General features: G+C 48.7%; 19 protein-coding genes and 1 long non-coding RNA gene across 51 annotated transcripts in view; 8 read left to right on the top strand and 12 right to left on the bottom strand.

The window, feature by feature from the left end:
- Nucleotides 1-54,954: 54,954 nt before the first annotated feature.
- On the bottom strand, nucleotides 54,955-122,623 carry TEDC1 (tubulin epsilon and delta complex 1). The gene is made up of 8 exons (XM_032118128.1): nucleotides 122,465-122,623; nucleotides 121,465-121,543; nucleotides 115,915-116,117; nucleotides 103,652-103,822; nucleotides 98,005-98,103; nucleotides 78,790-78,876; nucleotides 75,566-75,778; nucleotides 54,955-55,968 (listed from the first exon to the last, which is right to left on the bottom strand). Exons 1-8 carry the CDS (start codon nucleotides 122,621-122,623, stop codon nucleotides 55,609-55,611), a joined length of 1,371 nt encoding a protein of 456 aa, XP_031974019.1. The 3' UTR covers nucleotides 54,955-55,608.
- A 7,553-nt stretch (nucleotides 122,624-130,176) lies between these two features.
- On the bottom strand, nucleotides 130,177-134,192 carry CRIP1 (cysteine rich protein 1). Its single transcript, XM_032118134.1, has 5 exons — nucleotides 134,056-134,192; nucleotides 131,218-131,312; nucleotides 131,051-131,108; nucleotides 130,877-130,924; nucleotides 130,177-130,530 (listed from the first exon to the last, which is right to left on the bottom strand). The coding sequence occupies exons 1-4, from the start codon at nucleotides 134,093-134,095 to the stop codon at nucleotides 130,884-130,886; spliced, it is 234 nt and encodes a 77-aa protein (XP_031974025.1). The 5' UTR covers nucleotides 134,096-134,192; the 3' UTR covers nucleotides 130,177-130,530; nucleotides 130,877-130,883.
- Nucleotides 134,193-142,878: 8,686 nt separating this feature from the next.
- On the bottom strand, nucleotides 142,879-157,498 carry CRIP2 (cysteine rich protein 2). The gene is made up of 8 exons (XM_032118133.1): nucleotides 157,318-157,498; nucleotides 147,710-147,804; nucleotides 145,799-145,856; nucleotides 145,201-145,341; nucleotides 144,966-145,034; nucleotides 144,486-144,580; nucleotides 144,146-144,203; nucleotides 142,879-143,983 (listed from the first exon to the last, which is right to left on the bottom strand). The coding sequence occupies exons 1-8, from the start codon at nucleotides 157,358-157,360 to the stop codon at nucleotides 143,916-143,918; spliced, it is 627 nt and encodes a 208-aa protein (XP_031974024.1). The 5' UTR covers nucleotides 157,361-157,498; the 3' UTR covers nucleotides 142,879-143,915.
- Nucleotides 157,499-165,654: 8,156 nt separating this feature from the next.
- On the bottom strand, nucleotides 165,655-244,860 carry MTA1 (metastasis associated 1). Of its 5 annotated transcripts, none has more exons than XM_032117328.1 (21): nucleotides 244,698-244,860; nucleotides 229,248-229,315; nucleotides 226,747-226,840; nucleotides 219,142-219,268; nucleotides 218,909-218,972; nucleotides 213,527-213,644; nucleotides 211,824-211,926; nucleotides 209,721-209,820; nucleotides 208,083-208,271; nucleotides 206,905-206,979; nucleotides 198,009-198,067; nucleotides 191,552-191,667; nucleotides 190,548-190,699; nucleotides 188,706-188,895; nucleotides 188,274-188,363; nucleotides 186,275-186,427; nucleotides 185,408-185,443; nucleotides 179,633-179,644; nucleotides 174,667-174,698; nucleotides 171,649-171,800; nucleotides 165,655-167,352 (listed from the first exon to the last, which is right to left on the bottom strand). In XM_032117328.1, the coding sequence occupies exons 1-21, from the start codon at nucleotides 244,723-244,725 to the stop codon at nucleotides 167,214-167,216; spliced, it is 2,097 nt and encodes a 698-aa protein (XP_031973219.1). In that variant the 5' UTR covers nucleotides 244,726-244,860; the 3' UTR covers nucleotides 165,655-167,213. The 5 variants fall into 5 exon arrangements, with proteins under 5 accessions (XP_031973219.1, XP_031973217.1, XP_031973218.1 ...); XM_032117326.1 differs by lacking the exon at nucleotides 244,698-244,860 and adding an exon at nucleotides 232,151-232,309; XM_032117327.1 differs by lacking the exons at nucleotides 179,633-179,644; nucleotides 244,698-244,860 and adding an exon at nucleotides 232,151-232,308.
- Nucleotides 244,861-251,251: 6,391 nt separating this feature from the next.
- On the bottom strand, nucleotides 251,252-326,761 carry PACS2 (phosphofurin acidic cluster sorting protein 2). 8 transcript variants are annotated; one of them, XM_032117529.1, is made up of 25 exons: nucleotides 326,610-326,761; nucleotides 299,327-299,414; nucleotides 296,058-296,147; nucleotides 292,065-292,190; nucleotides 289,897-290,059; nucleotides 288,782-288,855; nucleotides 287,937-288,017; nucleotides 285,592-285,651; nucleotides 284,191-284,348; nucleotides 282,353-282,443; nucleotides 281,593-281,670; nucleotides 280,736-280,857; nucleotides 280,109-280,241; nucleotides 279,340-279,444; nucleotides 277,750-277,856; nucleotides 276,897-277,051; nucleotides 273,470-273,580; nucleotides 271,443-271,551; nucleotides 269,569-269,601; nucleotides 264,928-264,970; nucleotides 261,459-261,501; nucleotides 260,158-260,293; nucleotides 256,565-256,791; nucleotides 254,397-254,510; nucleotides 251,252-253,475 (listed from the first exon to the last, which is right to left on the bottom strand). In XM_032117529.1, the coding sequence occupies exons 1-25, from the start codon at nucleotides 326,735-326,737 to the stop codon at nucleotides 253,357-253,359; spliced, it is 2,694 nt and encodes an 897-aa protein (XP_031973420.1). In that variant the 5' UTR covers nucleotides 326,738-326,761; the 3' UTR covers nucleotides 251,252-253,356. The 8 variants fall into 8 exon arrangements, with proteins under 8 accessions (XP_031973420.1, XP_031973421.1, XP_031973422.1 ...); XM_032117530.1 differs by having other exon boundaries at nucleotides 281,593-281,667; XM_032117531.1 differs by having other exon boundaries at nucleotides 287,961-288,017.
- A 346-nt stretch (nucleotides 326,762-327,107) lies between these two features.
- Nucleotides 327,108-335,110, top strand: SEC22B (SEC22 homolog B, vesicle trafficking protein). The gene is made up of 5 exons (XM_032118305.1): nucleotides 327,108-327,268; nucleotides 327,525-327,634; nucleotides 332,093-332,253; nucleotides 332,577-332,723; nucleotides 333,094-335,110. The coding sequence occupies exons 1-5, from the start codon at nucleotides 327,194-327,196 to the stop codon at nucleotides 333,246-333,248; spliced, it is 648 nt and encodes a 215-aa protein (XP_031974196.1). The 5' UTR covers nucleotides 327,108-327,193; the 3' UTR covers nucleotides 333,249-335,110.
- Nucleotides 335,111-339,876: 4,766 nt separating this feature from the next.
- On the bottom strand, nucleotides 339,877-343,560 carry LOC116447737. Its single transcript, XR_004241676.1, has 2 exons — nucleotides 343,472-343,560; nucleotides 339,877-341,997 (listed from the first exon to the last, which is right to left on the bottom strand). It is a non-coding gene; the product is annotated as an uncharacterized LOC116447737 (long non-coding RNA).
- On the top strand, nucleotides 342,960-426,083 carry NOTCH2 (notch receptor 2). 2 transcript variants are annotated; one of them, XM_032117201.1, is made up of 33 exons: nucleotides 342,960-343,063; nucleotides 352,497-352,578; nucleotides 362,151-362,410; nucleotides 363,094-363,429; nucleotides 369,154-369,276; nucleotides 382,380-382,613; nucleotides 383,420-383,575; nucleotides 384,634-384,822; nucleotides 385,982-386,095; nucleotides 387,249-387,362; nucleotides 390,638-390,871; nucleotides 391,376-391,486; nucleotides 393,142-393,334; nucleotides 394,820-394,965; nucleotides 395,462-395,581; nucleotides 395,692-395,844; nucleotides 398,621-398,849; nucleotides 401,235-401,436; nucleotides 403,978-404,131; nucleotides 405,019-405,203; nucleotides 406,043-406,175; nucleotides 408,269-408,514; nucleotides 410,472-410,584; nucleotides 411,097-411,626; nucleotides 412,371-412,718; nucleotides 412,967-413,109; nucleotides 413,891-414,101; nucleotides 414,719-414,812; nucleotides 415,316-415,484; nucleotides 419,800-420,101; nucleotides 420,447-420,594; nucleotides 420,846-420,943; nucleotides 422,314-426,083. In XM_032117201.1, the coding sequence occupies exons 1-33, from the start codon at nucleotides 342,982-342,984 to the stop codon at nucleotides 423,652-423,654; spliced, it is 7,293 nt and encodes a 2,430-aa protein (XP_031973092.1). In that variant the 5' UTR covers nucleotides 342,960-342,981; the 3' UTR covers nucleotides 423,655-426,083. The 2 variants fall into 2 exon arrangements, with proteins under 2 accessions (XP_031973092.1, XP_031973093.1); XM_032117202.1 differs by lacking the exon at nucleotides 342,960-343,063 and adding an exon at nucleotides 343,588-343,675 and having other exon boundaries at nucleotides 422,314-423,654.
- Nucleotides 426,084-427,707: 1,624 nt separating this feature from the next.
- On the top strand, nucleotides 427,708-430,959 carry REG4 (regenerating family member 4). Its single transcript, XM_032118730.1, has 7 exons — nucleotides 427,708-428,671; nucleotides 429,113-429,204; nucleotides 429,930-430,005; nucleotides 430,117-430,214; nucleotides 430,296-430,433; nucleotides 430,513-430,618; nucleotides 430,780-430,959. The coding sequence occupies exons 1-7, from the start codon at nucleotides 428,575-428,577 to the stop codon at nucleotides 430,851-430,853; spliced, it is 681 nt and encodes a 226-aa protein (XP_031974621.1). The 5' UTR covers nucleotides 427,708-428,574; the 3' UTR covers nucleotides 430,854-430,959.
- Nucleotides 430,960-431,917: 958 nt separating this feature from the next.
- Nucleotides 431,918-435,436, top strand: HMGCS2 (3-hydroxy-3-methylglutaryl-CoA synthase 2). The gene is made up of 9 exons (XM_032118378.1): nucleotides 431,918-432,104; nucleotides 432,356-432,795; nucleotides 433,067-433,192; nucleotides 433,484-433,648; nucleotides 433,719-433,887; nucleotides 433,973-434,143; nucleotides 434,658-434,764; nucleotides 434,868-434,993; nucleotides 435,078-435,436. The coding sequence occupies exons 1-9, from the start codon at nucleotides 431,992-431,994 to the stop codon at nucleotides 435,182-435,184; spliced, it is 1,524 nt and encodes a 507-aa protein (XP_031974269.1). The 5' UTR covers nucleotides 431,918-431,991; the 3' UTR covers nucleotides 435,185-435,436.
- Nucleotides 435,437-435,882: 446 nt separating this feature from the next.
- PHGDH (phosphoglycerate dehydrogenase) lies at nucleotides 435,883-439,463 on the bottom strand. The gene is made up of 12 exons (XM_032118377.1): nucleotides 439,210-439,463; nucleotides 438,817-438,968; nucleotides 438,579-438,644; nucleotides 438,447-438,501; nucleotides 438,270-438,368; nucleotides 438,034-438,166; nucleotides 437,806-437,954; nucleotides 437,448-437,600; nucleotides 437,190-437,322; nucleotides 436,872-436,996; nucleotides 436,459-436,687; nucleotides 435,883-436,187 (listed from the first exon to the last, which is right to left on the bottom strand). The coding sequence occupies exons 1-12, from the start codon at nucleotides 439,345-439,347 to the stop codon at nucleotides 436,030-436,032; spliced, it is 1,590 nt and encodes a 529-aa protein (XP_031974268.1). The 5' UTR covers nucleotides 439,348-439,463; the 3' UTR covers nucleotides 435,883-436,029.
- A 4,649-nt stretch (nucleotides 439,464-444,112) lies between these two features.
- On the top strand, nucleotides 444,113-480,329 carry LOC116447743 (myomegalin-like). 12 transcript variants are annotated; one of them, XM_032117219.1, is made up of 45 exons: nucleotides 444,113-444,218; nucleotides 450,835-450,890; nucleotides 451,092-451,270; nucleotides 451,714-451,824; nucleotides 452,259-452,335; nucleotides 453,000-453,123; nucleotides 453,198-453,352; nucleotides 453,633-453,750; nucleotides 459,831-459,950; nucleotides 461,503-461,622; nucleotides 461,859-461,951; nucleotides 462,065-462,280; nucleotides 462,789-462,947; nucleotides 463,307-463,420; nucleotides 463,636-463,773; nucleotides 464,080-464,259; nucleotides 464,507-464,701; nucleotides 465,036-465,179; nucleotides 466,177-466,255; nucleotides 466,782-466,870; nucleotides 467,037-467,153; nucleotides 467,592-467,729; nucleotides 468,022-468,134; nucleotides 468,857-468,984; nucleotides 472,914-473,005; nucleotides 473,127-473,275; nucleotides 473,377-473,692; nucleotides 473,784-473,952; nucleotides 474,082-474,198; nucleotides 474,278-474,752; nucleotides 474,990-475,225; nucleotides 475,439-475,490; nucleotides 475,763-475,977; nucleotides 476,140-476,334; nucleotides 476,877-477,098; nucleotides 477,250-477,381; nucleotides 477,498-477,617; nucleotides 477,705-477,882; nucleotides 477,964-478,088; nucleotides 478,299-478,400; nucleotides 478,588-478,775; nucleotides 479,022-479,165; nucleotides 479,239-479,377; nucleotides 479,479-479,525; nucleotides 479,764-480,329. In XM_032117219.1, the coding sequence occupies exons 1-45, from the start codon at nucleotides 444,199-444,201 to the stop codon at nucleotides 479,794-479,796; spliced, it is 6,429 nt and encodes a 2,142-aa protein (XP_031973110.1). In that variant the 5' UTR covers nucleotides 444,113-444,198; the 3' UTR covers nucleotides 479,797-480,329. The 12 variants fall into 12 exon arrangements, with proteins under 12 accessions (XP_031973110.1, XP_031973109.1, XP_031973099.1 ...); XM_032117218.1 differs by having other exon boundaries at nucleotides 478,275-478,400; nucleotides 478,588-479,165; XM_032117217.1 differs by lacking the exons at nucleotides 444,113-444,218; nucleotides 450,835-450,890; nucleotides 451,092-451,270; ... (3 more) ...; nucleotides 453,198-453,352; nucleotides 453,633-453,750 and adding an exon at nucleotides 454,959-456,370.
- Nucleotides 480,330-480,527: 198 nt separating this feature from the next.
- Nucleotides 480,528-488,306, bottom strand: PRKAB2 (protein kinase AMP-activated non-catalytic subunit beta 2). 4 transcript variants are annotated; one of them, XM_032117222.1, is made up of 8 exons: nucleotides 488,266-488,306; nucleotides 485,478-485,658; nucleotides 485,082-485,248; nucleotides 484,147-484,240; nucleotides 483,459-483,579; nucleotides 482,139-482,272; nucleotides 481,778-481,846; nucleotides 480,528-481,434 (listed from the first exon to the last, which is right to left on the bottom strand). In XM_032117222.1, the coding sequence occupies exons 2-8, from the start codon at nucleotides 485,637-485,639 to the stop codon at nucleotides 481,357-481,359; spliced, it is 825 nt and encodes a 274-aa protein (XP_031973113.1). In that variant the 5' UTR covers nucleotides 485,640-485,658; nucleotides 488,266-488,306; the 3' UTR covers nucleotides 480,528-481,356. The 4 variants fall into 4 exon arrangements, with proteins under 4 accessions (XP_031973113.1, XP_031973112.1, XP_031973111.1 ...); XM_032117221.1 differs by having other exon boundaries at nucleotides 485,478-485,655; nucleotides 488,260-488,299; XM_032117220.1 differs by lacking the exon at nucleotides 488,266-488,306 and adding an exon at nucleotides 486,576-488,160 and having other exon boundaries at nucleotides 485,478-485,655.
- A 313-nt stretch (nucleotides 488,307-488,619) lies between these two features.
- Nucleotides 488,620-496,688, bottom strand: LOC116448306 (dimethylaniline monooxygenase [N-oxide-forming] 5-like). 2 transcript variants are annotated; one of them, XM_032118553.1, is made up of 8 exons: nucleotides 495,996-496,688; nucleotides 491,771-491,959; nucleotides 491,527-491,689; nucleotides 490,712-490,854; nucleotides 490,285-490,484; nucleotides 489,849-490,195; nucleotides 489,379-489,451; nucleotides 488,620-489,294 (listed from the first exon to the last, which is right to left on the bottom strand). In XM_032118553.1, exons 1-8 carry the CDS (start codon nucleotides 496,299-496,301, stop codon nucleotides 488,937-488,939), a joined length of 1,779 nt encoding a protein of 592 aa, XP_031974444.1. In that variant the 5' UTR covers nucleotides 496,302-496,688; the 3' UTR covers nucleotides 488,620-488,936. The 2 variants fall into 2 exon arrangements, with proteins under 2 accessions (XP_031974444.1, XP_031974445.1); XM_032118554.1 differs by lacking the exon at nucleotides 495,996-496,688 and adding an exon at nucleotides 492,413-492,590.
- Nucleotides 496,689-496,804: 116 nt separating this feature from the next.
- On the bottom strand, nucleotides 496,805-502,234 carry LOC116448307 (dimethylaniline monooxygenase [N-oxide-forming] 5-like). 5 transcript variants are annotated; one of them, XM_032118556.1, is made up of 9 exons: nucleotides 501,905-502,190; nucleotides 500,382-500,535; nucleotides 499,983-500,171; nucleotides 499,739-499,901; nucleotides 499,358-499,500; nucleotides 498,814-499,013; nucleotides 498,166-498,515; nucleotides 497,770-497,842; nucleotides 496,805-497,535 (listed from the first exon to the last, which is right to left on the bottom strand). In XM_032118556.1, the coding sequence occupies exons 2-9, from the start codon at nucleotides 500,511-500,513 to the stop codon at nucleotides 497,190-497,192; spliced, it is 1,596 nt and encodes a 531-aa protein (XP_031974447.1). In that variant the 5' UTR covers nucleotides 500,514-500,535; nucleotides 501,905-502,190; the 3' UTR covers nucleotides 496,805-497,189. The 5 variants fall into 5 exon arrangements, with proteins under 5 accessions (XP_031974447.1, XP_031974446.1, XP_031974448.1 ...); XM_032118555.1 differs by having other exon boundaries at nucleotides 500,382-500,539; nucleotides 501,905-502,185; XM_032118557.1 differs by lacking the exon at nucleotides 501,905-502,190 and adding an exon at nucleotides 500,976-501,243.
- A 1,685-nt stretch (nucleotides 502,235-503,919) lies between these two features.
- PLPP6 (phospholipid phosphatase 6) lies at nucleotides 503,920-507,065 on the bottom strand. The gene is made up of 2 exons (XM_032118563.1): nucleotides 506,565-507,065; nucleotides 503,920-504,721 (listed from the first exon to the last, which is right to left on the bottom strand). The coding sequence occupies exons 1-2, from the start codon at nucleotides 506,965-506,967 to the stop codon at nucleotides 504,351-504,353; spliced, it is 774 nt and encodes a 257-aa protein (XP_031974454.1). The 5' UTR covers nucleotides 506,968-507,065; the 3' UTR covers nucleotides 503,920-504,350.
- Nucleotides 507,066-507,437: 372 nt separating this feature from the next.
- On the top strand, nucleotides 507,438-513,534 carry FAM78B (family with sequence similarity 78 member B). Its single transcript, XM_032118562.1, has 2 exons — nucleotides 507,438-507,748; nucleotides 509,113-513,534. The coding sequence occupies exons 1-2, from the start codon at nucleotides 507,486-507,488 to the stop codon at nucleotides 509,633-509,635; spliced, it is 786 nt and encodes a 261-aa protein (XP_031974453.1). The 5' UTR covers nucleotides 507,438-507,485; the 3' UTR covers nucleotides 509,636-513,534.
- Nucleotides 513,535-514,829: 1,295 nt separating this feature from the next.
- On the bottom strand, nucleotides 514,830-522,961 carry PRDX6 (peroxiredoxin 6). The gene is made up of 5 exons (XM_032118564.1): nucleotides 522,777-522,961; nucleotides 520,820-520,976; nucleotides 516,711-516,857; nucleotides 516,060-516,206; nucleotides 514,830-515,480 (listed from the first exon to the last, which is right to left on the bottom strand). Exons 1-5 carry the CDS (start codon nucleotides 522,866-522,868, stop codon nucleotides 515,349-515,351), a joined length of 675 nt encoding a protein of 224 aa, XP_031974455.1. The 5' UTR covers nucleotides 522,869-522,961; the 3' UTR covers nucleotides 514,830-515,348.
- Nucleotides 522,962-522,979: 18 nt separating this feature from the next.
- TADA1 (transcriptional adaptor 1) lies at nucleotides 522,980-537,892 on the top strand. The gene is made up of 8 exons (XM_032118561.1): nucleotides 522,980-523,092; nucleotides 523,427-523,518; nucleotides 524,612-524,677; nucleotides 531,334-531,431; nucleotides 533,588-533,797; nucleotides 534,808-534,959; nucleotides 535,829-535,991; nucleotides 536,941-537,892. The coding sequence occupies exons 1-8, from the start codon at nucleotides 523,019-523,021 to the stop codon at nucleotides 537,091-537,093; spliced, it is 1,008 nt and encodes a 335-aa protein (XP_031974452.1). The 5' UTR covers nucleotides 522,980-523,018; the 3' UTR covers nucleotides 537,094-537,892.
- Nucleotides 537,893-560,274: 22,382 nt separating this feature from the next.
- TNFSF4 (TNF superfamily member 4) overlaps nucleotides 560,275-561,326 on the top strand; it is a 9,537-nt gene continuing 8,485 nt past the window's right edge. Inside the window, exon 1 of the mRNA XM_032118393.1 lies at nucleotides 560,275-561,326. This exon is cut by the window's right edge and continues 294 nt beyond it. The gene's annotated coding sequence lies outside the window, so the exon portion shown is untranslated.

Genomic DNA, 561,326 nt, shown 5'->3' with positions numbered 1-561,326 from the left:
CTGATCGGGCGGGGAGAGCTCCCTCCCGGTCGGAAACCCATGAGTTTGTGCCAGCATCCGCAAGCCTTGTGTGGTTTTGGGGGGCGGTGATTTTTGTGGGAACTCAGCAGCTGCCCAGCCTCGAGCGGGGCTGGTGAATGTCCCGGAAGCCGAGCTGGCACTGCTGCGGGAGCCTCGGAGGGCTGCTGCTGCTGCTGCGGGCTGTGCCCGCCTGCTCGGCAGGAAGTCCACCGCCTGGGACCGAGGGGCTAATTGCATTATGCAATCTTTGTAGCCAGAGTCAGGACTTTAATTATGTCTTTCCTCTCCTTGCTGGCTCTCGGCAAAGTCACGTCGGCTCTGCTCTGTGCGATGCTCAGCCATGCCTGTGAGAAAGTGGGATTGTTACACAGCGGGGAGGTGGGGACGGAGGCTGCACATCCAAGGGTTTGAAGCTTGAGTCCCCGCTTCAGGTGCTTACCCCGGTCACTGGTCACTGATGCCGGGCTTGGAATTTGCATGTGCTCCTTATGACCCAGAGAGAGGGGATGTGCGCAGCCCTGTGCCTCTGGGACCGCAGCTCCCTCTCGGAGCATCCCCCGCGCTAGGCTGCAGCAGCTCTGTTGCTGTGTGCAGCACACAAGGGTCGGGATGCAGCCCGGGACGCATCCCCACTCACAGCAGGTGCCAGGGGACCAGCCAACACCCCTTCTCCTTCCTTCTCTCGGGGCTGTCCTCCCCCGGGACTCTTGTTGCTTCCAGGGATGGCCAAACCCTGGCTGCTGGGGAGGGGGGCTGCCGGGGCTGCTCCACCACCTGGATTCACCGGGCTTTAATGTATTCCTCCCTTCCCCCTGCAGCAGATGCTCCGTGTAAATCAGCGCCGCAGATGAGCCGCGTCGTTCTGCACCAGCTGGGACTTTCGGCCCTGGAAGACTTTGCTGTGGCCTCCAATAAATACACCAAGACATCAATCCAGGCTGAGCAGGGAGGGCAGTAGCTTCCTGCCGGCACACCCCACACACCCAGAGAGGATCCTGCAGCCTGTGCCAGGGTTGGGCGAGCCAGGGTGGTTCCCAGAGCAACGGAGAGGAGCTGTCTCGTGTGTGTGCATACTTCCTGGGGGGAAAAGGGCTCTGAGAGAGGCGTCCTGGATGCCCACCCTGCCTTGTCGCCTTTATCTTTGCAGCACTTTGGAGAGAGCTTGCCTGGAAGCAAAGCACTGATGCGTGGGTATTTTTCACCTTCAGATTTGCTGTTGAGCTTGTTTAGGTGGAGGATGGGCTTAATGGTCTAGGCTTAGCAGAAAGAAAGGGGAAAGTTTGCTCAAGACTACCTAATTGATCTTAATGAGACAGGAAGGGCTTTGTGCTGCAAACACCAGTGTTTGTTTTGTGAGTTTAATGCATTTTCTGTCTGGGTTTGATTACCCTGGGGAAGTCCTCTGGCCTAATAAACGGAGCCATAGGGAATTAGAACTGATAATTTCAGTTGCTGCTCTCAGCCCAAAACAGCGCAGCCTTCCAGGGGGGAAACAGAACTGGGGAAAAGGTAATTGGTATGGATTCAATTAGCTCCCAATTACCAGCCAGCTTTGGCTCTGGTGGGTGAGCAGCAGCCAGGGCTGGGTGCCAAGGGACAGGGCACATCGAGTGGTGTCCTCCAGTGGGGTGACACCGAGCCCATTTGGGCACCCAATAGCGGAGCTGGTGCTCTCAAAGAGCCAGGAAACTTTGGATTTGCTGCTAATGATGAAAACAGTTGTTATCAGAGGGAAAATTCTATTTCAAACCCTGGGCATTTGGATCGTGACTTTCCTAGAAAATGGTGTGATTTCTGCTTTCCTCTACACTGAAAAATGGAGCCACAATGTGGTTTTGTGCTTTTTATTGGTATCTCCTTAAATGGAAGGGGGGAAAATGACTTTGAATCTCACAGCTGCTGCTGAAAAGGTGGGTCTCTAGAGAGCAATGTTTCCACGGAGAGATTTCTTCGTGCCTGTTAACATCTGCCTATCCTCATGGGTTTCCTGGGGGAAAACCATATCCAAATCTGTCCCAAGCAAGAACTGGGACAAGGAGGTGCTGAACTCATGCTAGTGATGCACCTTGCTGCTGCAGCCATGGCTGAGAAATGCCCCTGGAGATACCAAGACCTGGCATGTTCTTGGCAAGAACAGGGCCATGCCATTCCTGGTACCAGTCACTTCACTCTGGCTGAAGAACTCCACGCTCGTCCTGCTGGGCATGGCTGGCATGGGTCAGCAAGGACAGACCCTGCAAGTGAGGGTCAGGCAAGGCAAGGCAAGGGAGGGATTGGCAAGGCAAGACAGGGGAGCAGTAGGGGAGTCAAAGCACAGCAAGGAGGGGTAGGCAAGGCAAAGCAAGGCAAGGCAAGGTAGTGGAGGGGCAGGCAAGGAATGGTGCCAGAGGAAGGCAGACACACCTCCCACAGCATCCCTCCAGCCACTGGAGTCAAGTGAGGCCTTCCTATGGCAAGGGAAGGAGTTGGTGGAAACACAGCAGCTTCTTAGTGCTTCCCTTCTACACAAGCAAAACATCACTGCAAGCTCTGCTCGCTTCCATCAGTAGGAGGGAAAAGAAAATGCTCATTTGTCTTCTTTTCTTCCCTTTCGTCCTTTCTTCTGTTTTTTACCTTTGCAAACAAAGCTCACTTTAAAGGGCCTCCCTCCCTGAAGCTCCTTCCCCTTGCTCCAAATCCATCCCTGTGGGATGCAGCATGCGGCCAATTCACAGCTCTGCACAGCTGTAGGGACAAGGCAAAGCCACCTCCCCATTGTCCCCAGCCTGTCCTCGCTGCTCAGCCACCTGGCAGAGACATGCCAGCACCCCAGGGATAGGGAGAGTCCCGGGGACAGGGGCTGAGCAGTGCCGAGGGGCTGAGTCACAGGGACGCCATGCCTCTGCATCCCAGGGAACGTCATGGGAAGAGCAGAGAGGGAGAGGAAGATTATTTATAGCCGCAAGAGCAATTATACGGAGCTGGTGTAGAGGAGCTGGCAGGCTGCTGGCTGTGCAGGCACAGTCAGAGCAGTGGGATGGGGGGCTGGGAGCTCATGGTGGGATGGAGGGAAGGGCTGTTCCTGACAGGTCATACTTGACCAACTGGCTGGCTGCACTCTCTAGAAAAACCAGGCATAGTCCCTGTCCATCTCTGCCTTTTTCACCTGAGCACAGCTCTGGGTTCCAGTCCCCAGCACCCCATCACTCAACTTCCTTCAGAGCTTGGAAAATCCCCTTTGCTGCTTTCTTGCCCCCTTGGACCAGAGATTTGTTCTGCTCATCGCTTCTGCTTCCCAGATCAATTTGCCGCTTTTCGCATTGGTTGCTGTTTATTTTCCCCCTCTGCCTGTTGGTGGATTTGGGGTTTTTATTGCTAATTACTCTTCCTTCTCCTCTGATGGGGAAAATACTTTCCAGTCCATTTTTAACTGATGTTAAGGGCATTAAACAATATTTATTACAGATAAACATTTTTAAATCAGTCCATCTGGACAGGCTGCTTTAGCTTGCAGCCCTTGTCAGAGGCTAGTGATGCCCTGAAATACTCTCTTGTACCCAAACCTGTCAAGGCTGAGACAAGGCACAGTCTCACTGTGCAATTTATGGTTGGAGACCAAATGGCTGTATAGGGAATGCACGGCTGGAGACCGTGTGGGCGAGACAAAAGCTCCCTGCAGAAGCCCAGGCAGCTGCAAAGTCGGGCTATATTTAATTTCAAATGCCTGGAGGGTTCCCGTTTGATTTCTGGGAGGATTTCAGACTGAGAGCTAATAGGGATATAGTTGAGGTACATCTAAGGCTCCTTGCAAACAGCGTACAGGCACCCGCTGAGCTTTTCAGGAGAAGCTGGGATGGTGCTGACTTCTCTGCTCAGCAAGGAGAAGTCCCAGCCAGGAGGAATGCCAGGGAAAGGGAGGTTGCAGAGGCCATGGTGACTCCAGCACCACGTGATCCCCAGGCAGGGCAATGGGCACTTCAGCTCTGGCCGGACAAACTGCCCAGAACAGCTTTGGAGGCAACTGGTGGCCTTTTGATGCACTTTACAAAGAGACAGATGATTCAGGCCCAGAGCTGTTTGGATCACAAGAACTCCTCTTTGGGGAGGGAGATCCATCAGCTGAGGTTTATTAATCCAAAATCCTGGGTGAAGCTGTGAGGTCAGCCGAGCCCTGGAGCTGCTGGCCTTGCTCCTTGGTCAGCTTGTCAAGGCACAAGCCCAGGAAGGCTCTGCACATCATCACTCCTGTCCCTTGGGGGTTTTACAGTCATTGGAAAACTTTAAAAAAAGAGGTTGGGAAATCTCACCAAACTGTGTTAGAAGGTTGCAAGCCCAAGCATCAGAAATTAGGCAGGGCTAGTTTTATGCTAGTTGGTTTGACCTCTGTTCTTCCCCCATCTACATTACCATGAAGTGTTTAGTTAAATGATCACTTACTCCTTCCTCCTGGGGCTTTTCACTTGTTCCAGTGCACATGGAGCAAAATTAAAGTTGTGCAGCAACCACAAATCTGGCCTTTCCCAACATTTGAGTACTTATCTCGCTGTCTGAGCAACGTTTTTTAACAGAGCTTATTTGTCTGTAGGATCTTAAATAATTTGGTGTCAGTTCCATTCCCACTGAATTCACTGGATAATTAGCTCCTGGTTTTAAGTGAGGAGCACATGGCATCGTTACCTTGTCTCCCCAAATGCGAGGCTTTGCGTGTCATGGGGTTTTTATATTAAAGCAGCCTGGCTGGTAAATGCCTCAAGAGGCTCGTGGTTCACATGCTGCAGACCAGGCTTCTACATTAAAAACCCATTTCAAGTTCCCCAGCAAAATGTGTGAGTCAGAAAAGTTAAATTGTGTTAATTCTGTCTCGAATGTCCCAAGGATAAGCAAGGCCAGGATGCGCTCTTGGGTTCCATCCCCTGCTCTGTGCTAATGTGCACTAATTTTCCTGGGGAGCTGGAGATATCGCTGTCGAGCAGGGCTATTACAAATAGGTTACTGGAGCCTTGCGCAGGGGAAAATGGGTTTATTTTCTGCAGAGAGAATGGTGAATTTGCATCTCAATGAATGCTTTTTCCTTAAAGGAATTTTCCATTATAGGAGAACTAAATTCTTCTTGTGGGTAAACTGCTTCAACCACCTCACCTGTGGGATGTGTTTTCCCAGACCTTGCAGCTTCATCAAGGAGGTGCTGGCGGGGAAGCCCTGGCCTGGCCAGAACGTGCTGTGAAGAAGGAGGGAGTGAAGCCAGCCCTCCGTGCTCTGTGATCTGGCTGCACTGCACAAGTGGCTGGGCTGGAGATGACTTCTCTGATGGGCAAAGCTACCTGATGTCTACCTGAGGCTGAAAATATCACAGCAGCTGGAGCCATGGGGGGCCAGAGGGAGGGGGGGTGGGAATTTTAGCTACGGCTCTGGAAAGGAGCAGATAATTGTGGTGGTGATGAACTGCATGAATCATTTAGAAGGATGTAATCCCGTGCCATATGTTATGTGTGAGTACGTGGAGAATGTGTCACATCCATTAGGACAATGATTGCACAGTTCATCTTTTTTTGGAAAAAAAAAATTCAAAAATCATTCCTAGACTCAGCAGCACTTGCAGGGCAGAGCTAGTGTTCCTGCAGTGGAGAGACTGGGTACCGAGGGCAGGCACCTGAGGAAGCATTAGTCTGTGTCAAAGAAGAAGAGAAAGAAACATCTGGGTGGGAAGGAGGGAGAGGAGAGGAAATACTGCTTCAGTAGGCCAAGAGGGCTAAATAAAACATGAACCTTTCCCTGGGCATCTTCAAGGAGGTCAGGATGGATGCCGAGCCCTGGGTGTAGGAAAGCCAAAGGCTTTGGAAGACTCACATCTTCCCCATTTCCAGCCAGCAATGCTCCAGACTCTGAATTTTGTTAAGGCTTTTCTGTGAGATAAAAGCACCCCTGCTTCTAGAGATGCCCCCCTTGCTAGGTAGGGCTCTGCGGCCATGAGGTGTCCCTGCCCTTCTGCAGCTCCCTGGAGTGCTGTGCTGGAGAGCCCTGGGGAGCAGGATGGGTGACATAGGCACGGCTCTGTCCCCAGAGGACCTCACGTGCTGTGGGGCAGTGTGTGGCTGGCAGCTCCTGTGGGCAGCGTGTCCAGCAGGGATGGCCACGCTTGTGGCCGAATTGCCTTCCCAAGGCGTGCTGGGTGCCAAGGCTCCAGCCAGGAATTAGTTTTCATTAGCAGTTTTCCAGGCTTTTAGGCAGCCAAGCAGCCATGCCTGAAAGACTCTGGGGTGAGCTGTCATTACTGCACAAAGGTAGCTAAGCTCCCAAATCCTATTAGTGCAAAGGAAAGAGACACTGAGAATGACCTGAGGCAAGGCAGAATCCAGCTGCGATGCCTGGGAAGGGCAGTATCTCCTTCCCTCACATCTCTCACCCCACACCAGCAAGGCTGATGGTTCTTTCTGCCTCAGGCAGCTGACCTGGTGCAGCCTGCATCCTTCCAAAACTACCTGATCTCTGTGGTACCCACCATCCACACTGGGACTGCCCTTACCACCCACCTCCTGACACCATTCCCCAGGCTCCTCTGTCTGCTCCTCCCTCCACAAGTGCCTTTATACACAGAGGAGCTAAAATCCAGCCCCAGGCTCCCCCATCAAGCAAAGTCCTGGCTCTCCTGCTGACTAACATTGGCTTGGCATGTGAAGGTTACTGTGCAAATTACCTATTTTTAGCCCCCCAAGTTTTTGCAAGACACTTGATTCAAGCATTGCATGACATTTCTATTTTTAAAAAATAATGCTGCCTTATGTCAATGAAGCTTAAGTCAAGAGGCAGAAAAATTGGCCAGGCTGGAAATTGCCATGAGCAGGGAGTCATCACCTGTGGCTGCTGCCACCGAACCAGGGAGGCCTCTGGGATGTCCCAAACCATGGGCAGGGGGCAACGCCAGGCGATGAGCAGTGCCCAGGATGGTCCTGTGGGCATGCACAGGCCCTCACACACACACACACACAGATGCTCGATGGGTCAGGGGCACATTTTCACTCTCCGGGAGGCAGAAGGAGGGCTCTGGTGCACAGCCTCTCCTGTCTTGTGCTGCCCATCTCACTGCAGCAGCTTCCTGCCCTTTGTGCAAGTCCTGCCAACAGCACTCACTGAGATCCTTCAGATTTCACGGGTCTAATTCATCCCCCCTGCTCCTCCTCCTGTCCAACAGCATAAGCCCATAAGGCTTTTTAAAGTGCTGCAGCATCAAGACACCTTCAAAGCAACACATTCCCTGCAGCAAGCAGGCACCAGCTCCTCTTCCCAAAAATCACAGCAGTGAGAGATGCTGAATCCCTCTCAAAATCCCTCCCTGTGGGACAGGACTCTGCTGAGCTCCCACACTGTCACCTTCCACTCTCCAGCACTGACTTTTAGGTCCAAAGGGCTGAAAATAGTCACGAAAAGGAATGGTGGGCTGACTTTTGTCTTCAAGCAACTTTCCTACTTCTCAGATTTCCTGCAGTGTCCCTTGGACCTTTAAGTGATAAACTGCCAAAAAAAAAAAAAAAAAAGCTAGTGGGGTTTGCATTTTTGTTTCCCTCTTCATGGCAGAGCATTGCAAAGGGCTTAACAAGGCAGCCCACATGGCACAGTGAAGCAGTGTCTGCCCTGCATCTCAGCTCCTAAACTGGGGAGACTGGGAAACTTTTCATCCACCAGAAATTCCAGCAGAATTTTGAAGAAGAAAATGCCGTTACCCAGGAGGGACCGTGACTGTGACTGGAGATGTAGAGCAAGGAAGGACCAGCTGGGAAGTTGCCAAGGAATTGCTTGCTTGTCAGAGACATGCAGGGCTTCCTTTTGGGTCCAACACCAGACCAAGATTTTGGGGAGCAGATGCCGATATCACACCACCCAGAGCCCTTTAACTTTGCATTTCCCACCTGACAGTGCAGTTGGGGCTGGAGAGGGGATGAAAAAAGCACAGCCACGTCAAGTGAGCTTTCTGACACTTTCTGCATGTTATACTCTCTGTCAAGTGATTTTCACCCCCAGCAAGCTCGAGGCAGCGTGGTGTGCAGTGAAGAATACAATAAAATTGAATTATTCTGGCGCAAGAAATTTTCCTCCTCCCATTTGTCAAGCTTTCTGCATCTCATTGCAGAGCAAAGAAAAATCACCCAGCGATCCATCAGGAAGGGGAAAAAACATAAAACCTCCCCAGTTGGATGGCACTGCATCTGAGCAGTCCCTGGGGTGCTCAGGCTCCCTGCCAGGTTCCTGGATTTCCCCCAGCCCGTCTCCCTGGAGTTGTGCCCCTCTGTCCCCAGTGCCAGGTGATTTCTGACAAAGTACTCTTCAGCAGAACATCGGCTGAGTGATGCAGGACAGTCCCAGGTGAGGCTGTTTCTCGGGGCAGGTTTCCATTGCCCCCAGGGGGACTAGGGTGGTTTTGTAGAGGTTGTGCTCTCTGAGCTCCCCCTCTGCATGCAGCATGCCAGGGAGCTCAGCTGCAAAGATGAATTTCATATTGATTTCTATAGCTCTGCCAAAATTCTTTATTAGGGAGCTGAGCAGCACACAGTGATGGAAAACTTCAAGAATGGCTTGAACTGCTGAAGGATTTTCTGAAAATCCAGGAGAAACTGGAAAAGACACTGAGGAGGAGGAAAGTACTCTGCTCTAAAAGGGACAAATGGGGAGATAAAGACTTTTGCAGGCTACGTGTTTCTTCTTTCTTCTGAAGGGAAATTATACCCAAGTTCACATCTCCAGAAGCTTTTGATGAAATAGCAATTTTTGATTGAATGACTGCATTAAAAGGTGTCCCGCCAACTCTATTCTGCTTTAGCACATCTGTTTTATCTGTGAACACAGACCAAGGAGTTTCTTTCCACTCCCTTTTTATTTTTTGGGGACTAGAAAAGGTCAAACTCATAGTCTGTTTGAACTTCATAGAAGAAGCTGTATTGAACTTAGCAGATGTCATCGGGGCGAAGGAAGCAGCAAGACGTGGCTCAGGGGCTGGATGGGTGAAGGGCTGGGGAACAGGACAATTCAGCCCTCAAGGCAGGGCCAGGAGTTGGACTTGATGATCCTTGTGGGTCCCTTCCAACTCAGGATATTCCACAATTCTGTGATTCTTTAAGTAGAATATCAGCGATGCCAGAAAACTTCATCCTTTCCTTGCAAAGGGCCAACTTTGCCTCCTAAGAGTTTTTTCCCTGCCCACCCTTCCAGCTCCCAGTGCCTCCTGCAGTGCAGTTCATCTCTCTTTGAGCCGAGGCTGCCTGCACTCTGCCAGCTGGCAGGAATTCCCTTTGACAGCCCAAACCTGTCAGCAGCCAAATACCTTGAACTCTGGAAGGTATCGATATAGACATTAAAGAAAAATAAAGGGGCTGTCCTTCCAAAGAATTTATTTCCTTTAAAAAAAAAAAGTCACAAGCCTTTTTTCTGTTTAAAAAAAAAAAAAAGAATTTAAAAGTCAGTGGTTTTTGGTTTGGTCTGTGTAATGCTGTTCTTAAAAATTGCCTTTCAGAGAGGTGCTTTGCCCTCACCCAGTGATGGTACCCAGGGCTCTGCCTCAGCACCTCTTTGGTTTCTCTGGGTGCAGAGCTGGACAAGTCAACAAATTTCTGCTCTTTTTCTCCTCTGATAATTTTGAAGAGTAGGAATGACCTGTCATGGTTATTTTGTGTCATCGTCAACAAAACAGAACACTCCTTCTGCAGCTTGCAAATAGCAAATAACTTAATAATGTCATACCATTATGCAGCAAACCATTTCCTTGACTCTTAAATGAAAGAGGCTTTCCAATATGACCAGTTTGTCACTATCCTGTATGGTTTTCTTTGAATGAATTCTACTGCTTCCAGTTAAAAAAGAAAAACAAAAGATTATTGGGGGCAGGCGGAGGGAGGGTGTCACTGAATGCTTCACCATTTTTTTCTCTTTTTTTGAGAAGCAGGAGGCAAATCCAACTTTCCAAATTGTCCTCCAAGACATTTGGCCAAAGCTTTCCCCTGCTCCCGGGCAGCATTGCTCAGGAACCCCTGGCTGGGAAAGCAATACCAGGAGCTTTGCTGCTGCCTTCCATCCCCTCCATCCTCTCCCTGCTCTCTCCCAGACAGCTGTGGAGAACTGCTGCTGCTTCTTGGCAGTCACAGGCACGCACAGCACAGGAACCTCTGTGCCCACCAAACCCACTCTCAGATAAGCAAGAACTACACATTAATCTAATTATAAGTGTCCTGCAGGAGCAAATATTTAGCTAATGAAATCAAGGTAAGGAAAAAAAGAGCTTGTTCAAAATAGAGCTGACCAGGCTTTATAGAAATGACATCCTTCCCAAAAGCAATGTCATTGTCTGAGCTCGTGGAGATGTCGTGTCCCCAGCCTGGCCCCTCTGGCTGGCCAGGTACCTCAGCCAGCTGGACACTGAGCATGAGGGACCTCAACACCCTTGTGCTCACAGAGCAGGACCAGTTAGGCCCACATGACAGAGGTGACATCTGGGAAGCACAAACCTTTCCAAGGCTGCCACAGCCAGAGTGCCCCAGCCCCAAGAAGCCATGACCAGAGTCAGAAGGGGGTCTGCCCTGGTGCTCAGCCCCCAAGCATCACCCAGAGGTGCCAGCACCTCCCCTGGGGTTATCCCTATTGGGCTGTGATTTCTCTGGGTATTTCATGTTTCTCTGCAGCCCCAAATCACACCTCAGTGAGGATTAAAGAACCATTTCTCTGCCACATTCCCTGCAGGTCCAGTTCTCTGCATTCCTCACAGACCCCAGGCAACAAATGAGAGGGACTGTCCATAGGGACAGCAAGAGCAAAGCCTTTCTTACAGAACTGGCCTTAACTACACACTAAATTTGTGTTAATTATGAACACATGCTCCAAGATAAAACTTGAAGGAAGAGCTGAGCATCAAATACACAATGAATCTAATTAACGTGAACACAGCTAATTAGATTTGAATCTGTTCTCAATATTGCATGTGTGCTCGAAACTGCTGGCTTTATTGGAGTAATTAAAAAAGTTAAATAGGGTTGGATTCACAAATTCAGCAGCCTCAACGATTTCTTTTTAGGCATGTGGTCTTTCCGTATATTGTTTTGTTTTATTTTATTTCTTGAAGAAACTATTATTTGTGGATCATTTGTTCCCCCAGAACTTGACAGATTTGAATTCCCGGAGCTGCTACTGCTGCTGCTCTTGCACAGAGAGACAGGGATCCGCAGGAGGAGCCATTTGGCACATCCATTTAGGTGAAAAAAATGTCTCCTGCCTGGGAAATTGCCTGCAGAGAAGCAAGGGAAGGAGCCCAGCAGCTGTTTGGGCAGACAGCTTGGGATGGTCAGATCCAAACTTGGCTCCCAGGGGTTTCCCAAGGTTAGGAATGATGGAGCTCAAGGCCAGACTATCCTCCCTGCCATGAGCCTGCCACACTCTGGAGGTTGGGCCGTGTCTGCTGAGCACATCTGGGCAGCACTGGGAGGCAGTGGAAGCATCCCAGGGCCAGCCCAAATTATGGGAATTGGCATGGGGCAGCATTGCTGGGGGATAAAAGGCAGCTCCAGGCTCACGGAGATATTTTAGTGATGGGAGTTGGGTTGGGAATGTAGCACAGGCTCTCAGGAAGAATCAGCAGCTGCTGTAAGGTCCTCACACGAGCTCTGGGAGGCTGGAGGGGGAGAAGCTGGTGAATTTATGGCTGAAAACATGATGCTTTGCTACTTCCAGTGATACCTGAAATGGTGAGCACCTGTGGGTTAGGCAGCCTGCTGGGATAGCCCCTCTCCCCGGGAGGGAGCAACCAAGGGATGAAGCCTCTTGGAGCCCCTCTAGGCTGAGCCCACAGATGAGGGTGCTCCTGAAGAAGGGCTGTGTGGGATAGTTAGCAAATTCTACTCGTCCAGCCCAAAGCCCAGTGCAGCTCCTGAGGTCCCTTGCAGTCTGCTGCTAGTGACAGAGAGGGGCTCTGTACGCAGTGGAAGTACATGTGTTAAATACGATGTGTCACTTATCTTAGAAAGGCTCAGCCCCCTGATGAAATTGGACTGAGTCCTTAAAGCTGTTTCTTTGACAATTTTTCTGTTTTTTCACATCAATTCTAAAGGTGAGACATTTTTAAAGGAATTGTGCTTTTGGTCTCTGTTTCATGCTTCTTACTCCTGCTGCTGTTTTTCACTGTCACATAAAGACTGGTCTGGTTAAGGCTCCTGACAGTCTCTTTATAGCTGGAAATCCACTGCAGTGGATGCTGTTGGTTAAAGGTCGCCCTTGTGATCTCATCCTCTGATCAGTGGATCCAGCCTGGACCAAAGCCCTGCACAAACAGTGTGCACAGTCCCTGATCTGCCGTTCATGCCCCATTCCTGCTGCCTCAGGAGCCTCCTGTCTGCTTCTGAGGTCTGGTTTTGTTGTGTTGTACCTGGAGGAAAAATCATATTTTTGTTCAAGCGCAGTGTTTACAAAGCAGCAGAAATGAACAGGGTGGGGGAGATGCAATGGAAACTTGCCTGGGAATTTTGGACACTAGCACACCCAGCAGAGGCAGTTGGCTTTACTTAATTAAAATGATCATTGTGCTGAAATACCTAATTAGATTCAGGCACCTGTAGCCAGACAACCACAGTATAATGCATTGGCTCTCATGGCAGCGATGTCGCTGCTGCACTCAGCGCTCCCGCCTGGCACCGTGTCAGACGGATGCTGTGGTTCACTGGGCTTCTGCACGTGGTGGGCCCTTCTCAGGGGCAGCCCTGCGGAGCAATTTTCCAGCGTGGAAAAAAAGGAGCTTGGACCTTTTGTGTGCGCCTTTCAGCCAAAGCACTCGAGGGTTTAGCTGATCAAGAAAGATCTTCAGTCATCACCCTGGTAGCAAACACTCAATGGCCGCTGAGACAGGCCCTAGCAGCAGCCATGGGTTTCAGGGAAGTTGGGGTTTTAAAACTCCCAGCCCCAAGGTCAGAGGCTGAAAAGGTTGGATTCACAGGATATGTGTCTTGTTGGGAATGCTCAGCTCATACAAACATCTCCAGGATGCAAGGAGCTGGGGCGGTGTGCTGGGCTGGTCACACATGGCCCTGGGGATGGAGAGTGGTCTGAAGTGGCCATGGCATGTGGCTACATGCAGACCCTTGGGTTTGTGTCGCTGCCTGCCATCACAGTGCAGAGCTTCCTTCTGCCTCTGGCAGCAGATCCCAGGGCCTGCAAGCTGCAGCAGTGGCTGCCTGTGCAACCCTGTCATTGCACACAGACCTTCACAGCACCCTGTGTTGCACCCTGCAGACCCTCCAGACCTCTCCCAAGCTGGGAGAGGGGTCTCCAGGGCCTGGTTTGAGTGGCTGAGCTCAGCCAGCTCTGTCAGGCCATGTGTATGGGAGCTGGCTGGACTCAAGACCAGGAGATTGCCAAGTGCTGACATGCAGCTTTATCTTACAATTCATCTGGAGGCAGAGGGAGCTGGGAGTTAATGAAGCTGGCTGTGGATTTAGAGGGGTGAGGATTGCTTGTGTTCCGTTAATGGGCATGAATCACCAGTGATGGCTTCCCATTCCTTACTGTTGGAATGCAAAGGGCTCCCCTGCAGCCCCCTGAAGCCCCTCATGAAGTGCCATAAGGTCATGATGCAGCTTTTGGGCCTGGCATGCTGCTGCAAGGAGGACATCCCCATCTCTGGGGATGCTGCAGCAACCAGGGCACAATTTTGTGTGACGGGAAGGAGAGTGACACCCCTGAGCTGCTGGAACAATTTCATGAGTCACCACGTCCTGAATTTCACTCCAGCCCACCCATCTGTCATGACTTGGCTGCAAGACAGAGCGGTGAATGAGTGATCTTCCCACACGGAGAAGAGCAGAAACAGACAGGAATCCGCCCTGTATTTTCAAAGTGGAGGTTTTGATTACCACGGAGCACAATAACTGACAAGCGCACTGTGGAGTAATTATTGTTGTGAAAGTAAAACCACCACCACTTGCCTTCGCACGTGCTGCGAGCACTGCTTCGGCAGCATGAGGAGCAGCCCCAAAGCGGGGATGTCTGCGCACAGCGGGGCAATGAATGCCTTTGGGGGGGAGGAACGTGGGGGCTAACGGGGAGAGGGAAACGTGGCCATGGAGCATCGAAGCCTTTGTCTCCACAGGGCGTGTGAGCTTCTCCGGGAACGCAGCCAGGATGTGGCAGGGCTCCAGCAAGAGATCCTGTAGATCATTGTAACGTGGCTGTGTCTTACAACCGCACAGTGTGCGCAAGAAAGGGGTGTCCAGATCAGCTGAGCTTTGTCCTTTCCGAGGCTGGGAGTTGATCTATCTCCCTGCTGGAAGCCCTCTGACAGCGTGGTGATGCTCACAAGCCCTGATGCTGGCAGCAGTGCATGAGGAAGCTGTGGTTTGCCCCTCGTGCCCAGCCCTCTCCCTCCTATCAGCTGTGCAAATTGGAGTTATTGCCACAGTATTTTCCAGTCTTCTTGGAGCCAAAAGCACATCAGTACTTATTTTGTTTAATTTACGCTTAGTTTCCTGCATGGAGCTTCTTGCAGTTCTATCCCCAAAAATACGTTCGGAGGAAAAGGTCAGCTCTTCAGGGCCCAGCACTCTATAAAGCCCATAGTAAGGGAACATAATATAGCAGATAGAGCAAAATTGGTTTCTCTGTTACTGAAAACCTCTCAGGTCACTGGCTTGTTTGCTAGGCTCTGAGTAAATAATTTCTCTCCATTTCAACTGTTTCCCAAAGTACTTCCCACAGGGTGCCCAGCACCTCCACTGCCCAGCTCAGAGCTGCAGAGTGCAAAAGCCTTGCTCCCAAGTCTGGCAATAGGATATAACTGGGTTTGGAAATTGTATTTGACCCTCCTTGCTCACAAAGGCCTTGCTAGAGGCAAAGTGATATTTCTCTTCATTTCTTGGTGAACAGCTCACTCAGTCATTGTTACTGCTTGGGTAGTACCAGGCAATTTTGGAACCAGTCCTTGTCCAAAGTCCATTCCATTTCAGAGAAAATCAAACTCTGGCTGTTTTCTACCAATTGTGTTTCTGGCTTGTGAGGAGGCATTTCCAAACAGAGATCTTTCCCTTGAATGCTGATGAATACTGGGTTTTACAGAGCCATCAGAGACCTTCCCAGAAGGTTCAATGTACTGGGCTTTTTTAAAGGGGGTGGGGGAGAGATTATTTTTTTCCTCTCCTAGCTTAGGCATCCTTTTCAAACTAGCAGAGGGTAGGATGGCTCCCAACTCCCTTATGCTTCTGCACATCATGCTGAGACACCCAAGGGCACCTTGCCTTTCCCGTGGAAAAGAAGCTGGTCCATCTTCCAGTGACTGCCAAGCTGGGGAGAGGTGTACAGGGAAGTTGACATGGACCTGTGTGGCTGGGGGAAAAACTGGTTGTCAGGCTGAGTCCTGTCTCCTGAGAGGCTGGGTAAAACCTTGAACTCATATTCAAGAAGCGTCCAAACACAAATATGTTATCAGCCAGCTTCCCTCCCTAAACTCATTTGCAGAAATTAATTTCAAGAAGCATTCTGGAAAAAAAGAAATTCTTACTGTTTCAGTGACCAGAGATGTAGTTAAAAAAAAAAATTCTTATTTCACATTGAATGGAGCACTTGATTCAACTCATAAGCAAACACATTGGTAAGTACTGCAGAACAAACCCATTCTCATTTAAATTTAGCTTGATTTCTAAATGAAACATTTCTAACAGATCGCTGGAGTCTCTCAGGATTGTTTCTATTTAACATTATGACTTAGCAACGACCACATTTGGTGAAAGGAAAAACACTTTGCCAAATGTACAGTCATTTAGGCGAGCCTGAAATGGTGAACAGCCTCTAAACAGATGGCCATGTTTTCTGAGCCTTGTTTGGGGCCCACTGACACTGAGGTTGAGCTGTTGTCCTGGATGTTTCTTCGAAGCATGGAGAGGTCCCCGGTCTTTCTCTCCATCCATGTGAGGTTGGGTGATGTTTGGGCAAGACATGGAGGCAGGGGACTAGTCATGATGGGGAGGGCTTTAAACCTCTTCCCCATTTCTCCCCCTGCCTCCCACATCCATAAATTATTCACTTCATTGCAGAGATCTCATGAATTATTGATCTCAATTTGGTGTCTCCTAGCAACATGTTTATTTATTCTACTGCCATCCTTGTCCAGTCTCTTGGACACAGGGGATGTCTCTGGCCCCTCTCCCACTGGCTCCCCTCGCTCCCCCTGCCCAGAGCCAGGTGTCACAGCCAGGCTGAGCCCTTCTCTCTGGCTCTGTGGGGGACATGGGAAGAGTTTGCCTGAAGCTCTGAAGTCAAACTCACTTCTAAGGGCAAAACCTGTGGGCTCTGTGCCATTCCAGGAAGAGTCAGTGCTACACTCCACAGGGGATGCTCCTGTCTGTCTTGATCTGGATCAGCTGCTCCAAAGCTGCTCCCAGAGCCCAGATCACTCTGTTTGAATCTGGAAGTTGCCTCTAGGAGTTTCCTGCCTCTTGAAAAATAGGGAAAGAAGGATCAAGGAAAACAAACCAGCAGGGATGAACCTTTTCAAAGAGTGTAGCCGGAAGGGAAAAGAGACCCCAAAATCACCTCTGTCTTGTAGCAAACTCTTCTGTTTGGTCATTTCCCTGGGAAAGCAGATGAGAAGGAGCTTTGCAGCATCTCCCAGCCATATCTCCATCTCTGCAGCCTGCATGGCAATTGCTGAAAACCTTCCTGCAGCTGGGGGGTGTGCAGGTGGGCAGCAGCTGGACCATCTCTGACAGCCCTGGGGAGCTGACCTCTCCATCCAGCTGTGTGGGGGTTCCAGAGGAGGCAGGGTGAGTGCTGGAGGATGGAGCCAGGCTTCCCTGCTCACTGCTGCTTCAAGCCATGCCTAGTTAGGCAGATCCTTGGCACAGTTCTCTGCCTGGATGCACCATGCTCAGATGAGTGGGATCCAAGATTTTTGGGACTATCCCTGTGCTGCATGAGGCTGGTGGCCACTGAGCAAGGGCAACCTTGCATCCCCATCCACTGATCCTTTATAGCTCCCCTCTGATCTTCCCTGTGCTTTAAGTTTGGGGCTGGTGTGGGTCTGGAGAGTGTACTTGCAGCAAGGCTTTCTTTTCAGCTCCTGCTGGAGCAGTCCCACACTCTGCAGTACCTGACTGAATCCCCAGTGCCCATGATAAGAAGGGGCTGATGCAGCCCCATGCTACAATCTCCTCTAAAATGCCACCTTCTCTCCCTATGTTTCATGCATAATTCAGAGGTTCCTCTAAAAATAAAGTTCCTCAGGTAGCCTCTGAAGACTGAGTAATTTGCCTCCCTGATCACGGGTGAGATGAAGAGCTCTGCTCTCCCTTGGGGCCAGTTGTTTGAGGTCTGGCTGAGGTCCCAGCCCTGCACTCGCTGCTGGAGCAGCTCAGGGAGCAGAAACCCACCCGGCATAGCGCAGGATCACAGCCACTGCTGTGTGAGGGCATTACTGGGCTCTGCCTTTCTCTTTCTGCAGGGACAGCAGCCCATGAAAAACATCCACTGATCTTTTTTATTTTTTCCCTCGTTGTGTTGCCTTACTGGTGACCTGCAGTGACAGTAGTGCCGTGGGGGTTTCGGAGGACCATGTCATGCAGAGCAAGAATAGCAGAGGTTGTTTGTTAACAAGACAGTGGCAAGGAGATGACTGCATCAGGCTGTTACATGGCGACTTACATGTGTATACACAAATGCCTGCTACCAAATCGAGGGCTGTGCAAGGTAGAATGCAGGACATCTGCCATGGGAATGTGTTTTGAGTGTGCTACATCACCCCCAACACAGGGTTTAATAGCCCTAGATCAGTTTTAATAAAAAAAGGAAAATCTTGGCCTTCCTCCAAAGCCTCCAGCTCCTCTCAGATATTTTGATGGTGTTCTGCTTTACTGAATCCAGGTATGGACCTAGGTCCTAATACGCAGTTAGTACTTCATCTTTCTTCATATTTAGTGGCTCTCAGTAAAACATTTAAAAGACAGGAAACTCTGCTGCCTCTTGTTTGTTGTTTGGTTTTTTTAAAGCAAGCTGGAAACCCACAGGTTACTGCTAGAAATTCTTTCTGATCAATGGACTGATAATGACCTTCCTTATGCTGTCAGTTATGCCAATTATGTTTCCCTCTGCCTTGGAAAAGATCCCTGCCAGTTTGCCTGCAAATCTGCAGCAATGGCAGACATTCCCATGGGTGGGAGTGACAGATGGGCAGCAGAGTGGATGCCCGTTCTTCCTTTGGTTAATGGCCTTGGTAGCAAATCCCAGGAAAAGCAGAGCATGACCAAAGCAGCCCAGCAGCTCTGCTCTCTGGCCCTTGCTGTTTCCAGGGCTCTCTAAGGCTCACTCGTGCTCAAAAGCACCCTGAGCAGCCAAGAATGGGTGGATTGCTCAGGAATAAGAAAATGATGGGCAGCAGACAAGTGCCCCTTTGCATTTTCTGCTGGTCTGTTAGTCACTTCCTGATTTCCCAAAATAGCAAGCAAAAGAAATAGTTCTTTAGCACTGATATGATAATAATAAATAGGTCTGGAGTGACTCTGTGCTCTGCTTGGGCAGGGTCACAATCCTGAGATCCTCTGAATAAAACATTCTACTGCATGTGCCAGCATTCTACTCCATGTGCCAGGAGTCCGTGCTGCTGAGGGAGGGAAGCCCAGGACAAATCCCTGAATTTTGGACCTTCTTACTCTTTTCCCCATGGCAGGCACTGAAGCAGTGGGCCTCAGCACCACAGAGTGCAGTGAGTGCTAAGCATCTGCATGGCTTTGAAAAGTTCCTAGGCAAGTAACTGAAAAGAACTCTGTCCCAGACACACACCTACTATGGATTCCTCCATAGGAACATGGAAGTGCTCTGTGACAGGCAGGTGTGTGGTGATGTTTCCACTGCGGACTGACAGATCAGGGGACTGTAGATGTAGATGAGAAAGAAGCTGGGGACTGTGTGGACAATGACTCTTAATTTGAAGTATTGTTTTTGGACTGTGTCTGTTGGTGTGGGACTTCTCCTTCTGACACTTTTGAAGTTGACCTCATCTCATTTTTCCTGTTTTACTCTGATCTAACTCCCTGGGAGACACTGGGGTGAGCCAGGGTCTTGCTGGAGGTCAGGGGTCTCCTTGCTCAGCCTAAGCATGGGGCCACAGCCCCACAGTGTGACTTCAGGGAGGCTGGGAAGTGGCTGAGATGTATCTCATTGGACAGGAAATCAATATCTAGTTTTAAGATACTTTTCTATTGCTGTTGATTGCTTTATATTATATTAAGAGCCCTTCAGGGCTCTGTCTTGGAAACAGTGCTCTTTAATATCTTTATCAATGACAGTGAGATCGAGTGCACCTCAGTGAGTTTGCAGATGACACAAAGCCAAGCAGTACATGACTCAACAAAAGGAAAGAATGCCATCCAGGGGGACACGGACAATCTTGAGAAGAGTGACAGGAGACACTGAGGTGTGGGAGCCTGTCCAGCAAAGGGCAACAAAGGTGGGTAAGGGCCTGGAGCATAAGTCTGAGGAGGAGTGGCTGAGGGGTTGTTTAGCCTGGAGAAAAGGAGGCTAAGGGGGGACCTTATTGCTCTCTACAAATTCTTGAAAGGAGGTTATAGCCAGGTGAGGGTCGGGCTCTTCTCTCAGGTAATAAGTGACAGGACAAAAGGAAATGGCCTCAAGTTGTGCCAGAGGAGGCTTAGACTGGATACTATGAAAAATTTCTTCACTGGTTGTCAAGCCTTGGAAACAGGCTGCCTAGAAAAGCAGGAATTCTTCCTCATCCCCTAACTTTCTCTGTTAGCCAAAATAATGCTTCTTGCTTTGCAGCTATTGGCTTCAGCATGGAAAACATGTGTAATTGAATTGGAGACAGCTGCTGGGATTTGCAGAGAGCCTGAAAGAGTTACTGCAAGATACCCACAGCTGCGTGCACTTGACTGTGCTGCTAATCACAGTGCAGGCAGCACCTTCATTACTTTCACTGGCATACTCACAGAAGAAAATATCAGATAGGAGAGCTGTAACACAGGAAAACGAAGGAGGTAGAAGGCGGAGATGTGCAAATCTGGTAGATGAAGATATTCAAGAAGTCTCCTTGGGTCCTTGGATGGTGCCAGGGTGGCCAGCGCTCCAAGTTTCTCCTTCCCTGCTGTCAGCACAAACCTTGTTGGGCTCTGGCATGGATTGAAGGGGCTGAAAACCAGAGAAGTTCCCAGTCTTTTGTATGCCAAATAAGAAGGCAAACCCCTTGGCTCTAGAGTAAAGAGCCAAAAGCTGCTGTCCTTGGAGTGCTGGGATATGAGGCGGCTGTTTTTTCCTTTTTAATCCAAGCAAAGCAGGCACCTGAAGGGGATGGCAGAGCACAAGTGCCTTGCTCAGATGCCAGGGGGCTGTGCAAGCAGGAAGACTGTGGGACCCTTGAGGATTCTTTTATCTCAGGAACAGCAGGATTTGCCTATTGCTGTATCTTTCCATGTAATTACTGAGCACTGCTGCCTGAAGCACTCACCGTGACACTGTCAGGATCCCTCTCACAGGCAGCAGGGAGGGCAGCAAGGGCTAAATTTGAGAGCACAGCTGAGCTGACGTGAGGGAGGAAACAGCCTGTGCAGGTTCAGATCTCCACAGGCTGTCAGCCCCCCACAGCCAGGAGGGGAAGGCAAATTGTGGCTCACACAGGCTCTGGGCTGCATCTCTGCTCTCCTCCAGCAAGACACACCATGGGCCAGGCCAGCACCTGACCCTGGTTCACATGTTTTACTTCCTGTGAAAGTGGCCAGCTCAGAATAATGCTGTGGAATAGGTGGAGAACGGGAAATTTTGGGGACACAGACAGCCCCTCCCCATGTCTGTGCTGGGTGGGAAGAAGGTAATTTGTGCAAGCCCAGCTCCCTGCAGAACGTTTCTGGCAGGGTTGGTAAGAAGCTCTCCCTTTTGCTCAGAGACTCCTTTGGGCCTTTTCCGAGATGCAGACAAAGCCATCCCCTGTCTCGAGAGCATCTCTCTGCTACAGTGGGAACGTGCAGCGCATCAGAAGAGCCTGCCCCCGCCACCACACCTCTGCTGTGCTGTCCCTGCAGGAGGAGCCCCAAAGCCAGCATGTTCTCCTCATCCCTGTGCCCCCTCAGCCCTGGACATGCTCACTGACCCAGTGCTGGGTGGATGGCACCTGCACTGCTGGAGGGGCTGTGTCAGACCCCAGCTGGCTGGCAACTAAACAGGCTTATCTGGCCACTGTTGAGAGCCTCTGGGAACATGACCTCCCTTGCCAGTGCACTTGTTGCCTTGCACAGGAATTTGTGCTGGCACTGGCACCTGATGCTGTGGCTGCCAGGGACAAAGAGGCTCCAGATGCTGCAGCATTCCCATATCTGTCCCTTTGCATTCATAAATGTAGGTTGGGGATATTTGTTTTAACAGCATGACCCATTTAGCACATTCGGATGTCTTCTGCTGAAGTGACAGGTTTAACATTTCCCTTTAACCAGTACAGATTGTGCCACCCCTGGGTAATGCGTGAACAAATCACATTGTTAGCGCTGTGCAATAAAACATTGGGAAAAGCCACCGAGGCCTCACTGACACCACACTGGCTTTGAAAGCTGGGGGGCAGACTTGAAACCAGCTGATATTGGCTGCCCAGCCCTGTACACATAGGCTAAGCCCCCCTGGAGGGAGGTGGTGCTGCCTGAAATGGGAGAGGGGGTGTCACAGCTCCCATGGGTGCTGTACAGTGCTACAGAAATGATCTTGGCATCACCTGAGAGTGGAACAACTGGCACAGGCCTAACTCCCCTTTTGCCTGGCAGCAGCAGTGCACACCAAATTTTTTGGTGGTGGCATTCCTGCCACCCCCATGCTTCATCCCCACATGCTGAGTACATCCTGATCTGCAGTTCTCAGTCAGAGTAAAAGTCACCATTTGATGTTCCTTTCAAGTTCTGGTGGTGAGAAAATGGGACAAGGTACTCAGTATCTCACTAGAGAGTCTCTTGCAGGTCTTTGGGACAGAGGACCCCAAATGAAGCTTGGCATGATATATTTATTATTCCCATAAAAGTGAATCTTTCAGGGTTTTTTGCCAGATGGCTCCTTTGATACAGACCTGTTTATTCACTGAGGTGGTCAGATCTATGTAACACCATACACTGGGAAAAAGAATAAGCACTACAGCAGCACTTATGCCATACATACCAGTTTGCACTGACCCTAAAAGCCACAGGGTAAATCTGCTGTTTAAGAAGAGGTTTTTAATGTACTTTGCATGCTTTAGCATCATTAACGGCTTAATGAACTAGGCTAATAATGACTTTTGAGTTGCATATAGGCTTCCATGCAGATGTTTAACATCCTCCATGGGACTGAAAAGATGATTTCGCTTTCCTTTGAGGAAAGAAGGGAGGAAGAGGGAATGGGAAGAAGAGGAGATTCTGGGAAGGAGATGCACAGCTGCTGAAAGGAGCTGAAGATGTGATGCTGTGTCAGCAGCACTGGTGAGTACCTGGCTGTCTGACCAGGAGAGCTCTGCAGGTGATGGACCCAAGAAAAGTGGGCTGAGGCTGATCCAGGGAAACACAAAGGGAGGGTGTTACCTGCCTTTTGGGAGGGAGAGGGAGAAACAAATGGGTGTGGGGGTCCAGCAAGAGAATAAATGCAGGAGACAGTGCCTGGGACAGGGTGGCTGGGAGAGGAGCTGTGGTGGCTTCAGTTCCTGCTGGAAAACCACTTGGATAAAGCTGCATGCTCTGCACCAAGGCTGTTTCTGGAGCATTTAACCATTAATATCCTTGCACAGCTGGCCACAGTCTGGTGACCCAGCAGCCACAGGTTGTGACTCAGATCCAGGCAGGTTGTTGAGCCAGCAGCCTGTCCTGTCCTGTCCCTACCAGGGTCCTCCAAGGGGACTTTGAACCCTGTCCCTGCAGAGCCTGGAGCTTCTTGGTTTGGCTCTGTGCCCGGGGATGCTCAGGGCTGTTCTCATCCTGGGAAGGACTTAGCTGGTGTCTCTGCCTAAAAGTACAGGACACTGCTTCCAGGTCTGCTGCCTGCATGATCTTTTCCTCATTAAGTAAAAGAGAGGAGGAACTGGTGCAGTGTAATGATTTTCCTCTCCTTACATTTGGCTGCTTATTGATACTGGCTCAAACACAAGGAAGCACATCAATGAGAAGCAGCAGTCACAGGCAGACTCCTAGGATAGCCTTTCATCTCCAAACTGGGCCTGGCTCCATGGCTGCAAGGCTCAGAGAGAAGCAATTCTGCCCTGGAAACACAAGGAGAAGGAGCAGAACGAGAAGGCTGTGGATATACTGGAGTCCAGCGGAGGCCAGCAACACTTTGAGGTAGACTGAGCACAGGTGAGGAGAGGTTAAGACCACCAGAAGGTTTGGGGGATGTTACTGCTGGCTGCAACTACAAAATAGGAGGGTTATTGACGGAACAGAGGAACGCAACATGAAGGAATTCAGAGTAAAACTTCCCAAGGAATAGACCCAAAGGAAATGCAGTGCTTTCCATCATCCCCACAGCTCTGTGCTCCCTGCCCCTCCTGTGCTGGCAGAGTATCTCATAGGGGGTTTTTCTCCATTTCTTTTCTCCTGGTGCAATCTCCTCCTCTTTAAATAGCACTCCCAGCAGCCACCAGGTGGGAAGCTGAGTTATGTCTGGCTTGCGAAGCTGCCAGCTGGAGTTACGATGAACTTTACTTACACCATAAATCGTGTGCCCGACCCCTCTCTCAACCATGGCTTGGCTACAACTTCTCTATTGCAAAAAGAACTCAAAGGGTTGAGACAGCACTTTGCCCTGGTCAGGAAAAAGAAGCTCACAGCTTCCAGCTGGTACTTGGGTGAGCATAGGTTAGCCCTGACCCCCTCTTAGAGGCTTATCCCTCTAAAAATATCCCACTCATGATTCAGCGGGGCATTGATCCTGCAGGCTTTTATTAATGATCGAGGACTGTGCTGATCAGCCAGGTAGCAAGTATGGTGTAATTCTTCTAAAGTGCTGTGCAGTTGTGGATGAAGACACTGTCAGGATGCAGAGGAATTATGAGTGCTCATGAGGAGTTTAATGCTGTGCACAAATGGACTGGTGAGATCCTTGGATGAATAAAAAGGAAAAAGCTAAGGAGAGATATTGCTGGTATTGGCATTTACTGATTTGCCTACACATCTAAAAGCACATGGAGGAAAACCTGGAGAGCTCAAAGAAGGGTCATCTCTAAAAGCCACTTCACAGAGAGAAACGTAATGGTTTCAACCCATTTAGTTCATCCTGAAGATTGAGATGGTTTGAACAGAGTTTTGTAAAAATCTGTGTGAGGCGATTAAACTTCCAAGTCTATTTATTTAAAGGCTTGTTTATATACAGGGCTTTTAAAGCAAGCAAAGCCATAAAAAAGATTAAGGACAGGAAGCCCTAATGTTTTTTATGCAGGGAGTGTAATTGACCCTCAGATGTTCCACCACAACTCCAATCAAGCTGTTTCATCATGTGGCATTTCAAAGACAGATTTTGATTACTCTTCAAAGAGCCAGGGTGTAGCTGGAACAAACTGTCTGGAACAAGTAAATGATGCCCTGGGATGGTCTGAGCAGTGTCCTGTGCTGGGTCTCTTGGAGCAGGTGCCTTTCCATGGAACAAGATGGATGGCTGGGGACTGTCCCCACACCCTGCCAAGGAGTGGGCTCACTGCACAACAGGAGTGCTGGGGAGGAGGACAGGTGGTGGCTGATGGCCCAGGAGAGGCACCAGTTCAGGACAGGCACCCTTGCACCTGCACGCTGAGCCCACCAAGGACACTGGGGAGAACACAGGCTCTGCCCCTCTCCCCCCTCGCCTCCTGTTCCCTTTATTCTTCCCTGCCTTGTCGCTGGGTAACTCTGTTTGCCCAGCATGGAAGGACTCTGTTTTCATAAGAATTTCAAAGCCAAAGCCTTTCTCCTTCAAACATAAGAAATTATTAATCAGAAAGTTTGTTCAGTTTTTAGGTTTAGATTTTTTGTGCAACTACAGGCAGCAGGGGAAAAAAAAAAACAAAAAAACCCCAAAAAACAAAACCAAAGAAGGAATAAGCTTAAAAACTTTTGAGTACAAACATGAACAGATCTGTTTGCTCCTCTTGGCTAACCCCATCTTAAAATTAAATCCAACTTTGAGGCTTCAAGGCTATCATAGGTGTGGTAGCACTTGAGACAAGCAGAGAGTAAGCACTTGATGTGGCATACAAGGGGAGAGTCCTTCCCCTGACCAAGCAGGGGGCCTTGCCCTATTTTCAGACCACGGGCTGGTTTTTCCCTCAAGCACAACCCTCTTCTGCTGCTCCTCCTGCATCATTTGCAAACTCCCAGAGGTTTCTCTATGTTAAGCATCAAGTCCTCCACAAAGCTTCAATTTCTCTCTTCTTTCATGGCCTGCTCATGGGTCTTAGTGCAGACTTAAAATCATCTTCAAAACTGTCCATCAAGTCAGAACTCCCAGGTCACCTCTCTGCAGGGATGGCTGTGGGAGCCAGCAGCGCCTGTGCCTCGCACACTGCCTTCAGGGACCTGGGCTTCCCCTGGCAGATCTTTCTTTCCCCAGTGCAGATCAGAATAAACTGTTATCTCCATCTGAAATGCAACGGATTTCTCTTCTGCCTGCCACAGCCCACATCAGAAGCAGATATTATATCACAACACAGCCTGTGAAACGCTAATCAGACACCTAACGGGAAATGTTTAGAATAATGAGCTGAAAAGAGCTGTGAAACTCATTCCCTGTGGCAGAAGGGAAGCTGGAGGGAAGACAGTTTGCTGTGGTCCAGGAAAGTGCTGTATTTCTCAAAAAGAGAGATGTGAAGCAGCCTTAAGCCTATCTTCTGAATATTACTTAGCATGCACTAAATGAAGTAAAATGAGCATGACAGGATTTTCATAGGGCAGTGGGTCCCTGCCCAGCTTTCATGGGGGTGTATAAATAAGAGTGTGGAGGGAAGAGTCCATAAATAACAGTGAAGAATGCAGAAGTTGCTGGGATAACTTGCCTTAACCCAGAGAAGCATCAAAATGTCCAGGTGACCTCCCTGAGCTTTGGGGTGCACCCTCTTCCTCATCTTCTGCCTCCTCTCCTTCTGCCTTGGAGCTGCTCCCTGTCCAACCCGCGCTCCCACCACCAGGCACTGCCATGCTGCCCAGGATTCAGCGCAGTGCTCATCAAAGAGCCACAAGTCAAGGGATGCAGCCTCCTTGATCTCATGCAAACTGGTGAGAAATACACAATGCATGGGTTTAGACATAGCTGCTTCTTCCCCAGGACATTTTAAAGCCTCTCTTTGGCTGTCTGGGACCTTGGGTCGGTTCAGGCCTGGCTGGATTTGCTGGCTCACACCAGCTGTGGGTGTTTTCCTTGATGTTCATAGGAGTCCTTGCTTTTTCCCACCCACATGCTGCTTGGGCTTCGTCTTCTGCCTCCAAGGCCAAGTAGAACAGGATTGCACTCAGAAAATGTGTATGATTTATCGCACCTCCCTGCAGGGAGGGAAGCACCAAAGGGAAGCGTGATTGGCATCAGTGTACATAACTCACAAAATTGTTTCATCTTAGTGCTGATATTAGCAGCTCTCTGGTCCCAAATTCCTCTCAGAGGCTCTCCATGGGAAGACTTCTCCTATGTATGGCATGCCTGGACTGCAACCAGCTCCACCAAATAAATGCCTAACACCTGAGTAAAATGAGAGGCAACATTTTTCTCAATATCTAATGCTTCAAAGTGCTGGGTTTGATCCCCACCAGCAGGGGAAGGACAGGGGCCAGGTGAGCCAGCGTTCTCCCTCCATCCTCCCTGCTCTCCTGGCCAGACAAGGATTTAAATCCTCCTTCTCTTGGGATTTGCTCCTTTGAGCAGCTGCACTGGCTTTTTGCTGCTGCACAATCACGCTTGATTAGTTCCTGGAAATACAGAGCATTATTTCCATTGCAATTTATTACAGTCACTGAGACGTAAACTCAGGAGGAAGGGAACAAGAGGATACTGCAGGTAAAGGTTTTCAGAAGGCAGAGGAAAAAAGGGAAGAAAATCAAACCCTTGCCATCTAATAGCTCAGAAAAGCTTATTGTAAGGCAGTGCTGTTGAGGAGCCATGCCAGCCTGAAGAGCCGTTTGCAAGGACACTGCTGGGAGGCAATCCTGAAGGAAAGAAATTGCATGGCAGAGCAGAAGAGGGGGGCAGGACAAGCAGGGCACAGCAGTGGGTGTCGTGAAAGGGCTGACAGGAGGAGAAGAGCTAATTGCACCTGGAGTGGGTTTAGCCACTGCCTTTGCTCTCGTGGGATGCACTGCCCTCTGCACCCCCTTGGAGAGAGGGAGAGAGGAAACACATTGCTGGCTATCGAAAATCGATGCTTCTGCTGGTATTTAGAGAATTACTGCCAGGCACCATGTGCCAGCGCTGTGTGACAAAATGGAGCAAAATAAGGCAAGAGTTGAAGCTTGCTGTGGCAGCCCCAAAGTGCTCATCTGGGACCATGTGCCCATCCCAGAAGCAGCATCCCATCCTGGCACCATCGTTTTCATCATTGCATGGATGTCTGCTAGAGCAGTCCTTCAGTGGGAGGAGGAGGCACTTCACTGGCACTCGGTTAAATTCAAACTGAAACCAGCCTGTGGGTGGCTGCTTGAATCCTTGCCAGTGGGAAAGAAGGTGGAAAAAATAAAATTATTGCTTCACAAATGACCTTTTTCTCTTGGGTTTATGTAGATTCTCAATGCTATTTTTGGTCAGCCAAAAAAAGACAAAATGAAAGGAAAATTCATTTAATTAAAACATGTCCGAAAAAGAAAATGTAATGATAGTGCAAATGTCCAACACAATTAATTTTGCAAAGCCAGGAGGTGAATGTTCCCTCTGCTGTCCCTGTAAAAACTCCAGAAATGGAGAGACACCTGAATGAGGGAATCCCAGGAACAGACTGAGCCTATTTTGTCGTGCTTTGCGAGTGAGTCATGTCTGTGTGAGAGAGAAAGGCTGCTTGGGACATCATGGGAACCTTGTAGCTGTGCATTTCCAGCAGACATCGGCTGTGCCATGCTGGCCATCCCACTGGGGGCCAGGAGAGCATTTCCACGCTCCAAATTCATCTTCTCCACAGAGTTCAGCCAGGCAGGACAAGGGCTGAAGCATGTTGATTGCTTTGTGCCAACAGATTTATGCAGCGAAAAACCATGGGGGTTTTGCTCAATAATGAGCACAGAGGGAAAAAAAAAAAAAAAAGCTATGAATTTAAAATTATTTGTGATTGAAGCACTGAGCTCCTTCTGCCAGGCTGGATCTTCCGGCAGGTACAACTGTGACGGGCAAGCTCCCTTGCTACTTCAGCAGCAGCAGCAGCAGAGGCCAGGGATGAGGAGTGTCCTGCAGGAGGGGTGTGTTTGTCAGCAGCTCCCAACACCAGGGCAGAATCAGCCCTCAGTACCTCGGGTTTAAGTACAGGGCTGCGTGCTGAAGACTCAGTCAGAGAATGCATGAAAGGGCAGAGGAATGTGAGGGTGAAAACAGCTCCAGCCACCAAGAACATCTCTGCAGATCTGTGACCAGGTCCTGGAAGGGCTGGGTTAAAGAATGGGGCTGGACATGCTGAGGTTTTCATGGGCTGACTGAGAATGGGCCACGTGGCAACCAAGCAGCTTAAGGGAAGTGCAAGTTGCACAAGGTCCTGGCACAACATCCTTCCCTTGCCACAGAGAGCCATGGGGAGAAATGACCATGGAAACAGAGCCAGGGAGGAGGGAGAGGGAAGGAGCCAGCAAGTGTTACCAATATTCCCCAAAAACTCCAGCTAGGCTCAGTAGGAAGGTGTGAGTCTCTAACCAGAAGTAAAGTAAGAAATGTGATGAGGATGGAGATGCCAATGGAGTAAGCTCCGTGCTCAGGTGGCCACCAACGCGTGTCAGTGGCGTATCCTCAGTGTCTCTGTGGCTTGAACCTCCCCTGAGTGCCAGGAGCCTGGATGTGAGGCTCAGCCTGCACAGAAAGGCTGTGAGCTCAGTGCAAGTGGACAAATCAGGTGGGGCGAGGGCCGTGTGCCCTTAGTGCTGGGCACAGTGCCCTCTGGCAAGGGAAGTCAGAGTCAGGGGTGTGAGGGAGGAATCGCCAGCAGCCTGCAGCACCCTGGGCCTCAGGGTTCTTGATGGAGGCAGAAATCTTTCGAGCCATCTCTCTGAAGGGTGAGGGGAGTGGATATGGGTAGCCAGAGCCTGCCATGGCAACAGGGCTGGTGTTGCAGAGTCGGCAAAGAGTGATGGATTTAACGCTGTGCTCCAGCCCCACGGGAGAAGCTGCTCTGCCTCACAGAAGATGAGCCTTGACACAGGGCTCTAACCAGGCCGGGCAAAACACCACAGCGAGAAATGCAATCAGAGATGGTCCTGCTCGTGTCAGCACCTCACCCAGGAGGCTGTGCCAAAGGCAACGGGGCTGAGAGGCTTGGAAAGCCCGGGGGACTGTGGCGCCCGGGCTCACAGGGCTGCAGGGGAAGGTGGGCAAGCCCAGGCTGTGGGCAGGGTGATGGCTGGCATCAGCAGGCAGCGCCCACAAGTCCCTAGGACGATGCTTCTCCGGGGATTGAGCTTGGCAGGACAGTTGGCTCTGCGGCTACATGCAAAACTCATTTATTCTGAAAGCTGAGCTCAGACCCTCTGTGGATAACCCAGCCTGCAGATAACATCTCGAGCCCTGTGAAGGGCCAAGCCTGATTTACATGCTTCCTTATAAATTTAGTAACTCAGAGTTAACAAGAGCAACAGGCTCTAACCATAAACATGGGCATGCGGATGACAGATCTCTCCTCCCTCCACAGAAGCAGAAGCCTCTTGTGGCTGAAATATTGCCTGAAATGAGATTTTCTGTGGTTGATGGGATATGCGTTTGGGGCTGCACTTGGGGAACCAGCTCAGAGCTCCTCAATGCTTCCCCTTTGGCCCTTGGGGAGCTGGCAGGGAGGGAGTTCCAACGTGAGCAGCAGCCAGAGGATGCCCCATGAGGGCCCAGAGGTGTTCTCTGCCAAATAAAAGGGCCCCAGAGTTAAGAACACACCAAATAATTCATAGGAAGAAATGAATTATTAAATAACTTCTCATTATTGCCATCCTAATTACAGACCGTTAATTTCATACCTAAAAGGTGCTACAGTATTCTTGCTGAATCATATCTTGCTAGTCTCAGATTTGAGGGTTTCAACATGTCTGCAGTGTTGGAAGGTAAAAGCAAAGCTGGAGGAGTCAGGGCAGGAACCTCAGGGGCAATTTCACCATTCACTCTGCAATAAAAGAAATAATTTAGAAAATGCCTTTTCCCCAAACGCCGGGCAATTTCCAACACCTCAAATCATCTTGCTGTATGCAACTACTTTATATTGTAACAGAAGGAGCAGTTTGGAAGCCAGAGGGTTGGTCTGCAGGACAGGGATCTGTTTGTGGGAAGCCAAACTTTGTCCAAATGATCTTGTGGTACCAGGGTACCCGTGGGAGCAGCCAGACTGCCTGTGATGCTTCCTCAGCCCTGGGGAGCTGCATGTGCCGGGTGAGCAGACACGCTGGGACCTTTCCCGTGGTGGGCTGTGTGCTTTGGCAGTTTCCCCAGCATCAGCCAGCATCTCCTAGGAATGCTGCTAATGGTCTCCACGTGGGTCAGAAAGAAGAAAGGATCATTCCGGGGAAATGGCAGTTTTGCCTGATTTGTGTGAGTTTCCTTGTGCTTTTATGGCAGCCCATAAAATGGATCATCTGTCTTAAAAGAGATGGGCAGGTAATCAGCAGCTCAGCTGAGCTCTGCCTTGCGTCCTGGTGCAGGCTGGGGAGCCTGGGAGCGCCCGGGGGGGCTCCACGCTTTCACCTCCATCTGGGCCGTGTCACGGCTGCATTTTTCACCAGCAGGCTGAGCTGTCTGGGGACTTTTCGGGAAAAGCCCCTGGGTGGGGGGAAATGCTCCTTTCTCCTTAGGAGAGCAGGAGACAGCCACAACTCTATTTTCAGCTGAGGTTTCCAAGGCACTTGTTTACCAGCACTGCCAACGGAAGCTGTTATCACATTGGCACTGCTGACAGCTCTGTCTGCAGCTGAGTTTCCAGGGGAAGCACCTCAAAAGTGCTGGAGGCAGCGTTGAAGGGAGACAGCAGCTGCATGCACTTGAAACCCATTAATCAGTGCCTGAGTCAAGGGATACTGCTCTCCTTAGCCTTGCTGGGACAAAACCTGCCCCTGCTGACCAGTGCTAAGGGGTCAGGGGGGCCCGCTGGGGTGCTGCCTGCTCTTGGAGGAGTGCCTGGCAGCTGGATCCTCACCAGCCATCAGCAGGGTTAGGTGTCGGGGGGTGGCAGTGCCATGACGATCCCTACTGAGCATCACGCTCTGAGCCTGTCACACCAGCTAGATCCAAACATGATCTTCTTGCCATGCCTGTGATGTGCAAAGTCTCTGGAGCAGCCCTCCTGGAGACCGTGCTGTTCTCCCTGCTGTGTTTCTCTCAGCTAGTCATTAGGTAATTACCTGGGAAGTCAATTGGGCTTGCCTGGATCGATTTATTTACTGCACAGCCATGCTGCTGATTTCTCCCAGGCCCACAAGCTGTGAAGAGCTGCTTCCAGGCACTGATGCAAGTGGCCGGCATCCTCAGGATCTGCGTCAGGAGACACTGAGCTGCTCTGGTGGAGCAGAAAGTAGCACCCACCCTCCCTGTGCCCTTTTACAGGGTAGCATCTGTGTAGGGGTCTTGTCCTGCTCCAGCTGCTGCTGTTTCTGCCAGGACCCCCATCCTGTGTGTGAAAAACGAGGTTCACTCTCCTGTTAGAATTTAAAGAGTTTAATATAAAGACAATAAGAGACACATAAAATAAAGCAAAGGGATAACGGCTGGGTGCCTTGGTGCTCTGCCAAGAGCACACCTGATGCTCGAGGTGAGTCCTTTTTATACCATTTTTACTGTCTGTTCTCTATTCATATTAAAACTTTTCTAGGAATTGATCTGCATGGCCACTCCTTGGGTCCGCCTTTTTAGAGCATGCGTAGTCTTCGGCCTTGTGGTTTTATTTCTTTTGATTCTTGGGGTTGGGCCCGCTAGGTGAGAGTCGACGGTAGGGTGGATCTCTTAATTCCTCAGACAGTCAGGGCTGATTGCAGCTTTGGGCCTCTTTGCCCCCCGGGCAGAGCGGTGATAGCGGCTCTCGGACCCTCCTGGCCGCCCGTTCTCCGGGCGGAGCAGCCTTTGGGCCCTTTTGTTCTCTGGACAAAGTGTTGATTAGCAGCTCCTTGGGCCTCATCTTCTGCTCGCTTGGAGGTTATCTTACTTGCTCACACTTGCAAGTAAGTTTCTCTCTAAAACGAGAGAAAACTACATCCACACACAGCAAAAAGCATTTCTAACATTATATAATATCTACTTTAATACTTGGCGAGAAGCCAATACTATAATACATGTTTATAACATGTGCATGCTGAGTGCCTGCTGCCACACCAAGGCACACTTGGGAGATGGCATGGGGCATCCAGCCCTGGTCTGGCCAGGGTCTCCATCCCTGCAGAGTGGCCACACCCAGGGGAGCAAGGGGACACTTCTCCTGTAGACAGGGACATGCACTGCGGGGATGCAAGAGATCCCAAGGCATATCTGGGGTGTGAAGTCCAATTCAGCCCCATTTCAACAGCCCTTGCACCGTGGTGGGGGAGGCAGCTCGGGGAGCATCCAGTGAAGATTCTAGCCTTACGTCAATCTCCCATCAATTTCCTGGAGTAATGAAGAGGTAATTAAATTTTGCAGTGGAAGGGAAGCTTCTCCAATGGCAAGAGCATATTGTAGCTGCCGAGCTCATCAGGGGAAATGCTAGGCTCTAAATTAAATGCATTTGCTGTTTCATGTACCCTCACTTACGAACGTTGTAATGAATCTGGGAATTAATTGTTTGCCCATTTAAAACAAGTCCCCTCTTGCACTGTGCCGTGCTCCCCTCCTCCCAGCTCTCCATAATTTGATATTTCAGTTAGAAAACAAATTGACATTCATTGGAAAATCAATCTTTTCATTGTTTAACTCTCATTTCTCTGGGGAATGTGTGGGAATGGAATTACATCCTCTGATATGAACCCTTCCTGAATGCCTAATTGAGGCTGGGGAGCAGGGTGGCTGCCTGTCCCCCAGGAGCCACCAGGACCCCGCACTGGCAGCATCCATGGTGCTGCCTAAGGAGGAGCAGTCCACACCAGAGAATAGGAGCCAGTTGCCTCGGTAATGAGCTCAATAATAGAGTCTGTCATTTATTAGCTGGGATAAAATGGAAAGTGCTTGTTGTGGCGGGGAAGACAGCAACAAAGAGTGTGAAGAACAGCCTGAAGACATACCGCCTTGTATTTATCTGGGCTGGGGAGGGGAAGAACAAACAAAATACGTCATTTTGTGTCAGTTTGAGAAGAGCTCGGCATGCGGCTGTTCCTGCCACCAGCATCCCCAGGGACAGGGCTGGCGGGTCCCCAGGCTGCCCCACAGCCCATGCCAGCCATCCCCTTTGCAGGGGGACAGAGCAGTGCCCGCCCAGGGCTTCACTTTTGCCTTGTAAGTGGGCACTTTCTAAGCACCTCATGCAGCTGGCCTGGCAGTGATCCTTCTGCTTCCCACGGAGACACTTGCTGCTGGAATAAACTGCTATTTTTATGGGTAACATTGGTTGTCTTTTACACTTACTGCCAGAAAATGAATAGCCACTTTTATGCAAAAAGGTTTTACTGCGATATCAGAAAGTGCTAATGAATACACAGAACCAAACTATACGGTACCCCATGAGTCAAAACACCTGGACAGAGATTTACAGCAAAACGAGTGGCAGGCAAAGATAAAAGCCTGCAACCAAAGCGGGTCATATAATTAATATTGGGGACAATAAATTTCTGAAAAATTGAGCTGTCAGTCCCTTCCATCCGGACTCCCAGCTCCATTTCAAAGGTAAATAACTTGTAGTCCCAAGGAGTTAATGCAGCAGATAAAGCACCACAGCTAAAGCAGCTTCTGCATTTGCAAGGGACGAGGTTTCCTCTCCCAGAGCATCACCTCCTGCCAGGGCACAGGCAGCAAAGGGGCTCCCTGCCCACCTACCAGAGGTGCAGTATCTGAAGGGGGCCTCCAAGCAAGCCAAAGAGGGACTGCCCATCAGGATCTGTAGTCATAGGACAAGGAGTAATGGGTTCAAGCTGAACCACGGGAAATTTAAGTTAAATATACGGGAAAAATCTTGACTGTGGGGGTAGCGAGGCACTGGAAAAGGCTGCCCTGTGAAGTTCTGGCTGTCCCCTCCCTGGTAGTATTCAAGGCCAGGTTGGATGGGGCTTGGAGCAACCTGGTCTAGTGGAAGGTGTCCCTGCCCATGGCAGGGGGTTAGAATGAGATGATCTTTTAAGGCCCTTTCCAACCCAAACTGTTCTACGATTCTATTTCAAGAGACTGCCTGGGAGCCACCCCACAGCCACCCAGGGCACCCACTGGTATCTCTGGGGGGAACCAGTCCATATCCAGTTGCTCCTAATGGCCCTGGCAGGCCAAGAGGGAAGACTAAAGGTCCCCAAAGGCGGGTGTTTAAGGTGCAATCCTGCTGCTGGCACCCATATCCAGTCTGCCCCTCTCCCAGTTCAGCCCTGCTATGCCTTTGGCACAGGGAGCAGTGGTGGTGGTGCTGTGAAAGACAGCATGTCACTCTCTGCAGCCCCATAATCACATTCCCTCCCTTTTCTCATATTCTCACTTAGCAACACCATATGAGCATCTTTGTCAGCCACATATTAGGAACCATTCGTCATAAAAAAATTAAGGGCTATGAAAATAAAGTGACCTCTCTGAGGGCTTCAATTATACAGTAAGGTAATTGTGTCTTCCCCGGGCCTCCATCAGGGTGTTTGGGAGTCTTCAGGAACAATTTATGTATTTATTACAGTTTAAGTATCCTTAGCCCTCAGCTCTTTCCAGTAATGAAAATATATAGCGCAAAACCCAGCAAATACAAACTGAGCCATGTGTAAAATATGATGGCAATGGTCTCAGCCGTCACAGCATGGAGAGGAGTGGCTGTAACCCCCACCACCCCCACAGGCCTCACAGCTGCTCCCACAACACCTCCACAGGGCACAAACAGGTAGCAGGACAAGAAGAATCACAGCAATGGGTCAGGGGCTAAAACTATCCGGTCTGGGACTGGTACCAGGGTAAGGTAGAAAGCCTCTCCCAGGAAAAAAAATACAGATTCATTATTGTTCTTGGCACTAAAGGTTGCTTGGAATTGGGACAGAAAGGCAAAGCAGGCTTTATTTTATTGTGGGTTGTTCGGGGTTTTTCTGCAAAGCCTTTTTTTATGTGCAAACTCCTTTGCAGGGAAGGAGCAGTGAACAGCTGTAGAGGCTGGAGGCAGGTTCAGCTCGTTGCGCACCAGGAGCAGGGCTGGGGCTGAGGCACTTTCTGCCTGGGGGTTTATCTGAAGCAGAGTCAGGACAGCAAAGCTTCACCTCACCTCTGAGGTGCCACGGGTGGGGTGCGGGTGACCCCCTGCAGCCATGCCCCAATGCTGACGTGCTCCCACAGGAGCTGGTGGGTCTGGCCACCACTGCTCCCTCCCTGCCTGGGACAGACACCACGGAAGGAGAAGAGATGCTGTGAAAAACAAGGTAATTTAGGTCCTCCCCCACTCATTCCCACCCTTGAAGGGAACTGAGCATGTTGGCAGGGAAAAGTCATCTGAAGGGCCCAGGCTTTCTCTCCACCTCAGCTCTGAGGAGCAGGTCTCCCTGGACCTCCACAGCCAAAATCTGTGCTGAAGATGCAACAGAAAAAAAAGATCCCTCTAATATGCCACTGGAAAAAGAAAGACAAAAAGCAAATTTTTTTTTTCCTTGTCAGAAAGACACCGAGTCCTACACCTTGGGTGAGAAAGAGATGATTTAATGAGAAAAAGATGTCACTAAATCCCTGGGCTATAAATCATTCTTCTTACAGTCTTGCAGCAAAAACACTTAACAGCTGTTCTGTGCAGTACGAGCGCAGGAGCCCGTGTGGGGGATTGCATCTGATCCAGGATAAACGGGCAAACGGGCCCAGCCACTTGTTTTATAGCTGTAGAAAATTATACAGCACCTGGGAAATATTTCCTGCTCCTGCTGAGTTGCAGGCTAATGTCACGAAGATGATGCAGTTGGCAATAGATGTGCCTGGAAGATTCAAGGACTGTGTACTGGGGGCACCCTGGGAGGAGGGTGTTGCAATAAAAACCTTTTGATCACTCATGCAGGTACCTTCATCAATCAATTTACAATTTATTTAATTTCTTGTCAAATAAAAAGAAGGGAAAAAAGTCTGCTGCATTAAAGCAGAGATTGGTACCAGCAGCCTCCCACACACAGGGTCGGGATTGTGATGCTGTGGGGAAACCTCCAGTGGGGATGTGTGTGATCACGGCAAGCATCAGCAGAATTTCCAAAGGGTTCAGATGGACATACCCTGATACAGAAACCATTAAGCCAGATGCAAGAGGATGCTCTATTGTTGCATTGATTTAATTGCTAAAGAAGAGGTAATTGCTTGGGGAGTAGTGCCCATGATCCGATTATAGTCAGTAGGAGCAGAGAGCAGCCCCAGCCAGCAATAGGGCCTCTCACTGCTTCAAAAATGCTGAAATAAATCAGGGGAAATTACCAGCAAAACTGACTGGGTGGAAAAAAACAATAACTAAATGGCTGTGAATGGAAAGTGAAAGAGCTCTTTAAGAAGTGTTGTAGAAACAGTGAAGGAAACAATTTACCCAGAAGTTAGCCTGACAGCTGATAGAAATCAGAGAACAATAGCTGGGAAACAAGAAAGGGAAAGGTGTCTGAAGAAGATGCTATGAGAAGCACGGGAAATTGGGATGAGAAGCAAAGTAATAATAAAATTTTCAGCGTTGGTATAGATGCCACTGTTCCAAGGAGGAGAATTTAAACAGAGTGAGAAAAGAGACAGCGGATCCTCCTGTGGGCAGGAAAGGCTGGCAGTTTGGAAAACGCAGGCAGGTGTGATTGAAAGAAGGAGGGCATGCATTTATACCAACTGAAGGTGATGGATGCTCTCTCTTCTATTTTCACCAAAGAAGCATATTTAAAATTGGCTGACCTACCTAGCTGCCTCTCTGGAGCCTGCAGCACTGGCCAGGTCACTCCTGCCCCATGTTTAGTGGCTGAACCAGGCTGGAGCCACTTTGCCCTGCCTGGAGCACATGGAAACAGTTGGAAACTGAGGGGGACACCATTAGGAGGTGGAAAGCAGTGAGTATTATGCCCAAGCCATGATGATGCCACCCTCCTCCTGCCCCCTGCTCCCCACATCTTTTGCAGGGCTGATCTCCATGGTGGTGATGAGAGGCACTGGGTGCCCACCAGTGCCTGAAGACTGGGCAAAAGGGGGCCAAAAGCAGCAGAGAGCTGAGAAGATCACACCAGGCTCTCAGGTGCCAGCTATGGTCCTGATACGACTTGCTGGAACTGAGCTCTACTTCTGCTCCAAGGGCATGCGAAGGCAGCTTTCAGGTCCTGGCTGCAATAGGCAACATCTCCCTGGGGAAAGTCCAGCTGGTTCAGGTGAGGAGCAGCATCCCTGCCAGGAGAGGCAGGACCTGCTGTGGATGGTGGTTTCAGAAGTATCCCTGCTCACCCACTCTTCTCCCAGCAGTTTTGCTCATCTGAGGGAAACCACTGTTGTGGTGACTGCTCAGTGTCCCACTGCCCTTTCTGTCTGGCAGAAAGCACCACAGACACCCTCTGCCCTGATTTTCAGGTTCCTGTAACCACCAAAAAGCAGATCTACTGCCTATCCCACGTGCATTTGGAGAGCTTCTGGCATGACTGAGGACATCCCCTCCCAACAGTTGCTCAGCAGAGTCACCTCTCAGTCAGCCTCCTCTGGTGTTGGACCAGAACAACTTCATCATGTTTTACTTTTGGTTCAGATCTTTCCATAGTGATCCCAAGGAGAACAGCCACGAGTTAATGAGGGGTCTTTGTTTTCCTGAACTCTGAATGTGCCACAGCAGAGCAAGTGCAATTATTGACAGCTGGACATTAACCTCCATATGAGCCTGGTCTCGCTGCTTTTCATTCCTTCAGTTTTATTGATCCTCTTTTCTTAACTTGTTCTTGCTTCCTCTTTTTTAAAGACTTAGAAATTAATGGGCAGCTCAAAGGAAGCACTGTGCTGTAATGAAAAAATATAGCAGTTCAGTGCTGTAACTTTCTGGCCGTTCTCTTGGGCCCTTGTTACGTTTGTTTCCATCTGAACACCATTTCCGTACAACAGCTCCAAACAATATTGTATTAGCCTTAATTCTGACCTTGCTGCAATTGCTACCAGAAAATTGTTTCAGCTCGGAAATGGGCAGATTTGCTCTTCAGGCCAATGAAAACAAGTCTGCGAGGTTGAAAAGAGGATGTCAAAAGCAGGCACTAAAGATCACTTAAAATGATAACAGTTGTACTTGAAGCAAAAATAATATACAAAGCTTTCATCTAGCAATTTTCATCCTCAGACAGCAAAAGTGCTTTACAACAGAGTTCACTGTCAGCAGCCCTGTTTATAAAGGTGATCAGAAATATGGCTTTTGCTTTCTTTGGTGTGTTTCTCTACCCCAAACCACCTTGTTAACCAGGCTCAAAGGCTTTCCTTCTCCCCAGGACATGTCAGTGCCCACCTGGCTGAGCAGAGATAATCCCAGTGATTGCACCGCAGGGTCTGGCACCAGGGACAAGGAGAGGTTTGTTCTTGCCTGATTAGCTGAATCCTCCTTTTTTCCTTTTGTCTTCCCACTGAATAAAGAGAGTTGGCTTTAATCAGAGAGGGGTAACACAGCTGCTTGGTAACTGTGCCCTGTTGGCTCATCCTCGTGCTGCAGAGGTAGCTAGAGCCACCAAAACATGTCCTGTATCTCCAGGTCCTCAGCTGTGTGGCTACCAGGCACTTTCCCCTTGTTTCTGACTGAACCTTGTGCTCATTTTAATGGAAAGGTTTCCGCAGCTGCTGGAAGTGGGTGGATTTTTCCCAAGCTGAGCGCTGCCCAATGGCACCCTGACACCTACCCACTGGTTTTCCTCACACCTGCTTACTTCTGCAAAGTATCTGGTGTACCAGAAATGCTGCTGCAATGGCTGCAGAGGGGTTTTTATTTAACTCTGAGAGCTGGCCAAGGGGTAAGAGGTTGCACCTTTGGCTGGGCTCGTGCTGGGCTTCCCCTTTGCACCTCCTCTCTCCTGTAGAAATGCTGGCACCACAGAGTTTGCTGCCAAGTAAAGCTCGGCAAGGAGATCATTCCTGCAGGAAGTTTAATTGCAGCCATTAAGCCTTTAATCTAACCGTGGTGTGCATCCCTAAATGGCGATGCCATCGCTGAAATACAGGCACACAGCCACATTCCTGCTCGCTGCTGCCTTAGCATTGTGTTTGCAGCTATTTTTAGTGACCCAGAAGCAGGTAGCTCCACACTTACTTGGCCAGAAAATTAATTTTTAAAAAAATAAATAAAACACACACACACACAAGCAAACCTATCTATCCTTGGAAAATATCCTCCCCCAGCTCTCAGTTCCAAGGACCGTGAGCGCTGTTTGCAGCTTGCTGTGGCTGGGGGTTTCTGCTGCTGAGCCCACCTGGGACACAGAGCCCCCCCACCCTGCTGGCTCAGCCCCCTCCCTGCTACTGCACAAGGCACGTGGGGAGAGGGAAGAGCCCATCAGGTCTCTGCCCTCCCTCATCACTGCAGCCCGGCCCAGCCTGACCCACCTGCTCCCCTTCTGTGCTTGTGACCCCAACCTCCCCTCACTGTCCCAACACCCTCCCTGTGGTCCCACCAACATGCTCTTGGGAGCTCCCATTGATCCTAGAGCTCGGGATGAACACATGCTCCAGACCTGGACATTAAAGTGATGCATTGTGAGGTGTTAAAAGAGGAGGAGCAGTGTCACTCCCCTGCGAGGGCTGGGGAAGGCCATGCTGGTGACCACCATGGGCTTGTTCACCAGTGGAGGCTGATGCTATAACTGCACTGCAAGTCCCTTCCTCTGGCTCCTCGAGGTCTCCATCCACAAGGAAAAGCCCAGGAGATCCCAGCACAACCCTTTGGAGATGCGTGACAGGAACGGAGCTTCCCCACAAAGAGGTGTGGCTGTCAATGACACATGGGCTTCCCAGCCCACCTTACAACCAGGGCTCAGGACTCTCATCTGTGAGGCAGAAAGAGCTTTGATTTTTGTCCAGCCACATCTAAATGAGCTGTCCTGTGAGAAAACAGATGCTTAAAACTTTTAGACAAACACGGACAAAGTGGGATACCCCCCAAAAGGCTGCTTTAAATAGAGATTTCATTTCATCTGGATGTCTTATTGCAGTGAAATCTTATCTGCAAGTTTCAGGGCTGCCTGGGAAATCTTGCTGCCTCACCAGGGAAAAGGATATTTAAAAAGGATTAAATCTGACAGTCTTCTACTAAAAGTGGATTTTTAAGACATAAGCAAAGACTCGAGATGGAAAGGTTAGTGGGCTGTTGAAAATGCATCTGCATTTAAGCTAATAAAACTTAATTTCTATCTGGTTATTAACAGACTGGATGTGATGGGCCATGTGGCTGCTGGGCTCAGGTACTGATGAAGGCAAGCAGGTGCTGTGGCAGTGATGGGAAGAGAGGGGAGTCAGAACTCCCCTTTTCAGCACAGACTCCCCCCCAGTCTCCCCAAATGCTGCGGAGGTCCTGGGAGGGCAGAAGCACATTATGGGGCAACAACAGGAGGCCTGTGAAAGCAGGCACTCAGAAGTATTGGTTGGTATATCAAGACCCCACCAGCAAGAAAAGTTATGACCCAAATTTAAAGCGTATTAGACACCAAAGAGCCCACTTCTCCTTCCAGATGGGAGGTCTCACCACCCTTCCCCTCATCCCACAGGAGAACTCATGCATCGATTAGTGCTTGGCTCACCCTACAGCTATGAAGTAACTCAAATCAATCAAACACATCATCTCCTTGGCCATTAAGGCTTGCTCCAATTAGCTTCAGCTTTAAAACAGAGCAAGTAAGATATAAATTCTGTTTCACAAAGCTCCCACCTATATTTCTCCCCAAATGTTGAAATGACATTTCTGCCCACTGAAAATAGGACCTTGGAAAAGACTCTCTGGGTAGTTCATTTGCTAGAAAATAGAATTGACAGCCCAATTTATCTCACAGCCTGTGACTTTTAAACCAGGGCTGTCAGTGTAGGTGCTCTGGGATGAGAACAGGAGAGGCTGGATAAATATCACAAGATGCTGCTGTCCCAGAGATATCCAGCCTCTCCCTGGTGCCTGGCACCATGCCCGCTCTGCCCATGGTCTGTGTGGCTGCCCAGACACCCATGGGCTGCCCTGAGCTCAGACCTGGATCCTTTGTGCACAGCTGGCATGGACCTGGCTGGTGGGACAGGGACCATTGTCCCCAGCCCAAATCAGCACCAAACTTGCCTGGCACAGCGTGAAACCAGCAAGCTGAGCCGAGTTGTGCTGTGCCATAGAGGCACCACAGAGCCAACAATTCTGTCAGTCAAAGCTACTGTCCCACACATGGGACCCAGAGGCAGCACAGAAAGAGCCCCAAAAAGGAAATGCTTTGCTTCCCATTTTCCTTTCCAACTAATGATCCCACTGATCTCCGTACCACAGCCCTCTGTCAGCTGCAAACACAAACACCCTTGGTAAATAACTGGGCACCTGCTTGTGGAAGGGCTTGCACTGCCAGTGGCTCAGCCTCACCAAACAAGCCCCCCAGGCTGCTGGCCATGGCAGCTCCACCTCTCCGGGGCCAGGGCTCCATCACACATCTGTGTTCCAGCATGGATTTAGGGGCACAGCTGACACCACTGTGCCTGGCACCACACCAGTCACACTTAAGGGATGTGGGCAGAGGAAGGCAGTGACGGCTTTGCAGGCAGCTGGATGTGGCTGTGACCTCACCCCGAACAAGTCATCCCTTCAGCTCCCACACAAATTATAGGATCAGCCTTGTAGTCCATTTAGAGCATTAAGTACCTAGGTCCTTGTGTTGCTTTTGTTATCCTTATTACTATTTATTATCATCATCATCATCTTCTTCTCTACAGGTATAGAAACACCTCAGGCTATCAGGTTCTGTTATGGCAACAGCTCAAATCCTCTCTGACTCCTGCATGGAATCCTTGCCATAAAAAAGGCATCTAGCGGGTGTCACTTTCCTCAGCTCCATCTCCGTGTGCCAGAGGAAACGGCAGCACTTTCCCACTGTTTTGTTCTTGCTGCTATCTCCTGATCTGCAGATTGAATACATCACACTGTCATCTCCCAGCCTTGATCCCGAGGCAGGATCAATGGGATTAAATTGCAGCTTTTCTTACAACCTTTCTTCCAAGAGCTGACTTGAATAACACACCGTGATGTCCCTCAGCATCCCATGCTGCACCCCAGCAGCCACAAGTGTGCCCTTGCATCCCTCCCTGGCAGCAGTTTCCAGGCTGAAAGTTGTCCTAGGAGAACAGGATGGTCCAAAACCCGATGGCACAAATGCTGCTGCAGTAGGACTGTTGACCCAAGCCCCAACAAGTGCCATTGAGAGCCTGGAAATTGCTGGGAGGTGCCTGTTGTCCCCCATTCCTGCCTGTTTCTAAATTTGCCGGGAAAGGGAGCAGCTCACTCCAATGCAGACTGAAAATTCCCAGTGTGGCCCACACCACAAATGAGCGAGCCCTCTGCACTGCCCCCAACATGCAGGAAAATTGCATTTCAACCCTGCACTAACAAAGAGCAGCCATGCACACTCACCAATATTGAGTTCCTTTATAAAAACACAGGTTTGCTCCGCTCTAATTGCTCCAAATGAAGCAATTGCATTATGCTCCCTCCCAGTCATTGCCCCTTGCCAGTGGACGCTCTCCACCAGCTCGTAAAGCTTGCCCTCAACACAGATTAGATCTGAGTGCTCAGGAGGTGGAACAGTGTCTGCCCTGCCTGTCATACCTTGCTGGGAAGGATGGGTACAAACAGGCTCTCACAGCTTTCCCAAACTCCTGATGTGGGCTGGAGTAGGGGGCCAGGAAACGACCAGGCTGGGCAGAGATCCTCTTCCAGCCACACCAAGGGGTTAATTTAGGGAAGAGAGAGACCAGCAGACCTTCTCTGTTAAGCAGGGGTGCAGCCACACTACTTTGCTCAATCTCAGCTCCTAACCAGGGCTTTGAGTGCTGTCTCTGTGTCCTGAGGCTCAGCCTGGCTCTGCTCCCATCCCAGCAAGTTCCCAGGTACACAGGGGAGACCTGAAGGCCTGCAAGCTCCAGGCAGCACGGTGTCACTTGGGTGCTGTGCTAGCACTTAGGGAAAAGAGCAGAATAGATGTTCTCACAGAGCTGGCATACTAACATATGACACAAGCTAGGCCATAACTCACCTGACCTTGCATTTCGCATCATTTCTAATGACATCTGTCATTAATAAAAAGCCTGTCACTTCCCTCTGCTCTCAGGCTGCTGCTGCAGAGCACAGGGTGTCCCTCCTCCAGGCATTTACCCCTGGGAGATGTTCCCTCCTGCCATCATTTTTCCATTCAGCAGCCAGCAAGGGACAAAGGACAAACGGGACTGGAACCCTTCTGCTTTGGGATGGCACTGCTGGTGTGATGGCTTGGAAAGGTCCAGGCTGTGGCCCAGGGCTGGTTGTTCCCCTGCCCACCCCGTGCCCCAGCTCCCATGCACACACACACTCCTGCCTGCCTCAGGAATTGCCCATTGCCATGGAAACGGTGGTGACATCAGGCACTGCTAACATTATTCCAGTGACTAATTGCTTTATGAACAGGGACCCAAATTACTGGAACAATTTCCAGGCCCCAGAGATCTGTATTCAACACCCAGACAGATGCCAAAAAGTGTTCCTCACCTGCAGGGATGCCAGGCAGGACTGCACGAGGACAGCTGGGGACCCTTGCCCAGGCTTGGACATGTGGCACAGAGGGGCTCTTTGGGCTGCAGCCCACTTTGATTTTAAATCCTATTTTTCTGTGCTTCTTGAGAGCTGTTTTGTACCTGTTTAAGCTGCCTGGGTAGTGCCTAGACTCTAGTTCAGGTGTACTCCTGTTCTGCCTTCTCCCAAGGACCTGTGATACCTGCTGCTGCTGACAGCAGGCTGCCCGGCCTTTTTGCTCTCTTCTTTTTCCTTTTTTCCATGTCTTTTTCCTTCTCTGTGGCTCTTTTGAGCAGAGGGCCCATAGAATGAGGATCCTATCATCCCAGAAAGTGCAGCTTTCCAGCACACTGCTTCGTGCTGCCCCTATGGCCATTCCTGTCTCTGGCAACACAATTGGAAGCTGCACTCATGGCAAGTGCCTGCTTGTCCCTGTCCTTCACGGGAACTGCTTCTTATGCTCCTACTCCGAGAACCCTTCCCAGCTTTCACACCCACTGCTGTGCCCAGAACCCCTTCAGGCAGGGCAGCTGTGTCTGTGCAGCTCAGAAAGGCAGCAACAACAGTGCACACCAGGGCTTGCATCCACAATGGCTAACCCCAAAGATGAAGAAGAAACCGCTCAATTTCAATGGCAAGACTGAAAGCTGATGCACTGCTTGCCCTGCCCACTCCTAATGCTCAAGGATGGTGCAAGAACCATTTCTGTCTCTGGAAGAATCAGAGAATGGTGGCAGGGACACCTTCCACTAAACCAGGTTGCTCAAAGCCCCATCCAACCTGGAACACTCCAGGGATGGGACATCCACAACTGCTATGGGCACCTGTGCCAGGGCCTCTCCACCCTCATAGTGAACAATTTCTTCCTGACATCTAATCTAAACCTGCTCCCTTTCAGCTGGAAGCCATTCCCTCATCAAATGTTCCTCTCCCTCTTTTTCATAAGCCCCTTTGAGGTACTGGAAAGATGCTATAAGCCTGAACAACCTACAGTGAGGTCAGACATCCTACAGCATGGTGAGTGTCCGGGCTGGGGGATGCTGGTTATCCTATCAGTACATCATTTCAGAGAATTCATCGGACTTCTGAACAAGGCAAAACTCTAGGAAGAACAGACTTTGCCACAAGACCTGATGTGAGAGGTACTCAGGGGGTTGGCTGTTCAATTATTTGGTTTTGAAATAACAAACACCATAAAAAGGCCCCAGTCGGAGACAACACCCAGGACAGGACAGTGAAGCTCCTGCCCTCAGCAGGAGACAGACAGCTGTGGGTGCAGGGCTCACACTTGTGGACTGCTTTTCTCTGAATCTGATGGATCCTGGAGCCATCTGATGGGAAAAAAAAAAAAGAAAAAACCAAAAAAACACCAACCAAAAAAAACCCCAAACAAACAACAACAACAAAAAAACCAAAACAAAACAAAATAAACCAGGCCAGCTCTGTATGTGTATTCATTTAAATATTTTAAATCCCTTCCTTAAGGATATGTGATAGCTTCTTGCATCAGCAATTTATAACCCCTGGCTCCCTACAGCATCCTAACTGCTTACGGCTCTGCGTTATTTACTGCCTGACTCCGAAAAGAGAAACATGATGAAAATTTGTTGAGGAGTTATTCGGGCGCCCCAGATGCAGCGCAGAGGCGCTGGCACAGCTGTGGAGCATCCAACCCTCCGTGCCCAGCCTGCAGGCGGGCCAGCAGCGGTGCCTCCCTCCCTCCTCCGTCCCTGCAGCCCGCTCGCTGTGCCGCATCCGCCTCCAAGCGCTCCGGGATGCCGGAGCAGCCGCTGACTGAGCATCATCACCTTAATGAGTGGCAGACACTGATTTCACCCCGCGCCGCGCGAGGAAGCGCTAATTACAGCCGCAGGCAGCGCCGGGGCTGAGCCATTTGTCCCTGCGCCCGAGCCCCCGGTGCCACCGAGCCACGGGGGAGGGCAGGCGGTGCGGCAGTACCTGGGAATTATCGCGGTGCCTTCTCACCGGACTCCGGGGCTGCATTTCGCACAGCAGCCCCACTCACAGATCCCCATCCATCACGAAATGTCAGGCCCTCCTACAGGGATAAGTTAAGAACAAACCGGCCTTTTTTTTTTTCCACCGGCAGACAAAAATATTAGTATTTCTCCTTTTCTTTTTTTCTTTCCTTCTAGATACCAAAGTGCACTTTCCCGTGCTGGACAGACGCACGGCTTTCCCCGCGGGCTGCCAGGGCCTCTGGCTGCAGCCCGGGCGGCCACGGCATCAGCTCTTGCTCATTAATAGACTCATTTAGGCAGCCGTCCCCCGCAGCGCCCATTAACACACATGAGAGAGTGCCCGGAGGTGAGAGCTTCACTAATCAAATGTGCTATTAAGATCCTAATCCATTTCATTAGCCCATTTCATTTGACACTTAGTGAGGCTCAAAGATGCTCTGTGTAACGGGGCTGAAGGCACACGGCCTGTCCTGTGGAAAAATAATCTTTTTTATTAGCCCCATAATTCCCTTTTATCTTGTATTAGTTTGTTTCCCAAGCTGAAGGGCGCCAGGGATGTGCAGCTCCGGCAGAGATGCCGGGGATTTTCCCTTCATGTGTGAACGCGTCATCACACCGAGTGTGAGACTGGGAGGGATCAGGGCAGCAGCAATATCCAAAAATAAAAGAAAAAAAAAACAACTGGAAACCAGGCTACCTGATTATTTGATTACATATTATCGGACTGTATTTTGGGGACATTATCTAGATGACCCTCCACTGAATATTTCAGAGACCGAAATGATTAAAAACTTCAAGCCCATCTGAAATAATTTCCAATTTCTCTCTTCCTTTGAATGTCAGCCACGTGAGGTCTCCAAGTTCAGCAGAGGGGCGGGATGAGGAGTGAAATACAGATTGTTCAGGAGGCTGATGAAGCAGCGAGCTGAAGCTGCAGGTGTGTGTCAGGCAGAGAGGCTGACACTGCCTCATTCTCTGCATAGATCCTGTGTCTCCTCTTCAAAACAATGAACATGACACTGCGTGACTCTGCCTGGGAGCTCCACACTTGTGGAGCGTGGGGAAAGGTCCTAAGTTATCAGATAAGCAGGTCTTCCTTATCAAATAAGCATTCCTAAATATAGGTACTTCCCACACAAAAACACACTCGGAACTGCATTAAAACTTCATACTATTAAAGAAATATTTTACAAAACAATAACTTTGTGGGTATAATATTCATCTCGAGGAGTAGGTTGTGGCAGTTCTTCAGGAACAGCTGAGGAAGATGCCTACGTATCACAAAATGTTCCCACTGAGTAAAGATGAAATGTTCCAACTGCAGGATAAGCAAGCTCCTACCTGAATGCAGCCTTCTACCTGGAGTTCCAAGGGTTCTTTGAGAGCAACCCCATATGCCAGCAAGCCTTCCAGGCCATGCACTGGCACCAAAACCTCCCTGAGCTCACCCCAGATTGCTGCCGCTGCTCCCTGGCAGGAGAGAGGAAACACAGGTGGCATCCAGGCTGGGTGGCAGCTTCTTCCTGGCTGGCCCAGGCTGGTTGGGCATGAAGCAGGTTAATGCACCCCTGGAGCAGCCTGTGCCATCCTCCCCAGCAGCACACACCTCGGTTCCCATCCCCAAGCAACGTGGGAGAGGACAGGGGGTACAGCCTGGTGACATCCCTCTCACTTTTTCTCACTGGGGTGGCTCCTTGAGATGGGTAAACAGGGACAGGCCACATCCCCAGAGCCAGAGGTGGCAGTGGAAGGGATGAGTGGCAGCCATACCATCTCTTACAGCAGGACGCTTAGGGGGACACGGGCCCTTTTGATAATTTATTAGCATACAGAGTCCCTGCAGCCAAAACAGCAAAATCCCTGTTCCTTGCTCTGTTCTAACCCACTTTTTCAAGACAATTTCTGAGCAATTGATGGAAAAAAAACTTTAAAAAGCATCTTTACTCTTAGAAATTCAGTGCCATCTGCTCCCTCAGCATTGCCCAGGGCATTTGCCTCCCCCTGAGCAGTCAGTGGATGGAAGCTGCTTTCCACCTGCGCCCACCCCGGGCTGCCACAGACACTGCTGTGCTCTGTAGGGTCCCTGGCAGAAAAACAGCTCAAAGCCTGGTGCCACATTCCTGTGCTTGGGAAAATGGTGTTGAGGGAGAAGGAAACGCACAGCACTGCTGGTGGGCAGGGAGCTGCCAGGGGCTGCAGTCCCACCAGTGCTGCCCTTGGCAGTAAAGCCAGGCACAAGTGCAGATGTAGTCAGGGCTCATGTGTGAGAGCAGCAGCAACACAGGATGTAGGCAGCAATGCTGGGCTGCAGCTGGAACAGAGGGGAATGTCCCTACAAGATCCTCAGGGCAGGTTCAGCCCAGCCCACATTAAATACTCACAGCTGACTGTCGTCAGCCAGCCAGGCAGCACCGGGAGACTTCTGCCCCAGGTTCTCCCTTCAGGTGTATGGGGAGAGAGATGTTTTTATTGAAAAGCACCATCATCTCCAAACAAAATTAAGCAGAGGCACGTGAGAAATCCCTGCTGTGGGAGCATAAATCACTCCCATCCCTATCCCCGCCGGCCGTAGAGGCTGGAGCACAGCCGTGGCTGGTGGGTAGCAGTGTGCTCTTGCAGAAAGTGTGTTCTCCAACCCCCTTGGGGCTGGCATCTTCTCCCTGGGAAGCTTCACAGCCTGGTGAGCCTGTCCCTGTCCCCACTGCAGGTCCCAGGGGAGCAGCAGGGCAGCGCATCCCCGGGTGGCTGTCCCCGTAGGACCCTCACAGGGATGGCACCTTGGGGTGACACTGTCCCTCCCCACTGCAGTCCTGCCCTTCCCATCCTGCAGTCTCCCTTTCCCCACAGCACTTACAGTACAAATCATGGCATTTGCCTTTCCACCATGACACAAGTCTGTGTTCATCCCATGCCACCCCCATGCCCAGCCCGGGACGTGCAGACCCCAAGCATGTCAATGAAAAGCTCTTCTTGATTTAGCAATATAAATTACAGCGTGATGTAAAGGCCTATTAAAGGCTGATTTCTAGAACAAATGCTGCCCCCGTGGCTAATCAGCAGAATATTTCCTTCATTGAGAGACAAAATTAATATTGCTGTTTGGCAGATGCAATGATGCCAAGCAAATAACTTGCAATCGAGCTTTATTGTTATGACGCCTTTGGTTGCTGGCCTTGGCCTCGAGAGGGTAGCAACAAAAATGGGAGAATATAAATGGAAACCTCTACAAGCCTGAAATAAATGCATGCCCTGAAACTGCAGGGAACCAGCGATTAATAGGGGACATCAGTGTGCACAGCACAGGCTGGGCATGCTGCCCTGTCCCCTGTGGTGGCACCCAGCAGGCAAAAAGACAGACGCACACAGACTTGGCCAGGACATCTGCCCCAGCCCCCAGGCAGCCTGGACTGCTGACTGGGGGCTTTAGAGTGTATTTTCATTCTTAAAAGGGGTTTGGGAAGTGAGAAGACACTGTGTCAACACCCTGAAAGCTGGCATTAATCAAGGGTGATAGTGTTGTCTCCTTGGCAGTAGCTAGCACTAAAAAATACATATTAGCATTTTTAATATTAATCAGTATAAGCAAGAAAGATACTTCTATAAAAATTACTTAGAAAGCTCCTTTACTTAGAGGACACTAATGAATTAATATCACATCTCAGGGCAGCGAAGCATCCGTACAAAGTGAACCTCCTCAGGCTCGTGGCTCGCCCACACCTCACACAAGTCAAGGCTCATTGGCTGGGATCGGAGGCTAATCCCGCCCCCAGAGTCACAGAGCACCTTGTGCCAACCACAGGATGAAGTGTGCTTCAGAGCTCGTGGTTAGTCTAAGGCTTCTTCCCACTCCCTGCTGAGCCTGTAGCAGGAGTGGACTTTTTATGGCATTAATGGTGCAACCTGGATAAGCCAAGTCATTCCAGGGCCTGACGCTGTCGAGGGATGGGGCTGAGCCAGTGCAAGAGGCAGTGATTCCCATGCTTACAGAAAACACACAGGCTTTTACCTGCCTTTCATCCCTCCCTGCCCAGGAGGCCACAACAGCAGGAGACTGAGGGCTGGGTGACCCACCAGCTCCCACCCCACACTCCACGGCCAATCTGGCTCAACAAATTCATGTAGTAGTACCCCAAGACAGCCTCTGCCTCCCGCCTTTCCATAGCCAGACCCCCATGCTGTGTCCTCCTGGGACCTGGCTGTCTGCACAGCCCTGGCACCCATTGGTTCATGGCCCAGGAAAGCTGCGAGTCCCACGTGGAGGACAAGAGGCTGGTGGGATTAAGCAAAATTCTCTACTTGCCCCCGCCAAGTGCTGGAGATTTTGCCAGCTGAGCAGTCAGACTGGCAGAAAATACCAGCTTTTTACCTGGGATTTTTATTTGTAACGTAAAGGGTGTTTGGTGGCTCCTGTAAGACGAGCCCAAGGGCCAGCACAGTCCTGCTGTGCCAGCTCATCCCCCACATCCCGCTCCCTGACGGCACTCCGGTCATGCTCCACTGAGCCATGAGGTCTTTCCAGAGGATTCACAGCTCTGTTCCCTCCAGAGCAGCTGTGGGCTGCTGCAAGGCACAAGGAGGTGCCTTGTGAAACAACCAGGCTGATTTAATAAGGTCAGATGGGAGAAGAAGAGCATTAGCAGGGGCTGCTTTGACTCTACCCCAGTAAATCCCTTGTTTGCTTCTCTCTGAGGCAGGCAGCCACACTCAAATATTTTTTAGCTGTACTTCATGCTAAATTAAAGCAGGAGCCACCAAGAGAACTCAGCTTCTTCCTGGCCCCACTGTACCCCAGCCCGGGCTGGTTGACGGGCCATGCCTGTCCCCCTCTTCCTGCTGACCCTCTCAGTGCCCAGGGAACCACAGGGGGTTGCTTTCCCCAGCTGCTTGCATTCCCTTTGTTCAGGTTCAGTGTCTAGGTGGATCTCCACAAGGAGCGTTTCTGGGTGAGTAGAGGGCTCTCCAGCCCTTCAGAAGGAAGCAAACCAGCAGGATTGGATGCAGACCCTAAGATTCACACTGGGAAATAAGGTGGCACAGTTGACAGTGAAGGTACCTGCCGGTGACAGCTCCTTGGCTTAGTGGGACACAGTCACCTCATTGCTGGGGGATGATGGTGTGGCTGGCAGAGCCATCTGTATGCACAAATCCCATCAGAGACAGAAGCTGGGGCTGCGACAGACATCCCCAGCCCGGGCCAGGAGCTTTCATGGGAGACTGGATGCTCACATGAGGGTGCACACCTTTGTTTTCCCTGCCTCCCATTTCAGAGCAGCAGGGGAACAAAACACTTCAGGGATAGGAATAGGGAACTGGCCATGGCCTGATGGCTGGGACACAGGGTGGGCATGAAGGGGCTGGAAGGACAAGAATTCTCCCAGCCTAAAGGTGAGACACTGGCCACCAGAGCTTGGGCTGTGAGTTGAGGAGCAGAAGCACCGTCAGACTGCTCCATATGAGCTGTTGGCTCCAGGAGGCGAAGCGTGAGGGTGAAAGACCTGAGGCTCTCGCTGGAAGAGGCTGAGGGTCAGAGGAGAGGGAGCTGAACCATCAGGCATGTGTTAACTCCCACTGAGCTGCACCACACTGCAACACACGCGCTCACACCAACTGCTAGCAGCTCATCCTCCAGCAGGAGCTGGTGGAGGAATCCCACAGGGAACCCAAAACACTCTAGGCTGGAAATCACTACTCGCAGCAGCTCTTATTTTTAAACATAGGTTGCAGCCCTTATTTACCAGCAGGCACAATGTTGTCGGGAGTGGTGACTGCGGATGCCGCGCTTGCCTTTCGCAAAGTGAACCTCCTGTTTTGACTGCAAGCTAAATGATGCTCAGTTATTTGGGGAGGAATATTTCCAGCTACACAGTGTGAGCCAGAGTTATCAGCCAATTAAGTATTTATGGCCAATTCCATTTTCCTGGCAAGATACTTGGAAAGCAAGCACCAGTCACATCAGCGCAATGGGTTAAACTGTGCTCTTCTACAAACGCCTCCATGCTGACCTACCAGAGCCTGCACACACACAAGGCCTGTAAAAACTTCTCTTAAGGCTGTGCTTGAAAACAATCCATCACCAGACAGTGTGGTTTAAACACTGCAGCAGTAACTCAGCCTGTCTTCAGGGAAGCATCAGCAGAGCATGAAGCAAAAGGCCAGGTGCTCCCAGCCCCGCAAGGAGGGTTAGCTGTGATGGGGGCTTCACGTGGACAGGCTGTGCTGTCAGCTGTCACCAGGTGAACATCTGGGACAGCTCTTCACTGCCTGACCCTTGCCAGGTGGATCTGACTGACAACCACATGCAGCATCTCTGCCAAGTGCTGATTTAACCCTGGTTTCCTGCTTATCCAGCATGGGCCTCTAATATGCTCCTCTCTTTCCTTAGAGAAAGACTTAGCTCCAAACTGGATCCAAACCCAAATTACACCCTTCAGGATGCACCAACAAAAGCAGAAACAAAAAAAAGCAGAGACCAAACCAAACCCTGCTGCCTACCCCATATGTTTGGACAGCATCACCACCAGCCTTCCCCCACCACTTGAGTTCAACAACCAGCTGCATACAGTGTGACACTCACTCAGCTTCCCCAGCTGACACCCACCCACTCTTCTCTGGTCAACTCCATCAACAATTTTAGGGCAGACTCCAGCTTTCACAAGGAAATGTCAAACCAGCACAGTGGTATGGCAAAGGACAAACCTCTTAACAGCTTCTGTCTTTGTTTTGAGCCTGTAGTGGGTTATTTACAACACTCTCCAATTTCTGTGAAGTAATGCTTAACATTTAGGGAGCATGCAGGAGCCCATGGATGGCATGTACCGCTTGAGTCACCCTCCTCCTGTCACAGCATCTGCCACAGACCAGCCAGTCACTTGGATGCTGGTTGTCATACATCTCCCAGGGCAGCCATTCCCCCTTCTGGAGCATCCTCAGCTGCTGACACAGGGCCAGGCCCCAGTGACCAAGAGGGTCACTGCAGCCTTGAAAACTGCTGGGCTGTGATAGTGGGTGAGAGAAGTCAGCCTAAACAAGGAAAGGGAAATACTTCAAATGTCACGGTAACAGTGGGAGGTGAGAAACATCTATTTGTTCCTAGGTTATACCACATTAACTGTGGTCACTCAGTTCACCTTCCTGCCCTCACTGCAGCTGGTGTTAATCCAGGGATATTTTCTTAGGCTTTTAAGTGGTGTTTATCATCGTAGTGGAGAGACAGCTGATGGGTCACCAAGCTCACGAGGACGGGAAAGCTGTATTCCAGATGCATTGATATGCCTCAAACGTTGTGACCAGTCACCAAGGCATGACCACAGCTCAGCCCCTGTGTGTCCAGCTCCTGGGGAGGTGCTGTGATTTTTAAAAGGAATACAACCTTCCAAAAATTGGTGTGAGAGAGCACCAAGCCCTTACAGAATCTCCTGCTTTGTGCACACTGTACACAAAGAAGAGAGGCAAAGGAAAGAGAAGGTGCAAGTATTGTCTTTAAAACCACTGCCAGCTCAGAACACGCTGCTGACCTTCAACAGGGACCGCAGAGTAGCTATTCTGGTTTAAGCTAATTGGTACCTGAAACAAAAGACAGTGCAAAACTGGTGCCAGGAAATAAAAACGGTTCTCTCCGATGCTCTTAGCGAGAGCCTGCAGCGCGTGACGCCAGCACAGCACCGCAGGTAGGAAAGGTGAACTTTTCAACTGCCTCAGCTGCAGCCTCTCTTGATGGACATTCCAGGACAAGAAGCTCCAGCTCCAGCCCACTGGCTCTCCTGGCAGCTCCCGTGTGGCCACTTCAGCACGGCGACTTGTGCCGTGCAGTTGTCTGCAAGCCACTGTGGGCGCTTCTGTACATCACACACACATTGTACAGACACACTGAGCACTGCCATTCTTGACATTGAGAAAAAATTTCTCTCTTGACCAGAGAAAAAACCACTTCTTCAGGGGCAAGGGGCTGCCAGTTGCAGTCTCTGCTGAAGGGGGCCCTTGGCTGAACACTGAAGCACAGGGCACTAAGTGTTCCTGATGACAAAGGGCTGATCCCAGGAAATGAGTCATCCCCTGAGTGACTCCTGTCAGTTTAAGTGCACAGCAGGACAATGCATCCTGGCATCCAATATTGTGCCAGCCCTGATAAGCCACAGCGAGGCAAGAGCTAGACCCACACTTGAATCCGAGGGCTCTTGCCATACTCAAGAATATTTGCCCATTCTTCTCTGCTGAGTATCCCAGGAGAAGAAAAGATCTTTTGAAGGAGATATTTTAAACCTAAATGTGATGCAGTATGAAAATTTCCTTGTATAAAAACTAAAAGAGGATATAAAATGCTCAAAGAGAGAGAGACTGGTGCTGCCACTCTTGTTAGTTCTGGGATATTCTGCTTTGCTCCCATTCATGAATAATTTTCTGTGAAACCTGTGTCTGAATGAGTCCTCTTGTACATTAAACATCAGCAGTCCTGGAGCCAACACCTGCCCAGAGTTGTACCAGCCTAAAGCAGGTACCCTGCACCTACAGAGACAGTTTGGAAAGCAGAGGGGTGTGGTTAAAAAGCAGTGTGCTTTTTAAGGCCATGGAGATTCTTCCAGAAGAAGCAGTCTTGGGCCACCTGCTCCAGACATGGATCTTACCAGTCCCACTGGGTTCTTCTGCTCCAGGACCGTGTGTCACTCCCGTGCCAGCTGCCAGCAGGCAACACTGGTTGTGCCTGACAGCCTTGGACAACACACACAAACACCCTGCTCCCAGGGGCTGCTCTCCCAGATGGAGGAAATCCCACTGCTCACAGCAATTCACAAATGAAAAGCAGACTGGTTTCTTTAAATATTATTTATTCCTCAAAGTGTACAACTAGAATATAAAAATATTCCTCGGTGAAAGCAAACCAGGAAAGGACAGGAAATTAAGGCCAAAGGAAAAGCATTTCACTGTTCCAAGGGAAGAAGCCTTCAGAGACAGAGCTTGAAGACTCCTCAAGCTTGGAAGTTAAGGTCGTATTTCTGTATCACAGAAACTTCCTATAGCAGGTCCATAAGTCATCGACTTCATTGTGACTCATAACCTGATGGAATGGGTTTCTAGTTTGTTCTCTTTGAGAACCCAATTACTTCAAGTGCATCACACCAGTAAATGAAATCAGTGCAGTGCTTTATTTATTATTAGGCATTTGTTTTTCTTTATTGTGACTACATTACAGCTGCTACAAATACTCCAAGCAGCTGAATTAAAACAACACACTTTCTTGAATATTTCCAATCTCTCTAAGCCTTGGTATTTTTCATGTTCTCCAATACTTGGATTTTTCTGACTAATGAACTCTTCCAATTGCTGGAAAATGTTGAATGCAATTAGTACTTCAATGCACAGCCTCAATGTACGCCGTGCCTAGCAGCTGGGCACTGTAAAAGAGTCCAGTGCTTGGCAGAAGAACTAGAAATCCAGAAGATAAAAGGGAGATTTATGCACACTCCCACCAAGGCCAAATGCAGAATTTAATTGGCAAGGTGAGCAATAAAGGGGCTCCAGAGAGAGCACTGAGGTTATGGCCCCAGTACAACTCACAAAGCAGTAACGAGTTCCCAGGCTAAAGAATTACAAATTACATTTGGTTCCTCAGCTCACACTCCCCCATGCCAGCCTGCACAACGTGATCAAGCCACTCTATTCCTTTGCTCCTCTCAGTCCAGTTTTACCTCTTCAAGGGGAGATACAAATCACTCCCTCCAGCCCTTCTGCAATTTCATCCAGCCTCTGCCGGCACTCCTCCCGCAGCTGCTCCAGCTCTCTCTGCAGGCTGGCCTCCCTCATCTGCAGTTCTCTGATCACCTCTGTAGCACTGACAGCTGAAACAGGCTCCTTGGATACCTGAGACTGACCAAAGCCCATTTTGCTGGCAGGATGTTTGTTTCTCAGCACCAGCCTGCACGAACCATGCATTTTATTTTTCTTTGGAGCATGAATGAATGCAAGACCTCTCAGCTTCACTTCAGCGCTTTCCTGTATCTTTCTAGTGGCGGCAGAGAACCCTTCCTTCTGTAGTTCTTCTCTTGCTGCCACCTGTAGAGGGAAGAAAAAGAGCAGGAAGGGAAGAGTAGGGTACATTTCTGTGAAAAAAATCCTCCCGCCAGGAAACAACACAAAACATCATGCTCAGACTAGGACGTACCAGAAAGAAGAGCCAACTGTTAGTGTAAACTAAAGTGTGTGGCAGTGAAAACTGAATTAAGCTAACATGTGCTTTCAGTCAGGCAGCAGCCTCAGTAACCAGAAAGCTGCCTGTAGTCATTTGTTTGCCAGTCCAGCAGCCCCTCCAGTGATGACTTACTCACAAGGCCTCTGCATGCATCCTTTTTACTGGGGAGTGGGTGGTTTGGCTTCAGAGCAAAACACACGCAGCAAAAAGGGACACCCAGCAGAGTGACCTTCATTCCTGTCGCGCTTTAAGCCACCAAGCTGTCATAACAGATTAATTGCCTCGTGAATAACAGCATTATTTCAGTTTGTAAATGCTTTCTGCACTTGGCAATGCTGAAAAGTAGGGGGGACAATCGTAAGCTAGTGATTCCTTAACTCTCAATTCTCATTATGGGGTAACAATTAGGAAAAGGAAAATAATGGAGCAGAGACAAAGAGGCAGAGGCCAAGACCAAAATGAGTACCAGGCAGCACACTTTCACTGAAGACAGGCCCCAATAAAATAAAGCTTTTTTCATTACAGCATCACACTCTGGATGATAAAAGCAATTGTATATACTGGGATTTTTCCAAAGCATTTGATTTAATGTTCTCTAACAATATGATTTGAAGAACTTGCAAGATGGTAGTTGCCCTGCCAATTTTACTAGTGGATTAAATATGAATTCAGTGACTCATCTCAAAATGCACTTGTCAGTGGGGAAACATCTGTAAAAGAGGCACCCTGCTAAGGCCTTCAGGGAAATGGTTCTTGGCCCAATGGGATTTCCCATTTCTGCTATGGCAAAAAGCTGCCAACTCAACTCAGTCAAAAAGCAGCAAAGTTTCTCAAAAGCAATGCTGCCTCTGCAACCTGCACAGATCCCAAAGCTCTCCTGAGACTTGTGTGCAGTTCTGGACTTCACGCCTCAAAAAACCACAGGGAAACAGAGAGTAGGATTCACAGCAGGTCACCCAACGACCCACAGGCCAGAAAACTAACCTTGGAAAATGAAACTTAGAGAGTTCAGAATATTCCATTCATGAAGACAGATACGTAATTTGTTTTAGTTCCTAAAAGAAACTGGAAAAGAACGTGGTAAAGATGAGACTTTGCTGACAAAGCCATAAGAAGATCAAATGGATGAAAATTCCAGTTAAGATATTCAGCCTCAGAGTAAGACATTGTTTCCTACTGTGAGGATAATGAATCATGAAATACTTCACTGCAGCTCCAGGGATGAATCCTTTGGCCAAAGCTCAGCTCAGGTCAAGCTCAGAGCTAATGATAACCCTTCCAGCCTTGAAACTGCTCTGCAACCCCTCCCTTTCCTGCCTGTGGGTGAAGCTGAACAACTCCTTGGGGTTTTAAATCTGCAGATCTGCATTAAGATATCAGTACCTTACAGATCAGGGCTTTGACAAGTTCCCTGTAAAGTCAGGGATATTCTGGCAGCTCTCTGAAGCACCAGAGATCAGGCAGAGCTCAAAGCAGCACCAGCTGCAAGGATAAGAGTCCTAAGGTAGCAAAGCACCTGCAGCATTTCCCACTGTCAAGCTACAGCTGTTCAGGATCAGACCAGCTGCTGTCTGTGAGAAAAAAAGGATTTTTCTTCCCCAGATCAGTGGGGAAGGTTTTATTACTGAAAAAAGTTCAGAAGGTTATGACATACAGAGGATCAGTCTTCATTCTCTTACAGTGGAACACTGCAGGTGCGATGGCTGCAGTCACAGTTAAATTTCCCCACTGACACCAACTTCATCAGGGCTTCACTCACGCATCCCACATCTTCCTTCAGAATATCTTCATGAGTTTTGCAGCCAAGTAATTAATCCTCTCCATAGTCTTCTGATGAGTTATTCTCACCCCTCAGCCTCCGCTTAAAGAAGATTAAGAAAATCAATCACATCAGAAAAGGAGTAAATTTCTCTGAATTTTTACCAACACATTAAAGGCTTTATCGATGCAGAACCATCTGCTAAAGGAGACCTCTGTTGATTAAGGCATTTGAACAGAGAATTGAAGCTGAGAGAAGTCTGTCTTTGTCCTTGTCCAGGAACCAGGGGTCCCTCTTTATCATAATCCCCGAGGAAGCCCAGGGACATCTCTTGCTGTTGGCTGTAAGAATAACTGAGGTGCAATTCTCTAACACCACTTTAGAAGGAACAAAACTGAAAAAATAAATTCAATGTTATCTGGTCTTCCCACAGCCAATGAATAAATGGAAAATGATGTTTGCACAAAGTGGATTTAACAGTGGAATCCAGGATGGGAAAAATTTCCCGTTAGTTACAAACAACAACATCACTCAGCAAACAGAGCCCACAAAACGTTATTTATTTTTCACATTAAACTCAAGCAGAAGCATAGTAGGGCTGTAAAAAAGCATTCCTAATGAAACATAGGTTTTCATATCTCCACCAGTCAAAACTGGAGAATTTTATTATCCATTAAACAAGGCACATGATGGAGGAGCAGCATGCTCCTCTCAGCACTAAGTGAGTTGAGTTCTAACCCATAGCAGGGTCAGGAATTACTATAGGGAAGCAGGAGCAGTTGTAAGGACAAGGACAACAGCCTTACAGGAAGGAAAACAGAAGTGTAACAGAACCTACATCCAAGTATCAGAAGGGTGTTGCACATGCTATCTTCTATAAAGAGGACCAGCATTTCCTGGGATAACATTAGATAAACTGGAGAGGGGAAATTTTTTTAAATTATCCATATTAAATAAGATAACAAGTTCAGCAAAGCACTATTTATTTCCTATCAGCACACTCTGGAATTGGAAAGCTAACTCCAATTCTGTTCTTCTTGGAAGGCTCTGCAAACATATGTATGGCCACAAATACTCTTGTTGCAGTTTATAGATTTCAATTGCTAAAAATCTCCGAGGGTTACTTTCAAGCAATATCCTCTACTCTTCACATCCTGAATGCTTCTGAAAATACTCAATAATCTCCCCCTGTATGGTTAATTGATGCACCTTAACAGCTTGCTGTCTCCCATTAGTCAGCACACAACGATTATTCTACTCTGCAAAACAATCTCAATAGACCACTTTGTATTAAACAAACATATTGTAAAAGATTAGGAGCCTCAGCATTTTGTGCCTGCCCATTTCTATCCCACAGCTCTGCCTTTCAGTCTCAATCTACCAGCTGGAATTTGAATTCCCAATTAGGTGCATAGTGCTGTCTGAAAACTGCTGCACATCCTCTCCAAATAAATACAACAACATGATAATCATCTCTTCCACTTGTACAGAACCATCCTCATCCCAAAGGAACCCAGTGCACTTTGAGAAAATCCACTCCAAACACAGAGGGAATCAGCATCTTCAAACTGACACATCCCCTGCTCTGCAGCAGGTTGGGTTCTCCCTTCCAGCTCTTCATCTCACCACGTCACCGACTGCTCTTTGGGACAGGACAGGGGCCAAACTGCCCTGAGCACTCTCAAATGCTCTCCTTTAGATAACATCAGTCTTCAAAAGGTATTAGGAACTGAAAGCTAACAGGAAAACTGTAATGACTGTCATGTTCTAACAAGAAGCCAACAAACAAGTGGAGTTGCAGGGAGCAGTACTGCATCTTAGGTCAGACTGAAAAGGGACTTCAAGTGACAGCCAGCCTGTGCTGTCCTCCCCAAACCTGGCACAGTGCAAAGGGCTGCAGTGTGCACAGGCACAGATACTGCCAGCATACCCACAAGCAGGAATGTACAAAGGAATAAGCACTACAATAAAACAGATCTCTTCAACACTGGCTGGAGGGTGGGCAGAGAGAAGTGGCCTCTAGTCCCCAGCATGGTGGAACCAAGCCCGGCAGGACATCCATCAAGCATGGAAGGGATTTGCCATCTCCCTGGGACATCCCTGGGATACTGCGTTTACAAAACCATTCAGGCTGGCATCTGACTGAGGAGAACGCCCAAGTCAAAACAGAAAAGGATGGGCCCAGTACAGAGCTGGACAGGGGAACATCCAAAGGGGAAGCACAACCAAAATCCAGGCTGAGCAGGCAGCTTGGTTAATCCACCATGGTGGATTAACTTTTGCACCAATGCACAGAAGAGGCTTCAAGCCTGCAAACACCATGATTAACTTCCCAGCACTTCTTCAGCCCAGCCTTCTCTGAAATGGCTTCTAACCAAAGACAGTTGTCTGAATGAAAAGGATAGCCAGTACTATCCCAGCTATTTTCAGTCCTGGGGATCCTCTGGCTTCGAATAAATTTCGTAACAACGAGTTCAGTGGGTAAATCATGGCATAGGTAACATGTTGCATATTTTGAGTAAGCTGCCTTCCAGTTTCATTGCATCTTCCACAGTTTTGAGGCCAGAACAGTGTTACCAAGATTCACCTCCCCTGGACGAGTGACAATTTGCCATGTGGACAGCCCCAGTCTTTCTGCTGCCCATCTTGTGAAGCTCTGCTTCCATCAACTGCTTAGATGCCCTACACACTGAGCTCACCTGATCCCTCCTCAAAAGGAGACCTTCCAGCCCCTCAGCTCCCTCACATTTGCCTGCACTTTTCTGGTAATGAGCTTTCCAGAGCTCTCCATTTCACTCTATAGGGCTTGGAATCATGCCAGAGAGGCTGATCTCTCTCACATTTTTAATAACTCACTAATAAAAAGTGCAGTAAAAATTACGCACAAATTGGTTCTTTTTCTGCTAAAAAGCAAGCTGAACGTGAACTTCTTCAGAGAGAATGTTACCAACACGCAAGACATCCCAAAGAGATGCTAAGAGATCTAGATAACCACATCCTGTTACTTAAATCATTTCCAGTAATGGCCTAGTGAAAGTGACAATCTTCCAAATGCTGGAAGTCAACGTTTCAGCTTTTTAGAACTTCACATGGCAACCTGAAAGCCTCAGAAAGTGAATGAATGCTCTGCCTCTCAATTACATCCTTGAAGGAAGCCACTAACAAGAGATGGAGGTTTAAAAAGCAGCAGCAAGGAAAGGTCCAAACATCCACTTCCAGGAAGAGGAGGAGGACTCATAGGAGCATTTCCATTTTATGATTGTATTGTTGCCAGCTTCAAAGAAGGAATAGCAAACCAAACAGCTGGAGTTTCTTTTGAAGTGGATTATAAAGACCAGAATCATGTCATTACTTTTAAACCCCAATCTCTTCATATTATTCTAGGAGTTTTGCAGGAACAGCTAGGACAGCATTGTTCAGAAAAACACTCTGCAAAAGCCTAGAAATGGCACATTTTCTGTCTCCAGTCCTATCTGTCCACTCCTCCTCTCATATTTCTCTGATGAACAGGGAGAAGACCCCACATGCATACATGATGAAATACAAATAATCCTTGCCAAGCTGTACGGATACTACACACTGTGATGACTGCCTCTGCCAGAAAATACAATGAGCCTGGGAGCATCCTTTGTGCTCCTAGATGCAAGGAACAAACAGAAAAATCTCAGATCTTGTCTTTTGGGGTTGGGGAGTGAAAGGAAATTAGGAAATATAAACAGATACAATATCCAAGCCACCAAGTCATGCTCCTTTGCCATCAGGGCATAATAACCCAACACATTTGATAAACTCTGAAAACACCAAACAGCATTTGACTTGCAGAATTTTGTACTCCTAAAGGATGCTCATTTCCGAGTTTCATTTTAAACCTATCACGTCTCAGAAGGCCCCTGTGCCTGGGGAGTTGAAAGGATGAAGTGAAATACTACACGCTTGGCAATATAAGATTAATGAAGGGTGAGACTGCAGGAGTGGAAGAGACTCGCCAAACCAGTCGGTGCACTCACCACGCCCTGGCCCCAAACAGCTCCCCAGCACATCACAACATCTCAAGCATGGCTTCACCAGCCTGGAAGAGCTACCCAGAGCTCTCAGTCTCCATGTAAACTGAGCAGACTCTAATTCAACAGACAAGCATCAATTTTAGATAAAGATCTGTAAGTAAAAAATGAAAGCGGTATAAGCACAGAGATATTGCCATCTCCCCGAGGCTGCGGGGCGGAAATCCTGACAGCTGGGCACTAGAAACCAGGAATAGCAAATTAACACTGATTTACGAGCTTTCTGTTTCCAGAGTGGAATCCAAATCAGTCCAGGGGCTGAGCCTTACAAGCACTTGTCTTTAATCAGTACAAACACTTTATAAAGGATCATTATTTATACCTTGTATTGCCTTAGTGTTTTTTCCCCTACCACCCCCTAAGAAATGCCTTGCAGAGCTGCAATCCCAGCTGACAGTCTATCTGGGATTCAGAGAACAGGATACAGAAAACAGGATAAACAAGGATTTGCAGACTACTTTTAGAAAGTCCTCCTTGACAGCACTAAAAAACCATCAGCAAGTAAAAAAGAAAAGCGCAAAAGGAAATAATAAGCAAGAGTACCAATAACATAGTGGAGGGAAGAGCAGAGTTCACTCTAAGCACAGCAGCAATATCTGTAAGTATTAAATAAAAGTAGAATACAATCAAAATAGTCACAGGGATCCCACAATTCCCACCCACAACCCCTTTGTGTTCCTATACAAGGATTTCCTCACTGTACAACACGCATTCTGCACCTTGCTGCACATGGAGCAGCACTGAAAAGCAGCACCCAAGAAGATGCCCAAGCAGAGTTTGCCTCAAACATCATCAGGGATTGCAGGAACTGAACATGCCAGCACTGCTTCTCCTTGTACAGAACAGAAATCAGTAACTTAAGGGGTCTGTGTGACCCCCAAAGACATAAAACCAAAGCTTTTTTCACACATAAATAGGGTGAGGGCTTTAGCCTTCTTTAACAAGAAACAATAATTTGGCTGGGGCACCAGTTTCTTTTAACAAAAATGTTTACCTTTTTTTTTTTTTTTTTTTTTGGAACAATGATAGTTAAGGATAAATGCTTTCCTTCCTTAGCTGTAGACAGTGACCCATTCAGCCTCAGAGGAGCAGAGAAAGGCACTATTTCAAGGGATGCTGTGAATGCATAATTGACAGAAAATCAAGTCCTGCAGCTCCTACTGCTGGGAAAAATTATAGAGCGGGGGGGACAGGACCCTGCAGGCCCTATGAAGTTCAAACATTTGCTGAGAAGGAAAATCAGGCCTCCAACCTTCAGAAAATAATCTGCTGCTTATGTACAAAAGCCCACAAGTTAAAGCAAAAGCAATATCTGAAATCAGCTGTTCTGGAAACACCACAACACTGAGTAAGCAGGTGTTTTACTACAAAAAATACCTTACCCTAATTTCAAATTCTTGTCTTATAGCAACTTGCCCAAATGTAATTTCAAGCCTCTAAGAAAGTTACAGTTAGTACTGCAGCTCTATAAACCTTGTCTCATTGAACCAAGCTTCTCTGCTGTCAGCTTTCAAGGGTTTTAATTTTCTGCTGCAATTTCTACACACTCAAGACTAACCAGTTTCAAAAAGCTAGAAACCATCACTTTCTATTTTAATAGCTGAAGACTTCCCACACTGTCCTGCCTAAATAAGGTTTCTTTCTTCTCATGAGATCCTTGATTGTACACAAAGAGACTTGAAATAGCCCATTTAATGCCAATGCTCATGCATTTGTGGATTAAAGTCATAATAAACTGTTTGAATAGTCTATCTATCACAAAGCACAGGCTACAGTCTCTCACCTGGTAATTTCTGCAATGTTCTGCTACATTTTGGTGAACTACGGGGTCTCTTCTAGAAACATAGTGTTGGGTTTCTAAACACAGACTCCAGCAGATCAAAATACTACCCTATCACTGCACTACCTCAGCAGTGAAATCCAATTATGATTAAAAACACGCCTTTCTCAGCAAGTTCCACCTCAGCCACTGGGTCTGCTTATACCATCTTTCATCTAAAGTCTAATACCCTCAAAATTCCACTTCTGCCTAGGAATTTGCAGAACACAGTCCAGCTATGAACTTTGCCTTGGTTAATTACACTTTTCTCACTTCTCAAAAAGCCAGACCAAATGAATTCCTTTATTACCCTTCCTTTAATCCTTTCTAACCTTTCAACCATTTCCCACCTGTGATGGTGGTGTAAGTGGTGCCAACACATTTCATTAAACTCTGAATTGTGATCTGTATCTTACCTACCATTCAATGGCCAGTGGCAGATCGCAACACTTAGTTGCCAATAACCCAGCAACTCTTCCATGACCCATTACCCACTATTTCCTAAGGCCATGAAATGGAAAGGTTTCCATATAACCAAAATCAAACTGGCTTGAGGTACAGGAATTGGTACTTCTTACTAAACCCACCCCCCAGCAACAGGAAGAAACTTAAATAATGTCTTTTGGCTTAACAATAATTACAGCAGCTAAAGCAAAATTGCACCTTAATAAAACCACTAATTTTTAATATTCGTTATTAGTTCAGCATGAGAAAAAAATCTCAGGCCTTTGGAACTGGTGGTGAATAAATGAAAGGGGTGATCCCAAAGTAGTATCAGTGGGGACATTATTTGTCCCATAAACTATGAAGATATTTTAGAAGGGCTGTAAAGCTAAGCTATAGCAACTGACAGAAGATGTAATTATACAAGCAGCTGCACTCCAAATTTTGTCGGGATCTGCAATTTCCTGCAATTAGGGAGGAATGTATGCATCTCCAATCTTATGCATTTTAAAGCAAGACATTCACCATCAGAATGCTCCTGGTGCACCTACTGTTACTCCAACACAAACTGACAGGGAAGCCATGGAGAAGCTGGTTACCTATCTTATCTAGGAATAGATGTTATAACTACAAATACAGTTCTAATGCCCAGAACGCACACAGCTGCATCTGAGGAGAAGAGCTGCCACAGCCTGGCAGGGCACTGCTGCTCCCTGCTTCAAATTAAACATCAGATACTGCAAAGCACTTCCTAAGCCTTCAGATCAGCATCCACACTGTTCTCTCCAATGGAAAGATGGTGAGGAAGCACAGTAATGAAAAGTTAGATGCTAATTAAAGCATTTGACTCAGATAATTTAATAACGAGGAGTGACCTGATCTTGTCAGAACAGATAACAGATTTTCTTAGGGTTTGCTTGGTTTGTTTTGGGAGCTTTTTACTTTGGTTTTTCTTTAAGATAATCCAATGGGTCTGTACTTAAGACTCATGTCTCTAAATTCATTGATGGGAGTCAGAAAAGTCAATTTAGCTTAAGATAAAGGAAAAGGATACAGGATGAAGAAAAGAGGAGAGAACAACATTAATATTTTTCAGAGTCTTTACCAGAAAAATACAAATACCCCTCCAAATATCAGTACGAAAGCACACAACTGATAAAAGCATTGCCTGTGTGCTGAGCCTACAAATAACTACGACAGGGGCAAAGCCAAGGGGAAATGAATCCTGTTAGGCCTGAGAGCAGCTGAACTCTGTGAGAGCTGCACAGTGAGCCCATGTGACAGAGCTGCTCAGGGTCAGGGCTGCACCCAGCTCTCCTCCTGCCATGGAGCTTCACTCCCTGAAGAGATGCATCGAGGCAGCTCCTCCAAGGACAGCCCTCGGGACGGATCCCTAAAGGACATTCCTGAGGCAAGCAGCTCAGAACTCAGGCAGCTATGCTGAAAGCCTCATGAGATCCATCCCTCTTCCACAGAGCTATAAAAAAGTATCCTTGCTCAGGGGACACCTTAGCACTCTCTAAAACTCCCCAAGAGGAGGTTGCAGCTGGGTGGGGATCAGCCTCTTCTCCCAGGTAACAAGCGATAGAACAAGAGGAAACAGCCTCAAGCCTGGGGGCGTCTGTGTTGGATATCAGGAAAAATTTCTTCACAGAAAGGGTTGTCAAACACTGGAACAGGCTGCCCAGGAAAGTGGCTGAGTCACCATCCCCAAAGAATTTAAAAGACATGTAGATGTGGCATTAAGTGACATAGTTTAGTGGTAGATTTGGCAATGCTGGATTTGACTCCGTGATCTTAGCAGGTTTTTTCAATCTAAATGAGTCTATGATTCCAAGATTCTGTTCCATAATATTTTCTGTACTCTCTGTTTCTGATTTTTTGGCATATGAAATTCGCTTCCCAGTGGTTAACTTCTGAGAAGAACAACTGAACTCAAAGAAAAAAACAAATAGGAGTCAAAAATGTAATTATACTACTGCAGCAACTCTGCAGATCCAGACAAGGACAGATCTTAAAATAATAAATGGTCTTCAAAGAAATTTCTGCACCACCTCTGCTCACCTGAAGAGGATGCCAGCACAAAAAGAGCAGACATGAAACTTCAGCAAGAGCATCCAAGCTGACCAGAATCCTGGGCTCTGGAGCCAGGAGCTCACCTGAACCTCTTCAGCTCCTTCCCAAGAAGATATGCAAGCCTGCCCCTCGGGACAGTCTCTACTCTGAGGAAGTGGGACAGCTCCTAGCAGGATCATCAAACCTGCAGACTCTTTACCAGCAACTACACTGAGACACAACCCAGACTTGTGAAATTCTGAATGCACACCACAGGAAGTAAAAGGGAAAAAAACCCCTATTTTCTTCTCCAAATTAGAAATCTTGAGCATTTACAGTAATTTAAAAAGTTCCATTCTACCATTCCAGCCTTTCATAACTCATTTCTTTCTAACTATAGTTTTATCTCTAGACTTTCCCAAATCTTTGAATTCAATTAGAAGATCACAGAAATTAAAGTAGGAATAGGCACATACTGAAAATATATGATATGAAAACCAGAATATGCCAGTGTAAGTAATTTAGACACTTGCAAAAAGGCTGCAGTGCTACTCTGAAAAAGACCCTGACAACTACAAATTACAAAGGAAGGCAACAGACAAGTATTGCTTTGGATAATAAATTGCTCACTTACTTTTCAATTTGTTCTACCAAACTTTTATCTTGGGCAGCGGAGACAAACACTGATGACAGATCATCTCAGATCTAAGTGGCCTGCAGAAGCTTGGAGGGTCCCACTCTGCTTTTAGAATACTTTTATCACTGTGCAACATGAAAGCAGCCACTTCAGAACGAGTGCTGCTTGTGCCTTGCACCTCTCTATATTATCCTGCTTCAAGAGAACAGGATGTGAAACTTGAAATTCAAGCAGTGGGGTCCTTGTATAGACAGCCAGCAAAAGGCATGTTGATACAAACCACTCCTAAAATATAGAGATGAGAGGAAGGCATTACCACCTAGTCATACAAATTTTCAGAAAAGGGTTTTTCTTATCCAAGAATTACAAATAAAAAGAAAACAAAAAAATCCCCCCATGACTTATAGGGAATTTTTTCACCTCCAAACTGGTTTCATTTCCAGTTAGAAAATACTCCCTTGTCCCTTCCAGGGGCTTTGTATGACCACTGCAGAATCCCCCAGCACCCAGCCCTGTACTCTTCTCCCTGCTTTTAGGGAAGGCAGGAGTCATGCATCCAGAGCAGTAAAGGTCATTCCAGCAACACAGCCTATCCACAACTATGGCACGAAGAAAATGAACTTTAACTCCCAGGTGGAGATTTTCTACAGGAAACATTTTCAGAGTTTCAGTGCAGACATTTTCTAAAGCCACTACTCTTCAGATGCATTCAGCAGTGTCTATTATCTCACAATCTGAGGGTGAGTAGCAGCTGTAGGTGGATGTGAGGCTGCTTGGGTGGCCCCTGTGACTCTTGCCGCAGTTAAAGGCCAGGCCCTGCAAAGGGAGACAATCAAACAGCTCTCAGGGCTTACAGAGAGCCAGTAAAATGAAGCAAAATGATGAGTTTGGAGCTCAGAAGCGTACTAAAGCTTTATTTAGATGCATTTCTGGCTGGAGAGAAGATATGTGACAACACTAAATTACAGGTTTACTTTTATGTCAGCTCTTCTACAAGCACAAGGGACAAAGACAGAAACAAGGTGGATACTTTTTTCTCTTATGATCAAGTAACCTTGATTTCAGGCAGACAACTGAGAGAACAAGGCCAAGGTTTCAAGAAAAAAGGAAACAAAGTTAAGCTTTGAATGCATGAATGCAAATAATCCTTCTAAAAGCACCTCTGTCAACTCACCAAAAAAACCCAAAAAAACCCCAAGCAGTGCTGCAAAGCACTCAATGACCCCAGCTCCCGCTGGCAGAGGGGGAACCCATCCCCACAGTCTGCCTAGAGCTGCAAAGCAAGCCAAGCACCTCCTGGAAGTTACTGACCCCAAAACCCACTCTGAAAGGTTCAGTAAAACACACTAATAGTGTTTCAGGGAGAGCTATCTAAAATACAGCCTCTGGCTGTGGTGTTTAACATGGCCTCTGTCAGCCAGAATTAGCTATGACCCCACGGTGCTGCCCTTGTGGAGGACAACATGTGTTGTAGTGGCTCACCACTGGCAAGACAAAATCCAGCAACCTTGTGGCTTCTGGTACCTCAAATCCCACCCTCAGCCTCCAAGCTTTTCAAAAGATAGTGGTGCTGGGACCTGTGCTTCCATATCTTGTACATCTGAGCCCTGCAGACATTCCTAGTCTTCATCCTTGTTTTATTCGGTGCTTTAACTGTGAGAACCTAAGTGCTACACTTATTTCTTTAAAATGCACTAAAACATTTACAGTGGCTACAAAACACATTCTCTCGTTGCAATGGGGTTTTTTTACACTTTATCATTAAATAAAGCTCATCTAAAATTTATTGGAGTATAATTCTCCAGCTGCATTTATTACATGTTTCATTGCCTTGGTCAGTATCCAACATCTTCATAAATAATGCAAGTAAAATATTAACACTGGTTATTTATTATACTTTAACTGATCCTGTCACCTAAGCAAACATTTTGGCAAAGGAAGGGAAAGCAGCACCTTCTGGGAAGCAAGAAAAACTTTCACCCACGCACACCTAAACCCCAGAGTTCTGCACACAGAACAGGAGACGGCACTCAAGTTTTTAATGTTCCACTCCTCCCTAAGGAGCTGGAGTCTTTTAGCATACATAAGCCCCATGAAAAATGTCAGGCTAGGTAATTTATTTTCAGTTACAGTTTTTGTGTGTGTTTGAAATCAGTTTGCTGATTTAGCCACTGGTACACGGAGTGCCTCTGTGTCTCACACAGCTCGGCACTCATTCAGCAATCTGCACAGTGAGTTGCATCTGCAAACGAAGAATAAATACTTATCTTTCCAACCCTTTGTATGCTGCAAGCTTAACATTGACTATTCAAGTCTGGCCAGCCTACACAGAGTTCTCAGAAGCAAGCAAGAGACTTTCAGAAAATCTCCCAGCTCTGCTTATGTGCAGTAACTTTCCTCATGCACACCAGCCCTAAACCAGGGTAACTTGGGACTTCAGGTCTAAAGCAGATTTTAGATCCTGCTGTCAAAAGGAGAACTAGATGCACAGGCATGATTCCTTTCCTCCTTCCATCACAAGAGAGAGCACACTGCCTTCCATGAACAATCACTTGGATCTCTACATGCACTTACCAGAAACAAGCAGCCTCGGATCTCCTGCTAGGAATATTGATGAGTGAGAAATAAACCAGTGCAAGAAAATACAAGAGCAAAGAGTGAATATAAAGATCAGGATTTACTTCCTACTGTTTACAGCAGATTCATGTTTTCTAATAGCCTAAATCTGCCAGAGCCACGGCAATTCCATCAGCAGCAAATTAAATCCTACATTTAACTAAATAAGAACTGCACATAAGAGCCAGTAGACTTGTCCCTCCTTGCCGTCCTCCTGCCCACGTCCTCCACTGCTCCCTTTGATGGATGTTTTGGTTGATCTCTGTGGGTTTCCTCCCCCTTCCCAAACATCTGGGCCCAGCCAACCATGCACTTCCAAAAGCTGCTCTTGTGGTCTTGCTAGTTCTTCAATTTCTTTTCGCATGAGGAGCTCCACTGACAGCTGCTCAGTGCTCCAGATGGAGGTTTGCAAATACAAAGTGCAACACAGAAGCGTTCTGGGACCAGGAAAGGGAATATGCTGACTGAGGAAATACACCAGCACTGAACCATTCCCTACCACCCCTCCACTTCCTCCACCCCAGACAGCATGGATAATTAACTGCTCACTACACTAACATCTTCATATTAGCAAAAAGCCCAGGGAACTAGAATAAACAGCAGCAACAGCAAAGATGAAATGGGAACAGTGTGCTCACAAAAAAAAAAAAAAAAAAAAAAAAAAGAAAAGGTGGTTTTGACAAGCCTCAGAGAGTTCTTCAGCAAGAGCCCAGCTCTCTTCGCCACAAATCCCTGATTTAAGGCAACAGAAACACAACCCAGCCCTGCACCAGTGCAGGAAGGAACTGAGCCCACTGGGAGCCAGTCCAGCCCCACCAGTGCTCCTCACCATTCCCATGGTGCAGAAAGCAACAAGAATTCACATTTTCCTAGCAGTGGCTACTAGGGACCCACAGCTCCTCATCCCCTCTCCAATCATTATGAGGCATACAGAAAATCTTTGGAAGTGCATTTATCTAAGTAGGTACAATTCAAGTCAATTTTGGTAAGAAAAACAAAAAAACTCAACCACAACCAGAAAGATATAGGACTATGTTCCAGCATCAGCTTCTGGAGCTGCTCCCCTGCTTCAGATTTTGAAGACTTAAATCAAAAGTAATCAAAAACCATTTAGTCTTTTATAAATGTAAGAACCTTAGAAGAAAGAGCTCTCTTTTTAGACTCTACAAGGTCTGCAGCAGTGTGCTGTGATGAGCTGGCAGTGGCAAAATGTTGGAGTGAAATCACAGAACTCTTGGGATGGAGTGAAAGCCTCTCTATGTTTCAGTCCCTACCACCTTCACCTGATTGGGTGCCCCAGGCCATTCCTGCAACCCCTGCACCCGCCCTGTCCCCAGAAAGAGAAAACAAAACGTCCCCGTCCCATACAGCCCCTCCCCAACACACTTGAATTCAAAGGGCATCTCTTCTGACACAGGGCAGCCCTGCATCCTCTCATCCCTACCCGGGAGACAGGTGCAAGGGTTTGGGAGGGTTAGGGATTATTGAATGGAGGGGAGAAGATGGATCAGGAGAAAAACACAGAAACAAACACAGAATGTAGGTTTCAGTGCTCTCCCACTGTGATTAAGGAGGTCTGGTATGGGCCAGGGATTCCAGTCTCGCCTGGGTACTCAGACACACCACTGGCCAAGCACACAAGCACAGCCATCAGTATTTCTGGGGAGAATTGGTGTGTGGAAAGAGCATGTTCCAGCTCAGATTAATGGCTCTAAGCCTTTCTGCTCTGTGCCTCAGAGATGTATGCATGAGCAAGCTCCATCCCATCACACCACCATCTCAAAGGAGTCTGGCTTGCTTTTAAATGCAAGAGAACACAGAGGGTCCCAGGATACAATATCCCAAGTTTCCACAAACGCTCAGAATGGTACAAGCATTTACATGATGAAAACTGAAACGATTACCATGTGGAGTCAAATACTCTGCATTCCAGCTTTGTGGATGCCAAATGTTTTAACACAGACTGAAATCAAATCCTCCCCTCTAATAGAGGAGCAGGTAACAAAATATTCAGAAAGGAAAAAGCAAACAAACAAGTTCTCTTCTGGGATTAGGAGATTTCATCTTTTACAGTTAAGTTTGTTTCTGAGAGGAGAAATGTTCTTAAAGCTTAACCATTTCCCTCCCCTTTTTGATCATTTCCAGATCCCCAAAATGTCACCGAAGAAATGATTATTTGTCCAGTACTGCAAAGAAAAGAGCAAAGCTAACAAAGAAAGCCCCATATTCAGATCACACCTCTGTCATATGCCTTTTCTCCTCCAAGATACTGAACACACTGCTGCCTAGAGATGGGTAGCAGTTAAAATGTCCTATTAATCAGGGTTTCACAAATCACCCAAATCCCACGGCAACATTCAAATGTCTTCTAGTGAATGTCCTTGAAAGGTGAAATGGTTTCACGGTCATTCCAAGCACACAACCAAAGAAACAGCTGAGGGTAAGTAGAAACAAACAAGAGAATAAGGAAATGAAAAATGAAACAAAAGAAAATAAGTAAAATAATTTTCTTAATTTTAAGAGACTTAAGATTGATAGTTTTAACTACCAGAATCACAGTGTGCAAATGATCAAACTTGCAACAAATAGATTCATTGCCCCCGAAACCACATCTTGAATTGTAAGTAGTTATGCTTAGTGGTGCAAACCAGGCATCGTGGCATACCAATGACTTTAACACACCTGAAACACTTCTACACAGTCCAAAATAAATAAATGAATCAACTGCAGGCTTTCCGAAATGAAAGACGCTTCAATAGGTTTTCAAGCCCAATCCACAGCCTTAGAGCAGGTCAAGTAATTTCCTTTAGGTTCACCCTTCATGAAAACCAAGGAGCATCAGAAGAACAGTAAAAAATGCTTCCTCCTGCTCCATTGTGATACCCCTCTTCAATCTCTCCTCTTCTTGTGCAAGGAGCCCAGTAAGTTTCCTCAGAGAAACCCTTTCACAGCTTGGGTCATCACTGCATCCCCTCCCTGTTCCTTTCCAGCTCAAACACTTTTTTTTAAATTTATGAATGGGACTAGCACCACACATCGCATTCCAGAAACAGACAGGAGTATTTTAAGTTTTGCTTTTTTCTGCTTCCCTAACAGTTTTAGAATCCAGTTTACTATTTCTGACCGCTGACCTTTCCACAGAGCTCATTCACATGCCATGACGATCCGAAGAAACACATGTAAAATTACGATGCTCCCTTCAGACGTGTTAGCCTGGATTTATCTCCACGCAGTTGTAGCTGACGTTTTACCACTCAGCACAAGGACCCTCAATAATCCTTTGCTGCTGTCCTTCACGTCCTTTCAGGGATTCAATCTCCTCCCTCCACGTGGGCACCTCGCCATGCAGCTCCTTTCCCAGAGCTGAGGGCGGCTCCCAGGCCCGGGAGGCTCCACCAGTGACCACCTCCACAAACCCATCCCAGCCGCCTCCTCCCGGCTTCCTGCTCTGCTGTTTGCTCAAGGCAGAGAGGGAAGACAATCACATGGGCAGTTTATTTTTGCTGAGAATCTTTTCAGGGCCTTCATCAAATACCATTTGCAAATGCGATTAAGCAGCATCAATCCAGCTGCCCCTGCCCACATGCTCACTGCTCCCTTCAGAGAGCTCCAACAGATTTCAGAGTCATGATTCCTCTCTGCAGGAACTGTGCTGTCTCTTCCCCAGTATATCATGTTTCATCATGTGCTCTCAATTGTGCTGTTCAGAACAGTTTCTACCCAGTTGCCTGGCACAGATATCAGGCCTACTGGCAACAACAGACACAAACACTCTGCAGATTATCAGGTTCTTTGTGAAGTACAAGGTAGTGGACATAAGAGCTGTAATAAACTGTGCTGTCCCTCAGCTGGGCATGACTGTAAGAGCCAAGATAATTTCCAGATGTCTCAGTACTGCAAGATACAAAGTTAGTGATAATGACTTCAGCTACCCTGTATCTTCTCTTTGTTTGATTAAAGAAATAATATAGAAGGAAAGATTTGATAAGCTTATTTCTCCAGGGAAAAGAAGGGGTCAGAAACATACAATTGATAGAGGAGCCTGCATTCAGCAAGCATCCTGGCTGTGGGAAAAAAAGACAGACCACAGGAAGAAAGCATCACGCAAGCAGCAACACTATGCAAAGCAAGGCTTGATATAAAGAGGATTGATGGAGCGTCATCTGACCCCAAGCATTCCAAAAAAAGCTGTCATGTAGCATTACAAAACAATTCTGTTTCAGGGCATATGTAGAAGACAAGGCATTTGTAGTAAACCAGCCTTTTAACAACATACTTAAGATGCACTCCATTTATCAAAGTCCCAAACTCATATGACATCCAGAGAATCTCAGAAACACTGGAATATGACCAACTGTCATTCAAATCCGATCAGTGCATCTACTTCAAAGAAGAATCATCAGTTAAATCTTTTTGGACTTAATCCCCAAATGTAAGCATTAAAGAAAAAATCAGTGTGATATTATGTAATACCTAACATCATATTTAACAGCATATATATTGTTACATGTAAGAGAAGTCAGAGCATATCTTGCTTTAGAAATCATGCACTGGAAATTTTATTTTCAGAATTCAAGGTCTGAGCTGTCCCACAATAGTAGTGTCCATTTTGCCCCAGGAACAACAAAATCTGATGATTCTAGAGATCTGCCTAGTCCAGTACCCTGTCACTGACAGTGATCGACAGTAAGTGCCTAGAGAAGACTCTAAGACAAATGTAAATACATGGAGATACTTCCACAGAGCTCAGCCTCCAAAGACTTGTTCTCCCACTAACTCATAAGGTTGCAATTTGTATCTGCATATTTTATGGTTTGATGGATTTCAACTTCCAAGAATGTGCACAACAGATTTCAAATCCACGTACCCTGCTTATATCCACAGTGCCCTGTGGGAAGAAGTTTTGTACTCTGTGTGAAGCTGCAGCTCCTTGTGCCTTCCCTATCCAACTGATCCTAATTAGTTCCTTATGCTTAAGGTAGAAGACAGCAATTAGCTCTCCACACACTTTTTCCATGCCAGATGCCTTTTGAACTCTTGGGCAAATACTTTTTGATCTGACAACCTGCCATTTTCCATTTTGGCAGCTGATCTACAATCCTGCCTACCAACACTCCAATCTAAAACCACACACTCCTCTCTGTCCTGAAAGAAAAAAAATCAAACACCCTGGGCAAAAAAAAAACCCTCTCCTGAGTTAACACAAAGTGGTGATATAGCAGTTTTGTTACTGCTCTGTCTGTCCCAACTGTTTCTTTCACTTTTCTCCATCCACAGGTAACCTATCTGGTATCCTTGTCTCCACCTGATGCCCGGAAAGAATCACTAGTTTTTTATGCCTGCCTCTTCACTGTTCTCCTTGTGCCAGTATGTTGATACTCAGATTCACCTTCTACATGTACATTAACATCTCCTTTATTTATGCCCCACCACCCGCTCTGGGTGCTTCCCAGTGTCTCCCCATCCTTACACAGCAAATACCACGCACACTTCCTTCATATCACCTGCTTTCCTCCACAGCCAGCCTCCCACAGCCAGTCTGTTCTTCCATCAAATCTTGTGCTCAGTCTCTTCCCTCACTTTGCAGGTTTCAAATTCCTCTCATTCCTTCCCCCATCAGACATTTCAAAGACTCCTAATTCAATGAAAGATGACAAGCTCAGGCCTCTTTCCCTGTAAATACTTTTCTTTATTTTCTCACTATAACCATTACTGCTGCTTTCAGCCTGCTGCATCCCTCCCCTCTGGGGCTGCCATGATTTCCTTCTCTTTCTCTTTTCTCCTCTCCTCTGCACCGCCTATCTTTTGAAGCCTTCCCTTCCAAAAGAACACTTGTTTTGTTTCAGCACGCTGCCTCTCCGGGACAGATGCCTACTTTGTGTTTGAAAGAGCACTTGCCATGCTGTGGGCATAAACAGATGAGGAACTGCAGATCTGACACCGTGACTGCAGCAAGGTTGACACAGAACAGCAATAGGGAGGCTGTCCTAGGATGGGCCATAGAGAGTGAGATGAAAAATGCAGGATCCTAAAAATCTCCAGTGGACATGAACACCACCCAGAGCCTTACCTTCTCCCACCACGCAGCCTTTCGCTGAGTTACGAGCTGGTGCAGTTGGTCTTGGAGAGCCATTAGATCTCTGGATAATCTGTCCATTTGCCCAGTCAGCTTGTCAGCCCAGGGGCAGCAGGAGGTCACCTCTGGCAGCCTTCTTTTCTCTCCATGAGCGTCCTGGGCCTCCCATATATTTCCCTCTTCAGCCATATTATCCAACACAGTTTCCTAAACAAAAAACAATAAAAGTTACTTTTCAGCAGGAGCTAAAATGGCTCCCCCCATCCTCCTGGTAATTCATAGCTAGGAGTTCACTGCTGCCATCTCAATATACGGTTGCTCCACAATTTCAGAGTTATTTTAAGAGAGAACCTCCTCAGTTCACTATAACATATTTCCAAGTTAACAGAAAACTTATGTTGCTAACCTAGTTAATTTTGGAAAGCACTGCACAGTCAGCTACTCTCCACTGCACTAAAGTATAAAGTAACACTCATGAGATGGAGGTGATCAGCACTGCAGCAGCTCTAGGTATGCCCTTCCTCTCAAATTCTGAGGTTGGATGCACTTCTATGGCTTTTTGTAACAAAGTGATGACCAGGACGGAGGTACATGCTCACACTGTTTGGGAGAGCCCCACCTGCTCTAACACCCACAGGTGCCCACGGAAAACTCCACAAGTTGAGGAACATCCAGAGATCCCTGCTCCAGGCTGATCAGGAACTGGCAGCTCTGCTTGACCATGACCATCTAGCTGGTTTGATAATTAATTGTGCAATTGCCTTCCGAGATAGCAACTGCCATTTCAAATGCTCAAGGAAAAAAAAAAAACCAGAAGCATTTAAACAAAACATTCAGAGTCCATCTATACAGTCTGGTGCACAGATTGTGCAGAAACACAATTTTCAAGCCAGAGTAGCACAGCATAACTAAAGGACCCAGGCCTCACTCACAGAGTATTAAATATTTATTTCCATACTGTTATCAAGAAGACATTCAATAGGAGAGGTCATAATCTCTTTTAAGGACATAATTTGCATTCAAAATTATCTTTAGCAATTGAAGAAGTAATTTAAGAACACTGGCAGGAAATTCAGCAGTTGAGCAGCGTGGTCTATACACGAGCAAGGAAAAACCAAGTGGATAATTACTGGCACAGCAGCAACATTGCTGGATGAGACGTCAGAGAGCCAGAAGTCACCGATGTCACACTGTTAAAGTCAAGCACCATGTCACAAAGTATAAACACAAGTCTCCGTGACAGAAGAGTGCTGACTGTAATGCTGACATACAGGTGAGGCACTTGAAGTTAAACACAGACAAATGGGAGGGAAAGTCCCAGATGAGAGCAGCAACAAACATCAAAAGCTGGAATGAATGGCCTACAAGGACACATAAAGACATCAAAACTTTTGCTTAGCCTAGAAACAGGGACTGGGAAGGCAGTGACATGCTAACAGCCTTCACTTATATAAAAGACTGCTATAAAGAGCATAGGAATTTTTATTTTTTCCCTTCTTTCTCTCTTTTCTCAGAAGGTAGGTTAAAAACTCTAGCTTAATTCACAGCAAGAGATTCTTAGGCTCATGCAAGAAAAAGCTTCAGAAGACAGCTACAAATGGCGTAAGGCACCCTGCAAAACCTCCTTTCTAGGCAAGCATTGGTACTGGGAATTGGCACAAAGCAGCACTAAGGGCAGCAGCTCCTGCTGACCCATGGCCCAGCTCATGAGAATGCAGACATGGTAGGGACATTGACAGGATAACAAACTGCATGGATATAAAGCAAAGGGGTGTGGTTTTTTGGGAGGTTGGGGGTTCTTCTGTTTATGCCTTATTTTGAAATTCATTAAATGACAGAATTGTAAAGTAACATTAACATTTGGACAATGTTCTCAGGCACATGGTGGGATTTTTGGGTTATCTTGTGCGGGCCAGGAGTTGGACTCAACGATCCTTGTGGATCCCTTCCAATTCAGGATATTCTGTGATTACTGCAGTCATTCCAGTTCCTGCAGTGATGTCATGCTCTGTTGTGTTCCTGCCTACCACCATCAGAAGAACTGGCAGCAGCTATGCAAGAACCATCCTATCCCTCAGGTCAGCAACACAAAACACAAGTTTGGTAGAAAGAAAACTACAGTCTTTTCAAAGCACATCTCATTCCCATACTGTATCTCATTCTCATCCTACTGCATCCAGGAACAACCACCATCAGCAGTGACACAAAAGGCAAATTCACCATCCAGCACATTGAATGGTTTAAAAAGATGTGTTGGTCAAGTATTTATTTAGGACTTAGCTCCAGAAAGCAGGCTAACACTCTCCACACTCTTCAATATGTCAAAGGCAAATGTTTTTGTGGATACACAGAAATACTTGCAGTTGTATTTTATCTATCGGGAGCCAGGCCCGTGCTAATTTGATGCTTTCCAAAAAACCCTAAGATGGTAAACATGTAAAGCAAAACCCATTAGATAACTAATGAAAATTGGAAGTACCCTTCAAGACAGGTGAGGTAATTCCACACTGCTCTCTGCCTTGCTTTTAGTGTAGAAGGCGGCATATGGGTAATTAGCAGTCAGCTCACCAATTCTCAAAATTTTGTAAGCTCATACAGCTAATGTGGTGTGCTAAAGAATTATTTCAGCAACACTGAGTGGGCAAAAGTCATAGAGAGAAGTGAGATGGATGGCATCGTTTGCACTCACTTGAGAAATCCTAAGATGCGCAGAGAAAGGGTTATTGATTTTCTTATGTTCATTCAACACAGTTCAAGGGGAAATCAGCAATGTCAACACACTATTTGGCTGGGAAAAAATGAAGTTGTTTTCAATATCAGCTGCCTGCAAATTTAGTTGTTCTCAAGACTGCAATAAAGCTTAGAGGCCCTCTTCTGAAAAGCCATTTAATTTTACCAAAGTGTGCGACTGCTATGTTTAAAAACTATTAAAAAGATGAAGATCAGACCTTTTAATTTGTGTTAACTATATGAAATTCTGCCATTCTGCCCTGCAATTTCTCAACTCTGCTGGGTGAGTCCTACTGAAGAAAACAGGAATGAAAAAGAACTATGAAAACATTCCTTACTTTACCAAGACTTTTTTTTCCCTTTTTCTCAAGTGCTGTTGAACAGCTGGTTGCAACATTTAATTTTGTGGGACTAAAGAGCCTTTGGAAGTAGTCAGCTATGCTGAAGTCAAGAAAGCTGCACCCTTCAAAATCACTTTGATTCATTACCATCCACTGCCAGTAAACTGGTTCCAGTTGCTTCCACTCCAAAAAGGCTTCCAGCTGCATGGTTTCAGACTCCAGGAGATGTAATAGCTACAGGAAAGGAGACAAAGGAAAGGAAATCAGGTAATGTTGGTCACTTCAGAACTACATGAAATGTGTGCTGGGCCTGAAGTACAAAAACAGTGTGAGTGGTACATGGGACAACTCTGGGTGACTTTACAAGAACATTGTAAAAGCAGATGGGGAAACATGAAGTGAAACACTTCTTCCAGCATCACTGATTGATATCCCTCACGCCAAATGTACCAACTTCTTCAGCTTTTCTACACATAAATGTGAGTTTCCATATTGTTTGGAGGTATCAAAGAGACGTGCTTAGGTGAATGACCAGCTTCAAGTCTTCTATGCTTTTTGATTACCAAAATAAGCTGTTTCTCCAAAAGTATTTTTCCGCATCTATCCTTTCACTCTGAAACAGCATGGAAGAACTCACTCTAAAATGTTACGTATTTTATAAACTGTCTGATCTGCTGCATGAGGTATCCCTCCCTTTGCCTGAGAGCACTCAAAGGAGAGATGTTGCATTATAGCCACGCAAATTATAATTTTTTCACAAATATATACATGATACACATATATGTACACACATATGCGATGAAGGAGACATTCCAAGACTAAATATTTATATATCAGAAAAGAAAAAGTTCTTGTAAAGAATGATAACACGAACAAATTTACTATAAATCAGAGCTCACCAGCTTTAACAATTTTTGTTCTGACCATATATTTGAAATGAACAATTTTAACACCAATCTGACACCAAAGGCAACTTCTTAAGATGACCACAAAGAGTGTAGTGCCTTGAGGAGCATGGAAAGGACCAGACCAGTACCAGCTAAATCCATCTTGATGCCATGATGATTTTTTGCCTTTTCTTTTATACTCCTTTTATACCTTTTTATAACTTCTGTATTGGTAGGTTTTTTAGCCTACATTCTTAGACTTATTTGTCAAGCTAGGAGACTATTAGAAGCTTCATAGTTAGGGATCAGTGTGCCCCAGACCCCAAGGTCCTCTCCAGAACACATTCTATAAACTAAGATAGAACCATCCAGGGGAAGGTTCCTCGGGGAGGGGGGGGCTCATTCAAGCCTCTCATTGGGGAATCTTTGATAGGTATGCTAATTAGTAAGACCTATAATGTTAGACCAGATCTATCAGGTGTGTGCATTGCGGGGTGCATTTCGGCGCATTCCACCTGGATGTGGTGCACCTAAGGTTTCTCAAAATAAATACCAAGGTAAAATCCCTTTTTCCCTTCTAACTGTGTTTGATTCTTGATTTTAAGACCAGGAAAAGGCATCAATCTAATACAGACAACTAACTATCTTCTGCTAGCTTTGTTTGCTTTAGTTACTTAGTACATAACATAATTTAAGTAACTGCAAAGTCTGAGTTGACTTTGCAATTTTATTATGCAGGTATTACTTGAAGATAAAGGAACCAAAGAAAGGAAACCACTTTGCAAGAGTAACTGCTGGAAATTATAAGCAGTTTGCTCTAAAACACGGCTGGATCCAAAATACAATTATTACACATTTGCTCACACACCAGACACTTGGCATTACGCTTAATGACTCTGCTAGTTTCAAGCTCAGCTGGGATATAAAAGGTGGAAGAATGGGGTTCTGTCTCCTTTTTTCTTTTCTCCTTTTTTTCTTTTTCATAGGTACATCTACAGCACAAATGGCTTACATTATGGAATCTGAAGCTTGCAATAAAACCCAGCCAAAAAGTTGATTAAATATTCAGGGAACAGCGAAGTTACTTGACTTTAAAGTAGCTTTGTAATGTGGTCACGAGCTGCATGTGAATGCAGTATGAACACGTCTTATTACAGCTAGAGAGGGCTGAAAGTTGGAATGGGGAGTTTTTCATTCTGAGCCTTCAAAAAAAGAATGATCTTAATAAAAACACAGTCATCATCTTTATTCTCACTAGAATGTTAGAAGCGCCATATGCCACTTGGTTTCACAGCACAACTGAAAGGGTATGGTTCTGAAACTTCACCAAACCTCTGAAGGATCTGCTGGAGTTAACTGACTTTAACAAGAATCAAAGCTTCCTGAGCAGTCTCCTAATCTCAAACCCTTTGAGAGCTTTTGTATTTAGGGGCTTTTGTTGCTTTTTTTTTAACTGCTTCATTAGTTACACAAAACTTGAACAGCTTGTGTGAAAGCATTCATCTGACTCACCTACTTACAGCATCCTCACCTTTCACTAAGGTATCAACACCCTCAGAAATATCAGGCCAGCAACTGTGTGCTAGATTGCCTCAGCCATAAATCAGTAAAGGGATGACTACAGCCATCCTAGGAGGACAGTTTCCAGCATAGCTGGAATACACCGTGGCAGCCTCAGGCAAGCCTGCAATAGCCAACATTTGAGTTTCTACCCTGAGGGACTTTAGGCACTGCTCCTGAATGCCAATATCCTCTGCCATCCTCTGTATGGGCCTTGCAAGGCTTTGATGTTATTGCAGCACAGAGAATAAAGCAGAACACAATAAAAAATAATGTACTACAAATATCTTTGAGACACCCTAGCAAAAATCATAAAAACAAATAAATGTTCAAGGTTGGGAAGGGACAATGGATTGTATGTCCATGTGCCTTGAATTTGGTCACAAGGACAGCCTCCACATGACCCAGGGGTGACAGGTTTTCACTCAGACATGCCTGCACTTGGGAATGAACATTTCTGTTAGGCAGCTTCCTTCCCCCAGCCTCATCCTCTGCACAAGCTTCTCACAAGCACTTCGTGTTCTTTAACAAACTCTTGCTTTTTGTGACTTTGAGGTGTACATTTTCTTAGGTCACACATCACAGTCATACCAGAGCTGGTATTTCAGAAACCAAAGCCCAAATTGTACCTCTGCATTTCCACCCCACCACCGTACCTTTACTTGTTCATTTACCACCAACAAGAGTTCACATATGCCATGAGCAGTTCCACTTCTGCTGCTACATGAACCTCTCAAAATGTAAAACAAATTCCTGAGCTGTAACTAAAGCTACCTGCCCATTTTCAATGAACTAAGAACCCGATACTGTCATGCCTCCTAATGAAATTTAAAGACTGAAGTCTGTAGAAGAGCATCAATATTTTTTCATTAAGAAAGTGAAGCAGGAAGTCAAAAATGTGCCTCACGTGGGTATCTAAGTGATGCTTAAGGATAATGCCTGAAAATTGTGTTTCGCTCTACACAAAATTAAGACAATAAAATCCATTTCCTTCATTCTTCTGGAGGAAGTTATTGCTCTAAAATATTTACACTGACTGAAAAAGTAATGACAAATTCAAACTGCTAATCTCTGTGGCAAGGCAATTCCATAATGACTGCTGAGAGCAAACACTTTGCAGTAACAACTTCTTTAAGCCATTGTAAAGAAACCACCCCTGGTGCAATCAACAGCTTTGCTATAGAGGGTAAACTGTGCCTAACTGAGCTGCCCCAGAGCAGGCTGCCAGGAAACCTCAGTGTGATGCAGAAGAATTCTAGCTCTGTGAAGAGCATGCCTTGCTTCCTCCGGCATGTGGTTGTGACCTCCAAAGCCAAATATCCAGCATCCAACCCAGATCACAGGCCTCAGGAAACTGTGGGAGCTTCAGCTGCAAAGTCTGAGATGACAAGGTGGTTTTGGATACTTCTCTAGAGATATTCAAAAGCCATCTGGACACAGCCCTGAGTAACGTGCTCCAAGGGACCCTCCTTGAGCAGGGAGGTCAGACCGGCTGGCCTCCAGCGGCCCTTTCCAACCCTACCCATTCTGTGATGCTCAGCAAGAGGCCAAAGTTGAATCTTCCTCAGGATCCACAAGTATAACTCATGTGCTGTTTAAACATATTTGTAATTACTTTTTCTGTAGAGATATTAATCTCTTTCACATTATTTACCACCATATTACAAAAATCATTAGTGCCTGTAGACTGTTACGGAAATCAATATTTAATAAATTTGCGGCATAATGCTCCCTTTTCACGGGCTCAGTTCCAGAGAGCTCCCCACAATAAGTATTTAATCTCTGATGCCCACAGCTCATAATTCAACTACCACAGCACTGACGAAACTATTTTTAATCAAAAATTGCTCTGCCTAAATGTTCAGAAAATCATTTTATTGTTAGACAGACAAAAAATGGTCTTTCAGCAATAAATTCTGTTTCTTGGCTCAGAGACAAAACCCTGCTAATTCATCACCATTCACATACGTCTGTACACAGTAAACTTGCATTGGACTCCTGAGCCCTGCAAACCTCACTCCAGATGCCAACATCTCTGGAGAATTACTCAAGGCTTGAGACAGGGTTGGCTTAGTAGGAAAGCTTATATGGGGAAACTATCAAGACTATTCAATGATTATATTTGTTTAATAGGAAATTGCTTTATTCACTGTGCACTTGGGTAATTTGAATTCTAGTTCTAAATATCTCACAGCCACAGGAGAGAAGCTAAGTGGAGAAGTTCATTCTAAAAAAAATGCAAAGAAAAGAGGTAAACAATCATGAAAGTGACACAATTTACACTAACAGAAGTAAATCATAACTGGGACTAAGGCTTTAGAGACCTAACTGAGCATCAAATGAAAAAAAAAAAAAATTCAACACATCTTCTCCTCTACCAATAGAAAACTCCCTTAACTGAAAAAACATGCAAACCTTGACAAATGAGAGTCTCTCAGCAGGCAGGCCGCTAGGTGGATGGCATTTGGTTTAAAATGGCACACACTGCCCAAATTGCCTTTGGCAGGGCTAAGTTTTGAGACCCCCTTCACCAAAAAAACCCAGAGAAAATCTCAGTATCACAACCATCTCAGGCTGGGACAAACAAACAGTGTAGGTGGACACACTCAGTGCTCCAAGTTTCAGTTCCACATTGTGATTCTTCCAGAGGCAAAGCTGGTTTAAGACATTGCCACACATCCCTTGGAGGCTAAAGCAAAAATAAACAGGCCTGAAAACTAGAAAGTCACGCTGGAGTAGTGTGAAATACAAGCAGCTGAAGAGCAAAAACCTTCAGAACAATAAGCAGCCTCTAGCCACAAGGCAAATAAAGACTGTCCCTAATTTGTCTGCCTGTGAAATATCATGAGACCCAAGACACAGCAGGAGAAGCACTGCAGCCCAACCATCACGAGGCAGTGGATCTGAAAGGCTCTTGGAGAACAGAAGTGGATGAGAATTTCTTCCAGCACCAGCTATGGATCCCATAGGGACCTTGACCAACATCCCAGCAGGGATAGGAAAAGACCTCTGGCTCCAGAAAATAGTATTTCTGTGTCTGATGAGCACCACCTCTTTTGGAGTTGTAATTTTGGGGGGTGGTTTTGTGCTGCAAGGGCAAGCGGGACTTGAATCTTTTGCAGAAGACACAATACATAAAATACAAAACACAGCAGCTTTGGGTGCAGGAGTATAATTCCAGATGCTTTGATATGTGCAAGATCTCCAACACCTAAATCAAAATATGTAACTTTTCCACCCACCAACGCCAGTTTTATGCCACCACAGCTCAAAATTCAACTGAGCTATCTCGGTTTCACACTGCTGAGAGCAGGAAATCAAACCACTAGTTAAAAACTTAAATGACAAAGATCATCATTATAAAACATAATTGCTATTTGTGGAGGGATTCAGAAAACAGCTGTTTAAAATGCAACTGAAAGAAAATTAAATTTAAAACAAACAGAATGAGGCATTTGGCAGATAAAAATTGTATTACAGCTTTCACATTGGTAGGCAATGAAGTGGGATGCATTAATGGCATTCATTTGCAGAGGAACGGGTCAATGAATGGACTGCTTGGCATTTTCCCTATGGAAACGGCATGTATTAAAACATGGCAAAAATACCAGGAAAAAGAAGACTGAAGTTTTATACTTCAGCAGCCAGGATCAATACATGTAAGAATGATTTTCTTACCCTAAATGTACCAATGATTTTGGGTGCCCAACCTGGCATACCTGAAATGCCAAATTTTCAGGCAGTACCAAATACTTTTAGCTCAGTTAAAGCACATCCAGTAGATACCAAAACTCACAATTTACTTTAGAGAAATCTCAGCAAGAGGATTTCAAAGAAAAGCATCAAATTGTATCACAGTACTGCCTGACAGCTGTTATTATTGTACTGCCAACCAAAACCCCCATGCAGCTGATGTCAAAAAAAGACCATTATTCTTCTCCTTTTATTCAGACTTTCTGTACACAGAACAAAGCACTATCCATACTCATTTCTTTCCTTTCCTCCCCCCCATACACTCACCCATTTCCCTGTATTTTTAACAGGCCACAGAAACACACATAGAAATCAACAAGAACAAGCAGTTTCTAACTTGATTAACTGTTCTGAATTCAGAATTGATGCCACACTTCTGAACAGCTCCAATATCCTGGGTTCCGTGCACTTCCACACAGGGTGTAACTACACCAAGACGTGCTGGTTATAGGAGGAGCATCCCTGTGTGTGTACGTGCCTTGTTTTCCATGCACCTGTTCCATGGGTGTCCTGACCTTCCACAAGCACCTGCCAGCTAGCTCTCTGCCACGTTCTTTGCCTGCACACCTGTAAGGACCAGGTGGTCCTTACCCCAGGACTGGATGAGCAGCGACATCCAGACTTCCCCAGCTGTGCCTCAAGGGAGACAGGACAGAGCTGCACAGCTGCACCTGCACTCCCAGGACACCTTGAGATGGGTATCATGATGAGGACTGGCTTGTACAGCACCCACAGCAACAGAAACCCAACCTCTAAGCACCAACAAATATAAATGTTAAATAAAATTGAGGTCTTGCCCAAAGACAGAAAAAGAAACAAAGACGAATGGCTTCTGCCATCAGACACCCAACAGCACACAGAATTATCACAGATGTTCATCTTTGTTAAACAATTAATTTAAAAATTTATTCAATATGCGGATTAGTCTAAGTTTGCAGCTTGATATGAGTTACAGTTTCTCCCAGCCTAGCTCTTTGACAAGCCATCATAGACTATTTGTGCATGCAGCTATTTTCACACATTTTAAAATGTTACTGACTAGAGAAACTACTAATTTAAAGTCTGCTATAGTTTCTCATGTCAATTAATTTCTCTTGCTAGTCTCTTTCACACTTCTTTAAATTAAGCGACAAACATTTAAAAAGAATCACAAATCCAAAATCTCTCTCAAACCATGAGTAACAGCTGATTTTAGAACTCTATTTCCTTGGCTATTTAAAAAAAACAAAAATACCTGCCAGTAGAGCTGAGTTAACATTATGGGCCAATTGCACACAAAGTTTAATTTTACAAGGCTGTAAAAACAGCTCTACCAGTCTCCTCACAATGTGAGCTGCAGTCTCACATCCAGAAAAGCAGTTCAGTTCAGCTTTCCAGTAACAGTTCAGTCGTGGCCAAAGCCATTGTAATATATGGATTTAACTGCAGTCTGCTTCTTTAATCAGCAATGAGGCTGGAGAACACAGTGGTCCTGCCTTGCTTGACTTTCTGGATGGGTTAAGTGTATTTTTGATTCTGAGGTGGATGCAGGACAACACAAGGTCCCAGTTAGGGATCACAAAATGATCATAGTTCTGGGGCACTTCAGGATCAGCCTTCATCAATAGCTGTACTGTAAGAGAAGAGTGAGAAGCCTGGGGTCCCTTTTCTGTCAGAAGTTGGTAACTCATTTCTCTTTGGCATGAAAACAACAACAGTGAAGACTCCACAAGCAGCTCTGCACTATCTAGCGGCTACTGTTAGCTTCAAGGCACAATTCAAGAGATGAGTCAGGAGTCTTTAAGGTCCTCACCCCAATTTTTTTCCTGATATTTTATTTGTTCCTTCAGGGAACAATCCAATACCCCAGTTAAGATCCACTAGGCTGCACCAGCAAGACCCTTTCTGACTCCATCACCAAAAACTATCAGCAAGTAAGCCATTCTCACTCTGAGGTCTCCTCCAACAGAATGTTAAGAGGCAGCATAGCATGACCAGGGGATTTTGATGTGGATACAAGACACACCTCTCACCACAACAGCCTCAGCTGGTAAGTGGCAATTCCATCTTCAGCTTACAGGCATCAAATATGATGCTGGTACAACCTTTGCTGTAGCACTGTGTGAGCCACAGTGCCTGCTTGTCCTCCCTGTGTTGACCCAAAGCATCACCTGATCTGGACAGCTTGCTCCCCACACTGGGTTTGCTGGCCCTTCCACCAAAGAAAAAAAAAAAAAAAAAAATCAAACACCAACTGATGATAAAATACCTCAGCCTTGTCTCTCCAGCTTATTAATTCCAGCTGCATTGTCTCAGGTGGAATTATATTATAGTATATCACTGTCATCGTCACTGTCACAGCATTCAAATTATGTTAAGTATGGCATGAAACAAGCAAAAGCACAAAAGCAGCAGTGATGCTCAGTATCATTCCATTGGTTCTGCTGCTGGCAATCACAACCAAGCGTTCATATCAGTGCAGTATGTATAGACTGCGTGTCAGAGACACCTTCCTTTCTTAGGGTGTAGGAGTCTAACATATTGCTGCTACATAGTCCAACAATTTATGGAGTCCATGATAAACCACTGCATCATTTTTCAAGGTCCAAGAACTCTATAAGCTTGGTCAGTAAAATGTACTAAGCAATAACTCATCCCCAAAAAAATGGTGATGGCAACTACAGAACTGCAGCTCTATTAACTCCTTTTTTTTTTGTATGGATAAGTTTAGCTGAAAGCAATATTAGTGACAAATTGCAGCCTGGGGAAATTTTCAGATCAAGGTAATAATGCTATGAGGTAGAATGATTTGCTTTAGTGTTGCTATATAATGCTGCCAGCTCCCTCCAACTGGACACTAACTGCAGCCAGAGGCCACCTTGCTTAAAAAAATATCTAAAGAAATATTTTAGCACTAAACCTGTCTGGAGTAATAAAACAAAACAGAGCGTCTTTCCCAAGAAGGGGCACTGGGAAAGTGAAATTGGGTAGAAAGTTCAACAACTAAATGATTCATGGCTGGTGACAAGCTAGTGCCTGTGAGATGAAGGAGCTGGTCTCCTGCTAACACTGCTGAACCACATTGGTGGGAAGGAACCTCTGGAGGTCTCTAATCCAATCTCCTGCTCTAAGCAAGGTGCTCAGGACTCTGCCCAGCAAGTCCTGAACATCAACAACGCAGCAGTCACCCCTGCTCCAGGATCTGGTTCCAGAGTCTGATCAATTCATGGCAATTTTTTCCTGTTTTACCTGGCCAGAATTTCTTGTGTTCCAACTTGTGCCTGCTGCCCCTTCTCCTGTCCCAGTGCACCTCTGCGAAGGGCTTCATCCATGCTCCAGCTCTGACCACCTCAGTGGCCGTACTGGATTTGCTGCTGGTGTGCCACTGTCCTTGTGCTGGGACAAGGACACCAAGCACTCAGGCTCACGAGCACTGGGCAGAGGGGCAGGATCCCTCCCTTTGCCCTCACAGCATTCCAGCTAACAGTGCCTGGGATGCAGTCAGCCTTTGCTGCCTGGGCACACTGCTGACTTCTGGGCAGCTTACTGCCCACCTAAGCCCCCAGGTATTGTTAAAGAGTACTGGACCAAGAGCTGATCCCAGAGGGACATCACTAACAGCCAGTTTGAGCTCAGTGGCCCAAACAATTTTCCACTTGCACCAGCGCTCACTTGTCCAGCCCACCTCTAACCAACTTGGCTATAAGGATGTCAGGATTTTCCTCGAGTGATACACAAACACAGGCACATTCTCTGTGCCTACCTGCCTTTCTCCAAGCTCTTTAATTGCATGTCTTTGCCTCCTCCTGGGATGGGATACTCCATACTGCTTTGAAAGAGAACCAGCAGCAGGATCCGAGGGGACTGCAGAGATGGAAAGTGCCTATCCCAGAGCAGGTGGAACTGAACCAACCGGGAACAGCAGGCATCAGAGGAGCAGAAACCATCTGATGCCACAGCCAGTTGCAGGGAAGGAGGATTCTTTTGATCACATTCACCTTTTGAGATTTAAAGCAGGTTAGCTCCTGTAGAGGTTTCTTTCTACAGCATGAGGAAGTGTCATTCATACATTCCTAGCCTCTCCAATCTCCCTAAATTTACTCTCCCATAGGTATCCTTTCTCCTGTCATCAAGCCTGAACTTCCACTCTGACCTCCACCTACTTCGTGGCTCTGGATGGTGCTTGTCCATCTTCCAGATAGGATCTGGAAGCCAAGCCCCACTGCTTCTGGAGGGTGAGTAAAACCTCCAGCAGCAGCACAAAAGGGATCAACAGGGAAGTTAGGAGAGGAGTTCCTCACCCAAAACAGCTGGTCCACTGCCTGCCCCAAGAGGAGACCACACAGAGCATTCAAAGGCAAATCACTTATATAAAACTTTTTTCAGCCTTCCCTTCTAAAATTGATTTGAATCTGCTTTAGAAACTCCCACTACACATTATCTCACACAATTTGACTCCTCTTGCTTCCACAGTGCACAGCAGGCCAAAGATTTCCACCTTCTTAAGAAGGATCAGGAACTTGGCTACAAGCAGACAGTGTCTAAAAGCAGCTTTGAAGCCATTCGACCTCCTGATTTTACACGGATGACAAGGGTTGAATCTGTTCTGCCTCATTTTTGCAAATGAGTACCTCGATCCACTGTTGTCAAGAGGTTTTAATAACTCCTACAGCAAGCTATGTTTTATGTGATAAATGTCAGGAAATGAACTGAAAACCATTTGCCTACAGCATTTCGGAAGGAAGATGACATGGCAGCCTACCCTCTCCTGCTGTAAAGTGAATCATTAAAAAAGGCAGGAATAACATTCTTTGTTCCTGCCATGTAGCACAGGGTGGGCAGCACATACTGTCACTGACAGCTCCTTTGCTTTCTTAGCACTTATTCTTGCCTTGTGAAGAAATGTGAGGAAGAAAAATTATATCTGAATTGCCCAGAGTTTTTTGGATTTCTGTTTTAAATTGTTTTCTCAGTAGCCACTCTCCTAGTCTACAGGAAATATATAACGACCACCAAACCACCCTTTTGTAAGACAGTACTCACTGCTGTTCCAGTAAGCATCAGCCAAAAGGAACAAAATACACCAGAGCTTTTTCCAGTTCTAACAATCTTCAACATATCAAGCTTCAAACCAACAGAGCCTTCTCACAGAAAAGAAATGAGTAATAAGTATTCTGAATTTTAAAGGTGATCAAGGCAGTCCCACTAAGAAGACCACAACACTTAAATGGATTGTGTTGAGCATCCTCACACACATGTAAATGTGGATTTCCAACAGAGTTTGTCCTCCCTGGAGGCTCTGAAACTCTACCTATCCCAGCACAGCAATTTTGCCGTGCCCAGCACCACAGCACCACTCTGCTCCTGACATTACACCAGCAAAACACCAAACTAGAGACAGCTAGAGAGAAAGAATAAACCTTTCAACCAACACAACCCACAGAGGTTTAAAGCCAGTTTTTGCTCTGTAATTCAGCTTAGCAATGCCAGGCACCAAGGAGAAAGCAGCAGCCCAGGAGTCTCCCACAGGGTCAGAAAGTCAGCTCAGGAGAGGGTTGCCAAAACAGTCCTGACCCTGCTCATCATAAAGCAGCATCAAGGGTATATTTCATTTTAGCCTGCAGGTTAAACCCATCCTTACAACCTCCACTCCTCCTTTCAACAACCATCATCACAATTTGAGTACTCTGGATCATTCAGCTCCCTCAAGCTTTCTTGTGTGAGCCTCCAGGCCTCCTGTATTTAGGTGCTGGAGCCCCATATATAATGCAATACATCATCAGATCTGCTCTCCTCTGCAATATTAATGCCAGCTCCCATGTTATTTCTCACCAACCTGACTACCATGCATGTAAAATGTCTAAAGTAACTGTGGTTGGAAGAGCAACACAAAACACTAAGTCATTTAACGGGGGAAAAAAGCATTGCCTTTCACTGGCAGTGTTGTTCAGAGCACATGGCAGTAAGCGTGCTTTACACCTCTAATGCACAACCCAGCAGGAAAAATGCTAAAGTTGGAAACTGTAGCATTCAAAGTTAAAAAGTGCCAGAATTCAAGCTGCCTGAACAACACTAGTTTGACCCTCCCACATGTATAAGGTCTAGAATTATGCAACCAAAATGTTTCCCTTCATCATCTGTCTCACCAAGGGCACAGACTGGCTGGTGCTCACTCCACATGCTATTCCTTTTCCTTTCAAATGGCGCATTATTCTGTTTGTTCTTCAGAGGGAAGCCATAGCCTTATTTGTCACACATCATTCAAAACCCATTCTAAAGGCAGAATTTTTATCTTGAAGATAAACAAGTTATCTTCCCTAATGACCCATGTGAGACGAGATAATAGCATTGCTGTCGTGCAGCAAATGGGAAATGAAAACAAGGAGGTGTAAGTAAAATGCTTCCATTGCTTTTGGATGCCTTAACTGAGACTTCCAAGACATGATTTTCAGGAAATTTAAATGTTACTGTAAAGCACTTCATGGATACATCTACCCAGCATAGCTCAACAACTTGCAGGGATGGTTCGGGTAGTTGTCACTGAAATCCTGAGCCAGCCTTGACCTTCCTGTCTACATTCAGCCCCTTGTGCCTCAGTCTGTTTCTTTTCACGTGTACAATACGAATTCTTTCACATCAGAGCTACCTTGCTTCCACAATGCCCTCATTCAGGCTCCTTTTCCATGGGTCTCTCCCAGCTCCTGACTTCATTGAACAAGAGCCAGAGCAAAAAGGTTCTTCACTATCCATCCCATCCCCTTCCAGAGTCCTGCTTCAGCTCCCAGGCTGCAGCTCCTAACACAGTCCACATTCCCTGTGTTCTGCAATGAATATTGGAATAGTTCAGTAAAATCAAGTTAAAGACAGGAAGAGAGGAAAATACTTTAAAAGGGCAAAGCATTTGCTATTTTTATTCCAAGTACTGTGGCAAGCATAATTATGCAAATTCAAAAAACTTGTCATAATTGACCTTTTCAAAACATGTGTGTCCATAGGCCTAACATACAGTTCTTTGGTGAACCTTGAAATTTATTAAAGGTCAGCAGCTCTAGAACCTAATTTAATTTCATCATTAAAGAACTTATTCAACATGCAGCCATCACCAATCATCAAGGAAAAACAAATTTGCTTAAAAACAGGTAAAAATTTTGATGCATTGGACTAGCAAAACCTGTACCTGTAAAAAGTTGTACAAGAAAATAAAAAAAAAGATGTTCTTGCTACAGAACCTATCAGTTTAGTTGTTGTTCTGAAAATTTAACAATGCCAAAATCCAAAGATTCTGGTCATCTGAAGCCCTGGAAGCAGCTCTGGTAAACGGTCAGGAGCCACTACTGATTCAAACTGAGTTAATTCTGGCAGTGTATAGAGTAAGATTAAAATCTCATTGTGTTTAGATTCTCCAGGGCTTGGCCGTCTCTTCTGTGCTACTGCTCCAAGAACTGTCACAGACCTTCATGCTCCTTTGGGGAAGATTGTTCTCCACCTTTACAATCTCATTTGCAGCGACAAGATCTCTCTCCACCTCGAAAACTGGTTCTTTCTGTGAAGAGCTCACACAGACCCTGGCACAACGCCTGGTAAAATGAAACTCCATGAAGATTTCGGTGACATCAGGACTGGCCAAGGAAGGATTTTGGACAGTACAGGCACAAAAAGAAAACCAAAACAGGGAAACCCCATGTTTTCACAAACACTCACAAGCCCCAGTGCAGTTACTCTTATGCTGTATTATTTTTTATGCAGGATCCACTTGAGAAATTTCAAGTACTTTTTTTCTTCCAGGAAAGTAAAACACGATGACAAATAGGCAAAGCTGTCCTTAATTAGAACAGCAGTTACAACACATAATACTGATCCTGTTCCATGACAGAAATGACAGAACTATGGCTTTTACCAAGGGAATGAAACAATAAACATATAAAAACCTGAGGGCCAGATCAAACAGAATTAGTTGCCAGAGCACCACAGACATGAATCTATGACAATTTATACCAATGAAGGCAGTTTGTCCTTGAAGCTCAAGGTCAGTTTTTCACTAAATACCAAATCTTTTTTCTGGAATTTACATGCAGTACAAGCCTTCATTTCCTGGCTTAAATCTTCTACCCAGCAGCATCACAGACTATAGGATGCATGTAATTTTTTTCCATTGGTATCTACACTCCAAGAAATGTGTTGCTTCAACTGCTTCTTGTACAACAGATGGAAGGACATCATAAAATATCAGATGGCTCCCTAACAGGCTCTTTGAAATTCAAATAAGGTTACACATCCTTCACCTCACCATACAAGACCACAACAGGGTTGATTACAGAAATACCAGCACGGGTCTGTGTCAAATCAATAATGTGACACGGTGTCAAGCTTATCAGGGGGGTTTAACTATTTATTTTCATTTAGCACCTGCCTGCAGCACCTGTCACCACCAGGAACATTCCAGGAAGTCCCAAACAACCAACACAAGGACACCAAATATAGCCTGGGACACAGCAACTGGAACTATCTTGCCATAGTTATTCCATTTTCATCCAAAAGGGTGAACAACCTGGGATCCACTTCTGCAGATAATGCAATAGCACAGTAATTATTCAGCAGCCAGACAAATAACCTGTATTAGCTGACAGACCTCACTTTTGCAACTCTGCCCTCACACACATTCCAGGAAGTGGTGCTGTCCCTCGGATGCACTGAAATCACTGGTTTCTCTTTGCAGATAAAAACTTCAGCAGATCAGGGGCACTTTATGCAAGTGCACAAGCCCAGGACACCAACTGAAGACTCAACTTTCATGAAAAGTAACTGATAAATGCACATTCAGCATTTCTGAAAACTCCAATTCTACCAGCTCTTAATGCTTCCAATCAGAATGCACTTGTTCTGGAAAGAACAGCAGCTCTTTAGTGCTTTGCATGAATTCAAGCCATGGGCTATTACTCACAGAGAATAAACCTGTTGTGTCACCCATCTGTAACAGCCATCTGGGACAGATGTTTTAAAAGGAAACTGCCACAAGATTTAGGGTTCACTATCAACTTACCTTACATCTTGATCAGTTACCCCCTGAATGACACAGTATGAAATTATGGACCCCACCTGACTGAAGGAAGCAATACAGATTCTTTACATTGGTGTCCTTCCCTGATATATCAACAGTCCAGAAAGCAGATCAGTGCTATGCCTGTACCATCCTATCCCATCCTACTCAATCCCTGCTGCTTGGAGAGCTAAAGCTCAGTTCAATTTTTTATGGGCATAGAATTGACCATATATTATGTATGCAAAGTGAGACAGCCCATTTGTTTGCTCTTATTTACTTGCTACAAAAGAACCTTAGTTTCTTAAGCCAAATAAATCACCTTTAAAACATGTTAATGATCAACAAACATAAACATTCTTCATAAATTTCTGAAACAAAATTATTAACTATTCACATCCAACTTCTATAAATTTCATTGCATGTCCATCTGGCAGACAGCTGCATTATTTATTTGCTGTCACACTCAGTAAATTGATTTACTGGCATTTAAAGGTGTCATCTTTACTCATTACAATTTCAATGATCACTCCAGCACTGCCAGCATTGCACCAATGACCTGAGTTTCAACTTTTAATCTCTACTACGATTGAATTCCACGTACAAAACAGTATATGAAGAGACAGAGGAAACTGAAGGACTTGGGTGCTTTGATTTAAAGTTCACTGATCTCTGTACAGTAACAATTTGATGAGAAAGTTAATTTAATGACTCAAGTGCAACATACACTTTTTTGAGCCCAAGGTAAACTTCAGACCTGGCAACACTGCTGTGCAGAATTAAGATAAACGGACTTGATAGACAAGAGGAATGAGGCCACATGCTTGGAAAGGATTACTGCCTTGGAAAGCTTGGGGCAAATGTTGCTTACCCTGAGCCACATCATCTGCATGCTCTCCCAAGTATGCTGCCCAGATATATCAGCTACAGTGCCAGAGACCAGAATTCCATTCCTGCTCTGGAGACATTTCAGGCAGGCAAATAGCAGCAGCCCCCCATCTCACCCCACCTGGCAAGGGGAACCATTTAAAAACAAGCAGTACCCATCAGCTTGGAAAATGCATCAAAACACAAGATATTCAAGATGCTCTAGACTGTGTTCTAGGACACTAAGTGATAAGTACAAGAGATTTTCCAGAAAAGACACAATGACCCCCCCCCAAAGCTCCCTGTGGCTGTCCCCAGTTTGTGTGCTCTAGCACAGCCTCAGGCAAACAGCTCCAGAATCATCCCCACTGACTGAGGCACTTCCAGTGCTTCCACTGGAAACTGAACTCCAGCTGAAATAACACCACCTCCCCTTCACTGACACCCCCAGGCAGCATAGGAACTAAACAGAGCAGTGACCTGCAACTCACAGCCACACACATAGATACAACACAGCCAAACCGCAGGGAAAGTAGGAGTTTTGATCATGCCTCACTAGAGAAAAATATAATTAAAACCATTAGCTTTGGAAAACTTCCAGCCCTATGAATCTGACAAAGACATTTATGATGATAGAAGAATAATAATGTCCAGTAAAATCTCTGTACATAAAAGCACTAGAAGTGTTTTATAGTCAAAAATCCAAGGAAAGAACATTTTAAATAAGTTAATGTGCATCTCCTACAGAAAAGGAGCAGCGTGACTTTCACATTTCATAAAGTAAAGCTTGACTTCACAGCTATCTGTATCCTATCACACTTTTCCTGTCAGACTAAACATCTCTTGTTTTGATGCAAGTAGAGCAACTTATCTCACAGGGTATTTTTAATGAAAATGAACTCGAGGCTTAAACAAGAAGAACCCAAATCCCTTCTGTGATAGCAAATTTCTGACGCTTCGATCCACTTTGCATTGCTATGCTTTGAAGGATGCCCAAGATGAGAAGGAATTCATAACACCATCCACCAAGAGGGGGGCATTACAGTAAAGCATATTGACATGCTTGCTCTTTTTATTGATCCATGCAGCAGGTTCTTACTGGAGGTAACATTAAGAGAAATGTCTCGTTTACTTGAAAAGAAAAAAATAATTTCACAGTTTTTGGATAAAACATTTGGCAGAGTGCTGCCATCTGCACCAATATTTGAAAACCGAGCTATTCAAATATGCATGATTTACTTAATCTTAGCAAGATATTCGAAAATTAGAGGCTTTTTATTACACTTTCCAAAGCTTTTTATTACACTTTGCATATTGAGTATTAGATCCATCTGGAAAAGTGACACTCAAAACAACAATGCCTTTTCAAGTTCATACCACCTTGTTGTATCAGGCTCTTCCTACATACTGAGCATATGAGTTCCAGAAGCTACTTTTGAGAAATAAGGGTAAGGGGAGACAAAATCTACAAAGAATGTTCAAATGGTGACCCTAAAAATTAGAAGGCTCTCAAAAATGTGTATATTCAAGTGTTGTGATGATTTCCTGCCAATTTCTCCTGTTTATTTTAGAATCAGGCACAAGAGAGAAGCTTAGAACTCCTTTCCTGAATAGGTTTGAGAGTTTTAAGAGGTTAAGAATTTCACAGCTGATTATACTGACAAACAATTCCAATTTTGGATCAGTGCAAGCAGTAAGCGACATAAGAAAGGAATTTCCAACACACGTGCGCTGAAGCTGAAGCCTGTTTGGGATTGCACCTGTCAGAGCCCAGAAACTGGAGACAAACTGTGGCCATTCATACTTTATTTAAAGAAAACATCTTCTGTCACCCTGCCTCTCAGTCATCACCCTGGTTTTGTTTCATGTATTTGCTGTTTAAGCCTGGGAAAGGGGGAATGAAGACTTCATTGATTTTAACTAAACAACACAGCTGCCCATTAAACCTTCTTGACTACAGCACTCTACTGAACCCCAATGCTTACAATACAGAAAAATTCCTTCCATTTTATCCTGAGCCTCCCCTGAACAGAACACTTGGAGCAGGCATCCAGGAAAGGGAGCAGAATGCAAGAAAAAACTCCTGGACTGATTCATTAACAAAGTCATCAAAACCAGATACCAAGAGTATCATTAAGCTTTATTGTAACAGATCAGTGACATACTCAGGGTAAGGCTTTGGGATAAAGGTAGTTGCAAAGTCCTTCTGCACAGCCTAGAAGTTTCTAATAGCAGCCTGCCAGACCTTTACAGACATTTGCTAAGATCTGGAAGACTACAGACTTCAGAGCAATGCGCTGCTGTGTTCTGAGCTGTTGAGCAAACCACAGGAGGGGGACTGCAAAGCACAAGTGAAAAAGAAATCTCAAGCTGACTTAAAGCCATTTGCTCCAGAAAAACAATAGTTTTCCCAGAAAATGTTCTAAGATGACTCTTACCAAGAGGCTGGATGTGACCCGTTCATCCAAGAAATGCTCAGCAATGAAAGATTTACATGCACTTTACTTTAGGGGCTTTGAACATAAAACTTTCCTCCCACCTTCAAATCTACTTTCCTGAATTTCTTTGTGCGCAATATTTACAATGCCCACTTTCATTCTTAAGCAAGCAGCAGGAAGAGTATCTTCTTTGAGCAAACAGGTCTGGACAGACTGGAGAAATTTGCCAAATATTGATTTTGCTAGGGATGAGCTTGAAATTTCCATCTCATTTCAGCTTCACACAAAATGAACTTTTAGAAACTGATTTTTTAAAACAAATGTGTTATACTGTATTAAAAGAAGTTAATTAAACTACTTCAAATAATGAACTACCTATGATAATTGAGTAATTGAGAGGAGCAGGAATTTATACTTCAGGGTAAAACAGTACACTGGGAAAAATGATGCTGTCCTAAGAGGTTCTGTCTTGCTCGGGCAAGGCCACAGGCAGACATTGTGCCTGACTGGCCCAGATGTGGTTACTGGCAGGAGACAACAGCAAGTCAGCCAACTTATCTAGAGTGTTTTAGTCTACAAGCCTTTTCTCCAGTGGCACTTTCAGACAGGGTTCTTCCCACTCCTTGTCTGTCAGGTTTTATAAACTTAGCTTAATACCTTTGGGTTTATGTTCTATCAAACCAGACTTGGTGAATACAAATAAGTGAAGAAACTGAAAATTCAATATATAAGCCCTTATTTCTGCTGGAAACTAAGTTTAAAAAATGTTATAAGGAATGCAGTCTTCACAGTGTTTGTGTAAAGCATACTGAGCATCCAAGAATTACAGGAGAAGCATTACCTGCTTGTAGTTCTCTGGCTGTCTAATGAGATCTGTTTCTGTGACAGAAAAATGTCCGAGGATCTGGTCCATGTGGGAGCCACTTGTGAATAAATGGATCTGGAACAGATTAATTAAAAATATATTTGTCAGTGCAAGGACCAGATCATTAACATCATTAACTACCATCCAACAGCTGCGTGGATTGGAATGTGATGTGACCAGTGGTTACAAACCATTGCCAATGGACATGTATAAGTGTAACTACTATCATGAATACAGCAGCTCTTTTTAAAGCAGCCAGAATGGGAAGGATGAACATGCACCACAATCATCTCACAAAATGGTCCATCTGGTAGTGTTGCCAGAACGACACGCAGCAATTGCAACCACTGCTGCCACAGTACTGTGCTGAAGGTTTCTCTTTTCATCCTGTCTTAAAAGCCTTTTTCCTTACAGTACACATGGTCTTGTGCGTGGCATGAAAGGAGAAACCATTTACACCGACAGCAGCAGTCTTAAAAGAGCTAAAGTGTACTCTCAGAATAATTCCTATTTCTTTCTTTAAAGCAGAAAATGCTACCTAGTTACAGTAAGGTTCTCTTTTGCTGCTCTATACTGTTGGCTTTTGCTTACCAAGACCTTGTCCCAGCTGCACTGGTGATAGTATGATCAATTACTGGATGAAGAAGCCTCCCAAGTTAGTCAAGGGAACAATAAAAAGCAATTCCTCCTATTCAGAGCTGATCCCTTTGTTACTGTAATAACTGCAGCTGCCAAACAAGATAGCAGTGCACATTTGTCAGACAATCACTCATATTTCATTAATATTTCTGCCAGAAGACAGAGAATGTTTCCTGCTTTTCTTCCTTTATTCTAATACGAACTTTTTATCACACACTTGGGTATTGACAACTATTTTAAAGTTGACAGGCACTGGGTAATTATCAACCCTTCCGTGAAACTTCAGAATATTTTAGCGTTCCTTTCCCAAAACTCACTGCTGGTGACAACCATCTGTCACATGTGCAGAGCTATGCGAGTTTAAAAATAAAAGAGCACCTCCCCACACAATGTTCTTCCTTTCCACTTGCTACTCCTCTCCCTGCTGCATTCTTGCGTAACTCTGGCCGCCAAACCTTTGGGCCCCCAGCATCAGCCCCTTTTCCAAAGCAGGTGGCAGCAGCATCCCTGACCAAAGCCCAGAACAAATACACTAAAGCTGTAACAACAGAGGAATGAGGTGTTCCCCCGAGACCAGACTAGATGGACACTGGAATAATCCAGTATTTGTATTTTTGCTATCTCTTACAGATAACCAGGACACACTGCAAATAAAACAAGGTTTAAAGAGGGAAAGAGCACCAAGTTAGAAGTAGCAGGTGAGAGGGTGAGAGGCAGAACATGCATAGCTGTTGCTACTTGGCACTGGAATACCCCCAGGTGGAGGCAGGTCTGATCTAACCTTACACTAAGTTTGCAAGAGAGCACAGGCACAGACCCCCACTCTCAGCACCACTTCTGGGGAGTTCCCAGTACCAATTCCTAAATGCCCCTGAGCTCAGACAAGCTGCTCTCCCTGCAGGGCACCTAATTCACCTATGAGAAGATGAAAAGGGGGCTTGCTCATTGGTCACACACATTCGCATGAGAGGGAAAAAATTCTACTGCATTAAAGAATGTGCTTCTGAGATTTAATGGCAAATTCACCTTGGGAAAAAAGCAAAGATTTTCAAACCAAATAGACAAAAAATAAATAAATAAACAAGGTAGCAATTCCCAGAGCAACATGGTAGATTTTTTTTATGTCAAGATACAGATGCACCTAACAATTGCAGTTTAGCTCACTCATAAATTACTGACAATGAGGTAATTACCCAGCACCAGTCCCTGCCCTCTATTATTCAGAGATCAAGACTTTGTCTTTGTCCCTTTACTCATACTACATCAGATACATAGATACAACCCATCCAATCCACTGCACCCATCTTATTTTATATCGTTTATCCTAGAGGGGGCACAAGAAATCACTCCATTCATAAGTGGTAATTCCCAGTGCTGCTCTGCATTCTTACTGAAAATCCAACTCTTGCTTTTAGTTTCCAACCATATTAAAACCATTATTGTTGCTTTACCATAATCTGATAATTCCAATTATGTTAAACTCTTCTTCAATCATCAAGAATTCCATTTAATATCATTTTGTTCTTACTAACCCACACACAGAGCCCATAATCAGATATTCACCTGCTTAAAAAAAAAAATCATCTCTGAACCTGATCTAACCCTCCACTACTTCAGGATGGAAGATAGCTGGAAACAGCCCCAGGAAATCCATCAGTTTTGCACAAACTCATCTGTTCCACTATTTTTCGTAACATGCTGATTGTGGCACAGTGCATTTAACAGAACCCCCCAAAAATTAAAGTTTTAAACTACACAGGTTCCTACCTGTTTCGCTGAAACTATGCAAGGCTTCTCACTCATATTTTTTAAGGCAAAGTGATAACTTGAAGAGTAAATAAAAACAACTGCTCTCTCCTATGAATTCAAGAGGGATCAAAACCAGGCAGACAGATATTCTTCTGGCATTTGAAAGAAATAGGAAGAAAGAGAAAAGAAGGAACCAAGAGACAGATCTTAACACAGTAATATTCTCCATGTTCCCATATATTTGAAGGCATATCAGGTAAATATGTACCACTGAGAATTTCAAGGGAATTATAATGGTATTACTACATTATACTTTCAAAGCGAGCCAACCTGTCCATGTTAAGAAGCCATTATAATGTTATTCAACAGCTCATAGCCTCAGGCTGCAAAATTCCTCAGAAACAAAGAGGTTAAGATTTCCCTCAAGAAGTCTTCCTCCTACAGCAGGACACGTGTGCTTCTGTAAGCTTCAACGTGCCTTCTGGGAGCTGAAGTCACTGAAAAGCAGCTCACCAGAACAGGTAGCAAAGAGGAGCAGCCAGGGAGGCCAGCTAACGAGTGATTCCCAGCACAGAACCAGCTGTAGCTCCAGGGAGGCTTCCCCCTCTTGGGTACTGCAGAACTTCATCCCATCAACCTTAGGTGGCTGCAGGCAGCACAGAGTAGACAGAGGACCGACCCAGCAATATCCATACTGAAAAATACAGACTGGAAGAGCAGTCATCTTCTGAGTAAGAATGTATTTTCCAACTGTGCTGTGTTCTTCTCAGAAAGGCCCAAAGAGAGAAAATGGTATTTTAGAGCCCGTGTGAGTCACAGAATGACATCTGTGGAAGTGTCGTCACTAGTTGACAAAAATTACTGATCAGCAGTAAATAAAATTGTTCCACAGTTGAGACACATAACCTGGTAAGTTATTATTTTACAGAGCAAGTAAAACCCATAATTATCATTTTGAAGAGAAAGCCCTCTGTAAATCTGTCAGCATAATTAAAAAACATAACACCCATTAGCCTTTTGCATACTGTGTTTGTGGTTTATTAGAGAAAAGCAGCAGCTCATATAGAGGTCATACTGGGTCAGTTCAGTCTTCTAACACATAAAATAGTTTAAAAGTTTTAAAATTAATGCAGTAGTAAAAACAATTTCTCTAGAAAGAGTCAGGAAATATCAATTATTGTTTATACAGCTGTTAAATTGTGTTATATTTTGTGTTACCATAAATGCTAACATTAATGTGGCACTGTACTGAAGTCCTTCCAAAGTCACTTCTACCTTTCTAGTGTCCTGCTTTTAATTCAGACTAAAATATAAACCAGAGCACTGCACTTTATTACAGCTCTGAACAGAACTCCCACAGCTGCACACATACAGTGTGGGTTCACATATGGAGTTGGAGTAGGGCTCGGTTCCATTCTCCTTTGTGTGCCCCCATAGAAGCAGCCCTGACTGTGAGAATCATCACCAGCATCACTGTTGCCTTCAGTTTAGCCCAGCAATGACTGCTGGAGAAGGCAGTAATGGCAGCTTTGGGAAACTGGATGAACAGGAACATTCTCCCTCCTGCTTATTCCTCCAGATTCTGGAAATTGTGGTCCAGGGACCTGCAGCATAACTAACCTGTCTCTTGTAGTTGTCTGACTGTCCTAACTTCAGCGAACATTCTGCCTTAGATAGCCACAAAGGGGAAAAAAAGTCCAAGTTTATTTCAAAGTACAACTTCCACAGGAGGGTCATCATCTCTCATGGCCCCTGTCAACAAGTTTAGCATGTTGCCCGATCAGCACATTTCTTCACTACTTCAGTGCCTCACCTGGACCATTGAGAATATCTCTCTCTGTACTTGAGCTCCCAGGTCTGACCTGCTCTCAATTCTTCCTTGGACTCATTAACTGCAAGCTGAGGCACTGGAGCTGCCTAATGATTTGTTACTGTCAAGTCTCACATAAATCAGAGCACTGATGATGAGTTATGGAGGCATTTGCCTCACCTACTAGAAAAACCAGCATACCCTAAATAGAGGTAGTTTATCAGGAGGAGAAGATGCCAATCATTTCACTTGAGATTCACCTCTCCCAATCTCATCATGGTCTGTAATCACAGTCCAAAAAGCCAAGGACTGCATGGGCACTTAGAGGGAATTGCTACCTTTGTTCCCAGATCAGGGGAAGTACATCAGCAGTGATCAATGAGAAGCAAAAGGTTATTTTAGATGCTGCACACCCAGCACCTGATCCTTCCTCCCTACGGCTGTCAATCAGACATCCTCCCTAGCAATCAGTTCACAGAACGAACAAAAGGTAACCTCATTATAGTTTTTAGCACTGCTCTGTCAGACACAGGATTAAAACCAAGAAGGCATCTTCATTCAAAGGTGAAGATGATTCTGACAACTTTCTGATGTGTACTTTGAGAAGAAATTTCCCCAAACCACTTTTAGTCTCAAAAAAAGGTTTTCTGTGAAGATTTGGAGTACAGTAATAGCTGGCTCCATTTAAGTTATCCAAAGAGATATAAATGGAGAAAGGAGACCTAGGTAAAACCATACTTAATAACTCTTAGGACTATCTTTAGAACTACATTTTCTAGGTTGTCTCTGGAGTCACCATCACTGTCAACTTTGGGACTGAAGGCTGGTTCCATCCTAAAAAGACAGAATGCTTCCATACGTAACGGTGATTAGACAGGCATCTAGACATTCATAAATGGGAAAAGAACTGGAATCTAAGCAGTGTAGAGATCATAACTGATTCCTGATTTATAAGCAGGTAGATTTTGGGTTTTGCTAAGATGTCCCCTAGTACTTTGGAAAGAGATCTTGCATTTTATTTTGCTATTACTTTCAATATTTATGCTTAACGTTTTGAATCCACGTTTCCAGTGAACTTATAGCTCTGCATCGCTACTTCTTGTCTGGGCAACCAGAATGCTGTGTCTTGTTTCTACTAGGCATTTTCTGAGAAAAACAGCAGCAGCCTATGGTTGCAGAAGTGACTAATGTGCCAACCTGCAAGAGACTTTTATACAATGACAACCTTACAAACACTGTACATGCTACATTTTCTCAGGGTTTTGCCACACTGGGGAAAGATGGACGTGCTTATATTCAGAGTAATTCACTCTTATCTACAGAAAATGCAAAACTAGCAAACAACAATAATTTGTACATTTAGCTCTAGCTGACAAGGCTTTTAAATAATAAACTATGTCATAGTGAGTTAGAAGAATCATTTACCTTGTGCAAAAGTTTGCATTGCTCTTGGTGCTGAGCGTGCAAACTGTGCCACTGGAACCTCAGTCTCCCGTTTAACCACTGAAGGTATCGAACATCCACTACGCCTTCCAGCCCACCTTCAGGTCCTGCTTCAGTTGTACCCTCCTGCCTATTAGGCAGATCATCTTCACACTGAAAGCAGAAAAGAATACCAAACTGGTTTTAATTAAAACTTCATTTAAATTTTTCAACATTTTCGAGTCATTCAGTAGCGAACATACAAGATATATATAGGCCAAAGAGGAAGAAAATCGCCCTAAAATGAAGTCAATTCCAGCAGTACAGAGAAATTAGAACACAGGACTGGGAATAGCCTAAACAAGTAGAGAAGTGTGGAATAAATATCAGCTTCTCAGCTGTGACGTGGTGAGCTGTCTCCTCTCCCATCTTTCATTTTCCGTACCCAGGAAGACACAGTGCTCCTGAGACAGCAAGCATGTTCTTTTCCCAGATGGGAAAAATCATATTTTGACTAGATGCTAATATGTCAAAGAACATAAAAAACAGATTTAGCTCCTGCAGTGTCTTCCTGAGACCCTATTTTGTAAATCAATAACTTATATAGGGACAAAATTGTGGGCCTGTGCTTACCCAGCTATTTTCTTTTCTCCATCCAGCATTTCCCGTCTGGCAGGATAGAGGAAAAGAAAAAAATCATGCAGCTGGCAATGGCCAGGAGTCCACAGAGGCACTTCCAGCTATAGTTGTAGCATCTGTCTTGCTTGTTTTGCCTTTTTCTAGAGCAATTTGGAAGGAAGAAGAGAGAAGCAAGGAGTTCCCATTTGTTCATCTTGTCCCACTTGCCTTCTGCTGCAAATAAAAAACCAACAACAACCAACACCTTCATCTTCTGCTCAAAATTTCTGCAGCACGTTTCTGTTGTATCTCTTTCCCGAGGAACACGGGGAATTCCACCTCCCCCAGCCCCTTGCACAAAGAGATCATTCACATGTACAAACAGATCTCTTCGTTTTCAGCTAAGACACCTGCAGGTTGTAAATTAAAAGGGGAAGAAGACATGGGTAGTTTTACTTCTGATGCCAGTAACACCATTTAAAGTAAAGCTTTCCATTTCATGCAGTCTATAGAAATTACATACAACAAACACAACCCATCATTCCAAACGTTTTTACTACAGCATGTCGTAAGAAGTAGAAATAACACAGAACTGCAAAGACCTGGTTATTCAGAATGCCATTCTGAACGGAAGTGTCTCCCAGTTCTTAGACTCTCAAGACATTTCTTTAAAGTGGAAATTTTAAAAGCCTACTTGAAACATGACTGTTTTCAAGAAAACACTTAGGCAGATATTTGGACCCATAGACCTTGACAGTATTTAAACATATGTGCTTCCCTGCTTCACAGATTTCCATGTTCAATGACATCTTAAAAAGATCCAGTTGGCAGGCAAAGCTTGAATGTAGTTCCAATTTGGATCCTAAACTAACAATGCAAACTGTAAAATGAAGAGATTTAATCTTGCCTTAAATGCAGATTTCAACAGAAGTGTGTCTACAACCATGATCAAATAACCCCCTAACACTTGTTTTAACCTAAATATCTCCAGCTGACAAGGGCCTCTATTACAATGAGTGCTCTTATTATTTATAAGCACAAAAATGCTGTTCTGGTCACATACCAGAATGTATCAATATTACAGGTTTGTTCCCTTTGCTCTGTGGCTCAGATAAACACATGCTATAAATCACAGAGGCGCAGGGCTGGTAAAGGGCTTCTCCTTTCAAAGGCACAGATTCATCTTTAACAACAACAAAAAAAAAAAAAAAAAAGGAAAAAAGAGTTTGTGCTAACTCCAATGTCCCTCTTTTTCCTCCGCTCCTTCATCCCCAGGCTCCTAAACCAAGGCACTGTGTCCTAGGACACTGCAGTCCGAGCTAAGCATCTCCACAGTTCAGACTGTTTTGCCCCAAACAGGATGGTTTCTGGACCAGGAAACCATACAGATATGATTACCAAGCTGTCCATTAGCATGATTAGCCAAGCAGCTGGATATTAGTCACTACAGCAGAGAAAACCCATGTGTAAAGAACATTAAAACACCTCACATCAGCAGCCAGAAAGCCACATGGCCGAAGACAGACTTGGGAATCCCAGATTAAAATCTGCATTGTCCATAATTTACAGTTCTACTCCAACTTCCCTGGTTAGAGGTTTCAGAACGCCACAAATACTGCTCTCCTGGGGATTTATTTCAGGAAGGAATGGCATTAGACTCGATTGCTTTGGCAGTACAGTGACAAACACCATGCAGAGCTAATTTCATTATAGCAACCTGCCTTATTAATATTAAAATAAGGAACTCAGCCAATGCATTTTTAACAGGATCCCTCCATTATTTATTTCACAAACTGCACAAAAAATTTACTTTTGCTATGAAATACTTAGCCTGGCATAAAGTAAACAAGGTAAAAAAAAAAAGGTCTTGCATATTATACTGTGACCTCAATTTCCAGTCCCATCTTTACAATCTAAGACTATTTACTGCTCTCCCAGTGGGTGAAAAATCACTATAATACCAGCCCAAGCTACAGGCTTTGCTTCAAATATCACTGTGAATTTATCTAATCTATGCAGCAATCCAGGTACACACCCACATTCACTCTGAAGAGAGCGTATTTTTTAGCCCAGTTCATAAAGAGAGCAGCCAAGGCAACTACCCAGAGACCTCAACGGCCTTCCCACACTTGGAATGCTCCATGCCAGTTTTGGAAGAGATCATTCCATAGCCACTTACCAGAGGAGCATTTTGCTTGTGAGCTGTTTGCTGCAATTACTGTTTCTCTTTGATTCCATTTCAGAGGAGGGATGTGCTTGGATCAGCTACAGGAATGGTGCCCCAGCCTTGCAGCACAAAAGCCACACGAACAAGTATCAATGCCCTCATCACCATGTTGAGTTTTTTCCCATTACTGGTGATGATGCCTTTTCTTGGTCTTAAAATCAAGTGTCAAACACGGTTAGAAGGGAAAAAGGGATTTTACCTTGGTGTTTATTTTAAGGAGCCTTAGGTGCACACGTCCAGGTCGAATGCACCTCCATGCACACCCACAAAAGATCTGGTCTAACAGTATAGGTCTTAGTAATTAGCATATCCATAAAAAATCCCCCAATGAGAGGCTTGAATGAGCCCCCCCCTCCCCAAGGAGCCTTCCCCTGGATGATTCTATCTTGGTTTACAAAATGGGTTCTGGAGAGGACCTTGGGGTCTGGGGCACACTGATCCCTAACTATGAAGCTTCTAAGATGTTTAGTCTCTTAGCTTGACAAACAAGTCCAAGAATGTAGGCAAAAAGCACTAGGAATACAGAAGTTGTAAAAAAGGTGTAACAGGGGTATAAAAGAAAAGGCAAAAAAAATCATCATGGCATCAGTGATACCTGAGACGGTCTTGTCAAACTGGGTGATGTGGATCTGCCAGAGCACTCCTGATCAGTGTAACTTAAGAAGACTGATTAAGTAGAAGATAGAATGAAGCCCCTCAATGCCACCATAACTCACCCCAAAGGAGCTTTCTATCCTAAAAGCTGCTGCTAGAACATTTCAGTATCCACTTATTGACAAAACTAAGAAAAGAAAGCACAAACCTGATCAAAGTGACAAACATATATTTACACGAGCTCTCTCCAAGCCAATTTCTGAACTATCATCCTGCCCACACTTCAGCAGAACCAGCTCTCCTGGGGTAAAAGATCCCGGAAAAATAAACAGCTCAGCCCCATAACAGCTACACATTCCAGGACACCACCCATCACAGTCCCACCTAAGGTAGCTCACAAACTGCAAAACCTACCCCAGGCTTATAAACACACCTCAGGCCTCATAAACACACCTTAGTCAGACCTAAATATGATTAGTCCCAAAAGCATGTATTTTAACAATTTTTGCAAGGCAGCCTAGAATTCAGTCTTTAACACACAAGTTTTGCCCTAAACATTCCATCCCATGCTATTTCAAGTCAAATTACAAAAACAGGTGCCGGATCATTCCCAAAAGTGTGAATGGACTTGTGGTTAGACAATGCAGCAAGTGCATCAAAAAAACCCAACACTGCCAATGTCCTCCTGTCAGAATTGTTCTGAGCAGACAAGTCAGAGTCACAAAATACAGTGAACTGAAAAAAGCCATCAGATATGGAAGTAGTCAGAGGAAAAGAATAAGGGGTGGGAGAAAGGAGGGTGTGAAAAAAGACATGGTGCTATATCAATTTTCTGTCACATTCCATACATCTGAGGAAACAACTTGTATGCGACATGCTCAGAGAGAAATTAAAGATTAAGAAGTTTCAACTTCAACGGCAGAAATGAAGCTGTTCTTTTTGGTTTGAAATACAAAGCAATCCCGTATGATCAGAAATCAGAGAGCAGGTGTACCAACAGTGGATGGAGATAAATTAAAGAAATACTTCATCATATAAATACTTTATCAAAGAACAACACAGGCATCACTGTGTTTGCAGACATGAGAAGGGAGCATTTTTTCCATGACTTGCTCTATTTGAGGATTTTAGTGACTTGGTATGGAGTTAATCTTGCTCTGTTCATACACCTTGAATTACACAAACTCCAAAAACTGATTTAATGCAAAACTCCTTGCAGATCTGGCAACACGCCATAAGCAGGACTGCAGAGGAAACCCTCTGCTGTGCAACTTCATCTAGATTTTCTATACTATTCCTACTGATACAGGAATCTTTAAGGCTTAAAAATTCTTACCTTAATAAATTTGCTGTGCCCTATACAGGCAATGGAAAAAAAAAGGCTGTGCTGCCTGCACTTCTGGAAAACAAGGCGATGGCAGGGCTGGCTCCCCCAGAGATGCTCTTTTCTGACTATGAGCTGCCACCTGTCGGTCCAGGACAGACCCCAGCCACCTCCAATGCATCCCCAGCAAGCTGTGGCTTTTCCCAGGCATCTTCCAAATCCCCCCAAGCACCAGCTCTCTGCTTCCACAACTGGACAGCCAGCAAACAATTTGCTGTTCACACTACCCATGGAGAAACAAGTCTGCTGGAACATGGATAAGACGTTTAACCCATGGATAGATGCACTAGGTCAGCTCCCTGACACTAATCCTTGAGCAGAGCAACACAAAGCAACTGCCAGCTGAAACCTCCAATGCCCACTCCCAGCCCACTCCTCACCTGCACTGGAGTTACTCTGGGTCTAGACAGAGAATATTTACTCCGTTACCACTCAGATCTTAACTACACTAAGCACACAACCTGATATCACAAAGGTGGATAGGAGCATATTTAGATCCTCACTGCAGGGCTCAGGAAAGGCAAGGCAATCACAAAAATCAAGCCAATGAAGTGCTTCTGCAGCTTTTACTGAGTGCTCGTTCCGAACTGCTCATAATTCAGACAATGGTTTTGATGTGACATAACATATGTTAACTTCTGTAATTACACATCTTTAAACAGAAGTAGTTGGTTTTTTTTTTTAATTAAACACCATAGCCAGAAATAACAGCATCAGACATGCTTTCTTAATTAATACAGCCATATATCTATCTGCAGGAGGGGAAAATGTGAAAAGGAACAATCTGAACAGATGAATGAGAAAGGGACAGCACTATTTTCATTAATAGCACCATAAACAACACTAATTGGATTTCCTCCTAGACAAGGCTGGATCCAGATTAGATTTATGCAGGGAAAGATAGATGGTGTAAAAACCCACTCCCACATGGTGCACATACCAATTAAATCTCCAGATATTTGCATGGAAGAGCAAGTTTTCCACAAACATAGGTGCTCACAACATCAAAGTTACGCTCACGTCGCATTCAGCCATTAAAATAAAAAAAAACAAAGTCCTGTGTTTCCGCAAGGCTTTTTAGCTTTTAAGTTTCAATGCCTTTTGTAAAAATTACTACTCACAACAGCACTCCCAAGAGCTTACTCTTGGCAAAGAGTGAAAAAGAGAAGGTGCTGAGGGAAGACAGAAAATGTGAACACAGCTCTTACCCATGCCTGCCTTGTTCAAACAAGCCTATCTGGCAGTAGCCACAGGCCTGAGGCACTAGAGCAAGTGAGTTCTTTATCCCATCCCTCCTCACTCATTTGGGAGGTTCTTTAAGAGCTCTGCAATACAGCAAAAGCACTATGCCTTTAAAAGAGCTTGGCAGCACTGCCTAATCTTTGGAGCTGCAAGGCTTTAAAAGAACATTAAAATCCCAATGCTCACTGCATTACATATTCAGACAAAACATGGAAACTAAATATACTAAGACCAACACATGACAGGGTAGACCTTAACTGGGAGAGCACAGCGTTCTGCAGGGCTCATGAAATGCAATACATAGATAAAGCCTTGCAGGGCTTCTCCTCTGCCTGCAGCTGCAGGTCCCCTTGCCCACGGCCATTTGCTCCACTGTGGCAAGAGAGGCAGCCCTGGATAAAGATGTAGCTCCCTGCAGCAACAGCACACCTGGAGCTAGAGGAAAACAGGGGAAACAGCACCTGCCCTCCAGGAGAGAGGAGGCAGAGCTCTGCCATGGGTAGGAGCCTGCCAGGCCCCTCTTCATACACGAGAAGTCCTCCTGAGAGAAAAGTGCTTTATTTCAAAGGATCCTCCCACGTGAGTTAAACCCAGGTCGCTTACAGTGGGACACCAAAGCAGAGGTTGACCACATTTAAATCAAAAGGCTGCAAAGATAATCAGGACATACCACAGGTACTGGCTGCTCCCTGTCACTGGAGGGCAGGAGAGGCCCTGAAACATCTTAAAATCCCTCTGTTTCACCAACTGCCAAGGAAGGAGCTCCCTATGCTGCATTTCAGCAGAGTACCAGAACGACCATGGTAAACCTTCCTACTTAGCAGGCCAGTCCTCATCATCTTCTCCTCACATAGCTCAAGTGACTCCAGTGCCTGTTGCTGAACCCCATCCAGAACACATCAGCTGTAATGTCAGGTTCAAGAAATTTTGCAATTCAGACGTTACCAGAGACACAGCAGATTCAATAAATTATAAGCCTTTCTGATCAGTTCAGACTTGTCTTTTAGAGTGTTTTACTTTGACATGCTGTCTGAAAAAAAACCCAAACACCTCTTAATTGTGCATTCACTGTGTCAAGCAAAGACAAATGTTGGTAACTACACATCCTCCAGTGCAGCACAGGAAAAAGGTACCATGACAAGTTCAAAGTATGCTACAACAGACTTGTCAGCCACACTGAGGTGAGGAAAATTCTGCAGGAGAAACTTCAGGGATCCTGCGCCCTCTGTTCAGGTTTCACAGATGGCTTTTAAAAAAAGAGTGTTCCTTAGCAGCTACTGAATCCAGCAACAGTAATAGCAGGAAAAGGGCAAAAACTTAAATGGTGAGAGTTACTAGGAAGACAGCACGACAAAGAGAATAGAAGTGTAAGCTCAGGGAGTAAGGGAGGAAAATCAAAAAATGAAAGCTGACAGACTAATATAGCCCATAAAGATCTGGAAAGTAATTATGCTTCTGAGTCAGAATCAATAAGGTTAATAAAATTCCCTCCTCTATCCTCACTGGAATAGATGAAGACATGGAAAAAAATGCAGAAAACTTATTTTCACTGAAACTAGTGCCAAAGGTTTGCTGGTTTTCTGCTGGGGGGAACATCGAGCTTGGCTGCTACTTTAACACTTTCTTCTAATAACATGGTTTATGGAACAGCAGTGACTGTCAAGTTTTCTGTAAAAGAAAGGCAATTCAACAAGATTAGACCAAGCATAAGCCTTACACTATACTGGAAATAGCCAGTGAGCCAAACTAGACCGTGACAAACAAGAGATTAATCAAATTGCAAACCTAAGAGTCAGAAGGCATGTTTATCTTCATTTTTGCCCACCAGAAGTAATTAAACTGAGTTCACTTTGGCATGCTAGAGACACATGCATGAATTCCAAGTATAAGAGACATAATAGCTCTATTTGTTGATTACTGTAAATTCACAAAAGGGGAGGGGCATCCAATTTCACTCAGAGGGCCAGAAGCAGACAGAGGGAATTAGTAGAAACAAGAACCAGTGTTTGTATGACATCTCCTGATGATCATGAGGGATATAACATCACTACACCCATTTAAAAAGCTCAACAGCCTCCACGCATAATTAGATCACAGGGCACACAGATTAATTTCAGCTGTAGAAATAAAGGCAGTACAGGCAATATTCCTCCCTGGAAACAAAAAGAATATGTGCTCACAGAGTACTGCTATTACCTGCCCAAACCATCACAGATTTGGAGAAAGCTGGGATGGTATCACTAAAATGTAAAAAGCAAGGTAAATATAAATTAGTCAAATACTGAATGTGCTAAAAAGGGAAGTTTATATCAATTACCTGCTTCTCAGAGACAATGAGAACTCCCCAGGTGTGCCTTGCAAGTTCAGTGAAGGAGAGGGTTTCACCTACAGGTTTTCAGCTGTGTCTTGTACACCAGGATTTGTTATGTGTGAATAGGAATCAATGAACAGCATTTGAGAATAATGTGCCTGTACACGAGCACCAAAGGAACAGAAGACATTGAGACAGACACAACAACACTGCCTATCTGAGATGGAAATCCACGAGGGCTGTCACAAACCTTTGAAAACCAAGTCCATCAATTACTGGCCCAGTGCTTTAACGCAATTAACAGGTGAGAATTCCCAAGCAGACACTTTGGTAAATCAATGTGAGCCTCCAATTCAGATCGTACTTAAGTCTTTATAGATCCAACAGAGTTAGTGATTACTTCCTCTAAAGAGTTGGCCCATGCAAGGTTTGAACTTTCACTTACTGCTTCTGGAGTCACCAACCTGCTGACAGATGAGAACAATAAATTCAGAGAACAAACTTGAACTACTGCAGCCCAGCTCTAGACTTTACCATGGATCCCCTCCTCCTTCTCCTGCTCCTCCTGCCTGCACAGCAACACAGTTTGCTCCTTTAACTGTTTCCCCCTCCAGTTTACAAACTTCACATGCTACAAGGATCCTCCACTCCTGCTCACCAGGGCAACCTGCCACAGGCACCAGGATCCTGCTCAGGAGACTGCACCATTGCCAAAGAGTAGGAGCTGGAGGCCACGAGAAGAGGTGCCCTGAAGGAATCACATACCTAACACACAAAAGCAGTCATAGAACCCATAGAAGCACCCCAGGCTACTAACCACGCCTGTCCTGACCTACACCCACCTCACAGTGAGTATCGATTACATTGGCCACACTAAGCACCACCTCTTACCACCTTTCATCATCTTTGAGTTTATAATTTCAGGAATCACTTAACTTTTGATTCTGAAGATCTAAGGGCATGTAGAAGTAAGCTTGTGGAAGCTTTTCCCAGCTCAGGATCTAAAGATTAAGAATTCCATGCAGAGCTTGAGCTCTTTGTCCATCATGTGCCATGAATACCCTTGCACCTCTAAAAATCTCTTAGAGCTGATGGAAGTGTTCAATTTGCAGGGAAAACTGTGTTGCTAAGGAACTGCAAAGGAAAAAAAGGCCAGAGTGTGGTATCTGAAATGAAATTAATTAATTTAATTGGCCCTTAATATGTTGAGTATTTGGCATAATAACAGCAATTTAGCAGGCTTTAGGCTTTGTTTCAAACTTAGGCTGAAAGAATAGTCTGAATTTAGATCTATAAATGACTGCACACTTAATTTAGCGATTAGCTCCATTCTCTTTTCTCACACAACAAACCCTGTTCATTTTTGTGGATTTCACACAAAATTTTAAAAGCAAACCACACAAATATCAGTTTGAACTACAGCTATGCCTACGGTTATTGAGACTCCTTTTCTTTTAAATGAAGACAAAGGGTCAGGATTCTCTCCAAGTTTCTTCTCACTAGCAGACCAACAGATGTACTTTTCCAGCAAGTACTGGCTTTCATGCTTTGCTCATTTTGGCAGAGATCTCAGCCATGCACAGAACCAAATACTATCTCATGGATTTTTGTTTTGCAACATTCCACTTCAGGAAAATATTTTCAATTGTTTGTAATCATTGAAGATTCCGTACCGTGGAAGATTTTTCAAGTTCTCAACCGAGAATTTCATTTCAGTTGTTTTAAAGAGCATTTCCTTTTCTCTCTTCTATTTTTTGAGACAGATCTTTCCTGAGTGAAGGTTTTTTCCTCTTCTTTTACCTTTTTCCTTCACTTTACTTAAATAGAAGAGTTAAGACTGCAGAGACTACATCTCTGGTGTGTTAGCTTACAAGATGTCAGGTAGCAAAGTAAAAACCTCACCTTCCCCCTCTCTAAGATTTTGGGGCTCTGTTGCTGAACACTGTCTGGCTGATAAGCAGGCTTTGCCACATGGTTATCTCACAAAATAACAGCCAGCAAATAATAGTATCTAACAACAAAAAAACTGTGACAGGTTTATGAAACAAACAACAGGCTTTCATGAGTGGCTTACAAGGAGCTGATCTACTGACCAAAATGAGGTGTGTTACCCACCTATCTCCTCCTCATCCACCATTGCCGCCTTGCATCCTTGCCAGTGCATTCCTAGATCTTCATTTGGTTGGCTCTTAAAGGTTGAATTTATTGGTTTTGCAATGCCTAGTTGATCAAATAAAAGATAAGACCTCTCCCTCAAAATTCCATTTGTTTTAACTTTCTTGTGATGGAGAATCACAAAACCCACTAGTTATGCTGTAACTCCATTCTTTTTTCTTTTTTTTGCCTTGCAAATATCTATTTATTGGAGCACGAAAACTGCTGGATCAACGCCATACAAGAAATGTTTCCATTAATACAATGAGCCTTATGTACACAAGCTAACTCCAACTTCCAGTCTATACAATTTTTGCCTGGTCTATTGAAAAAAAGAAATTTCAGACTCAAACCTTTCCCAACACCGTTTTGGACAATTATTGGGTAAAAATATTTAACATGCATTCCATGCTTTTTGAGAAACACAAGTACAGGAGGTGAGAATTGCAGTTAAAGACACACCAATATGTGTGGCTGTAAGAGATAACATTGTATTACCATAGTTCTTTCATCCCTTTTTGGGAAATGCAAAACTTAAAGCCTTCAGAGAAAATAATACAGGTGCTGCCCCATTCCCTGAATTCATGTCACGTTTCACTTGTCACTCTTTTGTAATAGAAATTAATGACACAAAAAAACCTGCCACCACAGATGAAAAACAAGTAAAAGGTAAAATAGAGGTCTGAAGTAAAAAGTTCTCCAGCACTATGTTTTTCTCTGAAATCTCAAGGCACCCTTCACATAAGTGCATGGCACTGCCACTCACAGCTCAGCCTCTTGTGCTCCCTCTTGTGTGCAGCAAATAATTGTAGTGCAGCAAGAGTGGTCCCTTTCCTCAAAATACTGCTTATAATGTTGTTACAAAGAGGATTCTTTCCTTTGAACTGTCTTCCATTTGTACAAGTGTCTTCCTTCTGTTTTTATATTGCAGCTTTCCAAACTTTTGTTTTCCTGCTTTGCTGTCCCCTAAAAAGGCTCTAGAAAACCAGGCAGCCTACAGCCTTAGGGAAAAATATATATGGGGTCATGAAAGACCACAGGCCTTAGACATCACAAGATTATCAGCAGGTAGGGTTTCTGACCTACAGTGTCCTTTACAAAAAAACTAAAAAATTCTGTGAGCCTGTCATTTTGAACCAGGCTGATAAGTAATGAGTGTCTGACTAGAAGATGGTTACTTAGAAAAGACTTTCTATGTACTAAGAGCTTTTTACTGATGGAAAAAACATACTCCACTGTGCTCTCAAAGAGGTTAAAATGTCATTAGTTACCTCAAGAGCAGTAGCTGCCATCTGAGATCCTGTTGTTTGTAACAAGTATTATTTGCCTTACCCTTACTTGCTCTACCCAGTGCCAGCACAGCCAGCATTCACTGCTAACCTGTTTGCCTGCCCTGCAGAACCATTCATGGTTCAGTCTGGGAGCTCAGAACTCAGAAGCAGAGAGATTAAAGACATTCACTTACTTGCACTCCTCCACAGCGGTCTCACCTAGACTGGAAATAGAAATCAGGGAATTCAGGCAGGGGTGGGAGTTTGATAAAGAACCCAGATGACCTGCACATAGAAAGCTTAGAGAAGGGAAAGAAAACAGATGCTGGCTCCTGTAAGACTTTTTTAAAGCTGAAGTCACTTACCTGTCAAGGTACCACCCATCACACACTGGTGATAACACAGCTGCTGTCACAGAACGTGACTCATGGACAGGGTAAGGTGGAAGGACACAACCATGCTCACCGTGCACACAGAGGTTTCATCCCCAGTCTTTACTCTGTTCCGAGCCAGAAGCTGCTCCAAGAGGCCCAGTCTGTGCAGCAGCCAGGAAAATGCCAACAGCAGTTCCCGACTTCCCACAGAGCCATCGGGGGGGAGCTGATGGAGCTGTGGCCTGTCATAGCCATGGTACCACAGCGCTGACTTCACAAACCTGATCTGGGTATCTGAAAAGAAAACAATTGAGAATAACACACTGCACACAATGCATTTATCCACTCAGTTCCAGAAACTGCTGCCTCCTCTGAGGGTAATATTTTTCATCCAGCCTCAGGAAGACAGTGGGGACTCAGTCTACATCAACAACTGGTGAAGGGCACGAGGTAAAGGGTAAAAGCCTTCTTTATGCTGCCCCATTCTGATTACAGGAACGACTGCCCAGGGAAAAGAAGAAATTCAAAGTTGGGATTAAGACCAGTAATGGCCTCTTGGAAATTAACAAAGGCAACAAAGGTAACTAGCCAACCCCACTACAACAGGACTCCAATTCACCTATTCATTTTTTATGAGTCACCAAGCATACTATGAATTAGTAAACACTCTGAATCACTTTACTCCTGAACGAAACAGGAATTTAGAGATAGGAGTTTCACAGCCTGCTGCAAATCTCTGAGCACCAGAGAGCAGAGATAATGCAGCACAGCACATGGGCTATTAAATTCTCAGGAATGCTCTGATCCATATTCCTTCACACCAGCAAATGTTACCTGACAGCTACAAGACAGGCACTGCAGGACTGTAAAATACTGAGGAAACACAGAGAAAGTTGTTATTAAAAAAGGTTCTGCACAGTAAGCCGTGGCTCTGTCCTAAGTCAAAAATAGAATAAAGAACATAATTAGGAGGACAATGAAAACAACACATACTGGCTAAGAACCAACAGTTGTAAAAGGAAGACCTGCTCAGAAAGTTTCTGGAATTCTCCAAAGGCAACAAGAAGCAAGTGATTAAGGAAGATTCAACCAATTCAAGACATTTAGACTTCCCACTGGGATTCAGCTTGCACAAAGAAACCAAGGCACTGCAGTGGAGGGAGAGGAAAAGCCCTTGAATCAATGACAAGTGCCCAGCAGACAAGAACCAGAGGGCAGGAACAAATAGTGGTTTCACATGAGGGCTCTGTGCTAAACAGCTGCTGTTCAAACAACTCAAAATGACACTTAGACAATGTGACACTGACAGATAACTTGCTGCTGATGTGATATTAGTAGTAAAGAATGCAGGCAGATCACGAAGGACTGCAGAACCTTGAGCCCATGCTTTAAAATGACAGATAAAAGTATTTTTAGAAAAAATGAAAAATTACGCGCTCAAAGAAAGAAACGTTCCTAACTTTACTGACATAAGAATGAGCCTGGAACTGATCAGTGGACTCAGGAACACAATCTCACATGATAAAGTTTTTAATGACAGTGTCACAATTGGTTCTGACATGCATCCAAAGGCAAACTCGATGTGAGAAACCTAGAAAGGACACTAAACAGAACACAAATACCCACCGTGACCCTTATTTCTTCACTCCCACAAAGGCTACAGAAGATTTAGAAAGAAATAAAGAGAAAGGACAATTACAGAACAGCTGCATTGTAAGAAACAATGAAGTAGGACAAGAAGATGAGCAAGAATGGATATGACAAAACTCTTCAAAATCGCGAGTGCTGCGCAATGGGTCAAGAGTGGATAATTTATTTGCACAACATTCAATACAAGAACTGTGAGCCATCAAAGCAAGTGAGTCAAACCACAATATGAGATGCTCTTCACACACGCAGCAAAATTCTGAAATTGCTCACTGTGGGACACTGTGGACTCTTAAGAGTCACCCAGGCTCAAGGAGGAACTGGATTTACAGAACAGGACTTCACGGAAAGTTATGAAACACAAATGTATTCTCTCTGGATTGGAAAGTCTGAGATGTAAACTACTAGAGGCTGAAGGAATATTCCCCCACCGCGTGAAAGCATCCATCTAGATTTGCTCTTTTCTTTCCCTTGGGCATTCACTTTGACAGCTGTCACAGCTGGGTGGAGCTAGAGGAATCTACAGTTTGATGCAGTTTAGGCATTTTTACAAAGCAAAAGACCTAAATCACTCCATTTGCTCTTTCCACGGAACCTGTGAATGAAACAAGCAGCTTCCCTTCCCCACGTTATGGTGGCAGAAATGCCTACGGCTTGCTAAAAATCCTGCCATAGATGCGTACTCCAATCCCTCAAGCACAAGAGGAGCATGGAGATATTACAGATTTTATTTTGATCACTCTTGAACATTCTGATATGAGCAGGGTTTTTTTCAGGTTGTCCTGTCCTTTTTTTGTGTGCACTTGTCAAGAAAGGAACTGCCATAACAGGTAAAGGCAGAAATACTCCAAAAGGAAGGATGATCAGTTCATGCTTTCCTCCTTTTTCAAAGCAAACAAGCATCCCATGCTGCCATCTGCAGTTCAAGGAGCTCCTCTAAAAATCACGTATCAAAGTGGCGGAAAGGAGAGCGTGTCAGGTGTTTTTTTTTTTTTTTAATCACCATTTCCCTGCTCTGATATATCACTCAGGCAAGATCCACCAAGGCAATTCACCACCTGAATTTCTGTGTTCTGTGTTTCTGTTCTGGTCCTTTATCTCCCCCTCTTTCATGTCTCCCTCTGCAACACACTGCCCTCACAGGAGAGGGCATAACTGGTGTATCAGTCAGGAACTGGGAGTGAGCAGCCAAAGCATGGATCTGGAACTGGGGCTCAAAGAGCCTTCCCATGACCTTAGAGAAGTCACTTTATTTTCCTCACATCTGGAGTGCTCTACTTAAAAGGCAACAGTGATAAATGGCAGTAAAGGTTATGTAAGCACCCAGGACCAAGATGGATTCCTCCAGAACATAAAACCAAGAGACAGGAAAAAACATCACTCAGATAGAAGATAACACCAGTCACTCAGACACCTCTTTGACATCTTCTTATGGCATTAGGATTAGGTAATTTATAGACAACGACCTACACAGGCCTTCCAACTAATCTCCATCTTCACATTTATTATTTACAAAAGTATATTCAGCGAGACCAAGCTGGGGAGGAACCTCAGGGTTCAGCTCACTTAGAACTATACTCAAGGCTGTGCTCTTCCACTGTGAGTCCTGACAAGTATTTTGAGTGATTTCCAAGATGATATTCAAATAAGGGCTATGGACTATCCTAGCGGGCTAAAATGGAAAGGAACTATAAACCAAGTACAAGAACAGACACATACATTACTTCATGCACTCAGACAAGAAACACCTGCATAGGTAGTGGTATTATGGGAAACTACTGCTTCAGAACAACATTTTCTGCTACCTTTGTCAAACAAACAAAAATATATTGCAGCTCCAGACCCCTTTCCCATGCTATAAAATCTGAGCAGCAGTTCCAGAAAAGAAATGTTTCCTCCAACTATCAAAATGCATACTGCACTGCTACCTGGTGTGGCTGTCAGGTTGTTAACCAAATTCATCAGCCTCCATGAAGAATGAACAAGCAGCATGAAACCATTAATCATGATTTCATCTGCAAGATTATGCCTGGAGTACTATCACACAGCTTACTCTGACTCTCCACTGTCCAGAGACACACTGCTGTGACATGTTTAAGGGGCTGGAGTTTACAAACAGTTTACACCTAAGTTTACAGTAAGTGCTTTTCACTGTGTGAAGAAAAAATTCTCCCAGAACAAGAAACCAGGAGCCAGTTGCAGAATTTTCTAACCACTGACTGGCAGGCTTCAATGGGATTCCTGAACCGGCCAAAGATCAGTGTTTCCTTTGGAAAAATAAAGGATACAAGGCCACTGGAGAATGGCTTCTCTTTTCCAGAAAGCCGTTTCGATGCACACAGTAACCCTTACACCAAAGGAGTCCTCACAGCTTTCCTCTGGGATCTGGCAACTGCTGCTCTCCATGCTCTAACCAAGGTAATTAAGAGGTTGCACAAAAAGAGCAAAGAAGAGAAAAGCTTGATCTGTGGACTAAGGCACTCGACTTGGATTAGAGGAATCTGTTTCAATTCTCTACTGTACAGCAGGATTCTATACAAACCTGAGAAAGTTATTTAGTGCCTATGCCCAAGGCTTATTTCATTTGCATTAAATACACAAGAGACCAGAGCTGGGGCAGAGAAGAAAAGCAGTAATATATTGATTGTGTTCACAGCAGACAACTCATCCACTTGCCAAGCAAAAGTAGTTAGTGTCATTTGAAAAACAGTACAGCTTTCCAACCTGAATTTCAGCTTTAATCACCAAGTTGTGACTAAAAAGGTTTCTAAAAATCAGCTGAGCAGTTCTGAGCAGAACCACACATTGCTACCTCACAATACAGCAGTGGAGGCTGTGTTTGCTCTCTCTAGAGCCAGCAACCTGCCACATGCACTTGGAAATTCCATCCCCAAATGCTACAGGCAATTAGTATGGGAGCAGCCAGGATCCAATAAGGTTGCACATGTGCAGGACCACATCCACGATGCTGTGGGAGACAGTCAATAAACAGACTTGCCATATACAGCAGATTGTGGATGACTGGAAAAACAAAAACAGCCAAATGAAAAACAGAAGTCCTCTGAGTAACAGGACTTCCTGCTGAACCACCAGCAAAACTATGCTGGTTTTGCTCTGCATTCCACAGTTTGTAACCTTTTTTAATTCCATTTAGAGCCAGCAAACTCTCAGCTACTCAGGGGCTTATACAGTGCTGTTTAGGGTGTTTTGCTTTCAAGGGCAAAAGTGAATTTTAAGTGGTTTTGGTATGAGGAGACCTTGATTAATCACAATACAATTCTCATATAATGCAAAGGCCCTAGATAGACATGTTTTATTGAATTCTCAATGAAAAGGCCCTAGATAGGCATATTTCAAGAGACAAGATGGGGACTGGTGGTGTACTTGGAATAACATACATTTAAGACGTAAACAGTCTTCTGCTATTGTGAGAAGCCAACCTACATTCAGCTCCTCTCTGGAGTAGTGGCCCTGTCCATAAAGACATTACTCACAGTCCCCCTAGAATAATCACACGCACTCTATTTCTTGTTCTGTCTAGAACTTCAGTCCAAAACACTGCCTTTATGGTCCTCATGTTGCAATTCATGGCTCTGACACAGGACTGGATAGAAAAGTACCAACAGAATCATGCATGGAATAGGAAAAGAAGGAATCAAAGGAAAACCAAATCTATTCCTCTAACTGTCTTTGCAAATACTGAGAATGCATAACATCATTGCAGAGATTTACCTGCAATAAAATGTCAAAGGGATGCAAGAGCCTGGGGAAACATCCAAGTTTCCAGGACAAAGCACATCAAAGAGGAGCAAACCCACCTCACAGTACATTTACTCATCAGTAAACCTGGTGCTCAGTACGTTGGTGGCACAGGTATTCAAAATGGAGCACTCATGACAGGGAGCAAGGAGCCACATAAAAGGTGCTACAAAACTAGTCCCAGTCCTTCCCTGGGACAGATGGAAATTGCAGGCAGCCAGACTGACCACGTTACCTATGGCGTCAGACTCTGTCCACCTGCTCCCGTGGATCTGTTTCAGAAGCACATAGAGCAGCCTCCAGAAATCCAGGCTCTGCAAAAGACAGGGGTGGAACGGGAGATCAGCAAAGTATCTGCCACATTACTTACTCTTAATTAGGCAATTAAGCCCATATCTGAACATCATACATGGAACAGCACACCTGCATCCAGCCAGCACCATCTGATTACGTAGGTTTAGGTACTACCTGTTGCATGAACACAGAATCTACAGAAAGGTGCACCCAGGAAGAAAAGGGCTAATGCTGGCTGTACAGCAAGACCCAGCATTTCTACAGTGAGACACGTGTAGAGGAGCATGGATTCCAAAATGTGGTCTGACACAACCACATACAGCACAACTCACCAGTAGCCAAACAAGCACTCGAACACTGGTAAGATCTGACCATGACAGTGTCAAAAACTCACAAACAAGAGGCAGCACAGAATGAGCTGCAACTAGGAATCATTTCTTGGCCATGCAAGGACAGCATGGTGACAAACTCAGTGATTCTTGCAGCTGGAATTTCAGTCAACACTCGTAAAATCCTTAAAATAGCTGAGGAAGGGAGGTACCCTGTGTGCGAACTGGAGGCCTCGGAGGCAAAGCAGCAACACCCAAGCTGCGGTACAGTAAAGGGCAGCAAACCTCAGGTGACACTGAAAGGTGTTGCAGACCAAGGTGAAATACCAAGCCTTAAGTTAAAACCACAGCAAGACAAAACCCTTCCCAGAGCAGCGAGTTTGCTGAGAGCTCCCTAACACGTGTCAGCTGGGCCCACACCGAAGCGGAACCACAGCGAAGCCCCGCACGCAGGTGCCTGTCCCAAGGCTCAGCGCCCCTCGCGCTGCCATCCAGACCCCGTCCCCGGGCCCAGCCCCGCTCGGGGCTCGCTCCCCGCTGCCCTGTGCCTGTGCCCCGCAGGAGGCGGCGCGGGGCGGGCGGGGGTCTCCGGGCGGAGCGGCCGGCGCTCACCGCCTGCGGCCGGTCGAACCTGGCGCGGCGCAGGGTGTCGGGGGCGGGCCGGGCGCGGGGCGGCAGGGCCCGGCACAGCGCCCCGACGGCAGCGGGCAGCGCCCGGCCCCGCTCCCGGCCGCGCTGCTCCCGGTGCTGCTCCCGCTGCCGGCCCCGCATCCCGCCGCTTCCCGCCGCTCCCCAGCCTCGGCGGGAGCGCCCTTCCGCCCCGCCCGCCCGCGGCGGCGCCCCCTGGCCGCGGGGAGGGGGCACTGTCCCTGCCGGCGGCTCCCGGACCGCCGCTGGTCCCGGGGCTTATTCCGCCTGCGCGCGAGGCCGGGGCCGAGAGCGCTCCGGGCCTCCTCAGGCAGTGCCCCCACACATGTCACCTCCCACTGCTCACACGTGCCCTGAGCCATGGACGCGCCTCCTGCCCCGCCAAAAAACACGCGGGGAAGCCCTGCGAGCTTCCCCCACCCTTCTTGGTGGACAGAGCTGGTGTAAAACCCGGCTTCGGCTCTTCCAAAAACAGCTCTGCTGCAGTCAGAACAGCTTCTCGGACGATGGGAGAGCGCAGGGTTTGGCAGCAGCAGGTCTGCAGATATCCCTGCCTGCCTCTTGCTCAGCGGGCTGTGATGCGGCCAGCTCGGGTCCCCAGGCATATAACCCCTTAAATGAAGCAATCCCGGGGATTAATCCTTGGGGGCCCGTGGGGGAGAAGCGGGTCTGCTATTTGGGAGAAGCCGGAGTTCCTGAGAGAAGTCCACCCTTGGCTAGAATTTACAAAACCAAAACCTGGCATAGAAATGGATTCCTGCTGCGGATTTACAGAGGGAGCGCAACTGGTCTGTGCCAGGGACACCGGTCTGCTCCGCCAGCACTGCGGGGATCCTGCCTGTGCCTGGACATGAGACCTGCTGGAAGCCCCCACTGATGGTTTCTTGGCCAGTTCCCCAGTTCATAGTCCATTTAATGTGCTCACTGTGGATCTAGCGTGATGCCTGTACTTTCTTTTCACCAGGATCTGAACAACATGAAACAACATGTGAAATTCCTTCCCGCTACAAAACAGGCTCTTGCAGCCAAATGGCTGCTTGCAATGAGGAGAGAAATCACAGTGGTCCGAAGAGACCTCCAGCCAACATGAACTGTGTGTGCACTCTTTCCCTCTGGTTGCTCCTCTCCTGCCTCCCACCCCTGTGCTGCAGAGCACAGCCCCTTCCAATGCTGAGCGCTGCTTTAGAGCTCTCCCAGTCCTGTGGATCCTGGCTCCTGCTCCCGCCAGCCCTGAAAGGACCCCTGGGTGTGAGTTATCCAGGCTTAAGGATTTTTAAAATATCTTCTCTAGCAGCTGTTGTCTCACATCCTCCTTTCCTAATGGTCTGGAAAGCATTTTCCTTATCCCTTGTCCAGTTCTAGCTCAGCAATCTGTATCCACTTCTTTGCTCTCCTTCCTCACAGGCTTGGCATTTCCACATGGTTCCTTGCCTTTGGTTTCCAACAGCCCATAAAGTCCTTTTTTATTGCCCAGAGCCTTATCGAACCTGGACAATCCTCTGCTGTCTTTGGCATCCTTCTTGGCTTTCCATACCTTGCTGCTATCGGGCGCTGTCTAGCCCCTCCATGACACATCACTTGTCTGTTTTCCCGTCCCTGCTGCAGTCTCCAGGCAGGAGGACTTTCAGCTGGAGCCAATTTCCTGTGTTTTCCTGACCACTCCATAAACCCTGCTCAAAGCTATCCCTGTCCCCACACACATTCCTCTGTCTAGGCCTTTTCCCCCCCGGGGCAGCTGCTGAGACAAGGGCTCTCCTGCATCACCCAGTGCACACACAGTGCGTGGTTCTGTCCATCACCCCTCGTCTGGGCTCCTGTCCCCCAGCCAGCACACCAACCCCCAGGGCCAGCAAACATCACCAATCAGCATGGGAGCAGCAGCTGGGATTCACACCATCCCAGCACACCGAGAGCCCCGTGCCACCTCTCCATTCCGCTGGCCAAGCCAACCCCGTGGTACCCCAGCACGGGCTGGCTGCCCTCCTGGCCAGCATCCCCTGGTCCCTTGCCCTGTGGCTCTCCCGGCACGCAGCCCCGTGGGCACAGCTGACACAGGACGCCTGGCGCTGCAGAGGGCTGGCACTCGGCCACGGGCAAGTTGGACGCCAGGCAGATCACTCCAGCCTCTCTGGCGCGGCACAGCACAGCGGGTTCTCAGTCCCAGCGTGTGAGGCCCCACTTATCTGCTCTACCAGCTGCCTGGGCGGTTTTCCCAGGGTGGGAGAAGCCGATGGGAAGGCAATGGTTTCCTGCTGCAGAGATGGACCATGTGCAAGGGACAGACTAAGGAGGTGACGGTGTGACAGCCCCCAGTGTGCTGTCCCAGCAGGGATGGTGATGGCACCCCACTGGCAGCAGAGCCCCTGCCCTGCTGCATCCAGGCCACCCTCACCTCCCCTCTCCCAAGCACCAGTCCCGTAAGGACTGGCAGATGGAAACAAGCAACGGCTGGCTGACTTCAGCACACAACCCTGATGTCATCGTGGAGATTGGAAGCCTCCAGGACCCTCTCTGTGGAAAGAGGAAGCAGGACAGAGCTAGCTTATTGGCTAGTCCCCTGGGTCCCAGGCACTGAGGCAGATTTGGGGCGAGCGTGGCAGCGGGGACCACAGTGGAAAGGGAAAATCCGAGCACATACTGAGGGGCCAGGGATGCTTTACCTGGGAGAGGCCATTGGACTTTGCCCTCTCTGGGTTCCCGGGCTCGTGTGGTGCCACACAGCCGCCCATTTTTGGCATGATGCGTCAGCTGTGGTCATTTCTGTGCCGGGTGACTCAGTGGGGCCAAGGGCGCCTGTTTGCACCCGTGCCATGGCAACTCACCACCACACATGGCCCTGCTGTGTGTGCAGGGTAGCCAGAGATGATGACGGGAGCCCTGTCCCATTGCCTCATGCTGATTGTATTTGATAGCAGCCATCCCTGCCCGCTCTGGCAGCAGCACAGCTTCCTGATGTTACCTCAGCCCCACTCTGCCAAGGGGAAGGTATGAGCTCTCCTCCTGGAAAAACAACTCCTTTAGTCTTTTGGGTTTTGGTTTTTTTCTTAATGCTTTTATCCCCGTGAAGGCGTGGGAGGGAGCCAGCCTGTCTCCTGGCCAGGCATCAGTGCTTCCCACGCTCCACCGACAGCTCGGGTGGCCGGAGTTCCTCACTTCTCTCCTTCCCCTCTCCTTTCCCTCTCGTTCTGCAGTGTGGTGTCTGCTGAGCAGCCATCAGAGCAGAGCACAGCTTCCCTCCCTACCCACTCAAGGGAGGCCTTGGGTGGCTGGAGCATTTCACACCCTGAGCAGGTCAGGCAGCCTGCACCACTTTCTACTGCAAACATTTCCAGCTCCTTTCCCGCTCCCAACCCAGCTCTGTTATACACACTCACTCTTCCCTCACTGGGACATCAGGTAAACCAGAGTGGGAAAAGGCATGACCTGGCAGCATGGCCAAGATGCTGGCAGAAAGGAGCCAAGCAAGCACAGGGGCTGTGAACACAGATTGCCTGCATAGATGGGCTGCAGCAAAGCTGTAATGACTGTAACGCTCTAGTGCAGGTTTTCCTGGACACAAGCAGTTAGTCAGCAATAGGCCTGTGTGTGGGCTGTAGCACCAAAATTCAAGGTCAGCTCCCAGCAGTTGGATGTTTAAGAAAGGTGGTGGTGTTTCAGGCCTTCTGATGCAGGGCTTTCAGTATAAGTGAATTGGGAAGGATTAGAAAAGAGATCTGAGGTCTCAGCAACTCTCTTCTCAGGAGTTTCACCCTTTTTACTTTAATAGCCAAGTTCCTCTGCACAGAGAGAAACTCCCTCTGACCTCTTCCCCCAGGGCCTTTAACATAATGCTCACCAAAACAAGACAGAGGCTTCAGTGGGAAGTTCTTGCACCATTCCCTCTTGAAAACTCTCCCTGTTTCGTTGAAAATAACATGTGAGGTGTGAAAGTAAAAGTCAGCTCTAGGTGCCTGATGTCAACTTTTCTGCTTCCGCTCCTTGCTTAGGCAAGCCACCCAGGACCTGGCAAACATCCCCAGGGCTTTCTGCACCCAGCTCCTCTCCAGCACTGGATCACCATCAACAGGAATGGGGTGAGGATAGAACAGCCTGTGCCCTCCTCTCCCTGCTCCCTAGCTAGACCTCAGTTTCCATACCTCAGTTCATGGTCCCATTCACTTCTCATTACGCCCCTGGTTGTCATACCCAGAGTCCCTCTGCCTTCAGTATTTTCAATGTTTGCTGGAGATGTTGTTCCCCATCTGGAACAAGGTTTGACCCTCCTTTTCTCACCTCTGCAGAGCTGTTTCCGTTGGTGAGATGGGGTTCCCCAAACCACTGCTTTGCAGCACTTGACGGGAAGTCCCATCTCACCACACAATCTTGCAGAGCTCCTGCTGCCTGACACCAGCTGCATGCTCCCTCTTACCACATGGTCTGGATAAGAAGGCAGATTTCTGAGGTGTTAGGAGATGGGCAGACACTTTTCTGACCTAAAAGATATCAGAGCTCTTTGAGCTTAACGCAAATCAGCCTTAAAAATACCCGAAGCAGCAGTGCACTGGATACCACCCAGCTACAGACTGGTTTCATCCCCATGAGCCATGCACAGCAAAGAGCAGGAAGCCACAGCCCCTGTGCCACTCTCTCCCAGCCAGGGGCTGCACAGATGAGACACAAAACCACCTCAAGGGAAGTGCTAGCAGTGTCACATCCATGTCCCCATCAGCACTGGTAGGAAAGGGTGAGTGGCCCTGTTGGTGTCCCAGCGAGGTAGCATTGAACCAGGCACCCGGCACGTGTTAGTCCAGATGTGACCCAAAGCCTGCAGCCACGCTGCCAGAGCACAGCCCCATCCAGGGGCCGAGCCTGCTGCCTCCCCTAAGGATGACCCTAAGGAGAACCCTTCTGTAAGGCTTCCAGCCCAAGCTATCTCCCTTGCCAGCTGCAGGCACAGGGAAACATCTGTCCCCTGCTTCAGATTGAGGTCTGTCAACCTGTGCTGAGAGAAGGACGCAGGGTCAGATGACCCAAACTGGCCATTCCTGCCTGCACTGTGCCCCCATGGCTGAAGGGCCCCCCAGCCCCCTTTCTGCCCCCCTCTCCTTTTCTCTTCTGTACAGAAAGTCACAAAGGCAGGATGAAGAGCAGCAGCAGTTAAGTTTTTAAACCCATCCTGTTTTCCGTCTTTGCCAAAACCTCTTCTGCTTCCCTACCCAGGGCGTTGGGGCTCGCCCACACCCAGCTGCCAGAGGAACTGTGATGTTGTTTGTTTTTTTGTCACAGTGATGAAGTGTTTATAGCAACTATCACTCCACAACCCACAGACTGATCTCAGCCCAAACTCAGGAAATAATGGCAGAGAAAGCACAGCCCCTTTCTTCAGGGTCACCAACAGTGGTGTTTCAGGTCACCAGAGCAGGGAAGCTTTGTGCTGGGCATCACCATGCTGTCAATCACCCAACAACTTTTGCTGTCCCAGACGGGCAGAAAGCTGGGATTTGCCCTGAGTTCTTGCCCTCCCTGCTGCAGGAGCAGCACAGCCAGGGCATCACCACACTGGGAGGGAAGGACCGTCCCTGCCTGTCCCAAGCTCCTGCCAAGGCTCAGACAAAAGCATCACAGATGAGATGCACTGGAAACCACACCGCTCCCTGTCTGTGCAGTCATACTCCAGGCCACAGAGATTTACTGTTCAAATGGAGAAAAGATTGTGTCTGCTGACAGCCCACCTCCCTGGCCGCTGCTGAGCCTCGCTGAGCATCCAGGGGAGGCCTGGCTCGGGTGTGGATTTTCTATCCAAATGAGATACAGATGTTTCTGCTTCCTCTCCAAAGACCAAAGCAAGTTTTAAAAAAATCAATTTATCATATATTTTCTTTGACCGAGGCTCCTTGCGGATGTGACCTGTGCCTGAACTGCCCAACCTCACAGCATCAAGGCTGGATCAGGCAGGGAGTGTGGCTTGTACAAGCACAGCTCTTGGAGGGGAATATCCCAACAGCAAGTACTGGGGCTTAAAGCCATCTCAGTGGGAGCTCTTACTGTGGGGCAAGCAGAGAAACAGGACTCTAAGAAGGAGATTTTGGGAATCAATACCCAGAGGCTTGTGCCCAGACCATGCTTGAGGAACCCCTATTTTTTAACACATACATACATACCCCTGTGCAGCAAGGAGTGAGGCACCTGCAGGATCAGGCTTAGCTGCAGCTGCACAGGCCTGGCACAGCCCAGTTCCTACATCCCTCCACACACCCAGGACAGGGAGAGATGTCCTCGGCTACCACAAGTACACTGCAAATCCATGGCCAGGGTCCAAAGTAAAAGGCAGCCCTGGGCAGCACACAGAGCAAATAGCAGCACACAGCAAACAGCAGGATACTGCCTCCTGCCCCAGCTGCAGCCACTGCCAATGAAAAGGGCTGGCATTTGAAGGGCTGGATCACCCCAGCCTCTTCCTGTGCTATCCTTGCTTTTCCATACCTCTCACTGCTTCCCTCCTCATCCCTGCTGGCCTGGCCCCTTGTACTTGGAATAAGCTGCTTCTGAAATTGTAGCACAGGGCCCTGCTGGGAAGGACCCTGAGCCCAGTTCACAGCCTCTTTTCCCAGCTGGACACACTTACGCAAATCCCAAGGATGACAAGGCTTGTGTTTGCCATTACTTTAAATGCTTGAGGGAAAACACTATCTCACTGGCACACTCAAGGCTGCTGAGATTATATCACTAGTTTGCTTTGAAGCTCAGCTGACAGGGGAAAGCCATGCCCCAGTGCCCCAGAGGCAGGCTGGGTGCTAGTGGCTGTGCAGAGAAGGACCGGGTGTGGATGGCCAGGAGCCACGGGTCCATGGGTGCTGGCACCCCCGGGAGGCTGCTGGCAAAGGCAGCAGTGGGAGCAGGAGGTCCCTACGAGCCCTGGCTGGCTGGGAAGTCTGATGACAGCCAAACAGCAGTAGCCAGGGTTTGCCTTTGACACAGACGCCTGTGTTATCGGGGTGGGAGGTGAGGCAGCGCCTTGTAGCAATAAGCAAGTTTAATTGGAAGTTTTAAGATGCTTATCAGATCAGGCTGCTTCTGACACCGAGGATTTTGACAGTGGACATGTATCTCTGACCCCTGAGGGTTTTGGCCAAGTCCCAGGAAGGCTGACGTGACAGTAAAATGCAGAGCAGTCTCTAAGGAAATGCATGCATAAACTGTAGACAAAAATATCCCAGTGGGTGATGAGATATCTCTGAATATGTAAATGGAGTTGTTCAGGTTACGGAAAGACATGGTTAAGAAACCATTTTAGAAACATCCCTCAAGTTGACATCTTTGACATCTGTCAGTGCCGTTTTTCCAGTAGGGCAAAAACACTGAAACACGAAAGAGCAAAGCTCGTGTGAGCCAGCTCTTGCTTTCTAACACCACAGCTCTGCTTTCCCTGCTGAGGGAGGCTGGCTCTGCTTAGATGGCAACCTCCCGCCTCCCTTGGCCTTTCTGTGTGGCTGTTCAGAACAAAAGCAGCAAATATCAAGTTCTCCTGATGAGACAGTCAACCCCCTCCCAGCAAGACACCTCTCTGCCCCACCTGAGGGCACGTGGGGCCATCACACAGTGTGGGGCTCAATCCAAAGGCCACAGGGGCCTCAAGCAAGTGGCAAGCGCTTCACAAACGAGTCCCGTGGGACTCCTGTTACAGAGAGCACAGCTGCTACAGGAGGGAAGCATCTTTTCATTTATTAAAGACTGAGAATACAACTGTGGGCCCAGCCACGAGAGCTGGATGCCCAAAGCAGAGCTAGGTTTTGGCTGGAAGGGCGCAGTCTCCTCTCCAGGCAGCCTTCAGCAGTATCAGCCAAATTTCCTACCCGGCAGGGCAACCCAGCATCCCCACCCTGGCAGCACTCCATCTGGAGCAGAGCCTCTCTCCACACCAGCCCAGCCTTGGTTACTTATTGCTTTGAACATGCTAGTCTAGTACAGGGTGAATTAAAAACAAAAATGCATGTCTGCTGCGGTGTGTTTGTGGTATCTTCAGGTTGTGCTGGGAACCCTGGACATCAAACCTGGAGAGGGATGGAAGAGAGGAGCAGGTGAAGTCAGGCTGGGCTGCGAGCAGAGATATCCCAGAGACAGCAGCGCTCCAGGACGGATCCTCTCTTTGCCAACGGGCCACAAGCAATGGCCTTTGGCATCTGCTGCCAGAACTAAGTGAGTCCTGCCAGTCAGCGGCGGCTGGTGGAGAGGAGCAGCTGGCACCCAGCTCCTGAGCCCCAGAGCAAGGGCTGGGAGCCACAGCCAGCCCAGAGAGACGCTGTGGCAGGCCTGCCTTTCCCACTGGCCTGAGGGAGGACAGCCCCAGCCAGCCCTTGGAGCCGGAGACACGAGGGGAGCTCCGAGGGAAGGACCAACCTGAGGTTTATTTGAAGGTGTGGCTCTCAGCTCCGCCCCGGCCGAACCCTGGAAGAGATGGAGCGGGGTCAGCATTGCCATGGGATGGTGAGCACACCGGCGGCTGCAACTCGCCGGGAGACAGGAGCCCTGAGCCCCCTCAGTCCCTCCACAACCCCGTCACAGACACCCTACCTTTGGGCCCAAACAAGGCAGCGTAGCAGGGGTGGTTGCAGTAGGGTTTGCCATCGTGCTGCAGGGAGAGAGAAAGAGCATCAGCCCCACCAACCCTTCAGCTCCACCTCTGCCTGTCCCAGCCCTCAGTTGCAGGGGACAGGGACCTCCTGAGCAGCAAACCTCACCTCTGCATGGCCTCCAGATGTCAGGGTCTTGTTACACTTCTCACATCTCAAGCAGGGCCGGTGCCAGTCCTTCCCCAGAGAAGTCACCTTCTCGGCTGCCATGGAAAAGAGGTGGGTTAGTTGAGGCACCGAACAGGCACGAGTTAGTTTTGGCAGATTGGCTGCCTTGCCATCAACCCTTGGGATGACATTTTTGGGCATTTTCTGAAGTCTGCCTGCCCAGGACAGAGGGCACAGTGTTCAAACCCAAGTGTTCTCTGTGTACACACAATGCCATACACATCCAGGAACACGGATCTGCAGCAGCAGTGCCACGCCCAGGGTGAGCATGGCTGCATCCATGAGGATGGACTGACTTCTACTCCATCTTCCAAAGCTCTGAGGACCTACCTCCTTCCAACAACAGCCTGCACGGGGATTAATTTCTCTGCAATGAGCTGGAGCCCAAGAAATCACTAGAGCTGGCAGAGGTGAAACGGGATGCTGGCGAGGACTGAGGAGGCAAAGCCATTGCCACACCCTGCCAACACAAACCAGTCCCCTCCAGCCACAGCTCCGATTCTGCTGGCACCATGGCAAGCCAGAGCAGAGCTGGAGCCTGGCTGGGGTTCAGGCAGCCATGGGAGGGACAACATCCCAGAGCCAGGACATGTTTACAGAGAGGGGGGGAAACACAAGGGTGGCTTTTAATTGCAGCACAGCAGGGGAGAAGGGTATTTTCTGCAGACGTGTGTGCTCTTCGTATTGGCAGCAGAGCTCCTGGGAATTTGTTAAGTGATTAAACAGGGCTGTCCACAGGAATCCTGTCAGAGTCCGGTCAGAAAACTGTCCCCATGCCTGCAAATGGGACCAAGCCAGTGTGGGTAGTGCGTGCCCTAGGGGGCCCTTGGCAGCCTGAAGCACCTCTTCTTTGCAGTCCAAATATGCCCACAACAGCTTGTGCAAGGAGCAAGCTGATGGCTGCAGAGGTGGGAGCGGGGGCAGTGCCCAAATGCCACAAGGCAGCCCTGCTGCCATTCTTCAGTGGCACAAAGGGCCTCCTATGCCCGCAGCCTGGCAGGGGCAACAGTGTCCTCCCCCTGGGCACCCCTAGGAGCCCGAGCCTGGCCCGTGGCAGGACCCTCCTATCACAGGGTTTCTGGAAGGAGCATAGCCTCCCCATCTCTTGCACACGCATTTGCACCAACACTTGGGCAGGAGCTCTGCTAAGGCTCAGTACAGCACTCAACCATGAAGGCAGAATTCCTGCAAACCCCATCCCTACCCCTCTCAGCACCACCTCCTCCCCTCCCCTGCTCTCTACAGACACGATTTGGCCCAAAGCAGCCTGAGGCACGCCCAAGCAGGACTGCCGGGCTCTGAAAGCCTCAGGGTGCCCCAGAGCAAGGCTTGCTCTGCCTTCTCTGCCAGCACTTTGGATAATCTGCAGGCACAGAAATCAAGCATCAAGCTTGGTCCTCCAACAGCTTTTGAACCCTCCTCAGCCTCTGCATCAACAGAGACGTTTCGTAATAAGTGCAAGTGTGATAAGTGCAAGGTCAAACCCCTCCTTGGTCAAACGGTCCCGTCCCAGCTCCTCCACGGCCGCACCTGCAGGCACAGCAAACCCAGCTCGCCCTGAGCGGGAATGATACAGACCCACAGGGAAAGGCACTCACTGACACCAGCACCTTGGTGGCTCCTGATACCAAGCCACATGGGTGGATGAGGCACCCCAGGATCCTGAGTCGCAGGAGGGAGCCACAAACTATATTGTGCCAAAACCCCCATCTCAAAGCCTGGCTGCAAGCAGTGAGTTCAAGGCAAATCAAAGTTTCCCAGCCACAGGAACCACAGCCCCAGCAGCCCTCTGGGCAGCGCCCACGCCAGCCCCGGCACAGCTCCCCAGGGTGGGCATCGCTAACAGACAGAGAGCAGCTCCTGTGTTTGAGCCCCCAGCTCCTTGGCAGAGCACAAATAGTTGGGACACATGCACAAGCAGAGCAGAAATAAAGCAGAGAGAGAAGTCAGTGATGGCACCTGGGTTCCAGATCCCTCATCTCTCATAAATTAGAAAGCAGGGAGTGTGTGTAAGCTGCTCCCAGCAAACCCCCTCCAGTTCAGCTATGCCAGGCAAGTGGGGAGGTCTGGCAAAGGAACCTGCCCATTCCAGCAGCTGATAGCAGAGTGAGAAGCTCAAACCCCACAGATATCCTCAGACAGGATAGCAGGTCCATGGCCCCAGAAGGGGCAGGAGCTTTGGGGCCCCAGTTTGGAGGGAAGATATCTGCGGGAAGCCCAGCAGCAGACGGCAGCCCAACAGGGCTCACACCTACCCTGCAACAGCAGCTTAAAAATACCACCCCAGAGGTGTCATCCTGCTGTGCTAAACCACACAGAACAACATGTGGGTGACCCCCTGACCCAGGAACTTGCTGGAGGGCAGGATTTGCCATTGGGGAAGGTGCTTGCTTCACCTGCCCAGGCTTTCAGAGCAGCAAGCTTTACCAGCTGGGCCTTTAGTCTCCAGACTGGCTCAGGGCTGCGGGCTGTGCTGGGAAGGAAGTGGGGTGAGCACCCATGCTGCGCTAGAAGCACCCAGTGCAGCCTGTGCTCTGCAGCCAGGCACCTCCTTGGGGGTGGATCTATAGGATCATCCACCCGGGGCACCCCGGGGACCCGCAGCCCAGGGGTGAGCAACTTTGGGGTACCCCAGGAATTTGCAGAGATGGGGTGCGCAATATGGGGGCACCCAGAAGCCGGGGTGCCCGGAGGACCCACAGCGCGGCGAGGGGCAGCATCGGTGCCCGACAGGTCCCCCGCGGTGCGGGCGGCTGGGGAGGGGCAGGAAGTCCTTACCGAAGTAGACCTCCTTCTGGCAGCGGGGACACTTGGGCATGGTCTCGGCTCGGCTGGGCTCCGGACTCCGCTCGCACCGGCTGTGGGATGCTCCACGCCGGCCCCGCCGAAGTCACTGCCCGCCCGCCCCGCCCCGCCTCGCCCAGCGCCGCCCAGATGTGCGCTCCGCCCCACCCAGATGTGCGCCCCGCCCGCAGCTGGAGGAGCCCGCCCGGGGCATGGCCCTGCCAGGGCTCCCGAGACGGGGTCCCGCACCCCTCCCAGCCCTACACCCCCTGCACCTCTTGCCCCCTGCAATCCCTCCAACTGTACCCTTTGCACCCTTTGCAGCCCCACACCCCTTGCACCCCTTGCCCCCTGCAATCCCTCCAACTGTACCCTTTGCACCCTTTGCAGCCCCACACCCCTTGCACCCCAACCTCCACTGCCCCGCACAGAGCCCTGTCCCCTCTGCGCACCAGCTCCCTGCCCACGCTTGTGCTGTGCCGGTGGCCGAAGCCCCGCTCAGAGCGGGAGCTGTGATTGGCATCTGTCAGTTAACCACACTCCCAGATAAGAATTCATGGGGTGCTGGCCATCTAGGGTCACCCCCTCTGAGCACAGACGTGTTTTCTCCCAAGGAAATGTAAAAGTCAACCCTCAGGCAGGGTTTCCTGCCCGTGGGGAATTTCGGGGTGCGAGATGGAAGCAGGAGGGAGCTGCAGGGCTGTAACTCCCCGCTTGCAGGACATTGGGAATGGCGTGGGTGCAGGACATGGCTGCACTCACTGTGGAGAGCCAGCCTATCTGTGTCACTGACTTTGTCATTTTATTAGGAGGGAGGACTTGTTGTTCCTTTGTGCTTGGCTGTGAAGGAAATGAAAAGCCTATCCAAAGGTCTGTTTTGTATGAAACAATCCTCCCCAGGGCATGTTGCTGTGCTGGAAAGGTCATGAGGGCTTGTGAAACCCAGCGCCAGGACGCCTAGTGACTGCCTCCCGAAATGCGAGGCATCCCTCGCCGGCACAAACAGGGCCCTGCTGACACCGGATCCCACCCGTGGGTGCAGGAGGAGAGGCAGCAAGCTGTGTCCAGAGGTGAAGTTTATGTTGAGCTGGGACTGCTTTATGACCCAGCCTGGCTCCAGCACCCTCCCTTCCCAACACAATCCCCCTGCTGATGCTCCCTGCTGCTGCTCCCGGTCTTTCACCCCACATTTGGCAGCCCCACTGCAGGCTGGGGAGCACCATCCTGCTCCAAGGGCAGCACTGGGCTCAGCAGGGTGGGCATCACCCACATTGGCGGGACGTCACTGGGATCAGCTCCCAGCTAAGGCGTGAGTCATGCTGAGATGCTGAGACAGTGTCTTACAATATGGGAGGGGAGACTGTCCTGCAAGGGCCTCCACCCTGCCTCCTCCCCATTCTTCCTGCCCTGAGGCACCAATACATGCAGGCACCCATATTTCAGCCACATCACATTCCCCTGTACCCAGACACAGCTTTCAGTGAGCACCCAGCTGGGTTACCCAGGCCAGGACCCCTTCCCCACACCACCAGGGGTGCAGCTGGCACCCTGATGATATAGGGGACAAGGCATGTCCTCTCCCCTCTCTGGTGGCCCTGCTTCCCCTCCTACATGGTGCCAGGCTGCTTTGGGGCCACTGACTGGCTCGGACAGACGCCTTCAGCTGCACTCCCTTTTAAGGCAGGTTTTGTGCCCACCGGCAGCTGAAAACTGCCTTCCTGCAAGTCTCCTCCAGCTGGCCAGCCCTGCGGCCAGTCCTCATGGACCACTCAGCCCAGCTCCTCTTGTGGCAGGAATGCTCCCACCCCTGCTGGGGCAGCAGGTGCCTCTGCATGGCAGCGCACACTGAGTGACCCGGCTGAAGCAGAGCCCAGCTGTCCCCTCCTCTCCGTGTCCCCATGGACTTTCTGGAGATTGTTTTGTTCACTCAACAGAGCAGGCACAGAACCAGGGCCACTCTCACAAAGTAGGTGCCACCGAGCCACATGGTGCTCTCTGCCAACCCTCCCTGCATGGGGCTGTGTGCCTGCTGGCCCCTCGTGGCTCCTCAATTATCCCGGCTGGCCCTGCTGGGCTACCAGAATCCATGGACCTTGGGCTAGGCCCAGCCTGCTTCACAAGCAGTGAGCCAGAGCATGCTGTTAGTGTGCCCTGCAAACCTGCATGAATCCCCCTGAGCCGATGTCAGGGGGAAGGCTGCTATGGGACACAGCCCTGGATCCTACATCCCATGGGAGCCGTACCTGCACCCTGCTCATGGCTGTGACCCCGCTCCTGTCCACCTGATTAGTAGGCATGCACAGGGCTGGGGCAGTGCAGCAAAGCTGTCTGGCAGAGGGCCCCAGCAGGGAGGGAGGAAGGGCTGCAGGTGCTCCCAGAGCACAGCAGCATCTCAGGCGCCCACAGGATACTGTCTCTTGCTCATTTTACAGGGAGTGAGTCCATAAACACTTGGAACACCGGTGTGCGAAACCCCTCAGCGCTCTGCGATGGAGCAATACACTGAGGCCCCACTGGCCTGTGCTGGAGAGAGCTGGCTGGAAACACTGCAGCAGGCTGACATTTGGGGTCACTGCTCCTTCTGCCATCCAGGGTCCCCCCAGGACACAAAACCATGTGTGCAACAAAAACAAGCTGCAACTGTGTTTGTGAGCCTTCTTGGAGTGGCAGTGAGCAGCAGCCAGCTCATCCCTCTTCACTGGGGTGCTGCCCATGGTGCCGTGCCCACACATACAGACAAGGTCGTCCAGTGGGCAGCTCCAGTGCTGGGCAGAGACAGCACCAGGGAGCAGCAGGAGAAGGGCAGGGGTGACATTTTCAGCAACCCCGGGTCCCACCCAAAGCATCATTTCAAATCAAGGTTCATAGCCTGACAGGGAAAAAACCCAGCCAGTGCCAAGAGCAGTCTCTTCAGCAAACCACAGCTTTATCTTATCTGGAGACCTTGTTCCAGCTAATTTAACCATTAGACTGAGCATGCCTCAGCTGTCAATGCCCTCTGATAAGAATCTGTGGGTGAGGCTCTATCCTGAAGCATCAGGCGCCAGCACTCCCCAATGGCATGGCAACAGCCCTTGGAAAACCTGGGCTGTCTCATGTGTTTGTTTGGGTGGTGTTGTTACGGCCAGGGTTATCCCCTCCCTTGGCAAGAGTGAGCACCCATTCCCCAGCTCCATCTGTGTTTTTTTTTGTGCAAGGTCCTTGCAGACCCCAAGAGTTTCTTGGGCTCCTGGGGCAGGGCTACAAGTCAAGACCTCCTGGGTGTGCCAGAGCTGCCTGCCCAAATATCTCCATCAAGCATCTTGGCCTTTGGTGACTACGGCAGAAACAATTGGAAAAGCCACTGGCATTTTTGCAGGCAGGGCGGTGACATAAGCCAATTTGGGTTTGTTTTGCTAGCACAGCAAGAAAAAACAGCTATTTCCATGTAGCAGACCAGCCCATCTGCCCAGACAGCAGCTCCAGGCTCCCCCTCCTGTCCCCCCCTTACTGGAGTGGGGTAGGGGCTCCCACAGTTCTCACAGCTCCCCAGCACACTTGCACAGAGGGGAGATGATGCACCAGTGAGGGCATGACCCAGGGGCCAGTGGCACCCCCGTCCAGCATTGTCCCAGCACTCTCACAGCTGCGAGTCCTACAAAATCTCCCTCCCTGGCCATATTTCAGCCCGCACTTGTGCAAGTCAAAGGCCCTCTCAGCCAAGACTATTTGTCGTAAAATATGCGCTACACAACCCGCCATGGAACTCTAATTTGACAAGAAAATTATAGGATGGCTTAAAACAAGCCCAGCAGAAGCTGGGGGGAGCTGCCAGGCACATGATCCCATGAAAGGCCCGCGAGCTGCCGGTGCCGCAGCGCAGCAAAGCTGCTCGGTGTGCCCTGCAACAGGGGCTGGCGGGCTCTGCCCCCACTGGCCCTCCAGCACCTCCGGATTTGCACATGGCTAATCCCATTACCAGACAGACAGGAAAACAACAGCACGAAGGCGGCTGTCAGGGCAAATTACACCCTAAGGAAAACCTCTGGGATACATCTTCATAAAGCTGACAGGTGACTGCTGGCTGGGAGTAATTGTGAACAAGATGGCAGTGGGAAAAGCCTTCCAGGAGTGGGGGGCTTGGGGAAGGGGCTTGGAAAGGAGCACTCTGGGGGTTTCTGGCACACCCACCAGCACACTGCCATTGGTGCTGGAAAGCCCCAAATGGTTTAAGCCTGTGAAATACGCTCGCTGCCACGCCAAAATCTGTGCTCAGTGCCCTTGGGGACACAGTGCAGAATCATCCTGCCGCGGGCATGGGCAATCACATGTCAGCTTCCAGCTGAAACTGTAAAAACACTTCCAGGCCAGTTCAGGCAGCTGGCTGCCCCTGCAGCCCCATGTCAGGTCAGCTCTCACCCTCAGAGCCAGGGCGTGAATTATCATCACGCAGTTAATGTTACACTGCACGAGCAATAACAAACAAACAAACACAGAGCCACACGCCAGCTCCCGGCTCAGTGCAGATGGAGCACGCAGGGCTGCCCACGTGGGGACACAGCATGGACACGGCTGGGACTTCCATCCATGGAACAAAAGGGTGTGGTAGCCCTCGTCCGCCTTTCCAACCCTGCCAAGACATGGAAAATCTCCTCCAATTTCATCCAGGCTCTCCTGATTACAGTCTGGCCAAAGTCTCCGCTACCATCTGCGCTTTTCTGCAAGCTTTCCATTAGCGGCAGCCCCAGGAAACCTCCTGGCTAAATCCTGCTGGGGAGGATTTGGTACAGTTTCCTGGCGTGGCCTGGCTGTTTCTGTTGTGGCTATCAAATGGAGCCGGGATTGTCAAGGAAGCAAAATCTGCTGCTTTGGAAAGCTGCCCAGTGCCCAGGTGGCATTGCCTCTGCCTGCCAGGGAGAGGCACATGGGTGCTGGGGGTTGGCAGGGACTGTGGACACTACTCAGAGGCTACTCACAGGGGATCTGTGCCAGGGATCACCTCCCCAGCCTCCCTGGCAGCACCGGTTGCCCTGGGCTGGGTCCAGGCTGTTGACGCCACACCTTTTATTCCTGGTTAAAAATTCACTGGAGGTGAGGCAAAGGGATGCAGAAGTGTTTGCTCTCTCTGTGAGCACACTGCTCAGCGTGGTCATGCCATGGCAGTGGAGCAGGAAGGTGAAAAGGATATGACTACTGTGCTCTGACATACCCAGGCACGACAGAGGGCCAGGACAGAGCAGGAGAGAGAAGAGCAGGAGAGGAGGAGAAGTCACAGGTTTGCACAGCCATTATCAGCCTGCACACCTCCATCCCATCAGCATAGGTATTCCTCCCCCAGCAGTCTGCCCCAGGGCACTCGAGGTGCCCCTTGAGCTCCCCGGGATGGTTCCCAGCTGCTCACCCTACCTGAAAACCTAAAAGCTGGTGCAGAGCTCAGCCTGCAGCCTGGGGTGTTCCCTCGTTGATGCCCCCAGGCAGGAACCAGCTGGGGAGCCAGCACCATCCTCACCAGTGTCACAGCCAGAGCCTGCACCAGCAGCTCTCCCTGCGTGACAGCCCAGGGCACTGCCCGGGCAGGGGGGTTTACAGCCCAAATCCTCCTCTGCTTGGTTTTGTGCCATTCCTTCTTCTTCATCCCTGCCTGCTCTCCTGCACCCTCTCCAGTATTTACACCCAGTTCTTTAACCTCCTACTGGGACCAAGCCAAAGCTCGGCCAAGCCAGGAAGAGCCCCTCTGCTGACTTCAGGGAGTATCTGAGCCGGCTCTTGGCCCTTGTGGAAACAAGCTGTGCTTACTGGGTCACTTTTAATATCCCATCTTAAATCACATCTTCCAGCACTTCATCCCTTTTGGCTCCTGTTTATTGACTTCCCAGCAAATGCTTTAAATCTGTCTGGTTTCACTGCCTGGCTGTGCTGCTCTGGCCCCCAGCATATCAGAGCTGTCCTGTCCTGCCATCTCTCTGCATTTCAGGACCCCTCCACACGTGATGGTTGCATCTCCCTCCCCTGCATGGACTGGCTCAGATGTACCCAGGGCTGCCCTCATCATTCCTACCCCTACCAAGTCCTTTCCTGGTGTTTTCCATGTGTGTAACCCACTGTGCCTCTCTGGGACCAGCCTTTGTACACTCTCCATCCCTTTTCTGGGTCACAAAGAACAGCAGCCCTGTTTCTGATGGCACAGGCACCCTCAGCCTTCTCTTGAGAAGCACCACTAGGTGACAATCCTGCTCCTCCCACAGCCTGGGGACACCCAGGCTGGCACCCATCACCCAGACTGCCCTCAGAATAGTTTGACCAGCTGGTGAGTTCTCTACTGAGCTTTGCTGGCTCCCAAGAAACCTGGGAGCCAGCAAGTGAAGTGGCCCAGGACAAATTCACAGGGCTTGGGGGATTTCCAAGCAAAGCTGCATCTACTTTGTTCTCTATTTTCATCTGTACCCTGGAGAGTATGCCTGTAATCACCAGAGCCCTCTGACTTTTTTACCCCACTAGCAAGTCCAAGCTGAAAAAAAAAAAAATATTTGACATCCCTGAGGGGAAGGATGTTTACCAAGCCTCAAGAGAAGGAGCACTTTCAGCTCACATAGGCCTCCCAAAAATAAATACAAAAATGCACCAAGGATTAGAGGCCAGAGCTGCCTGAGCACAGTGCCCCTCTGCTGTGCCTGTGCCCTGGTCCCCACACTGACCCATCAGCACAGGGCCAGCTCCAGCCCCTCAGCACATACAGATAATCCCAGATAGGACCCCAAAGCCCTCCTACAGCCTTCAGGTTCCTGCTCTTAACACCCACCCTGTGGGTATCTGCTGTACCTGAGGGACACTTTCTGTCACGAGGGATGCCCAGTCCCTCCACCTCCCTGCGGGTGGGTGAACACTGCCCACCCAGAGCCTGAGCAGCCAGGTTGTGCCCTTTGGCGTAGCAGGATGCTGTGATATTTGCAGGCTTCCCAGCACTCCCCTGAGCAGCAGAGCCGAATTTTGTCTATTTTTAATTTCATTGCATTCCTTCAGTAAAACTCTCATGGGGAGAAGAACATGTAAGGAGGAAAAACAAAAAAAAAAAAAAAGAAAGAGAAAGGAGTTGAGGGGAAAGCCAACCCCAAATCAAAACAAAATCCTGTGTTTGTTACTGCCTGGGAGCAGGCAGCAGCTGGGATGCTGTACCTGCCCTGCCCCTTATCCCTTCACACCCAGAACTAGCCCAGGAACAGCAGGGCATGCCCTCCCATCCCTGCCGCCCCTTCCCTGTCTCAACACCACTGGCTTAACTGGTCCCAGCAGCCCTGCATCAGCTCCTGCCATCCCCCCAGCCATACTCTGGGTCGCAGGTGAGGTCCCAGGTGTGCTTGGCTCCCTGCTGCAGTGAGCATCCCACTGAAGGCTCCCATCGAGGGGGCAGGGACAGTGCCCCTGGTGGGATCCTGTTGGGATTGCTGGGCACACAGCATGGAGCCAGATAGGTGCTGAGAAGGAACATGAGCCTGTGCAGTCCATCAGGGAAGCTCCCTGCTGCAAGGGATCGCCACAGGCTGGCAAAGATATTAAGCTCATTAATTAATGATAGGAAATAAGAGTTGCAAGGAGATATGGATTCATGTCAAGGGCTTTGCTGGCAGCTGTACTGGGCCCTGAGTGAGTGATGGGAACTCCCCACTTCAGCACTGCTGCTGCTACGTGGGGCAAACTTGGCAAATTTTGGCTGTGAGGGCCCAGCTGCGGGTCAGGGGAGGAGCCGGCAGAGCGACACTGCTCTGATTTACACCGCAGCCTTGTCCCTAAAGCATCCCAGGGGTCAAGTCTCTATAGAAACCCCACCAAAACACGAACACACAGAGCCCAATTCCCGACCCAGAAACTGCGCTGCCGAGCCCTCTGTGCCTGGGAAAAGGCTCCACGCCGCTGGGATCACTGCCAGGACGGAAACAGCACTGCTCCGCCGGCTGCCTGAGCCCGGGAATGCCGCTGCGGCCGCAGCCTCCCTGCTGCCGCTGCTCTGCAGTTGTGCCCGCTGCATTTCCCAGCCGTGCCCGGGCCAGGAGCAAGGCCAGGGGCTGTGGCTGGCAACCAAGCCCGTTCTCCTGCACGGCAATGGAGCAGCTCCAAGGATCCAACACGTGGCGGGGGCCACCCGGTCTCTGTTTTCCCCAGCAGACGGGGCCAGTGGGAGGCCGAGGTCCCAGGGGGGCACGGCCAGCAGGCAGCCCAACGGGGTTCTTGCAAGAACGTGACAGAAGGGACGAGCCGGAGCAGCAGTTCCCAGAACCGGTGTTTGCCTTGGCAGCCCCAGGCTCCGTGCCTCACTCTCCAGACGCCCAGCTCCTCGGGGGAATCGCTGCATGTCTAAAACCAGGGCTGGCAGCGGGGTGGCATCTGGCTGGGGACAGGGCAGCTCACAAGGGCTGGGGGGTGGCCAATGCCCCCACAATGCATTCCTGCCCCACTGCTGCCAGGCTGAGCTTTCCTAATGGCAGCCCCACTCAGGCACTGTGCCTGCTCAGCAAGCTCAGGCTGGGGGGAACAATGTCACCTGCTCTATAACTTCTGTCCATTAGTTTTCCACTTCCCAAAGTTGGCAAGGACCCCATCCCACCCCATCCCATCTACATGGCCAGCACAGCTTCCTACAAGCCTGTTGTGCTCACAGCACAGGGAACAGCTCCTCAGGAGGAGCTCAGGCCTGGGCAGCTCAGGCTCAGCTGGAACGGTTCAGTCTGGCCTCAGGAGGAGCCAGCTGGGCTAGGACCATAGCAGCCGGGTCCTGGGACCAAAAGGATGCTGTGTGGTGTGCACAGCTTCCCCCACCTCCACCTGGAGCTGAGCTGCACAACACATCTCTCAAAACCTTTATTGTCAGCAATAACAAAAGTCAGCCCTGCGGCAGCACAGGGGGCCCAAAGAGAGTGGGGTGCTGGCACCCAGGGCTCGCTGGGGTCCCCTGCACCAGCCCCCTCCCTGTTCTCCTGGGCAGCAGCAGGGCTGGGTGTGCACGGGGGGACGGGTGAGACGGGGGGCACGTGTCATTCTCCAAAGCAAGGAGCACATTTACAACTGCTTATAAATAAACAACAACGAGAAACCTCCAGCTCTGGGAAGCAGGGGGAAGTCCTGCTGCCCAGGCCACCAGCCCAATGCGCTCTGTCCTCCAAAGGTGGGGAGAGGAGAGAGAGCCCCCTCCACCAGGGCTGCAGCTGCCAAGTGCCCCCTGGCACAGGCTCTGCCTCCAGGGGGATCATGCTGGGGGGGCACCAGCCTAAACCAGGTGCCTGGGTGCACCTACAGGGATTCAAGGATAGGGGGGTAGGGAGGTGCCAGACCTAACGGTGGACAGAGCCAGCTGTGGGACGCAGGGAGAGTGAGAGCCAGGGCATGGAGCCTGGGAAGGGCCAGGAGAAGGGCAGTGCTGCCAGGTGTCACACATCTCCCGCCACTGGTGAGGAAGAGGACTGGGCACCCTGACCCCAGCCCCAAGCACTGAGGGACAGCATGGAGCACCCTCCCACAGTGGGACTCCTGCCACCACCTTCCTCCCATCCTCAGCCCTTCGGGTGCCACCCACCATCCCCTGCACCCAGGGACATCCCCACACCTGCCCTGCTGCCTCCCACGCTCGGGGGGCTGGTGGAAGGGGTGGGGAGGGCAGAGCGCATTGGGAACCACCAGAGATACCTTCTACCTTTGCCTTTAAACACCAAAGCTTATATTAGAGACTATGATATATAACCCAGGGGCAGGGCTGTCCTGCCCGGAGTAGACAGCAGAGAGGGTGCAGCTCCGTGGCCAGCCTGGTGAGGGTCTGCTCCAGCTGGGAGCAGGAGGTTAGTACAGGAGGGGCACAGAGCGTGCGGGCAGGCGGGCGGGGACGCTGTCTAGGGCTGGTTCTTCGCCTCAGGGTCTTTGTCGTAGATGTAGCTTCCCACAGCTCCGGTGTTGACACCTGCATGGGGCAAGAAACAGGAGGGTGAGGACACAGACAGGAAGGTGGCGTGCTCCAGGGAGATGTCCCCTCTGGGTGGTGGCGTGAGCACCAAGAGTGGCAGCCCACGCAGGGCCCGTGTCCCTGGACTGGGTCCCTACCCCGTGTGCCCCAGGCACTCACCCTTTGGCCCGAAGAGGATCCCGTAGCAGGGCTTGTGGCAGTACGGCTGTCCATCGTGCTGTGCAGGGCAGAGAGAGAAACCTGTCACCTGGGCTGGGGGCCAGGGAAAATCCAGCCCCCAGGACATGTACACGTGGCTGGACACCTCTCTCGCTCTGCTTGTCCCCTGCAGACACCCCAGCACCCCCAGCACTTCCCCGGGCTGAGGGGCTGGTCCTCCCAGCTCTGCCCTCTTGCAAAGGCTGTGGGGGCCCATGGGGATGGCTTGGGACATCTCAGCTATGCCCCACTGGCATCCCCAAGTGTGCAGGCCAGGCTTCTAAGGCTGGGACACCCTTACCTCAGCGTGGCCCCCCGGGGTCAGCGTCTTGCTGCAGCGCTCACAGCGTAGGCAGGGACGGTGCCAGTCCTTCCCCAGTGAAGTCACCTTCTCAGCTGGAGTGGGACAAGGAGGGAGGATCACACCAGCCCCCTGCACCATGCTGAGGGGAGCATTCCCCATGGGGGTATCACAAAATCCCAACAGAGCACTCAGGATCTCCAGCCTTCTACATCCCTCCCACCCCTCTGGTGCCTCGCAGGTGACAGAGGATGGCTGAGGACAGCCATTACCACGTGGGAGGTGACAATGCAGATAAAGCCCTGCACCCAGGAGTATATCCACGAGGAGCCATCCCTGAAAGCCCTTCAGGCACATTCCTCCGTACCCACAACCCCCTCCCTGATCCAAAGCCCACTCCCAGCCCCATTCATGCCCCTGCACACCCCATGGGGCCATGCCACCCTGAGGCCAGCACCCACTGCCCACTCACCACCTTACCAAAGTACACTCTCTTGCCACAGCGTGGGCACATGTTGGGCTCCCCGGTGAAGGTGGTGACACTGGAGGCTGGAAGAAAAGAGGACATGTGGATGGGAAGTGGGGGGACATCTCTGCCAGGACACACCTGAGTGGGGTGGACCCCGCGCCCCACACCATCACCAAATGTGGTGGCTCTGGACTGGCTGCCCAGCAGGGCAAAGGGCCAGGCTGCCTGTCCTGCCCGGCCCCTCACCTTTGCTGGGTCCTTTGGGAGGTGCAGCATTCACCTTCCTCTCCTCCACCTTCACCGGGTGCTCGATGGGTCCCGGAGCAGTCTGCCCCTCGATCTGCGGCTTGTCATAGATGTACGAGCCGGCACCGCCAATGTTCACCCCTGCAGAGGGGCACAGAGGGGCTGTGGGGGCCTGGGAGCACTCGAGGTCTCCATCATCCCCCCAGCCCCCTGTCCCACCTCCCACAGCCCCGCTGAGCCAAGGGCCACTGCTGCATTTCAGCCCTGGCTTGCTTTCTCCTGACCCAGGCTTTCTCCAGCCACATCTGGGATAGGAGAGTGACTCCACCTTCTGTCGGAATGGGAATTTGTTTTTTTAAATATTAAAATGTAAAAAAAAGGGCAGCTGTCAGAATAGATTCCTTCCTCCCTCCCTCCCTCCAGCAGCTCTTCTCTCCCTCTGCACAAGCAGACAGCAGGCCTGGGACTGCAATTTGCTGGCTTGATGCTCAGCCCATGCTAGCCTGGCTTCTGCGATGTTGTTGAGGCCACAATTGGGGATGAGGGGACGTGGCCCCTCCTGCAGCCCTGAGCAGGCAGTGGTGGGGCACAGACATACCTTTGGGGCCAAACAGTGTGGCGTAACAGGGCTTGTGGCAGAAGGGCTTCCCATCGTGCTGGGGAGAGAGGGCAGTGTTAGGATGCTGAGTGGTGACCACAGTTCGCTCAGGAGCACTTCCATCCTCTGGTGTTCAGAGACCACCACGGCCATGCATACACCCTAAAATGCTCCCAGCTGTGGGTCTGCAGCACCAGCCTAACCCCACCTGAGCACTCAGGGGTTTTGCCTGCATCAACCACTCGGGCTGTTCTGCACATTGTGCCCTAGGCTTGGAGCACCAGCACCCCATGGCAGCTCAGCCAAGAGGCACCTCCACATCCCAGCCCAGCCATGTGGCACCAGACCCACCAAGGCATCACCTCACTCCCTCAGCATCCCGTACACAGCCAGGCCATTCTTGGGTGCTCAGAGCACCGTGGGAGCCCTGAGCTTTGCCTTTCCCTCGCCTTGGCCCAAGATCAGAGGCCCCACATGGGTGCTGGTCCCAGCCCAGCTGCTATCGACCCCACTATCGTCTGGGGTGATTATCACAGGAAAGCATGAGGCAGGCGATAAACCCCGGAACTCCCCACAGACATTTCTCATGGGCCAGCTGGAACCGAGTCCAAGAAAAAAGAAAGAGTGTTTGTGGCTGGAGCAGGGGGCCAGCAGGGCTGCCACACACACTGCCCTGGGTAGAAAACCCACTGCGAGCCCGTTCTCAGGCAGGATCCCACCTCATTGCTTGCTTGGTTCCACTCAGCATCTCAGCCCTGCTCCTGCCCTCCATCCCTCTGCTGCAAGGCAAGGCCTCCTTGCTCACAAAGGGCAGGGTGGCAGCTGAGCAGCGGTGCCATGCCAAAGGCAAGGGCTGGGACAGCCAGAGGTAAGGCCAGGGGAGTGAGAAGGCTGTGGTCTGACCAAAGGCAGCTGCAAAATACTGCAAGGCATAAATATGAGTGTGCTCACAGCATTGCCACGCCAGAGGGGAGGGTAAACATTTAACTGGTCTCCCCGCGACACCTTTCCAATCTAGCCTCCTCAAAGGAAGGGAGAAAAAGCAGGAAAGGGCCAAATCTGCTGTCAGCACAGTCAGTGGGGCTTGGCTGCCATCCCCTATGGGAACAGAATCCAACCTTATATGGAGAAGCAGCAAATCTTCTGGACTTAACCGGGCCTGAAGCACAGATCCACCCGCGCAGCCCTGTCCCTGCCGGCAGGACAGGCCCCGCTTCCCCACCAGCTGGAGGCAACCAGCACAGCTGTCCCTGCTGCTCCCCGGCTGTGCCACCCGCTAAAGCCAAGCTAAGGAGCTGGTGACACTGTGGAATGACAGGTGCTGCCCAAACCCAGGGCACCGGGTGTCATGCTGGGACACTGCACAGCAAAAACACAGTTGCTCCCAAGTCTGAGCAGCTGCCACCACCAGCAGGGTGCCTTCACACTCCCAAGTGCCGGGTAGTGGCAGTGGCATCACACTCCAGCACAAGCCCCAGGGCACAGAGAGCACCAGTGGTGAGCTCTCATCGCCTTGGCAACCCAGGCATTCCCCATTCTTGCTGTTTTTAACCACAGGTCAGTGCAGGCTCTCAGCACACACACGCCTCCAAAGCCTGTGCAATGCCCAAACAAGTCTGCCCAGTGCATGCCAAGCCCCACCACAGCCGCCCGGGAGCCCAGGGTGACAGAGGAGGGACACGTGGTGCCAGCACCACTCTGTGGCTTGCCCAGGGCTGTGCACAAGAGCACCCTGAGTTGTAGCAGCAGCGTTTGAAGCCACAGTGTATGTTCCTGGGCTTGCATGCCGCGGGGACAGCGCCTCCACATGGCATCAGATATCTGCCCCAGCCCTGTTCCTAGGATTCCCATCCCACCAGGCCCCCCGAATGCCAGCACAGCTCCCACCCTGCCCGCCCTGGCAGCTCTTACCTCAGCATGCCCACCCGGGGTCAGGGTCTTGTTGCAGCGCTCACACTTCAGGCAGAACTTGTGCCAGTCCTTGCCCAGGGAGGACACCTTCTCGGCTACAGGGGACACGAGAGAGGGGTGAGCCACTGCCCAGCACCTGCTGAAGCCCCCGGGGAAGCCAGGCTGTGGCAACCACGGGGGGAACTCACTCAAGGGGGGCTGCTCACACTGCACACATCAGCCACGCTGCAGGAAACAGGGACCACTCTGCTGCTGCCCCCAGGGTCCCTGCAGCCCTGTGGGACGTGGGCACAAACCCCCCAGTCTCTGCCCCCCCCGTAGCACTGCACCAGCTATTAAGGAGATTAACCCTATCCCAGCTGAAAGCAGGACACCGCCCAGCTGCCATCCCACAGCTGCCTTTTCCCACACGCCAGTCCAGCAACGGTAGCATTTTCTTTCCCACTCCCCGTGTCTATTTTTACCCGCCACGTTACCCGGAATGACTTCACTCCCATTCAAATATTTGGCGTTTCCATGCCCACCCCGCCCGTTCAGTCACACTCCCCCCACGCACACCCAGCCTCTCCCCGGGGAGCCTCAGCTGCAGCTCCAGAGATGCTCCCGGCGCTGCTCCCAGGAGGACGGGATGACAGACAGCCTCCACTGTCACCCAGGATGGACATTTGACCCTGGAAAACATCTGTCCCTTGGGCGTGCGGGTGCTCCTTAACCCCAGCCCGGGAGCAGGCACGACGTGCAGATGGGCGCATGGCCACAAACATGTCCCAGCATGACACTCGCTGCCGGCACTGGAAACAGTATCAGAGCATCAGTGGGCAAATTCGGGGAAGGCAAATGCTTTGAGACTGGTTATGTGAGTACAAATACAATCCTTCCGTCTGGCACGGAGATGCAGGTCTCCAGGAGCACCCTGGGAGGCAGCACAGGCTGCCACTGCTCGCCTTGCATCCCCAGCCTTGCACCATCCCTTCTCCCTCCCAGCTCCTGGGCGGCCCAAGGCTGCCTTGTGCCTCCCACGGATTCCTGCTGGCCCTCCCTCTGCCCTGCACATGTGCAGAGACAGCTGGAAAACGCTGTGAGCCCGTTAAAGCCACCGTAAAACTAAATCAGGAGAGCCAAATAAAATATTTAACAAGCAAATAAAAGCGTAACCAGAGCCGGCCCCACTCCACGAGAAGACCTCCTCCGCGATGTCGGGTTTCCCCCTGAGGACCTCAGCAAATGTCACCTGTTTGCATCCACTCCAGATGGGGGTCAAGAGCTCCCCAAAGGGCAGGTCCTGGCTTCCAGAGCCACCCTCCTCCCAAGGCAAACAGCTGCATCCGGGGCATGCCACAAGGCCAAGATAAGCCGAAACAATGCCATCACCACCCAAAAATTCAATCCCGGTGCAAAGCAGGATGGCCGGTGGCGGGAGGGGCAGCGTGAAGGGGCAGAGCCAGAGCCATTGCACCAGGGTGCACAGGAGACTCCTGAGAGTATCCCCAAGCAAGCACGTGGGAGAGGGACTGCGGGGACTCGCATCAGTCGGAAGAAACTCCAAATCCACCTCCCGGTGATTCACAAGCTGTTTAACCAAACCCAGGCAGGAGCAGACAGCAGGGTGAAAAGGGATGCCCCACCACAGCCAGGGGTCTGTGCCTGCCTGCCCAAAGCTGCCAGGGCAAATCCCTGCTGGCTCCAAGCGCAGGGGCTCAGGGGAGCTCATGCCTCCCCAGCCCCTCACAAAAGGCAGCACACAAGGAAGGCGCCAGGGCCAGAACTGCGCTCCTTTTCCTCTGCAGCCCTCATCTGTCTCTGAGAGCAGAGAATCAGCCACAGGGTAAACAGCCCCCAGGCCCTCCAGACCCCAGGGATTCCCCAAAAGCAAGGGGAATACGGAGATCCCAGCACCCCACTGCCCTGGGAGCATCGCAGGAGCCCTGCATCCTCCCAGCCCCCCCGGCAGGAACGGGTGCCTCCCCGGGGTGACCAGGGAGGGAAACGGAGCGTGATGGGCTGAAAGCCGAGCCAGGGGCTCGGGGCCAAAGAACCACTCGGCTTTGTCACAGTGGATGCACAGCCAGGCCGGGCTGTGCTCCGGCTGCGTCACCCCCGGCTCCCCCCGCTGCCCCGACCCAGCGCCGTCATGGCCACGGGTACAAAGCAAGGAGGAAGCTACTGGCGGATGTTTTCCAGAGGCCATTGCAATCATAGCTGGCCACAGCCCCCACCAGCTCCTTCCTGCTCCCGCGATACGCGACGCTCCCCCCATGGCCCCCCCCCCCCCCCCCGCCATTATATTCCAGCAGATGGAAATCCTTGCTCCTCCCTGACGGATGCACCCCTCTGCCAATGCATCCCTCGGCCATGCAGAGCAAGAGGGATGTCACTGGCACCCACAGTGCGTGGCAGGGGATGGGGCAGGAGGCGGGAGGCGGCCGGGCGCACCCGGAGCACAGGGACAGCCCGGGAACCACGGGGGCTGCCCCGTGCCTCCAGATGGAAATGCCGCGCAGGCGCTGGTCAGGCATCCTCTGGCTGCAAACAAGGATTCCCGGGGGATGCATCCGGGACCGGCACAGCCGGGATGGCTTTCCAGAAGGCATTGTTTGCAGCGAGCAAAGGAAGCAGCTTGGAGCCACCCCAGCCCATTTCCAGGGCAGCAGCCTGTGGCCACACCATCCCATAAATCACTGCGGAGGGAAAGAACCAGCGCTCAGATTTCCTGTCACTCGGCCACAGCTGCTCCGCTATTGCATCAGCCCCAGAGGAAAAGTCTCTGGCCGCATCCTCCTGCTGCTGGGGGGGAGCCCCGCTCCTCACCCCAGCAACCCCAGGGGTCACCCCAGCACCGGCACTGCAAGAGCAGCCTGGGGCAGAGCAGTGCCGGGGCTGTGTCCAGCTCTGTGCAGGGAGCATGGGATGGCACCGGCTCGAGGGCAGACACGTCACTGCACCCTGCCTCTGCCACCAGATACGATGCCCCCTCCTCTCCGCATCACACCGAGTGCACGCACACCCTGCTCTGGTCCCTGAATCCCACGCTTAGACACTCAGCCCTCAAGCCAGCCGGATTTAAACCAGCTGTGCAGCACCCCCTGGAAGGGCAGAGTTAAGGGTACTTGACTGCAGGAATTTGGCCTCTGGCACACGTGCGTGGCTCAAGGGTTTGCCAGCCCTGTGCTACCCACACTGCCGTGGGCGGGCACTGCGTGCCCATGGATAATAAACCTCTCCCCAGGGGAAACACCCCCAAGGAAAGGTGGAGCACAGCCAGGTCCGCGTCTGGCTGCAGGACGTAGCTGTGAAGTGGGTTTGCTCTGTGCAGGGGGTGCAGCTCACACTGCCGAGGGACGCCACCAGAGCTGGCAAAAACCAGAGGCCAGGAGCAGGCAAGCAGCCGCGGGGCTGTCAAGACAGACTGATCCCATGGCTCCACAGCAGCCCCACCCCAGAGACAACGCGGCTCAGCCCTTAATTACCGCCGTGCCCAGACAAAGCAGCTGGGTCAGGCCAGAGGTGGGCGCATCCTCTCAGGACGGGAAGAGAGCATCCCTCCTCCCAGTTTCTGTGCCGCCGGCCGCGCCGAGCCTGCTCCAGTCCCTCGCACAGGTATTTCCACAGCCTGACGTCAGTGCTGCTCCCAGGCGGAGGCTAATTCAGCAAAAGGAATTGTAGCTGCAGCTGCGTCTCTGCAAAGGGCTGCGCTGTGCCCCGTCCATCCTACCAGAGCCCTGGGAGGGCACGGGGAAGGGCTGACAAGCCCAGTCTGGCAGTAAGGGTGCCAAATCCCCACAGGGGTCCAGCGACAGGCATCCCTGGCAGAGAGGGATGCTGTCAGACTGTAGATGCGTTTCGAAGCAGTTGCAGACACAAAGGAATGAAGAGAGAAAAGTGCAGGGAAACGAGCCTGGTAAATGGCTGGAAACAAAGCCAAGAGCCGTGAGCCAGCAGCCTCATCCCCTTCCCAGTTCCTCAAAAATGGCCAAGAGATGGAAAAGGTGGAAGGACAGGTTGAAGATTTCCTGCCATGCCCTGCCGGGCCATATCCCAGCCATGCTGCCCTGCCAAGGGTCTGTGCTGCCTTCCTGTGCCCCTCACCCCATCCCCACCCCTGCCCTCCTCAGGCACAGCCAGGCAGCTCCTCTCCCCCATCCCACAGCCGGTGCTGACGGTTACACCGCACCCTGATTTGTGGCCAAACATATATATTTAGCTTCCCTGCAGCAAGGCAAGGCAGCCCTCCAGGCCTTGGGCTCCCTCCAAGTGTGCAACAAAGCCAGCTCAGTACAGCCTTGCTGCAGAGCAAGGGGGGAACAAGGAATATCCCAGGCAGGGGCTCCCACTTCCAGCCAAGGGGAGGGACAAGGTCTTCCCTGGGATCCAAGCCCCCGCATAGCCGAGCCACTCGGGTGCAAGCAAAGGTTGTTTGATTTCCAGCCACAGCCCCAGTGCACAGCATGGCTCCCATCCACCCTGCTGCTCCCTGCCTCTCCTCTGACAGAGCCTCACCTCCTGCAGGCACTTCCCTGGCCAGGAGCCTCCAATCTCCCACTCCAGTTTGCAGGGCCAGCAAGTCCCTCACCATTTTCCACAGGGCTTCATCAAGCAGCATCTGCATGGGATGCGTTTGAGGTTGGGCAGCTTGACAGTGTCTGCTGGGAGAGGATCAGCAGGGTTTCCAGCCAGCCACTGGGTTCAGCCAGGGCTGAGCCCAAGGAATCAGCTGCTTTCCAGCTGCATAGCAGCCCCACATGTGAGGCAAGGCAGGCAGGACCCCGACGGAGGCAGGAGATGCAGCCCACACTGCCGAGGGGCACCACCAGAAAATCAGAGTCCAGCCTGCAGCCCTCCCCTCACTCGCCACACAGCCAGGAGCAGAGTGGCCAGTGAGAGCCGGGCACGGGCAGGCCCACACACAAACCATTCCTGGGTAGTTGCTGGTTCAGAGCACAGTGCTCCTTCTGCACACTGAGATGTCATCTCTGGCAGGCAGTGCCGGGAGAGTAAGACAGTTTCCTGGCCCGTTTCAGCAAGAGCAGGATTCTGGGACATGCTGGAGCAACTAAGCCTGTCAAAGTGCGCCTCCTTCCCCATGGCTCCTTACCTCCCCACCCTGCTGGGCCCCCGCAGCTCCAAGCAGGGTTTGGCCCAAGGCCGTGGGCAACACAGTGTGAACAGAGATGGCAGTGGGAGAGGATGCTCAGCATCTCCCTTGGGGCCGCAGCACTGGTGCTCCCCATGGCCAAGTGCACAGCAGGATGGTGGGACAGCTCTCCCCATCCTCATGCCAGGACCCATCTCCCACCATCACCTCTCTGGCAGCTTCAGGGCCCTTGGCAGGAGCAATGGGCACCACCATCCCACCACAACCAGAAGTGGCACCACGGCTCATGCTCCAGGCTCTGTATTTGATTGCAACGCTGCGGTGACAGATTTTCCATTACTTTTTGCTTGGGCGTTCCTGCTCTGCCTTTCCTTGCCTTTTCTTTCCAGTCCCATCACCTCACCTTTCCCCATCCCTGTGCTCCTGCCAGGGATAGGGAGGGAGGATGGGAACAGGAGGATCTGTGTCTGCCTAGAAGCTGGGACACGGGTGCAGGACTCTACAATCCAGACACGCAACTGAGTCACCCAGGACCAGCCCTGGGTTTGCAGGGAGCTGCCTGCCAGCTCCAAGCCTCCAGCACCCAGAGCCCCGGGAGCAGCACCGCTCCCCACAGCTGGCAGTGACGGCACCACGCTGCCGCGAGCCCCAGCAAAGCCCAGTACACAAGAGCAAGGGGACCCAGCCCTCACACCACCCTGTTCCACACTCCCACAGATCATTTCCTGTAGCCCGTGCTATTTTCCTGAGGGAGAAACTAATGCTAATCAGCCTGTTCTTCAGCTTCCCACAGAGGTATCCCTCCCCCCGGCAGGGCCCTGCATGGGGAGCAGGGAAGTGGAGCATCCGTAGTTACCATTCTGCAAGGTCCACTCACACTCCGAGACCTGGGGGCAAGCAGTTCCCAAGGAGCCCAGCCCGCTCCGAGCTGGGAAGCCAGGGCTGTGCCGACACGGACATGCCGACGCTGCACTGGCTGCACTTGGAGAGCCACTCCTTTGTTAGGGACAGCTGTGATGGAAATCAAGCCCTCCTGCCTCTCCTGCCTCTCCTGCCCCACCGTCTCCCTGCCTGGAGCCAAGGACAGCGGTTACTTATTAATTGCACAGTGGCTTCTGCAGCTTGAATTTCGCCGGGCTGACCCGCCGGGGCCGTGCGCTGCAGGGAGAGCACCCCACACCTGGCTGCACCCCGTGTCCTGCTGCGCTCCAGCCTGACCGTGGGGTCAGGCATCTGCTGCAGGCCCCTTGCAGCACACGGGGCTTGGGCCCTCCTTGCTTCCCAGATGGATGTGTCCATGTCCTCAGTCCATTCCTCCTCTGGAATTCCACCAGCAAACCAACCCTGGAGAGCACCTTTAAGGCTGGAGAGCTACTGAGTGACTCCCACCTGCTTTTAGCATGCACCTTTCCAAACAAATAGAGCAGCAGCCTCCCACCAGCCTTCACACTCCCCAGCACGTGCAGCGAGCTCCCCAAATGCCGTCTGCAGCCGGACCCCGCTGCACGTGTGCTTGCTGCATCCCTGGAGCCTGTGCCTGCCTCGTGCTTGGGATGGGAAAACAGGAAACCCCCTGCTGCCGCAATCGCCTGCTCTTCTGGGAAGAAAGGACGGGAGGCAGAAAGGCTTGGCCAGGGCTCCCGGTGACCCTGCAAAACTCATTTAAGGCTCAGCAGTGCAAAAGGGAGCTGGGGAAGTGTGTGGCTGTTTGGCTGCAGGAGACTCTGGTCCCTCCAGAGCCTCCTGCCAGAAGTGATAACCCAAACCCAAGCCCAAGGCCAGCCCATTGCCACCTGCCAGCACGGGATGGGAGCTGGCCCCGCAGCTGCCAGCAGTGCTGCTCCTCCAGTTAAACATTCACTTCATCCAGCCAACCTCCCAAAGCAGGGAAGTTAGCCCCAACCGTTTGTGGAAACAATGTCATAGACCTCAACCTCCTTTAAAAAAAAAAGTGGACAAAAAGCCAAAAAACTATTTTTATATTTCCCAGTGCTTTTTAAAGGAAAAAAGCTCATTCTGTAGCTCAGGAAACGCCCACATCCTCCTGACTGCGCAGGGAGGAGCCCACTGGATTTTTCCAGGGAGCATGAAGCAACAGGCATGCTGGAAATGAGTTTTCCATCGGTACCCGGGAGCGCCGGCGCTGGGCAGCCGCTCCGGCACTGCGCGGGGCCGGGAACAGGACCCGGCGGCATTTCTCACACATAACCCACGGCTGCAATCCCAGGCATCCGAGCAGCCCGAGCTGCCAGCGTTCATTCAGCACAGGCAGGGAGGCTCCCGAACAAGCGGGGCTTTATGAATCACCTCCCCGCTAAGCTTCGGGCCAGCCGAGGAATTCAGGAGCGACACCAAACCCCGGACGCGGTGCTCCCATTGCCTTCTCACCACACCACGCGGCCTATCGGGAGGAAAGCCCGGGATCCGCATCCCGGAAAGACGGCTCAGAGTTTGCATGTAGCTTTTATGCATTGAATAAACGGACTCAGGTTTATTCTTCCAGAGCCTGGGCGGTTCCTCAGGGAAAAGCTCAAGGCATCAACAGCGACATGCTCCAGCCTATCTCAGCTCTAAGCACAGAGAAGCTTGCTCCCGTTACAACTCACCTCCCCCCCACCCCCGAGGTTTCTCTCAGGGGCAGCATTCCCTGCGGGAAGGTGTGGGATGGGGGCTGGCACTCCCCCGCTGCCAGGCACCTGCCTCCCCCTGCCTGTAGGGCAGGGTGTCCCCACACGGGGCAGGAACGGGGAGCCACGGAGGAACAGAGACCGGGACAGGGACCACTGCACCTACAGAAACCCTCCTGGGGAGAGAGCTGGCACGCAGCTGGGCACGGGGTACAGCCCTGCTCCCCCCAGACCACATCCACGAGTCCCCCAGCAGATGGGGAGAGAAAAAGAGCACAGACACTCCTGTGGGCTGGCACTTCTCCTCCTGGCACAGGCTGGCCTCCTCCTCCGGCAAGGCAGGGGTCCCTGAACCCAGCCCCAACCCCCCCACGCAGGGCAGGCTCATCCCTGGAGCGAGAGGAGCAACTCTGACCCCGGGTCAGTGCCCAGCTGGCTGGGCAGGCACTATTTTCTGCTTAAAAAGGAAAAGATTCACACAAAGAAAGACATCCAAGGGGCCAAGCCCTTCCCACCCACACACAAATAGGTTTATTTAAAGGAGGAAGACAGCAAATTCCTATTTCCCTGTGTTTACTTGGAGATGGCCGGAAAAGAATGAAAGCACCAATGCCTCCAATGCTCAAACATCATCAGGACCCTTTGGTATTTCTCCACCAAACAAACACACTGAGGCAACAGGGGCTGGACCCTGGAGCAGCGTGGGGAGATGGGCAGGGAGGGGTGTAGGGAGGCAGTGCCAGGCCAGCTGGACCCCGTGGTCAGCAGATCCCCGGAGGCAGCTCGGGCTGGAGTTCTGGATCCATTCCCAGAGCCACCCTGAGTCCACAGAGCAGTTCCAAGGGTGCTCACCCAGGGGCTCAGGGCACTGCCGGGGAGGCTCCCGGCTGGGCACTGCCCCGCAGGGGGAAGCGGGCTGGGGCAGCTCCTCGGGGAGCTTCAGAGAGGCACCAAGTCCAAGGATCAGCCCCTGCTTCCACCTCCACTCACCCCCGGCTCTCTACGAGGCGCTCAGCCCGTGCTGCCTGACAGGAGACACGCCAGCCCCGGTTCCCAGAGATCCTGACCAGCCACAACCCCAAGCAACGCCCTCGGAGACCTGCAGGGACTCGCTGCTGCCCTAACCCAGCCCAGGCGGGCTGAGATGGACCTCCGAGCCCCGGAGCTGCCTTTGAAAAAGTCCCGTGGAAACCCCAAACCCTTCATTAGCTCGCCCAGCTGGGAACAGCCTGCTGAGGGCTGGCTGCGAGGCCAGACGGGGAGGGGTGAATGGCACACCTGGGGCCAGGTTTGCAGGGAATCAAAGAAACCGGCTGGAAGAAGGTTTTGTTTGCACCTGCCACTGCCAACTTCCCTGCCCCAGGAGATCCCCCGAATCATGGGAGACCCCTGCCCAGTACCGGCCCTGTCGGGTGGGCCGCGTTCCCCTGACCCGAGCCAGCAGGTACCTGGGGACAGGAGCCACCCCACTCTCAGCACCCCAGGCTGAGGGCATACCCCAACCAGGGCTCCTCACCGCCTGCTTCCCCTCCTCAGCCCGGGATCACCCACACCCTCTGTGTCCCCTGTCCCAGGGCCAGCTGGCAGCAGTCCCCAGCACAGCCCGGGGATGCGGGGCAGGGCAGAGGGGTCGCGGCCACTCCGGGGGGCCCCGGGGGAGAAGGAGCTGCTGCCGGACAGATCTCGGGGCGAGCCCCGCGGGGAGCTGCGGCGGAGCGGGGACCGGAGGGACACATCCCGGTGGGGGAAAGAGAAGACGAGGCGGGGGCTCAGGGAAGGGGAGGGCAGGGATGAGCGCAGCTCTGGGCTGGGGGACCGGTTTGAGGTCCCGGGGATGCATCTCGGCGCGGGGAAGGGAATGCGGGGCCGGGCCCCGGGGATGCGCTCACCGAAGTACACGGTCTTGTCGCACTTGGGGCACTTGGATGCCATGGCGGGAGAGCGGAGCCGAGCCGAGCCGTGCTGTGCTGTGCCGAGCCGTGCTGTGATGTGCCGCGCCGTGCGCCCCGCTCCGCCCGGCCCCCGCCTACCGCGCCCGGGGGGAGCCGGGGCGGGGCTGCCCGCCCAGCGTCGGCCGGGCTCGGTACGGCCCGGCTCGAGCCCAGCGCAGCAGGTGCCCGGTCCCGGCCGTGGAGAGAACTCCCCCTGCCCTGTCTCCCACCCCCAAAGATTGAAGTCGGGACGCGAGTGCTCCCGATTCCCTTGCCTGGGAAAAAACCTCCATAATAAACAGGTTGTAGTTGAGCGACGCGACTTGTGGGTTTTTACCGGCCCCAAAGGCACTGGTCTGGAGCCCCTCCGACTGAGTCCGGCCAGCAGCCGCCCCTGGGACATGAGTGGGGGGTGGCGGTCCCGGGCCAGCCGCCCCAGAGGGGCACGGGCATCTCCCACCCCCCGCGGGACCGGGCAGCCCGTCCCCGCCCCACCCAGCTCGCTGCCCGGCTCCAGCGCCGGCATCCCCCGGCTCCCGGCGCCATTCCGCTCCGTTGCCATGGAAACTCATCTCAAAAACCCCTCCGGCTCAAAGGGATGCTCAGGGAGCCGTGAAGCCACGGCGAGGATACTCAAGGAGCCACGATGCCATGGCGAGGCAGGCGAGCCCCACGGTGGGCCGCAGACCCCCTGCGCCCGGGCGAGCCCCTGTGTGCCCGCCCGGCCGGATCCTGCCCCGCGACGGGGCTGCGGTGGGCGCAGGGCGGGGGGTGTACCCGGGTGGTGGCAGCGGGGGCAGGGCCGGGGCTGGGGAGCTGCGCCCCTGCACCGCCAGGCCGCCGGCTGGGGCCGGTTGTTGGTAAACAGGACATCTGCCGCTCCGCAAGAGCAGCCTTGCATTATTCATCAGCCCGCAGCCTGGCTCTACTCCGCCGCCATTGTCACAGAATTCCTTTCTCTGCCGGCAGCTGGTGCAGCTGCCAAGCGCCCGCCTGGCCCCCGGCGCACAGGCAGCCTTGGGAAGGGAACCCGGGGCTCCGGGATGGGGCAGAGTGACGCGGCCAGCGAGTACATGGGGCTGGGGATGCTCGACAGCGGGCTTCTCCATCGCCCGTGCACCCTCCTGGGTTAGAAGGCCCAGGCATCCCTGTCACTCCTCGGCCAGCTGCTGTCACAACAATGCGTGGCTTTGTGGCCGGCGGGGTCCCTGCGCAGGGGCAGGTGGCAGTGGTGCCTCCGGGGCGCCCCAGCCCCACACGGCCCCCGGGAGGGGCGGCTCAGCCCTGCATGTCCCACCACGGAGCCAGCATGACCCAGTCCAGGCCCGCAGCCACCAGGGCAGGGCAGGAGCTGGGGATGTGCAGAGCTGTTGATTTCTGGAAGAGCAGCTCCCTGCCCCAGTATAGCCCCACAGCACTCATGTGGGTCTCTCCGTGGTACCCAGTGTGTCTGCAGCCCTAAAGCACCCCATGGCAGCAGGCAGGTGCCAGCACAGCAGCAGCAGCATCCCCGTGCCTGCAGCAGCTCCTGTCTCATGCACTGAGGGGACATCCTGGAAAGGTCTGCTGTCTAAATCCTTCACATGCAGAGGAAGTCTCAGCTGGTGCCCCAGCCTTGGGAGCTGAGGTACAAGAGAAGGAGGCAGAAGGCTGCATCCACCAACAGCCTGTTTGGAGTGGCCACAGGAGAAAGCCTGGGCTCTGCCATGCTGCAGAACCACCACCCAGAAGATGCCGGCCAAGGGCTTTCCACACATAGAGCCTGGGGGGAATTAAGACAAATCACCTAAAGGTGTGAATCCCTGCCTGCAAATGCGCTAAATCCCAAGCGGATATGCTAGTTCAGGAGCAAAGTGGCTTTAGCTGGTCATGTCTTAATCTTCCCCGATTTAGGCTCGGCATGCTCCTGCACGGAGGGCAGGGATGTCCTGGCACCTCGGGGACAGGTGACTCGGGTTGCCCAGGCTGAGCAAGCGGGGATGGCCGAGCTTCTGTGGGGACAGCATGCCCAGTGCCAGGCAGGGGATAGCCTGCTGCCGGGGGGACACAGGATGTGGGAAGGGATGCAGTGGCACATGAGGGACACCCCTGACCTCGCTGTGCCTCTCCCCAGACAGAACGTTAATACCCGGGCTGGGGAGTAATTTTCTCCAAAGGATGCATTTTCCACCAGAAATTTCTGGGCCCCATCTCTGCCCAAGGGCTGAGCTGGAGTCTCCCTGGCAGCGGGTGACAAAGCCGCCTTTCAGCGGCCAGGGGAGGTCTCTGGCATGGGCCGTGCCCCCAGCAGCAGTGCCCGGGGGTGTCCCAGCCGAGGGGACGGTGTCCCAGCCCTGGCACCCGCGGCGGGAGGTGACCCATTTTCCTCAATGGCGCCGGCCCCGCGCAGCCTCGGGATTTCCTGAGCTGCTGAGGGCAGCTGGCTCCCCGACCCAGCACACATCCCTGGGGGGCACCGACGCTGGATCTGCGCTGATCTGGCCGTGCCCTCAATTAGCCACTTCGGGGGCGTCAGGGGGCTTTCCTCCAGAGAGCGCCCTCCGTGATAAAGCGGGGGCTTTTAACCCAGCCACTTCCCTCAGGGGCTGCGTGGAGCGGAGCAGGAGCCGCGTCCCTGCAGCCTCCCCTTCTCGGTTGGAGCTGAGGCTGAAGCAAGCCCACATCCTAAAGCTGGTGCCTGTAGCCCTTCTCTGGGCAGCAGCAACTGCCCCAGGGCCCAGCAGGGGCTGCGAGACGTGGGGGGTGCTTTGCCGAGCGTGCCGGGCTGGCCCTGGCCCTGGAGCTGGGATTGCCTCCACCGGGAGCCTGCAAAAGGTGCGAGGCTGGGACCTCTGCCTAGGGCAGGTCAACCAGAGAGCTTTGTACAGAGATTAAGGGAAAGTGAGGAATAAATAAGGAATAACTCCCTCCAGGCTGCCTCTCCTTTGGCTCACCTCTCTCCCCCTCCCTGCACCAACTCCCCTCAGCTCTTTCTTCTTCATTCAGATACAAATACCACAAAAACTCATGGACCCAGACAGAGCTGCTCCTATGGGGAGCTGGGGCTGGAAAGCCTTCCTCTGCTCTCATGTTTTCTGGCACCTAGGATCCTTTGGATTTGTTACAGGGCAAGAAGAGGCTGGGGGAAAAAAAAGAAAAGAGGTTACAGGAAAAAACCCTGCTGCTGGCTTGGTGTCCCCAGAGATCAGTGATCCATACGTGGCCTGCAGAGCCTTGGCTGGTGCACTGTGTGCACCCACATGCCCAGGGCCCTCTGTCCCTCATGACAAGGTCACCCCAGGGTGACACGCTGCAGCTTTCTCTTTTTTTCACTCCTGAATCTCCTGCAGACACAGCCCACAGCCAGGGGCTGGAGGTTACAAATGGCTGCTGCCCATGGCAAGTAACAGCCACCGCCCATGGGCCACCCCATCTATAACCGGGTTTGCCTCAGATCCTTGCATTAGGCAGGAGTTTCATGGAAAAAGTGGTTGGGCTTCCCTCCGTGGACTGGGAGCAGTTCCCTGTGATGGGATGCAACAGAAAGAGCCTTTCACAAAACCTGGCAAAGCACTTTATTTCTTATTTCATTTATTCTCCACAGCCCTCCTGGGTGTGCCTGCCAGCGTGGATCTGGCTGTCCTACATCACGAGCTGGGGCTGCACGGGAGGGTGAGCAGGGCAGTACCCTGCCTGGAACAGGGGACAAGTGTCCCCCAACACAAGGAGCCCGGGGCTGGCTGGAGTGGGGAGGAAGCCACACAGAGAGGGGACAGCCCACACATGCTGGATACCCAGCCTTGCTGCCGAAGGGCGGCTGCAGGATCAGTGTGCGGCTCGGGAGTACAGGGGCTTAGGAAGGATTAGCAAGAGACGGGAAGATGGAGGAGCAGAGGATAAGCGTGCCGAGGGCTGGCAGGAGCTGGGTCTCGTCAGGCAGCACATGCCACTGACCAGGGCTCGGCACGTCAGCGCCCAGCCCCGGCGCCCGTCGTCGGCAGCTCCAGCACCCGTCATCGGCAGCTCCAGCCATCCACTTGTCGCTGCTCTCCTTTAAAAGGCATCAGAGTCCCTGCTGTTATCAGCAGGGCCGATAGCGCTGTCACGCCTGCAATGAACAGGTTTACAGATATCCCAGTTGTCCTTGCCATCTGGAATGGATGTCCCCATTGTCCCCGCAACCCCTTCCCGAGGGGCCGAAGCTGCCAGCCTGCCCAGGGCCAGTGAGAATCCCAGCAGGCTGCAGGCAGATGCCGTGGATGCAGACTCCATGGGGCAGGTGTGATGCCTCCGTGCAGTGGGATCACAGTGCCTGAAAAGCAGTGCTCCAGCTGAAAAAAGGCAGGGAATCAGCTGGAGAGACCTGAGCACAGCACTCAAACCCACGTCAGAGCTGTGGTGGGACTGCAGTAGGGAGGCTGTGCAGAGAATGGCCAGGGGTGGGGGTAGCTGGCACTGGTGGCTCTCCCCCAGGTTTTCCAGGGAAAGAAAGGGTGTCCCAAGAAATGGGCTGTGCTCAGACCCAGGCTTCAGTGGCAAAGTTCAGCTCAGGGCAGTTGGTCATTAAGCCCTCCCAGTCCCATGGCCCCCCCAGACATGCTGGGGCCAGAGGTCAGGCCGGCCAAGGTGCAGCGTGGCTCTGGGAGCTGGCACAGCAGCAGGAAAAAGTGTGCACAGCAGCTGCCCAGCTTTCATGTGTCTGTGCCCCACATGCACACCACCTCCAGGACACTCTCAGTGAGCCCCTGGGGTAGAGAAGGGGCTGGACATACATAATCCAGCACCTCATGAATGCTGCGATGTCCCCACGGCACCATCTTCTCCTTTGGCATCACCCCCCCACTAGAATGCATTTGGCCCTGGTCCCCACCACACATTATGGGCATCTGCCTGGGATGCAGGGAAACCCAGCTTGGCTCCTCATCCACACGCTCCACACACTTGCCTCCCTACTGTCCTGCCTGGGGGCAGCCAAGGCACAGGCAGGGGGAACAAACTCAATCCTGCTCAGATGGAAAATCTCTGAAAAAGTACAACTTGGCTGAACCCTTCCGACCAGAACCTGTAAATCTGCTCCCCATGACGCTGCCAGCATCCCACGGAGCACTGGATCCAGGTGGAAAGTCCCCTTGCAGGAAAGAAGGGAGAAAGCTGTCTGCAGAAAGATGCTGAATTTATGTTATTCATTCTCGTTCCAGGAATGCAGTGAATGAACTTGCAAAGCCCAGGGCAGGAATCAAGTGTGCTTCAACCCTGACCTGGCCTGACTTTCTTCCAGGCTGAAGAAAAGGTGGAGACAAGCCCCAGCTCCACAACCCATCTGAATTTACTGTGTGTCTTTTCTTGAGGCAGTTCTCCTCCTCCTGTATGGGTGAAACGTGATCATCAGAGACTGAGTCTTTCACCAGGTTTCAAAACTGGTCAAGCAGGGCAAAACCCTTTTGTCAGTCTCCAGGATGGGAAGCGAGGGCAGGAGAGACAGGGGGACATGGGCCACCCCAGCCTCCTCCTTTGGGGGGGTAACAAACACCACCCACACTCAAGACATGTTCATATTCTGAAGATGGGGATCATGGCAGATCCCATCACTGTTGGCTCTTGCAGGCTCACCTTGAAAGGCACTGACTAAAAAGTACATTTACAGGAAAAACCCCAAACCAACCCTCTCTCACCAGCTAGAGAGAGCTGTCATGTCTTGACTTGCCTTTCTGCAGTGATTGTTCCTTTCTCCCTCTAATGCTGCTGCCAAAGCTTATTTGGGTTAATGGTGTTTTTAAGTCTGTGCCCTCTTGATGGATTGAGGAAAACAGAAAAGATTCAAGGTCCAGTTTCTGTAAATGAGTCGAATTCCTTCCTTCTCACAGTCAAAACCTGCCAGATTTTTTTTGTGCTCTTCCCAGGAACCCCCCAGGCCAGCACACCTCCCGTGCCACCTCACCCCACGCCCCCTGTGAACAGGTAGGTGCCCTCTCCTCCTGTGGCAGTGGGAAGCAGTTCCACCATGACGCAACCTGACCATCCCAAAGAGCCTCTCCAGCTTCCCAAGACCTGGCTTGTGTAACACTTGCATGGAGAGCCAGAGCCCGCAGCAGAGCTGGCACCAGCTCCAAATTTCCATTTCAAAAGAAAATTTCAGCGTGTATTTTGCTTTACAACTCTCCAGTAGTGTCCTGGTTACAGCCCTCCTCCCACAGCAGGAATGCCAGGTTCAGAATTGTTAGTTTTGGTCATACTTTGCTTTTTTCACACTGCTTCAGCAGTGCTGTTACAGTCAGGGTGCTGCCTTCATGTTACAGCAGCAAAAGCAGAGATCACAGGGAGCTGCTACTGACAAGCTGGTAAAATGCAAAATGCAACACAAAATAAAGCCCCCCAAACACCAAAGTTAACTGAAAAAAAAAGCTGTAACAAAAGCATTTCGGCATAAAGCATTGTAGGAATGTTTGGATTTCTGTTTTTGTTTTTAAAATACTTTCCTGAGCAGCTTCCTGCTTCTTTTTAAGCCTGTAAAATTGTAAGCATGGCACTGAGTCTGGAGGTCAGCATGCTCCATCCACGTGAGCACGGAGCACAGCCTTCTCCCAGGGATCGCAGCTGAGCCTGTGACATGTCTGCTCCCACGTCTGCATGGCAGAGAGGCAAGTGAAGGACTGGGATGCCAGGGACACATGGCTAAGGGAAAATACCCAAATGCATGCGGCAAAACTTATCACATCCCAATAGACCTGACCTGCTTTGGGTGGGTGAGCACTTCCGAACTCCAGGCTCTGCTTTACCCCACAATCTCAGGGGCTCTTTAGGAGGTGGGAAGCAAGGGGAGGGAGGGACCTGGAAAATGGGACATTGCCCCAGCTGTATGAACATTGTTCTATTTTGACAAAGCTCTAGAGCAGGAGCGTGAGTAACCAAAGGCAGTTCCTGCAGCAACAGCAGAGGAATGTGAATACAGAGGAGAGGTCAGCACAGGAGAGGCTTAGTGACAGCAGTGGCTTAAGAGAGTGACCCCTCGGGCTTGGAGAGGCCAGTGGCGGGACCTACCACTCCCTGCACCTCCCAAGAGCCAGCATTTTCCTTTGGTTGCTAAACGGATCTTCCAGCCCCCTCCTCCCAGGCTGGTACAAACATAAGCCAGTGAAACGCATGGCAGTGGAGTCTGCTGCCGCATGCCAGAAACCAGCATCTCTATTGAAGGACACGCAAGGGTCCTTCAAAGTTAGGGCAGCACAGGACATGCTCTCTCTCCTTGCCTGGACTCGTTCCCAGAGCAATCTCTGGAGCCGCTCCAAGAAAGCTTTTAAGATGTTGGAAACCGCAGGGCTGGCACCCCCAAGTGGTTCCTGAGCTCTCGGTGCAGCCGGAGCCGCCTCTCGCCAGGCTCATCAATAGCTCATCCACCAGGATCCGCAGCGCAGCAGCAGCTCCGGCACTCCGGGGTGTCCGAGCTCCCCTGGCCCCCGGCACAGCAGGGCCCTCTGCTACCGCGCAGGGGCTGCAGCCAACTCAGACATGGAGTTTGTCAAAGTGATGTGTTCAGATTTCCTTTTGCTACAGGAAAGAATCAACATGAGCGCTTTCCCTCACAGAGAAGAGCGTTACAGAACACTCCTGCAGCCAGTGTTTCTTACCTACAGGGAGTTAATCCTAAAGAGTGATGGTGACAAAGTAAAACTGCCAATGGTCACTGGTACCATCCTTCAGCGCTGCCAGAGGGCTTCTGTGCCTTTCCTGAGCAGCACATCCTTCTGGAATAGCTGTCCTGTCCCACTTTTAAGTTACAGACAGGAAACCCTGACCTGTAGCACAGGATACTCTTAGATCTGCTGGTGCACAGCTGCTCACAGCCAGAGGAAATCCTGCCACTCCTGAGCAGCAACTGAGACCAAACATGGAACCCATGTTGCCCACCTCAGAGGATGGAGCAATGCAGAACCCAGAACTGCCCACGGGTTGGGCCGCTGACCCCCAGGGATGTCCCTCTGCCACATGCCAGAGGCATGCCCAGAGCAGCAGGACAAGGAGCTGCTGTGGACAAAAGGCTGATTCAGAGGCACAGCCCCGCAGGCACCTGCTGCTGCGTTTCAGAGGAAGAGGAGGGAGGGAGAAGCCTCTCAAGCGCTGGAAATGTTTAAAGCGCACAGGAGAGGAATCAAACTATGAGTGACTCCGACTCTTGCCCTGTACAACGGCACTGCTGGCACAGGGACACTGGAGAGCAGAACACAGCTCTGGGATGGGAAGGAAGGTGCAGAGCTGTGTGCATCAGGCATGTGGAACCCGAGCAAGGGTGGCTGTTTCAGAAGAGACAAAAAGCAGATGTTTCACAAAAGCTCACTTTCCAGGTTTATTAAGTAAAGTTAACTGAATTGTTTTCATTTTGTGGGGATTCCTTTCCGTCTAACCCAGGGGGTTAGCAGAGTTGCACAGAATCACGGTTGGACTGTGATAACCCAAATACAACTTTGGCTCATCTCACCGCTGACACATATGGAATGACTTGGGGGTTATTACATGCTGTGTCTGCTTGAGGCAGGTACATGTACAGATCAGCACAAGTTGCAAATGATAGTTTACATCCTTTCAAAACTGAGCAGGGCATCCAGCAAATGCACTGCCATGAGAAGACATATGAAAAAGAAATGATACAGACTTGCAAATACGTAAGAAGTTCAAGAGATGCAAGAAACCTCAAACACAAGAAATGTCAAGGGGGGAAAAAAACACTTAAATTCAGACACAATGTGTTCAAATGAAAACCCAGCTGTAATTTAAAGTCCCTTCAAAATGGGAAACATACAGTAACGCAATTAAAGAGAAACCAGGTCTCATCCTGGGAAACGTGTCCGAAAGCACTGATGCACAAACAGGTTCAGAGTTCTAAGCAAAATGTCCCTGGGCATTGGTATACTTGACTCTTGGAGCCAGAGCAAAGCAATTCATTACACTTGCTGGGCCTACTGCTGGCTCTTGGTGGCCTAACAGCACGTAGGATCCCAGATGTCACAGAGAAGGCAGCACGCAAACTGCTGGTTACCGGGAGGAATGCCACGGGCCACATCTCCCAGAGAGCAACTAGAGTAAGGACACCTAATTCTGGCAGCCTGGCTCCACTGCACACAACATTAGTGTAATGTTCTGCAAGGTTCTTCAGTTCTTAGCTCACTCCTTTCTCAGCCTGAGTTGGTCTGTCTTGTGCATGAGCACAACTGGCTGTGCAAAATGATCCAAAGAACAGAAGGGACAGGACCAAAGAAAACTGGCTGAACCTGGGGCTGGCTTTCAGCTCCGATTTTCAAATATCAGTTAAAGATTGGAAATTTATCTACAAAAGAAATAATATAAATGAAATAAAAAAATGGCACAGTCCACAAAATTAAAAAAAAAAGAGAAAAGAAAAGGAAAATCTTACAACATAGCCTCATAAAAATGGCTTTGCAACGAGAGCTCAGTCACAAAATGAAGGGTTCTAGCTCTTCATACATCAGAAGAGGAAACAAAGCTAAAAAGTACTAGTCCACATTCTCTTAATAAGTTAAACTTACTTTCCCTCCCCCTTCTACAAAAGGGGTAGAAGCAAAAGGGAAAAGAGGCTACTAAAAATTAAAAAAAACAAAAAAGAAAATAAAATAAAAGGAAAAAATAAAAAGAAAAAAAAAAGAGAAGGAGAGTGCGAGAGAGAGAGAGAGAGCAGTCTGTGGTCAGAGGCTCAGAGCAGGACTGAGTTCCTTTTAAGGGTTTAAAAGATGCAAAACAGTTCCTCAAAGTTCCCTCTCTTCAACAGTTAGTTCAATGCTGTAGCCATGGAAACTCAAGTAGATACTGGAGGAGAGATTCTTCCCAGCAGATCCTCCGCCATGCGGAGCGCTGCTGGGCGAGCGTTAATCCTCGATGATTATGGGCTCATCATTCATGGGCTGGCGGAGCTGCACTGCCTGCATGGGCCGCAGGATAATAGGCTTGTAAGGGCGTCTGGCGGCTCGCTTGGCTTCGGAGGAGGAAAGCAGCTTGCGGATTTTCCTGCAGACAGCAAGGAAGAAAGGGACAGATTACAGAGGCACCATAGGTTTCTCCATTTCTCCAAGGGAAACCAGGCCTGCACACACCTGGTGGGGTGGGCTGACAATGGCTCCTTCTGCAATGTCTGCCCTGGGAAAATTAAATTTTCTGATTTATAAACCCCCCAATGAAGAAGAAATTGCATTCTCTGCTCCAGAACCCTTCCCTGGCAGAGCAGAAGGCATTCTGGTCCAGCCTTGTAGGACCAGGGTCTCTTGCTGTGAATAGAACATGTGAAATAGTCAGGACAGCCAGTTTCCACACCACTGATTTATTCTGGACTTGTTTTGATCAGCTGGATGTGCTGCAGGCAGCTCTGGGGGAATTTACAAAGCCAAGTCAAAACCAAACCTCTTCTGGCAACGCTGGTCACTTCCCACCTTGCAGTGCAGAGCACTCTGCCATTGCCAGCCCCGAGCAGCTGCCCACAGCTGCCTCTGCAAGGGGAGCCCATCACCCACAGAGCTGCACCTCAAGGCTGACTGCGCAGGGGAGCTCCATGACAGCCACCAACCAGTGAACCAATACTGGAGCCTTTGCCCCGTGCTGGGAACACCAACAGGGTGTTTCCCCCCCTTGCTTCTCCCACACTGTGTGTGCACAACCCAGAAATGGGCAATATTCACATCTTTTATCTGGTTACGGATTTCCCTATATGTACAAGACTGGCAACAAGTCTTACGAGATGCAGGACAGAAAGCGAAAGAGAGAGAGAGAGACAGAGAGAAGGGAGAGAAAGATACACCAAAGTTTTAAAATTACCGAAAGAAGTTAGAAACAACACTGAATGATTGCTTGTTTCTTTTTGTCAACACCAAGCTTAGAGATAAAGGAAGTATCATAAAAAACCCCACCCAAACCCAAAAATCCAGCAACAATGAAAAATATACTGCATAATTAAAATGAGGAATTCTTTTATGGGGATGTTGTGGTGGTCAAAGGCACATTGAGATTAGAAAGGAAAGTAATATAATAAATATTCAGTACCCACTATGAGCCTTCAGCTCAGGAACTGGGGCAACAAGAAGGGTCTGGTAAGACAGCACTGCCTTCCCTCACAGGCTTCTGACAGAACAAGGTTTTGGCTTCCCATGAAAGACAAGAGAGGAAGGGCTTTACAGTCCACATTTCAGCCAACTATCCCCTAGTTTTGTTTAGGGAACACTGCTGGGGCCAAAACCCCTTTTTGTTGGTTGTGTTGGTTGTTGGGGTTTTTTTCGTTGGTTTACTTGTTAAGGGAAGAGAGACCTTCTCACTGAGCTGATGCCTATCACTGTGCTATGATTTCTGTCTTTAAGATGTGACAGCTGCTGAAGAAAGTGGTCAAAATACCTCCCCCATTCTCCTCAAAAACTTACCCTTAGCACCACCAGAACTGACAAACCATCAACTTCAGCTGAAAATTTGGAATCGCTTCTTGTCAGATTTGGTCCTCTTCACTTGTTTTTTTGCCCACTGAGCAGGACAAGCTGCTGCATGGCACTTACACAGACACATCTTTGTTTGCCCAGTGCCCCTGTTTCTCCAGCACATTCTAAAGCTAAAAGGCCACAGGGTGAGGAGAGGTGAGAACAAGCTGGCAAAGTGGTGGTGGGGGAGAGAAAAAATAAAATCTTGATATAATGACTCCTCCAAGATGTTTGGCTGCAGTTGATCCACTTTTAGCCAGCAGAGCTCCTTGCAGCACCCGCGTGTGCTCAATTAGCCACACTGCCATCAGAAACACATCCTCCAGCATTCTAGATTCTGATCAGGTCACTCGCTGCCTCCGCTTGCATGAGTTATAAATGCCAAGTTCCCTACTGTGAGCCTTCAATTCAAAAACTTATTCCTTTCATTTCACCAACTTTTCAAACTGCTTCAGAGCCGTACAGTTTTCCAGCACCATTCTCAACTGGGCTACACAAAAACAAGGAGAGGGGGAGCGTGTAGAACTTCAGGGAAACCTACTTGCTGTGACTGGAAACACAGCCTGACCCTCAGCTGGAGGATGATATGCAGATATTGCAGCTAGATTGATTGCTATGGAGCCAACACAAAGCTCAAATTGTTTCAGAGCTCACAAACAAGTCTGACAGTGGAATGCAGCAGATGGTTCAGGGAAAAGTTAGAGGTGAAATGCCCGACAGAAAACCCGTGCCGCTGACAATGCTCCATCACTCAGGCTTCCCTGCTCTTCACAGGCTGCCAAAAATCTCCTTTCACCACTCATCAGTCAGCTAAGCAGCACAGCAATCAGACAAAGAAGCCTGTGTGGGTTTTTTTTCTTTTCTTTCTTTCTTTCTCTATTTTTAAATGGAAGCAGCAAGATCTTACTGAGATGATGTCTATCACGGAACCATGATTTTTATTAGAGTTGTGCTGGTTGCTGTGGGACTCATCTTTCCTGCCTCACTCAGTGGTTCTGTATGAGCAGAAGATTCTGTGTCTTTACAGTAAACTGTTGTCACAACCAACACCACACTGGATGAATATCGTCTCAGTTCTGTACAGGTCAAAAGCCAGGACCTTGTACTGACACGCTGCCACCATGCACCTGCCATATTTCATGTGGCTTGGATGGTGAAGATGTCAAGAAGAGCTCCCTAAATGCATGATTATGAAAGAACCCTTGAGCATCTAAGGAGTGAATTAGAGACTGTATACCCTGAGTCCACAGTGGCACGTAAATCTGAGTGCTGCAACAGGATCCCAGGACCTCTTTATCAGAGCAACAGTAGTAATAAGGAATCTGCTTCCCCTGGAAACTAAATCCTTCTCTCACTTTTTTTCAGTTGTATATGGAATTCCACTGGGTTTTTTCACAGCATCTTGCAGGCACAGAAAGGAGAAGGGAAAGACATGACAAAGATATGAGCTGGTGTGAAATGTTGCATAAAAGGTGTCCATAGGAACAAGTCTGACAGGGAAATTCATTTCACGTTTCTTCTGAGTTCTAACAAGGTGTTTCTGCATTGAAATCTGATTTTCCAATAGATCAGTGGTTAATAACTTGAATGTTACTAGTGTCACCTTTTCTACAAAGCCCATCTTTGATACTAGGCCCACAAAATAGTTACTTGACACTTGAAATGCACTGCAAGCTAAGGAGAAGTTTGGAGATGTCAGGACTCTTGACTATGACCTTTGTGCTGAACAAATGAAGACTCAGAGTAGTGCCAAATTTAGTAGTACCAGAAGAGACAAAGCACTAAAACTCTCCATCTCCTTGGTCACTTGAAGGGTTGAGACATCCAGTAATTCCCAGGTCTATCTCTGCAAGTGGAGGGGAAGGTAAGTGCTTCTCTGCTGTTGGGGCACTGATAATGCACGTGCTGATAACTCCAGGCTTCAGACCAGGACAGAAGCCAGACAGCACCTCTGCTGTCAGAGAGGGCTGGAAAGCAGGGCTGCGGCTTTGCTCTGACCTTCCTCAAGGTTACCCAGGAGGGAGGCATCAAGTTCTTGGGAGGAAACCACACAAGCCAATTTCTCTACCTTCTCACCACACCCAGAAGCAACCCTCCCATCCTAGGAATACCAGTACTGGGAACTTTGCCTTAGGGATCAGGTCACATAGCTTCTACCACTCTGTCAGCAGTTTGTAAACAGTTTGAAGTGAAACTCACACAAGGGAAGTTTCTTTCACTATTTTTATCCTGTGGGCAGACCAACAAGGACTAGGATTAGCAGAAGCAGTACCACCAAAGAAGGCAGATGGACACTGCAGGACTGAATCTCACCACTACTGGTGGCAAATATAAACCACCATGAGTGGTAAATGAGTCCCCTCAGCCCATAGAAACCCTCTGTCACTTGCAGGTTTCAGGACCCAGACGCACATGGAGATGTTCTGCAGGGTAATACAAGAGAGTTCAGCATGCAAGAGGACATGCAGAGCTCTGTGCACAGGAGGCTCTGCTCCTCAGCATCACTCACGAGACAGGAGGCCCCTGTCCTGTCCCACTGCGATGGGACCTCCAAGAGCAGTGATGGGTCTGAACCATGTGAACTCCCCACCTCAGTCTTCCTTCCCTTTGTGCCCATCTCCTACAGCAACTGCTCTGGAAGAAGAACAAGAATCTACTTTCTCTGGAATGTAAGTGCATGATTAGGTATTTCCCACCCTTTACCCACCTCAGCACTGGCTGTGGTCTCGGCATTCAGTTTGTAGCAACAGATCTGCTGATGAGATTCCTCTCTAACCACACCACCAGCTGCAGCACCCACAAACCGAAAGACCTCCCCTTAAAGCCTCTGAAAGACCACATTTCCTACCTGGTTTCTTCAGTGGCCATGTAAAAAACATCATCTGGTGCATCAATCCAGTTCATCCTCCTCCTTTTCACTGGAGGCATGGATCCACCACGAATTAATCGGACTTTTGTTGGGTATGATTTCCCATTGAGCAGCAAGTTTCGGCTTGGTCCCTAACGTGATACATAAAACAGCACAGTTATGGACTGCAACAAACCTGCAGCAACATGTGCTAAGCACTCAAAGGAAAAGAGAGTTAAAGTTTTCATATGGCTTGCTGAGAGTTTAAAGTAAATTCCTCCCCCTCTGGCCCAGGACTGAACACAGAATTCACATATAAGCCATTGTTCACAAGCAGTACAAGTCAGGCACCTTGGATATGCAATAGGACAGCAATACTTCAGCGACAGGACAAGTAATAAATGGAAGGCATTACCAATAGTTTGTTGCTTGTGTCTGAAAGATGACATCAAGTTCGAAAGATTGAGCATCAGACTTAGATTTCAGCTACTACCATGAATCTAGAGCAACTCTATTGATTTCAGGGAAAGAAATCTAGCTACAGAGCAAATCAAATACAAAAATCAGAATTTACATTTATTCTGGAGTACCAAACTTACCCGTGTCCTTTTTGTTCTAGGGAGGTTAATATTTAATGAGGATAGTATAGAATTAAATATGTTGCTGAAAACAAATCTAGTACTACAAAGCTTAGCAGCTTTCATGATAAAACCCTTTTAGTATCGAACACCACAGATTTCCCACAACAACACATTTGCTTTGCGAATCAACACAGGCATCATTTTCCAGACTCACAGTAACCCCCTTACACTCAGCTGGAAAAACATGAGCTGTTATTAAGAGAGGTGCAGATGAAAAGGAGCAAAGTGTTAAGCTTCTCAAATGCAGCTGTCCTTGATCACTGAAGTCCAGTTCTGCTGCCCCTCTTCCTGCTGATCAGCACATTGAGAAATCCCACTGAAATCAGTAACACTGAACAGCTGGGAAAGATGCACAATGAAGGCCCAGAAAATGTGATATGCATAAATTAAAGCTGGTCAGAAAACACCCTGGTATAAATTCAATTCTGGTATTTCACAGGCTAGTGTCCAAGATCAGACCATCTCCCCAGATGCACCAAGGCTTTCCCTTCTGCCCATGGAATGGGAAACTGAGGGTGTACGTGAGAGATGTCTGCCCTGGGAGATCCACCTCAAAAGGCATGGTGGGGACATGGGGTCTTCATATCCTTAAGTGTCAGGTCATTGCAATAGCTCAACCGAATTGTAACACCTTGACTTAGAAAGGGAAGACTTCAGGCTGAAAACCAAGGGAAAAAACCCAACAAAACCCTGCATCTATCTCATTTTTTATCTGAGCAGAAAACAAAAAATGATAATGACTTTTTTTTTGACCAGCCTTAATCAACTGCTCTAGCAAGATCTGCTTCCTGTAGAACATTAGGGCTTTAGAGCTAAACAAACAAAACCCTCCCTTTTAAAATCCTCAGCTCTTTAAAACTGTTGCATACAAGTGCAATAACAATGTAATTTCTTAGTTGCCCAACTCCATGTTACACAAGACAACTTCAGCACCGCAGCAGACCACTGAAATACTTCCAACAATTGCTTTTAGATTTGACATTTGTTAAGCAAAAGTTTTCAAATAAAAGCTTTTCTGATGGCTTTTTTTTTTTTTTACCCCCTCCAGGTTTCTCCAAGAAAATCCCTTCATTACGGTTGCAAAGGATATTTTCTCCACATATGCAAGATATACAGGAGAACAACTCCAGAAAAAGTTCTTGGAAATACCTAGAAAGGGCACCCCTGTGCTTCCAGGTTGCCTTTTCTCTACCTGCATGGTAAAATCTATTTCAAATGATACATCCTGAAATAAGGACCTTGAATTTTTCATTCACACTTGATCAGGCAACCAGAAATCAAGGCAGTTCTGGGAGTTTCACCCTAAAACACCTAAAAAGTGTTAAGTCATCACAGATTTCTCCCACTGCTCTGAGTTGGTTTATTCAGCAGACACAAACAAGTAGCCAGTCTTCTCAGTGACAAAAAATGAAGTTGAATTCGTGGAGGAATGCAATTTACCACTTCGGATCAAGGAACAAACCGAAGGAATGCTCTGTTATTACAAGCAGCCCAGCATGCCCAAGTTCTAGCCTCTCCTCAGGCCACTGCACACTACCCCAGAACACTGTCAGGTTTAATAATGCCTGTGATCACTGTCCAGTGACCATCGGTCACACCTGCTGCTGGCTGACCTGTGTCACAGGGACCCTGCTGACACTAATGCATTGTGGCACTTCAGCTGATGAGGCAAGGTCCACTTGATCAGCATCAGAAGATCATTTTGGGGGGGGGGGGGGGGGGGGTCGGGGGGGGAAGTATGCTTGAAGTTGTTTCCCATAAGCCACGTGCAAGGGGGAAAAGGTATGCACAGCCTTTGGACTGGCCCCTTCACAATTTAGTGAGAAAGCATTTTGCCAGACACATCAATCAGACTGGCTATTTGCTTCTGTCCTTTGACTAAACTCAGCACAATAGATGAAAGGCTACAAATAAATTTTACTCAAAAAAAGAACGTAAAATACAAGCATTCTCAGCAGGTAACTTGCACACCAACTTGCTAAAAAAATAATAAAAAAGAAACTGTTTTCCAAAGAAATCCTTCCATCGTTTAAAGCTTTCTCCTTCAGGGAAACACATTCCACCTAGAAACACATCCTAGAACTTTGCTGTAAGCAGCCACTCAGTTTCTGCATGAGGAGAAACAAAATGCTCCGTTCAAAACAGGATCTCGTTTATAGCTACATAGATAGATTTGAGGTTTAAATTGTATTTAACCACTACGATGATTCAGATGACCCAAAATTTTTTTTCTTTTACTTTTCATTGAATTGGGAAGTATGACCAGCTGCAAACAGCAAAGGTGGAAGTGAAGCACTACGGTTTAATGGGGTGTTCTATCTAGTGTGGGTTAATAATTCTTCTTTTCCCTGTTTTGGTTAAATGAACATTCTCTTACCATTTGTCTGGTTTGTCCGTGGTTAGGCAGACCTAACAAACAGGAAAGAGAATAGAGCTGGTAAGACCATTGCTTTTCCAAGACAGAAAAAAGTACAAAATCAAAACACACGCAGCTATGATTACAACTGTGTTGTTTTGCTAAGCCTAGAGTTGCCTACTGAACTGACTTCTGCCCTCCTAGAAAGGTGACGGAGAAAAGCTTCCTTGACAACACGGCTTGAAGAGCAGAGGCCCCAAATTACAAACACGTTCCATTCACCCAGTCTCTTCTCCATTTACTCAAACCTTGCTTCAAACTACCACTAGAAGCACACCTCCTCTTTCAGATCCGAGGTTTTCCGCACGTCTGGGGAAAAATCTGACGTTCTCTTTTAGTCTGAGGAATTTACTGACGTCAAGAAGGAGAAAGTGGAAGGCATTATTCACTGTCAAGGCAGCAACAAACAGAATCTTTCTTATCCTCCTTGGGTCCCCTGGGAACTCCTCAGCTCAGATGTCAGCTACAAGCTGTTAGCAAACAGAGTGTATCTACTGAACCTGCCACAAGTAAACACCTCCTCAGGCACAGAGCACAGCCACTGCAGCTATCACACGGAGCCCTTTCCCAGCCACACAAACAGCACCAGGCACCGCGACTCGGTGTGACCAGGTGCTTTGCTGTGCTATCAGGTACCTCCTCACACTGCCCTCAACTGTACTGTGCATACACAGGACCCTGAAGGACACACAAAGCTCGTGGGATGTGAGGGAAAGGCATGTTGCTAAAAGGCAGCATGGCCTGGCACAGAATGGACTGGGAGACCCAACAAAGCTGTTTGTTAGCACCATTTGGTTTTCCAAGATGCACGTTCCCAGAAAACACCATTCCATTAACACCTGTGCACCAAACCACCTTCCTCAGCCCCTTCTGGCTGAGAACCAAAATGTCAGTGCATCAAATCCAACAGGTACTACAGGACAGACACCAGCAAATGCTGTTGCTGGCTCCAAAGGTCTCAGCAGGAATTCTGCTTTCACATTCATAGGATCTTTGAACATTCCTATTGCTAGTGGGTTAGCTGGGATGAAAGAGAAAAGCTTTTTAAAGAATCCAGCAAGAATGAACTTTCACAGCTCATGGTCTGTATTCCAGCAGGTTCCTGGAGGTTCTCACTGGTAAAACCAAACACACTGTTCTTCCATGAGTATGACAGGAAACACAGGGCACAGTAAAATACCTGGAGCAAGGAAGGCGGAGCAGGGGACATTTTCTGAGCATTGAGTATCACAATACCACATTAGAATCAACAGTTTATATCAAGTGTATTTTCCATCCGGTGTAGATGTTATGCTGTTAGATGCAGATGCTGTTAGCTACTTCAAATGGGAAGACACATGGTTTCAGTTTTTGCTGCATTTTTGTGCCTAAGTATCCACAGAGATGAAGAAATAGCTGCCAAAAAGATTTCCATCAAGTCTGTAGGACAGATGTACCAGGCACCAAGTAAGAAGCCCAGTAACAGCCTTTGGATGTTGACGAAGGCAGTGCAGGCGCCAGATAATAATTTGTTTTTACATGGGAGCAGCCATCACATCCAAAACACAGCTGTGAGCAGCTGTTTGGGATGGATGGACAAAGGGCTCCACGGATGCTGGGAAACAGCACAGCCAGCAGGATGCAACCAGAATCTGTCAGCTTCAGAGCTAAGCTCCAGCACTTGTTATTTTCTTCCCTCTTTCGTTTCTCCATTCACAGAGACTCTGAGAGATGGAAATCAACTGATGCTAGTCCCTGGATTGAAGCCACACATTTTGTTTTAACCACACTCCAGATCCGTTCTTTTCTTGTACTAAGAACACCCCGATGGCAGAAAAGACTGTCCTGATAGGTGGCTGCTGCTGCAATGACTATTGCTGGATGTACAACAGACAGTAAACAGTGCTATCCCCAAGCACCAGAATTAAACCAGAATATTCCATGCTGAGAAGCTGAGGGATGCAAACTGAGCAAAGGCTGAGCAGAACTGCTGCTTGCTCTGAGCCACAAAGCTTCAGAGCCCTCAAGCAGCACAGAAGCAGTGCTAACAACAGGGACACACCTCACTCCCAAACTGCCGTTTCTAGGATAAAGCTGCCCATGACAACTTTTTGCTCCAGTAAAATAGGACACAAAACAAAGCTAAAGTTTCAATGCCATTTATACCCTTGCTTTCACAGCAATAAGGTATCAATTAGCATATTAATATTAGTGAATTAATCCACGAATTTTCACTTTAGTCACACTTCAATAACTGAAGTCTGAAAGAATGAAAACAGGTACTAAAAGGACCTTATTCAGTTTGAAATCTAAAAAGTACAAGCACAGTAAAAGCATAGGTAGCCAAAGCACTGCTATTAAATGAGCAACTTTTATGCACAATCGTCACCAAAGAGAGGCAGAGAGACAGCACAACATCTGTAACCCATTGCAGAACAGCTGGCAAGTCAACAGGATACATCTGTACTGGAAACAATGGATTCTCACCCAAAAGTTTTTGGTGGCTTCTGTGTTAGAGATGAAGCCTGCCAGACAGGCACCTCTAAGAACTAAACCAATCCTGTGTCTCTGGGTGAGTGGTGGGACAGGCAGGGAACCACCATGCCAGACTCACACCTGCCCCATGTGCCTGCTCCACTTTCACAGATCAAGGTTTGAGAGATGTCTCCCCATGCATCCACGAGCACGTTAAAAATAGACAGCATACGAATTTAAACCAGGAGCAAAATACAACAGGTCTGGCAGCTCCTCTCCAGGAAAAAAAAAAAATAAAAGTCTGACTATATTTCAGGTAGGAATGTCTAGAGAAGACACAGGGTAGAAAGTGTGATTATCCCTTTTGATGATATCTAAGGTCCAACTGCTTGAAGTTACACAGCTCCACATCAGAAACAACACTGACCTCCTCCAAATGACACAAAAATACACAAACAACAAAAAGAAGTGTTTTCAGGATTGACCAAACCTTTAAAACCACTAAGTGTAAAGGTCTACAGTGACAAATCTAAGCAGGTCTTCCACTCTTTTGCAGCCAAAGAAATTGAAATATACACTGAAAACTCCAGATTAAATGTTAAGGGTTTTTTCCATACCACTGAAAAGAACCCAAAGCTGTAGAAAATCTCTTGCCATCCAATTCCTCCTGCCAGTCTCCTGTATACACTGAAATAAAGAGGAAGCCCCAGAGGATAAAATGGAGACAAAGTCAATTGAAGGTATAGCTGCAGAGAATCATAAATGTCCTTTGCCACAGACAATTCTACACCTTACTGAAACAGCAATAAAACAGCTGATCACTGCACAGAGATTAACTGGCACCCTCAGGGCATGTCTCTGCTCCCCACAGCTCAGTGCCAAGGACCTCGGAACTGTTCCTCAAGCTAAGCACAATCAGAGAGATTTTGGCTGAAAACCAGTCCAGCAGGTTACTATGCCCTAATGATCCCTTCATTCCTGAAGTACCAAAGCTGCAGGTGAATATACTTTCTCCCAAAGAAGCACAGGAAGGACTACCACAAACAGCAACACAAGTCTGTTACTGCTGCTACTTTACAGCTTCGTTTTATCTTTCAAGGATGGGGAAACCACCTCTCAGCCAACCAAACTCTTCCTTTTCCACCCATCTCATGTTATTTGAATATCACACTTTTGGATTTGTTAAAAAAAAAAATATTGAATGAGAGAATGCCCAAACTTACAGCAGCAACTACAGCACCACCCCAAGAACATGCTGTGGGAGTAGGGGATAGCTGGCACCCAAAAACAGAGTGGAAGGGGGAATCTAATTTCCCAATGGAAAGCAAACCAGGACATCTGGTCCCACAGGATGCCTGATTCTAGATATGCTCTTTGCTGATCCAGTCCCATCCCCAGCGACTCAGCATCTCAATGGCAGAATTCCAAAATTACTCCCACTGCTCCAATTCTGCCTGCTGTTTTGCCAACACCACACAACTGCCATGTGGAGAAGCAAGAGAGCTCAAACCCTCAGCAGTGAGCCTAATGCAGGCTGGAGCACAGGGATATTCCCATGAAGCTACTACAGCAAGCTTCAAGAAGCTGCTGAAGCATGGAGAACTTTCTGCTTGGTCAGAAACCTTCCAATGCTTTTCCATACTTGAACATACACACTGCTGCTGTGTATTTACAGCCCAGTTCACAGTCTGACACAAGTCTGTACAGAACTGACCCTTGTGCCAAGAAGGAAGAGTAGGCCAGCTTCCAGCCTGGACACAACTCGGAGTTGTCAAACTTGTATTTACTCAGTTACTAACTCCAGTCTTCAGCATATCCACCACACACAAAAAAATGGGTCCTTCATCAAGCAATTAGTCACAGATGGCATTTGATTTTTACTTTGTTTACCCACAAGAAGTATCATACAAAACATGTAATATGCATTAAGATTCAGAAGCACATCTTCAGTCACAATGAATGCAGATAATTTCACGCACTCTTTCACAACCAGTGACGTTACTATTGCTTTCTAAAATCCATATACTCTTCATATGCATTTTCCTTTTCCAAAAGTAATCCTCCTTCTGGGACTCCATCCTTCCCAGCAGTAACAAAAACACCAACAGTACCACATTTGTGAGCAAGCTAGAAAAAAATATAAAAATTCACGCATGAATGAGGCTTGATGAACAAGGATTTCACTTCCAAGTTACTGGTTCACTTGAGGCAGTCTCAGTGTGTTGACATATACACACATACACTTTTTTGCCAGCTTGCAAGAACACTTTAGCACCCCTCCCTCTCTTATAACTACCAAGAGTGTTTTACCACTGTGAGTGTCCACCTGCTAACAATCAGAGGCTACAAACTTTCAGAAATGTAACTGCAACAAGCAGAAAAAAGCATAAATTGTACCAAACACCACCTAGAGTAACATTCTCTTAAAATTCTGCTGTACATAAAAAAAATGTTAAAATTGTAATTTACTTACCTAAGTAAGTTCCTACCAAGATTGGCAAAGGAAAAGGAAAGAAAATATTAAAGGTTAAAAAAGGAAAGATTCACATAGTTCAGAATACAGTAGCTCAGCTCCATGCAACAAATAGAGAAACACAGACTGGTTTGGTTGTAATGAAACACAGAAGTGATCCCAGTTCTCTGCTGGACAGATAAAACCAAGACGACATTAAACACACAGTAGCTCCAAATCAGAGATTTTGCAAAGAGCAGCTTTAATTTTGGATGAGTAAGTACTGGTCTGTACCCACCTCCTTCCACCAACCCTTACACATTAACCTCACTGGATTTGGACAGCACTTCCTAAAATGCTTGGTCTAGCAGGTCACACTCACTTGCTGTAACCACAGCACCTCACAGATGATGTGTCTGTTCATGCAAAGCTGTACCTCCTGCTACAAGTACTTCAAGGACCCTGCTAATACTTTCTGAACAGTGACATCCAACTGCAGAGAGCCAGCAGCTACCCTTGGATAAGCACATTGAGAAGGGAGAGCTGCTATCTGTCTCAGGGTTGAGCCAATCAATGCCATCCACCCCTATTCCAAAAAGAGCATCATGGTAGATTCTGCCTGGCTGTAACACACTACGTGGTTAAAAAAAGGAAACAAAACTATGCACCTCACTGCTTTAGGATTTGCTGATCCAAGCTATCTAAACTAGAAAGCACTGAATTATTCACTGTTCTTAGCATCAGGAATATTATACAATCATATACATATATATGTGTGTATATATATATATGAATGATATGTGTCACATATTCCACTCAATTACAAATTCAGGCTTTGTACTATCCAGGGCATTTGCAATTCTGCCCTTGTTCTGTTATACATTAATTTCCTCTCACATTAATTACACCTGCTCTCTACCATTGCCTAGGGATACGCACTCTCCTCTCAATCAACATTTGCATCTTACTCCATGCCATCGCTCCTAAATGAAATGGTTTTCACTAGCTGATCCACAGAGCATGATGCCCATCTGCTGATTTTATTTTCAGATCTTTCTTCATAACACCAAAAGAACCTAATCACAGTATCAAGGCTAAACTGAAGGCAAGTGAAAATTGTTTCACTTAGCATCTGAATACAAAATCCCACGTAGAATTCTCAAAAATAATTAGTACTTTTGGCAAATAATCTTAAAGCAAGGAAGTTGCACAGCCACATGGTTCTTGGGGTCTCCAAAAAGCAGTTCAAGCAATTTGACATTCTTCCCAGCTGTGCTGCAGCTGGCACTGAACATCTGCTCTCTTGTCACTAGTTAGCATTACTGGGATTTGGATTTCAACAGCTAAAGCCAGGCCTTTTCTCCAGCACCGCACCATTTGTTAAAGGACCAATACTCCCTGCCATTTACATTAATTCCTGGATGGGAAAGTTTCCATTGGCTGGTTATCCTTCAGTTTAGAAAGACAGCTGATGTCACTGGTGATAAAAGGCAGAATTTTAATGCAACTTATGGATACAGGTAAGTCCATATTTTCTGCAAGTCTAAGTCAGCCAGAAAAAACCATGCATATATATATATATATATAAAATATTGATATAATTTTGGTCCCCTAGACAGCTGGTGGAGAACTTCCCTATCTTTCCACCTTTATAGCTGTTTTTGTTCAAAAACAGTATTTTCCACTGTCATGCTCATCTCTTGATAACTGAACTAAGGCTATGCCAGGCTGATGAATGCTTCCATTTCTGGTTCATTCACGTTTCCCAAAAAGGATGTGAGAAACAATGAACCAGAACACGTTAAATTAGACTGACATTCCATTTGGGTTTACAAATCCCTAGCAGCAGAAGCAAGGAAGCAAGGTATTCCAACAGTTAATTAACCTCACTCCAAAATCTGCAGCTTGTTTCCAGCCAAAGTTCTCTACTGTACCTTCTGGCTACCACAGCTCATTATTCCACTCCCAGCTAGACTAAAAAGCCCTCTATTATTATACTTCTGCTGTTCCTGTCAGCAGAGACAAACATCTACAACTTCCAGTTTGATAAAAGCGTTTTCCATTATACAGTGTGTTTTCCAGTCCCTTCACTGTTTTCATGGCTCTTCTATAAACCCTCTCCAATTTTCAGCATTCGATCCGCTACCATGTCATCAATGCAAGTTTGTTGCTGGGAAAAGCCTTCCCTTTATTGCAGCTACTCATTCATGTTCTCCCTCTTTCTGACAATTTTAGAGTGCATGTGATGACCGTGAAAAACAAATTTCATTAGATGAAAGCTAGCATGGTGTAAAAGAGAGAGGAGAAAAATAAAAATCTAACAATGCTCCCTCCCTTCCCCCAGCAGGAATTTGCATTGACAAGTATTACATAGATCCCACCCTGCATGGCTGTAAGGAATCAAGTAAACAGGTTCCTGCACACAAAACATCCTCTCTCTCTCTCTAGAGGAAGTTTCATGGCAAAGATTGTCAGTCAAGCTCCAGAACATCAATGAAAAAGCAATAAACTAATAATTTTTTAACATCTCACTGTATTTGACAGCTTATGAGACTCCATGTACTTTTCATGTTCCAAAAATAGGATTCTGCAGCAATTTGTCCATGCTGATTTAATGTTGAAGGAGAGCTGGGAAGGGTATTGCCTAATGGTGCCTCCAACATGATTTAAGGATGAAGGAAACAAAATAGATGAAAGAACTGCAATCTTCTTGTAAAATAAAGTGGAGGTAGTGAGAACATGAGATTAAGACTATATTCCTGTTCTTGGAATTCAGTCACTGGTCAAAACTCAAGATGGCTGGCCAGACGAATCATATTCAGAGCTTGAAAAAGTTCAGGTCTCAAGGGTTAAGCAGAGATGAGTCAGAAAAAGAAAAGTTAAAATTGCTTAGCTGGAGTTACAGTAGCAAGAGAAAAAAAAATAAACAAATAAACAACAAAATTCCAAAGGAAAAATGTGAACTACTCCTTGAAGTTCAGCAATTGCCATGTATAAACACGTATCTTAGTGCTTTACATTATACAAAGATACAAGCTGCTACCTGGCTCTTTCCCTGCAAATAAACCTCTTGATTATATACTGCTTTACAGCCTGGCTTTGAGGAAAGCCTTACAAACCCATCACATGTCACCAGCTCAGCCATAATTTCCAGTGTTCAGACTTCTCCCCTGTGTTTGGAAGTAATGGCCCAGCACCACAAGGCTTTTATCACCAGCAAACAGACTTCATCTAAAGCCCCCCATAAGAGTGTCCACTGTCTCCTGACAGACTTTGACATGGTGACCTGTCTAAACCCTAAGACATCTTCCAGGTGCCACCAAGGCAGCACATCTGCAGGAAGCAGAAAAACCCCTAGATAATAGATACAATTTTGCAGTAAGTTAACATCTCTTTGGAAACTATTTAAACATACGTGGACAAAGCATCTTCCTGCACCTAAATTTGTGCAGAAAGAATATTTTCAGCCTCTCTGAGCAGACATCTTAACACCATCTTTTTTTTGCAGTACACTCCCCTGCAGTGACCTAAACCAGTCAGTATGTAAAGAGGAGATGAGAAACATGAAAATAATGAATAAACACCCACAATTTCCCACAGTATCTATGTAAATGCAGAATCTGACCAATTGCAACAATTCAGGCTTACTCTCATTAATCTTTTTCTACTATTTTAGGTCAGCAATAATCCAAAAATCAGTTATTCTGGATAGATGGGCTTATTTCAGTCCTTTCATACTCACTCACTGGCTCCTGAATTCTGGCCACAAGGCTTCTCACTGCCATTCACCTCTTCTTCACAGCAGTGTCAACTTGTGCCCTTCCTGCCAGCAGCCCCCCCCAGACTACTAAGCCTGTAGGACTCCATCCACAACCAAGGAGAAGCCTCAGTACCACAATCACAGTCCTTTCACGGCACAGGAAATCAGTTGCATCCATGCCCACAGCTAGCAAGGTTAACCAGTTCACATGCAAGGCAACTGAGAACCTGTGCTAAGAAGCACTAACACACAAACTGGCACCAGGACAGAAAGAGATCCACCAAACTTCCACCATCTGCTTCCCTGTGCCCAGCAGATCTTGATCCAAGTTCTTTAAATGTTGTTTCCTTGCAGGTGGTTCCATTCCCTTCAGGTCCTGGCAAAACTTCCAGCAACCCAGGGTCAGGAAATATTACAGATGCAAAATTACAGTGTGGCAAACATTTTCCATTCACAAATAAATCTCAACCAACAGGTTTAAGCTGAACTGCTCACAAGAATATGCAGTTAACACTCACTACCCCAGCAGGTAAAAAGATTCTGGGACTGAAATGGACTCTGCTACCTAGCAATTACAGGAACAAGTACTACTGCAGGTATTTCAATGGCTGGCTGAGAACAGACCGAGCAGGTAAAGCAGCAGGTGCTCTGGAAGATCTGGACCCTGCACAGCTACATACACCTGCTTCAGAGAAACACATACTCTGAGGAGCCTGAACAGGTACTTTTCCAAAATCATCTTCTTGCAAACAGATCCAGCAACAGTTATAACTGAATGGAACAGGAATCCTCCATTTCCAGAAAATCGTGTTGGGTTATCAAGTCCAGTGCTCTACACAGAGAGAGCCTTCTGGAGGGAAGGATCCGTTCTTTTACTTCCCTCCTTTGGGCCACAACATCTCTCAGCTTCCCAAGTGTGTTATCTGCTGAGAAGGACATTTAGCAGGGAGCAGCAGGTGTGCCCATAAGCAGGTAGTCACTAGGAGCTGTGGAAATTCAGTGAGCTACTCTGCATCTACATCCCTCATCACTGGACGAAGCTTCTGAGGAAGCCAAACTGACCAATGCAGTGGGGTTTTGGTATTCTTCCCAAAAGACAAGTTACAAAGAACATGAAAACTCAGCAACAGAGTATCAAGGAATAAATTCCCAAAGAGAGCAAGACAGTAGAACAACCACTGTGCTCACTGCTGTATTCTCCACATGCACTCATATTTGCATGCATGTAAATATGGGTAACAGCCATCCACTGCCTCAGCCATGAAACACAAAGATTATCATCAGGGCATGCAGTGCTGGCCAGTTCAAGGGAACATGTAAGCTTAAGTTTTTGTGTTTGCCTGTTCACAATGACATTCTGTGGTTGTCTGTCTCCTAACTATTCAAAATTGGTCTGTTCTATTGAATTTGGTGAAGTGACATCATATATATGTTTCCTGCATTATCACAAATGAAACAGTCTGACATCTACTCAGTACTCAGAACAGATTAATTTATAACCAGTGGAAATTTTGAAAATCATTTTCTACTGCCAGCAGAGAATGTGCAGACAGTCTCTCGCCACTGCGACTGTCCACTCTCACTGGAAAATACAGAGGGTTAAACTTGAGACTTGATGTAAATACTGTCTTCTATTCCTTTTGGTCCAAGTGAATTCAAAGCAGTTCAAGACACATGAAACTTTGGTTTCTTAAAAGTCAAACATTGAAACAACACCTATTTTCAAACTAACCACCACAGCTTCGTGCAGTTTCACAGAACTGCTAGAAGACTGTTCTGTCAACTTGAGGAATTAGGAATCAATTCTGACCACAGGACTTCATGTCTTCAGTACGGTTGTACAACTCGTTGCCTGCACGTGAAAAGCCTGAAAGGTGAGCAGCAAAACCATGGGTGGAAGTGGTTACCCAAGGAACACTTAGACATCAACACAGAAGGTGCACACAGACTCATTAGCCACAAAGCACAGACAAGCCAGCAGATGAAACTAAAAATCACTCTCCTAGCATAAGCTGAGCGCAGCTTCAAGGTCTTACCCCTGCTAGGCATCAACAGGCGCTTCTTCATGTTGCCTGATAGAGCACAAGTGAACAGAAAAGAGAAAAACATCACATCAGCAACCTGAACAGCAGCAGTTTTAAAAGTTCTTAATGTTAAAACACAATCAGATATCAAATGTTTGCAATTATATTTCAGATAAGCTACATATAAAGTTAAAATTAAAGGTAAAAATGAGAAAGACTCTGGATCTCCCTCCCTGCTGAGTCACCATTACACCAACTGTTGTTTTCCCCAGTTAAGGAGAGCTACCCTCTGTGTTCTCACTCCCACTAAGACCATTTCAACAGACACTTTTCTCCTCATCTGAGATAGAGACTGCCCTTTCTCTTCCCTGACACTCTCAGGCAAGAGTTATTCTTCGGAACAGAGACCTGGAGTCCACGCCAGGAACATCCTGCTTTTATCTCCCACTTCAAACACCTTTCCCTTGCCTTCTGTTCGTGAGGAGGTGAAGCCCAAGCACAGAGGTGGTCAGTAACAAGGCCAACAAGGGAAACACCACTCCAAAAGTCTATTAAGGTAGTCTTCACACTACTAATTGAAAAACTGAAGGAAACTTTCTCCTTCGCTATCCCGTTTGTGAGGTTGGCCAAGCCAGGCAGAGTTTCACTAGCACAGTGACTTTATGTGCATGCACCTCCCAGGCAGTACACATCAGGTGCCTCACCCAAAAGGAGAAATGGGACAGGTGACTTTAACAAAAGTTAAAAATAACCTCCCTCAAGAATAAGGAACTCAGAATTTATATAAAGGACTATGAGTTTACATAATCTCCTTGTATACAATAAAGACAGAAGAAAAAGCCTATAGACACAACATAAATTTTGTGGAGAAATATTTACCATCCATTCCATTGTGTTGTTCATAACTTCTTTTTCCCAGGATAGTTGGGGACCCATTATTAATGACAGGTGTAAACTTAGCAGGAGTCAGATTGTTGAGAGAACTGGATAAGCTCTTTGCAGGATCTGGTTTCGGAGGACATGGATGAGACTCTGGTGGAAAACAGCAAAGTAGTATTTTTTCATTAGCAAAGATACTGGAATTATAAAGCTGAAAACAACCTGCAAAATTCCAAGGTGACCAAGTACACCTCCTCTTACATACAATCTATCTCAAGTCAATAGTTTTGACTGGAGATTGCTATAAAGCATTTCCATATATTTAGGAACTCACCACTACTAAAGATGTTAAAATCATTATCATAGTATTATCCTAAAATAAGATTTGATAGTAAAAGCACTTTGTATGTATTTCTGTAATACTGTTCTCCAATAATTTGGGGTGATTTTTGGGGTGCTGTATACTAAAACCTAACTTTGGACATTCATGCAACATCCCTAAAAACTCTGGGGAAATTACAACTTTGCCAGTTTGCCAGAAATGTTTATAAAAAATACAATTTCTCAAATGGCAAAAAACCCTGAAGATTCAAAAACCCACTATAAAGAACAGAACATCTGAATGCAAGCTTTGGGCCAAGGCAGAGTTCAAGCCCACCATCTTCAAATGAAAAGACTTTGAGAAAGTTACAAGCAACAGCAAATGGGAGCTTCAACAGAGTCTCTCTCTCGCAGACCCAACAGCAGAGTAACATATAAATTCAATCCTACTAACACCACCAAAAAATCCTTCTTGCCAGTCCATCAGCCTCCCTCCATTTCCATCACTCTTTTCTCCCAGCTCAGTAATCCAATGACACAGTGCAAGGAAAACTCAAAATCTACTGCTACGTTCTGTACAATTATTAAAATAAAGATTTTATCCAACAGCAAACTTCTCCCTTTATTTGCTCTCTTTTGTTGCACTCTATGTGAATAAAGGTTTCTCAATCCACGTATCCCATTAGAACACAGCAGAAGTACAATGCTCAACAGAGAAGCAGTAAATATTTAATACACCCTCAGCCTTACAATATTTCATCAACAAAAACATTCAAAGAAACCTAAAATCAACTCCAGTGTTGCTTATCTAAATAAAAAAGCAATCAACCTCCCCGCTAAGCTGGAAGCCCTCAAAGTGCCCCTGTCTAAGACTCTTCTGAGGCGAGACTGGCTGCCAGAACAACCTGAGGGATGTCTGCAGGGCAGCGGGGAATGCTGGGGAAAAGGATTTGGCATTTGTCTGGAGCCAGCATTGGCATGTCACATAGCATCACTCTGGATGCTTCCAGCACCTCAAACTTACACCAAAGTCCTGGATGGAACTACTCAGTACTGCCCCACAGATCAGCTGATGAGGCACAAGTCCTCAAGAAAAATTGTAGTTAAAAAGATAATAAAAAACCCACCAAAACCCACTAGGAAAGTAAAAAAATAGAAGTATGATCCCCTTGTCTAGGTTCAGCACAGAACAGCCAGTAACTGATTCACAAGGTCTGGGACACAGTGCTGTCCTAAACTCAACTGTACAAACTGCCTCCAGACAGCCCAAAACCAGAAAAAGTGAACAATCAAATGTTCCTGAAACATGATGTCAGTGCCCCCATTAGCAGATGGTAACTTGTCCACATATACATCAGAAGCCACAGCAAACACATCCCTCCCTTCACTTGAAAAAGTTTCTGATACAGCTTTATGACCCTGCAGTGGACTGCAGAGACACTGGGTCTGTCAGATTAAGTAGGAAAAGTAAAAAGGAGACGTTACTGGGATGGGTTTTGCGTTTTGTTTTGTTTGTGGGGTGGGAGTTCTTTGTGGTTTGTTTTTTGTTTGTTTTTAATCCAGAATGAGCATCTACACCTAGACTCAAATGGAAAACCCAAATGGTCAGCAGCGTAGGTAGGAGGGTGTTTCCTATATTTGGGGGGTTTTGCATGTGGTGGTTTGGTTTGTTTAATACCTAAATACCGGAGTACTGCTTCTAAAGGCTTTCGAACCACTTGCTTTAATAGCAATGGGTTTTCTGATGCCTCAGGTAAACGTGCTGTGCCTGCAAAACACAGAAAAATAATTAGAGGGTGAAGACATTCAGCTATTATAGCAAAACTAAGTGAATAACTCCAGTGTCCTGAAAGAGCCTTCCCGTTCACAAACACAGGAGAATGCTCCATGTAATACCAAACGTGAATGTTTTAAAACAAACAGCTCATGAACTTTCAAAGGTATTTGCCCAGCCTACCATCAGTTAGAAGGCTCTGCAAGTACAGCTAGATTTTGTGACAGCACTAGCTACGTGCAAGAGAACATCTCAGCAAGCTGCAACTCAAAACTTTATAGGACAGGAGTCTCAAAGGGCTCCTTGGCCAAGAGGTCTCAGCTGCAGCACACTCACATTCTGCTTTGATTGCTGCACTGTTAATGGGCAGATAGGGGTGTCTTGCAGCGTGCCAAGGGCGCAAGATATCTCGACATAAACGTCTGGCAATTCTGGTCAGTTTTGTTGTATGGAGATAGAAAGCTTGTCGTGTCTTCATAGCAAACTTGGGACTCCCACTATTTCGTACTGGCACACCATGAGGACTCTAAAGGGAAAGAAAAATAAAAATGGTTTCTGAAAAAGTAATTAAAAAGTATGGTTCTAAAGAAATGAAAGTATTATGTAAAAACATTTGCAACTACTGATTCTCAGGCATAAGAACAGAAGTGGTATTACAGATGAAAAAATTTTCAGCCCAGCTATTCCCCATTTCCTAAATCTTATTCAAAATATCTCAAAGGATAAAATGAAGGTAAACCTTTTCACTTCACAGAGAAGTATTCATTTCTGTGCCGTCCCAAGTTTTAAGTCAGGGATCCAAAAGCCAGCCATGAAGAAGCTACCTGGTGCTATCACATAATTTAGAGCTTATACACTCAAGAGAAAAACTCTCCAGTTTTGGGCGCTTAGGGCTGCTCTGGATGTACAATGCAAACTCCTTGTAACAAAGCATTTGCCAGAAGGAGAGAAAATCAGAAGAGCTGCATGACAAAAATACGTACCACAAACTCACTTTCCAAAGAAAACGTATGGCATGCAGGAATGGTCTTGGCTCAAAGCCACAAGAATTTGTTTTAATTCTTACTCTTAACTCAGAAATGTACTCATAGATGTCAAATATTCATTGCATATAGTAAAGACTACTACTGGAAGACATTTATCAGCTACTGAGAACCAACACGGTTATCTTCTTTAGGAAAAGCAACTAAGTCAACCAATGAAATAATGCAAGTAGTATCTTGTTATCTCAAGCCAACCCACAGCTGGAAAACAGGAAGAAAGTTCAATTTGGGGAGAACAAGGCTTTCCCTTCTCTGACTATTTACATACTTTTAATTAACAAACAAGAGGGATAAGGTTGATAAAACCTGGAAGTTATCTCAGCAATTAGGAGGCTTCAGAGGGCAAAGAGAAGCCTGGAAAGGATAAAGGTTAAACAAAAGAAATGGAAAGGGAACGACAGCAAAGAATAGGAGAGGAAAGAAATTAACCAGAGATAGAAGTTCTTTGTGTGCTACCCTTCTATCCATGACAATGATAGTTACTTTTTCCAATCAGCTTAATGTCTAATGCTTCCAGATCAAACTTTCACCAAATTCAGAAAAAAATCTGAGAACTTTGGTTTTCAAATAACAGAGGAAAAATGAAACAGAAACAGTTCATACAATGCTTACTCAAACCTATCCAAAAAAAGGATGATTATTAAAAAAAAAACAGAATTAGGTAGAAAAAAAAGATAAAAGATCTCTAAAAAGCCACTAGCTATTTGGGGTATATCTAATTTTGAATATGCCTTGGGAAAGTAAATTGGTTTCAGGAAATAATTAATTCATTTGGAGAGAAAAAACCAGTGCTGTTCCCCCTACAGCAAAAATCATGGAAACCAAATACCAGAAACACTGGGTGGCATTTCAGTTTCTCCCATCTCCACTAAGTCATTTCACGCATTTGAAGGCTACTTTGCTAAACAAATGATGTTGTTTTTTTTTCTCAGGGCAGTACTTCGCAACAGATTACTTCTAGCCGAGGCGAACGCGCCAACTTCTGCTTGACATGAAATATCAAACCCAAGGACAACGATGAAGGCTGAAGGCATTCTTTTGGTGGTTAAATATTTAAGAACAGTGAGCAGGCAGTTAGGTATCATGACACTCAGTTTGCCAGGCAGAGGCACCAGTCTGCCTTGTGGATACCCACCAAATTATTGCGGTTTGGTCCAGGCCTCTCCCCATCTAACCGTGTTGGCATTTTCAAGCCACCGTATTTCTTCCAGTAGGTCCAACAGGATGCACAGAGGCGACACTGCATGTTAGGGGGACCCCAAGAATACCACTGGTAAGACTGGGTGGCTAGAGATAACAAAGGTGGAAATTATATATATCCTTACACAGGATCACTTTTCAGATCTTATTCTCTTTAGAAGCAGCAGAAGCACAAAAGAAAACATCCCCCCCCCCCCCCCCAGAGCAAAGCTCACACAGACCTTAGAAAACTAATGATGGCTTCACTGTCATCAGCACTGCTACACATACTTTTGATTTCAGCAGAATTGATTACATTAATTAATCTAAATCCCTTTTAAAATGCAAACAGAAAAAAACAATTATCAGGATGAGAAAATTTCCTGCCAATGGAACTGAACTCTTTTTGCTAGAGAATTTCTGCAGAACATGGGAAACAGCAAAAATTGTCTTCAGGAACTTCCCATACATTAGTTTTACAACTGAAGAATGTACAGTCTGTGACTGGACATCTCATACAGTCCTACATTCCAGCATCTCTAAAGGCTCCCCATAAAGGAGCACACTCATTAGAACTCAGTATTATTAGTATCAGCAGCAGATCAAATACAGTGGTGTCACATATTTTCAAATCTACTAAAAAATGATGAAAAGAATTGTCAAATTCACACACCTTGATTTAAATATTCACTCAATAGTAACCTGCAATTATGTAGAACATTTACTAACTCCCCCTTTAGTACTTCATAATTCTATTTACAAATGTAACACCAGTAGTTAAAAAACAAAACAACCTGAAACAAACAAACAAAAAAAGAAACAAAAACAAACTCAAAAAAACCCTGCTTAAACACTGCTATATCCAATTCTTCCCCACACCCCCAGCACGAGACAGCTTTTACTTTAACATTTACATCTCAGCACTCACTCTGCACACACAGCTGCTGTTCTGGCACTTACTGTAACAGCTCTCACAGGCCCGTCCTGCTCCCGCGTTCTGTGCCTGGACTCCAGTACCATTTACCACTCCTGGTTTGACATTATTTACATTGATCTGGTTGGGGTTTGGCTTGTTACTTAAGACACAAAGCAAAAAGAATGACAAGTGTTAACTGAGGCATGCAATTCTTTATTTGACTTTTGAAAGTATGGCCCAAAACGTTTGAAGACTCAAATTTCATTCAGCACGTGGCTTCCAGAACCAGCTGTAATTACCAGCAATCTGACTTTTATGAACACACTGTCTCCAGTAATATTTTAAAAATACCGATAATGAAAATAACTGATAGTTGGATGCCATTTACAAGACTTTAAAACCTTTTAAAAAACAATAAACCAGGCCACATAGGTATCCCTATTGACTATCCCAGACATTTGAATCTAGGTAAAAACAGATCTCACTTACAGGTCCTCAACATGAGAGGTATTTTACTTAAATCTCCAAAAAGAAGGCTGGGGGCTGGAGCAGGAGCAGTAGGCAGAGAGAGGGCAATGTCTGCTTTATTTAGGGAAATATAACCCTAGACTGCAGTCACAAATATTTCCATGTTGTCTCACTGGCCATTATTCACACAAGTACACCCAACAAGTAACAACATCTGGGTCACCTCAGCTCATCCCTATACCCTCTTTAAAATGATGATTCAGGAAAAACTAGGAGCTAAGAGCTAAAAAATAGCTACTGGCAGGAGCTGAGAATGGAAGGCCAACAAAACCTTGGCATGGAGAGCAGGATGAAATAGCACATCTCTGCAGAGGAAGAAGTGTCTGAGGGGGAAAATGAGGCCTTCAAAAAATCCTTGGCATGGGAGGGAAGAAGGAGGACAGAGTACTGCTATTGCAAGGACGGGACTTCTGGGGAATGGAGAAAGGTGGAAGAAGTCATACATGAAGTTTCAAACAACAGTACATGAGGAGTTTACCAAACATGCAAGGACTCTAGGGTGCTGTTAGGAGTTCACACTATAGAAGCAACAAAGAGCAGGCAGGCTTTGGAGCCAACTGCTGAACATAAGCCTGAATTGCAATGCTGATTTACATTCCTATCATACTCTCTTACCTGAAGATTGAAGGGAGTGGGCATATTCCTTTTATTTCCAACTAATGAACCCATTATTTAAAAGCAGAAATATCTTAAAATGGCTTTCTGCAATCCCCTTTTCTTAGACATCAGTTGCACACTGACACAGGAGTCACAGTGACTTCAGTAGGCCAGAGTATTTGCTATGTTTCACCCTGGCTAGTGCTACAAAACCAGCATTGTGGGAATAGAGCCAAATTAAGTTCTTTCTAATGGGGCACCAGCATCAGGTTTCATGTTCTCAGCAATGATCCCTGGAAGCAAAGGAGTTCCAAGTGACAGAGTTCTGCAGGCAACTGAAAAGCTGATGCTGCCCTGGAAGCCAGAAAACATCCTTCTTATCTGAAAATGTCCAATCACGTCCTGAGATACACAGCTCAGTTAAGCTCCATTTTGACAGAGACAAAATAGGTTCTGCTGTGAATGAACTACAGGAACCACACACAGGTTGCATAAAGAGGCAAGACTCTTCCTCTAGACCAGGAAAAACTTCCAATAGTGTTCTCACTGTAAAATTCAGAGCCTTTCTGCAACAGAGAAAGCTCAGGAGGCCAAGTGGCACAGGAACAGTGTAAGGAGTTTGTTCCTACAGTGCACTGAGCAGCACACCCACAGCTCAAAAGCAGCAGAGGAGATTAAAAAAAAAAAAAAAAAAAAAAGACATTTAGATTAATTCACAAGCCTGAATATGTTTTCGTCTCCTTCTGCTTATTAATTTGCCCACCTCCTACGAAGACTGAAGTGTTTCAGGGTGCTTATCAGAAAGGCACCAAGTTCTGACCCCACAGATGGCAGGAGATCCACAGGCAAGTTTAACAAAGGGGCAGTTGAAAGAGGGAACATTCACGCTCCCCTGCTCTGGGACGTCACTATAGTAACCTGCTGCAAAAGAACTTTTGCCAATGATTCATGAGCAAACTCCATGTGCAAACATGACCAAGACGCTGCAAAACAAACAGCCCTCACAGATGCACACTGCTACAAGGGGCGTTGCTCCACTGAGAAAAAGACTGAAGTAAAGAAAACTAAGGCCTTACAGTTCAACATCAGGCCTGTTGCTTCCTTTCTCTACCTTGGATTTATCCTCCAAAAAGGCAGCGACGTAGTCTGAAATCCATCAGTAAAGCCCAACAAAGCACTGGGACCAGAAAGGAGGATGATGGCCTGACTCCTTTATCCTCTCAAAAACCATTATCAAGCTTGTATTTAAACACAAGTGGAAAAGATGCACTGGTGAAAGCCGATCACCAAACCACACTTATCAGCAGGACTAACATGCTGTAGTTGTGGCAAACTCCAGGATTCTGCAGCACTACAATTAATGAAGCTGCAGCAAGCATCGGAGAGTGTCCTGCTCCAAAGCTAAGGTCAAGTTTCACAGTGGCAGTAACAATAAAATTCAGGCAGATAATGTTTTCATCATATGAGAAGCAAAAACCTCTTAATTGTTGATGATATGTTAATTAAACTTGCTTGATATGACCAAAGCCTGCTACAGCTATTAACAAGAGAATCAGATGAGTAACTGGATGGATCATTAAGCAATTAATGAAGCTGAAGCTAAAGATGCAAATAAGGTAGTGAGAATACTGATGGTGTGGCAAACTGTCATTTCCAGTTCTTGTATCAGGAATGGAAGTCTCTTAAAGGGGTTTCAGTTGTGAAGGAGCAGTCAGTCATGCTAGAAAAGGGATCATGAAGTGCAGATTTCTGGGCTGTACTCTTCAGATCAATCGCAATGGAAGAGGTGGAGGCAATAAAGCAGGTGCAGAGAGAAGGTGCTGGAAGCCTGTCAACATGGACTGAAGCCCCTGTACAAAAAAATCCAACCTGGAGATAATCTTGATCCCCACAAAGGACTGATATGCCCTCAGTAAACAAGTAGACAGCATTTGACCCACAGCACGGTGATAAAATTTTTGTTGTTAGAAATAATTATAAACTTAATACCACCCAGTGAATGTTTCCTGTTATTGAAGAACCCATGTGTGCTGGATGCAACTGAACAATTAAGAAATAAAGCCTCAGAAATAAAAACAATTTAAAATCCTTTGTAAGGCACATTTGTGCCATTTACATCTAGACATCTAATAGAAGTGTCTGGATCCAGGCAATGGAGGTGAGCTTTCCTCACAGCTCTCCAGCCTCCTGTAAATACCCACTTCTAACAACAGGTCTAATGACCATTAAACAGTGCTTTTTGAAAAGGAGCAGATTTCTCCAACAAAATGTTGGAGATTTCCATTTTAACTACCACAGCTCCAGAAGGAAGAGCAGCATTACACCTTTAAGTTTTCCATGTTGCCATGAACCTCTGTACAATGAAACAGGGAAGAAAAATAGTCTTGCTCTTCAAGCAGAGGACAACCAAGCAACAGACAAAGGAATTATCTTCAGCTTGTTAAGCAGCTGCCCCTTGTAGTGATCCAAAGCTTTGACCTATTCCTGAAGTTTCCCTACTGGATTCACAAAAGGGGCACAGTAGGGAGAACAATATTTCCCTGCTTCACAGCCTTTGAGAGGCAGCTTGACAAAGTGCTTTGAGATTCTCAGATAAAATACTGTAAATAGAATGTATTCATTAACACATACAGATGTAGAGTTAAAAGTCACATTTTTCACCAGTACATTTTGGACTGGAAATTGTGTGGAGCAGTTCATTCTTCCCTTTCTGTTCTTACCCCTCCTGGTATCACTTAGATCAAAGCAAATGAGAGAAAAGCCACACAAAACTGGATGTCTCAGCCTTCATGATTGCAGATGCCCTAATCCCAAAAAGCACAAGCTACACAACCAGATCTTTACCAAAAAGAAGCAAGTAATTGGTACATATGATGCCTGTAAGATTAGTAAAACTAGAGCATGACTTCCACAACAACCTGAAGAGTATGTTTGGGTACATATGAGAACACGAAAGAGTCTGAGACTACACCTGCATGAAGAAGGCCTCCAAACACTGCAATCACTTCAGAGGATGGCAGGATGAGGCATGTGAGAATGTGGAATCTCTTTGTGCATTCAGATATCTATTGCTGCTTCAACACCACTCCCACTGACAGAGACAGTGCTACAGAAGACAACTAAAACATTTGTTTTTCAGTATTTCCTGAGTTTAACTGATTTTACACTTTTTCCTTTCACCAGAAAAGCACATTAGTGCTTTTCAGCCAAAGGGCTGCATTGCAAAGCCATATTTATAGACATTAGGTTCTGTCAAGTCAACTACAAATGTCTGTCCCGAAACCAGGGTTATTCTTTGAAGAGGTACAGAAATGTTTGTTCAATCTAGGTCAGAAGTGTTTTTCTAAGACGTTGGTTTAGGACTTGATAATCTCACATCAATTACCTCTATGACCCTCCATGCTTTAGTTACCCATGTTAATAAATTTGGGGCACAGTCTCAAGTTAAAAAAATATCAACTCTAAAGCTTTACATTGAGCTGTTATTTTTCATTGTGTTACATGTATGTGACCTTTGAAGACAGCTCCTATTCTTTTTCTTATTATTTTCCTCCTCTCTGCTAGATTTTCCTATTAACATCGGAGAAACAAACAAGAGACCTATCAACGGAAGACAGCCAGAGACAAAAAAAAAGATAAAATTGTTTGAGCCTGGTATCCTCCAGGGTCTCTCACTGCCAACAATTTTACACCAGTTACTGTTAAAATGTGTTTCAGTCAATCGGCAGATACGCTTCTGCATAGGTCTTGTGACAGCCTACACCAAGTAATTTATTTTTGAGGTGACAAGTGGATCATTATGGCTCAAGCCTAGGAACAGGAATGGGCTCAGTAACATGATAAGGACAAATCAATAACATTGATATTTAGATCCCTACACCGTGCATTGCTATTGCAAACCAAGAATATAATCTTCTTCTAGGTCACAAGATAATGTAGATACCATACAGTCCCTATATGCCAGACCTTGTACTCAAGCTTGTGTAGAAGTAATACAAAAAGCTTAGAAATATTTAATTGCTGCCATATTTGGAGGTATTAATAGCAAGAAAACAGCAGAAGCATTCATATGGGATTAAGTAAATCAAGTAATTGCTACTTTTCCTGATACAAATGAAAGGATATTGAAAGAGAAGGAAAACATTTTATCAAATAATATGTAAGTTAAGGTATAACACTCATAAAATGAACCGTGACTGGAAATCAAAGCCAGAGACAAGAAGAGCAGGCACGTGGGCAGAGACAGGTCTGTTCCTGAAGCAGGGAGGTAAGCTGCTGATTTGATTATGTGTTCTTTAGATAGGAACAAGAATTACCTTGCTGAGGGGTAAGATGCCACTCCAGGCAGCCATTATCAAATGAGCACCACAACCTTCCAAACACAAAGCCCTCCTTCCACACATTATAATCCAAGAGCAACAGCAGGACTGTCAGGCTCTCTCGTCTGCAATATCCTTTTGCATCTGCAGTCTAAATTACACTGCCTTTTGCTTTACAAGCTTATTACATTGTGAATTCATGTTTAATTTGATGTCCAGTGTCCCCCTGCAGAGTAACACTGTCCACAAAAAGCAATATTGTTGAAAGACTGCGTGACAAGAAATCTGTTTGGCTTCACTCTGAATATTACACCTCACTTTTAGTAAATTCACCTGAGAGGTATTGAGGTATTTCAAACCAAAAAAGAAATCATGGATCCTCTATTTTCAGCAGAAATAAGGGGCTGCCTTGCAAGCTAAATATATAAAAATTAGTTTTATCAAAAGTAACAGAACAGATGGTAGAAGTTCATAAATATTTAAAAGGAGACAGCATAAAAGAGTGAAGGAGTTATTGGGGATAATACACAGGGGAACATATCAGAGTGAAAGTTGAAAAGTGAAAGGAAAGGGTAGACTAGAAATTCTGCATTATAACAACTATTGACTAGGCTATGCAGAGAAAATGAAATAGAAGACATTTTAGTAAGAATTTTGTTTTAAAATACATGTACACATATCAATAATCATACATTATTTTTAATATATAATGATATATACATTTGTTAGGAAACAAACATGCATTGGTGATCCACTGCTGAGAAAAACTAATAGAAAAACAGAGAGATTATTGAACAGTTAATTAGCTACCCTTTTGTTCACAACCATGCTGACCTGCCAGCAAGCTCCCAACTCCCCAACTCCCAAGTCCATATAAAAATAAAAATTAGAAGATAAGTAACAGTTGCTTCAGGATGGGAACATTATACAGGATGAAGGAAATGAGCAACATGAGACCACAACATCCTAACCAGGAAATAGTAATATTGGTAGGCCATGGAAACTGCTACACCAGTCCTCCTGTAATGAGATAGAAAACAAAACAAGAGATACTTACTAGTTGGGTATATACACTTGTTTTAGCTTGCTTTCTGCTTCTGCTGCTTTCAATCGTTTCTTTGAATAGAAAAAAGAAAACAATTAAAATAAAAATAAGACCCACCTTACCTGAGTCAAGTAGCAAACCTATAAGGACTTCAGCAATTATTTACTGAGCAGCTCCACTAAATCTTCCAACAAGAAAATATTCACTGAAGACAATTGTGGGCATCAATTGACTATGCAGCTTTGCAAAAAAGTCGAAGAGATGCCAAGCTACTAATAATGAGGACAAACTTTTCATTCCCATCTACCTCAATTCAAATTCCTTTTTTTAAAAGGCTTTTATTTGTCCTGCAGAGAAAGATCTGACATGTCAGTGTTGATTCTCTATTAAAACATTCACCAACTGGACAGTAACAGGTACAACAATGCAACCTCTCCATCACAGCTCCTCAACAGCTGAGCCAATTCATTCAAAGTTTCAAGTAAGACTTTTGTGTCGATACCCCTAAACTTCTGAAGGCTCAGTGACACTGAAGATTTTTCTTGAGACATTAAAAAGGTCAAGAACACCTTTTCTAACTCAAACCTTCACCCCTTAAACAGTAGGAGAGGCACACTGAGATTCAAGTTTTCTCTTTATTACATTTGCAAAATAAATTTTGGGTGAGCCTCTGGCATCTCTAGTTCAACCCCCTGCTCAAAGCTGGTACCAGCTGTCTGCATAAAGCTGTGACAATGTTTTCCAGACAAACCAGCAGCATGGGGATATTCCAGATAAACAGATTAGCCAAACATTTTCTATGCAGCAGCCTCAAGGCATGGTCTAGGAAAATGTAAAGCTGAAGTCAGTATCTTCATAGAAGCAGGAAGCACCAGAAAACATAATAAAATTGAAGAGTGTGTCACTGAAGAGCTGGACAAACATAAAAATTGTTTTTACAGACACACACAGAAACAACAAAGTAAATGTTTCCTGTAAGCATAAAGCTTTTATCAGGACAGTTTTAAACAACAATTTTCTATATGACAATCTGCCAGTTCCTCACCAAAGCTCTCTAGACTCCTAAAGAATTCCCCTCTTCCCTTTTCCTGCAAATAACAGTCAACCTATTTTAGAAATCAAAGAATGAAGTTGTCAGACAAGAGAGCAAGGAAAGAGAAAACAGAACCTCTGAAAGTTATCCTGAGACTATGGCTACACCTTCAGAGCTGTACTCCTGGCTGACTCCGTTCTGCTGGAGCCGGCCAGCTTCCGAGACTGCTTCTGTTAAACCCCACCTAGGACAAGAACTGCTGCCTGAAAACTGGCCTCAAGAAAACCCAGATGAAGAAGACCTTGTGGAGACAATCCTTATCAATCCTACAGATGTGCAGGAATCAATCACACATTTTGCTGCCAATCAGTGATGGAACTGAAGAGGTTCTCCTGAATACAAATGGCATGCCCAAACTGAACGTTTTCAAGACACCCTAACTGAGCATCTTTATGTAAGAAACAAAACCACCCAAAGAGGGGCCCCAAGAAGTGCTGTCACAATGGTTCTCCAAACATCATCAGAAATCCTCCTCCACCTTCCAGAGAGACACTACACAAAAAAATCATCCTTTAACAAAATGCATGCTCAGGTGCCTTCCTGCTCAGGAACTGGAGCCTGTTCCACACAGCCTCAGGCTGAAAAAGAGGACTTCATCCTTGAGGCACAGATTGCCACGGGCACTTACACTGGCAGATGAACAGCTACAGAGCTCAGTCTCCCCAGGAAATACATGGAAATCCAACACCAGATACTGACAAACAGCTTAAAACACTGTTTGATGACCAGTACCAGAATCCAATTTCCTTGAGAAAGGAAATTCAGGAAACTTACACTGGTAGAGAACTGTTGTGTTTTTTAAATTTCTACATTGTGAGAGGAAAAAGCTGTGTTTTCTTGACAAAATCTCCCATGGGGACTATCTGGCATCATTATGTTATGACAGTTTTGGAAATCTATGAATGCAAGAGCTTCATCCAAGCACAAAGCATTATCAGCAACTGAAATATTCTCCTGTGCACAACATAAAGTCATCTGCCTTGGGGACATGGCTAATTTAGGGTATTAAGCAGTATTTTAGTAAACAGGTGATGAATGTCAACCTCACCCCACAGATTTCCTTTGTGACTGATGACCATGGAGCAAGCCCTGAGCTAACAACTGCCATAAGTCACCTGGACTCCACCACAACCCCCTCTCCTACAGCTGCCTGGGAACCAGCACAGCACACGACAAATAGTACACACCCCTATTACAAACAGCAGACCAGGAAAATTGAGGGTTTCCAGAAGGTACCACAATATCTTGGGTAAGAAGAGGCTTTGCACTAAGTACCTGTGGCTGTGGGCAATCAATAGACCAGATATGATGAGTTTCCTCTTTCCTTACAGTGACTGATCCCAGAAGGTACAAAAGAAAGATGCTTGAAATGTAGTCGTGCACAATTTCAAAATAATCCCTTCCCTGAGAGAGTGCTTTGCTAGGTCCTTTGCCAGGTATTAATTGATATGTGCCTAAAGCATATTTATACTATAAATTCTTAATGCTATCTGATGTAGTTAATAATGTCCTCACTCCCAAGAAAAATCCAGAACATTTGTAACTTTTTCTAGCAGTTTGGCCTAAAAAAAATCTTTTCTCTGAGTTATTTATATACACAGATCTTAAGTATATCCTCTTATTTACCTCATCATATTTCCCCCATCTATAAAAGGAAGATATTTCCAACTTGTCTATCCCACAGGGACCAAGGGATTAAAGTACTAAGCACTGTACATCCAAGTTGGTGCAAACATCTGTCCATTATATATCCTCTCCCAGATTTGACATCCTATCCCCTGAGCTTGAAAGAGTTTTATAATAGGTGACGTATCAGAGCAAATGATTGTGGTCATTTTCTAAAGAGCAAACATTTATAAAGAGGAAATAACAGAAGAAATCCAGGAACACTGTGGATATTTCAACATCCACAACACAAGAGTTGGGTTGATGGACAGCATGAGGATGCCTCAAAACATCCTCAAATATCGAGCCTTTATTAGTTCATGATAGGGAAGACAAATTACACCTTCTGGATTCAGAGGAGAACTTTCACAATGTTTATTCTTTTTCAAACCTCTGAACATACAACAGAGGTCAGAGAGGTGGGACAGAAGAGAGAATTAGTCTATGATGCATTTGGGAGAAATGCTCCCAGCTGCCTGTGCTCCAGCAACACACACCTCAGAATTGATGGGTTGTACCTATGGTTCTAGCAATTTTGGCAAGAAAGTGACTGAGTTCCATATTACCATAGATTCAACAGGAGGTGTTTGGGGATAAAACATCCCACAAATGTGGAAAAACCTTTCATTGATGTTATTTCTACACTTCAGCACACAGGACTTCATGAAGGCTGGTACATTAAGACATCATTCATAGCTCTGGGCTAGGTACAAAGCAAGCTTGCTTCTCTTAAAAAAGATGTTTTCTATCCGCATCAAGACTGACCCAGAGATCCCTACCTCATGGAGTCAAATCTAAGGGCACTTCCACTTTCCCCAGTGTGTTCTCATCATGCAGACCTTAAAACCAACTTTCTCTGTCTATTCCTCCTACACTTTTCTAATGGCACTTCCACGTAAGAAATAGAACAGTAGAAATTGATAGTATTTGATCTTCCCCTTGAAGTTACCTGCTCCTCAGACACAAACAAAAATGGAAAAAGTAAATTAAAGCCATTAACTCTCAGAAAGAAAGTGACTAATTCAAACAGTCATCTGCCACTGCCATGCCTCAAGCTTGTCTCAACCTTTGGAAAGTTTTAATGTTTTAAAGTTTTTAGGACTTCCCCTAATGATAAGCACAACAGTAGAAGCATTTAGTCTTTAAAAAAAAGTCACCCTGGAATTCACAACTATGTAAGAACTCAACCTCTACACTGAATGAAAATGTAGGCATAGCCACACACCACATCAACCCTCAGAGCTCTCAAATCACTGGAAGAAGCCAAAAAACAGCAGTTAATCAGTCAAAGCCATTTCAAACCTTCCTTAATCAGAAATATACACTCTTGTGTACTGACACAGAAAAACTGTCCCAGGAAAAGAATGTGTTTGAAGGAGACCCAGGATACTGAATTTGGAATGTATCACCTTAATTTTCTTCAAGACAAGTCTGAAGGGGTGTTACTGACAGGACAGCTCTTGGGATCACTGTGGACATTCAGGAGCCTGCACTAAACCACCAATTCTGTGTTGACACTGTAGTAGAATTAGTCCTTCTAGCAGCTCTGTTCTTGGAGGGTCATTCCTTCTCAAGATGACTGAACTCCTACTTATACTGGTAATATTCAAAAGCACGGTATAGCTAAAGCCAAATAAAAATTACTGGATACGAGATCCAAGTGCATGCTCCAAAAGAAGTCAATTTGCACACATCTCCATCTTGGTGTCCTACTCACATGACAATGCAGCAGGAAGTGCTGCACTGAGCCTTTTGATCTTAGGTACACCAAGCATGAGTACAAATTACTGTTCAGTTCTCAGAACAGGCTTTCTGTTGAAGGCAACTCAAAATGTCCCTTGCTCAATGGCAAGAAACAGGGAGATTCTAATTCAGGATTATGGCAGTGTTTTCTTATGCCAAGAAAACGTCAAGGGAAATATAGGAGGATGTAAACAGCTCCCAACTAACTGCTGCTTCTTCATCCAATTAGTTGGTGGCAAAAATCTTCATTCCTGTGTTTTGTAACTCACAGAAATACAGACAATTTAAATGCACTTTTAATGTTCATTCAGACAAAGATTTTACAAGAATAAGTAAGTTATTAATACTTCTATTAAACCCTCTAACATACAGACTTGGAATACAATTTAATCATCTTCTTGGAAAGAGGGAAGTGTGTTGCAGTGGGGATACTGCAACATACATATATCAAACCAGGAGTCCCGTGGAAAGGAAATATATATGGACAGACAGATTCTTGATAGCTGTTTCAGAGATGTTTATTTCTCCAGCCGCACGGCCGGGGCTCTGCCGAGGAACTGCTCCAGTCACGGGACCAAGGGTCCTTCTGCCCGCGCAGGGAACACAAACCAACCAACGGGAACGAGGCTGAGCAGGGGCAGGGAAGCCCCGTGTCTGTGCCCTCAGGGCCCCCCTCCCAGGGCTGCACGGCGGGGGAGGGACCCCGACACCTCACCCGTTTTATTTTAATAAAAGGAGAATGAAAACAACTGGATAAACATAACAAGAACAGTTTCAAAACAAAACAAGCCACCCTCCTGAGTCTTTAAATGTCCAAACAGATTCTGTGCAACATCTTAGGGCTGACAGAAGGGAGACAGAACTCTCTGAGCATGCTTTGTGGGGAAACTGAGGCAGGAGAGGGTTTAATTTCTTCCCTCCCCCTTTTCATCCCCCACTCAGCATTGGAAAGGGATTTTTGGGGAAACAATTGGCAAAAGCATGGTTTTGTGAGGGAAACCATGGATGAAAAAACGGATTGGGAACACACTGGGGGTAATAGGACATAGGGTAAAAGGGAAAGGTGGGATTAGGAAAGGGAGACTGTAGGGGGGGCTTACAATGGAGATATTGTCTAACATGACTACGATTTTTTGCATATATACTGCCTTTTACAGAAACACCATCAGGCCCAGTGACCTGCGATGCTTGTAACCCTTTTCTACCTCGTATAATTTTGAATTCCACCACCTCTCCATCTCCCAAGCTTGGGATGCATTTTTCAGGGTTATTCTTTTTAATAGCAGTTCTATGCACGAATATGTCTTGCTGGTTGTCACACCTTGTTATAAAACTATAATTTTGCTTAACATTATACCATTTCACTATCCCTAAGATCTTAGCTACTATGATTTTTTCCTTTTTTCGAGTAGCTGCTGTTTTCTGTCTCGCTGCATCTTTGCCCTCTCTTTTGGTCGCTCCCGTGTTGGAATTGTCAGGGCTGCTCGTGCTGCTGGGGCCGTCAGAGCTACTCGTGCCTGTGCGCTCTTCCCGGGGTCGCGTTCGAGGCCGTGCGGGCCGGGCCCGGCCGCGCCGCTCAGTTCTCCGTGCGTCGCCTCCTCTGGTCGCAGCTTCGCTGCCGCTGCCAGGTGCTGTACCCACGTCTCAGCCGGGCCCCCGGGCGACGACCCCCCCGCGCCCGGCTCCAGTGCGCGTTTCGGCTGGGCGCGGCTCCGCCCCACCGCCGCCGCCCGCGCGCCGCCCCTCTCGGGCATTCACGGGGCTCGCTCCACCACGCTCTGCGCGGGGCCGGGCGGGCACCACCGGGTCCCGCCGCGCCTCGCTCCGCCGCCGACACTGCGGCTCGCGTGGCTCCGCCCGCACACGGGAACTGCCTCGCTGCTGCTCGCAGAGCGCTCGGTGCACGTGGCCTGGGCCGCACGGTCCCTGCGCCAGGCTTCCCTTCGCCAGGACACAGCTGACATTGCTCAACAGTCTCGGTAACTAAATAATATTAATGAAAATATTCTTCCATCGGCATATATTTTGACTCCAGTATTAACTGTGTCCAAACGGTTTTCCAAAAGCCCTTGGTAAGAATTAAATCCCAAGAAACATAGAAAAAGTTCTTAAACAACCATGCCAGGAAGTGTTTCAGTTCTTTGAGCTTGAATCAAGCTAAAATTTACAAATCGTTGTTCAAGAATCATTTTAAGATAAATGTCCATATGCGGCTCTGAGAGCCAAGAGTCTTCCCACGGTTCCTCCATAGTTTAGATATGGAATAGCAAAGCAAAACCAAGAAGAGGAATCCAAAGTTTCCAGGGTTTACTCACACAAATCAGTCGCTTAGGGATCAGGGATCGTTCTGCTCTCAATTCTCCACCATTATTTTGCAGTGGGGATATTGCAACATACATATATCAAACCAGGAGTCCCGTGGAAAGGAAATATATAGGACAGACAGATTCTTGATAGCTGTTTTAGAGAGATGTTTATTTCTCCAGCCACATGGCCGGAGCTGTGCTCAGGAACTGTTCCAGTCACCGGAACAAGGCTCCTTCTGCCCGTGCAGGGAACACAAACCAACCAACGGGAACGAGGCTGAGCAGGGGCAGGGAAACCCCGTGTCTGTGCCCTCAGGGCCCCTCTGCCAGGGCTACACGGCGGGGGAGGAGACCCCAACAGAAGTGGAAGTGCAACAACTTGAGATACACTTTGCACATCCTTACTTGCGATACTTTCAGTATCTTATGCACAAAAATGCTGTCAGCCTCAGAACCATTCTGTGGTATTAGATCAAGGGAAGAGTCTACATAGAACAAACACTACGAAGAAACAGATGGAAAAAGTGGCAAAGGATGTACTCTGCCAAAGACTTTGCACTCATCAAGTAAAATATAAATGTAATATACCATTATTTGAACTACAACTTCCTATGCTTTCTCTTTGTGGTTACATATAGATGGTTCTCTCAAGCTTTTTATAAATGTTTCATGGTATTATTCGCTTGTACAAGCTGGGAATCTGAGATGAGGTCTTCAGCTCAGTTCAGACCTATTTGATGTAATTATCTCTGCACTGCAACTTCTACCTGTTCAGCTTATACTGTCTCCTAAGTGCAGAGTGTCTAACTGGAAGTTTTCCCCAAATCCCACTCCCTGGTAAACTCCTGGGCAGCACATGTAAGGTACAGCATAACCATGAGAGAAAACCCAGTGCACAGGAATAGAACAAACCGTAAGGTTTGTTGTGTTTTTTAATTGCTGCAAGAACAAATAATCAAAGTCTTCACATAACTATCTCCTCTGCAATTTTGCCTATGTAAAAAACCTTAGGAAAATGGAGAAAGCAATGGGGAAGGAAAAGCCATGAGCATTATTCTTCCCCACCATGTCAGCTTCCATCACCATCATACATTCCTACCACCCATTTCCTTACTGGAAGGAGAAGTTTCAGTCAAAGAATGAACTTGGGGAAATAGTGGAATAGGGATGCCACCAATATTTTTATTGAAAGTAAAACATAACTGATGCAAAAAAGAGTTTCATTTGTCGTGAGGGTGCAAAGAAAATGGTAAAAATCACATTACAGCACATGCCAAACACTGGTCAGTGCCTCAGGCGTCTAGTCTTTTCCCCAGGCTGAATTTCCAAGGAACCAAGTTAAGGCAGGACATTTTCACAATTCCACTTTTTCTAATACTTCAAATAGATGCTTCAGCTTAGGACGGATAATTATAATGAAAAATCCATTCTATATTTCTCCCTTCTTTTACTTAGTTTTCCTGTTAAATACTGTAGGTAGTTTTCAGCAACTGATACTCTGCAAGACTTTGTGTGCTGCTTGCATTGTGTTTGCTTTACTTCAGGGACCAACCAGTCTTCGTATTTAAACAGAGATAAAAATGATTGTAAACACTACTCAAAGTTGATTCTCAAGTATAACGAGTCTGGGAATTTGAGCCAGTGACACTTCCCAGATAAACGCTTCACTCACAGAGCTTACATGGGGCAGCCTCATGCATCTGCCATCCAAGTCATGGGCAGTAGTGGTGGGGAATCAGCGTGGGGGCCCCTTGTACAGCAACTGCACCCCCAGAAAGTCACTGAAGTTAACGCTGACCTTGAACTCCATAGTCAGAAAGTAACTGCACTGCCTTCCTTCCTTTGCCGAATTCCAAACCAGACATTAGAAAGCTCCAAGCAAACAGGGTAGCAGCAAACATGAAAAGAATGCACTCTTACCAGTGCTGTTTGTATCTACAGAAGGGCTGATGAGTTTAGTGACAAGAGATTGTTCTGATCATAACAGAATGCTATTGGAAAGGCTGAACCCCAAGAGGGAGAATAGACAAACAAAGCTTGGTTTCACAGGCAAGAAAAACAACTTCTGTTGGAATGAAAGAGGTAATTCTGACTCTCTTACCTGCTGAACGTATCTGTCTGTAGTTTTCCACATATAGTAATATTCTATAATGCTTGTTAAAGACTTCCATGGGAGCTGGGGACACAAAGGAAAAGCAGCATTTATTGAAGGAAGCTGGCACACAGTCTCACTGAAATTCACAGGATTCTTCTGACTGACGGTTTGCAGCAGAGTTTTGCAACTACTAACCCTCCTCAAAAAAAAAGTCTGAATCTACAAAGGGGATTGGATGCACAGGGGACCCATATTAAATTAAATGGCCTTTCAAAAAACCCTGAGCTTTCAGTGTAAAAGTGGAACAGGCTACAGGTAAATCTTCATGCTGCACTGGCTCCACAGCAAACCATTCAAGAGAGGCACAATGTGGAAGGGAGCCCACAGGCTCAGACTCTCTGCTTAAACAGGAGAGACTCAAGCAAGAGTCACAACTACAGTATCACAGTTCTGATATGCTTTGCTTCAATGGAGCTGGCCCATTAAAAAAAGAAAAAACCAAACCAAAACAAACTGCTAACAGAACTGTGCCCTGCCAGCTCTGTTCTCCGCGTGAGAAAGAGGAGGATTTCAGCAGGACCACAGAGTGTTGCTGTTTCCAAGTCCCTCTGTAAGATTAGAGCACAGGACAAACAACACTGAAACTACTTGTTTTGTTCCAGAGGACTTGAACAGCAACGCAGTGAAACTTGGCTCTCCTTACAGCACTCCATTCAATCTGCAGGCCGAGCACCGAGGGTGGAGCTTTGGCCAAACTACAGGACACTTCCCTTGGATGCCCAGAATTCCTTCTGAAAAGGCCCTTTCTGAAACCACACTGTAAAGGTTACTACATTTTCATGTTTCAGAAGGCCCAATACTTATTCTCCTTCAAACACAAATTAATCTAGAGCAGCTCAGCTGTCACAACACTTTTGTACGTCCTCCCTTAGCCGTAGTGGAACAGATGATCGTAAATTAACGTTTCTAAAGGAAAAGCGATCATCTGTGATTTGAAATTCTGACTGTACACCAGGCTGTCACCAGTATGAGGTCTGCCTTTCCCCACTTTACAGCAAGACGCACGCTCCAGTTCAAAGCTCCCTTGTTCGACATGATGAAAAACACAGTTTAGACAAGCTGCAAGCCAGCTCTGTCACCAATCAGAGCCAGTTGCCACGGGGGCCCCCGTTTTATATACTCACAAAATCTTGCTGAATGTCAGTGAAATCTTTTCCGTATTTTTCTAGTGCTTCCTCGAAGAGGTTTGCCTCTGAAGCAGACCACTCCTCCATCTCATCTCTGCACAGGACCGGCCCACCTTGTGGCACAAGCGCGGAGATTGCCTTGGAAATGTCATAGACATTTTTGTGCAAAGTGTCCATAGCATGGAACTAGGGGGTGGGAAAGGAGAAAGAGAAATGTAAGGACAAGTATCTGGGGGGGAAAATGTTTAACAGTGAAGCAGCAATGACAAATTCTGCACTGAGATTTGAAGGTGCAGTATTCTATACCTAACACGGTCAGTAAAAACTTGTTCCAACCTCACACTGTAGCTGTCAGTGTACAAACCTAACACTCACTAATAGTGAGGTTTGTGGAACACAAGCCCTTGTGTATCAGTAATTCCTATCAGCTCCTCACCAGCACCACCACTGCAGCACTACTGGTAAAAAAATGCACAGGAGAGACATACTCCCCCCAGGACTGAGTTACCATCCACAGATGGGGCAAGGAGATAGAGGTACAAGGGCATTTCCTCACAGACATAGCCATGCACTGTGTCAAATAATCCACAAAAATTTCATATATGAAAAACAAGAGCAGCAACACATGTATACATCCCCCCCAAAGGGCAGAAACCTCAAAAAAAGATTCAAGTTAAGTCACACATCACAGCTGAGTAGGAAAAAGAATGACTCTCAGGGGCAATTACTCCTCAGAAAGCCGAGCCATGGCTGTCTGCAACTTGTGATTTACAAGGGCTGAGAACGCACTGCAAGGAAGAAATTGCTGTTAGTAAATGAAAGCTTGGCTTTATTTCCCCATTTCTGCAGTTTTAATCAGGATGTTATTTGTCTTTCATCATACCAGTTCTGTGCACGAGAATAATTAACCTACACTGTTCTACACTAGAATTTGTTCTACAGATAATGTAAATATTTGTTTACATTATTCCAGTTACAAGGTGAGGCTTTGATAACGGTTCTCTGAAGACTTCATAAATCTTATTCAAATTTTCATTAAACTTTCTGTAGCATAAAAGTTCAAGTTTTTTCCCTTTCCTCAATCTACTCAGCAACATTTATGATTATAAAAACTTAACAATATCACTACTCCTCAGGTACTCTAAACTGGAGCTCATCAAAGAGAACAACATCAACTGACATTTCTTATCTGACCACAAGCTTTTCCCCCAGACATCCTTGGTCAATCTCACCAAAGGATGCCAGTGAGTCTGGTGTTGGGGAAGTGATGAGGAATGGCTTTCTGGCACTGTAACATTACAGACAGGCAGACAATAATTTGCATTCTTCTCAAGAGAGCTACTGAGCCCATGCAAGGGATGGGCTGTCGAGCACGTCATCAGAATATTTTAATAAAACTAAGCAAAAAAACCAAAAAATTATCTCATAGTATTATCCATGATGGATCGTAAGAGGCACAAGGCCAGAAAAAGTTCCTTCATCTGTAACTAAAGGATTCCTTTCCAAAGACAGGGTCTGCTTCACAGCAAGCCACAATTACAATCCATCTGCCCCTCTCTCTTTGCCAACTGTTAATGCTGAGGTGAATATTTTGCATCTCTCACAAACTTAAGGTCCTCTAAAAAAAAATCTTACCAGTGTGATGTCCCTGGAGGCTGCTGCAGCACTCATGTGCAAACTTGGCTGTCTGACAGAACTACTGCAATCCAGGGCTCGGGCAAACGTACCAACAGACCTGAAAGAAATTAAACACAGCATTAACTTCGCATGCAAACCCAGCATAAATATAAACACCCAGCCAACACTTTCTGAGATGAGCAGACTCCATTTCCCAGTTACAAGATTACATGATTTGGCGTTCATTCTGAGCCAGAGACCGCTCTCTCCAAATGTGGTTTGTTATTATGAACACTTTACTTAGTTCATATGACTGAAGAGGCTTGGAATGGGAGAGGAAACAGAGAAAGACTCAAGGGTCACCAACGCGGAGTTCTGAGCTAGTCTCTTATCCCTTATCTCCCAAGAGATTTGAGCTGCAACAGGAACAGAGCACAAGCAAGCTTTATGAATGACAATAGTCTGCTCCACAGTGGCAAGAGCGGTGCTGCACTGTCCACAGGTACAGACACAGATGCCAAGACAAGACACAAAAAATGCACCAATGCAAGCATTTTTCTAAAAGTTTCAGAAAAATCAAAACCAGTATTTTAGAACTTAACATTGTATAATATATATCATAAAGCCTGCATAACAGCAATTTTCAAATACTTCACAACTCATCATTTCTGCATCTGAGACCACAATCCCCAAGCTCTTCATCTTATTCCTAAAGAAATGAGCTGGAGAAACCTGTAACAAACATTGGTTCTCGAAATTCCTACTCCCCTGCCTGCTTGCTACACCACATGGGTGAAATATTTGTGCTCCTGCAGAGTGAACTGGAGCTGAACTCCTCTGAGCAACTACAACAAAAACAGGTGGGTTGGGTTTTGCCCCCTCCACTTGGATCACTTCCCCAAACTAGTTGAGAGCACTGAAGAACACACTAGTGCCAAGCAGTGCAGGAGTAGGAAAGGTAAATGTTTAAGCAGTAGTTGCCATCAAACATCTAGTTTTGGCCAAAATCCAAACCTGCCTCCCCCGTCCAAGTGTCTGTGGCGATTCACACTTCGCCCTCTTCCCAGCCGCCCAGACACTATCCCCATCCCTGCCTCACAACTCCCCCGTGCCCAGCTTTAGCTGAACTGATACTTCTGTGTGTGTGTGAACTAATTATAAACTGTAATGCTTTGCTGATTCTGAACAGAAGCAATTCTTGTACTCATCTTTGCAGTGATTCTCGTTATAGCCGCACCTTGGGGCGGCTGGATCGGCAAACCCAGTGGGCAGCACTGAACTGCCAGAAAGAACCACTAAAACCAACTCTGCCACCAGAAGCCTACACAAGGTGGAAACTCCCATCACAAAGCAACTCCATAGTCACTACAAACCAACCCACATGAAAAACCAAGGGGGGGGAAGGGAAAAGAAAAAAAACGGCAGACAGAATCAGAGTTCATCCATAAAGGTACCACCTAAAACACACAGAATTTGGAGAGTTACCTGTTTATTTTTCCCCCAAATTATTCAGTCACCAATTGCTATGAGAGCCTAAAATTCAATACAAGCTTCTGTTTACATAAATGCATATCAATGAATTAGTTCGAGAACCTTTTAAAAAGAGAAATTTGATCACCAAAGATTGCTTTGGGCTTAAATAAAAACATCATCAGTACAGATTTGCAGGGGTTTATTTTATTGTGCTTACCTTTTGGAATCTAGGTATTAGAAAGCATCCTCACTCCATCATCACAAGCATTTACCAGAATTTTTAGCAAACCATTAAATATCACTGGTCTTGAAAAAGGCAGTTAATGAACAGAGCTAAGAACTGCCAAGAATTTAATTCAGTAAGTCTTCTGCATGCTGACCAAAGTATTTGAAAAACCCCACCAATTACAGGATCACTTTTACATGCAACTTGCTTTGCTTTTATGAAACTAAGTTGTAAATCTGAGAAGCTGTTCCTAAAGTCATGCTATTCCCAGGAAGGCATGTAAAATATCCCTCATTTCAAAATGGAGCAAGTGAATCAAGCAACCAAAACCAGCATTCATGTTAATAAAACAAAAAGAATGTAAAGTGCTTGGAAGAGTTACTAACATTTACTTCTTCAAAGGAGAGGTAAAATACTCTTACCGTGCTACCACCAGGAACTGGTCTATCTGCTTGTCTACTAGTGGGTTAAAGGCTTCCCAAACTTTTGTTTCAAGTTTTGACTGATCTCTTCCATCATCCTCACCTGGTTGAAAAACAAATCAGAAATATTTAGTATGGCTCTTTTAAAATAAAAGTACTTTCTAGATACTTTTTTTATCTCACAATAATGTCACTGTTAGCCCATCTCAGTTACTCTGCCTGACAGGCCACTGTGAAAATTTCACTCACTTATTTGTATGTGACAATTTTAACTTGACAGACACAGTGACACGGCTCATCCGAAATGGGCAATCAGATTTTCACAAACTGGTGTCAAAGGATATGTCATGGGAAACAGAGTACATCTTTCTCCAAACTAGACAGTTTCTTTTCAGTTTCTTTCCCCAGCCCGTCTGTCTTCCTCCTTTATCTTGTGGCAGTTCCAGGAAAACCGACACACTCCGAGCTGCTCTGAGCAGGCAAAGAGTAGCTGGTTCAACCCATGTCAGCTGCTTTCTAGGGGGAAATCATGGCATCAGACACTCTTTATTTTCCTGAGTCTAGACAAATCAGAATACCCTGGTAAAATACAGGAGCTAGTGAGACTGTCTTCTTCTTTCTGCTTCCTTTAAAACATCTGGCAATTATCCTTCTCTGAAGCCCCATGTTGGCCCACTGAGGGAACAGGATGCCTTTCAGATTAGTTCATCCTCGCTTAGGAGACTTGCCCAGCTGTTGAATAAATACCAGTTTCATAGACAAATTAAACGAGAGTCCTGACCCATTTTTCTGCCTGTTTTAACGTGAGACTAACAGTGTCAGCAGAGCTTCTAAGCAAAGAGAGAAGCAACTCATTGCTTCCACACCGTGGCCCATCCAGATTGGATACGGTCTTTCCAACACAGGTCACAACCCTCTCCCTCTTAGGAGAATTTATGGATAGACCTTTCCCTCTGCATTACACAGGGCTCAGGAAAGAACAATTAGATGCCAACACTCCCCATCCCTCCCAGTTTTTCCACCCACTTTTGGATCTGTAAGGTAGTGCAGAGACAAATCTAAAGTTACTAACTATCTGATAAATATTACTGGTTCCTGCTACTTCTCCCTCGTTCTCAGGCCAGTGTCCTCATGGTCCCACTGCTTCATGACACTGTGGGGAGAGGCTGAAGTCTCAACACACACTCCAGGCCTGCAAATTCTTCCTCCTGCCTATTCTGCAGGTGAGAAGTCTAGGCTGGCAGCCAACACTGGGATGGGGAGAGGGCTCCAGGGAAAAGGCACCCGGGAATAATGGGCAAATTGATGAGGGAAGACTGCATTTAATTGGCAGTAATTTGGGAGGGGCTCTTATAGGGAAGTGAGGCTTGATTAAAAACACAAAAGGCTTCACAGATGTGATGGAAATTTTTATTTCCCATGGAAATTCTGAAATTTCATAATAAAAAGAGTGCAAGCTCTGAGAGAGCCCATTAATTCAATTTATTTCAACAACTTTTATGATTTGGATGAATGCCCATTTAAAGACCCGTTTGCAAGAGAACTAATTGCCTTCAGTGGGCAACAGCCTCAACAAATCCAACCATCATTGTACACATAGCATGGCAGTGGAAACCACCTCCCACACCTAGGCAGGCCTCACACAGAGAAGTGGCCACATTCAACGTGAACTTTTGATAATTTAAATAAATTACAGAAATTACCCTCTTTTAGTAAGTCTGTTATATCTGCCTGGTATCTGTTTCCAACTCGAATCTCTCCTTTATCAGCGAGCAGGGTCTTTTGTTGAGGATCATACACTAGTGAATAAAAGAAGAAATCCTAAAAATAAAACAAGCAAAAAGGTAAACAGTGTTATTAGCTTTTACTTTCAGCGTTGCAACCATGCTACCAAGTTTCTACAGTTTAAGTGAGGTTTTATTACCTACATATATATTTTAAAATTGGGTGAACAAAAAATTAATGAACCATCAGTTTTAAGGCCCCATTTAAGTGCTGCCACTTTCTTCCACATTCCAAGTGCTAGCTCTCAACAGCAACCTCTCTCTTAACATATAGCCTCTCAAACTGAAGTAAACAAAGCTCCTCTCACACAGTCAAGGCTCAGAAGGGCCAGGAGACAATTTTTAGTCACATCAGCTGTTTCAGAACACGAAATTGCCATATCCCATACAATTGCCATAGTCCAAATCAGCAGGATTAGACGCCAGTGGCCTATCTACACAGAAATACCAATACAAATTGAAGCATAACTTCAGAGTGTTACAGCCAGATCAGTGCAACCCCACAGAGACATGAAGCCCCAGATAAGCCCTGTGGCCTCTGCTGAGCTTGCTCCAGTCTGTCAATGTCTCTCTCATGCTGGAAGGCCCAAAGCTGGACACAAACCTGCACAAGTGGTCTCACAAGTGATGAAGTGCGGGGATGAATCCCTTCCCTCCATCTGCTGGCTACACTCCTGGTAAACAGACCAGGATGTACTCAGCCTTCCTTGTCACAGGGATGCACTGCTGACCAACTTCTTGCCTGCCACCATCTAAGCTTAAACCACCATGTTTCTTTCTGCTTGTTATAAGGAGAGGGGCAGCAGATTTTGCAGCAGCAGTAATTATCTGCAGGTGGCAATCCATTAATTTGTTGCTTTTGTTCAAGTAGATGAGGAAAAGGCTAAAATAGCTGCTTGGCTTCCGCTACCTGGGTGTGTAAAATTAAAGCAAGAAGGCATTCCAGAATGAGAATGTTCTGCCAGGGCAGAGAAAGAAAACAGCCAAAATTTTAACTACTTAAAACTGCACAGTTTAAGTAATTAAACTTTTCTGCATGGGTAAGTACTTAGCTATAGCTGTTGAGTGACACACTAGAGGCTAGGTATGTTCCATCAAAGTATAGCGTGCAGTACTGGGCAGGATTAGAGCTCTGGTAGAACATGGAATAACAGACCTTTTGTAACCTCTGTCCACAGCAACATGGTCATCAGGAAAGAGAATTGTGTCTGAACAGAAACAGGATGTGCAGTGTGCCATTTTCCACATCTCAGGTTTCTGGCTCATTTTTCCTTTCCCCTTATTTCTGCAGCACTAGCAGGCACCCTGTTCAAATACATCTCATTTCATGCTCACCTCATTTTTCCCTTTCCCTATATTTGTATGTGTCAACAGCATGCAACAAAAATTAAGACAAAACCAGCATGAGTTTCAAGCCCTGTTCAGCTTTATGAAGAGGTGGCAAAGGAAAAGAGAGTCTCCCAATCTGTCATACAAAGCCCCAGAAAAAGAAGAATTGCTATGAGTTTCCACAGTAACATGGCAAAAATTCTGGAAGAGAACTGAACTTCAACTGGAAGGGTTGTCTGTAGTTGGGTTTGGGGTCAGACGATTTGATTGCATCCTAAGCAAACGATACTTCTGAAAAAATTCCTACTCCCACAGGCACCAGGGTCAAGTTACATCAACCTACGGGCAGAAGGCAGCTTCAGAGTAGATGAACACTCATTTATATTACATGTATGTAAAGAAATCTGGGTCTCCTGCTCCCTGACACACTCAAAGCTCAAGATATTGCAATATTTTGAGAATGTATCATTGTGGAAATAAAATGTAGGAAAAGCTTTTGTCTCACAGGCTTCCACGTTATAAATACAGTGTTTAATTTGTTCCAGCTCCAGAATACCTGACTGCAGGACAAAGTATATGCAGTGCAACATTAATGCTTTTCAGGCACGTTGCCCAGCAAAAATGCAACGCTGTAGTGTAACAACACAGTAGGCCCCAAAGAAGAACAATTCCACAGGCAATTTCTTTAGTCCTTCTTGGCCAGGGAAAGTCATACATTGTGGAGAGGGTTTCTCATCTAAGTGTTAGATGCTCTATTGCTTTTCTTTTATTGGTTATCACTATAAATTTTCTCTACAAAATCTCTGTTAGTCTCAGGTCATCCATTTATGTCTTGTCCAGTTTTGTCTCAAATCAATCAGATTGAACAAAAGAATGAAAAGCCTCTCGTCTCTTCTCCCCACCCAGAGCCTCCTCAAGAGAGGAAAGATGGAAGTCTGCGGGCCCAAGTGTGAATACGACGGAGACTGCAACTCCTAGAGGTAATTCAATACCACTACCATCTTCCCTCATAGATGAGATTCATTCTTGCAGACTGAGTAGGACTGCTGAAAACACTAATAAATGTCAGCTTAATGCCAATGCAAACTAAGAAACAAACCAGATCCTTGTGTACTCTAAAGCATGTGTGAACTCCTGACCACCACAATGTGATGAGAACAATTTTTCACAAGGGTCTCACAAGAGTGATGCTCACAACAAAACAACACTGCTCTTCAAAATCCTCCACGCTCCTCTGTGCTGTCAAAACTGTGTATGCTGGGTTTGCAGCAGTCAAGAAAGAGAAGGGTTTTCTCTGTTCATTTCAGACCCCAGAAAACACCCAACGTGCTCAGAAAAAATGAACATGACCTGCCAAGAGTTAAAATCGAATCATGACTTTCTGCTTCTCTCAACTGTTAGACAGACACATATGCTCAGAGCTTCCCTATCCAAGCCCCTAAGCTACCTATAGCTATAGCCAAGAACCAAAGTCACCAAGAAAATGGGAAAAAGAAAACAGGCTCAGAGTAAAAGTACACTACAGAAATAATGGTTACTTCATTGCAGCCTGCAATCTTTCTTGTATTTGATATATTTTAACTAGAGAACATTTTATTTTTAGGGCGGTACCAAAAGGAACAGATATGCCAGACATCTGCTCAGCAGGCAAATTCACACATGCCTCTGGATATATCCAGGAAGAGCAGTAAAATAGAAGGTACATATAAAATAGTTTCCTGCAGAACAGGGAAATCTAGTGCTTTTGCCATAATTGGCTATGCCCTTCTCTTGATCTCCACGGGAATTAAGTGTCTATAGAAAACTCAGGTTTTCCAGTAGCTTTTTTTTCTCTCTTTCCTCCTATTCCTCACTCCTGCTACAAAAACCCAATTTTACCAGGCACAGTAAAAAAGTCAGTGCTGGTCCCCTTCAGCCTGCTTTCCAAATGCAACAAGGCAATCTTCCTGAGGAAGATGACAGAGAGAGCGTGGAGGAGGAGAACAGAGATAACAAAAATGTAATTTTGCTATGCTTACTATCTCCCTAAAAATTTCTGTCTGGATGTTTAACCTGCTTCAAGGCAGACAGCCTTGGGCTGAAAGCCTCCTTTTACTGGTCATAACATTTAGAAAATCAAATACCAGATTCCCTAGAACTGCTTAGGCTTTATTGACAGAAGCCACGTAAGAAAAAAAAGAAACAACCCTGAAACAATCTGAAAGCAAAGGATGGATTAAGAACAGGAGGCATGGGGAAAGAAGAAACAGTTCAAAACAATACCATCCAGTGTTAGGAACCCATTGGGCAACAACTATCTCCTTTTCTTAATCTCTTTACCCTCCACCCAAGCACATTTGTATTCCTGAGCTTTTAATTTCTTTACCATCTGTCCAAGTTAGTTTGCACCACAGCAAAATGCCACACTAAGTGACAGGACACATTCAGGGAACTCTCTCATTCTGTGAAACCTCTTAAGTGCCTGCTCAGTTTTAAAAACAACCCTCATCACTCATCTTGCATTTTGAAAGTTCAAAAGGATGGAAAAAAAATTTCTCTGTTTGTGCCTACATCTGCAACTGAGCATTGCAGGTTCAGAGGAAGGCATGTCCCTTCGGTCTCAGCACACCTACTTGTAACACCAGTGATAATGAAAACATGTTGGGAGCAACTGAGGACAAATACTGCTTAAGAGCTGGGTACTAGAAAATCTGAAATAATTTCAGTTTGATTAACTTTTGCTTTCAAACTGGCATATCCTGGGCAGCTAACTGGTTACAAGCACTGCTGAATGCCACGTCCCTTGTTTGATGCTCTGCCATTTGGCAGCCTTCAGCAGACCCGACATTTTTTGGTTTCACATTCCAAAGAGAAACTCAACTATTTAATCCCTGTGCTTTGTTTAAAACTCTCTTAAACTAAAGTATCAGATTAAAACTAATCTTATGCTTAAATAAATACTGAAGAAAGCTACAAAAGCATTTAAAAAGAAAGCCCAGCTATGAGAAAGACTACAGTATGCTTCTTGCAAAAAATGGCCTGTTTTCGCCTTTCTTAAGGGCCAGTAATGGCAATCACCCTACTGTTTTTAATTACAGATTTCCTCTCTTGTATAACATTTTAATGTTTTCAAATGCAAATTGTTTGCTTGCGGATGTGTTCAAATAATAATATCCTCAAATTCTTTGCTAATCTCCACAGTAAATCTCTCACAGATTGTCAGATTCCAAGATTGCCTAACCCAGCCAGCAGCCAGAGGTCTAGCCACAATTAAAGGTATACAAATACAACTTTAAAAAAATACAATAGTAATTTTTTTAAATCACAAAATATCTAAAAAAGTAAAACTCAGTATTTATTTTCTGAATGGTGATTAATCATGCAAGACAATTCAGTTTCAAGTGCTTGGTTTGAGATACCTTTAAAGAGACAGACTGGGTAAATTTCTGTCAGATGTCACCTGACAAGCAGATTTTCAAGGATTTAAGTGTCTGTGGTGGCATATGAAGGACTCCAGATAAGTACTTTGAACAGTGAACTCAAAGAACAGGCAACTAAGCGCCTCAAAAATCTGAGGCAAGATCAAGCTTAAAGCATATTAGCATAAATCTGTGTGATTTCAGAATAAAGCAAATACAGAGAACCACAGCTTGCTGGCTTGCTCCCTCCGCTGCAGTTACTGCATCTCCCAGGGCATCAGCCTCCAGGTTTGAACTCTCAGCCCTGCCACACTGATGAGCAAGTTGGGTTCTCTTTACAGAAGGAGAGGCAGCTCGGTGCCACATAGGGATGTAAACACAAGATCTGGCCCCTAGGTCCACAGAGTCTTATGCACAATGAAAATTGTACAGAGCCTAAAGCTCCCCACTGTCGATGTCCAGTACATGTAGAAACGAAAAAACTACCCTCTTAGAAAACTTGCAAAAAGGGACCAAACCTAAATTGCGCCAGAATAAACTGTTCAAGCTTTACAATGCACAAAATGGTTCCTACCTCCCGTTCCAGATACGATTTAAGGGATTCTGTCTCATTTAACAGAGTAACGCTGCATTTGCCTCTAAAAAAAAGAGAAACATGTCTTATGAAAAAAACATCTTAAATGCTCATGTGATTCACAAGATGGTATTACTGAAGTTGTACACAGAACTTGATCTTACATTGAAGAGTACTTGAAAAATAACAATGCTATGTGATTTTTGAATAAAATGGAAGAGGACAGTCATTACCTAATGTGTGTGGCTGGCAGAGATTCCAGCTGTCGTGAAAGAAACAACTCACGATGTCGTAGCTGATGCTTCTGTTTCTCTGGTAAATCAACCATTTCTGGATTTTCCATCTCCTCTTCCATTTCCCCTAGTCATAAAGAGACAAAATTGATCACGAACAGGTAAAGTATTGACTTTGAGCAAGTCAGAATGACTTGCTCCAAAACCTTTGCTAAATAATAAACATTAATCAGATCAAATGTAACATTTCAGCCAATTGAACAATTACATAATTAGTACAGATCCTTGAAATCATGCCTGTGAAGAACTGTATTTATTCACCACCACAATCAAATCATCCCAGGCACACACAGGTCACACCAAGCTGAAAGTCACACAAATCTGCCACCAATACAGAAGTTCTGGAGAGAGGGAGCTGCTTTTGGAGACTATCAGTGCAAGAGATTCATCAGGTAGAAGCTGACATACGATGAGTGAGGTAGCCAAAGTAAAGTCTTTCCTCTTTGCCAGGCATCAGTTATCATCTTAAACCCTGCTCCTCTTTCAGGATGTCATACTTCGACAAGCCCATCCCAGCTTCAACAGCTTCTGCAGAGAATGCCCACTGGAAAGGGCAGTTTATTTAATTAGTGTTATTTTGTACTCTCCTCACCCCAACCACAGCCAGTAGATCCCAGCCACAAGATTAACTGGAATGTAACCAAGTGCCTGAGGCCACTCTGCCATCTGCCCTACCCTACCCACACCACACACATCCAACTGCAACACTCCTGCATTTCAGCAGTCAGGATCCCCAGCTCTGCCTTGGAGCTATCCAATCTCCGTGCAGCCAGTTCTCAAACATACACCGAAGTAAACACATGAAATCACACCCACGCTGATACACAACTGATCCCAAACATCTCCAAGCATCTTTCTTTTAAGAAATAAATTGTATGTTTTGTGTTCGTCAACAAGTATCCTGCCAGTTATGCCAGTTAAAGCTGTAAAAGGCAAAATTCTCAACGAAAAAAACTCCAAAGATCCTCCATGATGAATGACTGAGAAAGAAGAGATCAGACTTTTCCTTCTCTAAGAAATTAGTGCAGTTACTTGTACTTTGCAAAACCACAGAAAGTTTCCCAGACTGTAGTAGAATGAGCTGTAAAGTCTCATGCATGAATTGCAAAACTCTAATTTTACAGCATTATTATTCTCAAAGAGCAGACTTATGCCTGCAGCTTCAACAGTTGTTGCCAAAAAACATTTCTAGTGAGAAACACATACAGGCAGAGTTATGATTTATATACCCTTAAGATTAGTTAACTAAAATCTCCATAGTTTTCCCCAAAACCAAAGCAAACAGAAAGGAGTGATCTCCATTTTATGAAACACTAAAATTGCGTTTAGTTTTAAATAGGCCACCATTATGCCAAAGGCGGTGACAAAAAAATTATGTACCCTTCAGGTTCCCCACAATTTATCACTGTTTTACTGCCCTGAAAAAAAGACCTGCAGTTTATTTGCCCGTCAGGTAGGCTGCTCCAACAAGGAAGGGAAAAAAGAGCAGCATAATTAAACCAGACTGCAACATACAATAGCTGCTACACCACATGAACTGTTAACTGTACAGCAGCATGCACTTAGATTTTAATATTTTCCTGGGAACCAGAACACCAAATTTACATTTGTTGCACAGTTTCATGGGTCTGCAATTTATTTACTGAAGTGGATTCTGTTTTAGTTGAAAATTAATATTGTGACTGCTATCCTACACTGTAAATATACCAGCAGCAATCCACAAACAAGTCAGCAAGTTCCAAGCTCATTTGCGTGAAAATTCAAGGATGCACAAATGAAAAGGGAATTCATGCCTGCACTTACAGCAGCTTTTGGAAATGACAGTAGTGCACTGTGTAATGCAGGGAAAATACTACACGGAGAAACATAAAATACTTAGTATCTTCAGTATATTTGATAGCCTACAGCTTTTAGAAATTACATTTTTCTAAAAAGTATGTCAACCCCTTTGTGACAATCAAATCTACAGACAAAATGAAACCACCCAGCACAACCAAACTAATTCCAGGGACTGCATCTCTTCAGGTAGGCTCGCCTTCCAAGTAGTATTTTATTTAGGTGTCTAGCTTTTGTAATAAAATACAGAAGGTGGAGAGCACACGTTTTCTTATGGCAGCTCTGCTATGAACAGCCTTTCAAAACCAAAAAGCACAATAACATTTCTTCTTAAAAACAGACAGACATTTCTACACGTAACAAACAACACCCCCACACACAGCAGTAAAACTGTCATAGCACCCCCAGACAGAGGTAGGAACATTCCAAGAAATAACAAGCAAACAAATCTATATAAGCATTGTTCCTCCTTTTTCACAGCCATGACTTAGCACTGAAAACAACAGACGTGACAAATGCATTTGGAACCAAGGGAAGGAGAGAAGAGTGGACTGGACCCAGGACAGGAACCTCTCTCCCTCACTGCGGCCAAAGCAGGCAAAAGCTGCTTGGACAAAAACTAACCAGTAGCACCTCAAACCCCACTAAGACCTCACCACCTCACACAGACAGCACAGGCTAAAGTCAGACTGTGAACCGCAACAGGGGCTGTCCCAGCCCCAGCCCAAGTCTGTCTGACATATCTGCATTTCACCTTCCTACAGCTCACCCACTCACACTCTAACTGAAGCAGACTCCACCCTCAAGAATGGTGGTCGTAGTCTTAAAAAAATAGAAACATGTATTTATAAAATATCCAAGAAATCTTTTTCAGAAAGATTTGCCTGCATTTTTTACAGTACTGTGGAATAAGTGGTATGGGAATACAGGAGGTGCAGTACATTGGGACTTCAGTGCTCTCATAAAGCCTTATTTCAAAATTAATCTCTCTGCTTGATAGATGTGCTTGTGCAGATTTGAAACTAAACATTTAATCTTAATACAAACAGTAATATATCAGCTATGCAGCAGTAGCCAGTGGAATGCTGTAAGAAGCATATTAGAGTAAGTATTATTTGATATTTAATGGCAGAATCATTAATAGCACATTAACAAAGCCTGAAGATGACTTATGCTGGGAACAAGAGATAGGCAGATTAGGCACAAACAGCAAGACTTGTGTGAAAGCTAACATATATGGGGAAAATAATTAGAAAGAGTAAACTTTGAGTTGGCAGAAGAAACCCAAGAGGCAGTAATTGTAATTTAAAATGACTGGGTGTGTGAGATGTGAAATTAAACATCAATATTTGCTAGACACTAGAAAGAATAGCAATTTGCTATAGATCAGATTGGGCTCTCCAGAGCATCAAAAGCAGAAAGCACCAGCCCTTTCTCTGCATTATGGGTGTCATACAAGTAGCGACATGACAGAATTCAGAAATGAACAAAGGTAAACAAGACACAGAAATTAGGTTTAGAGAGCACCCAAGGTTTACCAGCTTGGGAAACAGTCTGCAGTAACAGAAGAACTAGTTAGCATGGTTACAACTAACAAAATACTGTAAATAATAAAGAAAAAGAGTGGGGCCAAATCATTGGGAAACACAGGAAAAACAGTGCTAGTGACCTGCACAACAGCTCCTTCAGAAGCAAAGGAAGCTGCAACTCTGGCTGCTTTAACAGCTTAACTAAGGACCCCGGAGGAAAATTCTAGAAATGCTGCATTTGAACAAATTAAAATACAACACCAGGTTCCTTCTTCCAGGTTCAGTTTCAAATGGTTTGTATGAAGCTGTAGCCTTACTCATTTTTTCTCTATCAAAAACCAGATATTGACTTGTAGCTGTAGAAAATATGGAGAAAGTTTAAACAGATAGGAATCCTTATACCTTGACACTTCAGAAGGAGTTTACTACATTATCAAGACATCCCACTAGGATCCCTGCCACAAATTTCTGGTGGTCATCTTTTGCAGCCATGGCCACTATTACAGGTAGCAAGCAGACACTATTTTGGACACTTCTATCTTCCCTCACTGCACCACTCTCAAAGAGAAAAAACCACAGTTCCTGCCTCTCAGCAACAACTGAGCCAAGGTGTCATTAGTGGATATATGAATTGGACTCCTCTTAAATCTGCATGAGGGGTACTGGGAGAAAATAGAGAAGGGGAATAAAATGGAAGAAATAAAAAGAGCTAATTTGTGAAGCTATTGTCAAACTTCATTTAGATTGGTGTTATTTAAAATGTAAAAAAAATTCTCAATAAATTCCCTACCTGTTTAGGCACACAGGTATCATGCAACCATTTATTTTCAGAAGCTTTGGCACTTCCAGAACCAAGCTGCCACGTGTGCCTGGCACCCAGAGAGCACCTGCTGAAAACCAACCATAAAACTGCCAATCCAGCCAGCACTAACTGGTCAGTTCTCCAACCAGTGCCAACTCACTGATGGAAATATTTAATTATTAAAAACTGTGTAAGACATTTTATGAAGAAAATACATAGTGACAGCATCCAACAATAGGTTGAGGAGTCAAGTATCTTTCCCATTTCTCTTCCATCGAGTCCTGTCTGCAATCTTGTTTTCAAAGTCTCTGAGCAAGAACTTAAAATAGTGTCTTACTGGTGAAACAAGTTCATTTCGGAAACAGCTGGAAAAATTCCCTGGAATAATTTGTGAGGTGATTAAAGAGGCTTATGAATAAAAAGCACTAACAATGTATGGAAGACATCATAAGGCTGAAAGATTTATAGGACAGCCCAGACAAGCTTAACATCATATGACAAAAATACTGAGATCACAGATCAAATCCAAGAAACAGGTTACATACATCAGGTACTAATTTATAGTCACCAAGTACAGAATAAGGTGCTTCCAACACATTTCTCTGTATACAGACTTATGAGAAAAGACAACATTTCAGACTTGCCTGTTTCAGATAACTGATGGACCATCCAAGCTAAAGTGGCTTTTTTTTTTTAACTTCAAAACATTAATTTCACAATTACATCTTTTTCCTTCCTTTATTGGAAGAGTAAAAAAAAAAATAAAATATCCATACAAATTTTCCATTCATGTCCTGGCTGTATCTCCCCATTACTTAGCTCTCTCACTGCACTGATCTCAACAGTGGGTCTGAAATAAAGGCATCTTAAACAGAAGACTGTGTGAATCCAGAAATGTCTGCAGTCAGAAAGCTCCATTAATCAGCTGAACAAAGGCAGTTAAAAGATCAGTGATGCAGATACGTACATCTACTGCAAATGCATCAAAATGAGGCAACAGGAGACTTTATGGAAATGAACTCAAAGTCAGTGACAGTGTGGAATATCTGAACTAGAATCTTAACATCTACAGAATTTGATTTTGTTATATCATGCAGGGTGTTGATTTTTTTTTTTTTTTCAGAGTAAAGAAATAATGGCTGTCCAAAAAGCTTAATTTTTCTCTCTTCTCCCTTCTTATGAGGAACGGAAACCACAGAGCAGCACATCCATCTAAATAAATGGAAGTCATTCAGTAGCAATTTTATTCTGCACCAGAAAGAAACATAGTGGAGAAAAATGCTAGTTACTAATGAAATTTACCCTAAGAGGCAGACTCAGTTGTCTCTGGTAGCTCTATTAATAGGGTTGTGCTATACAAGAATTTTCCCATCTTTCAAACAACACATATGAACAATGAATTATTTGTTTGCATTAAAAAAAACCACTTAGATTTCTTATCACAAAGAGAAATCAGCATTTGCAGGTTCAAAGAGCATTTATGTGGGTTCAAATATTTTTCATTTTCAGTCTCAGATGTGTGTTTCTGTGAACCCTTCCTACCTGCTTCCTTTACTAAACCTAGTGAAGTGAGACACAGATGAAGGAATCAATAGTCACGTTGCTTATGGTGAAGCTCCTATTAAGCTTCAGGATTCTCAGATAAAATGAATACTGCTGCACTGAAGAGATCTCAGAAAAGCTTTGCCTGCCACCACAATTCTGTAACACAGCCAACTCTCCTCTCAATGCCACATGACCTCTTTTTTCAAGGTATGGTTGCAATGGAGGATTATTTGGATAGACTCCAATCTACACCAGAAAATACTCAAATTTATCAATAAGGGACTAGTTTTGCTGCATCCTTCCCCCAGTGGCATTAGGGCAGTGAGAACACAGCAAGCCATTATATTCATTGCTAAAACGCAGTATCTGATTTAATCAATCCCCAGATCACTCTATTGATACACACACCAAGAAGCACATTAAAAGACAGTGATGCTTGCCAGCTAAATCATAGTTCTGACATGCCCATATCTGATTGCTTCTCTCTCATTTATGGATGTGCCCTGAATTACAAGGATTCATGAGGCTGTCCATGCTTTTTGTTACATTTTAAGCAATCTGAACAGCTACATCTCACACACTCCATTGTTTACAACAGAAAAACAGTTTAGTTACTCCACCTGCTTAGTTTTTTTTTCCTCCCTTTCAATGTGTCTGTTTTGGTAACTGTTCTGTTAGTACTGTGTCCATCACCTTGCAAGGATGGGACAAGAGGGATGTTGAACTGGCAGAAGAAGGTGTAATAAACCTAAATCTAATCCTCACTGGCAATTGGAATGGAGTCAAACAGGCTGAAAACACCTCAGGATAAAGTGCCCAATGCCATGTAATAGGTTGCTCTACTTTAATACTGTTGTTGTAATTGAAATGAAATGGTAACACCAAATTTTTGTTTGCAAATAAGCTTCCACCTCTACTCAGCCAGGTGTCTCAGATGCCTCTGATTGCCCTGGGAGAGGAGCACATGCCAACACAAGCTGACATATTCTGTAAAATAATAGTAATAATGAAGAAAAAAAATCAAGGAATCAGTTATACAATGCATACACACAAAGGAGACTGATGTAAGGTAGCATGAGCAACCTGCTGCATTTTATGATAGTTTAGGTTTATGCTTTTATTTAATCAGAACATAACTACAATACTCAGAAAAAGTTCTAATTTTCAAGTCTCCCCTCAGCATACACATTTCTTTTCCCAACAAAAGGGATTTAAGTGTTTAAAATAGTGATAGGAGATTCTCAAACTCTCTGTTTTCAAAGTGTATTTATTGAGCATGTTCAGACAAAAGCTGTGTCACTACAAGAAATATTATTAATATTGAAATTTAAAGAGAAATCCTGTTAGTCAGGTTTCAAGCCGGCCATGTTTCAAGTTGCTTTCCCATAATCAGTTTATTTGATTCACTCAAATAATGTTTGAGGGGTTTTTTTAATATACAAACCAAATAATTAATGAGAAGTAATATTAGACAGGGAGAATACTTTCTCTCACCCCAAAAATTAAAAAATACATTTCTGTGGAGCGAATAAGATGTCTTTACTCAGCCCTAACTGAAAACTTCTATCTTGTCCCCACCATAATCAAACCATACACAAACAAGGTATTAAAAGCGTTAGGGAAAGGGGAAAATTAAAAAAAAATAAAATAAAAAAGAGGGTCAGGTAGAAAGACAGAGAAAAGTCAGCCAAACAAGTAATGCAAATTGCTAAAGATGACTACAGAAAAGACCACATTTAAGAATAGCAATACTGATAGTTGAAATATCAAAGTCATACCCAAGTCTGACAATTTTGTGCAGAAGCAATTTCATTTGAACACAAAGCAGCTTACTTGCATGTTTGTCTGCCAATACAATGAGTGTGCTTGAGATGTCTCTTCTCCTGTAGAAACACACCACCTTCGCCTCCACATTTCCATTGGCAGTCTGAAACAGGGAACAAAAGGAAAAACCGACCACTAATCAAGAGCAGAACTGTACACTCTGAACTAGGAACTTCATCAATTATTTGGAATTTTACACAAGAGCTACACAGAGTCTACTTTTAGCACCTCCAGCTGCACCCATTATCTAACACACAAACTCCAGCACGATCCATTCCAGGGCAGGGAAATTCCAGGTAGTTTGGCCTGCCCTCCTAATTGTACCTGAGGAACCACCTTTTCAAGTTACAGATGTTTCAAGAGTGAGAACAACACACTTACCTGCAATTACAACATATTAACAAGCCACTTTGCTACTTTTGAGGTGATTACTACATTAAGTAGAATTCAAATGAATCTTTAAAAACCCAATTAAAAAACTGTGAAAAATAACAACAGAATTCAGATCTAGGCTGTTCTCCAAACTCTGCAGGGCAGTAGGAAGGCAAGAAAGAACCCAGCCATTATTACTTTTGCAAAAGACATTACTTAAGATTCTCTTTCTCTGACAGCACTGGTAAGGTGAATAATGACCAACACACAAAAAAAAAATCATTACAGAAGAACCAAAGAAGCTGCACCAGGCAATAAAATCTATATCAGTGACAACATACAAAAAAAAAAATCAGAATTTTTGAAAGACTATTTACTTAACACTCTTAAAACGAAATAGGTGATCAATTTTAAGATGGCACCTGTCAAACGGTGCAACTGGCTTTTTAGAAAGGGGGAATATATAGGGGAAATAAACCTACTGGTTTGTAACAGCCCCAGCCAGTTTACTATCTCTAAAATAAATTAAATAATGCAAAAGCAACTCAAGAGTTGCATCCTACTACTGAAGACTCTTTGAAAACCACAATGAAGGCACAGTTCCAGAAAATAGAAGATACTAATTCCCTGCTAGGAAGTCTCCAAAAAAGAGTAGTGAAGCAGCAATGTGTCCACAAGAAAACAGAATAAAAATTTATGTACATGCTCGTTTCTAAGATGTGAATGAAGGGAAAGTTTCAACTTTTGTAATACCAGTTTTCCTACACAAATTTTTTTAAAAAAACAGACACCACATACATGCACAAATACTTCCCTTACAGACCAGAAGTTTCTCCTACGGTCTCAGAATTTCTACCCTTTTCTGCTAAATAATTCAGAACTTTTAAATTTTGAGGAACTAAAATACAAAGGCAGGAACCATCTTGTTCAAACACAGACAGCTTCCACGTAAATTGATCTGATTTATTATACTGCCCAAATTTCATTTACACTCAGTTAAAAAGGAAATAAAAGATCTAGGATTCATTTCAATCAGAAAGACACATTTTTGAAGTGTAGGTCAGAGAAATCACAGCTCAAGCAAGAGTTGCACCAAGACGGGAGGTCCAGGCTGAAAATTCATCTTTTTTTAAGGGTGAGGAGAAGAATGAAAAGGAAGAATAAGAGAGAAAACAACACTTTGCAGGAAAGTGATCAACAAATCTGCACTCTGTAATGGGTGGAATACAGACAGTATTCCTCATGGATACAGATCCACCGGGAACATTTTAAGAACTCACTCATGTTTCTTTAAGGCAAAAGAGAGGAGGTATTTCTGTAAAAGACCTCCACTAAAAACAAGGGGTTACAAGGATGTCCTAGCATTCAGATTCTTTATGAGTCAAGAAATTGATACATTTTCTCTTCCAAACAACTGTTTGAGAACTACATGCTTTTCCATCACTGGTGGATGAAGAAAAATACTTGATATTAGTCAGTTAATGTACATCCAAATCCAAACCAGCAATGTTACATTCCTTCTGTATGGGCTGCAATAACGTTGGTATTAAACCTGACAACGTGGCATGTTTAGGATACAGCTAATGGCTTCAGAATGGTCTTCCCCCCTCAATTAGGTCAAATTTCAGCGCTGAGCACTTCAGCTGGCTTTCCACACAGAAGCCATCATGCTTCCCTTCTCGATCCATTGAAAGGGAATTTGGCAGATGAAAGAGTACACTGGCCCAAAGGACAACCAGCAAAGACAAAGTCTGAGTAAGCAGATCATAGCTGTAAACCTTTCTCCTGAACAAGAGTCTCCCCCAAGAAAGATCAAATTAAAGCTCTCCATCCACTAGGCAAACTCTTATATTTTCTTCATATCCTGTGACCCTGGCACGGAATTGAAGAACTGCAGAAACCTCCTGCCCTAAAGGTGGGCATAATCACCTTGAGAATGACATGCCATTGATACTCAGTCCTTTCATACCAAAGGAGAAGAAAAGGTCTTAAAGCATTCCAGAAAATTATCAGAGAACAAATGTATTTTTAAGCTTCTAATTACCAGAGAACTGCTAAAGAATTGTTTTGATTTTAATCGAATCAAGCAGATCATAAATCCAATTAACTTCAAAGACTTGATGGAAAAAAATGTTTACCTTATTGAGTTCTTCTATTCTTCGTATCAAATAGGGGTTACTTGAAGAATTTTCGAAGTAGACATAATCTGACAAAAAGAAAAAAGACTCTTTAAAATATGAACTGCTAAAAATCGAATCAAAACCTTTATCAGCCTGGAAAGCAAAGCACGTGATCTTCCTTTTCTCTCTGATCAGATTATTTCCACTTAGACCACACTGTTGTCTTTACTTGCTTCCTCTTCTTATCAAAATCCAGCCACTTCTCACCAGCAATATGTGATCTCTCTCTTCCCCCCTCCAGTTTACAAGTATGGCTCATTTAGTTTAGAATACAAATAGTTTCCTTCTCTCATCTTTTTCTCTACTTCCTGATCTTTTACGGTTATGCGATCCTAGAATGCCCTCAACAAAATTCCATATAGCTGTCCAAACTGGTCAGTAATACTTGTATTTTCAAGCAGGATAAACATCTAAAGTTAAATGAAAAAAATTAGTTCTTTACCAAAGGTAGTGCCTTCAAAAAAAATTACAGAAACACGCATGAGTGCCATATAAATTATTTAGTATTACGGAACTCCAAGCTTAAGCAGTCCTTAAGAAAACAGATGCTCAGGAGCTCGGAATGGACTGGTCTTTATCTCCCAATACTCCAATAGCCAAACCCTAACCCTGAACTGAGGCAAAGAGGGGGCTGAATCCACCTCCCCGCTGACAAGGTGCTGACCTTGCATACAGATCTGACAATTATTCCTTCCAGGCCTAACTAAGACGATTTCCCTCCAGATTTCCCAGCTCATTTGTGTTTGGAGCAAAACACCCGTAGCCCCCGGGCACGCCTCAGGTGATCTTTCGCAATGCCCCGGGATGAATGGTGTTCAGTGGTGCTTGCCCTCTGTAAATAGGGACAACTACTGAGGCTGTTACCCTCAACCTCCCTGAAATCCTTGTTAAAAGGGCTGTGGAAAGCACAGATACTGTTCCCTCCTTCCCAGCCCAGAGGAAGGAAGACATCCCCCAAAGGTCTCTGCTCCTGAAAAACTGCACCAGGAGAGTTGAGGAGTCCCCTTTTATCTCCAGGGTGACCAGAGAGACACCAGAGCATTTACCCATCACAGCCCTTCCGCTTGCCCGTGTAACACAACCCGAGCTCCAGATGCATTTTTTCAGACTGCTGCTTACAGCCCCTGTTATCCATAGGTCTCCCCAGATTTACAGACAGACCTACTTGCTGCATGGGACACAAGAGCACAGCAGTGACCACCGGGCAAAGGACCCCAAGGAAACTGCTGCTTGCACTACCTGCAAACAACCAAAGTGCCCTCTTGCCCCTTCAACACGGCTGGGCTGCCTTAGGAGAGATTCACTAACCAGGAATCCCAGGGGTTACAATCCCAAGAGCAACAATTCTTAACAAATCTATTTTCCAAGCTTTTGTCTTTTCAAAAAGTGTGTTGTCAAGACACCTTGATAGCGAAGTCCCAACCTGGTCTTGGTTGAAGTGACAAGCAAAGAGTTTTAATGCCTACACTCGCACAAGTCTGGGGTATTCAAACAGAGTGTAACCAGGGCTAAGGAGCACTGAAATAGCACACCCAATTTTTGATATTTTTGTGCATTCTGCGCTCCAGACATCTCAGACTGACCATCAGCCATCTCCACACACACTAACATGCATCTGAGTGACTCCAAAACTTTCTTCCTGACTGCAAGGGTCAGTTTCTCTTAAATACCACATCCCTGCAGGCTTTAAACTGGTGAGAGATCTCAAGTGAGGAATACAGTTTGGACATCTGGTTTGTAGAAAACTTTGTGGGTTGGTAACAGAAATGGTTAAAACACCCAAGTAAGTAAAGATCCTAATTTTCCATTCCCAAACACCAGCTCTGTGCAGCGCATCAAACAGGAAACAACAGGCTCAACATTACTATGACCAACTCTACCAGAAGTCACAAAACCAAACAGATATTTGGCAGCTTCAGCAATAACAACTGCTGACTGAAATAACAATGGTGGGCATTAAGCAATTTACTGATCAGCAGAGTAAAGAGAAATTATTTCTCCCACAGCAGAACCACCCATGCCCTACAACGGCACTGCAGTGGAGGATGTTGAAGCTTTGAGGTGCCTCCAAAGTCACTGGCCACTGCTCACTGGAAGGCTCCAACATGTGAAGAAAGGACGAGTTCTTTCCCTCCACCCCTCCAATAATCCAGCTACTCCTCACTTCAGGTATTTTGACTGAGGTAGATGCAAAAAATATTACTTTTGCAAACACTGTGCCTGAAAATTAAAAATTAAAACCAAAGGAAACGTCTATCTGTGTCTTGAAAATATAACCTTGTCTTTAATCCCATGGGTTTCAGGTGGCTGTTACAAACGTTCATAGTTCACATAATTTCTAATCAGCTTTTTTGTGTGCATGTACATGCATATATTCTCAGAGACACATTTTATACCTCAAGTGAACATTAACTTGATTTTTCACATAACTACATTTTATTGATTGTAAAATCCGGCATGGATTTGAAGAAAGCTTATCACAGATGAATGGTTTACCAAAGAATAGCTCACAGTGGTATCCAACAGTACAGAATAATAAAGCCCCCAACATTGTCTCGGTCAGCAGCAGGAGCATCCCCAGACCAGCACTGTGCAACCAACAACTGCAAACCAAGCTCACAGGAACCACCACATTCTGCACACTGCTGGCAGAAAGGCAGAACCAAATATCAGGATGCTTCAAGAGCTGACATATGACAGTGCAGAGGTGCATTCTCAGGCCAGTGCTTGGTGACTTCAGCATGTCTAATCCCCGGCCCAGTACATCTCATCCATGTTTTGGACTAATTCCACAACTATGTTAAACATTTCACCAGTAGCTATGCAACTAATGGAGACATATGTCCCATTGCTCAAATTACCTGGAAAAGGGCTTCTTCCTCCCTGTTGCTTCCAAGGAGGCCTGGGGATGGGCAACCCGGTGTGCCACGACCTTCCTAGAGAGAGCATCCTGCAAGGAACAACTCTTCCAGGAGCGGTGGCCGGCTTCCCTGGGCAACAAGCGGTTTCAGCAAGTGTAGCCATTTCCCAGCTACAAGTGATTCCAGCTCTTGTGATTCAGCTCTTTGTGAAATCACCCAAGGCGAACTCGGGGATAGAGAGACAGGAGCCTTGTACAGCAGTTCCCCAGAGGTAGCTTTCATTGTCCAGCAGCCCCTGTGAAGGGGTGGCCAGGGACAAGGCTCCCTACATCAGGGCTAGGGGGCAGAGGTTATATGCGGTAAGCAGGGGGTGGGGTAGAAACCAACTAGGCCAGCTGGGTACTGAGTATTACCATATAGAAACAAGGTGTGCTGGGGGTGGTTCACTTTCTCCCCATGACCCAGAGGAAGATTGCTTATATCTGGGGAAGATCATCTTGCCCCCAGGTCTCTCTTCTACAAGGGAGAGCAGAGGGCTCCTGTGCCAAGGGCTCCCAGCCCTCCACACCTATCTGCAAGTCATGCAGAGCACACTGCAAATCACATAACACAAAATAAAGCATATGAGAGGAAAGCGTTTGCATTTTCCATAGAGATTTTAAATACTAGAATTAAAATTAAAATGCTGTCCTGCACAGAGAATTGTTTGAATTCCTGTTCCACATGTACAACATGGAAATTTTAAGTTCAACAAACCGCTCTCCAAACTGATGCTTGGGCTAGTGAAAACACTGCTCCACAAGCAACAAAGCCGAACAAGGTTGGTTTCCTGCACAGGAGGTTTAAAGAAGGCACACCACTGGTCCCTACACTCCAAAGCACTGCCTTTCTCCTTGAGTAGCTCTTCCACTTAATCTCCAGCTTCCTCCCATGCCATGGAAGTGCACCCTTTCTCATACTGCCTACCCAACTAATATTATTCCCAGTTTGCTTTCAGGGCAGTATCTGCAATGGCAGATGCATGTGCACACACAATAACAGAAACCTTCCACATACTCCCAACGATCCAGCTGTCAATGGGAGACATCCTGTATGCACACAACTGCCAGGGTGCCTGCACCCTGGGCTGAAAGAGGGGATGGGGAAGCAGACAAAATTAGCAGATCTCTAGACAACAGGGAGATATGCATCTCAACTCCCACTAAGAACAGGAAGGAAGAGTTCACTAGAACAAAAAATAAGGTCTAGGGAAAGAAAAGTAGAGCCTGATAGCAAACAAAACAAGTCACACCCTTCAAACACAACTATCTATCCTTGCTGATTTATTTGCCTTCCTACCCAAAAATAGAAGAAAAGGACTAGTCCAAAACTGCTCTGCATCCCACAAGCATGACATGCCCTCTCACCACCATAAAAAGCACATGAAGGCAATCCCTCACCACCCAGCCACCTGAAGAGAGTTTCAACCCCATACCTTCACAACAGCTGTCAGCTTCAGCTTACCATCCCCAAATTAAACAGCCATGCATCCATACCACGGTCATAACTAATGGCATCACTCATGCATATTACAGTTCTCTGTGATCAGGCTACAACAATGACTGAGGAGTGTGGGAATACCAAAAGACAGTAAGGACCATCACACAGATCATCACCTTCTGACAAACTCAAGATGTAGTAGTTCTTCTTGCCTGTGCTGTTATAGAGCAGAAGTACCCACATACATAAATCTATCCAAAAAAAGCCTTTATATCCCATAATACTTTTTCTGAATATGCACAACAACTTGCTAGAAAACAATGAACTGCTAGAACACAGAGATACAAGTACATTTGCAACAGTACAGCAGTTAAAACTAGAATGACAGCCTATAGACTACAGAAGATGAAAATCTTCCATAAAGCAATTAAATAATTGTTCTCAATTGGCAATTAACAGAATTTCTTTTTGCTCTCATATGCTTTTAAGACATTATTGTAAAAGAGCTTTCCTCTCTGCCTTCTTCATGTCACCTGTTGCTTATGTCTACATCAGTCCATGGAAAAGAAAAAAGAAAAAGGCGTACAGCAAAATAAATAACATACACTGTCTAGAGGTCAGATATTTATCAGATTAGACATGTCTGAGCTACCTAATAACCTTATGGGCTTTTAGGTGATCAAGTTGCAAAAATGCCCAAAAGTATTTTTATCCTTCCCAACGCACACTTGCCTTTCCAGCTACAAGTGCTTCCTGAGGACTGACCTCGCTGAGTATTCCCTACCTTACCCCCCGGAAGTCTTACACAGCGAGTACTGCACCAACCTACAGAGGTACTCAGGATATGAGGGAGGCTGGAGCCTTCCTCTTCCCACACATGCTACCACTGCTGGGCACAATGTGCAATTCCAGACATGTGATAAAGAAGTTAACTTCACAGTTGTAAATATTTCCCCTCCCCAATGCACAAAGCTGCTGCCCTGAATTAAAAATGACCATCAAGAGAGTGCATAAACTTACGATGACCTGCTTGTTTTATGACTTCTTTTACAGGAAATATGCGCCTCCTCACATTCTGGGCTCTCCAATTCAACTTCGGGCCAGTTTCCTTCAGTAAGTTCCAGTTTTCAAATTATTCACCAGCTTTGTCCCCAAACTATCAATCATTTTACATTTTGAATAATACAATCCCTCTTGGTGTGAAAGAGGAAGCTGGAGAGCCAACACTACTTTCAGCCTTTAAGTCCTGCAATCTCACCTGGCAGAACCCAGGTCCTACTGCCTTCTGGCTGTTCAAAAAACACTCACAGCAACACTCACAGCAGCAGTCACCCAATTAAATGTTTAGTTACAGAGCAGACGAGTTTCAACACAGAAAGCTTCACCAGCACAGTATTTTCATCACCAGAAAGGCAAAACTGAAACAGTTCTTTCTACTCCTAAACGAATTATGGGGTCTAATACATCTGGCAATATACACAAACCAGGTATTAACAAATTAATGTCTTTCATGGATCAACAAAGGTATTAAGGATATACTGTCAGCACAGGCTCCATTTGTATTTACAGGACGGCAGTATTTGTGGCTACTACATTACCACCCAACTCCTTAAATAAAATGTGGAAATGCCAAGCACACAAGCCTCTGAAATACCTAGAGCCAAGTAGTGAGGGACATGGCAAAAGCAAACATCTCCTGCAGAAATCTCCCCTCCATACAGTTAACAACAAACCATCACTAAATTTAGCAGGGATAAGTTGAAGTACCCCAGTTAAATCAAGCCAGCTTTGCTCTTGTTTCTTGAGCAAGGATTATCTACACACTCACGTGGTAAACAAAATGTTCACGTTATATTTTCTTCCAAATGTGCAGTACTAGAAAGGGACAGCCAATGTTACTTGGCTGTTTTGAGATGTAACCTATGGATCCCTTTTCTGACAGGCCTCCAAAAATCCAGGTTCAATATTACCCAAACCACAACTCAAAGGAGAAGCAATTCACAGTAAGGTCCATGTAACAGGACTATGGATTATGCACGGACCTACAAAAAAGTTGAGACAGTTGTTTATCCACACCAGCTCTTCTAGCAAGAGTTACTGCAACAACAAAAAAAACCCACCAAACTTTGAAGAACCTGTAACAGTTACAAACAAAAACTAAAGTACTTTCCATACAGAAACCTACTCAAGACATAATCTATCTTTTTGAAGTAAAAAGAAAAATAAATCAAAGTCAATGACAAGCAACTTGATTGGACAAACTGTCAATTGCTTGATCCAGTTTAAACTCTGAAACATTATGGTATTTGGAACTTCCCAGAGGTCTTCTGCTCTTTATTTTCTATCATGTCAAGGGAATGGGCAGAAAAATTCTTGTCCAGCCATCTCATATCATTTTTTGCCTGATTCTTAGTGAAACAAGGTTTATGCAACTCCATTATCCATGCATTAGTTCTTCCCTATTAACTCCTGAACCCTTTGTTCAGACATTTCACAGAGGGACAGAAATCTCAAAGATAATTAGGTTCTGATCATTGTTCCCTATCTTAAAGACATAGATACAAAAATTACAAGAGAAAGTGAGAAAGGTAAGACCGAAATATGAAATGGTTCCTGTTTCAGAAACAATTAATAGATTAAGTTTTAAAGCAAATCACTGGAGATTCCACAATGTTTGGAGGAATTATTAAAAGTCCTTGCTTTCTTATGCACCTCTCAACACTGCTATCGTCAGTGCTGCTCAAGGCAGGTCCTGGGCTCAATTAACTTCTAATCTGATTCACGATGGCCAGGTGTGCTCCCAAATATTTACCCTCTCTGCCAGAGAAGAAGGCAGGTATTCTGCCTCACAGCAATAGCTTAGGGACTGAAGACCTCAGCTCTGGACAAGGCACAAAGCTCATACAGATGGTACCTTTGCCAGTAAAAGTGTAACATTCCAAAGGAGGGGGAACAGAAGAAGGGAAAGAACCACCTCATGGAAGAAAAACCACAACTTTTAGATTGTCAATATCCTTATAGCACTGTTGGCTGTTTTCGCTTACAGACATCTATGGAAAAAAACCAAAGGACAGGAGTCTGCTGGTACTTTTGACAAAAGAGGTTATGGGTGTCAGCTGTTCTTCATGGGTCACTCTTAGGTAAGAGCTGAGCCACACTGAGGTAACTGCCATTAGGGATGCCACCTTAAAGTACACCAAAAGTCGGTACAAACAAGACTTGAAAAGAAACTGTGTGAGAATCCTGGAAATAAAATTAAGCTTCTAAAGCACTACCCTGAGGACAAAGAAGCAATTCTGATGTTAGAAATCAATTATATGGCAGTTCAAGGAAACTAATTTCAATTCATCCACTCCCAATATTCCAGCTACAGCTAAGGCACATTTGCATGTGGGACTGACACTTCAGGTTCACTGAGTCAACTCCCTTCAGCTTCCTGCAGGACAAGCACACACTAAACATTCATGGAGAACCACTTTTTTTATTCTGCGCTTTACAGGAGGTATCTAAGCATGATTTAAAGGCCTCTGGACACAAAGCCTGTTCTGCATTGCCTCTTCTGCCACTTCACTTCCCAAGAACATAGCCATATAAACATTTTCTGCAGTAGCAAAGCCATAAGCCTATGTAATTTCAGCTGCATCCAGTGCCATTCTTTGTGCGTCAATACCATGGAAATAGTTCAGGCTTAAAAAAAGAAAAACCTTTCCCCAAAGGTGTGTTGTAAGGGAAGACCAGGACGGTCTAATTTAGAGAAGAGTCACTTACCAGAGAAACACTCGAGCAGACAGAGAAACTAGTAAGGGTTTCTTACTTAAATCGTGGGGGAATACTTGGAGTGGGTAGGGGGAATGGAAGAGGAGTATCCTCAAGCTACACCCTAACAGCAATCACCATCTGTAGCAGCCAAGAAAACAGCCTGTTCCGTTGTAATTCTCATTGCTAAGGACAGATAAGAAAAACATTACTTTCCAAAAGATATTTAGGCAGCAAAGAAGATAACAAGAAATTAGCATCGTGTCCCCTGAAAGAATCTCAAGAGTTGCAAAACAAGAACCTCTGCAGTACTCAAGACACCAAGTTTGGCATCACCCTCAAGAAACAAACTAACTAAAAAAAGTTGTGTTTCTTGTTTGGGTTTGCTTGTTTGTTTAAGAGCAATGCTGAACTTCAGTTTGCCAATGTGAATTAACTGCTTAGGCCACACTATGACAATATATTAAGTCCAGAGGTAGGGGTTTCAGTGCCAGATCAGAAACATCACGGCTTCACAATGTAAAACACGGACAAAGTGTGAACTCCTGCCAGCGTTTTTGCAGATGTTTCTTCAAACAAGAGTGCCAGTGAAGCTGATTCATCCCCCGCCCTCTCATACCACCCCCTCAAGTTGTGACAGCCTCTCCTTGGATGGCAGGAGGCCTGCACATGGTAAACCCAGTTAGGCACTCACACAGGTCAAAAACTGTCTCCAACCAAATTCCTGCCCTGCTCCACCGAACAGCCAGGCCAAGCTGTGTAAGCCCAGCAAAGGAAGCAAGGAGAAGACAGCAACAATCATTTAAGTGGACACCCTACCAAAAGAAACATCTTAAATCAACACTATCAAAAGAAACATCCACAGAAACTGTCTCACTTGGCTGGTTCAAATTTGCTCAGATGTTGACAACTTAACTCTGTAAGGACAAGTCCTGTGCTAAATCAGGAATCATCTGTTCACGCCACACTAACTTTATACTTGGTCAAGTGTCATCTGTCCTCCTACATCTTGCATGAAAGCATAAAGTCCCCAAATCAACCAGAGCACGTCATGTGCAATTTAACAGAAACATTACCATGGGCCACATCTGACACAGATCATGATCTGGCAATGCACAGAACCAGAGCCATGAAAGCCCAGGCACCGTGAAGACTCAACAGCTTGCAAGTAACACACGTGCAAAAGACCGGAGAAGCCCAAATCTTTCCTCCACTTGCACACTCACTTTAAAGCCACCAGCTAACCTCTTTGCTTTGCTTCACTGATCAACATCAAGTAAAAATTATCTCCAACGCTTCTCCTTCCTAAAGGTGGTCCAGCCAAAGAGCTGGAAAAGAAGACCGTGCACATGGTTTCTTCTGGGCTGGGCCAAAGCCTAGAAGTTCGACTAGTACTTTGCAGGTCCTTCCAGACTTGGTTTTACAAGTTAAGAGGGGACAAGGAACCCTTCCAGACCTTCAAAGACACTCTGAAGCGGGGCCTCTTTGTATACTGGATTTACGGTGATGAGCTCCAAAGACCTAGGACCATAATAGCTTACAAGAGCACCTTTCCCAACTGTTCCAGTTATCCAAACCTCATGGGAAACTGAGGCAAAGCAGCTGCAGGGCTTGATCTCTTACCTGCTTGGGGATTTAAAAAAATTAACATGCTTGGAAAGCAACAAGATAGAGTGTAAAAAAAACCTTACTTGGTGCAGAAGTAAGACTGACTTCACAGGTTACCTTTTACCAGCAGATGCCCAGAACTACCAGAAGCCAACCTCCTTTCCAGCAACCCCAAACTGCTCAGGAGTGGTTTATAAATAAAAGTAAAAACAGTAACAGCAACCACCTCATTCTCTTCTCATCCTACTGGGGAGACACTATGCACACTATTTATTTAAAGTCAGGATGCTCAGACATCAAAAGTTGCTTGGAAAACAACTAGATGCATGTGAAAGGAACATCTTTTACATTCACCAAAATCATACTAGTTAAACAAGACAAGTTTTAGGAGTCCTTTTTCCACAATTTCTTATCAAGTGTTTTTTATTCACCATCACTGAAAGGCAAAGCACACAAGACTGACAGACCCTGAGGGCTGTTAAGGAGCAAAACAGGCACTACCAAGGAGTGACTCAGCCACTCCTCAGACTTCCAGCAGTGTCCCCCATCCCAGCCCTCCCAGAAGGCTGCCCTGGCACAGTCTCCCACTCACCAGCCCAGGAACTGTTTAAACTCACTAACAGAGCAGAAGCCTGTCTCTGCTTCTCTGCTGACTTTTCAACGGGCCAGTGACACCAATCTGGCCAAAGAGGCAGCCAAGAAAAAATGAGAAAAGGCAGGAGGTGAGCACCACCCTGCTGGAACAAGGAGGGGGAAGCCAGCTTACCCCCTTTGGCAGAAACAAGCTTAGTCCTTTCATTCCATTGTGCCAGCTGCAAATGGTTTGCAGCTATTACAAATGCAGAGTTGTCACAGCTCTAGCCCCCAAACACACCTAAGCTGGCTGACAACATTCTCCTCCATGCAGCGTTTCCCAATAAAAAGCTAACAAATGCTGAAGCAGTCCGATATGGGGGAGAGGGGAAAGGGAAGGGAAGGAAAGGAAGACTGCAAAACATGCAAGATAAACTTGTGTAACTAGAAACAATGAAAGGAAAAGATGAAGAAACCCACTGCCTAGCTGTTGCTGAGAGGTGATAAGCTAGAAGCTGTCCTAAATTCATTAGGGCCAATGACTGCAGAAGCCTGTAAGTAATTTTAAAGAATAAACTCTCATTTTTATCTTTACAGGTTATTTAATACTTCTCTCCACTAAACCCACTCTCAGCTCAGGTTACCTGCAAAGTTAGAAAACAAAAACCCAGCAAACTCAACCAAAATAAGGATATTGCACAGTAAGCCCTTCTGCCACCCAAAACACGTGCACGCTGACAACAAAGCAAGGGGACAGGAGAAGGTTTACAAGTGATCTTGCAGCTAAATTATCTGAATTTGCTCCAGATTCGGACTCAGCAACATGTTCTAAGCAAGCTTCCTTAAAAGCTCTCAGTTCTTTACCAGGAAAGCTCAAACAATTATTATTGACATTATTGTGATGTCAAGAAGACTGATGCACCATCCCTGTGCTCACAGCTCTGCAGCAGCAGTATGGAAGAGCTGCAGACTGCCACAAGAGCCTGGATGCCAAGTGGGAGTATGGAATGGGATGGGGGCAGGTCAAACCACAGTCCCCAACCACACATTAATAGCACCCTATAGTAACAGAGAGATGATGCCATATTGCCATTCTTAAAAACTTTGGGGACTACGCTGAAATAAGATGTGTGACTGCAGCAAAGGCAGACACACCACCAGCAGCTATAAAGTAATGAACAACATAAGTAAGTTCTGGAGCTTCAGCCTCCAGCACACTGGAATAAAGCTGCTGTGAACCTTAGGTGCCTACGTCAGGCACTGAGGGTCATCACTTCCCTCACTTTAAAGGTGTTAGATGCAGCAAGTACTTCTGTGCCTGAGTGACTTGTGATCAGATCTCCCAATGCCATTTAAACATACCTTAAATGTACCACAAAGTCAAAAACAGTGATAATTTTGTAGCCAAGCATGCTCTCAAACAAGACGGTAACTCGTAAAAGTCAAAAGCATGTAAAAGATTCCATCTAAAAGCATAAATTGACATATATCTCAGCAGAAGTATTGTCTTCAGTAGTTTTTCCTCCATCCTTCCTATCCTTTCTTTCCCCATCCCCTTGTTCCCTGCCCTCCCACTGAGCCCATTCAGCTGTTCACACAGTCCCACAGTGAACCAGATTGGGTAGCTGATGCAAGATTAAAAATAATCCAGGAAAAAACAAAAAGTGAGGAGGAGGGAGGTGGAAAAAAATTAAGTTCCTCAAATCAGTGCAAGATGGAAATGCAAAAAATCATTGTTTCACTGCATCAAGGGAATGCCATAGGGGCACAAACCCGCAGTGGGGCTCAGTCAATTGCCACCACTAAAGGAATACTTGTCGCACTAGAGTTAAGCTCTTGTGGAGAAGGCGGAGACAGAATAGTCTCTTGATACCAAGACGACCTGTTCTCTTCCAGGCAGCTGACACAGCACTCTCCTGAAAGCAGAGCCTGGCACTAGCTAGAACAATGAACATCTCTCTCCCACATGCATTTTTTCATTAGAGGCCCCAAATTCCAGCTCAGAGGTCCCAAGCTTCTCCGATCTGGTGTTTATCCAACATTCCCATACGGTCTGTGATTGTGCAGGCTGCCAGTCCGTGTTCCATGAAGAGGCAAACCAGCCCACCGTGACTCCTTCCAAGTGAAAGCAGTCCACTTTCTTCATGCCGCCATTTGCTTCATGGCTGTACAGCAGCTGCTAAGAAAATCTTCACTTCTGCTACACTGAAGACAGGCGATTCCAGGATTTCCTTCTGGCCAACGACTAGGATCCCCCATTTCATTTTGGAACTTGATATGCTGGCATTCTTCCCCACACGTTTCCAAAGTTTTACATCCCTCCTGAACTGTGCTAGCTTGTTACAGTCCCATTGGTATTGGAAACCAACTCCCTCCCCATCAGAAACCTAGCAGGAGAAACTTGGCAGGATCCAGGAGAACCAGTTGCTCTCTCCAAACAACTGATGCCACCAGTCAACTTATCCACAGAGCCTGACAACCATTCAAGGGGCAGCTCCTAAGCCCCCCAGCATGGTCACTCTGCTACTCAACACAACGGGAAGACTTCGGCCACCACAGTGCAGGCTCCTCAGCTCCTCTACCCAGAAATACATGAAGAGAACAACATACTTCATGTCCTCTTGTTGTCAAGACAGCACTGGCTTCTGAAAACAAAAATTTGTGGTGTTTCATGACCAGGCCTAAAGCAGTGACCATGCTTTTCTGAGTGAACATACACTTCCAGGAGCAGTATTGATCTGTAGTGAGCAAGCTGCTTTTGGCAGCTGTTAGGTCTGGAGTTCATGTGGCGCATCCGGTAGTCACAAGTGTAATAAGAGATTATCTGCTGAGTGTTTGTCTTCCAGTGGGAAGCATATGAAATGACTATGCACAAATCCCATTCCGGATTTAATCCTGCCCTGGAGTTCACACACAACTTCAGTACACAAAACCATTAGTGGGAGATAGCAGCACCAGAGGTCAGAAACAATTCGATAACACACACTCCTGGGCTCAGGCTGAACAGAGCTCTCACACAGAAACAGCTGCATCCATCCATATGTTGATCTTGGTAATACATCAAATCAGGACTTCATCCATATGGACCATAACAGAACACTGTAACCTTGGCTATCAGCCAGCTGCCTTGCCCTCTGCCTAGAAAGGCCACGGAGCAAATCCTGGGCACCACTTCCAAGAGCAGGAAGGACAAAAAGGTAACTGAGACCAGCCAAAATGGATATTCCAAAGGCAAATCATGCCTGACCAACATGACTCCCCCATCTGGGACAAAGAGACTGGCTCTGTGGCTGAGGGGAGAGCAGGGGGTGTCGGATACCTTGACTTTGTGTCAAAGGCCATGTTAAGTCTCCCACAGCATCCTTCAAACCAAAATACTCAGAAAACTGGGCAATAAAGGTAGGAGGAAAACTGTAACATCAGGTTCAAAGGATCACAATCAGCAGTTAGAACCTTCACCGGGCTGCTAGTTACTAATGGCATCCCTCAAGGGTCAGCCAGTCCTGCTTAGAAGCAGGGATACGGTGAGGGATAATAGGAAAAGGGACCCCAGCTGGAACAAGAGAAAATCCATCCAAGCACACAGAAACAAGTATTTTCTATAAGCATGGTCAAATACTGGACAGGGCCCAAAGTAAGAGTGGCATCACCATTCTTAGAGCCTGGGATGAACACAGCCCCAAGCACTCTGATCTACCAGGACATTTTCTAGCAGTAGGTCAATCTAGAGACCTCCAGAGATATCTTCCCACCTTCTCTGGGATGCACAGATATAGCCATACAAAATGCTAAGAGATGACACTCACCACAAGACTTAGCCATTCAGTGCTGAACAAAAATTTCCAGGAAACAACTCCCTTCACAAGGCACACCAGGGTGAATTTCCTGAACTCATCTTGCCTATCATCCTACTCTCAGCATCTCCAAACAAACATAATGCTACACGCGCACTATCAGCTTGGGGCAACCCAAAACAAAAAAACGGGACAGTCAAGAGTTACCTCCTATACCTCTATGAAACCAGGTGCAACCAGAAAAAAAGTACAAATGTGACAAAAGAAGTGGTGTTTTTCCGGGTAAAAAGTAATGGTAGGCCAGAACAGCAGAAAGAACAGAAAGTAGTTGTTGATGGAGAGCAGCCAGACAGGATGGCTTGGCCACCTTCGCTATATTTTTTCTCTTGTTTACTTTACTTCGGTTTTGCATAACTCCACAAGAAACAGGACATTTTGAACAGGAGGGAACTCCACAAAAACATCTTCCTGTACAGCCTATAGTCCTGGGGAGAAGGAAGCTCCACAGAACAGCTTTTATGAAGGAAAATGGCCGAGCACAAATTCATGCCAGACCACCCTCAGTTTATATTCCATAAAACACAGTCCCAAACCCCGTTGCCTCTCCTTTCTCTTCACGTGAGCCAAAACAAAGGACAATCAGACAGGAGCGCAACCCTGAATAGAAGACTAATGGGAAAGCATACAACGAAACAGCAAGAGTGGAAGGGGAGGCCAAGATCTGCAGGACGTGCCTCACATCAGCCCCCTGGTCTACCAGCAGCCTCTGCCCATCTTTGTGCTCTTTATCTCAGCAACTCCTCCTGGGTCCCCACCCCGACAACCCCGCATGACCCCCCATCCGAGCAGCCTCTCTCTCCACGCCGGGCCCCATCCCGGGGCCTAGCCCCACGGCTGCTCTGTTCCAGCCCCGCTCACCCATCCCACCCTGCCCCAGTCCCGGATCTGCTCCAGCCCCCGAGCCCCCGCCACCCCGAACCTCACATGCCTCGTCTCCCTACACCCTCGTACCCCGTACGGCCCCACGCGGCTGTTCCCCCTCACCTCAGCCATCCCGCTGCGCCCACCACCCCGGCTCACCCAGCCCCGGGCACAGCGCCCCGGCTCGCCCCGCGCCGGGCCCCGCAGCCCTTCACGCCGTGTAACCGCACGCCAGGCCTCCCCTCCGGCGGGCAGCCCCCCAGGCCCTTGCCCCACGCCCACGCCCGCGGCCCCCTCCCGGGCTGCCCCGGCCGCCGCCCGCCCCGCCCCGGGCCTGCCCCGCCGGGCCCCGAGCGCCGGCCGCACGCGGGAGGCAGCGCGGGGCGGGTGGGTGGCGGGGCCGGGGCTGCTCTTACCTCCGACCCGGTACATGTTGGCGGCCATGCCCGCGACCGGGCCGGGTGCGGGGCGCGGGCCGCTCCCGCCGCCTCCGCCTCCAGGTGCCGGATCCGCTGGAAAATGGAGGCTGGAGCAGGCGGCGGGGGAGGGGAGCGGGGGAATTAAAGGGGCCGCGCCGGCGGACGGGGAGGGAGCGAGGCGGAGGGCGGGGCGGCGGCCCGGCGCAGGGGGCCCGGCAGCGGCGGCGGCGGCGGCGGCGGCGGGAGCGGGAGGGAAGGAGGGGAGCGAGCCAGAGCCGCCCGCCCGCGGCGTGTGAGGGCGGCGCTCCGGCCTGCGAGGGGAGGGACGGGATGGGAGCGAGCTGGGCTGGGGGTGGCACGGCCTCCTCACACACACAGAGGGAGGGAGTGTACGTACACGGAAACACACACACAGGCTGCCTGTACACACAGAGTCTGTACACAAACACAGAGAGCACCTCTGCTCACACACACAGAGTACACACACACACACAGCCGCTCCTTGCACACACACGCAGCCTCCCCTCACACACAGGCCGCCTGCCCTCACACACAGGCGCACACAGACTGCCTGTACACACCACAGCGGCACACACACTGACCGCCTGTACACACACACAACACCCCTATCCTCACGCAACCCTCCTCACCCAGATCTCCGGTCCCCACACTGGCTCAGCTCCCCTCATGCACCGGCCCTGACCTGGCATGGGCAGCCCTACACACACGAACACCAGACTGTCCTCAGGTACAGCCTCACACACACACACACACACACAAACGTGGTGCTGTGCTCACACATATGTGCCTGTACACATAGCCCTTCTCCTGCACGTGCACCTGTATTCACACACAGCCTCCATCATGTACAGGTACCACCTGTGGTTTTGGACAGCCCTCACGCTGCCTTGCCCTCACACACACACACAGAGTCTTCCTCGCACACACCCGACTGCCACAGGCCATCCACACCCTGGGCAGGAACAGCAGGTCCCTGCACAGACACAGCTCTCCTTGTGCACACCCACAGCCTGCTCACACCTGCTCCCCATGTACATCCCTCCAGCCCTACACACTCCCCCCTCCTGCACTGTCTCACTTGGGTCCCCTCTGCATTCATGTCCCCCAGTGCCGTACTGGGGCTTTCCCCCCTCCTCGGGTGTCAGCCTGAGAGGTGAAATGATGGGTTTAGCTTTCCCTTGCTCACTGACCTGCTGGTGTCACTCTTCCTGGGCATGCCAGGGCTGTGCCACACAGGTACATCCCTTCTTCAGCCCAGCACAGTTCCTGTCCAAGTGTCTCCTCAGCAGCCCTGCAGTGGTTACACAACTGTTGAACAGTTGTCAGCTCCAGATCACTCTACAAAACTTGCACGTTACCACTGCCACTTCCTCTCCTACAGGAACTGACAGGCTGATGCCAAAAAACATACCAAGAAACCACCATTCTGTGGTATGTAACACCTTTACAGCAAGTCCCCCAGCAAGCGCTGACAAAGTACAGCAGTGAAGGTGACAGGCCATCCCCCCGAGGACTTCTCCATGTGTGTGGCCAAGGCTGGATGGTGAACCTCAATGAAAAGCTGACACCTCTGATGGTCAGCAGAAGCAGACCTGGAGCACTGCTGGCAGGGCAGGATGACTACACTTGCTCCTTGGCTCCAGCACAGAGCTGGAGAGTCACCTGCTGTTGCCCAAGCCAGGTGACACCCCAGAACCTCTCCACACAATCACACAGGTCAGGATAGCCAAAAAATACCTGTCATGAAACTCTTTGCTGGAGTAAGTAGTTAACAGTGCAAACAGTCATACCCTTTACCAGGGCTGCTGCCTGCAGTCTCAACAGTGCTTCTCATAAAGTCCTGAAACACCTACATAAGACCACCCAAAACATTGACATCTGACAAAATACATATATTTTTCAGAAAGAACAGGGCTCTTGTTACAATTTGCTTTGTGTGTTAGGAAAAAAACCCTGTAACACCAAATCTCTAAGAGTCCTCAGATCCCAGGAGGGCACAGAGCTCCGCTTTTATGTTTCTAGTGTGTGTGAGGAAAACACTTCTAGGGGTGAAAATCGGTCAGCCAAAAAAGGTCAGTGCGCCAGGGAGCACCACCGTGATATTTCCTCCTTCCCGAGCCATCCAGGGAAGCGCGTGCCGGCACAGGCGCCGGGCACACCGCAGGACACGAGGGCTGGCTCTCCCCAGGCTGCTGCTGCAACCGTTCTGCCGAGCTGAAAATAATCCAGTAGGACACAGAAAAATTATCCAGAACAAATATTTACAAATCCCATCCCAGCGCCCTTGGTAGTTGCACATGAAGAAGCAGACGGTCACACAGCGATGACTGCTTTTTCCAGACGCTAAACCGTGTTTTAAACGATAGCAACAAAAACGTGTCGGAACTTCCCTGCTGTTCCTCTTCCAGGTTAAGCAACCGCTGTGGTCAGGGCCAGGGCGTTGTGCAGTGGGAGGGAGGTGAGCCGGAGCTGGCGGACACAGCCTGGGAAGTAGCAAGCTCTTGCAATGCCCCATCTCCCACCACCAAACCCCATTCCCATGGGTGCCACCAACTCCCACCATGCAAACCCAGACCTCCCAGAAGGCTTTTGGTGCATCTTGGCAGGGCATCACTTGCGTTTGACACCTCTCCCATGGCAGTGAGGGTGCACATGATCTGAGAAAGGCCCAGACATGCAAAAGAAAGATGCCAGTGCTTTGAGAGCCTAGTCCTAGGTTGCCTGGCAGAAATTGGTCTGTCCCAGTGGATGAGGGAAGCTCTCTGGGCCCATTGCATGCAACCTGGTACACCCCAGCCCCAAGTCATTCTTTCTCCTCTCTTCCAGGCAACAGGACAGTGTGCCAAGGGCACTCCCTGCTGATGTGGGGCTGGTCCTCTACTTCCCCCACCAGCACATGAGCCTCCCCACCACCCCAGTCCCCTGCACTCACTCCCTCATTCATGTGCTGAGACAAGTTCCTCCATGGGCTCTAAAAGGCGATGCTCAGAATGTGCCTCTTTCATACAGCCAGGCCATCAGTGCAAGTTTACAGCTGAACCTGTGCAGACAATACACAGCCAAAACACAGCCTTCACATGTTTGTCTCCCCCAGCTCTCCCATGGTGCACCCCCATTTCACCACCGGCCAGATCCTCTCCATGGCTTTTGGTGCTGTTTCTGCACTCTGGGGTACTGAGTTTGCCCTCTCCTGAGCTACCCCCCTTCCTCCTGCCTGGAATGATCCAGTGCCTGCTCTGTGCCACCATGTGTGGGTCTTGTGTCCCCTCTTCCAGAAAGGGCTTGGGCCATAAATGCATCTGCACCTGGACAAACCATGCAGAGGATCTTTGCTCCACCAGCAAAGATCCACGACCACCCCTCCACCCCTCACCCTTGGGTCAGGAGAGCACAAGGATGCAGGCTGATCCAGCACAGCATTCCCATTTCTGCCTCCAGCATCCTGTATCCTAGGATTCTCAACATTTCTTCTTCACCTTCCTGCTTCAAACCAACTGCTTAGCTCTCCTCTTTCCTTCATCTCTCCACCTTCTGACTCCCCAGCACCAAGCCCAGGTGCTTGGAATCTCACACATCCCTGTCGCTGTACCATGGTCCTCCCAGGAGCACACACAGCTTCAGGCTACTACAGCCTCAATCTTCCCCCCTAGAGGCCCCCCTTGGTACCCCAACACTACCGTGTCCATCCAACGCAGCCCCCAGATCAGAAACAGGCACCAGCCTTGTCCCTTCTTGCTGTGCAGAGGTGAGGACTGAGTGCTGGAGAGGGCTGTCAGATCCAGGAGTGCTGCAGGAGGTGAGCAGGTCCTTCTGGGAAAGGATGCAGCCGAAAGAACAGCAGGGCTGCAAAACCTACAGGAGGACTGGATGCTGGGAAGGACGTACCAATCCACCAGCTCTGCCCTGGAAGTGGCAGCTGGATAAATAACACAAGAGAACCCCCAGAGCAGAAAGCCATGCTGCTGTTTCCTGCTGGAGACAACTGCCCCAGTCATGCCAGAGCAGCGCCTGCTGAGAGACGACTCAGGGAACAGGTGTGTGCTTTCATGTCCAGTTTTATTAGTGTTGCATTAGTACCATAAAATAGTTGACGAGGTCGAGCACGTTGCAGTTTGTTCCAAAAAAAAGGCTATTTACATTTAATCTGTCTTCATAAAAAACAACCCTAGAACCCAAACAATACAACAATGAAACAGATGGACAACTCGGGAATCTACAAAGTGGTAACATCCCCTCACACACTGCAGTCCGGACAAGCCTGGTGACACGCAGCCCCAGAATTCAGGCGCCTACCCACGGCTGGGGCACGTCCGCAGCCGGGCAGGCAATGCTCTGGCCACTGTCCAGCCAAGACTCCAACCAGCAGCTGACTGGATGTGACCCCAGAACAGTGCTCTTCCTTAAGGAAACCAGCGACCTGCTGCTTTGCAAGTTGGCACGTCCCCTTCTGCCCCAGTCTGTCCCAAAGCACCAGAGTGATCCTTCTGCAGGAGCCGGCCCTGCCAGGAACATCTCCCATGAGAACACCACTGAAGAGGCTCCAGGAAACCTCCACGAGATGCTGCTGCTCATTTCTGGCCTTCTCCTGCCAGGTTAAGCCCAGAGGGAGTGTCACACTAAAATGCCACTACTCGAATATCTGCCGAGATCAAGACCCCCCCTCAGATGAAGGGGACAGAGACACTGCATCCAACCTAACTTCAAGAAAGCTCCAGGTCCACAAGCCCTTTACAGCTGCATAGCAGGACTGTCCTAATCCCAGTTTCCCAATCCCTCAGCACACCAAGCAACAGGAAAAGACCACTGGTTCTGCTGCCTCTTGCCATGATTTTCCTCTCAGCCTTGGAGATTCCAGGTGCAACATCCTCTGCCCTGACTCTCCAGTGCTCCCGCCAGCACACGCTGCTGGTAAGAAACACAACCGGGCCTTTATTGCAACCACAGGTTAAGCACAGGGCAGTGTGGTCCCTGGCTGAGTTTGATGATGGAAAGCAAACAGGCACACCTCCTCAGCCCCAGAAACTTCCCAGCCACCTACCCCCGCCCTCTCTGCAGGATAAAGCCACAAGCTTTATCTAGTGTTCTAATTAAAGCAGTAAAACATAGCCAAAGAGACCATGGTTGTCCCCAAACTCATGTGTAATTAAGGAGGACTCTGCAGTTACCGCTGTGATGTAAACGGTGACAATTGAACTGCATGGGAACCGCAGCACTGAGCTAAAACAGCCACACGAGGTGTCCCCGACGTCAGCAGTGCCACAGGAGAGCTAGCCCTGATTGAGCTCTGGCAGGGCTGAAGCCCAGCCTTTGTCTCCAGGAAACTCAAGCCAGAGGACCAGGAAGCACTCAAGGTGCAACACGATGCCACAAAACTCTTCCATCTTTCATCTGCTCTCCAGAGCTGCTAAACTAGGTCAGCGTCGTGCGGCTCAGCACGGAGCCAGCCCGCTCCCCAGAGCTCACCTCCGAGCCAGGCGGGGGCCCTGCCCAACAGCAGCTGGAAAAGAAACCAGCTGCTCTGAGAAGCCACAGCCAGAAGGGGCAGGAGACTGTCTGTGGGGAGCTGGGGTGAGCTCTGGGACACAGAGAAAGGGACACACCAGGGGACACCACCTTCAAAGCACCTCCTGGCCGGAGATCCACTCAGGTGCTGCCCACCCCAGCCCCTGCCTTTGCTGTGAGACCACGCAGCTCCAAAGCAAGCCCGACTTTCGGCTGAGTTTCGTCATTTGAGATGTACCTTCCCCGCCCAAATTCTCCAGAGCTGAACACAGAGCAGTGCTGTCTCTGCTCTAAACCATCCTTCTGCACTCACTGACGTGGCCACAATCACCCCACCCCAGAGGCTGGCACAGCTCTGCAGGCATGGGCCCACTGCTGCCCCAGAAGCTTTTCCTGGTCCCACAGTGAGGATCCCTCAGGTCCGTAGAGCTCACTCCCACCTTCCCAGCTGGGAAGGTAGGAGGCCTGAGATCAGTCACTCACTCATGTCACCAGGTCTAAAGCCCCTTCCCAAAACAGTCTGAGCCACGTGCTTTGACACTCATTTTTTTAGAGACAGAAACCTGTTTCTACTCCAGACAGGGAAAGAAACAGCTGCACAAAGTGGCTCCACAGGAGAAACAACAGAGGCACAACAACCTGATCAGAGCTGTGCCACCAAATTTGCATGCCAGTCCTTGCCTCCAGGGCCAGGAAACACCACAGCCACCCCCTGGGCACACAGCTGCCCACAGGCAGGCCCAGCCTGCTACTGCTGGACTCCCTCTGGGATAACAAGGCGGAGAAGCCGGGATGTTTTCTTGCACAGAAGACGCATTTCAGAGCAACAACAGCTTTCCACAGGGGAGAAATCAAGCCCTCAGGTGTACCGAGAGTTTCCTGATGAATTTGCTTGTATAAAGTTAGAACAAAACACAAACCAACATGAAATGCAACAAGCAGAAGTGTTTCTCTCACACATACACACACACACACACAGAGTACAGCAGGGCAACACACATTTGATAGGCAGGACTCTGGAAACCCTGTCCTAGCTACCAGGTTTATTCTTTACAGTAGGTTGAAATACAAAGAGGAGCACAGTGATGGTTCTCCCCTGACCCTGCAGTAAACAAAGTTATTGCAGTCGGTCAGTCCACCCCACCTCTGCAGCAGCACCACCAAGAGCTGCCCAGGCTGCACATGGCTCCCAGTGCTGGAACCCAGTCCAATCACCCTTGTCACACCAGCGTGAGACTCAAGGAAGAAATCACACACTGACTAATCTCCTTTACAAAGCTTTTTTTTTTTTTGATGCAACAGCCTTGATAAAGATGTAATGTGCTTATACACCCTCTCCCATGCTGCTGCTGCTAGGCAACGCTATACAGTCCCAGAGCATCAGCTCAGGTCACCCAAAAATACCAACGGAGGGACACGACAACACCCCAACTACAGCCCAGCTTCTGCCACAGCCAGGAGCCAGCACAGGGCAGGCAGGAAGGAACAGAGTATTGCAGCTAGACAGTGTGTCCTGCCCAGCAGCATGCCACCAGGCCTGGGACAGTGTCCTCCTCCCCCGCATGGTTTGAAGGGAATACTCAGTCCCTGGCCAAGCAAGCTGCCCTTGTGCTAGGAAAGGGTTTCATGACATCAGTTGGTGAAGCAGCCCGAGCTGCAACAGGCACTAGATCCACCTCAGAACCTCTCTGTTAGCAGAGCACACCACCACTACCTGCCCAACAGAACCCGGGTGGTCCCTATGCAGAGTGGGACCTGCCATGCAGTGCAAAGCGGGTTCCCCAAGCCTTTAAAAACCCAAGGGTAAGGGATCAGGTAAAAAAAAAGAAAATAAAGTTCAAAAGCATCACTGCCTTCAGAAAGTCCCTTCTGGAAATGCTCATAGAGCCTGGCCTGCCCATAAGGGGGGGACCCGAAAGGGCCCATCAGAAATTTCAGTCCCTTACTCTGAAATGCCAGAGATGTCTGTTCTTCCACATGGCAACAACACTCTGCTCCCCATGTCCCACCCACCACCTGACAGAGCAGCCCATGCCACCTCAGGTGTACAGTGTGACAGATGGGCAGGAAGGCAGCTGGACATGCAGAGAGCCTGGCTGGCTCCCAGTCCAGCCCCTACAGTGATGCATCACTCCACAGACAACGGCTCATCTTCCTGGGTTTGTGTTTTCTTTTTGGCAAATTAATTTTTTCCTGTTATTTTTTGTTTTTATTTTTACCTTTTTTTTTAGAAAGCATTAAAAAAATCTGCAGCTGTTAAAAAAAATCCTTTCCCTTCCAAGGCTGGACGAGGTTTTATTGACAGGTAAATAATCAGTGTGAGCATGTAAATAGCAGCGACCCCACTGACGTGGTGCCCCTCAGCAGCACAGCCAGCTGGGGAACACAGAGACTGGCTCAGTTTGGTCATTGTCAAAGACCTGGGACACGGGAGTTTCCTTACACTTAGTGTTTCCCTAATTCCTGTTCCTGCCCAGCCCTCCTCAGGCATCCCTTCAGCATGAACACCTGCCTGTCCCTGTGGCAGGCTCCGTGCTCCGAGGGGGATCTCCTCTCCAGATCTTCCTAACTCTGCAAGTGGCTTGTTTTCCAAACCGGACAGTTGAACTCCCTCCAGACTCACTGATCTCTCATCCTTTGGCAGCAGGAAGAAAGACTGGCCATCCTTTTTTCCTAGAAATACAGAGGGAGGGGGCCAAACGCACTGTAACGCACACAATCTTCTGCAAAATCCGCTCGAGCTGATCCACGGCTCCCCCAGCCCACTCACACCAATGAGGTCTCAGGTTAATAAGCAGTGCAGTTACTCAGCTATCTGCTTGTAAGTGGTAGGTGTTCTTGGGCAGGTTGCCTGCTCCTGCCAACTCCCCCACGACTTCATGTTGTCAGCACATCTATATTTAAGACTGGTTTGTTTTTTGTTGGGTTTTTTTTGCCTTTGTTTAAAGGGGTTTCCTTCCTTTGTAGTAAACTTAAGAGTTAATAGAAAAAAGTAATTCAAAAGTAATCCAAGCACATCTGTAATTAATTCTGCAGGAGAGGGCAGAGCGACGCGAGTCAGAGTTGGCACGCAGTTCCTGGCTCCTGGTGTGCAGTCCCCGGGACGGGCAGAAGGTCCCTGCACCGAGCACAGCTAGAAGTTAGATTTGGAGTGTCCAAATATGCAGATGGGAAAGTGCTTGACATGAGAGGACCACTGTGCTGCCAGCTGAAAGAACTTGACGTCGTTCCACTCCACCCCATCGATCAGGACTGCAGGGGAGGGTAAAAAGAGAGGAGAGTTAGAAAACACCGAGGGAGAGCAGCCAACCTGAGGCAGCTTTGCCAGAAGTCTCCCTGCAGAGGGAGGCCTGGCCACACTCAGCTGCTCTGCCCCACCCAGCTGCACACATCGGGGAAAAAGGCTTGGGAGCACACCAGCTTTATGGAGAACAGCTCAGATTGCTGTTCCAGCATCGCTCACTGATGACACCAGAGCTCCCCACACTGCTGATTTCAGCTTCACCTGATCCAACTTCTCAGGTTTCCTAAGCACACTTCATTTTTGGTTTTGGGCAAATGCACTCTTACAGAGATGGACATCAGTCTCTCCTCGCTGGCACTCTAACCAGGACATCCATGTCTCCTAAAGAGGTGACACATGTTCTGTGAGCACCCCTCATGCTTGCCAGTCTCACAGGGACCGGGCCAGGATTAAGGAGATGACCCAAGCAAGATCCCTCTGCTGGGGATTATTAACTGAATAGGCTACAAGCTCCACTGACAGACGCTTCAGGTCTGTCTACAAGATGCATATATGGCTCCTGCTGTGGCATGAGCATGTGCCAGTGTCCTGCCCAGAGAACAGCCACAATGTCACCACCCACCACCAATCACCACTTGCACCAGCTGTGCAAGAGAAACAGAAAATGACAGAGAGGGGAATGGAGCCCTGTCCAACCCTTGTCCTCATCCAGAGCACTGAGTCAGAGCTAGCTAAAGATTTTCCTATACCCCAGGCCTATTAAAGCATTCCCCCATGCTGGATACACCAAAGCCCATTCCCCAGGAATATCCCCATCATGCTGGCTCCAGGGCACAGGGCAGGACACCAGGTCAGACCTTTGCCTGGAGGACAATCACAGCATGTGAGCCTTGCCCCAGCACCCAAAGGGATGCAAGCACTGCACTTACCACGCAGCATGTTCTGCTGATGTTTTGCTGTGCAAATCAACCTGCTGATTCCTTCAATACACTGGCTCTTTGACTCAACTTCCTTGTCCTTTGTTTTCTTGGGCAAAAACATCACTGGAAGAAAATCAAACCAGCACACAGTGAATCTATGCCACTCACAGGAGCTGCACTGACACTTGTTTGAGTTTTTGCATTTAAACATTCATGCCAGAAAGCTCTTACTTCTAAGATCCCCCCTTTTTGGCAAGAGTCTGTCAGTGCTGAGCACCATCACTGATGCACATGAGCATCTTAGCCCTAAGTGTCTCTATGTGAAGCATTCCCAGCTCATAATCCTGACCCCAAAGGGCACCTTCAGGTAACTCCTGCTCTGTTGGGACACCATGCAGGAAAAACATCTGTATCTGCAGCGCCAGGTCTGCAGCACTGACTGTGGCCCAACACAGCCTGGGCTGCACAGACACCTGGAGAGCAGGAGGGACTACAAAATGGGGGCAGCCAGTGGATAGGGAAGGCATAAGGAGAATTAAAAAAGGGTCCAGTACCCCAAGAACTGTCCAAATGCATGAGCAAAGATGTACAAGCTGGTTCCACAAAAGCTGGTGGTGTTGAACACCTCCGCTGCAGGCTGGGCCACCCCCAGGGAAGAACATTTGGAGTGTCTCAGGACTGCTTCTCCCAATGACACGACACTTACAGAGGGTGTCACCAGGGGTGGCAGCTCCAGTACCAGCAGGGCCACAGCTGTGCTGGCCTGGGAGTGACTTGGCTGCAGGGTTATGCACCCGTGTCCTGCAGTCCAGGAGGCTCTGTCAGCCTTCTCTGAGAGTCCACCAGGAGTGACTCTCAGGCCGACAGGCAGAGGATGCTGTGAAGGACAACTACTGGCAGCTAATATGTAAGTGCAGAACTGCCTTGCTGCTTCCTTGAAAATACTTTGCTTCAGAGCTATTCTCAATTTCTAAAATGTTTCACATTACCAAGGCCAGAAGCAAATATAAAATCACTGACAATGTTTAAAATGTCATTTTTTTTTAGTTTGTTTAGAGAAGATAAAGCCACGAGTTTAAGAGCAGGAGAGTATTTAACTTCTACTTGCTTTTGACCTGCGCAGCATTCTGTACAAAAGCATAAGAATTATAAAATCATGGAATTGCTGAGGTTGGAAAAGATCTCCAGGGTCATCGAATCGAACTGCTAATCTAACACTGCCAACTGCACCACTAAACCATGTCCCCAACTGCCACATCTACCTCCAAGCATGTAGTGATGGTGGCTTCACTACTGCCCTGGCAGCCTGTTTTAGGGCTTCACAACACTTCTTGTGAAGAAATTTTTCCTAATAGCTGATCTAAATCTCCCCTGGCAAACCTTGAGGCTATTTCCTCATGTCCTGTCCCTCATTACCTGGGAGAAGAGACTGACTCCCACCTTGCTAAAACCTCCTTTCAGGCAGTGGTAGAGAGTGATAAGGTCACCCTGAGCCTCCTTTTCTCTGGGCTAAACACCCTCAGCTGCTCTTCCCAGGACTTTGCTCCAGGTTCTGCATCACCCCACTGGCTCTAGTGTGGGGATGGGTGCAGGAGGAGAGCAGGAGGTCCTAGACTCCAATTAAGGGGGTACTCCTGTTTTCTGATCTCATAGGGATCTGTGATACTTGCTGGGCTATTTTTTTTCCCCTTACATGCCTTTTATAATTCTCTGTGGATCTTTTGAGCTAAAGGCGCATAGGATGGGGATATCATCCCAGAAAGTACAGCTATCCCCAATTTCCAGCACACCGCTAGAAAGGAGGGGCCCATTTACCCTCACTGGTGGTTGGGGCACAAACTGCCTCTTATCTAATCCAACATCCCAAAACAGCACCAGCAGGCTCCCAAGGAGCACAGGGAAGCTGTCCAGAGCATGGCCTTCTGCATGTGCTTGCTCTGTCCCCACCTTTGTTCCTTTGTGCTATACCATCGTAGCTGTTCAGCCATCAGGATGAACACATCCCCTTTCTACCTCACAGAGAGGAACCACCCTTTCAAACCCTATCACTTTATGCAGTCACTTCTCATCAACTGATTAGAATTTTGGGGATAAAAATAGGACCAAGGGGCTATAATCCAGCACTGACAAGTCAGGAAGCTCTGGAGCAGCAGGACAGGGACAGAAGGACACCTTACCTTTTTTGTTCTTTTCTTTTGTCACGACAGTCATAGACATGGTTGGTGTGGTGGCAATCTCACCACTGGCAGGCAGCCTGCTGACCTGGAGGGACCGGAAAGTGCATTTCAGTGTGTTTTTGGTAGTGGAAGGGTCCTTCTTCTCCGGGTCTCTCTTTCTGTCCACAGGTGGAGCTGCAATCCAGTAATCCACCTGCAGGCCCATCAACTCAGCACCGAGGCCCTGGCTGGAAAACAAGAGAAGGAGGTAATTTCTGCACACTTCTCAGCAGAGTTTTGTCAGAGTGGCTGCTATTCCTGGTCAGAGGATAAACAGCTGGCTCTTTGGGAAATCAGGAAGTGACATTTCATAGCGAGACTCAGCAATTACAGAAGCCCAAGAAGTCACCCCTTAGAGATGCAGCCTGAGTCCCCTTGCACAGTGGCATCAGCTTGGCAGCACAGAACCTCAGTGAGCCAAGACAAGCTGACCTGCAGCACAGTCATGAGGCAAGCAGTGGGAAAGGGAGCACACAAGCACTTCCCTTAGATGGTGCTGAGTTCCGTGACACAGCAGCAAAGGCAGCTCCTGAGGTGGTCCAGATTACTTCATCTTTGAGTGGGGAAAAGAGGCCGTAAGCACCTTGCTGCTGCCTCCTGAGCACTGATGAGTGACTCTGTCCAGGCACAGCCCTGCCAAAACCAACTCTCAACTGAGGTGAACAAAGACTTGGCAGGTCCTTGAACATCAGGCACTCAGTTCCCAAGCTCCCTGACTTGCTTCCATCTCCTGTGTTCATGAGCTCTTCCTGCCACCAGCTGCTTCCCTTCCAGCTCAGATGCTCCACCCGGTCAAAGAGGACCTCTGCTCACCCCAGCTCCCTGTAACAGAGTTGGCATAAGGCAATTGCCTCCCCCCAAGCCTTGCCACTTGCTGGGGAATTCCACTGTTGGAAGAATGTTCTGCCAGCCCTATGATGTTTGCTAAACAACAGCAGATTTCAGGATATGATCTGTTGTTGAAAACTCCTGTGCATCATGTGGTAGCAGCCGTGCATCACCAAAACATGCTGCCAGCCTTTCTTGAGCCAGAAAAGGTAAGATGAGCAGCTTGGGAAATTCCAGCCCCTTCCTGCCCCTGCCTCTCACTGCTAACCCTGAGGGGAGCAGGGGTTCATCATTCAGCAGACCTACAAGTGACAGCCTATACTTCTTCCTACACAGTGACATCAGTGTTGAATAATACACAAGTACCAGACAAAAACCTAAATTTATCTACCAGTCTGTGTCCCCAATCTGAGAAACGGCAGTTGTTAAGGAAGATAAATCTGTGATCCTGAATGAAATATGCATTCCTCTGCACCACCTGTCTAGTAAGAAACTCAAGGTAAAGCAAGGACGTCCCATCATTACAGTCCTCTCAGCAAATCCTTTCATTTTCTTTGCCATTTATTCAGCTAAAAGTCAGACTGCAAAGCAGAGTTCATCTTTGATGACCAAAACCAGGTTTTTGGTTCTCAGGGCAATATTCAGAAGTGAGATTCTTTAAGGATGATGCTTTGGAGATGCTGCTTTGAGTTTTAAGGCTCCTTTGCATCACATTTCTCAACTCAGTCATAAAGACAATGCATCCTAATGTTCACTAGGGCCAGGCAAGATTTTATGTTCCATTCCAGTTAAACACGTGGCTTAATCATTCAGTTTGTGTCACCCTCCACCCCCTGTGCTGTCACTTACAGATCAGGGAAGATGGAACAATGTTGAACCTACACTTCCTCATTTCTTGATGATTTTACCACACAATATGAAACCAAAAAGTACCAGATTCCTAGAGCTGGGGTGTCAGCTTCAGATTTATCACATCGATGGCTCTCAACTTTTAATACCCTACACTCTTGGGGGCACCAGTTCCCAAACCACTTCCACCTTTGGAAAGCCCATACACAAAGCTCACACACAAGAATGTGTGTGACATCTGTGGCTGCACAGCCTCCAGCTCTCTGCACTGCCAGCCAGCTGCTGCTGCAACAGCCTGGGGCACACAGGGCTCTCCTGCCATCAAACCATAGGGACACAACAGGAGGGGCCTGGGAAGCCGGGCCCCTGGCACAGGTGAACACGAACATCTAGTCACTAACAAGTCACTAACATCTCCCAGTGCTGGGCACCTAAACTGGGACTTTCACATCTCCACTTCCTCTTGGTAAAAAGGAACTCTTAAGCCAGTTTAAGAAGTCAGAGGTTAAAGGTCCCTGCAGGACACTGTGGAGTGGGCACAAAAGGTCCCCATTCTGTCTCCAACAGGAACAGTAGGGGATGCTACTTAAGGAGAGTACATAAGCCCAGCCTCAGAGCATGCCCTTGGACTTCCCAGCCTGACAATCACAGGATTAGGGATGCTAGAGGGGACATCCCTGAAGCATCCTTTAATATCCATTAATGGATCTGCTGTCCATGAATTTGTCTGACCCCTCTTTGATCTGCTGATGCTGCTGCCACAGAAGCAGCAGAGGAAGACATGGTCCCTCCCTTCCTTTCTCCCTTTTAACTGACCTCTTGCAGTGTCACTGTGTGTGCCCAGGTCTTGTGCCACAGACTTCAGAGAATCCCAGAATTGTTAGGATTGGAAGAGACCTCTGGAGATGATCCAGTCCAACCCCCCTGCCAAGGCAGGGTCACCCGGAGCAAGTGACACAAGAACGCATCCAGGTGGGTTTGGAATGTCTCCAGAGAGGGAGACTCCACACCCTCCCTGGGCACTTGTTCCAGTGCTCTGCCACCCTCAACAAACACAAAACCCCCTGACTTTGCAAAACTTGAGTGGCTTATCTCTTACCTCTCCACTCCTAAACTCCAGAATCCAAATGCTTCTGGTCTCCCCTTCTCATCAGAGTGCTGCTACATTCCCTTAAAAGTTACGGGAAGCTGACAAAATCACGGGGAACTTCGCCAAATGCTTCTGAGTACCAAAACTGCACACAAAGTGTTAGACAGCTACACCAACGTTTTGTGCAGCAACAAAATGAAGAGGCCTGGCCAGGGCAAGTCTTACTGGCAGCTTTCTAAGGGTTTCCTCCCTTCAACCCTAAAAATTTCAGCTAAACCAGGGCTTAATATTACCTCTAGGTGCAGTCTCCTTGCTGTTCAGATGTGCTTTCAGGCACACATGTGAATGGGAACTGCAGTTCCACCATGCCACCTTACAACTGCCAGCATTACCCTCACAGAGAAAGTCACCAGCTCCTTCAAAAGTCACTCTGACTCATTTGGCCATTAAAAACATAAGAATCATGAGGGATTAGTCTGGCACCCACATGTATTAAGTCAGTAATTTTTTTGAATACATATAGTCCCAAGAGAATCCTGCCCTTGAGACATGCAGCCTTCCTACTAAGTGTAAAATCCAATCCCCCCTGCCCTCCCCAGCTCCTTGTCGGCCTTAGCAAGGACACAGTCACTCCAGAGGCAAAAGAGGTGAAGGGGGAAGGTGACAACTCCAAATGTTTGCTAGGGATGAAGAGAGAACTATGGGTTTTTCTCTGGAGGAGTTCTCTGCCATGTGTATGCCAGATAAGCCAGCCAAGGGAGCTGTAAGGAGACAAAACATGGTTTACCTTGGGGACGAGAAGCTGCCTGTAACAGACGGTGAGGAAGGGGGCGTGGGGGAGGCTTCTTTCACAGCAGGAGACACAGAAGGCGGGGTGGAAGAAAGGACAACGGAGCTTGAGGGAGCCGCGTCATCAGAGTCACCTTAAAGAAAGGAAGTCATACTGTTTGTCTGGGTTTGTCTCACGGCACAGAACACTGGGATGAAGCTCAATCTCCTTGTCCTTACTCCTCCTGCACAGGTTTTGCTCAGGTTCAATCCAGAGGTCAGCTGGCCCATCAGTTCTGACTGTCTCCATGCTTCTGAAGGGCTTTATGTGTCTGGGTAAGAGGCAGGCACAGACATTCACACTCCTCTGGGTTCCTCATTTGGCATCTGCTCTCTAGGGGTTTGCTCCCAGCTGATTTTGAGCCTCCTGCACAGCCACAGCCCAGCCCATTGATCTCCTACAGGGAATCTCCCCGTGCAACCACTGCAGGGCAGCATCACTCTTGGAATCCAGTACCTGTGGGCTGATCACAGGGATCTCCCCATTCAATCTGCCTCCACCCTCCAAAATCAAGGTTTCATCCCCTTCACGTTGGCCCTTCAGGATGGTGGGAGCAGTGTGGCAGCAAGGAGTGACCCACAGAAGGGCTGCCTCCATGCACAAACCTATGTGTGACCCAGGCCACAAGAATCTGGGTATGACAGTGAAACAATACAAGAAACAGTCCCAACACAAGGAAAACAATATTCCTGTGCGTATGGAAGGAGGAAAAAATAAGTTCACGTTGACAAAATAGCACTACCCCACGTCTGCATATGTAAGCAGACAGTATCCTGTATATCAGCCTTGCACTCCCCCACTAAAAAAAAAATGGGTCTAAAACTTTGCCCACCCTAAAGTTCCCAGGCACTGAGATCAATTTTACTCAGCAACTGAGCCCAGTGTAGGGAGACAGGCATGAACTTCTGATGAACTGGCTGCTCAGCTTGAAGCAGGAACCTTCAACTACTGTAACAGTGAATCCACCCTACTGACAATACACATTAGAAAAATGGTGTTTGCACAAATGTGAGAGTAGAGCTTCCTTAGATGAAGGTGTGGGAATTTCACCTGGCCTGAAGCACCATGTAAAGTAACAAGAAAAAGGGCCTCTCCCAAGAGAGGGCTCTCTTTCTGCAGACAAGCCACTGGGAGCTAATAAAATCCAATTCCACCTCACAGAGCTCCAAGGCATCAGCAATGGACAAGTCTGTTCAGCCTGTGAAGTCAGGCTCCCACCGGCTGTATGACACAGAAAGCACACACAAGATGTTCCTTACCTGATGTTGCAGAAGATTGTTCCACTATTCCAACCTTCACCACCTAAAGGGAGCAAAACAGAAGAGCTCTGTCAAACAAGAGCCCCCTGAACTTCAGGAGCCCAAACCCCAGAATTAAGTTCATCTCTGAAGGCTCCATGACACTGTCCCTGCAGTCAGAGTAGTTAAGGAGTCTTCTAAGAGCCAGGCAGGTCCTGGCAATGTCCAGCCATGCAGTGCCAGCTCACAGCCCTTCCCTGACCTACTCAAAGGGCAGCACTGACAGCACAAAGGACAGACCCTACAGTGCTGTTACAGACCTGCCCAGCTCTGAACAGCCCATCAGCTCCAAGCTATGGCAACTACAGGGCCTGTGGCACCTGTGGGAGGAAAAAGGGTCATAAATATCCCTTCAGCACTGCTTTGATACACCTGCTAATTACAGACACACTGCTTCCATTGCTCAAGAGCAGCCACTGCCAGGGTGCAGCATACTTGGGGTTTGTTAGGAAACCATAGAAGCAACAAAGCACAGTTTCTGATCAGAGTTTTCTATTCTCTAAACAAGGGAAGTGTCCAACAAAGAAGATAAAGCCCCTAGCAAAGCCTCTGGAGGCAGACAAACCACCACATGGACAGGTCAGAACGATCCAAATGACACTGTAATAAGGGTACAAATGTGTGTGGCCAACCACCAGCTAGCACATTAAGATTAATGGTAAATGTCACTGGCAATAATTTGTGGAACAGAACATGCTGCAAACAAACTCCTGAGAACACACTATGCCTCGAAAGATAAACTGGTCCTTGGTGATACAAAAGCAGAGACCTTCTGTAGTGATAATCTGGTATGATACACAGGGATCATTACTCTTAACACTGCAGAGAAGAGACCCTTTTGAAGGCCCTTAAGAAACCAGGGCTAATGTCTGCCCTATACAAATGCTGACAAATGGGAAAGAGCTGCAAAGGGAGCTCAGGTCAATAAAACCTGCTTTAGAATGAGAAATGATGTCACGCAGACTGTGTAGTTTGAAAATAGAAGGTCATTAAGTTCAGACACGACCATGTCTGGACCACATCTCTAGGGAGCACACTTCTGTAATATGGGATCCCAAAAAAAAAAAAAAATTAATTATTAGAAGCAAAACGCTTTGCAGAGTTTGGAGAGGTATGCTCAGCAGTAGATCTTGGAGAGTTGTCAGGCTCTCTGGTGGATTCTCATGGTGGATGCAGGCTTGGAAAAGCCATCACAAATTCAGCAGTGTGTGCACAGGCTTCCTGAGGGGCTTGGGAGAAGGAGGCTGTAGCTCATTTTGGCCAGTCTCCATCCAAAGGGCAACAAATCAGGCTCTGGAGTGCAGCAGCCATTTGTGCTGTATGTGTTAAATGCCAAGACGATGTTTCACAGACTGTCACTGGCTGTGAACAAGAGGAGCAGAGTTAAGGAAGGGACAAGCAACACAGAAAACTGCCTGCAGCCACCTTGATCTGCAAGCCAGACAGGAAATCTCTTCTGGCCTTTTCCTCCTTGTTGGCTGACTGAAGATGCTGAAGTTCAGACACATGGGAAGAACACAAGTTTAAACACTTTCCCTTCCCTCCACTCAGGGAGGTGCATGAGAACACTGCAGTTCCAACATGCCTCCATCCAGGGAAGTTGCAGCAGCCAGCCCCCTTTCCCTCCAGAAAGAGGCACATCCTGTTAACTCTCCTGGCAACTGGCTGTCAGCCCAATGCAGCTTGACCCTGGCTTTTGCATCCATCTGGCTCCCTGTGAGGCTCCACTCCCACCACTTTGAGCCCAGCTGAGCAGCACAGCACTGCTCTGCTCATTTCTGGGTCAAAGACTGCACAATCCAGCTGCAGGACATCAGGTTTTGCACCCCAAAAGCCAAGAGTGCAGCCAACATCAGGAGCTGCAAACCCAGAAGTTGCTGGCTCTCTCTCTTCCTTGTCCAACAGCTCTGAGCAGGCTGCACCTGAGGGAAACAGCCTCAGTGTTCATGTCCAGCCTCAGAATTTGTGAGACACCTGCAACTGGCCTTTCAGTCTCTTCAGATGTGTTTAATGAGGAATTACTGTGTCAGGAATGCTTCAGAATCAAGAGCAAGCAGCACTGACTTGATCCTCATCACCAGATGACTTAGGAAGTCAGTCTGTGCTTTCAAGGCAAGATTTTGGGGGGGGGTTGGCAACATTATATACACAACAAAGCCATTCACTCTTCCACCACTTTCAGATAATCAAATCCAGATGGAAAAGCAGTACTAATGTGAGGACAACAATCATTTTAGAGCAACTGGATAAACATTCTGAGCCCCATTTGCTTGCACATAATAAGAGACTAAATCAGTCCTGAAGAAAAGCTTGCAGAGCCCAACAACAGTCTGGGATGTTCCAAGTCCTCTGGGCTTTTCACATTACTGGGAAAGGTGAAATAGCTGTTTTCTAAGAATAGTTCATCACTAGAAATTGGAGTTCATACAAGCTCCCAGCAAAGCTCATCAGCAGGGAACAAATTGGGTAGATGTGTCTGTCCACTTTTGCAGAAAGCATCTCTTCTTCAACAAACAAAAGTAGATTGTCATCTCAGGAATACTGCAAAGAGAGACTCTCACTGTGAGGAGACACCAGAGTGAAAGCAGGGTCAGCCTGAGGGCAAGAGAGACTAAGCTCTTTAAATGCCTTGGGATTTCAGATTAGCTCTGACGCACCCTCGGACACAAAGGGGACGCGCACATGTCAGCTTCACACAGAGCAGGCACAGCAAGGCCAGCATGCCAGAGAGAAGCTACAAGACAGCAGCACAAACTGGGAAGAGGACATCCAAGAGCTGAAGAGTAGCCAAGGCATTTCTTGTGGCCAATGACTTTACACCCAAAACTTAACGAATTGAAGAGCATGATCAAATAAGGGGAGGGAAGCTAGAAAAGGCAAAGAGCACAGTGCACAAAATACACTGACAGAGGAACAAACACAGCCCTGACCAGATACTTGGCACTTGGCACCTCAGATAGGAACACTTAAGGACAGGAGGAAAAACTAGGGACTACTGTCCCAAATACATAACAGCGGTATAAATCATGTCCCTGCTGGGATGTACTCTCTACTTCCCAGGAATAGATGGGATACTAAGAGGATGGGAGACCATTAGTGACAAGCATGCTGAGGACTGACACTGGAATAGCAAATTTGGCCAAAACAATCAACCAGGGCAACGCTGGGCACAGCATCCCTGTGATCAGGTTTCCAAGGACACATCACATTCCTGTCTGAGGAGTAAAATACACCCTGCAGTTTGCTGAAGTGTCTTGGAGGTTTGCTTACATATCAGGCAGCTGCATCCAACCATCAGATTCTCACGCTGATAATCTGCCTTGGAGCACCCAATGGCTTCTGCTCTACTCCAGAAACCTGTTAAGTTTAGGTTAACACCTGTGAACATATTCGAGCTTGCTTGAGACAGCACAACCATGGTAACACTCACCCCGACAAAGGGAATGAACTTCTGTGAAGACTCTTCGTCAGGGCTAAAGGCAAAGAGAAGAGAGTTGTTAGCAGCTTGCCTGCACCCCAGGCACCATACTCACTCCATACGTTGCATTCCAGCATGCAGCAGGGACGGACAGGATGCAAGCGCCAGTCCCACGCTCCTCTCAAGGCCCCCTGCCAGCACTAAGAGCCTGCATGGGCTATGGCACGTCTGGGGGAGAAGGGCTCTGCCTCCCTCCCTCACGCTCCACAGAGAAACATGCTTGAATGGCATGGCAGTCATCACAGACACACGGCCTCCTACTGCAAGGAAATGGATCTGTGCCACAACAACACGGAGAACTGGGTGTTACTTACTAGTACCTGAGGCGCTCTGCACGCACGGCCTCCAGGCGTCCCCCCCGTGGAGCCATGTGCCATAGCTTGCACATCCCGGCACCGCCAAAGCAGTGGCCCTGCCGCAGGTTACAAGCCGTGACACGTGGTTATTGGTAAAGCGCCAGCAAGGACGTGCCCTCACGCTCACACGCACACTCACACACGCTTCCTGCCGCTGGGAGCTCGCAGGCCCTTCCACAGGCACACCGGAGAGGTCGGGCACCAGGGCACACACCAACAGCTAAACCAAGCTGAACAAAAGGCACACCGTGTCCCAGAAACAGCTGGAGACAACACTACACATGTTTGGAAAGCCCCTCTTGATCTGGGCCCTGCCCAGGGTTCAGAAACCAGAGGGTGGAGAATGGCCAGCAACGAAGGCCACAGCCAAACCTAGCAGGAATTAAGGGGAGACCCGACAAAGATGAGGAGGAAGAGCTGAGTGAGGAGGAAGGCAGGCAAGAAGGGCCTGCAGAGCCACTGCTCCCTTCAATGGCAACAGAGATTAGAGATGGACCCACAGGGTGAGGAGAAGACCACAGGAGCACATCCACATGTTTTCAAGGAACTATGGTTCAGCAGAGGGAAGTGACTGCACAGGCAAGACACACATTTCTCAGTGACTGAGCACCGGAAACAGGTAGGAAGCAGACAAACACTGAGACTTCTCATGTTTCTCTTCCTGTGCATCCCCCAGTGGTCAAAAAAAAACCATCCAGCGTTCCTTTCATCCAGAATTTAGCTGGGAGTAGCATAAATACTGTGGGTATTTCTGGGCTGTTTCCAGCACTGACCAGAAATGCACCAAATGCACAAAGGTTGTTCATCATTGTGTGATCAGCACAGGTTGGACACTTTCCTCTAAGCCCCATGGAAAGAATGACATAAAACTGCAGTGACTCAGCCAGAGCTCCCTCGTGGTCCAAAGCAGAACATGATTTTGCAAACAGTCTCTCACTTTGGTTCGGCTCTGCTTATCCATCCTTAAAGCAAAGCCAGGGCCTTTGCTCCCTTCCTACCTCACACCCTCAGGCACTGCACCTTCATGGGTCTCCTGAAGCACAGGACCAAGTCCCTGGCTCCGTGTTGGAAGGCAGAAAGGTCACATCTTTGCAAACACAGCTGCAGGTCCCCAGCAAACACATCTCCTACGAACACGACATTTCCAGCTCCAGTTTTGCAAAGGGAAAAGAGAAAACCACAGAGCTGTTGGGAGAGGCACAGAACAGAGGCTCAGTTCTCTTCTCTTTCGTTTAGTTCCATGGGCTTGATGGCTGGCAGAAAGTGAGTTCCACTGACCAAGTGAGGGAAGCACAACAGCCACCCAGTCATCTCTCAGCTACTACTGCATGGGTTTGCTCCGAGCTCTGAAAAAACAAACCATGCCCAATTCCAGCATAAAACTCATTCTCATTCCCCCTGGGAGCATTGATTCCCACTGCGGAGAGCTCAGGGGCAATTCTGAAATACATCGTTTGCTTCAGTCACCATTTATCACCGCTCACAATGATGCACAGGCTGTTCCTGAAGCAATCCAGCTGGATTTCAGCTCAGCTAGCCTGGTACTGTCACATGTCCTCTTGGGAACTCTTGTCTTGCACATGTGTCTCTGAAAATGCAGCTTATCAAAACAGCTGCTCTTCACGTGGATGGAAGAAAAGACCATGCTTGTTCTTCATTTCCTCCTTCATGCTCTTCCCAATTTTTGTTCTTCAGGATCTCAAGATCCCAAAACATTAATTCAGAATCCTTTTACCTTGGTAACAGCTGCTTTGATTCGTCCTCCTACCACAGCCCTGCAACTAAAATATCTCCCATCTCTGGAAAGGCAGCTTCCCCTCATTACCTCAGCTGCACAGATTCCCAGGCTGCAGAGGGTTAACCCCCACATGCCCAAGGCTTTTTTTTACCCACAGGGCTTCTGAAGGCCCTGGTACCTCAGCTGTAACTTAAAGCCAAACCTGGCCCCAGTTTGTGATTTGTAGCAGTTATTGATGTGTCATCTCTCTAACTAGGAGGGTCTCAGGCACTCCCTTTATTCCAGTCAGGTCCTGAAGGAGGCAACAGGAAAGAGAGGAGTTCTATCACTGAAGGACTAGCAGGACTCTAGGCCATTTCACCCCAGGCAATCCAAGGCTTATCCATGCAATCCAAAACCTCTCCAAGGTTTATCTATGGTATGAAATCTGTCCTGCCCACTGGGCAACTCCAGCTGTCTGCTGGCTAACACTGTCCTGGTTCCACCAGGGTCAAACCAAAAGGGGACAAAGCAACTCCATGTCCTCACAACACATCAGAAGAGTCTCCTCTCAGCCTTCCCAAACACCTCCTGTCCAGCACTCTTCACATTGCTATGGCAGGTTGGACATAGTCAACAGGACACCCATAATTTCTTGAGCTTTGACTCTCCTCTGCTGCACTCCTGTTGCATTTCCAGCAGCTGCCCAAGGAGTTTCCTGCAGTAACCAGCCAGATAACGTGGGCTCTGCTGAGCCAGAGGCGGGACCGCGGCCCTCTTCACCAGCCGTGTTCACGTTCAGCAACTGCTGCAGGGTGTGTTTGAGGAGAAGCACCCAGAGCAATGACCTGGACTCTGCTTAGCCACTGCCCTGCAGGGCCTCTGAGACACACAGCAGGCAGAAAGAAGTGTAATCCGTGCTTCCGACTGCCCAGGAGCCCTCCAATCCAAGGGAACTGGGAGCAAGAGCTGGGAAGTGGTCCCAAAAGCTTTTGGTAAACACATAACCAGGCAGGCAGTGATCCAGCCCTTGCCCTGACAAGTGAATAGTGCTGCCACTTCCAACAGCCAGGCTGCTCCCCAGATTCATGCAAGGGCTATCCAGAAGCCACATGGCATGACCTGAACTGTGCTGGGCACTGAATTACAGTGTGTGACGCCAGCCCAGCAGTCCAGCTGCACTGGGAATGAGTGCTGAATCTCAGACCTCAAATACCACAGGGTTTCTTTCAAGAAAACAATGCAGAGAGACATGCCCCTCCTAGTGAGAGGCCCAACCCTGTCCCCATGGTCTCAGGTCCCCAGGTGTTGCCTGGATTGCACTGTTCCTTCACAATTCACTAACCAGGACTTCTCCCAGAGCCCACAGATAGAGTCAGTCACCCAGTATAACTCAGAGGAACTGCAATGGCACTCCATTTCCTTCTTGAACCCCTTTCCTCATTGCCAGCCCCCCGCTTTCAGGTAAGGTCAGCAGATGCTCCAGAAGACCAGGACAAAGCTTTGGCACCATTGCAGTCCATCACAGGCAGTACATGCGCCAACCTTTGCCATGACAAACAGAACAAGGGCACGGGAAGGGAGCAGGGTCAGTCAGAATAGGGACAGCTGGCAAGAAAGTTATAAAGCAGCTCATCACATACAGCTACATCCTAGAGACTGGCTTGGCTTTCCTTGGACCACTAGGGCTTGTTTAACAGAGCAAATGCCAGGGTTCTGAGAGATTTCTCTTGCAATGAATTTGTAGGTAGCGCTGCTTGTTTCTACCTGGACCACTGCCTTGAAAACTGGCCTTGGAGAAGCCACTCACCTCGGGCCTCAAGGGAGAGGGAGTTGCAGTAACTTTGTGTGCTGAGCACAAAATAAACAATGTCCAATAAGCATATGATTCAAAGCAGGGGACCCTGCAGAGCATGGAGGTTTTGGGGGCAGCTCAGAGAGCACAGCTCCACTGCTAGCATACATCTGTCTTCTCTTTCTTAAGCTCAGAGAAGTCCCATATGTTTGTCATACCCTGCCAGTAAGAGACTAGTCCTCAAATTTTTGATTACAGAAAGGAGATTTGCTGGTCTGCACTTGGTCTGCACAGCTGAACCCCACCCTGAGCCCCTGAGTGGCACCTACAGCACTCCAGTTCCAACAGATGGGAACTGAAAAGCCTTTTCTCAGTCCTGATCCTTCTGGAGCTACACTGTTATCTTCTGATGGCTAAGGGAAAAGGTAAGAAAAAACCTCACCTTCTCCATGTTGTACTGCTATAAGCTACTCTCTCAACAACTCCTTCATTCCCACTCAGTCTACATCCTGGGAACCCAAATGTGTGGTCCAAAGGCACAGCAGTCATTTTCAACTAAGCATTCTGCCAGCAGATGCCATAGTTTCAAAGCAGCGAGCAGAACTTAACCTAAAGCACAAACTGTGCATCCCAGACCCGCAGGAACTGTTAAACAAGGCACAAAAGACCAGTTCACTGGGAAAAGAGATAGGAGATGGGAGAGGGAACCTAAAAGGAACTGATACCTTATGGTAAAATCAAAATGAAAGCTCTTTTTCCTTTTCAGGAAGCAACCAAAGAAAAAGACAAACGTGTTATTATACTTACAACAAAGCGATGCATTCGTTTAGATAGTGCTAATGGAGACACAATTTCTGTGTTGTTTTTGACAATACCCTCCCTAAGCTGCTGCCAATGACAGAGACCCCCATTCCTAAAGGAAGGCACACAGGCGACAACTGCCCATGCTGCATTGGAGAGCCTGTTCCTCTGACTCACTCTCATGGGGTACTGACCTGAAAGCAGAAGTTATTTTAAGGCAGACACACAGAAATACTGAGAGATTGCAGGCTATGCCAGAGTCTGACTATGAGTTTCAGCAATCTCTCTTCCCAATAACCTCCTAACTTAAAACTATGAACAGCTTCAGGCATGGTACCAGTGTCCAAAGGGTGTAAAACCCAAATGGATCAGACCAGCTTGGTAAAGCTGTCCTGCACACTGCTGGGAGGGGTAAGAGCAGGGCTTGCTCAAATGCATTTCAGATTTTTCCAACAAGGTGCTGATTTGACCTTTCTGGACACATTAGAAACTCAAAATGTTTAAATGTGCGTTAATGACAAAAATGAAGTTGTAACAGAGTGGAGGAGGCAGTGGAAAGCAGTGCAGAACCCAGCACCTGAAGGGTGCAGAGAAAGAACCAGGCAGCTCAGAAGGGGCTCACACTGCACTGGGGTGTCTGATCTCCCTGCTGATAACTAAGGTAAGCCTTCACACCAAAAACAAAATGGAAAACTGAAGGCAAGAGCTTCAAGTACTCTGTAGGTCTTTACATTTCATCCTTATTATAATGTTAACTTTACAAAGTCCACAAATACATGAAGAGACTAGACTAGTCTCTTACTTGACTAGTCAGTCTGGAAATACAGGAAAAACACGTAGAATGGGTGAAATTTCACTGAATCATTTCTGCACAGTAATGTGAGAGCAGACACAGGAATGGAAAAGCAATATACAATGAGAATTTCCAAAAAGGAGGGAAAAAAGTGACTCTACCCACACTTTTAATTTCTCCCAATTCTTAGGCAAAGGAGACACCAATGAGGGATGTTAATGGAGCAAAAATGAAAAATCAAATTGAAGTAATTAACAATTAACAACATCCACGCCTCATAGGGATTTTCTGGTCCCTAACTGAGAAAACTCACATGAGCTGAGTTCAAATCTATTGTTCTCCTCTGTCCCTTGGCAACAGTGCTTCTCTACCCTTCAGTAACAGTTACTCTTCTTCCTGGACCCATGGCCACAGGAGGCCCTACATACTCCTGAAATCTTGTTTTCAGGCCCCAATCCTCCCTCCTACAGGCTACTTATCCCTTAAGAAACGTTGAAATAAAACCCGCTGAATGTCAGCCCTCCTCAGCAGGAGTCCTGATATCTAGCAACTGCCAATCAACAAGGATTTGTGTCTCCTGCAAGAAGCTCTGCTATTTACACTCCAAAAAGAAAGGGGCTTAGTTCCCTAAATACCAATGTAAAAAGGTCAGGTCTCATGGAAGACACTTTGTGGGGGAATGTCAAGGTCCAGTCTTACACACGTAAGGTTGCTGTGGTTAGAGATCTCTGGAACCTAAGCACACAGAATCTGTCCATCACCCATCCTGCTTAGCCCCCATTTCCCCAAACCACTTACATCTTCAAAAAAAAGAATCACTGCACTTAAAGTAGCCCCACTGCTGTGGATTCACTGAGTGGGACACATCACTGGGTACAGGCTACCGTGAGGCTCCCAAGGGTTTTGCCGTTTGGAGTGCTTTTCAGACTGCTGGCATGACACGAGAAAAGCACTTTGCTTTCAACCTGGCTCATCCTGGGAGCCAGCAGGATGAGGGGGACATACCTTTTCTGTTTGTACGTCAGCATGGCTTCAGCAATGGGCAGCTGGTGTGCACAGTTTGCCCCTGCTATGTACTGCGTTATCCGGGACACGACGTCAGGTGCTTCCGAAACTGAGGGAGAACAGAGGGGAAAGCATTGAAGTGACTTCTTAGACCACTGCCAGTACTGTCCTCCATTTGCTGATGGTGCCCAGCCAGCTGCATTTACACTACCTCTTGCACAGGAAGCTCTGCCTACCCCGGAGCACAGTAAAGCTGAATCTGTACACAGCATTTCTGACTGAAGTGTCTCTGGTCTTTTAGATTTGTTAAAAGCTTTTCTTTGTACCCGCCCAGAGCCAGCTTTAGACTTTTTCACACCTTGACTGCAGGTATCTGCTGAAGAAAGTGCCTGGCCATCTCTCCCAGGTGAGCTGCTCTGCTCACACCAGCACTGAGTTACCTGCGTTTCTAACGGACTCATGGCCTTGCTGAATTGACCAAAAAGACTGAGGGACACACAAGGGTAGGACAAGCACAAAGATCACATGTATTTGTGAGATCGTAGTTGATTCAAGTTGATACAAAGACATTTCCCAAATGCCTTCCATATTTCTTTGGTTTCAATCAAAGAGCCTCAACTGTGAGATCACAGGAACACAAGTGACTTTCACCAGACACTTCCGTACCTTATAATGGGCATTTTCACCCAGACTCTTTGTATTTGAACAGTGAACTGGTAAGAGCTGGGATTCTCTGCCAGATCATCTTGTGCCATCACAGAGTTTCTGTGCAGTTGCCACCACACAGACAAAAATGCAGAATGTACAATGTCTGTACTGTACAAAAATGAGGTGGAATTTTCCTCATAGCATACAGCATATAAGCAAGTAAGGAACAGATACGGCTCCTGGGCTGGATTTCTATAGGTAATGAAGTATTCCTAATTCAGACACAAAAATCAAGTCTGTATTGTAATTTTTCTGCATTTTCAAGTGCAGCAAGGAATTAAAGGAAACCAGTTCCATATACCAGTTCTTGCATGAATTTAGGATTAAGGGAAAGTGTAGGTTAGGTGGTACACTAGGAAATTTCTAGTCCAGCCTCCTGCTCCAAACTGGGCTGACCACCTTCAGAACAGGCTGCCCCGGGCCTTGTCCAGCCATTCCCGCATCTGCTGGAAAAAGCTCTGAACAATTACAGTGAAGAGGTCTCTCTCTTCCTCTCATGGATAGAGGACTTCCAGGAGCATCCTGGGAGTCTCAGGAACTCTGCAATTCCACCAGGGAGAACTACACTGCAACCTCCTCACACTCACAGTGCTACACAAACTCCAAAGCTTTTTCCTTCTAATGAAATTTCCGTATGGGCAATGCTGCCCATGACAGCATCAAATCTCAAGCCTTCACGTAGCCCTCAGTGTTTCAAATCCTCCTTTCTCCTGTTTCTTTCTGTTCTTGAAGAAATGGAGGAAGAAACTGTAAGCATTAATATTTTAAACAAATTAGTACTTTAACATGAAGTAAGCCTTTAATCTGGCCTAGAACAAACTCAGATCAGAATAGGAACTTGTTGGTCTGACCTAGGGCAACTCCCACTTGTTACCACACTGGTGAAGAACAAAATTCTTTAATGAGAATGTTTTCAAGTCTGCTTGAAAGATCTGCAGGATCTTTCTCACACACAACTAACAGAAGTTAATCTTCCCAGAGCTTCCAGTTTTCGAAGCATTTTAGGCTGCACAGTTCCTGAAGGAAAGCAATGTACTGAAGTTGGTAGCGAGACCTCCACATCAAAGAACAAAGCAGTAGGTAGGTAAGAACAGCATGACTCAGAGGCAGCTAGTTAGTGCCTCTGGGAGCCAGTAACTGTTTGCAAACCACCATGTGCAGGACTTAGAAAGGTCAGCATCTGAAATGAGAATGTGGTGGAGTGAGGCGAAAAGAGGAACAAAACCACTTGTCTGCTTCCTCTTGTATATACTTGACCTTTGCTAAAATTACTCATTCAAGCTTTTCATCCCACACAGGCCAGACAGACAGAGTCTTACCAGTGGTCTGTGCTTCAAGTTTGTTGAACAGATCTCTCCAGGCTAGATCTTGGAAAAAGTTGTTGTATCTATAATCTACAGACCCCAGATACTTGGCCACTGGATGAGAGCCTAAGAAAGAAAGGAAAACATGACAGCTGTTCTTTCCAGCACTGAACACAAGTGTAAGGAATTAAACTCCAAAATCAAAACCACAGTATACACCCCAGAAATAAACTTCTTCAATTATAACCAGGTCATTTAGTCCAGCTTATCTCTACAAGAGCATGCAAATAGACTTCCCAGCACAGACTGCTTCAACACACTGATATCTTTCACTTGACACTTCCCCCCCCTAACAAAATAAATTTTAAAAGGCCAAAGAAAACAGGACTGGGAAACTACCGAGGAAATAAATTATTTGGAAGGCACAAAGGCCCTACAGCTCTCCATGTCAGTCTTTCAGTTTTGCAAGCAGCTTTCCCAAACAGCCCTTCCTGCCCACAGGCTGCACCACAGCCAGGCCACCTCTGCCAACAGGGGCCAGACCCGTTCCTCCAAACACCATTTGCACCCCACAGCTGTTTTGCTATGTTGAGAAGAGGCAATTGCCCCCAAGCAGGGAAAACAACACAGGGAGGCTTGTTTAATCTGTGGAGAAGGGCTATAAGCTCAATAAATATGCTGCAATTTGAGACAGAAAACAGAGCCCAAGGATTACAGTACCCAGTGAGTACTGGCATATGCATCAGGTCCCTGCTTACTCTAGCTGAGCCTTGTGGCTCCACTCCTCTGTGAGCATGGACAGACCTCCTTGCAGAAGCTTTCGGTGTCCAGCCTCCAGCCCTGCATGGAGATCTGACTTCACAATTACACTGAGCAGGACAGGGAAGATGCTCAAGTGACAAACTCTGCCCTGGGAGGTGGCAAAAACTTGCCACCTTCATTTTAGGCCATCTGTGTCCTCAAAACAGACAACCTCCCCCTAGCAACTATCTCTACAATCTTTGAACACAGGAGAAAAGGTGTGCCAGGATCACCCTTCCCAGTCACCACCTGGCAGTCATGGTCAGCAAGAGTCCTGTACATTTACAGTCAGCCATGAAGTAGCCTCAGAGTTCCTCTTAATAATCACATTATTTTCATCCTTCCTGCAGACCAAATTCTCACATCAAGCCACACTTCCAGTGGCTGCAACAATTGAGTCATCAGCTGGTAACTGGAAACCTGACAAATTCTTTCAAGACAACCCCAGCTGCTTAACTGTACTCACCATGGTCCAGGAAAGTTCTGGTGGGAAAAAATACCCCCCCCAAACACTGTCTCAGCCCTCCCAACCTCCAAGCTAATTTCCAGACCTCAAAGAAAGGTTAAAGCAGGAGATCCCTCTGAGCTCCCCTCAATGTCATTAGAGACTGGTGCCTAAGTTCTTCCCCAGCCCCTCCTGATCATGGCTCCTTTCACACCCATCATTTCTTCTGCAGTGGAGCTTTAAGCAGTGCACACAGCACAGCTCTGCACCATGTACTGGAGAAGCTTTCCCATATGCTGGGAAAACACACTGCACATGGCAGATGCAGTTGGAAACAAGCAATAAACAGGAAGTCTCCCAAGAAGTTCTATCCATGGGAGCTATATAAAATGTTAAAATACCCCAAACAGCCAAAATAACCCCCAATATTTTATTTTCCCCTTTTCAGTTGTTCATACAGTGTTTAGACATCAAAAGAGTCTTTCAGCCATAGAATCAGTAGCGTGAAGCAGGACTGAATCTCCCAGTACAAATGTTTACAGACACTAAGCATTTCTGATTGCTAATAAACCACTGAAGGTTGACCCTTCTGTTATTGGAGTGCGTAGTTGTGGATTTAGAAGGTAAAACCATCCAGAGAAAATGTCCACCAGCCCTAGTTCAAAGGTATTGCTAGCAGCAGAGAGGCTTTTCCTTTAAGACATTTATGGCATGTTCACCATTCTGTCTTTGGTGCTTTTTCAATTGTCAGAAATGAGAGGTTGCTCCTCAATCACTTTAATGAACTGCCAGAGAGCTGGCCAGAAATAAGCACTTGATCCGACCAGGAAATACTGCAGACTTCTATGGAAAAGGTCCTGTTAGAGAAGTTTCTATATTTAAAGTAGATTTAAAAAGAATTCACAGTTCTAAAGCATTTCATTATCAAAGTGCCTTGTTAATTTTTTTCTTTTTTGATTACAAAATGAAGTCTTAAGATTAAAAACCAACCCAAACCCACACTAGCTGAATCTTGTGTTTCACTTTCAAAGAGAGAGCATTTTCAGATCATTAAAAACTGCAGGACAGAAAACTCTTCTTCTGAGGCCAGAAGACAGTCAGCAAGTGAGTACCAAAGTCTCAGACACAGACTCTCATTCAAAGCACATTTAACCTTGCAGAATTTTTTTGTTGTTTTTACTCCCTAAAGAGCTCTCTCTTTTGTTCCTGCCAACCACTTTGGAAACTAAATGCCTTTTTTTACAGAAGGACCCAGCTCTTTTCCTCTGCCTTTTTTATTTGACTTTTGCAAATGCCACCACTGAATGGACAGCCTGACCCCAGTGTTTATAGTGCTGGGCAGCAGCTTCTGATTCCTACAGGAACTGCCATCAGCTGGTCCCAGACTTAGAAAACTAGAAAATACTGGCAAAAAGTGCTTTTCAGGTGTTCTGTTGCTTACATCACTTAAGTGCTCTGTCCACACAAGCCAAGCCCTGGACCACACCAGCACTGCCCAGATGTCCCTGCCCACAGCACCAGCGACTGCCCGGCTTCCCAGGCCTTGCCACTACAACATTCCTCATGTTTCTGACTACAACAAGACCCCTGGTGTTGTCATCAGTCCACTCTACTTCCCTCACCACACGCAATCCAAGCTGGGTAATTTTCCAGCCAGGCAGGCTTGTTGAGCTGCTGAAAGGGCAGAGATGAAGTGTTGGAAAAGAGAGGGAAAAACCTGAGGAGACCAGCACGTAAAGAAAAGGTCAAAAGATGCATGTGATTTGAATAATCTAAATTCTCAGCAGTTTCAGAGCCTTTAAAAAATTTCCAACCCCTCCTCTATGAACATTTTCTGAGTCAAGCCCAGGGAGGCCAGAACAGTTACTGCTTTGGGAAACACAGTTCCCACTGAATTTAACATTTCAGCCAGAGAAAGGGCGTCTAGAACAACATTCTGTGCATAAGAGTCTCCCTGTATGGGAAGGAAGTACTTAAACCCCTTGCTTCAAATAGAAGGCTTACAAGCAGACTTTGGCATCAGCAACTTACAGATGAAATTCAATCACGCAAGAGCAGCAACACCAGCACTACACAATAGTACAACATTTTGCCTCATTTAACCTACAGCCAAAGCTCCAGAAAGGCTTCTCCTGAAGGAACACAGCAGATTTCACCCATTCACCTTTCCATGAAGAAACACCATTCCTTATTTACCTAGAGGGATGATCAGAAATCTCATGTAGCCGAGCCAGTCGGGGGTTTTGTGAGACAGCTGCTCTACAAAGAGCCTCAACACAGCACTGAGGTAATTCTGGGCTCCTGCCACTGCAATTTTAATTGGGTTTGGAGGCTGCGAATTGCAGTTACAGCTAGACAGAAAAAGAGGAAACATATTTTTAATTGTGTTTTCAACCACATATTTCAGAACAAGCAGCAAAGAAAAACCCAACCTGGTTAATAATAATTACAGCAGAAGAGAGTTCGTTCAATACACAAGGCAATATTGCAATGATTCTCAGCAGCTTAAAACATTATTAATAAAATACAACATTCTTCAGTAATTTCTTAATTGGTCTCCTTGCTCCTTCTTTTGCACATTTTGATATTCTAAAGGGCTGGGATCAACTATCTAGGTTAGGATGTACCTACTAACTGCTGTGTCAGAGAACACACTCAGGTACCCACAGCCCTCAGCAGGTAAGTAGGGAGAGCCTTCAGGAACCAAGGAATTAATCTGGGAATTACTTGGAAGGGAGAGCAAGAACTATTTAAAATCCACTTATTTGTTTTGCATGCTTTACTGCTGCATTCATCTGACCTACGAGGCAGCCTCCAAAGCACAGTCTTTTATATTCACTGGTGTTGGTGACTTGTGTCCCCCCACACAAGGCAGAACAGCAGCACCATGCAGGGGTGGTGAGTGCTGAAGAGCCACACAATTCTGACTTCAGGAGAGCAGACAGGAAAGGTTTCATGCAGTAGTTGAGAAATAAACTCCCTGAGTCCTGGGGCACAGGAATTGAGAGGCTTTTAGGGCTGAGACAACACAAGCAAGATGAGAACTTACTATCTCTGTATCCTGGAGACAATTGTGCTGAAAGCTGCCTGAATATCAGCAGAGGAACATGTGCAGACCACTGGCAAGGTGTGCTTTTGCAAGACATCTGAAAGGTACTGAGGAGAGAACAGAACATTTTATAGTCCTTTATTTGGTACAGTTTGTCACTAGAAGAAAATGTGCCTCCCCCAACCTCCTGGGTATTCTCATATCCGTTCTTGGGCACTCTGCCTGTGTCTGATTTGCAGGTGATATGGCTATTTCACAAATGCCTCCTCCTTGCACAGCAGCCAAAGGGAAGTCCTCCTAGAAAAATGGCAACATCTTTTTGATAGACATAACACCATAACCCAAACACGGCAATGACAACTCTGGAATAGCACAGTTTTTACAGCCACAGAGGGCAGGGCAGCAGCAGCAGCCCATTCACCTCACAGACAGCACTGGGAAAGAGCAGACACTGTCTGCCTGCCTGCTTCTGGAACTGCAGTTGCATCTCTCTGATTCCAAATGGACTTACACAAATGCAGTGTTCTGTCCATCCCTGAACACTGAAAAAAGGGAAGGGTGCTACCACACTCATGTTCCTCATGAGGGACTGTTTCCCCTCCATGCAGCTAATGGGGAACACACAACTCGGGTACACGTAATTATGGCATTCAGTAATTATCTCATACTCTCAATTTCTGCACTACTAATCTATACACCCCGGTCCACATCCTTCATGCCCTCTGATACTGCAGGCACAAGCTCCTAGAACCACTGGAAGATGATCTACATCTTCTGTCCATCTCTAGAAGGCATTTCTCTGTCTTCCAAGTATAGAGAAAGTGGAATCAGTAGCTCAGTTGGTATTTTTGCTCTCTCACAAATTGAGACCCTAGCTCTTCCAGAAGCAGAAAGCCAAACCAGACAATGTAACTCCACAAGCCTGGCACAAGTTCTCCAGGCAACAGCCACCCAGCACATATTCATTGGTCCTCTTCCATATATATTTTATTGCTTTCTCAGAGTAAGGTTCCAAAAGGAGCAAAATTTGTTCCAAACCCATAACAAACTGCTCCATGTTGCCAGCAAAAGAAAGTATTGCTCAGGGTTCTTCTTAAAACAACTATCACTCATGAAGGATGGGGTGATTCCTGCAGTCAGCAATCACAAGCACATGTACATGGCTACAGAGCTGACCCGGAATATTTTCTCCTGTTCACCACCTATGCTCAGAAATCTCAGCCTAAACCACAAGGTCAGACCTCCCTGCTTCCTTTGTCCCAGTCTACCACAGTTTAGGAGGCTTTTGAGTGCAAGGATTTAGCTATTCCCAGTGTGCTGCTAACCAGAAGGAATGGCATTGCTTGGAGGAGAAAACACCTCTGTGGAAAGACTCAGGTGGCGAAGCTCTATAAGATCCCAGCATCTCCTGGCCAGATGAAATCCAACTTGTGGGCACTGAACACTCAGTATGCTGCGAGCCCCCATGCACCACCACCGCTCTTCCAAGCAGCGGAACCTACTTGGTTGGTGCAGAGCTCAAGGCCTGTCCATTCCTAAGGAGGAACAGCACAGGAGAACTGTGCTCCAGGTAATGTCTCCTGCCTTTACCTGGCCTTGCCAGTCAGATGTATTGACAAGAATGATGTTTTCTGGCAGCTGGTCGTCAGAAACCAGGATGTGATTTAGTTGATCATACACTGTTTTCCGGGGGATCTGGAAATAAAGACACAGAAAAGAGAACAGTAAGAGGTGTCAGCTCTAACCACCAAGCCACCAGCTCCTGCTCTCGCAATCGATGAGGCGGCTGTGCATGCTGGCCAATCATCCCATCAGCAAAGGCACACTGGGCTGCGGGGACTGACACTGCAGCTTCTTCAATATTAGCCACCCTGGATTTGTTGGCCATTACCCTTTCTGCCATGCACTTTTACTTACATCACTTTATACCAACTAACAGTAGCCCAAGAATCTGAGATTCATAAAAGCCAGGAACAATCTCCTTTGAGGAGGGAAATAAATGAGTCCCACAGCTAACAAAAGCATGGCACATATGCTGTGCCCAAGTCAGTCCCTAGCAATCTGCCTTATTTCAAAGGAGTAATTCCTCAACACATCCCTATTCATTTCTCATTCTAACAATCTGTTCCAGTGTTTTCAGTTTATGGCTGGCTGACAAAGCTACAAGCTGGCAAACCCCAGCAGACTGGATGGAAGATACAATTTTAGCCAAGACATAAATTCCCTCCTTCCTGAAGCTGCGGGGCCCAGTTCCTTCCCAGCAGGGACAGAGCTCGAACCAGAAGGAAAAGGACCACAGGAGACAGTGGAGAAGAGGAAAAGCTCTGAGTGGCTGGAGAGGCAGCAATGCTATTCACACCTGTAAGTGGTGCCGGGTGTCTGGAGAGCGCTCATTGTCCAGGCTGTTCGCTCTCTCATTCTGTGGCCTCACCGGCTGCCTCTCCTTCAGGGATGTGCTTCTTCCCCGGCGCCCCGTCTGCTTCCCTTCAGACCTGATGGAGAGATGTGCTTACATTTCCAGAGCTGGCACAAATCTGAGTGAGATACAGCCCCCAAATCCCCATCACCCAGTCTGGCAAACTCAGTAATATCAGCAGAAGCACTGGGGAATTCTGCACGCAGATCTGAGCTAGCCTGAGACCTGCTGATGCTGCTTCTGACAGTGCACAGCGCACAGTTCAGCACATTCCCAGGAGTCCCAGGATGACTTCCACAGCCTATGCTAACACCCACACCACCTCTCTGCTACTGCTACACCAGCATAATAAGATCCAGCCAGGCAAACTGCAGTCACACACCCCAAAGCAGCACAGAGTACCTCTGAGTGTTCATTTATCAAGTGCTCGAGACCCATCACTTAAGTGCTCAAACATGAGGAGGGTGTCCTTGCAGTTTAGTGCCTTAAGGCCATCCTGACCAAATCCTAGCACGCTGTCCATGACTTCCTGAGCAGCTCTGCAGCAGGCACAGCGCTGTCCCCCTGTACCTGGTGGATGGGATGATGAGGGACTCTGTCTTTGTGATCTTCCCGCTGGGTGGGAGCTTCTCCACAAACACATCTGGAGTGGGGAGTTCAGCGTCCTGGACTTCAGCTTGCTGGTTAGACTCCTGCAAAAACACAGGGAACAGAGTCACCAGGAACAAATCCGCCCCTCTGTCTCACCTTGGGAGCTTAGCTCCATCTGGGGCACATTGAGCCTGCCTCTTCCAGACATGCTCCTCACTGCCAAAAGGGAGAAGCCAATAGTGGCTATCTGGGGCTCCCAGTTGCCAGCTCTGCCTCACAAGGGAGCTGCAGGTAGGAAAGGTGTTCAGATACGCTATTTGGAACAGGGACTCTCACAGCTCAAAGCCAGGGACATGCCTCCTCACGCAATGCAGATTAATTCAGCTTACCCAAACGAACCAGCTAAGAGAGAAAGACATGAGAGAAGTGTTACACGCCCCATGTTCCCGGCAGAGCAACTTGAGCTTTGGGATTTTTCCCTCAGGACCAGCTTGATTTCTGCCAATTCAGCTTAAAGTAATACTTCTGTCTGATAAAATTAAACAGCCTGGAGCATCCTTTACATGCTCAGTAGCAAGCTTTGGGCCAGCCTTCCTCAGGCTGTTTGAACAGAAGGTCAAATAGAGCATTTCACCTGCAAAATGCTGAAAGACAAGAACCTCCAAACTAAGATGAGAAGGAAAACTCAGTGTTATCTTCACTGCAGCTGCAGTTACCCATGGAAGTTGTGTTGCATGTGCAGCTATATGGACAGACAGACGCATGCCACAGAATGCAGCCCACAGCTGACACACAAACTGACAGGAGGGAAGTCAATAAGTGCATTTTCAACTTACATAAGGGACAGTGTCAGAAACACTGTCGCCTGCATGTTTGGTTCCAAGACTCTTTGTCTTTTCAGGCACTTCTACCTGCTTGAGAGAAGAAAAATCCTCAGGAGGTTTAGCACCAAGCACAGTTTCCAGCCACACTCTCTGGGTCAGGCTGTTCAGAAGAGATGCTTCTCCATTTAAACATCACATAGCTCTGCAGGATGGCCAGCAGTGCTTCCTGGTCACACCAGGACTGCACACATTAGTGTGGGATGTGGCCAAGCTGATGCACAACACACAGTAGAGGCAATGAAGTGCCCTGAGATGGGACTGACACTTTATGCCCCTCCATGAGGGAATGGAAAAGCAGTTGAGCTGCCCCTGACCATTCACTGTCAGCCACCAGGAAAAGTATCCCAACAACAGTAAAGAAAAGCTTCCTCCACAGACTGCTAAGAAGATCCTAAAACTCCCAGGCAACACCTCCCATCCTGGCAGTCATTTCAGGCACATGGGAATCTGAAGCTATTCGTACCATCAGCAAGTATTCAATACATAACCCAAAGATGCACCCTTGAGTTAATACAATATTTGCCTTAAAAAGAAAACAAAACAAAAACCCCCAAACCCCCAAAAAAACAAACGTGTTTTCTTAGCAGAAAATTTGTATCTCTGCATCCAAGTCTTTGGAGGGAGTCAGAGAGGGTGCTATAATTTACACATGCAAATAGAGACAGTGCAGGTCTGTTACGTGCAGATAGGTAACACCTGAAATGTGACTTACAGGACTCGGTGGCTCTCTCTGGCTCCTGATGCTGTGGATGCTACCAATTTCTGTCTGAGAGCTGGAGTGTGACAGTCCTTCAAAGTAAGGTCTGAATAAGAAAAGTAAAACCCATTTCTTACTATCAAAAACACTGACAGGGCAAGTCCACCACATTCACAGCAAAGCAACACGACAGTTTCCAGAGGATCTTACTGCTCCCCAATGGTTCCAGTAAAACAGGCTACTTTTGAAAGGAGAGGAAGGTGTCCAGGACAGTAAGAGAAGCCAAAAAGCCCAGGGATCCCTGCATCTCGCTCTTGACTGACATACAGCAAGTAGAATTATTGCTTCCCCCCACACCCCAACACTCTGCTCCTGGGTAAGTGATGCTTGGTGCTAATACGCATTTTATTTGCAGGTTGCATCTGGATTTGGCTGCCAGCCCTAGGCTCCAATTACACATTTGTTCAATAAGGTAAAGTAGCACACACAATCAGATTGTGCTTCTACTCAAAAGGCAGCTCATCACATCAGGCTACAAGACTCAATTATAATGTAAGGCACTGATTTTTTGTTGTTGCAGGAAGAACCTGCCTATGCCATCAGCATTTATCACATCCTCTTCAAGATATGCACACAAGAACTGCACACAGGAAACTACAGAGTGTCTCCCCAGGACCAGACACATTAAGTTCTTACTCCAGCATTACTCCAGCAATCACATATCCCAGAACAGTTAGCTCCTCAGCTCCAGGGAACAGGATATGAACTTTCAGTGTGCAAAGTAAAGCATTTTGGCTTGTTTCAAAGCAGCTGCTTACCACAAAACATCGCTTTTCAAATCCCTTCAAGGTAGGGCCTACCAACTGGTTGATATCTTGGGTTAAGCACCAAACACCTTTACAAGCCACCAGCCCTATCATTTACCAACACTGCCCCAGTCTATCCTTGACATCTTCTTGCTCACTGATACAGAACAGGTCATTCCAGACTCAGAATCTGTTCTTAGTCCAATAAGGTAATGCGACATTAATGAGGATATTATGACACCTGGTAATTAGCAGATTTAGCAGATGCTATACTGACCAACTGCAGTGGTCAGTGCCATAACTCTGTTTCAGAGCCACCAAGCACTGAGGGCCTGAGGATGCAACCACACACCAGTCAGAAGGATGAGTGCAGCTCAGTCTCATGTTCTCAGTCTTTATTGGGCAGAGATGTGACACAGCTCTGTTAGCTCAGGGCTTTGCATCTGCTCAAGACCCCAAGCCAGCAACCCCCAGCTCAGCTCCACAGTGCTGGGACTGACCCACACATCACTGCCCACACGAGCCTTTTAAAAACAGGCTTGAGCATATCAGCATGTGCTGTAGTCAATGCCTTTGGGCCCTGAGGAATTCATTTGTTTCCTGCAGCTCTGCTTCCTTAATCCCTGCAAAGACTCTCTTTCCACACAGGGTATTATTACAAGAAAGGTCTTTCCAGAAAGACAATGTGCCTTGTTCGTCCCCTCCTCTACTTCTGCCTTCGCGTACATTACCTTCCTGTTTTTACTACCTCTTCAAAACACTGTGTACAGCTCAATTCTCTGCCTGCCTGCCACCAACTCCTTCCCCTGTGCTCAGGTGGCAGGGCAGCAGAACATCTGCAAAGGGAACAAGGAAGAACTGAGACTGAAGGGAAGTTAGACTCCACACACACAGCCTCTAGATCACAAACTGTCATTCCCATTCTAACACCACCATGTCAGGGGAAAAAACAGAGGGAAAAAACAGCATGGAAGGGTGGGAACGACACCAACATCTGGCACTGTACACAGTCTCTCTCTGGCCCAGCATAAGCTGCCTCACACTTACTTTAACTTTGGCTTTGGAGTGCTCAAGACACTGTCATCATCCTCCATTTCTGGCCCACTGTCACTGGGATTCTCTATATCCAGCGTGTCATATAGAAGGTCCAAATCCTCCTCCACCTCTGGAACATGCTCTGCTGGGTCCTGCTCTGAATCCAGAACCTACTCAGGACAAAAACAGGTATCACCAACCCTCCTAGGAGCCAGACTGAGGAGCCTCCTAGGATTGCAGTACACCAGTCCAGGGAGGAAGATTCTATTCCTGGAGCTAGGATACTGTGTCCAACAGGAGCATTAAGTACATGAGAAATGCTTGTCTTGGATCAAGCTTGTCAGTGCCTGGTTAAGCAGGAGTTACATATTGGAATAGGCATCCATGAGCATGCCATTTAACCATTGGTTATGTCCATTATTCAACCCTATTCTATAAACAAAGCTTTAAAAAGGCTCCAAAGGAGTCCCAGTTTCCTTAGAACCAGTACAAAATTCCAGTATTCCCAACAATGTAACCTGTCTTGGGTTTTACTGAACAGCTGCCCGGACACCTCGTGATTTGATACCCAAAAATGTCCACAGGAGGCGCCTGAAACCTGGACGAGGACCCGCCGCCACCGACAGGGCAAAGAGAACACACATACTTCACACTGAACTTGCACCGGTTGTTTCACATATACCCCGGAGCAAGCAGGGGCTGTGCCCAGGCCAGAGCTTGCTTTTTGGGTGGCAGCTCCAGAAAAGCAGCAGCTCGGCTGTCTGAGCCCTCAGCTGTGGGTGCTGACTCTGCCAAGCTAACTTGGGAAGAACAGCAAAGCTAACAGGACTCTTTGGAAGAGATAGGAAGCACGAGGAGTTACTCACTCTTACCCACAAGCACAGAGCCATGCAGCCAAACGAGAAGTTAACTGTTTTTGTATTATATACTTAATGTTACACAGGTTTCTTGGGTTTTGGATCTGTTTCATCCTTTTCAGCTCTGATCAAGCAGCTGACTCGTGGATCTGAGCTCCCTATCCAAGTTTTTCATGTCTTTCCTGCTTGTTCTAGTAAGGTGATCAAACAGGCTGGGATTTAACTTCGCAAGCAATATACACCATTTGGACTATTTGCCTTTGAACGGCTCAAAGATAATTTCAAAGCATTCTGCAAAACTAATGGGTATGCACATGGCTGCCAAAATCTGCTTTTGATAAAACTTCATCTAGAAAATGTTTGCTGACATTTAGAAATTGGCCCTCAAGCCTCCCTGCAAGGCCAGGGTGTAAGGAAAGGTCACATCCACTGTGGACTTGAAAACAAAATGAAGGGAACAAAAGGAAACAGGAGAGTGTTCCTGAAGACTAAAGCAAGATGCACCAAGCAGAGGGCAGCACACAAGACAGGAAGGTTTGCAGAATGAATTACTCACCTCATCAGACACTTTAAACCTCTTCAGCAGTGCCACAACCTTCTGTTTGAAGTTTTGTTGCTGCAAGTTAAAGACACTTTTACATAAGTAAAGCATTAAGTGAGCTATTTTCTCCCAGTCTTCGAGAAGCCCAGACACATCTGACACTGGTGGCTACACTGCTGTTTCAAATCAAACACCACAGACCACCTCTCTGCTGTTCTTACACTGAAATCAGCTTTTCCACACCTATGATAATTTCATTCCTGCATTACCACAAACTGATAGGTCCCACTCCAACAAGCACTATAAATCTGAAAGATGGCACACTGCTTTTGGTTGGATAACAAATTTTATCTGCCAGATCACCTCCTGTACCTTTTTGATACGTTTCTGGAAAACACCTGACAATCACCTTTTCTGACTCTTAACAAGGATGAGCCAACAGAGACAACTATCCACTGACCCAGAGAACAAATACAATTTCTACCACCAAAGCATGGGGGGTTTTTTTGCAGGAGCTTGCATGGCAGGTTCATTTATTTCACTAGCAGCACTGGAGAAAGAGAAGTTGTGGCGCTTATCCTTAGTACTTTCCCCATCATGCAAATGTTTCCTGAGCCATACTCCCAGATCCTGGACACAGTGGGAACCAAGTCCAAAACAACACAAGGCAAACTGCTGCACTTCCTTTGTGCTTGCTTACCCCAAGAGCTCCCCCTCTTGCAGGATCAAACAGCTGAGGTTTGCCAGGAGCTGCCCAGCCCTTCTCTGCTGGTCACTGACAAAACTGATATGCACACTCTCGAGAAGACAAGAAGGGCCCAGGTCTTAGTGCTGGTACAGAGCATTTGAGGTGGCATCCTTGTGTCAGGAGGAAAGGGAGAAGGAAATGGCTGGTACCAGGCCACTCTTAGGCGAAGAAAGTTGCTCATTTGCTGACTCTCCTGTATCTCACGTGCTCTTGCAAGCCCAAATGCCTACTCCTAACTCTGGCCTCAGACACTTCACACAGATCCCAAACCGCACCCTTTATCTCTGAATTCATATGCTGCAGCTGCAGCCACCTTCTAGACAGCTGAAGTTTAGGTGAAATAAATCCACCACACTCTCCCAAGACAGTTCTGTTTCTGTCCCCAGTGCATCCCTGAGGCTGAGATGCTCTCACAATAGTGACAGCTCTCTGGCTCAGGGTGTCAAGCAAAACCATCCATCACAACACCTTGGACCAGCTCAGCAGCCCACGGAGAGGGCACACTCAGCATGCAGTAGCTAAGGTGACATGGCAAGAGCTGTTTGCTGGCCTGAGTGGTTTCACAGAGAGAAGATCGGGTTTGGAGCTGGGCTGATGTTAACTTAACTGGCATCACCAAACCCAGTTTTGCACCAGCTGGAGATTCAGCATCAGTTCAGAGGTCAGGGCTAGAAAGACATTCCTATTATGAGTTCCTTGCTTAATAACTAAGTGGTGGATTTTGTCCTGACTGGTCACTGACACTTCAAAACAATACGGACACCAAGGATATGAACCAGCACACTCCTGGTCTCATAGAAAGGATCTTTATAGTGACAGATTCAGGACAAAATAGGGATTATTTCAGACCTCATCAAAACATGGATTTCAGAAACAGCCTTAGAAGTGGTAAAAGGATGTCCAACTTTTTCCTAAAACCAAAACCAAACCTAGCCCATCCTTGGTGATTCTGAGTTATTGTCATCATGGACATGCATAAACACTTGTGAAAGCAGAAAGCTGAATCATTGTGTGGTCAAGCACGAGTCCCTGCTCCACACAAGTGCAGCTTTGCAGGCACGCTCATGCTTGTGAGAGGGTGGATAGCCACATGCATCTTTCTAAGTGTATATATATATATATATATATATATATGTGTATATATATATATATATACACATATATATATATATATATATAATATCCAGGTACTTCTTTTGCCTCAGCACCACATGCACCACCTGAAATTTCTCTACCAAGCTCCAACCCCTGACTAAGCCATTTCATTTTGAGAACTTCCTGCTGGCCTCTCCCACGCAGAGCACAAATAGGAGAGCTTTCCTTCACTTAGAGCTTCTTTCAGGACTTACATGAGCACGGATCCTGCAATGGCTTCTTCATGGGAGTGGAATTTCATACACTTGCATGATTTTTGGAGGTCCTTAACCTTGCACACACCTTGGATGGTCCTGGTCCCTGAACTGGCTGCTTTTTCTAGCTCTTCACATGCTGTGACCATGCCCTCAAGCTCCATGCTGGGCCAGCATGTCTGGTGCTGCTGCTCCCACAAGCCACATGCACTGCACATCCTGGCCAAACCCCATCAGTGTTAGTAGAACTAATTTCCACCGACCCTGGTTATGGACGTCGTTCTTACTATCGATCTCCGCTGCTTCTTGGGCTTCCCCAGCTCGTACTCATCATCATCCAAATCCTGAACAGAAAGAGGATTCCTGTGTTACCTTCACAATTCTGTGACACATGAGCATTTAAGTGCTAAAAATGTTCCTTCTGTGAAGATGAACCTGCTGCTCTGTCTTCCAGACATCCAGCATTTGCCTTAATTGCAGTTATGATGGCAGAGGGAAAAGGAAGTGAAACAGGTCTGCAGGGACAGGAAAAAGAGCTTGGAGAAGTAAAACAGCCCTAGTTCTACATTCAAGGAACAAGGACAGTCACAGCCCCGCATTTTGGCGGGTCCCTCTCTCAGTACCCTCTGACAGGTGAAAGGCATATGATGCCAGAGTCTGAAAGCAAATTAAGACCCAAACTCAAAAGCATCTCACATCTAGTCAGGGGATTCTCCATAAGGACCAGTTTTGCAAAAGGTATTAAAGACTAAAGACTGCCTCAGACCCCACTGGGCCTTTAGTTACAGCTGGGGATCCAGTTGGGCTCTTTGAATCCAATGAGCACTACAGAAGCAACCAAATGATCCCCTGACCATTAAGCAGAGAAGCACAAGGATGCCAATGTTTTTTCAGGGAGCTCAAATCCAAACATGTGAACAGATAAATCACAGCATGGTAGAAGAAATGAGTTACTGTGCAGGCCTTCTCCACTGCAGCTGAACACTTGGTAACAGTCTCGCACTGGCGTGGTTTAGAAACAGAAATAGACTTTTAGTTTCAAGCACGAGCTGGGAGTGCACATGCTCCACTGAGCCCTCACAGGGAGAAGCCATGCCCTAAACAGTACCTGGCCCTGTACGGCATCATCACTGGCCTCCTGCTCAGAAGAGAAGCTCTCGTACTCTTCCTCGGAATAGTTGTCTGAAAGGGAAGGAAAGAGGGGAGAGATCCTGTGAAACTCTTTTAAGGTGAGGGCATGGTCTCATCTCAGGAGCAGAAAAGGCCAACTAAGTCACAAATCAAAAAAAGGAGGCACACAAGGAGAAGATAAACTAGCAGGCATCTCTCTGTGCTAGAAACAGTGAAATGGGAACTGTCTCAAGGAAAGGAATACGGAGAAACACACCCAGTAAGAAGGAAGGATCAGGACACAGTAAAGGCTCCTCCTCCTTTTACCCTAGAAAGAACCACCTGGTAGACAGCAGCAAGCAAAGAGGTTTCTCCACATGGGAAATTACTTCTGCCCCTAACATGGGCATAACTGACTTAAAGGGGCAAGTAAAACATGACAGAGTCTAAAACCTTTATGGAAATGACACTTCAGGTGAGCTGCCTGGCCCCAGGCAACAACACACAAACACCTACATGCACTCCTTCAGCAGGTCACTCTTGCAGCGGCAAGCAGAGGGCTGGTACCACATAAAAACATCATCACAACTATAAACCCAGTGACTTCCCTATACAGTGCACAACATCATGGATTTACACTCACTAAGCCAGGCCATCATCCACAGCAAAACATGTTGCAGGTTTGCAGGTCTTATCTAAAATTAATCAAACTTACTGTACAATAGTCAAAGGAAAAAGAAGATGGAAGAGTAGCTTAAATGTAAATCTCCTGAATACAAGACTGGTAGCCAGGTGAGAAGCTACAGGTTCTCACCACATCCACCAGTAATGCTGGGAGAGCACTGGTGAGAACACAGCCAACCCTTGCTGGATGGCTCAGGTGTGGTGTGGCATGCAAGAGAAGCTTTGATAATTCAATCCCCCACTCCTGTCACAGCTTACACAGCAACACATTTGCAAAGCTGAGTTTTCTTTGCATTGATCAGTTACAGACACAGCAACTTGTGCAAACCAGTGCTCATTTGTCCCAGGAAGCATCCAAGCCCAGGAGGGGTTTAACTCCAGCTAGTTCAGGAAAACACTGGTCCTCAGAGAATGTGGTTGGACTCTTACCTGTAGACTTGATTTTCTGGCTGGCCTGCATAGTGCTGTCCTCATGGTCGATTGGCTGACTTGATAAAGAGAAGATCCAGATTTCTGCAACCTTCAATGGAGCCTCTTTGATGTTGCTGAAAAGGCTCAGAACCTGCCCACCTTCTGTAGGGTGCTGCATGACCTGGGACAGAAATTAAGCAGTACAAATCTGCATTTAAATGTCATTTGCATACTACAAGAGTTATTTATGTTAATAGAGTTACTCTAGATTTCCAAGACCTTGTAACCACAGGAACCACTTGCAGGCAATACACAAGGCTAGTTGAGATTTTATCTGACTCCTAATGAAAGTGATGGAAGGAAAGAAAAAAGCATTTTGAGTTGATTAGCTCATCCTTGAAGCAGAGTACTTGACTACCTCGTTACTACGTATTTGCTTCCCCAGTACAGTACTGATTTGAATTATCAAGTTACCCACCTTCTGAAGGCCTAATTAAGGAACTTTGTTTGTCTTAAGGTTTTGAGCTGGTAAAAGCAAAAATTTTTGGTGAGATACAGATGTAAAGTGTTTCCTAAGGCAAAATATCCCTGCTCCAGAGAGCATGGAAAACACATGAATCTCAGAATGAACTGGCCACCACTCTGACGTAATGAAGCAGCAGGTCATGAAAAACAAGTCAATGGTGGAGGCAGAGGGGCATCTTGGTGCAGGTTTCTCCTTCCTTTGCCACTCACAGCTCACAGGTTTCTCCCCAGAATGTAAGTCTTGTGTTCTTCTCCTGACCCACCAGAGTGAGCAAGCACATCCCCACACCTGCACATCAGCTTCCCAACACACACCAGGCTGCTTTGTCAGCTCCTCACACGGACCTAGCCAGACCTGAGCTGATGAGGAACATATGTCCTCTGCTCTGAAACTGCCCACTCTCAACTCCAATTCACTGCTTTGTTTCAACAGCTAAGAGAACTTTTAAAGTTTTTTTAAAGAAATGAGTCAGTGCAGTTTAGGGGTCATCTTCCTATAAACTCCAAACAGGAAGGGGGGCTTGTAAAATCTGTTTTCCTGAAGACTGCAATTTCATAAATATTCCAGATGAGCTGGAGAGCAACTATTCCCTAACATGGTGAACCTTTGAACATTTTTGACCTTCTAACCCCCAGTCAGCTGACATTACAAACAGACATAAGAAAAACCACATGTAGCAGCAGCAAATGCCCAACACTTAGAAGTTCACTGATGACTCTAATTAATGGGCCCTCATGTTTTCTGCCTTACAGCAGTATTTACTTTTTAGTTCTCCAGCAAATCAAACAGTACAGGAAAAATGTTAGCTGCAACACCACACATTTGGCCAATTCAAATAAGGAGTTCACCTTTCACTGCAAGACTGAGAGAAGCTGAACTCACAAGAGAAGTAGTCTTTAGAGTGAATTATTTAATGTAACTCACCACAGCATAACACAAGCTTATTTTGGATGAAAGTCGGTTGTTGACAGAATGCAGTCTGATGAAAAATACTGGTGTTAAACTGAACTTGCTACTGCTAAGCCCATTTCTAAACACTCAGAAACTGAAACAGCAGAGGTTAAACAGGGCATGAAATAACAAAGCATGGAGCTATGCCATTCAGAAAGCCTTAGTGAATAATTTAACCATACTTGACTCCAGCATTAATTTTATCATTTACTTCTCATGAATAGAGCTCCACCTAAATTACCAACAGCCATGAAATAACAATGACAAAGTGTTTTTCAAGCAAAATGAGAGGAATTACTTAATCCTGAACTCTTATACTGTGACACTGAGAAGCACAGCAAACCTTGCTTTAACATTACCATTTCTCAGTGTTGGAAGGCTTGCCCAAGTGACTCTGTCTTGTTCTGCACTTTTGATCTGGACCCCCTAAGTCTAATAAAGCCACAAAACAATAACAAAACCCTCAAAAGGTCATAAGCTATCCTTGTGAAAGCTTTAGCTATTAAGATATGAGGCAGAAAACGCTCAGTATTATTACTCAGTAATAAAATCTGGTTAAAATATTGCCCTGTGAATATTGATTACAGCTATTAAAACAGCTATTTGAAATCCTGCCAGGTACTTCTCAATGAGGAAAGTGACAACAATGGGTTTGAAGAGAAGAGAGAATGTCCACGTGTGTAAACAGACCATGTGAAGAGCAGCTCACCTCAGCCATGTTGATACACCCCACAGCCAGGGTCTTGTAGCCTAAAATGGTTCGGTTCTTGTACCGCTTCCGCCGCTGCAGCATGATCTGAAGCTTGTTGCCTTCTCTCTTCAAGAAGTGAGGGTACTGAGGTGGGAAACACAATGGAAAAGTTTGTTTTGTTTCTTGACAGTATCTCCCAAGCTTCACGGATAACCTCCATTCCTAAGGAATAACCCCAGGGCTTTTCTAAGCGCCGACAGCTCACTCACACTCAGTGGGCATCATTATCCTGAGCAAGACTTCAGCTCTGCCCAAACCGCTCAGACAACCACTCCAAAAACACAATCCAGGCACACAGAGGAGCTGTTCAGTTTGGGAAGGGCTGGTTCCAGGGAGATGAGCAGCCTCCAGGAGACACTTTCCCCAACAGCTGAACAGAGGTTGCCCAGAAGTGGAGCCTGAGGTGCTACCCAGGGGCATGGGCTGCCCTGCACAAACAGTGGGCAGTGGCAGGGACAGCCACAGACCCTCACGCTCTTGGCAGGACACTGCCTTCCCTCCAGCACAAGGACACGTCTCAAGTGGTTGTATTTTAAGTAATTGAGTCAAGAAAAAAACGTGTCCTACTGCCAGGTTATGTTGCAAAGACATAAATCCTCCCCAGACATGTTCCATACAAGAAAATACATTTGTTTATACACCTCCCCCAAAAAGTCCCCAGGAATAGAAAGCTGTCAAGTCCAGCAGAGACTATTAGGGAAAGAGCAGAGTTAACCATAACCATAACCATGAGGGAGAAGCTGTGCAAAGGAAGAAAAGTCTTCAGGAAAAGATAAAGCAGCAACCTGAGCAGTCTCATCCCCAGAAGAGAGGAGACTGGGACACATGCTCCAAATATACAACATACATAGTACTCAATAACCAGCAGACAGGAGAACCCAGTTGCTGGGATCTCAAAAAGGACATTGCCAAGTGAAGGATGCTTCTCTTGCAGGGAAGAACTACTTTGTTTTTTCCTCGGTACATTATGAAAATTAACTTCCTGCCCATCAAAACACTTGATAAATTCAAATACCAAACACCATCAGAAATCCCTGAGATATTAATTTGTAGTCCAGAGCAAGCCTGACTGCTCTGCAGGGAGCTGGGAGCAGCGGCCACACAAACAAGAAGAATACTAATTAGCTGATTGCTCTGCAAGGGCAAGATCTACTGCTCATTGTCCAAGGAAGAGGTGTTGCAGAGGAGAGGAACAATAGTCCATGTAACTAAGAGGCAACCTCAAAACACACAGAGCCTGTGACTCTACAGATGTGCAACATCTCAAAAGAAGGATGGAAGAAAGTTATTAGAGAGAAGGGGTAGGTGGGGCTCAAAAAGCCAGAGGCACCTTTCACATTCAAATTTACCATATCCTTGCTTCTGGGGCCCGTCTGCATGTTGGAAGAGCAGCAGGGAAGAGGGACTCCTTGCTCTCAGTTCAGAGCATTTGAGCCACACCAAGGCTGCTTAAGTACAAACCTGGAACTGAAGTCCCAAGTCACACGTGGTCACAGGCCAGGTAAATTTGAATGTGTCCAATTTGCTGGGATTAAACTGAATAGCTCAAGTCCCCATTTGTACAAGTTTCTGGTTTCTCAGGTGTACTGCCTGGCCACCTCTGATGAGCATTCACAGAGGTCGTAAAAGAAAGGTATAGGGAGACTCAGGCCACTCAGCTCCTCCATTAAAAGCAAGGCCCTCCAGAAGAAAAGACCAGCTATTTGCATAGCACAGTCCAGCTTTTTTAACACCAGCCATGACTTACCAACTCTACAGAATTGCTTCAACACAAACTTTTCAGTAATTGTCAATCCATGACAGAAATTGGAGAGGAAAACAGTTTGGCTCAAAACATTTGAAAACTTTTAGAGGGAGAACCAAACACCTCAAGGCACCTCTGAGGGGTGAGAAAACACATACACCAGAACAGTGAGAGTCAGGGCAAGACTTTTTCTGAAGCCCCAATGATGTAATCTCTCCCATCTGGAAAGGTTTATTAGATTAAAGACAGGAATTAAGTGCAGAGCTCTTAATTAATGCCAGAGAGCTGCGATGTTGTGCTTGGAATATCTGGGGAATTGTGGGTCAGGAGAAGCAGACATTCCAGCAGTAAGGGTGATGGTAGCTCTCCTGCCAGAAAGGCTGCTGCTGGTCTAGCCCTAGCTAGAAGGTGAAGCAGGATTGGACACACACCACTAACTCCATTCTTACTCAGCTGTGTAACAGAGCAGCAGGAAACTCCTCCCTTCAGTTTGAGCAGTGGCCTGCCAGACACAAGGGGCTGCTCACTGTTACACCAGCCAGCACAACACCTCTGGCTCAGCTCTGCAAGGAAACACTCTGCACAAAGTACAAGAATGTCACCCAGGAGAAGGAGCTGAGCAGGCAATGACTGAAGGCACAAGGGGCTGGAAATCCAGGCAGGTAGCACAAAGCAAGGCATACGGTGTCAAGAGCTGACAGTGCAATATGGAGATACTGACTGCTGCAGGACAACAAAACCTCGTTCTGCGACATCCACGTGCTTTTACTTTGTGGCCCACCACCACTCTCAAAATATATCCCAGGCACTAAATTCAGATTGTACCTACAGTTGTTAGCTAGAAGTAGCTTTCAGCCACTGTCCAATTAAGTAGCAGTAAAAGTTGCCATAAAAACCCAGCTGTGCCATTTCAAGAATGCTTCCCAGGCCTTACTGCATCCAAGACCGCCAAACTTTCCTGCAGTCAGAGACCAGCAGCACATCTCTGCTTTAAGCTCACTCACCTCTGCTGAAGGCTTATTGTCACAAACACTCCTCTCCCCTGTTCTGGCTCAATTCCCAGCCCCGTCAGGGAAAACAGAGCTAAAGGTAGTGCTCTGCATCCTGCTGCAGCCTTGCTCTGAGCCCCAGAAAAAAAAAACCAACCCACCATATTCCCAATTAATTCTAAAAAGATCTGCAGACTTGCTCCTTGCTGACACAGGACTGGCAGAGGGCAACCTGGCTCATCTTACAGCTTTGCTCCCAGCCGTGGGAAAGCTGCAGCCACAGGATCCAGGTGTACATATTCCTGGCATGCAGCTTGGTTATTCCTGTTCACAAAAGAGGGGATGCAATGCTGCAGTTAACTCAGTCTGTGCGCTGCATCAGGACTGAAGCAAAAGCATCAGCCATCTGCTTGGGCAGCTGCAGGGTTACCATCTGTCTGCAATGAAATCTTACCTGCTTCAGCTCTGCACAGGCCTGAGTAACAACCAGTCTCACATCATCACTTGAGCCTTTCTCCTTACCAGATCAAAGTCCTGAAGTCAAGATCTAACCAACAGCCACAAAACGAAGATAATCCAGGTAAGAATGCTTCTGAGTGTCTGTCTGGCTCTGCTCTATGCATGCAAGATCCTCTCTCTCACTTTCAGCAAGCCAGCCCTTATTTACCTTATTTCCCTGCTCAGGAAGTAGGACCAGGACAGCAGGCTTTGAAGAAAAGAGGAACCAAAAACTGCAGTTATTCCAATTCACAGCTATTCCCGTGACTCTAGAGCCAGGAGTAACTAAAAGCACACTGCTCCTGCTTCCCCAAATGGTGCCTCTCCTCAGCAACTCCAAATCAGAGGCTCACCTGACTCATTCCTACTACTGCCTTCTGTCAGCCTGACACTCCACACCACCCCCATGGCTGCCATCCTCCACTGCCTATTCATAAAGAAGGCAACAAAAGGCAAAAAAGAGCTGACTTGCTCTGCTTCAGTTCTTGCCACAGCCATAACTTGAAGAGGACAGCCTGCAAAGCCTTCATGTTCCAAGATGCACTGTGGAAGGAACACTGTGAACCAGCACCCTGCTCCAGATCCTCAGTGCTGAGAGGCAATTCAGACAAGTTGCGTTGTTGCACACAGGACATGCAGAGGATCTTCACCTCAGAGCCACCACACATCCCTGCTCCCTGCAAAGCAGTCAGTCCAACAAGCACCCACATCCCAGCCTACCTGCAGCGAGAAGGTCAGCGCGAGCTCCGTCTCCACATGTCCACTCGGGGGCAATACAATCTCGTGAGACCGCAGGATGCGCTTGGAGCCCTGCACGGAAACGAAGTCCAGTGGGTGAATTCCCCCGAAGCCAGCCCTTACATCCCATCCCAGCCCTATTTACTGCAAACCAGGAAACGTTGTCATGGACTACCACAGAGAAGTGAACGGATGGGTCTGACCTTGTACTTCTGTGAAATATTAATGAGATGAAAGGGAGATATTTGACTAATAAAGATTTGGGCATATTTACTGTCCCTAACTGCAACAATGCAGCTTTTGTTCTGCCAAACCCCAGCATTGAAAAGCTGTGATTCAACCCCCACCCCTGGAGTTGAAGTCTCGTATTTTCACTTCAGCCAATAGGTACAAGGCTCTTCATCTCCGGGGTCTGGAGACTGCAGCATCATGCTTAAATCTCCGGCATTAGCCATGACGACTGGGCTTTTCTTTTTGTGAACACACCCCTCCCTGGGGAAAATGGGGACTTTAATCTGTTTAAACAATTGCCAGTAGCTGGGAATATTAAAGAAAAAATTCACTAAGCATCTCAGTGGAGTCTGGAGATTTAATGTATCACAGGGCAACTCCAAATCAACCCTGTGTGTGGGCTGCCTTATGCTAAACAGAGTTACCAGGCTATTTACTGTGTGAGCATTTCATTTCAGGGAATGTTTGAAGGAAAACTAGCAGGAAAACATGACAGACTGCTGCCTAGCAAACCCTTCTGCATTGTTCCAACACAGTGGCAAGTTTCAGAGGTCTCTGGCTCAATGCTCTGCTGAGGCTGCAGATCTGGCTTTGTCCAGAAGGGCTGATCTCCCAGAAGCACAGAACTGTAGCTCTCGAAAAAGCAGCATCTGGGAAATCAGAGACAGACTAGGGGGGGGTAAACACCTCCAAGCTACATCCAAAGGGAAATGTGGTCTGCCCCTATTAGCCTCAAAGAGCATCATGAGATGAGACAGCAGCAGAGCCTCGTTTACATCCCCTCCTCCCCAAACGCATGGCTCAGGCAGCCAGAGCAAACACTGTGATCTGCAGCGGTGCCTCAGCTCCCCTCTGGAAGCTCCAACACATCAGACAACAGAGCAGAGCCAGGCACCCAAGGGCTGCCCCCAGGACACGCAGCACGCGTGCAAGTGAAGCACAGCCAGCCTGGCCGCTGGCAACAGCAGCAGCTGCTCCATTTGTGCAAAGCTCCTAATAGCAGCAATCTTGCTTTACTGGTTACGCAACCAAAATCTAATGAAAGACCAAATATAGTTGCTTTTAAAAGACCACAGCAGATAAACAGAGCAATGGCTCAGGAAATACAGCTGACAACTCTTTGAACATCACTGCTCAGGAGGCTGCAAGGAGACATGGGAAATGCAGGTAAGATGCTCTCATTAGGTCTGAATTCAGTCATCCCCTCTGGAAGGGCTCTGGTGTCTGACAACTCTCATGCAATTCCCCATACAAAGGCAGTCATTTGACAGAGATCATGTATTTGATGATCCAGTATCACCAGCCTCAAACAATAGCCATGTCAGAAACCTGAGTGCTGGCAGATTAAGCATCCCTGAAAGAGCTTGTCAGCATCAGCATCATAACCTGCAAGCTCTAAAGGGACTTTTAATAGCAGGGCTTCGAACCTGGCTGTGTCGACAGCTGCAGTGCTACTGACCCACTGTTAAACAGCACATCCCAAAGAAATATGGGTGCAGAGCCAGCACAAGGGACACCCAAGGCGAGGCACTCTTTGGAACAACGGCCATTCCAGCCACTGTCACCTCTAGGTCAAGTGGACAGGGAAAAATAAGGGTAGCCTGGTGATGCAAGTTGCAGCCTGGGACATGCAGATGCATGTCCTGAACAAGGCATGCCTGTCTGCCTTCCAGTTCCTCAGGGATGGGCCCTGGTGTGAAGAGGACTGCTCAGGTTCCAGTGTCTGGATTACAGCAGGAATGCAGATCACAACAAATACACAAAATGGGATGTGAAACTCCCATGTGTTAAAATTCCCTTTGGATTTGTGGGTCTGGGGCAAGCTTTCACCTATAGAAAGTGTAAGCAGTCAGCAGTAATCTGGACAGGAAAAGAAGGTTTTGCTCTAATAAAAGCTACTGAATTCTTCAACCCAAGTCTGGCACTCTCTGGGTATAGATCATTCACTGACAAGCCTCAGGTCCTTACAGTGATGCATTCATCATCTAGGAGCACAAACATATGGAAAGCTTTCAGCCTTGATAAGCAGTATCTGACAGCCTGGAAACCCACAGCAGTGCTGCTTCTGAGGTTCCCACAAACCAGGTGTGTGAAGCAATTCCCTGCCTTTCTGCTCCCTGCTGTGGCTGCATGAACTCCCTCTAACATAGAGGGACACATTTTTACCCCAGCTGGACAACTTAAAGATGAGAGATACCAATTAAATCCTCAGCTATATATTTTTCCACCATAGGCCCTTCCTGATTTCACCTTCCAAACTAGATTTTGTGTGCTTTGACACAACCAGCTCTCTGCAGGGGTTTGCCTAGTTCTTTATTTGAAAAGCAGCAGCTTTTCAGCACAGTTGACGTTCTACTTATAGGTCTGCCAGGCTTTTACTCGTTAAGCACTTTAGCATTTGCAGTGATGGGAGCACATGAGCTGAACTGATGCCGTGACGCACTGTGGAACTGAGTCCCCTTCCTTCCCAGCCCGCCTCCAGGCAGTGTGACCTACATGGAGTTACCTAATTAAATGGCAAACATCTGCTGTAAAGTGGGTTATCTACCTAGGATAACAACTGTATTTTAGGAAAAGTAATTAGTCTGTACAGGCACCTTACAAATCCACTGACAAGCTTGGCCACAGGCTCAATAGCAGAGCTGCCCACCAGCAGAGGAAGGCCCAGACTCCCCAAAACCAAGACCCAGTTACCAAGATGTTCAGCCCCAGACTGTTAAAAAGAGAACCAGGCTTGGATTTAGTGCCAGCTCAGGAAGAAAAGGTGACATATGATTCATAAAGAGCATTTTTACATGCAGACAAGCTCATGCTGAGCCATCAGTGAACAATATTCTTCGCTTACAACAGTGAAATGAAGTAGGAAGATGGGAGAAGGAGAGTCTGCACAGATCCAGAATGCCCTGATGGACTTGGGACTGTGGATGCAATGGACCCTTATGTGGAGGTAAAGTTCAGTTTGGGCACCTGCCAGTATTTTTAGTCAAACAACACAATTCTTAGAACTGAGCAGCAATTACCTGCATTTTGACAGCAATGACCCCAGAAATAAGCTCCTTATCCAATTCCTTTAAGACTACCAGTTTCTTTAATGTCAAGCTGCACAACCTGCAAACAGGAACAGAAGAGAAACAGTTACAATCATGCCTGAAAAAGGAAAAGCTCTGAACAGCTTTTACACACAGCAGTATCCCAGTTTAAGGGTGAACAGGCTCCAGACACAAGCTGCACACTGATACAAAGACAGCAGAAATATATGAGGCTTCCCTGGCTTCTCAGACTCAATTTCTCAACTTTCAATAAATACAAGGAGGTGGACAGGAGGTACATCTGTCTCTGATACAGACCCATGGCCACATGAGAGCCCCAAACAGCACTGGCCTTCACCGACCACAGCCTGGGAACCCTTGCTCTGAGTCAGACCAAAAGCTTCAGGGTCAGAGGAATTAAATTCCAGCAATATGAAAGCATAGGGTCAATCTAATTTTAAACTTGTCTACAAGGCTTTCCTAGATTGTTGGCTTTTTCATCTTCAGACTCCTGGCTCCTAAAGATCTTGCTCCCACCTCCTCTTGTCAACCCACACATTCTTCTCCTCACCCCCAAACAAAAGTAGTAGCAAGTGGCTCAGGCATCTCTAATGGAAAGGAGGGAGAAAAAAAGGAAAAGAAAGAAGGAAAGGACTCAAGTGGTGCCCTCTGGCCCTGGTGTTCACATGCCACACATATGCAAGTAATTCACATTCTTCACCCAGGCAATGCTACATTGTTCTGGTTAAAGCTGTTTGCACTTCTGCCTTCCAGCACAGGGAGCTTGGGAGCAGATGAAATTCAGCCTCTGCAGCAGAGTTAAGGCTCTGGGTAACAGAACCATGGCATTGGCACTGTCACAGTTTCACAGAAGTTACCACTAGCTGGGGGAATTCAGAAGGCATACTCATAAACGAACTTCAGGGAAAGATAAACCTGAAGCCAAGACAGCTCAGTTCGAGGATAGCAGAGGCCAGAGAAAGTTGCTGGGCGGGCTGCAGTGACTAGACATCATCTGTCACGCTGGCCAGGAGCCAGCACTGCCTTTGTGTCAGGCATGGGCATCTCTGGCCTCTGACATGGAATGTTAGCAGACATGAGCATTGCTCTTCTCAAACCCACTGCCGAGCTCTCTCCCAGATCAAGTGTAACATCAGGACTGTTCATGAAGGGGTGAAGTCCAGCAGAAGATGAGAAGGAAAGAGGAGCTGATGCTGGATTTTGGTGCATGTCCAAGCAGCACTCGCACAAGTGCCACTGACTGATGCCTGCACTTGAACTACGGTACTCCACCCTGGTGCCAGGTGCCCAGTAGTTCAGCACTGCAAGGGTGACTTGCATCTCCACCATCTTTTCCACTGTGGTGGGAAGCTGAAACACTGCTTTGCTGCAATGCCTGAAGGTAGACAGGATCAGCCTGGGTGCAAAACAGCAGGAGAGATGCAGCTAAAGGCTCTTCCCAACAGGAGTGGGGGTAGATGTTGAAGAAAGTACTGCCTGTCTCATCCTGAAACATCCGTAGCTCTGTGTGAACTCTGGTCTCTCACACAGGGCCAGTAACAGGGAAGAGCCAGTCTGGGCTCTTATGGTTTGCACTCCAGCACCTCTCCAAACATGTCCTTGCCAGCCTCTTCTCCACCCAGCCCGTTCCATCTGTTCTTCCTCCTCCTTTGCAAAGCACTGGTTCCTGCTAAAACCCCCAAAAACCAAGAGAAAGAGAGAACTACAAGCTCTCTCCTTTGCAGACCTTTGCATCACAAGACAGCACAGCCAGATATGCTGCAGAAATAACAAGAAAGGTGGAAAAATGGGGCCTGCCTGGGCCTCTGTCCACTTCTGTCCCCCCACCAGCAGCTGTGTGCACTTCGAGTCAGGTGAAGCTGCATCCCTCAACCTGGAGCACAGAAGAGGGTGTTGGCTTTTCTTCTGCATCGTGAATAAAACAGCAAGCGCAGACACACGTGGCTGCTGCCGTGAAGCAGCCGGGCCAGGATCTGGAGGAAGGAGGCTGTGAAGCCGTTTGTTTTCTTTGTAACGCGGTAGCTGGAGGACAATTGTGCTCCGCTTGCCAAAACCCACAGAGCTCCGGCCAGTCAGGTGCTGAGAGCAGAGGTAGGACAACACACTGGCATTGTCTCAGCTGACAGGCAAGGAACAAAGATCTTTTCTCTCCAGCCCCGAGCTCGAGGATGGAAAAGGTACAGGAAGAAACAATGGTGTTCTCAGCACACAGAGCAGAGCACAAGGAGGGCCTTCTGTTCTCCGCCGGGCATTCCTTCAATTCATCATTTATGAGCTTTGATCAAACCCTGTGGAGCACTTGCTGCTTGGGAAAAAAAAAATTTAAAAATTGAAAGCCTCCTTTACAGTGATCAGAAAAACAAAAGCAGTTTAAAAAAGACATGGGACACATCTGCTTTCTTTATACCCCATTGCTGGGCTGCTGGTACTAAAAGGCACTTCACACAAAAAACAATGAAATGTTTATCCTCTCCATCGGTGGGGGGCAGGGTGTGTGGGGGATGGATAAAAAGCAGTTTAAGTCCCATCAAATCACTCTTACCCTCAACACACTATTTCAGTCTAAGTTGGCAGCTTACAAATCAAAGCAATCTTCAGAATATGTGGCAGAAAGGGGCCACACCTTACTCAAATCACGATGAAAAGGCAGATGCTAAGTGTGTCCCTGCCGCCAGCACAAGGATCCTGAACTATTCGTGCACACAGGTACAGCAAGGATTTGTGTGCAATAACTGCTTCTGATAACAGCGGCACCTCCTACCACGCACTTATCTTTTGCCAAGGTTTTACTGTACTTCCATCAAGTCTCAGGAGTCAGAACAGGGACCAGTCTCACAAGCCACTTCTACCAATGAGCCCGTTAGGTTAAACACCGGTAAGTAAAACAGAACAGACACAGGTGGACCTGGAAAGATGTGGAAAAAGAACAAGGCTGCATTTGGAAGCTTCTAATACATATAGATATGATCTCTGTGAACACAGAGAAAATAACCTAGCACACATAAGGGGAACTGAGGAAGCCTCAAGACTGGAGCTGAAGAAGCCTGAAGTATTTTGAAAACCTGGGACAGCAATACAGAAGGTGCAGAGAAATCCTGTCTTCACGTGTTTCAGCCGTGAACTACAGTTGCACAAGGGGCATTAAGTTAGCAAAAGCACTAAGTTAGCTGAAGCAGACTTAAATAAGGACAATAGAAATCTGAGAGCCTATATTTCCACCCTTTATTGAAGGTTCATAGTTGATATCCCTGTTAGGAGCTCAGCTGGGTCCCTAACAGCAGCAGCAGCCTCTGTCCCCTCTGGTCACTCACGTGCCCCCCAGCAAGCATGTACAAGGTACTTGCCTGATCCTGGTCTCAGGTTAACAAATCATGAGACAGCTTAATGCTACAATAAAACTCCATCTTTTTACATCACTGCTGCAAGACCAGAGTTTTAAAGAGGAAACCTGGACCTGATCCAATGGTTTCAACTTGCCTTGCTAATGCAGGTTGTGCTGAGTAGCTTCATCACAAGCCCTTTGCTTAAGGAGGCAGCTCTCTGCAAAGAACATAACATTTTGGTAACTGAGATGCAGCAAACGTGTCCAGAACAACCAAATAAAGTGTCGCATTCTTTACTCACTGGATGTTTTGCTTTTGCATCCCCCTGAGTAGGAAGATCAGGAAAATAAACCCCCTCCAAGAAAGAGTCTGCCTTGCTGAATTAAATGTCTGTTTCTCCACAGGGAGCACAGTAATTGCACTGAGACCTTGTTCACGCAGAGACAGTCGAATCAACAGGAAGGAAAAATTAAAAATTAAAGACCTGCATTTTAATTAAACCCCATAGAAACAGAGAATAATAACAGGAGGCATCCACACTTATAGGGGACTCCGAGTACAAGATGGGAGCTGGGGCAGGAAGACCGTAGTACACAGATACCCTTTGTCCAGGTTAAGAGCTGTGAGGAACTATTCCTAGAGAAAGTGTTTCATGCCAGGAGCACTCTCCTCTGAGGTCTGAAAACCTCAATCAGCCAATGGCTATAAGGAAGGAATCAGTTTCCATTTGGCCACTGGACAGTTTCATCTCACCCAAGTTACTTCAGCATTTCAGGACAGCAAGCAGCCTCTTACCCTGGTGCTTTCAATGTCCACGTTGAGCGTTGTGCTCCAAGCTGACACTTTACACCCACATCAATCCCAAAATAAGCCACAAGCCACTCAAAGGAGAAGTGGAGAGAGACACCCACCTACACATGGTTGCCCAGACAAACAGAGCCATTCTGCACATAGCTATGGGGGTGTCTGTGCAGGAGAGGCTGGAGCCAAGAGCCCTGCACAGCATTTTTGGGAGACAGCTGCTTCTGGAAGGTATGAATGTCTGCAGTGCACCAAGAGCCGACTGCACCAGCAGCTTCTTACACCTGCTCAGGAAGAAAAGAACAACACATGGATAAACCTGTTGCTGCAGTTACGTGCCAAAGGCAGGGCTCTGTACTGGCCTAGGAGCTAACTTGGGGAGAAAAAAGGGCAGAAGTACTGTCCTCTGATGCCACTGATACATCAGATTTGGGCCTCTGGTCAAGGGCAGCACTAGGAGCCTCAGGAAGATCCTTCCTCACTTTCCAAAGCTTAATGAGACAACTACCTCAAAGTGATCTAATCTTGGTCGCATTATCAGGGAAGCTCCAAGGCAAGGTGAAATTAAACGAGGAGGCAGAGGTCAAGCACCCCATTTTCTGCCATGCCAGAAACATAACCTGAGTAACCCGCAAAGAAACCTAATAGTCCTTCATTCACATTTCCCACTAAGCTGACCTTTAATCAGCTGTTCTGGATATAGATCCATTTGAGTAAGGTTTAAGCAGCCAGGAAACAATTGCAGAGCCAGTATTTTCATTGTTCTTGTTCTCAAGGATCTTGAAATCCTCTTCCCAGCATTAATACAGAGAACTAAGCTCTTAAGATTCTGGAGACTAAGATCCATAGAAATGCTGGACCAAGCAGGTCTTGTTCAGCCAGGTAGGAGGATGGCAGCTTATTTTATGCAACAGGCTCTACCCAGGACCTCACGAGGACACACATATACAGCCAGACACTATCCTTTTATAGTTGAAATACTGTCCTGCTCACTTCAAATATATTACAGATATGCCTACTCCAAACTGAGCAAGCAGAAGGGGATGGGCATGTTAAAATTTTGCAGATCTGCATAATTTTTACAAGATCCTAGAACTCCACATGAGCACACTCGCTACTTGAAGTTAATATAACCAAGTAGCAAAGCACATCTGAGCTTAGATGCTCTAATCCAACGTATCAATTGGGAAATGCTGAGAGATGTCTTCCTTCAGTAGGTCAAGACATTGCTGGCTGGCTATTGGGGACTCACCAAGGTCACAAAGGGATCAGGATCCCTGCAAGCCAAATAACCCTGATTCACAAAGCAGAGTTTACATATTCCATTAGCACTTCTCATTTCTTAGTGCTTCAGTAATCTGGGAAGGAAAGGGCACTACCGAGACACAGCGATGCTGGTGAAACACACAGGTGAAGCTAAACCTCCACAGTCCCACACACTCTTCAGGTAGCCAAGCAAAATCTCTTCTGGCAGTTGCTGGCAGTTGTGTCACACACCATGTTCTGACCACCCAGCCAAGATGTGAGGCATTCCAAGTCACACCTGCAGGAAATCAGCCTGTCTGACACCAACCGCTCACCTCCAGGTACATGCTCTGAACATTTCTCTTCCTTTAGGAAATCATCTCAGCAAGAGCAGGGGTAGCTCTTCACACAACTGTTGGCCTCAGTCGGATCTTAGTTCCTGCACACATTGTTACGCATTGGTTTCTTACTCTTCAATTTGATGACTTCAAATCCCTTTACAGGGTGACTCAAAGGAGGAAAAAACCCAACCACTGACAAAGCAGGGATTAAGTCTGTTTCTCAGACAGGCTATGGAGTATAAAGGAGTCAGGCAAACTCACCTATGTATTCACACCATGCTGCCTGCAAAGCCAGGCACAGGCACAAATGTAGTTAAATACACCTCTCCTGGTTTGCCTCTTCCAAATCCAGCATCCAGAACAACAGGACTGCACAGCATCCTGATACCAAAGTGAGCATCAGTGAAAGTGCCTGTGGTACTGGTGAATTAGATTTGATCAATGTTTTCAGAGTTTTGAGGCAGTAGGAAGGTGCTTTATTAGCTTTAAAGAATAAAGTCAGCTGATTCATGGTTAAGGCTCCTCTGACAGGCATCAGGATCACATTTTCTGTATTACAGATGACACAAACACATTTGATATTTGTTGCATTAATTCACTAGTAGCTGGAACAGCCAGAGGCATCACCAAGGAACAAAATGGAGGCAGAGTAGGCATAGCCACATCCATCTGACCAAAGGCTTGTGGTAGCTATGGGTCTAACAAGCTTGCAGGAGACACCCATGGAGTGCAGTAGAGCCCAGAAAGCCTCGCAGCAGCGCTGAAATGCCAATCTCCCATCTGAACACCTAATGAGCGCAGTCAAAATACCACTGTCAAGGAGGGGGAGCCTTTAGGATGTGGGCTGGTCAAGCTATTTCTGTAGCTAGGGCTTCATTTCTCAGCTAGTCAGCAACAAAGCAAAGGCACGACCCACTAAGTTTACGTGAGCCAGCCAGGGTGGAGGGCAGCTCCCACCACACGCCTCACACACTGGCAAAGAAACAGATACACAAATGAGCAAACGAATCACGCCCTAAACCACAAGGAGACTCCGGGAGGAAGAATGCAAAAAAACAAATCAGTGGGTGGGGGATGAAGAGGAGAGACCTTCGCAGCTGGAACAAATCCAGCAGCCCTCCACTCCCTGGCTCATCCTTGCATGCCTTCCTTATGCAACCTGCCTTCTGGCTGCCCCCCTGCCCCAGACAGCAGCGCCTGTCACACAGCAGGCTGATCACCGGGATTGGCTGTTCAGGCACGATACAGGAACACTCCCTGCCTGCCCGGAGCCGTTCCCATCTGCCCCTGAGCCCTCCAGGACTAGTGGGAGCTGCATGAAGTCGCCAGCAGATGAGAAGGACCATCAGAGCTAAAGGCTTCCTGCTACGTCCAATTTGCCTCAAGGCATGGAACGGCACATCCGCCCTGTTTGTAGCAGTATCCCCTCCCCAAGCTGTCAGTGCTGCAGCCGGCTGCAGGAACAAAGCCGGCACCCAGCCGTCCAGTACACGCCCAAGGGAATCCTCCCTGTGGCAGCCACCTCTGTTACAGGCACGGTCCGCGAGATGAAAGGGTTAAAGAAAGTGCCTCAGGGCACAGGTTTTTCCCAGCACATGCCTTGCCCGGATAACCCTCAGTCTCTTCCCCGTCCTCTCCTTCCCCGAATCCATGCCCAGCCCTGAGCACAGCATTCCCAAACACGGCAGCAGCGGGTTGGGAGGTGTAACATCTCCGCAGCAACTGGGGCTGTCACAGCCCACACGTCACCAACTTCTCCGCATCCATGCAACAAATGAGACCGGCTCCTCCGACAGACTGCTTGTTCCTGCTCACTCCCTCCGGAGCAGTCTGATGGCAAATCCTCCTTCACTACTGCGTCAGGAACGCTGTTCTCCAACCAACCACTGCCCCAGCAGCTCCCCTCCCCAACCCAGCGAGGGGATGGAGTGCAGGTAGATTCAGAGGGAAGTCCTGCACCAGTCAGTCTGGTTTAGTATTTAGTATTTTCCTTTCGATAGCATGAAGAACTCTCCAAGTACTCTTGCGTTCAACTACTTTCAAAATGCCTGGTGCTATTCTGCTTTTTGTTCCCACTGCTGAACAGCCCACAGCAAGAGCCCACTGTGCTCTGCACACTCCTGCTCCCCACGTGGTACCCTGGGGAGACAGCACAGTCCCAATCACAGCACGCTGCCTCCAAGGCCTGCAAATCTTTGGAGAAAAGGACTGTCTCAAATATTCTGAGCTTCCCCATTGTCTGTAAATCAACCATCAAGAGGAAAAAAACTATGCCAAGAGGAGCCTGGACTTCGGGCACATGTTAGAAGAGCTTGTAAGGAAGGCTCAGTTCTGCCTGGGTTACCAGTCACTGTGATTTCTTCAGCGTAAGAAATCAGGACTAGGAAGCCTCCAGCTAGGAAAGCAGTCAAGGAAAAACAGACGGCTTCTTGGTGTACCCAAAGCTGAATTTGTTCTCAGGGCATGAACAGCGTGCCATCTCTCTGCTTTATTTCTCTCCACTTCAAATAGCTCCCACGCCATCACCTGACACAGAGGCAAAGCTAAACAGCCTGTCACCCCAGAGACCAGACTGGCTCACACCATGGGTCACATCAAATTACTTCTCACTCAGCCATCCAAGAACAATTCCTAGCTCACTAGCAAGTCAGGCACATGGCCCTCCCACCCAAAGCCAAGATCCTGATGCTATGTAATTCTTAAGACTTGGTGCTTCTTTGGAAGACAACCACATTACACCATTCCAAATAAACAAACTGTCTGAAAACTGCTGTAGGAGTTTTTTTTAAAATTAATTTTGGGGGTGGGTTTTATGGTTGGTTTTGAAATTGCTTTTCCCTTGCTGACCCATCTGGACCCAAGGCAGCAAAGCCAGGGCAGGTGACCCATTCCTAACCACTTTCTGTAACCTCAATTTAAACTAGCTGCATCAAGTACCAGTTAAGAGGCTTTTGTTTGTGAAGTTTGCCATGTGGCCCAACATGTACAAGCTGGAAGAACCACAGAGACATAATTTAGACCCCAAAATGCTGTTTGCTTTTTTTCTGAGAACTCAGTGTCATGCAAGAGTAAAGGCAGAGCAGCTAGCAGCAGTGGAAAACATAGTGAACTTTGATGGTACGTTTGGTATTAGCCAGCACAGCAATCAAATATGAAAAGCATGCTGCTGGCAGGCTTGCTTTCAGGCTAGGAGAACACTTCACAGATCCCAATACCATTCCCATTGCAGCAAGGCTGTCCAAGCCTGCCATTCTGACCTTCTTCCAGACAGGCATGTGCAGCCAGCCACCCCAACACCTCTCAGAGCCAACAGCCTGCGCTATTCCTTCAATTGCCCCATGTTTAATGCTGGCTCCCTTCCTCCCCGACTCCAGAGATGAATGGTATGACAATCAATGAAATATCAAAATTGGTTACTTAAGTTTGAAACTGACTTGTTTTCCACAATTCTCATTGCACCTCAAATACAGGAGAACTATTCAGCACCCCAACATATGATTTCTCTCCAGCGTGCAAAAATACAGAACTGACAACTGGAACGACAGGAAAGGAGGCAAGAAAATTGAAACTATAAACCCCAATGTATTCAACAGCAGGTCAGAAGGAAGGTTAGGAGAAACACCAGCTCCACAAAGAGCAATTTCTACAGCTGTACCAAACACCCTGTGTAATGCTCACAGCACCTCAGCTGTGCACTCTGACCTCTGAGCCCCACAGCTCGGGCTCACGTGTGCACAGGTGCTTTCGCCATGGGACTGCAGTGTCGGCAACCCATTTGCTCTCTGGCCACAGCTCAAAGGATGTTCCCAAATCAAACACATTAAAACAGTTATAAAAGAAAGATGGTTCTTTCCCAGAAGCGTTTATTTGAACAGCGCTGGTTTTTACAAGGCAACGATATACAGCTGACAAAGCAGCCTCCATCAGCACTAAATAGAAATTACAAAGAACTCTGAATCCTGCCACTAAAGCTGGGGAACCCTATTCAGCATTAAACTTGCTGGAAACCTTGATGAACATCCCTCAAACTGGAACGAAACATTGAGGGTAAAGCAGCTGAAAGGTACTGTCCCTTGCAGATTTGTCTCCCCAGAAAGGAAGGGGCAAACTGAGAGGAGCTTTCCAATATTAACAGTGGTCAAAAAAGGTCTGAAAATGCCAAGTGCCATTCAGCACTCCTTTCAAGAAAATGCCTCTTATTGAAGCTCCGTTGTGCTCCAGCACATATCCATTGCATTTCTTCCATCAAATATTCTGGGTAGCACTTGCTCATTTGCACACTGTCTGCTCAGAAGAGCACAGATAAGCTGGGAAGGAAATCACCAGAGAACAGAAATAAGGAATCTAGTGAGATTCTAAAAGCCAAATAGCTGAACATTACCCCAGCTAGTGCAAGAATGAGACGGCTGAAGCAAAACTACCAGCACTACTGCCAGGGATGGAACTATAGCAGTATCCAGAAGCAGTATTTTAACTTCCAAAACCAGCTGAACTGGACTGAAAAAGCTTACAGAGAGTGCAGTGCCCAGTCTGCTGCCAAGCACAACATCAGCTCTCCAAACACAGCCCTGAGAACTGCAGAACCCACCAAAAGTGCACTAATGAACAGAAACTGGGATGTCTTGTAGTCTTTAAAGCTGACCCATGGAGGTGACCTTACACTGAAGCAGCAGCAGATTTTGCACTGGCAAAGACTGCATGTGACACCCTCGCCCAGCCCTGAGGAGATACCTGAGTGGGGAGGCACCTGCATCACCAGGCCAACCTTACGACCTGGGGGACAGCCAGGACATGCACTTCCAGACCCTGCAGAAGGGTCTGCAAACAGCTTGGGTTTTCAGAGCACTTCTGATCCCCTCTCAATAAAAGCAGCTTCATTTAGGGAAAATCCCAGCCTCCAGGTGATCTCAAAATGTCTCTCAACAAAACCTGAAAAATGCCTTCCCCCACAGTGTGTCTCTTTACATCTAAATATACCCTGTGTGCTCTAGTTTAAAGAATCGCTACTGAAAAAGAAAGCACTTGTTTGGAAATAACTCAGCACAAGGTTTTCTGTTTATTTTCTTCTCTGTAAAAACCCCTCATGACTGAGATTTCTGTGTATTTCTCATGAAAAAGGGAGAAACCTGGCAACTCAGACTTTGTTCACCCTCTTTTCTGAATGCTAATATCACCTTTAAGTTTGTCAGGGAAAAAAGCAACCACAATTTTTACTAAAGAAGTACAGAAGAATCCCAGTGCCAAACATTTGCAGTGGCAGGCAGAATACAACGGTTTGCTCCAGAAAAACATTTGCATTTCCTTAATACTCTAAACCTCTTCAGCAGCTGTGGGAAGTTGAACTGGCAAGCAGAGATTCAGTATTATTTAGAGATTACAGTTCTTCAGCATCATTGCTGGTGATATTTCATTCCTGAAAGCAATAAGGGAGCAGCAAAGCAAACCAAGTGCCTAAACTTGCTAGTTCAATTTGTCAAGAATATTTATTAAAATATCAGTGTGACCTGTGTAAGCCAGCAAAACAGTGAGCTTTGACAGACACAGGGTGCTCCAAAATGTTCATCTTTGCTGCTCAGAACTTGTTCCAGACTCCTGTAGGACTTTTAAAATGTTGAATACAAGCAATAAAACAAAAAGTAATTTATAACAATCATAATCCATTCAGTACCCAGAACCTTTCATCAGGCCTGTGAGTTCCCACTGAAACTGGATTTATCAAGATAAGCTGTAGATGCACTACAAAATAAGCAAACCGAGGTAAATGAGACATGAACAAGCTGAGTTTGAATGAGAGGCTGCTCTTCCCTAGCAGGATATTAAGGTTCACTGCAAGAAGGGATTACTAAGGAGCCTATCCAGGAATAAGATAGTTACTCCACTTATGAACAAGATCACACCATCAGATCATTCATGGAGACCAAACCCCACAGCCAGACCAGTCCCAGCACCCTGAAAACATTCTCCTCTAATGTCTTTGCTGATGCAATCAGCTAACTCTAACATGACAGTGATGCTAAGAGCAAGGAATAGATATCAGGATCATTTTGTGGTCAGTGCTCCTGCTCATGGATGAGGCATGGCACATCTGAAACTAGGTACACACACTCAGGCTGTCAAAGAGCATTTCTGTCACACAAACAGCTGAGGATCATCAGTGGGGATGAGACAAGGCCAAGTACCACAACATTAGGATGGGATTTATCCTTAATTTTATGCTGTCCTCACTCAGAGGACCACACTCAACCTCTGATTTTCACCACATGACTACAGCTAATACCAAGCACATCAACTTTTCCATCAGAGCCTATGGCTAATCATACAAAAGAAATGTATTTACGTGCGTGATACGTTTCCAGCACAGTCCTGGTGAGCCCAAGCTCTCTAGAGCACCAGTGTAGATTTTCTACCACTTCCAGAGTGTTTGTTTTGAGCCTTCATTTCCATCACCGTGAAGCAAAGGTCTACTCATAGCAAGCACCTTGAAACTCGCTGAAGGGAAACACTGGAAGCGAGGCGGTGATACAACTGCTTCACCTAGAGATTTTGTGTTATGTATAGTGTATGTTATGTAATCACACATAAGTGCTCATGTAACTACAAATTACTAAGACATTCTCTGCTTTCACACCTGAATCAGCAAGAATACTGCAGACACAGATGACCCCCCATGACTGATCCTGTCTGCAGATGTGCCACCTCAAACAGAGTAGCTTCCACTCATAAGAGGTCCTCTTGGAGAACTGATAGAGAGTGAATTCACTCACAGGAGAAAAGCCCAAAGTTACTCATGCAATAGCTTGGAAAATGTGGTGATAATTTTGGAACTGAGATAGGCCCAGGAGACTCAGCAGGAGCAGCAGCAGCCTGCTGGCAGAAGACAGAGAGCAGAGAAACAAAACCTAAAGGAGCCTCAGTTCACTGTTCAAGAGTCAGGAACTGTGGGAGACAAGATGAAATGTTTAATTTCGAGAGATTAGAGCATTGTTTCCATTAAACTACACCAAATTCTGCCACTAAACTGATTCAAGTCTTCTGAGCTGTCCTAGATGTTGATAAATCTATTTCAACTTATCGATAAACAGACATTGGATCTTGGTATGGCTGAGATTCAAGCAGCCCCATATCAAATCCTTGCAACACTGGGCCAACAGTAATAGGATACTGCATGCCTGCAGCTTCCACTTGCTGGGCTTTGTCACACACCAGGAAAAGCAAGGAATCACAAAAACATCTGGTGGATCCAAAGAGGGAAAGAGAGTTGCAAAAATTCTCCATTCAGTGGGAAGGCAGAGGAGAGCTGCAGCATGCAAGACTGGATATGACACTTCAAAACTCAAGAAAACTTTTTAACTTTTGTCTTTTATTGTACTCCAGCTGTCATATGATTTCCACAATACAATGCGGGAAGAGCAAAGGATAACTTAACTACATCCCCTTTTTTCAGGGACACATCTAACATATTTCTCCAGTGTAGATCTCGCCTGCTCCAGATGCTTCCTATCTGCACTCAAAAGTATCAAGTGGTCAACACATTCTCAGAGCTTGATAAAAATCAAAGGCAAGTGTTTTCAACAAAATCCTCTTTGTTACTGCACTCTGATGGCTACTGAAACTGCCAACCTGTTCAGAGAGATGCTTTAACGATGAAGCATCATTTAAAAATGCATTTGCAGCTGTGCATATTTCACTTCACTCAATTGTGAATTATACCTCAGCAAGCCCTTGGAAAAAAGAGGTGGGCTGTCAGAGGGATGTGAAGGGGGAGAGAAAAGAAAGGCATTTCTACCAAACAAAAGAGCTCCAAGAAACTGATATAACTTCGCTGGAAGCTATTCCCAGCCCACTCAACATTTTTTACTGTATACAGACATACCAGAATCCCAACAAGGGGCATTTTTCCCTGCTAAAATACAAACCATCAGCAAATCTGATCACCACCAGAGAGAAATACGACAACCTAGCGGATGCAAAGCAAAGCAGAGTGAAATAATCTTAGAGTTGTGTAAAATGGAGAGCTACCTTTGAGAGCTCACCGTGGTGGCAGCCTCACACAAGCACTGCCCAGGGCCCAGCACACTGCTTGGCAAAGCAAGTGTCCTGTTTGCTCTACTGACAAGAGTTGTTTACGTAAGATAAAAGTACACAACATACAAAGCACTTTTCCAGGCCTCCCCTGAAGGCTTGTGAAGAATTGTAAAACTTTGCCAGTGTTCACCAGGCAGTTTTACTGTCCATTCTGCATTGCTTTTGGGACTCAGAGCCACAGCAGTGGCTGGTGGCAATGTTGAGAGAGGCCAGGGCAGAAGCAAATACCACAGAACACTGGAGGCAGCACATGGTTGGAATGTTGGTGGGGTCAGCCTAAACCTATCCACAACCCAGCTCTGGACCAGATCCTGTACTCAAGTACCTGGGTGCAACTGGTTTTTTGATCCAGAGATCTTCTTGATCACAAGTGCTGTGCAAAGGTGGAAACACCAGTAATCAGGCTACTGGAACCTGCAGGAGAGCAGTGGTGCCAAGCAAACCGAAGCATGCAAACCCAGACAAGGCAGATGGGTCCAAATGCAGCACCATCAGGACGTGTGAGGAGAGCTGAGCACTTTGCACTCCACACTCCACACAGGCACAGCAAGGGGCCAGCAGTAGAAAGCTGGCCTTGAATGCAGGTGCAGCAGGAACACAAACAGCCGCTCGGACGTTTAGGTTATGGTCCTGGAACAAGGAAACAATTGAATGAACAATAAAAGCTTATTATAAATGTTTTTTTAAAGACACCCAGCAGGACCTGCCATTTAGGTATCAGAAAAACAAGAGCATGCTGACCAAAGGCTGAACTGAGAAAATCAATCTCTGAAATCCCTTTTCCCTGGAAAAAGCTCCATGTGCTTGCTTGAACTAAGCACTATCCAGGCTTCTGATCCTCAGGCACGTCCCCCTGGACCAAGGGTAAAAAGCCACCAAAGTTTTGTCTCAGTGAACAGCTTTACGCTTGAGCTGCTGAATGCTACATGTTGGGAGGAAAAAATCCTCTGATCTGCTTTGGTATCTACAAGTGACTGTCTCAGATCCTCACTGGGACTGAACTTGAACAGGCAAAGCTTATCCAAGTACCTGGAGACACTCAAAGTCTATTTGTGAAGCAAGGACAAAGCCTACACTAACGGTCTTCAACTCTATTAAGCAAAATAAAGCAGAATTGTGGAAGAAAGAAGATACAGATCCCTCCAGCCTGAAGGAAATCAGAGCACCTTAAACTCTGGCATACTCTCAGGGAAGAGGTAGAAGAGCAAATAAAAGGGAGTTCAGCCCCTAGCAAGCCACTAGCAACATGAAATATATATGATCCAGTTCTTGCAGTTCTCAGCTTTCCTTGCAAATCCTTCATTTTGAGGCAATGGGTGCAACTTGATCGGGAAGGCAGCATATCGTCTTTCTACCACTTAGAAAGCATGCAGGTATATTTTCATTAAAGAGGGCATTTTGGAAGGATCCTTTTGATGCTGAAAACTGCTCATCTGAGAGGAAGAGATCACAGAGGAAAGGCTGCAGGACAGCCCCAAGTAACTCAGAGCAGACCCTGCAAAGTGTAAACCAGCAGGCGGATGGAAGAGCAGAAACAGGAGGAGGGCAGGATTAGAAGAGCTATAGATTTATGATAAGTGATGCTCTAACAATAGCTTTATTTTAAGAAGGAAGCTCTTCCTGCTGTAGTTAATCTAGTTAGTCTGCCCATACATTTATGCACTGGGGAAGGACTGCATACAGGACAGGCAACTCCTCAGTCAAGTAAAACCACCCATTTTAAAGCTCATACAATACCTACCCAGTAACATGGACCACGGCAGAGGGGAAAGAAGGAGTTGCTCCCCTCAGCAGCTGTCAGGGGCTGTTCAGGGGACCTGTTCCAGCCTTTACATAGCCTAGATGTCCCAGGAAGGTCTTTTTCAGCCATGTTTTCCATTTTCATAATTTCTCCCCACCCTGAAAGGTCATGCAGATGAAAACATCAATTTAACTAATGCCAGATGGAACACAAGTTAAACCATATGAATCTTTGCTGATTATATAATTACCTTCATTTCTTGCAGAAACATGGAAATGCTTACAGTCACTGGCAGATTATTTAATATATAAACAAACATTTCTAAGCTGTTTGTACTTTAAAGAAATTAAGTCCACATGGTTTTGACCAACTGCTCCATCACCACGTGGCACATGCATGAAAAAAACAACCCTGAATTTGAAACTACACCAGGAGGTTGCAGACACCCATCTTCCACAAGAACCCAAAAATAATACTTTTTAAATGGGCTCATCAACTCACAGTTACAGATTTACTGGATTGAAACCGAAGATGATTTGTACTCAGTGTTAATACACCAAATTATTTTCTGCAGACCTCAAGGTCATTTAATTTACCTCTTATGAGACCCAACACATCAGCAAGGAAAAGAGCACTGAAACGTTCAGGCTCATTTGCTCCTGAGCCAAAGCAGTATGGCAATGGGCAGTGTCAACAACAAACACACCAAACAACGTGCCAGAACCTCCACAGGTGACTTAGGCAAAATCTACAGGGAAACTTCATGTGTACAGGTAAGGACAACACTGAGAAACTGACAGATGCAGCTCTGCAAGTCTCACTGACTAAAGCCACAAGCAATTAAAGATCCAATGCAGGATGCTGATTACTGAATGGAGCCGGTTGTATTTGTAGGTGTCCCATTAGAAACCAGGAGCACATGTTTAAATTTGCATAAGAATCGGTGTGAAAGATTCAGTTACATCCCCAGCAATCTCCAGCAGCTTTGGTTACACTGTCAATTACTCAAGTTAGAAAGTGTCTGTTTGACAATTTCATTGCAAAGAGCCCAGCTCCCAAAACCTTCTTCCTACCAGAGACCTCCCCACAGAGCCAAAAAAAAGGAAAGACCACCTCCACTCCAACCATCTCTTCACCCTGACCAGCTCCGTGGCTCTGACAACAGCAGCCCCGAGCTGGAGAACACACACAAACCTTTGGACCACCCAGGGTTTATAGCACAGAGCTAAAACACCAGCCTCTAAACAAGGGGCTGGACTTCTCCTCCCACAGCCATTCAAAGTCATTTCCTTGGCCCGAAGAGAAACTCCACTAAATTAGAAACGTGGTGCAGTGCTACATTAAGTGGGTTACTTGCTCCATCCTCGTCTGCAGACTCTACCTGCACAACCATTTGGATCATCACGCAAAGCACAGCAGAGAACTGATCCAACTGAACACAGCCCACTTCCTCACCTCTGCCCCCCAATAAACCTCCACCCTGATGATCCACTTTACCATGTGAACTCTTGTGCACTGGCACAAGGCAGAAGGTGCTGGCAAGCAGCAGCCAAAGTGGGTAGTTTACAAAAAGCCACCAGACACACCAGCTTCAGAGGAGCAGGTAAAAGCCACCTCTAACTTCACCTGGAGGGTGTCAGAACAGTACAACAGCTCTGCACACATCAGAGAGAGCTCTTCAGTGAGTGAGCTGCTGGAGCCTTGCTGTAACAGGCAGAAGAGGTAAATGCTTGTGTCCTACACCCCCAAACACCCACTGCACAGATGGAACAGTAAGAAGACAGCCCTGATGCTGGCTGCCCACAGCTGGGAGACCGGCACTACAATTGCTCTGCTGAGAACAGCAAGGGCCCTGTCTCCATTACAAACCACCGTGATCACACAGCTGAGGCAGCACTGAAATCAGGACACACAGGACAAGGTGAAGACTGCACACATAAGATCTGGGAAGTTTGCAGGACTGTCTTGAGATTAGATCCCATAATACAGACACCCACTTTCAGCACAGCCCCTCCAGAGGCAATCAAATTGAGCTTCCAGCCCAGCCTCCAGCTGAAGTGTGCAATCCCTGAAGAAACTCAAGACTGAGTGACCTCAAACGATCCTGCTATATTTGTAAAATCATGTGTGAGGAGATGTCCTCCAACAATCCTATGACTTTCACAGACATTACACCACCAGACCAGCTCCCTAAAAGAGAAAGGAATCCATGTCTCCAGCACAGAAAATGGGGTTGCTTTCTGAAGGCCTAGGGCCACAATCTCAAAGCCAAATGCATCCAAAGAGAAAGCCATGCCTCCAGCTGGTCCAACAGAACCTTACAAGCTGTTCACGACTGACATTTCAAGCTGGTACAAAGCTCCCCAGACTCTCACTTATGTGATTTCAGGATGTGCTGCAGAACTGCTAAGTGGGCAGCAAACTTTCTGCAGTAGAAAGAAGGCTGTGCTCCTCCATGGCTGGCACTGAGCAGCTGCCAGGACAGCTACGAAATATGGTGGCGCACCAGCTGGAGAAAGTAATGTACTAAATGGAAAGGAAGGCTGGGAATGGCCTCAGACATTCTAATGGTGAAACTGCACCCACATATAAATTACTAGGAGACCACACTATTGTGTGAAAGGGCACCTTGTCCACCTTACTGTGCGTTCCCACTCCTGATCTAAGACACCTGCTCACAGTTTGTTTATTTGAGTTTTTCTGCAGGTGGGCTGAGCACTGCAAATTGTTTTTCATTCCCAAAGCAGCAGAACGTCTGGTAAGCAGCTGCAAGAAAGGGAACTGCACTGGCATGAAAATCCTAACATAAATTATTTCATGACAAGTCACTGCCAAGCTACGATCTCATCGCTTTAATGAGAGCACCCACCAGACCAACGTGCTCCAAAGGCACAGGCACCATCAGCTCTGCATGAATGATGTACCCCAGCCCCCACAGCTGTTCCCTCTGTGCTTCGTGCTCCCACAGAGGACAAGCCTAGCTGGCCACAGGAGTATGTCACCAGCCTGCCACAACAGCACAGTCATGGCACGGAGTAGCACAGCTGGAGCCCTCAGCAGAGAATTCCCCACTGCCACCCAGAGCAGCAGGAGCCAGGACATGCACGGGATCGCTCAAAGGACGCGGCAGACGTGATACTTATGGATCTTTGCCTGGTTCTCGGAAGCTGGGCGTATCTGTATTAACCACATTCCCTGGGCAGACTGTGCTCTCAGCAGAAAGGGGATACAGACTTATATGGACTATATATAGATAAGGCTTCCTAAGAATCTCCCAGTGGGGGTTATTCTCTGCTCTATATCTAGATCTGGCCTAGTGCCTGTTGGGAAACACGTACCAGACAAGTGCATGTGCAAACTGCAGCTCGCTTCAGCCATAAATGAGAGCCCTGCACTAGAAACTCCTGAAACACAGGCCAGAACCACATTATGAGCTCCATGGTTTTCCCATGTCTCCATTTACAGCCTTCCATGTGTCTCCTTGCAGAGATAAAGATCCCTTTAGAGATCTCTCTCCGGCACATGATATTTACTTGCCAGCAGTGAGGAGCACCTCCAAGCCCTTGCACAGCAATGGCTTTGTAGAAAAATAAAAAGAGCAGGAAAAAATTTTGAACAGTTGAGCTCAACAGAGCAAAGGGATCTGATGAAAGCAGTGTCTTTCTTCAGAAGATTTTAAACAGCAAAATAAAGTGCTTTGTTGAGCAGTGAACATGTTTCACTTCACTCTGCACACACAGGCATACCCTTCATGTCCTGCTCCTTCACAGCCTCAAGCCTTCAAACCTCCACCTCTCCCCACCAACACACATTAAAAAAAAGTCATCCTGGATCACCAGGTTTGATCCTTTTTTTTTTTTTTCCTTCTTTTTAGAACAAAACCAACTACCTCCCTGAGGTCCAGAAGGACCTGCAAGCTATGTAGGATTTGGATAAACACCAACATTCCCCCTTGGCTAGTCCCTTTCACTTTCCTCCTACAGGCTCCAGAGTACCTGACTGCCAAAAAGGCAAACAAGCAGGAGAGGGGAGTGGGTTTATCATCAGACCAAACTAGAGCTTGGGGAGGGAGGTCCCACATGTTAGAGCACTGGGGGAAAAGTGGCTGAACTGCCATTTCCCAGCAACAGCAAAGCCATCACATTTATTTGTTTGGATGAGCCACAGCAAGAAACAGGACAAGGTAAAGAAAACCTCACAGTGCCCAGGTGCTGTTCCCTGCCCAAATAACACACACCATCCTTGGGATATTTCCCAGCCCATTCAAACACTGATGAGACAAACAGTTAACTCTCCAAACCAGTACAAAGGCTATGGATGAGGAGCACACTTCGAAGGACATCAAAGCTGATATTTTATGCTAATCCATCTGCTTACAGGAGAACAAATGCCATTTTCCTTGACAACTCTTCTGAAATCAGATCTGAGCAACCAAGCACATTTCAAACCCTTTTGAAACATCAGTAAACCAAATGCTCTTACTTTCAGTGCAAAAATTCCCAGGAACAGCAGCTCATTCAGTGACTTCCACAAAGCATACAACCCCCAGGAACTGCACCCAAAACACAGGCGCTGCCACACACACCCCAAGCCAGGTGAGCACCTGAACACTGCCTGGCTTGAAGACCCTAGCTCTGGTTTATACACATGAGAGCCTCCACCAAGTAAACTTCACAGCATGCAAAAGCTGCTCTCAGTTTTACTTTTGCTGCGTGCTTTAAAAATTAGACTGCTTTCCGGCTGGAGCAGGGGAAGCATTTAAGCTCCTGATCAAAAATAGTTATTGCCCTGCAAGTAACTGTGCTGGGAGGCAGCCTGGCCTGCAGACTTGCAGCTGCTAGATGAGAAGGAACAAGCAGGCCACCTCAAAAGAAAGGCACAGCTTGTGACAAGCGACACAGCCACATAAAGCTCTGCAGGAAAGGCTGTAGTGGTTCTAGAGGAGGAAATGTGTTCTAGACTCCAGCACACAACAAGAGAGCCCACGCATCTGTTTTTCCAAACAAAAGGAGCTCGTGTCCTCCTCACCTGGAGACCCTCCACTATAGCTGCACCAACCCAAGGACAGGGTCTTCATGTGTGGTAGCCCCTCATTTTTGAGGGATCCCTTCTCCAAGGATACTGGCTGCAGCAAGCACAGCACGCTCATCAGAGCTCTCTAGGCAATTCATTATTTTAAACAAATGAGTGATTAGCAAGGATCCACTCTCTCCTTGTGAAGCTGGCTGCATGCCCTGCAAGCCTCCACATCACTGTACAGTATCATAATCCAATTAAACCTCACCATGAGAGAAGCTTCACGCTATCACATTCAATTAGCCAGTTAAGCCTCTTATCATCTGCACGTTAGGATCCATTCGGACTGAAACTCCCCCAGCACTGATTGGGCATCCTTCAGCCAAACAAGGACACACAGATGTCACATCTGGAGCTGCAGGAGGACCATACAGCTTAGGAAATTCATACTGCTGGCTTACAGGGAGGGAGGAGCACAGGAAAAATAAAACACAGTGACCAGTTCCTGTCCACTCACAGTTACATGCTGAGGTGACTCGCTCCCCTTCATTCTCCTGCTCCCCAACTTCCCAGGGAAATGGGTCAACTCTGAAGGAACTCAAGGGGCCCAGAGGAATTTCAATGGAAAGGCAAAGGCTAATAGAGGACCTGGCAACAGAGAGTCGTCTGGCAGCCAGCCACCAATTCCATAGGAAATACCCTCCCTAGAAGGTCACCATAACGGTGGCAAAATTTGGCCCAAAAGAATTGGAAAAAGCTGCCAAGATGTGACGCAAATGAAGCCAGTGAGCAGGCCAGCTTCCTGCGTGAGGCCAAAACACGGAGCGCTCTTGCAAGAAAGAAAGATTAAGGGTTGCAAGGAACATAATGGCCTCTTGTAACAGCTGAGTTGTTGCCTTTCTTTTCTTGGCAGAAAAGAGGGATGTTTTGTTGCTGGTTGATTAATCTATTATGCAAATCATTTCATAGCTAATTTGATACAGCCACAAGCTTGCCACAGAAATTGTCCGCCTGCTCAGAGCTGATGAAAGGTGAAGCATCAACAGCTCCATTTGACAAGCACTTTTATTTCCTGGACAAGCAGCTGCAGGGTCACCTCCTGCCAAGCAGGGCTGCAGGAGCACAAGCCAGACCTGCCAGGGACATGAGGGGAAGGTCCTTTGGGCATCCTCACTTCGTGGAAGGCAAGGAAAGAGGCCTTTCAAAAGAGCAGCCCACTCCTTCCACTACCAACATCCTTCTGTACTGGGCATACATAAAGCATCCAGGTGAAAACCATGTAAAATCCGGCTAGCAGCTTTGAGATTTTAAAATCTATTTCAGAGCCGTTCTTGACATGCACAAGCTTCACCTTAAAAGATGACTCAAAATAGGTCTAACTGGAACTCTGACTCCAACAAACCACTCAGCCTCTAGACAGAACACTTCCACTGAATAATACAAGCATCCAAATTACATTCAGCAGTATCATACAAAGATAGGATTTACATGGGGACTACTTAGGGATCACTTGGGTTTGATCTCTTCCCCAAAGACTGAGGAGGAGAAATAGGATGTTCTAGCTCCAAGAAGGGTTGGTTCTGGCCACTGCGCTTTACTCCAAGCAATTTATGTCCATTGCTCAGCTGTGGATGATTTTCCTCATGCATCTCACACATTCAGCATCACCTAAGTGATCTTTTTAAAGCCTGTCCTGTGCCCTCATTTGTATTCAATTTCCTTACAAGGTAAAATGTTAGGCATTTCATGCTATTCAAACAAAGTCAAAACAAAGCCTCCAAATAAGCACTGCTGAAACGTACCTAGTCATCTGAGTAATTAGACATTTTCCTAGTTCCAAATGTACTGAAAAACTATTGTCAGCTCACAATGAACGTGCCAGAAGTTATCCTAACCAACAACAGTTCTCTCCTAAATGTTAGCATACCCACAGAATAGAAAGTTAAGATACATTTAAATTAACATCTCTCCCTACCTGAATTAATCAGTGTTTTTAATTATGTAGCATCATCTGATCATAATTATTACTCCAGCAAGTTGTTCACCTTTCTCTGATGATACGATGCACAGTTGCCATTGCTCAAGCCAGGTCAGAACATGCTCTCACTGGCCAAGAGAAGTTCCCATTCCCAGTGTAGGCATGCATCCCTCACACCAAGGGGCAGTGTTTCACCTCCAAGTGAATTTGTGGCAAATCCTCATGGGGAAGAGTCAGCTGTGGACTTCACACAGGTCACAAGGCCCTGAACACTGCTAGTAAAAGGAATTACTACGTATGGGTGTAAACCTGCAGATTGCTGGAGTGGCTCCATGCCCCAGCAGTCCTCACTGTGCCCCTCCTGGTCACACATCTGTGGTGCTGTCACCTTTACATGCTTACAGAGCCCTCTGCAACTCATTAGCCCCTCTAGGAAGCAGACAGCCAGATAGGTCAGTGGAAGAAGATGGGAGCTGGCAGAGAGAGAGGAGCACATAGCCTGGGGCATGAGCAGGATCCACTCAGCTGCCGTGAATCCGAAATCTCACCCCCATCAGTTTCCACTGCCCCTGGGGATGTCTGTACCAGGGCTGGTGTGAATGTCCGAGTGTTGCACGGCCATTCCACAGCACTGAGCAGTCACATCCCTGCACCCCCAACCTCCTGTGAGTCCAGGGGATGTGTGTGGATTCCTTTCACGTTTCCTGACCCAGCAGGCAAGCTCCAGAGGTGAGCAAACATATGAAATGTTCAGGCAGTGCCCAGTCAACAACCTCAGATCTCCAGCACCATCTTTTCACAGGTCTGTTCCACAGGCTTCTTCCTTCACGTCCCCAAGGGACACTGGGTCATACCTGCTCCACATCCAGTTTGGTCTCAATCCGCTGAACTTCATTTTACAGTTCAAAGCTTAGCAGCAATTTTTACAAGTTTGTGACAATTAAGGCAGTAGCCTGAAACAAAACCTACTCCAAATGGGAATACTGGTTATTACTGCCTTCTCTTGCTTCAGCAGACCCTTCCAACAGAACCTTCCCCCCAAGACCACTCTTCCTCTGGACAACCTCCACATGGTGCCATCTCCTCATGAGGCTCCTTCAAGATGGGACAGTACTGCATCCTGCCATTCACACCTACAGATTCATCAAAATATTGGAAAGTAAAAAAACCAACATCAAAATCTACAGAAAAATTCTGAGAGGAAAAGGTGTTGATTATCTCACTGCCATGCAGCAAGAAGATCACTCTCAGTGTTTACAGGTGGTAGGGAGAACTTTATGTAGTGTAACCTTCCTCAAAGGAAAGTCTTTCAGTGCACAGAAGAAAGAAACAGCAGGAGAAGGTAGGCATCTCTCCCTTCTGGTATGCAGTGGATACGCCCAGATAGTGAGACATTTTGAGTCACATTTCTGGGATGACTAAAAGAAAGTAGTTGCATTTCAGAAGCACTATGGTCAAACCTCCCAGGAGCTACATGTGCTGAAGAATAAATCAGAAAATCATTTCTGCAGATGGCAGAAGAGTAAGAGAGGCCAGAACAAATGCAAAACACTACCTCACCTCCTGTTTCACTCTAAGCACACAACTGCAGAACAACACCACGACTCTTCACTATTATTCTTCCTTAAGTTTAGACGCAGCCTTTTCACACAAGGAAACTCCATGGAAGCACCAAGGCAGCCTTCCAGATTTTGCTGACACCCCACCCAAGCTGAATGGACTTTCAGAAAATGACCTACCAGAGTGTGTTGAAGAGCAGTGCCTTCAAGATCTCCCTCCCACAGTCCAGCTCCCAGCCATCATCTGGGAAGCATACACACATCCAGATGAGGCCCTCCACCTCAACACCCACCCACACAATTTAGAGCAGTGCAGGCACAGACCACTTCAGGCACTGCTTCCACCCAGTGCCCCCTGCTCCAGCTTACGCTAGGAGAAACAGCATAGAAATGGGGTAACGTTTACTGAACCAAAAATAAAAGGAAGCAACATTCCTTCCCCAAACACATGCTCCTCTTCATGAATCTTCTGACTTTGTGCCAAGTTCAAACCTCTTCTCTGCTTGGAAAGCCCGTCCTGCCAACAGAAACCCAGAAGGGAACTCATAACTGGTGGAAAACTCAGAAGAGACCAAGGCAGCTCCACAGCGTTTGACCGCACACCAAGGCCCAGTCTCCTCCACATCCGCCTCTCACGTCCCAACAGACGTTTGCTGGGACAACAAGCTCATTTGGGATATGGTTTCCCACGCAGAAATTTTCACTCTAGTAACTCTCACTTTAAGATAAGGACTCCTAAATGCTGCTGTGCCATAGTAAAAATGCTTACAATATGAACTTAAAAGGCAGAGGCAGTGGTGTAACTTAAAGGCTTTCAGACTCCTGCTTTCTCTGAGAGAAAGATTTGTTGCAAAGCCTGCAATGAAATGCAAAGCATGACGATAAATGATTAGAAACAGCAACACTGACTGGAGACTGCTGCAAAATTCGGTATTTGTCCAGCACACACCTCACCATGCTATAGGACCAACATCCCTGCAGAACCTGCAACCTCAGCTGCTCCTGCCCTCACTTTGGGTCAACAAAAGCCACTTGGCACCCACAGCTACAACTGCAGACCTGTCACACGCTGCAGCCTGTATGCAGCCTTTGCACACGTGCCCAGCCCATGGGGGGCACTGCATGTGCAGCAGAAAACTCCTCATCTGTGGAAAGACAGGCTCATTTGGTTGGCAGCAGCAGATGCAGCAGCTGGATGTCAGCTTATCCCCCTGGCTCTAGGGAAAAACGGCACGCAGGAACAGCAGGCAAAGGTGATGGCAACAACGGGGCTGAGAGCAGAGGGACCCCCTGCTACATACAAACTCCCTCAACCGAAAGCTTTGTTCCTAGAAGGTCCCAAATGGCCCAGGTCTTCCACCAATGCCTCAGGGCAGGCAATCTGAGCACTTTCATCATCCCCTGCTTCACAGCTTGCTTCAGCAACTCCAGACTATCCCCCTCAAACCCCAGTTCTGTCCCACCTGCCCAGATATCCACATGTGCTTTACATTCCCCAGATTCTTTCAGGCACCTCAACCAGCTGCCTCCAATCTGCTGCCCACCACAATTCCAGCACGCAGGACCCACCCTAATTGCCATTCTGTGCACCCCACCCCCTACCACATCAAAGCAGGGTCAGTGTCCTTACACTGCATTTTCTGGTCATCTACAGACTTGCAAACAAGCAGGCTATATTGTGAGCTCGTTTGCAGATCTGCAAGTATCAGCATAAATGATAATGCAGAATGAAAAATCCTTGACAGTGTCGGACATTTGGGCTTTTATTTGTTTAACAGCCACTATTACAAGGTTGGATGAGATGGAAACCCAACTGCCTCCCTGTAGTAAAGGGTGCAATGGAGAGAATTGTTTTCAGAGCAGTGCTATGACATGCCTCCATGTCCTCTGCACAGCAGGGACAATGCCAGTTGTGCTGGAACCACAGAATCACAGAATGCTTTGGGCTGGGAGGGACCTTAAAGATCATTTAAGTCCAACCCCATGCCAGGAGCAGGGACACTTTCTCGTCTAGTGCAAAAATGAAAAAGCACCAACTGCTCCTCCAGCTATTCTCATCCAGGCAACAACTTCCATAGCAAAGGGACTCCTTGAAGAGGGGCACATTCCCCTGGGTGCCAATCCCTTCCCAAGATCTACCGTTGCAGAAAAGAAAGGCAGAACGAGACACAGGCTGAGAAGGTTGCTGCTCAAGGCACTGCTAGCACAGATAAGGTATTATAAACCAAGATTACCTGCAATTGAAGGACTCAGGTTTGCTTCTACCCCTCTATCTTCCTGCCCACGATGTCAAACCACTACGACCGTGGGCAGTGTTTATGCCGAGACAGTTACTCGTCCCTGCAATACAGGGGCATGGCCACCAAGTCCACCCTGCTATCTGGATGGCGCAGAAGACAGAGGGATTTGGGGGGTTTGTAAAGCTTGCAAAGCTTTACGTTCCTGCCAGGTCAGCCTGATGACTCTGTTCCTTTTCTGCTCGCTCACTATGTCCTCGTTTAAAACAAAACAAAAAAAAAGAGAACGAGAAGCGCTTCAAAGATTTTTGTCAGGCAAAGATCTGTCTCAGGCATTCTGTTCTGAGCTAGACTTGAAGAGCGCAAAATTTATAAAAACTAAGAGGAATGCCTCCCATGCGGGCTAAAAACAGCGCAGGCAGGGACCACGGCCGCGTGTTTACACACACCAGAGGCGGGGAAACAGACGAGACGGGGACAGGGTGAAAAAGCAGCACTGGAGAAAGCGATGCCCAACCCGAGCCCATCCCTGTGGGGCATTCCCAGGGAAAGGCGCCGTTAACAGGACACTCCCTGAGGATGGCGGGGCTCGGGGGAAGCCCCAGACCCTGCCACCAGCACACATCCCACGGTAGGGGTTTGAGGGGGGACACTCACTGTGAAGGTGACCCCCTCACACACCTGACATAGACGGCAGCAACCCCCCCACCCTTTTTAGGGTCGGGGGTCCCTACACCTCCACCCATCCCAAAACCCATTGAAGGGACAGGAGGAGCCGTGCCCGTTACTGCGGCAGAGGCGAGGGGTGGGAAGGGACCCTGAAATTACGGGAAGGACAGCACAGGTGCTGCGAAAGGGGGCTGAGGAAGCAGCCGCGAAGCCTCGGGGAGGAAGGGGGTGGGGTCCGCGCCCTCGCCCTCCCGTTACCTGGGGACGCAACTGGGGCTGGAACCGTCGATCTCCCAGGTGGCGAAGAGGTTCATAGGCACGGGCCGCCCCAGGGCCCCGGTGCCGCCGGGGAAGCTGAGGCGGCTCCGCTCCGCCGCCGCCGCCATGGCTGTGCCCGCCGGCCTGGCGCGCGCCCACCGGGCCGCCGCCACCGCCCCGCCCCGCCCGCGGGGGGCGCGTCACAGGGGGCGGGGCTAAGGGTGCAGGGGCGGGGCGGTGGGCGGGGCTATGTGGCAGGGCGTGGCTTGAGTGTGGGCGGTGCTTCCTGAGGAGGGCGTGTCCCTGCTGAGGGGCGGGGCCGTGTAGGGGGCGTGGGCGGGTCTTGGCGTGGTCAGAGCGGGGGCGTGTCCTTGCGGAGGGGCCGCGTCTGCTCTAAGCGGGCGCGTCCGTCCGTGGGGGCGTGGCCATAGCGGAGGGGCGTGGCCTGTCTTGCGCATGCGCATCCGGTGCCGCCGCACCTCCCACAGCCGGGCGGAAGTGCCGGTGGCGCGGCGGCCGCGGACCGGAAGCGGCGGTGGCAGTTTCCGGGCGGCTCCGTGGCAGGGCGGGCGGCGGGCGCGACTATGGTGCTGCTCACGATGATCGCCCGCGTGGCGGACGGGCTTCCCCTCGCCGCCTCCATGCAAGAGGACGAGCAGGTGGGGCTGGCGGGGCGCGGGCGGGGAGGGGCCGGTGTGTCGGTGAGGAGCGGGCGGAGGGCGACCCACCGGGACCCGCGCAGTCCCTTCGCACATCAAGGCGGCTCTGGCACAAGCGTTTCCCTCCCGGTGGTGGCGGGAGGGAGGCGGAGAGCCGGCCGGTGCTGTTAGGCTGCTCCCGGCAGTCCCGGAGCCCCCCCGGTGTTTCTCCGGTACCGCCCCAACAGCCCGTTCTCCTCCCTCCCTGCCCTCTCAGTCAGGCCGCGACCTGCAGCAGTACCAGAGCCAGGCGAAGCAGCTCTTCCGCAAGCTGAACGAGCAGTCCCCGACGAGATGCACCCTGGAGGCAGGAGCCATGGCTTTCCAGTGAGTATCGGGAGGGATGTGGGGGATACTGGCTCCTCTGCCGTGGAAACAGGCGAGGGCTGTTCTGAGTCAGGGTGAGGGTTTGGTAGAAGCGGGGCTACCTGGAAGAGGTGGCCTGTCAGCCCCGCTGGAGTGCAGTAGCTGTGGGAAGGGGAGAGTGTCTGAGTTGTCACTGCTTGGCACAGGTATCTGGCACTTGATTTTCATCCAGGGTCATAGTTCTGCCTTTGCAGAAGACAATACAGGTTCTGTTCCCTTTCAGGTTTTTCTGCTTGTTTGCACTCTCTGTTGTAACTTCACTGTGTCTTCTGGACCTCCTGTATCTTGTCTTTAAAGAGATATGTCCTTGGTAAAGCCAGCCTAGCAGTACCACTGTGAGCTCTTCTGGCACAGGATTGTCCTCTCTGTGCCCTGTGGGAGCCCAGCTTTTCATGCATTAGAAGCACACGGAGCAGCTCTGAATATTTTTATTATTATTGTCTAATGTCTGGCAAACTTCTTTCTCTCACCTTGTAGATTCAGTCTTATTGTTGCTGGATTTGTTGGGTGTGTTTAATTAATTTCCTAGACTGTTTGGGTGCTCTTGACTTAAAGCACTTTTGGCATTCTCCAGTAGTACACCTGCAAGGGAGCTTGGATGTGGAATAAGGAAAGCTTACAGAGAGTACAGGTCAGACATCCATATTCCTTAATCAGTAGCAGGGGAGGTGGAGAGGCAGGTGAACAGAGGGGGAATTGACAGTCACTGAAAGGCAGGAAAGCTCGTGTGTGAGAAAGGAAATGCTTCTTTCTGTGACATGTCATTACCTGGCAGAATAATGCCTGAGAACTTAGTCAAGGTCCTGTCAGGAATCAGAATTGTGCCATGACAGGAATACTTGTTACAAGTCTCTGAGATCAGATGCCAGGTGAGGTCTCCAAGCCGAGTTGTGCAGTTGTGGCAGGAATGATTCCCACATTTGGCACCACTTCTGCCATGCCGCTAGCAGCAGGATCCCTCTCAGTTTCCATGTGATTCCGGGTGACTGGGTGTGTGTTTATGGCTGGGTGAGGGGGTGGTGGCCTTTGAATGCAGGGCAAGGTTGGCTTTAGGCCTCTGCTCCAATAACAGGAGCCCTTTAGCAAATCTCCCACCCTGTCCCTTTGTTCAGAGATTCGGCGACATGGAAAGATGGGAACAGGCGTTTTATGGATGGGCAATCTTTGGCAAAAGCCATGAGGTTCTGAGGGATACTTTTCTTGTGGTTGTCTTACATATGGTAACTGCGACAAGATTTTAAAAAATCTTTTCTCTGGGCTTCTGGTTGCCTTTGATAGGGAGTTACAGTTGCCAAAGGATGGCCCCGATTGGCCTGGCCGTCCCTATCTCCTGTTGGATTTGGATGTTGTTGCCAGAGTTAACTGCTAAGTGCTGCTCTTCATCCTGTTTTTTCTACCAGTTAGAACTTCATAGAATTTAAAAACTCCCTCCTCTTTAAGTGTTTCCTTGGCACAGCATGGGTGTAGCTCTGACTGGCAATGAAGCTTTGGGAAAGAGCCTGTGTAAATCCCAGTAAACTCCTTCTTGAGTTACTTCCATGATGCAAGCCAAGCAATGTCTGGGAGGGTGGCAACACTTGCTCAGGAAATCAAAGCCTCTTAGTGATGGCTGTAATGTCACCAGTTCTGATGAGGAGGGAGGGCTTGGGCAGGCCTGTTTTGACAGCTGTCTCAAAGGAACAGCCAGCTTACCTGGCTGGCAGACAGGCAGGGACAGCAGTGTTCCTCCTTCTGGGTTGAGTTAGTCCCTAGATAGGTTTTGCTGGCCATTGGCAGCTGCTGCTGCAGAGCACTCTCAGCTGCCTCCTTTGAGGTGGGACATTACAGCAGGACCTGTGTGAAAAGAATACTTTCAGGTCAGAAAACTTCCTCTACAGGAAGAGGAGGTAATGTGGCAATTTGAGATTTAGTCTAAAATAACGCTGACCGATGACCACACTGCTCGTTAACTCAGCACACCAATTTGTTCCTGCCAAATCAGAGCTCTGACTGCTGAGGGCAGCGCAAAGCAGAACAGAGCATTTTGTGGTGGGAGTTAGTGTGGCCAAGGGTATTGCTGAACTTGCTGAGGTGGTGTTGAACATCTTTAGCTTCATCAATTCAAAGCAGAGCCAAGCCTTGCTGAAACATGAAGTTTAAATTGTGACCACTTAAGTGATTTCTGTCAAATGAAATGCCCAGGCTTCAGCTGCAAAAGCTGTGTCACCCTTTCAGCTGCAGCACTGGGGGCTGTCCAGGTACAGGAACACTGATGGCATCTGCTGTGCTGTCAGTAAGCAGGTGACCTTTGGCTGCTGGATGGCTGAAGTGATTCTTACCTGTTGTTTAAAAGCAACCCTTGGCCTTTGCTACTGTTACCAGGATAAAGCTTTTCTCTCTCAAAATGTCCAACATGATTACGAGAAACCTAATGGCTGCACTCAGTGTGCAGTTAACAGTGGCAAATGGCCACATCTGCCCCTCGTGTGAGGACATGCAGGCAGCTGCTGTGCTGAAACTTGGAGGTGGACACAAAGTGTAAAACTGAGAAGCCCTGCTGTGCAGGAGCTCTGGTCTGAACTTGACAAAATTGTCTGAATCTGGGGCAGAGTTAGGTGAGCTCGCTCTCTGTGGTGCTGACAGACACCAACTTTAAATCCAACATACTGAATATCACATCAGGGAGAAGCAAGTGGGAAGGGCAGCTGAAGAGCTCCAGGCAGGACCAGGCACAGATAAACAGAGTTGTGGTGATGGGACATGTTCCTGAGAGTGCTCTCAACTGGAGAGTGCTGCTCCAGCAATGCTGTCAGAATTCTCTTCTGACACTGGTTCTCCTTATTTCAGAAGATTTGCTCAGGTCTTGCTCGTCATGGCAGTGGCTAAATCAAGCTCCAGGTGATGATATATGGCAACCCCAATGTGTCAAGCAGGTGTCCAGGGGTAAGGGAAGAACAGAGGCTTGATGATGTAGTGTAGGGTTAGTCTAGGCACTGATGTGGTCCAAGCTGAGGAACATAAAAAGGAACAAAGGCCATGGGCACATGGGGGCATGCTGTGGAATGGATTATGGCAACTGGAGTTTCTTGCTTCTGATTGGGGTAGATCAGTTGTTGATTGAAGGCTGGCAGGGTTCACACACAGGCCATATAGAGGCAGGAGAAATGGATACTCCTGAGCCCAGGCACAAGTTGAGGATGGCTAATTCAGAGGACATGGCCCTGTTGGGGTATCTGGAGAAACAGTGGGGAGTGGGGAGAAGTTGTTTTGTAAGCCTGATGTGTCTATTAATAAAATTTTTAAGCTGCTTATTTTACTATGGTGCCCTGAGGACTGGATCATTTCTTTAATACACTGCTAATCTTTATGCTGACCAGACTAATGCTTAATGGCATTATGCAGAAAGTCAAAGGAAGGTAACCTAAAAGTAGCATTCACACTCCACTCTGAAGAATATAGATAAGCATTCAAAAGTGTTTACAGGGCTGTTTACTGTCTCCACCCCCTTGGTTTTGGTGGGAGTATTGTAGCCTTTATTTTTATATTGACTGAGTGAGGAGGAAAATTCAGTCGGGAATGTGGAGCAGCAGAGTGATATAGTGAAGCCTAAATAATCTCAAGGTTGGTGGTGGGATGAGAAGAGGACCCATGTGCCCTCAGCTGCAGGGCAAACCAAGCAGCATTACACAGCAGCAGGTGTCAGTGTGTGCTTTGGGGCTCCTCACCTTGCAGCTAAAGAACTGGTAGCACGGTCACACCTACCCATGGCAAGCCTGTAAGGTCACCAGAACCCATCTAGCACCAATACTCTTCCCCAGGTGCCCTTGAGGTGATGCATGTGCATAGCAGTACCCCTCCAAGAGGATGGTGGTGGTGGAGGAAGGGGATATCCAGCCCTCCAAAATGGAAAGGGACAGCTGGTAGTCACTGGGTGGCTTCCTAGCACACTGAGACCAAATTCCTGTGTGTCTCCTCATCTCAGTGCCTCAACTTCCCATTTGTGGGCCTCAGGTACTTGGCTATGCTGCCAGTTAGAGATGTGTTGGCCACCTTCCCCTCTACTCTGCTGGCAAATTTTCTTGTGCTCCCCTCCTCCTGACTGCAGGGTGTTCTCTCTTTTATAGTCCAAAATTATAACTCTTTTGTTGCTGGTATTTCGTTAAGCTCATGGTATTCACAGGCCAGCTTCTGTTCAACTGAAGTCAAAGCCCAGGACTGTTGGCAGGCATGTAGGGTCTGAGGCTACAACAAAATTTACTTTGGCCAAAGAAAAGATAAGCTATTGCTTTGCAGAAAGGTTTACACTTTATCCAGTCATAGAAAACCTGAAGTTCTTGTACCCAGTTCTCATTGCCTCATAGGAAAAAAGGTATGCAGGGTGGTGCTTGATAGGATAGGTTGAAAACTGATTGATTAATGCTCTGTCTGCTGTTCTTTTAGCTACATCATCGAGAAAGGAGTGTGTTACCTGGTCCTGTGTGAAGCTGGATTCCCCAAGAAACTGGCCTTTGCTTATCTGGAAGACTTGCACTCAGAGTTTGATGAGCAGCATGGCAAGAAGGTTCCAACAGTGTCCAGGCCCTATTCCTTCATTGAATTTGGTGAGGTCCCTCTCCCTATGGCTAGGGAAGCTTCTTGCTGGGAGGGAGCAGCAGCCACAGGATTCTCTGCAGCTTGTCCTATAGAATTGACAGTTCAAAGTCTTCTTGGCACTAGAGACACGGGTGTTCTGAGCAGGAGAATAGAGAAGTGGTAGGGAAATGGTACATGTCCTCAGATTCTGATGACCTGCTTTTAGTCTCTTGGCCTCACTCCAGGGAATATTTGCATGTAGTCTTCTGGCTGTCTCAGCAATGCTCCCACTCCTGCAGCAGCCAGGCTGCTCTTAGGTGAGACTCCCCTTGATAGCCCTATCTCCTTCCAGACACCTACATCCAGAAAACCAAGAAGCTCTACATTGATAGCCGAGCGAGGAGGAACCTGGGCTCCATCAACACAGAGCTGCAAGATGTGCAGAGGATTATGGTGGCCAACATCGAGGAGGTCTTACAGCGAGGAGAGGCACTGTCAGGTACTGGGAATGGCCAATGTTTGGCACACAGTTCTATGTCTCCTCGGTCAGCTGTGTGGGCAGAGTGTCCTGAAGAGAAAGGCTTGACCCTCCTGAGAAAAGCAGTGAACACAGTGGATGTTTCAGTTGGATCAGTTGTATTCTGAAACACCTGGCAGGTGCTTCTTTGGGGAGAGACCAGCACCTCACCAGCTTGGGTGGCTCTCACCCAGCAGGACAAGCACTAAAGCACTGCAGGGAGGCACAGGCCATGCCGCCGTGTGAAACCGCTGCATTTCCAGCTGCTCCTGAGAAACTTGTACACTTAATGTAACTTTTGGGGAACATTCAGGCAGTCCTGACTAACTTCTCTCCCCTTTCCCTTTAACAGCTCTTGATTCCAAGGCGAACAACTTGTCCAGTTTGTCCAAGAAGTACCGCCAGGACGCAAAGTACCTGAACATGCGTTCCACGTACGCCAAGCTGGCGGCTGTAGCTGTGTTTTTCATCATGCTGATTGTCTATGTGAGGTTCTGGTGGCTGTGAGCTGGCTCAGTCATGGAAGAGGGAAAGCCGGTAGCCTGGCAGGTGGATGTGTGCAGGACACTGTTCATGGGGGATGTGCATTAGAATCCACACAGGACCATCACTTTTACAGGAGTGTCCTGAAGTTGTTGGGTGACACCTGGCTACTGCATCTCTTAGTGGAGCCTAACAATAGGTGTAAAGGCTTGTTGACTGCAGGCTTTTCCTCTCAGGCAGTTTGCACTAGGATACTGCAGAGTTTGGCCTCCTAAGGTTCTTCCCCCTCCCGGGGCACTCTGGGAACAGTCAATCAGTGCTGTTTAGCATAATCACATTGTACATCCTCCTGTTGAGTAGCTCTAGTGGGAACTGGACTCTAATGAACATTCCTTGTGTTAGTAATGTTTGCTTTTTTAGAATCTGGGTCTGCAGTTATTTTTCTTTCTTTCTTTCTCAAGACTCCCCTGTTTGAAGGCAAATATTTCACTGTACATAAACCAGCTTTCACCTCTGTCAGAATACCTGTCGAGTGTTCTGTGTCTGACATCCCAGCTTGTTACACTTTAAATTGCTTTAGGAAGAAATGGATGTTAAACTATGCCTTAAAATACATTCTGTCCAGTACTAGGAGGGACAGTGGAAGGCTTCTGTATTAACTGGTTCCTGCAAAATTAAACTCCGGATTTCTAAGTGTCCACTTTCCCTCTCCTGACAGCTGTGTGTGACAGTATGTTTCCACATGAACAGGGTGTGTAATTCAATGCTGTTGGAACGGGCACAGTGCAAACTATGTCAGCACTCTCTATTTTTCCCTTCTAGATGCAGATTCACTACATAATTTCCTTCCTTTTTATAACTGTGCTTTCCTTCCGAAATGTGTCAAAACTGCCAGCATTTCATCTCTGGGATCCTTGTTTTCTTTCTCCCTCTTTCCCCCACCCAAAACAACCAAAAAACCAAAACTGAATGTTGTTGTGAAGAAAAGGCAGTGTTTCTTTAAAGAACACTTCACATGAAGGATTAGAATAACTTTAAAACCGTGGAATCCTTTAGAAACACCACCTCTTTTTCCTGTGCTCACCTTCTCCCTACCTCACTTGGGAAGTTGAAACTGTAGGTGAAGAAAAACTCATTATGGGGCAATAGTATAGTGCTTCTTCTTTCTTGTGGGCCAATCTGTATATCACCACTGTAATGTGATTTTTTTAGGTTTTTTTTTGGTCCACCTGTGCTAAGAATAACATTTTAGCAGTCAGATTTTGGTTTTATTAAAAAAAAAAGAGGAAAAAGCAACCCCAGAGGTCCGGCACTCTGCTGTACTCAAGTGCCTGCCACTTGGTAGAGGAAGAAAGTAGTGTCACAGAAGGAAGTTTCAGGACTTCCCAGCACCTTTGACAAGCACATAACCTTGTGTAGTTCTGGATGTATAAACTGTGAGCTTGGAAGTGTTTCCTGCAATGGGTGGGAAACAGCTGTTGGCCTGTCTGGGAATGCTCCCCAACTTGGCACCATGTTGGACTGGCAGAGGAGCAGTCAGCACTCGTCCACTGATAAACCCAGTAAATCTGAGCTGCCATGTAGTCTAAAGTAATCCAGTTTCTGCATGATGCCTCCAAGTGTTACTTTGTAGATTGCTTTATTATAATTATTATCATTATTTTAAGTCCTTTTAAGTGGTGTCCCTACCAGGTGAATGTCCCAGTGATGTAGGTCTGTGTAATGTAGGTGCTGGAAGGTCTCACCGTTCAGACACCGACCGTCCGTGGATTGTTGTGATTGAGGGGAGTGATGTTTCTGCAGCGCAGGGCAGCTCAGGGAGCAGCTGCCTCCTGCAGCCCCAGTGTCAGCAGTGAAATAAATACTTCTGAAAAATCCCCTCTGCAGCATGGAGTGTCCTGTGTCTCTTTCCTGTGACCTTGGAGGATGCTTTCCTTCCTTCCAGGGACACAAGAGGGTAAAGACCTCATAGATGGAGCCACCTGGGATAAGGGCTCCTTTCAGGAGGCAGAACTAGTGGAAAGACATGAGCTTGATTGTTTTCTGGTGGAGACGCTGTGCTTTGGTTATAGCGGGGGTCTCTCCCTGCTGGCACATCTCTGCCTGGTGGCAGGCAGCCTTCTCAGCCTGGGTGGAATTTTATGGGGACAGTTTTGTGGCGATGCTGTTCATAGGGGGCACACACACAAAGCAGCACAAACTGGGAGTGAGTGGGGTGTGTATCCCCCATGGGCTGCGCCAGTGTGAAGAGGGCACGGAGCTGCAAGTGCCGCTTGCCTAGAGGGAATACGAGGGGCCTTCCTCTCCGCAGGCCAGCGTGGGGCTCCAAGGAACACCTTACAAGCAATTCCTTCGCTGCGTTCAAAACACGGAGCCCCCTTTCGTCCCTCGAAGAGCGGAGAGGTGCTGCTGCTGCTCCGTCCGAGGGAGGTGTGAGCAGGGTTTGGGGTCTCTGCACCTCCTGAGCAGCCAGGTGTGAGCTCAGCTCCTGTGCGGCTGCGTGGGCAGAGGGGAGGAGAAGCCATTGCCCTTTTCTCCATGTGTGTCGTGACGGCTGCTCGTGGCTGGGCGAGTCCCGTGGCTCAGGGCTCCCTGCCCGGGTGCGCGGCGGCGGCGGCCGCGTCCCTGCCGGCTCGGGGGTCGCGGTGCTGGCGGCGGCCGGAGCCGGCGCCGGGGCTCTGCCTGCAGGTGGCAGTGCCTGCGCAGGGCTGCGGCGCGGTGCGGGGCTGGGGACATAAAGGGGGCTCCTCCTCAGCGCACCCCCAGCTCCTCGCCATGCCCTGGCCTCCCCAAAGAGCCGCAGCCTCCCCGTGAAGGCGGGGATGTGCCTGCCAAGGGCTCCCGGACTGTGCCGCGCCAGGCAGCGCTGCCTGGCCTCATCCCATCGTGCAGCCGGGGTGCTGCGGCTGAGACGGATGGAGACACTTCCCGCAGGACTTTTGCCTGTCACCTCCTACCCAGCACCCTTTCCATTTTCACTTCTTTTTTTGAGCTGCCCCTCTACTTCCAGAGGCTCTGGAACAGTCTTTGCCTGCTGGATTCGTTGCTGGGCTTCTCCCCAGTTCCTGCACCTGCCCCCCTCAGCCTGGCAGAGGCATTTGTCCCACGTCAGGCACATGTGGAGCAGAGGGGAAGTGGGACCTGGCAGCAGTGCAAACTCCTGGCACCTCTGTAGCACCTCAGCCCCTGCTCTTGGCGGGTCTAGAGAGCAGAGCAGAGCTGAGCTCTCCCTTCTTCCACAGTGTGCCCATTACCACTGGGAAACTTTTGGCACGGGATACAGGGAGAGCGCAAAAGAAAGATGATGGTTCTGAGTGTCCTGGGAGCTGCTGGGCTCATCGTGTGAGCGCAGAGTTAGAAAGCTGTCAGTTTTGGCTGTGCTTGCTTCTGGCACCGCTCAGCTCAGGTCTGGGCACCTCTGGGTGTCTTTGTGTCACGGGGCCAGGGGTGCTGCTGGGGACAGTGCCTGCTGCAGGGAGCAGGGCCTGTGTACCGGGGACATGGCTGTGTACCCCGCTGCCCACTGGGTGGTTTACACTGCTGGGCACGCCGGCATCGGGTGACGAGGGTTTTCTCCCAGAATGAAGCAGCAAGAGCAGACAGGCAGAGCTGGTTCCCAGATGCTGCCAAACCTGCCATGGGTGTGGCACGGCACTCTGGAGAGTAAGAGTGCAGCAGGATGGCAAAAGCTGGCTGGGTGCTCCAGCCACCGTGTCAAATATAAACCAGGTCTCACCTGGCACAGGCTGTGGCCACTCTCTGCACTGTCACCACTCTGGGAGCAGCAGGGTTTTGGTTTCTGTGTTGACTCGGGCACCAGCTGCTTCCTTTGCTTTGAAGCAGCTCTTCACACTTGCAAACCCCTCTTTTGAGTAGGTTTTGAGAAAAATCCAGTTTCAGCATCTTTTCCTATGGGACCCCAGGGCAGTTTGGCCACAGATGGTTTCTGGAAGCTGTTTTGCCATGGGTAAATGTCCCAGTGGTGTGGAGGATTGCACCTGCAGCACCTGCCCAGGGCACCCAACATCAGAGAAGTGCTTGGACAGCACTGGCCAGGGCAGCAGGGCTTGAAGTTCAGCCTTTGAACGCTCTAATCCTTGTTCTCCTTCCCTGGGTGGCCAGTGTGAAGCCACAGCAGCTCTGAAGGGCTCTGAATCCCACCAGGCTAGGGAGGGATGTACCACAGAGCCACACTGAGGAGCTCAGGAGGTGCCCTCTGCCCCTCATACTTTGCTCTGCTGTGTTACCTCAGTGTGACCTTTTGGAAAAGAAGATGTCGATTTTCTGCCACCTGAAAATGAAGGCTTTTCTGAGGGCAGGGTGCTGGCTTGGCAGCTGGCCAGGAACAGCTGACTGTGGGACCAACCCTCCTGCGCTGGCCTGAGTCAGCGCCACATCCTGCCCCAGAGCACCCCGAACTGCACCACCTCCCGTGTCCCCGGTGATGCAGCTGTGCTGGTCCTGAGCACTTGGCAAGCCCCAGGGCAGGCCTTGGGTCACCTGCTTAGCCCCTGACCCCCTCCCCACTCTGTCCTAGTTGGTCACCCCAGACCTGAGCTCTTTTGGGGTCGCTGAGGATCCTGCACTGAGGAGAGGTGGGGTTTGACTTCTCCACTGCAGATACCCTGCCTGCACTTCCTGGACAGTCTCTGACCCGTCTGCCCAGATCTATTCCTGGCTCTGCTTTCCTTGGAGCATTCATGCCACCTGCCCCAGCCTGTCCCCCTTCTCCCCCGTCTTGTGCAGCATTTGGGTCCCCTGCAGGGCTGCCCCGGGGTTTGCCCACAGCACCGAGCCTCGCAGAGCGTCACATGGCTGCTCCCAGCTGGCTGCATTTATGTCTGAGCTCACAAACCCACGGCAGAGGATAAAGCAGAAGCTGGGGAGTCCCTGCTCCCCGTGCACACCCAGCGGGGCTGTTGGACCCTGCCACGAGGCTTTCTCAGAGCTCACGGCTGCAAGGAGCAGTCCAGTGTGATTTTGAATCATGGCTCAGAAAACCCCTTGTGGCTGAGCCCCAGCGCTCTGCAGAGAGAAGATAAACCTGTTTCCTCTGTCATTGCTTTTTTTTGGTCTTTTCCTTCCTTCTGCACCCCCCAGCCCTGCGGGTGCTCTCTAGCCACCCCAGCACACTCTGCTTCCCTGGCACGCTGCCCATGCTCACTGCAAACGGGATTCCCCAGCCCCACTGTGGCACAGCACCCGGAACAAAAGTGCACCCTCCCTTTCGGCCACAACTGGGCCCCCCCCCAAACTGGCAGCAGAGACAGGATTTGCACAGAAAAGCAGAAAAAAACGTGCTCACTGGAGCCACAGTGACCCCAAATCCTACTCACTGGGACCTGCATGGGTTCCTGTGGTGCCCAAGCCTGGAAACGCTGAGCTGTGTGTGGCTCCTCAGGACCTTTTCTGGAGTTTCATGTTCCCCGCTTCATAGCCATGAGCCCCTTGCAGCTGTGATGCCCCTAGCATCCACCTTGGGAGAGGAGGGAACTCTTGAGCCCAGAAGGGACTGGGGGGCCTCTGGCACAGCTTGGCTGCAGAGCACCACAAGGCTCCTGCCTGGTGACAGGAGGGACATAACAGCCTGTCTGTGGACTGAGGCCAGGCTCTGGGTCCCATAGGAATAGAAGGAAGCCCCTATCCTGCTTTCCTGTGCCCCTACATGCATGGGGACCACACCTGATGGGGTCTGTGCCACATCATGCCACCAGAAGGGTGGCTTGCATGGGCTGTGCATGCACTGGGAGAGGAGCAGGATATGCCTGCTGCAAATCACTGCTGTAGCTACCTAGAGGCTGTTGATTAAGAGGGAGAGTTACAGATTCCCTTTAATTCAGCCAGTCCTGGATACAGACCCAAAAAATGGAACCCAGTGATTGTGGTGAGCAGCTGCCCGTTCCTTGAGCCACGCCATCATTACAGTGCTGGCTGTGACCTGGAGGGTGACCACAAATCAGTGGATTCTTGTTGCATTGCATGCCCAGAGCCGGGGGCATTTCGGGAGCTTAATGGCCACTCTGTCCATCAGACCAACTTTGGTAAAAGCTACGCAACTCCATCTGCAATTTAAATACTCCAGGGGCTGCTGAGAGCAGGCAGCTGCGGGTAAGGCAGAGGGTACGAATTCCCCTGGCGATTAAGCAGCAGAGGCGGAGAAGGGAGCCCAGTGCATTCCTGCAGGGCTTGATGCAGGAATGCCTTTGCACTTCTCTGTTTCTTTTTAAGATGAGGCTGGCTGTCAGGTAAGGTAATCATGGCATAAGCCAAGTCATGTGGATGTTAAGAGTTTGCAGATGAGCCACAGGACAAGCTATTTGCAGCACAGGCACAAGGCTGCCAGCCCTGAGGATTTTGTTGGAAGCTTCTCTCCCTCCTGCTTTTCTTAAACCTCTTGGCTGCTGACATCCTGTAACTGAAATACCCTCAGCTTCCATTTTAATGGGGTTCCAGCTTTTCTGTTCACAAAAGTGAAAGCTGGGACATATGACTCAAGCATGTTTGTCCTAAGGACCCCAGATCAGGGGCAGGTTAAGAGGCAACACTTATCTGGGATAACATGTAAAACACTGCGATATAAGACAGGCATTGGGGTGTGGGCCTAACTGAGGTCTGAATGCCTGAACCACTGCCAATGTCACTGAAATGTTACTGCAAGAAAACACAATTTATTCTGAGCAAGCCAATACAAAGCTGTTGAAATCAGCAGTTCCTCCAAGGCTAAGGACAGTACTGCCATGATCCACACTGACCAGCTACAGACACACGAAAAGCACCTCAGAATGCATTTTCATTATTCAAATGCATTTTGCTTTCTGCGAGGAGAGCAGGGGAGAGCACTGCAGAGCCCTCAGCATGTCTGCCTGGCAGAATTCCCTGGCTGCTGAGAGGTGGGGCATTTGGGATGTGAGGAGATGCTGCCCCTGTGGGCTCTCCCTCTGAGAAAAGTGCACGGATGCTCTGTGGAGCAGGAACCAGATTCACGGCAGGGTGAGACTCCAAGTGAAGCCGTAGAGAGGGCCTGATCTCCCCCAGTCTTTGTCAGATGAAGTGCCAGGATTTCCCTAGTTGCTGGGGCCATTTAACTCTGCTGTGGATATGGAGCCTGTTCAGCTCTCCTAATCCCTCCACTGGCATCGCTTCCAGTGCCAGAGGTCACCCAGCCCTGTGCCAGGCACCCTGCCCGCCTCCCCTTGCCACCCTGGGCAGCCGGGGCTTGGTCCCCGCACATGGGTGAGACACTCCGTTGGCAAAGAGGGGCAAGGCATGGTCAGAAACCAGATGGAAACTGCACGAAACCTTGCCAGAGCTCTCCAGTTCCTGTGTCAGCTGCTGGTCTTCTCTGAGTGGGAAACTGGGGGTGAGGTAGTGTGTAGTAGGGCTGCATGAAGATGAAGAAATACTGAAACACATTTTCAACTCTTCTGTATAGGATTTATTGCTTAATGACAGGATCATGGGGATGATGGGGAGCTCATTGAAGAACTTTGACATGGGAACACAGTGGGGCCCATGTCCCTGTCCCTTTCTGCTCTGCTTTGTGCATTCCCTCCTGGCACAGGCAACTCAGCTTGCCAGGGCAGCCAAGAGCAGCTCGGCCCTCACCTTCCCAGCAGCAAAATCCACTCTGTCCATCTGGATGCAGTCACTCCCAGCCTCTATCATGTAAACGACCCACTGATGGCTACTCTCATCCCTTTTATCTCCCCAACAGAGCTGCCATGGGATGCTCTCTCCCATGAGCAGCTGAATCCATGTGCACCCATGAGGGCAAAGGTCAGAGTGGAGAGAGAAAAGCAAACAGCAGGTTCCCCAGACCCACAGGAGGGAAGCAACATCTTCCCTCTTCCTGGCTGGATTCTCCCAGTGAGCCTCAGCTTCCAGCTGGAGCTGCTTGCTTCCAAGAGCTGTGCCAGGGAGGCCGTGGATCCTGGCCATGTGCTGGGGCTCAGAGCCTTGTGCTCAGGCAAAGTGAAGCAAAGTGGAGGATGAGCCACCTCAAGGTCGAGGTGATAAGTAATGCTCAGCACTGAGGGGAGCTGGAAAAGGCAGCTCTTGGTGAAACACCAGAATTCTTCCTGGATTTGCACTCAGGAGAGGATCCCCAAGCCCTTTTTGTTGTCGGATTCCCTGCCTGTCCCTCCTCAAACTCCCAGCTTGGCTTTGTCATCATTTTAACTTAAGTGCTGGTCAGTGCCACTCGTCATTTTATATGTGGGAAGTTTTGGGGCATACTGGGGGTCTGGCCTCCACCTCAGCAGGTGAGGAGCTGCAGGGAGGGCAGTGTGCCAGGAGCAATGCTGTGGAATGGCCGTCATGGCTGTGAGGCACAACTGTCTGCCCACAAGCAGCTGTTGGAGCGGCGATGGGAAGCTCTGGCAGCTGTGCAGAATGGTGGGGGAGTTGTCAATGTGCTGCACTGGAATACCTGGAAAAATCATAATGGGGTTAGGGCACTGACTGTCCAGCCCCATGCTTGGGAGGAACTCCGGGATCTGGAGAATTACGGGGGAAAACAGTGAGGTTTATTCATTGCCCCCTCTCTCCCCCAGACCCGGTACAATCCTGCCTTCACGGCCAGGCTGCCATGTCAGCACTGCACACAAAGGGCTCTCAGTCCTCGGGAGTCTGAGCCAGGGCAGAAGGATTTTTAACGCTTTAAATGATAGCTAAGGACTGGGAGGGATCTTGAGGCTGAATCCATCTGCTGTCCTCCTGAGACCTCTTCTGTGGGAACTCAGGTCCTCCTCCTGGGCATTTGCAGCAGGAGCAGCTGTGGGGGTGAGCCATGGGGCAATGAGCTTGTCCGTCTGCTCCAGAAGATTCCCTGCTCACTGGGGTGAGCCTTGGTGGCTGAGGCTGGTTCTGGATTTCCCATCCCGATCCGGGGAACACTCCAGATCCCCGCCCAGCAGCTGCCTGCACCCCACATCTGAGCGAAGGGCAGCGCAGCATGTCAGGTGGACAGCCTCACTGTCCTCCCTTGTGGGTACTGGCCACTGTCGCCACCACCTCGCAGAGGCACGGCGTGTCCGGCTGCCCTCACCCTCCATTCCCTCACCCTTGCTGCCATCCGCTCCTATCCCCACTGCCCCCCATCATCCCTCCTCCCCACGGTCCAGCCCCCTGTGCCCCCATTCCGACTGTTTCCTGTCGTGCCGCACGCATCCCTGCACTTCATCCCCACTGCTCTGCACCATTCCCCATGCCCACGGCTCAGCCCCCCGGGGCCCCATCCCCACTGCCTCCGCTCCACTCCCCATCCCCGGTGTCCCCCATGGCCCCCCATCCCCACGCCCAGCCCCGCTCCCCCATCGCCCCCATCCCCACGGCCCAGCCCCGCTCCCCTATCGCCCCCATCCCCACGGCCCAGCCCCGCTCCCCCATCGCCCCCATCCCCACTCCCAGCCCCGCTCCCCCATCGCCCCCATCCCCACTCCCAGCCCCGCTCCCCCATCGCCCCCATCCCCACGGCCCAGCCCCGCTCCCCCATCGCCCCCACTGTCCCCATCCCCACTCCCAGCCCCGCATCCCCATCGCCCCCATCCCCACTCCCAGCCCCGCTCCCCCTTCCCCGCCCCGTCCCCGCCCCTCAGTCCCCGCGGGGTGGGCGCCCCCTGGCGGCGGCGCGGGAGGGGCGGGGCGCGGAGCGACGCGGCGGAGGAAGCGGGGGCGGCGCGCGCGGCCGTGTCCCTCCGCGCGGGGCGGGCGCCCAGATCCCTCCGCCGAGCCCGTGGCGGCGGGAGCGGCCCTGGCCATGGCCCGCGGAGCGGGGCCCGCGCTCGCCGCGCTCCTCGCCCTGGTGCTGGCCGTGCTCCGCCGAGCCGAGCCCGCCGCCGGTGAGTGCCGGGGAGCGCGGGGGGGGGGGCTGCGGCAGGGCTCCGAGCGAGGGGCGGCAGGGCTCCGAGCGAGGGGCGGCGCGGGGAGGACCGGCCACTCTCTCCCGGCGTCCGTGTCGCCTCCCCGCGCTGCCGCCGGGGAAGGGCACCGGGGCCGGGTGACATCGCGCGGGGGGCCCGGGGCCGCCGGCGCTTTGTGCGAGCGGCCCCGAGCCGGGCGGGCGCGGGTGCCGGCGGCGGGCTGAGCCCCGTGGGAACGACGCTCCCTCGGGAGCCGCTGCCCGGGGGAGCCGCGGAAGCCGCCCCTGGCTGGCCGAGCGCGGCAGCGATGGATGCGCTGCTCCCGGGGAGGGTCGGGGCTTCAAAGCACGAGAGTGAAGGCTTTGCGGCGCCCGTCGCTTCGCATACCTGCGCACCGAGCCTTTGTTGGGGACATTCCTGCACACTTAGAGAGAATCTCTGCGTGCCCTCCTCCTCATCAATCCAGGCGCGATGAAGCCATGTGTGCACATCTGAGGGAAGTGCCGCTTTTTGTCACTGTTTCCCCTTGCACGCTGGCGTTTGCATTATATTTGAAGCTTGTCTGGAGCGCTGGTTCATAAGCCATAACTGGTGGGTTCTGATGGAAATCTCATGGCACTTCCAGCTTTACTCCGGAGTAAAGCTTGTGCAGTCTTGCACCACGTTAAAGCTATCGAGGACCAGCAGTCATTGATTACTTGCGTGCCTTCTCATTCCTTCTTTTTACTCTTGAGAGGCTGGGTTGCTTTTCAGATGACTTATGAACAGTGCAGCGATGAGAGAGAGTGTTAGTGGAAGTTGTTTAGGGCTGAGCAAGCAAGACACCGGTATTTTCAGTAGTTTTGTTGTTCAGTATGGTTTTGGAGTGGAAAATGCTGTATGCAGAGTTTTAACCACTTCTTGCTGGTTTGAATAAGAGTAGTTGGGTCAGTCAATCGATCTGTTTTGACTTTGAAATGGTCAGTATTTGTCTCCTGGGAAAAATGTTGTTGGGTTTTTTTCCAGTAATCCCCTCTGAAAGCTGATTTAGTTTTGCTAATATGTTGCAAGAAGATAATTGTAGTTAAAAAAAGCTGTTTCACAAATGTGTTTCGGCTAGGTTTGTTCAAAAGGAAAATTATAGGGTCTCTCAAGGGTAGGTGTCTTAGAAATACGCTTTTGTGATAGTATAGACTTGTGGTGCATAGTAGCACTGTTATTTCTGGAGATGGCTTACACAGTCCAGTAAGATAGAAAAATACTAATTTTCTAAAGACTAAATGTCATGTCCACTTAGTCAAACTGTACTTTCATACGAACAACTTAGCAGCTTATTGCTGGCCCTTTCCCTGAGGGGCCGAGAGAAGTAGCTGTGGCATCACCTGTTGTCACTTGCCTGGGCAGACACCTGAGGTGGTTGAGGTCATCCCATGCTGCCGAAATTTTTTGCCTTTGTGGGTGAAATCTCTTCCTGGTGCTGAACAAAGGCTGGTTGGCAGAGATGACAAATCCAGGCTGAAAGTGACTCCTGTTGTTCGTGAGATACTGACCTGCATCTGGTTCCTGGGAGTGGGAGCTGCGGCTTGAATTAATGGGAAAGATGAAGTCACCGAAAGGGTATTTTCAGGTGCATATTCAACTGGCTTGATGCTCTTGTGCAAGAGAGGGCAGGTACCTGATGTCAGCCCTCTTGGTCAATAAATAGGAGGCTCCTGGATGCACGGAGCGCTATGGTTTGGACTACTCAGCCTTGTCTCATCATGCAAGCCCCATGGTGTAGCAACTCGCTTTTCCAGTTTAGTTTTGCAAAGGGCTGCAGTTGAAGGTGCAGTAAGCTGGGGTGGGGCAGCAACACCTGCGCTTTTGGTGAGGATACTCACCTGATAATTGCTGTGAACCATTTGCTTCTCTTCTGATCAGGCAGAAAGATCCTGGCTGTTAAGCCCACCCTAATTACCTGCTGTCGTTAACTCTGGTGCTCTGCCTTGCCAGGCTGCTACTGCCTGCCAGCCCGTGTTTCTAACAGGTTACAATCCATTTTTAATCGGTGCTGTGCTGGCGTGGACTGCAGTTTGAGGTCTTTAGTATTCACACAGAGAAATTTGGAGGACTTCAGATAATGCTGATAGTGCTGGTCTGCTTGACATGGATTTGCTTATGGGAGAACAAGTTTGACTTGATTTTCTGAAGGTGTTACCATCTATCAAATTTGTTCTTATCAAAGATGCTGATTTAGACTTTCAAAAGGGAGCGTTATGAGAATCTGGCTAACTCGCATCACTTCCTGCAGGGCATCACTTAGTCAGATTAAAAATACGTGAAGATCCTCCTGCTCATGTTCTCAGGACTTGAATCCTTGGGAAAGGAGGACTCGCCTCTGGTGGCATTTGGCATTCGAATCTCTTTCAGTGGATGGGTTGGGTTTTTGTCAGCTTCCACAGCTACTGCCCTCCCTTTTTTTTTCATTTGCTGCTGTTGCAACAAGTGGATGATTCTCTTCAATAGGCTCTGGTCCTTTTCAGATTCTCCCATTTCCAAAACTGGTGTCTGTGCCATGAGAGGGTGTGGGTGGCTGGACTTTGAGTCCAGGATGAGGTGTAGGTGGAAAAGCAGCAGCAGTTTCTTCTGGACTCGGGAATCTATCTTACTTAGCATCAAACCCAAGCAGTTACAATAGTAGCTCTAGGTGAAACATCATTTCCTTTAAATTTGTACTCTTGGCTAATTTGTACTCTTCAGTAGAGCATTGATACAGTGATTATTGCCACGGCTCCTTTGGGACGCCTTAGGGAAAGGTCATCCATGTTGTGGAAAAAAGAGCTTTCCTAAGCACATGTGTTGTATTCTCAGTTTCTCTGAACTCACTTTGAAATCATCTTGCCAACAGAAGTCAAGGGCTTGTCTGGGAGCAATACTGCTCATATCATTCTAAGCAGAGTCATCTGAGATTGGCAGAAATAATAGTTCGTTCTGTTTAGAAAATAGTCTGTTCCTAGGGCACATGTCCTTTTTTTAGACTGCCATGGGGATGAAAAAAGAGCTTTGTATCTCAAAATGGCACGGGCATCTGCTGTTTGTTCCATGCATCTTCCTCTCGTCTCTCTGACATCACCCTGGACGGCTGCGGAAGCGCTGCTCGGCACAAGCAGTGGGATAACATTTCTGCACGGGCAGACATGCTCAACATTCAAATTAATAAAGATTTAGTGCTGCAGAATGACGGAAGACTTGGGAGAAGAGGCGAGCATGGCTCCTGACTGCCAGATTGCCATGGAAACACCAATACCTCTTCAGCTCTTTAATTGCCTTCCCTACATTTTTTTGTTGAAAACTTTTTTTTTTTCCCCCTAAGTGCTTTATGTTGCAGTTCTGGATTTTAGGCATTTTGGCTTTGTTTGGAAAACTGCAAATGGGGGAAGGCAGCGAACAGTAGCTGTGTGGGGAGATGGAGAATATGGTGGCTGACAGCCTTTCAGACTGTGTTACAAGTTCATCCTAAATTCAGTATCTATTATAATGTGAGTTTTTATCAATAGTTTTTCAGCAGCAGCAGTGTCACATGAACTGCAGCTGCATCTGATACAGATATCAGTGTTCCTGCAGCTTTCTGGGCCTAAGACCCTGATGACGAAAGACTTTACCTCTACCTGTGAATCTCCACGATGCTTCCCAGCTCTGCTTTTAGGAGGGTCAATTGGTAGTTTTTTGCTGATCCTAGATGTTTGAAAGAGAGATTTGAACCAGATGATGGCAGGTCATGGGGTTCTGCATGTCTGAGAGCTTCATGTAGTCAGATTTGCTACTGGCATCCTCAAATTAAAAAAAAAAAGCAACCTGATGAACTTCTAAAGCAGAACTTCTTCATGTTTACAGGCTTGTTCTTCTGAAATCCACTTAAATATTTTCTTTTCAAATTTTTTGCACTTGCCTAGAGAATTTGTGAAGGAAATACAGATATTAGAGTTTCCTTTCCCAAAAGGTATAGGTTGTTGTTTGAGTGTCTTCTCACTCCTCTGAGCTCTGCTTAGCTTCTCAGTTGATGAGTCTTGCATTATCCAATTGATTTCAGGCTTTTGTGTGTAAAAACAGTGGAGATGTCTTAATCTGATTAAAGCAATTCACTTTACAGACTATTTCCATGCCCTGTAGACAAGCTTTGTCTTTAACTACTACCCTCTGTGTGTGAAGTGCAAACTGGTGAGCATGTTTAAATTCCCCAAATGTTAATGGTTTCTAAATCTGAGCTGAGTGTAAGTTTTTACTGCATTTTCACAGTAAGGATTTTTACCAGTTTGCTTCTTCCCCCTCCATGTGCCTGCCATAGGATGATCTCTTCTTCAGAAAAAAAAAAAAAAAAAAGCTCTTTTCCTATTTTCAGCTAGCTGGTATTTACTAGTGGGTTCTTCCCTGCTATATAATCTCACTGAAACTGTAATCTCATGAGGTTAGTGAATAGCATAATTAGTCCTTTGTGGTTTTCCTCCAAAATTTGGTTATCTTTGGGTATTCTCTCCATATGTACAGTGCTGCTTACTCCTTACCACCTCTTCCAGTGGTTGTTTGTGTGCTGTGCAGTGCTGCTGTGGAAGCATTCTTTCCCTTTCTGCACATCGAGGACCTTCCTGCAGAATGTACCTCATGTTTCAGCATTAACTGCTTTTTTCACGCCCTGTTTTTCCTGAAGGGAGTCAGCAGCTGTCTTTCTCTCCCTTGGAATTTGAGACCCCCTTGGTTTGTTGTGTAATTGGTGTTTCTGGCCATGCTGATGGTTGTCCTCTTCAGAGCTGATCCACCTCTGACGAGCAACCCTGAGCATTGGATTTTCCATGCGTTTTGTGTTGCTGTTGTTAGAGGGCTTCAAATCCTTTTTCCTCCTCTCCCTTAATACATAATGGGTAGCACGGTTGAAATGACAGGCTGTTTCTCATGAATCTCAATCGAGACAGAAAATCACTGACTGCATAAAGGTTATAGAAACCTATTTTGTCCTTTAGCTTTCTGTCTAATCTTAAATGTGTTTTTAGCTTGACTTTTTTTCTATGTTCAAGTAGGTTGTTTTCCACCCACTCCCACAAGAGAGCTTTTGAACTTATGGGCAGGCTTTAACCACATAGGACAAAGGTCTCGGTTCCGATATTGTGTTTCTATGAACATAAAGAAACGCTTATGGACAGAAAGAGGAGAGAGAGAGACATATAGTGTCCTCCCAAGGAGAAAGCTGTACCAGCAGCTCAGCTGTGTTCTCTGCTGGGACATTACTCTCCCCTTATTTAAAATAAAACCTTTGGTACAGAGCCTGCACCATCTGAGATGCAGGATAATAGACCACAAAGCTACAGGAAATCAGCTTTATAATGTCTCTTTCGTGCAGCATTAATTGTTTTGGTTTTTTTCATTTCTATTTCGGCTCTACTTTTTGTGAACTTGTGGGCAAGGAGTTTAGTGGCATTACTTTCCTTTGGGTAGTTACAACAAAGCCCTTTCAGACTTGCTCTGGTAATGGCTTGATTTCCCTATTGCAGAGTTCTCCTAAAAGCTCAACTCTGACAGAGCTTCTGATCTTAATCCTACACTATTTCTTTTAATTTTATAGCCCAGAAAATATTTGAATTTATAGAAGGCAGATGAAGTGTGGAAACCAAATCACAATGTCCAGATCATCTTGGCATTGTAAAGAACACTGAGGTGGAATGAAAACTTTCCTTTTCCCCCTAGATTTTAACTCTCTTTAGCCAGAAAGAAAAATTAAATCTAGGTGGAATTGTGCTCCAGTTGTGAGCTTTGGATTTGGATGTCAAAAATCACAGCATTCCCTGTAGTGTATCTTGTGCTCATTTTACAGCAGTGGTTATCTGGTTTTCCCTCTGGCCTTGGAAAATAGTTTTAGTAGGATGTTAAATGTCAGGTTAGAGTTTGCATCTCAATGCAGGCATGTGCAAGGGTTTGTATGGACTCCAGGTTGAGTAATATCACTTATAGTGTTCACCCTGCCTCCACTCAAGAGTCCTTTCCTGAGAAGTATCCTTCAAACTTGGCTACAGTGGCTGTAGAAATTGGGTACTCCTTTCTGAAATGGCCTGCCCTCTCCATGAGAAGCCAGTCTTTTGAAAACCATGGGGTGTCTTCCCAATATCCCTGTAATATGCCTAAAATCCATGAGGCTAACCCACCTTCTGACAGTCTTGGTGGTTTTGCCAGGCTATGGCAAGCCCAGAAAACCACCCAATTCACCATTTCTGTTTGTGTTAAACACTGAAGAAAACTGTCAAAAGCAGCTGTCAAAGCCTTGACAGTGTTCTGATGCTGTCTATATATGGCTTCTAGAAAAGTGGCTTTATCTTTTCAAGGCAAGGCTGCCTTCTCTCATGCTGTACACACCAGAGTATTTCCAGTTAACACAGTGCATGTAGCAAAACAAACTTTTTGTGCTGGCTGAGGTAGAAGGTAGTTTCTGGTACTTTTAACTTTTGATCACAACATGGTAGAGTAGCAGAGAAGTAGCTTTTGAAGTGAGTTGTGTTGAAATGCCTTGGTTTTGCATCTGTTGTGAAATTATGAAAGATATAGTGAAATACAGGAAGACAGTGCTTTGTGCACAGAAATGCTAATTTTACTGTGAGAACTGTAGTGTTCTATTTCCCTTGTGATTTCTTTTTTTCCAAGAGAAGTCACATGACTCTTGAATACTTATTTTAATGTAGAATATAGTTACATTTACATTCACTTCAGCTTTAGTTGCATTTCAAAGTGTTTCTGTTCAGCCTGTATTAGTCTAGAGATGAAAAAGTACAAAGTATTTTTGTGTTTTCTTGGCTTCTTTTACTTCTGAATTACTATAGGCACAATATATATTTAAAAGTTTATTATCCCATTGTCTCTGTGAAAGAACTGTAAAGGCTGGTAGTAGTTTAATGACCTGCTAAACAGCAGTTCAAGGTGGGAATAGTTTGTCAAAAACCTGAGCAAAATTAATCATTACTTTGCTAAAGCCTCTCTGCTGTGTCTGTATTTGGCCTAGCAAGCCAAACTGGAATCCTTGATTTGGATCCTTACTGTGACCCCGAAAGCCATCAGCCTCTCGTTCCCCTCCGTGCAGTTGTGCTGGAAGGTGTTTTTGGCCAAGTGCTGGTTAAGCTTTTACTACGTGGGTTACAAACTCAACTGGCTGCTCAGTTCTCACTGGGGACGCGGGTACTCGATGAGATTACAAAATTGTGTTTGAAAGCATGAGCACAAAAGAAATAATCCTCTGAGTATTTGCTTCACTGGCTTGATTGGTGTGAAAAGAATGAAAATTCAAGGTAGTGAGATGAGAATACCAAGCCTGCTTCCCTTCCTGGCTCTCTGAAATGTGGCACAGCTCGCTTTAACCCTCTTCCATTTCCCCAGAGTAGCCGGGGTGGTGGGAGTCGTTGGAATCCTGACACTTCCCCTTGGACACAGTGCAGTTTCTCGTGGACACGGTGTAACCGAGCCCTGCTAACTAGAGCTAATCTTTGCCGTGAAAACAAGCTGCTGCAGTGTTAGACAGCAGCAGATGAAGTTTGGAGTCAAAGCCATGTGGATGTTGCGGTTAAATGGGATAGAAATTGTCAGACAGGTGCAAGTCAGCGTGTTTCTGCCCGCTGTGGGGGGGAATGCCATGCAAAATCCGTGTTAATATTTCTGTCGCTTAGTAACCCTGACCTCAGGGGTTATCTGAAAGGGGCTCAGAGTGGAATTTTGTTCATTTCCTGAGAGCTCTGCAGAAGCAGCACCATCCAAGTGCCCCTTTTTCAGAAATCGAGTTAACAGCAACAAGCGTACTTGTATTGTGGGAAACACTGATAATTTTCCTGGGGAGCTGGGTTTAATTTAACTGTATTCTCTGTAGGGATTGCAAGTGTGAAACGTTCCTATAGTGCCTTGTGGTGTGTGTGACCTGTTTATGTGCTCCAGGGTTATTGAGAAATAACACTTCAAGCCCTGGACAGCAGAACCGGAGTCTGTTCCAAGTTGTCCAGTTGCTGGACTGAATTTGGTTTGGTTGCAGGGAGAACTTAGTGGGACTGCTGTGTTAACTCTTCTGTTTCTGAGTCTTATTCCTTAGTCACCAGCATATCGACCTCAGTGGTGGTTTGGACCAGTTTTCCCTGATGCCCTTGCTGAGTTTGTACTGAAAATTTAATACCACTTGAGGAAAGGAAAAGCATCCTTAAAAAAAAAAAAAAAAAAGGGGGCAGTCAACCCTACAACAGCTGGCTCACAAGTAGGCAGTTTAGATGGTTGGATATTATTGATGTCTCTAGGTGCCTTTAATTAAGATTGGTTAAATGCTTTCCCAAACGCAATAAGGTTGTGGAAAGGGGATCTGTAAAGGCATGGAAGTGTGTGAGTTTGGGGCCAGGAGACAGAACTGGAGGCTGGGAAGAGCTTGTGCCTTCTTGGTATGTGGATAAGTTTAGGATAGGACCCAGCTGATCTGATTCTGAGAGCTTCATCTGGTAGTTTGGTGCTATTCAAATGTCAGGCTGTGGTCTAGGTGGACTGCCTAAATTTTTGTAGTTCCAAAATGCCCTCTGCTCCTGCAGAGTTTCCACAGTTCTCACCCTTCTGGTCACTTTGGAAACAGCTACCGAGTGCATAATGTCCCTATGAAGGGAAAAACACTTGCCAGAGCTGGAGGTTCCATCAGGACAGACTTCACTAGAGCTTCCAGTAGACTTGGATAAAAATTTACTGGCCCTGAGCTGTGTTGTACTTAGTGCCTTTTTAAATACACAGTAGTGAAAATGTCAAGTTAGAGTTACAGAGCATCTCCTCCTTAGAAATACCAAATTCTTTGCTGAAAGTTGTTAACAGCTCTCATGTTTTCCACTTACTCACAAACATGATCCTGTCTGAAATCAGAGTGCCACAACAGTACATGTTGCAGCAAATTCTGGATTGCTGGTGACATTCAGCATGTCAGCTCATGAGGGTCACATGCCCTGTTTCAGTGCCTGGTGTCCCTAGAGATAGTGAAAAAGAAGGAAAGGATTTGAGACAAAATATTCTGGAAGAAGGCTTAGGAGTAGCTGCTTTGTATTTCAGAGAATTTCAGTCCGGAATTTTGATCAGAAAGCAGTGACTGAGGACACTCAACCCAAAGTATGCAGGTGCTGACATGAATGTCTTTGCAGCTTGCTGAAATTACTGCACACTTTGCTTTGAAAACCTACCTTAAAGAAATTCTGGAAAGATTTGGTTGCCTGATGAACAAATCTGTATTTGATTCTTCTTTCAGTCTGGCTCTTTTGATGCTGCCAGAGATGAAATTAAACTATGTGATAGTGTCTTTGTTTTTGTTCCAGTCCTATAAAATTTTCATTCTCCCAAATATGCTAATGAAGCTTTGACCTGACATGTATTGTGGCTACAGGTTTGATGGTTGTTTTCTTTTCTTTCCTTTCAGCTCTGCAGTGTATGGATGATTCCAAGCCATGTGTTAATGAGGGAAAGTGCATTCCATATCAAAATGGTACAGGATATTGCAAGTAAGTTGGTTTCATTTCTAATCAATTTAATTACCCATTTTCTTTCCTTCAGGATCCTAGCCAGGAAGGAAATGTGAATTTTAAAGATTTTTTTACTGGGTTCTTTCAGCCTAACAGTTTTAGCACAGTTGGTGTTTCTTTATAATACGTTAGTTCTTGTGGGCTAGCTTTTTGTAATGTAAGAAATCTGGAATTCTTGTTCACTATTTGGGTTTGGATCTTGTCAGTTGGATTTCTTTGTACTGGGTTGGGAACTGAGGTCAAACCAATCATAGAGGTAAACTCTGTACCTTGTTTCCAGACCCACAAGCTAAGTTGAAACTTGCTCTCCATCTTATAGCCTGCCTTACTTTATAGAGCTTCAGCCTCAATTTGAATATTTTTGAGGTTTTTCAGAACTATTCTGCACTCTGAGGTGTGCCAATTCCCTTCTACTGCTTGAGAGCAAATAATACCTGTGAGTTGCTAAAACACACTAACAAACCCCCCAACCAAACATCCACATTTGTTTTCATCATGTAAATTGATTTTGGTAGATGTTGACACCCTTCTTCAATGGTGCCTTCACTTTGTTGCTGCATGGGAAGCTCATGAGCAGGAGCTTTGGCAGGGTGTATGTTATCTGGAGAATATCGCATCTATTTAAATGCAGTTCACCTTTCAAACTGCAGTACTTAGATTTTTTTTTTTTTTTAATTGAAGTGATATTTTGCCAGAGGATGAATCCTCTCTTTTTGGCTGGGTTAATTTACTATGTCTGCGTTAAACAGATTATTTTCTAAAGATTGTTTACTCCATCAGTTCAAGTTGTGTCATTTTCTAGCATGCTAAAACATTATCTTAATGCCAGCATTTTTTAAATATTAGTGAATTTTCTTTGTTGATTTAGCTTGGCTAACACACAGCTCTGCTCTTCACACTTCTCTACACTTCCATCTTCCCTAACCACAACCTTTAGTTCTCTATTAGTGTGGTACATAAAGCTCAGTGTGCTTAAATTGCACCTGTGGCACACAAAGGGGAAATCAAAATCTAATTTGAGGTTTTTCTCAGCTTCGAATCAATACCTGATGTGCAGAAAGGCCACAGAAAAGCAAACATGTAACTTGTTATTCCCTGTAGGTTTCTTCTAAAACTTCTAACTCTTGCTGCTTCCTATTCTTTTCCTTTCCATGCTTTTACGTTGATGTCAACTTAAATGAGCTGCCCTGCTGAAAAGGGAGCTGGAACTTTTCATGCATTTCACTTGTATTCTAAGAATGAAACAAGAAATAGGTGTCTTTTGTAGGTCTTTCTGATGTGTACTTAAGCATGCTAGTCTGGAGCCAAAGTATGTAGATCACAATAAAGGTAATAAACAAGACTGGTGTTGATATTGGTGCTGCTTGTACCTTCCTAAGGACATTTTCTCCAACTTGTGTGTTCCTCTTAACCACGTCTTAACAATTGTTTTTTACAGCCTAAACTGGTTCATCTGACTGGCTTCTGCACTATTTGTAGTGCAGTCCAGATCTTGACACATTTCCCTCATTACAATGGCAACTTTGACCACTGTTACATTTTTTAGCACACATTTATAACTCTAATGCTGCCTTCTTCCTTGTGCAAAGTGTTCTTGCAGGTTTTAAGCCAACCGCTCCTTCAAGAAACAGCTCAGTTCCTTTGCAGGTGCTATATTAATTGGAAAGACTAATAGAGAACTGTATACAGAGATTACTAAGTGTCTGGTTTTTAGTTCTGGCTCAAGAACACTTTTTTTGCAGAAAGGAAGGAAAAAGGTAGCAAAACCCACCTCAATTGTGGAGTCTCTACCTTTAGCAAGCTGATTCTTAGCATCCTGTTTTGGTTTTAACTTTTTTTTTTTTTCTTTCCTGCATTATGAGGAACTCTGAATAGGGGAACTTTCTATCCGGTTTAGTAACCTAAATGACTTTCTGAATTTTTGATGGCTGTAAGAGTAGAAATGTTTTGCTCAGGAAACGGAATTTATTACTAAAGCAAGTAGCTTGGCTTCTAGGTCTGCAGGATCTCTCAATGATTAGCAGCATCTCCACCCCTTCCACTTTTTTCAAGTTATCTGCAGTACTTCCTCTGCTGGGCAATAAGTTATTATAACAGGCTCTCTTCCACTTTCTGTATCTCCTCTTGGCTGAGTTGTTTGTTGTAGTGTGTGGTTGGATCATCCCGTCTGTCTTGCTGTCTCCTAAGAATCAAGTGAACTGCTGAGGGTGAACCTACATCAGCAATAACCAAATGTGATAAGATATGAGTAAGCACTGATAACAAAACACCTAGTCTAGATATTTGGCCCAGCAGTGGATGGCAGCATATTGCTGAAGCAGCTTTCTTTGTCTGAAAATCCTGTGGCATCTACTCCATTAAAAGAGAAAGCTGGTTTTCTGCTAAGAAACCTTTATGATGGTGTATCTGGCATCTGTTATGGGAACAGTGATTGTGGCCCTTGTAAGGAAGCTGGGGTTGGAGTTTTATCAGATTGCTCTTGTGAGCGCCCTTTAAGTAGCTCTGTTCCCCTGATGATGCTGCTGGCCCATGGCTGTCATTCTGTGGCCCTGCTCGATAGAGTTACTGACCTTCTCTGACCTTGATTTTATATTTAGAAAATTACACGTTCCTGTGTTTGCATCTTCCAAAGCCAGATTTTTTGTGTGAGAGCTCTTTCTACACTCATTCAGTGACTCTCAGGGTGAGGATGCAGGCCTTATTCCACAGAATGTCTGTATCTGCAGCAGCAGTGAAGGAGACCCATCCTTCCAAGCTTTCTAGGTCCTGCTGTGACAAAAGACAGTTTCAGTTTGGAGTTTGGCTTTGCTTTGCACTGTGATGGGTGTTTTGTTGTTGTGATGGGTGGGGTTTTTTTCCTCAAAGCATCTCCAGGCAGCCTTTTACATGTTGAGGTGTCAAACATGGAGGAGCCTTCTTGCATCCTCTCACATCCAAAGAGAAGCAGGGTAACAGTTCCTTGCTGCTTAATGCCAATTGTGACCATCACAGCAAAGCAATTTCTAGTCTCCCTGCTGCTGGATGATTGGGAAGCTGCGGTAGGAGGAGTCCCTGGGATAGTGCTGTGAACTTGCAGCCTTTCTGCAGTTGCAGCAGGCTGGGAAGGAAGGTGTGGGTACAGGGAGCTGTTTCAAGGACAAGCGGAGCAGAGATTTTGGCATCGCTGCCTGCTGTTTTCTGAGCACAAGGATCTGCTCTGCTGCGGGTGGATGTGGAATTGGGCAGTGCCTCTGCTTGGAATGGGGCAGGGCCCTAGAGCAGAGTCTCTTTACTGATTTCCCCATGTTCCACAGCTGTGGCCTCTCCCAGCTTCCCACCCCAGTGGCAAGGAGCAGAAACAAGACTGTGCCAGGGAGAGAAGCAGAAGTGGGAAGGGAGTTGACATAGGGGTGCTGCAAGATTTAGGGAGGAAACTGGGCATTGCTACTTCTTGTGCTTGGCAGGCTTTGATGATTGAATTTTTGACCTTAGGACTGTTGCAATTTGTGTATCCAGAAGGGATAGCTGTACCGCTGTGAAACCAAGTACTGCTTAAACACTAAGGTCTTTTGTTGCTCCTGATGGTGTAAAAAACCATCAGAGCTGTGCTTAGTCAAATGGGGACACTGGAGTGCCAAAAGGACGGTCTCCTTCAGCACATCCTTTCATGCCCCAAGCTGTCAGGGTTCGTACAGCTTTGTGTGCCTACCTTTCCTTCAAGATGGATCTTCATAAATGAATTTTTACTTGGATTTAAGAGGACTTCTGGGGCTGAAGGCAAGATCCTGGACTACAGAACTGCTTCTGAGACTGCAGCTGATATCTGCTTAGGATCTGTCTCAAGAGACTAATCTCTCCTAGACTAGTGAATGGGGAATACCCATAGGAGACCTTGTAGCAGGATGAGGTCTCAGAGTTTTCCAGAAGAGGCTAAATGCAGAAGTTGAGAAGTTGTCCCTTTCTGAGAATGGTCTGCCCTTTTCTGTTTCCTTCTGTCTCCTTTCAGAAGTTAAAGGAGACCCTTGAGACTAGGGCAGAGGAAAAAGGGGAGAGTACACGCACTGCTAGCTTAGATTCTGGGAACACAGTAGTGATTTTTCAGTCATGATTTTCTACTGTGCATTACCTGTGCATACCAAAAGCTCTTCAGAGCTCTCATGGGCAAAAAAAGCTGAACTAAACGTGGTCGGTTCAGACTATGGCTGCTGTTGCTCCATGGAGCACTGTGGAATGGTTCTCTGTAGAGGCACTTTCTGTGGACTGGGAACAATAGCTGTGTGCTGCTTTAAAGGCAGGGCAGGGAGGCCGTCCCATCCCATCGTTTGCATTCAAAGTATGACGCATAAATGGGCGCCTTGAGACATGGGAAGGAGCGTTTGTAAAGCTAACCAGAGAATCCTGTTCTCCCTCCTGAGAGGAGGTGTAGGTGTGGGAGTCAGAACCCCGGAGCCAGAGGGAAGTCTGGTTAAAATCCGTAACAAAATAGCTGAGACCCTTCTCACGTTAGTCATCAGACAGCATTTTTTCTCTCTCTGTGTCGAAGCATCTTCCAATCAAAGTGGAGGGAGTGTTGAGTTGAAGGGGGGAGAAGCAGGACTACGAGGAAATTCTTCCCTTCGCTTTTTAAATTAAAACCATCTGCTTTCTTCTGTGCATCTCCAGATGATATCATGGGCCTGAGTAGAAAACTCCCATGAAAATCAAACATCTGGAAGTCTGGTTAAAATTGTCTATAAGGTGCATTTGAAGAGGCTGTCTTATGAATGTGCCCAGGCAAATATAGTACAGCAGATGAGGAAGTTTTTCCAGCAGACCAGGCATATTTTCCAGAAGTCTATTGAAAGCAGGAGAGAACTAAGTTTTGGAAGGTAGCTTCGATGTAGTTTCATGGCAAAAGAGGCAAAAGCACAGCTTTTTGTGAGTCTTCTACTTTGATTTGCAGCATTAGGTTGTTAGAATGAATGCAGCTCTCTGGATTTGTGGATGCTTCAAATTTGGATAAATACCTTAGTTTTGTTTTTACATCTCTTGTTTAGTTCCATGAGAGCCTGAGCTAAGGCAAATGCAAGCTGGAGCTGAAAAGGAGGAGGGGGGAAAAAAAAAAAAAGGCTGAGCTCTAAAGTATTTGTGCTGGAAAGTAGCCCAGAGAGAGTAAAGGAGAAGCTTTAATTAGAAGCAGCTGCATAGCTGATGCAGCCCACAGGACATTTTCCCATTTCAAACTCTTTAGCTTTCAGAAACCATGATTTGAATTAAGTTATATGTGAAATTTGTTCTTAAAAGATTAAATTCCTGTTGAAGTAGGTTAAGAGACCTCATGTGCTTCCAGAAAGTGCCAGAACAAACTTCATCTTCCTGTTTCTTTTTCTGAGTGTTAGATGGAAAACTGAGGAGAAACAGTGGCTTTTATTTGGAAAAGATTTGGTTTCCTGTTCTGAGCATGTCATTTGGAGCTGACACAAGCTGCTATGATTTTAAGCTGCTCTGTAGACAAGTAGGGTTTTTTTCCTCTCCTAAAGAGAACTTGAAAGAGTAGGTTGGGATGAGAGCAGAGCAGGGGTGGTGGGAAGCTGGAGCTGCTGTTGAGTTTAATCATATCCTTTAAAAATGTCTGGACTTAGACTGCATGTTTTCAGTTTTTGCCTCTATTTTTAGAGAAACAATGTGGTGCCCAACATGAATCAGGAGCAAATATTTGCAGTTTGTCTACACCAACATTTAGAACTAAATTACAAGTATTTGTGCCTAGAAATGTTGATGACAGGAGACATGATTGAAAATCTGGACTGTAGGTTTTTTGTCCTTTAACATTCAAAAAGGATTGCACTGAATTGCTGGAGGGCAAAATAGCATAACTCTGTGACCAAGCACTTCTCCAGGAGGAGAACAAAATGGTGGGTACAAGGGCCATGTGTACCTGACCTACCAGCTTTCCACATGCAGGCATGTTCCCTCTTCCAAATATAAAGAGCTAAAGTTAAAAGAGTTCTTGCTGTTCCCTCTTGAAGCGCTCCCTCATGTTTTTCTGATTAGCCTCAGAAGATACCAGAACAAGCCTAGTCTTGGAGTACTCTTCAACTTTGTACCAGAACATTTGTGTACAAAATGCTGGGCTGTTTGTGGGTGATGGTTGTCTTGTTTCAGAGCACACATCTCAGCTTTTCTTTTAATTCATACCAGAAATACTCTTAATCAGTGTTTAGGCTCCCTTCTCCCTCTTGTCTAGGGGCAACAGTTAAATGCACCTTCCAGTATCCCTGAGAGGAGATAATTTTGGGGGTTTGTTTACTTGTGGACAAAACCTGAAATGTTCCTCTAGACTTTCTGGTTTGTTTTACAGCCTTTAAATGAAAAAGCACTTTAGCACTTAAATTCTAGGTGTGTTTTGGTTTATTTTGTAGTTGCTGGTGGAGTGGGTGGTGTTGGAGGAGCTCTTGTTAGCCTGATGAGATGGCCTAGGTGGGGTTCTGTGAAGTTCTGGTTTGTTGCTCTTTCTTTCATGGTAAAGAGAAGTGCATGTCCTGTGCCTGCAGCTGTTAGTCCGAGGAGCTTGGTGTGCTGCTGCGTGGTGGTGATGAAACCAGGAGAAACCCCTGTCTTGTAAGTCTTGTAAGACTTTTGGGACTGAAGTTCAGTTTGTCTTTACGCAACCATCAGCTGCACATAGATGTCCAGAGACATGATTTAACTGTGGTTGCCCAGACGGTCTCTGAGCAGAGCCAGTGCACCGTGTGCAGGCTTGAATGCCATGGGAGTCGAGCAGTGCTCCAGCTTCTGGCACAGCTGTCTTTGCCGGGTGCCAGATTTCGATGTGATCCAGCTCCTACAAAGCCGTGCTGTAGCCCACTGGCGTTTGGACTGATTTCCAACCTGAAGCAAGGAGAGATTTTGGATGTTAAAGGAAGCCTATAGCACTGTTGTGGTTTAGGCCCAGAATACCCTGAGACTGCCTCTTGTGTGATGTGGCTGCAGCTCACGCTGACCCACGGCCTTCAGCTATTACACCAAAGATGGCACAAGAGGCAGAGGATATTCTGCATTGGTATTGTCTCAGGATTTGCTTTCTGAAACCTTATTAATCCTTCCTTGCCCTGCAAAATCTCTTCTTTCATGTCTGTTCCTGGGTATGAAGTTGAAAGTATTAAGGTATGGTGAAAGGAGCCTAATTTGGGTGTGGGCAATGGTAAATTACAATTACGCACATATGACTTTCCTGCTTTAGACATATGGCTAAAGCTAGTTAATAAATTTTAACATGAGAAAAAACAGTTGTGGTCATCTAGTAATGACCCCTTGCATAACTTGGATAATAACCTCTCTGAATAGCTTTGTTTGAACTAGCGTGCATACTCTCCCTGAAACAGCCAATCCTGGTGTTCTTTTAAACAAGCATGAGTGATGGAGAAATTCCACTGCAACCTTAAATGCGTTGTTCCAGTTGTTTCTCTCTGCTGCTGAGAGACTGTGTGTAAGTCTGTGTCTGAAAATAAAGATACAACCCTATTTCTAATTTGAATTCATCTAGCTTAAAGTTTTAAATGCTCAGTTCTGTTATCCTGGTATCTTCTAGATTGGGGATTATTGTTAAATCTGTGTTTCATAGTGGATACTTGGAGCTTTTGATTAATTGTCTTGTTCCCTTTTCCCTTTGCTAAATAGACTGAGCCACCTGAGCTTTTCATTGTGGCCAGAGTTTTCTAATAATCATTACTGTTGGCTTCTTTGAATTCATTTGAGTTCTTCCCTCTTAAAGACCAAACACCAGAACTGATGTAATGGTTGTACCAAGCATTTATCGCGTGTAGCATAATCTCATTTATTCCCACTTGATATTTGCCGTTTGTACGTGTAAAGTATTCCTGGCCAAACTGTCACGCTAGGAATTCACATTTATCTGACTGTTAGGAACCCCCAGAGCAAGTGTGTTGTTCCCAGCTCAGTTTCCTGTTTTGGGGTAGATGCCCTGTGTGTTTTGTTTCTAGATGTATGATTTTGCATGCTGAGCGCCTTATTAAGCATGTTGCTACTATCAAGAACCTGTCTTCTCTCTTACCTACATATTTGACCAGCATCGATGTTTTCCATTGTTAATAATCAATAGATATGTTGAATAGCATAGTAACAAAGGCAGATTCCTGTAGGATTCTGTTTAAAACATAACTTCATGACCATTCTTTGATTTTTCAGCTGGATTTTAGAACCTGTCTGGTTAGTTGTGGGGTTTTGTTGTGATGGGGTTTTTTTTTGGCAGTGGTGGTTGTTGTTGTTTGTATGGTTTTGTTTTTCCCCCTCTCCAATCTACAGTACACTTTTAAGTGCATAAGGAAAAAAGCAGTCTCTTTACTGCTACATTCCTATTTGAGGACTAGAGACTTTGTGTACTTGTTGCAGTTGGAATCTCCTCCCTTTAGATATGAGTAACTCACTGATTTAATAATTGCCCCTTTCCTGATCTGGAACAAAGCATATCTAATGTTCACCTCTAATTTTTTTTACAATGAGATATGTTTTCTCTGGGGCTGTGTCTTGAGTTACTCACCAGTTAGAGCAGGCAGCTGTGCACTACAGAAAGAGCTGCAAGTGGACAGTCCTGTGTGTTAGGTGTTATTTTTATCCGGTGTATTCCCTTGCAGCTTTCTGCTACCAGATAGAAGCAAATGGAGCTGGGGGGGGGGCACAGAGGTGGGCTTTGCCGGCTTGCTTGCCTGGATCCTCTATCTCTGGCAGTTAAATGGAAAATCCGTAGTACAAAGGCCAGTTAAAAGATGGATTACAGCTGACAAGCGTAGTCAGACTGTATTGACATAAGTTTAGGTTAGAGAGGAGTAACTGCAATTATTCTGCAGTTGGAGATCTTTGTATAAAATATTGCCCTGGTTGTAGATAGTGTGTGTGTACTTGTTTTTCTGTGGGAGACAGAAGAACAATGACCTTGTCGTTAGGGTGCTAGCCAGGGGCGTGGGAGACCTGACTGCAGTGCTTGTGTTGCTATTTGAGTGCAGGCTTCAGCAAGTCCCAGTCCCAGATGCACTTATCAGCATGAGGATAACAGTATATTCCTGTCTCACGGGAGCCTTGTGGAGAAAGATCTGCTACAGATCTTCAGGTCCCCAGACACTGCATTTGCACAATGTTTATAAATATTTTTGGAAGATGGATAATACCTGGTGTTAATACCTTATTAAACTGCTTGATTTTCTTCTAAAAAAGGATGCTTGTCAGAATGGGAGTAGGTGCAAGGAATCGTTACTCAGCAGTTCTTTAACACTTAGGCTTTTACTGAAGTTTTGAAGGGAAGTGCAAGAGCAAGGTTCTGCATTTGATACAGCTCTGATTGAATGTGGTATTTATTTTGCAATGAGCGATTTCACCATTTGAACTTAAGTTTTCAGTGGTCTCACTTGAGACAGTCCCACAGGAAGTCCCTGTTACATGTGTGACGTCAGCCTTTAGGTTTTCAATTACGGCAAACTTCAAGGCTTGCCGTGGTCATGGGACTTCATTCCTGGAATCTTCCCAGAACAGCAAGGCTTCAGGTGGGACTGCTGCAATTCATTTCTTCTCTGTTGCAGGTGTCGAGAAGGCTTTCTTGGAGACTACTGTCAGTACAGAAACCCCTGTGAAAGCAATACCTGTAAGAATGGGGGAACTTGTGAAGCTGCATCCCTGATAGGAAAACCGACCTGCAAGTGTGCTCCAGGATTCACGGGGGAGGAATGTCAGTACTCGGAATCTCACCTTTGCTACGTGTCCCAGCCCTGCCTGAATGGAGGCACTTGTCACCCCCACAGCCAGGACACGTACGAGTGTGTCTGTCTTCCAGGTTTCACAGGTGGGCTTCTGCATTTGTACCTCCAGACCCCCTCCTTTGGGAATTGCTTCACCCTGGAATGTTCTGGGGCAGTTGTAATATGCTCTCAAATTTTCGAGTTCCAGCACAGGAAATGAGAGGAAGTCTAAATGACTTCATGACCAAAAAAAGCAAAGGAGAATAGGGAATCAGACTCCCTACCCTTTACACGTAAGCAGAAAAATATTTGGATCTTGTGGGGTTGTCCACATGGGAAAACCGAATGCAGAAACTACTCTGGAGTGGCTGTTACACTTTGAATTCAGAGTCTAGTCTCTAGAAAAAAAAAAAAAAAAAAGAGCAAATTTGGCCAGCAAAATCTTTCTATGAGAAAACTATATTTTGATGCCTGAGGGGAAGCATGGGAACTTATTCCTTTCACTCTTGAAGGGGAGGTAGAAGAAGAGTGACTGTCAGTGTGTGTAGTATGACTTCAGGTCATTTTTATAAATCACAACATTCTATATCTTGCTGCAACCTGGTAAATTACTTCATACTGTAACCACAAATTAGTTTTCATTTCAAATATAATATGGTAAAAGGCAGACATCAGTTTTCCCGTAATAATATGAAGATTTAGTGCACTAAAAAATTTGAGGTAGCCTGAAAGACATACTGTTTTCTACAGACATAACGTTTTGTTAATCTGTCTTGATTTCCTGCAGGAAAGGAATGCCAGTGGATTGATGCCTGTACATCTCAACCTTGTGCCAATGGGAGTACATGCACTGTGTCTGGAAATAAGTTCTCCTGCACCTGCCTGGCTGGCTACACTGGCCAGAAGTGTGAGATAGATGTGAATGAATGTGCCACGCTGGGCCTGTGCCAGCACGGTGGGACCTGTGTCAATCTGCCCGGTTCCTACCGGTGCCAGTGCAAGCCGGGTTACACAGGACACCGCTGCGAGAGCGTGTACGTGCCCTGCTCCCCATCACCCTGCATGAACGGGGGCACCTGCCATCAAACCAGTGACTTCACCTTCGAGTGCAACTGCCTGCCAGGTAACGCTTCAAAGAGCTTGGGTTTGTAGTCTTGTCGCTGCTCTCCTGTCTGTGTTCTTCCAAAAACTTGTCTTGGAGTTTCTGTGGGATATGTGTGCAATGTCAGGTGGAAGGGAGAAACTTCAGCAGGGTGGGAATCTCTGTAGGATGTTAATTTGTGAGTGCTGGGGTTTCATGATACAGAAAGGAAGGAAAGGGAAGAAGGTTAGAAATGACAGATTTCTTTGGAACCCAGTTAGAGTCAGAGAATCAGATAGGTAAAAACTATGAGGTAGATTCAAGGAGATTAGGGTGGTATCTCATAATGCCCATTTGGAATGTGAAATTCTACAAACATAAACATCTACCAATATATAGTTTTGTGTCAGTAAAGGCCTCCGTTAACTTCAGTGTTTGAATGCAGAATGAACATGTGTCTTTCTCCTTCTCCATCTGTTCCCGTAAGACACACCAAGTTCTATTCTTTTCTTTTTTTCCTTCTCCAGTTCCTCCAAATCTAACAAGATATCGGTTCCAACTCACCACACCCTTTTTGTCTCCAGATAAATTTTGATTGCTTGTTTTTTGATGCTGTTAGCTGCCCTGAGTTCATGCACAGCAGGGGTGACACGCTAGCTCAGGATCAGGGGCTGCATTGGTTTCGTGTCAAGCTGTGCTCCAGTCACCAAGGCACCCATCTCTACACATGACCATGTGTCACCTGGTTGGGATGGTGGTCTCATCCCGTCCTCCTCCCTATCCACTTGTCATCCTTGACCACAGGGCAGTACTAGTCGTCTTTGCATATCAGGATATTTTTAGGCTCATTTTTTTTTTTTTTACTGAGTAATTCAACTCCATGGGAAACTGATTGTTTGGAAATGCTTTTGACTAGACTTCCTACTTGAGTGTATTGCAGTTTGGCACACACAGACTTGGTGTGTGGTAATCTAGAAAAGTAAACTCCATTCCCATAAGCATGTCTCTGTTGTTATTTATGAGAAAGATGTAGCTGCCCTATACTGTTTAGGATGAATATAGAGTGGCTGTGTTCTCATGAGGATCATCTGGAGTCACAGGTCTGTGTGGAAAGGGTATTTAGAACTTGTGAAAAATGTTCTCTTTTTGGAGACCTTTGTCTTGAGGTGTTGTCTGAAATGACATTAAATGTACGTTGCCAACCTTCGACAGTGTCTGCACAACTACTTATGCTTGAAGGGAGAGTGCTTTGAAAGAGTCTTTGAAAATGCAGTATCTTAACTAACAGTTACCCTGGAGGAATTTATTGCTTTTCTGCTTTGCATCTTTTTAAAATGAAATTATAAATCAAGTCTCTCTGGATTAACAGTCTTGTCCAGAAGTTCAGAATTTTCTTAAAAGTCAGATCTGATTAGCCAGTTCAAGGACTTTAAGGCCTCATGCAGGAGCAGTGTGGTGGGGAGAAGAAGAGAGAAAGATGAAGTTGGAAGGACTTGATCCTGTAAAGCTGATGAGACAGTTTGCTTTAGTGATTCTCTTACAGGGGCACGAGACTAAGTAGGAGCAGATTTTCCCTTAAACAAGTGTGTGGGCTGGCTGAAATATAGTCAGGAAATGAAAATGAGATTACTATAGTAACAGCTACACACCTACACTCCTCACACGTTTTGGATTATTAGCTGTCTTTTTTGACTTGTTACACAGTGTTTATAGTGGGAGTGAGTTAATGTGGCTCTGAGAGTCTTTACTTTTCTATTTCCTGTATTTGTTTAAGTTGGCCATGCTGTTTTGCTAGCTTGATTTTTAAAGCTAGTCATTTGAAAAACAGCAAAAAAGGGAGCTGTTGGAGAGGCCCAAATGCTTACATTAAACTGATAAAGACAGGGCACCCAGCCATTTCTTTCCCCTCTTAGTGCAGAGCATGCAGAGCAAAATTTCTAAGTGTTGGAAAAGGTTCAGTCTGGGAAGGAAAGGTCAACAGAAAGAGAAGAGAAATGGTGGCCTGTCACGCCTAGGGAGGATGTGAACAAGGCCTGCTCCTCTGGAAGAGTGTGCCAAGATTATGGACTAGAAGTTCCTCTTGAGACTCCGTCTCTGAATTGGAGCAATGTCGATGATACTGTGACTATAAATGGAATTGCTCTGGCCCTTCTGGACTGCCTTAAGATGGTGCCATCGCTCAGTGTTGTGGCCACAGAGGCAGGAGGAAGTTATGTATCTTGAACTGCTGGAGTGGTTTTTGATGGGATTTTGCATCTTGTGACCTGTAAAACTACTTTGAAGAAACTGTGCCCAAGCAGCAATTTAGGCATAGTTAGGCTACTCCTGCACTGGCCCTGAAATGGGTTCTTGTTTTCTGTAGATGTTTCCTTCTTAGCGTTTCAGTGAGTTTAATCTTTTTGTAAATACAGGTAGGTGAGAGTCAGAGCTTGAAAAGGTAGGAAAAACCTAGAACCTGGAGTTGTATGTCACAGCAGCTTTTTCTACTGTCACACAAGTACTGTTTATGTACAGTGTAGTCCAGCTGCTATTTAAAATTCACAGGTTCCCATGTCACTTGTGGATATACACAAACAAATCCTGCATTAGGTAATCCATGAAGTCATGTGTGTTAAGTCAGCATTTGGTGGCAAGCATCAAGTGAAGTTATATATATACACTGTTGGTATTGCATCTGTCTGGAAGGTAACCTCATTTTTATCTAGCGTAATCATTTTTCCTCTGGGCTTTGTTGATTTAGGTAGAAACAGGATTGTAGACAAGAGAGCATGTTAGGTCAGTCATAACAGTGTAGTAGTGAAAAAAAAAAATTCCTTGAAGGAGATGTAACCTGAAGCATTAGCAACTCCTTTGAATATAAGAATGAGCTCGTAGTTATAAATATTTGACAAAAAAGGACTTAATTTGGCAAGTAACCTTTAATGGAATGTTAAACAAGTCAATAGAGGAAGTTCTTAGCTGGGAAAGTGATTATTCATTGTTATCCATCAAAATAATTACCCATTAACTAAGATAAGGACCCTAGAGAATTCCAAGGGCTTGTTCAGGAAATGATCTGTCAGGCTGGAGCAGGCTGTTTATGAGAGCTGGAACACTTCCTGGGAAGAGGAAGTAACCTCACGCCGGTTCCTGGCCGAGCATCACGCTGTGCGGTGAGCACCACGAGTGGGGACTGACACACACGGAACTTCCTGTGGTGGGAAGCCTCTGCTTGCTGAGGTTTGGAGATGAGCTCTCAGGCTCTCCATGGCAGCAGCCTTGGGAGTTCCAGGTGGAGTGGGTGCCCCTCTGCTCCAGATGAGTAGCCTAGATGCTACCTGGAGTAGCCCAGCTTCATTTTAGCTCTCTACATCCCTTATTTCCTGTCAGCAGACCCTAAGTCTGGAAATAACCTGACATCTTTCAGGCATAATTTCCTGTCCCCAGTACTAACTGGCCCTGTAGAAAGTCTGAGGTGTAGTTTATAGGTTGAAATAAGGCTGAAGGAGTAAGATTTGGAGGGAGTTGGATGCGATGCTCTGGAACAGGGTGGAGATTTCAGATGACATAGGAATAAAGTTATCTGCTTGTGTCAGTCTGTGTACTAGGGGAGGAACAACAAGCTGTTAGCAGTGGGAGCACTTTTCCCCTTGAGGTTCTCATTCCTTAGTTCGATGTGCTTGCAGATATGGAGCAAAAGTCAGGATATGTATTGCAAACTGCCCTTGTGCAGAGAGAAAACACAGGACAACATGTGAGTCCCAGCACAGGGGGGAACAGGAGACAGTGTCAGGTGTCCAAATACATCAAAACAGTGAACTCTGGCTTTCTGGAAAAGAGTCAGGTTATATAACTGCAAAATTAGATCCTGGGACCCAGCTAGAGAAAAGCTCACATATCTCAGAGCAGCTCTTTGGTAGTATAACTGGTTAAAGTGTGAAAATATAGAATGGCTTGGTGAGATTTTAGTGTTGGGGTGACTTTCATGCTTTATTCTCGAAATAATTGGGCCACTTTAAATTTGTGTAAAGTACAGTGAGATAGTTTAAATGCCTGCTGTCAGAAATGTGTTTACTAGAAAGTAGGGCTGGTCTTCATATTATCTAAACTGAAGGGATAAGAACTTAAACCTTTTGTCTTTGTGGTTGTGGGTGTATTTCCATGCTGATCACATGCTGGCCTGAGTGCAGTCTGTGGTCAGTGGGATGATTCCTCCAAGTTGAAACACAAGCTGATAGGACACCCCTGAGTTTTACAGCTGAACCTTTGCTCAAGCTTGGTAGCTTTATACAGTCTTAAACATAGGGATCTAAAGCTAATTGTTTTCCCTGGTAGTTGTTCCTCAGAAGCTTTTGCCAGGAAGATGCTGCTGTTATGATTAGGACTCTGGCTAAGCATGTTATATTTCCTCTTTGTTATAAGTTTCTCTACTGCCATGAAATTTCTAGGATCTTGGGTGGAGGTTGGAAGGGCTTTGAAGGGAGAGAGTAATATTGAAGGTCTTTTAGTTTTGGTTTGGTTATTTTGGCTTTTTTTTTTAATGTCGAGCTTGTTCCTTGCTGATAGATGCTAATGCACTTGATACAGCTTGGTACTTCCCAGCACTTCTGTAGAGCTGGAGAAGTTCAAGGGATGGGAATGCACATGAATCACCTCAAGTCTCTTGAGAGCAGCAGTAGTCTGGAGAAGCCGCCTCAGAGCTTTATAGTCTCAGTCTCATCTGCCACACAGCATGATCTGCATTGGACCAGATGTCACTTAGAGGGTCTGTGTGACTTGACACAGATGTTATGGAAGTGTCTGGAACAGGGCATCAAAAGTAGAGGGGTTAAAGCATAATTTTGGATGAGAGAACTGTGTCATGTTAATATTACATTCCAAAGCAGTGAAGAGGCAGAGCTGGTGTTTTAAATTAACATGTGTGTTCTGGAATCATTTACTTCATCCACATTAGCATGCATTCCACTTGTGCTTTGATAAATAGCTCTCTCATCCAGCAGAAATGACAGGTTTATTTAATGAAGCATGAAATAAATCAGCGGGGGAAATCAAGGGGAAGACACATCATTGACAGCTCCCTTCCCTAATGTCCCCAGTTCTCCTTCTTTGAAAAGGAGAGGGAGCTCTAGCAAGGGTATTTTGTCAGTGTGGCTGTGTTCATTAGGAGCCTGGATTTTCTTTGGGGAAGGGTATCTGATTTCTTCTGCTTTTCAGGCAGGGCTTAGTATGTAAGCATCACTTGGGTGGTGGCTGATTTGTTCATTGACTGGCTTGTCTAACACTGAAGAGAGCCAGATCAGGAGTTCAGAAGATCATTTTCAAAGCATGAACGATCTTTCTTTGACGTATCCAAGGCAGATTGTGCTGAGGCATCCATGAAGTGAATGCCAGCACTTTTTTTGGCTATGGGAAAAACTTGTCCTGGCTGATGCTTGGTGGGCAGTGAGAAGTTTATCTCATGGTAAATGAAATGTCTTGGTCTTCACTTTGTTTGCTTTGAATGACAGTGCTCCTTAGTCACTTAAAGAGAAAATCCCCATGTCTTTTGGGTTGTGAAAACATAGTTGGACATCTACCCATGGTAGAAGTGTTTTAACTGTGTCACCTGACCTGCATGCTATTAGCAAAGGCATTCAACAAAGTCTTGCTGCGTGGAGGTTCATCAGGATTGGGTTAACAGGGCAAATGTTTAAGAAAAAAAAGGAGGGGAAGCTTCGTGAGGGGTGAATTCTCTTCAAAAGAGGTTGGAAGCCCATTTCAGTCTGCTGTTGTTTCTGCTTTGTCCAGGTTTCGAGGGAAGCGTCTGTGGACACAACGTCGACGACTGCCCGAATCACAAGTGCCTGAACGGGGGGGTTTGTGTGGATGGGGTGAACACCTACAACTGCCGCTGCCCGCCCCAGTGGACAGGTACGTTCTGTGGGGGACCAGCACAGGGACTGTGGCCCTCACCCTGTGCCTGTGGCTGCAGTCAGGGGCAGATGCCAGTGTAGCCCTTAAAAGAAAGCTGTTGGCATCAAAACCACCACAACGAAAGGCAATTTCCCCATGAGTGTCACTTCTCATGTGGATATACTTTGTAAATGGATAAATGTTTTCCAAAAGCACAGAACACAGCTTTGCTGTTACAGCGGTGTGCACATAACAATGCTTTGCTGATACATTTAGGGGTATTTCTAAGATGGGATAATGATCATATTGATTATAGTAATGCTGCTGAGCAACAGGGCAAATCTGAAAGGAGGCATAGGTGGGGGAAAAAGGAGGGAAGAGAAGTGTATATATGGGAAGCTTATGGTTTTGCTACTATTATTTTTCTGCTTGACTTATTTTTATCTAGATTTCTCTGACTAGCAAAGCTACTTTTGCTACATAAATGAGTCTGGTTTTACTCTGAGTCTGAAGGGGAAAAAAAGCATGAATTTCAAGAAAGTGTTATGCACAATATAAGGAAGCAGCTTACAGGAAACACAGTGTCATATTTAGTTGCAAAATGTCTCCATACCTCAAAAATAAACAAATACCTCCGGTTATGGGGTGAGTTTTTTTGAGTCATACTAGTCTTTCTTAGCTGGCACACTTTTTCAGTTGAGTATGGTTTTGCCCTTATTTGAAAATCATAGGTAAAAAGAAAGACCTAAAACGAGCTTTAAAATGCTTTTTTTTCTCAGAGAACATTCATTCTCATTGTAAACAGTTTGTCATTAACTGCAAAGGAGGCTGCCAGTTAAGAACCCTCATTAACTTAAAAAAATTATATATTCTTAAGTTAAAACCACATGAGAGTGAGGTGCACCACAGCTTGCATAACTCTTTGAAACTACGTGTAAACAGGAGAAAATTAGTCCTCCCCTCAATGAGCAAGTGTCCTTGCTTCTGTACTGCTTCTCCATGTCCTGAAAGCCTGCAGAGTGAAACCTGTAAAGGAAAACATGAGAGCTTGGGTGTGGAGACAACAAACCCTTAGTAACCCCTAAAGTCTTGCTCCATTCCACAGAAATTATAACCCTTATGATTCCTAGCATCTGTCAGTAGCAAATTAATCTCAGTCTTACTCCCAAGTATAGAGGATATAATGATCATGAGCACACAGTCTCCAAGGGGTTATTTTGGCATCATAAATTTAGCTTGGCTTACAGGATTTAGGTGGATGTCTGCTGTCAGCTAGGGATGACTTCTGCAATTCACCTGAAAGAGGCCTTGGTGGCAATAGGCTGTGATTCTGTTTGGTTTTGTGGTAGATTGTCTCCTCAATCAACTCTTTGCAGTTGTGGTGATTCCCTCTCTAAACCTCTTATGGGCTCTGATTAACATTGGGGAAAATTGTCAGACCTGTGTTGTGGCCCATCTTGTGCCATCTTTCTCCAGTGTGGATGGTCTTTCCAGAAAACCTTGTGTGTGTGAAGGATGCTTCCCTCCAGTGAAACCCTGGAAAGAGAGAGGAACTCCCCAAGTGTTATGTTCCCATGGCTTTCTAACACAATTTGATGGAATGGGCTTTCTGAGAATTTCTTTTGTTTATGGTTCAGCTGAGGTTATCAGTGCAGCAGTGGTTTTGGGTGATAGCTTCTCAAGGCTGTTGTCTTTCTAGGCTTAGGTCAGTGTGGAAATAAAAATGATCTCACAATTTAGGAAACAGCAGCTTGGCTATTTGACCAATGAAGGTTAGAACCTTTATGGAACTGAACTCTCCTGTCTGAAATGCTCAGTGCAAGTTTCTATGACTCCACTCTGTCATCTCGGTAGCATTTTCCTGAAAGAAACTTTTTTTTTTTCTGAATGGACTTCAATCCCTTTCCTGCATCTTCAGTTAGAGACCAAGGAGGTGAGGAAAGCAATACACATCCAGCTTGGAGACATGAGAGGTGACACTGAGGCAGGGTACGAAGCAAGGAAGGTGGATAGAGGACTTGTGGAATAGTTTGGAGAGAAAGATGATATTTTTTCAAGATTAAACTGCAGTTGATGCTGACAGGAGTAAACAATAAAACATTAGTTATTCAGCGTTAAGGAAATGCATAAGTGGAGGCCCATCCTTTACACAAAGGGGGTTTATAACATTTTAAATCTTCCCTAAGGTAAGTGAAGAGGGGAGAGCTGAACAGGCAACTCTTTCAGAGTCTGTCCTGATAAATGTTATAGCTCAACAGGGCCAAACTGTGAGAATAAACACTTCAGGAAAACAAAAGCTTCCAATGAGAAAATGAGGTTAAAAAAAAAGGGGCCCAAATATGCATATCTGTAAAGAAACTTCAGCCAAAAATGAAAGGATGTTAAATTTTCTAAAAATACCTCTCAGTGTAGATATGCTGTCTTCCTAACAGTCTCTGCTTTTAAGTATTTATCAACCATTCTTGGGGAAAATTGAGTTTGTATGCAGTTTTAGTCTTTACTTAATCTTTGTGCTGTGGGTGATGCTCTCTCATGTTTGTTAATATAGTTTGTGCTTCATGGCACAGAGAAACCAGTCCCATTCCTTGCTAGAAAAATCAAGAAGCTGTACTGCAGCTGATCAAGAAAAGTTTTGTGTAAAGTAATACTAAAGCAACCTTTACTGAAACAGTTACCATCTGCCTCTTGTAATTCCCTGACAGGTGGTAGGCTGGGCTACATAACTATGCATTTTTTAAAAAAAAATACTCTTATTTTCTGCTTGCTCCCACCTTTTGTGACACTGTTTGCTTTCAGTCTTATTTCCTGCTCCTCAAACAGAGCTCACTGCTCCTTTTCTGTTGAAGTGCCTGCCTTCTTGTTCTCATTTTGCTGTTTTTTCCGTAAAGATAAAATCTTGCCTTTCAAAAACAATGATGTGAAATTCCTGCTGTCACCAGTGTTTTTGTCACCTTCAAAGTTCTCGTATTTCATATGGTTATAGTGATTATCAATCTCATAAATTTGTAACTGGCAAGACAGACTCGGGTGTGTTTGTGTGAAACTGCCCCAGATCTTTCCTGTTGCGGAATGTTAACTGATTGTTGGTTTGTTTAAAGATGACTTTATCTTGTCCCAGGATACGGCCTTTGTTAGAACCAGTGTTTGTTGGGTCCTTTCAAAGCACAGTGTTGCATATGTGTAATCAAACTCCACCTTTTCAACAGTCCTGGGTGCTTTTGTGAAAGTGTGAAGTCTGTGCATGACAGGCCAGAGAATTTGGTGTAAGTGTGATTCGAGTCGAAGTTAGCCAAAAATCCTGGCTAATGTCAGGATAAAATGCCATGTGAAGGCTGTTTTATGCTGCTGTTCTGCAGCAATTAAACCAGCCTCATTGTGGTCTGAGGAGGAAAGTCTTTTCCTTCTCTCCCTGCTCCCATACACTCTTCCCTTTTCCTTGGGCTGGCTCTGGGATTCGTTGGAGTGTGCCACTTTAACTCCCTAATCTAGTAAAAAATCCTGTCCAGCTGCTTTATTTTTTTCCCCTTTCTTGCCTTTTTTCTTTTTTTTTTCTGGGATCAGGAATTAAAATTCACAGAGCAGTCTCATGGTGAGTGGATGCAGAGGAAGTGATGGCAGTCTGGGTTGAAAGTCATATGGAAGATTAGGGTGTCCTTCCACACACATAGGGAAATCATCTGAGGGTTTAAAGGATACTCAGTCATTCTAGCTACAAGTCATCTAAAGAAACAAAGCTTTAAAATGCACCTGTTGATTGTTGATCTAAGCTGTGCAGCTTTGGGTCAAGAAAGACATATGGAGAATTTGAGTGCCTAAGTGATTACCAATATAAAATGCTGTAAATGCTTAGGTTTTTCTTGTATGTCTAAGAAAGACTCCTGCTCTCTTGAAAAGTCTGCAGTGTTTCAGAGGCTCACAGTCAATCTGTCTTTGGCCCAAATCATGTTTCAGGAAGAGTGCACAGCAGAGATAAAGATTTGTGTCTCCATGGAGTTAAGTCTTTTGCACAATTTGCTCCTGAAGCGGTGCATCAGAAGCTGTGGGATCGAGTCTCTGGGTTTGGGGGACACTGTGCCCACTCTCAAGTGGGTTTTGGAAGACCTACATTGTAGTACTTCAGTTGCAGACTTGGCCTGCTTGCTCCCTTTCATTATTTCTGCCCCTGTGGCTGGGAAGGCGAGACTCCCATGGCAGTTGTATTTATTTAGGCTTTGTTTTCCCCTGAAAAGAGGAGTCCAGTGAACTGTATATTTTAAAATCTAGGCGACCTTTGTCTCCAAGGGAAGCACGGTGTGCTAACAGCTGACTCCACCAAAGAACTCCAGCACTGGGAGCTAGCTTAAGCAGCAAATGTTTGTCTTGAGCAGAAAAGCTCTTCAGGCAGCTGGGCTGTGCTTTTTAATTAAAATATCTGTTAGCTTGGTCATATGCTCTTAAATACTAGCACAAGGGTTACTTTTTTTGCAGAGCTTTAGGCAGGAATTTTCAAAGTGGGGTGTTAAGGGTTCGATTCCTATTTAATTAGAGTAATATTTGTTCCCTATCTTGGTTTTCTTTGAAAATCTCAGTCTTAAACTCTGGGCAGTCATGACTTTTCTTTACTAAGAAGGGGGATAAACATCAAAAGGCTAACATTTAACATTTTAATGTAAGGTCATATGCTCTGGTATTTTGTTTTTTAAAACTTTCTGTGCCGAATACTACTTTCCTCAGCTTCTTTGTCACCAAAGTATACAGTGACAAGTCACGTTAGTTTAGTGTTCCAAAAATTGCTGCCTTCTTAGAGTACTTAGAGGCTTAAAACGTAGAGGAACTAACTGTGACAATAGGTGACATGGATCATAAATATTGAACATAGCAGTCTCCTAAAGCATTAAATATACATCCTTGTTATTTTCTGGAGAGTGATGACGATTATGTGACAGAGAGCCCTGTCGGGGCTGTTCTCTTTTCCTCTCCTGGTTGCGTGATCCTAGGTGACGTCCCAAGACCTTTGTGTTAGCTCAGGGAGGCTGGGTCACGCTCCTGTGAGAAGTGCAGTTGTCTTCCTCAGCAGTGTAGCAGTGATGAGCTTTCTGGTGCTTTTCCAGGCTTTATTAAAAAGCATAGTGGCCTCTTTGGTACTGGCTGAGATCTGCCTGTGCCAAGCTTGACAAGTTGGCTGGTGTCACTGCAGTAGTATCTCTAAGAGACAGCTCTGAAAGAAGCCGGAGAGGGATTATGATTCGTTTTCTTCTGTCATGTTTGAATTGGCAGATAAAAAGGAGCAGGGAGCATGTGGCAGCCTCCAGAGTTGGCAGCTCCAAGTTTGAGTGTACAAATTATTTGAAGTGTTGGACACAAACAGACTTTATCCTGTATGTTGTTTGTTTCTCTTGTGGCCCTTGATCTCAGTGTTGTGCAGAGCGGATGGATTTCAGAGGCATTAGAAGTTACACCCTTAGTCCTTTATCCAGTATGGATTCTGGAACACCTACCACAACCTCCTGTTTGCTTGGTGCTGCTTTTCATTTCCCAACTGCAAGCCTTGGGTGGGAGGTAGCAGTAATAAAACACCTGAGGTGTTAACAGCTGAGCTGATCCGATGACACAATGACAGCATCCAATTCAGACCATGCTGCCGCCTCTTCCCTTACGCCTTTGGTGACTTTCCAGGTCGGGAAATACTCTTAACAGTCAAATGTGCCAAATGATCTCTTGTGGAGATGTCCTTAGGTTTTCAGCACATCTTTTATGTGTTTGGCACCAAAACAAGCTAGGCCAGACCCTTCTGGTGAGGCTAGGTTGGTGGATGTGTGCCGTGAGACCAGACTAATAGGTAACAGTTGTTGCATCTCCAGCTGACTTGTTTCTGGCAGTTCCTGTCCCTTCCCTTGTACTTAAAATGAGGTGATTTGTCTTTGGGTAATTACTGAAGATGGGTTGCTGAGATAGCTTGAGAATATGAAGCTTTCATTGTAAGTTTTGGCTCCAACTGTTAAATTTTTTTTGCCTTGCAGATCTTTTCATTTGTTTGGTATTTCCCTGATTCACTGGGTTTTCCAGAGGAGGTAAAGAGAAGGACAGAACAGAGAGTAGCTTGGTGATGTGTATTTCCTGTAGGTTACTTCTCTGTCCTGCTGCTGTCCCCAGTCATTTCACCTGCCACCACTATATTAAACCAGTCTGTCATTAGTGCATCAGTTTTAATGAATTTTTAATGAATCATGTTCTGATCATTTGTATTACTGCCTCTGAAGAGTTCAGTCAGGACTGCCCTCTACCCAGTAGTCTGTGGGGAGTGATTTAGGGCAGTATTTAATGGATCAGGCCGTGCATAAGTCTCTTAAAGCCCAGAGTTTTGTATCTGGGGGTTGTAAAATCCCTTGTAAAAGCCCATTAGTTCCACTGCATGCTTCCCATGTGGTTATGAAATTAAACTCTTTTCTCCACCATATTAGCCTAAAATAAACACAGATGTGTACTCTGCTCATTACAATTGTAGATTCATCTTCAATTGTTCAAATTCTATATTAAGCTCTTAAATTTTATGGTCTCTTTGATGGTATTTGACATCTATTTGAGATCTAATAAAAGCAAAACCAAAACCCCAGCACCTGAGGTTTGGGAATGGCTGCTACTGCTTTGCTGCTTTGGAAGAAAGATGCTGTAAGATCCTGAGGAAGGAGCACGTTTTTGAGAGCTGTGATTCTTCTTCTTTAGAAAACTCCTGCACGGGAAAAAATAGTTGGCTTCAGTCCTTTTTTCTTGGAAACTACTGTAATACTTAAGCACAGGGAAGACCTTTACTAAATACACATGCTACTCTGGCAGGTGCAAACAGTGTAGTCCATAGAATTCTGTGTGCCCTGAAATGATCGTTGGAGTTGAAAGTATCAGTCTCATTTGTTGGATTGCCTGCAGGGAGCTGTGGAGACGGCTTTGTTGAAGGGTCTAGAATTCGGATGTAATTTGGGCATCACACTTGAGATCCCTTTCAGTATTACCTGTTTATTGCTCAGGACATTTTGGTCTGTATAAAGGTGCTGCCTTTTTCAGAGAAGTTTGAAGCTCTCTGCTTTGAGCTACCTAGTGTCAATAAAGCAAATTATGTAAACAATGAAATATTTTCTTTTGTAGACTTTGCCATGTGCTGTATCTTCCCTGCAATAACTAGGTATTATACTCTTAATTAGCTGTCTTTCTCCCTTTGTGGAGAAAAGCACTTCCCTTATAAGTCTTTTAGGAAATTTATCTCTCCATTGGTCTGTCAGATTATGAATTCTACCTCTTTTTTTATTCAGAGGAGGTGGCTTCAATACTGCAAAATGTATTCCTGACTGAGGCTGTGCCATCGCCATTGCACAACAACAAGTGTTTGCATTAGTTATTGTTCCTTGCAGTCAAATGTCGGCTCAGAGATGTTTATTTTGTTGATTAAAGCTGTGGTTGAGTAGAGGTCCCCACTGAGCTCTTCTAGGGAAGCTGATGTTTCCTCAAGGAGTGCCTGACCCAAACTTTCTGCTGCAAGTCTGTTTGCCTTTGTATTTTGCTTGGCGTTTGTGCATCGAGCCTCGCCTGCTCTTGCACAGCCCAGCTGCCTCACTTGGTTGAATCTGTCTGAAATCCCTGACTTCCTCTTGGAAAATGTAATGTTATTTTGTTAAAGCTACCACTGCCTACTGTTTCATCACCTTCTCAGTCATTAATTAGATGCTCCAGTGCGTGTATGCATTGTTACTGAGTTATTTCAAGAAGTATGGATGGTTCTGAGGGTTAAAGATTAAATGGAATGCTTTTACAAATACACAATTCAAAAACATGGGAGCTAAAGTATTTTTCATGGATACCGTTTTCCTAGAAGGCCCAATGGTTCCATGCAATTTTTCCCCTTTCCATTTGCTGAGAAGACTCACACAGGAGCATGAGGAGACTGAGCTTTGAGCTGACAGATGTATATGTTGGGTTGCACTGTCAGTGCAGACATTTTTCTTGTGTTACAAGACAGAACTGGACAGAGGAATGTCCTTCCCCAGCCAGATGTGGTCTGCCAGCTGGCATCCTGAATATACACACGTGTGATTAGAGAGGAGAAGAAACTTGCACAGTCCTTTGGAGTGTGGCACTGATGACCTTCTGCCATGATTAGATTTGGTTATTTTTACAAATACTGTTCCTTATCTCTTAGCCCCTTCTTGAGTCTTGATAAGATGCTGTTCACCTTCTCGCTTGGTAGTCCTTTGAAACTTGGATTAAAAATGCAAACAGTTCTAATGAGCCATGCTTTCTTGAGCTACACTGGTTGTATTCAAAACAATCTCTGGAACATTCTGTGAATTAAGCCACTTTTGGAGCGTTTCTGTCTATATCTGGTTTATACTTCCCAGGTAGTCCTTTCAGGAGAGCTGGTGAGCTCTTCCCTTTGTGCTGGAGTGTTAGTCTGAGATAAGTGACAAACTTCTTCAGCTACTGAGTGGACGAGGGCATAAAATCTTCTTGAAACCTGATGCTTCCGCTCACAGTGAATCTTTTAAGACCCTGAGGACCAGTTTGCAATTCTCACCAAATTACCTTTCCAGTATCACTAAACTTGTAAGATATTCTGAGTTCCAGTTCAGTCTGAGCCCACTGCTGGGGCGGTTGTGATTTTGAGAGAAATGGGACACTGCAGTCTCCTCCCAGCTCAGTTTTCAAGGAACTGATTTTTTTTTTTCAAGGCACAGCAAAGTATTTGCACCCTTTGCCCTACTAAATGTTTTTAGTGATTAAACTGTATTAGATCTGCTCTCAGGAGCTTTAGCCTCTGATACTCCAGCTGTGCATCAGCAGACTTTCCTGCTGGAGAGCTGTTAAGAGGCCAAGAAAATTTTCTCCTTTATGGAAAGTCTGTTCTGCCAAAGATGAAGACCTCTGATTGAACTGTCTGAAGGTCCTGCATTCAGCTGCAGGATCAATGCAGTTGGAATTGAGATTTATGCAAGCCCCCTCTAAGGTTTGGTAGGATCAGCTTTTGGAGATGTCTGGTGCTCCTTTCCAGGGTGACTGTTTTAGTGACTTGTTTGTTCAAGCTAATGCTCCTCGCTTTGTGTAGGATTGTTCTAATTTTGTGTGCTGCTTTACCTGTATTAATCAGGCTTTATTTTCTTTCTGACATGGAGAAGGACTGGCTGTTTCTCATCAATGAGATCTGGTACAACTACTTGAGGGAGGCCTTGAACCCCATGTCTGCCAAAAGAGAAGCTCCTGCAGTTCCTTGCAGTTCCTGAGGCTCTAAAAATGGGAGCAATCAAAGCAGCAAATATGTCTGACTTATTCCATATGGCTTTTCTGAGGGGAAATATGCAGGAAGTAACTTAGTTTCATAGTGGGCAAAAAATGCTAAGGGTTGAAGGCTGTTCCCTTTTTCTACTTCTAGTTTTCAATTTTGAAATACCACATGGACTAGCTGTTTACTTTGTACAAGGTCACTTAGAACCTGACTTGGCATTTTACTGATTTCCCAGGCTCTGCAAATATCAAGGTCAGGCTGGGTTTTTATCACTTTCTTGGAGTAAATTGTTTCCTTTCTTGTTGTCTTTTACATGTATGTTTCTACATTTCCATTAAAATATTGTTCAGTTAGTGTATTCGTACTTCACTAGTTCAGCCTATGTTTGTTGCTATGTGTCTTTTAGAAATTTAATTGAAACTAGCAAGAGCACAAGAAAAGAAACACCTACACAAACTTGCAGCTGGATGATTTAACATTCAGTAGTTGTGGCATTCAGAAGTCACTTGGTTGCGGGGATGTGTATTACACTGTGCAGTTTGTACAATCCATAATGGCCTTTGCACTTGGAAGTTGAATTTCAGTTCTGTGAATGAAGGACTTGATTCTTCCTGAAACTCTTAACAAGCAGAAAATAAGCTTGCCGACTTATATGGCTACAAATAAATATATTTAATTTTGTTACAGTTAAAGCAACATCCCATAAATAAACTGTTTCAGAGAACTCTTGTCTCATTTGATTTTAAATCTCAGTAACCTGGCAGAAGTTTTCAATGAAGAACAAGGTCTTTTCATTAAAATACTCAATAGTAAAAGCAATAGTTAATTGTTCATTTATGCCTCTTAATATATTGAATTGAATTTCCTTTGTTTTTAAAACAAACACTATTAAGCTGGGGCTCTGATTCATATTCATAATTAAACACAAATACAGTTGTGATTTGGTAGCTGCAAAAGGAGCATTAGCAATCAGAGAAGCTAAGTGAGGATCAGATTCAAGCAGCTAAAATGTGCTATGCCTTTGAGATACAGTTCAATTGCTTGAAGAAGTTTAAGCTCTGCATTTTTCTTCTCTTGTGGAGACATTGATAGACCTTTTAAAAGTTTATTTTAGTTTATGGCTGCAGAAAAATGGAATAACCTAGGACATAGGGTATTGTAAGGACATCAATGATGTCACTTGGTACTGTCTTTTCTAGAAGTGGAGAATGAGTACTAGTGGAAAAAAAAAAAAAAGCTAGAAAAGTCCTAAATGTTGGTATTACTAGTGGCACTTGAAGTGTGAAGTCAGAACCAAGCCCTGATAGTTTATATGGGGGAGTAGTGTGCTTATCTTTGCTTAAAAAAACCTCACAAACAACAACAAAAAAACCCCCAAAAGCAAAAAAGATGCAAACTGAAAGCATGTACTCCCACACTCAATCACCCTTGCTGAAAGTCCATAGAATGTTATATTTCAGGAGTTCCCTTCAGCTAGTCAAAAGGCAAGTGGTTTTTTTGAGAGGCATCACACTGTGGAGTGGCGTGGCTGAAAACCTCTTCACGCGTTGGTGGCAGCGGCTCAGGCTGGCTGAGCCAAAAGGATGTAAATGCTGCGAGAGTTCCTCAGAGAGGGCGTCCTTTGATCTGGGCTGGGCCCCCTCCAAGAAAAGAAGGAAAATCACTTTTATAATAAGCAAATAATGTCTTGATTATTTTTTCTTGAAGCAAGTCGATTGTGTTGAGTTGAGAGATACGCGTGACTGCTCAGAACCAGCCCCAGCTCACTGACTCTTTTCAGGGTGGCCACTGATAAGCCAACACTGAACAAACCATTTCTAGTATGACAAATGCATGGTTTGTTTGTTCATAATGCACAGAGGTGTTTTACAGATAACAATAGCAAGGGTTTGATTTCTCCCCAACTGTTTCACTAAGCAAACCAGGAATTGAAGATTAATTCTGAAAACTCTGTTGTAATTATTATTACTGTCAAAATTTTGTTATGGTTTTTCAAGTGATAAAAGTATTGTTTTGAAGTAGTCCTACCAGAGAATGGAACATATGCACAGAGCACAGTTGTGCAACTTAATTTTTTAATAATAGTTTTATTTCTTTGCTACTAAGTGAAAAAAAAATCAGATCTCACAGCATCAAAGGCTAAGATTATCTAAGTACTTAGAAAACAAAAGGAATCATGGGTATAGTAGATGGTTAAACATGGTTAAGTTTGGACATTTTTAGATTCCTGTTCATGATAAATGTTCCAATTTGGCATATTGGAGGAGGGTGTGTCTGTGCTCTTGCATCGTTATTTCTGTGCCATTAATGAACAAGGTGACTTACCAACATCTAATAAGTATTTTTAATTTGGCAAGCCTGAATAATAATAATTTGGAGCCCAGGTGCATTGGCAGAGAAGATCTATGGCCTGCTCTTGAATTTCTTATTCTTGGAATATGAGGGGAATTCCATGTAAATGTAAGTGTGCAGCAGATAGAGTAGCTGGAGAAGAGAAATGGAGAATCTTGTGGTAGCAGCAGATTTACTGAAGAGTCTTGACCCAACTAACAGAAAGCTGCTGAAAGATAGTGGGAGAGGAGATGGTGTCAGCCGGGGAAGAGGGGAAGGTCACATCAAACAAATTTAATCTTACTCTCTGATAAAGAGCCATCTTCTGATGCTGTGTGCATCCTATCAATGTTTTAGGAAGGGTGGCAAAAGCAAGCTACCAAGAAGTGTAAAAAAAAACTTAAAAAAAAAAAAAAAGGGCAATATTTTAGTGCTTAGAGAGCTTTTAATGTAACTGAAAGGGGAGAAATAGTTTATCAAGAAGATTGTGGACTGTGACCAGCACTCTGTGGTTGCACATGTGTACCCATATGCCAGCCTGGAAAAAAATGAGCTGGTGCTCATGAAATTTTATCTGTTCAGGAAACTCAAAATGACTTGAAACTTCAGCTAAACAATTTTGGCTTAAAAATAAACTGTACAACTTTAATGGGGAAGGTGAATAACTGTTGAAGCAAATATTAATGCAAGTGGTCGGTTCTCCAGATTTTGATGTCAGAGCAAGATGGATTTCAGCAAAAAAAAAAAAAACTTCACTAAGTGTGAATTGCAGAGCTTTCCACAGATATGACTGTAAAGTTCAGTATCCTTTGAAAATTATTTCATGCTTACTGGTCCTTTGGTCCTTTTCCTTAAACCTCCCTGAGAGTGTTCATTGGTTTTCTTCTCTCTAATATCGCCAGTCATAAGAACATTTTTAGAGTATTTATTGTGTGACTGAAAAAAACAAAACCCCTCAACAACCAAGAAACCCCCATGTATTTGTGGTTGTCTGTACAATACCTGGGGCAAGGAAAATGAGTATTACAGGTAGAAGAGTTTTAAGAATTCTATTCTTCCTCACCGAGTAATCTTCATTGCATAATTATATAGGAAAGAATTAAGTTCTCCTGACCAGTGTTACCTTGCTCCTGGCCTGTTGATACTACTTTGGCCAAGATTTTCTTGTCATGCCATCTTCTCTCTTAGTCCCTCTGGCTGCCCTGCAGGCAGCCCTTCGTTCTTTTTGCTTCTCACCTCCTTGCAGATGTATCTTCATGTGCTATAGCCTGCCTGCTGGCTCTCACACTGTGTCTTTTTTAAGTCATTCTTTTTAAAGTCATTTGCAGTCCAGCTCCTGCTTTGGGGTCATTTAGGGATGCTAGTTGTCTTTGCCTAATTTGGTGACAGTGTTGTGGAAGTTCTGGCACTCAAATGTGCTGGAATTAAGGAGTGACAATCAAGCTGGACTACAGCATCCCCTTTGGTCATGCTGTCTGTACAAGAACCTCCATGAGTCTGAGTGTGTGAAGTGTTATTAAACCTGCTTGTTTCTGTGCACCAGGCCAGTTTTGCACGGAGGATGTGGATGAATGCCAGCTCCAGCCCAATGCCTGCCAGAACGGGGGCACCTGCACCAACCACAACGGAGGCTATGCCTGTGTCTGTGTCAATGGCTGGAGCGGGGACGACTGCAGCAAGAACATCGACGACTGCTTCACTGCCTCCTGTGCCAATGGCTCCACCTGCATCGACAGAGTGGCTTCTTTCTCCTGCATTTGTCCAGAGGGAAAGGCAGGTAAGGGCAGAAAACTTGCTTAAGTCTGGTACTTCACGGAAGGTGCTTCCTGGGGTTTATGCACTTGTTTAAAGTGTTTATTTTACACACTTCGCCACCAAACCAGGAAGAACAAAAGGAAAAGCACTGTTCATGAGCAAAGACCTGTTAAACCCCTGTAGCCTGGGACAAAGAAGTATTTGTATCAGGCTAGCAGACAAACTTACTACAGTTTAGGTTGCAAGAAAAGATCTTTTTCTAGCCATTGGCAGAATCTGTATTTGCTTGAGAAGCTGCACGTGAGTGTGACTTGCTCTATGGCCCATATAATAATTGTATGAGTCTAGAAGGCACATTTAGATATTTTTATGTGACTCTGTGAGGATCTGGGCATCCTCACTGGTACAGTGGAAAATTTTCTGGTTTAGGTTAGGTGAAAGTGTATCTCTTAACTACATGGAAATAAAAGTGATCTGCATATCTGAATTTAAGTGAGCTTCATGGGCACCTTTTCAGCTGTCAGAAAAATTATCCTGCTGGCTTGAGAGAAGAGTTAGTTAACTGCTCCAAGGAAGCAATTTTGATAATGGTCAGTCATTTTACTGCTTCAGAAGTGCTGGAGACACCTCTAAAATAACAGAATTTGTATTTAAATATAATGTTCTTTAAGTGTGTGATGAATTCCCTATGGCTTAAGCCTGTAAGATATTGCTCAAGTTTCTAGGTGTGGGAGTCTCTATTTGAAATATCAGGACATGGAATTTTTGTAAAATACCGTCTGACTGCTTCATTTCTCTTTTTTAATAAACTCTTGGATGCTTCTCTAGGTCTTCTGTGCCACCTGGATGATGCCTGTGTTAGCAATCCATGCCAGAAAGGTGCTCTGTGTGACACCAACCCTGTGAATGGAAACTACATCTGCACCTGTCCTCAAGGCCATAAGGGAGCAGACTGCACTGAGGATGTGGATGAATGTGCAATGGGTGAGTTTCTGTTTGCTCTCTGTGAGTGCTAAAATACACATTTTGTCATAGCTTCTCCACACAAGTGTGACTCCTTTCCTGCTCTCCCCCTTCCATTTCAGTGTCTTTGGTTGTGTTTTAAACCCTGTGTGAGACCTGGGGCAAAGGGCTGAGCCAGAATAGTTGTCCATGTTTGAACTGGAGTATGAAAAGCAGCAAGATGCTTAACTATTCTTCCTTGTGCAAGAGGGCTTTAGCATTGTGTGGGGAGTGCATGCAAACAGATGGGATAATTAAGCTGTCCCTTAGAACTGCAGGGTGCAGTGAAAGTACCGCAGTTCATGTGGGAGCTGTAGCAGCTACGGCCTCAGTAGAAATATATCAAGGCTGTTTGACAGCCAGAATATGGCTGGATCTTTTGAGTGCCTTCCAAGACTGGTGACCACGTGGGCTTTTGAAGCTGTAGTTCTCTGATAGCATGCTGTTGTGTTGTTTTGGGGATTAACTGGACTCTTACAGACTTACTTACAGTTTTGTGAGTGCTCGTTCATGCTTCTAGAGTGTGATGCGTGAAGGTAATGCCTAACCAGCACTCATGGAAAGAGTTGGAAAGAAGCGCTTCTTTGAATTTTATTCTGTCTGCCTTGGACAAGAGTGCTGTTCCTTTTTGAAAACACACAAAGGACAAGTTTGGCTGTTTTGTGGCTGTGGCAGCATCTTGTCAGCCTCAGGAGTGAAGTAAATGTAAAATATGATCTGGAAATAAGGTCTTGAAAGCATCATTAGTTCTCTAATCCCTGCTAGCTGATACTTTTCTCTTAAGAACTGTCATTAGTAATGTGAAGCAGAGTTACTCCTTTGGTTCCTGGTAGTGACAGCATTCCTTCTTTTTGCCCCTGACAGGCAAGTAACTGCCACTGTTTTCTTCAGCAGCCTTTCCGCAGAAGGATGAACAGTCTTTCCCCAGTATTACTTGTCAGAAAGGAATGCCCACTGGAAAAGACCATGACTAATAAAGAGTGCTGTGGCTTTCCTGCTCTGAGGAGAGGTTTTGACACATGTATATTCTTTTCTTGCAGCAAACAGCAATCCGTGTGAACACGCCGGGAAATGCGTCAACACAGAGGGCTCTTTCCACTGCGAGTGTTTGAAGGGCTACACAGGACCTCGCTGTGAGATGGACATCAATGAGTGCCACTCAAATCCGTGCCAAAATGATGCCACCTGCCTGGATAAAATTGGAGGGTTCACGTGTCTCTGTATGCCAGGTGAGGGGAGTTTCTGACACAGATGGGACTTCCAGCAAAGGAAGAACCCAGAAGGCAGAGCTTAGGGAGGGCTGCCAGCTCTGCTGAGGTGGAACACAAAGCTGCAAAGGGATGAGGCTAAATAGTGGGAGAGAGCCTGCTGTTGTGGCACCAGCCAGGAGGACCTGGCATTTGTGTGTGGGAGGGAGAAAGCAATTAGAGGACTGAGACAGAAACCAGTCTCTGCATCAGCGAAGGAAGTTAGCCTTCTGAGCTGAGTATGTGTGAACATATTTGTTACTATACCTGGTAAAGGGCATGTGTGAGACTGACTGTGTTTTGAAGTATGCATGTGACAATTTGGGATAATGCTGTTTGGGGTTTTTCTTTGTTTGAAATATCTCAAATAATGTAAGTTCTCATTGACCTGAGGAAATAACTGTAAAGGAAGCTACTTGATTGAAATTGTGCTTGTAACATTTGTATGGCCAATGTAACCAATGACCAGTATTAGTCTTCTATTTTGCACTCTTGATAGAAAGTGGTGAAAAAAGAAAAGGATGCAAGTTGCCAGTTGCACAGACTTATAAAGTACTAAAAATATAAATATAAATAAAGAATTGTGATGTCTGCAGGTGATCAGCTGATACCTTGACAACTACAATGAGTTTTTATTAATATAGTATTTATTAGCATATAATCTGTTTTGAAAGGTGGAATTCTAGTTCCAAGTATTTCACCCTTCTTAATATTTTTCTTGTACTCTGCCATTAGCTAAAAGCCCTTGAGCTAAAACTATCTGTTGTGTTTGTTTATATACCTTTTACGTTACATTGGTATAAAGTAATATATTGTTGATATATATTGATAGTATTGATACCTTTCAAAGTAATTGTCATAACCCCTTCTCAAGTGGAAGAAAACATTAGGTGTGAATTCAGCATAGACTTCTGCTGATGATGATTAGGTGAGCATCTTCAGCGACAGTGAAACCTACTCATTCAACATCCATTTTTAACCTCTGGTGTTATTCTTACCTCATAGTTTCTGTCCAGACTGCAAACTTGCAATGGAACTCTACTTAGACTTTCAGCACTGGTGTAAGAGGCAGTTAGACTCTCAAGGGCACTTTCAAAGGCCTTTGGTCACCTCTTCTTATTTATTTTTACTTTTTTAACAGGTTTTAAAGGTGTTCACTGTGAAGAAGATATTGATGAATGTCTGAGTAATCCCTGTGTGAACAATGGAGTGTGTCTTGATAAAGTCAACCGCTTCCTCTGTGTCTGTCCTCCTGGTGAGTTCTTATTTCTGGAAGCTTTTCCTGCTTCACCCTACCAAGAACTGCACAGATGTTGTGGGTGATATGTTTCTTGTGAGTTTCTGTTGTGAGTTTCTGTTGTTCTTAGAGCAGCACCTGTTTGAGTAAGTTGCAATTGCTATTAAATAAGAATAGTCCTGTATTGGTTCCAATAATATTGTGCCTGTAACTGGGTAAGCGTTGAGAAACACACAGTTGGACACCTCATCCAAAAGGGAAGTTGGCAACACAAGCTTCTGTTATTGTGGAAATTTTAGTGAGATTCTCAACACATTTTAAAGATCAGACCCTCTGCATGCTTCTTGTCTTTTTCTGAGGTTTTTAGGCAGAAGGTGATTTTGCATCAGTATGGTTTATGCTGCTTGCATGAGGAGGGAGGTGGATTGGGCTTCACTAGAAAAGGAAGAGTGCTGAGCTGAGGGATCAATGTTAGCTGTAGGGTGAACATCACTTGTCTTCTTCATGGCTTACAAAAAATTTCGAGTTCAGAATATACATGACAAAAGCCTGCTCACATCCCTTCTTATTGACTAATGATGTTCAGGCTCTTGCTTTGGTTCCTTCCTTCAGGAAGAATTCCTGATTTTTTTTTTCTTGGAGTGCCCAAGGTTCTGCATCATCTGACATCACCTGTCAATAGTTTGTTAGCTATTTCAAGAAGTGTTTTGAAAGTTACAGTGCTATATTGTACCACATTCCATACTGCTGTAGTAATTCTAGTCTGAAGGCTTTAGTGATGTATGCACTGTTGTTTTATTTTTAGCTACTTGCTTCGATTGCCTGAAAGTTTTTTATTGGTGGGCTCTCAGTTTTACAGGCAAGCATACTGTCCAGTGGTGGACACCACTTGTGCTCTATCTGCTTTATTTCTGTTTGACTTGGCCATCTCAGTTTTCAAGCTGAGGCTCCTTTGACCTGGAAGACAGACTCTTTGGATGGTGGGTTGGATGAGGAACCAATCCACCCAGGGCATGGTGTGTGTGCTTAATGATGCCGTTGAATGTAGATTTGCTGATCTTATATTTGGGTGGGTTTGAGGATTTGCTAATAGATAATTCCTGACAGTGCAGCTGTCTATATGAACTCCTTTGAGTGATCCTGGATTTCCTTCTGTTTCTCTGCCTTGCAGGATTCAGTGGTGCTGTGTGTCAGATTGACATAGATGACTGTTCCAGCACGCCGTGTCTCAATGGAGCCAAATGTATTGACCACCCCAACGGCTACGAGTGCCAGTGTGCCACAGGTCAGTCTTGTGTTCAGAGCCCCTGGATGGACATAACATGTAACCTAAATACGTGAAAGGCTGGTCACAAAGATGTCAGTGTTCTTTCTTTCTTTCTCTGAAATGCTGGCTGTTTGTTGTGAAGCTTTGTCTACTCCTTTGTGCAAGGAAGAGTATTTAAGTAGAGAAAGCCTTTCACTGGTGGCAGTTAAGTTTGCAATTAGTGGGAGTTCTGGTCTCCCTCTTTCAGCACCATCTTTTGCTTCCCAGAAGATGACAGCTTCTTCTGTATTAACTATGGATTCCACATATGGAAAAACATCAGTGCGAAGGCTATTATCTGTGGCTTACCTTCCTTTCGCCCAAGTCAGATAATATCATGTACAGTTCAAAACCAAGAGATGGACAGAGCAGTGCTACTGTGCATTCTGATTTCTGTTGCATCAGGCTATTTAATGTCAAAAGGCTAAGACTGAAATGCAGTAACAGTTGTGGAAGAAATACCACATAGTAGCTGCCTGCCAAGGAATAGTTGAAATGATTTGTCAGGTATCACACAAAAATTTTGATAGAGCTGTGGCTGGAACTCAGGTGGTTTTTTTAAATGCCTGGTAAATTACGTATTTAGAAGCATCAGGTTTAATTATAGGATTTTGTTATCTTTTGACCTCCAGGGATGATGTAGATATGTTTTTATCTTTGTTTTTACATCTGGTCAAATAAGAGGGTTCAGAGCTGTTATATTCTAATTCTCAGTAAGGAACTACTCTTGGTTGCTTTCAGTCAAGGGTGCCTGATACACTGCTCATGATAGAGATTCAGGTATGAAATGCATTGGCTTTAGCTCTTCCATTAGGGAAGAAGCTGAACGATTCCTGGAGTTATCTTAGTCCTAGCAATGTGCAGTGAGGTTGGTTAGATTTATGTGCAACTTTTCTCATTTTGAATCATTCTAATAAAAAAATTAAGATAAATTTGACTTCACTGCACAGAATGTAGGAGAGATTAGCCTAAAAATAGTCTGCCTTTTCACACACATGGTCTCTACCATTCCCAAAGTTCCTGAAGAGGCACTGAATTTGTTGGAAGAAGGAGAATGCAGTAGTTCTGACCAGGAGAGGAATAATTACTGTGGTCAGAATTTTCCTTTTGATTACTTCATGTGACAAACTAAGCAGACACTTGCAAAAAGAAGAAAAAGCTCAAATCTTATCCAAACTTGGAAACTGTCTTAGTCTTTCTCAAGCTGATGTGTGTTCTGGTTGCTTTCATTCACTGAGAGTGCAGAGCTTATCAGGCCTAGGAGGATTTGGGTCGTGGGGAGGAGGACAGTGTAGAGAGATGTGCCTTGAAAAGCAGATTCTGAATTTGGCACTAAAACTGCATAAATCACCTCAGTACAGAAATTCTAGATTTCCCACCTGAGGAGGGAAAACAACTGCTTCCATGAAGGCAAATGATGTATGGAGCATTTTTAGGCTGAAAGCAACCAAATGCATGTTACTGAAGCAGCAGTTCTTAGTAAAATCCTTGGTTAAATCTTTGACTGAAAATGGAAGAGGGACTCTGTGTTAGGGCTGTTTTCCATCCTGTCTGAAGGATTCTCATGTTCTATATTCAGATGTTTTTTTCCTAGTCTAACTCTTGTCTGCAAAGAGAGAAATCATGTTTTGGTGAGGTATGTTCAGTTATAAGAGATCCAGGAAATACACCTGATCTAGAAGTGGCTCAGTTGAGCCACAATAGCAGGCAAGGTAATGACTTTTGAATGAACGTGTGCTAAGTATTATATTTAATATTGACAGCCTTCTATAACTCTGAAATGTGGAATTCTTCATGGGGGCAGGTCAGTTACTGGACAATAATGTTTGAGTATGTTCTTGCTCTATTAATCTCATAATACGAGTGATATGTTTGTTCCCTGAATGGTAATCGCCGGCTGCTGACGTGATTGAAAACTGCAAAATGTTTGGCCAAATGCTGTACAGATAGCTCTATTTACTGCTTGCTTTTTGTCTTTTCTTTCCCTTCTGGCATTATTCCACTTCTCCTTCCCAGTGGTAGATCATGGCTTTTCTTTTCTTGAGTTGTTTCAGGTCCTTCCTGTTTTATTTGTCTCTGCTCTCTTTTTTTCCCCCCTCTGCCGCTGTTTGTCCCCTTATCGGTTTTTTTTTCCTCCTTCCCTAACATCTTTTTATATCCATCTCTCTAACTAGCTTCCCTTCCCTCTCCCCACCCACTTCCACACCCATTCATCCAAGCATACGTTCGCAGAACTTGGAAATGTTAGCCGTCACCTGGTATGTTTGACCACAGAAATAACCACAAACCTGTATGAAAAATGGGGAGCCTCTTATCCACTTATAATACTCAGGTGAGAACCACTCTTCAGCTGTTGAAATTCCCTGCAGCTTGGTTTGTATCAGTCTCCAGCTGGTGTCTTGAAATTTGAAGTTCTACCTTCCTGATCTTCAGCTGCTGGAAGGCAGCATGAGCTGTTGCTCCAAAACTGCAGCTCTGAAAACCATTTATTTGAAATTGTCCCTGTCTCATATATCTCTGCTCCGTCATGGAAAACAGGGCTTTTGAGGGAGTTGTTTGCTGCTCTTAGCTTCCTGAACCCTTTAGCCCTTTTTGTGCATAGGTTCTGTCTGTCTCTGTTGCTCAGGATGTTTCCCAGCTGAAGCAGAATGAAACAGGCCAAATTGTTGCTTGTTTCATTCCTCCTAACCAAGAGGTTGCATGCAGCCTTCAATAAATTTGCAGTTGGTGCTTGATTCCAGTTACTCAAAAGTTTCCCAACGAAAGAGGCAAGAAACTTTCTAATAAGCAGAGCTGCAGAAGCTTTGACCATGAGCCAAGGGAGCTCCCTTGGGAAGGTTTCAGCAGCATCTTCACAGTAATTTCTCATTCTAACAAGGTCAGCCCCACTCTGTCCCCCTGTTACTGTGTAGAGGAAATAATGGCAGGAGTGTGCCTTCAGATAGTTTATACTGATGCAAGTAAATATTTCTGTTGGAGATTTACATGTTTCCTCTCATGGCTACTGTTCCAAATAAACTGAAGGTGACCACTTCCAATGCCAGGGTTCTCCATGCATGATGTTATTCCGTAATGCTGTGAACAGTGGAGAGTGTTGTGTTCCAGAGCTGGAAATGCAGTTGAGGTGCCCAGCTACTCTTTGTGCTCTCTGCCACTTCGCTGATTCTTGATACAATTCTTTCCATACCTGCATTATATTCACTGCAGCATCCTACCAGTTAACTTCTTACTTATTCCTGCTCATTTGTCCTCAGGTTTTACTGGCCTTCTCTGTGAGGAGAATATCAACAACTGTGATCCTGATCCTTGCCACCATGGGGAATGCCAGGATGGGATTGATTCCTACACGTGTATCTGTAATCCTGGCTACATGGGTGCCATATGCAGTGAGCAGATAGACGAGTGCCACAGTAATCCTTGCCTCCATCAAGGGCGCTGCATCGACTTGGTCAATGGCTACCAGTGCAACTGTTTGCTGGGCACCTCAGGTACATAAAACCCAAGTGGAAGGCTTGGAGTCAAACAGAATTCAAGCATGTAGTAATTTCTTGTGTGCTTTGGTGTGTGCTAAATTTGAGACAGGTTATGATACGAGAGTATCATTTTCACATTACTTTTCCTTGCTGAACTTTGGTGTGCTTGCCTGGATTGCCTAAGCCTCACTGGTACTGCAACTGATCTTGGGAGAATTTGCTTCCTCTTTACTCCAAAAAAACCAGGCACGCAGAAAAATTAGGCATAGCGTTCAAAAAGGTTTATTCCTTTGTTTAAATATTTAGTACAAGTTAAGGATCATATTCAGTGTCACCCAGTGACTCAGGTGACATTCCTTGGTGTTGCAGTGCTTCTGCATCATCACCTGTTTAAGTTGCCCCCAATGTAACTTTGAAGCAGGTGGGATTCTTAATTTGGCTATTTTGGGGAAATAGCTTTGTTGCCTTCTTTGTAAGATATGCCCTCCTTATTCCTCTAACTCCTTTTTTTTAATCCAGGAGTAAACTGTGAAAATAACTTTGATGACTGTGCCAGTAACCCGTGCATTCACGGGGACTGTATTGATGGCATTAATCGCTACAACTGTGCCTGCAAACCTGGATTTACAGGTAAAGTCAGCTATCCAAGAGCTCTGAATTGTTTTGAAGATAGTTATCCGAGTAGCCAGGGAAGCTGTTCTTTGCATACTGACTGCAAGGGATTCAGTTGGTATCTCGGTAAATCCTTCTAATCTTTGGATCTTAGCGTCTTACATTACAGCCAGTTCTACTAAGCAGAAAAATGGCCTAATCTGTGCTGTGAAATGCCATTCTTGTTAGATAATTAAGTCCAATTCATGGTTCTTGGTTTTATAACGCATAAACCCACATGACTTTGGTTTATTATTTACAGCCTCTTTCCAGGGACAGAGAGACTGTGGACAATATGGAGAGGTGTTTGATTAGACACTACCTTGGGCTTTGACCATGAACTGTATTTCTATTTCTGTGAAATCAAAGCATTAACTTGGTGTTCTCGTGAGTTGCTTCCCACTCTGAAGTCTCCAGATGAACAACCTGATTTTTTCAGTACTTTTCTTTCATAGCATGGTCTGTTCTGTTTTTCTTTTTAAACTATAAAATTTCTCTGGTACAGTAAAAGTGGGGCTGAAAAAAGAAGTGGTTAGACACTTCTGGATCCATGTTTAGAACTTTAAGTCAACATCAGGACTCTTTCTGACGACTAATGTACATCTCACCACTGCTTATAGAGGACTTTGTGTTTTGAGCCATGGAAGGTAATATAAAATAATTGTTGTAAGGCAGCTGGTACTGTTCATAACAGTTTTCTCATCACGTTTGTCACTGTTTATTAATGAATGATTCTGATTAGAATAGATCTGAAATGCATTAGAAAGAGCATTAAAAGGTTTCATGTGTCTTGTGCTTTTCTCTTGGGGTCTTTCTAAACTTCTGATGCTCCTTCCTTCCTGCGGCTCTGGCATGGTGGTACTCTTAGTCCCCAGAACAAGATGAGGGCTGATCCTGATCACTCATGCCTTCTACTCTTCTTCGTTGCTGGCATACCATATTTGTTATCCTGCTGAATTTCTTACTGTTGTGCTGTTAAAATAATTCAGTAATATGATGAATTGGCATATTCCAGTCTTTAAGGAGCTGGCTTGCCTGGGGTCTTGTTACTCTGTCATTTCCTTATGTCAAAAATGCTTTCAACTTACTGCATCATTCACTCTGTTTAGCTTTCCAGCCTCACAAGACCTTTTGGTCACTACTTCAAGGATCTTGCAGTCGTAATCAGAGGCAGGCAAAACAGGAAACGGTGTTTTTTAGAGCCCCTTTTGCGCAATAAACCACAAGAACTGTATTTACTGCAGACATTTGGGCAGTATTGGTTGTTCAAAGGGTAGGTACTTCTAAACAGAGGAGCAGGGCTGTGACAAGTGGAGCTCAAGAGGTTTGTTGCAAGCATGATACAGCTGAGTGATTTTTGTTTTCCTAATCAATATTAACCAGTGATTTTTAGTGGAGATTCTTGAATGGTTTATAAATACTGGTTGAGTGCAAGTGCTGTTTTCCAGGCACAGGAAAGTGCTGCATCTCTCAGAAATGCTTCTCTTGGCTTGAGTTAAAGCACGGAGGCATGTGAGCTCCATGCTGCTGCATTGGCTTCCCTGGGCTGTGTCTCAGTGTGTGTTCTTGCAGATATGCAAAGCAAACACTCTTTTAAGAAATGCTGCCTAGTAAGTGCTGTTTTTTCCCTCTAGGCCCCCGCTGTAATGCGGACATTGACGAGTGCACATCCAGCCCTTGCCACAACGGTGGGACGTGCATCAACGAGGTGAACGGCTTTCGGTGTGTGTGTCCTGAGGGCTTCCACCATCCCCACTGCCAGTCCCAGGCAGATGGCTGCCTCAGTAACCCCTGTGTGCATGGCAACTGCACACATATTGCTACTGGGTAACTACTCATTAAACCTACCTGCTGCCTTCTGTATTACTGTTTCTTGCTTTGTCCAGACTTCCTATTTTTCTGTAATTTCTCAGATTAGGATCCCAATTTATCTGATGCCCATGACATAATCACAGTAAGGTGTAGACCTTCATTCACCAGCTGCAGCCTGGTGTTTCAGCATAGATTTTTCTGTCCCGCCTTGTGTTGTTTGCTGGTTTTGCATAGGCATGTAATGCAGGGTGTACTGCCACCATCTAGAGGGAGGGTTTGGTGATTTTAGTGGGTTAAGTGAGTGCAATTAAAATAAAGAAATGGTTCCAAATTAAATCTTTGGGGAGCAGCAGGAATCTATGCCATCAAACCCTTAAAGCATCGAGCGTGGGGACTATCTTTATTAGCTAGTGCTGTTCTTCCTAACCAAACACTGTATCAAGGAACAGGCTGACAACTTTTGCACTAGGGATGGATATTTGACTAAGGACACTTTGTCCAAGGCTGAGATTTTGTTAGCTTTACTCATATTGTTACATGTCTGAGAAAAGAAAGGAAAATTCTCTCTGGCTATTTTGATGGCAGTAGTTGCTTCTGAATCTTCCCATCCAGGAAGACAAAATGCTGATTTTGGGAGCCCTAAATCAGACTTCTTTTTGGTAATGGTAAGGCTGGGGCTGTTTTGTTTGTGAAAATTCTCAACTATACATGGAATAGCCTCCTAAATATGTGCCACATCCTGGGAAGTGTTGTCAGCACTTGGGCAAGGAAGTGATTTACTGCTGTGGGTAGCTCTGCAGGGCAGGATGCAGCACTTTCCCGGGAGCTGGCAGGAAGGCTGCTTTTATTGCTAATTCAGCCTCCTTGTAAGCTTGGGAAACAGATTTTTGTCCATCTCATCTGTCATCTGTCACCTGCATTTACATTTATACCCACGTACACCTCACAGTGTGCCAGGTAAAAGAGGCCATGTTTGTAGGGCAGGGAGAAAGGCCAGTGTGTGTTGTGTGGCCTGAGTCCAGGGTGATTCACCAAGTCCTTGGCTCTACGTCATATGGGTGGAGTGTGCTCTACTTCAGATTTTGAAATGTGATGGAGAAGATTGCTCCTGCTCCCAGCCAGCTGTTTTCATTTGAAACCACTATTTGGTATTAAATCAGTCTAGTTATCTTTGGAACCTATTGTTCCCCTCCACTTTTTTTTTTTAATTTTTTTTTTTTCTGTCTTTGTTTGAATATGTTGAGATGGTCTTATCAAAGCAGAAACATATTGCTGGTTGACTGAACACTGTGAAAACTGTAACGAGGGAAGTGTGGTTTTAAGGGAGGGTTTATTTTCAGTATTTTCAAAACTATACAGCTGGGGTAAGCAATCTAAAATAACTTAGGGCTCTTCTAAAGAGAGTTCTTCTGGTTTTCTCTCCAAAACTAATCTGCAGGAGAAACTGGTAGAGGAGTAACTTCAGAATGCTCTAAAATTAGTGCTGTTTTGCCTTTCAAGGTACAAGTGTGTCTGTGATCCCGGCTGGATAGGAGATTACTGTTCAACAGAAGGGAATGAATGTAAATCAAACCCATGCCAGAATGGAGGAACTTGTGAAGATCTGTTGAATGGATACAGATGTACCTGTAGGAAAGGATTCAAAGGTGAAAATTCAGAGAAAAGTTTGTTATCTTTTTCCTTTTTATTTCATTGCACTTTTAATGTCATTTCTTTTCATGAAACTTCTTGGAAATAGTAATGAAGATGGGAAATGCCATGATTGTATTAAGTTAAATTACAGTCAGTTTGTGTAGACATGATACAGTAGCAGAATACTTAGCAAGGGCTTGTCTAAGCCTTGTTTGGACTCATTAAGAAATGTCCTGTTGGAAGGTTAGCTTAATTTTCCTTGTAAACTATGAAATTTACATAAATGCACTGGAAATTGGAGGGGCATTAAACTCAGGATGACCATGGCTGCTTCTACACTGAGCCCATGAGGAGTGCTCTGCTCTCCTTTTCCTTCTGCTGTGATTTTTTGAAACGTGGCAGTGCTTTCCACTGCCGTGTGGGATAATCATGTGAGTTACAACTTTTTTGTTCATTCTTCCAAGAAGTACCAAGCTCTTAGCAGCATATTCTTCTGCTTCTGCTCTCCAGGTGTGAACTGCCAGGTGGTGGTTTCTCCTTGTTCCCCTAATCCTTGTGAGAACTCGGGAATCTGCCAAGAATCTCCTGACTCTGAAGGCTACACCTGCCAATGTGCCCCTGGCTGGGAAGGTAAAATGGATGGGGAATGTGCTGTGCTTTCAGTGCTGAGCAGTGCTGGCATTGAGCCTCTTGGCTATTGCTTTATGAGGGATCTCACTGCTGGACTCTCCATGTTTCAGGGGAGAGATGTACGGTGGATATTGATGAGTGTCTCTCCAAGCCCTGCAAAAACCATGCTCTGTGCCACAACATCCAGGGCAGTTACCTGTGTGAATGTCGGCCTGGCTTCACTGGAGGGGACTGTGACAGTAACATCGATGACTGCCTTTCAAGTGGGTATCAGCACATTGTTCTATGTTTTCCAGTTTTTCCCAGAAATAATTTTGCTGACTGCTGGTTGACAGATTCTGAAAGGTCTTTTATAATCTCTTGCCAAAAGAAAAAACCCACAAACTTCAGCATGGTAATGTCTGGGGCAGTCAAAATCCATCGTGTTTGGCTGCTGGAAATGGACCATAGTGTCCTAACTGATTGCAGTTGTTACTCCCAGATCCTTAACTTGAAAAGGTCCTTAGAGTTTATATACTTTAATAAGAAGCACTGTTAAGTGTAGAATTATATTTGCCTGAAATTTTAATACATCAAGTTAAAGTGCCACTGCAGGGCTTACCTGTATTTCAACGTTAAGTTTGATTGAGGTGTGGTGGGAATCTGGGGTATAGCAGTCTTTCCTGAAATGTCTGTCTGACATAGATATTCTGGGAAGAGTGGGTCCTGTTGCAGTTCCAGTTAATCCATATTTGAAAACAAATTAAGCAGCAGGAGGGGCCCTCTGTTCTAGAATAGGTATCAGTTGCAGGAGGGTAGCCCATACACTGATGAGTACTGAAATGGCTCAGATTGCAAGGGAACAAGTATTAAGTTCGTGTCCCTGACGCTGCTATTTACAAGGGAAACCAAATACATAGTAGCTTCTTTTTCTTACTGGGCACATTCTATATCATCATCAGATAAAATCAGAGTCTCCTGAGAAATGTCACGTGTTTAAAAGTTCGTCTGTTACTATTTGAAAAGAGCTTTATCAAACCTTGGAGGAGTTCACAATGCTGTAATTCTTAGATTGGCCAGGTCTTTAAAAAAACCCAACCAAACCAAATGAACAAAAAAATCCCAAAACAACTATCCCAAAACAAAAAAAAACCCGCAATCCCCTACTTTTTACTATCAGCTTAAAACCAAAATGGAGTTTTGAAGACTTTAGGCATGAACTTAGCAAGTTGTGTTTTGCATTGGAAAAATGTAAATTCATGACTGCTGTAGAGAGGGATCCAAACAAGTCTGTTAGCAAAAGTTACCGTGGGAGCCCCCAAAGCAGCACTGCTCAAAGAACTTCTGAGATGTCTGGCTCAGGCTGAGCTTTTGATTCCTTCTTTCTGAGCAAACAGGTACAGTACAAAAAGTGTCACGGTGCAGTGACCCAGAGCTTTGCTTGCTGAAGCCAACAAAATTATTGCCTATCCTGTTAGTTTTTGTGTGGGTGTCTGAAGATAAAAACGTTTTCCAAGTGTTCATCTTGCTCTCTCAAACAGCTGGGACATCTCTCTCCCTCCTCCTAAGTGTTCTGAGAGCTGTGAGATTCACCCTGTGTTGTCTTAGGCAGCACACCCATGAGGTTGAAGAAGCATTTCACATTACTGCTACAGCTGATTTCATTTAGCATAACAAAAACCTTCCATGCCTTGAGCCAAATGTCTTTAATCTATGAAGCAAACAAACCCTCCAACAACAGGAACTTATTGAAAAGTTGATACCCGAGTCTCCTTCTGTCAGTAAATGTGTGGCACAGAGAATTAATGCACAGCTTTTGGCTTCACTCATACAATGGCTGACTGCCACAGACACAACATTTTATAGCTGCCAGGGGTCTTGCTTTGAATGTGCTCTCTCTCTGCAGTAGTCAAATGACCTTTAAATAGATGCAGGTGTGTCTCATAATACACATTTTTAACATGTGAGCATATTTCTCAGTCAATAAATGAGCTTTAATTACCTTTCACATTTCTTTTCTTCATTTCCCAGTAAACAGAATTATCTTGTACTTATGATAAATTGCAAATTTTCGGTGGAGTCTATTTGTATTTTCAAGTTCCTATTTTAGTGGTACTTAAAGATAGTCCTAAATCCAAAAAAAGGTTTGGTAGTCTGTTTTTCAACCCCCTTGCTTTCTCCATTTTTTCCTCCCCCCTCCCAGTTTCCCTCTCTGCCTTCATATATTAGGATTTTGCTCTGTGGAATGCAGAGTAGAAAAGGAATCTGGCTTCAGGAATGTGGGTCTTAAATCCAAAAGTGGAAGGAGAAAAGCAGGAAGAAATTACTGAATGGCAGAAATCTTTCTGGCAGATTGGTACTTGTGGAAGCAGAAGGAATATAGTAGTAGGGGGTGGCTTAGACCAAAAAGCAGTGGTATGCAAGTAGCAAGAGCATGGCAGGGATAAAGAAAATATCAAGAAATGCAGTGATTGAGGGGAATCCAAGGTGGTGTATGAGCTTGTGTGCTTTTCTGCCAGCCTTTCCCCAATCCGTCCTTGATGCTGGGAAAAATGTCAAGTGCTCAGTAATGCGTAAATGCTCATATATGTGCTAATACACACATACACATTTGATTTGGCTGGACTGCTTTCATGCTGAAAATTAAGCACACAAGTTCTCTCTTGTGTTAAGCAGTGTCTGGGAAAGAGAGAATGTGCTGAGTTCTCTTATGAATAAAACTTGTAAGGAAGAAGAAACAGTTGCTGCGCTGTTTTTATTGTATCAGTAAGCATCTGTCACAAAAGCAGCATTTGAGTTTTAAACCAAGAGGTGTTGGGTTTTGGTTGAACAAATTCTAGCAGGAAGGCCCTGAAGGTTGGCCTTGATCCGCACCTTTTTGTGAATTTCTTATTGATAATGCTTTGCAGTTACCTGTTCCGTAAAGTGGCTCAGAAAAACTTGTCAGTACTCTGTCACACTCTGGTCTGTGTGTCTCTTTTTTTCCCTTAAAGCAGCTACTCTAGGCCTGGCCCTTCACTATTACCCATTTTAACACTCACTGTGATGCTTCTGTCTCAGATCCCTGCCAGAACGGAGCTTCGTGTGTGGATGGGATAAACTCCTTCTCGTGCATCTGCCTGCCTGGATTTCATGGGGATAAATGTCAAACAGACACCAACGAGTGTCTGAGTGAGCCGTGCAGGAATGGGGGCACGTGCACCCACTATGTCAACAGCTACACCTGCAAGTGCCCGCCTGGGTTTGAGGGAACCAACTGCGAGAACAACATCGACGAGTGCACTGAGAGGTGAGGTACCCTCACACACTGGGTGCTCCTGCCTTCAAGCCAGTCCTGCTCAGAAGCAGTTTTTAACCAGGGGGATTGTTTTGCTGCCATTTCTCATAGACATACTTGTGATTCTTATAAGGAAAGCTGGCTTAGCTGAAAGACAGTTGCCTGGTCCTCAATTTCTTCTAATGTTCTTCTAACAACTGGTTAGGAACTTAGTTCCATTATAGGATGAATGTAATAGTGTTTAACAAAAGCTAAAACAGTTAGAGATGCTAGCTTATTGAAATATAAATAATTCATATTTTTAAAAGACCATTATCACATAGGGGAGGGGAAATAATTCCTTATGAATGGTTACTGTGTTGAGAAATACAAAAGCTGCAAAAATGGAAGCAATGGCCAACTGTTAGGCAGAAAAAAAATTAGTCCTGAGTTACTGACAACAAATTATATGACAAAGCAACCAGGAGAAACACTAAATCCACTAAATTCTGTACTGGAAAGATTTAATCATCAGAGATCTTTTAATGCTCACAAATTGGATGTGGTGTAGCAGTGTTGAGATAAAACCTGGTGGTTCTAAAGGGGGAGGTGTGGAACTGAGTTGAGACGTTCAACAGCTGGTCCTTATATAAATGGTTCATGTGGTAGTTTTAAGAGCTCTTTGAGAGTTAAACATGTGATTCCATCATCTGCCTTCATATTTATTTTAAGCTTAGTTAGGATTGATGTAAGTAACTTCAGATTCTCAAATGGGAAACAATTTATAATGATTTCTTTAAAACTTGAAATGGTTAAAAAATAGTTCAGAAGTAATCTATTCTAGTCTAGTTACTGGAGACAAATTATGCGAAACTCTTGGTTTTCTCATGTATTTTCTGCACAAATAGAAAAGGTCTTTCCTACCTGTTATAAAATTGCATTTGGGGAGGAGGTATTTTAATATCTTTTTCTTAAGAACGGGATTGTGTCACTGATGAGGGTGTGTTTAATTTGCACAACAGTTGTTTAATGGAGTGAAGTAGGCTGGGTGTTTCAGCAGAACTCCTGGCTCTTCCTTGAGGTTCATCCTGGTTTTGTTTTTGTTATCAGTCAGGACAGGAACTAGTCTTGCAGGTATGAATTAAAGATGTAGCAATTTTCAACGCTCTGCCAAGCTAAACCAGTCACACCTTCTCAACCGAAATTACCGAGCTGTACTTAAGAGCACCATGGTGGTTGGCTAATTTGAATTTGGTTCAAGTGATTCTTCCGTGTGTTGTGTGAGAAGCTGCCTATGAGAGAGTGCCCTCTCCTTTTGGTACCTGATTTCAGTGAAACACACCAAGTGATTGGCAGTTCCTCTGTCTTCCCTGCTTTGCCATGAATGTAAACGGCAGTTTGTTCTCCCTGTAGAACAGAATTCAGCCCCCAAGACAGAGGAACTTCTGATAAGCAATTAAATGTTTGATAAGTAGGTTAATGTTGACATCTCTACCGTAATCACAGTCAGAATTTAGGTATTTAAAACTTGCTTCCCTGCACTGTGAGTTCAGGGAGGTGAGTCAGTGACTTCTCTCATGGAAATACCTTTTGACAGTGCACAAAGCAGATAGCAGGCACAAATTTGGTTTGTGTACTTTATCAAACTGATTATCTCGAGTCTAATCTAGGGTTATTCTCAGAGGAGCAGGAGTGCCTTTACAAGGAAAACGGAGTCAATTTTGCATGAGGCATCAATTCTCCAAACTTTCCCAGTCACTTCTCCCTAGGACACCTAATCTGGCAGAAGTTCTTATGATCAGAAGATTGGGGGGGAGGGGGATAATTCCTTTGATCTGAATTCTGCCAGGGCATGTATAAGTAGTTTTACAAATCAGGACTTAAGATTCTCATGAGAAGAGAAGGAAGGGATTTAGCAATACCAATACTTTCACATCATTTCAGTGAAGAACATGCTTGTGTTTTGCATGTTGTATGAACTTTTTCCTTGAGAAACCATACCTCTGACTCCTTTGAAGATTTTAAAAAAGGCAAATTGTTTTGTTTCTCATAATTTGTAATACAATTGTAATTTGTAATAAAATTTATCAGTTCAAGCAAGCCACACGAGGTACTGTTTGCGGTCACATTGAAGCTGGGAAGATTTCATTAAATAAGTTACATCCATCACTAATGACTCATTAAAACCCTGCTTTACTTTCTTGGCCTGCTGAGGTAAAAGGAAGTGAGCTGGAGGGTGAGCTGGAATCCCCTAGGATTGCTGTTTTCTGATTTATGCTTCATCAGCAAGAAGTTAGCGGTGATCGGAAGATCTTGTCACCTGCTTTTCTCCCTTATTTCAGTCGGGTTTATGTGCTGTTTTGTCTGTGAGCTAATTGCATTTTGTCTCAGCTTACCTTTCTTCCCCCTCTCTTGCAGCTCCTGTTTCAATGGAGGCACTTGTGTGGATGGAATCAATTCCTTCACCTGCCAGTGTCCCTTGGGGTTTACGGGACCCTTCTGCCTCACAGAAATCAATGAGTGTGACTCTCATCCTTGCCTGAACAGGGGCACCTGTGTGGACAGTCTGGGCACATACAGGTGTATATGTCCCTTGGGCTACACTGGCAAGAACTGCAAGGTGGGTGACTTCTTGTGGCCTCTTTTGCCCAGGGCTTTGCTGTTTGAGCTGTCCAGCAGCAAAGCTGACTGGGAGAGGTGTGAGGTGCCAAACGTGGCTGAGCTCCTTTCCTTCAGTCCTGGTAAGGGGTGGTTGCCCATTAGGTGCCCCTGTTCAAAACTGGAAATCATAGAATGGGCTGGAAGAGACTGTAAAAATCATCTAGTTCCAACTCCTGTCTTTTTGCAAGGAGGAGAAAAGTGTTTGGTTATTTACGAGAGCAGGTGTCACTGGAACTTTCTAGATTAGTTTTCTTAAATGAAAACCAGCTGTTAGCCTTGAAAATGGCTGCATTTCATTCAAAGCATAAAATTGTCCTGATTGAAGACAGAGTCCTGTATTAAAAAAAAAAAAAAAAACAACAAAAACCCAAACGGCAAACAAGCACAAAACAAAATGCAGAATATCAGTCTGATTAGCAGGATTTAGATTTAACTGGTTCATTTTTTACAGGGAGGTAAATTTTAATCAGGGTTGATTGTAGATTTTTTTTTTTCATGAGAAGCCAGAAAATGTTTTGGGGCAGTAAATGACGTGCTTGTCCTGTTCACAACCTCAATAAAAATCTCTAGCCGTACTTGCATGCTTAAGTTCAGGCAGTTTACAGTTTTCCACAGGAGCTGCAAACCCTGAATACTGTAAATGACTGACTAGTACCTATTAAAAACTCTAACTTGGCATAGCACAGTGGAAACAGAATGCTGTTTTTCAAATGAGAGTTCTTTCTTTTGATTCTGTTCTTATCAAAACAGCAAGAATTATTTGAGACCATTTCTACTTTTGGAATGGTAAACACTATATTGACTTCCTTCACCAGCAGCCTTGAGTGCTGCTATTTAAAAAAAAAAATGAATTTCTTAAATTGCTGGAAAACACTACAATTTTGTAAGAATTTTGCAGCTCTCTTTCGTGCCAACATGTCTTTGTAAAGCAGTGAGTGTTGGAAAGAAGCATTTTAGTGGCAGTGGGGGAGGTGCTTTTCAGAAGTATGTTGCTAGACATTAAATTGTCAGGTCTGCTTCTAGGTATTGCTAATGGAGGAAGTGAATGCAAAGTAATGAAGTGATAGAAAAAAGCAGCCCTTCTGCTACCCTAATTATGCATTCTGGGCACACCACTTAGACCTCATTGGGAGAATTAGCATTGAGAGTGATCGTGAAGTACTGTGAAGTTCAGTAGTTCCTCTTCTGTTATGTTTGCTTTGTTTTTACTGGAGAAAAGGATTAATGTTCCTTTTCCCAAATTAAATGTTGTGAATTCTCAGAAAGTCTGCTTTATGTTCAGAGAAGCTTGATTGTAATGTATTACCCATTTTATACAAGGAACCAGAACTTTCTAAATTTATAAGTACTACTCAAAGCTGTATTGGGGAGATTTATAGATTACAGCTACACTGTAGTTCTTGTCTTAGTGGTAAACTGGCTTGACCTAATTAGCAAAGCTAAATAAGCAGCACAAAATCAGCAGCACAAAATCAGACAATGATTCATAAGTTTTAGAATTTGCATGTAAAACAGTCAGCTACTCATTACAAATGCAGAAGCAAGAGGCTCAGTGTTTTTTCTTCTTCACGCTCAACTACATGTGATAAAACTTAATTCCAAGTTTCCTTTTGGTTGCCTGTGAAAGCACAGTTTTTTTTTTTTTACTTTAATCTTTGTGAGGAGACAGTTTGCATCTGAAAAGCAGAACTTTCTGCAATTGAAATTGCATTTTACATCCAAAATTCAATGCTACTCACTTTAAAAACCTCACCCTTCCCCAAGTCAGCTTGAAATCAATCAAATAGCAGTATTAATTTGCAGGTGAATTGCTTAAAAAGGAAATTATGGTTAGTGGTTGGTTTGTATTACGTCAGACAGAGTTATTTTGGGTCTTCACTTTCATATGATGATTTATTGAGTTTTAGACTCTGTTTTTATATGAGGAGTCAAGAAAAGCAATATAGTTTAGCCCATCTTCAGTTCATAAAACTGTTGGGAGTTTCAACTGAATCTCGGAAGGCACAGAAACTCAGAGAGACCATACTGTAGCAAATGGGGCCAAAAGCAGGTATGGTGAGCTAATGATAGAAAGGAAAAGCATGGATCAAAATGTGGAACACATCTGTCATCCTCAAAACACAGTGAAGATGGGGGGAGCTAGGGAGAATAGCTGGGAGCCTCCTGCTAATGTGGAAGTAGAAAGCTAGTCTGAGATAAAACCAGATTTTCTCAAACTAAGTCAGCCAAAGATCCACCTTTATGGTAAAGTGTGAGAAGTTTGAAATAATGCTGCCATCTGGGGTTTACTCCTCTGTACACTTGCACTTTCCTAGGCATATGAGACTGTCAGTAACATACCTGGCTTAGACTTGGGAAGTACTGTCCTACTGTTTCCAGTGCCACAGGGAAATAAGTATTACAGAGGTCCGTTTTTTTGCATCTTGAACTTGTTCTCTGAGTGGTGTTTCTTACTTGCCACATTTCATGTGGTTTTTTTTTTTTTTTTTTCTCTCTGCAGTCACTTATGGACCTGTGCAGCAAGTCTCCCTGTAAGAACAAAGGCACGTGTGTCCAGACTCTGGCCCAGACTCGGTGTGTCTGTCCACCTGGCTGGACTGGCGCTTACTGTGACGTGCCCAATGTCTCGTGTCAAGTGGCAGCTTCACAGAGAGGTAAATCAGCATCCTCTGTGCTTTAACTGAAAACATTGCCCCATGCATCTCCTTCGCCCCTGCACCTGTGGACATCCTGGGGAGCTTTGCCTCTAGGTGCTTTGATGATGGTCACTTCTCAAGTAAAATACATATCAGAAAGGAAGAATTAAATATTTTATGAGGTCTCAGAGTTTCAGTAGTACTGTTTTACATGGACTGCCTTTTTGGAAAACGCATCAGCTCTTCATGCCTTTCTGCTAAATCCCAGACAAGCTAGGTTTTGGATGTGTCATCCTTGTACAAGAAAGGCATCTTGTAACTCATGATAAGTATTTTTGAAGAGAATACTAATTACTACATGCACTATTTAGCCTTATAGGTTATACCATGGCCCCTCAAAGTAGTAATTTTCTACTTCAGATGATGTATATGTAAAAGATTTGGGTTTTGAGTGAATTTTGTCCAGGAACATGGCTTGTAGCCCAGGCAGATGGACAGTGTCATGCCGTTTTGGTCCAGGAAATCCAGACAAGCAGGTTCAGTGTCATAGGAGAAAGGTGTCAAGCTCCCATAATTTTGGGAACGTTCTAAGTACAAACATTGAACCTTTGTACGGCAGCAATAGTAATTCACATATGTATTCACCAGCCAGTGGTAAAGTAATACAGCAGTACAAATACTTAATGCCAATGTTGAATCCAGTGATCCAAAGAGGACAGAGCAATGACTTCATTTGTAAGCCAGTTTTGGTTCTGATCCACTGTAATTTAAGGAGTAACTTTTCAATTTTTAAGTTTCAGCCTTTGAATTTGTTGGATGTACCCCTATCCATTCCTGGCTGAGCTACCAGCACTGGCAGCAAGCATGTTTTATGTGTTTGCTCACTTGATTTAACTTTGTTTCAGGAGTCCCAGTGGACCAGCTGTGCCAGCACTCTGGTCACTGCCTCAACGTGGGGAACACCCACCACTGCCAGTGCCAGGTGGGTTACACGGGCAGTTACTGCGAGGTGCAGCTGGATGAGTGTGAGTCCAGCCCCTGCCAGAACGGAGCCACCTGCCGGGATCACCTGGGTGGATACCAGTGCGAGGTAATGCTGGGGGCTTGCTAGGAAGAGGCCTAAATACTTAGGGCATAGTGATACAAAGGAATCAGAAGAAATCAGAAACACATGCAAGTGGTAGAGTACCTTCAAAGAGGGGATAAAAGCAACCTGCACCTGGAAGGAATTTTTAATTTGGCTGTAGCAGAAATGGTGCTCCTGAGAGGTTTTTAAGACTGGATTAAGAGGTGTGATTGGAAGGAGCTGTGGTTGATGAGCATTTGAACTCTTTGTGTCACTAGAGAGGGGGTTCTTATCTGGAAAGTCTTTTTGCCTGAGGTGTGGTTTATATTAAAATATTTGTAAAATGTATTAAAGGAATATTGTATTTTCCCTGTTCGATGGGCCAAGTATCTCTTCCCTCTCAGGGTGGGAAGTGCATTCCACTGCTTTCTGTTTCCTACTGCTGATGCAGAGAGCAGTGTAGGCCATGAGATCATGGTATATCAACCTTGCTAAGCTTTACAGAATGGTAGAACACCTTGGAAGCCCATGCCCAGAGAGAAAGCATGAGTTTTGTGTAAACCTTAAGCCAAAACTACTAAGCCAGTTTCAGTGCTAGCGGATATCAGGAGTTGATCTGCTCTGTTTTGCAGCAGTCAAATCACTCGAATTCAAATTTGCAGTGTGCTGTTGAGTGTCACACGGTCGAGTTGTGTGCTTAAGCTGTTGGCTGTGCAGCCCTTGAAATCACTTGCAGTTGTTCAGCTACAAAGGCAGTCCTAATCTGCCCCATTGAAGGGCTCCTCCTGTCTGTGTTAGCCTTTCTGAGATGTCTGCTAATGTATCTGTTAGAAGAGTATTCACACTTATTTCTTTGCTGGCAGTGTGTGGCTGGATACCAGGGTGTCAACTGTGAATATGAAGTGGATGAGTGCCAGTTCCAGCCCTGCCAGAATGGAGGGACGTGCATCGACCTCGTCAATCATTTCAAGTGCTCCTGCCCACCAGGAACTCGGGGTATGAAGCTCAGCAATTAAGTGAATGTTACAAGAGGGAATTTTCTTCTTTGACTACTGGTTTCATGAGACACAGTCTAAAGGGAACGCATTATGTTCTTTGAAGAATGTTCCCAAAGTACACTGAATCCCTTGAGATACATATTTTCTCTTTAAAAATAAATGCTGCTTTTCCCCCCCCCACCTTTAATTTTTTTTCTTTTAAAGGAATAGGTCGTGGCAGGATCCCTTGGGAATGTATGATCTGTCTTTGGCAATCTGGATGCATGAGATTGCTGTTAAGGTCTCTCCCAAACCTATCTGTTTTGATACAGTAATTCCAAGGTTTCTTTTTGGCTAAGGTGCTATGAAATAAATAGGAAACTTTATTGGTTTTTGCATAATTTCCAATGTCCTTTACTTGCTTAAAATTTTTGCCTTTCATTGTCCTCTGTCCTGGAGTCTTTTGTGGAAAAGAAGTTGAGTGACTCTAGGCTACCTTAAACTATTTCAGCAAATTCAAGCTCTTTTATTAAAAGCTCCTTAGAGAAAAAAAAAAAGTAGTCCATAGTTTATGTCAGTGATTTTCAGTAAGCATGGTTCCACAGCCTGTTTATTCTCATGTTTCTTGAAACCTAGCCTTCCCTGTTATATCTGACCTATGAACCTGGCTTCTACCTTTGAAAATATTCAGGATTTCACATTTTAACCCGTCAGTGAATGCTTTCTCACTTTATGTTCTTTTTTAAAGCTTATTTCTCAAGTCAGTTAAAAATGTTACATTCCTCTGAACTTTTTCTTTCTGAAGTGTGTCATCTCAATGTAGGCAAAATCTTCAGATGTCAGATAGAGCTAAATTCTTGGTTCATAAAGTAAATATAAGTATAATTATAGAATAATATATTTGCCTCCTGCCCATGCTTATTACCAGTTCATTCACTTTAGTGTGGCTCTCAGCACATCTCCCCATTCTGGATAAGTGTTTATTTCATTGTAAATCATTGCACTACCAATTCTTCATGTATTGTTCTTAATATTATTCTTCAATTTAAAAAAAAAAAAAGGGCAAAAAAAGTGCAATAAAACAAAACCAGAAACAAACCTGCTTTTTAGGTCTCTACATCCAAGAGTGTATTTATGTACCAATATCTGCATTGTCAGAATTTCTGTATTCTACTAAATCCCCCACCCTCCTTTGAGAGGTTCTGAGTGTACTGCATTTAATCCTTCAGTCCTTCTTTGTTGAGATTAATTACTTTTTGGATGTGACAGATTTATTTTTTTTGTAAATGAAAGGAATTGGAGAAGATTTGATATAATTTTTTAGGACAGTAAAGCTTTTGTCCTGGCCCAGTCTGAAATTAATACTTTACTGATGCCAGTATAAGCATCCTCCATATTTAGGTGAATGATTTTACTTGCTCTGGTTGGAACAACAGTAATAACAGACAAAACTACTTGCTCAGCTTTCCCTCTCTGTCCCCTTGCATCTGTTATACCGTGCAGTGAGGGCAGAACCAGCACCAGACCTTGTCCCTTGAAAGGAAATCCCGCAGGGAGGAGAAGAAATTATACTCCCTAGCTGATGGCAGGGGTTCACTGTAGGTCCCCAGAAGCCACACTGGAGTAATCAGTGTTTCATCAGAGCTGCTTATCTGTTGGTTTGTTGTTGCTTGTTTTAATGCTGTTGCTACAAATGTTCTTTGTCCAGTTCCAGGGTTGCCTGAAGTGCGGGGCCTGATGGCAGCTCACAGCCTTTCAAGGACAGCACAGGGCTCCCGGGCTCTGTTCAGTCTCAGGGCTAAATTAAGTGCATCTTTTTTGGGCTTGGTTTGGTTTGGTGTTTTTAATTATGCCCTTAAATTAAGTCAAGTATGAAAGCTGCTAAGTACCAGTATGGCCTAGCATTGAGGACAGCCTGGATGTAAAACACATGTACCCTAAGCCTGCTCTGAGGCCGGCTGTCTGCAGAGGGTATGGAGTGTATTAAGCTGGGATCTTTACCTGCTTATTTCAGGGACTGTGTGTGACATGGCCTTAAAACTTGATGAGCAGTGTGGAAAAGGCAGCCATGGCACTGTATCCTCAAGCTGTCACTTTTTCCTGTGTTGACAGGCCGTTTCTGTGAGGAGAATGTTGATGACTGCATTTCAGACTCGGGAGCTCCTCGCTGCTTCAATGGAGGGCAGTGCATTGACCAGATCGGGGGCTACAGCTGCCTCTGTCCTCAAGGCTTCGCAGGAGAGCGCTGCGAGGGGGATATCAACGAGTGCCTCTCCAATCCTTGCAACCCTCGAGGGAGCCTGGACTGTGTCCAGCTGACAAATGATTATAGGTGCATCTGTCGCAGTGCCTTCACTGGTGAGTAGTCTTAAACATGCTTCCAATTTCACAGCAGTATCTTGAGAAATGGTAGTTCTTTCCCTTTCTGGCAGTGGTGTTATCTAGTCACTTCCCTTCACAATGTCTGATTGTTTCTCTACAACATGTCTCAATTTTTAAACCTTTCTTTTAAACCTTCTAAGAAATCTGGCTTCCAGAGCTGTCTCAGACAAAGGAATCTCCTGAGACACTTGGCTTCCAGGACTTTTCTTTCCCTGTGGTACTTTTCTTTCCTTCATAATTTCACATTTCTAGTATTGAAAGTGCAACAGTTCATGTTTCAGCTTCTCCATGGCTTTTCCTTTTGCAAAGCAGCATGTGCATTTTCTCTACAAATCAGTGTCATGGTATCATAATTAGCTTTCAGCCTCTTCTTCTACTCCTTGCTGCCTTTCCTCCTTGGTGACGTGGTCAGGATGGAGTATTCTGTGCATAGACAGGCTGCACATTCCTAGCTTGGTGATCCTTCCACAATCCAACTCTGAATCACAACTTTGCAAGAATTTCACACTGTGAGACTTATGTCTCACTCTCTCTAGATCTCCTCTTTGTTAGTATTGCTGCTATTCTGCTTTCTGCCTCCCACTGGGCTTAAGTTTGGTCTAATAGTCTCCAGATGTCTTAACTTTCAGCTTTCCATTTTCCATGTCAGTTTAACTTCTTATGCATTCAGTTTTCCTCCATTAAAACCTTTTACTTTCCCTGCTTACCAGTGACTTTCCCTGCATGATTTACCAGCAGTTTTTATTCTTATTTTTTCTTAAAATTTAAAGATGCTGTGATTTTCCACTAAATTTGTGAGTTTCAGATGCAAAGAAATCACAAAGACATAAATTTGAAGAATTCATGTAATAGTTTTTGAATGCATTACTTAGACTGCCAAAAGAAGTTCCTGAAAGAGTGATGTATGAGGGAAGTGGAGCTGGTGGGACACTGATGCAGGCCATCAGATGGGTTTATTTTAAGCCTGTCTGTTAAGGTTGTCTTTATGAATTATGCTTCATGTAGCTTCTGACCCTCATGGAAGGGTTGCTGGAACTTGTGGTGTGGGGAGTGCAGGCCTGCTGCACCCCAGGAGGAGCAGGGAGAGCTGCTGTGTCTGACATGAAGTCTGTCTGGAAATGTTAGGCACAGAGGGGGAGCCTGCTTCCTCCTCTAGTTGTCTGTCTTCTGCACATTCCACATTGACCCTTCTTCCTGGGGAGGATGAGGTGGCTTTGCTGTGGTCTGTGACTGGTAGGATGCCAGGACTCTGTGGGCCATCCTGCCCTGTCTGCTCCTGTCTGCAAAGTCTTGGCTGCACATGTCTGGAGACTTCTATTAATGTTTTCCTAGGGGGTCCAAGTCATGCTTAGGTCATCGCCATCTTTTAGAAGTCTGCTGTCAGTTTGACTCTGGGAGCTGCTGCAAAACTGGTCAGTGCAGTAAGGCCTCTGTCTGGCTGATCAGTCTGAAGAGACTCTGCTTGGTTCTCCTGTTCACTCATGGTGCATCTGCTCCTGAGGGTTGTTCATTCATGTTACAGTGTGATTTGCCCTTGGACTCATTGAGCATCTCCTAAAAAGTAAAGTCTTAGGAACCCCCAAACTGGTGTAGTACATGACTTTCAGCCTCTCTGCCTGGCTGACTTGGAGGTGACAGTAGCAAATTCTGTCTTGTGCCATGTTGTGTGTGTTCTTGCAAAGGCAGACAAGGTCAGCTGTCTCCAAATACACCTTGTGGATTCTGGGGTTGGGCTTTGCTCTTTCACTGCTTAGGCAGCTACGTAGAGACCACATGCTATACAAAGAGATGCTCCCTCTCTTTTTGGAGGGAAAAGTCTCACTGAAGTGCTCAGCTCGCTGGTTATTCATAGGAGTGTTTCGCTTTGTGATGGCTTTTTGGAGTGAGCACACACACATTTCTCTGCTCTCCTGTCCCTGTCCCTCCCTCTCAGGTCGTCACTGTGAGAGTGTGATAGACGTGTGTCCCCGGAAGCCTTGTCAGAACGGCGGTACCTGCGCTGTCGCCAGCAATATGCCCGATGGCTTCATCTGCCAGTGTCCTCCGGTAAGCACCATGTCCTCACACTGCACTGCCTGCCTCAGCTCTAGAGCTCTCTGGCTAGATTCTCACTGGTTCACTGTAGGTGAAGACTGGACACTCTTTACCCGCATCCCTTACTTCATCTACTTAGCAGGGAAACTCAGGGCTTCCACGTGCCCTAGGAGAGTGATGCTGCCTGTTGTTACCCCAAAAAAGTATGGCCTCAAAGTATCATAGCTGATTTTTTTGTCTTAAACCTAGCATTAAATTACAACTGGTTTTTTGCAGTTTTCTGTGCTTACTGCAAGGTTCCCCTTGTTGGTGGCTCTTCTAGGCTGTTTTCAAAATGTAACAGAGCCTTGTGATTTCCTACTCCATCTATGAGGTTAGGTCCAGAAAGTCATGGCTTCTGCAATGAGGCTAGAGGAGTTACAGAGGAGAAAGGATTTGCCCATGACACCTTGCCTCCAGTCCTCAGAGTACTGAAGAATAAGTTTGTAAGACTGATTCTTTTGCCTTTTTTTTCCACCCCGTAGGGTTATTCTGGAGCAAAATGTGAGTTCAGCAGCCACAGTACTTGCGGACAAGTGAAATGCAAGAAGGGGGAGCAGTGCATCCAAACATCTTCTGGTCCCCGGTGCTATTGCCCCAAGCTGTCTGTGGGAGAGGAATGCCAGACTAACCCGGGTTGTGCCAGTGCCCCCTGCCAGAATGGGGGCAGCTGCCACCCTCATTCTCAGCCTCCTTACTATTACTGTCAGTGCCCTGTCCACACCCAGGGCAGCCACTGTGAACAGCCCGTAACTTTCAGCCCAGAGCCGCGAGGATGTCTGGATTCCCAGTGTGCAGAAAAAGCCAGGGATGGCTATTGTGATGAAGACTGTAACACTCATGCATGCCAGTGGGATGGAGGCGACTGCTCCCTGACAATGGAGGATCCTTGGGCCAACTGCTCCTCCTCGCTGCGCTGCTGGATGCTTTTCAATGGACAGTGTGACGAGTTCTGCAACACGCCCGAGTGCCTGTTTGACAACTTTGAGTGTCAGCAAAATAGCAGGACATGCAAGTAAGGCTCGATGCTGAGAACATCTTCTCTGTGTGACTAACATAGCTCCTGCCTGCTGCTCCCTTCTCTTCCATTGTTTCTCTTGCTGTCCTTGCTGAAAGTTTGGCATCAAGGAGTTTCTGCTGCTTTGTGTACGTCTCGTCTCTTTTTGGAATTTGTGTGCCGTGCACTAAGTTGATAACCTGAACAATGGTAATGTGTTAACCTGCTTGATGGATGTGCCCTGCTTTCCCTGGAAATGTAAATAGGAGGCATTTCGCCTTGTACTAGATCTTAATAGTACTACCTGCTATCCTGAATTTTTACAGGTATGGCTCCATACCAGCAATACCTGTATTTTAATCCCAGCTGTATTTGCTACCTCTGAATGTGTTTTCTAGCTTGTTTGTAGTGGCACTTATTTCTCTTCAGCTATTTGTGACAAATGCTACAGCTTTGAAGTGATGATTCTCCCTTGGTGAGGCAGGAGGTGTTAGATATCTCACTAAACAGAATAAGCAGTTCTCTTACACTTTTTCCAGAATTAAATCATGGGTTCTTGAGGTGTTCTGTGCTTCCTATTTTTACCCTCTCAGGCTGCGAGCTTATCCTGGAGTTGTATTTATTCTCCTTATATGCTGATTATGAGTGTTATTTTACCTCAAATGACAACAAAGAGTGTAAAACCTGGGCCCCTAGACTGCAGGTATGCTGTGCAGAGTGTGTCGGTCCTGCGTGCTGCCTGTAACCCTCTCACTACTGCAGGTATGACAAGTACTGTGCAGATCACTACGCAGACGGGCGCTGTGACCAGGGCTGCAACAGCGAGGAGTGCGGCTGGGACGGCCTGGACTGTGCTGGGGACAAGGCCGAGAAGCTGGCAGAAGGCACCCTGATCATCGTGGTCCTGATGCCCCCTGACGAGCTGCTGGGGGATGTCCGCAGCTTCCTGCGCACTCTGGGAACGCTGCTGCACACCAACCTGAGGATTAAGCTGGACTCCCAGGGGAACCCCATGGTATTTCCATACTATGGGGAGAAATCAGCAGCACGGAGCCGTCGATCGCTCGTGGTCGTTCGCAAGCACAGAGAACTGGAGCAAGAGGTTATTGGGTGAGTGGATCACTTTGCCTCCCGCTGGCCTTATTGTGCTGGTAACTCTTGCTTGTAGTTATGTGGGGCATTCTAGACTTTCTAGGGCTGTAGATTGTTTTTTAAATGGGAAAATGTAACACTATTGCAACTGCCTGGTTCAGTGTTGGGGTAGAAGGATTAATGTAAAAGGCTGCTGCAGTTTAACCTAGTGCTTCGGCCTAAGTTTCTGTCACTGACTTCTGTGCCCTCTTACTGTGTCTCTGCAGCACCAAGGTGTTCCTGGAGATTGACAACCGCCAGTGTGCAGAGGATTCAGAGCAATGCTTTCACAACACAGAAGCTGCTGCAGCTCTCTTAGCTGCTCAGGCCATCAAGGGCATGTTGCCCTATCCTTTCGTGTCTGTCCAAAGTGAGTAATTGCAGAGGAAAAATTGCTTCTGGAGGGAGGCAGTCATCAAACTTGGGCTTGCAAAATACTCAGATTATTGATCATCATCGTCTTGTGTCTCAGTGTTCCGTATGGTTTCTGGGAGCTAACTTGGTTGTCCCCAGTTATAGGGGTATGTTTGTGCAAAGTGCACAGAGGGGACATCTGGTTAGTAAGATAGGACATTTAACTAAGAGCCCAGTCATTTTAATACTTGTAGAATCAGTAATCTCTTGTACTACAGCATTGCAGTGGTGATCTCTGCACTAAAACCATTTATGTGCTTCAAGCCATGAATTCAATGGAAAAGGTGCCATTTAGAGAGAAAAGCTGGGAGGCATTCCTCAGTCCAGTCTACCAGATGTTTTCTTCTCTGACCATATGTAATCTCTTTGATTTCTGCTCCCTCTCCTTCAGTCTGAGGCTCAGCTGCAGACTTGTACTAGATTGGCATTATTGCTTTTCCTAGTTGGGTCACACTTGTATCTTCATGTAGATCAGCTCCCTCTATGCTGAGGGTGGCTGGAGGAAGGAGCAAGGTCTTTGATTCAGCAGCCATATACTCGAAAAAATACTTTGAGAAACCAGACCAGGGGAGGCCAAAAAGAAGAGATATGTGCTTAAAACAGTCTCAGTGAAGCCTAAACTCTCTATAGAGACAATATGTTCCCTGTGGGAAGGACTGTGAGAAAAGAGAGTCTGTAGATTGGAGATTGTTGTCTCCACTTTGTTAATCACACTGTATTTTAACTGGAACTTTTAGGTGAGCCCTTGTTACCACCAAAGACCCAGCTGCTTTACCTGCTTGCTGTGGCAGCTTTGATCATCCTGCTAATCCTTCTCTTGGGTGTGATGATGGCGAAGCGTAAGCGCAAACATGGTTCTCTGTGGCTCCCAGAGGGGTTTATCCTGCGCAGGGATCCCAGTAACCATAAACGCAGAGAGCCCGTTGGGGAAGACGCTGTTGGACTCAAGTAAGTTTGCACTTAGGCCACTGACGTTCTGTTTATTAGTGGCTTAGAGGATTTTGAGAATGTGGCTGATATATGTTTCATCAAAGGCATTTAACTCCAATAGAGAAAGCTTCCTTTTAAGATAGAACTTCTCAGGCTATTCCTCTAAATTTAAAAACACCTGTTTTGGACAGAAGAATTTTAATTAACTGTAATGTATAAAATGCCAGCAAGGAATCTGATCTCCTGGTTTTGTTTGGTTTTCTGACACTGAGCAGTATAGATCAGCAGCCAGGTACTGTTTGCCTAATTTTTTCCTGGAATAGGTGCAGCCTTTTTAGGTTGATAGATGACAACAAACTTCTAATATCTCTAGCTCAATGCATCAAAGAAGTGACTCAGAAATAATGGCAAGTTTCAAAAGTTTTATGCAATTTTGGCTTGCCACTGAATTAAACAACTTTGCAGTTCTAAGTGCATTTAATGCCACTGTTGGCTGCCTGAAATTTGTAATTCCTTGATTCCTCTGTTTGTAACCTACCAAACTTACAAGCAGCCTGCTGTTAGTCTCTGCAGGGTAAGTAGCAGAAGTAGCTCCTGCTCAGCCTGCAATGTGATATATCCTCCTTGTTTGTCAGAAATCTGTCAGTCCAGATACCAGAGGGTAACCTGGCTGATCCTGGAACAACTGAGCACTGGGCAGGTGATGGGCCTCAGCCAAAGAGAGCTAAGGTAAGGAGCTCCAAGACTTAAATACTATCTGAAACTGCTAGTGGGACAAACATCTGCTTTAACTTACCTTGCTCAAAACCTCCCTTGGCCTAGGGATTTGTAATGTACTATTAATGGTATCTGAGGAGCAAATCCTCAGGTTAACACTGCCACCACAGGCTGGTGGAGAAAGTAGAGAAACTACCTTCTGTTCCACTGTCCCCTCCCTACTGCAGCAAAAGGGACAAGAAGGTTAATGTAATGTCTTGCAGTTCAGGCCTGATAATGTACGGTGGAGGTATGAAAGCTGAGAATGCCAAGCAGAAGCAAATGGAGAGCACCATTAGCTTAAAAGAAAACAAAACCCCCTAAAATAACAAGAAAGCAAACAAAATACCAAAACACAACAAACATCCCCACCCAAACTCCAAGAAACTGCCAAAACTAAGAACACCCTGAGGACTTTCAGTATCTTTGGCCACTTGATGGGTGTTTTGAAGCAACTGCTTGTTTCCTGTGCCCAGGCTGAGGACCAGGCCTTGCTGCCAGAAGGTGATGAGCAGATAGACCAGCGCCAGTGGACACAGCAACACCTGGAGGCAGCAGACGTCTGCGGGAGCACCTCACTCGCCCTCACACCCCCTCAGGCAGATCAAGAAGTGGATGTTCTGGATGTCAATGTCAGAGGGCCAGGTCAGTACTCAAGAGTGTCTGTGTGTCCTGCCAGTCACCCACCAACCCCCCCTGTCTCCAATGGCTGGGGCTGCTAATGTTCAAAATTAAATGGAGTGTGCAGGAGCACCAGCAGAAATGTTATGGTGCTCAAGGAAAGCACAGGGTGCACTCCAGAAAAGAAAGCTGGAAAGGTTAAACCATGGTCTGTAGCACATGGAATATCATGTAGCCAGGAGAGAAAGAGTTCGCTTAGCAAACACCTGTAAAATCTCATTTATAACAGTGTGTACCTAAGCGATATTGTCAGAAATTCTGAATGCATAATCCTGCTGGAAATAACCCCCAGTTTCTCCAGCAGGATCACTGCAGAGATCTATGCCAGACTTCTCTAACTTAGCACATTTTATGAGGTGTCTGTTGTCAGTTGTGGAAGCAACTGATCGCCTTTTCCTGAATAAGATGACTTTTTGGCAGACAGTCTGCCCTCATTAGCAGCATGTGAGGTGTCTGTCATGGAACAGAGCAGCAATGCAGCTCTGTTGTTTCTGTTGTTCATGAATTTTTTTATTCCTTGATTTATATCTTCAGCTTATGATGATGAACTCATTGAATTCAAAACTGAACTGTGGACTTTGAAGGTTTCTTTAACATGCAGACAGGCTTGCTCTCCCTCAGTCCCAAATGACTAGATGCCCTGGGAACCATCTCCTGCTTTTTATGAGTGTAGTACTAAAGCTGTATAAGCTGGTAAGGGACTGGGTGGGTCATCTGGTAATAACTGGTCTCTGGGTTCTGAGAGGAGACAGTTGACCAAGAACTTTATTCTGGTTGGAAGAGCTGCAAACATGGCTCTTGTTCATATGCAGAGAGGTGATGCTGATGATATTGCTGTGGTTCCTTTTTTTATTGAGTTTTGTGGGAATATTTCCATGCAGTATAAGGATGACTGGATCCATTCTCTCAGTTCCTTTCTATTGTCTTTTCTGCTCATTGACCCGTTAGCTCTCCTAAATGCAAAGAGAAGGAGGGATTTCTGTGTAACGAGTGTGAGAACATAAACCATCCGTTTCTGCCAAATTTAAGCTTTTCTTTATTTCCCCTATTGAATCTTCTAGTTGTGTGGCAGGGTAAAAGCTTTCCAAGTACAGGCAGTAATGTTTTTAAGACTCCAGACTGCTTATTTTCATGTTCACCCAAAGCTTTGTCCAACAATAGCAATGAAATAATACTGACCTGTGAGTAGTTTTCCTGCCATCCAGATACAATTGTGAAGCTTGCAGCAAGCTGCTCTAAGTTATTTCTCTCTGTGGCATCAGAAGCAAGCAGCTGTCAGGACCAGAAATAATTTTAAAAGTCTGAGAGATGTTGGAATAACAGGTTAGTAAGAAGGGGTAGGATTCCTCACAGTTAATGTGGCTGTTTCTCTGCCCTGGCCACCCTCACTTTTGCAGGCAGATAGAAAAAATGGGCCCTTCTGAGAGGTAGTTCCCCTGTGTCCCAAGAAGTCTGAGAACTGGAGAGTTCACACCCCAGTAATGCTTTGCTGCCCCTAATTAATTACAAAGGGTGTTCAGGCTGACTGACTTGAGTGCGGGTGTCTGGGCTGGAGCCATCTGAAACTGGGTGAGTTAGATCCTGGCTGCAGGTGCAGATTGAACAGTAGAGATCTCTTCTAGAGAGAGGAGAAACACCTCAGTATACCAAGGGTTTGTTCCCTCTCTTAACCCAGCACCTTCTGCAGCCTCTCAAATTTAGAGGGATCCAGGAGCTCCAGTGTCCTCCAGAAGCATTGCCTAGAGATTTTGCCTGTGGGTTCCTTACATCCCAGCTTTCAGTACATTGTGCCTGACCTTCAGGTGTACCTGTCTGGTGAACTCCTGACTTTGCTATCTCACTCTGCATTTTACATGTACTCAGGGGCTGTCCTACTGAAAGACAGCAAACAGAAGAGTTTTCATAAAATGCTGCCACCACCTTTGTCTCCCCATGCTATTCTTTTACTGTGTCCCCCAGAGCACTGAGCACATTCTTTTCTCCAGAGTTATTGTGAGTGTGTAACCAGGGAAATGCAATTATAGGCATAACTGGTAACACCACCTATAATTAAAATTGATGAACTGTCCCTATTATATGCCCCCCTTTTTTTTTTCAATTACTAAAACTTCAGTGGTTTAGACTGGAATTTTCCATGCTGGGTGTCTGCCTCCAGCTGGATGTTTTTGGGTTCTTTTCCAGCTCTTTGAGAGAACAAGCTGGAAGGAGGAAAAAAGACATTGTGTCCACAGCTTTTTTTTCTCTAGTAGTCCATCAAGCACTTAATTGTGACTGTATAGCTGGATGTGCTTTTGCTAGCCTCATAAAACCAGCCGTGTGTGGCTAACTTGCAAGGCTCTTAAAAGAGCTGCACGTACCTGAGAAACTTTGTGGAGGGGGTGGCAGCTAATTATTCCAAGGATTTAATGCTGTGCTATAGCTGTGTCCCTGTGGAGCAGCTAGGCATGATTGTCCAGGACAACTGCAGTGATTGAGCAAGACCTATCCTGCAAATGGTTTTTCCCAGAGCTGTGGTGCTGGAGGAAAGGAAAGCTCCTTTCTGTGCTCTGTCTCTCTGCTCTTTGTCTTGTGGCAGTACGGAGGAGACCACAGCCTGACTGGAATACTGAGGAGTGTTCATTTGGGACAAGGGAGCAGAGCCAGCAGTGGGAGGGAGAAGCACAAAAGGAGGTATAGCTTTGGAGAGCAGGAGAGAGGGTCTATAGACAGGACTGGATCTTGGAACTGAACCCGAGCCCAACGTCAACACTTCACTGCCGTCCAACAAATCCTGGGAAAGGAGCCGGGTGGAAGGCTGTGTGTCCTGTGGTGGTGAGCCACTAGGAGGAGCGTGCATGCTGCTGAAGCCCGCGCAGAGCCTGCTCCTCGCTGTGCCCCGGCTGGAGCCGTAGATTTCTAGAAAGTTTTGAAACTGTCCTAAAGCAGAGAGCCAGGAAGGCTCAGTGATCAGAAGCTGGGAAATGGGAGCAGGGCATTAGAGCTATGTGTGTTACTTTCAATAGGAGATACCACCTTGTTTATGTGCACAGAACCTCATTATGTGTGGTGCACTGTGACTGGGAGCTGTGCAGGCAGAGAAGCTGTTGTTTGTCCCCTGCTTGCCCATGGGATAAATCAGATACTTGCTGAAAAGATTGTCTTGTAAGTCTGCTAGTAAGCTCCAGTGGAGTGATTAGCACAGAGTGTGGTTCACTTCTGCTGCCATCTCAGTCTCTCTTACGTTCCAGGTGCCTCTGAAGGGTGTGCAGTAAAGCAGTAAAATCAGTAAGGAAGCATCAGTGTCTACAGCTGCAGTCTTTGGGTTTTAGCGAACATCACGTAACATTCAGAGGCTGCTGAAACTGAAGCACTTGGCATTTTTATGGATTGCTGAAAATACATGGAGATGTTTTAAATCTTAATTATCCTGCATCAAGGAGGGTATTAACAAGGGTGAAAAATCAGCAGCGTGAGGTGGTCTTCCTGCACTGTTCTCTCTGATCAGCAGAGAGGGAGATTCATCCAAGGGAGATAAGTTAAATTAGAGGTTTGGAGGAGCCTTTCTCTGTCCACTGACAATGCAGGGAACCTGGTTGGACAAGTGTGACTAGCCTTTGTGGACATCCCATCAGTGTGAACTCATCACTAGAGGCTTGAAGAGAATAAGACCAGTATCTCCTACAGTACTCAGACTGTGTGAGAGTATTCATCCTGGGACATTTGTCAACTTTGAGTGCTTGACTGTCACAACTTCAGGGTCCTTCTCATGATAATCTTGCTGTAGATAGGAAGGCTTTTGTCTGCATTTCACTTCAGGTTAATATCCAAAGTGAATGTCACCAATGTCACCAATAATCAGTGGCTAGTTGCTCAGCAATTTTTCCTTCAACTGTTTCTTTTCCCCAGGGATGTGATTAGAGCATCTATATGAACAGTTACACTTAGTTGTCAGACAACTTTGATTTTTATAGACCTTGCTTCTATTTTGGAATTCATCTAGCCTTTACTTTTTGTGGAAGTTTTCCACTTCAGCAGCAAAGGCTTTTTTGTCCTACAATGATCTTAGTCTTTAGAGGAATATCTTAAGTTTTTTTGGGGTTGCAGTAGGTACTAATGTCCTACTAGGATGGAAAACAACTCGCTAACTCTGTTGGGCTTTAAGAAAAGAGAACAGGTCTGGGTTAAAGCAACTGGAGGGATTGTCTGTAGCTGTAGGTGCTCAACGGGGAGGGATTGTGGGAAGGTTTCCATGCCTTTGCTTCACTGCCAGGTTACTGTATCACCATCTTCCCCACTGCAGATGGATGCACTCCGCTGATGTTGGCATCTCTGCGTGCGGGCGGCTCCGACATCAGCGAGGATGACGAGGACGGGGAAGACTCCTCAGCAAACATCATCACAGATTTGATCTACCAGGGAGCCAACCTGCAGGCACAGACAGACCGCACTGGGGAGATGGCTCTGCACCTGGCAGCCCGTTACTCCAGAGCTGACGCTGCCAAGAGGCTCCTGGATGCCGGGGCGGATGCCAATGCTCGGGACAACATGGGACGGACGCCCCTGCACGCAGCCGTGGCTGCTGACGCCCAGGGGGTCTTCCAGGTATGGCCATTGGACAGCTCTGGGCTCTGTATTTATAGGAGCCTGTCCAAGCTATGCTCTGTTCACTCACAACCCCGCTCTCGTGCCTTCCACAGTGCAGTGGCCAGGCAGAGCTATTTTACATCCAGTTTCCTCGGGTATTCATAGCTTGAAGAACTCAGCATGCATAAATCATCTAGCATGTATTTATTTGGTCTGTTTGCCCCTGTCACCTGTTTTCTGGGTCCTTGCATTTCAGTGCTCAGGCTGCTTTGTCATTGTAAAATTTCTCTTGAGATTCTGCCAAATCCTCAGTTTTGGTCTGTAGTTGTATTGAAAAAAAATCTGTCTTCCCCTGTTGTCCAGATCCTGATCCGTAACAGAGTGACAGACTTGGATGCTCGGATGAACGATGGGACGACCCCATTAATTCTGGCTGCACGTCTGGCTGTGGAAGGGATGGTGGCTGAGCTCATTAATTGCCAGGCTGATGTGAATGCCGTAGACGACCATGGTAATGTGGACACCATGTACCAGGCTGGGCAAATATTTGGCCTGGTGTGAGCAGGGAGGGGTGGGTTCTGCTCTCCCAGAGTGGGGGCTGTTAATGAATTCTGTAGCTAAATCACACACTGGGCTCTCCTGCAAAGTCCCCCAACAGTAATGAACAACTGGCTGCTGCACAGTGGCTTGGTTAAACAATCCTGGAGGAGAAGCAAAATAACTCCTTGGTTTGTTACTGAAGTTGTTGGGTTTTCCCTGCAGGTAAATCTGCTCTTCACTGGGCTGCTGCTGTCAACAACGTGGAAGCAACACTAGTACTGCTGAAAAATGGAGCCAACAGAGACATGCAGGATAACAAGGTACAGTGTGGGGGTGCTCAGCAAGCCTGTGCTTCCTAACTCAAAGCATCTCTTCGCTGTTAGTACTGAACTAAGTTCAGATTTTCTCAACTGGGTGCTCAGTGCAGGTCTTCCAAAGCCAGACTGTGAGTTCTCCCTATGTGCTCAATGTCTTACAGGGTTTCTGATACCTGAGAGCAGTTCCCTTCCTTGTTTGGCCAAGTGCTGGGCATCAATGCTGTCCTGCTTTCCTGGCAGGGAAGGAATGCAGTACATAGTCAGTGGTGTGTGAGAGCAGCAGGTGAAGTGCTGCTGGTGTCAAACAGCTGGATTTCAGTTAGCAGAGAGAAAGGTATCTGGCAGCACAGCAGCAATTGTGTCCTGTCATGTTTCCAGGGATCTCAGTGCAGGGTGGATATGGGGGACAAGCCCCTCTGTTTGACTGTCTGCATTGTGCACATGTTCTGTAGCTTCACTATTAGTTCTTGTTGTGTCTTAGTCCCTGATTTCTCTCCCCTGACTAAAGTTTCTTCTTTGGATTATTATGTATTGCTCTGTGGATTTTAAAGCTAATGATGCCATGATGATTTTTTGCCTTTTCTTTTATACCCCTTTATATACCTTTTTATAGCTTTTGTATTCTTAGTGTTTTTTAGCCTACATTCTTAGACTTATTTGTCAAGCTAAGAGACATTTTAGAAGCTTCGTAGTTAGGGATCAGTGTGCCCCAGACCCCAAGGTCCTCTCCAGAACACATTTTGTAAACTAAGATAGAACCATCCAGGGGAGGGTTCCTTGGGGAGGGGGGGGCTCATTCAAGCCTCTCATTGGGGAATCTTTGATAGGTATGCTAATTAGTAAGACCTGTAATGAAATACCCGATCTTTTGGGGGGGGGGGAGGTTGCGGGGTGCATTTTGGCACATTCCACATGGACGTGGTGCACCTAAGGTTCCTTGAAATAAATACAGAGGTAAAATCCCTTCTTCCCTTCTAGCTGTGTTTGATTCTTGATTTTAAGACCAGGAAAAGGCATCTCTACCAACAAGCTGCAGTTCCTCACTGGGCTGTTTTAGCCTTTTGTACCTTTCCTTTAAAGGGAGCAATGGGAGAAAGGCACCAAGTGCTTTCATGGTTCCTCCAAGCGTCCAGGGCCCAATAGTGCCCTTCCTGCTGAGATAGTTCAGCCTGTGCTCCACTGATGCGTATGAAATTATCTGTAATCTGCCTTTTTCAGTGGGCACTTCTCAGGGTGGATGGGCCTTGGAGACTGTTAATGTGACACTGCATTCAACAGTGCTTCCCAGGCTGCCACAACAAAAGGGGCTGTGAGCTGTACCTCAGTCCCCCCACACCGAAGCTGCTAAACTATTTTACTCTCTGTTTTTCCAGGAGGAGACTCCACTCTTCCTCGCTGCTCGGGAAGGCAGTTTCGAAGCCGCAAAAATCTTGCTGGACCATTTTGCCAACCGAGACATCACGGACCACATGGACCGGCTGCCCCGGGATGTGGCCCAGGACCGGATGCACCACGACATCGTGCAGCTCCTCAATGAGTACAATGTGGCCCACAGCCCCGCTGGGCACCCCGGGGCCATGCTGAACTCTGCCCTCTCCCCAGTCATCTGTGGCCCCAACAGGTCCTTCCTCAACCTGAAACACGCTTCACTAAGCAAGAAGTCGCGGAAACCGAATGCCAAAGGCATGCCCACCAGCCTCACCAAAGATGCAAAGAGGAGAAGGAAGAAGTCCCTCAGCGAAGGGAAAGGGCAGTTTTCGGAGAGCTCAGTGACCCTGTCACCGGTGGATTCCCTGGAATCGCCCCATGCTTTTGCATCTGAACCAACCTCTTCTCCTGTGATGCCCTCACCAGGGGTGCTGCACTCGTCGCCCAGCTCGCTGCTGACCGCTCCATCGGTGCAGGCTGCGCACACCATGTCCTTCTCCAACCTCCACGAGATGCAGCCCTTGGGACGTGGGTCCAGCACGGTGCTCCCATCTGTCAGCCAGCTGCTCTCTCAGCACAGAACCACCCCTCCCAACAGTGGGCTTGGCAGGCTCCGGCCAGGCAACGTCTCCACTGAGTGGATGAACCGCATGGAGGTGAACGAGTCCCAGTACAACGAGATGTTTGGCATGGTGCCCCAGGTGATGCATGCTCACCCCAGTGTTTCTCAGCAGAGCGGCTTGGTTCAAGCAGACGCAAAGCACCTGGGGGTGTCCAGGGAGTCTTTGCCACCCATCATGACTTTCCAGCTGGTTCCCAAGGGCAGCATAAACCAGCAAGCACTGCCACAGCAGGCTCAGTCAAACTGCGCTCAGAACATGGCTGGCCCTCTTAGCTCCATGTACCAGATCCCAGATCTAGCCCAGATGCCCAGCGCCTCGTTCTCCATGGCTGCCATCCCTCAGCAGGATGGGCAGGTGGCTCAAACGGTCCTCCCGGCCTACCACCAGTTCCAGAGCTCGATGGGGAAGTACCCCACGCCTCCCTCCCAGCACAGCTGCTACTCCTCGGCCACAGAACGGACTCCTAGCCACAACCGGCACTTACAAGGGGAGCACCCGTACCTGACTCCGTCGCCCGAATCTCCAGATCAGTGGTCAAGCTCTTCCCCACACTCTGCCTCTGACTGGTCTGATGTGGCAACCAGTCCCAGTAACAACCAGCGCGGGCCAGCGGCCGCTCACATGACAGAGCAGCAGCGGAACAACATGCAGGTGTACGCCTGAAGGCTGCCCAAGGTGCAGCCCGACTAAAGCGGACTCCAGAACTCATGAAGGTCTTCCAGGATGGAAATGAAGAACCATTTTAGTATCCAAGAGTCTTAATGAGCCCAGGATGTTCTTTCGTTGGAGGGACTGTGGTCGCTGTAGACTTGTATGCTTTTATGCTAAACAGAGAACTGTAGAAGCTGGTGATGGAGAAGACCAGCTGAGTCACTTCTAACCAACTCCCACGCACCTTGGATGTGACTGCTGTCTGCACTGGATTCTCCAGTCTGCTTTTAAACATGTTCCACCGTTGCTTTGGGGAGACAGCTCTTCAGCTTAATACATCTTGTGGTCATTTCTCCAGAAATTTAGCCAAAACCAGCTTTGTATCCTTATTTTGTTACTCCTTCTGTTACCCACGTAACCTCTCTCTGAAGCACCTTCTACTAGTTCTCCTCAAGTTCAAGTTGCCTTGTCTTGACACAGCTCAGAGCTGCACTCACATTCCTAGACCCTCTCCTTCCCTCGTCCACTCTTGCTCAGCAAGCGAGCCGGACCTCCCAAAACCACCTGCAGGTTAAGTGACACCTCCTGTCACACAGCTTCACCCTTCCCTCTTCAAGAGTCTTTGTCTTATAGAGACCCACTAACACCCCTTAGTGTTCTCACTGCCTGCTCCCCAGGTATTATGAGATTATATATACATATAGTCTTTTTAGGTTGTTTGTTTTGTTATTTGCCCTCCTGAAAACGCTGGTCTGACCTGGTCTTCCTGCCACGGTGGCCCATGGGCACATCTCTCCAGTGTTGTGTGTCTCTTCCCTGAGACGCCCCTGACCATTTTGACACACTACCCTCCCCGTGCCCCCATCCTGCCAGGAGTGTCCATGACTGCCTTCGTGGGCTCCCATGCCAGAAGAGATGCACTGCAACTGATACAGGCCTTTTGGGAAGCTCTTGGGATGAGCACGAGTGTTTCAAAAACTGGTAACACAAGCTCCCAGCGTTCTTGCACAGTAGTCCCCTCCCCTCCATCCAAGGGTGGCTGTGTGTCCTGTCCTCCAGATACCATATGCTGCCTCTTTATGGTAGTATCAAGAAGTGTCAAACATGTGGTTACATGTTTGCTGTGTGTGTCCTTCTGCGTCAGGAATGACATCCAGCCCTTTGGAAAGTGTCCCTTTTGCTCCAGCCCTGGGTCGGAGCTGCCTTGTCTTCCCCTCCCAGTGCGTGGAGGCTGCAGCACTGACTGACGAGCGGGCTTCCAGCAGCAGGAGCAGTGTGCCAGAAGCCAGGAGCTGGGCTGTGGCAGCAGACCAAATAGCCGGGAAACCATTGCCCTCCTGCAGTTTGGTTCACAGGTTTGGGGCTGCCCTCTGCTCTCAGCTTCAGCCTGTGTTGAGATTTCCCAGCCGAGGTGCCCCACGTGCTCTGTGGGACAGCAGGGCTGTTCGTCCTGCGGCTCTCCCGATAGTTTTGGAGTTGTGGAAGCCAGCTGTCACTGACCTTAGACAAACAGCCGCTCTTTCTGCTTTGTCCACAAGAGTAGCGCTTCTCTGAAGGGCTCCAGACCAGCCAGCAGCTGAAGTGAACATTCGTGGGGATGGTTTGCTCCTACCTCTTCAGGGGAACGCTGCAGACACGTCTTCCAAAGAGCTCGGGACTGTCGGCTGCTGCCAAAGGACTGAGGGCTGCTCCTCTCCGAGCAGGCCATCCAACACCCTACCGTGTACAGTATTGTCTCTGGTGTTTCTTTCCATTCTCATCAAGAGTCAAAGTTGCTTTCTTTTTTTTATTTCCAATTCCACTCTATGGTACATGAAGGCAGGGCCTCAGGAGGAGCTGGTTCCCGGGGCCATCACTTTGGGCTGAAGTTTTTAATTCTGTGTGAAGTTACTGCTTTTCACGGCGCACACAGCGTTCCCCAGCACGCTCGCTGCAGCGTGGCCTCTGAAGTTTAGCTGCAGCCGACTCAGACCTCCAGGGAGGGGCCTGCAGCCTCCTGGGGGTCTGTCCAGGTACACGTTTCACTGCGAATAATGAAGTGTTGCTACATCTATGCTGAAGAAACAAAGGGCTTTTGCTCGTTAGCCCCAAATAACCAAGTGCCTTTTTATATATGTGGCTACCTTTTACAAGATGAGTGCTTTCTGTGGAATGAAGCCGGTTCCGTGCCTGGCCTGTTAATACAATGGCCCTCTGCCTTTCTTCTCTTTTTTTTTTTTTTTTTTTATTTTTTTAACTACTTGTAAAGATAATATCTCCTTAAGGTGGTATTTTATCTCATAAGTTGTAGAGTAACCATTCACACAGCAGCATTTTCCTATATTAATAATGGAAAATATTTGCTTATTTTTTACATTTTTTATAAAAGTCTTTTATGAAAATAGTTGCTGCCAAATGTATAAGCAATTTTTATCCCCAGAATAAAAAGTATGTGCCCAGTGTCTGTGTGCTGCTATTTTCATTTGTTTTCCTGGCTACTGTGGCACAGCCACCAGATTATAAATTAATCAGTGGTGCTGTCTCAGCACCACATGAACCCCACCACTTAGCTCCACCCAAGGGAGCTGGAAGCAGCCTGGTGTGTGTGTAGCAGATGGATTTTGGGTCTCTTAGTTATCTGAGAAGGAAGCAGTAACTGGCAGCCAAGCATCTGGGCATACTGGGAAGGATGGGGAGGACTGGGATAGGCCCTTTCTTAGGCACTTTGGATAAGAGTTCTTGCTTGCCCGTGGGAGCCAGGGAAGGGCTGGGGCATTTGTGTGGCTGTTAGAAAGGTGGTGAGCGAGGGTGGGTCGGGCAGTGGTCAGTGGATCTGTGGATTCGCTCGCTCTCTCAGGTCCTGCGTGCTTCCCTTGGCTGTTTCTGTCCTTCCAGCAGGGAAGAACACCCTCATCCCTGGAGCTGAGGCTGCCCCCCTGGCTTTGTCTCAGCAGTTGACGCATAGAATCCCTGAGGTAGAAACAGCCCCCTAAGATCATAGAGTCCAACCTTTAACCTGGCGCTGCTGTGTCCACCACTAAACCATGTCCCCAAATGCCACATACAGATGGGTTTTGAACATTACAGGGATGGTGACTCCACTACTTTCTGGGCAGTCTGATCCAATGCCTGACTGCCCTTTCATTGACAAAATTTTCCCTTGTATCCTCTCCAAACCTCCTGTGGTGCAACTTGAACCCATTTCCTCTCATTCTGTTGCTTCTTACCTGGGAGAAGAGACCAACCCCCACCTGTTGTCTACAGCCTCCTTTCAGGTTGTTGAAGAGAGTGATAAGGTCCCCCCTGAGCCTCCATTTCTCCAGACTAAGAGCATAGAGTGATCTTGCAATCTCTGAAACAGGGAATCACCACTCCTCTGTACTGGCCTCAAGCTTGACGAGTTTGACTTGAGCAGTCAGAAAACAAACTGTCAGTAGCTGCCATGCTGTATTGGGAGCACGGAGGTGCCACTGGAGCCTTGGGCTCCACTGGTGCTCACGTGGCTGTTTTCCAGCTCTCACTATGGATTTGGATGGAGCCAGTAATTGAATTACGATGCCAAGCTGGGCTAAAGCTGCTGGGGGTATTTTAAGGGTTTAATATTCAAACAGTGCAGCTCCTTTATCTCCTGGTAGAGCCAGCTGGGTGAGTCCAAACCTCCGGGAGGCATTCATCCATGTTCTCCCACAGCTTGCACATCTGTGCCAAAGTTTAGCAAGCTCTGCCAAGCCCCTGGCACAGCTGCATTGAGTTTACCGGTGCTCAGGCTGAGACTTGAAGCTGTGTCTGCTCGGGACTGCTCATGCCTCTTCCCAGCCTGGGATGGCCAGGGGCTTGTGGGAACTTGCTGTGTTGCATCCAAATGGAACCATCCAGGCAGGGAGCTGCGGCATCCCTTATCTAACTGAGGAGCAGTGGAGGAGCCTCAGGCTCTTTTGGGGAACTTTTTCAGTTTTTCATAAATCAGGGGTGGAGTCCTGTTTTCTGGGGAGTTGCTGTTTGCAGGGTTCCCCTATTGATCAGGGCAGGTGATGTGTGGCAGGTGTTGTTTCTTTCAGAAGTGATAGCAGACAGCAGCTGTGTTTCGACATGAGAAGGTTTTACCCCTTGGATCCCAGAGAGTGCCTAGCAAGCAGCAGCAGCTCTATCCCACTGTGTGGGTGAAGGACAGGGGTCTGATCCTCCTCCGTCCCCGGGGCAGAAGCCAGACCTGCCTCTGCATGCCGGCATGGAGCTGCTCCCTGTGGGTGTAGCAGCGTTCACTGGCTACATGTTTCAGCAAATGCTGCCACAGAGGACATCCCATGGGAGATCCGTGGGGTGTACAGGGCTTGAGCCTGACAGCAAGCTCTCCATGTGGGGAGAAGCAGGGCTCAGCCCTGGCTCTGGATCTTCTGCAGGTTGCTGCCTCCTGGGTCACACTAGTGCTGGTGAGCACCAGGCTCTAAAGGGCAGCTCCTCTCCTCCCCACTGGCCTGCACCAAGGGTTTTGGGGGGAAGGAGAGCCAGCCATTGGCTGGAGCTGGCAGCGGCAGGAGCTGGCAGCTTTGCGGGAGCCACGGGGCAGGCGGCAGGATGATCTTTCAAAGCCGCTTTGGTCCATCAGGAACCAGCGAAGTGACTCTCCAGAGCAGCGTGGTGGCAGCAGGAACGTGGAGAACTCCAGCTGCCTCCCAGAGGTGCAGAGGACACCCCGGGGCAAGAAGCAAGGACCATGGCAGAGAAGGCTGTGCCAGACCTTGCCGAAGGTCTCCAGCTGCTGGGGCCAGGGGCTCATCTCTGTGGCTCCATGCCGGCAGCAGCCTCCCCGGGCCGGGGCTGCAGGGACCCGCCTGGGGCAGGGGCAGTGGGGGGCTGCTGCTGCGGGACTTGCCCCTTCCTCCAGGAGGGACACGAAGTGACGAAGCCCTGCGTCACCGCCGGGCCTGAGGGCTGGGCACCCTCCCCGCTCTGATGGCACCGCCAGCCCCCGGCTGCAGGCTGTTCCCACATCCCGGCGTCCCGCATCCTGCTCGCAAACATCCCCCGGCAGTTCAAACAAGGGCGGTGTGTGAGTGACGCATGGCAGAGCCGGGCAGGGCGCGGGGCCCGGCCGGGTGCCATCCCTTGGTTGGGGACAGGGGCAGTGCCAGGGGGTTGGACCCACGGCCCGGCCACTGGCCGCAGGGATGCTTTGGCCGGGATCGGGGGATCAGCCCCGGGGCTCATCCTCGCCAGCCCCCGGGCAATCCAGGGATGGCCCAGCGGGCATCTCTGCCAGGTGCCAGGCTGCTCTGGGCTGGAAGATTATATCTGTATCGCGGGAGCAATTAATGATAATTGCAGGGGGTTTATTGACCAACTAGGACAGGTTCTTCCTGTCTGTTTCTGGAGATACGTTAAATACAAACAGAGTGGAGAGCTGGGCGATTTTCCAGCAAAGTGGGGGGGATGGAGGGAGGTCAGCAGTAAGATTTTTATGGTGAGAATCACCTGAGTTGGGCAAACACAGGTGCTGATGAGTACCAGGCTATAAAGGGCAGCTCCTCTCCTCTCCCGGTGACCCGCGACAAGCTGCTATTCCTCACCATCTCCGGACAACAGGTGAGGAAGAGGCAGCTGGGGCCTCGGGCTGCTCAGAGCTGGCTGGCGGGCGAACAGGAGCTGGTCCCTCTCCCTGGTAGCTGCCGGGGGAGCTGAGCTCTGTCCTCGCTGGATGGGGCAGGCTGTGATGATGCATTTTTCAGCCCTGCGTTGACTTTTGTCGCTGCTTCTTTGAGGGGAAGACGAGCTGAGTCTGCAAACCGGCCCCAGTGCCCAGGGATTAGCCCAGATAAAGGGGAACTGCGCTGATGCGGCCGATTTGCCTCCCCAGCCTGGGCAGCGCTACGAGCTCAGGGCGTGAAAATGCCGCCGTGCACGCAGTCCCTGCAGCCCCACCGGCCCCGGCTCCGCCTGTGCCATTGCCGCTGCTGCACCACGGCAGGGATGGGGTCCCCCGACCCGTGTCCGCGACAGCACTCTCCCCTTGTCCCCACAGAGCAGCTTGGCTCTCCCAGATGCCTCCTGCCGAATCTGGGACTGATGGGGCCAGGACAATCTGCTGCCAGCGTGGGCTGGGAACTCCAAGCCATGCCTGGGCTGTGGGGTGCGGGCATGGGGCAGTGACCTGTGCCGGGGAGCGGAGAGGGAGGCACAGCCTGTAATCTCCTGCAGGCAGCTCAGAGGGGCTAGGCTCAGCCCACAGCGGGGCAGGTTTGCACTCTCTGGGCACAGGTGGCATCCCCTGTCCCCAAAGCACCTTGTGTGACCCTCCCGAGCCTTTACAGGGAGCAAGGAGGATGGCGGCAGCGGCCAGACTCGCCCTCCTGCTGCTGGGCTGCGTGGGGCTCCTGCACGGAGTCGGTGAGTGCCACGGCTCGGGGGCAGCTGCTTCTGTAGTGGGGCCAGGAGGGAGCCACGCTCCTCTCCAGGCTGCGATGCTGGCTGTCCCTCATCCCTGCTCTCCCCAAACAGATGGCAGGTACATAAACTACTGCCCCGACGGCTGGTCCTACTACGGGCTAAGCTGCTTCAAGTACTTCTCTGAGCCCCGGACCTGGGACGAGGCTGAGGTAAGCCCACCGGGGTACACAGGTGGACAGGGACCTCCCCATCTCCCTGAGGAGCCCTGGCACTGACAGCTCTCCCCGCAGAGGCAGTGCCAGGATGTCAAGAAAGGCGCCCACCTGGCCTGGGTGGAGGACGCCTACGAGGGACTCATCCTGGCGAGAGCCATCTCCTACTACCAGCGCGCGCAGCCCGTATGGATTGGACTCCAAAAGAGTCAAGAGGTGAGGTGTGGGCGGCAGGGGTGATGGGGGGCTGGGGGACAGAAGGGCCATGCCTCTGAACCCCACTCTCCCTGCACAGAGCCAGGCCTGGCAGTGGACAAGTGGGAATAACTACAGTGTCGCCACTGGGATGCCTGGGAACGGTGCCCGAGGGGGGAGATGCGCCGTGCTGACCCACCAGAGCGGTGAGTGCCCGGTCTGTGCATCCACCTCCAGTGCCTGGGCTCGGCCGGCATTCCCCCGCCTCCCTCCTCCTCCAGGTCCCATCCCCTTGGAGGGCTGCGGTGGGCACAGCTGGTGCCCGTCCTGCCGTGGCCCCCGCCAACCCCGCCTGTCTCTCCTGCAGGCTTCTCTACGTGGTCCAGTGCCGACTGCTCCCGGAAGCATCACTACGTCTGCAAGTTCTACCCCTTTCACTGAGCACTGCCCCTGGCCCGTGGAGGACCCCGCGCCGGCGATGTCCCTCCCGTGCCACCTCTGTCTCTGTCCCCACAATTCCTATAAATACATCTATAAAAAAAGAAGCATGCAAGTGCTGTGTGAGCTTGGTGCTGGTGCAAAGCCCTGGGCTGGTCCGCGAGAGAGAGAGACAGGCTCTGCCACGGCTCCCTGAGCTTCCCAGCTTCCAGGGGCTTCAGCGCTGCCGGTGCTGGCAGAGATGTTTGGGGATGAGTCCCCAGGAGCTGCGGGGCCAGTGGCTCTCCTGGCTGAGCACTCGTGTTTGCTCATACCAGCCCTCGGGTGCCAAATACAGCAGGTGTCCCTGGGGAGCAGGTGGGGGGACAGGAGTGTCTCCAGGATGGGGATGGTCCATGAAGATCTGGAGCACAGATGTGGGTGGGGATGGGGGAGCTGTGACGGGTCTGCAGGCATGGGGACTGGTGGTCTCCCATGTGCAGACAGCTCCACAGGGATCTGGGGGCTGCAACACTGCTCCACGGCCATGCTGACAGCAGCACTGGGACCAAAGGTCTCTTTTGTGTCACTGTTATGTTGCCACAGGCATCACGTGGCTGTTTGCTCTGCGGCTTTGAAGATGGCTCTGCCCCCACCGAGCTCATGGGGTTCTACCCCGCCAGAGCTGCGGCACGTGTCAGACGTGGACTGCGTCCCGGGCAGCACGGATGGTGCCGGCACCAAAGCCTGGCCGCCCTCTGCTCCCTCCCCAGGACCGCGGGGGCAGCCGGGGAGGCCACACAGCGCCGTGCTCACTGCGCGGTGACCACGGCTGTGCCGGTGAGGCTGGCACCGGAGCTGCCACTGCCCCAGGGCAGCCGGGGCTGCGGGACGGCCCGTCTGCTGCTTCAGCTCCGTGTCCCCAGGCTTTGGGGCACAAGACGGAGACATCTCGCAAGCTCCCCCCTCCGAAGCTCCACTGCCCCTGTCGTGTTGGCTGGCGCTCGGTGACCTTTGAGCGCCAGGGTCCGGCAGGCTGATAAAGGCCGAGAGGGCTGTGCCGAGCTGCCCACGCAGTTTATAAAAGCACTACGCAAGGCTCATCCCGCTGTCCATCTGTCCGGTCGGCCGTCCCTTCGTCCGTGCAGTGGCCAGGGCGAAGATGTTGCGCTTGGTCGGGCGCGCCGCACGCTGCTGGGGGGCGAGGCGGGCACCGCCGGGGCCAGAGCCGGCGCCCCGGGGCGCCCAGCATCCCACGGCTTGGCAGAGGGCATGGTGAGCATCCACATGGATCCCCAGGGGGGGCTGGAGACATAACCAGGGTAGGGGTGGGGAGCTGGCTGAGCTCTTACACCTTGCTGAAGAAGCAGAGCCTCTCCCTCTTCCCTGCAGCACTGCCAGGCACAGGGAACTAGCAGGGATTTGGGGTGCTCCCAGCCTGGGCTGCTCGCTGGTGGCATCTCCCCAGGGCCACCCTCTGTCCCCAAGACTGCCATGGGATTGTTGCCACTCCTTCTGTCCCACAGCCTCTCCAGTGCCGCTGGGACAGGTGCCTGGCCCAAGGACGTGGGCATCCTGGCCCTGGAGGTGTACTTCCCTGCCCAGTACGTGGATCAGGAGGAGCTGGAGCGGTTTGATGGAGTGGAGGCCGGCAAGTACACACGGGGCCTGGGCCAGAAGCAGATGGGCTTCTGCGCTGCCCACGAGGACATCAACTCCCTGTGCCTGACGGTGGTGCAGCGGCTGGTGGAGCGCGGGCGCCTCTCCTGGGATGCCATCGGCCGCCTGGAGGTGGGCACCGAAACCGTAATCGACAAGTCCAAGGCTGTCAAGACCGTCCTCATGCAACTTTTCCATGACTCTGGCAACACTGACGTGGAGGGCATCGACACCACCAACGCCTGCTATGGGGGAACAGCGTCGCTCTTCAACGCAGCCTCCTGGGTGGAGTCCAGTGCCTGGGATGGTGAGTGCAGGCAGGGACCATGCCGTGGGGCTGGATGCTGGATGGGTGCCATGGGACAGGGGAAGGAGACAGGAGGTGGCCTGAAACCCAGAGTTACTCCCACTTCAAAGGGAGTCACTGCACCGTTCAGTCTCTCCATCACCCCTGTTTCTTTCCCGTCTTGGTGTGACACCTGGCAGCGTGGAGGTGGGAACACACCATCTCCATGAGGGCCATGGGATGGAGGCTTCCACCCACTGATGGCCCTGCCAGTCCCTCTGTCCTCCCTCAGGTCGCTATGCTGTGGTGGTGTGTGGGGACATTGCTGTCTACGCCACGGGGAACGCACGGCCCACGGGAGGTGCCGGAGCCATTGCCATGCTGGTGGGACCCAATGCCCCGCTGGTGCTGGAGAGAGGTTGGTGTCATGGGACCCTGGGGATAGCAAGCTGGTGGGTGCTGTCCCTGGGGTCCATACATCCACGTCCCAGCCCCAGGCAGAGCTGCTCAGCTCCAGAAGTGCTGGCTCTGCCAGACCCTGCTGGGTACTCCAGGGTGCTGGCTAGCCACATCCCTGTGGGCACCATGGAGTGACTCAGGGAGGCTGCTGGATTCCAGGGGTGGCATGGCAGACACCACCCCTGGGTGTTTGCCACTGGGCTGGGACGTCCCGATGCTCTCTGACAGCTGGCTCTTCCCGTGCCTCCAGGCCTGCGCGGAACCCACATGGAGCACGCCTACGACTTCTACAAGCCGAATCTGTCCTCTGAGTACCCGGTGGTGGATGGGCAGCTCTCCATCCAGTGCTACCTGCGGGCGCTGGACCGCTGCTACGGCGTGTACCGACGGAAGGCAGAGACCCAGTGGAAGCAGGGTAAGTGGCAGCAGCCCCGAGGTGCCCATCGCAGCCCCCTGGATACTGATGGCCCCATGTTGCCTCCCAGATGGCATCCAGAGGCCCTTCACCCTCGATGACTTCAAGTACATCATCTTCCACTCGCCCTTCTGCAAGCTGGTGCAGAAGTCTGTGGGGCGGCTGCTGCTGAACGACTTCTTGGCCTCCCCCAACCCTGACACAGCTTCTGGCCTCTACAAGGGGCTGCAGTCCTTCCGGTGGGTCCCTGTGCCATGTCCCCCATCCCTCAGCCCAGCCAGGGATGTGCTGGTCTGGGGTTTGAGCTGGTCTCTCTCTGGGTAGCGGTGTGAAGCTGGAGGACACCTACAGCAGCAAGGAGGTGGAGAAGGCATTCCAGGCAGCCAGCCAGGACATCTTCAACCAGAAGACCAAGCCCTCCCTGCTCCTCTCTTCCCGCAACGGCAACATGTACACACCATCCATGTATGGCTGCCTGGCCTCCCTCCTGTCCCAGTGAGTCCCCCAAAATGCTGGCTTGGGGAGAGGGAGGAGGTCATTTTGGGGAGGGCACTCCCTGGCTGGATAGAGGGCCAGAACTCATCTCCCAGCACTCATCTCCCCTGCCTCAACAGGGACCTGATGCTTTCATTGCACACAACCCCCAGCATGGATGCATCCTGCTCCATGCCATCTCCCTGCCAGTCTTTTCTTCCCAACTTGCTGGAGCTGGGCCAGTGCATAAAGCTCTTCTGTCACCACCGGGAGGATGAAAACCCCTGTTGTCGTGCCCAGTAGAATGAGTGACCCCATGGGAAAGGAGCCATGGGAACAGACAGGCTCTGAGGGGAACAAAAGCCTCGTCCTGGGGCTCCCTGGCACCACCACACTCCAGGGCCACATTTTGAAATGTGTCCCTGAGGCCCAAGGATCAGCCTGCCTGCAAAGGAGGCAGCCCCCTACACTACCCCTACATCCCTGTATCCCCATCACCCCAAATCTCCTCTAACTCCCTAACCTCTCGCTGCAGGTGCTCAGCACGGGACCTGGCTGGCTCCCGGATCGGTGCCTTCTCCTACGGCTCGGGACTGGCGGCCAGCATGTTCTCCTTCCGCGTCTCACAGGATGCAGCCCCGGGTGAGCCCCAGGGGAGTGAGGGACTGGGAAGGGAGGGCAGCGTGGGGCTGTGGGGCCAGGGCTGCCAGCGGTGCCATCTCACACGCGGGGTGCCCGTTGCCAGGCTCACCCCTGGACAAGCTGGTCTCCAGCCTGGCTGACCTGCCTGCTCGCCTGGATGCCCGCAAGCGCGTGGCCCCACAAGACTTCGCAGAGATCATGAAAAAACGGGAGGAAACGCATCACTTGGGTGAGTGGGGTTGGGGGGATGTGACCCTGCCCTGCTGGGACCCCACAACACCCCTGAGCATCACTGGCCTCTCTGACCCTGCAGCTGACCACGCTCCCCACGGCTCCCAGGCGGATCTCTTCCCTGGAACCTGGTACCTGACACGGGTTGATTCCAAGTACCGCCGCGAATATGCCAGGAAGCCCATCTAGAGTGGGACCACCAGAGTGGTGAGCCCTGCGGAGGGGGATGATCTCTTTCCCATTGTCATCCCTGTTCATCCCTGCAACCGGGGCTGGCCTCTGTGGGAAACTTCACTTTGGATGGCTGGGGAATGGCCAGCAGTCACTCAGGCCCCAGAGCTGTTGGAGAGGGTGGCATCTTCTGCAAACACCTGGGCAGTGCAGGGGAATAAAGGTGTGGATGGGAGGGGGCAGCAGCCCAGCTCTGGCTCCTGGTCTTGAGTGGTCTCCTCCTGCCCCAAGTCCCTCCATCTTAACAATCGTTTGGATCGCAGCCACTTACAGGTTTTATTTCATGGTCACCTACCCTGTTAGACATGGGAGTATGCCCTGACATTTTGGGGGAGCCAAGTAAACCCCAACCTCCCAGTCTCCAGTTTGGGGGGGCAAGATGGCATTTTCCCCATGATGTCATTAAATTGAAACACCCTCATGGCAAAATTTGTGGGCAGGAGGGCACAGGTGACGCAGGTACTCACGGGAGGGCTCATCTCCCTTGCAGTGCTGCTCTCTGGGCCATGTCCCAGCACGGGTGGCCAGACAGGACCTTGGCAGCCACAGAGACCTTTGCACCCTTCCGCAAACAGCAGCAGGGTCAGGAAGCAGCAGGGGCAGGAGGGAGGGGGTTTGGGGTTGAGGACAAAGGACCGCACAGACAAGGCACCACATGCTCTCTCCTTCTAGACCCTTTATTGAATATGGGGCCACCCCAAACCCAGTGTGGGTGTCAGGGATGGCCATGTGCAATGCTTCCTCAGCTGGGGGAGGGTCCAGATGCTGCGGCCATGGGGAGAGTCCTTGTCAGCAGTCGGGGTCTACAGCAGGTGGAGCTGGAAGACTTCTGTGACACATGGCTTCAGCTCGCTGAGGTTGGACAGGGGGGCTGAGAGCCCCACGATGCTCCACTGCTCCCCTGCCACTGAGCTGGAGCTGTGGTAGGACAGGAGCTGGGCCCCTGCCTTGCTCAGCAGCCCTGGAGAGGAGGACAGGAATTAGGGACCACAGGCTGCCCCACTGCCCCAACACCCAGCAGGGAGCTGAGCCTCTGCTCACCCCAACACCCTCAGAGGCCCATGATGCCATTTCTTCCCCCACCCCAAGTCCTTTGCTCCATATCACACAACCCCCTGCCCAAACTCCCCATCTCTCCAGGCAACATCTGCTGCAGCAGGGGCTCAGCTCTAGGTCGGACATGGGGGTTCCCCAGGCTGTCCCTACAGCTCAGGGCTGCCACAGGGACTCACCGGTCAGCGTGGCCAGAGCACTGGGATCAGAGGCTTTGGCTCTGTAGAGGAGGAGAGGGCTGGACAGCGGGGCTGGCTGCTTGAAGGTGGCCCCATTGATCTGCCGCAGGACCGGGGTGCTGCCCTGCACCGTCCCCGTCACCTGGTGTGGGGTGCCCTGCAGGGACACTTGCACCAGACCAGTGCTGCTGTCGGGCTCGGGGGCCACATCACTGTGGGTGGTTGTGACCTGCCAGAGAGATGCAGCCACTCAGTGCCCAGGTCCTGCGTGAGGCTGGGGATGGGGAAGGAATGTCCTTGGAGGCACCCCAGGGAACATCCAGCCTGAGTGCTGCATTAGCAGCCCGGTAGGGTGCCCCCAGGCTCGTGCTGCTTGGTGGGGAAGGTGCACAGGAGCCCGGGTGTCCACGCACCTTCAGCCCAGCCTCCTGGGCCAGCAGTGTGGCATTCACCAGGGTCACCTCCTGTGTCCCTCCAGCCAGCATGCCCGCGACCACAGCAGGCGTCAGGTAGCTCCCAGCCTCTTTCAGGGGTGTCCCTGGGGTGCAGGGAGGAGGCATAGATGAGCCAGCAGCAGAAAGGTCAGGCCCGCCTGGAGCTGGTCCTTCCTCTCACCCAATCCATCCTCTCATCCATCCCTGCACACCCCTGGGCTCCAATCCCACCATCAACCACCTTTCTGTCCATCTGTTCTCCTGCCTGCCCATGGGGGTCCCCACACCCAGGCTCACCTAGGGTGCAGACCTGCACGCTACCCTGCACTTGCTTGCCCACTGTGCGCAGCACTGTGCCCAGGGCCCTGGCCAGGGCGATCCAGGGCTTGGTCTGGGGTGCAAAAGCTTTGCTGAGAGCCTGCCCATTAACCTGTGGGAGAGAGTGAACAGTGAGAGCCTGCCAGGGATCACACATGGAGCATTGCTCGCAATGCACCCATGGGTTACAGCTGGGGGGACTGAGGCCCAGAGGTCAGGTGCTGCAGGGGGACTCACTACACCAGTCAGCCCCTTCCCCGTGGCCAAGTCCACGATCTGCATGGCGATTTCCTTGCCACAGCGGCTCTGTGCCTCCCAAGTGCTAGCACCCAGGTGTGGGCAGGAGATGACGTTGGGGTGGTTCACCAGGTCACGGTCCTTTGGGGGCTCCTGCAGACACAATTCCATCCTGCCATCAGCTCCCAGCATCCACCTGGGAGCTCAGAGCAGGGGGGATTTACCCCATCTCCTTTGCAAGGAAAGAAGCTGAGAAAGGCTGTTGCTGATCCCAATCCCACAGAGTTTGCCAGGCTGCCCTGCCCTAGTTTGGGCAAAACTAAGGTGATGCTGAGGGGGTCCCAACAGCCCCACTCACCTGTGTGAAGACATCGAGGGCAGCTCCGCCGCACTGCCCTGACTGCAGCGCCCGCAGCAGCGCGCCCTCGTCCACGATGCCACCGCGGGCACAGTTGACCACCTGCACGCCACGGCGGCACTTGGCAAAGGTGCTGTCATTCAGGAGCCCTGCAGACGGAGGGCTATGAGCAGCTGGGGGCTGCCCCAGCTCTCCCCAAACCTCCCTGTGATTGTGCCCACTCCATACCTGTGGTGGAGGGCAGCAGTGGCGTGTGCACCGTGATGAAGTCACAGCGGGGCCAGATCTGCTCTAGAGGCAGCTGCTCCACACCAAAGGTGGCTGAGACATCAGGGGTGATAATGGGGTCGTAGCCTATGGTCTGAGGCAGAGCGGGCACTCGGTCTTACAGCCTGGCATGGTGGCTCTGGCCAGGTCAGAGAGGTCCATGCTCCCCATCACTCCTCCCTGCCCTATCTCCTTACCTTCATGCCAAACGCCTGCATGCGGGTGGCCACCTCCCTGCCGATGCGTCCCAGCCCCAGCACGGCCAGCGTCTTCCCATTCAGCTCCATGCCCATGTACTGGGAAGCACAGGGAGAGTGAGTGAGCACACCCCACATGGGCACCCACCACCCAGAGGTGCTTCACCTGCCTCCTACCTTCTTACGGTCCCACTTGCCCTCCTTCATGGAGGCAGCTGCCTGTGGGATCTGCCTAAAAAGGAGGCTGGGGTCAGTGTGGGGCAGGGGGCTGTAGGGCACACCTCTGTCCGCATCCTGCCTTGTGCTCACCTGGCCAGGCACAGGATCATCCCACAGGTGAGCTCGGCGGCGCTGAGGCTGTTCCCAGTGGGTGTGCTGGGGATGGAGAGTGGTGTCAGTGGTGTGTCTGACAGGGGTCTGTGCCCCGTGAGGATGGAGATACACAGGGTGGTGCCAGAGGTGCCATGGGTGGGGAGGGCGCCCTATTGAAGCCTCCCCTGCCTCCCCAGGATCACGGACACGGACGTCCCCACACTCCTGCTCTTACTTCATGACCAGGACGCCCTTCCTGGTGGCTGCCTCTACGTCCACATTATCCACGCCAGTGCCAGCTCTGCCCACCACCTTCAGCCTCTCTGCCGCCTCCAGCACCTCGGCCGTGACTTTGGTGGCCGAGCGGACGATGAGCCCATCGCAGTCCTAAGGGGTGACAGACACAACGAGTGGGACCAGGGCCGGGGCCGGTGGTCCCGGGTGGGTCACGGGATGGGGACAGCCACTGCCGGGGTCCGGGATCTGCCGTGCGAAACCGGCCGGGCTCTTGCATCAGACAGGAGGCGGGGACCGGCCGAGAGGGTCCGCTGCCACCTGGGACCGCCGGCCTGCAGCTGTGCCCACCCACCCACGCACCCACCCACGCGTGGGTGCAGCCCTGCCTCACCCGGATCTCCCGCAGCAGCTCCTCCTTGCTCAAGCCGGGCTTCTCCTGCACCCGGAGCCCGCCGGCCTGCAGGATCTCCCGGCAGCAGGGGTCCAGGCTGTCGCTGATCAGCACTTTCTGCAGCTTGCCCAGTGCCATGGCGGGAGCGGGCCCGACGGGACGGGGATGGACGGCACGGGACGGGGGTGCCGGCTCTCTCCGCACGCCGCCGAGAGGCTGCTGCTGCCCCTCCGCCGCGCTAAAAGAGCTGCGAGCGGTGCACGTTTTTCGGGCTCATTGGGTCCCGTCCCCATGATCCCACCTCCTTCCCTTCCCCTCCCCGCCCCAGCCCGCCCGGTTCCCCCCTCATCCCCCCGCCCCCGGGAGGAGGGAGGGAGGAGGCGGGGGTTGCGGGGCCGGGGCTGGGCCGGGGCCCTCAGCAGCCCCAGAGAAAAGGAAGGGGGTGCCCCGCCAGGACCCCGTTGGTCGGGGAGCCACGAAACCGGGGGGAGCGTGTCCCGACCCTGCGCACCGCGTCCGTGCCTCAGTTTCCCCGTCCCGCATATCACAGCTCAGCAAGGCAGGAGGGGGACCGCAGTGGCAGCCACAAAGCTGGGGGTGCCGCTGGCAGGAAGCAACCCGACCCCAGCCCATGGCGAGCCCAGCCATGCCTTCCCCAGCTCGCCCAGGAATGGGGGTTCCCCAGACCCCACAGCTCAGAAGTGAGGCAGAGCCATGGCCCCTGCCCACCCCCGACTTTTTGCCTGCTGTTGAGTAATGCCCCTGATAAGGGGCCTGGGACACGAGGCCAGGCCTGGCCACTGGCTCCCAATGATGTGGGGTGCATGGGAGCCACCCAGCAAACGCCCTCCATGGGGCAAGAGCCACGTGGCAGTGTCCAGTGACCTCGCCATGGGAAGTGCTGGCCCTGAGACACGATGGTGAGGGGGCACAGCCCGGCCTGTGGATGCGGCCAAACCTTCACAGGGCACCTGGACCAGACACACCCCAGATCCTGCCCATGGGGAGCAGGGTCTGGCCCTTCATTCCACCACTTTCCATGCACTGGGAGTGCACCCAGTGCTCCCAGGCAGGGTCCTAATGGGATTGGGCCTTTCCCCAGGCTCTGCTCCAGGCAGCAGGTCTGAGCCAAACTGCCCTGTGTGAGACCTGGGTGGTCCTGGAGGCTGTTAAACCAAGCAGAGTCCAAGTGATGGGCCTATCCCAGCGGACAGAATGGGATGACTGTCCTCGCCACAGGCAGTGCCGCTGAGGTGGGAGAGCCCAGCACTATGCTCACCCTGGAGCTGTGTACAGCCTGGCACCACCTACAGCCGGTGCTACACGGCAGCCACAGCCAGGGAACAACCGTGACGCCAGAGCGGGGAAAGTCCAGGGCGGCCAGCACGGGGTGAGAGATGCGGTCAAGGGCAGCGGCTGGTGAAATCTGCAGCGGTCCCGAAACGGCCCCTCGGCAGAGAACTGTGACCCGGGGACCGCGACAGGGCTCCCTCTCCACAGCCTCACGCGTGGCGTGGGCTGGGGGCACCCAGCGGGACCCGCTGTGGCTGGAACGTGGCTCGCTGTCCCGCGGCTCGCTGTCCCGCAGCCCTCGGCACAGCCGGGCGCCGGCCCTGGCCTCTGTTTTAGCCATTAGGACCTTGCTCAAGGGGCCCGGAGGACACATCAGGACCTGCCATCCCGGCGCCCTGCTCCCCGTGCCGGCACCGCCCAGGCTTGCCCAGCGCCTCCGTGGCTCCTCTCCCACGCCTGTGGTGTGCTTGTGCGGAGGACACGCGTGGCCAAGCCATCGCTGCCTGTGGCAGCGCTGTGGCATCGCTTTTCCCGGCCAGCTGGTGCCCTCTCCTGGGGATTGTGGCCAGACGCACAGCCGCACGGCACCCCGGCTCCCGCCGGGGGCCTGCTGGGACACTGGGAGTGCTGGCGGGTGGCTGTGCCAGCAGGCATGTCCCCCCACTCCTTGTCCCCCAAGGGAACCAGATGGAGGGGACCCAAAGGCTGGAGGGGACCCAAAGCTGGCAGGGCCAGCGGGATGGGTGCCGGAGGACTCGGGCCGTGGTGGCTGATGACTCACAACGAGAATGGAGTATGGGAGTTATGGGGGCACAGCACCCCTCTGCTGACCTCATTTGTTCCAGGTATTGCGTTCAGAGTAAGAAATTCGGCAGAAAATAACCCCACCTGTGTTCCAACCGGTCCTCAGAGATCAGAGGGCTGGGGACAGCTGAGCTTATGTTCTGACTATAACCAATTTGGCACTATAGGTCTGGTCATGTTCAGTAGGAAATTCCACGAGTGCAGCTTCACAAATAGTGCAGCTTATTAATTCAACACCAGAGGTTTAGTCACATTCTGTAAGAACCTTCATAATCACAGATTCATGAACAGTGCAGTTTATCAAAGCAGCAGAAACACAGATACAGAATTGCTGTTGATAAGTGCACCACTTGCAATAGAGCTCTAACAGTAACAATAATGTTGTGTTAACCAGCGTGATGATAATAACAATTGTACACAGAAACTTACCATGGAGGTGTCCCCACTTGGGAGGAGGGAGAGGAGAGTAGCCCATTGATAGTCTGCAAGGTACTTTTGGGTCTTCCTCCTAACCAGGTAAAATTTATACCTGCCTTATAATCCAGCCCAAACTTCTCCCCCTACTCCTATGTTAGTAGAGTATGACCTAAGTGGAGAGTATGGAGCTATATACGTGGTACCATGTAGTATTACGCTTATTAGCATATGCAGGGTGCATACTTTAATATTTAAATGATCATTAATCAGACAAAAGTGACCGTTTTGGCCACTGTGTCCTCCAAATTTCTGGTCATATGACTTTGTTCCATTTGTCAGAGCCAAAGCAGGACCATGCCATCACCACAGGACCTCCTCCTTCAGCCAGCTCATCCTTTCTTGCAACCAACTCTGCAGTTCTCCATCCGCGCAGGTAACACAGAGGGTGTGGAGAGTAAACCTTAGCCCTTGCCTGGCTCCTTGATCATCATTCCACACAAGGGTCCTGGACAGACTCTGCTTGGTGGCAGGTGGGGTGACCATGGGGACAGCTGGTTGAAGGGCTGTAGGGGTGCAGGACAGAGGAGAATGGGGTCAAGCAACAGGGAATTGGGAGGAGGGTCCCTGCAGGGAGAATGGGGCTGGGGGAGGAGTCAGGGGCAGCACTGCTATTGGGGTGTCAAGCAGGGAAAGGAATTAGGGGCATCAAAGGAGACTGGGGTTAATGGTGTTGGGATGGGGAGTGGCGAAGAAGAGGAAAGTGGTGGGGGAGATTGGGGGTCTTTGGTTGGGATGGTGGGTGTTCAAGGGGGTTTATGGGGATCAAGGGCTATAGGAATGTCCCAGTGGAGGACTGGGAAGTCATGGACAATTAGAGAGCAAGTGAGGGTATTGTGGGGCTGGAGCGACATCTGGGGACTCGTGGGGCTCTGGGGTGGCAAAGGGGATTGGGGGTGTCAGGTTGAGATGGAGGCATCCAAGGAAGGGGATGACAACAATGACTGGACGCATAATTGGGGTGTCAGGATGAAGGGTTGAGGGTGCCTTGGGGCATCCTGGCTAATTGGGTGTCTTTTGGGGAGACTGTGAAGTTGGAAGAAGGGATCATGGATTGTTTCTGGGGGACTGAAGTGTGAGGAAGGATTGGGGCTCAGTCCAGAGGGACTGGATGGAGTGGGGATTGGGGCGGGGGTTGGCTGTGTCAGCCGGGACAGGATGGCGGCTGGGCGGGGGGGCTGGGGAGATTAAGGGCGGATGGAGAGAAGGATCAGGGAGAGAGCAGAGGGAGGGAGCAGGGAAGGAAAGGTGGGGGTCAGAGGGGGGATGGATGGATGGATGGATGGATGGATGGATGGATGGAGAGAGGGAGGGAGGGAGGGAGGGAGGGAGGGAGGAAGGAAGGAAGGAAGGAAGGAAGGAAGGAAGGAAGGAAGGAAGGAAGGAAGGAAGGAAGGAAGGAAGGAAGGAAGGAAGGAAGGAAGGAAGGAAGGAAGGAAGGAAGGAAGGAAGGAAGGAAGGAAGGAAGGAAGGAAGGAAGGAAGGAAGGAAGGAAGGAAGGAAGGAAGGAAGGAAGGAAGGAAGGAAGGAAGGAAGGAAGGAAGGAAGGAAGGAAGGAAGGAAGGAAGGAAGGAAGGAAGGAAGGAAGGAAGGAAGGAAGGAAGGAAGGAAGGAAGGAAGGAAGGAAGGAATTAGGAAGGAAGGAATTCGGAAGGAAGGAATTCGGAAGGAAGGAATTCGGAAGGAAGGAAGGAAGGAATTCGGAAGGAAGGAAGGAATTCGGAAGGAAGGAATTCGGAAGGAAGGAAGGAATTCGGAAGGAATTCGGAAGGAATTCGGAAGGAAGGAAGGAAGGAAGGAAGGAAGGAATTCGGAAGGAAGGAAGGAATTCGGAAGGAAGGAAGGAATTCGGAAGGAAGGAATTCGGAAGGAAGGAATTCGGAAGGAAGGAATTCGGAATTCGGAATTCGGAATTCGGAATTCGGAAGGAAGGAAGGAAGGAATTCGGAAGGAAGGAATTCGGAAGGAATTCGGAAGGAATTCGGAAGGAATTCGGAAGGAAGGAAGGAAGGAAGGAAGGAAGGAAGGAAGGAAGGAAGGAAGGAAGGAAGGAAGGAAGGAAGGAAGGAAGGAAGGATGGAAGGAAGGAAGGAAGGATGGATGGATGGATGGATGGATGGATGGATGGATGCGGGGTCAGGAGGGAGGGAGGGATGCTGGGAGGCAGGGATGGATGAAGGATGGAGGCAGGGAGAAGGAGGAGGAGGAGGAGGAGGGGAAGCAGAGGCGGGCGGAGCCGGCCGGTGCCGCAGAGCCGCCTCCTCGGCGCACGCTGGGCCGGCTCGGCAGCGCCTGCGGGGACCCGGCGGCCCGGCCGGGTGCCCGCGGTGGCCGGCCCGGTGCTGGCCAGCCCGGTGCCGCTGGTGCGTGGCCCGGTGCTGCCCGGCCCGGTGCGGCGGAGCCCGGCGGGGCAGCAGGATGCGAGCCCCGAGGCGGAGGTGAGGAGCGTGTCCGTGCGCGCGTGTGACATCCACGGGTGCGCGTGTCCGGGGTGATGCGGGTCGGGATGTCCGTGTATCCGGGCACGCAGAGGGCTGCCTCTGCCCGGGACACCCGCGGGGGCTGCGTATGCCCGCGCTGAGCTGTGGTGATGCTGCGGCAGCTTGAGGCCCAGGTACCTCCCGGCATCGGTGCCGCCGGGATGCAGCTGGGATGCGGCCGGGATCAGTGCTCCCTCGGGGCTGTGCAGGGCCGGACACCTCCTGTCCCAAGCCCCATTCCCTTGGGCCGTGGGTGCCCCTTCCTGCTGCTGGAGTACCGTGGGTTGGGGCTGGTGACGGGGCTTTGGGACCCCGGGTTGGCGGCTCTCTGGGCCCTGCACCAGGCAAGCCCAAGAGAACTCGGGAGTCACTGGTGTGCATGAAAGGGACATTGGTCCCTTGTCCAGCACCGAGGGCACACTGGTGTTCGTTGCCCTGTGCCATGGGGACCTGTGGGTGTCAGGGCAATGTGTGTGCGCCAGAGGAGAGGGCAGGAGCTGTACGGTCCTGTAGGATCCTCGGCTGGTGTCTGCACCATCACTAAGCTCTCCTCGGGTATGTGAGGGTATGTGAGGTTTACTGGGAGGTGCTGGGTCAAGCATGGTCCTGAAGGAAGGCTTCAGGGTGTTGGTGCAGGGAGCTTGGCTTGCCCCATCTCCGCAGCCCCCTTTTCATCCTGCCTGCTCTTCCCCTGGCTCTGCCCATCCCCGATGCCACGCTGAGCCGCTGGCCAGACCGTTTGTCCCGGCACCTATCCAAGGCTGCTGGGCCTCGGGAGCTGTGCCGACTGCCACGCCTGCGGTGCAGCGCCGGGAGCCGCCTCGCCGGGAGCGTGGGTAACGCCAGCCCCCGGCTCCCCCCGTCCTGCTGTGCTCAATGGAGACCTTGTTGCCGTGCCCCGTGTGCAGGCCGGTGGGTGGCCGTGCCGTGCGCTCTGTGCTGTGCTCACACACTGAGGCAGCCACCGTGTTTGTGGACGGCTGCCCCCGCTCCACCTCCTCCGTGGTGGCACTCCGCCCCCGCTGAGACATTTGTGCCAACGAGTCAGCAGGGAGCTGGGATGTGCCAGGCTCGTCATCTAAGCTGCCACACTCTCCCTGGCCTTGCCTGGCCCTTGCCACAACCCCTCTGCCAGCCTGGAGCCACTGGCACACAGACTGGCTGTTGCTGAGCACGGGGCTGGGGCCTGCCGTCCATCCCTCCATCCATCCCTCTGTCCATCTGTCTCCCCGCTGGAGGTGGTCCAGTAGCAGAAGTAGGTGAGTTGCTGTTGCTGGGTTCTAGTGCCTGGTGCTTTTGGGATGCTTTACCCCAGGATGCTTTCCCCGTGGGCAGCAGCCACTCTCACGTAGCCCATGTGCCCTGGCCCTGGCTGCCAGCCCTGCATTCTCCCCTCTCCCTGATGGCACCCCAGGGTGCCACTGCTGGCAAGTGGCTGCAGTGGCCCTGGTGTGATGCCATGGAGATGCTGTGAGTCAGTGAGTGCTCTGAGTCAGGGCCGCGTGGTGCCCCTCATGCCAGGGCTTGGAGGTACATGGGGATGGGCAGTGCTGCCTGCTGAGGGGGGGGCCCCAGGGCTATGCCCCCCTTGTTCTGTGCTGTGCCGGCAGCTCTGCTCCATGCTCCAGGCTGGCATAGCCAGCATGAAAGGGCTCTTGTCCTCTTGCAGCCCCAGCAGCACTGCAGTGACCTCCCCTTCACAGCAAACAAATTCCCAGTGTTGGGCACGGTGGGGGGGGGGGGGGGGGGACCCGGACAGACCCCCCACTCAGCCCAGCAGAGCCCTGGGCTCCTGCTGGCCTAGCATTCCCATGGCCAGGCATGGTGCTGCCACCCTGGCTGTGTGGGGTGCTGGCCGGGCAGCTGGACTTTGGGAAAGTGGGTGCTCTGCTCATTCACCCCAGAACTGGCAGGCAGCCACTGCACTGGGCTGGCCCCGCCTCAGGGTGGCCCTGAGCAGTAATACTTGTTTCCCAGGCATAAGGTTATTTTTGGGTTGTTAATACCATTGCCACGGTCCCAGTCTGAAGAATTGTAACCAGCACAGGATGGCCTGGTATCAGTCAGTTGGGTATTCCCCCCCAAACTCTCACTCTGTCCTTTCCTTTGTTCTTTCCTTATCTGTTCTGTTTGTGTCACCTCCCCACCAGGGACAGCAAGCCCTTCTCTAGATAGGAATATCTTGTTCAAGTGTCATTGAAAGAGTGGCAGCTACTGTCTAGTGCTCTCTCTGGCTCTTCCAGCCCCTTTTGATACAGATTAAAATGGGAACCATGTTCACTGAACCCCCATTCCCCATAGATAGAGTTGGTCAAGTACATGGGACCAAGCTGTTGGGACAACCTCAGTTCTCTTAATAATTCTAAAGTCCCCAGAACATGCTGTCACTCCTTTATGTTAGGTAGGTTCTGCCCATGTTCTGTTTTTTCCAGGGCTTGCAGGAGAGCAGAAGTGGCTTTTTTAATCCAATAGACTCCCAAGAACTTAACCTCCTGCTTGGGCCCCTGATGCTGGGATGTAGGACTGCTAAAGGCTCACATTTTTCCTTGCAGGCAAAACTACCATAGGGTATTACCCAACCAAGCTGATTAGAAGGATGGAGCACCTACCTCTCTGAGGGAATTTGAGAGAATTCTCTCTATGAGACAATTTGGTTTGTTCAGCCTGGAAAAGAGAAGGCTTCAGGGGGGCCTAATTGTGGGCTTCCAGTACCTGAAGGGAGCCCACAAGAAAGACGGAGGGAGACCTTTTACAAGAGCAGGACAAGGGGGAATGGCTTCAAACTGACAGAGGGTAGGTTTGGATTGGATAGTAGGAAAAAATTCTTTACTCTGAGGGTGGTGAGACACCAGCACAGGTTACCCAGAGAAGCTGTGGATGTCCCATTGCCAGAAGTGTTCAAGGTCAGGCTTGATGTGGCCCTGAGCAACCTGGGCTAGTGGAAGGTGTGCCTGCCCATGGGGGTTGGAATGAGATGATCTTTAAGATTCCTTCCAAACCAGGCCATTCTGGGATCATTCGATGATGATGGTGTCATTGATCTACTGATACACTGTAACCTTTGGTGGGGCCAGACTGTGGCTAAGACTTTGCCAGGGCTTTATGAGCAATAGTGGAAGAGTGTTTATATCCCTGGGGCAGCCTATTAAAAATATGCTACATTCCCTTCCCGGTGAACCTGAATCAAGCCTTGTTGTGTTCCTGGAGTGGAATCACAAAAAGCATATCTTTTACACCCAGGGTTGCCATCCATGACTGGGGCACTCCCTGAAGTTGAGTTACCAGTTCCTCCGCGTTTGGCACAGCAGTGGTTAAAGGCTCAGTATTGGCATCTTTTCTCCAAACCTGGTCCCACCCTGTCTATGCATCAGTAATCAACAGTTAATTGCCATATCCATTCCAGTTTTTGGATTAGCCAGACTGGTGAATTGTATGGGGTGAAAGTTTGGTGAATTATTAATTGGTGCATTATATAGGGAGTGGGCTTTGGCATTGATTTGTCTTTTTTTGAAATCAGCTGTAACTTCAGGAGTTCAATTTTGTGCCACAGCAGAGACTTGTATCGTGGTACATTAGTAGCTTTTGAATGAGGGAGTGTAAGTGCCGTGTGGGGTGAATGCACTGTAGTATCTGGATTTCTTTTAGGGTCAGGGTTGAGCGGGAGGACCAAAAGTTGCTCTGCACCAGCTGCCAGATTTGGCTGCTCAGAACATCGAAACCAAAAATGTTTTCATTGTGATCTTTTACTGCAAAGCGAGGGGAGGACGTGTGCTTATCGCCTGGGAGCCATAAATTAGCCTTGGTGGTTTGGCACGTAGCACTTGCTCCGTTCATTCCAGTGATTTCAACTCTGCCCAGTTTTTCAATGTCCTGCTGTGCTAATACTGGAATATGTGTTCCCTTATCTGTTAGAAATGTCATTAATAGTTGAGGAGGCCCACCTGGAATCAGAATGTATGGGCTGTCATTATGTATGCATTCATAGGATTCCACCTGCTGAATTTCAGTCCACCCTGGCTTAGGGGCATAGCACTTTTCAAACTGAATCAGATTGAATGGGATTGTTTCTCGGGTATGATTTCCCACTCCTCGTCAAGGTTCAGTTGTCTCTTCTGTTTCTATAATGCATCTGGGTTCATCCTCAGGGGGATTTGAAGGAGACAAAGAATCACCTTCCCCCACTTCTCTGGCATTGGGGTCACCCCATATGTCTCCATCCTGTTCCTCAGGGAATATGATTAGTTTTCTAATCTGTATGATGGCAGGGGGATCAGGAGCTCACACAAGCATCATATCTACCTTTTCTTCCAATTTTTATTTTTATCTCCTTCTCTTCCCCTAAACGTTTCTGCAGTTGCTTTTCCCTATTTTTCAGCTGTGACCAAATACATTTTAAGTTGCTCCTTTTCTGATTTCAAAGCAGTATATTCTACATCTGCCATTTTTTAGGAGAGAGGGTGCTCTGATTTCCTTTTGCACACAAGATCAGTTGCCCTCAATACTGCATCAACAATTGTTTTATTGTTGTTTTTCCAACATTTTTGGGCCCATTCTGTTCCCTCTCAGGATGGTACACACTTGTGTCAACCCAAGTAATATTAACAGTAACATGCAGAAACCTAAGCAAGGTGTCCCTGGCTTGGGACAAGGGAGAGGAGAGTAGCCCATTGCCCGTCTCCAAGGTATTTTTGGGTCTTCCTTCTAACTAGGCGAAATTTCTACCCTCTTTATGTATAGCCCAATCTTATCCCCCTCCTCCTATGTTACATACGGCATGATCTAGGTGGAGGGTTGAGTAATAGAGACATATATGTGGCAGCAGGTATTTCATTAAGCTTATTAGCCTGTGCAGCAGTGTGTGTTTCATTATTTAAATAACCCTTAATCTGGAGAAAGTTACTTTTTTGGCCATGGTGTCCTTCAAAGTTCTAGTCACAGGACTTTGTTCCGTTCTGTGCAGTTCTTCAGAGCCAAAGCAGGACAATCTCATCTCACAGGACCTCTTCCTTTGCCCAGCTCATCCTTTCTTGATGTCAACTATGCACATCTCCATCTGCAAAGTTAACGTGGAGGGTACACAGTGTAGGCTGTAGATAGTAAGCCTTAGCCCTTGCCTGGCTCCTTGGTCATCACCCCACAGCATCCCCAGGATTTGCAGTTCCTTGGCTATTGTACTGTCCCTATGGGTATTCTGCTACTGGGCATTGTGTCTCCTTGTGCATCAAGTGCTTGGCTCCTTGTTTGTTGTGTCTCTGGGTATTACCCTTCTGGGTGTCGAGCCTTGCATATTATGTCACTGGTTAATGTGCCTTTTTGGGTATTTTGCCTCCAGGGACATCATGCCTTAGGATATCATGCCACTGGGTACTGTGCTTCCTTAAGTGTTGTGCATCCTTGTGCATCTTGAGTCTGGGTATCGTGGCTCCTTGGATGTTTTGTCTCTGGGTGTCACACCCTGGGTACTGGTCCTCCTGGGGTGTCACACCTCCTTGGATATTGTGCCTCTTGGTATCAGGTCTCCTCAGGCATCACACTTATGGTTATTGAAACTTGGGTGCCACTGGGTTCCATACCTCTGGGTAAGATGCCCCTGGGCACTGCACCTCTGGGTGCTGTGCCTCCAGGTACAACATTTCTGGCTGCTTTGTCTCTGGGTATCATGCCAGCTATGGTGCCTGGCAGGGCACGCAGCCACACCTGACCGGTGACGGTGTGTTTAAAGTCATCATGCCTCAGTTTCCCTCCATGATGGGTTGTTGCTGCAGGGGTTGTGGCAGCCTGTGTCTGCCTCCCCTGCTCCCTGTCAGGCTGGCAGTGCTGTGTCCCCTGCTGCAGGGTGCTGGTGTGGTGTGGAAGGCTCTGGGGACATGGTCCCGGGGACCCTACCATGGCATGTGCCACAGGAACATGCTGTCCCTACTCGGCTGTTGGGGCTCAGCCTTGTGCATGTGGGCAGGGCACTGTGCCCACACTGGTGCTGGGGCACGTGCCCACCTCCCTGCTCATTGGGCCCCACCAAAAAGCTGTCAGGCTGAGATTAGAAAATAAACATTCTGATTTCTTTAAAAGGGAAAAATCCCAACAGTCCAGGTTTTTTTTTATTTGTTGGGGTTTCTCTCTTTCTTTTAAATTATGAAATGACTCACACTTCTGAGCTGAAAATAAACCCGATTATGGCTGCGGTGGGGAGCTGGTGGGCCATGACAGCTCAGAGGCACAGGGTCCTTCAGAGAGCAGCCAGGGCCAGCCCTGCCTCGTTCCCCCAGATCCTCCCTGGGGGCTGTGGTGGTCTGCTGTGGGGGCTCAGGTGGCCCTGACAGGGCTGCTAATGGAGCTAAAGTGCTACTAAGGGGACACCGCCATCTGCACAGCCCCCAGGGCCTCGTGTCTTTGCACTCAGAGCCGCTGCCCGGCGGCTGTGGGAACACACACGTGCATCCCCACGTGTGCACAGACACCAGTGGGCCCCCAGCCACCCTCCCTGGCCCCTCTGGCACAGCGCGGGGTGGTGCGGGGGGGCCAGGCCTGGACCCCCGATGCTGTGTGTGACACGGCCGTGCGCTGCTCTCCGCAGGGACCCCTGCAGCAGTGACGCGCCAGCTGTGGTCCCCGGAGCCAGACACATGGCAGGTAAGGCACTCCGAGAGCCCCCGGTACCCTGCATGGCCCGTTCCCGTGCCCCACCGAGGGGGATGCACCTGTGCATTGCCTCAGGGATGGCCAGTGGCTTTCTGGGCCCCAAGGCATCCCCATGTCTCTCCTCGGGGGCAGACGAGGTGTGGAGCAGCCATTTTGCTCGTCTGACTGCTGCTCGCCCTTGCTCCCTGCCAGCTTCCCAAGAAGGGCCGTGGGGTGAAGGCGATGAGGACCCTGTGCCAGCCAAGCCGAGGGCGTCCAGTGGCCCCCCGGGTGCCCAGCCCCAGCCTGGCCCCTTGGTGCAAACGTGTCTCCTCCGGGATCTGGAGATGGGTCCCCTCGCCCAGACACAGACCCTGCGGGATTTCGAGCAGGTGAGACCGCGGGGCGCTGGGACCCCCCATGGCATCGCCAGGGCCCTCCCGGCACTGCCGGATGCTTGCAGGATTCATGCCGGGTCCCCTGGACACAGCAGAGGGGTGTGGAGTGCAGGAGGGGTCGCGGGCAGGTGGGGGAGGCAAAGGGAGAGGGGGCTGAGCCCGGCCGGGCGCCACGCTCCCCTCACCGCCCTCACGGCTGCGGCGCGTGGGGGCCTCCGGGGCTCGGGTTTCACCACTCGCTGTCCCCGCTCCAGCGATTCCTCAAATAGCTCTGGGAGGCGAAAAAAAGAGGAAAGGGAGAGCAGCGGGGCCAGCGACGGGAGCTGCGGGCGGGCAGGGAGCCTAGGCTGTGTCCCGGCGGCGCCATGTGAGGGGTGCCGGGATGCCCGCCCCATGGAGCGCCGGCCATGGCTAACGGGTACCGCACGCTCTCCCAGCACCTCAATGACCTCAAAAAGGAGAATTTCAGCCTCAAGCTCCGCATCTACTTTCTGGAGGAGCGCGTCCAGCAGAAGGGCGAGGACAGCCGGGACGATGTCTACCGGCGGGTGAGTGCCTGTAGGAGACGGGTGAGGAGGCTTCCTCTCTTTTCTGGGAGGGAATGGGGTCCGGGGAGTGTAGCCGGGAGGGATGCCAGGGAGGGCATCGGGCACTGGGGCTGGGGGAGCTGCTGTGTGGGAGTTTGTCCCTCATTTCCTTTGACAGGAGTGGGGAGAGGGTTGCGAAGGCCGTCCCCAGCCTGGTGGGGTGCCCGGGGTGGGTGACAGTGCCAGTTTGGGGACAGACAGATGGAGTGGGTACACCCCATCCCGGCGCCGACAGGCTAAAATTCCACCTGTGCCACTCACTGACAGGAGCACCCAAAGCCCTGCCGTGGGGTGGGGGTCCCCCATACCACTTCTGCTTCATTCTCGTGGGCAGTGGGGCTGGGGGGTCCAGGCAAGCATGAGGGCATCCTACCCACCTCCTTCCTGCTCCATAGAACATTGAGCTGAAGGTGGAGGTGGAGAGCCTGAAGCGGGAGCTGCAGGAGAAGCAACAAGCTCTGGACAACACATGGTGAGTGGGGCTGGCCAAACCCCTCACCCCAGGGCAGACATGGTGCCCACGCACTGCCTGCAGTGGCTGTGGGGGCATGGGGACGGGGGTGTCTGCCTGCACCCTGCCCACAGCAGGCAGTAGAGGGGCCTGCAGTGGGGCTGGAGGGGTTTGCAGTGGGGCTGGGTATCCACAGGGCTCCTCTTACAGCCCTGGCGCCAGCCAAAAATAAAGGACAGCACCTGTTTGGTGGGGGAGGGCTGTGCTGTGCTGTGCCCAGGGGCCATGGCATGGGTGTCTCACCGTGAGGCATTGATGGCAGGGAGGCCAGTGGCACAGCAGCTGGTTTCGGGAGTGTGTGGGGAGTGCTCTGGTGAGTCAGAGCCTAGACAGGTCCCGGTGCTGCCACAGGATCTGTGTCCCCAGGGCAGCAGTGCTGGGAGTGTGCAGGACATGGGGGCAGCCAGGCTGAGGGCACCTGGAGTGGTACAGATCACCCAGCCCAGCTGCTTTGGGGTGGAGACTTCCACAAAGGCCGTGCCATGCTGTGCTATGCCATGCTGTGCCACGCTGCACAGTGCCAAGCCATGCCATGCCGTGCCAAGCCATGCCATGCCGTGTCAACCCATGCCATGTCATGGGAGATGCCATGCCACACAGTGGCACACCGTGCTGTGCCTGGCAGGGTGGCTGCGGAGAACCAGACGACCCGCAACCAGGCCGTGCTCCGGCAGCAGTATGAGGAGCGGCAGCGGGAGTCGGAGCACGTCTACGAGCTCCTGGAGAACAAGATCCAGCTCCTGCAGGAAGTGAGTCAAGGGGTAGTGGGGGCCAGGGAGGAGCTGGGGGCCGGTGCCTGGGGGCTCACCCTGCTGCCATGCAGGAGGCCAGGCTGGCACGGAGTGAGGCCGAGCAGGCCACAGCACTGGCCAGAGCTGAGGCAGAGAAATGCCGGGAGCTGACAGGGAAGCTGAAGGAAGTGGCAAGGACAAAGCAGGAGGACAGGAGCGACGATGGCTGTGGCACCATGGCCCAGAGGTAAGTGTCCAGGACCTGTGCCCTCTATGTTGTCAGCCTGTGCCCTGTGCCGGTCCTTGGGGACTACCAGGGGGCTTGTGCTGGGCACGACTGAGGCACTGTGCCTATCTGGTGGGGTGCAGGGGTCACCCCAAGGGGGGAGAGCTGGGCTGTGGGGAAGGGGGAGCAGTCCTGAGGCTGCTCTGCTTTGCCCCAGAGATTGGCCTCTGTCAGCTGGCCCCAGTGTCATCCCAGGGCCAACCCAATCCCTGAGCATCCCATGCGCTTTTGTCCCTTTCAGGAGGATCGAAGAGCTGACCCAAGAGCTGGCTGCCACCAACCAGCTCGTGGAAATGCTGTCAGCAGAGAAGCATGACCTGCAGCAGCGCCTGGAGGGGTCTCCAGTCATGGAGGGGCAGGTAAGTGGGCAAGAGTGGAGGGACCCCAGGGAGGAGGACATCCACTCAGGGCTTGGCTGGTTGTTGTCATCCCTGTCTCCTTTTGCGGCTGTGGCCAGGGCTGTGCCATGTTCAGGCTGGCAGGGTCAGGTGATTGCGAGGAACTAGGAGGAGCAGGGGGCCTCAGAGGACATGGTATGAGCTGTCAGGGGACAGGCCACCAGCCTGTGCAGTCCTTCTGAGGGTGTTGGTGCCGCTTGCTCCTATCTGCCATTTAAATCCCAAGTATTAAAATACTCCTGGCAGCCTGGCATGGTGCCAGGCAGGATTTCGGTGCTGTGAGAGATCAGAGCGGCATGTTCCTGGCAGCTGCACAGCTCTGGCCATGCTGCATGTTGGTGGCACGGTGCTGTCCCCAGCAGCCGTGGGCCATCAGTGCGTGAGTGAGCTGCCTGTGTGGTGGTCCTGAGGGGACCCTGGTGTTTGCCCACGGGCGTGGGCTGCTGTGCCGGTGCTGGTGGCACTGTGCTGTGGGGACATGCCCACCCACACTGCCTGCTGGGGCTGGGCACTGGGGCAGGCTGGCACTGGGATGTAGCACTGGCACTGCGGTGGGGGCCTGGCACTGGGACAGGCACTGGCATTGGGACGGGGATGTGGCACTGGGGTGAGGATCTGGCACTGGGACAGGTGCTGGCATGGGGACAGGGACGTGGCACAGGCATCGGGGTGGGAACCTGGCAGTGGGACAGACAGTGGCACTGGAACGGGGACGTGGCACATGCACTGGGGTAGGGAGCTGGGACAGGCACTTGCATTGGAGCCAAGCACTAGTGTGTGGGTGGGTGGCTCTGGCACTGAGACTGAACCCTTACGCTGTCGCGTCGCGATAGATCGCTGTCAGTGTCTCTGCCGCGACCCCCGGCGCTGCCCGTGTGTCCAGGCAGGGCGCGGACCAGCACTGCGCATGCGTAACGCGGGCGTGGCAACTACATATCCCGCCAGTCGTTGCGGGTGCTGCGCATGCGCGGGAGGCTGGCTCCGCCGCCATCTTGAAATCTGAGCCAGAAGCCGGGCGCTGCCGTGGCAGGAGCATCATCGGTTCGGGGCGGAGGGGCCGGGGCAGGAGGGGCCGGGGCAGGAGGGGCAGGGGCAGCCCGCGGTGAGGGGCAGCTCCGGGGACGGGGGCTGTGAGGAGAGAGGGGACAGCATCGGAGGGTCGAGCTGTGAGGCGAGGGAGCAGCATCGGAGGGGCGAGGGGGCCAGCCAGGAGAAGGGGCAGCCCAGGTGTGGCTGTGAAGATGTGAAGGAGGTGGTGTAGTGTGGGATGTTTCTGTTGCATCAAGAGTCCCGGCGTGTCACCACCCTAAAAAGAGGGGATTGGTGCGGTGAGACGTGCCAGTGGGCTCAGGGATTGAGGGAGATGTGCTGACCTCGGGAAGGTCTGAGAGCCTGCAGGAGTAGGTTTGGGTGCCAGGAGGGAGGGAGGATGAAGGAAAACTGCCGGATTTGCGGCCGGGAGCTGTGTGGCAACCAGCGGCGATGGATCTTTCACACGGCGGCCAAGCTGAATCTGCAGGTGCTGCTCTCCCACGTCCTGGGCAGGGAGCTGTGCCGGGATGGCAGGTCCGAATTCGCGTGCAGCAAGTGTGCCTTCATGCTGGACCGCATCTACAGGTTCGACACGGTCATCGCTCGCATCGAAGCCCTCTCCATCGAGCGCCTGCAGAAGCTGCTGCTGGAGAAGGACCGTCTCAAATTCTGCATTGCAAGCATGTACCGCAGGAACAACGATGACTCCAGCACGGAGGACAGGGCTGGGGAGGGGACTGTGGACCTTTCCAACCTGCCTGATGCACGGTACGCTGCCCTCCTTCAGGAGGACTTCACTTACTCTGGGTTTGAATATTGGATGGATCAAGAAGAGCATGGGCTGGAGCCACACAGCTGCCACCACTCTGAGGGAACAGGGAACCGCCCACGGCGCTGCCGGGGTTGTGCTGCCCTGCGTGTGGCTGATGCTGACTATGAAGCCATCTGCAAAGTGCCCCGAAAGGTGGCCAGAAGCATCTCCTGCGGGCTGTCCAGCCGCTGGTCAGCCAGCATAGGCAACGAGGAGTCATCTGTGTGTGATGTGGCCGAGTCCACAAGCTCCAGGGTGGCTGTGGATGGGGACAGCATGGAGGAAGGCACGCCTGCATCCTCTGTTGAGTCCCTGGACACCACTGTGGAGGCAAGCCCTCCACAGCAGAAGGATGAAGATGCAGATAAGGGACTGAAAGGGAATGGGAAATGTGACGATTTCTCAGATGACCGCATGACCCCAAGCTCTTCACTGAGCGGGAACAGGCTGGAGCTGGCCCTCAATTTGATCAAGACTTTGGACTATAAACCCCTTCAGAGCCCCCGAGGCAGCCGACTACCTATTCCTGTGAAGTCCAGCTTGCCCCCTCCCAAGCTCAGCCGTGACTTGGCAGATGGCAGTGCTTCTTCTGCTGGCTTAGCGTGTGCTAGTTCTGCCTTCCTGAACACAGACAGAAAATCGTTTTCCAGAGCTCCTTTGGGCCTTCCCCTGGAAATTTCTGAACTGCAGGAGCTGTGGGATGACCTCTGTGAGGATTATATGCCGCTGCGGGTACAGGTAGAGGTCACGGTGCCACCGTTCAATTGAGCATTGTCCTCGTGGTCCAGTGCTGAGCCCACTGGGGATTCTTCTGTGCTGAGATAATGCAGACAGCCACGTGTGGCTGAACCGGGGCTAAGAATAGGCAGCTCGGTCCTTTTTAGGTGTGCTGCCTCTCTCCTCAGTCATTCTCTTGTCTCCCGTTTCCTCCCGGTGTTCTGGGAAATTAACCTTCCCCCCCATCAGCCCTCCCTGACAATGCAGTCTGCTAGGTGGGTCTAAGATCTTTGTCATTTTCCTGCTGAGAAAACACCAGTTTCACTTCATCTTTAAGAAGTCGGTGTGGCTTTTATCCACAACCAAAGGGAGTATTTTAAGCTTCTGGGCATGTGTTTTGCAGCAAATGTGTTTTCTTTGTGCCTGAGTAATGGCTGGAGTGTGAGGAACGCCTGCCTCCAGCGCTGCCTCTGCAGGTCAGGCCTCCGACCTGCCAGAGCCGCCCAGGCATCTGTGGCGTATGCCCTGAGGAAAAGGTGTTTTCCTTGCAGGTGGATTTGTGCCAGAGGATGACTTTAGGGTTGGTATTCAAGATAATAGGTTTATTTTCTGATCCTTTGAAAAGATCTATCAATTAGTGGCAGGTGTTGCTGAGGGGTGATGAAAGCTCCTGCTTTTGGGATGCTGTTATCTGTCTTGATAGCAGTCCTAGCTCCCGGTTGCCTCTGGTTCGCTGGCTTTAATGAAATGTTGTTCAGTATGCAGTCAAAAAGCTGAACTTGTAACTTCTTTACTACTTTCCGTAACGAATAGAAGGCCTCAGTCAGGTTCAATTCAGGAATATCCGTGTCAGCCTAATTGCATTCCCATTAGCAGCCTTAGTGCTGCCTAATGCTGTAGGTAGCCTGGGGGATTAGGAAAATGTTCGTTTATTACTATGGCAACCGTGGCAGTGCTGAATTGCTCTTCCTCTTTAGCCGGCGCTGCTTGCTGCCCCATCTGCTCGGGCGTTTCCCGGAGCCGTGTGCTTTTTTCCATAAAAGCCTGCTCAAGAAACGATGCTAGGGAGGAACGTAGGAAAACTAGTTTTCATCTGGAGCACAAAGGCATCGCGCTGGCAGCCGGCGGCTGAGGATGTGAACCAGGGCATCGTGTCATTTGCTGATGATTTTCACTGCTAGGGATGTGTTTGCAGGATAAAATTGGGCTTTCTCTGAACAACGTGGCAGTCAGCGTGGCGTGTTTACAGGTTGGCTTTGTGTCACACATGGCCATCCTCGTCTAGGAACTGTGTTTTGAAGAGTTTCTCCAGCCTCTGCCATCCGACCGTCCCTGCCAGGAATTTATCCTGCGGGATTTTTCACTGCCGGTTCCTTGCCGTGACAGTAGCAGCTCAGGGTCTGGCTGAAGGGGGAAGGGCTTAATCCTTCCGATGGCTTTAAGAACAAAAATGGGAAGGCAGATGCAGCTGGTAGGCTAAATAGTTCTTGTACAAATGATTTTTCTTTCTCTTTGTAAGAGCAACACTCTTCCTATAAGTCAGGTGCTGCTGCCATCCAGCGATTCCTGTGCATAAATGTGAAAGGAATATCTAGGATATAGACCACAGTTCTCTTACTGCTTTTGCAGTTCTTTAAATTTATGGAGCATTCTGGTGACCTTGTAGGTACCATCTTCCCGGGGATTTTCTTGAACCAACAATTCCTCCCCTTCCCCACCACAGTCCCAGGGAAGTGGCACCAAACGGAGCCTTTGTGAGAGGCTCCCGAAGCTGCCTGCGGTGCCGTGCTGGCAGCGAGGGAAGTGGTGCCCTATTGACAGCCAGGCTCTTCCCTGCTGTGCTGGGCAGATCTGAGTTTGGCAGGCTCAGATAATGCCATGATTATTATTTTTTAAAGAAGTGTTCTGTTGGGGTCAGCGTGTGCTGGCACAGCTGGGGCTGTGCTGAGGAGAGATTGTCAGTAAAATGCTGGTGTTGGAGAAGCTGCTGGGGAGCTCTGCTCCTGACATGGCTGCAGGGAGGCACGAGGGAGGTAGCTTGGGCTTTGGAACTTTGGACTCTGGAGCTGGCTCTGCCTTTCCCCTCCCTGCTGTTAGCTCCTTCCAGGTTTTCTGCTTTTTTTTTTTTTTTTTTTTTAATGTGAAAATTGAGGAAATGGGGTTTTCTTTTTTTTTCTCTCTGTTTTAATCAACCTTATTTCAAAATAGCTGCTGTGACAGATTCCAGCAGCTCTCCCTGTCTCACTCAAAGCCTTCTGGCAGAGAAAATTTGTAATCACCATGACTGTAAGTTTTCTCTAAAATCCTAACAAAACATCAGGGTAAAGGGAAGTGTTACTTCTGTCTGTGAGAAGCAGTGCACAGACCTGAAGGAGCTTCCCTGCGCTGCCTGGCTTTCCCACAGACAGTGTTTCTGTGGCTGCTGAAGAGGAGGATTCAGTCTGACAGAGCTAATCGGAGCTGACTGTTCTCACTGTGCTGTACTGCCTGGATCTGGTGCTCCTGTTTGTGCTCCAAAAAGACCTGCCACGTTTCCATGGCCTCTGTGCTGCATCCTTGCAGCCCTTTCCAGGGCTCCCACCTAGAGCAGGCACCAGTGCAGTCAGTCTTGCGTCGCTGATAATATTCAGGAATACTGAAGGAGTCCTGTGAGGGCTAAAGAGGTGGTTGGGATGAAGTGCTGCCCTAAGGAGTTAACTCACTGGGCGGGAGACACAGAAATTGTAAGGAGGGATGACAAGGGATTAGTGTTGTGCTCAGCCAGCCGGGTCTGGCAGGCCACGTGTCACAAAGTAGGCTGTTTACATTCCCAGTAAATGGGTATGTGTCATGAAAAAAAATCTCAGCTGTGGCACTGAATTTGCTCCTGTTTGAGGAGCTGCAGGGAATTGTACACGGTGTGGGTGCTGGAGTACTGGGAGTCATGAAGGAGAGCCCAGAAAATCACAAGTGGAGAGGTTCAGAGCAGGGGGTGGCTGCTAGGTTGTGACAGGAGGGGAGCTGGTGGGAAGGATTGAAGGTTGTAGTTTTGATAAAGACACAGAAGCTCGGCAGAACATGGGAACCATTTCGGTGCTGGCTTTGAAGCTTTTTTAAAAGGCCAGCAGGGTGCATGGGAAGGAGAGCAGATTTCAGGGATATGGCTTGGGTGTGGGGAGAAGATCCATCATTGGCCCATAGATTGTGGTTAGAGCTAAACAAGCTGCTGGGTTCCTGGTGCAGCAGTGAGGAGAGACAGGGAGCCCAATCAGAGCCTTGGGGCACCAGGGCACTTCTGCTAGATGAGGCAGAGAGCTGCCAGGTGCCAGCCTGCCACCCAGGTGAAGGGAAACATGGGCAGAATGATGATCAGAGCCAGTCAGAAACGCACATGGAGCGTGTTTAAACCCATGCTGCAGGGTCTGTGATGGCCAACAGCTGAATAGAAGCCAGTGCAAGAGTTGAGCCCTCCTCTCATTTTTCGCTGTTTTTCTCCTTTCAGAATTTGCAGGATGAACGTCAGCAGCCAGCTCCAGGTAACCCTGCAGCAGGGGAGCACGTGTCCGATGTGTGTGCAGCAGAGCTGCAGGGCAAAATCCAGCACTTTGAAGCTGCCAACAAGGTATGTCTTCATGAGCAGCACATCCACTGCCTAGTGAGTCTGATGTGGTTAGTGTCAGAGGGTGCCTTCTGGCCTGGCTGGAGGCAGGTACCTGCACCTCTCTCCCAGCAAGGGTGTGTGCTGCTGTGTCAGTCTCAGTTGTCTGCCAGCTTGAATGAAAAGCATTTACTTTTTTTTTCCTGCAGCTGGGCTGTGTAATTTTTCCATATTTAATTTTGCAAATCATTATTTTGAAAGAACTTTCCACTTGCCTGGTGAGCCTTCCAGGAGCTGATGAAGGAGAGATGCGCAGGGCTATTTCCCTGTCTCTTGGATTTGCATGGGCTGAGCCTGGTGTAGGAGAGAGGGGGTGAAGGCTGCATTCTGTCTTCAAGCAGCAAGGGAGATCAATGTAGAGAGGGTCCTGGTTTCATTTCTATTTAAATACTTGGTAAAGAAACATGTATCTGAGTTCTTTTGGGGCAGATCAATATTAACACCTGTTGATAAAGGTATATGTTTTTAATTATGCTCTTGAACACTAAAGTAAATTATATCCTCTGGAAAAACAGGTTAAGTGTGGAAGAAAAACTGGGATGGAATATTTATTTAAATCTGGGGATAGCCATAAGGTGCTGAAGCTTCCTGGACTGCAAAGCTTGATGGAAATAGAGACCCAAGGCCCAGTAAATGCAGTTAGAAGTGTTTAAACAGGTTAGGGGGAGTGTCTCTTGGAGAAGAGATAACAGGACAGGTGTGTAAACTAACGAGCAACAAGAGGAAATTACGTGGCAGCACCAGCTCCTTAAGAAGTTGAGTCTTGAGTAAGTTCATAGGAGAGATGTATCATCCAACTTCAAGAATGCCAAGAGACAGCATGTTTAAAAATGCTAATGAGCACTTGTTTAACTGCACAACATGTGCTGTAGCATGAGCTTTATGGTGAAAGCAGCAAACTGTCCTGAAACTGTTTGAGTGGGTGGTATTTTCTTTAGGGTGAGAGTATCAAAGGCAAAAGTTTCTCAGGTTGTAAACCAGCCACGGAGACCAGTGAGAGGTTCCCCTTTGCTTTACAGCCATACTGTTGGCATGCTGGCACTGGCTGGGGTCTGTTGTGCTGATGCCAGAACTTAATGCTAAATAAGCCACTGATTTGATCAGTGAATGTGTAGCTTCTTCATGCTGACGTTTTTCTTTCATATTTTTTGGGAGGATTTTGGGCTCAGGCAGCCCCTTTGCTTTTGAGGAAACAAACAAATGATAGAAACTGGGAGGGAGGGCTGCTGGGCAGCATGAGTAAGACTCTCCTGGAGTATGTGGGAGGCAGTATGATCTGTGAACCCAAGCCTGAAACCTCTGCCCTGCACCTGAGAGAGCAGAAGCACTGGAATAAGTCCTATATGTGTTTACTCACTGGTCTCCACCCAGCTCCAACAGTGTTTACAGACTCCCACGTTGATCTTGATGTCGTCAGCACCAGGGCTGTATGGAGTAAGGAGTGGAGGGAGTCTTAAGAGTGTTTACATAGAGCATTAGGCAGGATTAAATAAACCCAACCTATTTCTGTCTTCAGTTGTTACAGGAAAAGCTGAACGAATTGAATTTTGAATTAAAATCTGTCCAAGAAACATCACAAAGGCAAGATCGTACAATCCAGAGTCTGAATGAGGCCCTGAAGGGCAAAGAGAGTAAGGTAACAGTTTTGGGTGGGCAGGTGGTGCTCACCAGAACAGAGAGCTGTGCTAGCCCTGTGGGCAGTGGCTGAAAAGGAATGCGTGAGCCATTGCTTGGCATCCTGCATCTCAGTAAATTACTTCTTGCAAAACCCTTTCATGTGGTGCTGAGGTGTCATAGTCCAGGCTGGAGGCTTGGGAAGGGGGAGTTTGTGCTTGGTTTGCCACTGACTGGGCTTCCTGTGCTTGGACTCAGACAGAAGAGCTGTACCACATCATTGAAGGGCAGAATGAGACGATGGCCAAGCTGCGGGACATGTTACACAGAAACCATCTGGGACAGCTGCAGGTATGTCCTGGAAGGCCTCAAATATGTCAGGTTTCATTCTGCAGGGATCCTGGTTTTTAAATCCCTCATGTGAAGAGAATCTCTGAGTTTCTCTGAACCCTGTCTTTTGGTAGGTGTCAGAGAGCCCACTGTCACCCCAGGAGCAGCAAATGTCACTGCTCGATCTCCAAAACACACTTTTCTGCACCAAACTGGAGCTGCAGAAACTGAAGAGAGCTCAGCGCCAGAAAGAGCATCAGCTGGCTGAAGCCAAGAGAGCAACCCAGCTCCTGGAGACCACAGTCCATGAAGAAGAGCAGCAGAAAGAGGCAACCTGGAAACACAGCCAGGTATGACAAGCACTTAGCCTGGAAGTTTCTGGGTTTACACAACTAAGAAGCACTGATGTAGTCAATACTCTGCTCTCATTCGTCATTTCTGCTGACAGGAGACTGGGCACACTTGCCTAACCCCTTGCCACATGTGGCAAGGAAAATTCTCCAGCTTCCTTGTGTCATAGCTGAGGATTTAAAATCAGCAAAGACCCTTGATAGTGGGTATGTTGTCACTTGTACATCTTTGGCTGGTGCAAATGTCCCGTCTCTTTTTGTGATGTTCATGTCCCCTGCTGCACAGGTTAGCTGTGCTTGACTAAAGCTCTGCCCGTGGCCAGAGCAAGGGGGTTTAGATGGATGGATACCTTGGGAAATGAAATAAATTCAAACTTCACCATCATGAAAGTGTGTTTTGAGATGTGAAAGTTGTAGCCTTGCAGATAATTTTTAGCTGTTCTTGGCTTCCTTACACTGGCCTGCATGTTGAGGACTGAATTCCAAGGTATGTGCTTTTTCCTTGCAGGAGCTGCGTGCTGTGGTACAACAGCTGCAGGCAGAGCTGCAGGACAAGGCTCAGCAGCTCCAGACTTTGGAGTGGGAGAAAAGCCATGAGCTGCAGGCCCAGGAGCAGAGAGTTCAGCGTTTGACTCAGCAGCTGGCTCGCAAGGAGCAGCTTCTGCAGGTGAGATGCAGAAAGATCTGAGTTGAGCATAATAGATGGAGTCCCTGCTCCTCCTTTGGTATTTGGCCATGCAAAAGTCTGTCTGTAGTTTTCATGCATGCCCTTTGAAGAAAGGAAGGAAAGAGAGGCTTCTGGGCCCCCAAGATGAGGAATAAGGCACAGGTGCCCACAGGAATGCCTGGTGAGCCCTGGCAGGTGCTAGTCAGCCAGCCCGAGGTGCTGGGACTACCACCCTTTAATGTGAAGGCTAGAGCAAGCGTAGGGTGGAGGTAGTTATCCCTGATTCTCCTGTGCTGCTCTCGGAGGTGGGGGAGGTTACTGTGCTGTCAGTTTGACTAGGGTGTGTGTGTGATCTCTAGGAATCCAGGGAGCTTCTGCAATGCCAGCAAAGCTTGGAGAAGAGCCCTGCAGCCATGAATGCCATGTTGGAGAAACTGCAGCAGCGTGTCAGTGACAGGGATGCTGCTCTGGAGGTGAGCACATATTGTAGGCAATGTTTCAGTTGTCCCTGAGGCTCAGCCTTTGGGTTACCATCAGCCCCAGGCTGACCCCAAGGGTGACCATATCTTCTGCATGCTCCCTGTGGCTCATCCTTTGAGGAGTCCCCCTGGAAGGGGGAGCTGAAGTCCAACATACGGGGAGTGTTGGCTGCAGCACTCCGTTCTGAATGATCCCCTCTTTCACACAGCGAGCGGTGGATGAGAAGTTCTGTGCCCTGGAGAAGAAGGAGCAAGAGCTACAACAGCTCCGCCTCTCAATCCGGGAGCGTGGCAGTGACCTGCAGAGGCTGCGCAATGTCCTCTCCAGCAACGAGGCCACCATTCACGTGAGTGCTTGCACCTGAGCCTGCGGAGTCCAGCATGGCTGTGGGGACGTGGTGTTAGACAGAGCTTCCTGTGAATGCTCTGGTGGTTGCTGGGGAGAGTGTCTGCAGGTGTTTGGCTTCCACTGGTCTTGCGTGTAGGGCAAGTTCCTGGATCACTCCTGTTTCTGGGCTGGGTGTAGAGGACACCTGGAACAGATGGGTGAATCTGTGTGACTCTGCTAGCAGTAGAGACTGGTATTTCCAGTTTTGCTTAATTCAGGATTAAGTCTCTGTCCATGGTTGAGCTGCTTCTGTTGTGGTCCTCAGAGCCTGGAGAGCCTCCTGAAAGCCAAAACCTTGGAACTGGAGCAGGTCTCAGCAACCTGCCAAAACCTCCGCTGGCTCAAAGAGGAGATTGAGGCCAAATCTTGCAGCAGGCAGAAGGAGCAGGAGGGGATCATCCAACAGCTGCAGACCTGCCTGCATGACAGGAACAAGGAAGTGGAGGTAAGGCCTTAGCTTGGCTTTCTGAGCCTTCAGCCAGTTTGTCCATAGAGAGAGTGGTCCCAAACCAGAGCCTGCTGCCTGCCTCACCTGAAGCTGTGCTCAGTGTTTGGAGGCTGGCTGCTTTTGGCCCCTTTACGTACCTGTGCCTGCTGACTCTGCTCTCTCAGCTACACCCTGAACTGAAGAGTCCTTGAACAACTTCCAGTTTGACAGTAACAGTCTCTCTCCTTTCCTCCCTCTTGTTCAGGAACTTACAGCAACTCTGCTGTGCAAGCTGGGCCCCGGGCAGAGTGAGGTAGCAGAGGAGCTGTGCCTGCGTCTCCAGCACAAGGAGAAGATGCTGCAGGATCTCCTCAGTGACCGAAACCGTCAAACCATGGAGCATGATGCTGAAATTCGGGAGCTGCTGCAGGCTCTGAGCACCAAGGAGCAGCTGAGCAGAGTGAGTTTTGTGCAGTTCCACAGTTGGAGGCTGAGGTGGGTGGCCCTGGCTTTTGTTAAGCACAGAGAAGCCCGTGAGTGGGCTGAGAGAAATGGAGGAGTTTGTTCCTCCATAGGTGACAGGCTGAGCCTCGCTGGCGAGTAGAGATGGGAAGGCTGCACTGGAGTGGGTGTGAGTGGCCAGGAGCAGTGGCTGCCAGGCTGGTTTGCAGAGCACTTTGAGTCTCGAGTGACAGATAAATACTGAGATGGTTTCCCTTAGTCTCTAAGGAAGAAGAGGGACCAGGATCCTACCCCTGGTCCTGGCCCTATCCCTAATTTTCCCCCTCAATCAGGTGGCTGCAGAGAAGATGGCACAGGCTTTGGCTGAAAGGAGCTGCGAGCTACAACTTCTGCGCCAGCACCTGTTGGGGAAGGACCCTGCTGGGACCCCATCAGCTGGTGCCAGGCCATTGAAGCAGGACAAACAATCCATACAAGTAAGAATCATGCACTGTGTTTCTCTGCCTGTGGCCTTGGGGCTTCAGAAAAAACTGATTGCCACAGAAGGAAATAGGAGAGAGAAGAGCACCACAGAGAATGATAGAAATGAAAGTGGGATTAGGGAAAAGACTTCCTATAGGAGGAGAAGAAACTGAGGAGCAGGAATGCTGCCTGAATGTTCTGATCTTGATTTCACCAGCCTTTGTCACTCAGTGTCTCTTTTTGTTTTGATGGAGCAGTAATTGAATCCTTGGGGCACGTGAGAGTATGAAAGACATCCACCCTTTGACCTTCCAGCATTGACCCACTCCTTCCTTGGGCTGGGCTGCCTTGCTCTATTGCAATCCCCTCCCTGACATTGTCACATTCTGGAGGGGACAAGAGAGCTAAATTTAGGTCCCACTAATTCTTGGCAGAGCCTGCTGGCTGTTTGCTGTCTCTTCCACAATTGGAGTTGGTATTTTTAAAGCAGCTTTGCTAAAACCCCCTTTGAGGCTGAACACAGCTCCAAGGCTGCATATGCCATGGCTCCTACTTGAGCAGCTGTTAACGATTTATTGGTGAGCTGACGTGTTGAATGTTTTTAAGCAGCTGTAAACAGGTTTCTATTCCCAGGATCAGTGAGCTCTAGAGACTTCCAGAGATGTGTCTTCCTTCCTGCATGGTCCCTTTGGGCCGCATCTGAGATGAAGATGAGTCTCAATTGAAAGATGGTCTTGCTGCAGTTGAGTGAAACCTGTTTAATCTTTACTGTGAAGACACTTGCTGCCAGCAGCTTCTTGGTGCCAAATAAAACAAGTGCCCTGTTCCCCACACATACAACTTCTGGGTGCAATTCACTTGTCTCTGCTGCCTGGCTATATCCCCTTCATTGTGTTTTCACATTTTAGAGGTGTCAACAGAACAGCCAGCAGCTTTGGTGCAGTCCTGGAATTCTGGGGAAGCTGTGTGTTCCCCATGAAAATGCAAACCTGCAGATTTTTATGTTTTCAGGAAATACTGCTAAGAGCTTGTGGAACTACAGTCGTTGCTGGATCCCCACAGGAGGACAGCAGCTGCAGGACAGAGGGAGGTGAGTGTGGGGCAGCTTCTTCTGAGGTCCCTATATATGACCAGGGCTTTCTGCTGTGGGGGAAACATGATTACATAAAACTGTGGAAGAGTAGAGAGCATTGAACAAGAAAATTTTGAAATGAAGCTGTCCCTCTTTTCTGGGTGATGTCTGAGGATGGAAGTAAGGGAAAGAGAAAGGCTGCTGTTGGGTTTGAGGTGAGGTGTTTCTACTCAAGATCTCGTGCTGTCCACTGGAGAGTTTTTGACTGTTTCAGGCTGAGCTGAGGTAATTGTAACTGTTTTGGGCTTTGCCTTGGGACCAGGACACTTGAACTTTGCCAGGGGTAGGACAGCAGGCCTGTGATATTGCTGTTGCTTTGGGCTGGTGTTGAAAGATCAAGCAGGGAAGAAGAGCATTTACTAAGAGACAGTGTGATGGGGAGCACAAGCAAGACAGGGCCCTGTCTTGCCAGAGAGGAATTGTGTGTGATCCTGGGGTCTGAACTGACACACAGTGTTCCTGCAGTAACCAAGTTGTCTTGCAGTTACAATGTCAGCAGCAGAACTGGAGAAGGATCTTGTCAATGCCAAAGAGGAGCTGGAGCTAATGGTGAAGAAGGAAAAGGAAAGCAGGGTGAGCTTGTGATGGAGCCTGTGCTGATCTCCCTTACCTTCAGCAGACCTTAGGGGTGCCCCTCACTGGCGGTTTTGGACCCCACTGTTGTGAGAGAAATGGGGCAGCAGCTTGCAGGGGGTATGGGCTTTCAGAAGTCTCTGACGGGCTTCTCTTCCCTCTGCAGCAGGAGCTCACTGCTCTCCAGTCTGTCGTGGCCACACAGGAGGAGGAACTGCAGGTGCAGGCCTCGGATATCGAGTCCTTGACCAGAACCATCCAGATCAAAGAGGACCTCATCAAGGTGAGATACTATGCTAGGCTGGGTCAGTTCCACCTGGGAAGGCTGCAGAGGAGTCTTTTCGTCCCACACATCCTCAGACCAGTGTGACTGGCTGGCTGTGGATGCTGTTGCTGCTGGTTTGCCTACAGGTCTCTGTGTTCCTTTGGCCAGAAGGCAAAGGCCACAAACCCCCAGACTTGTTATTTGTTGTTTAACCAAACACTCTCCCTCAAGTCCTTTAATCAGAATGCATCGTGTCCCTTCTTGGTTCTTATTGCAGGCTATGGTTTGTGCCTAATCCACTCTCAGTGCTTTGGCATTTTTTTCTTAGGAGACCTGGATCTTTGCAAACACTGGAAACCTTTGGCATTTGCATTCCAGGGAGGTTTGTGAAGGTCCAGCTGTCTTTGTTACTGATCCCTTCCTCACTGAGCCCTCCTGCTGTTTGTTGGTTGTCAGGATCTGCAGATGCAGCTGGTGGATCCTGAAGAAATTCCAGCTGTGGAAAGGCTGACACAAGAGGTGCTGGTGCTTCGGGAGAAAGTGGCCGTAGCAGAGTCACGAGGACAGGAGGCTACTGGAAACAGAAGGCAGCAGGTAGTGTTTGTATTTCTGCTGGTCCTCAGTTACAAGGCTTTGTTTTCAGCCTTCGCATGTGCTGAGATGTGCTTGTTCTTGGAAGCTGTGTGAATGTGGGAATACAGAGAAGATGGTTTTCTTTAGCACTTGTCCAAGGGACAAAGTTTTTTGTGAGTCCAGGGATGACATGGATCAACTTGGACACAAGCAAGAGACGAAGGAGAACCCCCACTTTGTCAGGGACAGCTAGATACCTCCTTTGATTTCTGTCTCTATTTAAGAGCTGCTCTTGTCTCTTCTCTCTAACCAGTTGTTACTGATGCTGGAAGGGCTGGTGGCTGAGAGGAATCGATTAAATGAGGCTCTTCAGGCAGAGAGGCAGCTCTATGGCAGCCTGGTGAAGTTTCACACACATCCAGACAGGTAAGTGAGGCTGCCTTGGCTCTGTGCTGCCCTGCTCTACTGCCAGGGCAGGTGTGGGTGGTCCAGTGGGGCAATCCCTGAAGCCGGGATCATTCAGCAAGTCTGAGAGCTTTTCAGTGGGGAAAGAAGGAGTCTAGGCAAAGGATCAGCCAAAAGCGTCTTTGAGAGTCCAAGTTTTAGGCTGTCTTTTTCCCTTGAAGAGGCTGCAGTGGCCAGCTTTAAATGCTCCCTAAACTCCCCCCATTGTCATGGGATTTCCATCTCTGTTCCTTGGCTTATCTCTTCTCAGCTCAGTTTTCCACCCACCCTTGGCCACCTTTCAGAGACTGCTGTCAAATTCCCAGCCAACTGTTGGGTTGGTAAGGATCTCTCTAGATGCTTGTCCAGGCAGTTGCCTGTTCCCTGCATTAATCCCCTGCCCTTCACAGGGCTGCAGCCTCTGGGATATTTGAGCTACCTGATAGCAAGGGAGCACATAAGTGGAGTGCTTGGGAAAGTACTGAAGAACAGCTGTGACTATGAGGCCCTTACCATGGGCTGGGGCCTTTTTTGGGGGTAGCTGTGCTCTGGAGAGGTCTGAGGTGAGCAGGAGGTGGCTGAGCTGCCTGGAGAGCACCCGGGGCTGTGCCTGGCATCGGTGTCCCTGATGGAGGGGCCAGTTTGGTGTGCGCTGGCTGTGGCCTGTCTAACCCTCTTCCCTTCTGTGCCGCGTGTCTGCTTAGTGCTGCGAGAGACCACGCTCTGCAGGTGGAGCTGGAAGGGGTCCACAAGCTCCGGGGACAGCTGGAAGAAGCTCTTGGAAGAAGCTTGGAGTGTTTGAGCAGGCTGGAGACACAGGGCGCCATAGGAGGTGGGGAACAGGAGCGTGTGAGAGTCCTACCCCAGCATGCCTTCTGAGCACTGGCGCTCGCCCGCCTGCCACGGAAACGGTTCACTAACCTGTCTCACTGACTCTAAGCTTTGGTACTTAGTGATGGTACGATAGAACTGGTGCAGGGCTTGTTTTTGTTTTATTTTTGAGCTGCTTTGGAAACGGCGATCAGTGCAATCCACCTGTGTCTCGTGTACATTCCTGTCTGACCTACCCTGGTGGCCACTGATGTATTTGCACATTCAAATCATTCCATTTTAGTTATTCCCCTCTATCTCCCTTCTCTTCCCGCCACCATGGGCCAAATAAAGATTCCCTATCTCTGAAGGAAACACCAGATGTTTTCTATCACCTCCCAAGTGCATGAGTGTGAGTTTTTGTATTCCCTCACCATTTTTCTTACCCAGTGATATCTACCCCTTGGGTTGATGGTGGCTGGCCCAAAGGGAGACAGTGTATATGGAAAAGTATGTGCCAGAGATGGAGAATTCGAGACCTGGGGGCACTTGCCTGGGCCTTTTACACAAGACTTGAGTGTAGAACCAGCAATTCAGTTTATGCTTAAACCAAATCCTACTCCAGTGTTGATGATTTTACTGACTGGCTTTTTTTTCCTAATTGTAAATAATTTCAATCTAACTTGAAAGTGCGTTCATGGGAGAGTTTCCTCCTCTTTTTGACTGACAATTTGGGGGGACTGAGACCTGTCCCTGCTCCCAGGGTCTGGCCTGGGTCTGCTCCCTCACTCGTACATGCACATGTTCCTTACATGCTCCATGTGCCCCTTAGGCCATGGGCAGGACCCAATTTCTGAGGTGCTGGGGACTGTCCCCCTTGGCACCACTGCATACCTTTTCCAGGCCCTCTTCCACCTCCTCTGGGAGTGTGGGAGCTGGTGTGAAAGCTGAAAAACAGTAGCAACAATCTTCCAATGACCAAGGCTTCCTGTGCACAGTGGGCTGTGGATCTGCTATCTTGTACTCAATCACTTCTCAAAATGGCAGGAGAAAATTTTGCACCTCTGAGCATCTGTTTTTGCTTGCTGGGGAGGCTGATCTAGGAGCAGGTGGAGCAGAAGAACTCCATTGTGCTGGGTTGCACACCTGGACCTGTGACTGCTCTGCTGCATGGCTCCTTGCAACTGCTTCAGTTGGCACTGCCTGTCCTGTGCCTTGTGCTGCACCGATGGCTTGTCCTCTGTGTGTCACACGGGGCTGGGAGGCAGCAGAGCTCTCCCTTTGCACGCAGCAGGTCAGCACTGCCCCTCTGGGTCAGCTGCATCGTGACCACAGCAGTTCCCCTGTGGCCTGAAGGGACACAGCTGGGAGCTGCTAGGCAGCTCTGGATTTTGTTAGCTTTTCCTTTCTTGTGTTTCATCTTGTTCCCTTCCTCTTACTTCTCTGTGTAGCACCATCTTCTCTTCATCCTTTTGCTTCTCACTTTGTAGAAGCTGTTGTGTCCCTGTCCTTACCTTTCCCTCTTCCCTCTGCCATCCTGGCACTGATGCCCAGCTGGCCCCCTGGTCCCTTGGTACCATGGAGCCCAGGGCCCAGCCCAGACTCATTGGCATGGGCTGAGAGAAGCCTTGGCTGGTGCTCAGGAATCTCCCTTCTCCACCTGTGTCTGTTTTGCTCTAGATCTGTCCCTGCCTCTGTTAGAGTCACTGCTGTGAAGTGCCCCTTAGGGGCAGTGTTATCCTAGGATCAGGTGCCCCAACTTTTCTGGTCTGTTCTTTAAGGCTTCCTCTTACCCCTGATATTCCTGGCTGGTCGTTCCCTGCAGGATGACCACCCTGAGCATTCCCTGCCTGAGATTACCCTCTGTCAAACAGTGCAGTGCTTTGTACTGTCTCACAGCTCTTCGTGGAAGTCACTTCTTCCTTCTGAACTTCCCCAAGGACCTTGTGTCCCTTACCTTGTTCCCAGCAGTGTCAAGCTTCCCGTGCAGCCAGTGTACCTGGGAGTCCCGTGCTTATGGGCCATGTGCAATTTGCAAGCATGTAACATTCTCTGTGCCTTCAGACTGGGCTGAAAGTAGTGCTGTGGTTGCACCTCTTGTCTCCTGTGCTGGTGGTGCACACAGAGCTGAGCAGCGTGGTGTGCTCCTGCTGTGGTGGAGGGTTCAAGCACGTGGTGACCACCAGCCTGGGCACAGCTGCCCTGTGTGCACACACCTCTGCTCCTCACCACCAGCTTCGTCTTCTGTCCCTTGTTTTTAGATGGTTTTGGGATACTTTTTCCTTGATAATTGTGCTCCCTTTTACTCCTCAGCCCTGGAGCACTGGGAGCCATGCGGAGCTGTGGGCAGTGGTGAGAGGTGGGATGCTGTGCCCTGGTACAAGAGCTGGTTCTCCCATGTTCCCAGAGTAGCTGTGCAGGCTGTGTGTCACCCTGCTGTGGTCCCTCAGCCATGGTGACCCACCTTGAGAGCCACGTGGCCCTCAGCCCCCCAGCAAAGCCTGCAGCCGACAGTCCGCATCCCTTCATCCTTCAGGGCCCCACAGGCACTGCTGTCGCCCTGGCTGCTTCAGCAATCGGGGGGTTGTGTGTGTCCTTGGGGACTCCCAGGGCTGCGCTTTGGCTGTGCTGAGTGCCACCTACAGGAGCTGCTTCTTCCCTGCGATGCTGCTGCCACTTCCAGCTGTTGCCGAGTGTTCTGCTCCCAGAACAGCATTTTTCCGTGCTGGCTGTCCTTGCTCCCTGGGACACAGTTGCTTCAGTGGACAGGCTCCACCATGCAGGGTGATGTCTACCCAGGTTCAGCAGTGAGGTGCCCCACATTTTTGCAGCCTCATGGCAGCTGCTTGTCACATGTGGGTCTCCTGAATGTGTCCCCATCTATGAGCACAGTGCCCCGTGCAAACACCTTCCCTGCTGCAAAGCATCTATCTGGCTGGTCCTTGGCTATTCTTCCTGAGAGCCAGAGGCTTCCCCACTGGCTTCCCCTTCACCAGTGACGCTTGGCATCTCTCCTGACAGCATTTTTCTGTGTTCCCCTGCTCAGTGTTCTGCCTTTCGTGGCAGCTCCAGATTCGATGGTGATGGATTTGGCCACAGGCAAAGCAGTTACCACTCCTTTGGTGCACAGGCAGCTGTGGAGCCTGGCCCTGCACAGCCCTAGGGGATAGTCTTGGGCCCTGTCTAAATGTCCCTCTCCCTGGGGAGAAGAGGGGTTGGGGATACACCCATCTCCCAGCTGCCCAGAAAAAGAGTTCGAGCCCTCACTCAGGGTTTGGCACCAAGGAGACAGGAGTAGAGCTGTGTGCAAGCAGAAGAGCATGACCCCAGCTCCGCCCAAGCCCCCCATACACTGTGACATGGGACACAAGTGTCTCTTTACCTCTGCAAAGCCAGCACAGGGCTTGCAAGGAGCCCCAGGCCATGCCTGACAGCAGGGCTTGGGCAACTGTGGGCAGGGTGGCTGCCCCCAAGCTGCCCCTGCCCGGCAGGTGATGGTGGGGTATGCACCCCAATCCTCCTGCCAGCTTGGAGCGGTGCCAGCGAGGTTCCCTGACTAAGCTTGTGCTGCTGCTGCTGGCTGTGGCTTGTGAAGTGGCTGCAGGGTGGGCAGTGCATGCGCCTGTGTGTCAGGGCAGCAAGCACAAGATGCGGATGGGGTAGGTACCATTGCTGAGTTCCCATCCCCGGCGCTGTCCCCTCCCTCAGTGATGGGCCAGCACAGGATGCTGGGTTGGGGCTCCAGTATGCAGGGACGGGGTGGTAGCACCCAGGGACAGCAGGGAAACCTCAGTCCAGCTGGGAGTGTCCCAGCAGCAGGTGTGCATGAGAGCAGACATTTGCCGTGGGGCTGCCCGCAGTGACCATGGGTGTCAGCAGGGAGGAGGGGACAGAGGCAGTGCTGCCAATGCCGCTGCTCTGAGCGCCTCGTTGTGCTGTGCTGTCCCCTAGGTCAGGCTGCAGGTACACACACCGATGATGCCAGCACCAACTTCACCGACAGCATGAAGGAGGAGGCAGCCCGTGGCTTGGCAATCCAGCAGGCGAGTCAGGGCAGCGCGACGCCGGGAATAGGGGTGGCAGAGCTGGGCACTGCACCACTGCCAAACTGCGTCCCAGCCCCTTCGGAAACGTCCCAGTCACCCTCTGTCTTTGTCTCTCTAGAGCAAGCCCCGGGCCCGCAAGGAAAACGGGGGCACTGAAAGGAGCACAGCACCCACCGTGCCAGAACGGGAGCTGCGGGCTGAGGAGGAGCTGCGGGAGCTGAAGGCGCAGCTGGAGGAAGCCGGCTTCTCCTCTGTCTCCCACATCAGGCAAGAGCTCTGGGGCTCTGGAGCCAAGGGGGGGGAGTGGTTGGAGGAGGCATCCTGCATCCCGGCCTCTGCCTGTCCTTTACTGTGCCTGGTGCCCCCAGGAAGGCGATGCTGAGCCTGTGCCTGGAAAACGCCGAGCTGAAAGAGCGGATGGGTGAAGCCACGTCGCTGCTGGAGAGCGGGGAGCAGGAGGAGCCTGGGCTGGGCAGCCCCCTGGCCCCTGAGCCCCGTAGGCTGCAGCGGAAGAGCCGCAGTTCCCTCGGGGACCGCCCGGCCGGGGGCAGCGGGGATGGCCAGGGGTTCCCGGCAGAGAGGGGAACTGTGCCCACCAAACGCCCAGCGCTGGAGGCTCGATCCCAGGATGACATGCCCAAGAGACCCTGCCCTGGCAGCCCGGGTGGAGGGGACGGGAGCCATGTAAGTGCACAGGGAACCAGTATGGGGATGGAGATAGAGATGCGGATGAGGGTGGAAATGGGGAGCTGACAGCCCATCTTCCCTCCGGCAGGGGGAGGGCTCCGTTCCTGGCGGGGGCTGGCCGGGGCTGGGCGCAGAGCTGCGCTCCCAGGTGGCACAGGGCCAAAGGCAATGCCAGGAGCTGCAGGATAAGCTTGCTGCCTCGGAGGCCACAGTGCGGGCGCAAGCTGAGCAGCTGGAGAAGTACCACGTCCTGCTCCGTGAGTTAAAACCCAGGGTCGGGTGGGGGTATGTTCTGAGCCTGGCATGCCCTGTGCACCGTGCTGTGCATGGGGCAGGGGTGGTGAATCCTGACCAGGGGGCCCTGAGCTGATGGGGCTGCCCAGCAGGTGAACCTCAGACCCAGCAGCTCAGCAAGCAAGTGCAGGTGGACTTCCAGGACCTGGGCTATGAGACCTGTGGGCGAAGTGAGACCGAGGCCGACCGTGACGAGACTACCAGCCCTGGTAAGGAGGGCCAGTGTTCCAGGGATCTCTGTGCTTTGCCCATCTGGCATGGAGAAATGACACACTGTGCTCTCTGCAGAGTGTGAGGAGCCAGATGTATTCAGTGAGACCAGCCTGGGTGAGGAGCTGGGGTCCCTGTGCCAGCCAGGGATGTCCAGAGCAGGCAAAACTTCCCAGAAAACCATGGCCCTGGAGGATGTGGAAGCCCTGCATCAGCACATCCAGGACCTCAAAGCCCAGCTGCTCAATGCCAACAAGGTGATCCAGAGCCTGCAGCGGCGTGCCCGCTCCATCTCTGTCACCAGTGGCTACACCTCGGGTGCTGAGCGGCCCCTGCCAGGTCCCAAGGCCTTGGCATCCCCAGCCCACAGCCTCACAGATGAGGACGAGGGCTGGCAGTCAGATGGCCATGACACGCTCTGTCCGCCTGCCCTGCGGGCACACCGCGACCTGCAGAGCCTGGTGCACCGCGTCGCCCTGCTCGAGGCACAGCTGCCTGCAGCCAAGCGTGGAGGCACTTTGCCCAAGGAGCTGCAATCTGCCACTTGGCCAGGGTATGGCCCTGGGGACTGGGACCAGATGGGGAGACACAGGGATTTCCAGGGGTTGCCCAAGGGTGGTGGCTCCTTGTTGCGTGGTTTCCCTTCAGGCAGGTTCCTGGGGTGTTTGTATGGTGAGGCAGAGTCCCAGCAGTGGATGGTGCACTGACTCTCTCCATGGCACCTCGTCCCTGCCGTGCTCTCAGGGAGTCTGGCTGCCCTGTGATTGCCCTGCTTGCCCATCTCTCCTAGGAAATACAACTCATTGATCCAGGCACAGGCTCGGGAGCTCTCCCACTTGCGGCAGATGCTGCGGGAGGGCCGTGGGGTGAGCCGCAGCCTGGCCCAGCACCTGCGGGATGCCCTGCGGTCCTTTGAGGACCTTCTTCGTGGCACTGACATCGACTACTACCTGGGCCAGGGCTTTCGGGAGCAGCTGGCCCAGGGCAGGCAGCTGGCTGAGAGACTCAGCGACAAGCTGGGCACCAGTAAGTGCCTCTGGGGGTCAGTGGGGCTGGATATCGTGGGTGTGCAATGGGTCAGGAAGGGATGCTTTGATGGGTGAAGAGCAGTAGCACTCTCACATCATGGGCTGTGTGGGAGCTGGGCTGGGCTGTTCTGTCCTGCTATGCCTCTGTCTGGGACTAGGCATCCTGAGGCATGGAGGCACTGACTGGCTCTTCTCTGCCTTGGTTTTTCAGGAGATCGACAAGATGGGGAGGATAAAACCAGTCACGAACTCCTGGCACAGAGGTACCTGTTCGCAGGGAAGGGTTTGTGGGATGTGCTTGGCATGGGCACCCTGAGGTCTATCACTGCTCTTGGGGTGGGGGCCCAGGGCACCCTTGGGGCCTCTTTTTCAGGTGGATGTCCTGGGGCTGCCTCTGCTCTGGGGATGAGAAGCCCCATGGGTACTCCATGTCCCTGAGCAGCCTTGCATCATTAGTGGGACGCGGCATGTGGGGCATCATGTAGGAAAGAGCTGTGGGATGGAGGTCAGACCTGGTGATGGGCCACCTCTGCAGGCTCAGCCGGGAGCTCCAGGAGAAGAAGGTGATTGAGAGCCTGGAAGTGAAGTTGCAGGAGCGCTCTGAGTCCCCAGGTAGCAGCTGCCCGCCCTCGGAGTCATCCCACTCTGCCAGCAGCTCATCCTTCACCTCTGAGGGGCTGGAGCCCTGCTCTGATGGGGATGTGGCCAGCGAGTACAGCCAGTGCCACGAGGAGCCCGCCCAACATGCAGGTACCGCACGGTGACCAGGGGCCACAACTGTGGTGCCTCTGGACACTGGGACTTGGCTTCTCAGGGTGTGTCAGGATCCCCAGTGCCCCAGGGAGGAGGGCTCTCTGCCAGGCTGAGCCAGAGCCACTGTAACTTCTCTCTCCATCTCTCTCCTGTCTCTAGGCCTTCACTTTGACTCCTTGTCCAAACCTGTTAGTGCCCCCCTGCCTGCCCTGACCCCCAGGCTGCCCCCTTTCCTGCCTGCTGGGCCCCCTCCTCCCGTGGCCCCGTCACTCCTGGGCTGCTGTGGGAATTCTGTCTGCTCCCTGGCTGAGGCGCAGCAGGAACTGCAGGTGCTCCGGAGGCAACTGGGAGAAAGTGAGCATGCTGCCTCTTGGCTTGGGTTTGGTACTGCCTGCCCTGCATGCTGTGCTGTGACGCATCAACCCCCACCCTCTCTGACCTGCATGTCCTGCCCTTGATCTTCTCCTTCTTCTCGGGGCTGTGGCTTTGAGGTTGGGTCCTGCTGCTCTGGCTGGGGGACAATGGGGACATGTGGCTCTCATGTAGAGAGGACCTGGTGGGTTGGATGGACCCATCCAGAGACAGCACTAGCCCGTGGTGTGGGCACTGGCATATCCCAGGTCCTCTAGGAAAAGGCTGATTTGGTAAGTTGTTGTGTAGGAGTGGCGCTGAGACCCTCCGCCTTGTGTCACATAATCATCAAGTCCTGGGACAGCCCCTGCTCTTCAGGGGGAACAGGTTTGATTGGGACAGGAGGTCAGCGATGCGGGACACTGGGCTGCACTGTTGTGCAGAGCAAGAAGGGGGCAAAAAGCAGATGGAAGGAGTCTGTTGCCCCATTCTTCCTCCCTGCTCATTGTCCTTCTCCTCCTCCCCACTTTGTCCTGTGTGTACAGGTGTGACACTGCCCATGGCACCAGCAAAGCCCACAGTCCCACTGGGCCCCTTTGGAGAGGGCAGCAAAGCCCCAGCATCGTTTTGCCGACATGGTGCACTGCAGGGCCTGGCTGAGCTCCCCGGGGCCACCGACACCCGCACCCTCTGGGATGTGCCCCCGCCTGGCCAGCTGCTCTATGGGGCCCTGCCCCTGGGGTACCCCTCCAGCCAGAAGCTAACAGGTATGGTCCATGTTGGAGAGCACAGAGATATCCCACCTGCATGTGGGGGAACTGGGAGGAGATCTGGCACCACAACAACTGTGGGTCAGGGCTGGCAAGAGGCAGGCGGCACAGCCTTTCCTGCCCTGAGCTGTGTCCCTGGCTGTGGCAGGGGCAGACCTGCTGGAGGAACACTTGGTGGAGATCCGCAACCTGCGCCAGCGCCTGGAGGAGTCCATCTGCACCAATGACCGGCTCCGGGAGCAGCTGGAGCGCCGCCTGGCCTCCACCAGCAAGGCCAGTGGTATGGTGCTGCATGGGGCTAGGGCTGCTGGGGGCCAGGCCTTTGCACACCCCACTGCTCACCCCGTGCACAATGGGGCACTGGAGAGAGAGACTCAGCACTGGTTGCCTCCACAGGATGTCCCAGTGATGTCTATGCCCAGACACCAGAACTGGGGCTGCAGCTGAGCAGGGAGAACCAGGCTCTGCACGAGGAAAACCGGACCCTGCGGCTCCAACGTGACCACCTCTCCCAAGGTAGGGCTGGGCCAGCATCCTGGGTCTGAGTCCCAGAGGGCACTGGCTGAGTGGGGTGGCGATGACACTTACATGCTCTGTCCCCAGAGCTGGCACGAGTGCAGGAGACACTCCTGGCTGCCTGCTCCCGGGCACGGGAGGCTGAAGCAGAGCTGGGCCAGAGGCGTGGGAAGCAGCGGAGGCTGGCGGAAGAGCTCACTGAGTGCCAAGAGAGTGTCCGGCAGCTCCGTGATGAGCGGCGCTCTCTGCAGGAGGACAACAACAGGTAAGGTTTCAGCCATTGTGGCCTTGGGGCCACAGGACTGGGTGGCATGGCTGGCACTGGACGCACATGTCACCTCTGCAGGCTGCAGCACTCAGTGACGCTACTGCAGCAGCAGAGTGAGGAGCAGCACCTGCTCCTGCAGACCCTGCGTGCAGAGCTGCACGTCTACGAGAGCCTCCCTGGCCCCTCTGCTGAGACACGAGCAGGTATGGGACCCGTGCACAGCATCCCTGCCCAGCTCCTGCTCTTGGGGTGCTTCGACCCTCTGCAACCCTTGGGTGGTCCCAAACACTTCTCCTGTGGCAGCGGGTGGCACACAGTGGCCCTGCTGGCAGGCAGAGAGGGAGGCCAGGACCCAGCAGCCCCAGGCACAGAGCCACATCTCTCTACAGGGGCTCAGATGTTTCTTGTTCCAGGCTGCTTCCCATCTCCTCCAGTGCGGGATGTTGGCACTAACTCAGCAGCTCCCCTCTTCTCCCGACTGCCCTCTGACACGTCGGTGGTCCGAGGGACGGACGGTGGGTACCAGAGCCTGCTGGCATTCAGGCCAGGCCTCAGGGGCTGCTGAGACCTGACAAACTCATGGCAGCACCCTTGCTGAGCAAGACTGCAGAGCTCAGGGCAGAGTCAAGTGGCTGGGATGCGACAGGGTGGGTCATGAGGGGAGCAGGCAGTGGTGCTCACCTAGCCCTGCTTGTTCCACAGAGCCACATGGGGCAGATGTGCTGGTGAGGAAGAGTGAGGGACTGACGGGGGCTCACGTTGTCGGCTGCCTGGACACGTACCGAGCCCTGGAGCAGCACATCATAGAGGGGAAGGCCTTGGCCCGGGAACTGATGTGTCTCACACGCCCGGCGCTCGGGCTGCCCAGCTGTCCACTCCTGGGAAAGGAGGTAAAGTGTGGGCAACACAGGGCTGGCAGCACCTGGGGGCCAGACCCTCTGCGCACTGTGCATAATGTGGCTCCCGAGCCCAGAAGCAGCCCCGAGGCCTGCAGGGCTGGCAGGAGGCAGGGAGTCTCCAGCCCAGGGAATGCTGCTGGCACTGCCCTGCCGCGCTGGGCTGAGCACTGCCAGTGCCCGGGTGCAGTGGGATGGGGGTGCCCGAGCAGCACCTGCTCCCGCACCCTTCTCCCACAGGCCCTGGGATGGACAGGCACAGGGCAGGGGCACCTGTGGGGCAGTGCCAGCACCCTGCACGGCATCCTGGAGGAGTGTGTGTCTCTCCTCACTGCCTTCTGGAGCACTGTGCTGCCCGTGAGCCCCGCCCAGCACCAGGGCAAGGTGAGCAGGGGCTGGGGGCTGCCAGGGCACTGGGGCAAGGTGCTCACTGCTCATCACACTCCTCTCATCCCAGGAGCAGGTGCTCCAGGGTGAGATCGCAGCACTGAGGGCCCAGCTCTCTGAGAGGGAGGATGCTCTGCAGAGCACAGCCAAGCGTCTGCACAGCACAGCCCAGCTCAAGGACAGCATGGAGCAGTTCATCGTCAGCCAGTGTACGTGGTCTGCGTGGCACAGCCAAGCTAGCCTGGTCCCATGTGCCTGATGTGCTTCCGCAGCACAGGGACTTCAATGACCCCATCTCTCTCTCCTGCAGTGACCAGGACCCACAATGTGCTGCGCAAGGCCAGGACAAACCTGGAGGTGAGTTTGCCCTGACAGCCAGTGTGGGATAGGGGTGGGTGTCCCTGTCCTGATGCCCTGGGGATGGACACAGATGGCACACACCCTGTGGTGGCTGTTGTGGAGTGCTGAGGGCCAGCTGGGTGAAGTGTGTGGGGGACACGGGGACACATTTTCCTTGTCTGTCCTCAGCCAGCATGTCCATGTCCCTAGGGCACAGTAGTGCTCTTCCTTATTGCCACGTGTTGTCTCTTGCCAGGTGAAGGCCCAGCAGGCCCTGCCTGTTGCGTGAGCCCCATGCAGGATAAGGAGCAATGGCCCAGCATGGAACAGCCCACTGGCTGCTGAGCTGTGCTGTGCCAGAGGGCTGGAGCGGACCCTGTCTCTGCTACTCTGAGGGCTGGGGTGGAAAGGGATCTGGGGTATCCAGTGCTACACAGTTAATGGCTTTGGGCTGCTGTGGTGGTTGCATGCCCTCCACCAGCCTTTGCTTGGCATGGCAGCAGCAGCTGCTGGCTCGGGCTTTGTCTGCCCCATGCTTCACCACTCGCTCCCTTCCACCCTCAGTGCTTAGAGTGGGGTGACACAGCCCTCCACGCTGAGCACCCCCTGCCCTGGGACCTGGTCCCCTCTGTAACCCTGATGAGTCCCTGTCCCTGCTTGTGGATGTATGTATATGTATATAGACAGAGGTATTGGAACTGCATTCTGGGGACTCCCAGGCATGTCGGGGCCCCAGTGCAGGAGGAAGATGTAAGAAATGCCATACTCTGTTCAGTGGCTGAAGAGTCCCCAATAAAGGTTTCCTTTGGGTTGTGGTGTTTCTGGCATGCCTGTCTCTGCAGCCATGCTCCCCCTTCCCACATTACCTGCAGCACAGGGTGCCAAAGGCACTGGCTGGCTCCAGGGGTGTGGCTCTGTGCCCTACCCTAACAACCCAAGGGCAGCTCTGTGCTGCACTGGGCTCTCCCTTTCCTCCTCTTGCTGTTCTAGAGCCCCTCTCCAACACCAGGCAAGCAGCACTGAGAACAATAAATACTGTAATAAATAGAGAACCCCCTGTCCCATGGCACTGCTGCTGCAGCAGGCGGTACAGCCAGGGTCCTGGAGTGCCTGCCTGGCTCTGCTCTTCCCAGGCCCCTCCAGCGTGGGCAGGTGCCAGTGCCCCTCTGGCTGTGACAAAGTCAGCCCTGCCCCACAGAAGCACCCGATGCTGGGGACAGGGTGTTGCAGTCCTTGACGGTGCTCTCACAGCAGCAGGTAAGAGTGGCTGGGTCCAGCTGTACTGTCCATCATGCTGCTCAACGCTGAACCAGGCAGAGGGCTGGGGCTGCAGAGCCCTCCTCAAAGCTGGTGGGAAGCCTCACAGCCAGGGCTGTGGGATGGGGCAGGTGCCAGGCTGGGGTATCACAGAGCCCCTAGCAAACAAGGTGGCCTTGGAGACTCATCACCAGGACAGCAGCGCAACCTTCAGAAGAATAGGATGTGTTCCTGGAGCCTGGACTGGGTGCAGTGCCAGGACCAGCTTGAGGCCCTCATAGGCTGGAGAAACAGGCAGAGTGAAGCCCTTTCCGTGTTGGGCGTGAGGAGAGGCTGTTCTGGTGAGCAGCAAAGTGGTCCCAGAGACTCACAGAAGCCAAGGGAAGCTGCAGGTGGGCAGAAACCAAGAGCTAAACCACGCCAGTAGGATGGGACAGTGTCACAGGCCCCAGTGGCCCTGAGCTTGTTGCCGGGGCCTGTGTCCCTGCAAGGTTCAAGGCTGGAGCCAGAGTTGTCACACAGTCCCATGGCCCAGTGTGTGCAGACAAAGCGGCATTTCGTGTCCTGCGTGGGGAGCGTGTGAGGCCCCGGCTCAGATGGGCTTGTACAGCAGCGTGGTGACGTACTTCTTCTTGTAGCGGTGAGTGGCACTGAGCACCATCACGCCGTCCTGCAAGAGGCACAGCATCAGAGTGTGGGGCTGGGGCACCCCCGGGGCTTGGGAAGCTGCCCCAGCCTGTCCCTAGTCCCACAGCCAGTCCAATACACAGCAGGGCAGAGCAAGGGCAGGGTCTGACATGTGCTCAGCTCCACCACGGTGCAGGGAGGCAGCTGAAGGGAATTGTCAGGAAGCCACACCCTCTGCCCCTGTTCGTGCCACACTTCACCAGGCAGCCAGGTCCCATCTCCATCCCCCAGCTGACCAGGTTCTGCTCCCTGCAGGTGCTGCAGGTACCTGGAGTCAGGGCAGCTCCCATTCCCTCACACAGCACCCTTGTGGCACCTGCGCTTACCTTGATGGAGAGCGCGTAGAGGTGATTGAGCATGACGTGGTTGGGCTCGGGCAGCAGTGCTGGGTCACACTAGGAGGAGAGGAGTGTCACAGGAGAACAGCAGAGCCCTGATCCCCCAGCTCCTGCCAGCACAGGGAGCTGCTGTCTCAGGCAGCTTCAGCTGCCACTGTCTCTGGCTGTTCTGAAGAGGAACAGAGCTCAGCTAGGAGGCCAAATCAGTGTAGTAAATGGGAAAAGTGATCCTTTCCTAGGAAATACCAAGGGCCAGACCCCAGCCAAGGGGAGACCAGATTCCCTGCAGACAGGACTCCCTTTCTGACCCCAGTGTGGCTCTCTCTGTGGGCAGTATGCTGGTACACACCGAGATATTGGTGTCCTTGTTGAGGATGACCTGGAGGAGGTGAGGCGGGAGGATGGGTGGGGATTTGAAGCGCTCCTCAGGCCGGTATACATACATCTCTTGGCCATAAGGTCCCGGTGGGGAGCTGGATAAATCTAGAGAGAAGACAAAGGTAGAGACATGAAGTGACTGAAGCAGGATGGGCAAACATAGAGTAGCTCCTAAGAAGCTTAGAAGGACTCAGCAAGGTCTTTCAAGTGCCAACATCCTCCACAAGCCATGGGCAGGTATCTGTTCTATAGCACCAGCTCAGCCTTTTCACAGCAGAAAAAGCAGCCGGGCGAGCCTATGGCAATTCCAAGCAGGGCTGTAAGCTGGTACATGCACTGACACAACACAAGCACCCCATGTTACCCATCACAGACCCCTCAAGCACACAGCTCTCAGCACAGCCAGGTCCCTCTCCCTGCAGGAAGCAGCTGGCTTGCTCCAGAGCTGTGCCCTCAGCAGCAGGGGCACAGGGAGATGGTTGCCCACATGCTCTTGGCGCTGCCTGATGAGGAGGTCCAGGGAAGGCAAACGGGAACTCTAGACTGAGCAGCTGTCCCACACATGGGAGGGACCTCGGGAGTTTGTGGTCACTGGAAGCTGGACTGGCTGCATCTCCCAGCTACATCTGATCTGAAAAATTTGGACAGCCAGTCCCCAGAAGGGCTCCACCTCCTCGAGCTGCTGCTGCTTGCTGGCTTCTCTCCAGCAGAGAGTCTCTTGCCCAGGCTGGGAAAGGACATGGAGCTGAGCTGTATCTGAGATAGGGCTGCACCAGGGACAGACACACGACTGAGCATTTCACACTGAGCCAGCACCACCGGTGCCTGCGTGGTAACCTAACCTGCTGCTGTAACACAAGCAGACATGGAGGTTTGCAATGTGCTAGCACTGGTACAAATTACCTTGGCATGAAAACCAAGAGGAGCTGCTGAAAATAAACTGGATCCTGCTATCACCTAGCTTGTACCCTGGATCAGATGACTTACAGTTGATCAGACAGAAAGGGCTGATGTTCTTGGCATTTCCCAGTCCGAAATGGCTCCCTCAGCCACGCACAGGCAGCAGCTCTGCTCTGGGATGGTGCTAGCACAGAACAAGTTACACCAACACAGGCCCTCCAGAGGGACCAGGCCTCAGCTGTGGGCTGGGGAGGACACGCTGCCCAACACTATTCATCCCCATTGCAGGCCCACACCTCTGCCAGGGGGTCTGTGCACCTCAGAGCAGTGAGTCTCAGAGGAGAGGAGGTGGAAAATAGCACATGCAAAGCTGTAATGCCACAAAACTCACCCCGACCTGAGGTTTCTGAGCTCTCCAAGGAATCCACCTTCAATGCATCAAACACCTCGAAGTCAGACTTCTTGACGTGGATGAGGTTGTTTATCGTCCCCATCTGGCTGGTAACCACAGGCTGGAAAGAACTGGGGTGAGAATCTTCGTATGTTCACCTCCAGCTGAGGCACATTCAATGCTTCCTACATCCTTCCAGCCCAAGCTGTCTTTGCTGCAACACTACCTCAGAGGTGGCTGGTGTCTGTCTCTGCCCTACACCTGTAGATCTCTGCTGTTTACCCTGGGAGGATTTTCCTTTATCCCACACTCCTACATCACCTCCTATTTCCATCCTCCATCCTGCTACATGTCCATGGGTAGGTGTGTTGTCCTTCCCATGCTGCTACCGCATGATTCAGTTTGGAGGAGAACCTGTGAATGCTGACCTCATGGCCATCTTCCCATGTAGCCAATTCTCAGTGGGGCTTGAGGGCCTTCTGGAATTTCCCTGCCCTTTCCCAATGCTTCCCCATAAAGCATGACTAAGTCCAGAGGAACCAGCCTCTGAAATGTCTCAGGAGATGGAGGTGTGCCTTTTGTTTCAGTAGATAGTCTCTGCTCTTCCTGTTCCCCCTCTGCTGCAGTTACATCCTGTCTAGCTCCCTGAAGAAGACAAGATCTGCGGGGATAAAGCTTTGAGCATTACCTCAGATGGATCATGGACCCACTGGCCATCCACAAAAAATTTGTACTGGTGCTCTCCTTCTGGAAGGTCCAAGATAGCAACAAAGTCGTTGTGGCTGTGCAGAGAGAACAGAGGTGCAACAGCATCACCCTGTTGATGCTCTGAATGCTGCTCTTCCATGGGGCCCCAGGAACCAGCACTACCCAGACCCTCTACCCCAACACCTTCATGCAGAGTTAGGCTTGCTTATCGTCAGTGACTCAAGGCATGGCCACAACAGGTATGAGCATTCCAAGCACCAGCATGGCTCAAACCCCTGGCAGCTGCAAGTGGCAGTCTAGCTCTCCATGCCCAGAAAAAGTGGATGCGACAGACACCCTGTGCAAGACAGGCTGGGAAGAATGCATGGGCAAAGCTCCTGCCCTGTGCTGGCATGGCAGGACAGGAGCAAGTGGGACAGCTCTGTTTGTCAAGCCTGCAATTGAGACAAACTCATTCCAGATGAATTGCTAGGATTATGCCCAGAGTCCTACATGAGCTTCCATGTAAGTCACAGATGTGTTGAAGAACAGTGAGAACACCATTAGGGCAGGAAGATATGTGAGGGACAAACAACTAACTAACTGGCAGCAATACAACCTGGCATGGGGTAATGCTGCAGCCAAAGGAAGAGCTGACAGCTTCCAGAGGACTGCTGCATACCTGGGCAGGGCTCTGCTGCCAGGACTGGCTGCTGTGTGACATCCAGCTGGGCAAGCAAAGTGGACCATCCTGTCCTGTCCCTGTTTCACAACTTCCCACTGTCCCTGCAGCACCACCCAGGGAAGGAGCTGACTGTGTATTTGTCTCAGACCCACAGCTGGGGTGAATGGAGAGAAGCTGGGTGAGCAAAGGAAAACATTCTCTGCACTGGAGCAGAGGAGAACATAGAGTAAGTGACTTGAGGGACTCGCTACCTCTTGATGAGTGGGATCTTGGTGCTCCAGTTGTTGAAGGATCCAGAGATGAAGACCTCTTTGCCTCCATCAGCCCAGCGTATGACAGTTGGACGAGCCTGTTGGGATGGTTTCACTGACTCCTCCAGATCTGGCTGCCACGACACAAACTCCTTGTCCCCAGGAATCTGGGCAAAGAAAACCAGAGCCTGACTGAGACACAGAGGCAACTGTGAACCCATTCACTTCCCCCTGGCCTCTACCAGCTCACCTGCACATCCCAGACAGGAGCACCACAGAGCTCCTCCAGCCTCCCAGCCCCCCAGAGACCCCTCAAATGGCTGGGAACACAGCCCCACACAGCCAGTGAGCCAAAGCTCCAGGGGCCAGGCAGGGAAGGGAGCAGCCAGCCCCTACCTTCGAGTCATGGGAGCTGAAAACGCTGGGATCATCGGTGCTGCCCACCATGATCTTGTGTGGGTGTTCCTTGGTGGGGTGGGAGGCACTGGAGCCGTCCGAGCGGTGGGACTTGGAGCCATGGCGCTCCCCAGACACCCTTTCGCTGGTGGTGTTCCCCATGACAGCTCAGCAGCCCCTGTGAGGGACAGAGAACAACACTGCCTTTGCCCACGGGCTCTGGCAGCAAGGAGAGGAGCAAAGGAGCCATCTCCCAATGTTCTTTGCCAATGGAGACAAACAGCAATCCTGAAAAAGGCCCCAAGTTCATTTCCACTACTAAGTTTGGGAGTTGAATGGGAATTCAACAAACAAGACAGTTTGACCTAATTATAGCCACATCTTTAAGAACCATCACTCTAGTTAAGCTGGTAATTGTCAGACTCCAAAACCAATACCAGTTAATCTGTGTCCCTCATCAGCCTTTGGCAGCTGGCAGAGTAGAGCTGATGGGAAAAATAAAGCCAACCTTTATTGGCAAATCAACTGCCTGGCATTAACAGAGCCTCTTTCACAGTCCCGCAGTCAGGCTCTACAGACAACCCCCTACATCCAGCAAGAAAACAGGCAGGGAGTGAAAGCAGCAGCTGTTTTACAGTCCCCAACAAGTCTCCAAGAGCTCGCAGGCAGAAGAGCAGAGCCCTGTGCCTGCAAAGGCAACAGGGAGCATTTCAAGTGTCCGAGTAGAATCGCCCAAGATGGAGCTTGTCCAAGGAGTGGGGCTAATGCTGTGGTGTCTGCAAAAAGCTCAGCTTTCAGCAGCATTCACTTATGATTCACCAGGCAAGTCACCGTGTCAGCTGCAGCACAGCACAGTGGGGAGGACCATTTGTTGTGACCTAGCCAGCGTCTGCCTGGCTGTCTGGAGGCACACGGTGAGGGAAGGGCAGCCCTGGCCACCTTGGCATCCCTCTGCAGCTGGAGATGGGCTGCCATCCCCAATCTCACCCAGCTCAGAGAAAGCAAAACAGGAGAACTGACCAAGCCATGAACAACTAGACACCTCTCAGGACAAAGAACAAAGCCACTGCAAGCTACTCGGGACTCTTCAGGCCTTACCCTCTTTCCAGGAGCCGAGATGGATTGGGGTTCTTGACCACTTCCAGGCTTATTTTGTAGGTTTCAGCTTACCGTGGGCTCTGTAGGGCAAGCAAGGGGACAGCCAGCCTTGCTTCATGTGCTCACTTGTGACATTTGGAGGTTTCTTTAAAAGATCAAGTTATAGGAAGGGTGCCAAGCAAGGCTGCCAGCCAAAGCCAGGCTTTAGGATATTATGGAACAATTACTACAGTATTTCTTAAATCCTGGGGGCTAAAAGGCAGCTCAAGTGGGCAGCTAACCCATACCCCCACCCCTCTCAGTGCAGATCAAGTGTACCTGAAGATCCAGGTCAGATGAGCTGCACCTCTTTCTCTGACATCTTCCCCCTCTGCTCTGGGGAGGCTCAGACAGCTCCTCACAAAAACTGCCCCTGTACCTCCAGACCTGCTGTTGAGGAGTTTCCTCCCACTACTCCCTTACTTCTCATCTACAGGGAGGAAGGTAGGAAAGGCTGAACATCCTTTTGTAGCAGGACAGGCCTGAGAGATACGTGCAGGTGTTGACAGATGTGAAGCTTCCCTTTGTCTTCTCCAAAAGGAATCCAGTACCTCTGTCCCTTATAGGTCACGCTCTCCAAACACCTCCTGAGTTTTATCCCAAGCGATGGCTCCTGTCTGGCGTGTGCCATCTGAATCCCCTCCATCACATACACAGGCACCCTGCCCGTGCCAGGACAGGTCTCTGCACAGCCTGCAGTACCTGGCTTTGCTGAATTAACTTCTCCAGTTCAAACCCTCCTGCACCCAGACCAGCCCTTGCAGCACGGGAAATCATGTGACACAGGTGTGTCCAAGTCACGGATGGAAATGCTGCCCACACCAGCAAACCTCCATGATATCTCAGGACATCCAGTCTGGCAGCAAGCCCCTGCCAGCCGCAACCCGCAGCAAGGTGGGCCCCTGCCTGCCCGCCCCATCACCAGGGCCCTTCCGTTCCAGCCAGCCCCACGTCCTCACTTGGAAAATGATAAGTGAATTATACTCATTCCCCCCACCCCGGGATGTGCCATGCTTGCTGCCTCTCCCACCCGGCCAGTGACCGCGCTGGGAAACACTGGCAGGCAGCCCGAGGGGGTTTATGCAGAACGGATGGGGTCTCTGTCAAGCAGCACTGGGGAGCACTGGCAGGCATTCCCAGGGGGGTTTTGAGGGACGGACGGGGTCCAGCATCCCGCCGGGCTGACACCGCCTGGGGGCCCGGGGAAGCCAGATCCGCCCGGGCTCTCCCTCCTTCGGAGACAGGAACTAGAGCTGAGCCCGGAGGTTGCCGTAAGGTTAAGGGGATGAGCTGAGAAACCGGGGGCGGAAAATCTCCCTCCGAGCAGGCAGGGCTAGGGCTCGGGCTCTGCTCAGCGGGGGCGGTGGCGGGGCTGTCGCAGCGGGCTCGGCCCACGGGCGCCCGCGGGTCTGCCGTGACCCGGGGGAGGAGCGGGACACACCGGCAGGGGCCGGGCCCTCCCGAGGGGCTGCCAGACGGAGTCTGCACCGCTGAGGGGTGCGGGACGCGGCTACACAGCGGGGACCCGCAGCCACGCCTCATCCACCGCCACCCGCAGCGGCGCCCGGGGAGTCGCCACCCTCACACCCACCCACCCGTGACACCCACCCCGCCGTCCCCAGGCCCGGACCCGGCCCGACCCCACCTGCCGCCGCCGCCGCCGCCGCCGCCGCCCCGCTCTCCGCCTCCGTCCAAGATGGCGCCACCCCCCGCCGGCCGCTGCGGGGCGCTCTGACCCGCCCCCGCCGCGCTCCGCGGCCGCGCCCCGCCCCCGACCCGCGGCCCCACCGCCGGGCACCCGCCATGTTTGCTGAGGGCGGTCGGCCCGCTCTTGCCAATGGCGCGCGGGCGGCGGCCGCGCTGCCTCAGCCGCCGGCGGCCATGTCTGTTGCGGGCAGGGATGGCGTCGGGCGCGGCGGGGGTGCTGCGTCGTACCAGCGGCCAGGGTGCTGCCCGTGGGCAGGACGGGCTCTCAAGATGGACCCCACAGACTGACGCAGTCGGGCACTGTGGCGGGACAAGCTTTACTGCCCTTTCCCGAGGAGCCCCGCTTGGGCACGTTCCCAGTTTCCCCACCACCTCTGTGACCTAACCCATAGACAGAGCTCGTGCGGCTGCCGGGCCAGGATTTAGAGAAGGGGAGTGATCCCTGTTCTCAGAGCAGACTTGGTGGTACCACAGCGGGAAGGTGCAACAGACCAGGCTGCACCTTGATCGAACGACTCCGTCCGTGCTCCAGCACACCTAGCGAGAGACAACAGACATAGCCCAAGGGAAAAGGAGAAGATTGCCGGGAGGACCCGCTATCTCCTTCACTTCAGGCTAAGGAGAGAGCGAGACATAGACGAGGGTGGCCACAATCATGCCGATGCTGAAGAGCACCGTGAGGACGTGGGGCACGGCGCTGGAGCGGGCAGGGCGACCGCTGGCCCGAGGCTGCAGGGCCCTGACCACGCGCTGCTGCTGGGTCAGGATGGCCTCCCTGGCGCCCGCCCACGCGCCCGGGCCCCGCAGCCGGTACTGGTACGGCGTGCAGGGCCCGAAGACCACCTCCAGCGCCAGCTTGGGGTCCGTGAGGAACAGGGTGAGCACGTTGGGCTTGACCCCCAGCTGGCAGGCGAGCTCGTCCATGTACGGGATGTAATCCACCTGGATGGTGTGCCGCCGGCTCTTCACGTACCTGTGGGCAGGGAGGGAGGGCAGGCAGGTTTGACGCGGGGGTACGGGGTAAGGGCAGCAGGGCGGTGCTGCGCAGGGGCCTTACCGCTGAGCCATTCTCTCCTTGGTTTGTGTGATTTCAGCCAGCATGTCGGCGAGCGGTGGCAGGCCCTGCAGCCCTGGGCAAAGCGAGGCTGGAGCTGGAGGCTGGGCTGTGCTTCTGCCACCGTCTGGATGGCTCTGCAGCCCAGCCTGGCCTCTGTTGGAATGTGGGGCTTTTGGAACGTGCCACCACGTCAGGAGCAAAGTGGGAGACATGGGCAAAGAAAGTAACAGCAGGAAAGGAAAGGGAGAATGTGGTTGCAGGCAACAGGACCTGTTAGTAGCCCCCACAAGAGAAGAACAGTACAAGAGTTGTAGAAAATGCAGAGCGGGGTTTTGTCCTCGTGAATAAGCAAAAGGAAGATAAAAAGCTGAGTGTGGGGAGGCAGCGTATCAGGGGATGCCACCAGCAACAACCCAGTCTTGGTGTGGCTGGGGGAACCCAGCTGCATTGCCCCAACCTGCTTGACGTACCCTTGAAGACACGGGTGGCCCAGCGACACTGGAGCTCAGAGATGGGCATGATGGCACCCAGGGGCTGGATGAAGCCAATGAAAGCCAGTGTCGGCTTCTCCAGGTCAGGAGGGAACACGAATTTGTAGAGAGGGATCTGATTCTCCACCACCTTGAACCCCTCAAGGAATGGGAAGGAGAAGCTGTATCCTGTGGCAAAGACCACAGCATCGACATCTTCCCTGGTGCCATCCTCAAAGATGGCAGATGTCTCTGTGAACTCCTGGATGTTTGGCTTCACCCGCACCCTGCCTGAAATGATGCGGTTGGGCAGGTCATCATTGACGGTCGGGTGCTGGTCAAAGACCCTGGAAGGCACAGACAGACCTTGTTCAGGCCCTGGCAGGAGGATGGCCTTCACTGGAGAAGGTACTTGGGGTGCTGCTGGGGCACTCACCGGTGCTTGGGCTTTAGGCCATAGAGTGTGTGGTCAAAGCGGGCATTCAGCTTCCTCTCCATGAAAAAATTGATGGCATTTGGAGGCAGCAGGTACTGGAGGAGCTGCGTGAAGCGACTTATGTAGCTGAAGTCAGAGGGGTACCCACTCTCTGCCACCCGGTGCAGCACCCAGGACCCACGCTTGGTGCTGAGAAAAACCTGGAAGGTGAAGACAGGTGGCAGCATGGCAGCATCCTCAGACTGGGCTGGGCCCCAGCTGTGCTCCAGGAACAGGGAAGCCAATACAGCTGCTGGGACCACAATAGCCACCCCGGAGGGGATGGGGCGCTTGTGGCCAGGTACTGGAGGGAGGGGAGCCCACAGGGGATGGTGGGGGATGATCAGTGCCTTCTGGGGTCCCATCCTCGTGAGTTCCCCCAGCACACCTGCTTGGCTGTGTGGCTCAGCTCCACTGCGATATCGATGCCTGAATTCCCGATGCCAACCACAACCACCTGCTTTCCCAAAAAGGGCTGAGGGCTCTTGTAGTCCCGGCTGTGCAGGTACCAGCCCTCAAACTTTTCCAGCCCTGGAAGAGAGAGGAAAGCCATGCTGGGCTCGGGTGTGGGACAGGAGGGTGGCTGCCCCCTGTTCAGACTGGTGGTGTGTTTTGGGAACAAGCTAGGACCAAAGTGATCAACAGGAGTTATGCAGCCCTGGGGTAGTGCCCAGAAAGGTGGTGGCATCTCCAGCATGGAAGACACTCAGCATAGCCCTGAGCATCCTGCTCTGGCTTTGGGACTGGCCTGGCTTGGAACAGGGCTTGGACTGGAGAATTCCATGCTTCCATCCCAAAATTCTGCTGCAGGTCCTGTCTTGTGCCATGCATTGCTGGTAGAGGAACAACAAAGGTCCGTGTCATCTCGCCAGACCCTGGTGACAGTATGCTCCAGCCCATTCCCCAGCCAAAGAGGGTCTCCACAGCTGAAAACCCTCCAGGGCATTTTCCCCTGGCACCCAGAGGAGAAGCCCACCACCAGTGCTGAGCCCTCCAGCCTTGGTGAGGAGTTGGAGAGCCTAGCAGGTGCTTTGCCAGCAACATGGAGAGGGAGCCTGTCTCAGGTGGGCGAGGCACACTGGCAGCGGTGACATCTGCCAGCAGGATGCTTTGGATACTCATGCAATCCCACCTGGTGTGTTAAGCTGCAAAGGCATTTCGGGATGTCAGGGAGCAGGCAAGCAAGCAGCCCACAGGCAGTACCTGGGAAGGAGCTGAGCGGGAGGTGTGCGTCGGTGTGGTGCCCACTGCACACCAGCACGGCGTCGAAGACAGCTGCCTCCTGCTTCCCCTCGCTCTCCGTCACCACCTCCCACTGCCCGCTGCTGGCGAAGTCGGGGCGCTTGGACACGCGGCACACGCTGGTCTGGGCACAGGGGGAGCGGTGTCAGGCACCCTGTGCCCCCTGTTCCCGCTGCCACCTCCCCCTCGGCCCCCCAGCTCTCACCCTGAAGCGGATGTGGCGGAGCAGGTCGAAGTGCTGGGCGTACATGCGGAAGTACTCCATGATCTTGGAGTTGTGCATGTAGTTGGGGAAGTCCTCAGGGATGGGGAAGTCACTGAAGCACATCATCTCCTTGGAGGTGTTGATGATGACGGAGCGGTAGATGCTGGCACGGCCGTCCTCGGGGTGCTCCTGTGGGAGCGGGGCACAGTTCAGTGCTGGCCAGGGACTGCAGGGCTACCTGCCCGCCCTGCCTGGCACCTCCCCTGTGAGTGCAGGATTAAGCCACAGGTGGTTGTAGCACCCATCCCTGCATCCAGCACTCTCCCGTGGGTGAGACCCCCACCCCAAAAAACAGGGAAGAGGTAGGTCCAGTGTTACAATGTAAGATGTAACTAAAAGTATGTATTCTGTTATCATCTTCGCCAGCTATTAAAGCAGTGGGGCAGTGCTTGTTATCTCCTACCATGACTCATCCCTGATAATTCCCTCTGAGGCTGTCTCTGTTTAAGGGGCTATCAAGGACCCACCACCTGACTCACAGAATTACATCAGCCCATTGTGAGCTGCTCCGCCCAGGGGGAGGAGCCAAGCATTCCCACCTGGGTGTAATCTGGGGTTTGGAACAGCACAAGCAGCCCTTACCTACCAGATTCCCAGAGGACAAGAGCTACATAACCACCACTGGACGTTCAGAGGAGGACCAGACCTTCCTACAGCATCACCACTTCAACAGAACCGCTTCAAAGAGGACTGCAGCCACCACTTCATTGGACTGGTACCACCACCCTGCCCGGCAGGGTGTCAGGTCATATCCTGACTCTGTCAGGTTAAGCCAGTATTTTTGTATTATTGTCTTGTTATATATACTAGTAAAGAACTGTTATCCCTATTTCTCATATAATTGCCTGAAAGCCCCTTAATTTCAAAATTATAGTGATTCAGAGGGAAGGGGGTTACATTTTCTATTCCAAGAGAGGCTCCTGCCTTCCTTAGCAGACACCTGTCTTTCAAACCAAGACATCTGGACTGGCAGGAGCCAGGCAGTGGTGACAGTGGGTCATGGTGGTCTTGTGCCTCAGTTTCCCCACTTCCACTCCTTGCCCCTATGAGGTGGCACATTCCCAAAGCTCCTGTGGTGTCGGGGTCCCTCCCCCGCCGTGTAGCCCTGGGAGAGGGGCCCTGAGGGCACAGACACGGGGTTTCCCTGTCCCTGCTCAGCCTCGTTCCCGTTGGTTGGTTTGTGTTCCCTGCGCGGGCAAAGGAGCCTTGGTCCGGTGACTGGAACAGTTCCTGGGCAGAGCTCCGGCCGTGCGGCTGGAGAAATAAACATCTCTGAAACATCTACCAAGAATCTGTCCATAGATATTTCTTTTCCATGGGACTCCTGGTTTGATATATGCGTGTTACAGTAATCCACGCTGTAACAAATGGTGGGGAATGCACGCAGAACGATCCCCGATCCCTAAGCGACTGATGTGTGTGAGTAAACCCTAGAAACTCTGGATTCCTCCTCTTGGTTTTGTTTTGCTATTCCATATCTAAACTATGGAGGAACTGTGGGAAGACTCTTGGCTCTCAGAGCCGCATATGGACATTTATCTTAAAATGATTCTTGAACAACGATTTGTAAATTTTAGCTTGATTCAAGCTCAAAAAGAACTGAAACACTTCCTGGCATGGTTGTTTAAGAACTTTTTCTATGTTTCTTGGGATTTAATTCTTACCAAAGACTTTTGGAACACCGTTTGGACACAGTTAATTTTTGAGTCAAAATACATGCCGATGGAAGAATATTTTTGTGAATATTATTTAGTTACCGAGACTGTTGAGCAACGTCAGCTGTGTCCTAGTGAAGGGAAGCCTGGCACAGGGACCGTGCGGCCCAGGCCACGTGCACCGAGCGCTCTGCGAGCAGCAGCGAGGCAGTTCCCGTGTGCGGGCGGAGCCACGCGAGCCGCAGTGTCGGCGGCGGAGCGAGGCGCGGCGGGACCCGGCGGTGCCCACCCGGCCCCGCGCAGAGCGTGGTGGAGCGAGCCCCGTGAATGCCCGACCAAGAGGGGCGGCATGTGGGCGGCAGCGGGCGGCGGTGGAGCGGAGCCGCGCCCAGCCGAGACGCGCGCTGGAGCAGGGCGCGGGGGAGTTGTCGCTCGGGGACCCGGCCGAGACGTGGGTACAGCGCCCGGCAGCGGCAGCGAAGCTGCGACCAGAGGAGGCGACGCACGGAGAACTGAGCGGCGCGGCCCGGCCCGGCCCGCACGGCCTCGAACGCGACCCCGGGAAGAGCGCGCAGGCACGAGCAGCCCCGACAATTCCAACACGGGAGCGACCGAAAGAGAGGGCAAAGATGCAGCGAGACAGAAAACAGCAGCTACTCGAAAAAAGGAAAAAATCATAGTAGCTAAGATCTTAGGGATAGTGAAATGGTATAATGTTAAGCAAAATTATGGTTTTATAACAAGGTGTGACAACCAGCAAGACATATTCGTGCATAGAACTGCTATTAAAAAGAATAACCCTGAAAAATACATCCCAAGCTTGGGAGATGGAGAGGTGGTGGAATTCAAAATTATACGAGGTAGAAAAGGGTTACAAGCATCGCAGGTCACTGGGCCTGATGGTGTTTCTGTAAAAGGCAGTATATATGCAAAAAATCGTAGTCATGTTAGACAATATCTCCATTGTAAGCTCCTCCTACAGTCTCCCTTTCCTAATCCCACCTTTCCCTTTTACCCTATGTCCTATTACCCCCAGTGTGTTCCCAATCCATTTTTTCATCCATGGTTTCCCCCACAAAACCATACCTTTGCCAATTGTTTCCCCAAAAATCCCTTTCCAATGCCAAGTGGGGGATGAAAAGGGGGAGGGAAGAAATTAAACCCTCTCCTGCCTCAGTTTCCCCACAAAGCATGCTCAGAGAGTTCTGTCTCCCTTCTGTCAGCCCTAAGATGTTCCACAGAATCTGTTTAGACATTTAAAGACTCAGGAGGGTGGCTTGTTTTGTTTTGAAACTGTTCTTGTTATGTTTATCCAGTTGTTTTCAATGTTAAGTTTTACATCTCTTTTGTTAAAAATAAAACGGGTGAGGTGTCGGGGTCCCTCCCCCGCCGTGTAGCCCTGGGAGAGGGGCCCTGAGGGCACAGACACGGGGTTTCCCTGCCCCTGCTCAGCCTCGTTCCCGTTGGTTGGTTTGTGTTCCCTGCGTGGGCAGGGACCCTCAGCCCGGACTGTGAGGGTTCCTCGGCAGAGCCCCGGCCGTGCGGCTGGGGAAATAAACATCTCTGAAACATCTACCAAGAATCTGTCCATAGATATTTCTTTTCCATGGGACTCCTGGTTTGATATATGCGTGTTACAGTAATCCCCGCTGTAACGCTGTGGTGCTGTTGCCCTGGCAGCCACATCAGGTCTCGCTGGTTGTGGAGCCAGCTCCAGTGCTTTCTGCTGAGTGGCTGCTCCTGCTTGCCAGGTCTGTACCTTGGCAGCTGGATGCTGCTGCTCTGATTCTGCTACACCAGCTCTGTCCTTGACACATCACAGGTATAACCAGCAGACTGTGACTGATCCACCCCAGACCCCACTCTGGCATGGGGCCATGTGTGTCTCCCCAGGGCTCTCCCACACGCATATTGGGCATGGTGGGAACACTGATCATCTTGTTGGTGGGTCCATGGGATAAAATTCAGCAGCCTCATTAGGTGGGGGCAGAGACAAACTCCAGGATTGCTCCAAGGCAGGGAGAGTCCAGGCACAGAGAAGGCAGCACTCGGTGTCTCTATGTGGGCGAGTGGCAGAGAAGCAGGGAGAGGAGCAATCTTGATTCCCAGAAAGGCCTGGGCAGGACAGAGACTGGGACAGACAGGGGGTCAGATATGACAAGTAGGAAGGGGCTGGGAGCCACCAAGAGCAAAACAGCAGAGGAAGGGGTAGATGAGACTGGGAAGGGAGGGATGGGAAAGGGAAGTCTGAGCTGGGGGAGCAAGCCATGGAGTGAAGTCCTTGAGGACGCTTCATCCTGCTGCTGGTGAGCAGGAGTTGGGTCCTATGTGTCTGACACACCAGCTGGCACCACGCTGCCAAAGCAGGTTTACTTTCCTGTGGTTTTCCTTGGAAACCTGCCTGCTGCATGCATGCAAAGCAGGGGAGTGGTGCATCCTTATCTGCCAAGGAGCGATCCCAGTCCCATCTGTGCTGCTGCCGCCTGACAGGCTGGCTGCGCGGGGCTTACCTCGAAGCGCCAGAGCCCCCCGATGTCCTTGCTCCTCTCAAAGCAGGTAGGCTCCAGCCCCTCATCCAGGCAGCATTTCAGGGTGCACAGGCCAGAGGCACCGGCACCGATGATAGCTACTCTCCGGGCAGCCATGTCCCACGGTGTGGTGGTGGCAGTGATGCTGGAGGAGCCGTGGCCAAGAGCAAAACACACTTGAAGGGAGGTTGCGGAACCAGGCAGATCCCACCAGGGAGGCTGTCCCTGTGCTTCCTGTGGGTGGCTGAGGTCAGCTGGGGTGTCACAAGACGTGCTTATTTCAGACATGATCTACAGGTTTTCCCCACTGCCCTGCCACGCCTCCTGCCTGTGCCTGCCCGCCGCAAGATGCACATTATGTTCTGTAAACTCTTAAAGACGCCGATATTGCCCCATGACTTGCTGGGCAGGGCAGAGATGTGGCTGTGCTTCAGATTTTGGCAGGTTGTGGTGTGGAAAACAAACCTAGGGGATGATCAGGGGGCTGGCATGACCAGTCCAGGCGTGTGGTGGCCAGGACCCCCATCCTTTACCCACTCTGGGTCCCCAGCTCACCCAACCACCTTCTGGAGGGCTGTGTGCAGGGGAAGAGAGTGGCACTGAGCCGTGCCGCTGTGACCACTGGGACCCGCTCCCGCAGCACACATCCTGAGAGAGGCTGTCATGCTGTGGAACATGTGTGTGCATCAGCCCATGCTATTGTGGGCCAGCGACTCAAGGCCGATCTCAAACCTGTGAGCATTCTCACAGCACATGGAGGGTTGTGATGGTGTCAGTAACAGGATGGACACTTGGCTGTTTAATGCATTTATCTAGTTAGAAAGTGTGCTGTGCCTTTGCTGCTTAGCTCTGGTGCAAGCGTGGCAATATTGGCATGGCTGGGTTACAGAAAGGCCCGGAGTGCTGGCTGAGAGGGACTGGAATTTAGCCTGCAGTGAGCAGGTTTCCTCCTCTGTCCCTGACGGCACTCCCCCGGGGCAGGTGCAGAGCAGGAGCCCAAGCATTATTTTGGCAGCTGGGGAGGCTCTGTGCATCCCGAGCTCATGGTGTGGTCACAGCCTCCTGGCAGGAGGAAAGGTTCTGCCACCACTGGGGTGCACAGGCTGCCAAGGGGCAGGTGTGGCCAGCCAACCCCCAGCACATTGCACAGCCTCCCTTCCCATGCTTGCAGAGCACCTACAAGTAAGCAAAAACAGCTGCCAGGATGGCCATGGCCCCGACTAGCTTGAAGATGAGGGGCATGGCAGGGGCTGAGGTGCTCTCTTCCACGTGCCGTGTCTGCAGGGGCTTGAGGATGCGCTGCTGCTGGGTCAGGATGGCCTCCCTGGCGCCCGCCCACGCGCCCGGGCCCCGCAGCCGGTACTGGTACGGCGTGCAGGGCCCAAAGACCACCTCCAGCGCCAGCTTGGGGTCCGTGAGGAACAGGGTGAGCACGTTGGGCTTGACCCCCAGCTGGCAGGCGAGCTCGTCCATGTACGGGATGTAATCCACCTGGATGGTGTGCCGCTGGCTCTTCACGTACCTGTGGGCAGGGAGGGAGGACAGGCAGGTAGGTGCTGGAAGCAGAGCTGGCAGATGCCCTGCATACCAGGAAGGCGGTGTTGGACAGACTGGACTGCGGGCAGTGTGGCCAACCACATCCCTGCCCTCTGTTGGCTCACACACAAATGTACCAGGATGCATCCATGGGACAGGATGGATGCCCGTAAGCAGCTGTGCCAAAGGCAGCCCCTTGGTGCTCCCACAGGGATCTTACCGCTTTGCCATCACTTCTTTCTTCTGCTCGATGTCAGCCTCCATGTCGTGCCGTGGGGGCAGCTCATTCAGCCCTGGGGAGAGTAAGACACAGCGGCCACTGTGGTGCTGCCCTTGCCTGGGTGCTGTGCCTCTGCCAGCACCACTGTGGTGTGTGGTCTGGCACCTGAGGCATGTCCAAGTGCCTTGGGATGGGGAGGAGCAGTCTGTGGAGCTGAGGGTATGGATTGTCCCTGTCCCTCTCAGACAAGAGGCCGTCTCACTGTGACAGCTGCAAGGCAGCCATGCCATCACCATAGCCAGGATGGCACAATCAGCTGCTGTCTCCTTGACATGGCTGGGCACCATCTGCCCTCACTCCAGGGCTGCATCCACAGGGCAGGTTTGCCTGACTTACCCTTGAAGACACGGGTGGCCCAGCGACACTGGAGCTCAGAGATGGGCATGATGGCACCCAGGGGCTGGATGAGGCCGATGAAAGCCAGCGTCGGCTTCTCCAGGTCAGGGGGGAACATGTATTTGTAGAGGGAAATCTGGTTCTCCACCACCTTCACGCAGCCCTCGAGGAATGGGAAGGAGAAGCTGTATCCTGTGGCAAAAACTACGGCATCAATATCCTCTCTGGTGCCGTCCTCAAAGATGGCAGATGTCTCCGTGAACTCTCGGATGTTTGGCTTCACCTGCACTCTTCCTGAAATGATGCGGTTGGGCAGGTCATCATTGACAGTCGGGTGCTGGTGAAGGACCCTGGAAGGTGCAAGGAGCCATCAGGGCACTGAGAAGGGAGCGTTTCTGTTCAGTATCCCGCTCCAGTTGCTGCTCCCTGCTCTGGGAATGCTCATCCCCAGGGATGCTTGACAGCTGCCCCTGCGGTGGTGTCTCCAAGAGTCCTTGGAACGGGCAGTGGTGGCTCCCTCACACACTGCCTGGGCACAACAAAACTATTAACCCAGCCCAAGCACAGGGAGCATGGAATGGCCAAACTGGGCAGGACACAGAGGGAGGCAGACGGTCCCTTCTGGGCAGGGGGAGTGTTTGCTGATACCTGTGCTTTGGCTTCAGGCCGTAGCGTGAGTGGTCAAACCTGGCATTCAGCTTCTTCTCCATGTAGTCACATGCCATGGATGAGCTGACCAGCTCCTGCAGGAATGTCTTCACGCGGGTGGTTAAGATGGTGTCGATGGGGTAGCCCCGATCTCCAACGCGGTTGAGGATCCACGCACCCCGGCGGGTGCTAAGGAAGACCTAGACAAGGAATAAGGATCACTTCCTGAAGGCAGTGATGGTGCTGGGAGGGCTGCCCTGTGGGGGACAAGCCCTTGCCCTGGGATCTCTCTGCTTTTTGCTGCCCAAGCACTGGGTAAAGACCCGGAGGGCAGAGGGAGCTGGTGATTGGCATCTTGCAGGGGAGTGGGACCAAGTCTCAATTGCCTGGCAGCTAGGATTGGCAGGTGCCAGCATGGCCAAACACAGTGAGTGCTGGCATGGAGCAGCAGCTGTACAAGTGCCTTGGTGCTGGTGTCCTTGTGGAGCTGGCAGTGTCCCACAGGGGCTGGCCTGCCTGCCAGGACCTCACTCCTGCTGCTCACCTGTTGGGCTGTTTGGCTGATCTCCACAGCCAGGTCTGACCCCGAATTCCCGATTCCGATGACAACAACCTTTTTGTTTGTGAAAGCCTGAGCATCCTTGTAGTCTCGGCTGTGGAGATACTGGCCCTTGAATTTCTCAATTCCTGTGAGCAGGAAGGAGGGATGCTTGGCTTCCTGGTGCCAGGTTGGAGGATCACCCCCCTAAAGACTGGAGATGCTCCCTTGCCCCACCAAACCATTCCTGGGGAGCATAGGAGCGCTCCTAGAGTCAAAGCAAGGCGGGGAAATGCTGGGGCCAGGAGGGAAAGCAGCAGGGAGAATAGGGACTGGCATGGACGAGCTTTTAAGAGCATCTCCTCATGCCAGTATGCAGGGCAGTACCTGGGAAGGAGCTGAGCGGGAGGTGTGCGTCGGTGTGGTGCCCACTGCACACCAGCACGGCGTCGAAGACAGCTGCCTCCTGCTTCCCCTCGCTCTCTGTCACCACCTCCCACTGCCCGCTGCTGGCGAAGTCGGGGCGCTTGGACACGCGGCACACGCTGGTCTGGGCACAGGGGGAGCGGTGTCAGGCACCCTGTGCCCCCTGTTCCCGCTGCCACCTCCCCCTCGGCCCCCCAGCTCTCACCCTGAAGCGGATGTGGCGGAGCAGGTCGAAGTGCTGGGCGTACATGCGGAAGTACTCCATGATCTTGGAGTTGTGCATGTAGTTGGGGAAGTCCTCAGGGATGGGGAAGTCACTGAAGCACATCATCTCCTTGGAGGTGTTGATGATGACGGAGCGGTAGATGCTGGCACGGCCGTCCTCGGGGCGCTCCTGTGGGAGTGGGGTAATGGTTCAGTGGTGGCCAGGGGACTGACAGGGAAGGATGGCTGGGGCTGATGAGGTGCTCCTTTTCATGGAGCCCCTGCCCTCAGTCTCACCCAGAGGATCCCACTGTGGCCGGTTGCCACCCCACCAGCCACCACCGACCCCTGAGGGTCACCGTGCTGACCCCAAGCAGGACACGTGGCCAGCAGGCTTTACCTCAAACCTCCAGAGGCCTCCGATGTCGCCAGTCCTCTCGAAGCAGACGGGCTCCAGCCCCTCCTGCAGGCAGGCTTTGATGGCGCACAGCCCGCTGCTGCCCCCGCCGATGATGGCCACCTTCTTTGCCATGCTGCGCTTCACCACCGGCTCTCTGCCTGGGGACAGCGTCGGACAGCGGGGCTGAGTGACCAGGGATGCAACTGTGCAGAACTTCGACCTTGGGGCACCAAAGAGGTCCCAAGAGAGGTAGCCCCTCAAAGTTTGTCTGGGGTTATAAAGCAACTGTTGTCCCCCACCAGGCGTGGATCTGGCCAGTGCTGGGTTTTGCACTGTTGTGGTGTTGTCTCTGGATGCCCCGGGAGGAAATCCTACCGAGTGTCAGGGAGACTCAAAATCTCCCTGCCCATGCCAAGTCCCGGCGATGGAGGTGCCCTGGAGTGCTGTGCCCTACTGTGGGGACCGACGGCTCCCTCCCAGGCAGGTGACAGCCCCTCAGCCTGCCCTTTGGGCTCTCCCTTCCCCGGGAGGCTCCTGCTGTGCTATCCCGATGCCCGCTGCGTGCCGGCAGCGCGGGGGACACCCTTCACCGACCTGCGGCCGCGGGATGCGCAGCCCACGGAAGGCTGGCGACAGGCACGGAGCCGTGCGAGGGTCTCTGCCGCGCTGCCCCGACCCGCGCCGCCCGACCGCGGCCTGGCTTTACGGTGCGCAGCGTCCGGGAGCGAGGCCGCCCCCTCCGTCACTCCTCCCACGAGCCCGGGGAAAGGAAGCCAGAACTCGGCTGGCTCCCGGCCGCCTGCTTGGCTGTTCCGGCAGCGGTGTCGCCGCAGTCTCGGACGGCGGCCTAAGGAGTCATCCCAGGCGCTGGCGCGGGGACACGGACACGCAGCCTATCCTTGTGGTTGTGTGCTTGGTAAACAAACGCTGTCCTGGACTTCTACCCCAGGATTATCAGGATCAGTCCAACCCCGGTTATGCTGATACCCGGGGTCACACACGGCTCTGGCTGCTCCAGTGGCAGCCGGCACTGTATCGCCCACATCCCCTCTGCCTCTGGGCTGGACATGTCGGCACACGGCTCGCTCCTGAGCTAGCAGAGTCCTTGGGGCCAGTGGAACCCCGGTCCGAGGAGCACCACGCTGTTGGGGTGTCACTGGTGTGAGGGTGGTGGGACCAGTAAGGAAAAGGTTGCAGGAGGCAACAGACCAGGGGGATCCAGAGCTCTCTGCTGTCTCCTGGCACACTCGCAGCCAGATAGCCCCTGAGGACTGCAGAGGAAATTTGCTGTCTCCTGTCCAGGGAACTTTGCCATAGAGCTGAGCAAGGCATAGGGGCCAAGCTCCGCAGCTGAAATGGTTTTAACCTTCTAAAACTCATAGTATTATATTTGCAGTAAGCTTAATAAAGCTCTTTCTGTCCCTCACTGTTGGCAAGGGCTGATCTCTTGTCTGGGGCAGAGGTGCTGAGCTGCCAACCCACACTCTGTACCTGCCCGCCAAAAAGCATCAAAAGCACCTTACCAAGCAAGGGGTCAGCACGGGAATGAAGAGGAGGCACCACTGGCAGTGCTGCTCTTCCTGCTCTGCTGTCAGCTGGCTTCTCACTCTTTTGGAAGCTCTGCACGAACTGCTCAAGTGTGACAGGTACAGGGGACCTCTTTGAGCTCTCAACCGCTCTGCTGGGCTATAAAACCTTTGTGCACAGTTGCCTCTGAATTTGCCCTTCTCCCGACAGGAGGCTGCATTGCCCTGGACTTTACCCCCCTGCATCTGGACTCATAGCCCACACAAACTCTGCTGTCGGCCACCAAGATCATGCCAGGATATTTTGGTCAAGGCCAGCTGGTTGATACCTGTGGAAAAGTCACAGCTCCCCATACCTGGCAAGCACCCAGGATGTAGAGTGTGGCCAGCAGTGTCTGCTGTACAGTCTCTGCTCTGGGCTTCCACAGTGGGCAGAAAAGCTGTGGGACAAGTGGAGCAGAAAGCTCCTGTCCTATCAGTGAGTTGGCACCCATACTGGAGCAGTGACAAATGACAAGCACAGAAGGAGACCAAAGGTCTCTCTGGTGGAGCGGGAGAGAAGCAGAGAAGTCAGAGGGTGGCCAGGCAGCCTGTGACCCAGCAGCAGGGCTGTGCAGTGGTGGGTGCCACCAGGATCTCACGGAGGGTCCTGCAAGTGAGTCAAGAGCAACTTTCGGCACACACATGTATGTGGGAGCCACAGATGCACAGGTTTGCTGCCGTACCCTCCATGATGTAGAGAGGAAGACCCCAACAGCTCTAAGAACAGACTGTAAGTGCAGACAAAAAACACTCTCTGTTTTGGAAAAGGTAGAACAAAGATGTTTTGGCACAGCACCAAGCCCTGTCCACCCCAGAGTGTGCCACCTGCCTGTGCTCCCTCAGCCACCACAGGGCTGGTCTCTGCCTTGCGGCAGGAGGGCTGGCCGGGGTGTCTGGATGTTGCCATGCACATGTTGGACTGGCCCAGCTGGCTGCCAGGCGTGTAGTGCAACCCAGGGGATTATATTTTGGTCACTGGAGCACCAACCCAGACCTGGCAGCTTCACTGGCTCACCTTGTCAGTGGGTCAGGGCTCGGCTCCACAGGACCCCCGTCACGTCAAGCACTTTCATTTTAGCCCCTGTACAACTGACAGGCACTGACAGGGTGCTCATACTAGCAGCCATCAGGCTGTTCCTGCACACTCCACCTGGGAGAACAGCACACTTAAACACTGCCTGCTCTTAATACGACTTAATTGGTGCTCTCCAGGGCCTGAGTTCACCAATAGACCTCAGTGACCACAGAGAGCCTCACCTGGGCCAAATCCCTCCACCCACATGCCAGGAGTACTGTTTAAGCTCATTATTTGAGCTCAGTCCAGAGCCCTCACTCCCTGCCTGGCTGTGGTCCCTGATAATGTGCATTCTATGATTTTCTGACTCAGTCTTGGCTCCAGCTCATTGCAGAGGCTCCTTGTGGTCCCCTCCTGCCAAGGACCAGCAGCCCTCTGTGAAAAACAGGCTGCCAGTGGTGCCAGGGGAGGAGAGCCAGCCTGCCTGCACAGGGAACTGTGGCAGTGGCTGACAGAGCCAGGGCCTCTTGCTGCAGGAGGTGCAAGCAAGGCTCAGACCTGGGGCTGGGTGTATTTTTGGGCTGGCTCTGCAGGACTCTCTGCAACCTGGAATATGCTAACGATCAGGAATTGCTGTGAATGCATTGTACCCCCTGAGAGACTGAAAGTCCTGTGGAGGGAAAAAGGAACTGGGAAGCTCTGGACAAAAGCTGCACGAGCAGGCTGCTGCTGGGAGCTGCTTCCCCTGTTACCCACCGGATGATCAATCCTTCAGTCCCACTATTCTTTCCCCACGGCTCTGGGAGCCGTGTGCTCAATATCTGGCCTTAGTGCAGCACTTAAATTGAGAGCAATATGGAAGAGATTGCTTAGGAAAGCAAAGCTCTTTCTAACTGTGAGGAGAGACCCCCATGGGTCCCCTCCAGGCAGGTGTTGTAGAGCAGGCTGTGCAGGGTATACTTATGACAGCAGCATGAACAGTGTATTTATAGGATACAGATACAGGGGTGATTGTAGAGAAACCTCTGCAAGTCACAGCTACCATGTACACCATGGGCTATTGCAGGTGCCCAGTGAGCGCATGCAGATTCACAGTATTAGCAGTGAGCTGCCGGATGAGTGTGCTGAGCCCTCCCCAGGCTCTGCAGAGACCGGTTTTTGTCACCAGAGAAGAGTCAGTGCAGACCCTGCCTGACAGCTGACCAGGAGGGCAAGAAAGCACCAGACATCTGAGTGCAGGCCCTGGAGCCTGCAGCACCGCTCGTGTAGAAGTCTTGGCCAGACTGATGTGGTTTAGGATGCGAGTTCAAGTCCCAGAATCCCCTTCCTGTGCGTGCTCAGAACACCAGCACACGGCCCCTGCTTTGTGATGAAGCCAGCGGTCGGTCAGTGGCTCCAGAGCGCGAAGAGGGCGGGCGCGGTGGCCGGGGACAGCCAGCAGTGCTCCACCACGCCGTACAGTGCATAGCCCAGCAGCAGCCCGAAGAGCACGTCTGTCATGTTGTGCCTGCCCAGCATGACCCGGGAGATGCTGACGATGAGAGCCCAGAGCACCACGAGCACACGCAGCGGGACGGCCAGGACCAGGTGGCGCAGGATGAAGCGGCAGACGAGAGCGGCCCTGGTGGCGTGGCCCGAGGGGAAAGAGTACTTGTCCACAGAGATGGTGACGAACATGTCCATCTTGTTGTGGGTGGGCCGCGGCCGCTTGACGAGCCCCTTCACCACTGCCACCATCACCAGGTCCAGCAGCAACGCTGGGAGAGACAGGAACAGGGGGTTACTTAAAGCAGAGCGATGGGTTAAGGGAGCACTTGGCTGCTCAAAGCTGCCAGAGGGCAGCGTTATTCCCCACAGCTGCAATACCCAGGAACGCAGAGCACAGCACCCAGCTGCTCCCGGTCTTCTGCAGCAGCATGAGCACATCCTCCACCTCTACTCCTCTGCACACATCCCTCCTGCCCCGCCAGACCCTTGGCCTGCCACAGCCAACAGGGCTCTGCCCAGCCTGCACCCCAGGGCTTTTCTCTCTGCGCAAAATCTGATCTTGCCATGACTTGGGGCTCAATCTGCTCCTTAATCTGAAGGCGGCACAGGCATTAAGTCCCCACAGCTCCCTTCCTGGTAGTGCTGACTCTGCATTGCTCTGTCTACCCTGGTGACTGGGGTCAAAACAGCTGGGTGAATGATCAACCCTCTCTACTAAGGCACAGGTCAGTGGGAAAGGCTCAGAGTTGGTGTGGTGCCAGGGTTCCTGGGATGTGGCTTCTCCCTGCTGCTGGGGAAAAAGTTAACCATGCTTTGGTTTCCAAGAGATGATTAAAGGACAATTTATGGTGGCTTGCCTCCTGAGAGCCAAAGGCTGTTGTAATAGAAAAGGCAAAGTACCTGTGGTAAGTGTTCAGCCAGTACTTGGCAAGAGCAGCTTCTCATGTAGGGCAGAGGGTGCTTTCTCCATCCCTGTTAGCTCATCTTAGCACAGCACTCACAGCCAAGGCTACTTCTTCCAGGGAAGTTGTGTAAGAGACCAACTTCTGTTTGTTCTAAGACTTGTTTCTGGACACTAAATCTTTTGGTCACTTCAGTTCATTTCCTTTGGTTAATCATTTAAGAACAAATTTCCTTTTTTTTTCACATGTAAGTCTAGATCGATTGCTTCTTCTCTTTCTACACAGGATTTGGGAGATTCAAGTTGGACATGAGGGAATCCTCCTTCCCCACATGGGTGCTGCAGCCCTGGGACAGTTTCCCAAAGAGGTGGGTGGCTCTGGCCCAGAGCACTGAGGTCTGGACAAGGCCCTGGTGCTGGGACAGATCTCCATGGAGCAGAAGTTAGGCTGGAGGCCCCCACAGCCCTTCCCACAGCTCTGCTGTGGGGCTGTAATTTAACCATGTGCTGCTAGATGAGAAAGATGCACAAACCTACGTTTCCCACCAAGCAAATTTCAATTCAAATTCTAAGTGTGAGATCCTAATTATTTGCAACTTAATACAAGAGTAACAACAAGGAATCTGAGAAAGTCTGGTGCTCTGGAGGTACTACAGTTTCTAAATAAGCAAAAAGGAGTACTCTTAAACATGCCTAGGCTACTCTGTGTGTGTGTGTCTAATACTACACCACGCCAGATTAACATTCATGCTTTAAATCAAGTTTTCTCACTGGCTGGTACAGAACAATCCACCAAGGCCCTGCCTGCAGGGATCCAAGGGTGAACGTCTGTGTGCCAGAGCAGCTTTCCAGGGAAAGGGCTGGTGTCTCAACACTAGGAAGCTGCACCAAGAATGTGCTGTTCTGACAAGCTTGAAGAGCTAAACGAGGCTTCATCCCTGAGAGTTTTTTATAACTGCAGGAGCAGTTAAGCTGTCGAGAGTTTTGCAGTGCATGGTTGCAGTGGTGACAGATGAGTTGTACCGGTGCCACCACGCCCTTAAGATGTAGGGTCGCTCCCTTTGCTACCAGGCATCCCAGATGAGCCTGCACAGGTTGCTCAAAATCAGCTGCTGTCCTCGGGGCTTAGGTTTACCCAGCTCTGCCCCACCCCTCGGGCCCCCCTCCCCAGCCCCTGCCTGCAGAACCCCGGGGCGAGCCCCCCGCCTCACCAAAGAGCAGGTTGAGCAGCACCTCCCTGGCTGCCGAGCTGTCACTCTGGCAGAGCCCGTAGAAGGTGCCGAGCAGCCAGGGGATGCCATGCCCCGACACCTCCACGACCTTCATGAGGGGGCGGGCGCTGCCCCAGGCCGAGCCCTCTCCAGCGCACACGCCCAGGCGCTTGGAGGCCCAGAGGTCGATGGCGAGCAGGGAGCTGAGGGCGATGCCCACGAAGGACGGGTTCAGCTTCATGCAGTCCTCCTCGGGCAGCGGGGCGGCCGCGGCGCCGCTGGACTCCTTGCGGCGGGAGGGGCTGTCGGGGGCGGCGGACCCGCGCTGGCTCAGGGACAGGAACTCCAGGCGGCCGCCGCTGCCGCCGGCGCGTCGCTCGCGGCTGCTCCGGGGGCTCGGCATGGCGACGGGAGGCGGCCTGCGGGAGGCCGGCGCCGGTCACCCGCTGCCGGGCCCGCTCGGGACCCAGCATGTCACCCTGCCCGGGGCCGCCTCCCTCTCCCCCTCCCCGCGCCCTGGCCGGTACCCCCCGCCCCGCGCTACCGCACCGCCGGGGCGCGGTTCCCCCCCTCTCGGTGCGTCCCCGGCGTGTCCCCAAGGACGCGGCGGGTGCGGTGCGCCCGCGCTTCCCCCGCTACCGGGTGGCCCCGGCGCCGCTTCCGCTTCCTGTTCCGCTTCCGCCCGTGACGCACGTGGTCGCCGCGGAGCCCCCGGCGCGCCCCGCCCACCGGCGTGCACGTGCCCGCCTCGGCCGGCATACGGCGGCCGGCGAGGGCCGCAAGAGGCGCGGCGGCAGCGGCGCCTTCGCCCTGCCGGCGCCGGTGCGGGCGCCGTGCAGCGGGCGGCGATGCGCGGCGGGCGGGCGGCGGCGGGACCGGCCGCCCCCCCGGGCCCGCGGTGACGGCGGCTCGGCCGCGGCCATGGGGTGCCTGCAGAGCGTGGCCTGCAAGGCGCGGGTGCGCCGGGAGCAGATCGTGGTGTCGGACGTGTCGGCCACCATCGAGCCGGCGGCCACGGCCATCGAGGAGAGCTCGCCGGTGGTGCTGCGGTACCGCACGCCCTACTTCCGCGCCTCCGCCCGTGTCCTCATGCCGCCCATCGCCCGGCGGCACACCTGGGTGGTGGGCTGGATCCAGGCCTGCAACCACATGGAGTTCTACAACACCTACAGCGACCTCGGCGTGTAAGCACCGCGGGCGGGCACGGGGCCGGGCACGGCACCGGGGATGGGGGCACGGGGGCCTGGGCGGGCTCCGGGCTGCGTACGGCGTTGGCTCCCCGGTGCGGGCACCTGCCCTGCTTCGCCCGCAGGCACCCTTGTGCTGCACCCCCGGCGCCCCGTGCTGCACCCCCGGCGCCACGTGCTGCCCCTCTACCCCACCTCCGCTGCCGCAGCCACGCACGGGCAACACCTTCACCCCAGCACCCTCTCCCCGCCGCCACAATTCCTGCTCCTCGCGCCCCACAGCGGCTCCTGCACCATGCTGGTGGCCTGGAGATCGCCCTTCCGAGGGCTTTGCGGCCGCTGTCTCCCACCAAGCATCGTTTTTTCTTTGGGACTTGGACGTGAGCGCGGGCAGTGCTGGGGGAGTTGCCCCCTTGGCTTGTGTTAGAAGAAGGAAAGGTTGCGGTGCTTGGCAGAAGTGGTGGCTGGAAAACAGCCTTTCCCAAGGCTGAGTGTACGGGTGACTTGTGGGGATGCTGGGAGGCTCTGTGTCCGTGTCTCATGCCTTTTGAAAGAGGTGGTGCAAGAGGGGAGATGTCCAGAGGGGTCTGTTCTGTAGCTCGTTGGTGGGCTCCTGCTGCTGGTGCCACAGATGTGGGTGCTGGGGGAGCAGCAGGCCCTTATGCTGCCTGCTTGCATCCTTGTATCATGTCAGATTGGTGTGTGTGGGGCACTGGAGCACTTGGGGACATTGGAGTGAGTGGAGGTCATCATTTGGGGGGGAGGCAGAAGTGTGGCGCCAGCCCCTCTGCTCCAACACTACTCCCTTGTAATTGCCATGCAGGCCTTGCCATAGCCACACAGTGTTGGTAACATGGTCAGCAGCAAAGATTTGGGCTGAATTCCACCCCCCAGCCATATTGCAGGGATTTTGTTGTGCCAGTGGCAAGGCATAATTGTGGGATTTAATTGTTGTTCATGTCTCTGTATTTAAGGTATAAAAATTGCAGACCTCTTGGTTGGGGTTGCAGACAGGCTGGGCCATTGCCCTGGTCAGGGTGCTGCAGCTGGTGGATTGGGAAGGCTGTGCTCCAGTGCAGGAGCCGATTAAAGAGAGAGTGACCCCAAGGAGCCTCAGCAGTGGGTTTTGGCCCAGTCAGTTTAATTGCAGGTTAATTAAAATGGTATTGTGTTGGCAGAGCAAAGGCTTGAGCTGGACATGTGGGTCTCAGTAAAGGAACAGAAGCTGAATTTGTTCTTCAGGTTGTCTCTGAGAGTTTGCTGCTGGCAGGGAGAGGGTCCCTGTGTTGCTGGCTTCCCCATCCCTCACTGGGCACTGTTTCTGACATTTCCCTGCTCACCTTTCTCTTCCCATTCACTAGGTCAAGCTGGGAGCTGCCCGACCTGCGAGAAGGAAGAGTAAAAGCCATCAGTGACTCGGATGGTGTGAGCTACCCCTGGTATGGAAACACCACAGAAACCGTGACCCTGGTCGGGCCCACTAACAAGATCTCCAGGTTCTCGGTGAGCATGAATGACAATTTCTACCCTAGTGTGACGTGGGCTGTCCCTGTGAGCAACAGTAACGTGCCATTGCTGACCAGGATTAAAAGGGACCAGAGCTTTACCACGTGGCTCGTGGCCATGAACACAACCACCAAGGAGAAGATCATCTTGCAGACTATAAAGTGGAGGATGCGAGTGGACATTGAGGTCGATCCCATGCAGCTGCTGGGGCAGCGGGCACGGCTGGTGGGAAGGACTCAGCAGGAGCAGCCGCGGATCCTCAGCAGGATGGAGCCCATCCCACCAAACGCACTAGTGAAGCCCAACGCCAACGACGCCCAGGTCCTCATGTGGAGACCCAAGCGAGGGCAGCCCATAGTCGTGATACCTCCCAAGTAGGGTAGTGCCAGGCATGCACGTGAGGACTTGGGTGTCCCCAGCCTGCTGCAGACGAACAGGGTTTCCGAGCCAAAGCAGACCTCTTGGGTTCTCCTGCCTTTGTTGTTGTGGTTGGAAACGTGGCTCCTCCTCTGTCAGAAATAGAGCCTGGCTGGCACAAGGGCGCAGAAGAGGGTTTGCTGAGCTGGAGGGTTTCCCAGGAAGTGGAATCGAGTACTTGCAGCTGGCGCAGAGGCTGTCTGACCTAAAGGACTCGTCTTTCCTTGCAGGGCAGTGCAAGGAGCATGAGTGTGGTTGAACTGTGCCCGTGGCAAATGCTGCTTTCCACCCAGATGGAGCGAGGAGCACGGCTGTGCCTGCTGGCAGCGGGGGCCGCTGCGGTGACCCTTCCCGCCGGGATGCTGTGTCCCTGCCGTGTCCATACCTATGCATTTCGGATCGATAATCCACCCCTCGCCCGCCTGCTGGGATCGGGCGGGAGGGCCGGGAGTGGGGTGGGAACGGGCAGAGCTGGGGGGCTGATCAGAGCCTGGTGCTGGCTGGTGCCACTGCCAGGAGGGTTTTCTGCAGCCCAGGGGGAGCAGGACACGTTTTGCATGCGTCTGGGTGTGTTTGGAGTAGTTGTGAGTGTAGGACATGCCATAGCTCTTTTCTGTCTTGGAGTGAGATCTAAGGGCAGGTTAGATGTCCTTTTGTTTTAAGGTGCACTAAGTCTGCAGTTCCTCTGCCTCCCTTCCTAAGTCCCGCTGACCTTTCTCTTATGGAAGCAAAACCGATTCTCAGCCGAGTGAGAAATGGGGAGCAGTGCCCCTTCTCCCAGCCCAGGTGCTCTCTGGCTCTGTGTGTATGGGGTACCCAAACTGGCTCAGAGGTACCCCTGGACTCACTTGCTTCACTGCAGACCCCAATCCCTTGCTAGAAGTCAGGTGCTTGCTCATTTTCCACGCAAATACTGGCTCACATGGAGACCTCCTCTTCCTCAGTCACCCACAGCAGGGTGGCTACTGGCTGGGCCACCAGTGGAGGGGACAGCACACCTTGTGGTAACTTTCCAGGCTCTGCAGGGATGGGCTCTCCTCCTGGTGGGTGGAAGGCAGGGATGTGAGTGGTGGCTGTTCAGGGCAGGCCTGGGTTTGCCTGGGAAGGAGGAGGTGAATGTGCTGCTTGGGCGCTGCCTCCTGCTGCTGCAGTGCTTGGGAGGGGTAACAAGGGGATTTATTTGCCTTTCTCCTCACCCCTTGCTGCCTGGATGGCTGACATTGGCTGGTCCATGGGGCAGCATGGTGCTGTGGGATGCAGCTGGCAATTCCCAGGACCTCACCCTGGAGTTGCAGCAGAGGCATAAACCATGGCTGTGCTGCTGCTGCTCTAGGTGCTCCATCACTCCTGGGCAGGTAGTTACAGCTTTTGCTGCTTTCTCTGCTCTGTCCTCCCCGGCATGAGCCCTGCAGCTCCTCCAGCTCGCAGCCCTGCCTTCATACTGCGGGGGTTTGTGCTGCCCTGGGGATGCAGGTCATTCCTGCTGGGAGGGTCCTATGTGCTGTCCTGCTGGCAGGAGAGCCTGGGGAGGATCGCTGGGTGACGCTTCCATGCAAGGCCTTTCCTGAGGTGCTGGCAGTGCTGCCCTCAGCCTGGCACTGGGACGCCCAGCCTGGCGCTGCCCAGCTCCCTGTGCCAGCACATCCCCGCGGCTCCGCTCCCGCAAAGCTTCCAGTGCGGCTCCTGTTTTCCAGGGCGGGGTGTGCACCCCGGGCCCCGCCAGCACAGGGGCTCCTGAGGCAACTTAGACCAAAAATCCCTGTAAAATCCCCGTGCTATTTATTGTCCTCAGTAGTGTTTGCTGCTGATGCAATTCTTTATTTATTTTTCCTCTGGGAGTGTTGCATTTTGACGCCTTGACGCAACATTTCCCTGTGCCGGGGGCGGCACTCCTGCTCCTCCTGCCCAGCCTCACACTGGGCTGGAACCTGCTGCTTTTGGTGCCTATGTCAGGGTTTTGCAGGGGGCTACAGCCTTGCTGTGGGACAGGTCTGGAGGGAGAGAGGGCTTTGAGCTTTGGTTTGCTGTGTTTTCTGAAGCAGAGCTCCCACAGGGAGCTTGCTGGCATGGGAAGATGTCCTGCTCTTGTGAGACTCTGGTTTTGTCCTGGTGTGGGACTGATGGCAGCTTTTGCAATGACTGATGTTTTGTTTCTCAAAAAGTGTGTGTGGAGATGGGTTAGAAACTTGAAACACAATTTTCCTTAAGGATTGGGGGAGGAGGGGTAAGTACCTTTTGGTTTGAAGTAAAGCAGGTGTATACTTTTGAGCCAGCGGGACAGACGTATCTCTGGCAGCATTAGAGCTAAAATGCCAGAGGAAGGGGTTCCACTATAAACAGGTAGCTCCAAGGTGGGCTTCCTGTTGGGAGAGGATGCTGTGTCCAGAGGCTGTGTGAGCCAGCTCCCCAAAACCCATGGGAAAGGGCTGCATGCTGGCTGTCAGCCCAAGGAGCTGCTGTGGCACCAACGTGGCATCCAGAGTGGGGATGCTGCTGAACTCATTGCCATCTTTTGGCATTTGCTGGCCAGTCTGAGCCTTGGCACATTGTTTGCCATGACACTGAGACAGCAGTAGCTGGATTTCTGTCCGTGAATGTCTGCAACATCCTGGTGCCAGTGTCAGGCTCTGTGCCTGGCTGTAGCCCTGTGCCTGAGCCCCCGGGGCTGCCCCAGCCTGCAGGCAGGTGGTGGCTGAGCCCCGGGGCCATGCCTGAGTTCACCTCTCCAGGCTTCTGGCAGGCTTCCATTCCCGCTCCTCTGATGGCTGGATTTGATGCACTTAACTTGGTTTGATGTGTGGGTTGTCTTTGTGGGCATTTCCCCGTTAAAAAAGAAGAAAAAAAAATGGTTTGCAAGAATTGTTTGCAAAGAAACCCGTGCAAACAGTGTTTACAGAAATGTGCAGGCATTTTGCATGTTGGCAAAAGGTGTGTGTTCATACCTGGGTGGAGGTGTGGGGTGAGCCCAGCTGTGGGGCTGGTGCTGCTCAAAGTAAAAAGGGGGAGGTGGTGGGCAAGAGCTCCCACATGAGTCTGGGTTTGGCTCATTCCCCGTGGCTGGATGAGCACTCAGATCCCTGGGCTTGGTGTTCAACCACCCCATGGGGATGCCTGCCCTGCACTCCACTTCCCCACCAGTACCCCCTCATCTCAGGGAGGGGCAGCTCATGGAAATGCCCACCCTTACGCTCCCTGTGCCCTGAGCCTTGGGGTGCCCCTTCCCTTCTTCCCATCCTCCGGTCACTTATTTATTTATTTATTTATTTAAGTTATTTATTGGTATTTATTGACAACTGGAAGTCGGGGGGGGAATCATTTCTGCTGCACAGCAGGGGCAGCTGGGTCTCCCCCCCCACCCAGCCCCCTGCATTTTGGGGTGCTGCTGGGAGCACCTCTGGGGAGGGATGCTTGTGGGTCCCCACGCTCCCATCCCCTTTTTGTGAGGGAGAGGAGTCACACCGGTGCCTGCAGGGAGGGCACCCGGTGCTTGCCCCCTTCCTGCAGAAGCTCAGAGCCCCCGCGCTCCCTCCTGTGCCCATCCCTATTTATTGACCCGGCCTCCTGGCACTTCTCTGTCTAGCTCCCACTGGATTTGCTGTTTCCAGTTCCTGGAGATGGTGGGAGGAGCCAGGACGTATGAATGTCACTATGGAGAAAAGACCAAGCCAGGTATTCTGCTGCCGTGTGGGGAAAATCGGAATGAGAGGAAAGCTGGTTTTGCAGAGTGCCTTAAACACAAATGACTTTACTGAGTAGGGGGCTTGGACTTCTGTCTCTGGATGTTATTACCAACTCGAAAAATGTTGCATTTCACTTCTCTGGGATTAAAAGAAAACTACTCGAGCTGTACTGGAACCAAACCTTGTGTTTGCTTGAGTCTCTCTGGCTGGTTTGTAACTCTGGGCCCACGGCAGCACTGTGAAGCAGGCAGGAATTAATGGAATTTCAATCATCAGCCCCTGCCTGCCTCAGCAGTGGGACCAGTGGCTGTCCCTGCTGGCTGTAGAGCCCTTGGGTCTGCTGAAAGGATTTGTTCCACTTTGTCCTGACTTGCAGGTAGCTTCAGTGGTATCCCAGAGTGGTTGTGCTTCCCCAGTGCCCTTCCCCAGGGGATGCTCAGAGCAGGCTCTTTGCACTAAGGTTGCAGTGGGGCTGTGTCCTTCTAGAAAATTTGGGCAGTTGGTTGAAAAGCTTGGAGGAGGCAGATATTCCTTTTTTTCCTTAGGAAACCAGATCAAAGTGAGGGAACAGCAAGAAACTCAGGAGTTCGGGCAGACCAGCCAAGGGGAACTAGGAAAGCTGCCCTTCCCCCTCCCCTTCTTGCGGAGTGGAAGAGTGAGAACAAAAGTCAGCCCAGAGACCAACTGTTCCTATCTTCTAGTCAAAATAATACATGGGAATAATACAGAGTTTCATAACAAAGGTTCATTTAAAAGCCATTTGGGGAAATATGCCAATATTCACTGCATAGTTCCTGAAGGCAATTAAAAATTAATAAAACCTTTTTATTTTGGGGGGGTGGGTGGATAATGAAAGAGGGTTGTGGGTGCTGCCCCAGGATTAGTCTGTGGGGTTCTGAAGGGGGATCTCATTGCATCTGGTGCATTGTTCACCTTGAACATCAAACCTGCCAGTCCCCACTTGTGCCCCAAGACAGCTGGTTTCTTTAACAGCTGCTCCTTTTGAGCGCTGCTGATTGTGCTGGGCACTGAGGGATGCTGGCAGCCAGCCTATGAGCTATTCGGCAAGCAGGTTTCTTTCCTACTGTTACATTAAAACATTGTCCATCTCTTGAGAAATCCCTGAGATGGCGGTGTGGGAGAGCAGGCAGGAGTTTGCACAGCTCATGTTGTGCCTGCTCATGCCCTGGGAGCAGGGACGGGCCCCCTACCCAGCAGCTAAGGGCAGGCCAGGCTGAGACACATTCTTCCTTCCCAGTAGGGGCAGTGCAACAGCCTTGTCTGAGACCGTGTGCCCCAGGACAACCTATCTTTCCAAAATGCCTTCCTTACAGAGCAAGAACAAGAGCAGTCTATGCTGCTGCTACCCCCCTCGGGAGCTTGGGCACAAATCCCAGCTGCACGGCCACAGGGAACAAAGTAAATGGTGCAGGGTGCCATGGGGGCCAGCACAGGCACACAAGGAACACTGCAGGTACTACTGAAGGTCAGTTTATTTGCTCGATTCCCTCTTCCATAAAACTTGGAAACAATCACCTTCCAGCAAGAGATGAGAAAGCAGTAAGAAGTGAGAGATTTGGCTCTGCAGCTCCTCCCCTACTCATGGGACCAAAGGTGTGTTAGACAGCTGCTCTGAAAGGCATGCAGCAGTTTGGAGCTCCCAAAGCTCCCTGTCCCAGCAGGACACCCCTTCTCACCACGCCTCTGGAAAAAGCATGGCTGCTACCAAACAGGAGAGACGCCACAGCACGGGCCCTGGAGTCCCCACTGGTCTGCTCATCTCATCCCTGCAGGGCTGGCTCAAGGCAGGAAAACACCCAGGGTTTAGTTCTGAGGGGATGTAGGGGGTGAAGGGGACAGGAGGGTTGGTTTAGTACTGCAGTGCACCACCAGTGTGACGGTACGAGGCTGTGGATTGTGCGGTGTCGGAGGGGCAGGAGCTGGGCCTGGGAAGGCTCCTGGCATCCCGGCGGGATGGACGGACAGACAGACACTCACTCTGGCTGCGGGGTGTAGCGCAGGTACTTCTTGCCCGACGGGAGCTCCTTCGTGAAGACCCCTTTGGGGAAGAGCTTCTTGGCTTCCTCGTCAGGCAAGGTGGGCACAACCATGACACTGTCACCGGGCTGGGGAGCAAATGGGAACGGTGAGGAGCCAGCAGGGTTTGACACAGGTGGCACTACCTCCCTGTGAATGCTCAGCCCCAGGCACGCCCTGTGCAGCTCTGCCTGGAGCCAGCAGTGAGGGCTGACTGGGAGCTACACCAGGAGACATGGGTGATGTCCAAAGGGAGAGCTGTGCCATCTGCCAGCCCTGCCAATGGGTTCCCACAGCCCAGCTCCTCCTCATGGCACTTCCATGGGAACAGGGAGTAAGGATGGGAGAGTTTGAGCATCTCTGCGATGCTGGATGGACCACAGCTTGCCTGAGTCTGCTCATCCATTCCTATTGCTTAGGCACCCCTGGACAGGTGGTGCTGGCTCCCCCTTGATTCCAAGCCCTGGAGAAAGGTGTGCTTTGCCAGGAGGTGGGTGAGCTGGCCCAACTCACTGGGAGCTTATGCTGCAAGAAACAGGAGCCTTTAAAGGTAAGGCTGCCTCCACCTGCTGCTTCCCCCACCCTGTGGGTGTCCCTCCAAGGGAGGCTGGCTGCCATTTCAGTGCCTGTTTCCAGTGCCTGGCTCTGAGCTTTGCTCTGCTTCTCACCTTCCAGTCCACAGGGGTAGCAACCTTCTTGTATGCTGTGAGCTGCAGGGAGTCCACCACTCTCAGGATCTCATCAAAGTTTCTCCCAGTGGTGGCTGGGTACAGGATAGAGAGCTTCAGCTTCTTATCCGGGCCAAAAACGAACACCTGAGCACAGGGAGACAGGGTCAGGGGCTGGGCAGATTTGTCTGAGTGCTCTGCTGGATCTGCTCAGCCCTGATGTTCCCTCCTTTCCTGGGAGGTGGCCTGCTTGATCACAGGTGTTGGGACAGGGGGATGCCATGGTAGGGATCTGGAGAACAAGTGATGCCCAGGGAATGTGGTTTTGCTCTGGGAGCTCCTGTGTCCAATGCCAGCTTGTTTTGCTACATGTGCCCTTCCAATGCAAGCACATGAGGGGAGAGGGAAAGTCCAGTAGATCAAGGACTGGCAAAAATAAGTCTAGGACAGGCACAACCAGGATGGGTGGGTCACCAGAAGGCCAGCGCTGCGCTGCCTCTCTGAGACAACCCATGGTTCCAGCCCAAGGAAGTCATCCCAGCTCCTGAGGGTGGCTATGTCCATCCAGGTAAGCTGCCCCACAGACACAGGGCAGGATAGCAGGGCATAGTTCTGTACTTCTGGGAAGGCACTGTGGGGACAGGCACTCACCACGCGAGCGGTCAGGGGCATCCCATCCTTGTCCAGCTCATCTGGGTCCAGCATGCCCAGCTTGACGGCCAGCTCCCGGTTCTTGTCAGCAATGATGGGGAAGGGGAGCTTCTCTGCAGGCTGTTCCCCGTTGTAGGCATTGATGTCCTGCAAAGACAAAGCCATGGGATGTTCCTGCTCCTGGCTGTGGCACCATCACAGAGACAGAGGCCAGGCAGAAACGTTCAGCAGCTGTGCTGCAGGAGCTCATGACTCGCCTGGCCCCAAGGTCTCAGGCTGGCATAGCACAGCCAGGGGCTCATGGCCTTCCATGAAGTTGCCAGAAACCAGGTGACAAACCAGAAACCTTTGTGCCAGGCTGGACTGTGCCTTGTTCTTGGAGGTCAGTTCTTAGGCTGTCTGCACTCACACCCTGTGGACCAGCTGCTTTGCCCAGGCAGTGGGTATGGAGCAACAGGGAATTCCTGCCCGTGTTAGTGACACAGAGAGGTTTAACCACCTTTCACTGAGAACAGTGTCCCTCTTCCAACTCTCTCCAAGTACGGGATCTAGCACTGCTGACAGATGTGCTGGTTTCACACCTCAACTGAACTGCGCTCTTAAGGAATTGTTGTCTCTAGTGGCAGAGCAAACCAGCAACTCTACAGCTAACAAAGGTCCAACACTTCACAGGTCTTGTGCAAGGGACCAATTCCATTTAGTGAGTCACTCACAGCTTACTTAACTAAAGACTCTCAAAAAATAAGAGTGGAAGCCTGAGTGCAGGTGCTGGGACACTGCTCACTCCCTTCTGAACCATGTCTGGGACAGAAGAGAAAACCATCCCCCTCCACAGCCCTGCAAGCTCTTCCTTGTGACCCTGGTTTATGAGGTTCCTCCCTGTACTAGTTCAAACTTGAACGGCCTCACAAATACAGGGAAACTGTTATTTTGAGCATCTCCAAGCCTGGTCTGGGCTTGAGCAAGGCATTTAAGTTACCCCTGGACTTTGCAGTACCACCCTCACAGGTCACACTGAGCCCCAGCAATGCTGGGAGGAGCCTGCTCGAGGCGGCACAGGCAGAGCAGCTGCCAGCATCAAAGCAAGTGTAATTCAAGGTTCCTGCCCCAGAACAGGGCAGACTGTTCCTTACACCCTTGTCATGCTACAAGGGGACAGAACTAACTGCAATGCTGGTGTGAGCCTCCCTCACACTGCTGTGCTGCATTATCAGCTCAGCTGATAACTTCAATATACAAATCTCTCTGCCTTCTCCAGGCTTTGAATGTGGGGGAGGAGCAGGGTGGGCCCAGCTCAGAGGGAACTCAGGGAGGGCAGGGTCGGAAATGCTGCACCTTGGCACTGCTCAGAGCACACCAACAGCAATAAGAGCAGGCAGGCCCTGCACCCCTCCTCAGCCCTCCTAGGCTGATGGTGCTGACAAAAGGGGCTGTAGCCCTGACCCAGCTGCTCAGGATGCTGCAAGCAGGTCAAGTGGTGCACACGTGGCCAGATGTTTCCTTTCCAGCTTTTCTCTTTGCTTGTTTTCTCCCCAGGCCTTTCTGAGTCACCACTGCTCTGTTCAAAGGGGCAGTTTATCTCGGCTGGGTTGTGGTCAGGCCTGCCTAGGAAGCAAGCAAGGAATCAGTTCTGTTGTCCTGCAAACCTGCCTTGTCAGAGCAGAGCAGGGAAGGAAAGCAGAGCTGGAGAGTTCAGCTGAGGAGAAATGCTGCTGAATGCCCCACAGAGTCACAAGAGGCTGCAGATGGACATCAGCAAATGAGACCCACCCATCCCTCTCTTCAGAGCAGGGGTTGGAGGACGGAGAGAGTTTCTGAGAAGTAATACCTGAATCCTATGGACTGTAACTCGCTCCAAACTGCGTAACTTCATGACCTGGGGAGCTCTAGAAAACAGCCTCATGAACCACACCCTGTTTTGCAATAACACACCCATGACTCGCTTCCCTATTAACTAATTTTCTTTCCAGAGTCCAAGCTGAAACCAGGCATCACTGGAGTGATTTATTCACCATCGACTCACCAAGGTGCAGGTATCAGTGGCCAAAGAGAGCGCTGAAACCTCTGATGTGCACAGCATGTGCCAGCCAGGCCTGCTTCGGGAGCTCAGGCATTCATTCAGCCCTTGGAGAAGCAGCACACCAACTGGGGAGGTCGGAGAGTGGGAATCAATCCCTGGCTGAGCTACAGGCTTGTTCCAGTTCCTGGAGCAAGGCTATTTTTTGGCTAGGAATGGATAAGAATAGCTGTGACATCTCTGGTTGGAAAGCACAGCTGCACAAAGTGGCACAAGGATTATTGGCTACACTCTGGCCCCACCTTTCCAGGCTGCCCACAGATATTTGGCAGCAAAGCAAGCAGAAGTTTCTTTATTGTTTCATGCAGGATTTCGGCCACCCCTCCTGCCCACTTGCTTCCTTGCAGGCTGGGCTCCAGGGAAAAACAGCTTCATCCTCTCACTACTGCTAGGAGCTTCATCCAAAGAGAAAGCAGAGGTGTGCTTAGGAATGCTGCACAGAGGGTTCTGCCCAAAGGTTTGCTCACTCCTAGGATTTGTTAAGTTTAATCTAGTGAAACACAGACTGCGTGGAACACTCCAGTCTTCTGTGGATTTGTCCTCATCAGTTGGATCTTTTTTTCTGGAGGACTTTCACCTGTTTCTTTCTGACAGGTGCCGAGCTGACACTTCCAAACCTCTGTCTCCAAGGCTTCTCTCAGCCTGACAGAAAGCTCACCACAGCTTGAATCACTGCATTTTCTGTGGTTTTTCTGGAAGGCTCCCCTCAGCCAGCATCGAGAGGCTGATCTGCAACTTCTCCTGGTTTTACCTGAGGTTGTGCTGAATAATTTCATGGCATCAGCAAAGTCAGCTCGTTGTTCATCTCTTTTTCAGATCACCTGAGTCTGCTGAACCCCACATATCCCTGCAGGCCCTGGAGAGAGCTCAGCACTTCCCTCCCTTGACACAACTTAATGCCTTCCTGCAAGAAAGAGCCTGCCCTTCACAAAGCTGATTTCATTGAAGAGCTTCTTGCAAATTCAAAGCCTTTGCAGAAGTCAGCAATACCCTAACACAAAGGGCTTTAGCCAACCACGAGTTGAGACTCCCTAACAAACGCACAACCCAAATTCTCTGTTATGTTTAATGACATGTTATTTGCTAATTTGACTGCTGGCTTCAGCCAGTTTGACTAGCACAGAAACCTCATTTACTGGGATTTGTACATTGCTTTCCCCAGGCCCTTCTGAGGGCAATGTCCCTTGCTTGGACATTGGCCATGCACTACTCAGGTACAAAGGTCAATTTAGCAATAAGGCAATTAGCTAATTTCTAAAGCCAGTCAGTCATGAAATAATGTTCAAGTGTACACATTTCTCACCTTTAATGCCTCTTATTGCACACATCTCTCACCCCTGGAAAATATGTGAGAACATTCCCAATATTAAGAGCTAAGAGAGTGGCAGGTAATTCACCCAGGGACTTTTACACTCCGGCCATTTCTGTCTGAAATACTCATTTTAGACCCCTACTGCCTCTAGCCCTGGAACCATTCTCGCTGGCAGCACACACAGGCTCCCTTCAGAAGTTTGTCTTTAGTTCCTTTCAAGTTCCTTCACCAAGTTACTCCACTCCTATCTTTTTTTAATACTCCCTCATGTTCGTTCTACATTTAACATTCTCCTATTTGTGGTTTTATATTTAACATGTCGCTGTTTGTCCTCTGTTTTCCCTACCCAAGCATGAACCACAATTGCCTCCTCACTTCTGATGCCTCTTTTCCTTTCCTGTTTTATTACAGAACTTTCTGAGGGTCTATGGATAGTTGCCTTCCTCTGAGGTTTTAGCATCACCTCCACATGATTTAACCCTACCGGCCAGTGGTGGGACAGCAGTAACATTGTTTTCCTCTTGTATCAAAGTGCACAGAGCACCCTGGACTTGGTGGGGTGCTCTGTGAAGATGGAGAAGACCTTCCCGTTCCTGCCCTGAATTTTAGCACCCCCATGCGTTGGGATGTGACATATGTAGCTCCAAGCCTGTGTGGGCCTCTCCTGTGGCCTTAGGAGCAGGGCAGCAGCTCAAGCTGCCCCGCCTGCACAGCCCGTACCTTGCACCAGGAGAGATGGTCCTGGACGCTGTCGATGGAGAGCGCGATCATCTTCACGTTGCGCTTGCTGAACTCGGCTGCCAGCTTTGCCGCCCGGCCCAGCTCCGTGGTGCACACAGGGGTGAAGTCCCGCGGGTGGGAGAACAGGATACCCCACCTGGAAGGGGAGGGAAGGAGCTGGTGTGAAGGTGAGATGTCATTCTGGTTTGTGCTGCAGACAAAAAGCTGTGGAGAGTGCATGGCGTGGACGGCAGGAACAGCTCGTGTCTCTGATAAGGAAATCCTGCCCTGGGAACTCTTCCTTCCCTATCACTAGAAACCTCCATGAGATAAGCCCTGCTCTCAGAAACTCCCTGCACCTCACTCCCCGCTCTCCCTCCAGGATCCTACAGGAGATACTGGAACAGCCCGTGGTTCTTGACATGGAGGTGGACACTGTGCCATGTGAGGAAGTTTGGGGGAGCCCTGTGTACACTGTACCCAGAGACCCCATGCGTGAGGGGATGCAGATGCCAACCTGCCAGCCAGGTTATTGCAGAGATGGTCACTGATTCACGAGACTGGCCACTACCCCCTACACCTCATCTCCACGAGGAGATACACATGTATATCATGCAACTCAAAAGAATGGGAGAGGACCAAGCCTCAAACTCAGCTGCGGCTGTGAGCTGCTAGATGCACTTCATGAAAAAGTAAGAATTAATCAACAGGGAAGGCCAGAAGTTAACATCGTATTGTGGCTCTTGTTACAATGACACAGCTACCTTGCTTTTGGCCACAGCTTGGCAGCAATAGATTTTGAGTCTTTAGAGCTGGCAAATACTAATCCTACACTTCACCAGTAAGGTAAGCAGTGCACAGAGAAAGGCAGCAATGCAGCCCAGCAAGCAGCATGATGGGCTGGAGCAAAAAGGCTCTCAGGACTTCCCTGGGACTAAAGCAAAAGCACCCCTAGCACTTCAAATTCCCTGCCAGGGACTCGTTGCACCATTTCTCAGCTCAACACTCACATATCTTACTGCACCGATCTTCACCTGCCCCCCAGCACCACAGCAGTGGGGGAAAGTTCTATCTGAGACATTTGGGAATGCAGTTGGAAGGATCAAGTGAGGCCCCCTGCAGCTCTGCCAGAGCCGTGTGACTGCCACGGGTCACCAGGACTTAACGGGGCAGCTACCTGGCCACTGGTGCCGAGTCTCTTCATACAATAACTATGCTCCTTGAATAAATAGCAGGAAACAACCGAGGAGAAAGGTATCACGTGTGTGACCAAGCCGGAACAGCCAGTTTCAGAAGGCCTGCAGCTAAGAGGGTTCTTTTTTCTCCGTTTGCTCAAGCTCACAATGCCGACAGAAGGGGACCCAAACGCTGATTCAAGCCTGCCAAGCGTTGCCGGGAGTGAGTCCCAAACACGCTGTGCTTGTGTCAGAAATGGAGCAGCTGGCTGTGCGGGAAATGGTGCCCGAAGGCACGTGGCTTTCCAGGTCGGGCTCAAGCAGGAGTCACTGCACCTTCGCACGCCCGGGCTCACACTGCCGGGATGTACGTGACACCCGAGCTGGTCTCCGGGACTGGCCTGGGCTAAGGGCTGCTCTGGCAAGCCTGGCTTTGCCGTGCCCCGGGCTCTGACTCTTCCCTGTCCTCCAGGCCTGGGCTCGCCCTCCGGCCGCGCAGACGACGACGATGGGGACGGGCAGCTCTCGCCACCGCGCTCCCCGGGAATCCCGCCGTGCCCACCCCCCGAGCTCTCCGGCGCGGGGCTGCGGCTCCACGAGAAAACCCCACATTTTTGGAGCAAGCCCGTGGAACTGCGCCGCGTACACGGGGTTCACCCCTGTGGAAGGAACGCGGTGAGCGGTTCCGCTCCGTCCCTGCTCCCCGGGCAGCGCCGGCGGCGCGCACATCCCACCCCCCTGCGCCCACCCCCGGTTGCGGTCCCACAACTCTAAGCACTCACGAGTCTCCCAGGAAGTCGTGGAAGCGGATACGGCCCTGCGTGGTGTCCGCCTCAAAATTAGGCGCCTCGTCCCCCAGCAGCAGTCCCGGCATGGCTGCGGCTCCCGCAACAATTCCCGACACACTTCCCTCTGCTGCTCCTGGAGCCGCCGCCGCCTCCTCTGCGCCTGCGCGCCGGCACCGCCCCCTTCCCGGCCACGTGACCGAAGGGCACGTGACGGCCCTCAGGCGGCGGCGGTCGTGATGGCGACCTACGTGAGCGAGCTGGAGGCGGCCAAGAAGAGCCTCAGTGAGGCGCTGGGCGAGAACGTGAAGCAGTGAGTGCCCTCAGGGAGCGGGGGATGCGGGCCTGGGCCGTCCCGCCCGGCTGGATTGGGGCTGTTGGCTGCGCGATCTGCCTGGCCCCTCTCGGCCTCCCCTGACCCGTCGCGTTTGTGCTGTGTCTGTGCAAAACCTCTGCGCTGCTTCTGGGTGTGGGAACAGTGCTTTTCCTCTGGCGTCTGCACCGTTCCTAGAGGTGCTCAAGGAAAGACTGGGTGCAGCACTCAGTGCCGTGGTCTGGTTGACACGGTGGTGTTGGTAGGTTGGACTCAATGATCTCGGAGGTCTTTTCCAACCGAATTGATTCTGTGATTCCCTGCTCTTCCCTAGGTACTGGGCCAACCTGAAGCTCTGGTTCAAGCAGAAGATCAGTAAGGAGGAGTTTGACCTGGAAGCGCGCAGGCTTCTCACGCAAGACAATGGTAAAAAAACACCGTGTGTGTCATTTCCCTGCCTTGCCCTGCCAGGCGTGGGAAGCTCCTCCCGGCTCCACGGTGCTTCCCGAAAGCGGAAAGTGCTGTGGGGGAAATAGGAGTTAAATAGGTAGCAATGGAGTTAAAATGGTGGGAGGTGCCCTGGCCTCCGTAGGGAAGTCCCTTTGTAACTCGGGCACTGAGAGGCAATTTGGCCTTGTGTAAATGTGGTAAAAATTTAAAATATGCTGTTCCAGCAACCAAAAAGCCATTTTTTAAATATCACTGTGGAGACACAGTCCTTTCTGTATTTTGCGTTTGGTTGTGGCTGAAGTAGGGGAGGGAACCCTGAATTCACCTAGGTGAATTTGCTGCAGGCAGGTCCTTCCTGGCCTTTGGGAATGGCAGGTGGGAGTGCTGAAGGATGAGATTCCTTGATCCTTGCTTCTTTGTGTGTCTGCAAACACTGATGGGCGTTGCTGAGCTCATTGTGAGGACTCCTGGCTTCCATATTCATGATCTCTGTAGGGAAGGGCAGGGAGCATGTTGGTGCTTAGACTCCGAAGAGGATCCTGTAACCCTCTGATCCTGCCTATGAAGTTATTTTCACTTTCTCTAGTACACGATTACACTATGTTCCGGTAAACCTCTGCAAGGAAGTTCTGTTTTGTTAGAACCTGTTTGAGTTGACTTCATCTTTGTGGGGCTGATTCTCGTTTTGGTGGATTTTCTAGCAAAACCAAAAGCAGTGCAGTCTGGTGCCTGCATGGCAAGAGGAGACAGCTGCTCCTCCTCTTACTGGCTGAATACACAGAGACAAGTAGCTATAACACTTTGTGTGTGTGTGTGTGTAACACTGCGAAGTGACCTAATTGTTTTCTATGCTGTGTGTAGTGTCTTTTGTGTTGTTGTCATAATAGTAGATTCTGGGCCCAGTAGGAGTAAACTCTCAAAAAAACTTAAATTGAAAACTCTGCCTTTGTAACTGAGCAGCTGGGGAGAACCCAGCTGTGGGAAAGCTTAGGGAGCTGCTTTAGGATGGCTTTGAGGGGGTGTCTGTGGGCACTGATGTGCTGCTAATGAGCTCTCTGTCTCTCCACAGTCCACTCTCACAACGATTTCCTCCTGGCTATTCTCACCCGATGCCAGATCTTGGTTTCTGCCCCAGGTAAGTCCTGAGAAGCCTCATTAAACACTGGGTGTAACACTGTGCAACTTGTGTGTTTGGGGTGTGTCTACACAGTACCCCAATTTTCTGAGCCTTAATATTCATGGGGTTTTTTCCACACAGGCAAAAAGGTAGCAAAATAGTGATTCAGCTGATTTCAGCAGAGATACTTCTATGACTAAGCTGTGTGTGCTTGGTTAGAGGCTGATGCTGGATTGCTGCCTGTGATAATCTGGTTTGATTTCTGGATTGGGTGTCTGCTGTGAGTTGAAGGGTAAAGGCAGATGCAGCTTTCTCTTTGATCTGCTTTGCTTACCACTTTCTTCCTCCTCTGTACTTTGTTCCTTTCTCTGCTGGGGAGGTCATTTTGGAGAGCTGGGTATTCCTGACTGATCTTGATTTCAAGTTCATATCTGACAGAAAAGTGCTTACAGTGGGCCTTAGTTGAGCTATGACCAATTAACCCAATTGTCTGCAGATAACATTTTAATTTTGTGAGCATCTAGAGTAACATCTTAACTTTTTGAGTGTCTAGAATGGCTGTCCTCAGGGTTGCAGGGTGTGTTTCGTTTGGTCTTCAAAAGAGCTCTCAATGCAGAGCTGTGGTAGCAAGGGCAATTGAGGTGCAATTTGCGATACGGAACTGCTGTGTAGGAGGGGAGAGAAAATTGTTACAGCTCATACGGGACCTGAGAGATGAGTTTCTTGAGAGGACAGAATACCTGTTATGGAGGTGCCTGTTGTAGCTAGAGGAAGTAAAACCTGAAAAACTCATAGATGCCCGCAGGTTTTTGTGTTGGAGCTGGTCCTTAACTGTACCAGCTGTGCTATTTAAATGTTAATCACCCCTACCTGCAAACTTGCTTTGTTTGCTCTTGATTGAACTTCAGAAACGCCTTGTGTGTCCTAGACTTGTTCCCTTTAGGGGTCTGGACTCATGTAAATCAGAAGGTTTATGTCTGAATCTGCTGCTCCTTGCTTTCGACTTAGATTAATTAATTACAGATGGATTATAAAAAGAAAGCACAAGAACAGTGATTCCCCTGATTATTACCTGGAGCAGCTGAGTCTAAATGAGGAGGGGGAGGGAGACAGTGTCTGTTCTCTGAGCTCAGCACTGAGCTGCTGTGAGTGTTGGGGTAGAGTTCATAGCTCAGAGGTCCTGTTTCTGAGAGGCAGTGATCAGGTTAGAGCCTCTTGCCATGTGGCTGATGTTGGGGTTGTTTATTCCTGTGTGCACACTCTGGGCTTAGCTGTATTGAATGTCATTTGTCTCTTTAGCCAGTCTGTTTATGCCACTTAGTCATGGCAGCTCCTCTGCAGCTGTCTGGTCAGGATTTGTCAGCAAGTTCTCCCAGGTGTCCCTTTTTCAAGGCTGTTTAGGAATGTGTTGAAGGTAGGAGCCCCAGCAGAGCAAGGTCCTGCTCCACAGGTGCCTTCCAAATGCTCATTATTTCCTGCCTGACCTTTAATTTCAAGTCCTTGGAGGAGATTTGGTCTTGTCCTGTTGCAGCTGCTCTCTTCAGAGCCCTTGAAGAACCCTGGTTGTAGTGGTTCAGCAGGTCAGTGATAGCATGTAGTGGTGAGCCAGCTGGCCATGATTCTTCCCCAGTGCTGGTCACCTCCAGGGCTTTCAGGCAAGCTTTGGCTGGCTCTGTGTCCACAGGTTGCATAAGCCAGCTTAGTCATGGGTCTGTGGTCTTAAAGACATGGTTTGGTGCTGTGGAGCTAACAGTGTGTTCTGCTAGTCCCTTCTATAGTCTCAGTTTTGCTGTCCACAGATGAGTGCAGAGTCTCCCAATGATTTGGGAGCTGATCTGTGCTGAGATACCTCTTTCTGGGCCACTGACTGGTAAATCTCACTATCAGCTGTGTGTGGTGTAGGGTTGTACGTGCAAGCCCAGGAAAATGCAGTACAAGTGGAATACTAGCTGTTAACATCTAGATTTCTTTTTCTTCCTCTAGATGCCAGTCTGACACCCGCTAATTTTTTTTTGTGGTTTGTTTCTTTTTTTTTTTTTTCTCCATGTAAGAATGGAAAGCTAACAGGCTTTTGTCTCAGCCACTGTCTTTTGGGTAGAAGGTGTTTACTTCATGATTCATGGAAAGAAGTAACTTTAAAGAAGTGTTTTTGAGGCACTTGGCACGCAATCACAAGGGTTACTGATGCATGTACTTTCCACCTTCGTGTGAGAGATAAAGGGAAAGAACCATCCTTAAAATGCTATTTTGTATTAAAAAATAATCTTGTGGTCAGTGGTAAAATTGTACTTGATGTTGTATTGTATTGGAATAAGAACCCTTGGGGAAAGTATTTTTTAGGAGTGATTATAACATATGTTGAACCATGCAAACAAACCCATCTGATCCAAATTTTGCTGCCTCTTGAAGTAGTGGTTCCACCTGGGATTTAGGGGAGCATTGGGTGAATGTGACCCATTTTGAGAATACTTTGCATTTCCTCCTCTCATCTGCTTAGGCTGTTGGTCACCCAAACTTCAAATCCCAGTTCCACAGCCTCTCTGGCATGGGACATTTAGGGCTTGGCAGTGGAGAGGGAGGGAGTTGTGTTGCCTATTCTGATGTGAAGGATGACCATTTGGGGTCAGCTCTCCTGGCTGTGGCCCCTCCCAAGTCCTTGTGCACTGCCAGGCTCCTCGCTGGTGGGATGGGGTGAGGAGCAAAAAAGCCCTTGACTCTGTGTCAGGGTTGCTCAACAGGAATGAAAACATGCCTGTGTTACCAACATTACTCTTAGCACAAATCCAAAACACAGTCCCATACAAGCCAGTATGGAAAATATTAACCGTCTTCCACCCCAAACCAGCACACTGGGATTTTTTCTTCCCCAAAAAAATCCATCAAGAGGAGCTCTGGTTTAAATCCTTTCTTAACCTTGCATGGACTTGCTCACTAAGCTTACCCTGTTTGTTGGACAGTTGCAAGCACTCAGGTTAGCAGGGTTTCTTCAGTTAATGTGTCTTGCTTGAACTGTTACCGCCTTTCTTAGCTAAATGTTAACAATAAAACTGAGACAATTGCAAACACTTGAGTTAGTGATGTAAGGATTTAATTTATTTAGTAGTAGTCTGGAGGCAATTAAAAGATGGTTCAGTGAATTAGAACTCATGTGAAATAACAGGAGCATTTTATTTTGTCAGGTTTGTCTGCAGGCTTTGCTTAGAGGGCTTTCAGCTGTGAGATGAGCTCAGTTGCTTGTGTTTGCTTCTCTCCAGAGTGTTGAGAAGGGACGAAAAGTAAGAAAATGCGAGTGTGAGCAGAATATCAGCCAAATAGCAGCAGAATACCTGACCAAAACCCTTGTTCCTGCAAGAAGATTAAAACAAACAACCCCCCCAACTGAAGATCAAGTAAACGGGAGTGGAAAATGTGTGTTTTCTCTGCCTCTCTGCTTCCTTCTGTGGTGACTTTCTCTGTGTCTTTGTCCTTTCCTCATGTAGCACATCAGGAAAACCTGACAGGCTCTGTCTGGACTGGCTGGTGCCATCATGATGGTGCTATGCAGACGTGGCAGTTCTTAGAAAAATGTTTTTTATCTGTTGCTGATCTTGGAAGGCAGAGCAGCAGCCATTGCTGTGGCTTGTTGAGGTCTGGTTCCGTTGCTAGCAAGATTAAATAAAAGCCGCTGACATCTTCCACACCTGAGCCAACCCAGCCTTGTCATTTGTAGCCAGGAAGACAAGTACTGGTTTTCTTAGAATGCTAGAGGGAAATTTTGCTTTCTTCATCTAGTGCATTAGGCTTGTTAATATGAAAACCTGGAAAAGGAACCAAAAATTCTGCTATGGGTTCATTATAGTGGAGAATAGGAGATTGTATCTTATCTTTTCCTTGTTTTAAACTGAGTCTGGCTAAGTTCTTGTTAAATGTGCACATTGAGATTCAATTAAGTTGCATCTTTCAGATCTGCTGTCAAAGCCTAAAAATTTAATTGCTATTTAATTTAAAAGCTACTGCATTATTTTTTTAAAAAAGGTATTTTGAAAATTCAGACTTGGCTGTAACATTGTATCTGTAGTACATTGTCAGAGAAAAGAGTGTTTGCAATTTCCATCTCCATCCACTGCACTTTCTCTAGTCACACAGCTGAGGGTACTGTCACAAGTGGAGCTGTGTGAGACTTCTGGCAAGGAAGAAGGGCCTGGAGTGTGGTGACATTGGGAGCTAGAGGTGTGCTTGTATTGAGAGCTCTGGAATAGCACAGGTCATTTCTGTGTCTGTCCTTAGTGCACCTAATCTCCCCTGACTAGAAGGGGTCTGACCTGCTATGGAGGAGAGAAGGAGGAAGAATAAGACCTGTAAAAACTGAAATATCTGAGAGAAGTAGCATTGTTTTGATGATCCTGGGATCCTGATGAAGGGCAAGTGGGGTCTTTGATGTGGTGTTCCACCGTGGTTTCCTATGTCCCATTATTAGGGCCTCTCCTGTGATGTATTGATTAGTAGTGACACCAGCCTTATGAGTTTCGGGGAGGTTTTTTATTATCTTTTAATTTCTTAAACTGACCAGTGGATTTTGACAACAGGGTTTGTAGGCTATGGGTTTCCACCTTTCTAATAGGACGTAGCTAATCTTCATGGTTAACTTTTTTTTATGTAGGAAGAATGTGCCATCTGTGTGTGTGTGGGTTGTTTCTAATACCTTCTTAGCAGCTGATCATTCAAAAACTTCACCTGAATCCTCTAGTTTAGCCTGTTCCTTACAGTCGTGTATTAGAAATTTTTTTCCATGGCAGAGAACACTCTGCTTGTGCTCCAGCTCTGAGTGTGGGAAGCTGCCCATAGCCAAGGTCTTTTTGCCAGCTTCATTCCTTACAAACAGGGCTGTGATATAACTGTATTTATGAATTCCTAACTACAGCAAATTAAACATGGTTAATTCTTGATTACAGCAAATTAAGCATAGCTGGGACAGCCAGAGATCAACAGATTGGTGTGAAGCTGGTGAGAACTGTGGCAGCCTGTTGGGAGCAGGAGAGAACCACAACTGGGTGTTGGTCAGTGCTCAGTGAGTGTGCCTGAGGATCGCCCGGTTGTGAGTGGTGAGATGTGGAAAGGCTGCTGTCACTTCTTGTCCCTGTCTAGAGGAAATGGCAAATTCTGGCTGAGGTGTGGCCAGGGAATGTCTAAGACATTGCTGTCAGAATTGCCTGGCAGCAGAGCTTCAGCCTCTGCTTTGAAGGCAGCTGAAGTCCCTTCAGAGCTGAGCTGTCCAAGCTCCCTGGAGGTGAGCAGGGACCCAGCTCAGGGCATGCTCTGCTCCAAAGGAAAAGGATGCTCACTTGCAGTGCAAAACCAGGGAAGGAGGGTACTGGAGGCACAAAGCAGAGGCTGCCTCTGTAGCCACGAGAGGGCTGTCCAGTCTCTGAGTTGCACTTGTTCCCTGTCAGTGAGTGCACACACATCCAATGCAGTGCTGTCTTAAGCCCCAGTGTTCCTGAAGGAATTAATTGCTCAGAGATGCTATAAACCTGTCAGCAGGAAATTTGCTAGGCTGTACTTTCCAAGTGCTGCGTGATTATCAGGATGTGGTTTGGCCTACTGTAGGTGTAGCTGTCAGACAGCATTCAGTGGACTTTTGAGCTGATGATGTGACCAAATATATTTATTTATTGGTACTAAACAGTAACCACTTTTTCAGCTGTTCACTCACTGGTCACATTAGTGTCATCCTGCTCCTGGGCTCAGTGGCCTCTGCAGTTTTTCTCCCCTCTCCTTCTCTTCAGTGTAACAGAACAATCAGCTGTGGTGTTCAATAAGGATCCATGACAAAGCTTGCTGAAGCAGAAGGAGGACTGGGGAGTCAGACTGCTTAATCCAGATGGTTTAACATTTGACCTGATCCAGTGCTGGAACCCTGGGTTTAGAGAATTTAGGTTTTTGGGATATAATTACATATAAGTGTAACATTATGGAGGATTTTGGGTGTGGATTTATGTCTTCTTCTTTCTCCTTCTTCACAAATCTGAATCCTCTATCATTGGGTCAAAAGTTCTGCATTGCGGGCATGAAAAGTTGGTAATTGGATTGTAAGTAAAAACATATTACTTAGCATGTCATAATTGGTTAATTTAGACTTTAAAAAGCTTGGAAAGTTAAAATCACAGCCATTTTCCACCCTAACAACCTTGGAGGCACACTGTGCAGCTGTGCTAAAGATAAGATATAATAAACAACTAAGTCTGAACAAGAATTCTGGCGTCTCCTGTGTTGTAATCCAAACTCTGAGTAAAAGAACTTGAAAATACAGAAACAGAGAAAAATTAGTAATCCAGGAGTTGGGGGGAGGAGAATCCACCTCTAGGCAAGCTCTCTGCAAATGACTTTTTCCTTCCTTTTGGCTTTCATGACAGGCTATGCTTATCTCTCTCCTTTCACTATGGGTTTTGTTTGGACAGAAATTGCTACATAAGTCATGGGTGATGAGTGAGTCAAACTAGCAAGGGGCTGACAAAGGAAGAGAAGGGCTATCAGAAGTGTTCTCCCCTCGGAAGACCTTTCTTTGGGCTGTGGCTGTTGATTTTGGGATTAAGGCTTAGCAGGTGGCCAAATGTTAAGGCTTTCATCCTGGCCCTAAATCAGCAACACAGAGTTACTTTTCTGGTTTTGTTTTATTTTTTCTTTTCCATTTGTAGAAGGTGCTGGATCTCTGCCATGGCCAGGTGGCTCTGCAACTAAACCTGGAAAACCCAAAGGGAAGAAAAAGATTTCTTCAGTTCGCCAAAAGTTTGATGTAAGTGTGTCTGTGGTTCTCGTTACACATCTGCCAGATTCTTAAAGCAAGTGATTTCCTATTTATTCAGGCAGTCAGACAGAATTCTGTGATTACCTCTGCAACCCAAAGCGTTAGAAGCAAGATATTCCTTGGGTGTAATGTTTTTAGAAGGTCCAGTTGTTTGTTCCAGAGCTGAAGATGCCTTTCAAAGGTGCTGTCTTCTGGTAGATGGCATAGAAATGTGCAAGATCCAGTTCACTTTGCAGCAAAGGCTCTGTACCTTCACCTAGCACTGTCATACCCCTGTTCTGCAGTTGTTTTCTATGCTGCCAGACCAGTGTGGAAGGGCCTGGTGTGACAGAGATTTGGGATGAGGCATTCTCTTCAACAAGCAGGGTTTGATAAGGTGCATAGAGCCCTTCTAGGGACTATGATTAGGCACTGTGAGTGTGTGCACTTGAGACCAGTGTTCCAGAGGGATGCCCCAGCTGAAAGCTCCTTGTATTTAGAAATTGTTGAAATACTTTGCAGTGCTCACAGCTGCAACCTGAATTGTGATGTTCTGAATTCAGTCTGTGTTGCCTTGTCTGTCTTAAAACTTCACTGTAACTCTTCAGCGGCAAGTAGCTGAGAGTTTGAGAAGCAAGCTGTGGTGTAGTGGAAGGCTTAGAATTTGATTTGCTCAATGCCCCTACAATACACCAGATTTCTAGTGTGTGTTTATACACATGTTCAGGAATGCTTGGCAGTAAGCACTGTATGAAGTGCATGTTATGATTAATGGGCTAGTGGAATTCCTGAGTAGTGTGAACTTGGAAGTGCCTTGGGATTTTGTAATGTTTCCCTCACTGGTCAGAGTAACACTGTGAATGACCACAGGTCCATTCCAGTTGGCTTCTGCTCTCCCAAACCACATTCCCCTTGAAAGTTGCTTACATTTTGAAGGTCTTTTTTTCCAGGCATGTGACTTTCCTGTAATGAAAGCATAAGTCTTTAGAATTATGGGGAGGGAAACCTGCTTTCACATCAGTAGTGGATGGATTGGTTTTTCACTCTGATGCCACACTGTCCTTTCACTAAAGCAGCTCCCCTTTCTCCCTGGAAACTAAGATGTGAGAAATCCACTTTGCTGCATGTTCATTGTTCATATTTATAGTCTGTGTTTGTCCTCGTTCCCTGTAAGAGCCTTGCAGCAATCTCCATTCCAGAGCCGTGGGAGAGTTGTTGGGAGTATGATGAGTCTTGTTCCCTTGTGGGTTAGAGCTGGGCCAAGCACATATCTGGGCTCAAGGATCAGTAATTTACATTTGCTTTGTTACCCCCCGTTTATTTGGGGACTGAGGAGCCACCACAAGCACTGAGAGCTTGAGACATAGTGCAGCAAAGGATTTGTGCTGGAATACATGCGGCCTGGGAAATGCCACCTTCTGGTATGAATTCCTGTTCTGTGATGGGTTTTTTCCCTAAATAACCAAGTCAGTTCTGAAAAAGAGTCATAATCCATCTCAGAATTAGTGGCTGCTCAGTAACACAGCTCTGCTTAGAGTAGTAAAAGTGCACAGGGAGACTGGAGTATGAAATTAGGGCTGGAATTGGTCTAAGTTTAAAGCATTAGAGAGATGTAAGAATCAATCACACAAGTTTAGAATCATGGGTTTTAGTCTAGAGGGAAACTGTACAGAGAGTAAATAGACACCCTTCTGTACCAGAAATGATTAAATAGATGAGAACTCTTCAGCATGGAAGGAGGTGTCTGAGAGATGTGAAAGTCCAGTCACTGGCCTGGGTAATGTGAAAGGAGATAAAAAGGACAGTGGCTGACCATATTTGGGACTCACAGGAGAATCAAACAAATCTAGCAGGTGGGGAGGTACAGAGCAGACCAGAGCAGGTGAGTCTTCATGTGCTGTGTAGAATTTCTGGCTGCAGTGTGTTGTGGATACCCAACGTTCAGGTGGTTTGGGGTGCTGCTGGACAAGTTCACTGAAAGCATACCAACACTGACTTAGCAATGTCTTCAGCTGCAAGTCATTGGGGGTTGGGAGAGTATCCTGGGGAGGATTTTTTATGTTTTTATAGGTGTATGCTTTCTGCTTGGAGAAGGGATGTCCCCTTGATGAACCAAAGGGTCTGAATGAATATTATCTTATGCTTTAATGTTGTTTTCATGACAGCACCGGTTCCAGCCTCAGAATCCACTGTCAGGAGCCCAGCAGTTTGTGGCAAAGGATCCTCAGGAAGATGATGATTTGAAGCTCTGCTCTCACACCATGATGCTGCCAACACGTGGCCAGCTGGAAGGAAGGATGATTGTAACTGCATATGAGCATGGGCTGGACAATGTCACTGAGGAGGCAGTGACAGCTGTTGTTTACGCTGTGGAGGTGAGGCTGGGCTGGGTGGCAGCAGTGGTCTCATGACACCAGCAGCAAAAGGCTCTTGTGTGCAAGTCTGAGGTATTGTCCCTCAGCATGGGGAGGAAACCTGCTGCTCTGATTGTTCTCCAATTGCCCTTTTGCCCCAGAGTAATGTGAGAATCGAGAGGCTTCCAGGTTTGTAGTGCCCTAGATGTAAAGTCTTGGACTTCTGCCTGCAAGTGTTAATTGTGAAGTACCTGCACAGTACCCCAGGCATGTTAAGTAGCTGTTGTGGAAAATACTGTTCCTGTCACTTAAAAGCAGGGACAGAATGGGAATGCCAGTTTGACCAGTTCTATGAAAAGCAACCTGTTAAAGGCACAGTGTCTGGCCTGGCCGTGAAGCAACAGGATCAGGTGATATCTGCAGGTGAAGCCCTGGTTTGGCTTTGGCCATTGGTGGTGCCTCACTTTACACATCCCAGGAATGACACAGCCACTGCTTGGAGCATTGATGTGTGGATGGCTTTCTGCACTCAGGATGTGGAGGCCAACCTGAATTCCCCATCTGGCAGTGAGGCCAAATTTAGAAGTTGTCTGCTTGTTTTTTTCATATGATTCCTTCTCCATCGCTTTTCAGGCAAATGAAAAAGATGAGTGAGTGGCTTTTCACTGTCATTTCAGGGCCTGTATTTCAGTTCAAGTGTAACATTTAATGTCAGTTACGAAATCTTAATCAGAGGTTGGGAATTTCCTAGCATTGAAGACACCCCTTTGACATTTGAAGCAGGACATCACATACTAAAGTATAGTTGCCAGGCTGATGCTTACAGTACTCACAAAATGCCATGTTCTCTGTATCCATCTGCTGGATAATGAAAACATCCTGTAGCTTGTCCAGATACTGGTTCCCTTCCATCTTTAGGTCCTTGTGGTCATAGCAGCACTGCTTCTGTCTTGCCAGTTGGTGAGGCCCTTCTCCTAGCCATGAGTGTCCTACACATCACCACACGTCATAAGATTTGGGTTTTTTTGCAGAACCATCTTAAGGACATTCTGACCTCTGTGATATCCAGGAGGAAAGCCTATCGTCTGAGGGATGGCCATTTCAAGTATGCCTTTGGAAGCAATGTCAACCCTCAGCCATATCTGAAGAACAGTGTTGTTGCTTATAACAATTTAATTGAGTGGTAAGGAGCTCTCAGCACACTGATAATGTAAATGGATTTTGCTAGTCTTGGAATAACTCCATGGTTCAGTGTCTTCTTTTATTATTTTGCTTTCACACACTAGGAAGGCATTGGTATGGAGGATTGTACAGCTAAACAGGGAGTGAGAATATGGGGATTTCCCAGCACTGGACTGTAGGACAGTATTAGACCTCTGTTCCTTACCTCTGCTTGTCCATTAGTTTATTACTGCTTTTTGTAAACTTCAGTAACACAGGAATTCTCTGCCTTTAGGCCTGGCTGTTGTACCATAGGATTGAAATGTCAGTGAGGACCTGCAGGACACTTCCATCCTGTTATTTCTTGCATCCAAATGTGTTTATGGTTCCTTGGCACGTATTTCCAGTTGGCAGAGCTTCAAGGTCCTCTTGTTTGGAGCCTCAGTGTCAAAGAGCTTGTGCAGTGCATCTGCCTGCATGTGTGTATGAGAAGGCAGTTGTGTTTGCCTGTGGCAGCTTCTAGCAGTTGACAGGAGGTTGTGGGTGTTTTAAGATTTGATTATAGCACTACAAACAACTCTGCCTAATAGCCAGTGTTTCAGTTTAATGTTGTGTGTGCCTTAATTTTTATGCTGGATAGAAACTATTGGCTGCAAGGAACAGAAGTTGCACAGCCAAGACCATTTAAGCAGTGCTGAGGCATGTTGAGGATCTGTCTGCACTCTTTTTATTAAACTGGAATTTTAAAGAAATTTTTATTAGAGCTGAAATAATTTTATGTACATATGGGCCACATGAGCTGGTGTAGAAAAGCAGGGCCCCTGCTGTGTGACTGCCACAGCTGGTGCTGTTTTTGTGACTGGGATGTCTTCCTGCCTGCTCTGCCCCCAGCCCCCCGAGCAGCGCGGCGCCCTCAGCAGGTCAGAGCCTGGCCCCCCCGCCCGCTCCTGATGACGCTGAGCAGCAGGCAGCCCTGCTCCTGGCCTGCTCTGGGGACACTCTGCCAGCATCGCTGCCTCCAGTCAACATGTATGACCTCTTTGAAGCATTGCAGGTAAGCTGGTCGTGTCACACCTTCGTGTCACAGGCAGCCTTGTCCTGGGTGCCAGCTGCCTGTCTTAGACGTGGTTTACATGCATGGAGGGGGATTTGTTTTCTCCTCCTGCAGTCTCTTTCCTTCTTTGCCTGTCAGATTCTTTGGCCTTGATTTGTTCCCAGTGTTAACTCATGGTTTAATGCCTGTTCTGCTCCCCTTGGTCACAGAGCTGATGAGGAAATCCCTGTCTCACAGCTGTGCAAGAAGGGTGAACTCTTCCTCTGCAGCAAGACTGCAGTGATTATGTCAGAACTGAGCTAGACAGGTTTTGACAGTGCTGCAGCAAAATAACTTACCTGGCATGTCCCTTCTTACTTCTCATGTTCCACCTGGGTACTTAGAGGAATACTTGGTCCTGGCATGCAGACCACTGCAGTGGATTAACTATGATCACCCCAACCCTGGGGAGGCATTTAAGGTCAGCTGGGTGAATTTTCATTGGAGATGTATGGCTGTGGTTCCCTCCCTCTCAGGCAGCTGTGGGAACATTGCCTACTTTGAATGTCTAAAGTTAGCTGTGAGAAATTCCCCCTTGATGATCTCTGCTTTTGTGAACAGGCCTTGGGATTTTGTTTCACAGCTCTGGATACAGACCACAGAGCTGTAATCAAACAGTCATCTCGTGTTTAGTCAGAATTGTTGTTTCTAAGGTTTTGATGAGCAATTATTGATTACCACCCCAAGAGCAAAATGACTATTTCCTTACCATGCCACTCCCTTAGAAAGTGGTGTAAGTTGGCTGCTGTGGCAGTGCTGGCAGGAGCAGCTCTCCCTGTGAAACAGCCTTTATTCCCACTCTGCAGGTCTGGCACCCAGAGCATCCTGGAGTAGAGGGAGGTTATTCCCTGGGCAACGTGGGGAAATGTCTATGGAAGCGTGCAACTTGTTTTCTAACATGCATTTCCAGGTGCACAAAGAAGTTATCCCTGCACACACAGTCTATGCTCTAAACATTGAGAGGATTGTCATGAAACTCTGGCATCCGAACCACGAGGAGCTACAGCAGGACAAGATCCATCGGCAGCGCCTGGCAACAAAGGAGGGCCTCCTGCTCTGCTAGAGCTGGGCCAGCCTTCAGGTGGCTCCAGCCTGTTCCTGGGACTTGTCATTCGGATGCTCCTTACAAACCTGTGTCAGCATCTCCAGGATGATGTAATTTATGAGTCAGCTTTTCCTATGGAAATGTGACTGAGTTGTGGGACACTTCCTCTGCCTCCCCAGAGTCATGTGCCATGGAGTACTTACACCAATGCCACTGAATTGGAAAAGAGAAACAGGACACATTTGCAAGGACTGTTTTTAGGAAAAATAAATGTGAGAGTGGAAAGAGTTTTTTTTTAAATAAGGTGTGCTTTTGTCTTCTTTGTGAGCATGGAGAATCTGCCTCCTTGCCCTCCCCTCTCAGGTAGTTTCCCTCCTGAGCTCAGACTTCAGAGGCCTTGTCCAGCTTCTGTTGTGGCTGATGGGATCCTTTTCATTACTTGGTTATGGAGTGGCCTCTTGTGAAAATGAGCGAATTCTGTAAGCTGACCTGAATTGTTCCTCTTTTGCCAGGGGAACTTCTGATTACAAACTGTGAGAAAACAAGGCAAAAAGGGAATTGTCTTGGTGTTGGAGACTCCTTGGATTTGCAGCATTAACAAATCTCTCCTATCACTTCCTTGTAAATATGCAGCCTTGTATTACTTCATTATAAAATTATGTAGGCACACCTCTCCACATGGGAGATGTGCAGATCACTGTTTAAAAGGAGAAATTCCACCTGCTGGGTTTCAGGTGCTCTGCTGTATTCCTGAGTCAGCTGTGGGAACAAGCTTATTATAACATGAGAATTCCATTAAAGTGTCTTAATTACTACATGACCTGGTTTTGACCTCACACATGGAGGTACCTGCTGAAGTATGACTCACTTACTGTGCCTCCAGATTAGTGGAACTGAAACTGCTTGTTGGGGTTTTAGGAGTTCTTCTGTTTTCTTTTTTCTCTTAAAGAATTTTCCCCATCCATCTTGCTAGGGGGACAAATTACTAGGTGCTTAAGAAAAACAAAAGACCTGGCCACAGAGGGAGGGGTCCATCTGGCCTCTTCTTTCATCCTCTTTCACCTGGGTTTGTGGGCTGTTAGTTCCCGGCGTTTGGATGGAGAGAGAGGCTGGGGGAACTTGTCGGCACTGCAGGCTGCTGTTTTTCAGCTGCCTTCCTTCTACCAGAGAAACCCCGGGATTCCCAAGCCCGCCTTCCCCTGCCCCGCTGGGAGCCGGGCTGCAGCCGCCCTGCTCCTGCTGTTGTTTCGAGCCTTCGCTACTCTGTAGCCCCGCACTCCCTGCCTGCCGAGACCTCCGGGGTTCCCGCCGCAGCTCCGGAGTTCAATACCTCTCGTCTGCCACCCGGGATTTGTGCTCGTCCCTGCCATTCCAGCCTGCTGTTCCCGAGGGTCCGGCCAGACACCGGGATCGGCTGCCCAGCGGTTTGTGAAGCCTTTGTTCCATCCCTTCCCGGGATCCCAGGCTGCCAGTGCCGCGTGCTCCCCGAGCTCGCTCCGGAGCGCCCCCTGCAGCCGCGGGGGAACCATCGCACCTGCCCTGCTCACCGGGAGCCGCCAGCGCCCCTGCCGGCTGCGAGCGGAACTGCACCCGAGGGGAAAGGGCCTGACAGCCGAGAAGGCTGGGACTGGGTTTGTGATTGTTTGCTGTTACTGCCATAGTTATTGCTGTTTGTTTGACTGGTTATACACGTATAGATATATAATAGTAAAGAACTGTTATTCCTGTTCCTCTATCTTTGCCTGAAAGCCCCTTAATTTCAAAATTACAATAATTTGGAGGGAAGGGGGTTGCTTTTTTTTTTCATTTCAAGGGAGACTCCTGCCTTCCTTGGCAGACACCTGTCTTTCAAACCAAGACACAGCTTCTCAGGGGGAATGTGAAAGGGGAAGCTCATGGTTCCACTCCATTCTGGTTTTCCTATTTGGAATGTATTTGGATAGGAGACTTGTCATATTTCTTATGGAATTTTCTTCTAAGTTTTCTTCTCTGCTGTATCCCCAGGACTGAAGAGAGTGCAGACCTACGATGTTTCTTCCTGGTTACTGTTCTTGTAACTTCCTTTCCTGACCCCCATGACTGTTCATGTTGGACCAGCGTTGTAATAAAGAGCTGTGCAGCTGTCATTGTGTTCCTGGCTTTCCTGCATCCCCTTTGGGATGTGTTGTGGAGTTAGGCAGGGCAAGAGGCAGTGTCTGGGCAGGTATTGGTGGCTCTCTTCATGAGAAGATCACTTTAGGATTATGAAGAAACTGGGAAAGGCAACAACAGAGAACTGCAGGAGGGCCTAGCAGGATGGGAGCAGTTGCAGGTAGGTCTGGCAGTGTGTGGTTAAGAGGGGAGTGGGAGAGAAAAGATGGATGATTTCTTTTGGTACTGTTCTTTCAACTGCTTTGTTTTTCTGTATTTAAGCTGGTCAGAGAGGGCCTGAGCTTAAAAGTTGACCTCAGTGGCTTTTAAAATTTTTTTTTTTTAACTTAAAAAAGTTTTTAAAGGCAGTATTTAACCTTAGTAACTGTATGGTGGTGACATCATCGAGACACCCGAAATACAGACTGTGGGGTGTGGGAGGGAGATTTCCCAGATAATTGTGATGCTTCTGGTATAAAATGAAAGCATTAAGTTTGTTTGCTAGAAACTCTGGGGCAGCTCGGAGGATCTCAGATCTGAAGAAAGCACCCAGCCTCCGACAGCATCACAGGCGGGTTCTGAAACAAAATGCTGAGTATGGCACTAGAATCTCACTCCTGTTTGCCTGTGTTCTGAAGAGCCAAGTCATCTATTCCACACTGAAAAAGTGGGTTATTTGGTATGCCTGCTAGACAACAAAGGCTCGAACAAGGAACTCAGGTCAGCTGCATTTCAGAGATCTGAAAACTGAAAGGCACATATTCTCAAAGCACTTTCCCATGAAGTGTGAGTTTTTGTGAGAAACAATGCTTTACAGGCTTCTTGGGTCATGGAGCTGCAAGGGATCACAGAATATTCTGAGCTGGAAGGGAGCCACAAGGATCACAAGTCCATCTCTTAAGTGGATGGCCCATGTGGGGATTAGAACCATTATAAGCACCATGCTCTAACCAACGGAGCTAATTAATCCCTGTGGCTGCTTTGTCCACCCCTGGCTGAAAGAAGGGCCAAGTTCAAAATTAGAGCAGGTTCTTTATTTCCAGAGATGAGACCAGAGAAGTTGTCATTTCCAGTTCAGTGTGTGACCACGTGGCCAGTGAAGGTTTTCCTTGGAGACCTACCCTGAGAGCAGGGTGATGGTACTGACAGGTATCACTGGTAGGCTGTGACATATGTCTTTCTTCACTGCAGTAGCCAGCCCTCTAAAATGAATAACACTGCTGAACTTCAAAGCAGCACAGAGATTAATTTGGCAGGGTCTGTCTTGTGCCCCAAGATCCACCCAGCACCTGCCAGGTGTGTGGCAAGCTGAGCTTGAGCAAAACTGTTCTTGACAGATGCTACCTGATAAACCTACAGTGGAACTTCAGAGTTATCTTGGGCAACCTGGTGTGCTTTTAGTGGCCTTCACCTCTGACAGCTTTTTCCTCTGACCTGTGCCTCTTGCTGCAGGCCTGGAATTTGTTGTAGTCATCCCAGAAAATGGAAAGACAGAAGGGAAGGAATAAGAGATCACTTGCCTTGTCCTCAAGAGTGAGAATTGCATCTTACGCTCTTAACCCAGCAGGAACTGTGCAGTGTACTGAAAGTTACCACTTTTGGAATTTCTATTGCTTATGCTTCCACTTCTATATCTGTAGTGAAAGACCACTGGCCACCTCATGAAGAGGGGGAAAGAGTGCTCAAGAGCTTCACCGGGCTTGCTTCATGGCCTGAGCTAGGGTGAAGTTGTTCATCTCATCGCAGATGTGATCAGTGTGATCTGCATCCCTCGAGTGTAGGAGACAGAAAGAAAATCTGTTACTTTTCAGACAGTTTCAGCTGCAAGACCTGGCTTAAGTCTGACCAAGCCTTTCCAGTTGCATGCCAAGCAGGATCCCAGGGGTGTGAATGCAGCCCTCCTCAACACTCCCAAACAGCCAAACCCTCGCTCCCCAGACTGGTGAGCAAGAAAGATGTTTTTTGTTGCTGTTTCACAGCCTGTGAGCCACGTCTCCAGCCCTTGCCCTGTGAGTCATCTGCTGGGAGCTGTGCCCAGGAGCAGGGCTGGATGCCTGGCTGGGAGGGTGCTTGGCAGCTTGCTCTGCTCCATCCAGATCTGGTGCCCAGGTAAATAGAGGAATCATCTCTGAGGACAGCTCCCTCAGAAAGAGGATCAGCTTCAGCTTTGCCTCACTGGGGCTTTGTTGGTTATCATGAAAAAATATTGTTTCTATTTGAATTTCTGAATGCAGTTTCCCAGTGGTGGGTTGGGTTGTTAATTAAAGGCCCCCACAATCAGATATCTGCTTCTGTGCAATGACAGCCACTTCTGAAATGCCACTGTGATAAGAACAACGAGCAGGAGCTGGGGCTGCTTTCATCCCACAGGAAGGGCTGCTGGCCTTTCCATGGAGCACCCTGTAACCTCTTTGAATCCTTTGAAGGCTTTTAAACCCTGTTTTGGACTGCACCAGCAGAGCTCCTGCCCAAGTCCTGGCAGATGGGTGTGTTTCCCTTCTCCTTCCCTGCTGCTCTCTCCACGTGCACAGCTGGCCAGCTCTGCATGCCAGGAGGTGATTTGGCCCTGGCTGAGCAATCTTCCCTGTGCTTCTATTTATATCTCACAGAGATGCTCCAGCTGGATTTGGCAGAGGAGCAGCAGGTGCTTGTCTGTGCAGTGTAGTCTTTCTGTGAAATGTAGGCTTGATTTTCAGATATTTATAGTTTGTTGGTGTATTGTTGATGGGAGCAGCTACTCTGTTTTTCCCTAGAGCAACATAAATATTTCAGGCTTCTTTTTTCCACTGAAACTTTAATTTCTCACTAAAATACTGTTTTCCCACCAAAAAAAAAAAGAAGCACAAAGCAGCTCAGCCTGCTTTATTTTTGCCTCTGTCTCCAACCTCTCCAAAATACTCACCAGAAGTTTGTTCCAAGTTTTCAAATGTGGTTTTTAACTCTGTAATAAATACAGTATTGAATAGCTCCGTAATAAATGGCTTCAGAATGATTCTTATCCACTCTCTGCATTCCTTAAAGACAGGAAAAGGGGGAACAAGAACCTGGCTCTGCACCTGCGCCCTGGGAGTGCCTGGTGCAGGTGCAGCCGTGCTGTTTTTCTGATGGCTGATGGCTCACACCTGAGGATTGGTGCTGCAGGCTCATTAGCAGGTTTTCTCCTTCCTCACATGTTAGAGATTAATCTCTGAATTCCTCCAGCTATGCAAAGTACCTCAACTGGACTTCATGGTTTCCCCTGGAAGCTGTGAGCAGGGGGTGTGTGAGAGCTGGGCTGGACCTCCATTGCAGGCAGTAGATGCCACAGTGTGTGGTGGCCCTTATTCTGCCAGTACATCCCCAGGAGTGGAGGGACGCAAGACAGAGAGATGTCTCTGTCCCTGAGCCAGGGACACAGAGCAGAGCTTTGCCTTTGGTGGCCCTTTTGGAGCCATTGCAGGCACTGCACAGAGCCCTGGAGAGTCATCCTGGAGAACAGCAGCAGCTGCAGATGACAACTCTTTGTGTTGGTGGTGCTAAAAAATGGGGGGGGGGGAGGGGGGAGAAGCCATTGGGGCAAAAAAATCAAGTATTTACTCTACTGCCCCAAACCAGCTTGTACACACTGATGCAGCAAGTCCTAAATCCTGTTAGAAGAGAGCCAAACCATGTGTCCTTGCCCCTGGGACAGCAGGGTCCTGTGCAGCACATCCCAGTGTGGTGAGGCTTCCCATTTTATAAATTAGAAATGTTGAAAAAGCTAATATGGGAAACAGATAGGAAGGAAGGATAGAACCTGCCCTCCAAACCCCAGGAGGCGTTAAGGGCAGCCAGCTGGGTGCAGGGGGCAGTGGGCAGTGTGGGGTTGTGCAGCGGCTCCTGTGGTTTTCTGACCCTGTGACCTCCCCTGCAAAGGACATGGGGATGGCTGGGAAGCCCATCACCATTGCCAAAACAGTTCTCTTGCAATTTCCTGGAGCTTCCCAGCAAAACACAGCATGGAGGGCTTGATTTAGGGTATTCTCTCAGATGAGACACCTCGAGCCACAGGTGCAGTCTCTGCCAGAGGGACACGTCAGTGCCTGTCAGGGCAGCTGCTCCTCTGACCTCGTGGTTTTGTGAGTTCCAGCTCCCCTCACCCTGCTTGGACAGTGTCATTTGAGTCTTCAGGACACCCACGAGTGGAAAAACAAAGAGGGGCAAAGACAGAGACCCCGTAGCACATACAGACACGAAAAACCACCTGAGCACAGCCCAGCTGTGGCTGGTCAACAGCTGTGGGTGACAGACATCCACCGTGTTTGTGCTGGAGGTGCCACTCTGAAAGTGCTGCGTTTTGAAGGCTGTTGCTCAGCCTGGCTGTTCCCTGCTGCGGGGAGGGGGGGGCAGTGTTACAGCTCATCCCAGTCTCCTATTTCCAGCTCCCGAGGACTTGGTGTGCAAGTAGTGAATGTATTTGCAGCTTTGGCATTGTAGAGAGAAAATCTGTGCTCTGGATCCATGTAAACTGGCCTCCTCCACATCAGTGCTCGAGGGAGAAGCTGACCCTGCACACTGCTGATCCCATAAAAATTACACCTATGCATCCACAGCCAAGAAATAAAGGAATAAAACAAACAAAGTCTGAAGAGTATTGTTAATACAGAGCAGCCATAGCTATTTGGAAATCACACTTTGAAATACTGGTATCAAGTCCCTCAAGATTTGAACCATCTTTGTTATTTCTTTTTTTAGTCATTAATCAGTGGCTATAGCTAGACAGTTATGATTAAGCAATTGCACTGTGAACGTTTTAGGCTTGGCTAATCTTTTGTTTTAAGGAAAAGACAAGACAATGCCAAGACAAATGGGCTGTCTGGAGGAGAGACACCAGCAGTGAGGCCAGCAGGACTGAGAAGTATCTTCTGGAAAGGTAAATTCTGACCACTGACCCCTGTCCCAACTTGCAGAAATGACACAAAGGTGTGAGCAGAGGAAGGAGCAGCCTCCCCCGTGCCTGAAGAGGCTCAAGTGCCCTCCCAACCTGTGGCCCCCACCCAAACCCTCACTGGCTCTTGGGAAGGCAGTGATGGACAAATGGGGCCATGTCCCCTGTGTGCCACTCTCCTGCTGGCTCAGCTGGCCACAGTGGGAACAGGGAGGGAGCAGGGATGTGGCTGCAGCCAGCCAGGCTGCCTGGATGGCAGTGATCAGTTCACCAGAGAGCAGGCTGTGCTCCTGCAGCAAAGAGGAGCTCTGGGCACCCCGACTCAGAACCTCACGTGCGTCATCAAAGCGGCTGAGGAAGGCGCACGATGCAAATGAGCTGCACCTCAGAGCCGGTGCTTAACCACAGCTGTGCCTCTGCCTGTGCTGTGTGAATAACCTGATGAGTCCCCTTCTGCAGCTTCTTGCTCAGCCTCAAAGGTGCTCAAGGTCCACACCAGGGCTTTGGTCGCACTATTGGGGCAGAGGTGTCAGGCCAGGCCAGCTTTGTAGAAGCACATCCTGCATAGTCCTGAGGTGCTGATGGAGACTGGGAGAGGAGCACGCAGAGCATGGCTCCCATGGGTGCCTTGGTTGGCATTGTGGTGAGGACACACATGTGTTTCCTTGAGCACTTCATGGCTCTTACTTTTGCTACTGCTAGAAGGGAATACGTGACAAATAAAAGCATGGGCCTGACTGCCTAAATACCAGATTGTCCAGGTAACGGTGGAGCATCTTGGCACTCCCAGCAACCTCACTGCCTGGTCTTATTCCTATTCCTGTAATTGTTTTTCCTTCTGATATTAAACTTGGAGGAAACTCAAAGACCATTAGTCATAGCTTTTGCTTTCTGGGGCTTTAGTTATTTATTTGTTAATGTTTTCTGAAAATGGTAACCACAGGGGAAACTGTGGTCCTTAGCCAGAGGCTGGGCTGAACTGGCTGGGATGATTTCGACCATCATTTTACGAGAACAAGATTTCCAGTTCCTGCAGAAACATGTCCTTGGTCTCATGTACCCCTCTCTGCTGGGCTGGTATCAGTGCTCTAGGGCCAGGCACAGTGTGTCCTGCACCTGGGATCCCAGTGCCCTCAGGCATGAGAATGCCCTGGGCATGGGTCTGTGTTCCCTGTCAGTGTCACAGGTGAGGGAGAAGCTGGAGCTGCTTTTCAAATTGAAACTCAGGAGGAAGAGAAGCACTAGAGATTTTTTTCAAAGAGCAGAGCATGAAGGCATGTCTGGAGCATGCCTGAGGCACATTTTTTCCCCTGGGTAGGATAACAGTGCTGCTGCCTTGTGCCGCTATAGCGGAGCAGGTGCTGGCTGCCCAGCTTGTTTAGAGCCTGGAGAAGTCCAGAGGCTGAGTGAGCAGGAAGAAGTGCAGCTGCTGGCAGCCACACAGGACAAGGTTGTGGGCAGTGTCCATGCCTTTTGGGAGATTCACAGGGAGCTGGGGATCTGGGAGGCTGCACAGAATGGGGTTCCAAAAGCCCCCTTTTGCTGCTCCAGGTGGGAGGTAGGGCTCAGCCTGTCCCTCTGAAACAGGTGTCTTGTCTGAGCCCCAGGTGTCCTTGCTCCCAGCAGCAGTCCCAGGGCTTGTCACAGCTGGGCAGTGCCTCATAGCTGCATTGACCCAAAAAACCCAGGGACAGGTGGCAGCCCTACTTGGCATCACTACCAAATCCAGAGCTGCCACTCCAGGGGCCAGAGAACTGGGCACACAGGACAGCTGGGCACAAGGGGACAGGGAGGGAGCAGCCACCCTATCACCATCACTGAACAGCTGGGGAAGTACTGGGCTGCACAGCCTGAGCATGACTGCCAAGAAGCAGCTGTCTGGATGCTGATGCCACATCACCTCTCCTCCCAGCCCCTGTGGATGCCAGGGTATGGCCAATGTCTCCTCTCCACTGTGCACAGCTTGCTGAGCGGGCACTGGGGGGCCATCACCAATTGTGCAAATGAATGCCCACAGTGCTGTGGGACCAGCCCATGGCATGCTGCTGCGGGAGGCTCCGTGTCTGTGCTTGGGTCTTCTGGAAATCCCCTGGCACCGTGGTGGGAGGCTGGCAGAGGCTGAGGCGGGGGGATAAGGGAGATCAGGGAGAGCTGCAGCTGCCACCACATCTCGCTTTGTTGGGGAAATTCCTTGCCAGTTTAACAATATCTTTACATCATCCTTATCTATGGTTTTCTGCTCACTTCAGGAGTGAGTTTTCTGTTTAAAGCACATTATCTAAAGTCTAATTCCTAGGGCCACCAGGCAGAAGCCCATCACCCTTCAAGCACAAAGGCTGATATCCCAGTCCCCACTGTTCCCCAGATAAGAGCTTGCCTGGGGAGGGAGTCTGGCATCTCACTTGGCGCAAGGATGCTGCTTTCCCCCTTGTTGGGCTGGGCACAGTCAGTTACATGTCCGTGGAATAACAGAGAGGATTCGGTGGTGTCTGGGTAAACAAGATCCTTATGTGCCTCCCCCTGTAGTGTTTGTCACTGTAATCAGTTCAGTTGGGAAAGACTTTTGAGACCAGTGAGTCCAAGCTCTGACCCAACACCACCTTGTCAACCAGACCATGGCACTGAGTGCCACATCCAGTCTTTCCTTAAACACCTCCGGGGCAGTGACTCCACCACCTCCCAGGGCATCGAATTCCAGCATCTAATCACCCTTTCTGTGAAGGAATTCCTCTGAATGTCCAACCTGAACCTCCCCTGGCACAGCTTAAAACTTTGTTCCCTGGTCCTATCACAAATAGCCTGGGAGAAGAGGCCAATCCCCACCTGCTTACAACCTCTGATCCGGGAGTTGTAGAGAGTGGTAAGGTCACCCCTGAGCTTCCTCCACACTAAACAACACTGGTCCCTGGGGACACCCCTGGTGCCTGGATGCCAGCTGGATGTGGCACCACCACTCTCTGGGCCCATCCAGTTCTTAACTCAGCCAAGAGTGCACCTGTCCAAGCTATGGGCTGCCAGCTTTTCCAGGAGAATGCTGGGGGAGACAGTGTCAAAGGCTTTGCTGAAATCCAGGTAGACAACATCCACAGCCTTCTCTGCACCCCCCAGGCAGGTCACCTGGTCATAAAAGGAGATCAGTTTGGTGAGGCAAGACCTGGCTTTCCTAAGGCTATGCTGGCTGGGTCTGATCCCTTGGCTGTTCTGTGTGTGCTGTGTGATTGCACACAAGGTGATCTGCTCCATAACCCTGCCAAGCACTGAGGCCAGGCTGACAGGCTTGTAGGTCCCCACATCCTTCTTGTGGGTGGGCCTCACACTGGATAACTTCCAGTCATTTGGGACCTTCCTGGTTATCCAGGATTGATCATAAATGGCGAAGAGCAGCTTAGCAAGCTCTTTCTCCAGCTCCTTCATCACTCCAGCATGAAACCATCCAGTCCACTGAGCACTTGAGCTCAGACTTATCTCGGTGAGTCATGGAACCGCAAGAGTACAGGAGATTCACCACTGTGGGCCCCGCTGAGGCTACCCCTTGACAGGTGCTCTCACAGCCCCTGGGCAGTCCCACGTGGTGGGAAATGCTCCTCCAAAGCCTTAGGAAGCCATGATGCAAATACCAGCATGGGGAATTCCTCCTGGCCCACTCTCACAGCCCATCTCTGGAGTGCAAGGTTTACGTGCAGCCCACCAGGACTTTGCTGCACATGTGTGCAGAGAGCTGGAAGAGACAGCGGCGATGCCTGGAGGGAAGCAGGCTGAAAAGGGGAGACTGCAGTCAGCTAGAAGCTTCTCTGAGGGCTCTGCACCCATGAATAGTGTCCACAGCAGGCCTCATACGGCGGACACGTGACAGAGCAGTTGCCATCTCACTGCTGCCTCTCTGTGAGCTCATTTCCTGCAGTTATCTCCTTTGGGAAACTTGTGTGCTGTAAATCATACTATCATTCAGCTTGGAAAAGACCTTTAAGAACATAAATTCCTGGCATTAGCTTGGCACTGTCTCAGAGAAATTTCACATCCGGTAACTCGAGTTAATTTTGTGGGAATGCACAGGAAACCTAAGAAACGCAAAATTATTTCTCCTGGAGTCAGCACCAACCAGACCATGTGACATGATGCTGTCTGATGGGGTTTGGAAGCTCCAGAGAGCAGATGAAATGCTGCTCCCTCAGGGCCCTTAAGTCATTACTCACTGCAGAGATCTGCTGTCAGCGAGCTGGCTCCCCAAACAGGGAACCCTAACCCTAACCCTGACACACCAGCTTTCCAAATGTCAGTAGTCTGAAATCCATTCCATTAACTTTATTCCCTCCATTCCTCCCACATAACCTCCTGGAGCAAATCATGCTTCATTCACAAGGTGGTCACCAGAAGGCGAGTGAAGCTGATAACACAAGATTTATCAGCTTGTGCTGATTTTGAGCCAGGGGAAGGCGCAGGCCACCAGCCCAGCAAGCCATCCAGCCACTGCCAGGGTGTTGCAACCATGGGTGATGCTTTGCGACACTTAGCAGTCATTAAATTTGTTTAAGCTGATCATTCGCTGGATTAGCTGGCAGACAGCAGATTGCCAAGAGATTTTTTGAGCCCAGGAGGCGTCATCTTGAAAAGATGTCTAAAAGAAGCACAAAAATCTGGACTGGTGGGGAGGAGAGGGGAGAGGCATGGTTGGAGTGGGCTCAGCAGTGCCACACTGTCAGCTTGTGGCGAGATGGACCTAACACAGCTCGCAGGGCTCACTCCAGTGGTTCCCCTGCCACCCTGTTTTGCTGGGGGCATCACTGGGTTATGGCTCCAGGGAAATTTCTCCCTGCTTCCTGCATAGCAAAACTGCTTGTTGTGGAACCCAGCTTGTCATTCTCCCTTCAGCTCTCATGACACCCAGCACAGAGACAGCGGGACTGGGATTTCCTGCAGAGGCAAGAACTGCTCAAAACTAAGATCTTCCCAAGCAACCTGTGGTTTGAGACACCAGGCGCCCGTGGTACCAGAGAGCTGCAGCTCAGATGCCCTTGGCTCTCTGATCCTCCAAGGCAGCTCTGTCTGGGCACGGACACACAACTCCCTTGGCTGCTGGACTCCTTTCTGAGGCCTCAGAGCAGTGCTGGGGTTCCTAACAGGCTTTGAAGCTGACCTCAAGCAGTCCCTGCAGCGAGGGCAGGATGGAGGACAGCACTCCAGGGACAAGGCTGTGTCCCTGCTCCACAGGCAGTGCTCCTCTTAAGGAGCTGGTGTCCAGCACAGAGAAACGTTCTACCCCAGAAGCCTGTCAGTATCTGACTGGTGGGGTTTTGGTTTTTCATCTTGAAAGATTTCAAAAGTCTTGAGGATGCTAGCACTGGATTGCTTTGACTTTGGGAAAATCACAGCCTTAAGTAGTGCTTTTTTACCCCAGATTTGACTACATTCACACTGTTTTATTAAAAGCATACAAAGGACTCTTCATGGGAAGAAGAAAGGACAACAACCCACAACTCCCAGCATCAAACCCCCCTGCTCAGCTTGAGGGACACGGTGCTGAGACAGCAGGGACCAGTTGGCACCCACTGTCTCTGGGGTGTCTGTCTTAGAATCATACAGTGGTTTGGGTTGAGACCTTAAAGACCATTCAGTTCCAACCCTCCTGCTATAGTCAGGGACACCTTCCACTAGACCAGGTTCCTCCAAACCCTGTCCAGCCTAGAATGAGGCATTCACATATCCTCTGGGCAACCTTTGCTAGTGCCTCTCCACCCTCACAGTAAATAATTTTTTCCTAATATCTAGTCCAAGTCCACTTTCTTTCAGTTAGAAGCCATTCCCCCTTGTCCTTGCAAAAAGTCTCTCTCTGTCTTTCTTGTAGGCTCGTTTCAGGTCACCCCAAAGCCTTCTCTTTTCCAGGCTGAACAATCCCAATTCTCTCAGCCTTAGGGGAGCAGTGCTGCCCCAGGTTTGGGATGTTGGGTGAAGGGGCTCCCAGGCTCCTGCTCTGTGTCTATGCCTCTGTCAGTACTTGGAGTGCAAAGGTACGGGGAGCTCTGCTCAGGAGTGCACATTTATGTACCTGCAGCCAGAGCTAGCCAGAGACTGACAAAGCTCCTGGCCTGCATCTGCCTCTCTGGCAGCCCACAACCCCTTGGCTTTCATTTCAGCAGGATGTATGGCTGAAGGAGAACCAGCCATCTCCATTTTAGAGGCTGGAATTTTTCCTCCACCTCTGCTTTCTCCACCCCAGGGTCTCTTTGTTGGGCTTGGGCTCTCTCTGGCTGCTGGGGTGTTGCCACACACTTGGGTGCGGCTCTGGGGCAGGGATGGTTGTGCAGCTGGGGCTGCCCATTGTGGTGGGCTCCTGGGAGGCAGCAGACACACTCTCCACCTAAAAATTTCCAGCTGACTTGAGCAGTTTCAGTTTTTCCATCCTATCTTCTGCCCAAGTCATAGCAGTATTGATGATATCGCAGGGTGGGGAGACATGACTTCACTGCTCCTAGCACTGTGTACATGATGCTGCCACATTATCAGCTGAACTTCTCCAGGATTTTTTTTCTTTTCTCTTTTTTTCCCCTTTGCTCAGCCACTGAATACCAGAAGTCTTTTTCCAAAAAAACACCAAAACCAAAAACAATCAAACCAAAAACACAACAAAAAAAACCCCAAACTGATTTCTTTGCAGTTAAGCCTAAACCTAACCCTAAACCCATATCAAACTAATGCTAGAAAGCAAAAGGACCAAAAGGAAGATCTTCAGACACTCCTGTTGGCATGATAAGATGCCAGGGAGACAGTGGCTTTAAAAGTCTTCCCTTCATTCCAGTGAGGAGGTATGGGAGGCAGGGTGGGATGTGAGACAGGGCTGAGTATATCACAACCTTGGGGCTTTATTTTCCAGCACTAACCCACATCTCCACCCAGATCTACGAGGACTGTGCACATGGCAAGTGTGCAACTCCCAATGAGTCATAACCACAAACATTTTTATCCATTAGCAAAATTAGCCTGCCAGGATTAATGTAACCACAGAAAAATCAGTGGAGGAAGTAGAAAATTGACTGGGAGAATCTGCCTGGAAGATGGGCATGAAACCTGACAAAGCACAGCCCAAACCATTTGAGATTTGATGGTACCTCACAGCTAGGTCTCCTACCATAATCTACCATCGAGGCAGATGGGACACCAGCTTGGAGGCAGTGTCCTGCTTTCCCCTCTGTCCCAGAGCCAGTGAGCTCTCTCCCATTGGGACTCACACAGCTTTCAGTGTCCATGAGGAGCTGCCAAGGGTATGTGCAAGAGTGAGCCTAAGCGTAGACAGATTTTCCACCACTTCCGTCTTCAAATCAGGACTGGAAAATGTCACAGGTCGGCGAGAGCCTGTGGCACTCAGAGCAGAGAAACCCCCGCTTGCAGCACTGCTGCCTCCCTGCTCAGTCGCTGTCTGCCTCGGTGACCTAGTTGAGTCATGGGGGGATGGCAGCCGGAGACATCCTGCGCTGTGGTTGGCACTGACACTCTGGGGAGAGCGAGGGGCTTCTGCACAGGGCCACTGCCCGCCCCACGGAGGTGGGGGAGCAGGGCAAGAGGGCACCCGAGGCAGGGCCAGCTCTTGCTTGCACCCATGTCCTGCCAGCCTGCTCCCCATGCTGCAGTCCAAGAGGTTTTTGTGATTTATCTTCCTCTGGCCAGAGTGAAGGATGTGGCTGGCAGCTCCCTCCCAGGTGATGTGTGGGAGAGATGGCACAAGCTGAAGGCATGGGTTGGGTGGTGAGGAAAGGAGCCAGGCTCTGCGTGAGCTCCTGCAGGGCCTGGCTGGGTGTTAACCTCCGGTTCAAACACACTAAGTGTATTCAGATATGTGTTCACTGCTTGCAAGTGCTTTTCTTGCTCAAGTTTCAAAGAAAATATATCCACGTGTTGAGTCATTGCTTGGTGTTTTGTCTGATCATTGTCACTCCATGGAACCCATCCCATTCCCACATGGAACACCATCCTCCTGGGGGCAGGACACATGTTTGAGCTCCTCCAAGGCTGCTTGAACTCGGGGCAGCGGAAGGCAGGCACTGCTGCCACTGGCTGTGGCCCTCTCAGCACCCCCCACAGACAGAAAGCATTTCCTGGGAAAAAGCACAGATTTATTGATGTTATTGGCACTAAAGATTGCTCAGAATTGCGAAAGAAAGGCTGAGATAGACCTTTTTATGTTTTTTTCCTTTTTTTCCTCTGAAATGTCTTTTTTTTATGTGCACAAAATTTTTTTTTTGCAGGCTGAAGGCCTCTCCAGCTATAACGGGAGCAGGGCTGGGGCTGAGGCACTTTCTGCCTGGGGGTTTATCTGAAGCAGAGTCAGGACAGCAAAGCTTCACCTCACCTCTGAGGTGCCACGGGTGGGGTGCGGGTGACCCCCTGCAGCCATGCCCCAATGCTGACGTGCTCCCACAGGAGCTGGTGGGTCTGGCCACCACTGCTCCCTCCCTGCCTGGGACAGACACCACGGAAGGAGAAGAGATGCTGTGAAAAACAAGGTAATCTGGGGATCTTTCTCCCATGCCCAGCCTTGAAGGGGACTGAGGACATTGGCAAGGAAAAGTTGTCTTAGGGGAATAAACTGTCTTGCTCAGATCTGAATTACCTGTTGTGTCTGTACTGAAGATGCAAGTGAAGTCCTTTTAGGTTCTACGAAGCTGCAGACACTGAAAAAGCAAAGAATCCTAAAACACTAGACGAGGAAGAGATAAATGATCAAGATGGAGATGTTGTCAAATTCTTGTGTTATAACTTACTGATTTTGCAGTCAAGCAATGAAAATATTTAAGAGTCGTTTGATGTCAGCATGGGTGTCTGCCCAGAGGACCTGTCTGAAGGAAAACGAAAGGCATCAAATGCTCCAATAATCTGTTTCACATATGAGCTCTGGTGGACTGGGAGGGAGAGGACACTGCCTGGGTTACTGCATCTGCCTTGGTGAGGAACTGGGAAACCCTTCCCATCTGCCAAGCAAGGAGGGTGATCAGCCAAAGGCACATGGAGCTCATTACAGGATGCTGGGAAGAGCCTTCTGAGACTGCACAGGACTCGCTGTGGGATGCCTGGGGAAAGGGATGAATCAAGGTGGGAGGAACCAGGAGGAACCAGGAAAACAGAGGGAAAGGGGGACAAAAGGGGCTCCTCAAGTGCCTGTCTGGCCATGCCCTGTGCCTGGTGGTTCCAGCATGTCCTATCTGCTTTCCAAACTCTTTTTAGCTGTTTCCCTGCTGAGAGTCTCTGCTCTGTGTGCACAGGCATGTGAGGGGGTTGGAGTACCTGTGATCGGAGGGGACACCATGGGGAAAAGCAGCCTGTGTGCCAGGATGGCAGCAGCCAGAGAGACCGGGGTGTGGTTGGGTATGTTGGCTAGCAAACAGTGAGCCAGGCCAGCTGGAAACTAGGATAAAAGGCTCAGGAGTCAGGAGGATAGACTGCAGAGACTGTATATCTAACACCAGCAGCTGAAGGAATTTATACTGTGTGTATGTTCTGGGCTTTCATCCTGGTAAGCCAGAGAGGGAAACAGGATGAGGCCACTGGTGTTGCTTGTGTGAGGAATGTGCATTTTCTGCCTGTGCTGCCAGTGGCACACTGGTAGGAACTCACACCTGCTTGCCTGCCTGCAGAGAAGCGTCCCCTCTCATGCTCCCCCAGGGGATCCAGGCAAGGGAGCCCCAGACATATCCCTGAAGCCCAGATTTGTCTGTGTGTCTAGGGGAGAAACAAGGCTGGGCTGTTCATTTTTCACCTAAGGACTAGTGAAAGTGGCAGATGGAGAAGAGAACAAACTCCGATCAACTGCAAACATCAGCGATCAGGGGCCGACTGCTCAGCCTGCCTGGATTTCACACTGTTGGCACCCCTTGCACTCCAGCCCGTGTCCCTCGGGGCTGGCAGCGTGGCACAGGCACGCAGAGCCTCTGGGGGCTCTGGTGGCAGCCACAGCCCGGGTGCTGTGCCCCTGCTGTGAAGGCTGCCGAGCGAGTGCTGCGGTGTGTAAAACAGAGAAAGCCTCTGGCTGGGGTTACTCATCTGGGGCTCTCGGTGCTGCCTGGCTGCCCCCCGAGCGGGCGCTGCCAGGGGCCGGGCGCACTCATCCCTGGAGCCCCTGCGTGTGCACGAACGCAGCCACGGCTCCGGTGCCCTTCCTTCCACAGCACCCACGGGCTGCTCCCGCACGGCCCTGGGCAAACCGGGCCTGCCTGCTGGGCTGTAGAATGATACAGCAGCCGGGAAACGTCTCCTGCCCCTGCTGTGCTGCTGATAAATGTCATGCAGGCACTGAAGACTGAAGGTCTCAAGGACTATCTGCCAGGGGCACCCTTGGGTAAGGGGCCAAGGACTGCCTGATTTCTGGAGATATGGGCCTTTCCTCATCTCGCCCAAAAAGTAAAAGTGTAAGCCTATGTAAACCCTGTTGTGATAACAACTTTTCAGTCAGTCATTAAAGCTGCATCTAGATAATTCAGTGTTTTGCAAATAAAAGGATTAAAAAGAGAAAACTGTTTTTTCCATGCGCTGTGTTAAAACAGAGATTGGCACCAGGTCCCAGCAACCTTCCCCCTGCAGGGTCCAGAGAAGGGAACGGTGATGCTGCTGGGAAAATCTCCATCAGGACTTGTGTGAGACCAAGGAGAATGTCGGGAGAGTTTACAGTGGTTTGAGATGGACATTTCCTAATATTGAAATGGTTATACTGGAACTACTGTCCTGGATGCAAGCGCTATATTTTGTGGGTTCCAAGTGCTGAAGTTTTTTAATTGCTGAAGAAGTGGTCGGGGTTTAAGGTCACTAGTCAGTGACCATGATCTGACTATAGTCAGTATGAGTGAAAGGAGGGCAACCCCAGCCAGTAATACAGCTACTAGGTATTGCAAAAGAGTTAATATAAGTTAGGGGAAATTATGAGCCAAACTGACCAGGTGGAAAAAACAATAGCTAAATGACTGTGAATGGAAAGTTAAAGAACCCCTTAACATGTATTTGAGAGACAGTGAAGGAAACAATTTAGCCAGAAGCTTAACCTGACAGCCGTTAGAAGTGAGAAAACAATATTGAGAAAACAGAAAAGGAAAGGGTTCATAGAGGGAAAGGCTGTGAAGCATCACTCTAATCAGTGTGTTTTTATTGACACCAGATCCTGATTCAGTCTCTGAAGTTCCACGGTGAGTGGATTAACCTTTGCTGATGAAGCTGATGGTGAGAGGCAGGTGAAGAGGTATTGCATGCATCCTGATCAGCAAAGGATGCTAAAATATCATCCCAATACAACACTGGCAAAGGGGTGAAGTGGCTTAAGCAGGAAATGGCACTGTACATGGATCTTTCTTGCTGGGCTTGGCTGGGGCAGTAATAACATCTAACCCTTCTCCACCTCTGTATTGCAATAGTTTGAAGTAAATGCAGGGCCATCGCCACTGATTAAAAAGCACAAGTCACCCTAAAACAGAGGCTGGGATTTGCAGACAGAGCTGTTGCAACTCCAGCCTGTGTCTGTCCTAGAAAGGTCACCAGCTCTTAACTCCATTTCTTTCTATTGTAGTCTCTACTTGCTTACCACCCAATTGCTCATGCTTCAGCTATTTAAGGGAAATAATAAGGCTAAGAAAAGGAAGTACCTCCGCCTGCAAATCTTTCCCCAAAATCTGCTTGCAATTCCCATGAAGGTTAAAAGAAGCGAACAGGTTAGAAACACACAGGAAGACTCAAAAGCTGCAAAACCCCCTCCTTTTCAGAAGGAATAAATTTGGGACCATCTTTGCTGGCCAAAAAACTCCCACAGGGGTGATTAGGGGAAGCAGTCAGGTCAATGATGGCAGGACCAGATAGGAAGAGAAACCACTTCCTTAACCCAGAGCAGAGCTGTATCTGGGGCATCACGATCTTCATGTCCCTCTCGGGGGTTTCTAACACCACAGGAATGAGTGGGAATGGAGCTGGGCTATCCAGCAAGCTCTGCAAGAGCTCCATTTCTGAGTGTCAGTTGTAGAATTCTTTCTTTTTTTTGAACAACATGTTGTTTATTCTCTGTACCAGGAAAATGTCAAAAGATGTATCTGATTTTTCTCTCCTGATATCTTACTGTAAGATGGTGTGTTACGGTGGGATTTCTGACTGAAGCAGTTGTAAGACATAGGAAGGAAGATGTGTGTGACTAAGTTCACCTCGACCTTTCAAAGGTGTCACAGTGAATGCTTAGCCCCAACCCACTCAGCTGATAGCTGATAAGAGAAGTCCACTCCAAGGAACAGAACAGCACAGTCCACAGCGGCCCACTGTGAGACAGAGAGACAATGCTCAGGGCAAACCACCATCAGCAATGGAAAATCTCCTGTCACATCCAAAAAGGGGCAGCAGCTGATCTTTGGAACCTGACAAGTCTGGTGTGAATTGTGGTGGCTGCCAGCTGAGGCAAGGCTGACTTTGGCTTGCTGGGAAGGCTGCTCTGCTACCCATCGGGGTTGTGCTGGAAACCACAGCACTGACATGGGAAACCACCACTAAGCACTGGGCTCTGCCCCAGTCACTTACAGATCCCACCTGGCCGGGCACCAGAACAGCTGCCAGCACTGCCAGGGGGGCAGGTCCTAGTCCTGCCTAGATTTGCTGTGCCCAATGCAGCCGGTGCTCGGCACTGTGTCCTCTTGGAAAACAGCCTTCTCTTGGCCCAGGGTCTGTGACAACCAGGAAAAAGGACTCTGCACACTGCAGTGAGGCACCAGCAGCTGCTGGAGAAGTGTGCTGGGGAATCCATCCACTGCTCATCTCCTTGCTCCCATAAAGCAGCTTCCTAGGAAAAATACCAGTGCAGCACTGTGGGATGAGGCACAGTGAGATTTAACTCAGTGAAGTGATCATGCTCCTCTTTGGTGATCTCTCCACAGAATCCTGGCTCTGCCTAAATATCAATATTTTTCTTTGTGACTTCACAGCATTTTCGCCATTTCTCTCTCTAATTTACACTGCCAAAAGTAGCCTGACTAACATGAATTCCTCCTTACTGGCTCAGTGCCTTTGCTGTCAGAAATCCTTGACACACACACACATCAGCCAAAAAGTAGCTGTACACAGTGAGCACAAAAAAGCCACATGGAAGTGAAATTAATCACAGAATCATAGAATATCCTGAGTTGGAAGGGATCTACAAGGATCATTTAGTCCAACTCCTGAATTTTTAGAGGGCTTCTCTGCCTGTCACCTCCAAGAATAACCTTTCAGCTCAGATTCATAATCTATTTTAGCAATGGAAAAATAGATAATATTTTCCAGTTTAGGATGAACTGAGCAACTAAAATCAATCCGGAATCAACAGATTCTTGATGTGCTGCATGTGAAAGACATTGGTGTCTTTTGCTCTGATGACCAAGGGAGAAAAATAGTTAATGTGGTTCAGAGACACTGGAGCAGGACTCCACAAACCTTTTAGGCAGACGTCCTTGACTTTGATAAATAAACCTATCTTAATTATAAAATACTTTATTTCTGGAGTGAACAGAGACATTAAACAGTGGCAGCAGGGTCAAACAAAACATCTTGCCTTTGTAACGCTTTGCTTTTCTCCCCCTCAACGGCTTCCTTTGCTATTCTCTACTGTTTCACTAACTCAAGCCATGCCACCAGTCATTCCTGAGGCAAGGACAGCCTTGGTGGAAGACAGGCAAACACACAAGAAGACAACCCAGCATCAGGTATAAGTTGTGTTACTTGACTGCAGCAATGAGAGCAACAGCATTGCTCTCCTGGTAATTAATTTCAGGTGCAAGCCAAACCCTTAAATTATAGGTAAAAGCTACCAGCAAGAGCTGAGAGGCCAGATCTCAGCTGTGAGCACGTCCCCCTTCCTGCTTGGCTTGCCAGAAGATCCCCAAGGAAAAGGGCACGCTGCAGAAGGGCAGGAGGACAAGGTGCTTCCTTCCATTTGGTTAACAAACCATCAACCATCACTCAATCAGCTCCCCACCTGCTGAGCAGCAGTTTCACACAGACCATGCTTCACAGGTATTATGAAAAAAAGAAACAAGACTATTGCTGAAGGTACAGTGCATGCCCACAGCTACTCCTCTGCCCAAGAGTTTTCCTTGCCCCACAGACAACATCCGGTTTTGTTCTTGGAAACTCATACTGCTTGCTACTTGTTTCCTTTTTCCTTGTAGCTGTTTACAAACAGTTTAACTGGTTCTTCCACTGTTCTTCTGAGAAGTTAAATTCTCCTATATAACTCCCCAGTTCCTCCTTTTGAGGAGATGAGAGCACTTTCCCTGAGAAATGGGAGCTAGATAAAGGTGGGTGCCAGTAAGGGCTGCCAGGTCTTGGTTAAAGGCTTCTGCTCTGTGGCTCTCACACACAGAGTGCTCCCCATGGGCCAGGGGCTGTGGTCTGCACCCCTTCCCACTGATCTAGAGCACTGGCAGGCTGGGGGCTCCAGCTGAGTTCTGGTACAGCCATGACACTTTAGCAGGATTTAGCCTTGACTGTAACCAACACACTTTAGCCAAAGTTTTAAACCACTCAGCTCCCCAGTCTGGGAAAGCTCATAAATGACAGACTAATGTAAGAGATATTGGATTGTCATCAAAACCAAACAAACTAGCATGCCTTATTACCAACTCACTCTGGTTTCCTTCAGTCCTTGCTGGATTAAAGTGTCACTGAGAGGCGTTTCTTTGGAAAACTAACAAGATGACCAGAGCACCAGCATGCCCAAAGCCATCCCAGCCTGCCTGCTCACTGGATGACTTGATGACTGCAAAGGGTTGAGGCAAACCCCAAGAGACTCCAGCTTTAGGGTCCCTGTGGAAGAGAGACCAAAATAATTTTGATAAACACAGGAGATTTTGGCAAATGCTGGGTGTGTGCAGCAGGTCTGCGATGTGTCAGGATTCCAAAGGCCTGGAAGGTTTCCTTCAGAGGGAGAGCAGGGCCTCTGAAAGCCACCAAGTAGCATGCACTTATGGGTTTCCATAAGCAAGGCAGGAGGAGAAGCTGAAAGCAATCAAAACCACTGAAGAGACTATGCATGGGTGTTTCTGATGCCCCTGAATGAGTTGTCCTCTTTCCTGTTTCGGATACAATGCCGGGGACATTACTTGAAATGCAGCTTTTGATCCTCTGTTCTGCCAGTGCTGCTAACTCAGGCTGAGAGACACTTGCACTGGGGGAGCACAGAAATGACAAGGCAATTTCGGAAATAGAGAAGCACAACCTTCACCAACAGGATTTTTTAGAGTTTTAGAAACAAAACCAGTACAAAATCTAGAGTCGGGGAGAGAGGAGATGGAGACAGGTAAGAGCTTGCATCTGGTTCAAAGGCATGTGTGGAAAATGTGAGAATTACAGGCTTGCAAGGATTTGGGATGTCTTAGCTCAGCATTCTGGCATTATTGCAGAAACTAAGCAGTGAGCACCAAGCCCAAATTTCTTTTCCTGGAGGGAGCAGGTTGGGACCACTCAGAGCAGCTTTCCTGGGGACCTCATAAGCCCTAGACATTACATTGCAGATCCATAGAAGCAAACAACCTTCTTCACATCCCTCCAGCCCCAACAGGCCTCTGCAGCACCTCAAGGCATCACTTCATTCCTCTGCAGGACTTGGCCAAGCCTGGGTCCCATCCCAGCTGGTGTTCCCAGGTGCTGTGTGACTGCTAAGTGTCACAAACCACCAAACTCACACTGCCTCCAAACTCACACTCTGCATTCGAGGGAGCTGCTCTGGGGCAGCACAAACCCTCCTTGCTGCAGCTGCAGTCATATTTCTGGTTGAGGAAGGAGGGTTAGGCCTGTTCCCGGGGCCTCTTCGTTGGGCTGGGGCTCAGTCAGGAGCTCCAGCACACCCAGGAGAGTGACCACTGGTGGGAGGGGAAAAAGAATTTCCATGCACTCAAAAGCCAGTGGAAGACATGAAAGCTGAACCTTCTTCACTAAGTTTCCATGACCTGTGGTGTGTTCTCCAACAAACACCAGAGTGTATTCCTGACTCAATCCATCAACTCAAGAGCAAGAGCAGCGTGCATGGGGTGTCCTCATGGCAGGTTGCCTACCCAGTTGCTACACTATCCTCTACATTTGGTTTATGTTCACAGGAAATATCCTTGCCTAGATGGGAAAACACATGAAAGAACATTACTCCTGCTTCCTCTGCATGCAAGTTACATGTCAGGACATGTGCCTTGTGACAGGCTAAGAGGGCACATTTTGGGGAAGGGAAACTTTCTGACAACTCATCCCTAGAAGGCAGGCAGGTAAGAATACTCCCAATGGGGTCCATCCTCAGCAGGAGAAGGCAGCACCTGACTTCAGTCACGATATGGTAATTTACAGCAGCAAAAAGTCCAGCAAAAAGAGCAGTGGAAAGACCAGTGCTGGACTGCCCCCAAAAAGTGAAGCAAAGTCTGTCACCCAAAACAAGCACAGGAGATGGTCCCTGCTGCAGTCAACTGACACTTGGCAGCTCTGAGTGTCACAAGCAAAAATCACAAATAGACCAACCAAAGGGTTGTGCTGGTATCCCAAGGGACAGGCTTCCCTCTTCCAGGAGGGAAGCCTGGATGGCCAGGGAATGTCCCTCTGGAGGCATTTTCTGGACTACAGGTTTCGGAGTGTGCAAAAATAGAAGTTGTTCTCCAACAGTTCTCCATTTTCTCCCTCCTATGCTTTGCACTACATCCCATGGCTTTAAAACCAGAAGAAAAAAGTGAAAAGGGAAGTGCATCTTTTCTTTCCAATCCCTTATGCTATCCACCTGTCCAACATCCCTTCCTATTCATTGCTTCTTTACAGAAAAGAGATTTCAGGAGCATTATATGATGCTAGCAAGGGAAAGAACCAGCCCTGTAATCTCCTCACCTGAGGCTGAACAGAGAGGTGAGAGCTTTTACTGATAAAAGACTGAGTGAAGACAAGCACTGTCCACCTAACTCTTCGCTATTGTTGGAAAGAACACATATCAAGACGTCCACAGTTGAAGCTATGAAAGACATAAACACCTCTCCTTTCAAAGGCCCTTACTCAAAACTGAACTGGGATGCAATAAATCAGCCCCCACATTCACACAGAAAACCAAAAAAAAAAAAAAAAAATTTAAAAAAAAAAAAAAAAGAAAGAAAAGAAAGAAAGAAAGAAAGGAAGGAAGGGGAAATTTAGATTAGTCACAAAGAAGTTCCCCCGCCTGCTTCTCTGTGCATAAAGCAATCTCCTGAAGGCACTGTCTTCACTTCATCTC

This window comes from Corvus moneduloides, chromosome 9 (assembly GCF_009650955.1).
Source record: "Corvus moneduloides isolate bCorMon1 chromosome 9, bCorMon1.pri, whole genome shotgun sequence".
In the NCBI taxonomy this organism is placed as follows: Eukaryota; Metazoa; Chordata; class Aves; order Passeriformes; family Corvidae; genus Corvus; species Corvus moneduloides.
Note: the sequence above shows the minus strand (reverse complement) of the source record. Positions and strands in the feature narration are given on the sequence as shown.

Bases quoted from the DNA above. Each gene is read 5' to 3' on its own strand.
- CRIP2 (XM_032118133.1), bottom strand. From the start codon at position 157,360: ATGGCATCCAAGTGCCCCAAGTGCGACAAGACCGTGTACTTCG. The intron at 145,857-147,709 runs GTAAGAGCTGCC...CTCTCTCCCCAG, and splicing joins CCCCGGGTGGGCATGCTGAG to CACGATGGGAAGCCCTTCTG. The intron at 144,204-144,485 runs GTAAGGGTGTCC...TGCCCTGCACAG, and splicing joins CCCCGGGGGGCCACGCTGAG to CACGATGGACAGCCGTACTG.
- MTA1 (XM_032117326.1), bottom strand. From the start codon at position 232,238: ATGCTCTCTCTAGGAAGGTCGTGGCACACCGGGTTGCCCATCCCCAGG. The intron at 211,927-213,526 runs GTAATTTCTGTA...TTTTTCAACCAG, and splicing joins AACAGACTTACTAAAAGAGG to GTGAGGATGATGGAAGAGAT. The intron at 198,068-206,904 runs GTAAGAGAGTCA...TTCTATTCAAAG, and splicing joins CAGACAGATACGTTCAGCAG to AAACGATTGAAAGCAGCAGA.
- LOC116448307 (XM_032118556.1), bottom strand. From the start codon at position 500,513: ATGGCAAAGAAGGTGGCCATCATCGGCGGGGGCAGCAGCGGGCTGTGC. The intron at 498,516-498,813 runs GTATCAGCAAAC...TGCACCTTCCAG, and splicing joins GGCCTGAAGCCAAAGCACAG to GGTCCTTCACCAGCACCCGA. The intron at 497,843-498,165 runs GTAAGTCAGGCA...TACTCTCCCCAG, and splicing joins GGCCACCCGTGTCTTCAAGG to GGCTGAATGAGCTGCCCCCA.
- TADA1 (XM_032118561.1), top strand. From the start codon at position 523,019: ATGGCGACCTACGTGAGCGAGCTGGAGGCGGCCAAGAAGAGCCTCAGT. The intron at 523,519-524,611 runs GTAAAAAAACAC...GTCTCTCCACAG, and splicing joins GCTTCTCACGCAAGACAATG to TCCACTCTCACAACGATTTC. The intron at 524,678-531,333 runs GTAAGTCCTGAG...TTCCATTTGTAG, and splicing joins GATCTTGGTTTCTGCCCCAG to AAGGTGCTGGATCTCTGCCA.
- SEC22B (XM_032118305.1), top strand. From the start codon at position 327,194: ATGGTGCTGCTCACGATGATCGCCCGCGTGGCGGACGGGCTTCCCCTC. The intron at 327,635-332,092 runs GTGAGTATCGGG...CTGTTCTTTTAG, and splicing joins GCAGGAGCCATGGCTTTCCA to CTACATCATCGAGAAAGGAG. The intron at 332,254-332,576 runs GTGAGGTCCCTC...ATCTCCTTCCAG, and splicing joins CTATTCCTTCATTGAATTTG to ACACCTACATCCAGAAAACC.
- HMGCS2 (XM_032118378.1), top strand. From the start codon at position 431,992: ATGTTGCGCTTGGTCGGGCGCGCCGCACGCTGCTGGGGGGCGAGGCGG. The intron at 432,105-432,355 runs GTGAGCATCCAC...TCTGTCCCACAG, and splicing joins ACGGCTTGGCAGAGGGCATG to CCTCTCCAGTGCCGCTGGGA. The intron at 432,796-433,066 runs GTGAGTGCAGGC...GTCCTCCCTCAG, and splicing joins GGAGTCCAGTGCCTGGGATG to GTCGCTATGCTGTGGTGGTG.
- NOTCH2 (XM_032117201.1), top strand. From the start codon at position 342,982: ATGGCCCGCGGAGCGGGGCCCGCGCTCGCCGCGCTCCTCGCCCTGGTG. The intron at 410,585-411,096 runs GTAAGCACCATG...TCCACCCCGTAG, and splicing joins TCATCTGCCAGTGTCCTCCG to GGTTATTCTGGAGCAAAATG. The intron at 414,813-415,315 runs GTAAGGAGCTCC...TCCTGTGCCCAG, and splicing joins CTCAGCCAAAGAGAGCTAAG to GCTGAGGACCAGGCCTTGCT.
- PRDX6 (XM_032118564.1), bottom strand. From the start codon at position 522,868: ATGCCGGGACTGCTGCTGGGGGACGAGGCGCCTAATTTTGAGGCGGAC. The intron at 520,977-522,776 runs GTGAGTGCTTAG...CTCCCCTTCCAG, and splicing joins CACGACTTCCTGGGAGACTC to GTGGGGTATCCTGTTCTCCC. The intron at 515,481-516,059 runs GTGAGAAGCAGA...TTTGCTCCCCAG, and splicing joins CTACCCCTGTGGACTGGAAG to CCCGGTGACAGTGTCATGGT.
- CRIP1 (XM_032118134.1), bottom strand. From the start codon at position 134,095: ATGCCCAAGTGTCCCCGCTGCCAGAAGGAGGTCTACTTCG. The intron at 131,313-134,055 runs GTAAGGACTTCC...TTTCCATGGCAG, and splicing joins CCAGAAGGAGGTCTACTTCG to CCGAGAAGGTGACTTCTCTG. The intron at 131,109-131,217 runs GTGAGGTTTGCT...CTCTCCCTGCAG, and splicing joins CATCTGGAGGCCATGCAGAG to CACGATGGCAAACCCTACTG.
- LOC116447743 (XM_032117207.1), top strand. From the start codon at position 455,219: ATGAAGGAAAACTGCCGGATTTGCGGCCGGGAGCTGTGTGGCAACCAG. The intron at 468,135-468,856 runs GTAAGTGAGGCT...GTGTCTGCTTAG, and splicing joins TTTCACACACATCCAGACAG to TGCTGCGAGAGACCACGCTC. The intron at 473,006-473,126 runs GCGAGTCAGGGC...TTGTCTCTCTAG, and splicing joins GTGGCTTGGCAATCCAGCAG to AGCAAGCCCCGGGCCCGCAA.
- TEDC1 (XM_032118128.1), bottom strand. From the start codon at position 122,623: ATGCGGGGCCGGCAGCGGGAGCAGCACCGGGAGCAGCGCGGCCGGGAG. The intron at 121,544-122,464 runs GTGAGCGCCGGC...TGTCTTTTGCAG, and splicing joins GGTTCGACCGGCCGCAGGCG to AGCCTGGATTTCTGGAGGCT. The intron at 55,969-75,565 runs GTAAGGCTCTGG...TTCCCTCTACAG, and splicing joins AGGCTGCGTGGTGGGAGAAG to GTGGCAGCAAGAGAAGAACT.
- PRKAB2 (XM_032117222.1), bottom strand. From the start codon at position 485,639: ATGGGGAACACCACCAGCGAAAGGGTGTCTGGGGAGCGCCATGGCTCC. The intron at 483,580-484,146 runs GTAATGCTCAAA...AGTTCTTTCCAG, and splicing joins GGGTCCATGATCCATCTGAG to CCTGTGGTTACCAGCCAGAT. The intron at 481,847-482,138 runs GTGTGTACCAGC...CTCTCCTCCTAG, and splicing joins ACAAGGACACCAATATCTCG to TGTGACCCAGCACTGCTGCC.
- PHGDH (XM_032118377.1), bottom strand. From the start codon at position 439,347: ATGGCACTGGGCAAGCTGCAGAAAGTGCTGATCAGCGACAGCCTGGAC. The intron at 438,502-438,578 runs GTGAGCACAAGG...CCTCCTTTTTAG, and splicing joins ATGATCCTGTGCCTGGCCAG to GCAGATCCCACAGGCAGCTG. The intron at 437,955-438,033 runs GTATGGAGTGGG...CTCCGTCTGCAG, and splicing joins ACTGCTGCCCTCCACCACAG to GGCTCCTGAATGACAGCACC.
- LOC116448306 (XM_032118553.1), bottom strand. From the start codon at position 496,301: ATGTCTGAAATAAGCACGTCTTGTGACACCCCAGCTGACCTCAGCCAC. The intron at 491,690-491,770 runs GTGAGAGCTGGG...CCCTGTGCCCAG, and splicing joins TCCGCCACATCCGCTTCAGG to ACCAGCGTGTGCCGCGTGTC. The intron at 489,452-489,848 runs GTACGTCAAGCA...CGCTTTGCCCAG, and splicing joins GGCCACCCGTGTCTTCAAGG to GGCTGCAGGGCCTGCCACCG.
- PACS2 (XM_032117529.1), bottom strand. From the start codon at position 326,737: ATGGCGGCGGCGGCGGAGCGGAGCCGCCTCAGCTTCCCCGGCGGCACC. The intron at 290,060-292,064 runs GTGAGCTGCTCT...TTTCTGTCCCAG, and splicing joins GGTGTATCAACATGGCTGAG to GTCATGCAGCACCCTACAGA. The intron at 288,856-289,896 runs GTAAGAGTCCAA...CTTCCCTTTCAG, and splicing joins CCAGAAAATCAAGTCTACAG to ACAACTATTCCGAGGAAGAG.
- PLPP6 (XM_032118563.1), bottom strand. From the start codon at position 506,967: ATGCCGAGCCCCCGGAGCAGCCGCGAGCGACGCGCCGGCGGCAGCGGC. The intron at 504,722-506,564 runs GTGAGGCGGGGG...TGTCTCTCCCAG, and splicing joins GCTGCTCAACCTGCTCTTTG to CGTTGCTGCTGGACCTGGTG.
- REG4 (XM_032118730.1), top strand. From the start codon at position 428,575: ATGGCACCGCCAGCCCCCGGCTGCAGGCTGTTCCCACATCCCGGCGTC. The intron at 428,672-429,112 runs GTGAGTGACGCA...GGGCAAACACAG, and splicing joins AGTTCAAACAAGGGCGGTGT to GTGCTGATGAGTACCAGGCT. The intron at 430,434-430,512 runs GTGAGGTGTGGG...CTCCCTGCACAG, and splicing joins GACTCCAAAAGAGTCAAGAG to AGCCAGGCCTGGCAGTGGAC.
- FAM78B (XM_032118562.1), top strand. From the start codon at position 507,486: ATGGGGTGCCTGCAGAGCGTGGCCTGCAAGGCGCGGGTGCGCCGGGAG. The intron at 507,749-509,112 runs GTAAGCACCGCG...CCCATTCACTAG, and splicing joins ACCTACAGCGACCTCGGCGT to GTCAAGCTGGGAGCTGCCCG.